Genomic DNA, 565,541 nt, shown 5'->3' on the forward strand with positions numbered 1-565,541 from the left:
AAACTCGGTAACGATGCTCGCTGCGAAAGTTTCTCGAATGTCGGGTTATTCCTTTCTCTTATAGTAAGGGTCCTCCAATGTATAATCTCCTTTTTGACAAATGGTTTAGAATAGAAGCGAGACCCAGGAAATATTTGTTCCCCGTTTCTCGAAGTAATTAATGTCGATTGAGAACGTTAAATTATCGTGTATCAGAGGACTATCGCGATAAATGATTAAATGAAACGAAAATACGACTGATCGGGGATAGAATTCACATAGAGTCGAACGTCCCTGTGCCGAGGTAATCTCGAGAGTTTGGAGGGATGAAATGACGAGGACCAAAATGGCGGTTTTTCGGTCGCGAAGAATCATCGGAGACACGATGCGTCAGAACGATTCGAGTTGTATTTCGAACGAGTTGCAAAAATACGAATATAATTAATTTCCCCTGTACACGACGAACTCGAGTCGCGTTCGTGCGTACCGTTATTCCATCCTGCGTACGAAAAAATCCTAAATTCAAGCAAATGGTACATAAAGAGAATAGGAATTCGTAGGGGCTCGAACGAACGCGCCCTCAATGAAAAAGAAAGAGTCGACGTAAATCCACGGATGACGAGGATGTATTAATTGCGGGCGTTTTTAATTACACCAGTCAGCTATGAGGCAACAAACAGCGTACTCCCACCACGACGATCGACCTTCCAATCCTGACACTCCCTGGGTGTACTTTAAGAACTGTTCCCCCCTTCTACCTCTTGCCCGAACAGTCGGAGGATGCCGACAAAAATATTCGCATGGTGCGTGTTGCGTTCCCTTTCCCCTCGAACCCTGGTTAGCCGTGCAGCTCTGCCCCCGGCGTGGCACGGCGTGACGCGGCGCGCGGCACGGCGTGCACGTCGTTCGAAAAAACAGCAACCGTGGGCTTCCTCCCGAAGCTTTCTCTGGAAAGGATCCCTTGGAGGGTTATCCCCACCAGGAGGGCCTGGACGGATGGTCGGGTCGTTTTAACTGTGGAACGCGGCTCGAATCACGAGCGAATGAGACGCCGCTAGATGGGCTCCGCAGCTATCTCTTCTTCCCTTGCTCCTTTTTCCGCTTCCTCGGTTCGTTCTTTGTCGACCGTGTTCCGCGAATCGTTCCCTTCTTCGTGTATCGAATCTGTAGGCGATACGTGGGCGGCCCCGATCCCGAGCATTCGCTTGGGAGGATATATTGGTAGACGTGCAAGGATCTCCAGTGAGCCTGCGCTGCCGTTATCGGTCGATACACGCTTTTGGGAAACTTCCCACGTGTTGCGAGGAGCCGCGCGAACCCGATTTCCTCTTTCGCTCGATTCGCGATGCCGTTCCACCTATTCGCGCATCGGAAACGAGTCGTCCGACCCCGTTCTTTCGATCTCGTTCCGTTCCGAGTAACGGAGGGATGATCGGTTCGCCTACGAGTTTCGTAAACTCCAGCATCAATGAACGCGATCGTTGGGAACCGATTCATTGATCAACGCGAGCTTTAAATGGTCGATCGTCTTTACGTTGGGCCCACGGTAGGTGGCAGTATGAACGGGCGACATCCGATGATCGCCTACGTGCAATCCTGTCGCAGCCGTTTCGATAAACGGCCTACAAAGCCGACGAGACGGAGGGGCCGGGACGATGCTTACATTCCCTGGAGCCCCTCCTGACATCGGCTGTACGTGGGTACATTATTCATTCTCTACTACATTCGGCAGCAGGAGGGTGCGGACGAGTGTGTGCGTATCCCTCGTAGTCGACGAACCAACGTGCACTCGCCTATCTTCTCTGTGTGCGTACGCTCATACGTCTCTCTCTTCTCTTTTTCGATGCGTCCCTCTTTCTCTATCCCCGCCTCACCCTTCTATCGCCTTCCTCGTCTACTCTTCGACCCGCGTACGCGTCTCTCTTCTGCTTCGTTCGTCTACCACTCTCCGTCCTCGTTACCCTTCCACCCTTTTTTTTTACCTTATCTATCGTGCCCTTCTCTCTCTTTCTCTTTCCCGCCTCCGTTTGTCCACCCCTTACCCATTTTCGTCTTCGTCTCCTCGACGCGATGCCTCTCTCGTTTTCCTGCTTTCTTTTCTCTCTCTCTCCCTCTTTCTCGCTCCGCCGCTATCTCGCTTCCTCCGTCGTGGTTCGCGTAAACAGAAGCCGGAGTAAAACGAAAACGCAGTGGGGTAGAGGGCGACAAGGGCAGGCTTCGGCACGGAACGGGTGGTGCCGATGGAGGGATCGAAGGGGTGGCGGCATTAGGGGTGCTAGGGAGAACAGACGGAGGGGAACCGAAATCGGAAGAGTATCGAAGCGAAAGCGCGGAGGGATCATCAGAGAGGGAGGGGGAGAAGTGACTAGCTAACAAGCCGGTTGCACACGATGCGTCGAAATAAAAGGGCGATCCTGGTCGAGGATAAGGACACGGTCTCTTCGGGAACGAGCCTTTCCGCCTCGTGTGCAAACGACTCGGCTCCTAAGCAAGCTCACCCCTCTTCACTTCCGACGCTCTCGACGTACTTCCCTGGGGGAGGTTGTAGCCAATCAGCGGTCGAGTTTCCGTGGCCCACGGCCGCAGGCTGACTCCGCGTCTCCCGTACCTAATGTAGGTTGTCGAAGGTAGGCATCCTTTGTACCCTCCTCGCCTTTTTACCTTCGTTCCCTACCTCCTACTCGAGAACGAAGGTAACGAAGGTCATTTATGGGGCACCGTACCCGACTCGATCTCTCCTGGCCTCTGTTCGTGCCCCCCTCTTGCGTACCTCACAGACCAAGCCAGATGATAAATCGAGGTAGAATCGAGGGAGTCGGTGCACCGTGAGGAACGGTGAACCTTTTGTACATTTTATTTCCGCCATTGCACGTGCTTTACCGTTACGCGATTAATTTTCGCGAGTGGTTGTAGGTCTCGGGCTCTTTTCTATTTTGCGTTTAATTCCTTGATGGCGGTACATACATGCAACACGAAGGTCCAATGTACGATTTACGTATTTTGCGACGTAATTCCCTTTATGTATTTCAACCTCGTTTCATCCCTTCGAAGCTTTTTTATGCAAGCGGCTTACAAATTTTTCTGTCGAGATTCGTATCGGTATCGAAATTTATTCTTTGGTTTTAATGGAGTACGAGAATCAAAAGGGATCGACAATGGCGAGCGATAATTCTGAAGGAATCGCGTTGCAATAGGCATTTCGAAATGTTAGGCACCGTTTGTTAATACTTTTGAAGTCGGTAAGTTCGTTAGGACGATTAATTTCGGGTTCCGTCCAAAGGGTTGCCCGCCTCTGACCGAACGCAAATATGGCATGGAACCGGAGGTAGCCTTACGCACCTTCGAGAACGACACGACATCGCGGAACCGTCGAGGTCCCTGAATTTTAACCGTGCTCGAATTTGTTATTCGTGTATCGTGGATGCACGTTCTGCTTAATTTTGTCCGAAAAATGCGGAAATTATGCTTAACTTTCGAATGGCGGTGCCGAACCAGCGAGGGTTAACGACGACAAGGCGAGGGGTAGGTAATGGAAAAGAAATGTATGCTGCTTTCTGATTATACACATCATGATTTATTGCCGAGCAATGATCGTACAGTGAATGTAACACGATGTTCAAAAATCAACGTTAACAAAATAATGGGATAAACGCATCGCTTCGGAAATAACAAATGTTGCCTCGATTATCGACGAGACGTAGCGGAGTAGTTTCCAAACGAAGAGAATATTAATGAAACTGGATAATTAGATACTCGAACGATCAATCGTATCGAATACGTAGAAACGTAACGCGTATTTATAGCCTGAACCATCTCGCGACTTACGGTTGAGTAACAATTTCTCTTTCGTAAAATTCATGATTTTTAGGACCGTTATCTGCAACGCACGAAAGGAGAAATCAAATACGGGAATAATTGTATTTTTAATGCTTGATGATATTCTTATCTCGATTACAACTCACGGTTTGCTTATCATAGAAATACTGTATTGCGTTAAATATGGAGTAATCATGGGCAATATTATCGATAGTAACTGTATAATTAGTTGCACCCTACGTCGCAAATGTATCGTGTCGATGCTTCCGAAGCATAACCGATATCTCGCGTTTATCGTTACGACTCGTAAAATTTTTCAAACAAAAATTAGTATAACTATACCTATATCTTAAACGATAAACTTCGCGGCGATCGAACGAAAACAACGTGAACTTTTACGTACGATTTTAATAACTTTTTTTTTCGTTAATCTAAAACATTCGCGTAAAGCTTGATGATTTATAGACGCGATTTCAATGCTCGCTCTTGTTACAGTCATATATTTTTGGCATTCTATGTTTACGATACGTCGATTTCTTAGACACAACATTTAAAGAAACTTCTATAAAATCGCTGTAGTTGGGCGTCAATGTTCTTCTTGGATGTTACAACGTAAACAAGCGAAGAGACAACGTAGGAAGTAAGTTGTCGATCCAAAGAATTCTTGATCCCTCGTTACAACGCAGACACTGAAGTACGTGGGCGTTCAAATCTTTCTGAATTGTAAATTTAGAAATGATTTATAGCGATAGCGCTGTTAACACCTCACCGACAGGAAGCTTATTTATAGACCTTAACCGTTAACGGCTTATTTGTGATTCAATTGAAAGAATTCAGTGGAATTCCATGATTATTGCCTCCATCGTTTTGCTGCTGTTACATTGATTTATCCGAAAACAACGGGTAAGGTATCAACGATTTAGTGGATGATATTTTAACTAATAGAATAATCAGCTATTTTTGAAATAAATTTAATATTAACCATTTGCGATCTGCTTATTCGTTCAATCTACTAACTTACATCCAACTACTGTATGTACGAAGTATCACAGCGAACCCTTTGGGAAACAAAGTATCAAGCTAAGGGGGACAATCTATACGTTAGAATTTTTGTTCTTGTTTTAAAAGTTGTATGCTTCGTCTAGAACATCATAGGTAACAACACTCGAAATCGTGTCAAGGAAACACGTTTGGACCGCAAAGGGTTAACACGTTCTTCGTGGCTACGCTATCTTATTTTGTAAACCACCAACTCCGATTAACATTATCCTACTATTTCTGTAACGTAGATACTCCATAATCGGTGGATCGACAAATAAATTATGATCGATCGTGAACGTAATTCGATTTCGTTTAAAAATGCTGTAGAAAAATAACAATGCCGTAAAAATCTGGGTCCCTTTTTACTTTTTTTTTCTTTAAATTCGCCATAAAATTCTAACGAGCTGTTCTCGTTTTTTCCTAAACTGGCAGTTTTTGATTTTCAGCATACTCGAAATCGCTTGATTGCTCTTCTTCATCGTGTAACCAGAAAACTAATTGACACAAATTCGTTATTAATTGAAACATCTGTCTCCTGTTTTGCACACGCGTTTACATTTGGCTTCTGTATACTGCAATTATTTCGTACGCCTCGAGTTGGTGCAAAGGTTTATCGTATTTGCGATGTTCGAAATAATTATAATAGACTTTTGTCATTTTATGGGCGTCTGATGCACCATCGAAGGTCGTGAGGATTCACTGGGACCGCCATGTTATATCGCCATTATGCGTTATAAAGCAACGTCAAAATCTTCTTAGCCAACTCGGTATTTTTACCGTGTGCACTCATTCTGCATAATTAACAATTACATGTACCAATAACCATTTGATCATTTCTCGCAACTGTAATTGCTCGACTTCTATTGAAATAATACGACAAACCTTCAACACCAACTTAACGTATCTTAAGCGAACGCGTTGCTTCTCTACATGTACGCATATATTAATTATATAATGTAGTTTCATTTATCTCCCCATTTTCATATGCATTTTCATCGCACCGATTCGTTTCGACCGGTCGATTGGAATTCTATGATACGTTTGCATACCCACCTTGACTCTTACTCGATAATTATCATACTCTCTTTACGCAACGCGTACGCTCCGATCGATGTGCACACTGTTTTTATCATTCTGATCGTTCGAGTAGAATCTGGATTCCTAGCAAACATGTCTTTTATTAGGTTTCCATCGAATCAACCACTATTTATCGCTGTCCTTTTGCGCGAACAGGAGCAATTCAGCGATCGTATATACAAATTTCGATACAGCGTTAAAAATGCTTTCGCGTATCACGCATATAAAGTTTCAAATGTTTTCAAAGCACTCGATCGTATCGATCCTAAGCTATAACAGAAGGTGTCGTGTAACTGATAATACGAGAGGAAAAATGGTGATCTTATGCGAGAAAAATAGGCTTTTAGAAAATTGTACGTAGTGGACAAGAAAAGAAAGACGCTAATATTTTAACAACGTTATTTTATTAACTTGAAAAGCGTTAAAAGTATGGCTTTACCATATTACGTATCCGTATCGTTTCACAGAAGAAACTTTATTCCACAATTTTCCGATTATTTTCTTACCGCAGAATCGCCATCTTTGAGCTCGTACCAGCAGTCACACGATACCCTACGTATCATTCGCAAATCGATAACAATAGCTATACGCCAGTTTATGCTTTTATAAAATAAAAACTTCGTACGATCTTCGAAGACGTACGCGTACTTTAAGACCTCCCAACTGAACGAAAGCTTTTGCAAAGCTTTCCGCAACATCGACTTCGTATAATTGATAATTATTTTTTTATAATTAGTTAGAGGACTGTTTGAAACCGTCGTTCATCCGACTCGCAACCTTTCAACCGTTCAGACTAGTATCTATCCTTTGCCACGAGTTGAATCGGTCTTGTATCGCGATCGATATAGTATAGACTCGTATGTATATGTATATTATAATAGACGATAATTAAATTGCACTAATACATTGCACACGTTCTCTGGCGTTCTTTGGCATCTCTATGAAGTACATGTTTCGCTATGTTTCTAAAAAAGGAGAGACAAGACAGCTTATCCGTCAACCACCCACCATAATTCTAACCATTCACCCAACTATCTTTCCTACAACCCCCTATAACTTATATTACGTCCAATGTATCTATGTCAGCCATCCTATCATGGACGATAGAACTGTTCCTCGAATTGCCCCTTCTCGAAAACTGCTTTCTTGACTCGATCACGACTCGCGTTTAACCCCTTTGCCTTACTTCTTCATCAAGTCGTAGACGTAAAAAGGGAAACGAAACGTTTCCGTGAATATCCTCGAGTACATATTTTAAGGCAAGATGTTAATAGTTGACCATAGATACACGTACATGCATTACAAACATACGTAACTTTAGTACATCTAGATAACAACGGTTTTAGATACTGTCATATGTTTCTGGGAAAAGACTGCGGACTGCCGACATATCTGACATTTAACTTTTAGATCTTTTTTTGTCTTCTTTTACCAAATTGTAAGTTCTTCCTTTAGAGGATACTTGTATAATAGGTACAGACACGTGTTAGAAATCCGAATACCTAATTTCGATACACCGTTGTACGCGTTCTGGTAGATCCTGACCGCGGGTGCCCCGAAGGGTTAATAACGGCTAATTTTAAAAAGTACACGAATTTCGTGTACCCCTACCATATCAAATGTCACAATCGTTCTTTCGCTTTCACTTTCCAAGTCGCCGTTCTAGTTTATGCTACCGGGTGTACCCGCGTGTCTCTTCGCACCCACGCGAAAGTCGCCCGAGTTTCACGAAACGTTCTAGGAAGCGAGAGAAAATATGTATGCTTACGGTAACGTACAGCCTTTGGGTTAGTTCACATAGGAATCTCGTTTTCGTGTTCTTACGCGTAAACAACTAGCAATCGAGTGTAGAAAGAAAAATACTCTACTCGAAGCCGAATCTTCGAGGGAGTATTCTCCCTTCGACTCTTAAGACTCGCGTGGCTGCCGCCTATAGAAGTAAATTGGAAAAGAAAAACCCGTAGAGTAGACGGACGATCGATCGAAACCGCGTCCCTGTTTACGGTGGTTGCTGCGAGGCAGTGTTGAAGTAACTGACCCTTTGATTCCTGTATTGCGAGGCGACGACCGCCTGTGGATTAGGGATATGTCTGATACCCAGATTCGGCTTGATCTTCATACCAAACCCGGAAATTCTGTGATGGGGTTGAGGAATTCGAAGAGCTACCTTGCTGGCGATGTTGGTCGAACTCAGCACCAGTGGATCGACCGTATTCTTGTCGATGCTTAGCAGGGACACAGCCGCGTCGGAGAGCGTCACCAGATTGGAATCTTGACCTCGTCGTTGCTCCATATCTTTGGTCTTCCCTCGTAGCAAGCTTCCCGAAGGGATCGCTGGACGCGTTGGTCTGGGATTCAACGAGGGTACGGAACAGGAAGAAGACGAAGAGGACGAAGACGACGAAGAAGACGATGGTGAAGAGGAAGAGGACGAGGATGGAGACGAAGTAAAATTACCGGTGGATAAATTGGCCGATAGATCGAGCACGTTGTCGTGCACTGTTCCTCCGCTGCTCAGATCCAATGGGATCTCGTATTTGGAAGTGTTCGCTTCCAAAATGGCGCTCGATGCGGCAAAACCCGAGGGCTTGGCGACGCGCAGAGGTGCCAGCGGTGGCGGACCTTTCTTCTTCGGTCCGGTGTTGGTCTGTACAGGAGACGATGGGTCTTTCGTCCTGGACATCATGCTCTTCAACGCGTCGCGCATCTGTTTCTCCGCTAACAAACTTCTCACTCGGTTGGCTTTGCTCTCGCGCAATTGTTTCTCCAGCTTTTCTCGATCCAACCCTTTCTCGCCATTGTTTTGAACTCGTTGCTTGGCTTTATCCTGGAGATTATCGCTCGTCTTGTTCACGGCTACCAGACCCAGTCGTCGAAGAATCTCCTCGTCCTTCTTCGGACGATCGGTCTCCGCTTTATCCGTTGTTTTAGAAGCCTTAGGTTCGCTCTCTTCTCTCTTAGTCGACGATCTACAATTAGAAATTGCGCTTCTCGGATCGACCCTATCGGCCGTAGCCGACGACGCTTCCTCCCCTTGGGTACTTATATTCTGCGCGATCCGCACCACCTCGTCCGGTATACTGTCTATGATTTCTTCTATGGTCTCTTCGGTATCGCCCAAGTTCTCCTTCGACCCGACGTTTTCTTCGCGGACCAAGGAACTGGTCGTTCTTTGCTGGCTAACTTTGATCTTCTCTCTTCTAACGGCTCTCATTTGTAGCAACTTCTCCTTCGTCTGACCGCTGCTGGTGCTCGACGTGATCCTCGGAGGACACGGAGTCAATCGAACTTTCAGCTTCAACAAATCCTCCCGCGGCGTGGTGGTGATTTCGGCGATCACTCGCTTGTTCCGTCGTTTCCTGCGCTTTCGGTGCTCCAACCGCGTCAACTCTTTGCTCTTGGAACTCTCTGTCGCGTGGTTGGTCTGTATCGGCACGAGGTCCGGAGTTCTCATGACGGGCGTCACCTCGCATCGGGGTTTCTTCGCCTTCGGCTCTTTGTCGCGTTCCAGATTCGCCTCCAAGGATCGAGGCGGCTCGGTGTTACTTTCTAAAATCCTACGAGCCTCCACTTCGCATTCTTGGGCTGGTTTCGGACTCGGCGGTGGCGTCGGCGGCCTTTGAATGTTCTCCATGGTCGAGGCATCCTTGCTCGTCCCATCGTCGTAAGGACTCAATCGCGACACCGGCTCCGCGTTCTCCTTGCGTATCACGCGATAGTACAGCTTCATGGGTGCTTCCTGTAACGTGAAAATCATTGCATCCGTATATGAGTTCATCGTCCTCGAAACAGTTTAAACGATTTAATTATCTGACCACGACCTGTGTTTCGCGTAGCTCAAACGCAACGATCAAACGTTTGCGACGGATTAACTCGTTATCGTCGATTAAACAGAGACTAGTTTGTTCGGGTTCGGAAGTACATAGTGTATGTACTATGCATGTATATTTGTATAACAGAGGTACCGTCCCACGAACGTGGTTTGTCATTCCAGAAGATTAAACGCGTCGCAAGTTAGAAACTCACCCTTTTCCAACCGAATATGCAGGCGAGGTCCAACAAAGTCCACGACTGGTCCAGAATCGTCATCTTCGAATCGCCGCGTCGTTGTTCCTTGCTCTTCTCGCACAGCATCTCGATTCTATTGGTGGTCGTTCCCTGAGAGTGTGTTTCTTCCCAACCTCTCTTCAGCATCAACAATCGTACGAGATGTCGAACCGTAACTCCCGCAGGACACTTGAGGTACCTCGTGCTTTTAACGCGTACGGTGTCTTCGTGCTTCTCTCGCGTTTCGACGTTGTTTCGGTGCCGTGATCCGACACGATTTTCCGTTGGCTGATCGTTCGTCTCGTCTTCCTGTTCGTCCAACTCGCACAAGCTCAGGCTGACGAAATCGTCCAAGGTTAAGTCCAGAGCTCCCAAAGGTAGGGCCAGAGGCGGGCATTGCGGGTTCACTAGGCGAAAGTGGCGTCGTCGCTCGAGCTCGGATCGGAAGAGTCCCGGTACCACCAGATAGACCAAGCGCTGCAGCTTCACGTCCGGTAAAAGCGGCGGCGACGTCGCGACATTGCACACGGGACACGCTCGTGCACCGCTGCTCAATCTTCTGACTATGCAACCTCTGCAAACTAGAGGGTCGAGTTTCTGCTATTAGCTCGTCGCGTATCGAATGGCCGATTTCGAAACGTAGCGAGTCTGACACGATTCGGTAATGTAAAAGTAACGCGAAACAGTGTATCGATTCGAAATTTAAAATTTTTGTGAAAGCGATCGCGTTTCATCGATGCTTTTAATTAAAAAACTGCACGCTCGTATCGGGACGCGATCGCGTTTTCGTCATTTAACTACGCAACCGTTGGTTGCTCGTTTTCGAAATCTCCATTTAGCCGGTTCGGGATGGCATCAGGAGCGCGCGGAGCGAAGAGCAACGCGGTTAGTCACCCTCCTTGAATTTAACCACCCTGCTGGAGGGGCAGACGAACGCACCGACTATTTCACGCACGCGAAGCAAATACGTTTGTTCGAAGCGTGGCGAAACGCGCGTTATTTCGCATCGTTACCGAACGAAATCGGCTGCTCGTAAAACGCCTCAGCGTATTTCCATTGCAAACGAATGCAAATAGAAGCGCGCGAGTGACATGCAACTCGAACGGTCAAAGATTCTACTTTTCTTCGTCGATAAGTTGTAAACAATGGCCGAGAATATTGGGCGATTGGAAAGGTGATACTAACAAGAATGCAGGCATTCCATGAGAGTCGTAGCATCTATGAGGTAGCCTCTGCACAGAGGACACACGATATGTTCGTTCAAGTCTTTAACCAGTGGCTTCTCCCTCTCCTTTGCTTCCATGTCGCTACTCCGTTCTGAAACAGCTGTACCACGCGATCGTTAATCCACCGTTGTCGGATCAAACGAGACAATTAACACCTAATCTACCACTCGCAGACGACTATCGTTTCGTAACTTAACGTGACTGACAATTAAAAAGAACAGTGTCATGTAATATCGTCGAACGCAGCGCGTATCGAAGGAACGAATAACGAGGATCGAAGTCGGAGAAGAAAACGAAAGAAAGAAAAAACCATGCTCGTTTCGCTGTTCCAACATTTATACGGTTCCGATTTATTCCGCGCGACAAAGATCACGGTGGCGATCGGTGATCTCTGGCTTATCTAAAATTAAATCGCTTAACGCACGCATTAATACGATGTCCACGATATCGATGCTCGTTCCAACATAATGCGACCATCGGATTTCGAAATACAGGTAGCCGGCGCGTAGGTTATCCCGAAACGGCGAAAGGGGTACAGGGGAGGGATACGCGCGCGTAATCACATTCGGGGCGGCGATTTTCATTTATGCTAGCACGGTGCATGCCGTCGATATATTTAGAATAATGAAATATCTCGTGAAATACTAGGGGGAAAGCGAGTTACGTGTAGACTTTAAGGTCTATCTCTTTAAAGGGGATGCTTTCTCTTCCCTCCCTCTGTCTCTCTCGCTGCAGGCATTCGATAATATTTTCCAGCAGATAAGCGCACGTCCCGTAACCATGGCAAGTATTAAAGACGAGCATTTCGCTGTTGGCAAAGTGGTTCTAATAGACTCGCCGTTCGCGAATGGTCGTTAAGTGGTCGACTCCTGCGAACCTTCGAAACAGCGTTATCGGCGAAGAGAGACGGAGAGATTAAAGGGAAATTAGCTGAGCTGAGAATCGAAAAAGTGTACATCGAAGTCGCGGAGACGCGCGTACAACGAGGTCCTCGCGTGAAAGGTACATACTTGACAGTGAAACCAACCGGTCACGCGACCAGTGTCGGCCTGGAAAAACTAGGTTTTTAGAGCTTGCGCGAACTGATCTCCCGCGCGATAATAAACGCACTGGCCAAGTTGTCACTGCGCATGGCTAACGAACTCTGGCTAGAAGGAAACTCTCGACCACCTGTGCGTCGGGGTACGACGCAGTCGGCTACTCGCGTTCAAGCAATTTCGGTCCGTGAATGATCCGCCAAGGCCGGGAACGCGACAGGGACGAAGGTGGGGTCATCGGGAATGGCAGGAGCAATGAAGAGGTGGAGAAAAGGGAGACGGAGAAAGAGAGAGAGGGAGAGAGAGAAACGTAGCGGGAGAGAAAGAGAAAGGGACCGATAGTATAAGAGAAGGGCCTTTGGGCTCGAACTTGAGAAAGGTCTGGCGCCAACTCCAGAGAGATCGAATCCGTTCGCGGCGTAAACGTCGCGGTCTCTACGTTCGATTCTCGAGGGAGACGCGATCTCGATTTTTCATCGACCGTCCGAACCGAGAGGAGCGTGGCGCGTCTCTCTTTTCGATTCCGGTCACGTCTTCTACGCTCGACGAGCACGAGGTCGTGGTTGAAAAACGGCGGAGTAAATAAATTTGATCGCGACGCGGCGCGACGCAAAAAACGGTAAAAAATAATAAAGCGAAACTAAAAAAGGAAAAACGATGGAGAATCGCGAGAGGGTAAGAGCTGTCGGCGATAGGAGCGTTGCCACGGTAACACATCGGTGATTCGAGCGTTTTTGCTCGGGACGTCGACGTACCGGTACGAGAGCGAGAGCAACAGCGAGAGCACGGTAGCTATTCCAGGCAACAGGATCTCGCGGGCAGCATCGGTATCGCGGCGAACAGCACGGCGCTCCTATCTTCGACGGAGGATCGCGAGAAGAGTACGGAGTTGTTTGGCGATTCGCGCGACTACCACACGCGTTTTCAGGGCGGTGTATATAGACGCTTACACGTAGGTGCTTACCAGCGTAGCGAGAGAGATGGTCGTGGTGGCCAGCAGCGAGCCGCCGTCCCGGCTGGCAGCGGAACGTAGCAGCGGACGTGGCAACGACGGTGTTCTTGGTTGCCGTATCGCCGCTTCTCGCGGTGCAGCGAACGAGGAGAGGTGGCAACGCCGCTCCGTCCGTCGGCGTGCGGCGCCCCGAGGCTCTCTCTCGCGATAGCGCGCTCGTTGTCGTCGCTCACGCCGTCGCACTCCTCACCACGGTCGTCACGAACCCGTGACCGCGAGCAATCCTGATAACTCGCACGCCGCAAGCTACGTACCATCACGTCCCTACTGCCTGCGAGTACAGCGCCGCGCACATGTCCGACGATTTCGACCCGATTCTCTTTCCCCTTCCCCTTTCCTTTCCCTTCCCCCTCTCTTCCTCTTACTTCCTTCCTTCCTTCTTTCCTTCCTTCCTTCCGTCCTTTCTTCTTCCCGGCCGATCTGTCTTCCGCTATGCTTCTCCCTCCTTCGTCTCTTTCTCCTTTATTACGTTTCGCCTTGCCCGACCTTCTCTTCGTTCTTTGTGCCTTCTACGCGTTCATTTTTATCGGTCTCCACGCGAACAGAAGAAGAAATTCCGTCGTCACTGCCGTCTTGGCGCACCACGTTATTCGCCGTCGACGACGTGGTTGTCGATCGACCGGTGGGTCGAGAGGCGTGCGCGCGCGCGCCCTTTCCCGCGTACTCTTTCTTTCTCTCGCTTTCCGCCTCCCCCCGGCTCTACACTGTTTCTCCGTCTCTGTCTGGTCTGTCTGTCCCCCCCTCTTACCGCCTGTCGGTGGTCACCCCCCTTCCTCCTCGAGGACTCACGGGGTCACGTCTCGCGACTCGCAAACGCGACGTAACCGCTCGCTCTCTCGACTACGACTCCAATTCGGTGCACTCGGCCCACTCTCGTCGAACGAGCGCGACGATGCGCGATGATATCGCGATCCAACGACGACGGTAGCGATTCAACGAGAAGAGAGAGCAAATCGTGTGCACCGGTGGCGCCGAACTGCGGCGGTAGTCGTTGCCAGTTTTCGATACGGTGCGATTAGAACGACGCTGTACGGAAACGACGGGAAGACACGGGCTCCGTTCGTATCGACCCCGCCTAAACCCCGCCTCGCTGCGACGGAGCCGCACGAGCGACGCCGAGCGTCGACGAGCGTCGACGAACCAGCCCGTTTCCTTTCCCGACCTCGTCCTTTTCCGCGATTCCGACCTTTCCTCTTCTTGCTCGCGTTAATCCTTACCCCCCTCGAACGTGCCCTTCGCGCTTTATGATCTACGCCACCCTTCGACGTTCACCGATCGAGTAATCGATCGATCTCGCTCGATTCGACTGTCCGTCGAGATCGCTCTTGTTCGAATTCCGACAGATTCGTCGATTACATTTTTCGAGGAACCCATCGAGGGGCAGTAGCCATCGAGTTGCCTACGTACCTTTCTTTCCTTCGCTCTCGTTCGATGGCCTTTAGCCGTTTCGCTATACGAACGAGAGAAAGATCGACGAGCACAAATCGTCCGAGACGAACGCCCGTTTACGAGTTTAGAAGCGACGTAGAAGTATGCACCGCTAATCAGCGCAAAGAACTCGTTGGACCGATGCTCGAGCGTCATCTGACCATGCAGTCCCTTTCCACGTCGCTCTAATTATCGGACGCATCCAGTGCCGTCGCGGTGCATCGAGCACAAAAAGAGCGGCTTTCGAGCAGTGCCGTATTACGAACGGCCGCTTGTCCCCATCGCGGTAAAAAGTACATCGACGAGCTATAGCGATAAATATGCAGGTACATAACGGTGGCAAGTGCGTGCTGGAAAATATGGGGCACCGCTAGCGAAGCTGCTCGTTACGCGCGTTCGATCTTCGATACACTTTGTAGCCTCTAGTTTCGCAACTTTGACCTGCACGTCGAAGGACAGAACGGGTTTCCGTTTTTACGATTTTAAAAGAACTACGATATTACTGTAGTTACGAAAGATAGTTGCACGCATATGGGCATGTCGATCTTTCGATAACGCCAGATACGGTACCGTATTCGAGAAATTATTTCCGAGTCGGTACCGATTGATAGCGGTCCGCGTTTCCCTCAGATCTTACCACTGTCCAAATTAGTCGCGAATTTTCAACGTTGAATCTTCTCGATAAAATGCAGCGTCACGTTATTCTTGTTTATAGGTCGACACTTTCGAGTCTAGATTGACAGCGAATGTAGAGTCATTTTATCGTATCGTTGTACGATGTTACGTTACGGTACGGATAGATATTGTTCCGCGAATTGTTGATTAAATCGTTCGCGCTGTATCACGAAAAACACGAACCAGCGGGCCCGATATCGCTGTTGGACTCTTTACCGTTACGATAAAGAAAAGAATCGTCAAACAAATTTAGATCGCAACCTTTGCGCGCAAAAGTATCGCGTTATCTCGCGAGTATAGTACCGAACATTTTATTCGAATTCGCTACGCGCAAATGCATAAAATGTAATATTCCTGAAACATAAATCTCTCGATTTCCTATCAGAAACGCTCGAAAGTTTATGCAGCTCATTGAAAAAAAATGTATCGTTCGATTCTAACGCGAAGATCAAATGGCAAAGAAGCGCGATTACGCGTATGTGTACGGAAGCGAGGAGTGCGCGAAAGCGAGACAGAGATAGAGAGGAGAACGAGAAGTCGACCGATCGATCGGCGACGACGCGGTAGTCCGTTTCGAAGCGACATCGCCTTGAAAAGAGACAGTCGCCGAGCGAACCCGGTTTCGCGTCCATCGAGGCACGACTCCCTGGTCGATCGGCCGCTTAGGGGCGGACGGATGGGCATGGTTACAGCTGTTAAAATGGCGTCAAGCTCCGACCACTTTGACCACCCATTCGACTGCGCGCAGTTGCGGCTCCGCCTGCCAACTGCGCGCGCCTCCCGTCTCCTCGATACTCCTGTATTCCCCTATCGAATCTCCGATATCATCTACGCATTTCAATTTTTTACATATTAATCGTTCTTAAAATTCGTTAATGCTACTTTTTCGGCAAGTCCTGCTTCAAAGAAATATCCTGTCAAAGGCACGACCGCGTTCGGCTGAATCGGTCGAACGGAAACGGCTAGAGAAGCGACTCTCGTTTCTAGAACCTTCTTAGAATTCGATAGTTATTTCTCGAGATTTTTCGTCCGATTGAAGCGATTACTTGAAAATGCAATCGCACTGAACATATTTTCCTAAGCAATTTTCGATCTAGTCTCTTTCAGTTTGTTCCTATTCACGAAAACGATATGACGCATCGATGCGTAGAACCGAGATAAAACAATCGTTTCTAGGAAAATCTGCCATGTCGAATGTTCAGAGCGACGGAACGATAGAAATTTCCGTTGGAACGGACATCCTTTCAGGGAAACCATACAGTTTCAAGGGAATACGCATGAACGAAGTCTTATCCATATGTTACGTTTGACTTTCGACTATATCATTTCGCAATAGTAGCTCAGTGGAATGTTTCGCTTCGCGTTCTTTGGCACGAGTTGCCGACCGAGTATTTATTTTCGCGCGGTCACGAGTCGAAACGTCTCTCGTTTTATTTTAAGATCACGCTCGATAACGTAGCTCCGCGAGTTTTTACTTCGTCTGTCGCTTTGAAAGCACATTCAATTTCAGTCGCGTTATCGACTCGTATTTTCCAACAAAATCGATTAGGAAGTTAAGTAGGATAATTTAGGGTAACAGTAGAAAGAAGTACAAATTTTTATACAAAATTAGTTCTTTAATAATAAGTCCGTACGTTAAAATTAATGTTCGATATTTATAGCTACAAATTACAGTGGATAATTGAGTAATACATCTTGTCTAGCTAATTCCAATAACATAGGATCGTCGAAGAATTTATTGATCGACACATCCTCGGACAGGCCCTTCCGTCTTCGTGTTTTCAGCATAAATTCCCTAGCTAAATGAGTGGCTGGCTGCGGCTCGAGTGGTCGTATAGTTATGCTTTTATCCAAAGGATCGCCAGGTACAATCTGCCAATGGTGAAACACGGACAGACAGAACGCCTGGCCTTGCGTGTGCGTCCGTAAGTCGGTCTCAAAGCCGAAGCTATCGATCGCCGGTATGAAAGCCTTGATGGTGTACAAGGGACTTCCGGGAACGGGAGCGTCTTGGGTCACGTGACCTCTTCTTTTAGCCAGTACCGTATAAACGGCCGACACGCAATCGGCGGGGGCTTGGACTTCGACGAATAAATAAGGTTCCATCAATCTGGGTGTTGCCATGAGGAAAGCGGAGTACGCTACCCTCCTGGCAGTTGGAATTATTTGACCACCTGTGATAGAGAAGAGCAAAATTAATCTAGAAATTTTTCAGACTTTTGCGATACTTTTATTAGGATCTTGTAAGCCCTTATCTTAAAAAATTCCAACTTTATGCCTTCAAATTTCTAATGTGTTTCTAACTAATTTATTAAAACTCGTAAACTACATTTTGGAAGAATGACAGTGAATGATGAGTCAAATTTTAGTTACGAATAGAAACAAAGATTGTATACCTCCTCGATGAAGTGGTTCCTGAGCAATCACGGCATCCAGGATTTTGAATTTCACGTTTCTAATCGGTTCCTCGCAAAGTGGACCCTCTCGTGTACCCCATTGAAATCCTTGAATGATGGCGTCACGAGCACTGTTCAGTAATGTCTTGTCCACTTCCGATGGCAACGTGTCGTCGACCAGAATGTTGGGTCCAGTGGCGTCTGGTCCAAACGCCCATATACTTCGGGCGGCCAGCAAATCCCAGTCGTACTTTGTTTGGAAGAACTCTCCTAACCGCTTCCTATATAATGAAATTTGTTTTGTTGCGGATATCGATTGCATCGTACAAACTGTCTACTTACTTATTCCACGTAATTCGAACATGTTCTGCCTCTATATCTTCAGCAAGACCTCTTTCGAGAGGCTCGGCAATCATGGTTAACTTGTTTCGTTTATTTGGCGTTTCGGCGAAACATTTAAGGGAACTTGTTTCTACAACTGTTTCTGCGAAAGCCACCACAGGATCTGCCACTTTTATATCGATCTCGGAGTACATGCGACGTAAATCGTGCATCGCACAGTCCAAGTACAATTCACCCGTTCCTAAGACCACGTGTTCTCCACTCTCTTCGACCCTGGTGCCCAACAAAGGATAACTTTTGTTCACCTTTCTCAGACCATCTAACATTTTTGGCAACTCTGATGGATTAACAGGTTCGACCGCTATTTTGATTACGCTCTGTGTGTTAAATTTCAATGGTCGGAAAATGTGTAGATCGTCCGAATTTTTAAGATCGGTAATCGTGCTGGTTTTCACGATGGGTCTATCGATGCCCTCGATAAGAACCCAATTGCCCGCAGGTACTCTGTTCAATTCGATCGAATAACGCGCCTCACTGATCCATAGCCTTCCTACTGTAAGAACGCGAGAATCCTCTTCGTCCGTACGCGAGTACGCTTCACCCAACACACGGACACGTTGTCCTGCCTCGAGAGTTCCGGACATGACTCTTCCTAGAACTACGAACAGCGTGCAGTCCTCCGTGGGATACATTTTTGTACTGTGTATCATCAATCTTCCCTGTAAATGCGATTTAGCTTGTTCAATGAAATACGAGAGATTTAAGTTTAAACGATGTGCGTAACTTGAATGTACTAACATCAGGATCGCAATTAATCATATCCTGCGCTAAAGGCGAATCCATTGGACCCGTGTATACGTGTTGAACTTTGACCGGTGCATGCGACTGAGGACTGGGAACATGAGCTACACACATGTCTACTAATCCACACATATCGCCCAAGAAACGTGTGCACACCAGCCTCAACAGAGGTCTTATGTTCATTTTCATTTCCTCGGATGTTAATCTTATGCCCAGTTCATCCAACACTGAAAGTAAGTTACATGGTAGATAAATGTACCTCGAAGAATTTATAACAAGCTTACTAACCATCGGGTAACGTCGTGTCGACATCGCCGACCACTTGAGCGAATATTTTGTACAAGGGTTCGAGAATGAACTCGATGAAACTGCGCTGAGCAGTATTATGCGGTGGTTTTTTCGTAAATTTTCGTGTTTTCGAGTTAAAATATATGTCGCCCCATAGTCTTTTCGCGAACTCGTTGGCGTTAAGAGTGAGATGTGTCTTGGCGTAAAGTGCCGCGAAAGATTTGAGGGTAAAACACACATTGTATTCGGAACTCGCGAAACATACGTTTCCGATCGCTGGTGAGACAAAAGACGGATTTTCTGAGTCCGAGTATAGTGCTATAAGTCCATTGATCTCTTCGATGATATGTCTCAGTTTGTAATATGCATCGAGCGGAGGCAACTTCAGTTCTAGAATGAGACGATCTATCTTGTTTATGCACACCGTTAACGCTAGTTTCTCTTGGAGCGCGTGTTTTAGCAGACGTTCCGTATTTAACATGACACCTTCAGCAGCATCGACAATTAGTACCGCTCCGTCGGATAAACGTATAGCTGCTGTAGCTTCGTCTGAAAAGTTCACATGACCCGGGGTATCGAATATATTTAAGAGATAGGATTTTGATTTCACGTCTTGAAGTAGTAGGGTCACGGGTGTGGCCTTTGTCGATACACCTCGCTGTTGCTCCGTAAATAGAGTATCTGTATATCTAAAAAATAATAAGTTTTACAGCAAATGTTGATACAAAGTATTTTGGGTGTCTGTAACTTGTCATTATACCTCAATGGCTTTTCATCTGTTACACTGTGTAAGTAGGGATGTGTTTGCCTCACTAAACAATCAACCAAAGTGGTTTTACCATGATGCAAGTGACCAAGTAAAACAACATTCCTTATAAGATGAGGTGCATCCATCATATCTGCTAAAAATTCAATACTGTATGTTGTTTCTGGAAGTTGCTGCTGCTTTATTTGAAATTTTGGTCTTCTGGTTGGAGCAATCAATGGTTTATCTAATGGTTGCGCGTCTTCTTCTTGTACTAAAGTTTCTACCTACAATGTATTATAAATATGTAATTTATAATGAGCAAATAAACAGCAATAAAATTTCTAGTAGAGTGGTTTACCTCTGGTCCATAAACTTCTAAAGCACTGGGATAATATCTTTTATCTTCGTGAAGTACCACTGCCATAGAATTTCCTTGCTCCAGTTGTTCTCTAGATTCATCCTTATCTTCTTCCATCTCCTCATCTGAACGTTCTCTGTCATCCGCGTCATCGCCAGCATTTCCATATTCGTTTTCATCTTCACTATCAGAAGCTAAATCGGGGCCTATATAGTTACCAAATTCATCATATAGATCTGCATCCATGGTGGTTGTGTCCTTTACTTAAATAACGTCTGCAAAATAATTAGAATTGGGCCATTTATTTAACACAAATTATTTATACTTTACATATGATGAACTTGTTGTAATAACAGGTTACAATCACGATTGTTTACAACTGGTTCAGAATCTAAACATAACCTCAAACCGATAAGTGACCGGTTATATTACAAGTTTACACAAAAGTTAACAGGTACTAATTCTTTCTATTCGTATCAACATGATAGCTATAAAAGAGGCGTTCTGCCTCTTATCAAACTGGTACTGCCTAAACGATAATAATTATGTGGTTAATAAATATAAACAAATATGTATATTTGAAATTGGTTATGGCTGTAAATTTACATTAAACCAGAGAACTTAAATCAACGTCATAAAATAAAACATGAATATGTGTCTAAATAAATTTTAATTATTACATTGTATATACAAATAGAAAATGTCACTGTTATTTTCGATTTCAATTACACGTGTACTATTCCCGTTTACATTTACACACAATCACGCAATTTTGTATAGAATGAAGTAGAATACGATAGAATCAAATGATTTTGCCAATATAAGGCATGTAGATTTTGACAAGTATTTTTATTGCATGTAATTACAGTAACAAAATATCGTTAAAGAATATGGAATACTCGGATAAAATCTGTACTTATAAGAGCAGAAATAATTAATAAATTAGGGTCATCTGTTCATAAAATAATTTTTAAAATATAAAATTTGTTGGCATCACTGCTGCTCATGCGATAATTACAATATGTGCCGCTAGAGTAGTCGCATTTTCGCGCATGGTCATAAAAGAATACAAGACCTATTGTATACGATACTAACGTCGGAAGCTTACACAAACATACTTTTTATATAGATACGAATGTTGCGCACAGTGGTCCGGACTGACAGCTGGAAGAACGCGAAACAGCAGTGGCAGAACATGTAAGGTAAGTATTCTTTATTGTACCGAAGAATACGTTGATCCAATCGAGTAAAATTATCACTGTACAAGCTGCCAAGCCCCGGTCAAACGTCAGTGGCTTATCTTCTAATTTTGGCCTATTAAGTGTAATTGACACACCCGTTACATCTCGATGTCGTGCATTAGATATTTTATTCTAAAATTTATGTAAATAATATCATTACATCAGAAGATGTAAATCATTTAAAATCTGTGACACGAGTTTTATTAATCTAGTTGAATATTAACTTTTTCAGGGTACCTTGGATAACTAGTGAAATTTGACAATTAACAAGCAGACACGCTGCTAACGATACATTAAAAGAGTTGACAGGATAGGCAGACAAAGACAGAGCAGCGGGGGAGGGGGTAGGAGAACAAGAGGCGGTATGACACGACCTCCTAATAATGACAACCTTATGACCTTCAAGTTGGTCGTAGTTGGAGATGGAGGAGTTGGAAAGAGCGCGCTTACCATACAGTTCTTTCAAAAATTATTTGTTACCGATTATGATCCTACCATCGAAGACAGTTACATTCAGCATACAGAGGTAGACAAGCAATGGTGCATTTTGGATGGTAAGTAACATCAGAATCTGTTTGTTCTTTCCATTGGACACATAGTATTATCCTGACAGTTAATTTTGGATTATATATACCACATAATATTAAACATGCCACATATTTTATCTACACAAAGGTTTATTTGTACCTAACAGTGTTAGATACAGCTGGTCAAGAAGAGTTCAGTGCCATGCGCGAACAATACATGCGCAAGGGTGATGGGTTTCTCTTAGTATACTCTGTGACCGACAAACAATCTTATGAGAATATCATGAATTTTTATACCCAGATACTTAGGGTAAAGGACAGAGACGTATATCCCATGCTGCTGGTAGCCAACAAAGTTGATTTGGTACATTTGAGAAAGGTTACAGAGGAACAGGGAAGGGAGTTGGCTCACCGGCTGGGTATACCTTACATTGAAACTTCTGCCAAAGATCCACCGTTAAACGTAGATGCAGCATTCCACGAGGTAGGGAATAGAGCTAGAAAGAAAATAAGATAATGATTCTTGTTCGGTGTCACGTGAATTTGAATAGATAAGAAGATTAAATAATTTTGCTCCAGGTTGTTCGTATTATCAGAAATCAACCTCCAGCCGAATTGGAGAAAAATCGAAGAAAACGGAGACGTTCAGGGAAATGTAATCTTTTATAAATGTTCGAAATATCGAATAAGTATTACGGGGTTGCGCCAAGTTTACACACTACCTTTTTAAAGGGTCACTTTTCTTTTCTTACAAAAGTGAAATGCACCTGCCAAAAGAAAAAACATCCAAACAAACAAAAAAATAAAAATCGTGGGTCTTCTGTCCTTCATCGTATATATGTAGGTATCGATTATAGCTCGTGAATGTTTTCTTTCCTTTCGTCGATTCCACGTATGAGTTTTAGTATTAATAAGCGTCGAACAATTGATATCCCACCATTGTAAAATAAGTGTACAAAATAGAAACGATAAGAGATGCATCAGTCGAAAGGAAACGTTAACTATCTCCCAAAAGTGCAACTAGATTTTTTACAAATGGTCGATCCGCATCAGTTTAATGTTCACGAACTAAGATCCCTCTCCCCCCGCCCCAAAAAAGAAAAAAAAAAAAACAAAAAAAAAACGAAAAAAAGACAAATTTATCGGATATATTGAGTGTTCATCTACTCGATAATACGAGACCACGTCTCAGTACGCGCGTACACATCAATTTTTGTACCATCGGAAGAATACACTATGGAATTGAGCGTTTTTATTGCACAATGCATTCTATAGAAATCTTTTTTACTTCTTCGCGTAAGATCCTGTCATGAAATGACTATAATGGTTTTCGTATATCTTTTCAGCTTCTTTTTTGAAACAGCTGTTAAACGTTATAGCTTCAAGCGACTTTCTTTACTTTCGATTATAATATCATAATATAATCATTAGTTCTTCGAATCACTAAGACTACCAAATTCGATCGTTTCTTTTCCTTTTTATATTTCCTGGACGAATTCGTTTAAAGTTTTTATAACGCGTGTACAATTTATCGCATAATTTTATATTGAATTTTTAATCATCGTCTCTTTGTAGCGATGTAAACGATACTCGACTATTTAGTAATCTAAATTGACAACGAGTCTCTCTTTCGTCGGCGGAAACGTGTATTAGGTGTTCGTAGCCTAATGAGTAACTAATATTTTGAATCAGGAACGAAGCATTCAATGTGTAAGGGAATATTATGCCTTACGGCTTTATTATTGGCTTTCGTATACAACAGAGGTCTGATGTAAAACATCTATCGTGTTCGAATGTTCAAAGAAACGAAATATGAATTTTAGACATAGCGAAAGCCGAATGATTAGTGCATTATTAGATAATTTTATTTAAACACAGTGCAATGTTTTTTTCATTATATTTTATCGATTATTTAAACTTTATGCGTTTTGCATTCGATCAAGTACAATTCCGCAAAACTTTGATTATGTCAGACCTTCTTAATACACACATATATATATTATATATACATTAAGAATATAATGCCATGGCCTACATTAGTATTTAAACGTGAAAGGAAAAAATACGTACATTTAAGGGGCGCTCCATTACGAGTACGAACGAGTGAATGAAAATTAATGTTATATGTGACCGGAGATAACCGAGTATTTTTCGTGCTTGTAAATGCATCGAACGTTGTAAACAGTTTGTCGTACACGATGTTCGTCTTGCATCTTCTAAATACTCTGTACGAAATACGTAAGCTAAAAATTTATCAGTCAGAGGACAGTTACGAAATATTCTCTGTTATCAATCGATGTAATGATCGTATCGAGTGTTTTATTTGGACTTTTCTCCTCTGTGCTCGTCAATTTTATTTAAAAAACACGAGATAAATCTCGCACGACGCGATTAAGCGTTGCATTTGGTTGCGTTTTAAAAGACTTACATAAAACTGATAAGTTTCCAATTTACTTAATGATAGCATATTGCGTTTGAAAGTTCCCTGTACAAATTGTTTTATAATAGTTCAATACCGGGGATTCACACCATTTCTTTTTATTAAAATCGCGTCATGCGAGGATTGCTGGTGTTTTAATTTTTCGCTATAGAATCGTAGTGCACGAAGAATGTACATAAATGCAAGAGGACGACAGACACAGTTCATTAGAAAGATTCTGTTTGAAGGTCTTTAGAAAGTTGTTTTTTACAATACGAAGAATTCTGTGTAACGTTATCAATTACGAACTTTGGAAGTTCGATCTTGACTTTGTTTATCAGAATTCGATTATGGTGTCAAATGGTTCGAGTATACGCACGAAGTGCTCCTCCTGTTTGCATAGAAAACCGATCACACGAATATTTTGTGGTTTCACGTACGTGTAAGATGTGCACAAACGTCCCGGCGCCACCGTTTAATTCTAACAAAAATGAAACATATTTGCCTTGAGATAAAAGTAATCCGTATTATAAAACGTCGAAGGTTAACAAATGGAATCCAGGTAGTTGGCGTATCTTAGAAAATTTGCTTGCGATATCGTTTGATACAGCGAAAAGAAAGAAACGTTATCGTATTTTGTAACCGGTGAAACATTAAACGAATCAAGTTTGATAGCAGCCTTCGTTATAAACATTGTATGTACATAGTAATTTTTTTCCAAGCGCAACGAAGTATTACGAAAAATGTTACGGAGAAATACGGTATATCTTGCTCCTTTTATTTGCCAAACGAGAGAGCATTATTTCGAGAAAGTGCTCAATGCGTAGCTTCGAAATAGCAGCTTACGTCACGCACGAAAAAAACAATTGTACAAATTTTATCGAAACGTTTGAACGACGTAGACAAATTGTGCGATTATATTATTTGGCGCGAAATTTGCAAGTTACGCGACAGAATTTATATTATTATGTCCACGAAATTTATCGAATCCGTGGACTGCCGATTTCATTTCGATATTACGTGTAACTGTCTACGGGTTACACGCGTATTTATTATCGTACGATGAAACAAATCGCTGCTTCGTTTCAAGCCTTCAAATACGCGCAGTCTTGTTGCAGAAATAATGAGACTGAGTCCTAAATTCGTACATGAAAAATAATATGAAGGAAAGCTGAATTAATCGAAATGTATTGAAAGTTTTAATCGAACGCATTTGAAAGAGAAACGTTAAAAATAAATCGGTTTCATTACTTTTGAGACAGATCGCGTATTAGTAGATATTATGTCGCAAATTACGTGGACCATCATCGACAATTTCTATATAACGATCATGGTATCGTGAAAGATCACGTAGACCCGGTTAAATTTAATCTTACAACGTCCCCGTGTTTCGAACGTTCAATACCGTTATTCGTTTCATGAAAATTCTCTTTTATACACGAAATTAAATTATGAGAAACAAATATGTCCGCCGCAAATCCAGATTGAAAGAGATTAATGCAGTTATTATTTCGTTTCGTGGAAATCGCTTTTCGCATATAAAATTACATTGATGAGAGCAAAAATTTCCGACGCTAGTCCAAATTGAAAAAGATTAAAGCAGTGGTTAATAATAAATAACATAAGAAGACGAAACGAAATGAAAAGAAAGATGTGCACAACGTGTGCATTATTGCAGACAGTTTTTTAGTCATTAAGGATTTAGCGTTCCTCGCATGTAATAATCTGTAACAAAAGCGTTACGTTTTTTAATCGCCGTCCATAAGAAAAAATCGTAAGGGAGAACAAAGGAAAACTCACAAAGCTCACCTGTGCTTTGCAACAAACGACATTTAGATACGACCATAAAATATCGCGTATTAAAGCAGAACTTCAATGTTGAATAAAACGAGCATCCCGCTACTCGTGGTGTCAAACTCGTAGAAAATTAAATGAAACGAAAAGGAAGAAGAAAAAACAAGAGATTATCTGTAAAATAGTCAATACATTGAATCATTGTGATAACAAGTACGAGAAGATGCAATGTAGCGAATGCTGTGATTGTGCGAGTTATCGAAGTCAGTTCTAGCATACAGTTGTGTAATCGGTGGTACAAACTGAACGATTCTGTTGTACCATCGATTATACATCTTACGGATATTTTGGGAATATATGGATACGGGAGAAAGCTCGTTACGCGAGTGACCAATGTTTAGTCCGCTGATTATAATAAAACCGTTATCCATCGGAAAAGGTGCAAAGCGGAATTCGGAAGCTTCTGACTTCGTTCTCGTTTCCTTCTCGGTATTTGCTAGTTACTACACGTATATATCGCACATCGGTATAGTTAATTATCATAATTCCTTAGGGAAGGGAATAAAAAATAAATCATCTGATGACGCACAGGAAACAATGAACTACGCGGTAAAATAAGAGAGTAATAGAGTTTGTAAGCTGGATTACGACCGTTTCCATCGTTCTTGTCCTATACATATATAGATAGTTACGAACGAAGAAACAAAAAAAAAATATATATTTTGGAAAAAAAACACACACGAAGATTCCTTCACAATGATAGTTATGTACGAGAACCGACTAATAAACACATACTTCATACATGTAATTATAAAAAAAAAAGCGATGTGTGTATGTTACATACGCACACGTATAAGTGTACACGATATGGGTGTGTGTATATTTTTTTCGTTGAAAGTGTGTATGCGTGTGTGCGACGCGAGCGTGTCACTAATTGTGCAGGTCACTGTATAAAGTACACGATTGATAATAAATTATGAACACGTGTTTACAAAAAAAAAGGAAAAATCCCCAATTAAAAGTGTAAGAAAAATCAGATCGAATTCAAGCGATATCCTTATCCATGAAGTTCCTGCACGTCTTTTTTTTTTTGAAATACATACCCGGAAGCCTTCATTGAGTTATCGTGAAAGCGCGAAGAGTAGAACGATTCAAGAAGATTGGAGTCAGAGGAGATAGGGAAGCAATTCATAGGGAATCATCGACTGCGAGCTCGAACGAACGGGTCGAGCGTTGAAAAGAAAGTTTAATTACGCGAATAGAAGCGTCGATTCTACAATACAATTGGCAATTGGCCCCGTTGGAATTATCCGAAACTCACACCGTTTTATCTCCACCGGTTTAAGAGGAGTTAATGCCTGGAATCGTCCCGTGCTCTCCGGCTTCAAGTTTCGCTTTCCAAACGACCTAGTCGTCTCCACCTATTAAACGCTTTCAAAAACACCCGTCGTCGTTGGATTGCTTTAATTATCGTTGATTACATCGTTTTAATCCGTACTCTCCGCACCTAGGCTCGTTAACTTTTACGCTTTAACCATAATATTCTGACTCCGACTACGGCTTTGCGTTTATCTCTTAGCATAACACACGCGTATGTACATATCCGCGCTTAGCCATCGCGTATAGACAGTTCATAATTGTTGACACGTTATTTTATTTTAAATATGCAGGATGAGTTAGTTAAAATAAAATGGTTACATTCTTTCCATTTTCAAAGAATTTTTATTTTTATTTTGAAAGTAACAATTCTGTTCTTGAGCAACTAATTAAAACTTGTACAAACTTTCCAGTGACTTACGAAACGTATTTGAATGGGAATACTGTACGTTATTTGTGCACGGACAGTAAAAGGATTAGTATCTACGAGCTGCTCATTATAGGAAGACGTTTCCGACAGATCAAAGGATGCGCATCGAGTGTTCTCCACTTGCGAGACAGAAGAAAAAGAAAAAAGGCATTTGACCGTCAAACGAGCAACGCTTTGCGGTTGGGCCACTGCAATTGATTAATAAACGCCTCGGTTAAACAAAAGTACCCCGCTGAGCGTTCACTGTGGGTTGTTAAGCTAGCTGGATGGGTCGCGTGCGACTAACTACGTACTCGACGCCATTGTTGTGGGGGTAGAATTCACGGTTCGATAAGTTCGCGGAAGATAAAATTGGACTGATAGTTACATCGGACTTGTCCCTTCGGTTCGGGACACGCGGATACTTTGTATAGCATTACAGGAAAGAGGATCGAAAGCGGTGGTATCTTTTCTTCCACGTGGAACAACCTGCTGGATCTCGGTCGGATCCTTATCCGACCCATAGATCTCTTTCTTAAGTCCGGAAGGCGTCGGAGCTGTTCTCGAGATCAAATCTTTCCGCGGTAGACGGGAAGCTATCGGGTATCGATCGTCGTATAAAACTGCCGGCAGACGCGTTTACGGTATGTATGTATCGTTGAATTTCCTTGTGTCAACCGTTTAACGACCCTCTGCTTTTCTCTGTTTAGGCTGTTCCGGGGATTCTCGAGCGTTTCGTGCCAGAAACGAGCGTGCTCTCGCAAACCCTAGACGCGATTGTTCCAAGGAAAGACGCGGAGAGACAACGAAAGACTTTCAAAGCAAGGGGACTTTACTTTGGTTCTTTGCATTCTTATTGGATCAGGAACGGAGAGTACCCGAAGAAGCATCTTATCGCGCGACATCGTTGCGTTAACAAACCTATTCTTCGACAAACGATAACGCTTTATCATAGGATCTTTTGTTTCCGATAAACAGATTCCCTCTTGTAGTGCGTCCGCAGTGTATACCGATCGGTTCACTCCCACGCCCGTAGCCACAGGATGGCGCATAATACCGAGACCGGCTTTCTCGCTAGTGCTTTCCGATTTATAGAAATAGTTCCTGTCCATCCTCATTATATATCCTTGCGTCTAAGGTACGGACCTGCTAGAATGCCTGCTAGAATGATACCGATCATTCGCGATACGGCGATCGAATTTTTGATTACTCCACTGATATAGTAAATAAAAACTGTGGAATAAATCGTTTGTACAGATAGCTTCGTTTCGAAGAAAAACGACTTCGAAAATAAGTTCGTTAGAGTACGCTGTTAAAACTTCCAGTCGTATCTCCGATCTAAAGTGTAATTTAACGCGAGTAAGATAAGTCGTTCTCGAAAACGAAGCTATCTATAAAGGATATTTATCCTGCGATTTCGTGTAAAATGGTTCGCTACACTTATCGAAGAAAAGTTAAAAAGGAACACGTGCACGATCGCGAATCGGAGCAGCGAATCGATCATTCGGCGGAAAGGAAACGTCGGATTTGGTATCGATGATACGTCGTCTCGTTAGCTTATCGACGAGGTCGGCGCGGGCGGCTAGAAAAAACGAGACATAGCGCAAGGATGAACCGAGCGCAAAAGCGGAGTCGGCTCGTTTGTTTACCGGCGGAACGTCGCTAAAGGAATAGGACAGGTCTCGAGACGAGGCGAGCGAAGAAAGAAACGAAAGAAGAAGAAAAAGAGTAAAAAGAGGAAGAAGAAGAACAACAACAACAACGAGGTCCCAAGGCTCGTCGAATGGTTGAATCGGCAGGGAGCGTAGGTATAGGTCTAGGAAGCGAGGGAGCGGAGTGGCTCGCGGCGGGCGTACGAGTGGCGAGTTGCGCGCGCAATCGTGCGGTGGGGATCAGCCGTGCGGTAGTCGCGAGAGGGCCGGCGCCCCCTCCGCATCTCTCTCCTCGTCTGGTTCGGAGCCGCAGAACGGCGCACCGTGTGTCGAGCCAAGCCGAGCCGAGCCGAGTCGGTCAATACTCCGGGCAACGCGGTGGTGAGAGCACACGACGCTCGCCCGTACTCGTGCACGCTGTCGCTCGTCGTAAGCGACGAGTCTCGCTACGGATTTTTCTTTCGCGTCTTCGCGACTCCACGTAAAACGCGTGGTTCCCGAAGGGACGAGTAGGCAGGATCGAATAGACACCGGTCTATTCTCGCCGGTAGCTCGCGAATGATACGCGAGCGCACGCACGGAGACACGCGTGCGAGCCAACGCGTCGAGTCGTATAGTTTTCCTCTGGCGTGTGACCGCTAGCTCTCTAGACTGGTTCTGCGTTTAAGCGAAGCGTTCTCGATTCGAACCAGCCGCCGTTTACCACGTTCGCGATCCGACGATGCGAGCCTGCTCCGTGCGCGAGTCGTAGGCGACCGAAAAGACAGTGTCAGGACACGTTCCACGGTGGTGAGACGCGACCGTGACACGAGACCGCCGTGGTCGGGGGTCCCGTGCACCAGGTACTTTGGCGGTAGTGCGCGTCTCGATTACTCGCGGACAGTGGGTGCATCCTCGTGCGACGATCCGACGAATCCACGGTGTATCCGATCCCGTGAAAGAGCAGCCTACCGAAACGAAACGACGTACAACGATGCATCCTGGAGCGTGATGGACAAGGTCGCAGCCAGCAGCTTCCAACAGCTACGCCTCGCCGGCATACTCATGGATACGTGGATATTCTTCCTGTTCGTCGCCATTGCCGGTGAGTCTGCATTCTTCGATCCTTCTCGTTATCGAGCACACGGCTCCGATCCGTCTCTACCGATCTTATCGAACGTCGTTCCGAAATCATCGAGCTTGTCCCGAGCGTGTTCCTCTCGATGTTCGCTCGGTCCCGGTATCGATTCGACGAGCTTTTGCTCGCGGCGTGACTCGGTCCGCGTGCTGTCACTCGACGCGTCGATACGCATTACGTATGCACAACAGGCACGTGCGGCACGCTGAGTAAGTGCGTCGTATCTGTGCCACGGTTCAGGCTCCACTCGATTCATTCAACGCGGAGAGATCGGAGAGAGGGAGAGACCGATGCCACTTTCGTTCTTAGCTCGCGAACCACCAGCATTCCGTTTTTGGATCGCTTCAAGGCTCTCTGACGCGACGACCGTTCGAGGAATCGACCCGAATCGGTCCGTGTCGTAAGAGAAAATATGGTTAGCCGTGCACGCCGCCTCTCCGTGCGTCTCGAAACGCGATTCTTTTGTCAGTTCGCGTACCGCTTGCCTTCCTTTCGATTATTCCAGCTAGCTTGTTTGCGTTTGCCTCTAGCGGAAACCTCGTGGGGTGTAGGCGCCACCGAGCACACGCTTGGACGGTGCACGCTGTCCTACGGATAGCGCCATACGATGCCAGATGGCTGACGATCGTAGCGACGAACCAAAGGGAATTGGCCAGTTCTTTTCCTTTCTCGCGCTGTCAGCTTCTCTCTCCTTCGAATTCTCGATCTATCGTCCCCCTGGTCACATTATATCCTTTTGTTTCTATGCGTCGAGGTGGATTTCCTTTTTCGGTCCGTTCCTCTTCACGAATTTCGATTTATCGTTTTCTCGCGGCTTTCACTCGTTTTCTCTAACGGTAGTCGGTTTTGCTCGTAATTCGTTGGTCGTGTTTCTCCTTCTCTATTCGTATCAACGATTCGCGCAGTCTGCTACCACCCTGTGTGTACCCTCTTCCATTTCGTAGCCAGGCGGTCCGTCGATGCACTCGTGCGTGAGAATCGACGGAAACGGAAGCAACTATCCTCGACCGTGCTCGTCGAATCTCATTTAGGATCGTGACGGTCCAAGGGAGACCGTCTCACGTACAATCTCGATACCGATTTTCCCCCTTGGTCGTCTCGGTAATTGCCTGGCATGGCGGCGAATCGATCGATCGAAAGTTCCATCGCGATTTCGAGAACGTGCAACCCCGCAGGCGAAGTAACCGATAAATACGGCGACAGCGTTTACGAATTCGTTTAATTCGGATTCGTATTTCTGAACGTAAAGCGATTAGGAGCAACAACGAAATTCCGACGTGGTCGTCGAACCGCGAACTTATCCTTCCGTTAGAAATCGATCGTAAAGTAGCCGAGTGATTCTCGAATACGCGTTTTCACCTCGGCATATCGAACGACCAGTACCTATCTCGTGCTCGTCGACACAGAATCACATTCTGCTCGACTTAGTAGAGTGCCATTCACATTCATTCGGAACACTCGAAAACGGACGAAGTGGATAAGCAGCACTGTGATTACGGCTATAGGGAGTACTTTGGCGTTAACGTCACCGAGACGATGCCAAGTATCGCATTCTTTTTCAATGGTACTACTCCCACTCGTTTCATCGGCTCGCGCTTCACGCGATAAGCTTCCGCTTCGTCTTGTTTTCGCGGATATATATTAGTTTTCATTCATCGAACGCTTACGGAACTCGTAACGAATCAATTACCGTTGCACCGAGTTCTGTGTCGTATTCGAGTTTCGAGCCTTTCAACGTTTCGAGATTGCATCGTGCATCATTCATCGTTCAACGGAACTATTATTTGATGCATTTTATTCGCGTTTATTCGCGTTTGTCGTGCCTTTATACCTTTACAAAGACCGTTCGACGGTATCTGTCTTCTCCATCGCATCCGATTCGATCTTTCCTCCGTTGAAAAGACTCGGTTTCGTACTACAAATTACTTTACCATCCGAGATATACCTGAAAGTCCATTTTCTTGTATCGAGAATGACGTTTTGGAGCTCGAAAGATGGATGCATCGTCTTTACACCTTTCAGATAAATAACATTCTTTTCCTTGCAGTTCGAAGCTTATCGTACGAAATCGAGTTACCGACGGGAAATGTCGATCGATGCGCGTCTATTTTCGCGTAACGTTATTACGATACGGTACACGATGGAAGAATTTACGCGCAGTTTTGAATTTCGTTGAGCAAAGTTCCCAAGGTTGAGAAAAACCTTTCGTTCGTTTAAAAAGCGTGTACCTCGTAATAATATAGTCGTGTACCGACAGGTTTTTCTAGTCCCCGTTCTGCGTTATACGCCTTCCTCTTTCTATTTCATTATCCGTGCGAGCGATACTTCATACCTGACTCGTGCACGATCTAGGAATTCTCATTACCTTTTCGTGGCACGGGGCACATTCATCAGGTGTCAAATAAAATTCGCGCGAGTCTTCCTTACTTAAACTTTAACAAAGATCTACACTCCCAGCCTGGTAGGTACACGACGCAGTTATTTCGCTATTCTGACCGTCCGGATGAATTAAGAATGTCTTGCTCGAAAAAGCACAATAATCCGTTATCTTTGTCGCCCGTTTCAAACTCGTCCACCTTGTATCCTCGTCCACTTTCCCTTCGAAGCCGTAGTTTACGACAAGGTTTCTATTGTTCCGTGTAACATCGCCACCTCTTCGCGATAGTTGCTCGAAACTTTAAAGTGGCTGAAATAATTAAAGAATTCGTTATCACGGGCCCTCTTAACCGAGCCAAAGCGATTTCGCTTCTCGTACCAACGGTTGCGCCCTCTTTTATCTTCTCGTTCTTGTTTCCCCTTCAAACTTTTCGATAAGTGCTACAAGTGTTTTCCAGGATCAAAGAAGTGAAAAACATTGGCTGTTGTTCTGAAATTAGAAAGGAAAGGAGTAATCGATAGAGACCTCAAAGCCGTTTTTTCTTTACGAGACTCGTTTATTTTGCGTCTAGGTATCGTAACAGTCTGTAAACGTTCACAACGAGAAGTTCTTTTTATTTGCTAATCCTCGCGATCGTAAAAGAGAAGCATCGGTACTATAGTACCTAATAAGAGCGTTCACTCCTCGTACAAATGTTCTGCTCGTATTCTGCGAATTCGACAGAGCATACGGAGCGACTCGTCGATACGCGATAACTACGGTTGCTCGATAAAATTCCAGAAATGGTCGATAACGGGATTGGTACGTTTTCATATACGGAAAGGAAAAAAAAGGAGCACGGGAAGCTCGATCGACCGTAGCGCGGGTGGTTGGTGGTCATGGTCGGTTCTGTTAAGATTTCGCGATACATGGTAGGTCGTCTTGGCAACGAAGTCGAATGATTTCACGGGGTCTCTGGTGCCAGCTACATCGACCGTTGTAACGAACTCGAAGCGAGGGGACGAGAGGAGGGCAAAGGTAGGTAGGTAGGTAGGCAAGGTAGACAAGGTAAGGCCAAGGGTTCTGGCCAGAGAAACCCTGTCGAGAGACAAGCGTACCTCTCATCCAGAACTCGTATCCCTTAGAATGCGAGCAAGAGCAGGTGTTCTAGGCGATATACGCTTTGTCCTGTCGGTTTTTATTCTTGGCTGCCCCATCTGTACCTACGCGAAATCCGCCCGCTACGATAATATGAACAGCTGTGTTTTTCCTTACGTTTCTTACTCCTATCCTTTTTCCCTCGAAATATACGATACTGGATGGGAGAAGTTTTTCTCCCGTTTTATTCGGTACTCGGAGAGACGTTCCCGTTCCGTGCATCGTTTTGTGAAAGAAAATCGAAGAATCGCTTTGGACACGACAGTGTACCTGAGCCAAGCGTTGCTTCAACGAACCCTTTGAGTCTACAAGTACGAGGATACCCTTGGTGAACGTGGGAGGAAAGCAAAAAGTCAAATATAATAGCGACTCTCTCTCTCTTTTCCTCTCTGCCTTTTCCGCTTTATTTGAAATCGATCTCTGGCCACGAGATACCCATATCCGATTCGACGAACGCGAATCCGCGTATCGAATGGCGAAGCGCTTTTTTCGTGCTTGTCGTATAAACGTTTCGTTTGCCGTGTCGCGGATTTCGCACGGTCATCCGCGAACAACTGCCTGCCGTTTCCTATGCATTCCCTTCGCTTGTTATCCGACAAATCCAAAGCACGTTTCGATCTCGTATCCACTCTTTGTCTAATCGAATTAACTTTCTGCATATCGTGTTTGCTTATCGATTTCCATTTTCTCGTGTACCGTTCCTCGCGCACGATCACGTAGACACCGGAACTTCTCGTTTATCCGCGTTAGATGAGAAATCCTGTACGGACAAAGTTTTTACTCGTCTCGCGAAACGGTCTGTAGGTTTCGTAAGTCCGGGCTAGGATCGACCCGGTTTCATCCGAAGGTTAATAGTCGATGTTCGACGAAGCATACACGTACGTTGAAATCCGCGAAAAATAGAGATCGGAGCAGAATAGTGGTCCGGAATCTGGCCATTATTATCTACTAAGCTTCTGCCAGCTCGCTTATTACTGGGTCCGGAACTCTTGATCCCTTACACACCGGGTGTCTCGAAAATCGTAAATTCTTCGCGATAAAAGTCGTCGAAAAGCGTTTCATTTTGTTTCTTAAAATTTTCGTGCTCGCTAAATAGGACTCACTGGCGGCTAACGAGTCTGGCAAAGGTAGATAAAAGTCGACTCTTGAAATCTCGTCGGTTCGCGGCATTTCGGGTAGAACCTCGTGATTTTAAACGCAAATGAAAATCGTGGTCGACGTCGAACGAAAGAATGCATTTCCTCGTGCCTGCGACGCGACGGCTGTGAAATTGCACCGACGCTACTTTTGTCCGCGCAGAAGAGCACGTACTTCCTACTCGCGAAATTCTCGCGCGAAAGAACGGTGCAGTTTCGCCACCCTTTCGAGCACCCGCAACCTCCGGTAAACCTCTAAGCTTCCCAGCCCACTTGTACCTCCTCTTCTTTCTCTTTTTCCTTTCTTCTTTGCCTATATAGTTCACGCCGCGATACAATAAGGGGACTTCATTTACCGTTATTGCGGAGTCAGTTTAATTTCGGTGATAGTTGCTCGACTGCGAAACTAGGTTAGTCCGCGTTTTTTTTATAAACGTTTCAATTCTATCTCGCCTAGCGTTGATTTTAGCCATTTAATTACTCGAATTCTATCGGAAAAAATACCGGTTTGGCCTTGCGAAGAGTTACTATTGTTTCACCGGATTTCACGGAAAAGAACAAAATTTTGTTTCGGAAAAAGAAAATCAAACATTTGAATGTTCGGAAGAATGGATATGAAATCGTCGTTACGTCCTATTTTCTAACAGAACAAAACTATCGATGAAAGCCAATCGATGCGCAACGACGGATTTAAAAAACGAATCGTCTGTCCGAGAAAAGGCAATCGTCGTCGTTGATAGTCGAGTTCTATATTTCCCAGAAATATTTTCCACCGGGATACTTTCACAGGAATATAGTCCACTGGGATTTTTCTGCCGGCTTGAAAATACCTTCTCTCGATTCTCGTAGCTCGTCGAAATTAAGAGCGCGTCCGCGATGGAGCAGTCTTTATACCGTCGACGCGGATCTCCTTCTCTCTTCCTCCTTCCTGCTTTCGTACGCTTTACCAGAGAAAATCGGCAAGAGACACTGAATTCGTTCTATTCGTCGACGGTTGTGCTTCTTGGCTCGCAAAGAATTACCGGAACAGTATATAGGTCGAGCGTTACAAGCGTCTTAGGCAAAAGAAAAACCCAACGATACTTATTTCCATTAAAACGCATACGCTATTGCCAGGAGACGTTGGTTAAAGCGTCTTATGCGCTGAAATCGATCGCATTTTACTGCTCGCATATACTCCTCGCTACATTATACAGCTGAAAATGAATCTGGGTCGCCGGGGACAACGGCGATCGACTGCTGGTTATTATCCAGGTACCTAAAGACTTTCTACGTTTTTGGCTTTTGGCATCTCTGCGGCACCCAGCTGTTGCGTTATACTCAATGTACCGCAAACGATAATCAATTTAGCGTAACTTTTATCGATTGACATTTGCTAACAGAATTGTTATAGAATGAAACGCGTTGGCGTTAAATTTGTTGGCGTCTAAAATGGGAAACGTTGAGATAATATTTCCGTGTTTACGAAACGATGGAAACGAGGATGACTTACCGGTTAGAGAAACAGGTATCTCTTGCAAGTCGTAGAGACGATATCGTGCAGAGGCAAATCGTTGTCAGTTTAGCGGGGTTGTAGTTGTAGCCTTGATCGCTGGCAACGGCTTTACCGGTGGATTTTAGACATCTCCGATCAGCTTGTGTTTAAGCTCGCCAACGAATCTGTCGGATCAAGCTGAACCAGACTCGAAAGTCTCGAGCACCCGTTAAATCCCTCTAATGAGATATAGTTTCCGTTAACGTAATCGGGTCGGCTTATCCGTCTATAAATACACCTTGAATCGTGGTTTCGTTGCTCATTTTCTATCCCCGCGTTGTTCAAGTTTTCTACGTCGCGCACGATGCATCCCGTGACCAATCAAACGGTCTATCTTGATCGACGCACGAGAGAAGAGACGTCGATCCACGAATTTTACCTCTGGATTTTCCTCTCGATATTTCAGTTTGCGTCGCAACGAGAGCAACGTCGATTTCAAAACGCGAACGAGATGCGAGTCACGATCGACGCGTTGAACGATGCGTGTCGAGGGAAATCTGATTTGCAACGTCGATATCTTCTCGTGGTCGTTAATAGGGAGCACCTATCTATCGTTCGACGAATTCGTATCGTTCGATCGCGTATCGTATCGCGATATATTCGGATCGTTTCTCCGCGAGCTCGAATTGGTTTAAGGCCTCTTTGAATTTCGAAATTCGGTTCTACACACGGTTCGCTGACGCCATAATTTAGTTCAAATACTATTTTATTCAATTGGCGAGTGCAAACTGATTTACGTTGCAATATTCAAAGCATGCACGCTGCAACTCCCATAATTCCTGGAAGGTCTAACGTTTCCTCGGTGAGTCATAATTAAGCGAAGAAGTCTCCGAATCTTTTTACGATCTCGGTGCCTATAAAACCGTACCTTAATGCGGTTTACCGGATTCTTTCTCCATATTTCATTAATCCAGTGAAAATTTTAAAGTCCGAGAACGAGTTCCCCTCGTCGATGTGGTTCTTGTTTCGCGATCGTGGCGTCCTTCCGTATCGCACACGTAACGATGTTAACGTCACGGATCGCAGTTTTATCGTGGCCAGTTTGAAAACGTCGAACTCCGAGAGAAATTCAATTTAAAATGACGTCGATTTACAGGTTCGCGTGCTTAAAATTCGAAACGACGTCGCTTTGCTCCATCCCGCTCTCTCTTTTCCTCTCTCGGTGTTTCGACGCTGTCAACGACACGGGTCGCAGTTTCAGGTGTTGCAACCAGTTCGAAGCCGGGTACCTGTGTACATACACCGTACGAAGCTGAGTAACCGAGTTACTCGGTACTGTGCGCTTACCGATGATACGAATTACAGGCTTACAGCACCATAGACGTGCACGGCGTGTATATTACCTCGTTAACGTGGCGCCGAACTTCGACGTTCACTCCCGCCACGAGACAACAGCTCGCTCGACTTGCTTGCCAGCACCCTATCGAAATTAACGTAATACTGTTTCCTATAGGACGTCTTTTAGGGGTGTATAATTTCAGGAGTAATTTTGTTTCCCCGCTCGATCGTGGTCCTCGCCTTACCTAATACGCGTTCAACGTTTTCATTGTTAACATCGATTACAGTCGCTCAGGAAATATTAGATCGATGCATTGTTTTTTTAAAATAAGAAACTCGAAGTTACTTTAACTCGGTCATTTAGCTCGGTGGTCGTAACGTTTATAGTTCGATGAAGAGAGAAAATGGACAAGCGGTATTAATGGGAACAATTTGTACAGCCCGAACGCAATTAACCCTAAATTTTTCCAAACGGTAGGAGGGTCCGCGAGTTCGTAACGAACGATTCTCGCGATTGGCGAATCCTCGACCCCTCGATGGGAAGTTCGATCGACCTTCCCGCTATTCTCTTCTAATTAATGGGCATATTAATTAATAATAACAACGAAGGCAGGGTCGTAAGTCAATTAGCCCGTCTAGCGCGGCTGTGATAATGCCGAGCGGGCTGCTACTACGTCTTGAAACACGCGAACAGCATGTACATTACCTTGTTACCTTGTGTCCTCGAAAGTTGCCGAGTAACTCGCGTCTCGAGACACGTATACGAGTAAAGTTCTCTCGGCGACTTGTATTTCTTACCCGTTTTCGGCCTCGAGGCTGCTCGACTTGTCCGTTAGACAATAACGCGTTGAATTACCAGCGTGATTATTGCGCTTCGACGATAACTCGCGTTCCCGGGTCGCGAACCTCGCGCAATTTCAATTGGGAAAAGTTGACGCGACTCGCGAGGGAATTTTCTCGTGCATCCTGTGGCTCCAAGTTGGAGAAGTTGTCGGTTCGCTTGGGAATATCGAGAGCGATTCAAAGTCTTCGTTGAATGCGGAAACGTCACGAAAAAGTACGCTCGTTTCGAACGGGGTTGAAGCGCGTTCGGAGATCGTTGGAACAGTGCTAGCGTGCTCGATGATGGCACGCTAACAAGTCGAACAAAAGAAAAGAAATACGAATTTGAGCGAATTTTTCCTCTCGGTGTACGCGTTTGAGGCCATTAGTCAACCGAAACAGACAGCGCACAAGAACGTATTTCGTCGGTGGTTATCGTGGAAACCATGCTCGGTACATCGATCGCAAACCGTAAGAAGGGAAAACGGAAGACGATGCAGCGTATAGCGTTATTTACATATTATACATGGCACGAGAGAGACAAGTTGCACGTTTCATTTTCCCGGTTGCTTTATGTCCGTCCTTAACCAACGACCCACTGTGGCACGCAAAGTTTGCGTCTGGTAACGATGAAAATACCGTAGCAACGCTTAAGATACATTCAACGCGATCGTACACTGTTGTAATGCGGTAATAGCGGGCGCCAAGCCATTACGGTACTGACCGTGCAAACGAAACGCTTTAACGTCTTAAATATAGAAATTGCAATGTTCCGTGATCAACAAACGACTGCGCTAGATTCTATTTACATCTTCTCGAATATTTACTAGCCTCGCAGTTTCGAAAAGAGAATACTGAGCGCCGCGACTCTGGACAAATTCTTTGGAGCAGGTCTGCTCGACAAGTCTCAGCGGGTAGCTACCACGAAGAATTTTCAACTTCTCCGTCTGATCTGATCGGGATAGGACGCGAAACAGATAGCACAGGTTTCGAATCGAGCGTCCATTTAATACGTGTAAGCCCCGGTGCTGCCTATGACAGGGCGCACTATTCTCGCTGTATTTCGTGTGCTTGTACGATTTGTGTCCGCGGCACGAGCCACCGCTTCCTATCCTACGAAACAACAGAAGCTCATAAAACTCGTGGAAGCTTGACTCGGACAGCATCGTGTTGGACGATGATCGCGTCAAAGAAAATTCTGTTGTGCACGACTCAAAGCAACGAGCAGGCTACCGGTGATAAGAGAGTATAAGGGTGAGTCGGTGTTGTGTATAGCAGTCGGATCGTCGTGGTGGTCGTGGTCGTCTGTGTCAGAGTTCCGTGGGACACTCGAGACGAGTTCGCCGGCTCGCAGTCGGTCTAGCGAACAAGGGTGGAAGCGAGTGCCACTATATAGGATCGCGAGTGCCGACGGCAGTCCACTCAGACCTCCTCTTGTCTTCTCTTTTCGCTCCGCTTTCCACCTTTTTTTTTCCACCTCTCTTTTCGCGGAACAGAGCTTTCTCGCGAGAGATCCTCGACGATCACGCGATTACGTTGTAAAATGTTCGCGACATCGTTTGCGAGACCGCGCGGAAATTGAAATTCCCGCGAGACACCGATGTCGCTGCTGCGTTTTGTCGCGTCTATCCCGAAGGACAGACAACGTCCGACCTTGAATAAAGATCGATCGGTGGACACCGAACGTTCGATAGCCGATGGAATTTTTTAATTAGAGGATACACCGAATCGGAAAGGGCGATCTCGATGGAAAATAGTCGGAGTCAAATTCCAAGGGAGAAACTTTTTTAATATGCTCGGAAGGTTGATCGGTAGAGCGCGTTCGATCGGGGAAGAGAATTCGAGTTGGAAAAGTACGCAGCTACTCGGGTTAAAGTCGGATCTGTATGATAAAAGGGATCGCCGTTGGCGGCTCGTTATCATGGTTCCGCGAAAACTGCGCTACCTTGTCCCTCTAATACTTTGGAACGTATGAAATTTTCATGGGACAAACGTATCGCGGGAGCCGTTCACGGAAACGTAACCTCTTGGTATTCTTTGTTAAAGCGGGCCAAAGCCTGCGCAAAGTTTCGCGTTCCACCGTTTCGAAGTTGCGGAATGCATAATGTCCCTGTGCAAACTACTTTGCACGGAGAAAGTGGAAGTATCAAAAGCTCGTGAACGATGATTTTCGAAACGCGTTGCTCGAAATCTTCTTACTCGAAAGGGAAAATCCGTCGTTACGGTAGTCGATCGTGGCATTAAAATTCGATCGATCCTTCGTTCGAAATTACCAGGTAGTCATAAGGATCTCTCGAATACTCTACTTCCGATTTATAGGGAGTTGAGAAGTCACGTTACGCAACGGAGATTCAGACTGGAAACTTCGGACCGGAGTCGCGTTAATGACTTTTGTCCGGACTCGTGTTTTTGGAAACGCGTTTGCTTGTCTCCCAAAAGTTCTCCTGGGAAAAGCAAAGGTCGTTAATTTCCTCCTGGAATAACGTACCTTCGTACTTTCGTTGCATTTTAACGGTTGGACGACAGTCGATTCTTTACATTATGCATATGATCGATGCTCGATATAATATCGACGAGCGAGAGAATTTATTAATTGAAATAAAAATTCTCGCTGTGAAAAAGATGGATAGAAAAATATGGAAAAGAGATGTTTCAATTTCATTGAACGGACTGGGTTGCAGCATTTTGCAATCGTTCTCGTTCTTTTAACGTTTCTCGGTTTCATAACAATCTGTCGCGAATGTTCGGATCGTGGTATGACGTGTGTGGCGCATAAATGCAAGCAGAGAATCTTGGAAACACGGAAGCCACGAATCTAGCGCACGATCACGCGCACATACCGGGGAGCTGCGTGCATGTGCAGTTGCATGTGCACGTACGAGGATATATATGGAGCTTGGGTCAAAGCGAGGGCGGAGAAAGAAGGAAAGAAAAGACTCGCGTTGAACGATACGTTGACTCGTAAGAACGTCACGAGAAATAATCGTGAAAAACTGATTCGCGTACGAAGGTGCAATTAATCGACGTTACTGTAACAATTGGCCATGCAAACGAGAACAATGCACTTACGGTTAGACACGCGAGGGAATCGAATCGTCGAAGAAGAAAGGTAAACGACGAAAAGAAGAAACGCAACCGGTAACGCACCGTTCCTTGCATTTTACGATGCAACGGTATACACCGAGCGCTTTGCCGGAGTCAGCAAACTTTCTGATTATTCGATAATTAAATAACACGATCTAGAACAGATTCATGCAACTCCCGCGGGACGGTTGTTTTAATTTCGTGCTCTTCGAACGTACAAGATCGATAATGAATAGAACGGTGAAATCGAGACAGCGAAATAAGCACAGAACCAGCTACTTGGTAGCACCGTTACGCGAATAGTTTCGCGTTCGATCGTACGAAACAAGAAATACCTCCGCGGCACGGGAAACAAATTTCGCTTCTGATTTAATGGAGAAGCACGAAGTTAATTTAGTTTCATCGAGGATCGTCGTGCATCCGATGACGCGTTACGGTCTCCGAAGAATTATTACACGACTGTTCTTCCCTTTCTCGCGCGAGTATAATCAATTAGAGGAGTTTCGGTCCTCTCGAGGATCGTCAAACTTCTTTCCCTTCGCTTTTTACTTCATTTTCTTTAGCCGTACTCGCGAAAGACGACGAACGGCACAGTCGGGTCGAGGCAGTTCGTTTCTTCGTGATTATTTGCATTGTTCGTTTAGCCTGCTTTGACGAATACTTCCGCGAACGGTATACGAACTATTCTCGAGCTTGTTCCTCCGCGAAATTCTACATAGGATGCACACAGGTACATACATTAAGTACGTGTCAAGAGTGTACGCGTCTTCGCGGTTGCGTTAGATTACGAGCGTACGTGTCAGTGCGTCTTCAACGTTCTTGATTTTCTGTCGTGTTCCAGTTTCTGCTTCGCGTTTGTTCGTGCATTTGCACATTCAACGCGACATCTGTCCAATATCTGCTCGACGATTCGCCATTGGTTTCTCTTTCCTCGGCGATCGTCCGTTTTCCCCGCTTTCCGTTCGATTCATAAATTACGGATAAACGGGAACACGAGTTTAATCGTGTCTTGCTTCATTCGATCTAAGCGTTACGATGCACGAAAACTTTATGGAACCTTTTTTATCGTCTAGAATCAACGATATTGCTCATCGATAAATATCATCGATTCGATGAAGCTGAAATTCCAGGTTAAACCGAAACCGACGAGCCGAAGATTGTCTTTGGGAAATAAACCGCGTGTACGTTAGTTGCCAGAAGGCGGTACACGGTGTCTCTGCCTCGTTTCAGCTCCGTCCAATTAACTTTCTTGCCGTGGGATACGGTTCTCTTTTTCCCTCGGTATACCCGCGTCTCTTTCGTTATGAATACTTCATTTGCCGTAGTGTTCAGCATTCAGGCCGGAAAAACAAATATCCGCTTGTAAAGTCTGGCTCCTCCGTATTCCGCTAGGAATGCTCGACGAAGAAACTCCATTTCTCCAGATGGATATACAGGAGGACAGTTTCCGTCATTCCGCATTCCGTGCATCGGATGGATTAAGTTTGTGCACGAGCAGAGAGTACTCTGGGCCTCTTAAATTGCACCGATCCGAGCTGGGATTCCCGTTTTCCAACGAGGACCTCCAGTTTTGAAGACTCCCACTCCTGTCCCAACCCTTTATCCTCGATCCACGACTTTCACGATCCGACCCGTAAACTCGTCGCCGAACCTCAACGAAATGCACCTGGAAAATCGGATCAAACCGCAACGAGGCCTCATTAGGAACGGTCACTCGCGTGGTCCACTTAGCTGTTTTACGTGCACGTACGTGTAAACATACTTCCCGACTCGGTTGGCTTTCGCTTTGAATGCAAAGGCGAAATCGTCGTCTAGCGTATACGCTGTACGACGTACCGGGGTATAACGAGCCTCCGAGACCCACCGAGAAGGCATCCCTGGGATCTACTGGTCGGGTTAACGAATTTAACCATTTGCGTTCGAATTATTCTGCTGGTAACTCTAAAACAGTACGTAATCGCGTTAGAACAAGTTTGATAAGCTGACATTCGCCGAACCAAGAATTTCTTCAGAGAAATAATTCATTTCGGAAAAAGATTATTCGATCGTTGACTTATCGATTCGGCACTGGCAAAAGTGTCAAAGAAAGATAAAGATATTTGCTATTCCCGGCGGACGCATGCATTTACCATTCAATGCATACATTTGCCACAACGTTAATGTATGCTTTTACTAGTAAAAGTTTGAATTTCATTGCTTATGAATACATTTACTTATCAAGTTAGTATGCGCATACATTTACTAAATTAACACATTTATCGTAACATACATATACGTAAAATCTCGCACACGATTCGCTGTGTGTGCTAATTATAATTGCACAGTGGCCCGTTTGTTTATTCGTAACGGTTCGATCAAGCTCTTACTACGCGCTATTTTCACAGAAAAATTTGGACAAATATTTCGCCGATTCGTCCAGATTATCCGGTGATTTGTATTCCTCTTGCTTGTTCGCGTAAACCAAGATATATGCTGTGAAAGCTGTTATCGGTCAAAATCATTATCTACTGTTTGGTTTCCCAGCGAGTTCATAACGCAAAGGGTTAGATTAGAATTTCATAATTTGCTGCGTTTTGACGTAATTTGTCCCGTAGAACGCGAGCGTAGAGAAATATGGCCGATTAATGTACACGATAACGAGCGATAATTTGATGGGTTCGATTATAACGAGAGCGGTCGTTATTAACGCGACGAAAAGCTTAACGTTCGATCGATATCCCACCGTTTTAATGATTCTACTAATTAATCGATTAACGTTAATCGATGCAGTTACTCGTAACGGTGACGCGATATTCCGTTTTCAATTCTTTCGAAAAACCTTTTTCATACCTTTTGTGCACGAACGTTCGCGATTAAATAAATTTTCTTGGCGAAATTGTCATTTTAACGTTTGCATCGGATGTCCCTTATTCCGAAATGAAAACGCTTTGCAGCAGACGATCATTATCGTTGGCGATATTCGGTGGTAGTGTCGTTGTGAGCGAACATAGTCGTTTTTAATAGCGAAAGGGTTAAAGAAACAAACGGTGGGAGTATGGTGCAGCGAGCAGCTGCAGTTCTCGTCAGCGGTGGTGCTCGCATTATCAGTCGAATGCCTTCGTGTCCTGAAAATTAAATCAGACCTCGACAAGACCTCGTTAAGACCCGCCCGTCTGCTTATGCTCCCAGCGCGCTCACGTACATTCAAATACATATTGCATTAGTCTTTTATATTAGATCTCGGTAGCGTGGCTCGCGAATACGGAATTGTGCTGACACCGCAGACACGTAAACGTTACGACCGACAAAAGACGCGACACGTTTTCGTTGCTCTTCGACGTTGTCGTTTACGTCGTTTTTGCTCCGTAATCGATCAAAGGTGTTTCCTGCCGTATTTTCGATAAATTTTAATAAGCGATCGCGCTGGAAGAAGGTCACGAATTTAGTCGTCGATCTAATATAGGATCCACCCTCGCCCATTAAACGGGGCGCATTCCGTGTCAAGGTTTCGACCCACCGCTTCGCGATAGAAGCCCGAGAGTATCTCGTCGCTAAAATTTTCCTAGCTTAAGAAATTAGATCACGCTTCGTCGACCGTTCGTTAGCAAAGGGTCAGTCTCGTCGATGAAAAGCGCTGGCGATTACGCGCGAACAAGCGTGTTTCGTGTTTCGTCGTTTACGCTCGAGATCCAGCAGCTTCTCGCGAATGTTTTCTGTCGCGAAAACGCTAGAATGTGCCGGGCACGCCGTGAAATTGATTAAGATTGCGCCAGAGCGGAACCTGCTGACGTTAAATTGCTTCGCCAAGAATTTCCCGAGTAATGGGATGCATAGCCGTTCCAAAAATACTTGCAACGTAATACACTAGCGATGCATAGAAACGTTAATGGTGTACGTAACGACGATAAGGAAGAACGGCAATGGTTTTGCTACGAATGTGCACATATTTCCTTACATTATCGTTCGTTCGTCGCAATACGATTCCTCGAGAATATTTTCCTGCCGGCATTTCGCCGCACAATAGCAAGATGATACATTATTTCGCCAGAGCTTATATGTCCGCGTATTTCCTGGCTTCTTGCGAGTCACGTCTATCACGGTATCGTGGCCGCCCATCCTCTGTAAGAGTCGTCTAGATATTACCCGGTGATTGCGAGCTTTTTACCAAAAGACTTCTCCTGGCCTGGAAATTAAATCAAGCCTCGACGAAGGCTCGTTAGACGGGTCCCGGACACGACGTGTCGAGGATATTCGCCATCTCTGATCTATTCTTTCGACTTACAAAGAAAAGTGTTCTACAAGCTGTCCCTAATTTAAAGGCTGTATTTTTAATCTCTCGATCTCTATACCGGCTTCGTCCATTGTCTCTCTCAAACGGAACGACACCTATATAGTTTGCTTTGTTCTTTTACCGCATTACTGTTAGCTCTTTTCTCGTTTCTTGCCAATTTCTTTCGTCCTTTTGACGCGGCGCGCTCGAAGCCAGCGAGAGGTTACGCTAATCGGGTCATTTTCGCTTTTCAGTTAAAAGCGACTCGTAACGCTATGCGCCTTGTCTTATCGCTTCGGCAAGACGATAAGTATAGTCCAGTAAGCCGCGCGTACATATACGTCTTCCGCGACGAAAAATATAACGCTTGTTTTAAAGACAAAGAAGTACAATTTCGTTCTTTGCCTTTTGTTTCAGTTTACTCCGCAGAGATAAACTTCAAACGAGAGAAGCAATTTTTTTAACGGTTTAGCACTTTGAGATGATAGCTGGGTAAGAGAGAAGACATTTTTAACGGCACTTCTCTAGAAAGTGGGCGAACTCGAAAAAAGGGAATTCTTAAGGAAAGTTCGTTTTTCACGGATAAGAAACGACCAGAACGTTAGAGGGGAACGCGTTTTCTTGACTATGCGCGTTCACGAAAGTTCCTTTCGATTCGAACTGGAATAAAACGCCGTCCAAAAGTTTAGCCGCTTGTTTTAGCATCACTGCGTATACGTACGTACACGTATGCTTTCATGTTGGACAAAATGTTTCCGGTAAAGCGCTTTACTTCTTTCTCGACTGTTAGCTCGCATCTGTTGCGTTCGTGTTGGGGCGAATAAATTGCGAATCCCGGTATTGATTTTGCACGCGAAGCACCGGCTGAAAAGTGGAAGGCAAAGCGATGACGAGAATAAAACGAGCCCTTGCTCCGCCTCTATTAATCGGTTTACTTCCCCAAAAAAACGGGAAAAAATGAACAGAAAATAGAGATTTACGTCCGCCCTCGGGACTTTGAGTCGCTTTTTACGGAGCTCGTTCTTCGCCCTTTCCTGGCTCGATGTCGTTAAATTATACAAGCCAAGAACGAGAACGAAGCTCGCCACGTTCGTTGCAAAGATTTGCATTACTTCCACCAACGCGGAGCCAAAGTAACACCACGTATAACCCTTTCTTTCCCGCGGTGATTTCCTTGGAGAACCAACCATCGCGATGCTTTGAAATTTCAACAAGAATTTTTAGAACGCGAACACCGTATCCGCGAAATTTCAACCGTAATACTCTCGTTATTATCTTTCCGCGGAGATCGAATCGACGCGTACCTTGTATTCCGCGCTAAATTCCATCGCGCGGCATTATCCTTCACCTTTATTTCTTTCTATCCCATCGGTTGTTAATTGCGATTCGAAAGCTCGCGATCCCATCGTCGGATTTTCAGCGCGTAATCTATCGATTCGAAACAGGACGAGAGAGCTCGTGTACCTAGCAGTTCTTGCGAGCTGCACGAGTATGAATCTCGTGACAAGAAGTTGAAACGTCAGACAGGACACGTCGAACGTTTCCTTTCTCATGGCATTGTCTTTTGTGTCCTGCCGACATCGTAGGCGGGACACGAAAGTGGCCGTGGTACCACGTCCGTGTTCGCGTCGTTCGACGATTGCGGCAAAAAGGTGATAACGGAACAGTCGACGAATCGTCGAGGAGGATGGTGCTCGACCTCGAAAGAGATCGGATAGAGGCGACTTACGGGCCGAGGTCGACGCAGGAATCAAGAAAGGGAGTTGTTACGCGACGATTCGCTGAAACTGCAAAAGCAGATTCTTGGCTTCTGGTATCGACTGACAAGGACGCTGGTTCTCCTTCGATCCGAAGCGACCCTGTCTCTTGTTTCCTTCCCACCGAACGATACGGACCGTAGGGCCACGTTCGCCACCTGCTTCCAAGCTTCCTTGGTAATGCTGATGAAGCGTCTGCCCGTCAATTAGACGCAATTTTCGGCAGCAATTAGCGGAGTTACCGTCGACCGAATATCTTCCGGCTTTTGCCGACGTCCGCTATATTTGCTTTTTTTATCTTTTCTGTCGTATCTAGCGAAGTTTGTCGGACCCGTCCTCTCCGGACGGTTTTCCGTCGTTTGCTAATTTTGGCTGCTTGTCCATTCGGCGATGCGCTAATTACGACGAATCGAGTGGAAATTTCGATAGGGAAAAAGCTAGTTTCTCGTTCCGGGCATCAAAGCGTTAATCTTCGAACTCGTTAACTCTCTATCGCGCGAACACTGTTCGAATTTTAATCCGCTCGAGTATAAATCGTTTAAAATCTATTAATACGAAAAAGTTCGTAAAACGCATCCGTACACGCGTGCAAAGTTTACGCTACGAGTGGCCATGGTTCTCAAGGGTTAAACAGTTACATCGTTATCCCGGTAAAAGTTTTTCCCCCTAAATTGTGACCTATTTTTTCCTACCACTTGACTCCCCAGCACGCAGGTTCACGTTTAATGACGTTTCCATCGAGTGTACACGCACACGTAGGCTCATGGTATTCGAACTTTTGTCATTTTCATTTCGCTCGCAAGAATTTTCTGCTAATTCTCGCGACATTAAACAACGGTCGGGAGGAAGGAAATATTGCTCTGTATTTTTTCGGCAGTTTCGCGCACGGCAGCTCGTAGTTTCCAGAGTCTAATTCGCGCTATCAGCGACGCAGCGTAACGGGGCAAATGTTCGCTGGTAACTCCGGTGATCTGGGTGTACATCGCGATGAGTATAAATTGCGTTCGGACCGCAGTTAACCCGGATACCCGGCGTAGCTGGCTATGGATCCGCTCGTAAAACCATTCTGGCTCGCGCATTCGCGTTCTCGCGTGTCGCGCGTCGCACCGCCCGTGTGCTGTCCGGTGCGAATAAATGCGCGGAGCGTGCACGCGAGCAATACGCATTCCACGCACGAAAGCGGTTGCCTTGTACAGGGAAATAACGAAAAATTCTGCTCGCTGCCGCGGCCTCTTTTGTACAAACTTATGCGCAACGACTCGGCGAAAATAACTTTTCCATATTTCACGAGTCGCGGGAAAGGAGACGCGTAACGCCGCGAAGCTATGCATTAAATTTCGCCTGCGTACATCGGTGTTTCGCTAACTGGCAGACGGCGATACGTTTTCCTTACGTCGAAATATCCTCGGCGTATGCGGTCTATGTATAAAATTTACTCGCGCCACGAATATTACTCTCGCTCGCTATTTTAACTCGTACCGTTCGATTTTGTACGTCGCGAAAATTTTATTAAAACCTCCTCTTTGTCGAAGCGACAACGCTTTATATTGTTCGGCGATGTTGTTATTTTATCGATTACGCATCGATAACGGTGCATCGCGTTTATCTGATTAGTCCGAAACGAGTCGTTAACACGGGCGGGTCGAGGAATCCGGTCCAAAGCACGGATACGTATTTTTCATCGAAAGTAGATTAATTACAACGGTTCGCGAACGTAAAACGAACAATCGTATCTTCTTACGGAAGGAGATTGGCTCGGAATAAGAGGCGTAATGGTAGCTCGATGCGGTACTCGAGAACAGACATACGACCACGAAAGGTTAATGCGTCGACTACTACAGTAGAAATAGCCGTGACTAGTACGGCGCATGGTAATATCTATCATTAAGAACCAACGTAGAATTTTTTACGACTGTTGTAAACGAGTATAATCGTGCACTTTCTTATTCCGCGATAAGCGATTTAATCGAGTCAATTTGCGAAGAAAAACGAACTCGCTCGAGCGTTATTATGATAGTTTTAACCGGAATAAGAAAGGCATCGATACAGTTACGTGATAAATTACGGTGTCATTTATCAAACTAGCAATATCGTTTAATATCGCATATTCCGCGCAGAAACAACGCCATTAACGAAAATACCTAGAAGTCTCCGATACGCGAACACTCGAAGAGAAATAAATCGTAGCTCGCTCGCGACGCGACCACTAATATTTCAATCTTTCTTTTTTTTTTCTTTTGTTAAACGAGAAACGATGGGGTGTACCTCAATCGGAACAAGCCGCGGTTTCGTATCTGTACAATTCCGTTCGTGCGCGATTCAACTACCGGAATCCTCTTACCGCTGTCAGCCATTGTCCGATGCGAAACTCGGCTTCGATCGTTTCCGGTCCCGGTCGTCGAAACGCCAGGAATTCCTGGAATTCCTGCATCGACTTAATAATGTCACAGTGCGTCGATCTGTATTCAAATTGACCGGAGGAAGCGGATGTCGTGTTCGTTCGATGGCAACGATCGAGAGGTGTCGAGATCGTTCGGTTAACGGTGATCATTGATGATGTCCGAAGTCCCATTAGAACGCGATTTAAATAATCGAAATATTTCGACATCGATATTTGACGAAATAAAATATGAAAGTCTCGGAACTTTCAAAAGAAATTAGACTGGCTACTCGGGGCGTATACTTATCCGTAATCTTTAGAAATCCGTGTTTTCGTCGTCCGATGGAAACTCGCAGCCACGCACGGTCAGCCTGTAATTACCAATGCGGCAATTAACGTTTCTCGATTTCCTCGGAAGAAAATTGAACGAGCAATTACGGGAACCGGCTACCGGTAGTCGTTTATCGGATTATCAGAGGACGGTTGGAGAGGTCGACGATCCAGACTTACGAAAATAATCGAAACAGAGAGAAGGAAAGAGAGAGGCGAGAGAAACGGGAAATCGCATCGATCGCGACACGATTGAATAACCTGCATTTTGCCAAGCCGATCTGCCAACCTTAGCGTAAAACGACCGCTCGACCGTATAAGCTGGCATTGGAATCATGCTCTTGTCCGTTCGCCTGGAGCCTGGATGATGATCGATTAATAGCTTCCAACGTCGTATCGCTGTCGTTTCCACGATAAAGCGTACGCTCCTGTTATAACGATTATAGCAGAGAAAGTTCAATCGGAATACTTTGCGGAGAGCGTTCGAGATTAAACGATCATGATTGCGAGCCAATCGAAAGAACGCCAGATACTAACAGCTTGACTAAGTAGAACGTTCAACAATTTTTCAATAAATGTTTTATCAATCGGTCCGGTATCGAAATAGCCACTTCAGGGTAACGTTATCGGTCGTATAACTCGAAGAGCCTCTACTAAATGGAAACTTGTTGTTATCGATCGCTACGCTTAGCGCTTTTACGAGGCGCAATCTATTGTATATGAATCTAAGGATATTAAAACTGATTCTGTAGACTCGACGGTATATCAAATACCGTTTCATTATTTGTTAATTACTCGGTCGAATGAAATTTGTGACTTCATTGTTCGCGTCAAACTATTCCTTTTCGGTATAAGTATTCCAATCAATAAGTTAGCTGGGGTACAGCATTCCTATCGCTACGATCGTTCCAATCTAAACGTATATTCGAAAGCATATCCAGTTTATCAATCGTTTCTACACGGCGAGGTGCCTCTGCTTTTCGATCCGTTTAAACGTTTTAAAGTTCGTCGCTTTCCTAACTCTCTTTTTCTCTGTCCTTCTCTCTCGTTGTTATCATTCCAGGCTTTATTGGCTCTTGAAATTAAACTTCGGAATTGCGACTGTTCAGCCGCCGCTGAGTTATTATCTCTGTCCCAACTGTTCGCGTTGAGCGTTCGCTTTGGTGCATCCGTTTGTGCATCATCTATACGTATTATGGACTCCATAAGCTTTCGCGCATCGTGTGCAGGGTTGATCGATGACGTGTCCTCCTGTACGCTGTTCATCATTATCCCTCATGGTGATGCGCGCTCAACTTTCCGGAAACACGAAGCGTGTCTCGTAATGTAGGAAGATGACGAAGCACGAGAGGAAATAGGTTAGAGCAATACAGAAATCGTTCCTTTTCGACCGCGTCGTAGTCCTATCGTAAATTTGCTTTTTCGGGGTCCCCCCTAGCGCTGTGATGTCACGGCCCCAGGCAATCCACGGTTTCCGTTCACACGACAGCCAACGTTTCAGCGAAAGATCCAAAAGCGTTACGAAAGCGATAACGTCGAAAGAATGGAAAAAGCAAGGAAAGGTTGTTCTGTTCTTGTCTCGAAACGTCCTACTTGCGAGACGGGTACTTTCTGACCCAGTAATAAACAGAATCGTGAAAATAAGCACGTAGGCGGGTAGCGTATGAAAGACCTGGGCTCGGTTCCCAGTGCCACGGTTCTAATTTTTCACCAATTTCTACGTAATGCTCGCGGGCGTAATATGTTCCCATTATCCGAAAAATGCCAGGCGAGTCATTTTGTCCCACAGTTTTGCCAAGGTCCGTTTTCTGTGTCAACTGTCTAGTCTCGATGGCAAGCGTCCCGAACAAAGAGCGACATCGGAACGAAGGAACTGCACCGACCCTTCGAATGGACGATCAAAATTTGCCCTTCGCCCCTGATCTCCGATCGATCGAGAGCCAGATTGGATAGGGAAACGCGATTTGGCACGGGTAGAAACGCACGAGGCGAGGGTCCGCTGGAAACCGGTCACGGGAGCATTCGTTACGGTTTTATTTGTTTCGGCCGGGGCAGAGGCGACGATCGATCCTCGGCGGCGTCGCAGCCGCCACCGCCGCTGCCGCCACCACCTTCCCTATCGCCTCTCTTTCTCTTGGTATCTTGGTGACTTCGGCTCCGCTCTACCTACACCAACCTAATCGATACTCGACCCCGCTCCTTTCGATTCGACTGTGTACACTGCACTCCCTTTCTCCGCTCGCTAAGAAGAAGACGACTAGGACGTCACCCTTCGTCTCGTCGAAGCTTTCCTCTTCTTTGCGTCGTCGGCGCGATCTAATCGTTTGATCGAGCCACGCCACCAGCCAGAATTTCGCTTCATTTCATCCTGTTGACCTTCTGCTCCGTCCCCCCGAAGAAAGACGAGTAATTATCGGACGCGACCGGCGAGCAAGGATAATGCCACTGAAGTTCTACGGCTCTTTTCTTTCCCTTTTTCTGTCCCTTTCGCCTGACAACGTCGATTCGTTTATCGAGATAGATTTTCGCCCGTATTTTTCACGACTGCTTTCGTCCGTCTCGCCACCGCTGCGCGTACAAGTGGATTTCTCGGGACGCTGATTTGTCTGCGGCCAGTTAAAATGGATTCTACGATGTTAAACGGAAGGGTTCGTTCCTTGGACACCAGGGAGAAATTTCTTCGAAGAGCTCTCGAGCCGAGCTAGGGCGTACAATGTAAAACGGTAATCTCGTTTTCCTCGTTGGATGATCAAAAGAAAACGGCGGAAAGCTGCGAGCTGGAAAGAGTAACGAAATTACAGTTTGCAATTTTATTGGGCCGCGCGTTGCACGGAAATATTCGAAGCGGAGCTGCATGTAATCATCGCATGCACGTTGATGTTTCGACCGTTTCTGTGGAACGCGTGTCACGAATATTTCTTCTTTATTCTCCATTAATTTTATCGTTTCGTTCTTTTTCGTTCTGCACGAAAGCTAACAATTCTGTACGCAATTTTTTATACAAACGATGTCGTGTCAGACTTTCTGTGCCCCGAAATTGGTCATTTGGAGTCTGGCAATCTGGTACAACCAAATTTTAATTAGCGAATACAACGTCGGAATTTTTGTGTAATTTCGTTTCCCCTATGTCTGTTTAATCGAACAACATTACGTAAAGGCTGCTTAATGCTCGCGTCAAGATCGTACGACCCGCCTGCCGACTCTAATGTGTTATGAATTATGCACTCGAGGGTTAAGTCCCTTTTAGTCCCTCGGTTTAGTTTGACGAGTCTCGGCTTCCCCTTGTATCATTATACGTTCAAGTAGAATTACCCGCGTCGCCCGCATTCCGTGGTAACACAGTTATTACATAATTTCTCTCGTTTCTCCGCTAAGTCTTCGGAGACAAACGTTTCGGCTGTTTACGTTTCGGCGAAACGCCACGACGGCTGCAGTTGGTCGCTTCGACGCACGGGACACGCTCGAAAGCCTGCAGGAGAAGGCTCTTTTACTTTCGAAAGGTTCCCGGAAAAATACGCTCTGTGGACGGAGGTTTTAAAATATGAAAACTCTTAGAAATTGCAAGCGACGTTAAGAAAGATACTCCGAGACACATCTTTGAAAGCACCAATTCCTCTTGGCGAATATTTCCTCCTGCTCGTCGCGATACTCGTAATTGAAAATCGTCTTTTACGTTTAAGAAGTTACGTTTAAGCGAAGACGTTTAATCAAATTCGTTAATGGTGGTTTCGAGATCCATCCACCTTGCCTCTCGACGCTTCGTCGTTCTCGACTCTTTCGCGCGTTCACGCGACTCTACGTTTCCGCTAATTTTGAGCTTTTGCTCGTCTGGCAGCTCTTCCTCCCTGTGTTCCTCGATTTCGCGATTCTTCGACGAATACCAAGGTCTCGTTGGAAGCAGCAATATTACTGTCAAACGAAGCGAAATTAATCACCGTCGATTTATATTCATCGATTTGCCCTGTTTCCGGCTAAGAAATTATCATTGCCGAGGAAACGTACTAGCGAAATTTATCCCGCGACCGCGTGCACGAGTTAGCGTGACGGAAAATAGGCGGGTGCATCTATTTTCGTTTCCTAGTCACGTAACTACTATACGGACATACATAATGCGTTGCTATTCGAGGGTATTCATCGAGGCTACACGGGTTGCACCTCTCGCCGGTAGCAAGGCGCTCGATGCGTCTGCGTAACGACGTGTACTCTGCTCTGCGCTACGTAGGCGCCGGAACTACCTGCACCGGTTCCCACAAATATTCGCCCACTTACCACGAATTTTACCGACTCGATGCATGCAGGATTCGCTCAAATTTCAACGCGACATGCTATTTTAATGAATATCGTTCACGTTTTTCTTTTATGAATTATCGTTTACATCGAGCAGGTGAAAATAGCACCCGGTAACTGGGAAATTAGTCTGGTAAAGGAGGAAGTTTTATATTAATATAATAATTTACGATTATACGATAGCGCGACAATACGAGGTATCACGCTAGCGATAGTACGATACGAATTCCTTATGGTCTACCTGTCAAGTTAATGGTACGAGAAGTTGTTTAAAAAAGACCGCTTAATTTTTACGTTCGACAAGACGCGTCCACCAGCCGTCATTATAGCTATCAGCGATTTATCTTTATGCTTCCTTCTTGCCCCGGATTATCAATCTTCTCGTGACCGTCACGAACCCTTTGATGGGTACTTAACTTCTTATAAATCACCGCGTCGTCCCACCACCCAGGATTTTATCGATCAATCATATCTATCCGTCGATGAAATACCATTTTTTATAGCGTATCCAACTCTTTGTGTACCGGTAACTTACATATTTACGACGCGTGCTTTTATATTGGTCTTCCGTGTGGAATGACGTATTACGCGATAAGAATTGCAAGTGCCCGAGTTTTCTTCTTTTCTTCTCTGGCTCATAATTTATATCGCGATAATCAAGGTAACGAACGACCGGGCAAATAAAAGTTGCGTTTCAGAGGATTTTCTTGGACTTTTAAGATCGCTACTTCTAGCTCGTCTCCCGTTAAACATTTTTAATTAAAACTTCTCCTCCGGCGACGTTTTGTTTTTTCATATTTCTCGCAAGTACGCTTCAAATGAATCTTCGATATCTCGACGAGCTTTTCTTTTCATTAATCATCTCGAGTCGCCGATAAAACGAGATACTTACACGAACACGACTTTGCGGAAGCGCGTTGATTCGTATGAAACGTTGATGGAATTCTGAAAGCGACAGTTTTAACGCCGTTCATCTGGCCAACAAACGTCCTAAAATTCAACACGTGTCTCCCAGGCGCACTTCAAACTTGGCTACAGGCTGTTCGTACTTTTATTGCATAGCGAGTGAGAAATCACGGGTGGGAACAAGCTACGCTTTCCGTGTACATTGTGTTCCGCCAAGACCGAAAAAAACAGGCAACGCGGTTGCAGTAAAATTGACAGCCGAACAATGCCTTTTTCGACGAAAATTGCCATTCGTTCGCCATACAGGACGTTATTGAATTATGGGTAGACGATACAAGCTGTTAGAACACGTTGAAGGGTGCTTTCTACTCTCTACAAAATGACGAATTTTATCCGATTCGATTTGTCATTTTACGAAGTAATTTTACCTGTTACGTTCGAATAAACGTAACCTAGGAAATTTAAGGTTTATGTCGCTCTCGCGATGCTTGCTTAGAAGAAAACTCATCGAGCTCTTATTTCCTTTCTCCTCGTTTCGACGTTAAATCGAAGAAGTATCTTTGTTCGCTCAATTAAAGTTGCACCTACGATAAACGTTAAAGTTCTGGAAGTTTTCAGCAGTTCGTACAGCCCGTACCTATTATTTCGAGCCAACACAGAAACTCGTAAAGGTTTTAAAAAGAGAAAAAGTAGTCGCGCAGATCCTCGAAGTTGTACCACATCGGTGGTAGGAAGTACAAGACAAAATACAAACTACGGAGTTACTCGAGGTCGATAATTCCCCGACAAAGGAGGAGAGTCGAAGCGCAACGATGGATGGTGGTTCGATGACGCTGATTATTTTCCCGATTCACCAACGAATTCGATGGATTCGCTCGTCGCGGTTGATCCTGGGTAGCTATGATGCCAAGGCCATTCCCCGGGGGATGCTGGAATTGCTTCCGGTCGAGCCCGGCTTTCGATATTCATGCGAACGAAATGAAGGAACGTCCGTGTCGTATATATTCGGGACGGTGCGGTGTCGCCGTCTATGTAGAGGTGGTCCTTTTTCCGTACTCGACGCCGACTGAAGAGGCACTCGTCCCGATCGATCGATTGGAAACTATTCCCGGCCATTACGGCAGAGTTAGTCAGCCAGTGGGAGAAGGACGACTTTATCATGGGTCCCGTGTCCTCCACGAAGGCGACCAGAGGGAGAAACAGAGACACAGGAAGAGAGAGAAGAAAACACACGCTGTAGGGGGTTGCAACCATCCACTCCCTGGGAGAGTCGAACGCCACTGATTCATTATGCACCCGAACGAGATCCGTGCAAGTGCAGCGAATAAAGCAGCGCGTGTACAGGATGTTGCAAAAGCGAAAGCCATCATTTGCTCGGCTCATTTTTCATCGTGTCGTAATCGCTGAGTTATACTTCAGACACGATCAAAGTATTTCCTTACTTTCTTATTAAACGATTATCTATCATTTTCTCGTCGCGACTCAGTGACGGAAAAGTATCGGAAAATACCGCTCATGATATACCAATTTGAAGATTAAAGCTTGGTAAAAGTGCCTTTTCAAACGTTTCATTAGTACCCTTTAAGCAAAATAATCGAATCTTCGTTGGAACAAACGATAAATTAACTATAACATTGTCCATTAGGGAATATCAATTTTCAATCGCTTATCCAGAATAGTAGTGGATTTATCGATTTATTATCCCGCAGAGAATCTGTAATTTTGACCGTCCGAAGTGAAAGTAATGATATCAAACACTGTATCGAATATGATACGAAGCACTTGGGATACGATACTAGTGCTTCGAGATCAATCATTAAACTATAATGAATTAAACTCGGTAACACGATGCGGTATCAATCGTAATCGGAAATATCATCGTTCGGAGTATCCTCGAGTTCCGGACATAAAAAGTGCGTGATGTTCCGGGGTCCAACCATTCCTTCCTGGCGACGACCACAATCCGCCAGCCACACTCCGACAGCGGTGATGCGATTCACGGACACCCGTGGACCGATCCCAGGCACTTTAATAACCGTCTGCAGGCGGCCTTCCTCTACTTCCGTTTTCATTCTTTTCAAGAACTCTTCGACAGGGTCCGGTGGTGGCGGCGTAGGGGCGCGTACGATTTCTGGAACCGGCTGCAGACACTCGCATATACCCTGAAGAATATCTTTGAGGCCGATAGGTTCGTAGTCGTCGTACAGGCGATCAGACGACACCGTTTCCTCTGCGCTTCCCTCTTCGCCGTAACTGATGGACGAATCCTTGTCTCTGTCGTAGATATCGTCCATGTCGTAGAAAGGAAAATCGTGGTCGTCCTGTTGATCGGCCGATGGATGGTAATCAGGCTGATCAATACGATGAGAGTCGGGGTGGCTCTTTTCTAACTGAAAGGGATTATATTTTCAACGTTCCTCGAACAAGAGATTACGTGGCTTGTATGGTATTTTTCAAAAAGTTTCGGCAAGATCGTATCGCCGAAAACTGTTCCGTTTATTTACGAACCTCGTTTTTCTCCCGATGTTCTTGATCGATCGGCCGAGTTTCGATCTCGCCTCCCTCCGGAGGAAGCTGTTGCTGTAGCCTTCCTTGATGCAGTTCATCAATTTCCGACTTCCTCGCATCAATTCCGAATTCCTTAAGAACTAGCAACGTCTCCGATGATCGACTGTCTTGGCTCACGGAAAGTCCGCAAATATCCTTATGACCGGTGTCTTCCGCCTGACCGATAACTCCAATGAAAAATACGTGTATGTTCAGAGTGGAACAGTTAGGAATAATAGCTCAGCGAGCTGTTGATTGTGACGCGAAAATTTGCTAGACGCGGTTTTCGTGTCTTTGACGATCATAGGTAATCGAGGTTAATTCTCAGGTAATCGACACTTTTGTACGTCAGCGATATCGACGCGTTGCACGATCGATTTTAACAGAGACAAAGTCAACCAATCCAGCCGTTAGAATATGCTACAATCGAAGCGGGCTTCTGTAAATTTGTCCATCGCGTTCCTGTTTCCTCGCGTATGCTCCAAAGCGAGTTTCCAATGCTCTGAAACGCGGGAAATAGCGCGTTCGACGCGTCCAGTAATTATTTCCTGTCGTCCCCGACTCGACCCTCGCGTGTTTCGATTGCGCGCGATTCCATTTGCATCGGTGCGTTATTAACGAAATTATATTTGATCATCGCCGGGGTGAGAGTACTCCACGCGGGTCTCTCGCAGCCTTTTCCGTTCCATTAATCGTTGGACAAAAGTCGGGATCACCCGAAAAATCATTCGCCGCTCCGAATAAGCTAATACGGGTTGAATGGTTCGCGAGATCGTACAATTCACCTCTTTTTAACCCTTTCGTTATCAACGTCGATCCAACACAGAACGACACGGGGCTACTAACGAGGATACTAATTTCATTACTCGAATAAACACGGTGGCTGCATTTCCTCTTTCTGTTTTTCTTTTCACTGGAAAACTCGTTAATTTTTCTTTTTTTTTGCTATTAGAGGCTACCATAAATTATAACCGAAAGGTTGAATATCCTGCGTTCGCCGGTATTTAGGACACGGTTTATTCCCGGAAATAGTAATCCTCGTACATCAGAGAACACGATCATTTTTTTTGCGTCTCTACATGTTACGAATCCACGAGAAAAAGGGGACGTTACCCTCCGGGGAGGGTGATTCGGTTTGCATTTTATAGTCGATCTCCCTATCACGCTTACTACTACCTTGTAGGGATTCTTTCCTAATTTAGTATTTAAGCAGCGCACGCACATTTAATCTGAATTTTCGATGACGAATACGCCGCGAAAGGGTCAAGAGCGTATCGTAGTATTTGGATCGACCTAATGGCCTACACATTCCAACGATGTAGTCGCTTTTAGCTAAAGAGTTAAACGGTGTAGCGTTAAATGGATTTAAAAACAAAAAAGAAATTTATAGTACCTCTTCAAGCACGGTGGACGACGTCCGGAATAATTTCGAATCGAGCACACTGGACCGATCGGAATCGAGGCTAGATCCGCAAGGACGAAAAAGCTCCTCCGTATCCTTCCGCACCGGTGGAGCACAGGTACATTGACCGCTGCAATCCAGCTCGGCCAGGAACACGTAAAGGTTAAGGAAAGTCGTCAGAGGTATCATCGCGGAACCACCTTCTGGTTCTTCCGTCAGCAATTCGCACACGTACACCATCGTTTCGAGCAGGTTCTGTGCGGATTGGGGTACGAAGGGGTGCATGTGAATCGGCGAACGAATCGTAGTCGGCAACAATGGCCGGTGATTAATTTAATTCAACCGGTAACGATGATTCATCGATTCCTATTACCAGTTCATGAATTAAATACATCCCGGAGGAACGTTAATACGCCAGGCCCGGACTAAACGGTAAACGCGACCGTACGGGATAACCTTTGAAATGTTTCCGATTAATAAAACGGAGACGAAGGTAATCCAGTCCGGTATAAAAATGCGAAATATCTCGCGAATCGTCTCGTTGGTTGTTTGTACATTCTCTACACCGACTAATGAAAATACGTGAAATGAAACGTTCTTTCGATCGATAAGAAAAACGATCAATTAGACGAATGTTTTGTCTCGCTGGTGACCCCTTGTAAATCGGAGCGGTCCGAAACAAAGAACGAATTGTTTCCATCTGTTACGCTCTCGACGATCGAATTCTTGCCGACAGAGGAAGTCGAGGGGATCATTGTTTAGAATACCATGCGATTTTGCTGTCTCGACCTCGACTAATCGTTTACAGGGTCCAAAAACGTTTATACCGCGTCCTGTTTACGCGTTCACGCGACAAAACGTACTTCTCGTTTATCGATCACGCTCTAAACTGGTCTGCACCCGTACCGAATCGATTAACAGAAGCTTCTAAAAATATCCTTTGGTACGATACGATAAAGATCAGCCAGTGAAGGGCAACGAAGAACTCGTATAGGTACGTTCTATTTTAGCTATACCGCGCGACAAAGTTTCTATTTTCGTGACAGACGACTTACCTTGCCCAGGAATCCGCAAGCGATCGCGAGAAATTTGTAAAAGTGGCATTCTCTGGCGGGCAGGAGATTGCCCACCGATAAAATCTGGAACAGGATCGATTCGGACAGCGCGATGCCTTGCCACCTCGACAGCAAACTCGCCAGGCAGATTGTCTCCACGCGACCGAACACGTTCAAAAGGGTCTTCAGGTAGCCAGGCGTGATACCAGTAGGGTGACTGAAGGGAGGGTACTCCAATCGTTTCTATGGAAAGAAGGATAGGGTAACAATTCACGGTCATCGCTCGTTTCGATTCCTATAGCTTAGGTCATGGATAACGTTCAACGATTTAATGACGTCAAGTTTGTTGTTTAACCCTGTGCCCGATTCCGAACTGTCCAGTCTGATCGGATTTTTATCTTCTACCGGAATCGTAACATTTTTACGATACAGAAAGAAATTCTAATTTTCTTTCTGACATTTTTACCCAGTAATGTCGAGTCTTGCAACTACAAAGAATGTCTGGAAAATTAAATTTACCTTACAATTTATGTAGCATAATTAACGTTTCCATATAGCGCCGACTCTTGCAGGTTAAACTGAAAAATTAAACGACCGCGCCATTCTCAAAACATTGTACTATGCATCGTCGTTTTCGAAGCGCCAGTCGACGTGTCTACACGGTTTATTCGAAACGGGAACTCCCCGAATATCGGAATAGAGCATAGGAAAATATCGTCGACAGTTTCGCCCTATACAATCCTTCGAGTACCGTATCAGGTCACGGACAAGCGTTTTACGTCGGTTCGAGGTTGCTATTGCTGTTCCGGGGAATGAAAAATCCTTCGAAAGACAGCTAGAAAAATAGGAGAATCCGATAGTTCAAGGCTCTTGAATCTCCCGTTTCATAATGTATCGACGAGACAAAAGTCTAACCAAAAGTGGTGCATCCAGACTGGTCGGAACGAATTAATTTATCGTGATCTAACCGATTTAATCGTTTTCTTCCAGTTTAATCGGCTAACCGTACAGTTTGCGGTTCGACTACGATACGAGATGGTTACGCGACAGTACGACCGGTAACCATTGAAAATTGATCGTGTTCCAGGTGCGAAATTCTTAATCACTTTCGAAAATCGCGAGATAGGTTTCTTCGAACGTCGCGTAATTTATTTAATACGATCTCGAATGGAGGAACGCCGATTGACCAAGGACGATGAAACGGACTCGGAAGGCGTAAACCGACCGATGCCATTAACCGGAGGTTCGAATAATTAAATTCAGCCAGTGGATTCATTCATTTATCTATCCACTTAATTACGGATCACGAATGGGACCAGATAAAATATATAGAACGTACAATGGAAGTAATAGAAAAGATTACGGCTAACGGCGACGCTCGAACGAGAGAACAAAGTCGAGTAAGTGAACTACGCTTTAATTTACCGACTTTAATCAACCCTTTGTAAGATAATAGGGACGCGAAAAAAGACACGTCAGCGATACGCTCGACTCGAATCTCGAACGAGACAAAGGGGCGCGAGGCTGAACGTGTTCGACGAATTTTCTGCACGACTTTATGCCAAACGAGTTACACAGTTCAAAAGATCTTCTAAAGAGACGTTCGACCTTTTGTTGCGACGTCTATTGCGTAGTCAATCGCGATTCGATCGCTTGGGATTCGGTAAATAAACATCTCTTGCCATTTATTTCGACGGTAGCCGATTATCCTCGAGTATAAAATTCTTTTTATGTTCTGTTGGTTGTCGTTTCGAATGAATTTATAGAAGAACATGTTCGAAAGAGTATCTGATGTCAAAGCGAACAATTTCCAAATTCCCATAGCAAACAGAGGGTCGAAAGTGTAAGTACATCGTCTTCCTTCCAGCCGGTTAACAAACAGAGATTCCAAAGTCTAAGTTGTTTAAGGAATATACGTTTGATCGGTGTTCATTGAAATAGGGTTAAACTGGGTCTTGCTGTACTTACTTTCACAGGTGGCACTTCGTCGTTTGCGAGGGCTCGGAAGTAAGCGCTGGTCCATCGCAAAAGATCGTATGGCTGTGTACGAATGGCCGCTTTCATGTACAGTTTTAAAATATTTGGAAATGTAGGCGGAATTTTAATCTGCTCCGCGCAATAAATGTCCGACATCTTCGAACTCGATCAACGATAAGATTCTTTGACGTTCGCTGCGAAACTGCAGTTTTTTGTTTCTTTTCTATCACCGTAGTTTTTCATACAGGTTTTATCGACCGTAATAATTTTTATGATTTAATCCTCGAATCGAAATCCGACATTTCGTCGGAAACATTCGTCTCTACGTTAAGAAGTATCAGCAGGGTTCACCTCCGGATCCCGTCGCCATTACTTTCTTAACACCCTGACCACCGAGAACCCTGCTCGATACCATTTGTCTGTCTCTTGAATTTCTGGTGTAAAAGAACGACGCGACGTCTAAAAGAGACACGTGTTGCTTGGACGCGTCTATTTATCAGAAGCCCGATACCACGAACCGTTTCACCCTCTACCCCTCTGTTCATCCATTATTCCAACTAACGAGCGATTTGCACGGCGAAGATCATTAAAATACACGTGTGGTAGCAACATCGTGCGGCGATAAAACATCGACGCGTTTTATTTCGCGTCACGAAAAGTTATTAAACCGATGGAAACGCGTGCGCGGGTACACACGATGTTTACCCTTTAAACCGGCGCATAAATTACTTCGACGACCAGTCGTTAAATTTATGCGCGTTCCAGGGAGCAAGCCGTTGGTGGAGCGGCGCGGATTCGTTGGATTCGATGCGTCAGGTAGTCCGTTTCCGGACTTGTTTTTCCGTGGCTCGTTTCTTGTCGCACGATTATCCCTATGAACGCAACGATCGCCCATTTTGTGCGCCAACCATAATTTTCGCGATTAGACGAAACTGGGTCAAACGAAACTGGGGGGCAAAGCTTTTTCATATAAGCCAAAGAAAAAACAAGGTGGGTGCTCGTTCCGCGAACATCGCTGCTGCGACGCGAAGGAACCGTTTTCCTCGTGCTTTCCGCTGTTTTTTCTTAGAAGAACTTGCTTCGTTCCATTTCGTCTTCTCTTCGCGGAAACGATGCTGCTTCCGAGATTCGCGTCGATTCTCGTTCTCTGCCTTTGTCACGATGTCTACGTACACGCGTGGTCGATGTATAGGGTCACGAACAGAATGGGCAACGAGGAAATAATGGAAAGAATACAGGTAATATTCCCAGGTAAGAGAAGAACGAGGGCAAGAAAAGATTCGTGTAACGGAGATGATACCACGTAGGCCTTTCATTAGGAGGTTTGTACTGAATCCTTTTTCCGGCAGGGACTTTATGGTGCGGTAGCGGTAACAAGGCATCGAATCCGAACGAGCTAGGGAAAAAGAATGAAACGGACGCGTGCTGTCGAGAGCACGATATGTGCCCAGACATAATCGAGGCTAGACAGAGCAAACACGGATTGACCAATAGCGCTTACTACACGAGGTTCCTTCCAAATTTTATTTTTTTCTTCGTTGTTCCCGCGTTTGTCCAAGTTTCCCGAGCGCGTACTCCGAACGGTGGCTATAATTTTTCGATGTTACATAATTTTCGGGAGGGTGAACCACTTCTTTCTTCGATGAATGACCTTTTACCTCGTTCGATATACCCTTTCCGTCTCGGGCAAAGGGGTCGATGGTTTTGAAGTCTGACGCAACCGCGTGCAGGCCGTTGAACGATCCAACTTTTGTCGTAGCACGCGAGCATTTCGAGGCGGAACGTTAACGATCGCGGTAATGTCAGGTTCGCGTGAACGCCCACACGGAACTTTTTCTCGACTTGGTGTTTAATGTCGGGTGAGAAATGGCGCGCGATTAGAAGCAAGTCCCGTCAGTTGTACGCTATTCTTAAATTCTTAAGACGACGAATATCGAGCATCGTAAAAATATTAGAATTAATCGTCGACAACTGCTGCCTGAACGCGTGTCGCGAAGTAACGCGTAAATGGAATCAGATAAAGTGTTGCGCGTTAACGAAGGAAAGCAACGGTAATCTGTTCAACAGGCTAAGTTGCGAGTGCGACGACAAATTCTACAATTGTCTTCACCGTTCCAAAGATGGCATAGGTGGTACGGTGGGATACATGTACTTCAGCGGTCTAAGCACCCAGTGTTTCCGCAACGATTATCCGATCGTGAAATGCAAACGCACGACCGGCATATTGTAAGTGTGCTCAGTTAAACGCGATATTAACCGCACTTTCGCGTTATCGTACTCACGATTTCTTCGCGTAACGTTCGAGCATGAATCGTTTGGAACAGACAACTTTAATGATTCCCAACAGTTTTAAGACTTGTCTGGAGTACGAACTGGACACGAGCCAACCAAAGAAATACCAGTGGTTCGACGTGCGTCCGTGGAATTGAATTCGCTGTGGAGCCTGGAGGGCTGCGTCGATCGCGAAATATACGAGCATCATCGATCGCCAGAGACAATGTACTAGTACATCCAATAAAATCGTGAATAATAAACACGTTTTGCGTTGGAACAAGTAAAATCATTGTCCAATAACCGAGCAAGCTCCTCTTCGTAAAGCGAAACAATGTAGCGATAGGGAAAGAGAGAGAGGGAATCGTTAGCGGATTAACCTATAAGAGTACTTAGATAGCTAATTAGAGTCGGCTCTAAGTCGTATTCGAATAGATCTCGTACACGGAAGAAGGAAAGTTTCCACGAATTAAATTATTCCAGTCGTCGACGCGTAAGCGGTCGAAATTAATTCAACACGAAATGCCGCGTGTTTTCCTTAACGCCTTAATAAATCCACGAAGCGACGAGCACTTCCATTACATCCGAGCAATTTTCGAAATTTATCGGTCGCGTGGCATTAACATAGAAACGAACACGACGCAAAGCGCTCGAGCTCGATACACGTATACAGGAAACACGAAAAGGACTGAATTCCGAGTATCCGTTTCACTGGATTTTGTTTGGAATTTCGCGTTGTTCAACTTATTACACGAGGGAACACGCTTCAACTCGGATGCTGTCTCGATAAAAATGTCCCAGATAGAAGTTCGAGTGGAAAGTCGTGTAGAAATATCAACGATTTCCTCGATAGGACGTTACTTTTCCCGCGGCCCCGTTCGATAAATCGAAGAATTCGTTTCGCCGGCTGATCGAGAGTCACGGAAGCGCCCTCGATAAGGCATAGTTTGGGAATTTCCCCAGCTGAAACAAAGTTGCTGTACTTAGGCGCGTTCGAGAGTCTACACAGGTGAACGGAGAGGTTGTAAATCGACGAGGTGAGGCGTGGCATGGTGTGGCGTAGCATGGTGTAGTGTGGCGCGGCTGCGCTCGATCCGGACATAAATTTCCAGGGAAATCCTCCGTTAAGCGCCAGCTGCCCGCACACCCTCTTCCGTAGAATAGAGGAAAACGCGTGGAAAGGTGAGGCCAATTCGGCCTGCGCTCCGTTTCGCTTATCTCACGCGCTGCTCGCTCGTTTCTCCGCTCTTCCCAACGCTTTCCGACGATTCCTTTTATCTTTCATTCAATTTGTTGAACGCGTATAGCGCGCTTTTCCTCGCTGACTCGAACGTTTCTCCTTTCTCGTTTCAGACGTGGCGGCTTCGGTGGAGGTCCACTTCGAGAACAAGGACGGCGGATTCTTCTTGAAACATACACCGAGGCAATATTATCCTGTCAGAGGAGATTCGGTTCCGGCGATATCTCCGTCGACGGGAACGTCGTCGAGCGGCAACGCTGGAATCCCATCGGCTCCGGCCGGTTCGGTCCTCTCGATAGACAAGTTTACGGTCTTTCAAACGAGCGAGCCGGTCTCGGTCAGAGCCACTTATGGCCCGTTTAGCACCAAGCAGACCGTACCGGCTCGCTACATAGTTCCGGATCCGTTGGACGCGTTACCGGGACCGGAAACCAGACGAAACCTAACGGCTGCGACGATCCTGGACGCGCAAGAGTTGGGCGCTCGTCACCTGGACATGTCCGCTCATCTGGTGGGAAACAGCATACCGCGTGACTCGCCGGTGCTAAGAGTACTCTTTCACGCCGGAAGCGAGGCGGGCGGAAGGCGTCAGTTGCTACTGGCTCGGCATCAGAGGGTATGCGTGGTTCTGCACGCGAGCCTCGCCGCTCCCTCCAGGAGCACGGCCAGCAGAAACAACGGTAGAAGCTATTCCTCTTCCTCGTCTTCGTCCTCCTCTTCCGCCTTTCCGTCTTCGTCGTCGGTGCTCACGGCAGCCTGCAGCCCCGACGGAGAAAACGGCGTTTGTCTGGCACAGATCACCATACCTGCCGATTGGTGGGCACCGTTACCTCCTCCCGACGCTTCCGGTCGGGTCAAGGTCGCCAAGAGCCTGCCAAGGCTCGTACAGGTCGCGTACTCGGTACTGGAGCCTCGAACAGAGGAGACTGGCTCCGTGGACAGCGGGGCCGGCTTCTGCAGACCCAGAGTACAAATACAGCCGGTCACGCCGCTCGGACAAATACCTTTGGCTCCGAATCGAGCCGATTACAAGGAACTCAAGGCGGACGACTCGCTGACTTTGCTGGTGCCGCATGGACCCCTCTATCCGAGGTCTAGATTACACGTTCCCGCGTTCCTGCATCCGTCCAAGGCTACCGATCCGAGACAGGACAGGCCGCCCCTCATTATCGGCGTTTACTTGAGGTAAGTACTCTTTAAAACAGCGATCGTCGATCGTTATCGTGCACGTAACAGGTCAGTTTACGGAGCTGTAACGTTTACAGTTGGAGGCTTTCGACGATTAAATACGACGATGGCGAGAGTATCGGTACCGCCTTAGCTTTGTAATGAAAGTAGCTGCACTGCTGACGAGACGAGATATTTGTCCTACCAGACGCGGTTTAAGCTCGAACTCGTATTGTTTAGGCAGGTATTCATTCGAGCCAAATGCTCGAATGAGCAATGGTTTGAATAGAGGACGGCGAGCTGATCCGCTCATTCGGTACGAATGCTCCGGAGTTTACCCAACAGATTCTCCGTGACTATCGAACACGAGTAACGCGAACTAAACAAACTACCGGTACCGGTATTGTTTCTTTCCGCTTTCTTGCGGCTAGAGAAGCCATCCCTGTTGTCCGTGTTAGTCGGTAAATCGAACTCGCGCTTACCGTGTTTTCTCCTCGTAAAGGCGTCAGAGATATTTTAAACGTCGAGGTTTCGCGTTACCACGTGGTTAGAGAAGTTCCACGGCAGCAGACTATGTAACAGCGAATTAACGGGTAGAAAGGCTCTGAAACTCTTGACGCTTCTTTTGGGCGTAGCTGGTAACCGTCGGGAAAGTAATTACGAGAAAGTCGAAGCAATTTTCGCGACGAAGAAACATGCCAGACAACCGTGGCCCGAGTCAAACGTTCCCCCGAGCTTCTTCGTTTTTAGTTCGCGGTTCAAGACAGTTGCAACTTCCGTTTCGTTTTTGTTAATGCACGCAACCGTCGGGAAACACGCGATGAAACGCCGCAAAGACCGGGCGAAATTCACTTTACTCGCTTTACCTGCTTACTTATCCTGCTCGCTGGCTTTTTTTCTTGCGCGTGAACGTCCACCGGAAACCGCTTTAATGCACCCACCGGTATGGCGGAGAATTCTGCGCCCGGTCAGAAAGTGGGACGACAAGCGAGGACAAAAATTTCCTAATTGGATGAATTGTCGAGCACCCGCGTAAAGTTACAACCTTTCCATTGTTAGTCAACTCTCCAACAGTTTCCTTCTCTATCCGTCGCGTTCTATTCGTGCTCGAAACGGTGAAACGTTGCCGCGACGGTAATCGACGTCCGTCAACTTTGAACAATTCCGTTGTGACCCTGTTTTTATAGTTTCTGTATCGTTGCTTCGTAATTACCGTCGAATTTCATCGGAAAAAGTTGCGAGAGAGAAATCGTAAACTAAGGAATTGATCGCTTTGATCCGTCGAAAGGCAAGAGTTTCGCCCGTTTCGACGTATCGGAGGCAATTCTTCTCGAATCTGTTTGTTTTCGGAAAAGCATCGCTTTAAAGTGTGACCTATCGCGATGAACGCGTTACAATGGGAAGATTTTATCGGGAAATAACCTCTTGGGAGAAGGAACGCGATTCGTATCTCTATCGCGGAGAGGAAAGGGAGGCCATCCTGTCTCTTAAGAAGAAATCACGAGCGGTGCGAGCGTGATCTCGAGTTGCTTAGAAATTCGATTACCGAGCGAGCTTACTTACGCCGCTGCAGAGATAAAGGAATTTTTGTTCGCATAGCTTCCGCGAGTCTTATCTGAAAAATGTCGAGTTATTTTATGTACGTTGGCCTCGACACCTTCGCCGAGAGATTTCGAGTTTTATTTCCACGATATCGACTTCTAGGTCGAATCGAGGAATTTTATACGCGATGTAGCATAACCGACGAACGCTGGCGCAATGATTCACGACTAAAAAGTTTCGCGATAAACCTGTATCGCGACAAAGCAAATAAAAAATTTCTTTATCATTCGTTGTTCGTTTTAACAAAGAATCGACCGTTTCAACTGTTGGTTCGTGCTAGCTTCGACGCGTTCGCGTACGTAATGTCAACCCTCGTAAAAGGAATAACAGAGTCGCTCTAAATTTGACGCGTCAGTGAAACTCGATTAGCGCGGTAGTCGAAGCGTCGAGGACATCAACGAAGGCTTTACGCAGTCGTTTTCATGAAACTTACACCGTCAGTTTGCACGAGACTCCGTATAATCGATGCTCGCTCCGGGCTAAACGCAACGGGTCGTTATTTAAACCGTGATATCTCGAAATGCCCTGTTCAGGATCGTTCGGAAACGAGTAGCACGTTTAGTCTCATCCTCCTGTTTCGTCCTCCGGTATCGATCATAATTATCGGACGAATTATCGGTGACAGGTCGAAGCTTAATCGAGCGAACGCGTTTCTCGCGATGAACCGGTTACGCAATCGAGCGGGAGGGTCGATGTTCCGTTCCGTTCCGTTTCGTTTCATTTCGGTTGGTGATCGATCGCGAACGGTGGCAGTCATTGAATAAATTGTGGCCGCTTGGTCGACACCGATCGTTCGTCAACGCTTGCACGGACTGCTTGCCGGGCGCGGGAGATCGCAACCGCTCGATAGCAACCGCTTTGCACGTCGCCGATTTGTATGTAAATGTCGTCGATGGTCTCGCGGAAATAACTTGATTCGAAGTTGTAATTGCATCGACGGAACAACCCGGCTTGCCATTTTACGCCCACCCCCTCCGTTCGCTTTTCAACCGGCAACAACAGCATCGAACCAAGGGAACCGACCCTTCTTTTGTGCTCGAGCTTCTTTTCAAAAGCTGGGCCAATTCTTGTCTCCCCCGTTCACGTTTTTACAACGCTCCCCCTCGCGTTGGCTAGCCACTTCGCTCGAATATCGCGGCCAAAGAACGTCCCCCGCATCGCGTAACCTTTCCTAACCCTAATTTGCTCCCAACCGAGGTTAACTTAATTACCTCGCTGGCTGACCGACAGAAGGTTGGTTCGTTTGCTTCGGATAATCGACCTCGGCAAGGTGTAATTCGATTTGAAAGAAGACGAATGCGCCCCGATCGCTCGATTCCCTTAGTCAGCCGCGTTTTAACGCGATAGACTTACGTCGATGCAAAATGAAAATTAGATTCGTCTAAGCAGAAAAAAAACCCGCAAGTTTATCGGTTAAGTGAAAGAGCGTCGAAGAGAAAAGACTTGCTCGATCGGTGGCGCCCGTAAATCGAATCTACCGCTTGTTTTGCATCGTCCATCGAATTAACGACCGTTTTACCTCCCCTTCTGCAGATTCTATTTGCACCGGGATAGGTGCACCGATCTCTCGATAATTCACACGACCGATTGTCCGTATCGCGGGTATCGATTCCGAGCTGCGGCCTCGGATACGCGTTTTTTCTACCAATTATAAACGGCAACGATGAAAGTGCAGCGGGAAATTGATTCGTTCCAATTGCGACTTTTTTCAAAGAAGACTAACCTTTTCGCTGCTCTGCTCGATAATTGCAGAATTTGATAAACTACCTTTTTATCAACTGCTTTTTGCGCCTCGTGCATACCGAAACGTACACGGTAAATTATTTCGAAGCGCGTACTTTTGCATTCTCGTCGCTGGAAGAACTAAAAATGCACACCAGGCGGTCACGCAAGGTTTCTTTCGTTACGTAAAATTGGCAAAATTCGCTCGTTCCCGTTTAGCTGCACGGAGTAAGATTTCCAGCGAATCCTTCGCGTCGAGAACAACGATTTCGATGGGAAGACGAGAAAGCGATCGATTTCGCTTTACTGGGGTTTCGTTCGCTACAAAGCGGAACCTCCGGCTCCGTTTCGGGAGCAAAGCGTGAATCGGTCCGTTGTGGCGTAACGCAACGGAGCGAAGCGATACAGCTCGATCGGTAGCACGTTCGAGACGAGAGAGCAGCGCGCGAAGCGCATAGATATCTATCAGACGTGGCGTCGGATAGACGGAGAGGCAAGCTTCGTCTAGCATCGTAACTTCCCCGTAACGTCGACCCCGTGACCCGGTCACGTAACTGGAGCGTGAATTCTCCGGAGCAAAGACTCGCAGCGACGAGAGCGTAGGCGAGCTGGCGCGGCGTCGCGACGCCGCCGCCGTGGAAATGCCCTTTCGAGCGGCGTCGAACAAACGGCTGTTCTTTTTCTTCGATTTCGCGACGAGGCTACTCGATCGTGGCTCGGTATTTGCTTGCTCGAGATCGATGCGACTCTAGACCCCCTTAAACTTCGTTTCGTTCCACCTACGTGAATTCGTTGTCCGCGAATTTCGAACAGCTCGCGAGATCAAAGGAAATTTCGCAAAGAGACTTCGAACTCGATTAAAGCTTTTCTCGCTGTCCGTGAAATTCTCGCGGCAAATGATTAATGAGGCAGCAGAGCGTACAGAATAATGTAATTCGAGATTACAGCGGTTACGTCGCGGGAATGAAAGAGAACGAGGAGAGGAGAAAAAAGGCGTCGTTTTATTCTGAGCTTGCCAGTGAAGTGTTCAGTAAGGCTATTGTTAGAGCAAGTTAAATAGTTGTAAAATGTAAAATTTCTCTTATCGCGCTGCTCTTATTACTCGAACATCGTTTCACGTACCGTTCCGTGATTTCATAATAATCTTTCAAGTGCGAAGCAAGTACTCGTGAAGCGCACTTGGTCCGCAAAAGATTCAAACGTAGCGACGAAGGTTCCTGCACTGCACGGAGTAGGTGTTTTTGGCGCGCGTTTTATATTATGGACTGGATTCATTTTTCCGACGAAAAGGATTAGAAGAGGTAACGCAAGCGATAATTAAAACGCATTAACAGGAGCCACTTTGCTGCAACGCTCTTCTTTATGCGTTGATTCGCGTTTTTCGGACGTTTTAATTGCATCGTTTCCGGTATACCGTAACGCGGAGTTTTCACCATTAACGTCTCGAAGTCCATTAATCGTAGTTCCGACGAACCGAGAAAATTGTGCGAAGAAAGTACCATGACTCCGCTACGATCTTGATCGAGCAATATCCGTGAAACTTAATAAATTTTTTGAGCGTGAAAAAATTCAAATTCGAAATCTAAACACGTTGCTGTCCGTTCTCTCCTGCTTCCTTTGTTCTTTCACAATTGATATCAAATCACGTCGTGCTCACGTTTTTGCATAGAATGGTTGTCGCTCGGTAATTGAATCGGACTGGTGCGACGGAAAATATTTTTCAAACGCAAACAGGCGGAGATTTTCTAGCGACTAGTTATTACGAGGCGTTCGTGTTCGAGCCGCGCGTCGAGTGGATGATCGACACCGTTCGAATGTTCGATTGAAAAAAAAGGGATGAGCATTATACAGAACGTTTCAAAAGTCTCGCACGCAGATTTTTTTCGTGAAAACCGATCAAAACGTACTTTACCGTTGCGCAATCTGCTGCCTCGATTTCGAGACACGATGAGCGATTAAGAATTGGGTGTTGGACTTCCGGAATCCTCTATGCCGCCCGTCAGCTGTCGTACGATTTAAACAGGGCCTCCGGTAGAGTCGGACACCTAATATTTAATCGCTCGTATCTTACATCGAGATCACGAAACGGTAAAGAACTTCGTTTCATTACGGAAAATCTGCGGTGTAATCTTTTTGAAGCGGTCTGTACAGGTTACCGATGTTGGTAACGATTTGTCTAAACGGAGCTCGCTCGGTGAATAGCTCGCTCCGAGGCCCATATTTCATCTTGCTCGAGGAAATTCAATTTTCAATCCGATACTTTGTAATCGAGGGGACAAGGCGGCCGACGATGAACGATTCCACGAACCATCCGGCGCTAGATCACGGGACAGAAAGAGACGGATTCTGTTCTCTCGCGTTGAATATCGCGATGAACAAAAGAAAATGACGTTATTACGAACGACAGCCGAGAACCGATCGTCGTTCAAACTGTGTCACGACCGATGTTAAGGCTGCTTTCATATCGGCAGTCCCGCCAAAAAATCTGCCTAATACTCGCGGTTAGAGAAAATTCATTGTTTAGCTGAAACGGTTCTTGCAGTTATTAAGGCTTTAATAGCCGAAATTCGCATTATTGTGCGGTATACCATGCGAGATGCAATCGTTCGATAATGCAACGCGATCCGATCAAGCTTGTTATATACGTTCGCATTAGGCTGATTACTCGAACAAAGTTATTTCGAGCATTATCGATTTCATATTGGTGTTGAAAGATAAACACTACTTGACTACACGAACCTTTATTCCCGAAATACGTATATCGGAAAAAGCGAAATACTTTGCAAAGAATTTTGTCGACGTTGCGTATCAGCAGAAACGAAACGAACACGTTACAGGTCAGTAGATATTCGTTACGGATAGGTCAGGTGAGAAACTTGTCGCGTATCGAAGCGAAACCAATCATCGACTTGGACGTTTCTCGCGATGCTTTTGACGTCGGTCCGCCGATTTGAAACGAGCCTAATTTACCCCGAATACGAAAGGTAGATGATTACCGTTCACAACCGGCCAGAATAATCGAAAGAACCGTGGGATTCAGAAAGGTTGTGCACGTCAGGTCGATCGCGTTATTCCACGAAACTTGAGTCGATAATTGCCGAGTAGCAGCGTCGATCCTGCAAAACGACCGAAAAGTTATTGAAAAAAGAAAAAGGAAGGAAAGGAACGTCGGAGAATCACGCGTCACCCTTGAACTCTTTAATAGTCGCGTCTCCGCCTTGATACTCACCGTTTCTTTTCTACCTTTTCTCGTCTTTTATCGGTTCTCCTCTTCCGCTTGCTCGCTATTGGCCGCTGATCACGATTTTTTCTCTTCTTTTTTATCAGACCATTTTCGAAACGATTTCCGGAACAACGACAAACGCCCGCGACGTTTACTTTCTCGTTTTCGAACCGCTTTCCCGACCGAACGTTTTTGTTTGCACCGCGAAATTCGCTGGCCTCGTTCCGATTGTGTTCCGACTAATCGAATAGTCGCTCGTTTCGTAACGTCAGCCGCGGTTTTCTTCTTTTTTAATAATGTAACGTCTTCGATCGATTAACGTACAAAGTAGAATTTCATTGTGCTATAAAACGAATGGTCGATCGATTTCTTTAGATAGTACGCTTCTGTAATATCCGAAGGGTTAAGACAATTATTACCACGCTCCCCTTATATTACATAAAATCCGTAGGTAGTTCGTGACCCTGTGAAACTTTTAACTCGATCTAAAAAAGAAGTCATATAAATCGAGGCATGCCGAGCACAACAAACGAGCCGGCATTCAAGAATTAATCGTTAACAACCGAAGCCGTGTCGCCAGAAAGTTTGACGACCAATGTCAGCTACTCTACTTGGTCGTTAACTTTCTCTCGGTTTCCCTGTACCGTAACAGTTATCGAACTGGAAATTAGCAATTGCACAGCGTACATTAGTGGAACCTCTCGAGCACGATTACAATTGACCTCGATGTTATAATCGTAATTTGATGAATGTTACAGAGCCAGAGTGAAATCCGGGATAAAGATCCTAGACGCGTCGCCGAGCAATCCGGACTGGATCGTCGATAGCGAGATCAACGCGAAGAACACGGTCGCAACGTTCACCGCGAGACGAAAGGAGGACGCTTCGCGAGTACCAAGCGCGTAAGTACGTCAGACTTTTGCGACAGGACTTTCATATTACCATACTCGATCGTAATTCAATGAAAATTTATACGAATGTTTCCGTCCCGTTTCGCCACGAAATCGGATCGAAAAAAAGCAAAACGCTTCGATAAGGGCATGCGTCTATTTCCATTTTATTTCAACAAGTATTTCGAGAACAAGAACGGTTTCGCGTTTGAACGTTTACAACAGATACCGCGAATATCTCTTTTATCTATCTATGACGAATTAAACGAGTAATAAACAAGATACGTAACCGTGACATTTGACGGGGTTTTCATTTCTCCCAGAATCAAACTTGCCCAAGGTTTGGAGTCATTGTCGAAAGAGTTGGATTAGTTCGACCCGCCTCTTCGGACGAGGAGTTGCTCGATGAATTGCTGTCCGCATCTTCGGCTTCCCTCTTTCGCCTCTCGCGCGTGCATTTTTGATCACAGTCGTCGTTACCGATGCTCTTCTTCTTCCTTCTTTTCCCGCATTTTTCATCGTCGTCGCTATCATCGTCGCTATCGTCGTCGTCGTCGTTCTTCTTGTTACACTTCTTCTGTTTCTTGCAATCATCGTCGTCGTCGTCGTCGTCGCTATCGTCGCAGTCTATTTTCTTGGACTTTCTTTTACCATTATCGTCATCGTCGTCGTCGCTAGAAGAACTGCTGCTGCTGCTGCTGCTGCTGCTGCTACTGCTACTGCTGCTACTGCTGCTGTCGTCGTCGCACTTTTTCTTCTTATTCGATCGCTGCTGCCTCACGAGCTCCGCTCCTTCGTCTTTGAAGATATTATCGATCATAGACTCCAAGGTAGTATCCGCCTTGCTTTTCTCCGTCTCCGCTGCTTCCTCGATGCACGACTCCATGTCCGAACATTTGGAAGGTTTAATTCGATGCAATTTTACTCTCACTAACTTAGGCGAGTCCGACTGTTTCTCATCGGTCGGGACGTCTTCTTTGGCCAATGGATGCGCCCCGACAACGAATAGCGTCGTCGCCAGAACGGCGATTATCAGCGCGTTGGAACGCATGTTGTCAAAATACAATTCGCTATCGAACTTGCCGGCTCCTCGATGCTCGCGGACTTATATAGCGGTACAGACCGATAAATCGAACGATTAAAAAAAAACAGAATGACGCGTACCAGTGGTACTCATGGAGACGCGAATGCGACTGAATCGGGGCCACCCTAGATTAATCTGTTATTGGGTTATTAAAGAACATAGAGGGGCAATCAAGTTAATAGATCGAGATCCTCGAGACTATCCTTCTGTCGTGTTTCGGTTATTATCTCAGGATTCTCAAAATTCTCCAAAGTTTCTGGTTCAACGGACGAGATCTTCAGGATGTACGCACGAGAATACGAGGTCGGTCACCGGTAACGGTAATCCTCGCATCGCCCGGCGCAATTACCGCTTTTGAAATGTCACTCTTATCCTGCTGTGTATCAACCAAAATTGATATTTTCAAATTGCGCGATGATTTAGCCCTGTTTCTTCGGTAGACATTCGATATCCGCCCATTTATTAATAAAACGTTCTATTCGCGTTAAGTGTGTCGACTTCTATTAATGGTATACGGAGAGTACACGCGGGAATCGAATGATGCGAACGTAATGAAAATTTGAGCGATGACCGGAGATAAATTTGGACCAGAGATAGTAGAAAGCCGAGCAGGAAATAATGACGCGAGCGAGGAATCGGATAAAGAGATCTTATCGAACGTACAGGACATCGTTCCGCTGGAGAAATTCGCAAAAAAAAGTAAAAACAGTGAGTATCACTGTGTGCATTAGATGGTCTTTATCGCGGCTAACCCTTGCGATGCTCCGCTTTGATTTCCTCTTTTTCCTCGAAGCGTTACTACGTGGCCAAGGCTTTCGTGAAATCAACAGTTTACTGGTTCGCGTAGTTTTGGATCAACGCTCGAGGATCGCGTTAAACACGCAATGTCGAGACCTATGATCTCGATAAAGCTCCGTACGGGTCTAGAGTCTAGAAGATTTTGCTATCGTTGCTCGAATCGTAGCTCGCTTTCCCTATCGATTCCGTGTTCCATTCGTGCGCCGTCTTTCCGCTAATTTTAGTCCGTTTTCTTTCCTTTTACCTCTTCGACTCGTTCCATTTTCGAGCTGATCTCGAGAGCAGCGTCAGCCTATTGCCTTCGATCGTTCTAATTCCGATTCCTGGTTCTCGGGAAAACACCGATAAATCCACGACAGTCGATCTCGCCCTGGTTTCCTCTTTAATTTCGCGCTCGATCTCGCGTTTCTATCCCAGACCTGTTTATTTTCCATTCAATATCACTCGAGTCAAGGAGATGTTTTATCGTGCACGTGAAGCTTTGCTTTTTTTCTCTCTTTCCCTCGAATGATTAATATTTATTTAACGTCGCATTAAATTCATGGTTATTAGCAGCGCCGATAAGGGAGCAATTTCTTGTGACGTTCGACGATAACTTTCGTTGATCTTGCTGTAATTTGTCGAAGGAAAGCAAGTCGCGAATGTTGCGATAGTCCAGATTATTATGGAACGTTTGTTTCTGCATTTTTTATTCCTTTTAATCTAAATCAGGAAAACCGCGACTCTATGATGTAAGTATCTTTTAAATTACGGCAATTTGTACGATAAGAGTCGCGGAGATTAAATATCAAAGTTACGTAGTATAAACATCAATAAGGAAATAATCGTAACGCGCAGACAGGAACGAATTCGCTTCGCGAATTTCCATGGACAGCCAGCTGCAGTTCTTCGTGCTCCTAAAACATCTTAGTCCAAGCGTCCTCCGCTTTTCAATTTGTTAAACCTGTCGAGAAGCCAGATTATTTCGACTCGTAAATTCGCCAGGTTTACTGGAGATTCTCGTTTACGTGACGTCACACAGGAAAGGGTCGTTAATGCATGTGTTCGACGTTACTGCACGGCGTTCGCGATTTTGTAACGCGACCCGCTGCGCTCGCGTTACGTAACACCGACGAACTCGTAACTAGAAATACCCTCGACGCGAGCTGTTCTCGCCTCGCTGCTTGCTCGTTCAACGAAATCCTCGTTAGCTTCTTCGAGCTCGACAAGTACACGCTGCACCGCCGGTTTAACCTTTTCGCTCTTAACGCCGACTTTAGTCGTCATCCGCGACACGCTTCCCGAGTACTAACGTCGGCTATATCCGTTACGATGCCACTCTTCGTACTAGTTACGGGAGCATTCGTAACTTTCTTGCCAGCGCTCGCTCGATTATCTATTTCGATGTTGCTTCAATTGAGCCCTGCATGGACACGAATTTCTTCCGAAGGGTTAAACCAGGAGGAGTTGAACCTTTCTTCTCTCTTATGTAGACTAGTCGCTATCATTCGTCATGCGGTGGTAACGACTTTACTCGTCATCCTAATGTCGATTTTAATCGCCGCGCTTAAAGCGGTCCGTGAGCACTAATGTCGAACTTTAGTCATGTTCGAAACAACCCACAAATGCCAGAACAGCCGTGACTCAGCGTTAAATGTAACTTCGTGATGCAGCAAAGAAAATCTAGTACTAATTCGACGCAAACTCCGTTCGTTAATTGTAAATGGCCGCGTTCTGTGTAGCTGATGTAATGACATACAAAGCTGCCGCAGTGAAAGGGTTAAACCTCTATGTAGCATTGTACCTCGACACACCAAACGTTTGTCCTAAGTTCGTAGTTTCCTTTCCGCTATGTGCAGTATTGCGGTAAAGCAACCGCACGCGCTAATCACCCATTGTTATCAAAAAAGCTTATACCGCTCATCGTATGATCAACGTTGCGTACATATCTACATTTTTTTTCCGGTCAATTTAAAAATTTCAAACAGATAAGTTTTAACATTTTCCTGTTAGGAAAACTCGTAACATGTCACTTGGCAGTAGTCGATTCGTATCCCCGATCGGCGGACAATCTTTAAAGATTTTTGTGATTTATCGCCTAAAGAATCGTTTCCTTACAACGAATACCCGAGACCCTAGCTACGAAGAATCGACTGACGACCACGAATCGTCGACGTTTCTCAGGCAACAATAGAAGCGTGCTATGACCGTTGTCTCGCGATTGTTCAGGTCTGCCGAGGAAATTTTGACGATGCTTTTGGAAGCGAGCGAAGAAGGAGTGGAAGGAAATTGGGACGGAGGTCGTATCGTGTGGAGCGTGCGTTACGCTTACGAGGGTGAAGACGACAACGACTCTCAGCTGAATGGGATGGATCAGCTGCAGCAGAGGTTGCAGCAGCGGCAGATGCAACATCATCATCATCATCATGCAGAGAGGCGGAAGCTTCAAGCGCGTCTCGAGATACAGAAAGACGACATTCAAGCGGTACTGCCTATTTCCAAGGTGAGATTTCCTGTTTGCTTTATTTTTCTAATTCTCCCGCTTCCCGTAATGGCCAGATAGCGAAGATCGCTCGGCACGTACGCTGTTCATTATTGGAACACTCGAAATGCATTGTTCTTTTGTCGATAAATAAACAATGAATGGCCACGATTTGGCAATAAAAGTTGTAATTGTCGAAATCGTTGGAGAAGCGTCGAAAGCGAATACGTGTTCCGAGCGATTTTCATTCCCGCCAACTGCTCCCTGAACGTGCATCGAGAATTCCGCGACAGGTTTGCGCGGTAACTTGAAAATAGAAGAATTCGAGTGGCAAAAAGAAGACGAGCCACCGGGCGTAGCAATATCGCCACTCGACGAACCAACACGATTTTCAGGCTAGCCACCCCCTCGCTTCTGATCCTCCCAGGACGTCCACGCCCTCCTCGAAATCTCTTAGAAAAGAATCCGCTAAGTTGGCCGATAACCGTCGGCAAAAGTACCGATCGATACGGGCAAGTACGTGGCATACAACCTAGCGAACGATCCACCTTTTCTCGACTACTCAGGCGTTTGGGTTTTGCCGCGGGTAACGAATAGTAAAGAAACGTTTAGTTCATTATCTTTGTTAAGTTTTCCGTTTCGAATAAATGTGCCACGAAGGTGTGATTTTTCGATACTTTTACGTATTAATCTAAATACTCCTCGATACGTAACTGCTGAATATATTGTTTCGTAAGGAAAATATTAGCTATAAATCTGTTATCGGTTATCGAGAAATGTCACCAAAATCAGAAACGTGTGCAGTTTATGCGCGAGTGTAAACAGTTGCCTGTGTACGGTTGTTTCAACATTTGCTATGCAGAATGTAACGACATCTCCAATACTGTGCCACCTGAGTGATTGCTGGGACGCGTATGCATTACACCGAGTGGAAATTGCGTACATGTGCGTCGTATCGTTGAAATTACCTTTAACAGAATCTGTCGTTGGATTAAATAAACGAGAAAGTTAAAAAGTTCAGCAAGAGGGTAACGAAGATTAACATTTTCCTTCTAACGATAAAGTAATGGGCGGGGGGAGGCAAAGAGTTTCAGTTTCTTGCCCCGTGAACGTCGACGAACATTCGTAGTTGGAGATTGCCGTGATTTAGCTAAGTAGCTTTCCTTTAGCCGCGTATAAACTAATAATGAAAGAGGAAAGTTTGCCGTGCGCGCAAAAAGACACCGGCATTAAGTCGAAGCTGGCCGGCTAAAGGGTTAGGTTGTCGGTTCACCTCGTGATAAAGCTTCTCGACGTAGAGTCGGTGAGCTCTGTTTTTATCGTCGGTCCGCCAACGACACGGCATTCCAGGAAAATTTATTCGGCGCTCGGTTCTTTGACCGGCCAGATTCCAAAAGCTTAAGAGCACCCGGGTTAATTGATTTCGTTTCTTCAGCGTTTCGCGGCACAATTACGTTCCACCCGTTTCGCGTAATTTACGATATTAAAACGTCGATCCGGATAGATCATAAACGGTCAAGTCCAGTTTCCGAACAACAGAAACCTAGGTGCGAAATCGAGACGAAGATGAGAACGTTGTTGTGTACACGACAATCAAGTCGAAGCTTCACTAAGCAGCTTAATTGATTAGTTAGTTCGTTAATTCGTTTACATATTCCTTTTGAAAGCATCGCAGCGAGGAAGTTGCCGGAAGCTCGCCGTTCTCTTGATTATCCGTAGTCTAATTGCCGCTTCGCTGGCGAGAAGGGTTTAAGCGAAAGAGTAGGGGGAACTTTTTAATTAAAAGAGACACCCCTCGCCTTTTCGTTGCTCGCGGCTCGTCGTTCTCGAGCAACGCCTCGTCCGGCTCGACGCCGTGCTTTCACGAGCTGTCCTAATCGGACCGATTTCCTCGCGCAAACGCGTTTAATCAGCGGTAGGGAAACATTTTGGTGGAAGTCGATGCGCTACCGTACAAGTATCCAGGCCAAGAGGCGAAGAAACGCAGACTAACTACTCGAAGAGCGGCGTCCACTTGGCCCGGGGAGCGCTTTGACGAGCACCAGTCCTCGATAATGCATAGTTAAATCTCGTACGAGCGAACAGCGAAACGGGGCCAAGTAGATCAGAGATTCCCGATAAAGTTCGATAGCTTCAAGCTAGCGAGCTACTCCGTTCTTGACTCGGTAGACTTGCGTAGCTCGCGAGAGGAGTTTCTTGGAATTTCGAATCTTGGCCGAGCAGCTGCGTTCGACGATTGCTTCGACACGCGTCGATTCAAACTTTGTGTATTATAAATGGACCAATTAAATGCATCGTGCAGCGTCAAAGAGGATTATCTATGGTAACGAGCGTCCGAACGAAGGGATTAAAATAGAAAACGGAGTTGTTCGCGCCTAATTGTTAGCGCTTAGCGAACATCGAATCGATGGAATCTGTCGAAATAAAACGAGCCGACGAAACGGGAACTTCCGGTGGAAGATCTTTTGTTTAGCCAGATAGCTACACTCTCGTCTACCCTACCTTACATATTTCCTTTCTTCCTGTTTCCAATATTCAGCCTCGGACTTTGGGTTCTGTCAAAGAAGATAAGAGCTATTCGTAGCCGCTACAAAACCTCTCTCGGATTTTCCAGCGAAATTCCAGCCGTCGTCGAAACTCGGGAAGCCGGAAAAACGTTCTATAGAAATCTATCAGAGGACGGCTACGACTCGCGAGAATTCAAAGAATATCGAATCACGACCGTAGGGAATATTTTAGGAAGACGGAAAAAGTCCAACAGGGTCCACTCGAACGCGCACCGACGGCACCTACTTCTTTTTTTTTTGCCAGACTAAGATCGAGCTTATCGATGGTAGTCGTGGTCGTAGACGGGGCTAAAAAGTATACGCTCGTATACGTACACGTACACGCGGCCGGGTGTAGGTGGACGAATAGAGAGTCGCTCGGGGTCAGAGATTTAAATTCCCTGGCTGCAATATCCCAGTCGTTTGATGTTCCTTCCAAAGGGCAGACTGTACGGAAGCCAACTTGGAAATGGCTTCGTACACCGGACTCGCTCTCGTCCTGCAAAGTACACATACAAACACGGACAAATGGCCGTGCTCGCGTAGAATAACTTCCATAGGCGGTGTAGCCGCGTATAGTTGCCGGGACCTATGAAATAGTCGAGCCTCGAGTTTTGCGGGGACCCTTTAAAAGCCTTCCCTCGGCTCGAATCCGCGACCGTTCGTGAAACTTTTCCGACAGCGTACTCCCTCGAGAAAAACAAAAGCTTGCATCGACGGAACGATCGCCACCTAAATCGAGCTTCCTGAATGAGGAGTACGAGAGAGAGAGAAAGAATCGGAACGCTTTAAACAGATCCGTGCAAAGGCGACACTTTAATCGAATTCGTTTTGTCGTAGAACTGGGAGGTGATGAACACCGCCGTGTTGACGGGACGCCAAGTGTCCCAAGGGATGAAGGTCTTTATCGTGAGCCAAGCCGGAACCGTGGCCGACGTTACCCTACAATCCTCTTGTCACTCCGAGGACGAGAGTGTGCTCAAGGTATGTAATTTTCGGGGACTATTTGCGGTTCCAGGTTTTACGTCGGATATTTGGACCGCTCAAATCTCCCTGTCTTATGACACATTTTCGATTCGAGCGGAGCTTATTCTGTTCAAATTATTTTATTTCTTTCGACTGTGGGGCTTTCTCCTCGAGGCCAACGTTTCGCGATGTCGTTGCAGGTATCGTCCTCTTGCAGCAGCGTGTACGTTGACGGCACAGAAATCCGAGGTTCCAGTAACGCGTCGGTGTTCGTCAAGTACGGAACGTACACGGGCCTAGCCAGGTTCACTGTCTGGATGCCCGAGTTTCCTCTGGAAGTGACGGTCGGCGACACCAGACTGAGTCAGATCAAAGGTTGGAAGGTCCCCGAAGAACACGCGGCCGGTGCGAAAAGCAAACGTAGTTTGAACGCGACCAACTCTCGAGTCGATCAATCCCCGACGAAAACGAAAAAGAGAAGCGCAACCGAATTGGAGGATTCACTGGAGGACACTTCGATGGACGTCGAGGATGCGGACGTGATCCTCGAGGAGGACGAACAAGAGGAAAGATTTCGAGGGAACGAGCACGGCTGGGACACGATCAATTCGATCGACAGAGGATCTTCGACCAACTGTAGACTCCGATTTCAGCAAAGTCCGGTCGAGGTCCACGCGAGGTTCCTCGCTACCGATCACGACTCCGGAAGAGTCTCTTATTTCGTGAATCGCCGCACATGGTTACGCGTGACCGATTTGGTGATGGGCATGCTTCGAGTCTCGGATCCTAGAATAGCGACTCTTTTGCAAGGAAGGATCGTTCAAGGACGCGGAGTGGGCAGAACGGAAGTGCAGGTACTTTCGCCAATTACCGGGCGAGTAATCGGCGCGAAGGAAGTACGAGTGGGCAACGATCGTGTAGCGGTTACTCGACTGTTCGTCAAAGTCGTGTCCGGTCTGCAGCTCACCATCAGTCCGGATACCGCTATCGAAAATGGATACGTGGCGGAGACCTCGGTCACGAGGAGACTTACTGCTCAGTATCAGGTAAGGTGCATTTCATTTGTTCGGAATCGATCGATCGCCGCGAACGAAGTTACACAATCTTTTAATGCTTTGAAAAATAAAATAAATAGTACACCTTCCATCCTTGCTCTTTGAACGATTTCCCTCTCGAATGCTTTCTTTCCTACATAATTGAAATTAATTAATCGATACTGGTCTTACCGTCTCTTACATGTAACGACGGAATAAAGACCCTTTTATTTACATCCCTTTTACGCAAGAAGCTTTCGAACAGATAAGAGCTACCGAATAATTAAAATCATAATACAAAATCTACTTACCGTTCGCTTACTGTTTCTACTCCTGCGGTAAAACGTAACAAGAATAAAGTCTCGCCGACCGCATTTTCGTCGGAATATTCGTAAACGAGAAACACGCGATGGTACAGTCGTGTTACAATTTCCCATCGAACACAGGAGGGTCTGCTGGACGTGGACGTGGAGTTTTCGGATGGAACCAAGACGCCGTTAAGAGAGATCGCTGTCAGCGATTATTACTTGTTGGTGGAGAGTCTAGACCCCGAAGTAGTGGCGTTCGCTCCGATGGTTGCCTCCCATCATCCCCGAGTGATCGCGGTCGGCGAGGGACGGGGTGATTTGTTACGAGTCAGTCTTCAGCTGGCGCATACCTGTCGTTCAACCGGCAGGAGGTCTGGAAAAGCTTCTCAAAGGACCACCGCAGCTACCCTCGCAACAGCTTCGGTCAACGTCGAAGTGGATTTTGCCTCGAGCGATCTTCCTAATCGACCAGAATTCGTGCAGAACGACGGAGGAGGAACCGTCGGTTCTCATCATCACAGGGAGAGGAAAACCAGCAGGGGAGAAATGGCGCCTGATCTTCACGACATTTTGATCGGTAACTAAATCCAGTTCTCCTTTCTCGCTCGCTCACCCGCTGATTCTCGCACTTGTTTCGATTTTCGTATGTGCCACTGTACGTTCGTCTTCCGATAGCGCTCGTTATTGTCGTGTTCGTCAGAAACTTCTTTCATCGTTCGAACATTAGTTATACCCTTTTCTTCTCGTCCTTTTGTTTGGTTCGTCGTTCGCCGCTTTTCACCGACACCTTTTGTTGTTACCGGAATGCTTTCCTTTTATCGTTCCATTGTGGCTGGTGATGGATATTCGATACTATCCCTTGCAAATTTTTCAGCTATTCGATCGCTGATGGAAATTCTTTGAAATCCTTCGAAACTGTGAAATTCGATAAGCTTAATTGATGTATGAATACGATAATCTTGAAACTGTATCGTATACCGTTCGAGATTTTCGATACGCCAAAGAATTGTTGGAATACAAAAAATAGGTGGAAAAGCTTTTCCATCGTCGCGCTTAATAATCCATCGGCGAGCTACGATGAAACCGTCGATGTCTCGACTGCTCGGTTATCAAACTATCTTGCATGGTCACGCCTCTCAGTCTCGCTTCTTGCAGCCTGCTGATCGCGCGGAAGGATACTCGGCTTCGGGAGCTGTCGTGTTTCATTCAGTACCGTTTCTCACCCTTCTCCTCTCTCTTTCTGTCTCTTTGTTTTGTGTGCAAAGGACTACCGCTGAAAGACGAGAACGGGCACGAGCACGGGCACGAGCACGAACCTTTGGTGCAGGCGCGGCAGCACCACACGGCTATAGCTAATGGCATGTCTTCAGGAGGCATGGGTGGCGTTGGAATACGGCATCACGGGGGCGCACGGATGAGTCCACTCGAGATCGGAATGTACGTTCTGCTGGCGGCCTTCTGTTTCGCTATCGTCGTTTTCGTCGTTTCCTGCGTGGTCTACGCGAGCAAATTCAAGCCTCAGCCGCCCGATTCGCCGTTAGGCGGGTCCGCGCTTCCGGTTCTTTCTGGAGCAGCGAGGGCCAGAGCAGCGGCCAACCAGCTGGCATCGGGAAGAAGGCCTCCTAGGGAATCTACCACGAACGCTCACGATTGGGTTTGGCTGGGACGCGCCACGCTCGAGAGGGCTGCCTGCGGACCCCAACAGGTACGAGAATTTGCTCTATTCGACGTTCGAACGCGCCTAAACGAAGCTGAAATTTGTTCAGGTACGAGTAACCAGTAATCCTCTTGCCGGTGAAAACGAAGGGGACTCGAGCGAAATAGCGACTTCCTTCGACAATCCGAATCACATCGAACTACCGTCCGCGGGCCAACGAAACAACGGATCCGGAAGCAACGGTCCGATAGACACGACGACCTACAGCAAGAGGGACAAGTTTCAGCGAAACAGTTTCGCTTCTAAGGCCGCGACGAAGCCATCGACCGTGGTAACCGCGACCACGGTGACCACACCCGCGTCCATGGCAACGTCCACCGTAACAACCACGCGAAACGAGTAATTGTTTTACGCTACTTTCCATCCGTCCATCTTTCTTCTTTCGGAACAGATATCGAATAACTGCTTTCGTCGCAGCAACGACGACATTCCGCCGCCTCTACCCCCGCACGGAGTACCCGTGACGAGCTCGGCAATGGCCTCTTCCGCGATCCCGGTCGTTCCTCTGGTCGGCGCGATCGCCGGCAACAACAACAACAACAATAGCAACGAAGACTATAAACCACCGGTACCGCCGCACAGGAATACGGGAGTGATAGTACGGGTACCGGAAACCCCGAGGAAACACCGTCACAGGGCGTCGAGCGGTAGCGCGGGCAGCGGCCACCAAGGGAACAACCAGCGGCACAGCAAACAACAGATGCAGCATATCAAGCCACACGGTAAAGCTAGAGTAGGTAGTCCGAAAGAGAACGGCGCGGAGGAGGAGGAAGAGTTCGTGGAGCTAGCGAATCACGATGACAACAGGCATCCGAAAGACGCGAGAAGCAGAGAGGTGAAGAGGGCGACGATCGTCGGTAATCCAATGTTCTCGTCGTTCTCAACGTCCGCAGTCGCCTCTTCGATGAACGTGTCCAGTCCTACCGTGGCTTCTTCGTCCTCTTCGCCACCTAACTCGTCGCCGTCCTCCTCTTCCTCTTCCTCCTCGTCCTCGTCCTCTTCGTCCTCGTCCGCGTCCTCGTCTCACGAACAAGAAGAATCGGTGGCGCTGGACGACCTCAATCTGGGCATGGACTACAACCAGATCATGCAGTACTTCGACAACCTGAAAGAGTCGAACGCCTAGGTAATGGCGTTCGGCCTTCGAGAAGGCCGAGTAGTCAACGTCGATGCGAAACCCCGGAATCCTCGTTGAAAAGGCGAAGAGGACGCGGCAGCAGCCTGGTCCTCGTTCTCCGCTTCCTTTCTCGCTGGTAGCACGTTCGCGATGGAGAACGATCGAAGGCCGGCCGCTTTCCGGATATTCCGTATTCTAGGCTATAATCTAGTCAGCTTCCTAGCAGCACATCAAGAGTATCGCGCAAACGCATCGACACGTAAACACGCGCTGAAAGAGAGAGATGCGCGCGTACATGGTACGTAAATAAATTCATGTATGTACACGCGTGTACAACGACGAGCGTGTGCGCACCACACACGACACCACAGCGTATACACACACGCAGAGGCTTTAAAAGATGCGATCGTCGGTTGCCGGCGGGGTAGGTAGATCGCGCCACTCCGATTCGACCAGCTTTCTTCTCTTTTCCCGGCGATCGATCGACCGCCGATCCTCGCTTCCGCCTCCGTGCACTATCGATCTCTCGCTCAATCCCTTTCCTCGCGGCGATCGAACGCGTACCTTTCGTTCCCGCCACGGCGACAGGGCCATTCACTAAAAGAAAAAAAAAGTGGTCGTACGAAACCGACTCTTTTGTTTCGAAATCGATCTCGACTTCGATAAAGCCACGGCTCTTAGCTTTATTCGTTTTTCAATGCTTTCCGTTGTTCATTCACCATCTATCTGATAGCAGAAGAAGCTTCGCGATTTTCTTTTAGCGGTTCTTACGTAATTATTATTTCTTTTTTTATCGAACAATCGTTAGCCTAGTCTTCCTAGCCTAGTTAAAACCAAAACGAAATCGATGTCGCGACTCAACGATGTCGGATGGCCATTCACTTTAAGCGATCTGCGTCGGAGGAAACGTAATATTTATTCGATCGTCCGTACGTCGTAATGTTTGTAAATTTTGCTTTGTAAGACTGTGTACATATATACATTACGTAATTATATATATATAAATATATAAGCGACCTAGCGCATGTTAACGATGGACTGTAATGGATTTAAACGGTTGCACTTTTATGACAGCCCGTACAGCTGAGCGGAAACGCGAACCGGGACCGCTACCGCGTTTCTATCTCGCAGCATTCTCCTCTAAGCTTTCCGACCACGTTCCAAGTAATTTTATACGAATTCAAAGTCATTCCATACATTTAATTTTCTTCGTTGTACGACATGCATACATGTCGTTGAAGATCGATTCGTGACCTACACAAAGAGATCGAAGACTAATTCTTCGATTTATCGCTTTTATTTTTTGCGTTTCGGATCGCTAACGTAACCTCGACAGAATTAAAAAATCTCTAGATCTAATTGTTATCTAAAGTACTAGTTATCGGCATGATCGATCGACGCGTCACGTCGCTGATAATCGAAAAACAAAGCGAAAACGATAATAACACAAATAAAGACTATTAACGGGAAATTATTAACCGACTCTCGAATCATTAATTGAGAAACGCTAATCTAGAGTGCTCCGCAGCGGTCCTGAGCGCTGTTCCGCTATCGCTTTTTATTACCATTCATTCCTCGAACGAATTTCGCAATTATTCGCGTACGCGTTCTCGATCCGAGTCGCGCGTCGCGATCGTATGACACGTGTTTTCTTCGCGTGAACGTAAAGCGCAATCGCATGTGTGCCATCGTTAGTGTTACATCGCATAAACCACTGACTCATCGGAGAGAACGAGTGAATGCGAGTGTGAAAGGCTGAATGAAAGTAACAGACATGCAAAATACACGCACACCTTACAGCCAGCGTTCTTCCGCACCAGTTTTCATTTCCTGTTGCGAATCCAATCGTGAGCTTCGTTATTCCCCGCGATTAGTACGTAAACGATTACCGAAGCACGAGATTTATCGATTTAGCGACACAGGTCAACTCCGATTCGAACAGGTATGATATTTTCTTATTATGCTGAAGACTGATGCGACGAATAGAACATTCTTGTACTTTTCCGTAATACGTTCGAGTCATCGATGTTTTATAATAAGACGACACTCAAAAGTGTAAATTTCTTTTCTAGTTCTTGTACATACGTAGGCTACGAAATTTTACTTTTTTATACCTGTCCCTATTATTTTATTTCCATAACGACGAGTTACCTGTGCGTTAAAAGCTGATTCGAAATAAGCGAGCGACGTACTCCGAAAAGATTAGCCAGCAGGTGTGCCATGAACAAAACGATCCGATCTGTACGAAATCAAGAATCCCTGAACAGCTCACCCTATCTTATATAGGCGTCTAAGGACTACGTGTCTAAGTATGTATGTATCTGTTAGTTGTGTGTTAGCACATTCAAGCGTGGTATATAGTGATATAACGGCGACGAACACGGTGAAAAAGAGAACGGACATCCTGATCAACGCCCAGAGATCGTCGATGCCACCCATGCACGTTAACCCTTCGCGACTTAACGTCGACGCTGTCAGAGTTATTTTCTTTCGATTCGGTAAATTGTATACGGACACCCGAAACAACGCGTCGCTTCGTTTCGCCAATTTCGTACGTCCGAGAGACGTTTCGCGGTCGATGTCGAAGGGTTAAAAAGTGATGGAGAAAAATGCAAGATACCCCGCCGAGAATCTAGTCTTATAGCTTAATCAACGCATCATTATTAATACTAAAAAACGCGAAGCGCGATCTACGTTGCCTTTCGCCCGACTAGTGCACGTATCCCCGAAAACGATCTAACGGGGAGGAAGTACCGTCGTTTCGCGATTCCGTGTGTCACCTGTACTTTCCATTTGTTCGCGGAGGCATCTCATTGTCAGCGAGACGACGGAACCGTGAACGAATCAATCATATCGAGTACAGTGAGTGAGATACGCGCTAATTACTCCTAATCTAATCGTACCGCCGAAGGAACCTCGTCCTTCGACGAATTCTGGGACGAGGAGTCCAGTGCAGAGCCGGACAAAAATAGTATTTACTATTTAGAAAATAGTGGAGAGAGAGAGAAAGAGAGAGCTTGCGTTGAATGTTTGCTTGTTTGCAACTGATACCGATGTTTACGAAAAAAATAAGAGAATTCGCGAGACCGCACCGAGTCGCCTCTGTTACAATATCAACGTACAAACGATCTAACAGTTACTATTTTTTACTTAGAATACTATTTCCTCCAGCTCTGGCCGACGGCCGCAATTGTATATACACAGACACACACAGACACACGCGCGAGCGCGCGCGCATACACACACACGTACAGACACGCGAATTTCCTTGTTTCTTGTTCGAAACTCACACGGTTCCGAAAAGGAACCCCGACGCGGTGTGTTGCGCTTCGAAAAGTGCTTATCGTACTTGTATCCGTTCGCTCGATCATTCCTCTCTGGCCACGACGCTACAAGCTACTATTATCAATTACTAGCGCTATTAAAACTATTACTAGTTTTCCTGTTCGCGTTCGATCGCTACTGCTACGATACGATACGATACGATCGAACGGAGGAACCAGTCCAGAGAGCACGATGCAACGCCGAATTTTATATACAAAGTCGAAGAGAGTTTTGTTTAAAGCGATAACATATCCGTTGGTCCCCATGGACTGAAGTGTCTGAAAGATGCTTCGAAATCGAAACTGCCGGTCTCTCTTTTCCCCTTTTTTTATTTTTGATAAGTTCCCACCGATCAGGGAGGATTCTTAAATATATATATATATATATATAAACGTATATCGTAATAGAATATCGTCGCAATGCTGAGACTCTGCATTCACACACATTCCTCAGACACGATGTCGCTGTATCTACGTTTAAGTGTGATAAATGCGGATAAAACGATCGACGAAGACGTCGACGGCAATAATCGACGACGACGACGACGCTTGCGAGCAAAAACGACGAGGACGGCGATGACGAAGCGTCCACGACGACAATAGCAATAATCGACGATGCTTTTCTAGCCGAATTAATCTGTATCGCTAATAGACATTATCGTTCATGTAGCCGGCTCGTAATCCTGTGATGGCGATCATTCTTCGTACTTATCCTCTATTATTGTATTACGATTACCGATATTCTTCTTCTATCGATCGCGCGATCATCGTTGCTGTTATTGTTATTGTTATTGAGATTGTTGTTGTTGTTGCTGCTGTTGTTATCGCTGTTTTCACCGTGCTTAACCCGTCGTTGGTGTTGTCGTCGTGGCGGACGTAGCCATCGGCACATCGGCATCGGCGTAACCGATACGCTAATTAAACAATAAGATACGACTATCGCCTACTCAATGTACAATATGTAGTATTTACCTGTTGTTACCACCAAACCGTCATCAAAGATATATAAAATATTGTAATTGTAACATATCGGTGTTGTTCGAATTTTGTTCACCGTCCCATAAAAATCGTTATGTGCGTCGTTGTCATCGTAAACGATTCAATTTCGGAAGCTTCAAGGAATTTTCTTTGATCGCAACTTATTCGTTACGTTTCCTCGGTGCACAAATACTTTTAAGGTACATGCAATAAACTACAGATCATTTTTTTAGCATTTTCATTGTTTATTCATAAATTCTTACAAGTTCGTACGGGTTATCATTAAAGATATTCGTTGTACCATCGCCTGTCGTATTTTGAAATCCATTTTTGCGAACTTAGCAAATCATTTTGAATGATGTACTTCCACGTATAAGGATTCAGATTTTCTTCCTCTATTCGTTTCTTTTCCTCTGCCATTTTTTCCAGTTTTTCTTGAGAAACTACCATGGCGGTGAATGGCAGCCTCGACGCGATATTGTGTAAAACGTATTTCACCTTTTGAGTATTGTACATTGTTTAAGTCATTGCACGAACGAACAAAATTTTAATTACGAATTTTATTAAATACCTCGAAAAATTCAATATTTCCTCCGACCTCGAATATAATCTGTCCTGCCTTTACCGGGGTGACATAATGATCGATAGCCCCTTTACCCGCTCCCATACGCGATCCGGGACTCTATATTGTACAGATTTTTTATAACAGTGTTTTAAACATTAGCTGGTATCGCGCGTGAAATTTTTAATAGATAAATGTTTATAAAAACCTTCTTGGTTATTGGCTGCCAAGGATCTGGAACTCTCCAGATTGCAAATGCTACATTATAATCTATATTTCTGATTAACATAAAACGTATCATTTCAAAATTACTATATTTCAGTCTACCTCCTCCTGTTGCCTAAAAATTAAATCCATATATACTCCAACTATGAAAATACAGTTATCTCTCACATTTGTTGCCTTACCATTACTCCATATTGTTTATGCAATAATGTATTGTGTTTCAATTCAGGACCACGCATCAGTCTCAATTTCTTCTGCATTTTAAAAGGTCGTGTTCCAGGTGGATATTGTGGTACTTTGTTAACAATCCTAAGCTTTACACGTTCAGGAAATTCGATATCTACGAAATCATGGTTAGGTTCATTGTTATATACTTAGATTTTAAATTTTCATACCTTTTAAAGGAGTTGGTACTGTCATGGACTTCACTCCAGCTGTTGGAATTAATCTAAAGGAAGAATATGCTGCAAAATATCACAGGCTAATTGAAACAATTATCATCCAAAAGACGCAGGAAAATAAAATATTAGTATTTATACTTACGCGACAACAGTCGCTTCATAATATTTCCGTATGCTTGCATCTCTTAGAACTACTTAATAAACGCTTTCTTTGACAACAGTTACGTACTTAATTTTATTCGTAATATTTATAGCTAGTACGGAGGTTATGTTTGTAACCTAACAACGCGAAAGTTCACGCGTACTGCAGTCATGAGATAACAACGATCCAAAATTTTACTTAAACACTTAGTATATAATTTACATTCAGTAACGTTACTTTATTAAATGCATATGCACATTTTATTTACGAACAAAAAATAGTGATCTACGAACGGCCTTTGGCAAACAGCGATAGTGGTACCACACAGTACTATATCAAATTAGAGTTCCGATTCTCTACATTATAATTTTTCGAATTATATGACCACAATTTTCATATATACTGTTGCACTCATTATCGATAAATTTTCAACAAAGCGAAAAACTTATTTATTTGTACAAATGCGCGACTGAAATTGGGTCTACTTTATTGATATTTTAAAAAGCGCGCCAAAACTAAATCTGGTATATGTGGCGCCGCCTAGCGTGAAGTTCCAAAATGAGCTTTTTGGTTTTGCCACCAGGGTGCGCAAAATTCTGTCCTAACTATAGTTCACATGTTCGACACCAGGTGGCGCAATCGCCCTAGAAAAATGTTACCGCAGACAGAAACGGAACGATAATATTACCTAACGTTAATATTAATAATAATATTATATACGTTAATATCAACGTAATATCATATTAACGTCGGAAAATGCTTTTGCACCAGCTCTGATTTACGAGAAAAGGCGTCATTTTTAGACTGCTGCGCCCTCTGGTGGCAAACATGCAAACTATAATTAGGAATAAATTTTGCGCCCCTGGTGGCAAAACCAAAAAGCTCATTTTGGAACTTCACGCTAGGCGGCGCCACATATACCAGATTTAGTTTTGGCGCGCTTTTTAAAATATCAATAAAGTAGACCCAATTTCAGTCGCGTAATTACAGAAATACGTGGGTAATACGCAAGGTTTTAATTGTCTATTCAAGTTCTTCCACTTTGTTGACAATTTATGTGGAAACATCATTTATTCAGTCGTAGTTCTTTATTAATTTTTTTAGTCTAAGAACACCAGTCCATTGTGATGAATCTCTGTTTAATTCTAACGACTTCATCTTAACTACTATATGAACAGGTTCTCTGTCTTATCGACTTTCGCCGCATTCTGAACAACGTCGATATTTCAGATCGTGGCACAATTTTCTGTACAGTAATTTGTCTATGCTGTACTTTCTTAGTGATTTAACCATACGAACAGCTGATTTGAGCTGACTCCAAGCGAAGTGACAAAAGTCCATAGACGAAACCTTTCGTGGGTCATATTTACTGCACTTATTTATCGTTAGACAGTTTAGAAGTGTTTAACAAATAATTCTTAAGTGTAAAATGCATCATCGACAAGGGGAACTCTTACAGAATATCGGATTTCGACTTATCGAGCTATTCAGCAAAGACTTTCAGTTTTGTTTTCATTTTACATTGAACCACCTGTGAACTAGCATTATAACATTTGCAGTAACGATAATTAACAATGGCAAACAATGAAAAAATGTTTGCCTGTTCTTCATCTGGCTGCAACATGGTACGTACACATTTCTTGTCAGTTAGTCTTTTATGTCAGTTGTTTCAGAAATTTGTTTTTTTAAACAAATGTAACTTAAGTGACTACTTACACGTGAAATTTAACTGATTTTTACTAATTGTAATAGAGTTTCACAAATGAAGATCAGTTAACGGTACACAAAAAGAAACATGACATGATGTTAAATCTGGGAAATAGTTCAAAGAATGGAGGTTTTGTCGGTAAGATTTATGTCATAAAATATTTAATAATTCTACTTAGACTGAATGAAGAGTAAGCTAAAAACCTTCTTCTAAAATATTTAGCTGACCAAACACCAACACCAACCCGTTTCATCAGGAATTGTGAAGAGGTTGGGCTGTTTCAAGATTTGCAGAATGTAAACCCCTTTGAAGAAACATTTAGAAGAGCTGTAGAATCAGGGAATACTGGTACTCTTACAGTGCCAGAGGTACAGCATTGATTACTTTAATAACTAAACTGTTTCTTAAAAATCATTGTACCTTATAAATATCCTTCTAGGCTGGAATTACAGATGATACATTGCACACACCTCATATATTTCCTCACATAGCCGATGTATTATCTACAAGCAATCAAATGCTATCCGAAAGTACCGTACAAGAATGTAACAGTATTTCGGTTACCGATAAAAGTACGACCGTAAAATCGTCAATCGATTCTGAGGTTTGTACTAATGTAAAACTTACAGAAACGGAGGATCGGAATTTAATGAAAAGTAAACTAACGGTCGACAGAAGCGTAACATTAACAGAAAGTATAATTGACCAAGTTGCACACGCACCGGTATTGCCAAAACTTTTACAAGAACAAAGTCCACACTTGTAAGTAAGTTATAACGCTTTTCGAGTGTATCGTAAGCGAATCGATAAACGTGAAATATATTTTCGTGCAGGTCAATAAATGGCGAAGAAGTGCAGCTACTATTAAAAACATCCGATGGAAAATTAATGCAATTATCGGCTAGTCCGGTTTACGACTCGCTTCACACGAATAACGTTCAATCGTTGAAACAGCAAATGGTCGTTATAAAGACGGAACCTCCTTTACAATGCGCTACAAAAGTAGAGTCTAAGAAATCCACGGTTTCTACGCTAACTTTAGCAAAAATGGTATTTTATTGTATGGACGCAAATATTTTTAGTTGAAATATAACTTCGTTCGATTCGATATAAATTCATGTTCCATTTATTCTTCTAGAAATTGAAACAAACTCTGACCAAAAATACGGAGTTGCAAAATTTGAAGTCGAGTAACAATTTTGAAAAGAACGAGTTAAACGGTTCGAAGAAAGAGAATCGAAGCAAAACGGTAGAAGACCAAGCGAAGAAGAAAGAGATTCTTGAACGTAATCGTGCAAGTTCTATGCGAGCAAGAGCAAAACGGAAAGCGTGGATACATCACCTCGAGAGGACAGTCGCGAACGTGAATGAGACTAATACGGCGTTGCAAATGGAAATAAAGGTTTTACGTTCAGAAGTGGCCAAATTGAAAACGCTCTTGTTGGCTCACAAAGATTGTCCCGTTACCAAGGCGATGCAAAAAGGTAATGCGACCGATAAAAAATGTTATTTATCTCTTATACTTTAAACGATGTATCTTACAGGAAACAGTATAATACTCGGTCCTAAAATAATACCGTTGAACTCGGATACGGTATCTAACCCGGTTACAGTAGGCACTGCGATGAAACGAGCAGCGCCTCTTTCTTCCGAAATGCCTATCATGCCAAAGAAGAAAATGTCTATGGCACCCTCGAAGAATCCCGTAATTTTTCCCAAAATAGATTGCAATACAAACCTGTCGGTTCCCAATGGAGCATTAATTAAGACAGTACCCGCGCTCAAGATTATGGGAGTAGGACAGCTATTGGAAAAGGAAGAAACGAAGCAGATTTTAATAGTTCAAAATACGCCTAGAAAGATCGATAACTCTAGGCAAATCATTCAAATAAATCCTAATTACGAGTTGGAACAAAACGTATCAAAAATCAATACGACGTAAATATATTTACGTTTAAAAAAATTTGCTCAACTGTGAAAAAGACAAAAATTAATCGTTGCTGCACGCGCGTATCCGTGAAGAAAATCTTTAACTATTTATTTATTAAAATAAAAGAACGTATTTTGTAATAGTGTCTCCATTTATTCTTTCCTTTTTATTTACAGAAGCAACGGTACATTTCTAAATTTTATTGAAGTTATTAAATTATTACAAAGAGCTATAAAATACGATTATAGTATATTCTATCGACAAAGTTCCATGATCTTGAATTTGCGTCTAGCGGTATGCCAAATCCCACGATGATTCTGTGACCCTCCGGCCCTTATCAGTTCTCCGTCCAGTCGTCTAAAAATTCTACACCGGACAGGAGAATGATAAGGGGCTTTGGGCACGAAATCTCCTCTACGAGACTACCAAAAACTTGACCCGTTCTTTGGTACATGTTTTCCATCGATCCTAAAACGAGTAAAAAGAGAAAACATTTCTATCTACCCTCCAGTTGCATCTTCTCTTTCCTTTCCGTTACCATGAATGACGGTATTGATAGAGGAAGAGTAATTGACCGTTCCTTTCAATATTGAATGGAATGCATTTTATCGCGTTACTTTATCTAATCGCCGAAGAAATTTATGTTTACCCCGATTACACAGAATGTGCCGAGTTAGCACTGGTAATCTCTTATATTTTGTCAGTGAGTCTGCAACAACAGCAGCGCTTCGGGACACAACCGGTAGAAGAGATATCGAGTAAAGCGCGATTCAGAAGAACCTTTGCTCTTCGACAAACAAGATTTCTGTCCCTTTGACTCATGATAGTGACTCAACGGTTAGAATACAACGGATCAAGCGAAACGTAACCCGAATTATCTGTTACTCTGTAAATACCAACGGCTTTCCTATATCGATAAGCCATTTCGATAAATCCACGCATCGCGTAGGTTAAAGACTTCTTTTCATTTCCAACCGACTGGCAATGTAGTTTATGGAAAATAGCCGGTGATCTCGTTTGCGTTTCCCGTGCCATTTACAAATGAAACTCAACGTGGAATGACAATACGAGATACGAAACGAATCGCTTTGTTAACGAGACGCGTCGGTAAACTCGGGAATACGGTACCCTTTAGAAAACCGATCAATGCCCTACGATGTTGTTAACAATAATTCTTGCAACGTAATAGAGGCTGCATACAAGACGCAAGAATAGGTACGCATCATTGTTCGAAACAATTGGTGGATCACGAGCTTAGATACAATTTCGTTGATTAATGGTATTTACTACAATTGGTTGGTCCTAATTGTTTCAAACGGAACAATAATTCAGGACCTTGCTTAAAAACAGCATTCAGGTCTGTTTAATTGTCAGTCCAACGACATTCTGCTATCCTTGGAATCTTCACGCTTTTACATTTTCCGTATCCAAGCTATGGATAAAAATAGACCGTGTCGCCCCTCGCGTGTTCCCGACTTTACACGGCCCTGAATCAAGCTCGTGTGGCTATTATACAACACGCGCTATCTTCTAACCTTGGTCCAGACTCGTTAGCTTTTCGTCTTGGATGCTTACAAGAGATGCGCGAACGCGGCGTTTAATTCTTAAAAAGTATTGGAATCCTTCCAGATAACAATCGTGAAACGGACCCTCACGAATTTCGTGCTTACGTTACTAAAGTATTACCAAAGGTATTCGCAGACTTTGAATTCGTTCCTAAGGATTAAGCTCGTTTAATGTTGGGGCGATAACGCGCTGGCTGCCAGAATACGGTGCAATGTTCCAAATTCTTTCTCCACTTTTTATCGTTCAATTAAATTTGCAATATTAAATTTGTGGCACCTGTCACCGGTGACCCTCGCGACAGTCAAGGCGTTAACGGGGTTACCCTTTATGGGGTTTCCAACGTGTACGATCAGCGTGGCTTAATTGATATCGATTTCAATGACGTTGTTGCTTTGCAACGGCAGTGAATTCAGAAATCAGTAGTCGAACGTGATCCACTTTATTCACTTCGTCGGGCTTCAATTTTCTCGCTGATTTGAACGGTTTTAAACTGCGAACATGAAAGTATTTCCGATTACGTAGTACGCTGGACACGCTTTGTACATCTTGCCTCGTAGAAACGTTTCAACAATGTCGTATCAATCTCCACGCAACTGTTTCAAAACGACTCGAATTAATCTGAAATAGCTCAAGTTTTTGTAGGCGAATCTCGGTTTCCTAGATAAGTACACGTTATCTATCGTAGACGAATACGATGTACAATTGCTGAAGGCTTCTCGATCTCCCAACGTTCCAGGACTGTTTTATAATTAATACGCGCAGCCTTATAATCTTTGGATTAATTTTCGGCTTATATTCTTCTTACGGACGGGGACTTTCCACTTCCATCAGAGAACGACGTTAAATAAATCGTTTTCGACTCGTTGCAAACACACGGTAGATACAAAATGATACAGATTGAACCGTTTACAGATTCATCAACGAGGAATAGACTCAAGATCGAACAAGGCTCGGAACGATCAGCCGCAATGTAAACACGTGGTTAACTGCGACACGCACGTGCTACAAAGTTTACGGAAAACGAGACTGTAATTTTCTTGTAAAAACGGTAAATACTATGCTGCGCTTAAAAAACGTAGAGCACGTAAGTGTTAACCTTTTACGATCGTTCGATAAAATTCTAATTACGCGTCGAAGGAAAATATAGAAACTCGGATTTATTCTATGGAATTTTACGCTTGTACGATTTCTTTTGTTTAATTCGCAACAGTCGCAGCGTTCTTTTGTTTCAAACGGTGAAACAAAAGCAACTCCGTGAAGCGGTATTAGGAAAGCGTACCAAAAAACTAAGGAAAAAGTTGACCGATTACAGGTCCACCGCGTCCGGCAAGATTTATCAACGAAGCAATTAAGCGGTTCGTTGTATCGACACGCCGTAAAAATAGACACGACGGTTTTAAGCGTTCACGATAACGAACCAGCGTGGCGTACGGTCGCGTCGACGTTATCGAGGAATCGTACGAAGCAACGTCCGCGTAATTTCTCATCTTTTTCCTTAAATCAGCGTTACGTTATTGTCGGTAGAGCGCATCGCGTTTACGGAGGAGAAACAGAAGGGCGCGCGCGCACAGACATTAGACAACACGGGAAGAAACGATAAGCAGGGAGACGACCGCGTGATTTTACGCTACTGGCCGAGACAATATGCGGTCCGATAGCCTTGAGACACGTCTGCTTCCTTTTATTTTTACATCTGACCCCAGAGAACGACATTCGCGGCACTCGAGTCTCTCTTTCCCCTCTTGACCGAGCTTCAAACCCGCCATACGCGCGACACGTCGAAGAACGCACTCCTCGCGACACCCGACCAGACCACTCTACGATCGCTGCTCGCGCGCTACTGACACTGTCCCTCTACAAATCTTTCTTTCTAACCTCCAATCCCGGACAGACTGGTCTTTGACCGGTCACATGGCGCGAACCGGAGAGCGGCTGCGACTGATCGATCTGCGTCCAAAATACCCTACGTGTCTTCTCTCCTTCTCCCCGTCTTTCTTTCTCTCGCGGGATGTTGATCGGTCGCTTCGCGGGGCACGTCGCGTCCCGGTACATTCTCTCGAAAACCTTTCGCCTAGGAAGCACACGATTACGCACACTAGATCGCGCGTCGTACCGGTCGAAGGAAAGTCAGAAGGATACACGAGCCAGCCAACGGCACTCGAGACGACGACGACGACGGACGAAACATGAACGAACGCATCGCGACGAGAACCAATCGTCGAGAACCCACGGAGTCGGATGCTGATGTAACGGAACCAGGGATTGGTCCGCCGCGTATCCTCTGACGGTTTCGTCGCAACGTTCGTGAATCATCGGCAAACACCGACTTTTCGGCGAAACACGCTACGCGAAATGTGTCTCGCGCACTACTGAGCCATTCGACGATCGGATTCGGACGTTTCGGTTCGGCCGCTCGCGCTCGAAGCGAGAGGGGAAGAATCCTCGTCTTCGTCGCACGTTCGCACCCCTCTCTCTCGCGATTACACGCGTGGCGCCATCTTTGAATTTCCCTCTCTTTCCCGGTGGTCGCTCCACGCCGCGCCGTTTCTTCCCCTCTTTCTCTCTCGCTCGTAGCGACCACTGGACGCCCTCGTCCTCTCTCGTTCGTCTCTTTTGCGCGCGCTTCGTGCGTCTGCTGTGCCTAAAGATGCTCTAGGAGACGACACCCTGGGCCACGATGCCGATGCCGCTGCCGCTTTTCGATTTCGCTGCTCCGCACGCTCCCGCGTCGTCTCTAGAGGGAGAAAAACACGCTTTGGGAAACATGGATCGTTAAACAGCGCGCGGTTTTAACTACCGAGATAAAAGTCATTTTTCGAGCGTACGATCAATGAAATTGTTCGTTACCTGTATTATATTTTGCTATGCAAACGTTCTCGAAGCGGATAACGGATTGGAAGGATCTTTGGAGGGACGGGGTGGTAGGAACGGTGCCAAGAATTTCGTAAATAAAATAATTTTAAGAAAAAAAATACACCGACTTCGAAATGCACTAAAAAGTATAAAATAATTTCTATTTCATTCAATCATACAATTACGTCACAGATATGAATGAAACCTATTTACTCGTTAGGTAGTGTATTAAATACATTTCAACCTTTTCGGAGGCGGCGCAAAATTAAAAGATTTTCTTGAACATGTCAACCTTTGGACAGCCGAACATAGGCAAAGCTTGTATAGCTATTTTTTTTCTATATATATAACTCGACAGCACGCCGCGAAGTAGGTGTTAGTGCGTATAGAATGGAACTATGGTCTATCTAGATTCATAGAGTATGCGACGGAAAGACTCGATCGCCGCATATTCTATAAAGATAGAGCCGATCTGCCGCAAATTTGGTAATTCCCGCGTCGTGGGCTCCGTTTATAGGTTCTTAGATCCATGGCTTCCACACGCGAAAGAAGTCGATTCAATTTCATTTATATCAGAAACGTTACGAAATGAAGATGCAGTCGTTACATTTACGTATAGTCCCAGATATATCTATAATGAATCATATTCTTTCTCAGGATTTATTAATTTCCAATACGCCATACCACAATCAACTGATTATTGGCAACAACGTTTACTGAGGTATTTTTAATTTTGCGCCGCCTCCGAAAAGGTTGAAATGTATTTAATACACTACCTAACGAGTAAATAGGTTTCATTCATATCTGTGACGTAATTGTATGATTGAATGAAATAGAAATTATTTTATACTTTTTAGTGCATTTCGAAGTCGGTGTATTTTTTTTCTTAAAATTATTTTATTTCACGCTTTTTAGTGGAATGGGGAGAATTTTATAGAATACTGTGAGACAGTTCTTCCGGGCTTTTTTTTTGTCCGCGTAAATGCCATGAACATAATTAAGTAAAAGACAACATGGATATTCGTTTTTCAATTTTTTTTTTTTATTAATTGTTGTAAAATTGGTAAATAAAATCGGCGATTGCATGTTGACTCATACACCACCAGAGGCACGGAGGCATACGTAGAATTCAATATACAGTATTCACTCCGTAAATGTTAAAAAGATCTCTACCGTAAATGTTAAAATTGTATCCCCACTACTGGGGGATCCCCCTCGAAATCAGTCAAGAATGAAACACGATCGGTCGCCGAAACGACGAGAATCGAATATCGGTGAGACACATACTAATGCAAGCAAAGGAAAAGATTGTAACTTTCTTATTTCTTACTATTTTCATGAAACTATTACCGTTGTATTTGTCTAGATTTCCTGATTAAAATGACACCAAACATGATATAATTACGTTAACATATGTGTGTGTAACGAGTGATTAAAGTTTTTAACGTAAAAGAGGACGGCGAATGGAAAAGAAAGAAAAGCAGAAGATTGACGCGTTCGGCAAATATGAAACACTCGTGCGTCTTCTGCCTTTTAAATTCAAAAATCAAAATTCTTTATTTTTGGAGTTTCATCAATGAAGCTTTGATTATCGTATTCGTCTCGTTTTTCTGATTAAAATGGTACCAAACACGGTATAATTAAAATCATAATTACTTGTATAGCAAGCCTTTAGAAGGAATTCGCACCTCTACCGTAAATGTTACATCCCAAACTTTTATGGCTTGTTACATAAGTAATTACGATCGTAATCGTATCGTGTTTGGTGTCATTTTAATCAGAAAAACGAGACAAATACGATGGTAAAAGTTTCATTGACGAAAAACCAAAAATAAAGAATTTTAATTTTTAAATTTAAGACAGAACACGCACGAGTCCTTCATGTTTGCCGAACGCTCGAAACTCTATCCCTCTTTGTCTTTTGCATGGCTGTCTCTTTCTACGTTCGGCACACCACAAAGAATGTAGGACCTCTACCGTAAATGTACAATCGAGACCGGCAAAAGTAACATTTACGGAGTGAATACTGTATTAGTAACAATAGTTTTTCGCTAATAACTCGAAAACTAAAGCTTCCCCTTAATTGCGGATAAGGAAAAAGTTGTTCAGAATCGTGCCCCTGATAACATATTAAAAGGACATTAAAATCGTCCAAAGTTGATTTCAAAACTTTTCAACAATTTTTCGCTAATATCTCGAAAACTAAAGCTTTCCGCGAAATTTTTATATGAACAAAATTGTTCAGAATCATGTCCGTGATAAGATATTAAAAGCGCACTAAAATCGAGAAAAGTTTATTTCAAAAGTTGCCGGTTTTTTTGCAATAACAACACTTTGCAATTGAAAAATGAAAAATTTTTTGATAATGGTACCAATGGGGAGTCAGAACCTACCAGATGCAAAAGGTTTCGTTCCGATCGGTGCATCCAGCTAGGCGTAATAGGCGGGCACACATAGAAAATAAAAATAATAATAAAAAAAAAAAAAAAAAAAAAAAAAAAAATATACTGATCGAATTGAGTAACCTCCTCCTTTTTCGAAGTCGGTTAAAAACGTACGTCTCGCTCCATTCGGTCGCTACTTCGTACTCCGATATCGTTTCTTACGCGACAAACAGTTTCGAATCGCGCGTCGTTCGGTATACTCGAACGCGGCGAGTTTTAACCGCAAATTTAGGCCGCCACTTCCCCATCATTCTTTTTTTCAGGCTAATTAAAAGCTCCGCAATTCCGAGCGCCTCTTAATTCGCGTGGAACGTCGCCAAGAGTTTGTTGTTTATCTTGGAAATTACGATTCCCGGCAATGGAGAGCGTGACCGCTTAAAGATACAATTGATGGCGAAAATCGTGGCCAAAAACGCGAACAACGCGAAATACGAAGTACCGGTAAGTTGTGCTGTTTTTTTTTGGTAAATGACCTAGTGAAACGGATTCGGGGATTACGGGCAAATTAGAGGGTAAATTAGAAATCGTTCCAGTGAACGGGACAAAAAGAAGTCGGTTCAGGGTCCAAGTGGCCAGAAGAGTACGGTGAAAAGTTAACCGAGAGGGTGGCGAGCGAGATACTAACACCGCTTCGTGGGAGCAAAGTGACTCGATATCGGGGAGTGTCTCGGCGTTAGCCCCGAATTAATTCCTCAGGGCGGCTGGGGGATTCTCCATTACCAGCGTGGAACGAGCAGCAGTAAAGTGTTCCGCCTTAAAAAGAATACCTGGGTACCTTCGTCTCGACGTCCGAAGGAATTGCTTCTTCTTCTTCTTCAACTTCTTCTTCTCCTTCGTCCGTTTCTCCTTCTTCCTTCTTCTCCACCGCAGACCTTCTCATCCAGCAGGGAACGAATTGTCTGAAAAATTTGAAAGAATACCCCGTGTCTCGACGAGCATTCGCCAACAGTCCCCGTTTACACGATATTCGCGGTGCCACTCGACGCGGCAATTTGCAAGCTGTCGAAGAAACCGACCGAGCGCCGAAATGTTCCGCTCGTCGTCTCTGCCGCAATTAATCGTCTCGCGTACTCGAGATTTCAATTACCTTTGTCGAAGCTACTCGAGCAAACTTTTGACTTTTACGATTAACTGGAGAGAACCCCGACGAAACTGGGCGAACCGAGCGAGAAAGGGAATATAAGATTCAATTAAAAGCGAAAAGTTAATTGGACGATCTTTCGTTGTTTCTTAAATCTTTCGACGATCTTAATCCATTTGCATCGACAGAGCACTCGAATTTTCCGCCGAATCCTTTCCTTCGAACGATGTCCAGTGGAAATTGATACTTTAACGCGTCGACGTTCGCCTTCACGGACAACGATCCAACGAGATCGACCGATATATCCGCCTCTGATGCAAATGCTTTTAATGCACGGTTAATTATACGCGCGCACAATCGTTACGTACTTCGAGTACGTTACACGGTACGTTGAAAATCCTGCGTCATGGCTTGGCAGCGATTAAATGAAACCGTCCCGATGCGATGGTCCAATAAAGGAAGCAACAGGAAGGCCTTCGCGCGTCAAACGTTCGCGGAAAAAGCTGGCTCCCCTTGAAAGTTTTTCCGCTCGTCCGCCGGGCATTTCCACGCGTTCCTTTCGTGGTCGTGCAGGAGGAAAGAAGGAGGCCCGTTCGAGAAGGAAACACGGTCGTCCATGGGTTCGCACGTGTTCGCACAAAGGCCGATTTCCAAGTACTACTGCCGAGTGTGCCTGTGTCTCGTTGCAGCTTGTTTTCAGTGGACCCATAGCTGGCCTGCCGTTCCGTAAGCGGCGTACTAATAATATTCCATGGCTGGTAACCTTCGCTCTCGGGTCAGCTGTTTTCTGGATCTGCGAAACATACGAGACAAACGGCATCGATAAATAACTCGCGAATCGAACGCGTTCGGAAAGATTATGCGTAGAATCTCGAACGAGATTTCCTTTGACTCCCGTATCTACCACCGCACGCAAAGAGACGCGAAACAGCGAAACACGGAGACAAAAACGAACGAGTATTCAAAGAGTATACACTGTACAACGTTCCGTAAGCGTTCGAAAAAGAATACCAGCGTTGATACGCGATATACACGGATTCGAATTGAAAAGACAGAATCTGGCAGCGGTGCTTTGAACCTTTTTCGAGATGCAGATAATGCTCGAAACGATTCAAAACCGGCCGCGATGACTGATGCGATTGAAAATTTGCAAGAGCGCGGTGAATACTCGTCGCCAGGGGACCGGAAGAATGGAAGAACAGCAGAAGCACCGGGACAGAGAGAAAGAGAGGGAGAGAGGAAAAGAATGAGAACATCACCGTGGACGGAGATAAGGCTGGAATTTTCTGGCTGGATAATGTAAAAGCTCGACTACTCGCCGCTCGTTGTAACACTGGCGAATGAAAATGAAACGCTTTTAATCTTCCGTGTATAGGTTTCGAAAGACGAGAGAGAAAGAATGGATGCGAAAGGGTGAGCGATCGTTGGAGATTGGCGCGAACAGAAAAGCCGAGGAAAACAGGAAAAACAAACGATCGTTATTAACCGCGTTTGCATAATGTTTCAGCGGATCGTGAATATCGCGTATATGTGTACGCTCGTGTAACGCGCTGCTCACTTTAATTAACCTATTCTGCGTTTCAGCCGAGGGTAACTGGAAACGTAATTATTTAACTTTCGATGTCGCATCTTCCAACCGCTTTGTAATTCTTTTTCTTGCCTACAACATCCACCGTTTCGGTGTCGTTCGCTCTTTCGTTTCGAGCGATGCAAGTTCGCCATCCTATTTATCGCCAACGAATTACGGACGAAAAATGTACCGTAAAATCTTGAATGTTTATGGCGTTCCCTTTCGAGAAACGAATGCGTTAAGAAACTGGAGAGAAGGCCTACGATAAATCAAAGCAACCTTCAGGAAAAACTAAAGGGAAGAGGGTGGTATATCTCCAGGGCGTGGTGAGTTTCGGGTTCCACGAGGGTCAAGGTTAAACCTCGAGCCCCATATGCACACCACGGCTAGTATTTTACCCTGCCACGTTTATATAGCCCTCTGTCTATTTCCTCGCGCCCTATGTTCGGCTCGTCCGTTTTCGTTTTCTCGAACGAACGTAGCTTTCCAGGAGAGACGAGAAAAACGATCGAACTCGTCAGAACAGACGCGTAGGTGATGGTTCGCATCCCTTGTTCACCGTGAACACCCTCGATCCATCGTTTTCTATTTATGGCGACCGATACGGTCAACCTCCGGGGACATTGGCATGACTAGGCTACTCGAGCAAACCGGGAAACTTGCTAATCTTTTTATTCGCCACTCGAGGGCGCGCTACGAGTCCGTTTCGAACTCGGCCAAATATATATTTTCGATATTTCTGACACGATCTATACGTCGAGTCTCGAATCTCTTTCTTTAATATGCGAGGAAAAAGTTTAGATACTTTATCACGGTGAGCGAGAACATTTACGGTCTAAACGTTAGAATATTAGGGTGTTCTTCCGACACGTATTTTCTGTAGGAGGAAGCCAAAGATACAGCGTACCCCAAACGACAACAAATTCAATCTCTCAACCCCTCGAGTAGCAAAGATCGACAAGGTCCCATGGGTTGCATGGGATTTTGCAGGGTAACGACGCGCAGATTCGGTCCCGCGATACCACCACGCACTGATTACAGCAAGAACCATGGAGAATAATGTCGATTTCCCAGGTCGATACGTCACTTCTTAATGAGGCGGTCGGTGTCGACGAGGAACGTTCGAAATTCGGGTAAAAAGTGGAAACCGTGCCCTCGGGACGACTAAGGAAATCCTGGGGATGATATATCGGGGCATAGAACGCGACACGGGCTATTCCGACGGAAAGATATCGTCGTTCTATTAAATGCATCTATAGTTAGCCGTGTTAAGTGGATTTCGGTGGCAGTGGTTTATTTATAGAGAAGAAGAGAGAGAAGTTTGCACGGCTCGACGATGATTTTATGGGAGCGATCGCGTTCGAATATAATTTTATAGAGGACGAATACCTAGGTAAACCGAGTGAACGCGCCGCTGTTATTTTTGAACCGGGTATGCTCGTTTTAATTTCAGTGTTCCTGGTAACCTGATTATCCCCATTCATCGGTTCGTATCGCGCTGGATTTTCGATCCGCTCGTTTCGGAGCCCCAACAACGTCGTGCATCTTGCATCCCGGATACATCGAGTCTCGCTAACTGCTAATTGAAACATCCGATCTATCTTATTTGGTCATAGTTACTGCACACGAGATTAACTCGACCACTGATAGGGTAACCGAGTATCGACGCGCATCCACCGACCGTATCCTTTTGGGATTTTCGAGCAAATATTTAGGACGCTATTAACGGCCACGGAAACTGTGGAACTACGGAGGAGGAGGAGGAGGAGTACTAAATCCACTGTTACAAATTCCTTTAACCCGACGTTAAGTATTAAGGGATGGAGGAAAAGCGGGAGAAGCGAAAAACCGAGAGAAGAAAAGCGTACACGCGTGTACGGATTTTTATCGTTCGCGATCTGTCGAGCGTTTAGAGTACTAGATTCCCTGTTACTAATCTCTTTTGGTTGAAAGTAAAATTCAGGGGAAACAGCAGGTGGAAGAAATTGAACAACTTTGCAGAAACGAAGGGATTCGAGAGGAAAAAAAGGAAAAGGAAAAATAAAAAAAATGAAAGCATTTTCCAGCAACGCGTAATGCAGCCCTTTCAGTGGCGCTCCCTAGGCGGTGGGTAGAGGTTGCGCGCCACCTTCGACACCGGTAAATTGAAATTATTGGCGCGGCCCGCCGCACATTACTGGCTCGTTAGCAAGATATCGCATTTGCGAACCAGGTCCACCCACTTTCCACCGGTTTCCCACGACTTTTTTTCCTGCCTCGAACCCCGTAGCTGGGGTGGTAGGTACTTTTGTGCGCTCGTTCCGTGCACCTCTCGTTTTCAGCCGCTCCTCGACGAGAGTACGAGAGGAAAAATATAAAAGGAAAAAAAGAGAAGAAAAAGGGTAGGGGAAGAGAGCTAGCAGATCGGGAAATTATGATTCATTAAGGACTAGATTCGGGACACGTTCGACGGCGTGTGATTTGCGATAGAGACGCGACGCTGAAAACGAGAGCTACGCGAAAGAGGAGGCGGAGCTCGTCGGTTAATTATTGGCGGACTTTGAAATTTCTATTGAGAGATCGAGGCTTTTTATCGGGTTGCTTTCCGCCAAGGAGAACAGAGAACGATAAAGGCCCTTTCGATGGTGATTAATTCATCGCCAACGAGAGAAATCGATCCCTACCTACCTCTCCGCGACTCGCTTGTAATCAATTTTTTTCCTACGACGACTTTTTAATAAGAAACGTCGTTCTTCGTTATCACCGGCTACTCTGCTATCTTCATCGAACTTATCAAACGACGACAACGTAGCGTTACTTATCATCCGGCTCTATGTTTGATCACCGATAAACGACTCATTTTCACGGTCTTGGAATTGGACTCGTTTCTTACGCGCTACGATTTTCTGCTATTTCGTCGACGAGTGATTTATTTGACGACGGACTACGAATTTGTTCGAACATTAACTGAACCTATAGTCCATTATATCGTTTCCGTTGTCGCGTCGACGATTTATTTCGGATGCCCAGCAACATTTTACATGCTTATCGACGACGATCCCGTTACACCGGCTCCCAGATCATCCGTTAATCATTGCGTTAATCACGCTCGCAGTTTTCGTCCGTTTGTTTCCATTCGAGCATCGTTTTCGCATTTTTGCATAATCGACGCGCGGTGGATGATCACGATTTTTATTGCTCGTTCGTTTTACCGGATTTGTCATCGGAAAAGTCCGAATCGTGTTTTATTACTCCTCGTATAAAGCATGAAATTTGATCTTATCGACAATGCTTTTTTTCCCATTTACTCTCGTATTCTCTTCATTTGCGAGAAACAGATTTCCGTTTCGATTCGCTTTACGCTTTCACAGTATCCATACACGTATTCCACTATTAAAAACGCGTTCTCGCATCGGGGTTGGATTCGATCCGAAAATATAACGGTATCGCGGGATAAAAGGTAGCCCAGCTACAATGACGATGATGGAGGGTGAAAGCTGCACCGCTTCTCGGATCGTTTGATCCAAAAGTAATTCTAACGCGATAAATATTTTCGACATTGTTCCGCGCAGCGATGCTGTGTGTCTATCTACATTTCAAAATTTACAGTTTTTTATTTACACTTTTCGCAATTGAAATGTACACTATTCCATCGTGTACATACAATACGTCTGCAAGTGACCAAAGCTTTTTCACCGTTTATGGACCATCTTTATTTCGCTTATTCACGAACCACAAACCATGGTTATGATTCGTAAATATTTATTCGATAAATCAGAGTTCCGTAGCAGCGCGATTCGTATGAAAATTTGAAGCGGAATAGTTTCGCGTTGCCTGGTCGATGAAATTTTCGCTCGTTGGTCCAGAACAGGTCTGGTCGGTAACGACTAATAGAAAAGCGAATAAATCGATCTGTTCCGAAGCAGCTCGTCATCAGTCCCGCGATGGCCAGTGTCTGACAGGGCAGCAACACCGCGCCAACCAGCTGGCTGTTCGTTTTTATCGTTTTTATCCGTCCAGACGGATTAACTCGGCTCGAGCTGTTCTCGCTGTGCTCTTCGGTCGAAACACAACGTTATAACGGTCGAAAGAAAGCACTCGGGGTGGTCCGTTGCCGCGACAGCGAGCTCGGTAATTAGCATAATTCCCGAGGAAGTACGAAAATTCGCTGTGATGTCGAGGCGTCCTCGTTGAATCGCGCGCGGAAACCGCGGCCAACGAAGAATCGGCCTCGTCTCTGGCTTCGTGCACACCATCCAAGCCCAAGGCCCTTCAAAGTTCATCTGCCGACTCGAAAACTCCAGCTTCTCATAGAGGCGGATGAAATTTCTCTCCTTGCTTTTTTCCTCGTTTCGAGAATCCTTTCGACGATGTTCCCGTTACACGGACGGTTCTTTTTCATCCGCGACGAGTATCGCCGGTTTTTCATCGTTAAGTATAACCTTGTACGCACCGTTATTATCAAAGGGCTTGTCCTTTCATTTATTTTCCCTCCTCTTTTCCGCCACGAATTTCCCTTCGATCGAAAAATAATTCGAGACGGAACGAGAGGCTATTAGGAGACAAACTCGTAGAATGCCTATGAACATTTTGAAATAGGAGAGCTATCCGTTGAAGAGAGAAATAAGCGTCTATCGGTTCGCGATATCGGAACCAAGGTCTTCGAATCTTTCTCTTCGTTGTTCGAGGGTAATTGCGAGAAAAGAACGAGCCACAGAATTCTTTCCAAGTTCGAGAATCGCGAGCGGGAAAAACTTTTGCCACCGTGTTGGTTGTCGTCGAGGTTCAAGACGACGAAGAAAAGAAAGATTCCGAAATGAAAGCTCAAGTTTCTCGTTCTCACGCGCCCACGATTGTTCCTCGAACCTCCATTTTCGCCAGCAAGCAGCAAGGAAATCCAAGAATGAAATCTCCTGCTCGACCATCGCTAAATCCAGCTCACGATTCCCTTTTATTCAAAAGATCCGAGCGAACTGCTCTTTCGTTAACCAGCTGGTGAACCTGGAAGCTCGACGAAAGAAAGCGAGAAAAAAAAGAGACGATCCAACACACTTTGTGTGCAAGCCTGTAACCGACGGGAAACCGTTTCGTTGATGGGGTCAGAGGTGACAGGGGTCCGAAGGGGCACCAAATGCTAATGAGCAGACCATTGCATTCGAATGCGATGTTATTATGTCGAACGTGCTCGTGCAAGAAACGCTTCCATTTCCTTTGAAATTAACCGACACAATGGACGTCGACTAACCAGCTACTTTCGTGTCTATGTAGATTCAAATTCGATATAACGCTGTTTCACTCGGAAACGGTTAAAAATTGCTTTTCGCTTGATTAAATCGACAATGAAAATCAACAGAGCTTCGTTTCGCTCACGGTGAATTTTTGTTACAACAAAGTATTTCATTTAATTAGTTGCGCGTAAAGACTCGGTAAATATGCTCGAAAATCATTACGGTCTGTCTGTCTAGCGAATTATATTTCCCGTGGTGGCGAAATAATTATCTCGACGAAAGAACGCGCAGTGTTCGATGAAACGCGAACTTTTATAGAACGTTGATTCGCGACTCGAGAGATCGCTTTTATTTAAAGTTTCGGTCGATTCTCGCACCTGACCTAGTCTACGAGAACATCGGATCTCGTTAATATCTAAGAAAAGCTTACAGCGTATCCATTACGAACTTTCAACCGACCAACTAACAATTTCTCGTTTCTCTCCGGCAATTTTTCGAATATCGTACGCAAAGCCTCTCGTAATCTCGTATCGATACCAACCGCTAGTTATCGACGATCTACTCGATACTTCTCGGAGAAATTGTTTCGAAGAAGTCTCGTTCATTTTGTACGGGCGATAAGTCGGTCGATCGCGTTCGTTTTGTATATTCATTTTTTTCCACGGATCGACGTAAGTAAAATGCTAATTCGAAATCTAAAATTATAATTTTCCCCGAATGCTAATACACAACGAGGACGCTAAGCTTTCGTGTTTTATACATCTTTTTTTTTCGTTCGCTTCCTGAGACGCGTCTCTTACTAAATCCTTGGATTTCCGTTTTTCTTCGGCTTTCGAAGTAGTCCACTTAACACAGATTTCCAACGATAATATGGTTGAAATAGCGAAAATCTCGACGACGGTACGCTGGACGACTTTGCGAATTCGCGAGCCTCGAGTGCAACAAATTGTAGCAAAATTGTCTCTCTCTTCCAGCGGGAAGCACCACTTCGAGCTGAAAGTTTGTTTATTTGCTCGCCTCTCGACCGATGTGACTTGATATTATGCAAATTGTTTAGCTTGGCACGGCTGACGCGCGACACGCTCAAATTTTCGCGAAATTCTAAATCGCGATCGACGCTTCCAAGCATCTGGCAAATAGACGTTTTCAAAGTAGTTACAACGCGACGGGACGAAAAAGGATCCGCGAAAAAAAAAACGGCTACACGAGGACAGGAAAAAAAAGTAAACGTGTAAAACGAAGCCGTAAAATTGTACCGACAGAGAAACAAAAAAATGCTGCAACGAGTAAAAATTCGAGAGCGTTTTTACGGTCGCGTAAAATATTAAAGTTTCCTCGATTTCGTAGGACGGAATCGACCGCAGGATTTACCTTCTGCATCGACGTTTTTTCGAAAGAATGATTTTTACCTTTCTTTTTTTTCGTTTCAGCAAAGTTCGCTCGCACGCCGGACGATTATTATGTTTCCCGAGTAAACAGCGATATTAGCTTGTCGGCGCGTGCAAATATTGCTTTCCACGGAAAGAAATGAGATTTTACGTGGAACTTTTTTAAAAGCCCCGAAATTACCAGGGAAAATTGAAACGCTGTGGCCCGCGCAATTTATGCGTCACCTTCGACCAACTTCCTCGACGAATAATGTTTTCACGATCGTACTTCGCGACGAGGAGCTCGACCGACGACGACTCCACGTAGCACTACGGATATAATAAATTCTTTAAAACGGAACAATGGCGTTAATTGTTACGATCGCAAGGCCAAGTCGTTCGCTGTGTTCCAGTCAGGTTTCCTTCATAAACCGTGACTTTTTCGCATCGAGAATGTCTATGAAACTAGAACACGAAACTCGGATAAAACAACGAATATTTCCCTCCACATCAAGCATCGTGTATCGCGGATTATCCAAAGATTAAATATGCACCGTAAAATGCTGAGCTGCGTCGTGCTATCTAATAATCAAAATTAATATTCAGAGAATCGTATAAATATGCAACCGTGGACAAATACTCGAAAACTATACGAGTTAAGCAAATATTTGTTCATTTAGATATCGAGCTTCCTCAAGCGTTCGATTCGTGTGTATCGTCCTCTCGTATTCGGTGTTCGACTTACTGCCGATAAATATTTATACACCGAGACAGCCGAGAAGGGGACACCAAAACGGTGGGGCAAGACTTTCCACGGAATTGGAGTTCCTTGAGTGCACTTCTCGCGATGGTGGTCGTTACGCGCTCGCATAAGTCGCTCGTTTTGCTCGAACGACTTAGCCATTACATATGTAAATTCGGGCTGACCAGACGTATCGACCCCATCTCCCTAACTTGACCCCATCTTTTTTCTTCCTCCGAGAGCTCTCCATAAATTTCGGCAGTGTCTTACGAAAATAATTCCTTGGATCGTCCGAGTAGTTCGAAAATAGTAAATTTAAAAGGAAGGCGAAGAAGAGCAAACGTAGAAAGGAGGCTTCGTCGTGAGTCAGAAAAATGATCCCCTTTATAGATTTCCAGCGGATATAGAACCTGCGTTCGATCGAAAGCTGAGAGCAAATAAAGAGTCGGTAAATAGGACATTGGTGTGTTTAATGGGTTAATAGGGTGACTTTCCTGCACTGACAGAGAGGGGACATTATCTGTTTCCACTCGATTAAGGATTCGGTTGCGGTTCGGGCACGCAAATTCGCTCGATTTCCGTGCAAGCTCGTTTTTACGTTCGAAGAGGAGTCAAACTCGTTGATTTCGCCGGATAATTAAACCGTAACCGAACAAGACGAGTTAACTCGTCGCCTCGCGCCAGTTTTACCCTCAAATACCCCCACGATTAATTTTCATACGTTTTTTCTTAAACCTCGATAGTTTGTCGCCGCTGTAACGCTGTAGACGGCCACTTTCGCATCGACGAGGCGTTTACAAACTCGCCGATAACGACAAAAGGATTACGAATTTTTGGAAATTAATCCGTTGCCTGGTTATTCGCGAAACGTCTGGAAGTGACGGTTTACGTAAGACCAGATTAATTAAAATTGATGAAGCCCGGAGTTAACCGACCAGTAGAGAAGTTTGTTACAGAGAGAGAGATTCTTCGGTTCGTCGGGTCGCGCGTAATTCGCGTTGACGTTGCAGCTGACAGTCGCCGGTACGTAGCAGAGAGAACCTGTGTATATTATCCTGTAACGCGAACCGAAACGATCGGAGAATCGCGTAGGCACCGTTTCTGGCAACGAAAACGAGGAGCGCGATTTCCGCGTAATCGAGAGATCCTTGGGACCATCGCTTTGTCATCGCGTAATACGAACGAGGTTTTTGCTTTCTTGGCAGAACTGCGTGAAACCCGGTAGTCGGGTGTTAAGCAAACGGAAGCTGAAACGACGGTTAATGGATTCAGGAACACTCCTCGTTCCGTTCGAGTATGCAAAGCGAGAACGAGAGTAAACAGAAGCATTCCGGTGATAGCGCGACGATGAAACGGTGGTCGGTCTTAAACGATCAGACACACTTTGGCTAATCAGATTATGGGGACTATCCAGCCCGCTGTATATTTTTCGTATTTCGTCTTTTTCGGGGCGAGCAAAGGAAGGGTGAGAGACAGCTTCTGGCAACAGCGTCGCGATCGGATGACGTCTTTCGAGGACGTTCACGAACTCGTCTTACGACACTGCACGTTAGAGGACCGATATACTACCGCGGTAAACAAACATCGATTATCGTTAAAGTTCACCGTTCTACGATGCATACTGTCCATTTGTTCTTTTTGTGCGTAATCAATATTCACGGTAGTTTTCAGGGCGGTGAAAAAGGATCTCCGGGCTTTTCGCGAGCATCTTCCATTACATCGTAAGAGACTGCCATTGGATTATCGACGGTAACCGAAGGAAGATCGCGTTTCTGAGATGTACGTCGGAACGATGCGTGGAAATAACGCAGCGTCAGCTTAAAAAATCGCTCATAAGCGATGGATAATTCATCACTTTTCAGACGCGGAGTGTTTCGCTGCCGGATCCAAAGTATTCCTCCGGTTCGACGACCCCTGGCGTCGTTCGAACCCCCTTCGATCAGATTAAATACTTTACGGCTCGTGGAAACGATGGCAATGTATCGATTAACGAACACCTTCAGCGAAACGTCGACCTCGGGAAAAATCACGTTCATCTTTCGACAGAATCATCTCGGTATCATCGTGGATTCGACCGTTCTTATTTCTTTCTAAACCGTGTTACGATCGTTCAGAATGGTCGGAACCAAGATTAACACGCCTGTTACTGCCCTGGCAGACATCGCTGCTCGTTGGTTGAAATTTAATCTGCGGTCGTGCCGCGGAAGAGAAACGCAAGGGAGGAAGAGCATTTCCGTTTCGAGCCTGTTAGTGGAACTCGTCAATAAGGCTATCCTGCAGGCTCGTGCCTTAGACAGGGGATAGTTCAGCTCAGTGATAGATAGTCGAGTGTATTTTTCCTAGCTTCGGTCTCGACAAACTGTATTAGCGCCGCGGTGGTAGAGCTACTCTATTTGCTACGACACCGTACTCTGCCAACGAGCAGTTTCAAAGCGTTGTTTAATTGGTAAAGTAAGCGGTAAAATAGGTGGGTAGCGGTCGAATTACTTCATCACTGTGTTATTCCAGTCTACTCTTCTTTTAGTAGATCCATCGACCGATTACTTGCGAGAAACTCGTCGCGGAAAGCCTTTTGGTGGACGAGTACTGCTTGTACCGCCACGAATCTAATCCAACAACTATAAAACGAGCCATAGATCGGCGAATACGAGTCGATTCGTCCCGTTCGTACGTCCGTTATCGTAAAATTCAATGAACGACGATAAAATCGATACGAGGCTCGCATCATCGATCGAGCTCCATTGGCTAGGGCACGCACGTGTCGCTTTCCGCAGTTTCGCAGAGGTTCGCAATCCAGCGATAGCCTGGATAGCCGAGGACAGCCGTTCGAGCGAGGGTTGCCCGCTTTCGATCGCGACTCTACTCCGCTTCCGCTTTCGATTCATCGGACGGACCCGACGAATACCAGTTATACGCGTACGATGAAAGACAGAGAGCACGAGGCAATCTCGATGCTAAGGTCAATGTTTTTGGGACGGTCGGAGTGGCAAGGGCGAAGCCAGTAGGCACGAGCAGAGAGAGGGAAAGAGAGAATAAAGGGAGCGACTTGGACAGAATGGAAGAGAACGGGAGAGACATAGACCGAATAGAGAGAGCGGTTGCTATGGCGACCATGAAGGGACGGGGTTGGTTAAGGGGAGGCTGCGAGAGAGAATCGAAGAGAGAAGAGGCGAGTTAACGCGTCGCGAGAGAGACGGAGAGGAGGCGGGCTGGGAAAACTATTACTCTCCTCTCTGACGCTCTCTGACGCTCTCTCCGTTTCCCTCGCACTTTCTCTCTCTGTAGCTTTCTTTCTCCCTTTGGAGGTTCTCTGGCTCGTTTCGTCCTTCGTCACTCATCGGGTGGAGGGTTTGAAGCTGGAGCGATGTTAATTGCACCGCTACCGCCAGCAGGCAATATGTATTCGTGTACAGAGCGAGCGTAGTCGGCTCGTAAACGGCGACGTTCAAGCAAGGCCGCTCGGAAAAGGGCGGAAAGGCCGGAAAAGTAACGCCACAGACGGGGGTGGTTCTGATAAAAGTGGGCTAACCTCCGCGCTAGCTCGCGAAACACACGCTGTTATTTGCTCTCTCGCCTCGAGCCAGTCGTGTCACGTTTCCTGCGTTCCATGGATTTCGTGTTTTCGATCGCAGCACGTTCCTGTGTTCTCGACGACGACGACGACGTCGGTGTCGCAACCTACTTCTTGTCCGCAAACGACAGCCGTTATGCACTCGCCTAACTTTCCGCTAATGCGCTCAATTTCTCCTCGCGGCCCAAGCGTTACTTTTCAGGCACAAGTCCAAACGAGCGTCGTTACTTAGGGATATCTGACGTCCGAAATTTCCACCAATTTCAACGATCGATAATAACGTCGATAACAACGTTTATCTAATCAACCGATCTCGAACACGGGGAACAAACGATCGGGCTTTTTTTCAGCCTCGAGGTTTCCGTAATTTCCATCGGCCATCGGATCCGCTGACCTTAAAAAGCAGTCGTAGGGTCCGAAGAGTCGCATGTGACCCGATACAGGACGAGACAATTGCTCCCAATCTTTTCATTCGTTCCTAAATGAACGAGACCGTGCCGGCGTGAAAGGCTCGCGTGTGGTTAACGCACAGCGTGGACTAGACACGCGTGACAACCAGAAACCTTGACAACCGTATTGTATCGTCTCCGTGGCTGGACTAATTTAGTATACTCGCTGGAACGGTTCCATATCCCCTAGAGTGAACGTTGCACTTTCAGAATGAAGATTCGTAACTTGGACGTGTTATGATCTTCGACCGTGGTCGACGTGTCCGCACGGCTCGAGATCTCTTTTGTCACCTGTTTAAAGTGGAACACTGCCCACGCGAGAAGAAGCCGTGTCACGGTTCTCTCGAGAATATTAATGCATCCGTTTCATCTCGAACGTTACTTGAACGTTGTTTGCCCACGTCGAACAACAGCACAGATTTTGTTTGCGGGAACACCGTCGTCGTCTCGCTGCTTTGCTTCTCATTCTGCTCGACAGACGGAGAATTGGCTCGTATCGTGCATCGGTAGACAGTCTTCGATGTTTTGTCGAGATATTTGGTGCGCGGTAATATTGCAAATTGATCGTAAAGGCTTTCAAAATCAATTTATGCCGACGTTAATTGCAGATGTTATCGTGTTTCGTCCATCGATTTCCACTTATTGTTATCGTACGGTAGACGTAATTTCATCGCGCATAAGGTGTACACGTTCTTCGTAACAAAAGCGACGTATCGAAAATTACATGTTGTTCGCGAAATATCGAATCGCACAATTTATTAAATCTCGAGTACACATTTTCTGCTACTCTCGCCAAATCAAATTCGTATCACACGGTCCTGCACCGGGGGAGGACAGTATTTTTCGAGGGAACGAAGCGTGCAATTTTCCTCGTTTACCGATAACCTTATCGGTGAAAGATCTACATTAGAGTCAGCTCGGGGGTTCCGGCGTGTATTCTCGCCGGCTTTTCCGGCGAGCCAAAGGGAAGAGAAACAAAGGTGGAACGGAGGAAAAGCAGCTGCCATTTGGTCTGTTCCTTCTGTAGATTACTCGTACCGTATCGGACACGTAGGAAATAAGATGTCGAGCGTTCGTTGTGACGTCATTGGGGCCTTCTTCCACCCTAACAAGGTCTCTACCATTTTACAGCAGTGTGAGTTCAATTCGAACAACCCTCTACGGTGTTTAAAAGGGTAACCTCGCGAAAACGCGTTCCAGTCCCGTAGAATTTCATTTTCATCGAACGACGCTTCCGGGATTTTCCCGGCATCCGTATATTTTACGAGCAAAAATGACCATAAAGCGTTACGCGACCGCGGCCTGATAAACGCTTTATTAAAAAGCTATGACGAAAGCGTAATACGATAACGCACGTGTTTTTTAACGCGGTAGAACGGTATTTATTTAATATTCTTTGTATCGATAAGACCGGTTGTGATTTTGAAATGGAATAGTTATAAACAGATTAGATAAACAGGATCTCACATTTTGGAACTTCATATTTTTTCCGCGTAAATTACCAAGATTAGTCATGATTAATCTCCATTTCGACATCTTTGATCTTGAAATCGTTTTAATGCCCGTCTTTAATTTCATCCGCCCGACCTTTCTTACTCGAATGCACTCTGTTTCGTTTAATAATACGCTGCTCGTGCATTTATCAATTAAAACGAGTACCCCGTCGTTTCAATAAAGCATTCATTAGTCCACTACGATATCTGCCGCCTACTTTAGCTAAACTTCGAATGGCCTGTGTACAAATACAACACCGAAAGATAAGTATCTAATTTGACGAGCACCAGATACAGAAACAATTAACGGAGAAGTGGGGGGTAAGAAAGAAGACAGGATATAGACGATAGAAGAGGACAGAGAGATACAAAGAGGTACGAGGAGAGAGGAAGAAGTTAGTCCCAACATGGCCGTCGAACGATAACGGCCCGCTGATAAGGGCCTCTACCCTCACTTCGACGCTTTAATATCTCTCCCGCGCCTGCCTTTTTAATTATCTCTCCAGCGATAATGGGCAGCCTTCTCCGTGGCTCGGGCTTTCCACGGATAAATGTGAAGAGGAGACGAGAACAAGACGGACGAAGAAAGACAGAGGAGCAGGAAAGAGACACCAGCTACCGATTCTAGGATGACGAAGGGTGCAAGACGAAGAAATCCTTGCGGGACGCGATGTACTGCTGGCGCAACGATGATTCGCGATGCTTGTGACAGAGAAAATGAAATTCGCGAATACGTCTGATAACCGTTGGGACTCGCTTCTTTTCTGTTCTTCGGTCGAGAGATCAAAGTTGCTCGAAAAGCGGGCAAATGATTATCGAGAAACCGCGATTCCAGTACGGAGGTCAATTTGTTGGCAGAATGATCGCTACCGCAGAAGTTCATTACCGAAACAAGCGGTAACGTCGGAAACCATTAAAGGCTATTCGCTACCTTTTCCACTGTTTATTCTTTCTTGACGTAGGATATTCGTTACATTTGTCTCGCCACGCGTTCACCGCCTTAGGCGTCGAGTTGCCTGAACCTGACCCAAAGACACGAATCTCGGTTCGCTGCGAAAATTGAAAGGTATCAAAAGAAAAACGATCATGTTGCAGAAGAAAAATATTACACGGTTACATTACGGTAACGAAAACTCGGTCTCGATGATTTACGATAAAGGCCGGACACCGATAACCGCGTCACACTATTTTATCCCGTCACATACGTTTGGAAACATGCGATATATGTCAAGGAAAACGTTGCCGGAAAATGACCGTGACCAGTATCGTCGTTGGTAAGCGATGTCCGCGCAACAATTATCCTAGCTCGTAATTCTTCTAACCTGCGAACAATCGGAATCACGAATGGCCGCGGCTCGACGAGCATAGTGTTCTAATAAATTTTGAAAATAATTTCGTTACGACCAGACTGCGAAGGGTAGAAGACTACGGGGACGGAAAACACAATTTCGGCCTGAAATTTCCATAAAGCCGACGAAACGAAGGAAATCCGTGCCTGCAGTCACCGTTAATTTTTCATCAGGCCTGCACTTAACTGCAGCTTAATTTCGTGTCTCGCGAGGATGATTGTGCCGTCGCATCGAGTTTACGCTAAAACGGCCACGAAACGGTTGGATAGAAGGAGGAACGTTAGTCGTCGGGCTTAAAAGGTGTCGAGCTGACTTTTCGCCAAAGACCCTGGCCTTTACGAACCATTACTTTTTATTGGATCGTACAGATCGATCCTCCCGTAGTCCCTATCTTATCTGCCTTCGTTTCTCCCTCTTCCTCGCGATAAAGCGACAGCGTTTTGTCGTGTTCTTACGATTGTCGTTCGTCCGTGGGAAACGTTGTCCAAAAGAATTTAGCGTGATCGTATGGTCAAAGAGTCGTACAACTTTTTGTTCCCTAATTTAACAAATTAATCTACAGTTTAAACTCTAGAGACAGATTGCGAACTCTAGTATTCCGCTCGCGGCTGTATCACCGATTTTTCATCAAGAAACAGAGGGAAGAATCGCAGCTTATTTGCGTACGTCCCGCAAAAAGTTCGAAAACACGGATCTAAATCATCGTTAAAGCTCGATGCGAGCACGAAACTCCACTCGAGCAGTTCATAAATACGATCCTGCCGATAGCTCGGACATTTTCGCGCGAATTTTCCTCGAGTCCAAAGCGACGCGTAGCCGGAATATTACGCGATAGGGGAGATACGCGAGTTTGACTGGTATGATCTGTCAATCAATCGCGGAGGAATCGCGAAAAAAAGTGAAAAGTGCATGTGACGAGACAGCCATGTTGCGATTTTTCCGCGCGCAACGGGAGGCATTATTTCCAGCATCGGTTTTGTGCTTTCCGGCCATTGATCCACTCTCCACCTATATACTCACCCCCGTCTCGACCGGCGCTAGATTCGTCGTTTCCCTATTTTTTCAATCGCTACGATAAAGTCTGGCAAACGATCTTTTCTCCGTCTGGCATCGCCAGCTATCGATTATTCGGTAGTTCGAGCGTTTCGGCTTTAATTAAATCCGGTTAAATATATCGGTATAACGTATCGAATCGTTAAATATTCTGTCTATGGATTTGAAAGGATCATTGTTGCCGGCCGTTATCGATCGCTTCTGGTTGTATTTCCTTGATATCAGATCCTATTTTGTCGTTGAGAAACCGTTCGAGAAACACAGTCAAAGTTGCACGAGCGGAAATGGGCCATTAGTCTTGTGACGAGTATTCAAGGCGACGGATTCTCGTCGCTCGGATGGAAATCCGAGCGAATGGGTGTGCATCGACCCCGGTTACCCTCGTGGTATCTCCGCCACCCCTTCTTTTGCCGAGAAACAGCTCCTCGCTCGGTCGCGTACGACGGCTGCACGTTTACGATAGTATTTACGTTACTGGAGCGCGGCTAGGGTGGGGTTATGATAAATTTCTCGTGTACAAACTAATTTCAGGAAGCATAAACCCGCCTCTCGCCACGAACTCACTCCGCGACCGGCTTCACCGCCCCTTTTCGCGAACCGTGTAACCCCCGACGAAACGGTGCCTCCGAGTGTGAATTCGACCGCGAGTTAATTTCATATCGTGCTCCATTTTTATCTCATCTTTCGTGCGAGTGCTGCTTAAACGTGCCAAAACTGCTCCCTTTTAAGTTTTAACCCCTTCCTTTGTGTCACGGATATCGCGCATTTCCTTAAACTTTGCTTTCGTAATTTCAATACATCAACCACCAGCTTGGTCGTTTTTCTTTCGCACCCTGCCACCTCGTACATTGTTCGCGCTGCTTTTCTTTACTCGAACGAATCGGACGTGGTTTTAAACCTGTATCCGTAACGAAAAACCGTCGGAAGGCTGACGAGGGGAACGACACCCGACCAGAGCAGCAACGTGGAGTCGTTTTAAGATGGCAACCGGCTCAATTGCGCGAATTAACCTCTAACGAGAAATCTCGACCCTGACGGAGAGCAGTGGAACAGCGTGGACCATCCTAACCAGCTATTTTCTTAAGCGACTCCTCTTCTCGCCGAAGGGAAGAAGCGTTTAACGCCGAGAAGAGTTTGCCCGAGATTTCAAAGTGGCCAAGTTACTTCGTTGCTGCCATTCGTGACAATCGTTTTTTGTATAACCGTATACCGGTCGCGTAAGCAGAGCGGAAAAAGGGATCCGTAGATTTCAATTCGTTACGCGATATGTTCGTTTCTTCGAAAATTGCCGGGCTCCTTATCATTGACAGCTTGCAATTCATGGCGGAGAAGTACACGATGTGCCACGTCGCGGAATCTAATACAACCGATGACATAATACTGCAAAGCCGTCGATAAGCAACGATACACGCTTGCCGCGTCAAACGAGATTAAAAAATACCAAACGATCGATTCTACTCCCTCGCTGGTGTCGTCTTACCCGGAGTACGCGATATCCAAAACAGCCTCGAAATCGCTGCACCGTATTAAACCACGGAGCCCCGATAACGCGATAGAGCTCCGTTTATCTAAATTCGACGTCGATCTCTCGTTATTTCGACTGTTACCCGCCGCCCAAAAAATATTATCTTCGCTTCGAGTTCTATGTTCTCTCTAAAAACTCGACTCTAGAGTTTCAAAGTATTCGGCAAAATTATTTTTACAGAACGAGTAAACAGGAGATTTTATTGTTTAAACGAGAAATCATTATTCGCGTGGATAAAGCTTTCCTGTGCTTTTAATTATTGGATCGAAAGAGGAAAAAAAGAAATAACGAAGAAAAGAATTTCAATTAACCGTGAGGAATTTCCATTTTCCGGAGTAGTCGAACCGATTTCGCCGGGACGATCGATCCGGTACACGCAATAATGTTTTACAATATCGCGGCCAGAGGCTCGGATCGCTCGAGTTAAACTGAGAGATAATTGTCCGCTATCAGCTGACCCTTGTCGTTCATCCAATCCCCTTCCTACGTTTGTTGCGCCTCTATCTCTCGTCTCTCTCCCTCTCTTCGACACTCTTTTCTCTCCGTTGGTCTCGTTGCGACGAAGCTCGTCAAGTTAAACTCGTGTTTGCCAGCAGAGCGGCTGACAAAAGGCATTTTGTCAACGAGACGAGGCGAGAGAAACAGAGACGAAGGAAGCAAAGGTGCGTTGCACGCCATGCACGCGCGTTTGTGCAGGTTAATCGCGACGCGTGCAACTCGCCAGATACGCGTACTAATACCGCGTTAATAAGGATCATTATGTAGCCGATAATCTCGATCGCGTACAATACGCTAGTCGTTAATCGAGTCGACACCGCGGAAAGCGCAAAGCCGTCCGAATTCCATCCATTTTCACTTTTGGACCGTGTTCGTCCATAGACGGCTACGGATCGCTGCTAATTGGTTGAAAATAAAGCGGCAAGTTCGATTCCTGTCACTACTTTGTTAGCGTCTCTTTTATCCTGTCGATTTAACCAATGTTCCGAAACTCTCTAATTAGTATTCGTCATAGACGCGTGTCCGAGGTACCGTCAAATGTTCCTGCTTGTTCCAAAAATTCGACTCCTTTCATGGTACGTACGCGTATAAATTGGAGGGACGTTACGAGAATCGTAAAGATAGATTTTCGACGGGATACGTCGCTGCGGTATTAACTGTTCCTCGCAATTCGACTTTTAGCTTCGGTTAATTCCAAGCGCGTTCGAGGCTACTTCTTACGGGCAATCTTTTGGTAGAAATCACTTCAGCTCGGGATTTCAGGAGAAAAAACGACGAGGATAGAGAGAGTTTGTGCTTTAGCAGTGGTCATAAATTTCACGGTAACGCGGCGCAATCGTTTCCTCTTTTCTTTGGTTCGCGAATCGTGGCCGATCGACCGCTGCTTTTTCGCCCCGAGAAACGGGAGAAGGTCGGATAAAAAGCGTTCCCGATGTAAAGACTTCTAAGTAAGTATCTATCTTCCTGTACACGTACACGCGCATTCTACCGTAAGCTTTTCTGGAAACCAGGCGAAAAGAACTGTAACCCATCTTGATTCGTTGAAATATATTGGAAAATCTGGCGTTAAAAGATCGTTCGCGAAGGATGCCGAGGTAAAGTTGATTTACGACGAGTAAATTTCATTTTTCGCGACAACGAAACGATGTTTCTCTTTGCTGTTTGCTAATTGACTCGAAGTAACGAGGAAAGGTGGCTTTGTTCAACCGGAAGTGCGATTATTAAAGAGATTCCTTTGGTGATAACCTTTGTCCCCGTTCGATTTCGTACAGTGCATCCGTTCAAGCGATCGTCCGTCACTGGAAACGTTAATGGATTGTTTCTCTTCAATTATGTCTCCGGTTTACGTTCGCGATGCTGAGCGGAGGCGTGCTTAAAGAGCCGGATAATTTAAAAGCCGAGCAACGAAGGAACGAGGAAGCGGAACGGAGTTACGTCGCGAAGAAAATGAATTTGATGGAAAATGTGCTTCGGGATTCTTGAAAGCAATGTACGGTGGAAAAACAAGAATGTTCTGATTCGCGAGAACGATATATAAATCGGGTCGAAAACGTTTTCTCGAAACGCGAAAACAGGCAACAAATTATTTATCGAATTCAATCGAGCGCGAGGAACTCGAAAGGGCTAAAGCGGAGACAGACAGGGGAAGGATATCATTAGCGTTTCACGGGTTTCAGCTCGTTTAAAGGAAATGGTAACGATGCGCTCGAAGGGACGTTCGATCCGTCAATTAATTCTCGGCTGCAGGTACATCGCCGGCTAAATTGCCGTAGTCTCTCGCGGCGTCGTTTTTCGCGCTTTCATCCACCAGCATGGAGATACTAGTACCAGTAGCTAGCACCGGCACCACTACCATCGGCACACCCCCAGGCACACCATCGCCGAATATCGCGCGCGGCTTTTTTCGCCGGATTTCGCTGGAGGATATCGACAGGAAACGACGAACAGGAAACGGAGCGAGCGAAACGAGAAAGAAAAGGCTGCGAAGGGGTGGGTGGTGGTAAAACGGGATAGGCAAAGAGTGCACCAGCACGGCGATGCAGGGGGAAATAGAGGCGTAAGGGGATGGAAAATGAGCAGAGAAAAGGGTCGACGTCGAGGTGTTGGTGTTCGACGCGACGAAAGAGAGCAAGAGAACGAGAGCTCCTCTCTTCGACTCCGGTATGCCGGTGGTGCTGGTGGTGTCGGTGAGTTGGGGGTGGTTGGTATTGTCTCACCGATTATTTATGGTGAATTTTAAGCCTCCTAAGTGTGGCTGCTGTAATAATTAACAAAAGGCATTATGCCACGGAGAACGAACCGACTTCTCTTCTCCTCCTACCGTTGAGCAGCCCTATTTATATACACGGTGGGACACGTAAAGGTGGCTGCTTCTCGTTCCAGGGGTTCGTTCGTTCGCTCGGCAGCGGAGATAACACCTGGGACCTCGCCACTCGATTGCCCAGGGCTCATTTACTAATGAGTACGTCCCTTAATATGTAACGTGCACACGAGACAGAGTAAGAGAGAGAAAGAGAGAAAGAGAGAGAAACAGAGTGGCAACGAACGATTACTTTTCTTTTTCGTTCGTAGCTGGTCGAACGCGCTACGCGTTACGCACGACGCTCGCTTGCCAAAGTCGAACGAGTGCCAGACTCGTTTTCTCGTACAAGGGTGGTGCGTTGTTGGCTGGCTGCTCGACGAGGAACAAGAAGCATCGCGCGTATAGACGCGCGCGTCTCCGGCTTCTTCTCCTTTGGCCCGTGATTCGTCACGAAAGAAGAACGTAAGCCGGATGACTCGGTACGCGGCCAACGGACTGCCTATTCATCGGATGCCACTCGAGAGCAAAGACCCTTTTTTTTCCTCTCTTTCGTTGTAAGCTCGCTTGACAGCGAACAGACACGGACAAGACGCGGACCTCTTACGAAATGGTTGCAGTTCGAAATTCGTGACACGCGGTTGTAATATACCTTCGGAATCCTTCTCGACTATTACATATTACTTTCTCGACTTTTTCGTCTGTCCGAAACATCGACGACCATTCGACAAAATATTGCGGAACATAGAGCATCGTCGACGATCGAAGGCGCGTTACGCCGTAACAAGATTAACGATTGCATCGTCGCGACCAGATAATCCGTCAAATTGATTTTAATCGCAGGAACGAGCAGCACCCTCGTTTCTCTTCGTTTCTAGCAAATGCTTCGAGAACATTTCGATTAAAGGGAGACGCGTTTCGTTCGTGCGATCACGCGACTCGTACCTTCTTCTCTTCTCGGTATCGTGGGTTATAGGTCGTCGACGACAGCCGCAAACGTATAGGGAGTTAATGGTTGAAATTTAGAACAGTTTAAGTGGCATATGGTTGCATTTTAATTGACAGACTGGTTAAGTCATCGCGACTCGTATCGTCGTAACACATGGACACGGACGGATGGAGGAACACGACCACGGCTGGCCAGAGATACAGAGAGAAGGTTGAAACGCCACGTGGGGAACGCTTTATGGGAACCGGAGCATACCAGGGGCGTGTGTGCGCGTCGAGCGATACGAGATGACGATACGCGCGTCGCACGCCTTCTCTTCTCTTCGCTTCTCTTTTCTTTCCCTATCCCGCGCTCGTTCGCCTCGTTCAAAGTTCACCCAGTTGCCATTCGATTTTTGGAAGATTGCTTTTTTAATGTATGCATTAAAAAATGCTCTGTCGCGTCACGACGTTATCTCACGATTTTTATTCATGAAAGCTTGTTATTTTTCGATCGATCTCTCCCGCGTTTCCGTCGGTAGAACTTTTTACAGGACGAAACTTGGACGACTCGTGACGAGTCGATTAAACCGATTAAGCAACTTTGCGAAATGGTGCGTTACCTTCGTGCGATAGGAACGATATTTCTATCTGTTCGAAATCGGCGATCGTTCGAGGAACTCGGATGATCCGTCTACGGTGTACGAGAAGGTTCTTCACTTTTCGATTCGGCCAATTACGAAGGCCAAGCCGGTTTATCTCGCGGCGCACTTGTATCGGTTTATCTGGTTTAGCTCACCACTAACTTCTCCAATTAGAGGGTACGACTTCCCCCTGTTACACGATGTGATCTGAACTGTTGCGCGGACCTACAAGCACTGAATCGAATCACGGACTAAATCCCCCCTCTGACACTACCGACAGCGAACGCAGCCGAGATGCCCCGAAAGCTATCGAGCGATATCGCGGAGACATCCGAGCGTGATGTTCGGTCCGTGACGTTTCAGAACGCGCGAATACATTCGATTTCCCACCCCCTCGAGTGGCGTCTCTCGTTTTTACCGACGCCTCCGTACAACGCTTCGTTCCCTTTCTCCACGGGAAAACCTACGACGATAAGACGAGCGATGAAAAATTGATTTCGAGCTGCGGGACACGCTGCTTCTTCGACTTTGCATTTCATATTTTGAATTGTCGCGGCTGCACGAACCGAGACGGATGGAAGAATTTCATATCGATCCGGCGCGATTTAAATGAAATTCTTTCGATATCGAATACGTTCGCTCGTGCCGATAGATCCTGGTACATATTCGTTTCTCTCTCGCGATAATCGATATCGACGCGTGCCGTTCGACAATTAATTATTAGTCGTTTGACGAACGACCACAAAGAGAACGATAAATTCGATGATTCTCTTTCGTTCGTAGAGAGAGGACGCAGCTGGTCGGCTCTGATCGTTCCAATCGCACGATCGGGAATTATTAATTTCGATCACGCATCCATTGGCCGACCTAAGTCGCCGTTACGATCGAAAACGTTCGATCCTTGTCACGCGAGAACCTCGTATACGTTTCTAATTTACACGAGTCAAGAGGGTAACTTTATCCTAATCGAGTTCGCTCGCCTGCCACAGTAATTGCGATTGCTGTTACGTATCGACGTTACACACGATCGGGTAAAAGTAACTTTATCCCGCGAAAACTTTCGATCGAGATTCGCTAAGCGAGGACGATCAATCGAGGAGACAGGGGACTAGCCTCGAAATGCCATCGTGAAATCATGAGCCGGCTGACGGACTTAATCATTAGTGAGTCACAACGAGTTAGACGTCGAGGGAGCCTGGTTGCGTGGCACGCTGGTCGATTCGTGAACGCTCGTAGCAAGTTGGAAGCCGGTAGGGTCAAACGGGGTCGTCGAGCAAGAAGAGCTCGTAGCAAATTCATTAGTCACCAGAGAAACGGAGCGATGGTCGTTTCGGACAAGTTCTGTGTCGATGCGGGGACACGGGAAACCGAAAACAGGACGATGGAATTTCGTCCGTTCGAAAGGAAGTTCGTTCGCTTAGGATCGCGCTCGTTGTTCGAGATTTTCTTCGAGATCTCTTTTATTCTCGCTGGTCATTGAGCAGGCCTGGAATCTATTGATAGCGAAAACGATCCAACGAGAGAAGAAACTCTTTTAAGCAACGATGGAGGGGGACGAAAGAGTTTCCTTCGAAACGCGACAAAACCACTCCCGAACAGTGTCGACTGGCGGGAAGTTGGCTTCCTGGAAATTCCAGCGCTACGTAAACGATGAAAGGAAAACACGGTAGTAGCAGCGTGCTCCAGAAACCTCGTTTCGTTGAAAAATACTTTCGCTAACGACCTAACCAACCGCGACGCAACGGAATTATCATTAACTTGGCGCGGAACGAAGAGAATTCGCACGGATTATCAGCTTTTAGCCGTGTTTAAGAGGGACACGACGAGAGCGGTAATAGCGGCGTCGTCTAATTACGAGAGACACGAATTTGCGCGAGCTACCGCGTCGAAACAAGAACACGAAGCTTCGAGGCGTAACACACAACGGGGGTCAGAGATCGGAAAGAGAGAAACGCATAGGTGGAGGATAGGAGAGGAGCTGCTGCTCGCTGTGTGTGCCTCTGTCGTGGCGCATATGGAACTTAGACCCCCTGAATGCTTGTACCAACCTCTCAGAGAGACAGAGAAAGAGAAAGGAGAGTCGCGCGGAAAGCTCGGCTCGGCTCGGCCTTTTGTCAAAGAGGGTCTCTTTTGTCGTCGCGACAAAGCCTGAAGAATATCCATCCTTCAAATGTGGAACAGCTGCCATCGAATGGCCCCGGCCGCCTTTTTTAGACTGCCGTGCACACACCGCGCGTGTACGACCTATGCCGCGATGTGTGTACAGGGCTTTAAGGGACAGACACGACGGCTGAGAAAAGTGGATAAGAGCCGACGAAACGATAAAGTGCCAGAGAGAGAAAGGAGGAAAGGTGTTTCCAAGTGGCGGGATTCGATCTCTACCGTTGAAACGACCAGTACGAGCGCTTTGAATCTGGTTCCCTCTCGTTGCTCGATAAACAGGATAAGAAACGCGTCCACGCGAAAATTTCTTCGACGAGTGTCGAATAGTCGTGTGTCGGAAGAGCGAATCTCCTTTTAGCTCGAACCATACTCGAAATTTCACGGAGACGAGAATAGATAGTTATGTTACAAGACGGTGATTTATAGGTGCGCAAGTTCTGCTTGATTCAGGGAAAATGCGGTTGGCACGAGCCGCGTCTAATCCGAGAACATCGTTAAGCAGTTTCGAGAGCGCGCGGGTATTCGAACGACGCGCGCGAACAGAACGAGATGGGATTCGCTCCACGATTCCGATGTCCGCAACGTGTTTGCAACAAAGCCCCGCGAATTCTCGCTCGTGCGATTCACCCGCCAATATATAACATCGCGAGACGTTTACGAACCTAGCTCGCGAATATTAGCGCTACACCGTACCTAAGGAATTTCTGAAGCGATAAGATTTTGCAAAAGTTAACCAGAGTTTCTTGGTGTAATTAAAACGAGTTTTCGCTTAACTTTGTTGCAAAACGCGATTACAAGGAAAGAGCGAGAGTTGTTCGGTGCAAACGATATCGTTCGAATTTAACGCTTTGTTTATGCAAAAGTTGAGTCCGTAGGAAGAACGATGAAAAGTTTTTGAAAAAATAGGGCCACGAGTCGATGCGAACGCTGAATCGAGCGTAAGACCGAAAGAGAATCATCCAACAATGCGTCCTTAACGAACCGTCCAGAATAAGAGCGTTCGAATAGTACGCGTAGCGAACGAACGGAGCACGGTGCTTCAGTTGGAAGGGGTGCATCGTTGAAATAGCGATTAGTCCCGTGATTTCGGTGGCTAGGTTAGCTGCAGTTCGCAACAAAGTTGGAGGAAAAGAGGAGGGAGGAAGACGGCGGTTCGGGCTGCGGGTGGACATAGGAATCTGAACAGGCGGCAGGGAAGTTCCGAAACGCCGGATGGAAATGCCTCGGTTCGATTAGCCCCTGTTGGACGATTGTTCCCGGTATCGGTCGTCTAATGTGGACTGCACTCGTGCTACGAGGGGGATTTCCTGTCCGCCTGCACGTTCCTGTATGCTGTTACCTATCTCTACAGGGTGTCTCTAACAAAGCTATGTCGAATAATGACATTCTACCTATGTGCGACACTGTACATACATAGAGATCTTGTTAAACTTCTAAAGTATTAAATAATTGAAACACGAACGAATCATCTCGAAAAAATAATCACATAGTAACAATAATGACTAAAGCAATTTAGAATTCTTTTCTTTTCTCTCTCATCCTCCCCAACAGTCGATTATCCGACTGAAAAACACCCTGTATAATCCTGTAGGTAGCTCCCATCGGGATCAGTCGGCGATTCGGTCCTGACGCACGTCCGAGAACGTGACCTTACAATTAAGCGATCGACTCGAATGGAATCAAGTTCGGAAAGTAGGATGCTGATGTTTAATGGGGACCAATGCAACCTGAACCACGACCAACGGCACTTTATATGCTCTCTTTCTCCGATGCCCTCCTTTTTCCCTTTTGCCAACCCGCCCTCTTCTCTCTCTGCCACCCTCCCCTAGATTCCTCTTTGTTTCTTGATTTATGAAACGACGCCTGGGTGCATCGCGACCCGGGCTTTGTGTTTCCTCGAGCCTCGCCTTTTCCCCGCGCCGCGTAATTTTTCCGTACTCTGTGAACTGCTTTTAAGAGGAGTGGTTTCCTGGAGATAGAAGGCCGAGGTGTTTCCACGGAATTTCGGTCATCGATAAGAAGAGGACCGCCGTATTTTGGAGAACGGATGCGTCACGAGCATGAATGCGCTACAAACAAACGAGAAACGAGCTACGTGGCTAGAGGAAACGACAAATTAACCGCAACGACTCTACGGCTTTCCCTCTTTATCCTACGTTCGTTCGCGAACAGCGACTCGTTATCGCGTTTTTAGAGCGTTATTCAGAAAGTAGCGCGAAAAGCGAATAAAGATACGTTTCGGGTGACGCGTCGCGCATTTATAATATCTCCCAAATGAAATTATCTTCGAACATCGCGTAAATTTATTATTCCTTCTTTATAATTCCGACCAGGTCAAGCACGGGTCGTCGGAAATCCAGCAACTATCGCCCCGAGTCATCTTATTTCGCGTCTTAGCAGAGGCAACCTCTGTGTCTACTTAACTCGAAGCGACTTCGAAAGATTTCCCTCGTGAACGCTGCTCTCATTGTTTCTGTTTCCACCTCGTCAACCTTCCCGTACAACCGCGCCATTATTATCTCATCATCGTGGCAAACACGAATTTCCAGAAGTCGGACCAGACGCGAGAGAAACTCGTTGGACGTTTCACGACCGTGCGATTTCTTCGAACAACGACGTCGTACTTGACGAAATAATCGCGAGCCAAGTATTACAGTAAAGCTGCTTAATTTCTCGTCTGGCTAATTAAAATCTCCGATTCCGATGTCAGGGCAATCTCGATTAATTTGTTCGTAATCGGTTCGCGTCCAATCCAATGAAATTACGCGACGACGAGGAGAGAGGAATAATGTTTATTAGGTGTAGGTCGAGTGTCCTTTTTCTCGAGCGCATTTATCGCCGCGTCCATTATATCAGGTTCGGAGGTGGCAGCATTGCGACAGCTTAGCCCGCAGCTGATCCACGAATTTTCAGCAGACTGTTCGCGACGCGGTATTAGTCTGGCGGGCCCACTCCATTATTATTCTATCGCGAGCGTAAATGCCGGTTTCTCGACTGGCGGTTTTTCCCTCCGAATGTGCCCGTCCAGGACACATTGTTGTATAAAGCTTTTTCCAAGGCACCGAAACGGCTCGGCGACAATGCGACATCTTTGAATGGGCCTTGAATGGGCGCCGCGACGAACGCGCGACCGGTAATGGGCGAACTTTTTAATCGGGCAGTCGAAAGGGAGGGAAAGAGAGAGTTTTTTCCAGCTTTCAATAAATCATAGACGCACGTACGACTGTATTAAGGGTGGTGGTCTCGCGAACGAAAGGAGTGGGAAGAAGCGGGGAAAAGAGGGGTGGCTAGACGAAATCCCCCGGAGGCAAGAGCCGGTTAAAATATCGACAAATTTCCGATGACTTCATCCCTGCAGCCATCTCTCCTCTTTCCCTGCTTCGCAGACTGCTCGAAAGAAATATCTAGCGGACTCGACGCGAGCATATTTCTCATTTTTCAAAAGCGGCCGCCTATTGACGGAGATTCACGGCGGAGATAATTTCACTGGCGTCGAGGATTTTGATTTACTGCATCGCGGTTTCGCGCCCTCCCTCCGCGCGATACTCCTGCCATTTCAGATTTATTCGCTCTCTAACGTCGAAGCTAACCCTTTTCGATCGTGACGAGCACAATTTCGTATACACTCCTAGCGGACCGAAGAAGATTGATTTAATTCCATTAACCCTTTGCCCGGTTTCGATCGATACGCTCTACGGACAAGGATACGCGACCAACGGTGAAATTTCCAACGGATTCTGTACAGCGCGCGGTAAAATGCCGAAGATTGTCGCGGTAAACGCGCCACTGTTCAGCGTGAACCGCGTGGGCGGTGAAGAGAGCACGCGGAAGCACCGAATTAGGAAGGTTAGGAAGTTGCTTTACGGTTAAATGTTTGGCATTCTAATGAGGAAGGCGGCGTTTACGCGTCTTATGCTTCGTTCACGCGACACGCGTCATCGTTCACCACCGCGCGAATGTCTCGTCGAATTGCCAATTGCTAATTCGTCCATCGATAATCCCCGAATCACCGTGGCTTTGGCTCGTGTTTCGCGGCAAATTAGCAGGTTGTTGCACCTTTCAACCGTGTTTGGGCGCGCATACGCGTGTGCGTGTAACCGTTTCCGAAACACCGACATACATTTCGATTACGGTACACTCGCACCGCGCTTTCACCTCGTTTCCTTAGCGATTCACCAAATTACGAGCTATTCTTATCCGTTATAAAACATTTTCTGGAATAATACTAATCCGTATCTTGGTAATTTGCTGATACACGGGCGTAATTTATTATTAATTAACGGCTGAAACGCCGAGAAACTTCGACATCAAAAACGGGAGGTGTTTAACGAACGATAATTAATAACGGCCGAGGAGAATTAATGGGAAATCCGCGGTGCGATAGTGTCCTCTCGTAACAGCGGAATTACTGTCTCGATTTGGTCGCATGATTAACCTCCGAGAGGGTCACGATAACAAGCGGAGAAACCTCGAAGAGATCTCCGTTGCTCTGGCCCGCTCGATTACGTCGCACGGCGATATTTCACGTCACTTCCGGTTCTACAGACTCACCACCACAGCTACGAGAGGTTATGGGACTTTATTCGTAGTCAGAGAGAAAGAGAAGGCTAGGGGACGAAGACGGAAACAAAGAGCCTTCGCTCGAGAATTAATTTCAATTGGATTACCGTGAATATTGTCAGCGCTCGCGTCGAGGCGTCGCATTCCGCTCGAAGGCGAAGTCGCCACTCTTTCATCTTATAACGAATTGCCGGCGAATGAGCAATTATCGTTAAATGCGGAGTAATGCTCTTAGAAGGCGTCTACTTACATTTTTTTTTATCACCGATTTTTCCCTCTTCTCGATTTCACTTTCGCGAAAGGTGAACGACACGAGGTAACTCTCCTTCTTTTCAGCAAAGTACATACACCTTACCGACTGAGAATCATCACGCTTTTATCACGACCGAAAATCTTTGATCTTCGCGAATAAACTCGAATAATTCGCAGTCTGATCTACATTTTCTCGAACAGCGGTGCAACGGATCGCGATAAACGATTTAAACAGAGGTGACGGCACGTGAAATCGAAACGGAATCACGCCGACGTGCGGACGATTTTTCACGCGATTCTTTTCACGTAGCGAAAGAAACACTCGAGCCACGTTCATCGGGTAAAGGAAGTAGCGGTTTCGAAGTCCTACAGTCGTCGAAGGGAGCTCTACCACGAGGACGAGCGCAGCTTTTTCTCGTCTTTGCTCGTTTCACGGGTAAAGGGCAAAAGTGACGCGCTCCTCGATGCATAGAAGAGTGAAAAAAAAAAGAAAAATGAAACGAAAGAGAGGCTAGAAAGCCGATACGAGGCTTATTGTTGCTACGACTGGGAGCCTATTGTACAAGAGTTTCGCCAAAGTTCGCCAATTTGCGTTTTCTTCTCGAACGCGACAAAGACACGGTCGAAGGACATCACCCACCGCCACATAATATTTCCACGCTTTTCTCCTCTTCTCTGTATCTTTTACAATACTTCCTTCTCATTCGTGCTCCTTTCTTTTCCATCGACGCACGCTTTCCGCGTCCCTCCATTCTTCGTTCTTCTCTTTTCAACGCGAAGTTGGTCGAGGATCCTTTATGCGAATTCGTCGTACCGTAAGGGGCGTTAAAAGGAAACTAAAGACGCTGGGCGATCGTAATAATCATCGCGCGTAATGACGATGATAAAGTGGAACGATAATGGGCGAGAGAAGAAAAAAAAAGAAAAGATAAATGTATCGCGGTAGAGATACTTCAACGGTTCGCCATTTTTAATTAAGGTAAAATCTCGTTTGTTGGAACGTTTCGTTATTTGAATGCGGTGCGCGTACACGCGACAACTAAACACGAAACAATTAAAGAATTTCAAAGTGCTAAAAATGTCAGTATTATACGTGACGCGGTATGTACTCGAAATCACAAAACTGGAGATGAAAATGATTATAACGACAACGTGACACAACGTTTTGGGACGATTGTAGCTTAAAATAAAAATTGGGGCGATAATAGACTTAGGATCCGCGGGTGTCAGGCTGTTGTTCGGTTCGATTTCCGACCGGTACGAACCTCGAAAAGAAATTCGTCTTCGTCGCTCGTTCGCCACATTCTCGTCGTCTCGTAAGCTCGAGAATCCGTTCTATGGCTCGCGTCTGATCGTTTTAGCCTGTTTCGTTGGCAAACGAGACGGTGATGCCGGCGGCTGAACGACGCAACGTTGATGGAATCTGTCGCGAGCGACGAGAACGCGAGTTGAGAGGAGAAGAAGAGCGCGCGCTACCGACTCTCTCTGAAAGGCTAAACGGCACGAGGGAAAAAGCTCGAGAAACAAGGAGGCGAAAAGGTAGAGGCGATATAGAGAGACGGACTTGAAGGGAAGAAGGAAGAGGAAGGAAAAAAGCTGTATGCACGGTGGAAAGAACGGTGGAGTGCTCCTCGAGCCTCCGGCGATCGGAAAGTTTCACGGAAATGCGTCCTCGTGAGAGGATTTTCGACGCCTTGTAGCTTGGTCGCACCGCAAGAGGCGTCTCGAGGCTTGTCGACACAAAAAAAAGGAGAAACGTCAGATTGAAAATACGAATTTTCCGATAATCCGGTAAAGAAAATCTGTCTCTGTCCACGAGCGAGTTATTTGCTTTGCAAACGCGACGACGTTTCATGCGATTTCCAGCAACTCGATAAACATCGCGATTCCAATCTCGCTAAAGAGCAACTGGTTGCCTCGCATCGCGTCGCGTCGCGTCGCATCGCGCCGCGGCAAAACGCGAAGAAAAAGGAGCTGCAGCGAGCGAGCAGGGGAACTTCGCGTCGTTTTAAGATTCATAAAAGAGGAACGAGCCGAAAATCGATCGGTTCGAGTCAATTTCCTGGTAACCTTGTAAACTTTACCTCTCGCGACGACACGCTCGTTCTTTAACAATCCCCTTATCAACTATCGAGAATCTATCCCCGCTCGAACTCGCTGGGAGGAAAAAATTTCATAAATTTCCTATTCACCGTGGGAAATGCGCGGGGAGGGTGGATGACGCGATTCCTTGTGGCCAACGGGAGACGCACCGTAAATACCTGAGATCGTTTGAATACATTCAACCTTGGCTCAATCGAATTTCCGTTTCCCGGCGAGAGAGGCGCGATGAAAAGCACAAAAGTCCTCTCGCCGCTCGTTAAAGTAAATTTTCATACAGCGACAACGAGACTGACGATTCAGGTCACCCTCTTTTTTCCTTCTTCTCGTTTCACGGAATATTTTTTAAAAGGGCTAAGGGTGGGAGTGTGACAAAGGATCTTCAAGGATGAAAGCGGGCTGAAACATCTCGAGAGACTGCGAACTCGAAGCGGACGAACGACAATGCTCCCGCATATGCGTTTGCGGTCTAGCAGGGCTATGTTTCAGCCCGGAAAACGAAGAAATCTAATGAAACTCACCTTATCGTTGCGATGGATATCGTTTCGTCCACTGGATGGCTCGAGGAAGGGGCAAGAAACCGTGCTCATCGTCTTCTCTCGACTATGGCTGCGTACGTATCTTCTGCAACGCAAAATTAACATTATCCGTTAGGGCGAAATTGGTTATTCCGGCGGGAATAGTTCGTTAACGGTAGAATTTAGTCGAGAAAACTTTACAAGGGGTCGAGACTGCACCGCGTAGTTTCCATTTTCGATTTATTCCACTTTAATCCGACGCGATAGTATTTTGGATAGTGGAAAACGGGCAAGATACTATGCGTGTTCTAAAGTCGATGAGGGAAATCTTAGAGGAAGTTGATAGCCGAGCTCCAAAGTTGGCCTTTATAATGTTGCTTCGTGCCTCAAAGTGCAGGCAGCAGTTTCGAGGTACCACCTGTAACCGCATTGTTAAACTTCAGGCTACAACGTACGCCTTCTAACTAGACGGCATGGATATTACGGTGGGGAAGGGGGAAGGAAAGTTCACGCGGGGCACCAAGAATGTTCGACTTTCGGCTTTGTCTTTTGTTAGGTTGCAAGATGTAAAATACTTTTCAAGACGCTCCCAGCTATCTGCTACCGTTCTCCGAGCTTTGATCCATTAAAACAGGAATTACGTTATTTTGCACGGATAAACGGTTTAGAGTTTATCCACAGAACCGAATAAAATATCGAATACGAACGTCAAAAAATCACCGATCTTCTGTTCGAGATTATTGCTTACTTCTTGCGTCATTACCTACGTCGCAAAATCTGGTGCATAAGAGGCCATAGAAAACTTTAGCTATCTGTACGGACGTCTACGAGCCTATTTCACCTAATTCTCAGCGATTCACCTCGTACGCGTATCTTCTACTATCGCGATTCTATCATGCACTTATTAGGTCAGGCTGCTCGAGTCGTGCACTTAAATTTTTAAACGCAACAACTTTTGGTATACGTAAAAATTTTGCTTCCCTCGATTGATCGAAACAACGGCATTGTTTATGGAATAACCTAATTGTTCGTCCCTATTCGCCGGTGTCGATCTATAACTGGTCAAAACCATTTTTAGGCGCTGTAAAAAAAGGAAAGTTTAATCGAGAGATCCAATTGCGAGGCATGGTCCCGTCGCATCTGTAATTGGTTTTCCGTCCCTTCGCGTGCCGCTTTAAAGACTCACCCTCGATTCCTCAACGTCGTAGCGAGCCACCCTATATATACATACGCATCCACATTCTCGTCCGAATATCCCTCAAAGAACGCGTACAGACTAAGCGTACACGTACACGCGTACGCGGCACCATCTACGATCGCGCGTGCAGGTGTACACAGTAGCGTAGTGTGCGTTTCTCGGATCCCTCTTCCACGAGTACATCCATCTCCTGCTATCCGGACAAAGCGAAGGAAGCCGTATGTGCATTGAACATTGATTTTAAACGCAGCCCGTGCTACAACACACCACCGTAGGAAAAAAAAACACCTACATACATAGATGCTCGTGCCTCTGAATCCGCTAGACTTCCAACTTCCCGTGTAATGGAAAACTGGAGAGCGCCAAGTGCGCAGACACGATGGATTGATATGGAGAAGATTCGAGACGCGTATCGACTCTACTCGATTCAATGGCAAGTAGCTTCGTAGACAATGCCATAGTAGTTACATCCACGCGTTCGCGTCCAGGCTTTTTTCAAACATGCTACCGGTCGGTTTTAAAAGCGACTTGCCTTTGTTAGAACTACGTTTCGTTATACTTCTTTCTCTTCTTCCTTTTTTCAGCCACTTCGCGTATCGTATTCTGGTCTACTGCTGCGTTTTTAACGAATCTAGTCTCCGAGGTACTTTGAAAAGAGCCGGTATTTGGAATTGTTCTTTCGCCGAGGTTTTCTAGTGGAATTGGTTGTATATGGGCGATTCACCTTTGTAAACGTTGTGGATTATTGTTGTAAAGAGAACGAACGTTGTTCCTGTTCGACGAGGACCGGAGGAAAGAGTAAATTTTTTAAGAGGTTTCCTTATGCCGGATCCGTTACGAATAGGAACAAACGGTGGAAAATATATTTCCTATCGAGGAAAATTTAATTGCGTATCCGTGGAAGAAGATTACGGTTTTGGAGCTACGTTTCCTTTTTGCTAACGGACGGTGTATTATTCAAGGAGTCGGGGTAGCATTTGATGGCACAGAGCCCCGTCTACCTTCTTCAGTTATTTAAAGGGTTCAAAATATATCCTCTGCTCGGAACATTTCTACGGACCTACATAATTCACCGAAGTTATTTTTCCAGGACTACGAACGTCGTATCCACCAACGAAAAGACTTTGACTCGACACTCGAATCCACCCACGTTGTTTATCGAATAAAATGTACTAAGTTTTCTCTCGCTCGATTATTTTGTCCGTTGAAAGAGGCCGAATCGTTTGTCTATTCGGTTTCATATATGGAACAGAACGACACATTTTATTGTCTACGCGTGGAAGCTAAAATTTCCAGGCCCAGCAGTTACATTCTTGTCAAACAATTAAGTTGGCAGCTTTCAACAATTCATTCGATTTAACGTCCCAAGCGACACGAACGTCATTCGTGACTTCTTTGGTTATTTAAAGGGTCAAAGCATCGAAGCTCTTCTACTGTCACGCGCACACGTTCTTCCCTTCCTCTTCGGCTACGATTCTCCAAAGTTATTTTACGAGGTGTACGCGACGGTAAAGTGCTTTATATTGGTTTTCGAACTTCGGTTCTCTGGCGTATTCTATAAAAAATTGAGAATCACGCTCGTATCTTTTCGTACGTTACCCTGTGGCGAATAGAATGTTGATTCGAAGTACGATACCGGAAAACAAATTTTCCCATTTCTATTCTTGTTTTAATCCCGTTCGTTGTTCCACGTCTTGCGAAGTCTTGCAAACTTTTTAACGTGGTGCACGCGTTCGTACCTTCTATACGTATAGAGGAAAAAATAGTAACGTAAAGTACCGAAGTCACGAATACGGAATATCGGCCATCGCGGCGCTCGATGATCCACTTGACGTACATATACGTCATCCAGGATGACACGGTTAAGAAGTACCTATATACCGACCCGTACGACAAGACAGCGGATTTGCACGGATCTTCCGGCCAAGACAGACGAGCGAGTACAAATATTTTCCGACGTTCAACTATATTCAATTTACCGTCACGCGTGTCGTACGAACGGCGACACCTCGCGTCTACTCTGGCCGGGTTATTTAAGGGGTCAAAATATATAACGCAGCCAGAAAAGGACTCTTTCATCGCCACGTGCATGCGCCACTGTGTGTAGACACGCCACTCCAAAGTTATTTCGCGGGGGGCCTCTGGACTACCGTCCTGGCTCCCTATGTACATACAATTTCCCTATGTACGAGGACCACGACCGACCGGGCACACGGCCGTGCGTGTGCGCGCACGTAGATACCGTGCGAGGGGAGAAGCACACCAGCGAGAACAGGAGAAATATGCGACAGTGCCTAGAATGTGTGTACGCGAGTATGCGCGCGCGCGAAGAGAGGCGTACATAGAGGACCAAAGGGTATGAGAGTACCATCGGTAGTATGTAGAAAGAGAGGCAGAAAGGGTGGACCAGAGCAGGGGTGCGAAGGGGTACGACCGTAATATCGGAACCCCAAACGGTAATCGATATCACATATATCTCTGCCGATGTATATTCAACCATCCTGCACGGTTTTCCGAAAGGAACCCCTTAATAAAACTACTTACAAGAGCCCAGAACTCGTCTCGTCTGATTCGCTCTCTTTTTACGTCTTCTTTCGCTCAGCCTCGTTTCTCGTCCGTTTCGTTCCGTATATTACAAGCACGGCCTAAGAGGACCGAATGGTACGGCTCTTCGTCGACGTCTTTTACGACAGGAATACGAAGTCTACCTTTAGATCGGCAGATACGGGCGTTAAGGTTCGCCGGATATATTAAAACGCGTCTCAGACGATTCGGTATATCTTCGTGCGAGTTTTCGGTACGTCGACTATCGACTGGTGAGCATGTGCGCGAAGAACGCGTTGGCGAGTATAGGTGTCGCGAATGTCCCAACGGTGGTGAGTGCCGGAAGTACCGTGACGAGTAACGATAGCGTAGGATTACCAGAGCCAATAACGAGAATCGCGAGAGTAGGGGCAAGCTTCGATTTCCGGTACCAACGGTTCGTAGTTTCCACGAATCCCTACAACGATTCGCTTCTGTTTCGAGGCGCTTTAATCGCGTCGTGTTCCGACAAATATACGTTCTCGAATCTCGTCTACGATCCATCGAACGCGCGTAAGCGTACCTAGAGTACGTATATTTGTATACGTTGCATCCGTGGAAAGAACCTGCGAGTTCTCGCGGGGACTCGGATTTTGCGACGGAGAAGCGAGATCGGGGGCGCGCGTTAACGAGTCGACGATCGCGAGGAGTCGGAGAAGCGGAGCGCGGAAAGAAGGAATGAATATGAAATTAATAGTATTCTGCCAAGCGCAGCCTGGCGCAACTCCATGCATTTATATGCGCTCGCTGGAAAGCCTTTGCTTCTGTCTGTCGTCTTTTCTCTTCGCGTACTTCACCCTCTCCCCACATCTCCGATGTGTTTTCAACGTCTCCTTTTTGTTCTTGTCATCGTTGTTGTTGCCGTATTTTCGAGTCGTACCCGTCCGACAACAATGGACAACGAGCGGTGTCAAGATATTGTCCTTCCATTTCTGATACAGAGCGAAGCTTATAACAGTCGCGTCGTGGAAATTGCTTTTCTCTCCTCCGCGGATATTATTGCATCGTCTATTCGTTTCGATACGCTTTTTAAATTCAACGACGCTTTGACGGATTTATCGACGTTGCTGCACCGGTATGCTACTTACTTTCGCGTATTCCTTTCACGAGAAACAGAGGGAGAGAAAAAGAGATAGAATACCGGGGAAAAAAAGAATTTACACCATCTTTCTCCGGCTACTCCATTTCCTCGACGAGAGTTCGTTAAAACGACCGTGTGATCTTGTTAAAGCGTCGAAGCATCAATCAGCGGGGATAACCGTATTTACACTCTTGACAGCGATTGATCGAAAAACCCTCGACTCGCTGTACCAGACGAAACTAACAAACTGTTACAAACTTGTTACTTTTATTCAAGCAGCCACTCGATCGAAATTAAAACGAAAAATTCAAATTTCTGTCGGTAATGAAACTCGATCAATTTTCGACTCGATCAGCGACAAAAACGAGATAAACGCGTGACCCGATCTCGGGCATCGAGATTACTCGATACCGGGACAACGGTCGTAATTCAAAATGGATCGACTTCCGGCGGAGTCGGTTTAAACCGACCGAAATCTCCATTAAAGCGACTCGACTGCGAGCCACAAGACACTGTATGGTAATTAGCTGGAGAAACTAGCCCGGCGAATTGTAGCGGGCGCCACTATGGGAGAACTATGCCCGCATGCCCCTTGGGTACCAAATACCAGCACCGGGGAGAGGTGGGTTAGGTGGTGCCGACATTACTAAAATGTCAGAGAATGTCACCCATCTCATAATCTATGCCCTGCATCCTCCCCTTCCACCGTCGCCAACCCTCGCCAGCGACCTCTCTTCGACCGCTAACCTCGAGGTTCCAGCGACGGAAGCCCTCCGGTTTAACCCTCCTCCCTCCCTCCGTTCAGCCTCGCTTCTGCAACCCCTCTGGAACTCGCCCTGTCCCCCTCTCCGCGTCCTCCACCTTACCATCCTACTGTCTCCCCTCTTTCTCTTACCAGTCAGTAGGCTGCCGTTGCAGCAGCCGCATTCTCGCGAGAAATTAATTTGGCCCTATTAAAATGATCACTTCTGGATTTAAGTTACGATCTCTCCCGGTCTTTTCCATCTCGGTCTGTTCCCGGTGGCAACCGTTCCAGCCGTTCCATCAGTAGAATGGAGAAGCCGAGTAGTATATCCCTCTTGGCTTTCTCGGTGTCATTCATCGTGCTAGCGGCTCCGTGACGTTTCAGGAGCACGATTGCCGCCGGCTCGAGGGTGGCTTCGAGGTGGCGAGATGCCGTTATACGAGCTGGAAACCGCTCCCGCACACGCTCGACACAAGAGGTTTTAGCCCGGCATGTATAAACGGAAGAGAGCGCATTCGTCGGATGATGCGTCGGATAAAGGTCGCACGGTATAAGCCTCGAAAAGCGTATAACCGCGAAACCGTGGCGAAATAAAGGATAACGTATAGCGACATTGGATCCGGAATCCTTTTGCCTTCGAGGTAATTGTGACTGAACGCTACTGTCTTTTCCGCGAGAAACGAAAGGGAATCTTAAAGACGATACGCTTAATCTTACCCCCGAAACCTTTTCTCTTCTTGCTAACAATAACACTCTCGAGGCTTTTATACAACGATTTGTCGTGTCTAACATCGTTTCGGTATTATTACTGTAAACCGAGTTTCGAACAAAGATTTTCTCGGCTATTTTCATCGAAGCTTCGAATCGATACGCAACCTGTACCATTTCGCGATATTCCGACGACGTAAAATCGTATCGAATTCGCAGAGTTTTCAGGCTAATATCGAAAGTGATTACTAGTCTGTTAATAATCTCGACTCACGGCCGAGGTTGAAAACTGTTCAACACCTCGGCCGTTAATTCCTAAGGTGGCACGGGATTTATAAATTACCCGTGCATCGATGCGTACTCGTCTGCTCCACGAGTCAGCCGGTCCCGAGGGATATGCTTGCACAGCTGGTATATGCACAGTCACAAAATAAGTAATAAAATATGTCGTCCACGCTCTTGGGATGCTGAGCGTGACCACGCGTAATATTACGCGCGGGTCAACCCTCGGTTTTCCCCCGTTGACGCGAAAACAATTTCCTTTAAAGCTTTGGAAAATGGCGGAGAATGCAGCCAGGATAAACCGGTTGCCTCTGCGACTACTGATTAAATTTCCACGCTCGTAATGCGTCCGTTTATCGCTTTTACCTGTTACGTTAACTAAGGACGCTCGTACGTTTCGTTTGCTTTGCACCCGAATCGAACGCGAGCAAAAGATCCGACGATCAGAAAAATGCTGGCACATCGCGATAAAAGCGGACTGGAATTTTCGTTATCCGCGCGTGTGATCGTCGTATCACGCGAAAACAGTAATTGGCTGGGAGCTGGCGTGCAACGCGGAGGCGGGATGCCGCGATATGCTTTCTAATATTTGCTCACTTTGATTGGAGTTTGCCCAGACGCCCCTCAAATTAATTACACGCTTTTTCGCGTGTCCCGCATTCGGACGGATCGCGTTTCAATGACGGAAAAACGATCGGTTTTCGATGATCGGGCGCTCGGTGACGATTCTGGCAATATTATGGTTTTCGCTTCTTTCTCTAGCGGTTTCCGCGGAAAACGCGGCTCGAGCGAATTTCGATGCGGTTTGCGCGGAAAAAGACACGCATCTTAACGGATTCGACGCGTTCGATATCGGTTCGAACGAATCTTTCGTAGCCAATTACACTTGTCGTTCAAACGGGGAGGCCGAGGAAAAAAGAAACATCGATTTTATTCGTTATTCAATAAACACGATGTTCCTTCAAAGGTATCTTTTCAATTATCAATGCCAATCGAGGCAAGATGCTAAAAAGAAGCAAGAATCTCGGTGCTCCCCATCGAGAAACGCTTTTGATCAGCGGGAAAGCATCGTTGTCGATCGGATTCGACTAATTAAATCTGCATCGTGGATCGTTAGTGGCCTATCGAGCGAGTAACCGAAAGCCGAGTATATTCGAGCGATCCAACGTCGGCGCGCTCATTATCATCTAACGAATTGGCGTCAAAGCCGATGGCATCTAGCGCGCGATGGACTGCTTTGTGTGTAGAACGCGTGTACCTATACGGTACAATCGAAGAACGCGGCGTTAACGCGTGGACGCGACACGATCGGGCGAAACGCGTTAAACCAACTCCGCTGCGAAACAACTTGTCGTCGCGTGTTTGTGGTAAGTCGTCGTGGATTGAACTAATTAAAATTTGCCGGTGCGTGAAACCCGCTGGTCCCGGGTTCTCGCATCGACACGTTCTCTTTCCGCGAGATTTCGACGGTAATAATCGCTAATTATGCGGTATCGACGTCTCGCTAATTAACTCGGAGGGGGGGTTAGGGCTTTAATTAACCGCACGTGCCTCGTAACAGACTTGGCCACGGAAACGGAAACCTTCTCCTCTCTCGTTCCTCTTCGAACGAGATGTCGCGTTCGTCGTGAAACCAGGCGAGAACTCGAGCTTTCCAGAAATGTAATTTTGTAATTCGCCGAGCTGACACGCGACCCGTCAAAACTATCGCCTTCCAGAGCGAGCTCGAATTAAGATTGTCCTTAATCAAGCGAAACGAGGCCAGACTAATTCGAGAGACACTTGCTAACGAGTCGCTTCCATTAGCGAGCGTTGTATCCGCGTATGAATATCGCTCGATATTTAATTAATAAACGCGAAGGTCGTTCGTCTCCGGAGACATCGGAGTGACGGGGTATTGAAAGTAGAGTTACGTTTCCGATAAGCTCTGCTGGCGACACGCTACGCGGGTACGGCTATTACAAGATCGTTCCAATTTTCGATAGCTTCGAAGGGAGTCGAAACGAGCATCGAATTCGTGAGAAATTCCATTCCGATCGAATCGATGGAAAATTTGCAAAGATATCGGAGTGGCTGTCACTGTCGCTGGTCGTTACCAGGAATAAGTTTATATCGCGACGCGTTACGTGCTTTGTCGTTCTCGCCGATGTACGAAGAAAGTTCTTAAGGGTTTACGTTTCTCCGCGAACGATAGATGCTTGTCCAATAATATCGAGCCAGCCTCCGCGGGATATGATAGCTGTTACACGCGATGGATACGAGCAAACACGATACGAGGACTCGTTCGATAAGTTCATTCGGTTAGAAATTCCGACATTTTTCTCCTTAAACGCTCGGAGAAAAGCTACAGGGAGAAAACTCGAACGAGCTTTCCGAACGACTGACGTCTACCTTTCGCGTTCGCTATCGTTTGCACGTGCAACAGCGAAATTAGGTTTCCCGAAGCGTTTCGAACGAAGGAATAACTGACCGAACCAACTATTGTCCGTCATCGTCGATGCTTTAAAGGAAGATACTCGCGGGGGCTGACAAATCGCGTTCGAATCAACGTCCTTTCCCGATCAGAAATACCGTCGAATCACTTTCTCGACGAATCTAGCCGAAAAGGAAAAGCCGCTTATCGCGCGTCAAAGATTCTTTTCGTCGCGGTTGGAAGCCGCGTACAACGGACGCGCGCACAAAAGGGAACATCCGAAGGGAAAAATCGCTAGTCAGGAGTAGAAGATTCGCGAATGATAGGCAAAAATCGGCGCGGTGTCTCTTCATTTTTTATTCGGTTCGAATCCGTGCTCGAAAAAGAAGATTCTGTCGCGCGAAATGACAAGGAACGATTCCGAGAGAGACGCGGAGGGTAAAGGGAGATGAGAAGAAAATTAAAGGAACTCGAGATCCCGTCCGAAGAGGCGCGAAAGCGTCAACCGAGTTGCTCGTTCAAAGAATTCACGGTAACGACGAGGAGAAGAAAGTAACCGGGCACAGGAGCAGATTGGAAAAGAAACGGGGAACAAAGTGAAGAGGAACGAAACGAGCGGGCGAGGCAAATACAGAGATATCGAGATTGTAGGGCAGCGAGAGAACGAGAGTATGAAAGGAGGAGGCTCGATTTTCTCGGGCCTGGAAAAATATTTGCACGCTTCTCCGCCTACGGAAGCTCTTTCTCCTCTTCCTTTTTTTTTTCCACCGCTTCTCGGTTGCCAGACTCTCTTCGATATCGGCTATTCCGTCTCCATATTCCAAAGTTTCACAGCCCGCAGCGACTTTCGCGCCGTGCCTCCACCCCCTTTTTTCCCTGTTTTCTCCTCTTTCACCCCTTCCGTTTTATCTCTGATCGCGAACCGCGCGCTCTTCTGCTCTGTTCTATTTTCGTTGGCGTTTTTTGGTCGTCGCGCAACCGGGAAATATGAATTCTCCTTCGTCCTGTCCGCATTGTCTGGGACCTATGTTTGCTACGGGCACACACGCGAATCCTGTTCGCGGACAGCGGGTGCGTGGGGCTGTTTGCTCGCAGGTGGTGACAAAGATCGATCGTGACGGCTGGTGCACGGGATGAAAAAACCGAAGGGTCGGGGAAAGGGAGACGAACGACAGGAGAGGAGAGGATGACCAAACGAACGTTCGTTCGACGTTGTCCGGTTAAACGATGATATACCACGTGCGGCTATCTTCCAAATTTTTACAAAATTAACGCACGGACTGGCCGACACGAATGTCCCGATTTTTTACGACCCACGTCCGCGGTAACGCCTGAATTATCTTCGCGCATACTTTCCACGCTCGGACGAAAACTCTTTCGATATACGCAGGAAATTACAGGGACGGAATTCCGAGAACTTTCCGAACACCCGACGTCCTTCTTCGACTTGTTCCTCTCGAGTCGTCACATTGTGCCCGTGTGACGAGTTTTGCACTCTGTTGTGTTCGTAAAACAGCCACTTTTCCCGCTGCTACTCCCGAAGGGTCCTCGAAGTTTCATTGTTCGATTTCCAAGTACTGTTCTCCCTCTTTTCTCGTCTCACCTTTCTCCATACACCGTCTTCGTTTCTTCTCCGGTCCTCGTACTTTTCTTACCTTACGTTAAAAATCGGTAACGTCTTATTCGTACAAAGCATTTTTCGATTATCGCGATAAAATGTAGTCGACCAATCTGTTAGGAAGGTGCCTTTCGATTTACCGATAAAGTAGCCTTTCGAGCAATATGTCTATTTGATCGAGAACAGTAGAGTAATGTCCCGTGACATTTTCCCGTCATCGATACCGAGCCTCGAAACCGGCTCATAAAATACTCGTTTTATCACCGAGAGACGGTTAGCCGAGCAGAGAAAAAGAGTAGAAAATCGTTTGATCCCGTGAAACTCTTTGAAACGTTGTACACCGCGATCGGTACAAGTTATTCGACGACGATGCGACGGTCCCTTCGCTTTTCCTCCTTGCTTCTTTTTTTCCCGTTGCTTCCGGTGTACTTGCGCTCGCGCGACGAGTTCCGCTATTCCGTTGTGTTCGCGAAACAGCCACTTTTCCAGCCGATACTCCCTCGAAGGACCCTCGAGGTTTCTTTGTTCGATCTCGAAATACCGTTTACTACCGTGTACTCCCTTTTCCCCTGCCCCCCTTCCTATGTTCCTTCTTCCTTCAACCCCCTTATCGCGACGTTGTTCTCCAAAACGAAGACGCGTCTTCTCGGAAAAGCCGTTCGATCGCGTATCGATTACGCTCAATTTGAGAAAGCTGGCTAACGAGAGCACCACTGTTGGCTACGTCGTCGCGTCTCTGAAAAAGAGGATCCCTTCGATCGGGCTACGGGGGATGGGACAAAAAGAAAAACAGTTAATAGTCGGACGGGAAGAAAAAGGGTAAACGCGGAGGACCGAACTAACCGCAAACAACTTTCCGATACGCTGCAGAAAACAACGTTGAGAAGCATAGGAAACAATTTGTTGCCAGGGAATCGACCATGAAATCTCTTCTTTCTTCTATATAAATCGTTTCGCGGAAGAAACAACGCGCGTTATTATTTAGATGCCACTCGAGTTACGCTCTCGTTTAGCGAATATATCTGTACATCGAAACGAAAGAAATTATTGATGGACCGTTCGACGAACAGCGTCGTGAAAATTAAATGGTCTATGTTTTCGGCAAGATTTCCCCGTTTCGGTATACCACTATTCTGGAACGCGAGAATCGGTTTGGCGAAGGAAGTCGTAGCAGCTGAGCGAAACGTTCATTTAACGGGGTTGGCGAGTTAATTCGTGGCAGAATTCACGGGTCGGTAAGAGCGGAGAAATGACCAGCCCTTTTGCTTCAGCGAAAAGCGATTCTCTCTCTCTCTCCTCCAATACCATTTTCACAGGCCCTCTTCGGGATTGAACCGAGAGACAAGGAAACAATTACCAGGACCGTGTTACCCTAATCCGAAAATCCTGTTAGCCGCGATCCTCTCCCACTCGTATTCTTTTACTGCGAAGACAAACTTCGATTCCCTAGTTCCGAGGCGACACGACACCCTTCTCCGGTAACCTTCGCGATAATTTGCTGGGACCGCACAAATCCATCGATATTTTTCTCTACTTCCTTTCCTGTTTTTCTCGACTTATTAGTCTCGTCATCGAGAAGAACTTTTACCGTTTGCTCAGAATATTTCCCCGATCCAACATTCGATTCGATAACCGACAAACGCGACGGAGTTTGCGGCGAATTTTTGCGTATTACGCGATCAACGAACCGTCGAAATAAAACTCTGCTGTATCGCATCAAACGTGCTTACTTTCCCGAGGTTAAACAGCCGCGAAATTCGTCCAAACCGAAAACGTAGCATACAAGATCGAGCAAAAAGAAAAGGGGCAAAAGCAAGTCAAACGGAAAGAGTCGAGAAGTGACCGTACCGTTTCGCCGAGTTCTTTTTCTCTCTTTCTCGGGCTTTTCCCTTTCCGGTAACTCTTGCAGTTAATTAACGCGTTCCAGTGACACACCGACCGACTATTCTCCCATCTTGATCGACTTACGGTAAAATCGAATGGCGAGCAGTCTAATAAAATGAAAAGTCTAACACGATATTTTTTCGCGAAGGTAAAGTCTGCTTCGAAAGAGAAAAAGATTTCTAAGGAAGGAAACTAAACCGTGTCGGTTGGTCCAGCAGGGTCGTCGTTCGTTCAACCGTCAAGAAGTCGACAAAGTGAAGCGTGAAAGGAGGAGAAGGAGAGGGAAAAAAAGAGAGGGATAGGAAAACTAAAAGGAAGAAAGACGAAAGTTCCGGCGAGTAATGGCTTTTAAGTGTGAAACCGTTCTCCATCGCGGTGTCGTTCTCTGGATTTCCTCTGTCATCTGCGTTAAAAGGCACGACACGATCTATCCACTCGCGACGAAACACATTCTCCCTCTCGTTTTTTCCTCCTTTTATTCGCTTCGATGCCAGATGAGCGAGCGTAGATCGCGACGAGATCATTACACGATATCACTGGGACATGGTAAGTTGCTCAGTCGATAGAGAAGTTCGGGTTTGCAGAGATTCGAATGGCGCCGGCGCTAAGTTACCCTACCACCAGAATTTGTATCCGGTCCGTTTGTCTTTTCTTCGCGGTATCGATATGGATTTCGTGACAGTCGGGAAAAATGAAACTGAATCTCGCGAAATGATTATAATTACCCGATGATCGCTCGCGTGCAAAAATAAAAATTAGAAACGATTATATTAAGGATCGAGTAGTCCACGATTAGCTGTCGTCAAAGATTAAAACTTTGAAACGTTTACCGCGTCACGTCGATCATCGATGACCAATATTAGGAATTTTAATTCGATTATTTAATTAAAAATCAAAACGCCCGACAGCTCTGAATTACATACAGATCAAGTAATAATTTAAAATGACAAGAGGGAATTAATATGGAATTAAGAGGTTCGTTATTAATATCTTCAATTATCCATATTATCTTGTGACGTATCAGACGTATAAAAAATGTATATCCGTCGAGAGCGATTCAGTACACCGGCAACTGGCTGGAAAGTTTCCTCGGATTCCTTAATAATAATTGGTGCAATACAAAGATTATTCTACCGCTATTAAAAAATCTCCCCAACGGAACAGGTACTCTTGATTAATATCAGCACGCTCCACGCGCAAATTCGAATCTGGCCGAGTCAACTCTTACAATTAAACGAATTGCTTTAATCCGAGAGCGAAAAGGATAGCCGCGTAACCCCTTAATAAAATTACGTTGTCTACAAGTTGAGTACACGAGAGTAGAGAAAGAATGATAAAAAGAAAGAAAAAGAGCTACTCTTCAATCCGGCTCCGTGTACCAACACCTTCCTCAAAGCCCTTGAAAATCCCGGCGTTTCCTCGTCTAACAGGGAAGCGAAAAAAAGGTGGAAAAAGAAGAGAAAAAAAGAAATAGCCGACGGAATGGAAGGTTGTTCAAGCGGTTCACGACGCGATACACAGCTCGGGGAAAGATCATTACGATATCGCTGGCAGAGGTGTTCTCTCCCGGTTGCTAGCGTAGACGAAGACGCTGTTAGGGGTAGGTATAGCTGTTCGGTTAGCGCCGGCGCTAAGCTTCTCTTCTCGTCGGCTTTGGACCTGAACACCCCCCGTTTGCATTTCACGCTGCCACGCGAGTCGGACAAAGACGCGGCTAACCGACGTGGAAATCGTGGAAAAGAGACGGAGAGAATCGGTGAAACGTAGCGCGCCGAGAAGGGGTGAACGAGGTAGAGGGAGAGTTTAAGAAAACGAAGGCTACCAGGGAAGAAGAAAGATCGAGGGTATGGAAGCAAGACACTGTGACGTGTATGTATATACACGGAAAGAAGCAGAGAGAAAGGGAACAAGGTGGATAGAAAGAGAGGGACGGAGAGAAAGCGAAAGAGAGAGGGTGATACGCGGAGAGGGTGAGAAGGCAGAGGAATAGAGAACAGCCCGAAGCCATCGCTAACGACGCCATTGTCAGCGGCCTGGCCATTGTGCGAAGCGTCCTGTACGAAACGCCGATTCCTGGTTGCGATCGCAGGCCTTCGCGTGTATATGTATTGCGCTCGGCCTGAATAAAACAAATCATTCGGCGATGACGATGCCACGAAATCGATACGAGTTAAAATTCGCAAGAAAGCGAGGCGAAAATGCGCCGAGAGTGATAAGAAACGATCAATCTTTCGCCGGTGATGTTTTAGTTTCATTCTGTTCAGGTGGAACTGAATTCTCTTCGAGGGAAAACGTTAGGGAACGATATGGATAAAATATGTCGAAGAAACGAGTCGAGAGAAACGCGCGAAGCGGAGAGAGCGAAGTCGACGCTTAAACGGCGCGAGGGAAATATAATGGTTCTTCGATCGCTTCCTAATGCCGTAACATTATTTTATTCTTTTGTTTCTTTAAAGCGATTCTTCGTTGAAAGCTGATGGCGCAAAATCGAATCGAAAAAATAACGTAGTTCGTGGTCGCAATTTGAACGGCGGGGATAAGTAAAAAATTGTAATCGTCCCAGAGATTCCCGTCACTCGGATCGATCGAGCATTCGATCGTTAATTCGTTGGAAAGAGACGATAAAGGGAAGCGTAATTTTGACGGGACGCGTAAACCGAAGAGAATGCGAGTCGTACACGGTTGATCCGAAAATTTGAATGATAAAGCGAAAGCCGTAGCTTTATATATTTATTAAAGCCACGCGATCTGTACCAACGGTACTAATTCATCGAGTTTGGTCGATGAACAAGCTCTGTCCACTTCACGCCCGATTATTTAATGCTCGAACAGAAGAAGCGAGTCGCGGCAAAGTGGCCCTTCCTCCCCGTTAAATAAACTTTCGACTTTATTTCCAACTCGAATCGATCGTCCGCCCTCGAGTTCCAAGCTGTAAATTCGTCTCTTCAACGCGGCGAACAATTTCGAGCCGTAGTTCGCGGAATTTCACCAAGAATTCATCCAGTCTTTCGAATACGGACCGAGATCGATCGGACCCGGCCAAAACTTCGCGAACGGTCGATGTATTTATCCGACAGAAAATAAAAAAAAAGGAGATTAATGGGCCACGGGACACATTCTTCCAAAGTATTGCCATTGTACGAGCCGGACAAAGCGAAAAACCTCCCACGCTGCGAACTTTTCTACTTATTCGTAGTTTCAACAAATTTTTTCTATTGTACACAAGCGATCTTTTCTTCGCGGCTAAACTGCCAACGAACAAACGATTCATTTCGAATTAAGCAATCGCTCGACCTTTGATATTCACGGTTTTCAAACTTTTCGACTTCTAATTCGAGTCGTAATAAAAAAAAAGTTAACGCGATTCTAATCGACTTTCACGAATATCGCGGCGAGCCAGCCGCAGAAACGATAACGAAACGCGATTTCGTTTCTCGATATTGCGTCGGTTTCATTGTGAACACCGCTGAATTCCTGGTCGCGAGACGAGCGTGGTACGCAGGTTGAAAAGTACGAGATGACAAGTTCTCGTTTCTGCCTCTCTTTCACAATGCGATTGAATCGATGCGGCCTGGATACAAGCCTGTCTGCGTGGTGTGAATATTTAATGAATGTAACCGTTAATGAGGCACGGTCATATTAGTATTAATTAACGGTAGATAGGACGCTCTTCACGTTTCCATCGTACGAAAAAGAATCTCGATGAAAGGGCCTTTCAGCGTTGAAGAGAGAGACAGAGATTTCTGATCGTTGAATATACACAATGTCTCGTGTCCTTATTAATTTACACGCATACAGACAGGGACGAAAATTCTTTATTGTTATTACCAAACAATCTTTGCCATTGAAAAGCGAAACCGCGTTGTGTAACGTTTCGCGAAAGGAGAAAATCGATTTTTCATTAGCCTCATCTAGAGGAGTTAATTACCGCGATGCTCGAAATGTTAACAAGCTAACGTTTTTCCGGTGTTTCCTGTATTTGGAGCAGAAAGTTCGCGGAAACGTCAGGGTTGTAACGGATACGAAAAAGGCCCGATGCGTTCGCAAAAAAAAAAATACACGCCACTGTCGAGTACGTTCCGTTCAACGAGCAAATAATATTCGCCATAAAAGATTACCCTCTTTGACATTTAAGGCATCGTGTCCCAAACTCCCGGATGGAGGGATTTAATGGGATTGAGAATGAAGATATCTTTGTATGGCGTAAAAGGCTTTGAATGTGTTGATAGGTTAACAGGATTAAGGCGGGTTCAGCGTGACCCTACAAAGCGGATACTTCAGTTAAGCCACGCAGTCGTGGAGACGCGGCCTGAAATTTGCGAGTGCTGTCTCGACGAAGAAAAATTAACGAAAAAACATCGAGATAACGCGTGAATTACGTACGAGATCTCGCTAACTGATCGAATCGTACGTTCGCCAACGAATATCGAGAATGTTTGCACGACGAGTAAATTGTCAAAATGAAACGTACGCGTCTTCTCGGGAATTTAAGCGTTGCACAGAAACGTAATTTCTCTCGATACGACAGAGAACAAGATTTTCATTCAACTTTGTCCATTTACGAATTCAATTTAAAGTCCAGCAACATCCTTTGAAGTAGCAGAAACAGCACCGACGTTCATAAAGTCACACGAGGATAAAACGAGTGACAGGATCTGACAAATATATTCTCGTCTGTTTGCAGAAATGATACGATGAAACAATGTTTAACCGTTCGCTTCAATCAACGCAAAATGATCGTTTTGAAATTCGTTCCGCCTCGATATTCGGTTCGTGGTGGATACATTATCACGTTCCCTGGACCATTCCGATCGAACGAATAAGGTTAATTCTACCTTCCGAAATGGTCATCGATGCCAATATCGAACTGCGATTAACTGGAAATAAAATCGTATCGAATTCGATCCTTGGTTTTCCTCCGTTTCGAATGATCGTATTAACGAATAGATGCTCACTTTTTCAACTCTAAACCGTAGGATAGGAAAAGAACAGAACGCATTAAGAGATTAATGTTGTGGCGGATCAAATGACGGGACGAACCAAAAGTCTCTCGTTAACGGATGTCGCTTTCGTACGCCAGACAATTTCATTCAGTGAAAATATTCATTTACCCGACTTCCTGTCGCAGCTGGCAAATATTATATCGCTCGTGGAACTAGCACGGGTTAATCCTACTCTTCCGACCGACAAATACGTACACTGCTGCTTATTTGATGACCGGTTGTTATCCCACAACACACGAGAAATCTTTTTCTGTTCCACTATCGCTCGCTAGTCCCCGTTTCAAAATTAACCTGCTCTAATCGATTGCGAGACTTTAATGGCGCGAGCGAACTTTGATTAGATATTCTTCCAACTTTCATTCCAATAGTAGAAACGAATGTTGAATATTTGATGCGACGAACGAGCGCACGAAACGTTACGATAAGTATCTAAGAATTAGCGATGTTCGTTGTGTTGAACGCGTCCTGAATCAGAATTGAGAGTTAAGAAACGACTGCAACAAATTACGCGACGTTTAATTTCTTCGACAAAAATTAATGGTAAAACGATGCAATAAACTGGAAGCAAATTGCGCAGCAGTTCGATGGCTCTCGACAACAACGTTAATTTCAATACGAGTTTTCCAATTTTGCTCGCGAATCAAATATATTGGAAGCTATTATTGGCTTTAATGTCACTAAACCTGACGGCAAATATCGAAGCGCGTGCGCTCATCACCGTTATATATATTAGTACTATTAATAAATTAGTCCCACGCAAATTATTTCTCGCTAGTTAATCAGAGACAGGTTGACGTACGATTAAATGATTCGATTAAAATTAGTTCGATCGAATGAAAATTAGCGCGTGACGTTATAATTCTTGTTCTCGCCGGTTCGATTGATAATTCGTAAATTGTCAAAATCAAGCTCCGAGTGGACAACAAATTCAGATTTCATTTATCGAACGAAACACGGTATCTCGACACAGTTTCGAGATCGTTATCGCGTTTTCCGTTTCAATTCGAAGCGAGGTTCTAACGACGTTAACTTCGCGATCAAACACCGCGACACGTTCCTACTGCTCGTCAAAAGTTACTCTGATTCGTTCTCGAACGAGGAACGCGACACGAGATAAAAAGTTCCACCAGAATCGAAGGGTAATTCGTTGTCCGGTAACATCGACATTTTGATTCGGACTATAACTCGCAAAAAATTGAGGATTTTATCTAGGCGAAAATACTGATAAGTAATTCGTTTCTTACTTATATTCCGATGGTCTTGACAGGACACTAATTTGGCAATTCGAACGATAAAAATATTGGTACGTAAACGTCTCCGTCGTAAATGTTTGATTTACGATGCTGCAAGTATACGTTGTACGCAAGAAGTGAGTCGAAACGCGTCGACAAACCGGCAACTGGATCGATCGATCGATAGCTCTGCTTCAACTTCGACTTGAAGGAACTTTGAACCCAAGCTGTTCCCCTTAATCGCGTTCAACCTCGACCCCAAAGTACGGTTTCCGTTCGCGGAGAGCACGTTCCAAGGTTATGCAATATAAGCTCGATGTGGTACTTACCGTAGCAGATCTGCACGTTCTGTAGTTTGTTCCATAAGCGAGGGAAAACAGCCCGAATCCTAGAGCGAGTGTTCCAGTCCAGACGGGGTGAAGAGTTCGAAGCTTCTCGTGGGGCGAAGCACGGTGTCGTGTGCGAGGAGACGAGTCCCGTGCTCCATGGGGATTCTCGTGAACAATCGTCGCAACGACGTAACCGATACGCTTCTCTTGGACGAACTGAGCTCTCCCCCCCTCGCGCCGGCCTTATATAGCACCCCCACCCCTCTAACCTTCCCCTGAGTATCCCCACTACCGAAGCAACCCCTGCACGGAACACGGTAGCTACGTGGGGATGAATCCTAGTGGTCCACCAAGGACTACGTGTCACCCTATATATCTCTCTCTTTCATCCCTCCGTTCCCAAATTCGCTCCCTCTCTTTCCGCCCGTTTAACCCTCTCGCTCTCTGTTTCTACTTTTTCCATCCCGAGCCTTTCGATCTCCGTTTCTCTCTAGCCAGGCAGCCAGCGAATCCTCTCGCCTTTTCGCGTTCTTTCTCTCTCCCTGTCTCTCTTTCTCTCTATCGTTGCTCCCTTTACCCCGTCTCGTCGTGTCCCAAATGACAATGTGTAAACTTCGTGCTCAAAACCCCGTGGCTCACCAGCCTAAGCTTTTCTCTGGCCGTCTGGCTGTGCTCGTCTCTCTCGCGAGGACAGACCTTACGCGTCATGCCAGGAATGTCCCTCAGGGTCAGACCCGGCTACGGAGCGAGTCGAACAGAGAGGACAAGGTTCCAAGATAAAGAAAGGGAGCGAGAGAGGCTGTGCGTGTGCGCGCGCGATGCACAAGAGGCCGCTGCACGCTCGGATTATTCGCGATAAATATTTACGCGGTCGCGGACACGGACGCGGACTCGCGTTTCATTGAAAAGCGCAACGACGCCGAAGAGAGGGAAAGAGAGGGCCGGCCGTTCGCGCGAATCGAACGAGCCACTCGTCGTTCTACCGCGATATTTAATCTTCCTGCGCGAATACGACGACGAGGTCTGCTCCGGCAGTGCGCGCGATGGAACATCTGAAATTGAAAACGGCAGTTACGGGATAGCTAGGAGAAATCGAAACGCGTTCGAAAACTCGCACGGAAGATATTAAACGAATACCGCTTAAAAGCAAGGATCACGAATCGTCGTTCCAGGATAACGAGCTACGCGTAAGGGGATCTCGATTAAACGCGAGGAAGAATAACGATATCGTTGTTTCGCTTAAGATTACGTGCAGTCGCGTTTTGTGCGAACAGAAAGATACGCGTGTACACGGTTCGAATCAAAAAGCAGAGGGATACAAAGCGTCTCGTAATAAAGGAACCAGGAACAATGGCAGAAAAATAACCCGACTTGCATTCGCGTCCCGTTACTGTCTCTCCTCTTTCATCGTTGCATCCCTTACGCGCGCCATCCACGCGACCGCGTAAAATTTCGATCTTTCGAATTCCTGTTCGATTCGACCGCGTCGACCATCGATTTCGTTATTCGCCGGAAAGAAGATATCGAAAACGACAAGATGGTCGGCGCCGCTAAATTATCTTGCGAATAGGTATCGAGGAGGAATTTCGACATGCATTCGTGAACGAAATAACAGCGAATGTTCTCACGAAACGAACGAGCGACTCGTTTTCATAGTTGGCGGTGTTTTTGCCCGTTCGGAATCCTCTCCGCGTAGCATATGCGCGATTCATGTGCGGCAGGCCACGCATCATACGCTTGACGCGCATAAATATCATTATCTCCAACAGACCTCGTAACTCGATTTCGAGGCGAATCGAATTCCCTCTCGTCCACCCTCCTTTCCACCGGCGCGCAACCATTCATTCTGCTGCGGATTTTTGCCGCTCAGAAACCGCTTCCCTAGCCCGAAATCCAGAGTTTCGCGTCCTCGCGACGCGAAAAAACGCTACTCGAGGATCGCGATCGCTGAAAAACCGGCAAATCGTAACCCTTCCTCGGCGAATTCTCCTGTCAGGCTGATCGCGATAATCCAATCGACGATCCAGAAATCGTGTCGACGATATCGTGTCAGGGCCGAACCACCTGGAGTGACCCACCTGACCCTCGGTACACACGGTGACGGAACAAGGACAGGCTTGGAGGAGAAACGCGGACAGCCAGATGGTCCAGGAGCGAGCGAGAGGCAAAACGCAGAAGGACGGAAGGCTCGGGTAGAGAGAGGGGAGAAGAAGAGAGAGACGGCTCGAGGATGGTAGAGAGCGAACGCGCAGGAGAGGGTCAAAATCCCCTGGCCGTCTCTCGCGCACCCTACGAATTCCTTGCTGCAGCGACGATAGGGGTGCTCCGTCACCCCTTTCGCGGCTTTCCAACCTCCCCACCGAACAACCGCCGACCGATCCGGTGGGGGTTGTAGGGATGCTGTCGTCATGGAGACGTATGCATCGGTGGGGGTGAAGCATAGAGTACCCGACGGTGGCATTGATCGCTGCGCCCATGGACCATCACAGTGTTGCCACGGATGTAGAAGGGGTGAATACAAACCCCACCACTCCCCTTACTCGCGCGTGCGGTTCTAGCCCGCACACGCACGCATCGTGGACTTCGTATTCGTACGAAAGCACGCGTCCAAGTATGGACTTACGTGATTATGCGCGCCTCGCGTGAATGATTCGCGACACGAGAGATACGTAACGTTCTATCAGCCAGCGGGGTAAGCGGCTGGACGCTGCCTTTTCCTTCCTTGATCTTTCCCTGCTTAAAGATTTCGACTACTGATCTCCAGTCTGACTTTCGCGTCTCGACGCATCCTCCGGTTATTATTTGACGGTCGTCTAGCCAGACTTTGACCGCTTTTAATCGACGTCGACGTTCCACCTCGAGAGCGGAACGCGCGCGCCGGTTGTTCATCGCGAGAAAATTTCATTAAATCGCAGCTTTTCGACTTCCGGTATAATCTCCTGATTAAAGCAGCGAGAACGTTTCGCGCGTTTAAACGAACGTCTCTCGCGTTTTAAACCGACTCAAAAGCGGAATCGGGCGACGTTGCATTTTGCCCGACCACACTTGGAAAACTGAACGACGCGATACTGTCGGGTTGATAAAAAAAAGGAATATAGCCGCAGAAACGGTAGAAATTCCGGAGTCGTAGTCGTTTAAGCGAACAGCGGAAGCTTTATCGCGATCACGGATGACATTATACCCGGATAAGGGTGGTTTTTAACGCTGTCATAACCCCATTACGCGTGGCGCCACCCTCGTCTCATCCCATAGGCATGGACAGCACACCGTCGTTGGGGTGTTTCCAAAAGGATAAAGATACCAGATGAAACGTCCCGCGTGGTTCAACGTTCCTAAGTTTATGCTTCCATCGTTTCTCGTACGTGATGTATCTTCGCGGCAAAATTGATCGATGCGGTATTTCGAAAACGCTGATGCACCGAACGAAAGTGAAAAATTCTACGAGATTCTATCTCGTTAATGTACCGAATAGATGGAAGATAACGGTACGCTCTTTGCGCGGACAAAAGAAAAAGAAAACAAGAAGATCGATCGTTCTACGCTATCAAATATTTTATAATTAATTTTTAAAGGCATCGCGGTCGTTCGCGTATCGACAGGAGTATTTCTCGTTGATTTAATCTAGCCTACCTATACGCTAGATAACGGTATCGGAATTTCGATGTTCCGCTCCAATCATGCAATTCCGCAGATTCACAGAATTATTCGAGCAAATGATTTTTGGTTTTCGTTTAATCCTTCCTTCCGCGTATCGTTCTCGACGTAATCGAAGAACCGTAATAACCGTTCGACCGTGAAACATTTAGCGAAAGAACCGTCCGCGTCTCGAACTGTCTCGCTCCTCCGTGGACATACGAGAATTCCTCTTTTACGTTTCCACCTGCTATATCGCTGACGAGCAATAACTGTAACTATTGCTCGTCCGATCGGTACGTAACACGCAAAGTTCGCTTTGAAACACAACCTTCGGACACGCACCAACTAACGAAGTATGTATATCGATAATAAACGTTACGCATCGTTAAATCGATCGTTGGACGATTATTGGACCTCCGACCGGAGTTCTCGATTAGAAACGGGCTACGTGCACGTCGATGACTTCATTCGACGCTCGTAACGTACCCGTACATATATATATATCGGGCCATCGCGGCATCGGATTTTGCTTTTGCTAATTAAAAAATTCCACGCCAAGTCAGATTACCTCTCGTCGCCGCAGAGAACGCCCCTGCGAACAAATCCAATACCATCGCGCCAATCTACCCACCCTCTACAACTACTCTCCAGTCCCCGTAACGCCTATTTAATTCTCGTTTGTATATCGCGCAAGCTGCAGGAACTCACTATTCCGTAGATGCGTGGAAATTGCTTGAAAATACTTGTTGCTTCGGAAAAAAGAACAGAGTTCGGAACGTTCGATCCGCCAACTATTTAGAGTCCAAACAATGCAAAATGTAACTTTTGGATGCATCGTCGTCCGCGTAAAATTCTTAACGACTCGGTTTCTAAACATTTCGATGACCGATTCCGCGTGGCGAACGATCGCGCGACGAAATGCTCGATTCGGCGAGCACAGATACGAGAGTCGATCGCGAATATTTTTATTCCATCAGGCTCCGGCAAACGTAACGAAAGATGGATATAACCGAAACCCATCGACTAAGCAAACGAAGCCATGGCGATTTCTTTTTCCCGCGAGCGTCGCGCAAAGCAAAAAGGCGCGCGTTCCGAATTTCGAGCGTAATAAAGCGGTCGCTTAGGAGACGCAGGCATGCACGGAACGCTTTTCGGGACGTAGCTAAGGCAGTCTGTTCGGTTTAGGGTGCTATCGCAGGCGTGCGCGAGCGACGCGTAACGCATTCTTCCCGCGATTCAACCGAAACGCACGCTCGCGAGCGTCACGAGAAGCTGGACACCACTGGAAGGAAGTTTATTTGACGAGTCACGCGCTACCCGCTGCAGCTTCATTATATTCAGCCCGTGAGAACGCAATTTTTAATTTAGCCGCTGCAATTATCCGAGCCGAGTCTCCTGCAGCTTTTATCTTTATTTTTTAGCGATAATAGCCTGGCAACAACGTTCGCGGCACGTCAAGGAAATTAACCGCAGAATGTTGGCTAATATTTACGCGGTTTCCCGAGAACGAACATTTTTTAATTAAATCTGTATCGATAATAAACTCGACCTTCGTGGTCGGTTACGTTCGCCGTGCCGCGTAACGATATTCGCGAACGTGGACCGAAGATGCGAAAGTATTAAAACAAAAAAAAAACAAAGGTACTCGAGGCTCAGTTGGATGATGTACAACTGCATCGGTTTTCCTACTTACTCTTTCACCCCGTGAAAGGATGAAAGGGAGTAATTTCCAATCGAGACCGGCTACACGAACCGATGTTTCTGTTTTCTCTGTTCTTCCCTCTGGCTTTTTTTTGCTGGATGTTCTCTTCTCCTCTCCATCTCTCTACTTCGCTCTCTCCCTCGCTCGCTGCGGAGAGGCTGCGAACGAATGAAAAGCGGTAAACGCGTTGAATCGCATGAAAATTGATCGGCTAATATCGGATAACGAAGGCGAGCAACGCGTGATAGACGAGCAGATAGTTTTCTGATTGCCTTCGGCTTCTCCTAAGGAAATTTTGCCTTTCACGCAAAAGTTTAGTTTGGTTTCGAATATGTTTCAATTTCTGCGGAAAATCAATTACGTGCTAGTAATCGACGAGCGACAACTACATAACACGTATCACTGTCCAAACGTTACAGTGGCCAGTTAACGCATCGTATGCGGGTGCCTTTGCTATTGTCACACGGGTACCGCGCGGTATTACCTTTACGTAATTCGTGCAATAGGTATTATCGATTCGAAGAAGTATCGTAACGCTTTCGCGTGGTACATTCGGAATCGAACGTATCATATTCGAATGTTTCGTAAAGTGGGACACGCAAAAAGTTTCGAGCAACCGAGATCACTCGTCGTGTTCGATGTTTGACCGACTCGAGATCGCAACCACAGTGAGTGGCATACAATGCGATAAGGCCGAATTTTTGCCAGGCGCCAGAACTTGCCCGGTTCTATTCAATTACCAGCTCGACGCAATGAAACTTGTTCGAACGTACGAGCGTGTATTATACAACAGATTGCGAGCTATCTCACGGGGAGCAGAACCATAAGCGAATTAGATGTTCTCGCGAGAAGCGCAAAGATAGTCGCGATGTCACATCGTCACTCGTGCCAACAGGAGTATAACGCGTTTCCTGTACGCGTGTGCTCTATCGAGTAACTAAGTTTCGCTACCCCTGCCTAGGTTTGTCTGGCAGCGACAACGGTGACAATACCGCAACAGGATCGTCTGCCATTGTGCGCGATTAAATCTCGAAGACCAAAGCGATATGTACGTTTTCATGGCTCGTAACGCATGGGAAAGGGAGCTCGAGACGATCGTCGGTAATTTCCTGCGAATTAAAGCAAACTCGTGTAGGTTAAAGAGTAACTGAACGGATACCCGGTGTTCGCGGCTTATCGATAGTTTACGGCCAACCAGAGTTTGGGTATCCTGACTGAAATAGTTCTGCTAACTAGTTTAATATACATAACGAAGCATTAACGTACCGACTCGTCAACTATGCTCACCGTCATCCGTGTCATTTATTAACTATGCTATTCATTGAGTTACGAGTTACCTGTTCCCTGTTAATGGAATATCGCGTAACGCTTACCGTCGCTTACCGCAATTACCGCGTCGGTGGCTGAATAAAATCGTAAGATTAAGTATCGCCGAACTTTCCCGAGACCAAAGCCGCGACAAGCGTTACTTAACGTAACAGAACTTTCCGCGTCTCGAGGCTAATCGTATCGTTTCTACATCGATTTCGAAGAGTTTCTCGTTCTGTTGGGATTTCGAAAATTACCCTAGATGTTCGACTCCCGTTCGCGCGAAGCAGAACGCCGAGGCTGGACCGGTACACACGGACATTTTGATTATCGACACAAGGGTTGACGTTCATTTGACTATATACACACCGTCTGATTGGAGTCCAGGTGTATACGGTTAGATATCGAAAGCCACGCAACCGGTGGGGTAGTCGAAGAACTCTGCACGACGGTGTTTCACGGTTCGAAACGTCGTTACTTATGGGTAGGAGAAAGTTATCTCGATGCACGAGTCCGCCACGCGCGCTATTTAATACCGCAGCAACTCGCAGCGACTCGCAGAGACCGCGGCGACGTTTGCCGGTGTTAGTGAGGAACTAGCCTAGCCCGGCAATGGTGCATAGAACGATGACGATAGGTTGCGCGCTGGTGGTGGTAGTGCACTGTCAGTGGGTGCAGGCCCATTGTTCGTCAGACACAAAACAGTCGGCATACAAAGTGGCTGCTGCGTTCGCTGCGGCGAAGGCGAAACCGAGGAGAGCCGCTGGGTGATGAAGGGGTGGGCGAAGGGTTGAGGGTGTACCACGGTGGGTGGAGATGGGTAGACTACGAGGAAGAGCGAGAGAGAGAATCACAGCGGTATCAGAGAGTGGGTATTGTCTACAGAGCTAATCAAAACCAGCCCTTTCAACGGACCACTCTCTCCCCCTGCCCCTGACTCCAAACTTCGCACACACGCGCACGCATGCACGTACGTATGAGAACGCCTGGCGAACGTGTTCGGGACCGGTTCTAGGTAAATAAGAGTCGTCTCGAAGCTAAGTATCCACGTGGGCGTGGAGGCGCATACACGGCCAGAACGCGCAATAGGCTCGCGGAACGAGAAAGGGATGCTTTCGCCGGAATATTTTCACCGCCGGAGCTTACCTTCTTCGTGCGCGCGTAATTTCATGGTCGACAGGTTACCGAGGATGAAAGAGCGAAAGGACGAAGGTCTCAGTCAACGACGATGAATAAAAAGAAGAGGACAGTCAAATTTTCTCGATACACCGTATCGAGTTCGAACTTAAAGTTTAATAAAACCGACAACCTAGAGATTTCGTCTCGTAGCGAGATGCGATAACTTATCGCGCGGATCGTTGAATTAACTGCGTATTCATGAATGTCTGATTAAAAACGGTAGACGACGTTCGTAACGAAGATTCATATTTGATTACGGCTCGAAGCTATTATGCGCCTCGCGCGAGCTACTCTGGAAAAGTTACTCTCTCTAGCTCACGGTTACGAGAAGAACGATACGAGAGACGAGAAACAGAGATAACGCGTTTCTAATTTCCGAAACGAACCGTACGGTACGGCGGAACGCTTAGTCGAAACGTCGCGTCGACCGCGTACGTCTCTTCTTCCTTCCTTCCTTCCTTCCTTATTTTCAATTTCAGTTTCGCGCCTGTTCGAGGAAAGCCTTCACTCTGGACGGTTCGTCGCGTGCCATCCGAACGATGTTCCCCAAGGAAGTCAAGTTAACCGAAGAGAAAGAACAAGCGAAAAAAGGAAGAGCAGGGTGTAGATTTTATAAAGTTAGGAGACGCGCCATTCGTATTTGCCAGGGGTGGCAATGGCAGCGGCGGCTCTCGGTACGCGGCGGGGGTTGTTGTATCTCTAACTCGAGCGTCTATAACATCCATATCTATATCCCGTGTACCGGGTGTCCAATAAATCTATTACCCGCTCCCGTGGGGGCTGGAACCGGCGGCTGCCGTACAAACAAATACACGCAACCGCGATATACACGCACGCGACCAGCAGCGTATAGAGACCGCATGAGGGATTGCTCCGATGCGCGTCTATCTCCGTTATGACTTTCAGGGTGATCGCGCCTTTTTACGCGCCAGACTTTTCCTTTATTCCTTCATTCTTCTTTCGACTTTACGCCGACTCCGAGCTGGTTCGTGTTCTCCGGAGCGGTATCTATATTCGTTTCCGCGGGACCTTCGGGAACCGACTAGCCTTCTTCTTGGGGAACGACCTTTTCACCTTTACCGCGCAACAACTTCTCGGGAAGCAACCTTCCCACCTTCGTCGAGAGAAAGGACGGAGGACTATCGGTGGTACAGTTACCGACGAATCGAGAAACTGGAGGCCTTCGCGTTCGTCGTTGTGTCGGTGGGACGGAGGAAAGGGTAGACGACGACCACTTCCGAGCAATTGTCATGGACAAAAACGCCGTCGAAACGGCGCGGCGAGGAGGACTGGAAGCGCTAATCGTCGACGGATGGACACGCGGGTTGGTTGACGGATATAGGCACGGCGTAGAGAAACGGAACGGAACGCGAAGAGCCGGCTGAGACCGGCTAGAAAACGAGAAGGGAGTCGTGGCGATGGCTGGAACGAGGGAAAAAAGAGGGGGTCCCGGCAGGAAAACGACCAGGAGCAACGAGCCAGAGGGGAGTGGGAAGAGAGAGATAGAGAGGAGGGGGCGTAGGAGGGCACGGTAATACGCGAGACGGAAACGGGCGGGAAAAAGGCAGTGCCTAGCGGAGAATAAAACCAGAGAAATTGTCATTGTGCTGAAGAGGTCCGGGCATATAACAATGACAGCGGCTGACGCAGCATCCCGCAGCTACAGATCATCCCTGGATATTAAAAAGTCAGCCTACCGCGCGACTCTTTCTCTCTCTCCTTCTCTCTCCCTCTCTCTCTTCCTCTCTCTCCGTATCTCTCTCTCTCTGAATCTCCTCCCACCGTACCATCGCGGCTTTTTTCTCTTTCGTTTCTCTTTTTTTCTACGTTTCTCACCCCTTCCAACGGTATCCTGCAACGCGTAACCGATACCAAGAGACCGAGCACCGAACCACGAGGATGATGATGCCGCTGCCGGTAACGGTGGTGGTGGCGGTGGTGGGAGGTGGTGGTAACCAAGCAGGGTTTTCTCCTTGTCCTTTGGCGAAAACAATGGCGAGTACTCGCGATTTCGTGTCATCGACTCTCCCCTCTATCGGTAGGAATTGTCCTTGCATCCCGACGAGGTACTTGGGGTTATCGAGGAGGCCTGGCGGGGTATCCTGGCGTTCCGGTGTTCTGGCCTGCTGCTTCGGGAAGAAAGGGGTCAGGTTGAGCGGTTCCGGATGACTTGGACGAGAACGGATACGTCAATGCGACTAGATAGGGGGGATGGCAGGGAACGGGTGACGAGGGGGTTTCACGATTGCACGGGAGGGGTAGTATTGACATTCCTGTGGCATGGAATGGTTAGAATGGAGCGGCAGCTTCATGGACGATCTTGCCTGATCGGAATAACGCCTGCCTTTGTACCACGGACACAGGAGCAGAGGAGAGGGGTGGGGATCGAAATCGTAGGCACGAATTAACGAAGATTTACCGTCGAGCGGTAAGTATTATTGGGTGGGAACTCTAAAGGACTATATCTCCGACGCAGAACGCGATATTTTCTCCCTCGATTCCCCGCTGGTTATTGCCGCTTACTCGGCAACCGGATTATCGGTCGTTTCGTGACGTGTCTCTCCTCAAAAATGAGCGGCCATACGCCGAGACGGAGAGTAAAGAACTTCTTTTCTCGTTAATAAATGGTTCTTGTCTCTGCCGGTATCCCATCGTCGATATCGTATCGCCGTTTCCAGGAATAGAGAAATATAGTATTTCCATTAAAATCGACCGTGATAATCCTTCGAACGGTTACGCGAGCGATCTCTAACGCGGACATTCATCGAGAAACTCTTTTCGTCGAGTATTAGGCGACGCATCGAGTTAATAACGATCGACCTCGCACCGGCACGATGACTCTTAACGATTGTATCGATCGTTGCGAGAAAAATCGGTAAACTTTTCAGCGTCGCGTTACCGTAACAGGTATTTGTCCTTTCGGTATTCTTACGATGGAATCTAACTATGCGCGATGGAATTCGCTGAAATTCCTCCGACCACGAAACACGCGTTATCCTAAAATCACCAGTCGCAAGATGAATAATGACCCAGCCTTATCGCGATGTTTCGCGGATCCAACGAATATCCAAACGCGGCCAGCGAGTGATCGCAAATGGAACATTGAGTACCGTCCAAAATTCTGTGCAAGAGTCCTAGTGCGGACACTCGACGGGGAGGGTAACACATTGCGTCGCAACGTGCATCCGTTGTTCCTAGTCGGCCATGGTGTGCGTATACAGGCTCATGCAAATGTGACGCGTATGTGATACTCGTGTGGCCCATGACGTCTAGTGCCCTGCCGATGACGTTTACTGCAACCACGCCCTGTCCGTGCTCGTCCGACGTCCATCCTGGACAGCCGTCGACCTCCTTAATTACCAAGGATTCGACTAACGATCCGCGCCAATTGCGTCTTTTCTACTGATCTATCTTATTCGTTTTCCCGAAGCGTCGAACAAATTATGCCGGACATTTTTCTGACTTGTGTCGGTTCGTACCGAAGTAATGTCGACAACCGAAAGGTTGACGCGATTATTTCTTTAAATTCCGGTGTCGTATTACACCTAGTTACTTCCGCCGAAAGTTTAAATATTTAAGTGTCTAACCTAATCAACCGCTATCCTGATTACGCTTATTATATTCCAAAGATCATAGGTGTCGTCAATGAACCAACAAAGTTACATGAAACGATCACTTTCTTTTTCAATCGACAAATAGGTCATTGTTGGCAGGCTGAATTCCATAATGACGTAGACCGGGAATTTCGAGCACGATTTAGCAATAGCTGGTAAGCCGCGGTAACCACCGTATGCTCGCCCGGAAATGCGTTATAGTTGTGTACGCCAAGCCAACAAATTTTTCATCGAAACAACCGCGTAAATGCAATAAACATTGATCGAACATCTTCCCTATGAAATTACACCTTTCCGATAACCGCTCTAAACCTACGTTTGCTTTTTATTTCTATCGCATTCCCTTCGATGTAATTTAACTAAATCGTTCCATCAAAAACTTGCGCGTCGACAAAATTATGTTCGCTATCTTCGCTCCATCACAATGTTTATGTTCCTCCACGAAACGAGAAAAAACGGAGACGATTTTTCGCTATAAAAATCCACTCTCGCGTCTCGTTTCAACGCACTATATTCCAATATTAATGACACTCTTTTTTAATAGATTCTGCTTCCCTCATTTGTTACTCGTTGTTTCGAGACTTCACCAGAAACAACCAACATAATATCTCCAGTCTCTATCCTTTGATTTTTTAGCGACAAAGTGTTCGAACACGCAGCCCTGGCGTTGATTTCACATTAAATTATAGAACGGCGCATTTCAAACATTTCCTCTGGCCGATGTCTATTTGATTTACGATCGAATAAAAAAGTGAGCAAATCGTTTCACCGGTGGGTAGTGTACACGGTTGAACGGTAAATCCGTACCCCACCGACCGACATCGAGAAGTCGAACACACGACAATGATATTCGATGGGAGTTTCGAGCACGACATCGAAATATCTGGTAGGCCACAGTGGCCAGGGTATGTACCTACTCGGGTACGGAAATGTCCAGCGAGATAGCCACTCGTAACGAACAATGGCCGATTCTGGTTTCGCCAAAGTCGAGCCTCCCTCTCGTGTATACAGGAATCGTTCTCTTTCCCGTTTCTGCTCTATCTCTGTCTGTCTTTTCCCTCCCTCATCCCTGTCGTCGCTAGCGAACGGCCATAATACACGGTATCGCTACTTCTGCCAAGTGAGCGACTTCCGTCTTCCTTTTCGTCCTACACGACAATGGGACACAAATTTAAGAGTGTCTGCGAAGAGTCGCGTACGCTCGTCTTCGAAAATCTCTCCAGCAGAAGACAGAACTCGGTGCACGGGGTCTGCTTCCTCGTCGATAGACCCTGTTCGCCGACAATCTTCCTTTCATCGTCTTTTGTATTTCTTCGCGATACAAAACATACCGACATTAGAGCTTTCGACTTCCGAGATACTCGGAGTAATTACTCGGTTCGAATTAACTCTCCTGGTCAAGTTCAAGTACGAAATTTGTTGGCATGTGGAAGGTTCACGATCAATCGATGCATCATTCGCGTGAAAAGATCGATTCGATCGAATGAAACACGGCTGGAAACGGTCGTTGATTTTTCTCGGCCGAAGATCCAGCTTACAGGCTCGCATCTTTATGAGAATTTATGTGAGAGACCCGTGCGAATGTATCGCGTTAATCTTCGCCATTTTTCGCAATGCCGATCAGCAGACGGAACCCCATGGATCTTGGGATTTCTTTAAAACGTACGATTTTCGAATTCTTCATGGTCAGCCATGCTTCAAGGCAGCCAATTAGAAGGAATACGAAGCGAAGCCTTTGGTAGACGTCGAAAGAGAAGAAACCGTAAAGAAACAAGTCCGAATCGAACGGTCGTGGACACGCGATTGATCATGATTTATGACAAAGTGTTTTCCTGTCAGCGAACAGTCGTGTCTTGCGATTCGGAAAATTTAATTTGTCGAAGGAAATCTGATCGTGACTGATGGTCGGTGAACGATATGTACGTTGCGGACATTCTTCCAAGAACGTATCATGAACCTGGATCGCGATTTACTTTCTACATTTACACGAAAGATGGTTATTACACGTAGCTACTGATATATTTATCGTCCTCGAGGGCGGTCCTTTGTTACCGCGAAAGCAAGGGGTGAAGCTTAGACATTAAATTAGAAGCATCGAACTAATTATACGTTTCCTTAAAAATGATTAATGGACCTTAAAAAGTTGCATGCGCCCGACGAATACAACATTACCAAAATACTTGCTTATTTCTTTGTGACTACCAATTAATTATTTTATTGAAGGTACAAGGGTACTGTAATAATTACCAGCGTGTCGCATTATTTTGAAAAATGTAGGGAATTTATTTAAATTTAAAAGTTATTGTTCTATGCCGGAAGTGTAGGATATAAAAGAACCTGTTTTTCAGTTTGTTCACCCTATTCGCCGAGTTCTGTAGAAAGAACTGTGCGACGTAGCCGTCGATATTTCGCCGCTATTGAAGCGGTAGCTGGGTCGATCTTATTCAATATTAAGGAACTGACCGCACCAAGCGCTGGACAATGCGTCTCACTATCGCAGCTGTCGACCTGGACGAACACGCCAATTGATACCCCGAAGGACCCGCGAATAGTTCCCCTGGGATGCGAAGTGCCTTTCCCTTCCTACGCTCATCTCGGCGAATTAATTTCACCAGCTCGAGAACGATCTTGCGTTCTATGCAAACTTTATTTTCTTCTCGGTTATAAAACGCTCCGAGGTATTCTATTCTATTATCCTCGAAAATGTTACGCCGATAATTGACCAGCAGAAAGGAAGCAATAGACCGAGGTAATTCGATAATTCTGAATCTAAACGTGAATCGTTTGTATAACCGGAGTAGTATCAATTTACAAATTGTGGGTAACCTGTCGTTGAAGGGAGAGCAGCGCGTGAAATTGGCGAATCGATCATTAAACGTCCAAGCCGTTAAATTAACCGCCAACTACTCGGTCACCAATAAAGTGGTCATGCTTCAGCCCCATTGAGACCAGTTACACACCCACGTTAGCAAGCCCGAGTCTATCTATCTTCGAGTGAGCTGGTTCCTTGTGTTCGAGAACGAAACACTCGGTGTCTTGGAAATAATCCTTCGCAGGAATCGAATAATCCCTACAGGAACAACGGTTTTTCGGTAACCAAGAAAACGGAGGAGACCATACTAGTAATTCGTCGATGCACTCAAAAATTGATCCACGCCACTCAACGAGTTAAACGTAGCTCGTCGAATTTCACGAATTTCTATGAAAACGCTTGTTCCTTAACGGTGAACATTTATAATCGAAGTAGTTACCTTTTACGAGGCAAAGAACGTCGCATTTTAATACACCCTTCTAGTTCGACGTTTCGGTAAATAGCTTCGAGATCCCCGAATTAATGTTTCGAGAGGTTTGAGGGCAAAGTCGCTAAAGATACGACACGAACGAAGAAGAAGTTCGCCAAGTTTTCCAGCTTGCTGGAAAGCGATTAAACGGTAGCGTAAGGTAACGGTGTGGCTCGTTAGAAGGGGGCTTGCCCTAAGTGATCTCATATAACACGGGATTTTATGGAGAGTGCATCGGGGTCTGTTTGCATGCATTTCAAGGAAGGCTGAGTGCCTCTACTATCGAAATCACGATTATCGTCCATCTTGCCGAGATGTTTCTGCGGTGTTCCTACCGGCCGTAGCCTCGATACACATTTCTCTTCTGGTTCGCTCGAATTTCCTTCGAAGATTTACGTGGCTATAGAACCGTTCTTCGTGCACCGGAATCCATCAAACATTCATCGATGTAAGGGCTATTTTCTCGATTCATTACGTGCTCGATATTTCCGTCATATCGCTCGTAAACTGTATCGGTATCGAAGATTTCGAAGAACCATTTATAATCTTAACCCTTGCACGAGTCAAGTAGCTCACAGTAACTGTTTAGAATCTGGTGAAAAGTTTTGCAATTTATTACTTATTCCGATGTTGTTGCTATCTAATCGGGCATAATTGCAAACACTGAATGAAACGATTCGCAAGCAGGGTTTGCACAGATATTGCTGAAGATACGAGTCACCTGACAGTCTAGAGGGTTAATACACCTCGGCCTCGAGACGACGTTAACCGGATCCTGATTGAGTCTGTAATATTAAACGCAATTCAACTTCCCAGACCATATCGTTGGGTAACGATGAGAGTACATTGATGCGAATGGGTCACCAAAGGGCCCTTCGAGACTAAACTTGAACAGTTTTGGAAATCTTTGCGCCGAGCTACCACCGAGGTTGACCGATAATTAATCAGCGATGAATTTAAGATCGATCTTCTCGCCGAGTTACCTGAACTTTGACAAGATCGTTAATTTTCAAGACGCGCAACCTCGATCCTATAAACGTCTCGATAAAGGTACGTAGGCATAATCGAAACGGCGAACGTATCCTTCGAAGCAACTTCTTCTCTTGCTAATTTACCCGATGGAACTTTATTGCCGTCGATTTATACCGACCAGAGAAGATTTCGTATCCGGGGTTGTAGGTCTCGAAATTTGTTTGCCTTGTTTTATGACAGGACCAGGTTGCATCAACCGTCTTATTGGATTCTGACACGACGCCGGTGTCATTTTCCGCGCGTGGATAAAGCGGAACATGTGTCTTTTGTACACACGTCACCCTACATCCGCGCACACACGGAGACCGGTCGGTTCCACGCGAGAAAAACACGGCGTGTATCTCGAGCCCTATGATTCCCAGGAACATTTCGATTCGAAATTTCATAATCGAAAAATGGAGAAAGAAAAGTTTGCGAGGTAAGTTGTTTAGGAGGACACGTAATGGCCCTCGCGACGGGAAAGATACTCGGGGGTATGTAAGAGCAGTACGATGTAAAAGGATGGCAAGGTAAGACGAGAGGGTTGGAGGCGGAGGTGCGCAGGGCGAATAGTAAGCAGTGTCTCGTGGGAGTGTGCACCAGGTGCCGGGTTAACCCCTGCGGCTTAGATGTCTTTAGGCGGCGCGCGTTACCCTGTCGTTTCGTAAGCAGAAGCCGGTAACCAATCGGTTGGCAAGGTCTGCGAGCTTGGGGAAGAAACGGACAAGGATGGAGTGACGAGAAAACAAGCTGGATAGCTCGTCCAGACCCACGAGAGAACGTTCTCTACGTGACCGGGAAAGTCATTCTTCTTCGACGAATCTATAGTATATCGGATGATTCTGCGGTTGTTTTCGCTGATGGAAGCCTGTAAATTTTCATCGATCGCTTTTCTAACGCGAGACAAGATTTATGGAGATACGCGGGACCGGGAACGGGCTGTCGCGATTCAAAGTTTCCGCCGTTGTAGAATCCCGGACTCTCTTTCGATGAATTTTTCAACGATACACCGTTTCTACGATCGTTAAGGTTTCGCCGCGTGTTCCCGCGTGACCCTCAGAAAAACGGGATAAAACGATCTTCGCTCGAACATTAAACGAAACGTACGCGACAACAAGACGGAGGTAACAACGGCAGCTGGTCGAGGACCAGCACGAACGGAATTTTAATCGTTCATAACCCACCTAACTATTATACCAGCCGTTTCGTGCGATCTGCCGCACCTTCTAACATCGTCATTCGAATCCCAAGGTGTACACCCGGGTTTCGAAGTCTCCAAAATGTCGCTACCAATTTCTCGTATCTCTCGTTCTCGTTCAGCCGAACGCGATATAACAAATACGTAGCAACGATCGAAAAACGATCCTCGCGTCTTCCAAGCCCCCCCTGGATCCGTCTAATAACACGCATATTTCTCGAGACGAGGTAGTCTGGTGGCTCAAGGCTGCGAAGAAAGACGAAGAAAAGGAGTACTCGAAGGGGGTGGTAGCGAAGGGGGTTAGGGAAGAAACATGGTCGGGAATGCATTTTCGTCGTAAGAGTCGAAGGGTAGAGAGGGTTAGGGACGGGCCACCCCCGTCGAGAGGGTACCGCAACAACGTACCGCAGCGGTGCAACGTTAGGGTAGGAAAAGGAGCCAAGAAAGGCGCATGCATCGAGGCCGGACGATAGCTAAGTAAAATAATAAAATACAAGCAACGTCGGTTGTAGCGCGTCGATACGACGGGACCAATGGGAATCTGGGAAAGCTCGTGACGTCGTTGGACGCACGCCCGTTGCTAGGAGGGTCGTAGGTGGAGCTTGCAAGAGCGACGCCCCAGGAAGACAGGTGGAAAACGCAGGTGAAACGCGAGATTCCTACGGGGCCGACGCCGAATTCGTGCACGCTTTACGCTGCACCCTTTGCTCGCTCCAACGTCCCCCTTGTTTCTTCAACCAACCCCCTTTCTTCCCTGGCCTTTTGTCGCGATACCAACGCCCCTTTTCGGTTACCTGTAAACGAACCGTACACGCACACACCGATGTCTCTGCCAAAAAGTGGACGATATTAAACCTTAAATGCGCTACTGTTTCGCGCGAACGATCGAACGCGATAAGAACGGGAACGACGAAAATTCTAATCGAATATTCATAGAAATTCGATGGAACTTCGAATGAAGCTCGATGTAAGAAAATATACATTACGTGCGCTTTAATGCGGATTGTCGCGAATAGCCGAAGCCTGAAATTGCGGTTCATGAATACGCAGTCACCAGTGACCGACATCGCAAATTTAACAATTATGTTCAAAATTATACTCTTATCGTATTGCGTATCGTGATGGAAAATTTTTACATCTTCCTGCACATGCTTGGCTACCAATACGTCGGAAATCTTGTTTTCTTGCTACAGTAAATTACAAAACAAAGTAAATACTTGTCAAAGCTCACTGATACTCCAAATCGCGGTATAAAAAGCGTAATTTAAAAGCAAAGAATTATCTAGATTCATCGGTAGAAGGAAGCTACGAATCCACAAAATGTCGTATCCTCGTATAGCCTTCGAGGAGCACTGCTCGAAAATAACTCGAAGCTTCCGAAGAACAAGGTCTCGGTTTCCGTGAACGTACATAAAATGAACGTCTTTCTTTGTTCTCGGTCCAAAGGTCAAAGGATCTTTTTCGAGGCGTCTTCCTTCGTCCAACGACCAGCGAGGCTCGAGTATTCCACGTACAAGACGAGAATATGGAGGCACGTAGATACGTATTTCGCCGAAGAAATACCTTTTGGTTCTCCTCCCATATCCTTTCCGAGGTCGCGAGAGGAAGGGAGGAGGTAGCTGGAAGAGCGAGAGGGAGAGCAAGGCGATATAGAAGAAGTTGGCCGTGGGTTGGAACCAGACAGGTTGGATACCTGCGTGGAAGTAGTCCGGTGCACGTGTGTTCGTAGGCTTATAAGCACACGGACAAACGAGCGTCTGCCACGTATGGGCGTAGCTGGAAAGACGCCTGCAACTTTCATGCCACCGAGACGCCTGGAAGATGGCTGCCGGGTAACAGCCAGCCACGAAATAAACTGGTAAATGCTTTCTTCGTTCGCCGCTCCGAGCTACGACGAACCAGAAGAAGAGGACGAACAAGAAGAAGCCCGGAGAAATCCATTTTCGATTTGTTCCCGAGTGCTCCTCCTTACGAGCCCGGCGAAATTTCTTCTCCAGCGATGGCGGACTGAACTGATCCGATCCAGCAGCCCTAATGCTACACTCTTTCGCTGAGAAACGATACCATCTTGCATCGAAAGGGCTCGCATCTCGGGAATTCTACCGATGTATAGGAGTTTTCTAGACACCTTCCAGTTTCGAGGAAATTCCTTCGTGCTCGTGTTTTATTAACGTTTCCTCGCTGAATTTAAGAAGATACCTTCTTTTCTTCACGGATACTTCTGCCAACCGTATCGATCGTATTTTTTGGTTTTTAATAACAACGCTGGGTTAATGTTCAACGACGCGATTAATTGTTTATAAAAAGGGAGCGAGCAGCCCCTCTAGGTTGTATCGAGATTCTCGCGATAATGTAAAAATCAATAAAGCACGTACGCGCATTCTTTCCGGATTAAAAGTCATCGTTTTCTCTATCGAAAATTGAATCTTCCGACGAGCAGGACCGAACAAGAAGGTAATTCGACAATAAATTGTAAGGGCGATGGGATTGTTCGGGGTTGTTTCTCTCGTCCGTGTCGAGCACCGAATCGAATTTACAAGAGGAATTAGAAAATCGTAGAATGCTAATTGCAGGTGAATCGGTGAGCGAGGAAAGATGCTCGCGCGAATACGTTTATTATTTATTTTCTCCAATAAATTCGTGAAGTTGGACACTTTAATCCGCTGGAAGTTCGAAGTGCCTGTCAGTTAGGCTCGCGTACTTATTACTACTTAAGCGTTTTAATGGACAAGTTATTATTCTGATATATTGGCTTTAAAGCCTCGTGGCATCTCTACGAGCGAGAACCGTGATCCCCCACACACTGCCAGCAAATTATTTGTCAACCTTCTTCAGCTAGCGCTAATTGATTAACGGGAGAACGCGTCTAGATGTCGGTCCAACATTCGTTTCGATTACAAACCTATTTCTAACTGAAACATCGTTCTATTAATTTAATCTCAAAACTAATTAGGGTCTGATGTTTCAAACGATTCATCGGAGTTGAAAAAGAGACTGTTCCGCAATAAGTTCTGGGCGGTTTTCATCAGTGTCTACGCAGACTTCCTTTGTGACCGTATCTCCAAAATTCTCGACACCGCCTTTGAAATTCGTTCCCTTGATCGCTGGCCGCGCTCGGTCCCCCAAAAAATTCGTCGACAGCACCGAAATAACCGTGCATTATCCGAGCTGATGAAAAAGGAGCTTGTACAACGTACACGAAGCGAAGTTCACTTCAGGATCGTGTCACTTACCCGACGACTCTTATCCCGGACGAAGGACAGATCACACGCGATTTCGTGCTCTTTTAGCGACGACTGGAGCGCGGGAAACGGGTTCAGGAACAGAAAATGGTCTTTGTGCGGGGCTGGCAAATGGCGAGCGAGCGAAAAAGAAATAATTTCAAATGGAGCCCGCATGCGACACACGCATACGTCCGAGTATTCTTCAGCGGGCGCGCAACACGCGCGCATAACACCCGAGAACTCGTCGTCGTCGCTACTGTCCCTCTTTTGCAGGGTTCGCCGCGAAGCACCGTTTTGCATTAAATCGCCGCTACGTGTGTAATCGCGAAGCAACGGCGACAGAGGAAGAAGAAAAAAAAAGGAAAATGGGGGGTGCAGAGAAGGGAGACACCGTAGGAGTTTTAACGTGTTTCGCTCCAGCCTCTTGGGGGCTCGATGATGGTTTACGAATGAAGACTTCAAAATGCGCGTACAATGCGCCACGATCGTCTCTCTGTTCCGCTCAAAAGGATTTGCGAGTTAAGAGGGTGTTTGCGTATATTCGTTTTACGAGAACCCCCTTCCTCGTTTTCGCTCTCTGTCTGCCTTGATCGTTTTCCTTTTGGTAACGCGAATTCCTTTCGGTCGTACGCTGGATTTTATGGCGGAAGGTGTGTCGGGTGGCTGGGATTTTAATTACCGCGCACGGTGGATACGGTCGCGATTAAATCAACACCGGTGTTTGGATGCGATATCGATCATACGGGTGTTGGGAAAATAACGAAGTTATTTCCGCGTTATACTCGATCGCTCGTATTTTAACCAGTCGAGCCTTTAACGGGAGAAGCGCGAATTAAAAAATAAAAATATAAACGCAACAATTCCCTTCGAGACGTCAAAAGGTGAAAATCTACTTTTACTTAAATTAGGAATGTCAATAATATTAAATACTCGAGGATATCGCTGTGAAAATTGACGGAAACTTTGAGGTGTCGGTTACCGATGACCCGTACAACCACCAAGGAGTCAAAAAAAAAAAAAGAGGAGAAGATTAGAGATCAACGAGGAAACGCTGACGCACTCTTAGACACTCGTCTCTTCGCGCTACAAAACTATTCAGAAATTCAAAGAAAAAAGAGAATACGTCTCGCGTGCCCTGACGTGGAAGTCGTCTTTTCGTAATACCTGGTCTGATATGCATCTACGTGCCTGCCAAGGGCAGAACCTCCCCGGCTTATTAATATTAAACAGCGCCACTTTCTCGAACACGGCTGTGCTATTGTCGATCGAGCCTCGTCGCGTTTAACGCGAGTCCAAGGGACTTAACTTACCCGCTATGCGAAGGACACTTTTAAATAGCGGAACAAGCAATCCACGAGTGAAGGGATTGTCCTTCCCCGCTACCGATGGATAGATACTTCATCCCCTTCTGGTACACGGTCGAAACCTACCCTCCTCGTGCGTGGTCGTTGTCGTCGTTGTTCCCTCGACGGCTACGAAATTTTTATCGGAAGAACCCAGCAGCCGCATCAAAGAGTTCGAACCAGGAGGAAGTACCCCTCCGTCGCTAGACGGCTTTTCCATTAAAGAGTTCACCTTGCAACTACCGTTAAGCGCATCTTTCTTGCACGATTCTTAGGCATGCTTCTCCGAACACGATCGGTTCTTCCTCGTTCTTCGAACACTCGATATTTTTAATAATTAACTCTGATCGATTTTAATTCGGACTTAAATTTGCAACCGACAACATCGGTTGTAGGTGTACAGATTCATGAAAAGAATTAATCTAATCACCGCCGAAGCAACAACTGTTTCATTCAATCGGCCTTCGGCTAATATGATAATCTTGCTGTTCGAATTCTAGGTGCATTCCTCGAACAAGAATAATGCGGTTTCATGAAAAGCAGACGAAGGACACGCGAAGAAAGAGTGGAGAATCGAAGGAAGGTTTCGCGAGAGGCAGAGAAAACAGAATCGGTCTCGAGAGCTGGAGGAAAGGAGAGACGCGTTGGAACGCGTGCAAGAGAGAGAAGAAACAATGAACGAGGGAGTTATCTGTAATGGAATAAGTTGGCAACAATGGCGCATTGTTTGCTGGGACGTTCGCATCGTCGCTGTTGACGGACATTATCGCCGGACGTTGCGTTTCCGGCGTACAGGAACGTCCTTGTCCCGTCAGAAGACGTGTCAGCCGGCTTGATTCGCGGCGGAATGTATGCCACGCGAGCTGGTCCGCTGGCAGAAAGCCACCCATTCAAATTCGCGACCGCCTATCGAACTATCGCTTGGCCGCGAATAGAAACGCGGCCGCAACCGCATTTACGCCACCGACACCTACCTGTCGTTCGATTTCTCCCTTAGGCTGCTATCCAACACCAATAATCACTTTGTTGAGCTCCGAAGACAGCTCGCTCGCACTTCGCGGTACAGTCAGCTTCGACGACTGTTGCTTAACCCTCGTTCATCGGTCAATTTTGACCCAATATCGGTACGTCGACGGACGTATTCGAACGTTCGTTTTCACAGCGATAGATCTAGATTTCTCCAGACGTTTCGCATTCGAGGTGTGCACGTAACCGTGATCGAGCGTTAAGCAGACAAAGACATTGACAATGTCGCGATAGGAAATAGCGCGCGAATAATCACCGGAATGGCAGACACCGGCTGTGTTTCGAAGGTTCGTCCCTTAACGTGGTAATACCGCAAACAGACAGCCCACGGATTAAGACGGCAACCCCTTTACCTCGCAATCTTTACTTAACCGTCTGCCTTCTGTGCGTGCGACGAGCTAGTTAAACCTCTTTAAATACCTCTCGAGTCAATCATGGGATTTTCTCCTGCCAATTGTCTCGAACAATGACAACACGGGAAATCACCGTTTTTCACGACGACTTTCAATTTTTCGAGAAACTACAACCCTCGTCTCTTGTTCCCGCGTTCCCAAAAGTTTTACCGTTATCTGCCGTTTCAATTTGTACCCATCAGTTGTACCGTAGCGAGTCTGGAAGCCCGTTATACCGCAAATACCTTTAATTCCGGACCAAAGAGTCCGATTCTCATATTATCTGAACGTGCGTGCAATTATTATGTAACTGCTGATAACGGGAACAAAAGCCGCTATCCAGAACTGTCGAGTTCTGGAAACGCGAAACACAATTATACACCCGGCATGACACTAAAATTATCTTAAAGACCCGACAAATGCATTTTTAGCAAACTTGGCGAAAAATTTTTGCTCTCCGTCTGTTGTCGGACAGCGGAAATAAATGAAGAAATTACGTTCGCGAAACGATGCGTCGCGCGCATCGCCAAGAAGACAAGAACGACGAAAGAAGAAGACGCGTTCGAATGTACTTCTTGCACGACATCGCTTGTCCTTGTGCGCGCGATTAAGGCTTGTGTAGGTGCAAAGCGGATTACGGCATAGAAGTTAAAAGTATTAAAATCACGATGCATTTTAACTCGACTACAGCTCGTGCAGTTGTCATCCTGGAATGTAGAGGGCCAGAAGGAAAGACGAAACGCGAGGAGGGTGAGTAGAGGCCGGAAGGCGAGGAACGCGAAAACCGAAGCAGTATGAAGCGCGGAGAAAAGGACACAGAGACCAAAGAGACCGAAAAAAGATGCAAGAGAAGGGTGGGCAGGAGAGCCAGCAGAAACAGAGAAGAGAGAACCACGGAGAGAGAGTTGTATAAGTGCTCCGACTGCAGAGACGAGAGATGAAAGGCGTAGCGCGCTCGAGGACACAGATACATTTGTCAGGGAGGATACTAAAAAATAATGAAAAAAAAAAGGAGGCAAAGAAGGAAGCAGGGGATGAAACGGTGTATAGAGGCTGACGGTTCCCCCGGAATTTTTGTCTCGTTCTCTGGAGAAATCTTTTCGATTCGCGCGTTACCTTGGAAAACTCGATATCGCGCGATAATTATCGGACCGGTATTGGCTACCGACGATGAAATTTTTTAACGAAAATCGCGACGCAAGTTTAACGTTTCGTCGCCACGATCGTCTTCGTCGAGGCTGGTCCAAAGGCGAAGCGATTTTTGTTCCTCGACGAGAGCAACGTGTCCCGTTTTAAAGTGAAATTGTTCACCGATGAAACGTCATCGTCGACGATACATTTCCGGAAGATTCCTCGCACGCGAATGCGATTGAAAAAATCTCTCGTGTCCAAAGGAACGAATGACGCGCAAGCGTTTACTTCTACAACGTTTAGATACAATTTTCAGTCCATCCGACGGAGGAGAATTAAAGAACAGAGGATTATTCCTCCAGGGGTGCAAAAGGAAGAGAGGGGAGGGGTAGCCAGAGGGTGGTTGCAGAAGAACGGGGTGGAATTAAGCATCTCGCCTGAAGAGACTTCAAGTCACTTCAGCATCGTTCCCTTCCCTTCACGGGTACGACAAGGATTAAAATCTGCCTGCTATAGCGTCCCAACCAACCAACCACTGTTCCCTCCTTTCGCTCGTTCTTCCAATATTAAACGGATGTTTCGATACCTTTCGTGACGATCAGTTGATTCGTGTCAATTTTTCTTGAAAACTTTTCAACCGCGGACCGACCGAGCTCGAACAAACAATTACCGCAGAAAGGAAACGCGGGTACGCGTGGCGTTCGTGTCTCGAATGCTCGTGTCAACGATACGATGTTAATGACAGACTTGACGATCCAGGAAACGTCTGTATCAGGATCGATTCCAGCATCGCGATTACACGCAATTCCCGTTCTGCCATCGCAACGTCGGAATAGCGTGATCGCGTTACAACGTCCCTCTAGACTCTAGGCTGACGCTATCGTCTCCGGTTGCGAGCGTGGTTAGCCACGATTAGACGAATCTTACCTACGAACTTAACTACTGCAAAGAATATTTGAAACGCGTTTTAATTGCCACGATACATCTACAGCACGGTAGAATTATTTTTTATCGCGAGGTTAAATAAATATAAGAAGCTTTTTTTCCATATTCACGTCGCGCTCGAGCAAAGACCGTAGAACCAATACCATTTAGAGTTCGTGCATAAGGTCTACGGAGAGAAACACGAGAGGTCAAAGTGCGAGCAGGCGAGTTATGGGGTTGTAGTAGTTCCAGGGTGGATGTGCCATGGGATCACCATAAGGTAGGATATTTCATGAGGCTGTATCCATGCCACGAGAGCATAGGACGCCCGTTCCCCCGTGGGAATTTCGGGATCACCCGTTATATCCGGTGGATATCGGTGAATGACTGGAAAATAATTTGCAGTTCTCGCTCTCGTGGGGAAAATGACCACGAACGAGACCTTGTCCTTTCTTGTCTAGTTTACTTTCGTTAGTTTTCGATTATTCTTATCGATCGCGCTCGTTGCATTAATTAATACGCTATTAATTTTCGCGGACGCACCGATCCCGCTCGAAAGATGACAATCTGAAAAGTTTTTCCAATTTTCTTGTAGACGGTTGTTATCAGTTGACAGCACAATAAATTCCCGGGAGATGAGAAGACGAAATTGGAGCTCCAGGGACAGAGGAGATGCGTGAGGAAAGGTAGAAAGGATTCGAGGAATATCCCGCAGGAACGGGCGAGATTTCTGCTTCCAAAACTCGTATGTTTCCTAACCCCGCGCACGTGTCGGTGGAAATGGCTAAACGTAATACGGCATACTGTAGAAAATTACAAATTTGATAAGTCCGATGAAGGAAGATACCGGTTTCGTAACGAACAATGTTTCGCTGCGAAAATGGAACCGCATCGAACCGGAAGAAGACGGTATTTGGAAACGTAGAAACACACGCGACTAAACGTTTATAGGCACTTAGGGTAACTTTTCTTCGCGCAACGCTATATGAATAAGTGATAAAGCGGCAGCAGGATGAGGTAGAGGACCGTAGTATAAATTCCAGAAGGTTGTCCTTTCCTGGCTCTCCCAGGGGTACACCACACCCTCGAGAACCGGCAGCATAAGGGTTATATTTGATAGATACGACCGAGCTAAGTGCTTATCGTATTTCGTTTAGATGCCACTATACTTAAAGCTACGATCTTTGTGAGCATACCTTAAAAAGCAGCAGAGTTTAAAAGTCTACGAAGAAACGAGCTCCGCCAAAGCGAAGACTTTACTAGATGAAAATAAATCGACGAAGCGCGTTGAAAGTAACAGGAAAATTTGTTGATCCGTCGATTCGAAGTAGTTAAGTGGTAGGATTTTCGCGACGATCGAACAGAGATCCGTACGAAGAACGAAACGGCGGTGAAATTTGTTCGTTCCGCGTGGTTAACGAGCCATTAAACGCTTCGCGACTGGACCACCAACCCTCCTCCGCTGATACACGACGTTATCCACTTCATTAACAATCGATCGGCTCTTTCCACTATTACGCAACTCGAATGGCGATAATTGATAGAATTCATTTACGAACTTGAGCGTTCGCCACGATTAAAGGGAATTCGCTAACAGGCTCGTCTACTCGACCTACCATTGATCAAAAAGTCTCAAAGCGAATTAAAAATCTTTCTTCATCGCGATGCCCGATCAAGAACAAATAATTGAAGCGTCGTCGAAAATCGTATCGTAAAGCCGACGACGCGTTACCGGCGTGACCAGATGCTAGCCGCAAATCTGAGAAAGATTTCGATTTGACGTTTCGCGCGGAGGACGGTAAACACGGAAGAAGCAGTACAGAATGGAACGAGGCTGCAGACGAGCCAAAAGACGGGGATAAAGAAACGAGAGTAGGCTTAGCTGGTTGTTCGAGATCGAAGCTGCCTTATAGCGTGCTTTTCCGATGCTCGTACGAAGGCCTTAAGGGATAAGGTCTCTGTCTCGGTCTCCTCGCATCGCCTTTTCTTTCGTTCGCGATTTCCTTCGTTTCGAAAGAACAGGCTCGCGTAGAGCACGCGAGACACCGTTAGTTTCGGGACCTCCTTACGGCTCACTGGGGGCTGCATTAAAATGCCTGGAATTGTTTACTGCTCACCCCCGCTAGTAATATCCACTGTAAACCACGCTTGGATAAAATTCACCCCTTCTGACCCCTCCTTGCACTTCCTTCTTATTTCGCGCACCGTCCGTAACGGGGAAAGACATTTCGCTGCAAAAATAATACGATTTCCTTCGCTATTATCGAATCTCGGATACAAATTTCCGCGCAGCGGCGCGGTTTCGATAATTCTTCTTATTTAGAAAGTTACCCCAATGTTCCTTTTATCTCCGCGTTCTTTCGCGGCACGTAGGACGGGAAAGAGTAAATTATTTAGTTAAGGAAGTCATTTTGGCAAAGTTCCCGGTAGTAACAACGAATTCGCTCCTTCGAGCACTATTTTCTTCGTTAATTGAACCGGAAGCACCGAGGCTGGTAATCGTGGAACGAACGGTGACCGAGTTCGCGTGTAAAATAGCTTCGCGAAATGGGATCGCGGAAGATAAGTCGAAGACCGCAGATTTTATATCGGTCCATGTATCGACGAACCGTGAAACGAATGGTGTTTTCTCTCGTTAGCGAGATCGATCGGAAAAGATTCTTCTTGTTAAAGAGATAAACGAAGACACAAAACCGTGGTTCCTCTTTTCGTTTTTTCATCCGTAAACGTTGCGGATGGCGCATTTATGCCAGAAATACCAGGAAATAATGTGTTACTTTGATTTCTTTGTTCGGCTGCGCTCGGTGCACCTTCCTGCACCCATAGAATCGTAGATCGATAGTTGTTCATTCCACGCATGTAAACACCGGCTCGCGTTTTCCAACGGGCCAATGGTCGTTTTGTTAAACTCTGAGCCCGAACTTTTGTCGTAAACTATACGCTTTATGCGCGGATAGAGAGAAAACGCGGCACGCATCTGTACGGGACGATTAGGCGGTGTGCACGGGGTTGGAGAAGATCGAAAGAGAGGAGGGACGAAAGAGGAAGCACCGGGAGAGCAGAGGGAAAAAGAGGAACGTTCGAATGGAAGGATCACGAGAGAAGGGGATAACGAGTTACTAGGGCGAAACGGAGAGAGACGGACAACCCACGGAAAGAGAGAAAGAGAAAGAAAGAGAGAAAGAGAGTAGGATAGAAAGGTAGTGGAAAGAGGAAACGGAGGGTGTGTCGGGGGTTGCTTTCAATTAGGAGGCAGTAACTCTCCCAGGCATTGTTCATTTCACTCTAGATTTGTATTCCCCGTTTGTTTGTTCCCTTTGCTTTTGCGTTAACCTGAGCAAAAGCATGTATACGCAATCAGTCAGAGCGGAAAAGACGAGCCAGAGAGCCACCAGAGAGGAATCGCGTGATCGTTCCACCCTGCATGATTGTGATTTTTCCCTCCCACTGTTTATCCTCCTCTCTGTCGGCCCTGAAAGCGTTCGGTACTCGTTGTTACGGAAACTGGGACTAAAAATCGCCGACAAAAAGGACCGATCGAAAGGTTAATTACTCTCGTCGAGATCATTTTCTGCGATACCGTTGAAAAAATAAATCAGTGGAAACGCGTTTGCTACGAGAGTTCGCTCACCGATTGTTCCTGGATCATCGATTTCGATTCTGTTTGATCAACGCCCGTACGCTCTCTGCAGGATCATTTTGCCCCGACTATTCAAACTGTAACCTAACCGGTAATTAATACCGTCTTAATTATTCCCGGAACCGTACAATGCACCCCTGTTACCTGCGTTAACGCAAACTTTCCTCGCATGTCCTCCGTTTGCACATATTCCTGTTTGTTAGTTATTTACTGGATGCTAAAATCTAATGTTGCTACATTTACTCCTTTCGGCAGTTAATTATTCCAACGCGAGAGCATGAAGCACACGATAGTCGACGCTGGTACGATTTTTCATGGATGAACCATGCTCGAAAGGCATAGTCGAAACGCGAAAGGCATTGTCGTTTGTTTAAAAGCGTACAGGGGAGGAAACTAATATATACTTATACGGTATTTTATGCGTTTATAGTAGACGCCTTGCGAGGGCTGCGAGCCTCGTTACGAAATTCTCGACTAACTTCGTTCGCCACCTTCTCCCTCCGTTTCCCCTCTTCTCTTCCCATTCGAACTAGCGAGAAGTTTCCTTTACGTCCATATGCCGAAATAAACTGAATTTCAGCCAATCATTATTCGCGAGCGAGACCATTAACGCTCTCGCGTGTTTGTTTCCCGTTGGTTCGAGCGAAACGCGACGCGCCGTCAAGATTCGTCCAGAACGCGAACGCCAAGAATCGAAGCAACGAACGATAGAAACGAGAAGTATCGATCGTTCTCGGCGAAACAGTCGGCGTGCAATCGGAATTTGTTATGCGAAACGTCAACGTGTGTGGTTTTGGCTGGCACGCGTCGTGACGTAAATCGATCTCGCCAACATTATCACCGATGACGTACGCGTTTCTACGTATCCGGAAACGAGACTGCTCGTTCGAAGATCCCAGCGATAAAAGTGGTACCAGGTAATCGCGCGACTTTGTCGAAGCAAACTAACAAAATGTCCATACACGCACGGATAATTTCCCTGTCGGTTGCGAAAGTATCGGATCGAATTAGAACCTTTTAGAATACACCTTTTAAGAATAATTGAAGACCGCGAGTCTAATTAACCGTGGTTTCGCGAGCACGATCCTGAGGGACGGATGCAGCGGCTGTAAACAGCTGGCGAGGTTGGCGAGCGAAAAGCGAAAGCATTTTACGGAAGAATCAATTGTCACGGTAACGGCGTACCAGCGAAGGAAGTCGAAGAGATTACTGCTTGTTCCGTTCTTTGATTCCGCTGGTCTTTTGCTCCTGGTTCGGGCAGAGTTTCCAGCCTTGTTCCTCCTTCGCATCGGAACGCGAAGTTATCAAGGCTAATTTTTCGCCTTTGTCGCATCCCTCGGTGGCCACCAGCCGGTTCGTTACTCGTGTTTAGCCGGCACTGTTTTTAATAACCTAATGGCTCTTATACGCGGTACATTATGTCGGTACCGTCCCATCTCTACCCCGTTGAACAGGGGCCCCCTTCCCGTCTTCCTCCAGGTTTTCCTTTTTTTCGTGCCTTCGTTCTTTTATTTGCAATTTTTTCGTCGAAACGACAAAAATATCCTTCTACAGCTACTTGCTTGTTTGCTTGCTTGCTCGCGGTATGCAAAACTTTTGTCTACGAGTAAAAAAGGGTGAAAGGAACGTGTGGACGTGGGAAGGGGTTAAAAGAAGGGAGAGAAGATGTAAAGGGGAGCGCTTTTTTTCCTCGAGTCGAACAAAAATCTTTTACGGTTCCACCCCCGTTGTACTCGTTCGAATGATCGGTCGAGGAAGAAACGATCGCTTAACTCTTCTCGTTCTTTCGCTTCCTCTTTTTTTATCGGCTGGAAATTCACCGCGTTCTCCCTGCTTTAGCCGCTGAAAGCGGTGGAACGAAGCCACTGAATATCTCTCTTGGCGTAATTAGCCCCAAGAGGCTAGTCCCGACCTAAAAGCGTCATCGAAACGCTTTAATCGATCATTATCGTTCGCGCCGCCGTCATATTTTTCGCGACGCACTCAGAAAATTTCGAATCATCGGCAATGATTAAGGTTTCATTAGCGGATAATGCCGTAGCCACGGGATTATATCGTTTCGCGTAAAAGGAATGAAATATTGAAGAGGGATTTCCGTGATTCGGTCATTGAAAAGCGACATATTCCTGGTGCATGTATAGATCCGAGCTCGTGGTGAAATTCAACGACTCGAAACGAGGAGAAAATCATCGGCCAGAATTATTCTCATTGAAAAGCTTCTGGTCCGAATAACTATACCACTCCTTCTCGCCGTGAAATAGCCTCGTTCGTTTCAAATTACTTGCCCTATTTTCCTTTGTCTTGTCTCACGTTTTGCGGCTCTCATCCCCTTCTCCTTGCACCTACCCTCTGCTTCTCTATAGAGCCTTAATTTAGTAACCGGCCAACTCGAACATTTTCGTCCGACTCTCTAAAATTACCCTCGTAAAATTAACCCCCTTTCGTGACCGCGTTAAATATTAATTCGGCCATTCGAAACATCTTTTTCCGCTTTCGATACCGTCGCCGTCGCGCCGATTCGACGGTATCGAGCGCGACGCGGATGTTTGTTTTTTGCTCGGCTTTTCGACCGAAAGAAAGGACGAAAAAAAAAACGAAACGCGAAGCAAAAGTCGAAGAGAACGTTTTTCCACGGAGTAACGGTGGTTGATTACGATTCAGGGTGCAAGACCGGTGATATTTTACCTCTTTTCGAGACTTTACGATCGGACGTTTTTAATTTCCCCCGCGCGCGCGCACGCTTAAAGAAAGGGCGAGCGAATGCAAATTGTGACAGGAAAATTATGCGCACCGTGAAATTAATGTCTTTCCGAGATCGGCTCTTAATAGACCGTTCATGCACTTTCTCGCGCAGGCAAATTTTATTCAACGACCCAGGCTACCACGGCAAAACAAATTGAATTCTGGATCAATACACCTTTACTTTCAGATAGAACGAGGAAGATGATCGTACCCGCGACTGATCTGCCGGATCGCCGTCATCGAACGTCCTTACTGATTTGCGTCATTTTCGTCATCGTGTTTCCGACTCTGGCCACGACCGATGCCGGTAAACACGAATACGGGAATACGTACGAGAAGAAAACCGAAGATAATCGTGAATTTTCTGAAAATACCAAACAATCGAAGCATGCCGATGAAAACTCTAAGGTAACAAAATTTAATATAAAACATAGAAGAACTTTTAAAACGGCTCGGTGAAACGTCATCGAAAGAACTTTGCTTGGAAGCCTGGACCTCGAATGACCCAGTATCCACTGTCCGAGGGTTAGAAAACGAAAGATAGATCCGTATCCGGTTCTCGAACGAGGAACAGCTGGGAAAGCGTGTCTCTCGCGTAGCAAGACGGAGTCGATGTGGCAGACTCGAGCCGACAGACGTTTCCTTTCGGACGCGTTTTAATATCTCAAGCATTAATTTCTTTTTGCGGAAAACACGCTGTTCCCGTCGTTGCTTTGTCTTCGCGCACCTCTGCCCGTTTTCCCCTATCAGGCCACACTCGACACCCCCTTTCGGGTGTCTTTCGTCCTCCTCCGCGACGATTCGTCCTTACGCCGGATGACAAAATGACAAAGGAGTGGTCGCCCCGGGCCAGCGATATTACCGTTTCCGTTTCGGAACTATGCGAACCGTCTACACCCCTCTGGGCCGCGTATTACGGCCGAAAACGTCTCGTGATTGATTATGCTCGCCGTACTTTTGGCTCCTATACCACCACCCTCCGTGGGACGCGATTGATGGAGAGACTGCGAAAGGAATCGCTACCTCGGCAAACGATCGAGATGTCGTTAGCGGCTCTTTCAACGGGGATACGGCCGATTCAGAATTTCGTGAAAATTCTAACGAACTCGGTCGAACTTGCTTGGTTAACCCTCCTATTATGCGCGCGGAGCAACTTAACGCTCTATTCACCGTTGTTACCGTTTCTGCTCTAACTTTGTCGTCTTTCTTTGTGAATATCATCATCGGTGGAGCATCGATAGTTTGAAAGAATTTTTGCAAAACATTCGCTTTGCTGATGACGCAACTTCTGAAACGTCCTGTACGCGTTTCCACGAATACGATTATATGGTAACACCGTTAATACCGTTTTGCGCGATCCAGTGGCAAACATATTACAGCACACTCTAACACGGCAGAAGATTTAACCGCAACAATGTTACCTCGAGCGTAAATACTTGAGCGACTTCGATAAAACGGGTTCGTAACACGAACGAAGCCGATATAACGGAAACGCGTGACCTTCGCACGATGCAAATGGAAGCGCAGGATTTACATAACATTCAACAAGTGATCATCGGGGAATATCGCGGTTCATTTAGAAACTGCGACGAGTTACGCGGACAAGACAGCAGGGATGCGGCAACGGGGCAATCTCGAAATTCCCGCAACCACGGAAGAACAATCGTGCCGAAAAAACGGGTGCAGGGGCAAAGCACATTAAAGCGGACTTCATTAAGGTCCCCGTGGAAACGCGGACAACGAGCAAAAGAAGAGAAAGGAAAAAACGGACGAAACGAGAAGCGCAAAAAGGAAAAGCGCAGCGAGCCACTGCGAGGAGACTCGCGAGAGAGCGTAAAGGAAGATGGCGAGTGTTTATTTAGTTAAATGCCGCGTGTAATTGAGTGTAAGACTATTTTTGTTCGGCGACGAGGCGTCGGCGGTGGTCGCTAGGAAAAGGGCCAACTCCAGTGGCGGAAGAGCGAGCGGAAGAGCGAGCGAGCGAAGGCAACAATCCTCGCGCCGCTTTCCACGCTCGAGTTTTCCACCCCTTTTTCCGCGTGCTGGCAGCCACCTGATGGCTGGCTGGCACAAGGGCCCGCCGGGAATGAGATGCAGATTGCCAGAGGCCACTTCACCCGCTAGAGGGAGTGAATTTTTAATAACACCGTGCCCGTATCCGCGGTCCCGCGTAGAATCCCATTGTCTTGGCCGTGTCGTACGCGCTGGAAAAAGGACGAGCACGGACGCGGTGCGTACCGCGGACGAGTATTATTATGGGAGGAGGAATTGTCAGTGACAGGACGCGACTGAATCTACGGGAAACCACGGTGGTCCTTGTACTTTCCTCCTGGTACACCGGTTACGCGCTCGTAACGAGTCTTCCCTCCCACCGCAGCTTTAAAGTGCTCGACCTCGCGAGTTTTATCGTAATCGAACAATTTTTAAAAAATCTGAAAAATTATCTATTCGCTGTTGCAGATGAAACGCACGGAAAATCATGGACGAGTTAGCGACGAGAATGGCTCGACGTTGAACAAATTTCTGGAAAACGTTCTGAAAGCTCAGGATGATTTAAAATGGATAGATCATATCGTGCGCAATACTCATCGAACGAAAAATTGGGACAAGTGAGTCTTTCGTCGGTGAATTCTGTTCGAAGCTCCAAGTTAAATCTGTATTTTCCTATAAGATCACCCACTGGATCGAACAAGAACCTGGAACATCAAAATTTCGATGCGACTTCCTCGGGAGGGAAAGTACGCGACAAAAGAAGTTTTCTGTGGAGGACGAATCAAAAGAAATATAGTGATTTGTATCCTCCCGAACCACCTCAGAGAGTGTACATCGATAGCGATATGTCTGTTGAAAAAAATCTGGACCCCGATAACGCAGATACGTTTCAAAATGGGTATAGAATTTCCCATTTCTCGAGTCTTTACGAGAAAGAATTTTTATATTAAACGCGACAACGTATGCTTTTTTCAGAATGAATGAAAAAGAGAACGGAAAGGATGTGACGGACGATCAATTACCAAAAGAGTGGTCCAATACGAAGGATATTTGTTCGCTGAACGATTGGTTGAACTCGAATAAGAATTTTAAAGGGGAACAGGATAAACGAGGAGATCGATGGATGCACGACTACGAATCCGATCAAGGAAATCAACTTAGTACGTATCATTAATCTCGACTTGCTTCGACGTCGTACAATTTTCACGATTTGTAAAAGATCCATTAAAAACGGACCCTCGAGTCAACGCGAGATACCAACGAGACGAAGCGAAGAAAGCGGAATCGCCGTCTTTGGAATCGCTTAAAGAAACTATACTCGAACTGAAGAAGAGTTTGAACGAAGACGAGAAGAGGGAGCACCAAGCAAGAGTAAAAGAGAAAGAGGACGTTAAAGAACGAAATACTCGAGCCAAGAATAAACACGAAAAACACGGAAAGGATACAGGTACTGGAACGTACTTTAATGAACTTCTTGTTTAGACTTCAGAGTTTCTAACTAAATACTCTTGTTGAGTATGATATCTTTAAGAATTAAAGGTAATGACATTTTTCTTGATTTTTCAATAGAATCTTGGTGGGACAGCTCAGAGCCGGAAGTGGCCGATTTAAAAAAGCGAGAACAAGATCCTGATGATTTCAGCGACAAGAATGTTCACCCAAATGCGTGGAGAAAGAAGAGGACCGAGGCTAATAACGACGACGATAGCCGAAAATTCTTCCACAGAGCGGGGTTTGGGGAGTCGTACCTTGAAGAGGAAGCTCTAAAAGCGCTTCATGACCGCAAAAGACGCAGCAAAGGAACCCCGACTGACGAGAAACATCAATCAAACGAATCTTGCGACGACAAAAACAATTTGTTAACCGACGAGAAAGATTCGTTAAAAACATCGAAGGAAATCGATTGCCACGATCTGGATGATCTCAACAAAAAAGAATCGAACGATTTGCAAACTAATTATGCGATCGAGCAAGGTAGCAAACCGACGAACAATTTTCCAGATACCTCGAGTTCCGTCTTCAACGGTAGAGGCTCGGGTGTGGCTGAAAATTGCGAGCAGGGTAATCGAATGGAAAATAAACTGACGAAGAACGAAGGAAAGGATTCTTTGAGAATGTTTAGGTCTAAACCGAACGAATTGCAGTCTGTTTCGGATCAAACTTCTACCCTGGACAAAGATGACAAGGAAGAAGAAGCGAAAACGCAACGAGACAAAGCGTTCGAATTTGCAGATCGTCCGTATCCAAATAACGATGGAATAAACACGGGTCAAAGAACCGAGGAATCCGACGAAAATCATGGGAAACTGTTGCCCGAGAAAAGGTCACCACAAGAGTCGGGGAATATTAATATTCTTCTGAAATCGGAGAAGAAAGATCTGATCAAATTTAGCAACGGCGGTCCCAACGAGAACTCGGGAATTAAAGGTGAACGACAGCCGTACGTGTTCAACAGATTCGATATTAGGAAGAAAATGTACATGGAGAACGAAGAGAAGCCTGGAAAATCAGTGGCCACGGTGTATAACGTGAAAATCGAGAAAGCACAGGTCGATGCGCCTGTCAAGGATAAAAGCAAACGGGAAGGGTCGGAAAGGGAAAAGCAAAGTCCGTTTAGTTCACTCAATTTTGGGAAAGATAAGGCCGACGAATTTGATGAAAACAAGCACGGCTTAATGAGTGATATGAATGAGAGAAACGTTGATGAAGGAAGAATCGAAAATTCTGTCGAGATTAACAAAGGATCAACGGAGAGAAGCGAAGGAACGCAAAACTGGTACAAGAATCATAATCAGTTTAGTACGATATACAAAAATTCAGCGGAGAAGGATCAACTTGAAAACAAAGAAGAAAACTTGAATGATAAAAAAATAAAAGAAGCGTCTGTTCGAGATTCTAATGATAAAATAAACGATGCAAGTAATCTTGCCGACAAGTCAACTGAACACGAAGAGAAGAATAAAAGGAAGTACACGCAGATAGTGATAGTGCCCGATGGTTTGGATGATCGGAAGCTAAGCGACATGTACGGTCAGAGAAGAATACTTCAGTACATGGAATACTCGGACGACGACATCGAAGACGCTGACGCGAGTTACAGCGACAAGGAGGAGGAAAGTCAACGTCAAGATATTGCTGGTAAGTGAAAATGTTTATTTTTACCGGAAAGTCTTTCATAAACTTGAACTGTTTTTAGAAAAAAGTGACGCGCCATCGAAACGGAGAGAACGATCCGCTGTAAGCCAGAAAGAAAGGGCGAAAGTGAACGTACTGATTAAACAGAAGCTGGATAAGAAGAAGCAAAATCTTCGCGGTACCATGAGGAAAAGACGCAATCCAGTAAGCGTGATCGAGTATTACGATTACGATAGCGATAACGAGCAACCGGAACACGAGACCGATGAACAAGAACGAATTAAAACTAGTTATGACAAGAACCCTATCGAATCCGATTTGGTACTCGGTAATGTTCACTTCCCCGTCATCGACAAATCTTACTAGTACTTTATACGCTATCCGATCAAACATTTGCACATTACATTACGAGTATCAGCGCGAATTTTTTAGCGAAAAGAACGATTCGTTTTTGACTTTCTATGATCGCATCAGCGGACACCGAAGTCAAGCATACTCTCATACCGCCCGCCACGAAAAAGGACGAGCACGAGGCAGAGATGCGCAAGCAGGAGAAACTAAACAAGAAACTACCGAAACAGCAATTCATCGTATCCGGTACTGAATCTCGGCCTAAAAACGTGACAGAGAAAATGGAGGAAGGACTTGCACGTTACTCGACGGAAGGCTCCTCTCTCGTGAGCCAACAGATACAGTCGGGAAGATTAAATCAAGGTGAAGACAACGTGAACGCCATTAGTCGCGGGAGGTCAGCAGTAAATTCTCGAACGATAACGCATGAACGTATATAGGATGTGCCCGCGGCAACTAAGAGTGTATCAAAGATCGTATTATGATACTAGAAGGCTCTCGACGCGAACGAGTTAATTTTAAGACTAATCAAGCTGAATCAACAGGTTAAATCAACCGATCTCGGAAAGGGAAGATAAATTCTTGGAGGGTGGTTCGAAGGATTCAGCAACGTACGTCTTCAACAAGGACCAGCAGTCGAATCCCGACATGATCGATGAGTTTTTAGAGGATATTCAATCGATGGATGAGAAGTATGTGCCTCCTCTTTTATCGATATCTAAATTATTATTTTGAACAACCATTTTGCAGAAACGACAAAGTGTCCAACAATTTTGAACCGCTGTACGAAGAGTTGAAAAAAATATACGATTGGAATCAGGACGACTCGCACAGCAAACCAAGAATTAAAGGCGATCACAGAATGTATTACGGGGCCAACGATAAATTAGATCCAACGAACAAGATGTCCGAATCGTACACGGGTCAAATCGAGCTTCCAGAGACTCAAGGTGTGGCTGAAACGTTTAATAATGTTAACATTTTAAGTGCCATTAGCTATGTACAAGGTTTTGCTAAATACTCGAAAGTTTATCCGATCGAATCGTAGTTAAATATCGTCAAATTAATACCGAGAATATTTTGCAATTTTAGCGTGGCACTGAAAGTGTTAACTAATCTACTCGAATCAATTTTAAATCCGTATCACGTCGACCACGATCAACTTTGCGGTTCAGCTTCTAGCCCGAACTTATTGCCTCTTTTGCTCGTTTACGATGGATCAGGAAGAGCAATAGGCGCGAAAACCGACTCGTCCGATTATCCCGAGTGCGCATCGACGTGCAACGTTTCTGGAAGTAATTATTTAGCCCTCAAAAGGACGGACGATATGTTTAAAGGCGGTTCGGAGCAAAGCAACAACACTGAGCAGAAATTACGAGAACCAGGTTCTATCGGTACGGCCGTTGAATGGCGAGAGCAAAAAGTACGAAAGAAAACACCTAAAGAGTAAACCTAAGCATTTCCAATAAATTATTACCTCGACTTACCTCCTTTCGCTCTATAAACCTTGAATCGGTCAGGTGAGCGGAGTGAGTAACGACGCGCCCCCAGAAAAAGATGCCAGGAGCTGGTCATTAACGGGCCGCAGGCAATATATTGACACAGATTCTCGTTCTCCTTACGAAAATCGTAAATATCTGGAATCATGGTTGCCCAGGGAACGCGTCCAAAATATAGATCGCGAGAAACAGACGGTTATTAGCTCGGGAGACCTCCACGAATCTTTCGTGGAACCTTCGGATTGGATCGACGATTTCGACGAGGATATGAGGCCGAGATTGAGTCGAAGTTTGAAAACGATCGATCAAAAGAATCCTGAATCTTCGACGAACAAGATGGCCCAAGATGGACCCGTGACTAAAGTTAAAGATGGAGTAAAGGGAACGTCGACTTTAATTACCGAGCGAAATTTGCTTAACGTTTCTACCGAGATTTCCAAAGTCCAGGATAGTACGATGAAAACAATGTCCACGGTCGAAGACTCGCGACTTAGTCTTAGGTATCCTTCTTTGGATCTGCGAGATTTATTTAACAAACCTAACGATAGAGTCAAGAGACAAATTCAACTGCCTTACGACACGTACTACGACGATAAGCAATCTCCTGATTCGGAGAAATTGGACTATTACGAATATTCGAAGAACCAAGACGAAACGAACGATCGTGTTTCTGAACCGAACGAAGAAATCGCGATAGAGGATGAAAATGACGGGAAAGTGGCTAGAGGAGCGAGCTCGAAGAAAAAGAAGCAACACAGAAAAAGAAAACATCGACATTCAGACGAGAAGAAGGGAAAGAAGAAAAGTCACGCGAAAAAATCCAAGTATTCTGGTAACTCTAATCGTAGACGAAGACATCCTAAAAAACATTCGAACGATTTGAAGACAAAGCACGAGCACGATCACAAGAAACATAAGAAACGCGTGCCTAAAACCGGAAATCTCAAAAAGAGTAATGTTGATGATAAAGTCCATGGCATTAAAGAATTTTCCGTAAATGAAAGAAAAACACGTCGTAACAAAATGGACAGCGAACACGTGAGTACTATAATGATGATTTCTTGTATCCATAAAAGACTCGGGTAATAAATTATACACGATATAATTCAAGAAAAAGATTGGCGGTAAATTTTTTAGGCAATGAACATCGATAGCGAAGCACAAAGAAAGATCTCCTCGTTGTTATCTATCGATAACGTCGAAGATGAATCACAAATGGGCTCGGCTCTTCATGGGGAACTCGCTGGAAAAATTGTGGACCACATTTTTGAACAAGTACTTTTTTCAAATATTTACGATCTTAATCACTGTAACACGCAGGGCACTGTATTCGTTATTTTTTACCAAAATAATCAGGTTCAAAAGAACGAGGACCTAAAATTGTCACTAGGACCAGGTCTTTACCAAAAGCATAAAACCGGAGAAACCGTATCGGCCAATAAAGCGTATCGTCAAGCTCTCGACGACGACGAAGTACATGCATCGACATTTTTTTAATTTCTTACAACGAACTAAAAGTATTTCATAAAATATTTTACTTCGACAGATGAATCACGCGACAGAATTATTGAACAAAATTATGCTGCTTCTTAATCGACTAATTTTCGACGAAGTACAAAGAAAAACTTGCGTGTCCTTGTCCCCGGATTTAACAGAATTCTTGGATTGGATACTGGACGTGAACCCACGACGAAATTCTATGGAACAAGTAATCTACATACATGATACACGAGTTCCGACAAAGTTCCTTCGCGCTAAATTCCATTTCAGCCAGCATCCTTACCGGTGGTTCACGCAATGGACGTCCCACATCATTTTCCAAAGGACAAGTTTCTCTTCCGCGATTCCACGAGCAACGAAATGGGAGACGAATTTAATGAATTACGTAGAAAGCTTCAATTAGTCGAGAAGTTGATTAACGAGTACAGAACGTTGTCGGAAAAGGAGAAGACGAAGGTTCAATCCGTGCACGATTACTTGGTAAGTCATTAATACTATCTCGAACGATAAATTTTCTTGGGTTGATCGAGCAAATTATTTGCGTTAAATATTTTAGTCAAACCAGCTGGATCGGCTTCTCGAGTTCGTCCAAGCTATCGAGAAAGAGAAATTAGAGTTTCCTACCAAAGCAGCCAAAGGCAAAAGTGGAATGATTCTTCAATATCAAGGAGGCATGACTAATACTAGCAATGGCGGTCATTCGATGAGACCAAATATGGCTAGCCCGTCGCCGAACGTGTCGAACTCGTTGAAAGCGAAGAACGAAAGGCTCCTCGCAGACGAGGACTTTTACGAGGGTAAGGCTGAACTTTCGAATAGACTCGAAAGCTTATAAAATTGTTCGATGCCCCTTAGACGGGCTGGACTCGTTTCGTAAAAGACGCAGAACAATCCGCAGTCTGGACAAGCAGTCGAAGCCGCGTAAGAAGCACAGAAAACGCGGCAAACGTAAAAAGAAGCATCGTAAACGACACAAAGGTGGCAACGCTATTGATCAGCTACCACATAAGGACACCGTGCACAATGCTATGACGTCGCGACAAAAACGCGAATACCTGGACAAAGAGTTTCGGGATTCCTTCGAATCGGAATACGAAGAGCCGCTAATTTATAGTTCCATGGACTTTGAAAACGTCGAATCGAAGAGTCGCGACGATCGGACTAAAGGGAGTCTAAAAGACGAGGATGATAAAAAGTATGTGCTCTAGCTACTGTGCAGTGATAATGCGTATTATTATTATTATCGAATGTTTATCAAATTGGTAATAGGATTTTTGGATCGAACGACGAGGTAAAGAAGAAAGAAATTCAAAAGAGAATAGACAGTTTCGACACCTCTTCTGGCAAAAGTAATTTGGTGCATGGGGAGTTAGATAGCAATACGAAGAGCAAAATAATTGACGAGAAACATCGCAGTAAGTATTTGACAAATCCCGATCTTAATCGTTGACAAAATGATAAATAGATGTTCGTAGCTGATGCACAGTTGGAAGAAGAACCGATAACGGGGAAGGATCAACTGGAGGATGAAATACTTTTACTCAATAAACGCCAATCGTGGAAGAGACAGAACGAAGAACAACTGGAGGAATTGGCTTTCGGAGAGGACATGCGAAAGGGATTAAAGGAGAAGGAGCTTTTCGAAAAACTGACCGGAATCGATAAGGAGATAAGTTCATCGGTAAGTGCAACCACGAAAAAAGATGCAAACGAAGAAAATCTGAAATGTCTGAAAGATTGTACCAAGAATGATCGTAGCGGCAATAATAATTTATCGGACGAGAACAAACTGAGAATGCTCGAAGAAAAGATAAATGTTTACTCGGATAACAAATGAAGAAGCAATCGAGTAAAAATCACGACTAATTCTGCAGAAAACGACTTCTAAGCAGCTAGATATTAATTAATCCTATTTTTACACTAATTGTACGAAATGATATTTGTAATAAATTGGATGAACGACGCGAGTGTAAATTTCACACGATTCCCTTGAATTTGATTCTTCTATCGATTCCATTTCATTATCTCGCAAGCTTCGATCGTTCGCGTATATAAATAAAGCGATAATTCAAGTAGGACAGCGGTAATTCATAGATGGAGTAATTGTATTTGCGAGAGAATGGCGCGAGGTTGTGCGTAATATCGCAACGAACCCGACTAGGTACCCGTGGTTGCTTGACAGCGGCCGTCTAAATAATTTCATCAGATACATCGATCGTCGATGAGCTTTATCGTAATTGACACATTCGCTCTATCTGGCGGACAGGCGAGCCTGTGAAACCTCGTAAATCGTCCTGTCGTTGCGATCAACTCGACGCTCCTCTCGTATGTTTGCACGCGAGTACAACGCCCCTGCTAATCTATGTACGAAAACTGTCGAAAGCCCTGCGATTACCTTCGGCTAATTGCTGTTCAGGAACTGAGCGCGGCTTACCAGCCAATATATTCTGCTTCCAAATAAATATCTTCGGGACGTTTTTCTTTACTTCCCTAACGAACAAGCTATATTCGATTTACGCAACGTTTTATTTTACTTTATAAGAAAAGAAACGGATGAGCAGAAGCTTACACGTTGACTAAAACTTTCGCGAGCTATGGAAAAATAAGTCGAGCGATTCCATAATCTGCCTAGATCGACCGCAACTCCGGCGACAAAACTGATTAAATCTCGCCACGAAGGAGTATATCTCATCACGGTCTTCCGAACTCGCGGCAAGGGAACAGAATAAAAGAGGAAACGAAACAAAGAAAACAATAAAAATATGCATTCTCTCGTCTGTGTACGAAATATCTAGAAAGTTTTCTCGTAAAGTAAGTCCACGTAGCAAAATTCCCCCGGGCCAATTAAAGTCCCGAATTCGGACGCGCTCGCTTATGCAGGCGAGGCAAGGGTAAGGTGGAATACGGAAAAGGGTGGGATTCGAAGAAGGAAGGAAGGAAGGAAGGAAGGAAGGATCTAACCACGCTCGACGAACGTTATTACTTATTCGACTCAAGGATTTTAAGGGTGGCCGACACGCGGATTTATTTAGATATTCCAACGGTGAGCATCTGCTCGAGCTTCGACTATCAGCCTATCTTTGTCCGCCACGGTCTCGTTTTCGCTCTTCTTTCGACCCCGCATTAATATACACGGAGAACCGGTGTCGGGCGTCCGCGTCTGCGACCAGGTCTCCGGAAACCCTCGATATTTTTACATAACATTAAGTTGTTGGGAGTTCCGGCCCTCGCTGTTCGAGGGGTTGGGTCACTAATGGGGGTTAAAACGCGAACGCGGAACCACGACACCAGACGCGTAAACGCATCCAGAGAAATTTCAACGATCGACTTTCACCCCTGTTCACCCTTTCTACTCTTGAACGGAACCTTTTCGTATACCGCGTACTTCAAAATTTTTTAACAACCTCGAAAAACTCGACGAATAAATTTTCAAGTTAGAATAAACATCAGCGATTTACGCGGGCTCTGTTAAATAGAATGCTCGATCAACATTCGCGCCCTCGGAAATCGATCGTTGTTCACGAGAAGTAGCCCATTAATTTCCGAAAGCGATCATCACCGATGCAGATTCAGGTATTTTCAACGAGGCGAGCAACCGTGAAGTATGAATATCGAGGTAGCTAGCTTTCAGAGGCGGTCTGATACGATTTTATGCAGACGAAGAACGGAAGAACGGTGCATGCACAATCATAAAAGAAGAAGGACACGATTTCGTTGGATAATTCAGGTGATTCGTTCTGCGACGAGTACACATTGTTCGACACGTTGCACCGCGACGTCGAAGCTATCGTTAGTCACGGTTATCCACGTTTTTCGACCGGTGATCCCCAGTCGACGACCTCGATTCAGCGACGGCCTATCGATCGTCGTTGGAACGAGTCGAATGCAAATCGTGGCTCTTAATTGGAAAATGAATTCGACTACGGGACACGATTATTCACGAGAGCACGACTGTCGGTGGCAACTAGTTTCGATGCCACTGCACCACCGTTTATGCCAATTGTTTCTAGATAGAGAATCGTTTCAGGATCCTATGGAGATTCATCGATGATTACGACGATGAATTAGGCAATCGGGATCAGTAAAATCTGATGCTTGCGCAGAGGTGTAAATACGTAAGAACAATATCTTATTAATATAGGAGCGCAGTTAATACTCAAAAGGTCATTACGCGATTAAACTGCTAAGTCATTGCAGTATGACTTATTCGTATTAGCCACAGGAAGCCGACGACGAAGAGAAAAGAAATAAAAAAAGGTAACGAATGGTAGAACGAAGAGGAAGCAAAAGGCATAGAGTGAAAATCGTGGTGGAAAGAGAGAAAAGTGGGTGGTGGTTTGAGCGTTGGGACGGGATCTGGCACGCACCCCCGAATGACAGATGGTATTTTCGCGTATCATGATCGCGGCTAGGATAGTTTCCTATATCGTGGAATATACAGCCCTGGCCTGGCATCGTCGACATGTCGATAGCAGGCCTCGCCGTGCGATACATCCACCGATATCCCCGTACCATGGATATCCGCGGTCCATCCCCTTCGTTCGACCGCTAAATGGCCAACCGGAGCCACCCCCATGGTGCTCAATTATTGATACTTACCCCTCGTGCCGCCCTGACTGCATGTTCTCCGATGCGATGCGTTGCTTTGCGTCCTTCGATCCTGTTCACGCGGATGCACCATCCTAGGATCATCCGTTTCGGCTCGACGATTCAGCTGCAACAACAAAACGCTCTTGAAAACGTTTAAAACGATTCCCGAAAGTCCGATGTTTCGCTCGAGGTTTCGCTAGATTCGATAAACTATCGGGTCGCGTCAGAAAATTGTAAAACAAACGATCGAAGAAATAATCTTCTCGTTTCATCGAGTTCATCGTGATTAAGATGAGCGAATAGAAGGAGAGGACGATCTGTCTAGAGGAACGAGCAAAAGTTTCGGAAGTAGTACGTAGTTGGAAAGTTGTTGAATCGAAGGGAAAAGGGGAAGGGCTGAGAACCGCTGTGCTCGCAATGGCCTCGATTAACCGTTTGACCGGCTAGAACGAGTGGTCAACGTTTTCCACGCGCCTAGCTCGTCCTATTAAATCTACGGGAAGCCTGCTACGGATATCCGGAGGTGGACGTACCGTTTCAATGTTTCTTTGCATCGAAGCTGGTCCCTTCGATAAAAGATAACAAAAAAAATCAAGAAAACGAGTCGGCCACTGATTAAAAGTTCTCCGCTAGATATCCTAGTAGTTTCTTCGGTGAATCCGTTCGATTAGAAACCAAAAACCGATATCGACCCTACGAAAGGAGGTAAAAAAGGGGCTAAATTAGAAGAGAAAAGCGAGAGAAAAGGGAGAGAGGATAAACGCAAACGAACGTGGCGCTATCAATGCCATTGAAAATATGATCTAGCCCCACGGTCTTTCCGTAAACTTTGGGAGCTCGTCTATTCGAAACTCGTTCGTCAAACGAGCCGAAGAAAACGAAAAGAAAAGAAGCAGCCTCCATAAAACGATCGGAGGGAGCCTCGCCGTTTCATCCATAGACACGAGACTCTCTCTTTCTCTCCTCTAAGTGTATTAGACTCGCGTTTCGACTCGTGGAAGAAGTCGAGAGGGGGTGGTGGCTGTAAGACCGGAGGACGGCTTCGAATGGTGCGAGACGTTGGTCCGAGACCTGTACCCCGCTAATGGCACCCTCGGGGTATTCCCGGAGAACCCTCTCGTATTTATTATTTAGCGAGGATACCGCTAGAAGGAAGAGAGCGCAGGAGCGGTGGGGATGAACGGAGATAGTCGGAAAAGGAAGAAAAGGTGATGGCTGGAAAGCGGGAAAGAGAGGAAAACGCTAGGCGCGAGGAGAGGGTCAACTATGGCAGGCCACGAGGATTTATCCGCAAACATCACACATCGGTCGTGAAACTTCCGTCGAGCACGACTTTCGAGAATGGAAACCGCAGGAAATTAACGATGACACGTGGTGGTCGGGCCTAGACACGTGTTTAGTCCGCGTGCTAACGATGAAAAATACGATATCCAATTGGATTTCGAGCGATCGTTGCTATCGAGAAAATACGTATATCCGACGGATGACCGGCTGCTCTTATCCAATGAGAGTTCGACTCGTTAGAAAAAATATTATTGCCCGATGGAAGTTTCGAGTCCAGCGTCGAAAGGACTTTGCAAACGGTGGACGAAAATCAGGAAAATGGTATCAATCGAAGAATCGATTCGCAGATTACGCGGTAGCAAAACAACTGGAAAAACATCGGGACGGGACAAAAACAATCAGACGAACGGTGGAAGGTAATGGGGGAGGGAAATCGGGGAAAATCGGAAACAATTGTCGCTCGTGTAGGCACAGATCGAGAGAAAGAGAGAGAGAGGTTGTGCGCGCGCAATTTGCGCGTCAGGAAAATGCATGCTTCGATGGCAGCAGCTGCGGGACGTTATTGATACTACATTTCTCCCGATTTGACGAATTGCCGTATTGGACTAATGGTCCGAATACGAAGGCCCTGACTGCTCTGACCAATCCTACGGGCTCCTCTGACTCGCGGCTTCCTAGCGAAATCGTTGACCCACCCTCGACCTTCTGATAAAACTATAACTTGCTCGTAATTCTTCGACATTTCGGTCTGGAGAAGCCGAAGAAGTAAAACGAGAACACGCTCGAAGGAATAGCGAAGGAAATACCGATACTTCTGCTTGGTTTGCTTCTCAAGAATTAATGCCACCGAGTCGACCGTCTTTCACCGTTTTTCTAATACGGCGTTTTATCCATTTTTGATTCTGACGCCTTGGAATCGAACTGTCGTACAGCATCGATTGGTTAGACACTCGACTACGTAAAATCTCGAAGATTAGAACGTTCTCTTAGTTCGAAAATCAATCGAGTATACTCGACATAACCGAGTTAGCTACGAACTTATACCGGGGCTTCTTTACCGTCGATTCCACGAAATATCGATTCCGTCAAATCTACGTGTTAATAATTAATAATTTTTACGTAATTACCTTTCTGAGATGCGTGCACCAAGCGATCACGTGCACCAAGAATCAACGTCACAGGGGGTGTAGATTGTAAACGCGAAAAAAATAGACCGATCAAGAGCGTCGGTTTCCATCAAGCTGTCTCTTAAAATATATTTCGAGCAGCCAGATCGAAACATAATCTCAAAATGGAGTGGCGAGAAATATGTACGCGAAATTCCGAGACACGTGTTCGCGCGTTCAAATGAGAAAAGGAAGACCAAGGTATGCGCAACGATATCGTCGAACGTAACGAGTGAAAAGAGAAAAAATCGTCAACGAAGACGAACCGTCGACGAGTAAAGTCTAAAAATATATACGAGCCAAGTCGATCTGGCCTCGACCGTCGCGGATCACCGTCGAACGTAAACTGTTTACAAAATCAACGAGCTCGAATCTTCGCTTAAGTATCGAGGAAGGATACAGGCCACGAATCAACGGAGGAAACCACTTTACTTCGAATAACCTTGAAGGAACGCGTGCCCTATTTAAAAGCATCGGAATCAGACACGTAGTTAACAAGTATTAATATTACCGATATTAATAGGAGCATGCGATATTTATTCGATAAAATGGTGATGTATACTTGATAGTTAATTCATCTATTGTAAAGAAGAAAAGAGAGCAACTGCCTACGTCATCGTTTGAATGTTTCTATGTCATTTGTTAATGACAACAATTTTTATGGAATTGCACTCACCGATTAACGAACAGAAGTTTTGCCGAACTTTGACGCGTTGCAGAACGGAGACTAACTTCTGACGACATAATTTATATATTCACCATCTGTTCTAAACTAGTCGACACAAATTAACTTGCAATTAATGAGGCACGTGCACCACTTCGCGTCAACGAACAGTTTTGAGAAAGAAAGCCGTCAAATCAAACGTTCGTCCAATCGGCGGGCGTCGATGCTGCCATCCACCGACGATAGCGTGTACTACGTCCTCGTTTCAAATTATCTACCGCGAATTATCGACGGCCTCAAATCGAAATTATACGTACTTTCCTTATAAAAAATAAAGTATTTTTGTTCATACGTTTATTGTACGATTCATTTACTATTGATATTATTCGATCGATCCCAATTCTTTAGAAAATTCAGAATAAATAACGACTCTCCTTTTCATTTTTCTAATATAATTACGAGTCTGTCGCAATTAAAGCACTCGTATATTATTTTTCCCCCTGAATCGATTCAGAAAAATGACCCCGAAGCCAAGGAGAAACGAAAGTACATTATGCATAGCGCACCGTTTTTTGCTCGCAGCATTCTCGGGATGATAATGGCATCGTTTGAAGTGTTCGCGTAATTAATGAAGCTAAAAAACTTTTGACTCTTAATTACGCTGTCCATTGTACCCGAAGAGTTCTTTCTTTCTTTCTCCTCGCCGTTACGAGAATAAGGCTGAAGAATAAGGACCGTATCGCAATCAACGAATTTCTCATGGAATAAATAATAAACGCGCAATTATCGTTTTCGATCCCTTCGTTGCTTTCAAATTCCTATCGTCAAGAACAAGCATAACCTTCGGAATATTATCTTAATCCCTTCTTCCTGTTAACGTAAGATCGGGGTTGTCATCGACTTGCAACGGCACCCAAACGGAGCAACGAGACAATAGTACTGCTAAACAATTTGTGGTCATTTTAGGCAAAAAGTGATATTGGAATAGATATTAGAAAAAAAAGAATATCCTAATGTTTCGTTGTTCGTAATCTCCATTGTTCATCTCCGATACAACCACGACCGTGTTCGACGAACGTTTGTATGAATGGACCCATAAACGCTTCCATGTTATTTCGGTAAACACCGCCTTTGGCCACCTATTGTTTTTATCATCGGATATTTATGTGAAGCGATTCGCGGTCGAATGGCAGTGAAAAGTAACCGTCCATTTATGCTGCAGCTGCTGTTCCCTTTCTCGATGACTCATTCAAAGCTGCACTGATAACCAATATCGCGTTACACTTTCGCGAATCGCATTATATTCCCTACAATGAAACAATTAACGTTTCCCCACAACGCATTCGCGTAACGTCGACGTTCATCAATATCCCTTGATTGTTCGCGCAAAACACCGCGCGATGAAACGTCGCGGAATCGTAACGAGCGCGAAAGAACCAACGATCGATCGGTTAGGAATCGTTCGCGACGAATAGTCTCGCTCGATAAGAAAGTATTCTTCGGTGCGGTTAGCTAGGATAGATATTCGCGCAATCAGATTTAACGAACAATCAGGACCGTGCCAATTGTCTCCAATTACACGGAACGACCGCGTTAACGGTTTACTTCGTTCTTCCTCCCGAGAAAATTACACCCCCGAGCTCTAAACGTTCGCGAACCGACTTAACCATAGGTTCGTACCCGCTGTGCACACCGCCTAATCCGCTGCACGGTTCGAAGTGTTTTTCTTTGTCCCAGCGGATTAGACGGACAGCCCGTTCCGCAAAAGCCTTTCGTTCGTTTCTCGGTCACGGTATTACTCGAACGTACAAGGTCGAAGGACAATTGCAGTAGACGCAACTGCCACACGAAGGTGGACAAAGGGATCGCGAATGTCGCAGGAAGATACGGCCCTGATCCGAGCGCGTTCGACGATACCGAAGGATCTACCCTACCCAGCGAGTGGAATGGAGATCCACGAGAGTGGGTGGGCCTGACAGTGTCGGTTCCAGAACGAAATCGACGGTCGGGCCTCGAATGGCGGGACATAGCGGGGGCTGGGACACAAGAGTCGGGGCCCCGAGGGTCCCTCGGTCGGGCTCCAGGCCCGGTAGAGCAGTGGAGAGGGGTTCGAGGGGGCAAAGGCACATTCCAAGGCAGAACGGCTGGCAGTGAAGGTGGAAGGCACCAGCAGTCTCTCACGATATTGCGCTCCGCTCCTATCCTCGTTGCTTCCTTTCTTCCCAGCTCGTCGTCGCTCGTTTTCACCCGTCCCCGTGGGATCGTCCTGTGCCAGTGGCAGTGCCGTGCCCCGAACGATGCGATACGCGACGCTAAACGACGCGAGGCGATCGGATTAACCGGAGAATCGGTGGTCGAGCGTGAAGCCTCGAAAACGACGTTTCGTTCGTGGACGGATGTTTCGTGTTCCTCGGCTACGGTGCAACGACGCGAGTGCGCGTATGCGTGCGTGAGCTGGTGGTGTTAGTGGTGGTGGGTCTTTTTTGGCGCCAGGTCGCGTGCTCGTGATTCGAAAATGCGCACGCCTAACGACGTAACCCGGTATTCCAGTGGGAAGACCAAGGAACAGAGACACGGCGTCGAAAATAGACTCTCGCCCTCGTGTTCAGGTCCGTGCACCGATCGTCGGGCATGCGGAAGAAGCGTCAACGGGAGACAGTGATTGAGAGGATCCGGCAGACGGGAGCACTTGAATATTCGATCGCGCAGGTGAGCAGCATACTATCTTGTTCCCTTAACGCGAACACGCGATGGATACGCGGATCGCGACGTTCTATCGCGTGCGAAGAGAAAAAAATAAGCGTACGAAAGGTCGAGAGATTTTTCTCACGATGCTGCCTCGTTACGCCGCGATCGTTAACGAGCAGGAACTTGTTAATTTTTCGCCAGATGCGTCAAGTTCCAGCCGGGGTACACCGAAACCTGGGTGTATCGCAGAATTTCTGGAAACCGTTGACACGACCGTTGCGTTTGCCGGTGACGATGGAAACCGGTATGCGTAGCAAAACGACCAACTTATCTGAATGGTAGAAATTAACAGCGGCAAACGTACCGATAAAAGCTGGTGTCGTACGATCGTTAATCTTTCTCAAAATCGAAATCGTTTTCCCTTTCGTTTCTCTCGATGCCCGAACGGAGGACGGATATTCTCGAGCGTGTGCGATATCTCGTGGTCTGTAACCTTGCTGGTTACATCGATTTTACGATCGTCCGTACAGACAACGCAAAAAATATTTCACGAATATCCTAACACAGTCGCCAACAACCGTCTGGAAGAGAAGTGGGAGCCCGAGGACGGATACGGGGTAGGCGGTGCGCGTATGTCGTCGATTTTCTGCGTGAACGAAATTAAATCCACGTGCCGCCAAGTATTCCCATTCTTCCACCGATCGAGAGATCATCGAACGAGAGAAAAACTGAACCGAGTCCGAGCAATGCCATCGGCATCGAACTTGACCGTGGCCTTCGAAGCGTTTGCGCTCGTATAACGAGATACGAGGAATGCGAGTGGCCGAGACTCACCGTCCTGCACTCACCAGGACTACTTCGAACTGGTCGTTGCAACTAGATGCTCGGATACCAAATGTGCTTAAAGCCTAGTACACACTTGGATGCGATGTTACGACGTAATGTCTCGAAATGGGTATCCGTTCGTTGCGAGTACCCCTACCCTCGTCGTTCAACGATGCGTAACGCGTCATTTTTTTTATCTCGTATCGTCGTCGTCGCGTTACACCCGAGCGTATACTTAACTCGAAGCTGGAAGCAACCGATTTTGCGATCGCTTTGCCGCCTGAAACGCTAAAGGGTCCATTAGACTAAGCAGATTTTCTTTAAAGCCGCTCGTTAAATAATCCTACTTCGCGTCAACCGCTAATGGCTAACGAGAGCGGCGATGATACAACGCTTTACGTCGGAATTAGAAACGATCGATAATCTGGCTAATGAAATTTCTAGTTTCAGAGAATGCGAGGTGTAATGGTATCAGGTATCGCGCGGTCAGATCGATCGGTAAGACCAAACTCTCCGCAAATGTTGTGGCTACCGGTAAAAAGATTGCAACAATAGTTTACCGCGGTGCTTATTATCGGGATTCGCAACAATTTCTTAACAAGGTAGAACGAATGAACTTAGAGGGTGGAATTCTTTCGAATAAGTACAATACCGGCCGGTGAATAGCCCACTCGTCGCAACTCGAGAAGATTCGTCTAATATTCGTCGGGGATATTTATATACAAGTTCGTCGAAAGCCATTCGACCAAGTTTTAACGACGGAAGGCGCTAATAGGCTGCGAAAGTTTTTCCGCGTTTCCGTGTCCGGAACGGACGCGATATCCGCAGTTAGTATCGTCCCATTACTCGGAGGCCACGTTGCGTCGTAATTGGGAGATTCGTTAGTCCTTTGACCGGCCGTCAACTTCCCATGGATCATCGACGACAAGGTCCCATCGGTGCACGATCCCGAACGTAAGAACAAAATCGTAGCTATTATTTTTCTTGCGCGAGCGTGAAACGTTTACGCGGACTCCCGCTGTTTCGTGCGATCCTAGACGATTTATCGGATTCAACGAGGCTTTCGCGACTCGTGCGAATCTCACGGAGTCAGATCCTTGGATAGACCGATCGACGAGATGTCCCTACGCGATCGTTTATCGGCTCTAACGTTTAGAGATAATTAATCGTTCGTCGGTTTTGTTCCGTTCACCGGACCGTGATCGTGTTTTCAGGTACTAAAATGTCCCAGTCGCAACTGAGCAGCGACTTGGACGTTCCGGAAAGTCCGCAACACCCTTGTCAATGCTCCGCGATGAGCAGCATGGATTCCATGAGAACACAGAGGGACAGAGCGGAGAGGGGCGTGGGAAGTACAAGAATTTCCAACAGCCAAGAACTCCCCAGAGGTCTGGAGGCGCTTCAGAGCGCGTTCGAGCCGATAAAAAGACTGGAAAGTCCGTTGTCTCATCAAGAAAGCCAACAGATCAATTTAGAAAACACCAGGAACGTGGATATCCTGGAACATCAAGCCAGCTTGTCGCCCGGCGCGAGATCTTTGGACGGACAAACCGCCATTCTGTCCAGACACGGTCACAATCTTTCCTGTAGCCCGAGAAACTTGGATCTTTCTCGAAACTTGGCGTTCGAGGCTGCGAGAAGAGTTCAGGAATCCGGCAACTTGCAGGATAGCCAACACAGCCTAACTTCCAGCCCTAGTCCTCTGTTGGAGACTAGCTCGGCCTTGCTCGAGACGTCCGCCAAAGATCTGGACAAGCAGCTAGAGGATCACGGCGGGTTATCGCCAAAGCAAGCCGCTTCGGGCAAAGATAAGTTGAAGAACATTCAGCAAGTCCTGAATCCCTATCAGCATCATCACGAGCCGACGTCGCCGGAACGAAACGTCCATGGGCATTTTCACGGCGATGCCCACGCGCACGTACACAAGCACGCCGACAATTTTCGAGCTGGCACGAATTTAGACGTTGGCGATGGACTGATGGGCTTTCAGCAACATCAACGACAACACACTCATCATCACCACGGAAATGCCAAGACCACCAACGTGACGCATCACCATGGACCCACGAACGTGCACCACCCTCATGGTCCGCAAGGAATGACGGGACATCATCACGGAAATTTGCCGGCCAGCCTCGCCAGCCACGTTCACGGAGGTTCCGGCCCTCTGAGCGGCTCTAGCTCGAATCATGGAACTCAAACTGCGGCCGCAAATCCGAACGCCCATCATCATCCGAATCCAATGCCTGCACCTGCCACGATGGGTCATAGAAGCTCGCCGACGAGTCATCATCGTCTACCCGGTGGTACCAGCCTGAGCAGTCACTACCCGGCTAATTCTGGCTTCTCCAGCGATCATCATGGCACCTCCAGCGCGATGAGCGGAGCTTCCTCGAATTCGAGCATGTTAAATCACGGAGGTTCACCGGCGGTTCATCGTCACGTGGTCAACGCCAACAGCAGTCTCTCGACAACGCCGCTTGCCAGCCATCATCACGGCAGCTCATCGGGTAGCTTGACCGGACACTCTACCGTGAATCATCATCACGTCAGTTCGGGTATATCCTGCGAGTCTTCATCGTCGAACGCCAACACGAGAACCCATAGCCGTTTGGATCACGTCCACGATCATCATCATCACTTGCAACAAGTGCATCCGCTGCACTCGAACCACCCTGACGCTCGGCAAAGAGATAGAGCTCCTTCGAGTTTGGAGCATCATAATCATCACCATGGTCATATTCACAGTCACGGGCATCAGCACCCGCAGAACGCCGATACCAAGAATTCCTCCCTTATCGGAGTCGACTCCATACAGGTACTCGTTAGGACCGCGAAACGATCAAAATTCGTAATTCTAAGCGATCTTTTATCACGCTTCGTTTATTTAAAAATCGACATATCACAGTCATTCTTCGTAATACACGATTTATCAAAGTCTTTCTTTTCTCGACGTGTCCAAAAGCTTCTTACGAAATGATGCTTTCGACATTTAGGTATCGGCTCCTTCGAAGAGTAAATGTCAGTGTCACGTGGTGCAAGCTGGAGGAAACAAGAGAGGGCAAGAGGGTGAGAGCGACGGTGGCGTTGAAGTGACATCAAGAACGCATCAACCCCCTGCTCTTCCGCCCCGGCCACCCCCTCGACCGACCAGGCGATACGAAACAACGTCCGTCAATCAGTGTAAGTATTTATATATTACCTCTATGTTTGCCATTCGCATTGATATTCTTCACTGCGAACATGTCAATTTGTACAAATTTGTCAAATGATAAATATTGATCCGTAACAAACTAAAAGGTGTCGATAATTTCGTTGCGAGAACGTTATTATCATATCGCGCGAGCGGAATATCTATCGCGATAGGGAATCGATATTTCCTGCACGCAAGCTTGTCAATTTGAATTGTGGATAAGCAGTATCGTTTCCATTCGAGGTAGTCGTCTCACCCCCGATCGATTTCCGCTCAAAACGAGCTTGTCACCCAGTCGGACACTGTTTCCTGAAGTTAGATTCACAGGAAGGTAGCCCGTAGCTCCATCCCTTGAGGGCCTCGGTCGAGAACTATCTTAACGTCTACAGTATCAACCGATTAATATTCGAGGACATGTCTACCGTCGTCATCGTAGTCCTTTTTATCAGTAGCTGGGACACGTTATCGACGTCAACGAGCGCTGTTGACCGATTCTGCTCGCTTGAAGGAGCAACCCCTGATGCAATTTCAACCCTCGACCGCGTCGAGTCGCTCGAATCGTCAGGGTATATCGACCAGTCGATGTTCGCAGCGACCTAAAGCAGAAGCATCGTGTCGAAGAATGCTGCTGCGAATCGAACAACCAGCCACGTTACTTTTACGCTCTGCGACGTTAATCCGAACGTTCCAGCGAGAATAGCGGCGAAAAGAATGCCTTTTTGGGCGTCTTTTCAAAAGGAATTTCAAAGGCCAACCCCTGGCCTACGAATCGCCACCACCACCACCACCTGTGGGACACCTCGGCGTGCGGGCTAACACAGAGATCTCGTGGAGTGCCTCTCCAGTTGGCGTGCACTCGCGTTCGACTTCGAATGCGACAGAAGAAACACGCTGCACCTGAAATTGTGAAATTCGACGAACAAGCGGAGCTGTCGTCACATCCCAGAGAGGACCTTGTCGCGCCAGACTGACCCAGGACCGGTGATTATCAAGCTCGATCGTGAACCGATCAATGGGAAAGTGGACGTCAAAGGGTTGACCTTGAGTATCAGTAGACCCTTTGAACTAAGACACGCGATGCGCAAACGTAGTCCATGTGCCGTCGAACGGAAGACACTAGTGCGTGCCGTGATTGTCATCTTCGATTTCTCTAGTTTCTGGTTGACGCAAGCTCGCGCGATTTGCAATTCAAATTGTTCAAGGTGTACGCGTTCGGAACGTGCAACGGGACGGTGGTAAAAATTGGACGTTTGCGCGGAGGAAAACATTGGTCGTGACTGGCACGTGCCGGTCGAGACGACTCGAAAGAACGATCGAAATCTTGAAAGGGTGGAGACGGATAAGTTCGACTCGATAATTCAAGGAAGACGGAAGATGGATGGGTACCCGGTGCTCCAGATAGTGCGATGTCGACTTGGAACGGAAATGGAGATGGATAACCAGGGTTATCCGTTCACAATGGCGGCACACTCGCATTCCCACTTGCCGCATCCGTCAAACCACGCGCACTTCCCGAGATCGCATTACCCTCACCCCTGCGGTATGCCGATTAACCCCTTCTGTTAATTTATCAATCGGTCCTGCAACCCCATTCTGTCTCCGACGTTGATCCGCGTAACCGCGTAATCTGCTATTAGCTATTCCATTAAGTCGCCTCTGATGCGATAATTAATTCTCGCCGTCGTTAAACATGCATTTTATCATCTCGTTTCGAACTAGACGGGTAAATTTTAATCCCTCGAACGTGACCTAAACTCCCGAAACATTTAGAACGATGTTCCGGTCAAAATTAGACGCTTAAATTTTCCAACGAAATCCAAACGAACGGTTTATATTTAAAAGCATCGTTTTTACGAGATCAACCACGCAACCAAAGGGCCGTAGAAACGTGCGTGTCACAAACTCATCTTCCGCCGTTCTATTTTTACATAATAAAAAAATATGTTACATTGTCGTGGAAGGTCACGTGGACGATGAAAGGTTGCCGTATAAATAGATATCGACGAGCTTCTTAATAAAAAACGCGTTCAACGGTGTAACCGAAGGTGGCGCGATAAAATCTTTGAAATTCAACTTCGACACGTTGGAAATCGAGCAGTTTTCGAACCGGTAATAAGGTTAGGTATTCGATTGGAATTGGGACAGTAAAGATCGTGCAGATTAAACAGACCGTAAAGGATCTAACATTGCTCGAGGATATTTTTTAAACGCACATTGGAAAACTTGGCTTTCGTTTCATCTTTCACCTTGAAAATATTTCATTCCTTCGCGTTTAAATACCAGTTTCGTTTCGCTCTCTTCCTCAAATCGTAGCTATACAGGTTCGGGTAACACAGGTGTAGCTTGGTCAGAAATTTCAGCCGATTGCATTCATGAAAAGATAGCAGGTAGCAAACACGGCTACTTCGATGAAAGTCTACTCTTTCAATAGGACGGACAAAGGGCGATGCAAGGTTACGTAGCGAACCAAAGAAATCGATTTTTGGTTCAATGAAACTGAATCGGTTTTTAGAAACTCTGGATTTTCGAACTCGATGGGTGTCTATCCGGTTCGAGCGTTAACAATGACCGAAATCGTGAGAAAACAGAGAAAGTCACGTTGTCGATTTTTCTATTATGTCTCGTGAATAGATCGATGGATTGATCCCAGCAATAACCTAATAACTGCTGCAATCGTGCACAGTTCCTGTTTCAATTTCGCGTCGGTTACATAATCTTCGTGGATTTTCCTGGTCGGCAGAAAAATAATTAGATTTTTAATTACAGAAGATGATCTCTCCACTCGCTCTCTGGCTGCGCTATAGAAAGGCACAGTACCCTCCTTTATTAACGGGAAATCTGATTAAAAAGTTCAGCTCTGTCGAATCTCGTTTTCTCTCCGGAGAGAAAGAGAGAATCTGCTATTGTCTTTGACGAGACACAGCATCGACGTTTGCACCCTTTAACATTCATTGAAGGAATTTTCAATAGAGCGTAGCCGGCTCGATTGCCAGCTTTGACAATAAAAGTTGAAGAGCCAGAATGATTGAAAATGGAATACTTCTGTTACGTCCCGCCAAAGAAAAATAACGCTTTCTACGATGCTTACGTAGCGTAGAGGCAATTTCAACGGCGCGTTTCAACGCGAAATCTTCGCGTTCAAATGCAATTTGGTACACGATACGATTGAAAGAAAGAAAAAGGCTCCGCTTACACGAGCATCCTCGAGCAACGAGTATTTCTTTACGATCGTATCCAATTGATAGGAGAGCCGGTTAACGAAGCAGATTTCGATGATCAACGAGGTAATCATCGGCCTAGCAAGATTCGAAGAATTTCACCGAAAGCGCGTTCCTCGTTCTGCTTAGATCAGGACCTACGGTTGTTGGGTTCTCACGCAACGTGAAAGGAGAAATCTAAGTCGTGCAGGACCTTTTTTTCTGAAAAGGGTCGATAGTCGTTTACAAAAGATTCCGTTTAGCCACCGAAAAATATCCTCCCAGCTATTTCGTGATTGTTAGAGATTCTTCGAAACGATACAACGACGAAAAGATTTTGTAAACGGGATATCAAAAGCTGGAACGTTACCGTTCTTTATTTCTCGAAAGCTGATCAAATATCTTTCTTTGCCACGCGTTAATGCCCTATCCGATACCTCCTTTTATAATTTCTCAAACGTTCACGCAACGTGCGTTTACTATCAATGACCGATTTAAATTTTACAGGCCACACCGGAGAAGGTGGTTGCTGCAAGAAGTACGTTGTCCTTTGTTGCCTTTGTGGCGGGTTGAGCGCCGCGGTTGGCAGTCTCTTTTTGGCGGTACACGCGGTCCTTTCAGCCCACACGGCCAGTCTAGCTCTCTTTGAGACTGTACCATCTTACATTCCTGGCATAATGGTAAGAGACAGAGATCGGAATCTATCGATCGACCTCGCTTCATCCCGCACGCAGCGCGTCACTGAATTTCATCACGATCTTACGCTTAATCCGCGAAATAATCTTATGCCTTTAATTTGTTTCATAGTTAATCCTAATGGGCTTGTTCACGATGCTACTCGCTAGGCGGAAACACAGATATGGATTGTTGGTAAGCGTGCTACGATTATTTCTAAAATTACATCACCGACAATTTCCAAGATTATTAAGATAAGTTTGTAATTTTCTGTAGATGAAGGTGTGCGGTTCTGTCGGTGTGGTGTGCGCTTTGGTATGCGTACTTGTCACCGTGACCACCACAGTGATACACATGTCTCGACTCCAAGGTCTCCGGAAATGCGTTTACACGGTGAAGGCAAGGTACGCGTTTCGAGTTGAAGTAAAATTCCTCGACGGGTTACGTCCTCGTTCGAGAGGAAGTTATGTCGCAGGCACAAAATCGTTAATAACGATTTGTCTAGGTCGTGCACGTGTTACGGGGCACCGGAAGGAGATCCCGGGGTCCTCTTCGAGGGCACTCCTCATTGCGAAGCGGTCCACGGTGCCCTGCATGCCTGCTTGAGGGCACTGTTCGGTGTTTCGGTCGCTGGAATCTTGGCCTGCATATTCTCGTGCATGCTGGTGTACCAACTATTGAGTCACGAGAAGAAGAAGATGTACTGGGAGCAGTTGGAACTCAGATGCAGATCCCTGTACGGTCAAGGAGGTACCGTGGGACCGTCGACTGGTTCCTGCGGGTGCTGCAACGACTGTGGAGGTGCAGGTCCATGGTGGGCCCAGACACCCGGTAATCTGTACACGCCAAATCCTGATTTGGCACCGTCCAGGTACGCGAGTGTTATTTAAAATCACCGCTGTATACCGATCAAATCGACGAAGTAATATCGAATTCTCATAGTACAGAAATTCGCGTAAAACGAAAAGTAGGACACTCGTTCTTTTCGACGTTTCCATTCTGGTACCATTTCTATTTTCACGATTCCATTTATTTAGAACTTCCGACCTCGATACGATAGAAATTTTCCTCGTGTGCAACCGACCGAACGACGTACGAATTATTTATTAAGATTCGTCGATTCTTGTTCTATTATTACGAGCAGTTCCTTCCTAATCGCGTTAAATCCCGGATCGACGTGGATATGTCACGGAAAGCAACGTCGTTCCCAAAATATTGTAGATGTTGTATTACGCGAGCACGCTACTGCGATACTATTACCGCGTCATTAAAATTTCAGCAACGGAACGCTGCTTCCCGTGACCTGGCGTTATCGAGAAATTATTGATGCGATTCAAATGCAACGTGTACATTCGCCGTGGAGCGTAACGATACATATTCAGTAGACTTCATTCACGAATGTCACGAATATCGAACCGGGGTGCAATAAACTTGTAAACAAGCCAATGATCCCTGCCTTGGGGAACACATTGTATTCCCGTAATCCGTTAATGTATGGCATTAATTAAGCCAGCATTCTTCTTTTGACATTTAGAAAGAGAGATTTCTTCGTCTGGGAAATTCTCTATGATGAACGATGCATTCTTTCGAGCGGTCGTAAAAATCAGTCGCAGTCGTGTTCCTCGATCAATTTCGCGAAAGGTTAACTTCTCTTCCACGATCTGAAAAATTGTCTTTGCTAAAGAATCTGTCTGTATACTTCACTTGCTCCTTCTTGATCTTGCAGGAGGTGGCGACTACCTTGGTCCAGATCCAGGGGGCCAGCACCGAGTCCCGACTCGAACTACGGCTTTCACACGCAAGCCAGGCAGACGGAGGCCAACGTAGAAAACACCAATGGCCCTTACAGCGTGCTTAATTCTCAGTCGAGCGGCCCTTATTCGGTTTTAAACGCACAGAACGGACCTTACACCCCTAGCACAGCTTCCTACAGCGTTCTAGAAGCGCCTGTACCTCTGTGGGGTCCTCCACCGCCTTACAGCGATCCCAACAGTCCGGCCAGAAGGCCGCAGGTGACCGAACAGAGGCCAAGAATCGCTAAACGAATCGAAAATTTTGAGAACAACGAGGGTGAGTATCTGTATCGGTGTTGACACTGCCAATTACGATTCGTCTTTCATTGAACATAAAATATCCCATTTTCAAGGCTTGAACACCGTTGCCGTAGACCACAGATCAAGATCCACGAAACGTCCATCCGACAACTACGAGAATGCCGAGGAAATATCGAACAGCACCGATCCAGAGGGTGGGAACGAAGGTACCATGAAAGGCAGAAGGACCAGAAAGCCTCTAAAGGGCGTAGAAAACAGTGCGTTCCAACAGGAAGCGAATCCTGGCCCCAAACAGTCGGAAAGCGAACTGTATTTCGGCGATGTATCTTCGTGCTGCGGTCCAGAAAGCAGTTTCTATGATCTGGCCGTGGATAAAGAAGGTATATACGCATACCAAAAGTAAGCAGGCCGCGCATACGTACACGCTTTCCAAACGATCGTTTCAATTTAATTTATTCAGGCGCTGAACATTCGGAGGGTGTAGATTACCTAGCAGCTCGTTTAGGTAAACGACAACTTTCGAAGAGGTCCAGAATGCCTCTTCCTCTACCATCGGACAACGGCGACATACCGTCAGACAGTTACGCGAACAACGACGAGCCTAGGAGCGCGAGAGGGCCGTTTCTAGCTCCGGACGCTCAGTATGAGGTCATTCAACAAGGTAGATACTCTTACTACGCGTCGAAAGACGACGAGCAGCTTCAAGAAGGTCCCGCGACTTCGGGATACTTCAGAGAGGAGGAGGGTGACAGAGGACGAGAGAGAGATTACAGAGACTACAGAAGTAGTCAGGAAGAGGAAACGCCGCAATGTTGTTTAAGCGACTCGACGACGTTGGATTCCGGATGGCAAAGCGGAGAGCAACAACAATCGGACGATAATGTTCGACCCGTGAACGTGTGATTGCCCGACGATAAATGACATATGTAACAGAGTGATATTAAGGTCGATTCGTCCTGCTCTGAAATTTGACCAATCGGTAATCATTCGAACGGTAACCGGTGACAGCTGAGATAACCCGGTAGAATTTATTTTTTAAGTATCAATGGAAGGATCGTCTCCGCTTAGCCTTTTGTCGTACACGTTAGAGCACGTACTTCCAACTACATAACGATCGAACTGCCGCGAATTAGATAGGAGATCCGTGTAGAATATAAAGATGGTGATAAGAGTGCAAGTCTAAAATTACCATGTTTGTAATAGAGTGTAAGCGTTGTGATTCGTGGTACGGTAGCTTAAGACGTAAATCTTTAATCGTTAGAGCATAAGCGAACGAGAATATTTCGCGTTAACAGAAGTCTGATAAAGGATTACGCGAAACGAACTCCGCGCGAGAGTTTTCGCGAGTGAATCCTACTTAGCAATGTATTTTTGTTAATTAAAGCTATGTCGCCCGATGTTGTTCGTAACGTTAATCTTTAATGTATGTCGGAAAGAAAATCGTACATAGAGAAGAAGAAAATTAGTTTCATAGGTGACACGACAGCGAAACGGTATCCACGAGATAGAACGATCGCTGAAAAAAAGAGGCATAAATTTCCCAGAGGCTTTTCGCAAAGAAATTTCTATTCTTCGGTGGATATCTTTTCCTTGGCGACTCGTTAGAAACGTCCATGTACAAACGTGTGTGCTTTACTCTTGCCAATATCTAGCTAGGTGTCAGCTCGATTTTCGCACTTAGACGCTAATCGTTGCAAAACTATTTATCATTGAACGATGCATTTCGATTCGCGCACGATCCGTTCATTAAATTCTATTCACTGCCTTTTATGCCATCATTTTCCTTCGAGAAATCGAACGAAACTTTTTCGAGCGCCCGAACGCGAATTTCGATGCGGTTTTACAACCTTTCTTTTGTAAGAAAATCGTGAAATATTTATAAAGAAATAATCATTATTCGTGTTTATCGATACTTATCGCTTCGAAGGAATTGTATCGATGGTCTGTGTTAATTTGTCGAGCTACTTTGCGTTCTAGAACCGTGAATTTCAACATCAATATACAATCCAGGTGGACCAAGAACAATGTAGAGAAAGAAACGATTTTTACCGAATTATCGTGACAGATTTTGTACACTACCGTCGACTAGAACCGTTCGTAGTCGTTCATTATAGAACACGTGGAACAGATGCATATTTTATAACCATGATTCGAGAGTGAAAGAGGCAAGACCAGCTTGGGAGAGTAGTTTAACGTTGTTTACTCGATAAAGTGTACCTTAACAGCGATACGTAGCGAGTCTGATACATTGTCGAGCGATGTAACTGACAATTATTAAGAATAAAGCTTTGTTTTGTAAAGAAACACCGACTGTCGCCTATCATCCCATAATTCGATATTTCTGGTCATTTAGTGTTGGTGACAATATAACGGATCTCTAAGTATAACAAAGTTCGGTCGTAAGAAACAGTACCGCGATAGCCTCGGGGCTATCAATCGCTGAACCAATTAAAAAACCGAAGAAAGAAACTGCCACGAGCAGGACACAAATTAATTCTCGACGAACGATATTATCGCGGTCTATATGTCACTGAAACACACCCAGGTAAGCATTTAAAAAGGAATGCAGGATCTATAGCGGGCGCAACTATTGTCAGCAATTTTCTTCGAGAACTCCCGCGCTCTCTGCGCGTTGCCCAATATCAGATTATGGGGTTTCGCAACGAGCGGCACGATCGTTGAACTTTCGCAAGAACGTGTGCACACACGAGAAGCGTAACCATTGTACGTTAACGTTAATTTCGCGCGATCTAGATCGATCGTTACCGACAGCCGACAAAAATTATCGTTTTTCATCGGCCCTATCGCCTACTCAAGTTCAACGAATAGTACGAAACAATGAATGAGCGTGATCAGAAATTACGTTATCTCGATTGGCGTAACACGCAACGCTGTTATTCTGATTCATACGAAAAGATCATTTTCAGTCTATCCGTAAGAATAGCGGATCGTTAATACATTTCAAATACGTTTGTGAATGGGCATACGAAAATGTGTGCTCGTTTTGAGCAAGTTTTATGCGCTTAGAGTCCCTTCCGACTGACAATGAGTTCGTAACGATCCGATGCCGTAAGCTCAATCATTTAATTAACCAAAGCCACCGGGGCACGTACCAACTGATGTTAATAAATTGCAATTAAGTGTTTTCTAGGATCGTGTCGCGGTCGATACGATCTTTTCGAATGAAGGTTCGTTAGCAAAACGGACTACCGTTCTTTAACTGTATCCACTCAGGCGTCTGAATCGTCGGCTCAGCAGCAGCAACAGCAGCAGCAGCAGCAGTTGTGTTGCAATCGTAGCCAGACGCAATTTACTTACAAATTACTTAGAGTGCATTTAACAGTACATTTCTACCGATTCGAAATAATTAACGAACCGGTAAACGAGGAAAAATTAACGGCTATTCTTACACGTATTTTTTATTATGTTCATTAAATGTTATATAAACATGATTCATAATTTCGATACTCCTGAAACTGTGATATTATTCCTTGAATACAGGATCATCGGAGCACAAAAATAATATAAATTAAATGTTTTTGTACGTATATATTTTTAAAACGCGGCTCGTCTGCTAAAGCATCAGTTACTGAGATCGAAGAAACTACCAGACATTTTCCTATCCTCGACGTTAATCGTCGAAACTACGATATCGTCCGATTTGACGCTTGCATCAAGAACAAGATCCCTCGACGACTCGATGCGCAGCCTGATTCGCCAGAAACCTTTCGACCCTTTCCCTGAACTCTCTGCTGGATTCTGGCAAAGGTAGCCTCGGCCCTGAATTTCTCAGACCGTGCAACGCGTTGAAATGTTGCAGACTTTCGGTCAATCTACGGTCGTGATCCAAAATGTCCGGTCTAGGCGCAGGTGGTTTCCTTTTTCCCGTCACTGTTTCGTCTAATTTGTTTCCAACCACGCCGTTCGCGTAACCGCTTTCTGGCAATCGATTCCTCATCCCTCGCAACGCTATCCTCGCGCTGAGGACGGACCAAAATACTTCCAGAAGAGACGCGACCAACACGTTTACCGTCAGTAGAATCTTATCGTGCGACGTATCGCGATGATCCTTTTTCCAAAACGATATCATTCTATCCTTCAGCATTTGCAAAGTTTCGATGGTAGTGTTCTCTTGATTGGTAGACAGAGGTTCGTCTTCGAGGTTGTTAGCGAGCGATTCGCTAAGAGTCTTCGCGTGATCCTCCGAGGAATCGTTTGTAGGTGTTCTCAGAATGTATCCAGATATATTGGACATGTTGTCGATCACGATTCCAGCCGTAGGAGAGTAAAGATCGATCCCCGATAAACGATCATGAATCCCAGTGGCGTTGAAAGCGTCATCGTCGAACGTCATCGACTCGTTCACCGAGGTGTCCGTCCTGAAACGTTCTTCCAGGTGCGAACGGTCCCGAGGTTGATCCAGAATCTTCTCCAACGACCACGTCGTCCCACCGTTTTCCGCCATAGCCGCGATGTCGAGAACCGTCGCGACGAAACAGAGGACCGCTGCTATCAGGGAGAACAGGCTACCGTAAAAGAAAATAGCGATGTTCCGATCGATGTACCATCTTCTCCAGGCAAGTAGACCGGTCACGAACGGTACCAGACACGCGATCGACAGGATCGGACCTTGAAGCGATAAGGCCAGACTGCCCAGCAGAAGGGAGAGCGCACCCAGGCCGAAATGAACGAAGGACAGACCACCCACTGTCGACGCGGAATAACGACGCTCCGAGGGGTATAAAGAAGATAATGGTGGCTTCGTTTTCACCTTTATCACGTACACGTTCTCCATCATTGTTCTTCCCGCGAGTCTTACGTAACTGGCCACGAGAACTAAGCCGCGGAGCCAGCTTAATTATCACCAGGGTAAAAAATATGCGAACCGATAGGAACTGTTATCGCGTCGAGGCATCGTCGATACCATCAACTTTTCCAGCGGTGCACGCGTACTGGAATATTAACCTGGTTCCCTCCACCGGAAATTGCTTTGCACTTCCTGCTGGCCGTCGGAATCAGAGGCACTTGACCATGAACGAAATCCACCGAGTGCCACGAACTTTCGAAGACGAAATTTTTTTCTAGAACAGTCGCAACGCGATTCCTCTCTCGACTCGCGAACGGTAATCGTTGTCGGACGGACCGTAGCAACGTTATTACGGACAAGATTGTCGATGATTTTCAGGCTAACACGAGCGAGCAGTCGAGTTCGCAATTATGCTAACCGTTTCGACTGCGATTGAAATCGTCGTCCCACCGTATCACGTGGATTTCTTCGTGACTCTGTGCACGAACACGCTTGTGCAACTCGTCTCTAACAATGAAACGAAAACTAACGAACAGCCACACGATCCAGCAGGAGATCCAATGAGCGTCAACGCGGAACGGTAAATAGGTTTAACAACCTGACGCTTCGCGGTTGCTACAACTATTATTCTTTTTTTCTTTCTTCTTGCTCGCGAGTGTTACGCAATTGATTACGAGGCGATTCAATTATCCCGCTGGTACGATTGTACCAGCGAGGCTGAACTTTTCTCAGACGATTTTCTTGCGCGAGTCGCTCTGGATTTTCAATCTCTTGGGAAATCAGCGATCCAGTTCCCACCGATGAAATCTATCTTGATCGTCGCTGATCAATCTTCCAATTAATAAAATCCTTCCTCTTCTTGATTATTCTTGAGTCCGTCGATTAATTAACTTTGACAAGATTATTAACCGACACAACACGCGTACCACTGGAATATCTAGAGATCACTGTGGTCGAGCAAGAAACGTTTATTTCGGAAACACTCATTTTTCCGGTTGCAAATACGACGTCGAATGAAAAGATCGATAAACGAGAGTGTTGAACACGTAATCAGCAATGATCGATCGAAGACAGATTCGGTGAGAAAGTTTCTGCTCGTGTCCGACGTATTTCGCGACTGATTTATGAGAACTGGTCGCGAGTCGCGAGAGACACTCCGGTGAAGACTGAACCACGAACGAAGGTAGGCTAGTTCTGGTTGAAATTACTACGAGATCCTGAACAGGCCTCCCACGCGGTCGGTTCGCAGTGAAAGGGATAACAGAGAACGACGACGAATAGACGAACCTTCGCGTTGTTTTATGCCTTCTTCACGCCACTTTCCGTGGCCGCGAAACGATGTCACGCTACACGAGAAAAAAGTGAGAAAATTTACTCTGCTACGTATGTATATCTACCGGAGAACGTATTTAATCCACGATGCTTGACCGTATCAAAATGTGCCTGAACAGTCGTATCGTACGCGCAGCAATTTTCAAAGAGAATACAAGTTGCTCTTTACGCGCGGAATAAGATTCGTGATATTTTTCTCGATATTAAATTAAATAGAGGTCTTGAGAATCGTGCAGAATCCACGCGAAGGATCACGTTAACCTTTATTCTTCGCGATAGAAACACGCGGGCTTGGCAGTCGACCTTTTCTTTGAAGAATACGAAGGTTACTTTACCATCGATTTTCTCACGGAGAAAAACTCTCCAAGCTCTCGGAATCGTTTGTATGTATATTCTAACCTTCGACAAGATGCGTGTCTTCGATACCAAAGAATGCTACGTTTGATGAAGGTTTAGATGATCGATACAAATTTTGTCTATATCATTTTCGACAAGTTCGAAATCGGATACTGGCTCTTCGACACAGAGAAATCAAAGGGCTAATGCGGAATGATTCGATGACTCATTGTCTGGCTCGAACGATCAACGGAAGAAAATGAAGAAAGAACGTAGCGCGTTTCAGCACGTGCCCCGTAAATGGCGACGCACGTGCCAACCCCTATTTTCCGAATTAATCTTTCGGGCTACCCCAATGAACGGTCGTTTCTCGTTTTGAAGATGTACATGGCTGAACAAACATGCGGCAATGCAATTGCAAACGTTCGACGATCAAAGACTGATCGTTTCTTAGGTCGGTGGTAAAGGTTTATCGTATTTATATAACAACTTTATATTCGGAACGAGTTCTACACGTATGCGATTTAAAAATTCATAGAGAAATGCACGTGAAATTTCGTGTCCGATGTAAGAAAAGAGAAAATTAAACTTTCTCGATCTTGTAGCACGAAATTCTTATGTTGTTGATCAATCACTGGAGCAGAAAATTTGCCACACTTTCCTGGAAATCGATTATAATTATTAGCTCATAAAAAATAACATTGTTTATTTAATAGGGGCGACACAAAGTCGAGATAACTTTAATCGATATTGATTTCGATCTTACAGAGAAATACCAGCATTTTCGCGATTATTAGATAGAGCATAGTGAATGTGCTTTCTTATAATTTATTTAAATGAAAAAGAAAGTGAATAATGATTTGTAAAACTAATTATTCACAAAGAAGCTTCTAAAGTTATAGAGCATAGGTCGTTAAAACAATTAGAGCGATAGAAAAATGAAGAATTATGCAGTTACATATTCGGTTTGCCAAGAGTGAAAGATAAAGAGCATATTCGTGATCGAAACGCGTATGTGTTGGAGCAGCTGTTACGGTTGGGGCACGCGTCCCAACGGTCGCAACAGCTGCCCAGAAAATTCTCTACAGTGTCCTCAACTAGAGTTCCTGAACAATACATGAAATCTTCCATACGTTTGCGTTGCACAACTACAATAAACATACTCTCTGTAAAAAATAATAGAAATACGATTGAACCTAATGAGTTTTCCTCTGACCCTTATTACTTTAGATTTGCCACAAATTATCATTACCATTTGCAACTGTAGTTTTTATTTAAAAAAAGTAATCATCAATCGACAAATAAATACGAGACTATTTTCACTGTAGAGTGCAGAGCATATTCGTTTGCTCTGCGCCATTAGTCTTTGCTGCATTTGATATTTGCTGTAAAATAACGAAACGTTAAATTTTGAACGTACAATTAGTTTAAGACTAATACGAAACGGTATTTAAAATTTAAATGTCAGGAAGGAGACGCGTCGAGGGGTAGGCTGCAAAGGTGGTATAAATTCCTTGGCACAATATCGGAGGGTAGTGGTAGCAGAAAACGTTGTAAAGAACGTACTATAGGTAACGGGAGCCCCCGCTCCGTGATGGGACACCAGGCCCGTATTATGTGAAACCTCTGACAACCCCTCAGGTAGTACGTTGCACATACACACGCGTGTGCATTGGAAACGCTCGGAGAAACGCCCTTCGTACATCTGCTCTGAAGGAAACTCATATGGCAGTTTGTCGGAGGCAACCGTAGTACACGGATCGAACGCGTTCAAGCACTGGACTTTGCCCCGAGGAACTTGTGAACTCTCTTCGTTCAAAATTTCGGACCACGATCAAACGATAACTTAGATTATCGTTAAACCGTTGTGGATAAAAGAATTAAGATTTGGGAAACATTTTTTACACTGATTTTCTTAAAGAATTCCTTCTTTAATTCGAATTATGTAATTCGAAGGAAACGAAGATTCTTCGAAAAAGACGAAACTAAAGAAAATGTGTAGAAAACATAGTGTTCCCTCTCAGGAAATCATTTCGATACCCAGAAGAACGGTAACTTTTTCTCTAGAAACTTGGATACCTCGTTCCGACGTGAGCAGCACCCTTCTGATCCTCGTGAATCGAAAGTGAATCGGGAAAAACAGTAGGAACAGTGAATCGGTTTCCAACGGTTCGTGAACTCCCGCTTAAACGATGACCACCAGAAATTCTAAATGCGCGTGACGAACGTCGTGCGCGTCTTAATGAAGAGTCATCCATTTAAGTCCAGTGTTCCACGCGGACTATCAAGATCGCCTCGTGCCAAGAGGAATGTACATCGACTGAAAACTTTGAGGACGTCGATCAAGGTTCAACTCCGTCATCGTCGAAACAGACGCTAAACGATCAAAATCATGGCTCAAATAACGGAACCAACAGCCGTGCACTGTTACACGAATCCGTCGTTTTGTCGACAATCCGAGTACATACCGGAAGACCAAACGGGCGATCTACCGCCACCTCCGCAATTTCAAAGCGGTAGCGACGATTTACCGCCACCGCCTCCGCCATTGCAATTGCAGTACAACGGCGGACAAAGTAATCCGGCGTTTCAAGGGCCGGTAGAAAATAAAATCGAGCGTTACGAGACTAGAGAGAGATATTGCTATTTGGAAGAAAGTAATGAGCCGACTCATCGAAGATACGGAAGCCTACCGATCGAGGAGCATCGAACGACGTACAATCGAGCTTCGAGGTACGACTACATTCAGGATGAGCAAACTGGTCGGATGGAAAGAAGGGGTTCCTCGAGGTACGAGTTTATTCCGCACCAGCAGGTGCAACAACGTTCCACACCGGTGACCAACCAAGACGATGGATCACGGATACAAAGTCGACGAAACAATGCTGGAAGATACGCCATTGTACCGGGTGATCAAAGTTATCAGGACGAGGAAACCGCATGGAACAACGCGAATCACTTATCGCCGACGAGAAAGCACATTAACACACCCCAGGGTAAGTTGAAGGGATCGGTTAACGATACGGTCGGCGAGTTATGTATTTATGTATAAATTCTTATCGTTCGAAGCATAGAGACCCAGTTATTTAATTGTGGAGAGTTTAAATGTAAGTTTATTCGGAATAAATGTAAGCTTGAAATATTACTAGGGCGTTATACACGAGTGCCTTTGCAAGAAGAAGACCCTCCAGCGCTTCCGGAACGAAACGCGCAGGAATTGTCCGTCTCGCCGAAGAATAATTTAGCCACGCAAAAGCTGCACGAGATATTGACCACTCCTAGAAAACCACGATCCAGGTCCGAGGAGAGAACCCTGTCCCCAAGGAGACAACAGTCATTCAATCAAACCGGTACGCCACAAAGAAGAGCGCTAACTCCAGGTGGTTCTCCGACCGGTGCGTATTTTTCTTTGACACGAACACCCTTCGAGCGTAACTGCGTCTTCAAAAAAAATTCTAAGCCGGAGTCATTCGCAAAATGACTTAGACGCTTGTTACCCAAAAGTTTGCCCTGTTATAAAAATTCGTTCGCATTGACGAAGATTGTCTTTGAAAATTTAGGTCGAACCTTCAGTCCGACACGATCCACGCCTCATGGAACTCCTCCGAATCGTGGCTACTCTTCGGGAATTCAAACTTCTACGCCCAATAAAGAATCCTCGGCTAGAAGATGTCTACCATTGTTAGAAAACCCGTCCCGACAACAGGACGTTTGTCCAGCTAGTAATTGCGGTAGATTACGCTACGTTGGCACAGCGCCAGTCGACCTTGTGTCGATGGGTCACGGTGACCCACCGCCTCGTTACGCGTACATGGAGAACGGACCAGAATCTATGCCGATGGTATCCGGTTCGCCGCGATATCAAATGATACCCGCAGGACAAAAAAGAAACGGCTATCAAAGCGTAGAAAGCGCGTTCATCGCCAGAACAGCGGTGGTGAGTAGCAAGTTTTTCTAGCGTTAGATTCTGACGCTTTGCAACAGCGACGCGATGTAATCAAGTAGAATGCGCAAGAGGAAAAGGTGACCTAACTGGTTATTTATCTCCACAGGTTCCTCCACTATCTCCACCTAACAGCGAAGCAAACACAACCTTGGCCAGCGGTTTGGAGAAGCACGACAGAAGAAACGCACCGCTTCTATTGATCCTCGTCGGAATTCTGACTTGCGGTTTGGCTCTCTATCTGTCTTGGACGCAAGGAAGAAGGTATTTGTTTCCCGCAACGCGAACAAACGTTGTTTTCCAACGCTAAACAGCTCGATATTCCATTTCAGATATTATTACGACAGCGCGGCAGGTTGCGGCGCTTGTTGCGCTCTCGCAGGAGCTTGCAGGATACTCAGGAAAACTTGGACAGGACTTGGCCTCGCAGGACTATCGGCATTGAGCTGCGCGGGACTTTTATTGCTCGCCGCCAAGGCCCCCAAAGCTGGTACGCCTCTTCACGATGTCACGGCCGGTGCTTTGTGCGGAGTCTCTTTATTGGGTGCTGTTCTGGCGTTGATAGCGCTTCTCTCACCGAAATGCAATTTAGGTAGACACAGAAGGGTTCACTCTTGGATACCTCGCTTATCGCCTTAATTATCGATATCAGTATTGTTTTTATACAAAATGAGTACTGCTAGAGGAATAACTTCCCACGAAAAGATAAGAGTATCGAGAGAAAAGCGGTTTCTAGATGAGCAAAATCCTAGTCTACTGTTTTATCGAAAGCATAAATTATTATATTGTAATACGACATAATGTAAAAGATTAACCCTTTGTGAACGAAGTACATTAACTTCGCAAGGGGTTAAGAACTTCGATTTCTTAATCGACTCGTCAATTGTATGTAACGTAAAGCCAAATGAATTTATTATATGGACAAAATAAAATGTAATCCTTAAGGAAATGTATTTAGAAATAAGGCATTTGTATTCTTGAAAAGAATTATTTTGTAAGATCTTGTATATTTGACTGTCGCTCGTCGAATAAAAAGATTGATACAACCACCCTTAGAACGAAGCGATTCATTGTCCCTACCGAAATCCTCGTCCGTTTCAGTGACATATCTTTCCAAGATTGTTTGACATGTAACGTCACAACCGGATATATCTGTTATCGCTGATTCACCGGTAGGAAGTCGAGTTCCCTTGGTTCGAGCAACATCTCGCTATTTAGATTTCATACGCGTCGAACGTTTTACTTTGTTATTCATTGTGAGTAAGCTATCACGAGTGCAACGATAAAATGTAATTTCTCTGGCGAACCGATTGCAGTCGATCACCGAACAATAAAGAATGAAAGTATCGGTAGTGTTAATTTTCGCGATACGAGTTTCCATCGTTCCTGCAAGGCTGACTATCTTGAGAGGACGAGAAGAGACAAGGTTATACAGCCACAGCAGTAGGAAATTGGTTTGCGTGTCAGAAGACGATGACGGAGCTTTGATTTGGAACAGTAACTTGAACTGGATGTACAGTCCGTATGAATTTTCAGATAGGGGTGGGAATACGAGTAAGTTTATTCCTTAAAGATTCTAAGCAGTTATCTTTGAAGCATAAGATTCGGATTACACAAACGTTTGCATAGATTTTCGTCGATTGAGAACGTACGCGAAGGGACAGATAGATTGCAACTTGGATTCGCACGGTGACTGCATGTCAGCATGGTACACTGCCGGTTGGAATTTGACGAATTCTAAAGGGACGCCTATGGGACCTGTATTTGATCGTCGATGGGAAGGTTCGCTCGGTTAACCCGATAGCGAGCTCAAATAATCTATCTCAAAACGGCATTTCAATTTTCAGACTTCAGAGAACTGAATAATTTCGGCGGATTGTATGAATATTGTCTTGCGGATCAATTAAAGAAGTCAGGCGCTTTTGTGGTTTCCGTTCGTGGATCCACGGATGCGCATATACTCTTATGCGATACCGAATATGTTGAAATCGATTTATGTTATTGGATTATCATCGGTGGCTGGAACAACGAAAAATCTGTGATACGAAAGTGCGCCAAAGGTGTACCGCGTCCGTCAACGTTTCCTATCGAACCTACCTGCAAAGAAATCAGGGCTTTCTATCTTGTAATTCTTTTACACCTTTTTAAAACGTGTTAATTCTATGTCGCAACCGGGTAAATTCTAATTATTGTTTCTTATATAGCATAAAATACTCTCTCCAACCGAGTGGAGAACGTTCATCCTCGTATGGAGCGAAAACCCACGAAGCATATCGGTCTACGATACTAAAAAGTTGCTAATGACGTACCGGGACGACGAAGAACAACCGCGAAATCAAACTCACGATTACAAATTGTTTCTAAGGAGTTCCAAAACGATGCTCTTCCGATTTCACATATGTGAGTCCTTTGCGAAATTAGCAAGTAGAGGGGCAATCAGTTAGCCGATTAACTTTAAAGAATGATTGCAACGAACAACTCGATTTCAGACAGTTTTCTCCACACAACCGATTTTACGGCAACGTTACTCAGTCCTGAATTCGACCTAATCAACAGAAATCTTTGCGTGCAAATGATAATTGGTCTGTGCAATAAATGTCGGATGGAAGTAGTGTTAATCGATTCGGTCGATCAGGACAGGGAAGAGAGTTTAGACACGATATCAGGATCCACGGTAACCGGTGCTCATGGTTTGGCTATGTGGCAATACCTTCGGATCAACAAAACGATATCGCCTAACATCGGAAGGAAAGGAAGAATCAAATTGATCCCAAGTCTCGAGCAAAGAACTCCGAATCCACTATGGGCCGTAGCGAATGTTCGCATGTGTTCACCAGTAGGTACGTTTTCGTTAAACGATTTCATGAAAAGTCGATTATAAGCCCTTGCTCGTAGATGCTGTACGATACGGGAGCATGGAAACTACGCAGGATTACGCGAACGCCGCGTACTTCTGGCCAAATGTTACTTGTCAAAAGTTACTTTACAACAATCATGCTATTGTAAATTCTGCACTCGATGTCACGTTTGATTCGCAATTTGGTAAGGTTTCTCTTATGTTTTATTACAATGCAACGAGTAGATGTACCAACTTTGTATTGCAGGCGATCTGTACTGTTCTAACGGAATGGTAGGTCCTTACTGTTCCATTAATTGCTATACTCACTTTGGATACCACGAAGACTGCAGAGAAATCGCAATTTGCGAACAAAATGGCTGCACGTGTCCATCAGGTTTCGTGGGAAACAGCTGTTATTCTAGTAAGAATCTCCCGATGTAATCGGACTAAAAAACGAACGTCGTTCATGGATTTTACTTCCAGATTGCGATATTGGCCGGTATGGATACGGTTGTACGCAAACTTGTGGCTGGTGCCAGGGTAACAATTGTGATTTCAAGACAGGATATTGCACAACCGGTTGCAACAACTCTAAAAGATACAATATTCCACCTTTCTGTAAAGCAGGTAAGACATCGACACTAAAATATTTCTGGAAAGAACCGTTGGAATCTTCTTTGCAGGCATAGATGTTCTTCCGCCACCGACCATTGACTTTGTCAACGAAACAGTCGTCCGTGCTATTCTTCCAGTAATGGACGAGTACAAACTTATAACTACCGGTTATCGATTTGTCATCCAGGTATTCATTCACATACTTAACGCGATTATACGTGCGTTGATCATTACAAGAGGGTTGTGCTTTATTATTAGAAAGAGGGAAAGACCAACAGCCGTTATATTGGAATTTATACGAAAATACTTAACAATGCCACGAAAATGACTGCGTACACAGATGATTTAGAATTTGGTACTTCTTATCAAATTTCCTGCATATTGTATATTAACGATCAGATAACAGTACCGGGAAGATGGACAAATTTCACGACTCGTTGCACTTGTGAGCTGTTAATTAAACTAGTCAATAACGAACGTTGATTTAACAGATACGGGAATAACTTGCGACATTTTTCAGCGACAACCAATTTTCTAGTAGACGTAAAAAATACCAGTTTAACGTTGAAGAGAGATCAAGAAGCAGTAAGTGTTAATCGCATTTTTTTTTTTAAATTGAAAACTGAAATAAAAAATGAAACCGTGTCGTAGGTGCCGTATTCTTGCCCAGACGAATGGTACGATCTCCTTTTTCAAAACATTGAGAGCCGAGTTGAAATTTACAGAGGAACCTTATTCAAGTTGCCACATAAATTCGAAAAATTAACACCATACACGGTCTATAAAATGACAATCAATAAAGGAGCGGCGATTTTATTTTCACGAGAGATTCAAACTCTCGAAGGAGGTAATTCTGCGACTCAATTGCGAATCTCTTTCACTTAAACATCTCGTGTATTTTTCTACTTTTGCAGTACCATCTCCAATACGAAACATCAGAATATTACTAGCTCCAAACCAGAATGTGACTCTGCAATGGGATCCTCCGCTATATTTAAACGGAATGATAACGAAATACGAAATTGTACTGCAGGTAATAAGTAAAAATCAGTTAATCAAGCATCAACTTTGGTGAAGTTAACAATGTTTCTTTATGTGAAGCTCGAAAAGTATCTCGGCTGCCAGAATCGACAAACTCAATCTCGAAAAAGCGACACGATTTCGACCTCCACTGCTTTCACCAGCATGACATTCTCCAATTTAAAGCCATACGCGTATTACGTTGCAAAAGTTGCAGCTTGCACTGCCTATTGCGGGCCCAAAAAGGCTACTGAATTTTCCACTCATCAGACTGGTATCTATTCGTCGACAGCAATATGTTGTACAGCTTCCAGAACACTTAAACCTATTTATGCTTTTAGAAACTCCGACTGAAAAGTACACGAATTTGAGAGTCCAAGGTTACACGCTAATGTGGGACCCACCGAAAGATTGCACTACGATTTCTGGGACTATCATTGCTAGAATCGTTGTCAACGGCATCAGTAACGCGGTATCGAACGTCAGCATCACGAAGCAAACCACAAAATATTTTATCGATTTCACTGACTTTCTGTATGGCGTTGAAACGTACGAAGCAAGGGTTTACGCGATCAGAGATTATTATAAGCAGCACAACGAATTACTTTACGAAAAGCTAGTTTTCACTACTCCGCCAAAAGGTTGGGTGAGAAATAATTGAATTATTTAACCATTAAACGAAATAATTGTAATTTGTCCTCTACAGCCCCACCTCCAGTAAATAATCTAGAAATATTCGAGATCGATGTGCTGCGTAGGCTGGTGCAGTTAAGGTGGCAAGAACCGAATCCGCCAATTAACGGGAAGATAGAATATTATACTGTAAATATTTGTGCCCAAGGTTGCGCAACTGTTTTAAAGGTGCAACCAACGGAGTTTTGTAATCTGTGGAGCAAATACATTTGCGCGACTATCGAACGGGCTCATCAAGGATACCAATTAGTCACGGTATGTATTATTTTTGCATCGCGTAAAATTTCGGGAAACTGACACGCGTTTCAGGTTTCAGTGAAGAACGAAAATGTTTCGACGCATAGCGACGCGATGTCCGTACCAATTATTCCTAATGAAAACCAACCAGACGAACCTGACATTATTGCGACCGATATACTCGACAGAGGAGTCGTCAATTTCACCTGGGCCCACCCGTGGAGATCAGGAGGTCGTCTAACGAAATTTGAAATAACCCTTGAAATAATATCATCTCGTCTTCGAATGAAAATTCAACGATCACAAATGACCACGTTGCACGAGTATCTAATCGAAAGTTATCAACCTCGATACAGCCAAGAATTGCACTTACTATCATCGTCCACGTACAAGATTACCGTTCGGGCCGTAACAAACACGGGAAACCGTGGACAGGGGAATGCGGTGGCAGTGCAAACTCCTTCGTGCATGGGTTTCGAAAAGAATCTAACATCGGAAGTACGCGAAAGCGCCTCAACCATCTCACTGCATATTCCTAACATTCTTAATGACACGAGGAACAGTTTAACTACCATAGTTGTAACAGGTTCAAAAGCTTGCAAACATCGTGTAGAATTGAGCTCTTATCTCGGCGAGAAAGTTGGTATCAAACATAATGAAAATGTTCTACGTAGTTTCTGGTTCCCTGTAAGTATGAACAACTATCCAAGTTATAAAATAAATATAGTAGACTCTCGTTACATCGTTACCGAATTCTCTTATTCGCGACAGACCGAAGAATACGCTGGTAAAACGTTCACGATCGATTATAAACTTAACAACGATGCCACGAATTGCCCACTGATGCCTGAAGAATCCTACGCGATAGCGATCATCGTGCAAAGCGAAGAGGAATCGACGGACGATCAGATCCTAGTGCAAACAACATCGATTCGTATCGGCGCGGCGTCGAAGCGACACGAAGCGTGGCTAATTCCAATTACGATAATTGTCGTCGCTGGAACCGTGTTCTTTTACCTGTACCGAAGGTATACCTCTGTTTCATTCACTCGACTCGGAAATAAACTCGTGATTTTCTCTACAGAAGAAGAAATAGATCTTTGAAGAAGATTATTCTGCAAGGAGAAACGTCTCCGACGTGCAACAACGACAATCTCGAAGTGAATTCAATTTCATCGAGCTCCAAACAACCTTTCACCGCGATGTCCACTCCTTCCGATAAAGAACTGTTATCACGAGCGAACACGCCTCACGATGATATCGTGGTATGCGTAAACGATATCGATCTGAACGAAGAACGATCGTCTCAGGTAAAGGTGAAGGATTTCGAAGATTACGTGAAACAGGCGATCCATTCTGGACTACTTGAAGCTCAATACAACGTAAGTGCTTAACTACTTCGATGGCATCGTAAGATATCGCGCTGATTTGTATGTATTGTTTACGAAGACGCTGCCACGAGGACAAACGAAGGCATGGGATTACGGAAAATTACCGGAAAACAAATCGAAGAATCGATACGGAAATCTCATAACGTGTAAGTGATATACAGTTATGTATTCTGAAAAGTCTCTAGAAAGCCTAAAAAATATTTACATTCCATAGACGACGAAAACCGAGTTGTTCTACAGAAACTTCCGGATGATCCTTTCTCGGATTACATCAACGCTAGTTACATCAAGGTAGTAAAATGATTGATTCGTCAAAAAATAATTGAAGGATGTACGATATAAATTTTCGTTAAAGGGTTACAAGAAGGAGAGATGTTACATAGCCACGCAAGGACCAAAGCCGAACACGGTCATCGACTTCTGGAGGATGATTTGGCAAGAAGAAGTTCTCGTAATCTGTATGCTTGCGAACTTAACGGAAGGAGGAAAAGTAAGATACTCCAGATAGAAAGATTAACATCGATCAATGAAAAGTTTCATAATCAAATGTTTTTAGATAAAATGCGAACAATACTGGCCCGACATTGGAAGAAAGAAGAAATACGGTGATATAATTGTCTTCAACGCTAGACACAACGTGTTCGCGGATTACACGTTCCGTACTTTGCACGTGTCGTGTGGAGACGAAGCTCGCAAGGTAGTGCAATCGTTAACGAAACTTAGCCCTTTCGCTGCGGTGAATCGTACGTCGTTAATTGCAAAGAAGACCATTGGAATCGCACGCTGGTATACCAGTTCTTTGGTTCCATAGCGAACTTTTGCTTTCTTGCGCCGAAAATTTGTCGTAGACGCGTCGTAAACTTGGGAATTTCTAAAGATCGACGCTAATTACTTTTTAACGACTTGCGCAACTCCCAATCGAAGACAGAAGAAAACTTCTCGTTCGCGATCGCTGAAATTTTGTTCGGTGAATGGCTGTATTTTCGCTATAAAAAAGGCACGATGGGAAGACAATTCATTCGCTAAATGAAGTAGTTGAGGAAGATTCGTAGGTTTCGCCAGTAAATTAAGCACTTGTGTGCTTTTTATGTCCCCGGCTTAAATACTAAATAGTTCTAACCACGAGGAAACGTAGAATATAAATACGTTTAATCGATCAAACGAAAAATACCGCAGCGAAAGAGCGAAGCTTTTACGACTCTAAGCTTAAACTGTACCGTTAAATGGTGTTTAAAAATCAGATCGAGCATTTGCATTACACAGCATGGCCAGATCATGGCGTGCCGTTGTCCACGCATTCAGTGGCAACGTATATGAAGAAGCTGCTAGCAACACCCTCCGGAAGTGGTCCGATCGTGGTCCATTGCAGCGCAGGTGCAGGAAGAACCGGGACTATAATTTTATGCGACGTTTGTTTGCGAAAAATCGCAGTTGAAGGGGTAAAATATATTTCGCACATATTTTTGGAGTATCCCTAATCGATAAGATGTCTTTCACAAATACTTTCAGGCGATCGATGTATTCGCCGAAATAAAATCGATTAGAAGTCAAAGGGCCAACATGGTAGATAATAATCAGCAGTATCGCTTGGCTCATCTAACGCTGGTCGAGTGTCTATTTGCTATTTCAACGTCTGTTCCGTGCGACGAACATCTACCAACGAAAGTCAACGAGCTTAAGAAGCAATTACACGTTCAACGAGACAAGTAGTTATTTGATTATCCTACGAACGATCGATTTAATTGTTCATTGATATTTCGAAATGATTTACAGTTTAGAAAAGATGACTTGGAAAGAGCAGGCCCTTCGATCGTCGCCCGGTCAAATGAAATTATCGGAACGCAACTTAGCCAAACATCGATTTCCAGAATTAGCTTCAGGTTCGAAATAGTTTTAAGTGCAATTTTTGAACGGGTCTCTGACACTTACGTCACTTTGCAGGGAATTTTAACAGGGTGTTTTTAAAAAGATATCCAGCCACGGACGAGGACAGCGACTATATAGCCGCTATTTACGTGGACAGTGTAAGATTGCAAAATCAGTACCTAGCAACGCAACTTCCGTTGCCTGGAACGTTCAGCGATTTCTGGAGAATGGTAGCCGAGTACAAAGTGGAATTAATCGTGCTATTACAGCCACCAGATCCGAATGATACGGTCGGTATTTTATCGAGTAGCTGAAAATATGTTTTCACGAAAAACCAAACGGTTTCGTCATTTTCTACCGCATTTACAGACCTGTTGTCCAATCATTCCAAGCGGAGAATTTAAACCAGTACCATACATAAACGTTCGATCGAAGGAATTTATCGAATACGAATCGTACACGTCGCAAAAATTGGAACTTGTCGATAATTTAGAGGTAGGTGGCTAAATCTGTTTTGCAAAGCGAGAATACAATTCTTATTTCGACGGGAATTCGTTACAGAAGCCAGTCACGGAACAGCAGATAACGATTTTATGCTCTACGGCATGGCAATGCGGTAGGGATCAAGATCCACCTGCTACGAGGATGTTGGTCAACCTGTGGCAAGCTGCGGAGAAAATTTCGAGAGGAGGCGGACCCACCGCTGTTCTCTGCCAGTAAGGCTTCTTGCAGTTTTAAAAAAATGTCTTCATACAGAACGTTGGAAAAAGGATTAGGGCTCAGCGAGAAAAACGCTAACAGATTTCTTTAATTACTTAATTCAATGATCATCTACGTTAATAAGTTTCTTCAACGCTCTTCGAAATATATTAAAAGGCATTTATTTCTCGAATTAGCGACGGTGTAACCGGCTGTGGACTCTACTTGGCCTTAAGCTTTCTTTTGGAGAGAATGGCAGTGGAAAGGGAATGCGACGTTTGCTTGGCAATTCGCGCGATTAGAAGATCGAGACCCGATTTCGTAAAATCTGTGGTAAATTTCAATCACGCACGTTATCTCTTTGAAATATCTCACGAGACTAACGCTCATCATTTTAATTTCAGAAACACATGGAATATCTGTACGACGCAGCGATAACGTACCTAGGGTACTTCGAAACCTACGCGAACTTCTCGTGAAGAAATCTCGATCGTTAATCTAGCTTGGACGACACAATTTGTTACATAAATTGATTCGATTAATTTCAACGAGCTTCCAATCAAGACTGTCTTTTCTAAACTCTTCTATCGTTTCAATTATAAATTACAATCGTTACGTAATCATTTTAACGCCGAGACCACTTACTCCCCGATTTTCATCGTTTTCCGTCGCTTTCGTGCACCCAAGGTAAACGACTTTCGTTCCCACGAACCTTATCCCGATACATCGTAACCGTGTGCAGTAACGACCTCGTCATTCTGTCTGCATCGCCAACTGCATACGTATAGTGTCTCTCAATAGTATCTTTAGGATATTGTAACCTATAGTCGACTAAACGATCGATGTATCTCAAAAAATATCCACGTGAATTAGCTCATAAGATCGCGTGATTTAACGTGGTTGAATTATTTTCTTTCGGGGAGTATAAGAGATAAGACCTGTACTGTCAATCGATAGACTAATCACGATTTTAAAAACCAGACTATAACAAAACGATTTCTCATCTAAAGGAGAAAAAGAATGATTATTAGCTGACTGTTTTTCACATGATCAAAATTTATGTTGAAATAAAGATACCTGAAATTGTTTAAATTAAAGCGAATTTTAGAACAATAAAAACACCTAAATGACCTATATATTGAAAAATACATATCGCACATATATGCACGAAACGATACATTGATGAATTTTAAATCCTCGGTAAAACAAAACGCAAACGTTGAATAATGCACAATTAATAATAAAGGTACTTACGAAAAAATAGAAATTCGTTTCAAACTGATTTCGAACCGTGTGCAAACGTGGACGAGCAACCAGTGACGTCATCATTGCGCTTTCGCGCCAAATTCCATCGACTCAAACGGGTCTATATCCAACAATGTCACGGCCGTCGTCGATAATGAAACTCTAAAACAAACAACAAAACGAATGCACTTCAACTACTTTTCAACTTCAAAAACACCTCTTCCGCGTAATTTCAACAAAAATATTGTTTGTAACCGTTGACTTTGATTTCGACACGTCAACTAGAAGAACTGTCAAAGTCTACTCACCTTTATCGCGATATACGTTGAATCGGTGCTGCGACACGGTTAAATGATCGATTCTCGTTGTACGCAGAAGTGTCGGTTAATTGATACGATGGATAGTTAATAAAATCCGAAAAAGTATTCTCGGAAAAAAAGAGAAAATGAGAGGAAGGTTTTGCAGCCGTGGTTCCCTTCCTCCAGCCGTGAGCTTACTCTCATGGCCGACAGAGGTGGCGAGAGTAGCGCCGATAACTGGTAATCGCGAAAGGTATACACAGTCGACCTCCTGTAAAAGTTTCATCTCCGCGGATATCTTCACGTGCTTTTTCGTGTATCGTGGACCCAGTGGAAAGTATCAAAAAGGTGTGCAAGGTGTGGCTGACAAGCACTGCATTGTTCGTTGTTCTGTCGTACAAGCAACGTGAAAACAGACGCAAGAACGTACCACTCTGACGAGCAGCAGGTAAGAATTTTCCTGACATTTTTCGCCGCTACTCGTAAAAAATACTCGTACGCGTGTTCTTGCGTCCGCAATCGTATCATTTTCTCCGCGTCACGATCCGAGTTTCGCGATCGAGATCGTTTGTTTTGTTTGAAAAGCGCCAGAAATGCGGGACACGCGTGTCATGTTTCGATTCAAGGCCAGGGAAGACATATTGGCACGTGAACAGGACCCGTGAAAAAAACGGGCCGCCCTGAATCGTGAATAATGGTGATTATTGCTGCGAATTTATTTGTTTGTTCGTATAGGTTCTATCGGCTGTCCCGATTGTCGAGTACATTTACCCGACGAGTTTACGTTTGCGCGTGCTGCGTCACACAAACCCGCTTGTTGTTCTTTTTATGTTATATAAGGAATACACTTCGCACGAATGTGCTGCCGCCATCTTGCTGACGTAATAGAGCCGCGAAATTTAACTACCCGTCGAACGTCGGTTCTCCCGCGTTACGATCGAATTGACTTAGCTTTTTGAATCGTTTGAACTTTGAATGAACGTCTCTTATTGTGTTATGTTCGCATACGTAACCGCAAGATTTTCCTCGATAACTCGAGGATATGCATATCAACGCGTAGTGAACTGAACTTGAAAAGTTCTGACATTTGATCGAATTGAATTCGCATTTTTTAAATCGTGTCTTTGAATAAAACTTGCTGGAGCACGAGGTTCTTTCACCATAAATGAATAATAAAATTATCATTCGCCTAATAGCCATCTTTAACAATACCCTCGGTATTCGCGGCACGGTATTACGCTATGAACGTTTTATAATTTAATCTGTCCTGTCCACTCATTTATCCATTCACAGATCATCCGACCATGGCATATTTTCCTCCCGCTGGACGCTAATATGCTTTAAGATGTAACTTCCCAGTCGGTAGTAACGAATCACGTTTTTGTTACTACAAAACATTATTTACAACGAACGCTTACTAAGATTTCCAGAGAATATTAAGCTCCTCGACTCGATGAGACCTACTTTACGCGATATCTCATTTACTTGGCGATCGCGCGCGATATTCTACGATAACGAATATTATGTCGGATTCCTTGTCAATTTTCCATTAGCATAAACTGTGAGTGCATGGAAATCCAAGAGTCAGTTTCGAGCATTTGTGGATCACTCGAAGATCCAGACGATGATCAGAGGCAACATAAGAAATACTCGATTTCATTACTCTTCCGATCCATGTGTTTCGGACAAGAATTGGAAAGCGATCGTGTGTTCAACAGGATCAGGATTCTAAAGTGGCGTGGCAACAAGGGCCTTATTTCTTCTGTTCGCGGATCGACGTCGTACAATTGCGTCTAACTCCGACAATCGATCCGACCGTGGCCCAACTTGACAGCAATTTAAAATCGCTTCTCCTCCTGTGAGTCGTACCAAGTGCACCGCCACCGACTACCGATTCTCCCACGAATTGATCTTGTCCTAGACGTTCTTCCGCCTTCTTCTTTTTTTTTACACGACCGACAACACTGACGTGACTTACCCGTCGATTGAATTACCCACGGGATATCCGTTCTCCATACAGTTGTTCGCGCTATTATGCCGTTGCTACGATTATTTAACTCACTAGCTAAACCCATTTACAATTGCATTGAAGAAGTAATTGTATAATGCGATAAAGTATTTATTGTAATTCGATAAGCAAATTGCTGGCTAAAGTATAAGAATTTCGGTGAAATGAACACGGTGGAGTTGTTCGCATATTGAAGATGTTCCGAGGAAAAGTGAAGGCAACGTGTTTTCAGGGAAAATGGCGATCACATCGCCGAAATGTCCCAAGGAGTCCAAAGTAGAAGCCAGGGCTAGAAGTTGGATAGCAAGGCCGATCTTGAGCGCCGAGTTCACGGAAGATCCACCCTTGCATGACGTCTACGTGGGTCTGCTGAAGCAAAAAAGAAACATTTCAACGGCAATTCAAAGAATATCGTCCATTCTTCCAAACTTTCATCATCTGAAACGCTGTTCAGCCAACAAGCTTCTGTTAGCACCTTTACGTTCAGCGGAATCACCCGCAGAACACATTTTAACTGCAGATAAATTGAAGACCACGTTGAGTGAGAAAGGATTTGACCTATCCTTATTGGAAGATGATTTTCAAGTTATAAAAGTACCAGCCAGACCTGCCAGGACGAAAGCACAGGCAGCAAGGGCCTCAAAGATTTGGCCTTTGAATTTCCATCCAGATCCCAACATCGAATGTCTGATCGATGGATCCGTCTTCACGGAACAACAATTGGATCAGATAGAGATGTATATGAACGTTGCTGTAAACGTTGCAAGATTGGAAGCCGTTGGCAACGAAAATTGCAACGGCAGCGCGGTGATCGTTGATCCTGAAGATGGGAGGATCCTCGCGATAACTGCTTCCAGGATCGATCAGCATCCGATGTGGCACGCGGTCATGCTAGCCGTGGATCTGGTGGCAAAGCTTCAAGGTGGCGGTGCTTGGAAATTGAACGAAAACTCTCAGGATAATGTTCGAGCAGAGAACGGAGCAACCAAGGAAAAAATAATAAAAAGGAAATACATAGAGGAAGCGCCACTTTATTATCCTCCGTCGTTGTCCAACATTTGCCTACCTAAACAAGAATCTCTAAAGTCTACCGTTATTCGACGAGGACGCAAAAACAATGATTCCACTAAGATGATGGATTCAGAGAAAAGCGAAGCGGTAAACGCAGATGACAAGTGTGGCCCTTACTTGTGCACCGGTTACTGGACGTTCTTATTGAGAGAGCCGTGTCCTCTCTGTGCCATGGCTCTCCTGCATTCTAGAGTTTCGAGGATATTTTACGGAGTATCTAATCAGTGCACCGGCGTGTTAGGGTCAAAAACGGTTCTGCATGCTGTACCAGGTTTGAATCATCGGTATCAAGTTTGGAGCGGAGTTCTGGAGCAAGAATGTCGACAAGCGTTGCAAGAAATCCAGCACAGAAATACGGATTGACTCAGCCGATTTACTCGCAACAATTGATTGTAATTTTCTGTTAACCAACGATTCGTGGAACGACCACGATCACGCCTTTAAAAAATATTCCAAATGGAACGTTATTTTGTTGTAAATCTTTTGTATTTTATGAAGATTAAAAGATGGTTTACGATGCAGATTCAGTGGTTCATCGATCTTAATCGTGGTCGGTCTGTTGTCCAAATTTGGACACCTGTAAAACGTTTTATATTCACTATCGTCTAGGAAGCGTAACAAACGAGTTAGTGACGTTTTAACGGCAAACGTAACGACCGGTTTAGAATTTCAATCAAAAGCAGACGGCGTAGAAGATCTTACACGTGGTTTGAACGTGCATTCGTCCATTACGAGGTAGATATACCGAACGACCTTGACGTCTTAGTATAATTTGCAGGAATAGAGATCTCTAACCATCGGTCTGTTGCTGCTCCTTCGTCCACGCGATCAGCTAAACGTTTCGTTAGTCCGATGTTACTCGATAACTCCGAGTTAGCTGACGATTCTTCAAATTTTCTTTTACTCTTCTTTCGCTTCGATATCGTTCAGAGTCCACATAAATGTATCTTCGTCTGTACTGAGTGCAACATTGACGATCAGTTGCTCGACAGATTTAAGGTTCGTAAGACACGAGTATCGCTCGCAGTTAACCAGTAGTTAATTAATTAAGACGACGATTCTTAAAAGCATTGCGTCAGAGGTAGCAAATACCCGTGTTTTTTTTAAAGAACGTTTCGATCATTGAAGCAACAAAAAAGTTGTTCCAGATGCTTCTTTCTATGTTTGTGAAAACTTTAACTCTCGAAATACCAGCAGATTATCAGCTCGTACGTACACACGACTGTGAACGAGAGAACGAAAAAGGAAGCAGAAAAGAACAGCAGCGCAGAATTTATGACGACTAAAGTAATCGTATCATCGACATTATTCGATCGTGGCGTTTGAAAAGTATAGTTTCTCTAAAATGAAACGCGTGCCCCGCCGAACGAGTAGCCTCGTTGTTCGAAGAACGAAGTCATATACTTCGCTACAGCGAGAGACAAGGTCGCGAAGCAATTCGACGAGAGCATGGTCGTTGATCTCGTAGGATCGCTCGAAATGTAGCGCGATAAAGTGACCACGAGGAGTTCCTTTTCCGCGATACGAGCGGTGACACGCGTGGGTCCAGAGCGCTCTTCGAACAACGAAACTTCTCTCGTTCTACGAGCTTTCCTGTCGTAAGACACGCGGACGGTTTAATTCGTGTGCAAGCGAGTAGCGCGTATAACAATGACCTCGCGGATTAACTTCAATCAGCGAAACTTCAGACGTCTAACCCCGTTGAGCTGGCCAGCTTTGCTGAACGGATGTACGTGCAAACGCGCGCAAAGATGCTTAGGAGAAAATGGTGGTCACCAGGGAATTAGGAAGCAAGATTCGTTTGCCGCTCGAACGAAATGAAAAGTTTCTTTTTATCTTCCTTTTTTCCTTGTGACTGCTATGTATGAGGGATTACCGATAGAGTTTATTAATTAGGTATTAGGTATTACTGACAATATATCGAGAACCTTAGAAATCTTAAAAATCTTGGTCGAGTTTAGTATTGTTTCGAATTGCTTGAAAACTCGTGAAACGGAGTTCACGAAATCCAGTGCTCCATGAGCATACATTAACCTTGTTATTTCAGGTTCTCCATCTGCCATCTTAGCTAAACTCGTCACTTTTCTGGAACGAAGCATATAACAACGTTGCCAACAGCAAGACTTAAGGAGCCGATTTGGAAATTTGGAAACCTAGCGCGAATAAGATAAGAGTCTCGTATCGAAGACACCTTTGAGTCTTGCAGAGAAGCTCCATTAACGACCAACAAGTTGCTTCACGTCCTTCGTTGCACTAGCTGGCACGTGGCTGTCCATTAACGTCACCCGGAAACCCATCAAGCAGCCACCATTTTTATTTCCACGGTTTATTCAGGGTACGCTCGAGACGATCGCGAAGCAACGAAAGATTCTTCTTCGCGATCTCGCTAAAAGCATCGTGACGAAAATACGCTTGTCGAAAGATAACATCTCGAAAGTAATTAATCCACGTGGCAAACAAGTAATCTTCGCGGCACGGTTGTTCGTCTGAAGTCAACGAGAACGTCATCATCGCTATTTCTTCGCTGCATCGGTTGAAAGTTTCAACTTCTTTCTGGAGAAAAAGAAGGATTACGTTACGTAACATTTGAAAATTATTGCTACGGCAGTGAAACAGGGAAGAATTCAGGTATTAATCAAAATTCGAATTTAATACGTGACCAAATACGGGACGATTCTACGAGGTAAACCGAGTCACATTTTGCTCATCAACACTGAGTGGCTCCAATTGACGGGTCGGGTCGACCCTCCAGCGTAGACACTATTGGTCAGCCTTTTAATACCAACGGTCGCGATTGGATCGGATAGTCGGTTCGTTCTTAGACAGAAGACATAGCCGGAGCATTCGGTTAAAAACTTTTAACGTCGTCAGTGTCGCGCAATTTACAGTCCCACACGTCGTCGTTGTCGTCGTCGTTGTTCGTAAGGGTAGAGAGACCAACCAAACAGACATTCGCTCGTCTGATTTATCTCAGTCGGTTTGAAGTCGGTCAACGCTAACAGCGAGCCTCGTAAAACGAAATCAAAAACGACACGTAACAACTGAAAGGAAGCGATTTTATCAGGAAGTCGACGCTGCTGATACACCGGAGGCTCTCACGCGATCAATTTCAGAAGAGGATTTGCATCGTCGGAGGTTCATTGAAAAAGCTTCGTCGTAAACAACAACTTTACTCGTCGGCGATAATTCGAACGCCAAGTGAATGGCTCAAATCTACTGGTTACTGCTCTTTGAAAGATCTTGATCTTGATGGTGATCGTCGTCGGGAAACGTGGAAAACTAGCTTCTGGAGAGTTTTGAAAAGGAAGCGAATCGACATCCGCGTGATAAGTTCCTAGTTTCCACGAATCCGAGCAAAAAGAATCGTCCTTTGGAGATCTTCACGAAGGATTCGTTTTCCGGAAGGACGAAAGAAGTTTGGGAAACGCCGAAGAGCAAAACGAGTGTCTCACTTGGTCAAACGGCAACGAAGCCTCGTTTTTTCCTCCACGATTAAGTTTATCTTTCTGTCGGCACCATGGAACGAAGGATTCTGAAAATGTGGTGACGACGTGACAGGCGAAGGCCTTCGATTACTAAGACACTATCGAGTGTGTGAGCCATAGTCGTTAGACAGCAATCGAGATATATTTTACGTGTCCAGTGACACTCGTTCGGAGCAACGACATTGTTTAAACTATTTCCTTCTCGAGGCTGCTTTCTCGTGGATATAGTACGTCAGATTCAGTCCGCAATTAAACACGATTCGGTTGAAAATTGTATTCGATCGAGTTTGATAAAGGGATCGATCATAGTTTGGAAAGGACTCGATAAGGACAACAGACGTTCGCGAAGCGACGTGCCAAGTACCGTTGTCCTTTCGCGTAGCTGGAAAATTTGCTAAGGAGCAATAGTAACAAAATGCGTTGCAGTCAAGGTGTGGCGATGGTATTCGAGGACGCGTTCGTCGTCTTTTCGCGTTTTTTGTCCCTAAAGTCACGGGGTTGTGCACTATTGGAAACGCATCGGCAACGCGAGACAACTGGCATCAAGAAATTGTACAACAGCTTCTTCGTGATGTTCTAAGGATAACTGTTGCCCGAGGAAAGTCGGCCCTTTAACTGGCGGTGATCGAGTGATGCGCCGTGCACTCCCGGGACACCTTCGTGGATCCTTCCTGAAGGAAACTAACGAGGAGAACGCACGAAGCAAGGTGAACGTTTTGCTTCCGAAGGAAAGATAAAACACAGGATACGAAGGGACCGAGAAACATCGTTAATTTCAGAATGCAGACTAGACTTTAGGACAGTTTAAAGAAAAATCTCGATAGTTTTTCGCCGTGGACAATTTGCTAACTAGCTTCAATTTATCGCCCACGATTCGGGAATCGGCTGTCAAAGCCTTTTCCAGAGAATCTTCGAGCACTCGAGCGACAAAAGGAAAGAATTTGGATCAGGATCAAAGCAATTTGATATCTAAAGGCCGGTATAACGGAGCAGATAAACTTGTCCGAGTGCTTTGAGATTTAGGATCGTTGAATGGAGCTCCAATTCATTATGGACGGTAGTGCAGACTCTTTGAACGGGACCATATGGTTTCAAAACACACCGTCGCCTCCGTACGAGCAACTGTCTCCTGTTCGACAGAATAGATGCGACCCCCTCGCTTCTCAACATGTAAGTATGACTATTACCCTGTTTTCTACGTGTCACAACGTAGAAACGTTACTTAACTCTTCTTGGAATTCATAGTTTTCTTCGTCCATTATTTCCTTCGAGTTTTATCGAATTTTGCAAGATTTGAAAGGTGGTTACCGCCCTGTAATTCAAAGAAGAGTTAGATCAAAGATACCCAGTTACTTGCACAACGGTCATCTGCATGATATTTGTCGAAACGGTGTCTCGGGACGATACTCCTTCCAAAGATCAAAGAACGAGTCAATTTCGCGAGTCGTCCCGTGAAACTGACTATATCAAACATTTTATAGGCGTCAATGGGATATCACAGTCCACAAAATTCTTTCTGGCAGGACAAATACGGTTCACCAAAGGATTCCCCCGAGGACGGTGTTCAGCTACGGTCCAGCAACGAGTCCCTTCAACATTTCAGGCCATCTTCCGACGATGCTGCTACAACCACTCCAAATTGTCAGCAACAGAGCAGTCTGAAACGTCGAGCCGCTGAACCGTTGTCACATATTACCAAGCTCGAGAAGAAGCATGCTAGACAAGATGGTTAGTATATGTCGAGACGTTTACTTTGCTTTCAGACGATGAAACTGCAAATTTTATCGATTAATAACAGAATAGGTTAAAGTTCACTGAGTGATAGAAGAGTGTTCGCAGGCGTTCGCAATGGTTCGAGGTAACACCGTTGAATTTTTGGTATTTAAACACATAGGAATACGATGAAACGAGAATAGACGTATTCTCTATTTTTGTTTTTATGATTTTTAACGAACACCCGCCTCTTTGTGTACCCATTGTCGCTATCGTGCTGCTCTTAGCGTTGATATGTCGAAAGGTCGTGTACGAGCGACCTCGGATACACGGTCGTAGGCACAGACCTTTTCATTTTAATCTTCTACGTTTCTACGAGGAATAATCTCTTTAAATTGTTATCTGAAACTTGAAATTAGGATGCGATAGTGTTTGATACTCAAGAATTTCACTTACTTTGTTCGAATTACAAAACTCCTGCCAAGTTTGCGAAATATCCCCAAATGGAATATTTCATCGACTCTCATTCGCTAACCGGCATCTCCGTCGGTCTTTCATCGACGAAAAATCGTCGCTTCGTCAAATATAACGAACACGTGTCAAAACAGACGGCTGCTTCGAAGGACACTCAAAGACTGATCCGCGAAAAGCATGGCGCGGAGTTTCTTCCCAACGTTCGACGCCTTTTTGACCACGTGGTCGTAGAAACTGATAACTCTCGAGTACACAGTATCTCGCAGATTATGTCTATCCGAGGGAACCGAAAGAAGCCAATATTAACTCTCCGTTACGCGAAAGGTGTATACGGGTTTCGGGTTTTGTTTTATCGATAGTGTTCTCTTCGAGTGTGAGGTTGTGTCCCTTTGGTTTCGTTAAGGATAGAGAATGAAGTGGTGCGAGGTGGACAGCTCTAGGTTGCCGTTGCTACAGAGTCGACGTTATTCGCCGATCGCGTCGAAGAATCGACGACGAAACGCGGTCATAGCTATACCGGAAGCGAAACCTAGGATGGGAACCATACACCATCAGTTTTACATCAATTACGCTAACGCACAAGGTGGTATTATGTTGACTTCGGTAAATAAATGCTAGATAGTAAAAGGAAAACAGCTGTAAGCTACTAACATCTAGTCATCGGTAGCGCGTATAGAAATCCACGTAGAAAAGTTTACTGTACAGAGCTGGAAAACTAGCATTTGGACTAAATGTCCTATTTGTTATATCACCGTAGGACCCACCCTTCTCTAATACGATCATAGAAATAGGACTGTCGCACATTCATCATTTGTCGAAATGGTTACATCTACTAATAAATACGTGTAGAATGAACAAATTGGACGGTGACCCTCTTTCGTCTTTGCATCCTTGTGCATCTCGAGTCACTTCGTTACAACTTCGTGTCTTATAAGAGGATCTTGTCACCGTTTGCCTTTGATAAATAAAATAAAAATTTGGATTATCGATTCGAAACTACAACTCAACGTTCTTCGTGTTCTCAGGATCTGTCGGGAGTAATAGTTCCGGACAAGGTTGGTCCAACCAAGTGGAGGAACTGGCAGAACACCTTGCTACCGAATTCGATGGATCCCTATCGGCTCTGGCAGCAAACGATCTCGCAACAGCGGTTGCTTCCTACAACATGAGGTAAATGCAGTTTTCTTAGAGAAAATTCTACAATTTAAAGGACTCGAATCGGGTGAAACAAAATTAGAGTACTAGCTGACTCTGTCGAATCTGTAGACTAGTGGAATGCCTCTTCCAGTTTAACCGATAGTCGATCACGAAGAATTTCTTGGCTCGTGAATGGCTTCGGTCTGGAGTCGATAAAGTAGGTTTCCTTAGGGATTCCTGCAGAGAAGCAAATCGGATCTCGATTAAAACGTAACTGGTAGTGGGAAGAAACGTGTTGAACAAGGAATCCGGTTGAAACCAGACACAGTTGTCGGTGTTTCGTGGCTCGAACGACACACACTTGGAAATCACGTTGATCGCAAACGTTCATACACGCTTAGCGAGTATCGCGCGTACGGACACACGTGCCATTTCTGTTCCCAAACATCTTACATCCGGTGTAAAAATCTTCTTGAACATTTGTGTCGATGTCTTCAACTTCGCGACTTTGCAATGAAGTGCATGTTATACTTTTATAATCTCCAATTCGGTTTTATTAACTTACGTAAAAAGAATCTTCATAAAGAAGACGAATCTTTTTAATTATACTCGGATAATTGTTTATTATTTCGACAGTCATTCTGATATGCATTTTACAACGAATCTATCGATCGTCTCGGTATATTCTTTATGATCGATTCGTCTTTTATCGCTTCCACCAATGTCTTTAATGATAAATCATAGATTAAGCAATAACCGGTTGACCGTATATATTGCTCGACGAAAAAAGTAAAGATCAAGGTACTAAAACGATGACGAAACGGGTTAATTCCATTAAATTTTCGTACAAAAACAAATTGTCCGAAGAAAAGCGGGAAATTCGTTAGTGATCAGCTGATAGCGGTCTTGACGACTCAGCGAAACGCGGTTATAGTTTTCCTAGGATTTATGAATGAAAAATTGTTTAAAACGAATCTTTTGTAATAGCAATTTGTGAGATAATAATTCGTGAAACTATTCGCGAGTGTGAACCCAGTTATTTTCGCCGATTTAAACCCGGTGCGGTGAATCACTTTCCACTTTCTCGTTCTTCCTATTTAAATGATCACTAAATCTTGGCGAGCACGTGTCATCGCGGAACCTCGTAAAATTTCAACGAAAATCGAAGACTGTCTATGAAGTTATCGTTAAATGTTTATGAAGAGCAAGAATCGAATCTAATATTTTGCAATCAGGATCATGCACCAGTATCTGAAAAGTGGGTGAGTGATTAGCAATGAAAAGATGATGCCTATAGTTTACATCAATAATCGTTAGAAATATCCGAAAGAAATAAACTACTATCGCATTTTCGGCGATGTCTTATCGCGGCACTTTGCCTGTAACTGATATTAATTTCGTTGCATTCGAGAACCGGTACGTTCCGGTTTTAGTTGACCTTACTGACTCAATTCTTATCATAGCGGTTCTCAAACTATTCTTGCGTTCTTTGTTTTGGCGTTACGTTGCCTCGTTACTTTCACGTGAGACGCTTACCGATTTGTTACACGTTATCTTCTAGCTAATAGGTAAAGCGAATGTATATAATTAACTATTGCTCTTAATAAACCAGCGTTGATTATTTCTCGGTATTACGTTATAGATCTCTGCATAATCAATACGTGTCGATAAAGAAAACCGGAATTTATCGGTTATCATCGGATCGAATGGATCCAAATCATTTATTAGTGACCTTTCATAAGAGCGAATGTTAGAAGCAGTAAACACGATTGTTGTGATCACGATTGAGTGCTGTTTACCTTTTGTCTCAAAAAATTAATAGAAAAAATATAAAGACTGTCTGTCTTCGCAGATGAAGAAAAATCTAAATTAAACTCCGATAGACATTAATGATGGAAAATTATAAATTCAATGTTGATATATTTACAGCGAAGCCTTGCTCGCTTTGCCATCGTTGACTGTCTTCAAGCAAGAAGCACCATCGCCGGAAAACCAGCAAAATTCTAAGTAAGCACTTTAAGTCTCCTTACGTAATAGTCTGTCTTTCAATCGTTTTGTTTCGGTATATTGTCGCTTACGAAAGCACGATCTAATATCGTTGTCAAGTTGTATGCACTTCGTTCATAGCGAAAGGGGTTAATAATGCACGTTATCGTGTATCGTATTAGTCACCGGAATTCTTTTTTCTACTGTCCCAGTAAATGCGTTAAGCCGTTCATAGTAGCGTCAACAAATAAAACAAACAAAAGCTTAGCGGAATTTGCCACAAGTCTCCCCCGCAGAGAGAAAGAGAGAATCGGTCTCGATAAGGCATCCTATCGACATGTTTCTTCGCGCAATTATCAGTAGAATGACACGCAGGTCAGACCTTTACTATTGCAAGGTTCTCTCGCAGTTATCGTTTGTCGTGTTACTCCGTCAACTCCAGTCGTTCGACGGATGACACCGTGCGAAAAACGCGATCCTCGAAACGTGACGCGGATTACGCTTCGGTACGAAACTACGGAAATGATCGGTATTCATTGGTCTTCGTAACGGTGCTGCTCGAATAACAGCAAGAAAACGGACAAAAAAAGAAATAGAAATGGAAATAATATGAGCAAAGTGTTTCATGAATAATGAATAAATAGTGCCTATAAAAATTGTTAATTAAAACTAGTCAACGATATTAGTCGTGAATTGATGTGCGATTCGACTTTATATAGCGATGAGAACTACTTCGGATTTTTTCCTTCCTCCTTCGGTATTTCTTAATTTATAGTGAGTGAAACGAATCAGTCTCGTCAGTGATGATGAACCGTTGATAAAATGACATGTTCAATGTCTGCTTCAGTTTGAACCACGTGTCTCAGAGAACGATTAGTTCAACACCAGCAAACAACGGAAACAGCCCCGCTGAGGATGATAGCAACAACAATGGGCAAACAACGGCCAATTTTCATCAGTTGCTTTACTCCTCGAACGAAGAGTACCCTCCAACATCGTCTTCGGGGAATCACGTGTCCTCTTCTCAACACGGAAACGAGCTGAACGAGGATTGTCGGTATGTCCATCGATGAAGTCGATGCACTAAAATAGTTTACTGTATAATCATGTAATGATCGATAAGATTAACAAACGTTCGATATTTGCATACAGTTTTCAATACGTGCTTGCCGCCGCCACGAGCATCGCAACGAAAGTGAACGAGGAGACGCTCACCTATTTGAACCAAGGTCAATCGTACGAGATTAAACTGAAGAAATTGGGCGATCTATCTGCGTACCGCGGGAAAATTCTGAAGGTACTTTGTCATCTGCTACTTGTCCATCGAAACGCGTCAGCAGGTTTTCCTGTGTTTGGGTATCGACATCTTAAAAAACGTGCTGATTCTCTCGCAATGGAATCGAGCGAGCTCATGCTGGTCTTAGTACAACGATCATTCAAACGAAGTAGTTATTTACATAGCATAAGATATGTATAGCACAGATCATAATGGAGTAACCGGCCATTGACGCTTTATCGTTTTAACTCTTTGCACTTGTAAGTTTCTTTACGATTGCCACAAAATGCTATTAACATTGGTTGCAAGTAGACTTACGTTGTATTCGATTTATTACGAGTACAAAGGGTTAACATGCTACACCACCAGATCTTTGCGAATCGCAAATTTCGGCGTGAGCTCATTAGGTGCCGGACGTTCGAAAGATGTGTCACCCAAACGGTGCTACAACGTCTCTGAAGGAACACGCGACCTTTCTGTTTCAGTCGACGATCCGCATATGCTTCCATGAAAGGAGACTTCAGTATACCGAACGGGAACAGATGCTCGCATGGCAACGCGCTAGACCAGGTGAAAGATTGCTCGAGGTCGACGTTCCTCTCAGTTATGGAATGGTGGACGTTTGTCAACCGTCCCCGTCCAATAACAGCGTGGAATTTATGTGGGATCCCACTAAGGAAGTCGGTGTTTATATAAAGGTACACGATGACGAAAACTGACTTAGCTTCGGTGGTCTGCCACTAGAGGGTTAACCCCTTGCCTTAACCTTCTTCAGTTGCATGCAAGATTATGTAAATAAAATCGTGTGTACGGCAAGGGGTTAAATGAAACAGCAGTTTGTCCCTCTTTCTTTAGGTGAACTGTATTAGCACCGAATTCACGCCAAAAAAGCATGGCGGAGAAAAAGGTGTACCGTTTCGAATCCAAGTGGAAACACGATTACCAGGTGGTCCTCGTCTGCACGCTGCTTCTTGCCAAGTGAAAGTATTTAAATTGAAGGGAGCTGATCGCAAACATAAGCAGGATCGAGACAAGATACTTCGACGACCGCCACACGAACAGGACAAGTATCAGCCTAGCTACGATTGCACGGTTCTTTCCGACGTAAGTGATCATTTAACACGATAGTACTTGCAGAAAAGTAACACGATGGTTCCTGATTTCGATTATAGATTCCTTTAGACTCCTTATCGCCGTCCAGTTTGATCAATCAAAACGGAGGCAGCCCTTACGCTTCCACGGAGGCAATGTAAGTACAATTTCAACTTTCAATGCTTTGTGTTTTATCTCGTACTTTTTGTTACCGTTTCAATATCAACGATCCCACAGTGTTTGTTGACCTCACAACTTTTTACATCTTAATCCTTCTATAATAATGCCTTGAATTGCACCATACAATAATTACCGAATCTTTAGAATATCGGAACAAAACACGTCAGGTGTTCCGATAAATTTTCCTTTACCATGTAAATATTAACTGGTCCATTCCGGATACGACGAGTTATACGACGCCGTTCCATTCAATCGAACGAATCGTCACTCATGTTTTTTATTATGGTACTCAAAAATGTAAAGAACAAATAACAATACGTATTTCCAATAATACGATTGTCTCTCGATGCATGCGGTAACGACTTGAATCTTCCATCGCTTTGTTGTTCGGTAATTCAAAATATCCATAAATATCGAAGTCGAAAGATGCGTGTTTCTGTCGTGTTGTGAGCAAAGAACGAAGAATAGCGCGTTCCTCGCGTTAACGCGCAGAATTAAGAAGTTTCGCTCTTCAAGGTCGGTCTACAGACGAACACGCACGAACGGAAAAAAGACGAGAGAATTCCGGTTCAATAGGACAAGTAGAAAGAAAATAGAAGAAAAAGAAAAGTAGTTCTCTCACGTAAGATACATCGCGACAACGGCAAAAAGCAAAGCACAGAAATGCAACGCTACGTTGCCGTATCTTGTTTCGAGACGACGGTGAATCAAAAGCGGTTGGTGGGGGATCACGGATGAATCGAAAGGTGGAGGAGGTGGAAACATTATACATATAGTTAGAATGTAGCGGTGGCGTGGTGGAAAGCGCGGCGATGGTAATGGCAATGGACGATACGAAGCTCGGGATAAAGTGGTGGAAGAGAGGAGGTGCCTGCTCGGGAGTCGAGAAACTGGCTCGAACTGGCACGAGCCGGCGTCTAGTAGAGCCGACAACGATGCTTCGAGCAAAAGAGAGAGACAGCCTCGACGTCAAATAAATTCAGAACGCAGCACGATACACGCGCAGCCGTTTGGTTGGTTCTCTCGTTTATATCCATCAGTCTTCTTTCCACGGAATCGTTCGTCTTTTCGCGATACAATACCGATTTGCGATTCCTTTTCGTTTCGACTCCCACTTCGTCGACGCAACGGTGATACCTCACGATCTTCGTCGGTGTACAGTGAACGGTACTCAGTGAGAGTCGCAGACATGATCTACCGTTGAGCTCGCATGTTTTTAAATAAAGCAGTGATCGGTGACTGTCTTTTCGCGCGACTCGTTGCGACCGGACTCGTAATCGTTGGTTCCCTTTTACTGCGAAGCTGTCGCTGATCGCGATTATAGTCAACGGTTCATCCGCACGACCCGAAGTGATTTCGTTGTTGTCGATTTAGAAAAAGACGCGTTACGTTGGTCACGTTCAACGATCGAGAGAATTAAATTTCATATGCACACTGATAGTGTTGTACCTTGGCGGTCGTAAACGAAACGTTGTGCATCATGCACGGGAATGAGTGCTACCATTTCTGCCGCGTGAAATAATCTGTGAACCGGAAAGGCCTTTTAGTTACGGTCACTTTCCGGCGCACGGGTCTACGTCCTTCGACGAATCGAGCAGCACCACGAAATTACAGCATCGGCCGTGAACATAAAAATAAATTTGTAGCTGATTCCGGAACATTGCCGCAGATAGTGTCGATCGAGATACGGAGGAGTTATCGATCGCAGCTAGCATATTGCGCATGCGTGTCTACATACACAGACGCACACAATCGCACGAGTAGAACGAGCCAATAAAAGAGGCGCGCTTTAAACGAAACGCGCTTGTGTGATGTCCACGGAATCACGAGCACAATAATTATCACGCTACAGAGTGTTTCGCCAATTGGTCCACCTTGCTGGTTAAATCATAACCGCAACGACGAGTAAAGAACACTCGAGAAATCGGCGTTCACTTACCGACCGAGCATCGAATCGAGAACGAAGCCGTTTCACACCGTTGGAATGCCCCGGTCCGGTGTAAAATTACGATCTCCATTCGATCGTCCGCAATCATTTTGCGTGTCGAATAGCCTTGATCTGGAATCGTTACGCGTCGACTATCAGAACGTACTTGTGCATGAAATCTTGGTCAGCCAGATGCTCCTGTCACGGCAGGATCACTTCCTCAGATGACGAGCAGCCTGGCCGCCAAAAAGCTGATGCCAGGGCGGTTCGATTCAGCCTTGAACTGAACGTTTTCACCAAGAACTTTCGGATATTTCTACCATCCGCGTGATCTCGCTTCTCGAGCCACGAATACGGAGGATATCGGCTGCCAGCGATCGTTGGATCGATATTTGTCAATCTTTCGAAAAAAGTAGCTCGAGTTATTCACTGCCCGTTGTCCGATGAAGGAACGATTAAAGAGTTACATAAAAGATGAGCGACGAACACAGACGATTACCGATATGATACACATAAAATAATGAGACGCGTGTACTTGAAACTACAGTATACACTTAGGATGCGATAGCGTACAACAGAAGACATCAAATTCGAAGGGATTAAGAGATAAGAACATTTTCAAAGAAAAGACGGATCACCTTGTCGTTGACGGATCGAGACTATTTTTTTAAATTTAGCGCAACGGTTGTGCACGAACCGGCGAAACTAGAGATATCCGGATCTCGGCAGACTAGCGTTGCAATAGCGATCTGACTTATACCGATCGTATCCGACTCGCGAAGCTTCTGCTTCACAAATCGAGACTTTCGAAAGTTAATCAGTCGATCACGAATGAGACTTAAAACTGATTCCGTTTGAAATATTTGACGCTTAAAAGGCGATACAAGAAGTGGGCTCAATTTGAAAATTCTTTGTCTCGATCACAATCGGGGTGACTGAAAGAAAAAATTAGTAAAAATGTAGTCACTGGTGGTTATAGCTTGTTCGATGCTAAGCCAGTCGTAGTTTATCGAAATTTACATGGATGACGTTTTGAACGTTTCGAGTCGAGGAAATTTTTGGAGAAATAGAGTAGAACAGAAAGAAAAAGAGAAAAAGATCGAACTCGAGAAGTTTGAGATCGCAGATGGAATTTAAAAGACGCGTACTCGAGATGCCAAAAAGTTGTCCCATTTGGAAGTTAAAGAGCTGCTGGACTATCAAATCTCCCGCGAAATTTCGTGGAAATGGCTCCTCCTCGGCTTACCTTCTGGAACACGAAGTAACAGTCAGCGGTGGACCACTGCAAGTGGAACTGGTGGCTAAGTTTGTTCATTCTATTTTGGAATTCAGAACGCGAAGAAGCAATCATCTCATGCGGGGTGGATTAGTCAGTCTCACAATAAGAAAAGGCAGAAATAACAAAAGGATCGACAGAAAAGGAATCTCCAGGCTGATTTTTCACTTGAAGAGACATTCCATGTAAGAAATAGATGAACGATGTAATTTTTGTGAAGGAAATTGTTCTGGTTCGCGTGTTTCTAGGTTTTAAGCTCGCGTGCTTACGTAACTCTGCAATAAATTAAACGATTTTTAAGGTCAAGTATCAAGTAACGCATTATTTATTCTTTGCCACGTTTCGAACAGAATTGTTCGTTCCGAATAGATGATTCTCGTTCACCGACTGCCTCTGATGACTTAATATTCGTGCATCGCTATAGATTGCGGTGTCAATTATTATCGTGTTTGCTTTCATTGCTTCTAATGTTGTTAATTCACGTTGCGCTTAGACATCAATCCTTTGTACCCTTCGTTTCATGATATATCCGGTCGATGTATTCGTATACAAAAAGGCTTCATCATCCTTTAACGGTGTCAAAAAATAAACGAGGGACATCGATTGTACTGAAGTAAGAAAATGCTGTTGTAGATCACCCCAAACTCGCTCCACTATTAGCGGCAATACCTCGCCGGTAGCAGCACCGTTGGCACTTTCAATTTCCAATTCCGGTATCGTCCCAGTGGTTCCTGCCTCCGATGCCGTCAAGGAAAATATAGGAAACATAGCCCCAGCTCTACCATCGCCTGCAGCTATTTTACCGGACCAGTCCTGCATCGACACCGAAGTTAGTTTATCAACGTTATTAATCCACCTCTGCACGATTACTGTCCTGATACATCATTATTTCTATTTCTATGTCATTATCAAGGTCCCGAATAAACTGGCATCCTACACTCTTTTTCCTTCGCTCAAAGCTTAGCTGCGAATAGTACTTCGCGGTTGATCCAAAAATAATATTTGTCTTATTGTACAGGGATCATCTTGTTTGACTCAGTTGTCACCGGACGCAAGTGCGGCACAAACGACCACGTGGCTTCGTGCAGGTCGTTTCGGTGCTTTCGAATCAACATTTGCGAGCTTCTCCGCTTCGGACATCTTACGACTCTCCCGAGACGACCTGATCCAAATTTGTGGCTTAGCCGACGGAATACGATTGTTCAACGCGTTGCACTCGAAGCCGCCAACTCCAAAACTCACGTTGTATTTCTCGTTGGAAGACAGTGGTTCGCTTTGGCGAGTCGCCTACCTAGAAAGTTTCACCAGCAGCGCCTTGATGAACAAACTACTGAACGCTTTGAGCTTACCTCACGATCGACTGCATTCTGTACTTTTCCTTGGTCCCCAAGGTATCCACGTGTTGGTGACCGACGAACTGGTAGCGAACATGAAGGACGAGAGCATGTACTTCGTCGAAACTATCAAAGGTAAGAGAAAATATTTTGATAATCTGTGAAAGTAATTGTATCGTTCTAACATTGTAGACAACGATTTTCACTTTGTTCCAGATAACGCGACTGAACGCTACAAGCTGCTCCTAAAGCCTTCGTCGCGTTCCTAAAAAGGTACATCCGCTAATAAGTTAATTAAAAAATTGAGTAATTACTTCCATAATTGCAAAATTGCCAAATATATCTGTGATTCGATAGGACGTTACGCTTTCAGCGTTAGAGCATATTTTTTCAGAGCGGAGGTATGAGATTATAAATAGGATTTACTAACAATTTTAAAGAAATAGCAACAACTCGAATGAATTGTGTGAATATTTATTGCAATGTGATGGAAATTATGTAATGTTAGCCGTTATAAATATTAAATAAATAAACAAGTACGCTTTTACGATTGAGATAACAAATGATTAGGTATTGGTACATTATGTACGATTTCTTGATAAGTTGCATTTTGTACAATTTTATACTTACTACGATCGGAATGCGACAGTATTATCGAAAATTTGTCTTATAGAAGACTTAGGTAGAGCGTATCGTTCCTTCGAGGAGCAAACTTTGTCGAGGCAAAGATAAAAGTAATAAGAATAGAATACCAAAGGATTCTGTTCTTTGATTAGTGAAATATACATCCTTCAGGAAGGACGTTAGGTGCCTTCTCCTTTTTTTGTTAATAGCAAAATATTAGGAGTTATTTTTTAAGTGCTTGACAATTAGAAATAATTATTTTGCCAAGAAAAGAAGCATATTTTATTCCATAGTACAAACCGAAAGAAAGGTCAATGTTTCTTTACACGTCTTCGAAGATCGTGAAAAATAGTATTATGATTTATTACCAAAAGCTGAAGAATTTTTAGGTAGAAGGTTTTTTTTTTAAAGAACCTGTTAATCTCAAACGTTGGTAACAATTCCGTATGATACAGCTACCAATATTGTTCTGTATTTTACGTAGAATGAAGCGTATCTTTACGTCTAAATTGATGTAACATCACAATGCTCAATGCGATACGAAACGCGTTCCGACTTTGTTTTCTTTAACTCTGTATAACAATTAGTTAATGGTATACGTGAGGGAACTGTTTATTCTTACGTATTTTAATCTAGATGTAATATAAAAATTAAGTAAAACTCGGTCAAACTGCATGCTCTTCTGTTATACTCCGATAGAGGAATTCCACGAGTGTCATGTATCGTCAGGAAACGGCACAACAAATATTCTCTGATGCCAAAATGTATAATCATTATGTTTACAAGGAACACGAAAAAATAAATAAAAATCTAGCCTTTTACTCTTAGTAAATATATTGTTTCATTTAACAAAAAATAGAATACGTCATAATAATCTGTAAAGATGTTATTAAACGCAATAACACGGTCACGAATTTACGATAGTCCTCCTCGTTACTTTTTCTTCTTCATCTGTTTGTTTTTCTTCTTTTCCTCCCGCTTCATTTGCCTCTCGGATAGACACTTAAATAATTTGTAGACGAAGAACACTGTAATCACACAAAAACATGATTTAAACACTTTGCAGTTAAAAATGATTATAAGCGATAAGAAAAATGATATTTCCTATCCGAGACCGAAAATGAACGTACCAAGAACAAGCACAACTAATAGCAGAGCGAAAAAGAAAACGGTATACGGGTTGAAATACAAAAATCTCTGATATATGCTGGTATTATTATATATTCTATCTTCCAACGTTTGCTTGAACTTGCCAACCACATTGTCCAGTAACTCATGTTTTTCTTGTTCGTTCAACTGTTGATATCGTTGAAAAAATGTCGATAGCTTTTCTTTGCTATCCTCCGGTAATAAGTGCAACAGTTTCTCTTGCATGTCGTTGGACAATAAACCTTTATCCCTTAAGGAATTTAAAACGTTCTCTGCCATGGTTCGGAGTTCGATAGGAAAAGAATCACAGAACTTTCTCTTGTTTTCGACAAAAACAACGTTAGAAGATTAATTCCGTTAACAGAGTGAAATTAAAATTGATCCAACGATCGTTCGCGGCCAATGTTAAGTGGTCGATTAGATAACAGGTGGCAGAATAAACTGGTCCGTGATTGTGCACGACATATTCGCAACAATTCGCAATTTCGTTTGTTAAGCAACGTTGATGATAAAATAAAAAGCACTTGAATCAGCGGGAATCGCTTCGAAAACGGAACAAGGACAGAAGGGAGTAGCGGGACACAGTCGACTCGCAAGATATATCGAGCGATCACGGTTAATCGTAATCTCTTTGGTGATAGACCATACAAGATATTTACCAAAGATTAAAGCGACTAAAGCCAGCAAAGAAAGGAGAATCATGGTCTGCACAGTTAAATTGTTTCCTCCTGCGGGTAAATCAGTCCCTTGTTGTTGTATATTTTTCAGCAAGTCCTCTCTGATCGTGGCTTTTTCTTCCTCCGATATACCAGTCATCGAATCGAGCATGTCAAGAAGTTGCTGCGGCGTAGGAAGTTTCCCGTCGAATTGAGGAAGCCCTTGGCCTTCATCGGAAGCTTCTTGCTGTGTAGCTGCATCGTCCGCGCTCACAGATGCTACACCCTGAAGACCACTCACGAGCATCATCCACATCCTAGTTGAAAATATCGTCAGAGTTACACAGGGTACAGTTTGAAAAAGGAAGTGCTAAATTTTATGGCTAGGATTCTGATCCCATCCTTTAAGGATGACTGATGTTTAAATATTATAAGTTTGGATATGCGAAAACCGACTAATATTTAGCACAATCTTTTTGAAACACCCTGTAGAGGTGGTTTTTGAACCGTGCTTGCTCCACCACGTTATACACTTTTTTGCTCGATGATTAGATAGCGATATGGTTTCAAGCGAAAATTATGACGGATAACAAGAAACTGCAGTTCACCATATGTTTCTTCGTAAGAACATAGTTTAAGAGAATAACACTTTCGAATAAAGAAATGAACGTTTCCAGCTGCACGTAACTAAACATTAGCGATTTACTCACATTGCTAAGACTAGACGTTGTTTGTACATTTTGAATGATTCAAATTTTTGTTTCAAATAAAGACTCTAGTAACCCTGAAGCACCTTTAACAATAACTGACAAATATCCGTGTCAATTTATAATCTTAATAATGATCGAAATCCTCTAGAGCGTGTACAGTCTGAAAACGGGATGATCGTTCACTGAAAAAAGCACTCGTCTTTGGCGGGAAGATAAGCGGCGAAAAGACACATGGATGATGATTGGTTGATTCGAATCGGCACCTTCAGTTTGTTGGACATGCGTGCGTCTCAAGCCAACGTGGCTACTTCCAACGTGTTAACTAACATGCCACGAATTCCAAGTTAACCTCGGCGGATACATCTGACTCTTCCAACGTGTAGATCTAAACGCGTTAAGGAGGCGTATTACGACTTTCACACAACGGTGCGTGTTATGGTACATCGCAGCTGAGCTACATACAAGAATAATTATCCAACTGCGTATTGTTATCTTCGAACGTTCATATACATATATACCGTTGGTATACATTGACCGTTGTCAAGCTATCTTCGCTTCAAATTGATAACATTCAATCGCAATGGATGCTATTTAAGTAGACGGTATAAGACAATTATTACGCGTTAAGATCATCCTAATACCACAAAACTTTTAAATACTTTTCGCACCATAACTCGTCAATCTATAGTCTAAATCACATGCAATAATATCGAGTATTTGACTTGTGACATAAAGTTCAAACCTGTTGCCATTGCACTTATAGCCAAGCAATGCCGGTTGGCAACTTCAACACAAGAATGGAAAAGAATTTTAAATACCGACCTAACAAATTGAATAATCAAAGAATAGAAGAAAAAGCGTTAATGCTGTCGGGCTCGGACAGGAAACCATATGTTTTAGAAAAACAGTTATTTGTGTATAGGACAGTATGGGATACCGCGCTTTTTAGAAATGTATCTTACCGGCGAGGCCGACCACAACAACCCCAGGTATTACGAAGATGATATTGCTGAAGCCAGGTTCAATAGGACCGTCAAAACCACCATTAAGATCCGCCATCTCGAGATATAAGAAATTTTTCACAAAATTCGCGAACTGTAAGGGCCAGTAGTTATCTACTGAAACAGGTGCCGGGATAACGCCATCTAGGAAATATTTTATATGGTGTTAAGGTTATGGAGTTCATAGTTTAACGGTACTTTGGTTCCCAGTTCCGTTGGTTGAGATGAATTTAATAGACCCGATTTGATGCTACGTTACTCGAGTCCTACCCTATTGAACATACTTTATATTGCAAATGATTTTAACGAACTTAAAACTTATATTGATTTTAAATACAGCGTCGGCGCACGACTATTTACATATTTAGTGCATTTATAATATTATTTCTTAAACAATTGAAAAGTTCATTAGCTACGTTATAGAAAATTTATCTGATGATAATTGCTGATAAAGTTATCGTACGCTTTTCAAGTCAACGGTACGATATTAGGAGACATCAGAACATGATCCATGATATATTATATGGACCATAATCTACTTACGAGATACATGTTTATCTTACAGAGACTGCAAGTTTTTTGAATTTCGCGGATCGGAAGTATGCTCGATTATAAACACAATTTATGAAGATTTTCCTTTTCTATAAAAAATATTACAATGATAAATAATTATTATTTAAATAATATTTAATCCGTAAATATTTCGATTCATAAATATGAATAAAAATGGGATGGCAGATAGTTCAACTTTAACGTAGTCATGGAGTATATTATTGTCCCAACAGAAAAAGGCGCCAAATCTATTTGCAAAGTGGACTCCATAACAGTCATTTCTATCGTAGTGTTAATATCGGCGAGAAAGAAGAATTGTCTAAGCTCATCATGACTCTGATAAACAAAGCGACAGTATTGAAATTCGCAAAATTGACAGACAAAGCTCATACACCTACAAAAGGATCAAAATATGCTGCTGGATATGATTTAAGAAGGTACACAATTACGTTCAACTTTTTTCCTACGTAAATATATTTTACGCGATGACTCGGCTTTTCATTTGTTTTATGCTATCCGAGTAATAATCCGCACTGATATTATTAGAATTATTATTTGTATGTTTGTTCTACAGTGCGTATGAATATATCGTGCCGGCACGTGGTAAAGAACTAGTTAAAACTGATTTGCAAGTTGAAGTTCCTGAAGGCACGTACGGAAGAATTGCACCTCGTTCAGGATTAGCTTGGAAGAATCACATTGACGTAGGTGCCGGTGTTATCGATGCTGATTATCGGTAAGTTTTTAAAACTTGATTAAATCGCGAGATATAATGATAATCAGATACTGTGTACGTGTTGTATGTATGTGTGCAACTCTCCAAAAATAAGTGTGTTTCGTGAAAGGTGGGATGTATGTATGGATAGTCATAAAATATATTTACTTCAAGGACATTAAAATCACTTTTTTTTTTAATACAGTGGAAATGTGGGGGTTGTATTATTTAATCATAGTAATGAAGACTTTAAAGTCTTACCAGGAGATCGTATAGCACAATTTATTTGCGAACAAATCACGTATCCTGAACTTCAGGAAGTTAATAGTTTAGACGATACAACTAGAGGAGAAGGAGGATTTGGTTCCACAGGAACAAAATGAAAGAAAATACAAAAAGCATTTACTTTGTTGCGTATATATCTTTTATTTTATCTAATTGTGTTGCTACTATATTTTTGTATCTTTACCTATAAAGTATTGTTTTTCTAATAAATGATAGCAAAATGATAATGACCTTACAATTATTTAAGTCATTGTATACCTTCTATAAAAATATACTTACTCCATCAATTAGAAAAATAATTCATTTGTAAATGGCACAGTAACATTGCATTTTATCACAATTTATATTTTAGAAAGAGGTACAAGACCTGTATATTGTGATGGTGTTCTCACCAAGCTTTGTATATTCTTGAACTGTTTATGTTTTGCATCTGCCAATAGTTTAAAAATAACATTTTCTGAGGTAACTATGTGACATCCCATTCCCTTCATCCTCTATTAAAATAATTTAAATGTATTATGATATTCATTTTTCTATACTTATGTTTGATATTCTGTTACAATTACCTCTAATGCCAATAGTCTATCTTCTTGGGTACGCGAAGAACAACAATCTGCAACAGTGTGCACTTCAAATCCATTTTGTCTTAAATCAATTGCTGTGTTCTCCACGCATACATGACTTTCAATACCAATAAGGATAACCGAATCTGGTTTCTGACCAGAGCAAATTGTAGATAGCTCTTTGTTTATCTAAAACAAGTAAAAGAGTTATTAAAAAAGACATTAAATATAACTAAAACTACATAATACTCATACTTCAGGTGTACACATGCTAAATTGAGTCTTTTCAAATGGTCCTTTGGCACCAGAGATATCAAGAGCAGAAACCGTTTTTCCTAAACCTTTTGGGTGTTGTTCAGAAACAATCATAGGAACATCCAGAAGTTTCAGTGCGTTTATCTACACATACAAATATATAGATTAATTATACATATGTAAAATGTGTCGATTACATAACCTCACATTTTTGTAAGTGTAACATCGCGACGTAAAATATTTAATGCTATTAAACCGTATAAATTTTACATACATTGATAGCATGCATCATCCATATTTACCAGTTTCGCTGAATTTTGCGTGATTTTATCAAATTCGAATATCGCCTTAGCGAGTCTTTCTTGCATGTCACATATTAGCAGAACACTTTTGCCTTGCTTTAAAATTGCCCTGGCTGCGTTGCTTGCCATTATTTGTCACGTAATACGTAGAAATGAACGTAGGAAAACGAAACAAAATTGTACCGAATCGGTACAGTGGAGGACCAGTTATGAAGAGACGAATTTTTATCTCCGCGATTTCGCGTTTGTGACGCACGCGATATTATTCTACAATACTCAAAGTTCACGGTCAATCTTAGCCTTACTAACTTTAGACGCGTTGCATTTGATCGATTTCAAACGAACCCTCTCGGTGCGCAGCGACACAATTAAGTGTAAAAGGACACTTTAATAAACATTGAGCAACACAATGGAATACTTCGGTCATATAGCGCTCTGTTTCGCAATACCATTAAGTTCGAAACGATAAGTCATAATAGACAATGCGTTCTGGTTCAACGTTTTCTATCGATTAAAATCTTTCAATAGTTAAAACGTTTTATGACAGCTCTAGAAATTACTGTCATCCGCTACAATTAATACGCTCTTTATGCGTTATGAAATTGTGATATTGAAAAGGTTACAACCAACGACAGAAAAAATAAGAAACAACGATAAAAAAGATATATTCAAAGTGGTTGCTCGAAACGAGCATGCATCGACACTATCAATTTGTGCAATATCTTTTCTAACGTATCGTGATGCGTAAAGTTTAGTGATTTAAATCGACTGGTTCGGCGCGTGCGTATTGATGCAGCGACCCAGGTGCGAGTTGGACAGAGGAAGGCCAGATAGAATAGCAGCGACAAGCGGTAGTCAAACAATGCTGTTCCGAGTAGTCGGATGCATAGGGTCGTTTTGAGTTTATCTAGCTGATCAGACTGATCTTCGAGCTGTCGGTATGATGTACGCGTACGGTTCGGAAGAGGAATTGTGCACGTTCTAACAATTCAGGCCCGTGTTGCATCCGATTCGCAGATTCTGTAGTGTGAGCGAGTTTGTAAATAAAGAATGGCCGGAGAACCTCGTGAGACCGGGCACACAAAGCCGCTGGTGCAGCTTTTTCCAAAAGCGTCAGAATGCGTATATACGAGTTGTTATTGGTAAGTTATTCGGCGCAATTTCCTCGAAGCCGTTCAAACGAGGGAAACAATCGATTTTTAACGAATAAACGTGTCGTATTGCGGTATACACCGCTACGGATCGATACGTTGCAGTGGTACAGAGACGGCAGTGCGATATGCTGCCGCCATCTTTGATACAAACGAAATAACCACGAATCACGGTGCACCGTCTGCTCGACTTTAAAAAATCCCGCGCATACCGTAGCCTGTTTATTGGTAGAATCGTGATTTTGCTTTTGTTATCGTTAGGTCAGCGGGAATATACGAGTCCACGCTCGTTTTTTTAATTAATAATGCATGCGTTACCGATACTTCGCACAACATCGCTGCCGGCGATATTCATTTTCCGTGCTTTGATTATTTCTTTCTTTTTCCTAATAATCAACACGTAGTACACCAACAGGTCCTGTGCACCTTTTATGATCATATCTGTCTATTCGCGTTATTACCACATCGTATCTTCGACGAATTAAACGCGCGTTTCAACGTTAAAGTTCTGCAAGAACAAACTATGTCATTTTAGCGAGGAAAATGTATGGAAGCTCTGTCAGGATGTAGCCACGAGACACGGATCAGAATTGCAACATTGTTACGTTGCTTTCGTGAGCAACGCTTGGCGAAGTGTACCGCTTTGGCGACAACGGGCAGGAAAGGACGAGGATAAGCTCGTAGTTTGGGTCAGTCAACAAATAACAAACAAAAGTGCCATTTCACGCTATAGTGCTTGCGATTGTCTCGCTTTTCATTGAGATACCTTTTGGAATGGATACCAACGTATCTATTTGTATCCATAGGACTTCCACGTAATCCTTATCTACGCACCCGATGAAAGAGCGGTCGTATACGATTTAGATAGCGTGTTGCCGTTTCCCACGCATTTCTGGAAATACGCGATGGAAACGTTTAGATCGGACGAAGTGGTACCTCCCGAACATCACAGAAGATTCAGATTGGTACCAGCCAGCGTGTACTTGAAAGAATTCGCGTCGGATCGGCATCACATGAAACGCGAGGATGGCACATGGATCAAGACACCACCGGATTATCCACCAATTTCAACACCAAGTATGTTCATCGAAACTAGATTACAGGATACGAAGTTTTTGAAATTCATTCTGTAACTTTATAAATCCTGAACCTTTCGTTTCGTTTTAACTTCGAAACGATTTCTCTGTTGACCGCAAGTACACTGCTCTGTTTTTTGTTTTGCAAACGTTCCAGCGTGCAAGGATAACTTGGATACCTTTATTAACATGGATCCAGGGACCGGTTTCGGGATTCTATTGACTTTAGAGCAATTATTCGACCGATTTCATAGGCCGAACGCGAACGCATCTGCTCCTCGTACACCTCAGCCTCAAGCAACGCCGACTTAAGTAAACTGCTAAGTAAGTTCTGCAGGATAACGATCGTTTCCTTCGATTTCCATTGTCAACATCCCGTCGTATGGCCTAAGGGAATTGGTTAGGTGCATATACCTTTGCCAGTCGATACATATATCGGGTTAAAAACAAAACATTTTTCACGATAACGTTTGCCTGATCGTTGTTGCTAATCGTTCGAAGTCGCAGTCGTGCGTTTCTACAGGCAAAGGTAGATTAATTTCGAACCGATCGATTGTTTTTACCAGACATTCCTGACTTTACACGATGTTTGTCCTTTGACTTTCTATCTATTCGGATTATAAGTTGATTGAAACATTATCGTGTTCGCTTATGTCGGTATAAAACGCAACTTCTTACTCGAATAATTGATTTGGCTTGAATCGCGTTCGCGCCGCCTGCTTTTCTTCTCGATAACTGTATACGCCGATTACATATACCGATACGTTTGTTTCTTTCCATTTTAAAAACCTTTTTTGCAGAGCCTTACGGAGACAAGACTAGTTTCTGTTGTATGTTACACGTGTTACGCTCGACCATATGTATATTCCAAGTTATCATTCGTGGTTTTATATATACAAATGTGTATATATATGTGTGTGTATGCATACATATATATATAAGTGTTCTCTTGTCTTCGTACCATACGTTTACCATTACGCGTGAACCTTTGTCACGGCTTTGCTCTCTCAGTGGTATTTATCGTTATGGTTAATTGTGTCAAAGACTGATGTATTTACGGACAATTTCCAAAATCGACGAGAAAGAAATAATCTTTTTCCCGAACGATATCGTATCTATTTAGCTCGCGTCCTTGGCACAGACGCGACTAATGCGCTTATTATTAATACTACTATTATTTTTATTATTATTATTATCGTGCAATTTGATATATACATAATAGTAAGGGCAAGAACTTAATCTTTGCGATATAACCGTAATATATTACGATTATTGTAATTCTTGTGATACTTTACACTTTCTACTTTGAATACCTACGCTATACTTGTCTACTGTTTGTACTAAAAAGAAAAGAGAAAACAAGATGAAACAACTGATTCTTAAGATGATCGCGTGTTCGCTCGTTGATTCGATTTTTCTCTTCCTCGAGCTGGATTTTAATTAGAATCGAAGAATTCGATCTGGAGTGGCGTGCTCCACATGACCAAATGTCAACATCGAATGAATTTTGACAACGAACGTTCGAAATCTCTGAAGCTAGTATTCGTGATGCCTGTATGGTGGACTGTTTGAAGTTGCATGATATATTTAACCCTTTCGTTGCGAGACATTTCGGTTGAAAGTAAAATGAGTTAAATGAGAAGAGGGTTAAATAATTATCCGGCATCCGATATCAAATAGCATCGGGCTAAAGATAGATTTATTAGCGAACTCGCGCTATCTCGTTTGGAAAAGATAATCAACGAGCGAATACAATCGGACTATCGATTCTTCTGACAAACCAAAATGTTAAGAGAAAGAGGAATCGACAGTCTAGGTCGATAGTTTAAGAATTCGTCCACTCTTTGCCTTCCAGAATCTTTCACTAGATCTCTTTGTCTTTATCATCAACATGTGTTTTTTCTCCGATTCACCTATATCATATATTTACTATATTTGCATACGTACTTGTAAGCAACCGTGTTTGCGACTTGGAGACAGCTGATCGAGCGTGATCAGTGACGCGGGAACCAGTCACGTCGCTTTTGCACGAACATTGTACGTGGAAAAACCCGGGACCGATTTTTTTAGCGTGTAATACCTTCGATTACCAGAGTATAGAAAAAAAGAAAAGTTGAAAAAAAAGATCTAATCTCTCTATCGTTCAAACTATTACTAGATATATATCAGAAGAAATTATTATATTATCACGAGAACGATGATGGTTATTATATATACATATATTTACCAATATTCTCATATTTATTATATTGATATATATATATATTTAATTATACTGTATCAATTTCGATACGTCGATGGGAGGAGGTTTGGTCAGAAACGTCCACGTTCGGACGACACGTCCTCTTATCGGTTTCATTCTGCGATATTACATGTTGTACGATTTGAAAAGTTCACACGAATCTTTTATCACGATATTCGCATGTTGACGAAGAGAATTGATGAAAAACGAAGAACGACGATACCTCTGTTCGATGATGAACTTCGTCTTTCGAGTCTATGATAAGTTACAAACGAGTGGAATGCACCATTCGTCTCAGCTTGAAATTTTATCAATGTACTTTTTCAAATCTTTATAAACGGTGACCATTTATGCTCCATGGTCCTGTCTCCTCTTCCTTGGTCGGGTGCCATGTCTCTATATTTGATACAGTGAGCGAAGAAAACGAAGAACGAATGCTTCCAAATGGTAATCGAAGTTCAATTATCGGTGATACCGATTTCACCGGCTGTTTCTTCTTTTAAATACTTTTTATCGGCGATAATTTTACTCGTTGACGAACCGTTTTTATTCCCCCCCGATACACTACCTCCTTTCTTATTTTCAGCACAATCGATTTTTTCTAATCTCTGTTCGACGTGTTTCGCTTAACGAAGCTAACTGTTTGTTGATAACGATACAAGGGTTTTAACGTTTTTGCTCATTATGCGCACAGTATTTTCCAGCGTACTTTCGATGATCCGATTAGAACACTGTTGAGATATTGTACCTTTAGGCATCGGAGAATTTTCAAGGAGAAAGCGACGACGCGCATGGATTTTCAAATGTATATTGTATTCAATTTGCAAAAATATATAATGTATAATTACAGAAAAGTTACATAAGTGAATGATGGTATTTGACACCCTAGAATGTCACTCTCTTGCGCATTATCGAGTATTATTCTTATCATTAAAATTTTATATTGCTCTTTTGATCCTTGCGTTCGCTCTGTTTCCAGAGGGAACTACGAATGCTACGTTATTACATTTTTCTTTCATTTTTTTTCAATTAAGTTGCGTAATGTAACTTATGTTACATGGTATATCGCTTATCGGTTCAGCGATAAGTATCGTAGAAACGACGATGGTAAGATAACACACGATTTAACAAAGTAGTAACGTTAAGTTGCGGCCACCTTTAGTGGATGCTTATCTCTAATCTGTGAGATATAAATAATTATCGACGATTAAAGGTAAAGTAATAAAAAAGAGCGATTGCTTCAGTACTAGTCGTTCGATATGCACCTTTCGTTTCACTAGGTTCGTATAAACCAGCCTTGGTATTTTTGCAAGATGTTATATCGAGGGTAACGTTAGGATAATAAATATTCATATAGTAACAAGTAAGTAACTAGGAATTATTAGTAATGCTGATACCTTACGTCGACTTGAATAACTATGAACAGAGAAAATAATATTTTCGTAAAGACTGCAGTATGAACGTACAACGTACACAGGTGCATTAATTTCGTTGTTTTTCAATTTGTTTTTTTTTTATTCGATATGTTAATACTATAAATATCTAGATTTATTTAAACAATTGACAGCACTCACAGCTTCGAATAAAGTAAAATGAACTCATTCTCTCTTCAGTTTTTCTCGCTATCGTTCTTTTTGCTAACAATTCTGTCATTCTAAACGGTACAGTTAGTTTTTTTTACACGTTTCACGTTCGATAATACGGCCTGTAAGTAGACATCGGAATATTGTTTTTCGATAAATGGTGCACGTCACCTTGGTCGTACTCCACGTCATTGTAAATCCCGCTTTGATTCTGAAATAGAAGCGCCATTGAGCACGAAACAGTGCAGGAACGAATGGTAAGGTTGAAAATCGAAAATGAAATATCGAGAAATCGATTCTTACCGCCAAAGATGATCTAGATCGCGGCCTGGGAACGTGAAAAGCACTGTGCTGCGGAATCAGATCGGCTCTGTCCTTATCCTGTGGCTCGGAGTCCGAGCTGTCGGGATCAGGTTGGTGTCTTTGTCGTGGTCTTGGTGGTGCTTGAAGTCTTGGCAAAGGCACCGGTGGTAACGTTCCATGAACGTTGAGTGGTGGGTACCCAAACACGGCGGAACTCGGCCGCGTTGGTCCCATGGGTTCCGTCTGTATATACAAGATAACGCTGAAGGTTTTGACAACTCGTCGATAAAATAAAACACTACGTACAAATCTTCAGTTTCAAGTGCAAATAAAGGAAAGTCTAAGCTAAGCCAACATTAGCTTTTCAACAGCAAGGTCATAAATTTAACCCCCTTCCTTCGACCTATCAACCCTATAACTTACAGCATATACGTTAGCAGTCGCCATATGGTCACCAAAATGTGCCCACATGTAGGGTGGCAAGTTAGTCGGTGGTCCTTGTTTCACGGAAGCGAGAGTTCCCACAGAACCTACCCTCGCCAAAGTTCCTGGAAGCGTTCCAGGGATACCTCCCTGAATGTAACCGTATACCGGAGAGCCGACCGATTTCTGTTCACGAGACCACCGACGGCTATAGCACATGTAAAAAGTAACGTTCGATTATTTTGCTTCGTAAAAATAATTCTTGCCAAGATGTATGTTTACTGTTACCTCCACATGACCAGACAGACTAATGTCAAGACTATAATGATTAAAGCTGCTACGGAGGCTCCTATCGCTACTCCCAGAACCTCCCCATCTACTTCGCATTGAGCACCATAGTAATTACCAGTGCACCTTCGAAATAAATGATCAATATAAGTACAGAGTACTCTTTTCTGCTAGCGAAAAATTTGATTCGCTTACGTGCACTGCATATGATCGCCCTGGTAAGAACAAGAGCCTCGATTGTTGCAATAAGTCGAAGGACACGAGATACAAGTCCTACCAGATTCGTTAGGATCATCCTTGTGAGGATCCTTTAATCCTGGATTGCAAGTACAAGTAAATCCTCCCCAATTGTTGGTGCAAATTGCCGAGGAATGGCAGTCGTTCAATTCCGACGAAGCACACTCGTCCAAGTCTACAAAGAATATAAATCGATCGTACTGTTTTGTAAAATATACGTATGACTCATGCGGTATTTTTTGCTGACCTTGTAAGTTCGATATAGATCCAGCAGGACTATCGACGTAGAGAGCACTGTTTCCTATATTATTGCTCCTTCTATGAATAACACCGAGCAGATGTCTCTGCAACTCCCCTGCTAAACTTGGTCTTATTGTTCTCGGTTCGTAAGTGAGCTTCAGGGTTGCGTTAACAAAGACACCCCCTTGACCTTGGCTTATATCCCCTTGATACACGCCGTTGATCAAGGATCCCATGTATTCGTCCGAAAACGGTGTCATCGACATGGCAGATTCGATCTAGAAAGTTTCAAACCTCGTTACGAATTTCCTATGTTCTTCAATTATAAAGCACAACGTTACTTCGACTTACAGCTCGATTTGCTTCATAGGCCAAAGTCTGGTAAGGTTCAGAGTCTTTGTCCGTAAATCCTCGGTCCCAGACAACTTTCCTGTCGTAAATTTTATCCACTCTCATCGACACCATGATGCTAATGATTTCTAGCAACAGAAATTACTGGTTGAATCTAGCTTGTTTCGATCGAATTTGGTTTAAGTGGGTTCATGATTATACGAACTTTTACACGGTAACGAATGTTGAAGCCTGGCATATCCTGGCTTACAATGACACGCAGACACTCCTTGAACAGTTGCACACGCCTCGTGTTGACTAATGTCGCAAGTGCTGGTGTCACCCACGATACACGTGTCTATCCTAACGGGTGGTTGAGTGGGTCTTCTGTGGAACGTAGGCCTTCGTATTGGACCACTCGGCCTTGGGGTCGCTGTAGGAGGATCAGGTTGTGGTACTGCAAACCTTTACGGGAAAAACGAGTTGTTTTTATTTATTTATTTTAAGATGTACATCAACGAAAAGGTTAAGGATACCAACCCTGTGCCAACAACGGCCGGTGATTGCGTTCTGGTCGGCTGAGGCTGAGTTTGCACGTGCGTCGAGGTTCGATCTGTATTCTCGAATAGGTTCAAGTATGTTCTTTTCCCGTCGATGCTGACGAATCCTTGACCCTCGACCGCCGATGTGAGAATCACGTCCGCATTTCCCGCATTTACCGGTACTCTCACACCTTCCCCTGTTAACAATGAGCAGTGGATTATCGATAACACCGTGTACACGTGAAACGCGGCGAAAGGGTTAAACGCATGAATGTTTACCAGAAGTCCCACCACCGGGTCCTTGAATAGCCGAGACCGTGACATCAAAAATATCACCGAGAGGTGGATGTCTCGGTGGTGCGTAAGGTCGTTGAGTAGCCAATCCTTGGGTGCCCGTGTAATCCAAGGTATCGTCAAGGACTATCCCAGGTCTGGGTCGATAAGCATAGCGATCCGCCGGGGCTACAAAGGAAATTAATCGAGCATGATAGGCCGTGCAAAGGAAATTAACACTTTGACGGTCGCGAGCTTCGTGGATTCTACGACCTTTGTAATTTTATTTGCCTTTTTATATTTAAACGAAACCTAATTGTAGAAATGCAATCGGTAATTGCTACTCTGCTACCGTTACTCTTACTCTATCAAAAAAGATTCTAGTACACATCGTACCTGAATTTTTTGTAAACGTATTCGATGCCGTCGTATGAACTACACTTTTATCCAGAGTCGACGAACTTTTCGTAAAAATCGATGGTAAAATGTCTGTCGGCGTTGGCACATTCGATACAGTCATCGTACTTTCAAAATCGGACGATTTGCTCGGTTCTAAAGCCACTGTACTAGGCGCAATTGATGTATAACTTGCACTATTATTCTCGGAGATTGCGGTCGATTGAACGACTGTTTTTGTGGTTGTAGGTTCGATTACATGGACTGACGAGCTGGTCTCGATATTCAACGTGGACGTAGAATAGGATTTTATCGGGGTCTTGGACATGCTCGATTTGTTGATGGATTTTTCGTTGTTTATACTGGAATTGGGTCTCTGGGTATCGGTGATTTTTATGGATTTCGTAGGTTTCAATGAAACTTCTAGCGGTATCACGGGCTTCGGTGAATCTTCCTGTTTCGTGTTACTTATTTTTTTCACATTGTTCGATTCCGTTGTCGACGCATTATGATTCACTTTATTCTCTTTAGACGGAGATTGATGTTTGTTCTCCTTTTTCGTGGAACTTCCTGATTCAGGATTTTTCGTAATATTCTCGGTAACTGGTTTCTCCGTGGTCTTCGCATCAATTTTCGTCTTTTGATTATCACCTTCCTGATGATTCTTGGTTGCGTTCTCGGAAATGTGCGGGGTGGTTTCACTTTGATCTTTCTTTGTCGAAGGTTCCTCCGTCGATGGAACGTCGGGTTTCGTGTTTTTGTCTTCTTGTTCTTTCTCCTGATTGAAAACGGATTCTGACGATGGAGGCAGCGGTTTGTACGGAGGTATTGGTCTTCTGTTTGAACCTGCAGAAACGTTATATAGTTAAATAAATGTACACAAATAGAAACTCACGATCGAGATACTCACCAGGTCGATTCCAAGTCCAGGGACGATTTCCTTGCGGTACGATTTGTTCCGGCAATGGAACACCGTTCACAAACGGTCTGATTGGTCTTTCTGGCGGCAATTGGTTGATCAAAGGTCTATCGGGAGCTGGTGGTTTCTCAAAGGGATAAGGATGATCCGGCGGAGGAGGAGGATTCATTCCAGGTGTATCGAAATCCGGTGGTAACGGAGGTACGTCAGAAATTCTTGGAGGCCCCCTATTGTTGATCCTAAAACAGGCATTTATGTATTCGTGGATTGATCATAATCGTCGTAAACGTGTACAACTAGTGTAGTAAGTCTAACCTGGTAGCTTGAATCGGTCTGAGAGGCCTGACCGTGTTAGCGGCGACGTTCACGTTTCCATTCAGCAGTTTGACGATACCCGTGATGATGTCCTGTATATCAGGATTCGCTTGTCGATGTCCTGGCGAAGCGGTCTGCAGGATAGGCGGTGGAGCGTGCTCGCTATAGATCCTGGGGATCTCTTGGCGAGCTCGTCTTTGTTGATCCATTGCTTGCAAGTAATGTGCCTGTTGGTTTGACACTCCAGCCAATTGGTGGGGCTCCGACAAGAGTTTTGGTCCCTGCGGAGCCCCTAGTCCTTCCCCCGACACGGATTCGCTCGTTGTCGGTGTTATACTGTTAAGAGAATAAGAACTAGTAGCTTCTGACTTAACGAAACTTTGAGTTTTTAGAAACATACTGATAATATTCGCCAGGTTTCACTTCGATGTTGTTCCCGTCTATGTGATCGACGTGCTTCGATGACGTTAGCTCGTCGATGGATATGTCGTGCCTCGTATTTCTTTCTTCGAATTTGATCTCATCTTTGTCGTAGCTATTGATACTTTTCGAGCTTTCCAGTTGAAACGCTGGAACGGTTCTTTGGAAAATAGGCGATTCATCACGGTGAGATACGCTGGACGTCCTTTCTGGACCCGTGTACGAGCTGGCGCTAAGAATTATGTCTTCTTGAGAGGAACGAGAGGACGTTCGATCGTTCTGGATAGCCGATACACCTATGCAACGATTAACAATGATTTATAAACGAAATTTAGATGATTATAGTAAAACATATGCAAATGAATCGTTGCAAACAATACGCGACGTTAATTACTCGCACAAGAAGGATACTCCCTATCTGTAGTATCGTTCATTCCATCATTAGCAACTGTTAACGCGCTTTTCCATCTTCAAAAGCAAAGAATCACCGCGAAAAAGGAATACAGGCCATATAATTTCACGTTTCCTCGAACGTTCGATCGATCGATCGTGCATTTAACTTAAATCAGCCGGTCGAAGCCGTAAGAAACTTGTCGATAGCCATTGTGGAAGGGTTCGCAAGTCGATACCTGCAAAAAATCGCGAAGATCCATGGACGATCGGTAAGGGAAACGGTACTCGAACGGTTGACATTCTCGAGGCCAGTATCGAGTGGTTTGACCAACCGTGGACGTGACGAGTATGAAATTACTACTACTTATCTCTTTCCTCGTCCCTCTTTTATTCCATCGACATTCTTCGCGTCGCACACCTTCCGCTTTCTGCGGAGAGAGAGAAAAAAGGTTCATCGACATCGTCGATATTCGACCAGCCTTTTTGTCTGGAATCAATCACGGAATCCTGACGAAGAGCCTTTTAAATGTTTCGTCCCGTGGATTACGCTTTATTACGCAATCAAACTGTTTACGATCTATTCGGAGATCGTAACCCGTCAGTCGACTCATTTTTCGACGAGAAAACATTTTTCTGTTCGTTCGTGTCGTACGCCTCGAGTACTGTCCACATTTTTATTTACTTTGCTTCAGGATGTATCGTTTTAAAAATCGACTCAAAATGAGTCCTTAAAAGGAAGTAACCAGCGAAGCAAGTATACGGTTTCCCATATCAGGGGAAAAGTATCCTACAGCACACCGTCGTATTCGATGCAAACACATTGAAATTCCATGGCAAGATGGGGACAAGAACAATGGAAGATTTCCATGCAGCGATTCAACGACGCGCGAAGCAATTTAAGTGAAACTAAAATTTGCAGCGTGGTCCGTGTACGTGTAGATCATAGTCAGACGATAATAACGATTCTGGCCGTTCTAAATATCGCGTGAAAATCTGAAATACTAACCGAGATAATTAATCGTTTCGATCGAAACTGAACACGGAGTGCAGCGTACAACCACACGCGTTTCGCTTCGATCGAACGCAGCAAGCCACAGACGAACGACACGTTGTTCAGCTTTGTCTCGTAGAAAGTGTGCATATTATAGTATCGTTTTCCTGCGGACTTTTTCCTTCTTTTTCAAACCTTTCACCGTCTTTGACCGACTGTTTCGTGGAATGCTTTGCCTCGAGACAGTTCCTCCCGTTAACGGGATAACGAGAGCAACGGTCTAACGGAGCACGTTCGTTTCGTTAAATAATGCTATATAGATAAATGAAAAATTTCTTACGTAGTTTCATCGATAAATTGAAGCACGATTTTTATCGAGATATTTTGCGCGGTTTTATACAATCTGGGTTTAATGTATTTTTTAACCAGTACCTAATTAACGCATCTATGGTAATTATGTACATGTATGCTTGAAAGACTTCCATTTGAAAGATATTTATTGGAAAATTTAGCTACGAAGATGACGAAGCAGTAGCAAAATGAAGAAATTTTAATAACGAGATTCTGGTGGTAATTGCTCGTTAAGAAACGTACGTAGCGACACGAATTTTCAAACAGTTGTTCGTTCGCAACCGTAATTAAGCTGACCGCTGGTTCGTTCTACTCGCCGAACATCATGCTCTCGATGTTCTCTGATACGCTGGAGAAACACCTCTATGGAAATTAAACTTAACAGATGCAGTTGACGAGACTCGAACAGCCGTTTAGGAAAAAAACGAGAAGATTAAATGCGAGAATGGCAGGGTACCTCGTGAAAACTTATATATTATCCGTAACAGTCCTTTATCATCATATATATACATGTATAATCAATTCGTACGAGGATTACGATCTCCTGATCCGAATTACAGTTACACACCGTGTCTCGATTCATTTTTGTTCCTTTTCCCTTGCGGAAACCGTACAACCATTGTTGTTGCGCTACGACCACCGTGTTATCGTTAAGATTACGGTGTTCGTTGTAACCGAGGTTACAGTAAAACAGCTAACTTAGTTTCCGAGGTATGCATTACGCTCAGAATAACGAAGATGCTACGAAACAGCGTGAGAATCTGGGTAAATTATGACGCAGCCCGTATCTCGGAACACACTTGCTGAACCGCGCGACAAGCGTGATCAATTCGGATAAAGATAATGCAATAAAATTACCGCGTTGAGCGCCGTATGAACCTCTAATTACCATTCTGACCATTAAAAAATTCAGTTAATATTGTATCGACCATACAGAGTACCAGTCTAAAAAGTTTAACTGATCGTATCCTTAATAATTAGCGTTGTAATATGACTAGCTGTACACGTTCGGGTTCGCTGCAGCTTTTAATGGGTTAACAATTAACTTGTCAACACTCCCAATAATTTTGTTGTAGCAAGTATTAGGATTAAAGTTATGGAAATTTAATTAACAGTTCGCATTCTTGACATCGCGTGAAATAGACCCTTTAAGATCTCTCCAGATAATAAGATCGACGAATCAATTTTGTAACATATTTATTAACAAGACTTTCGTTTCCTATTTGAATCGAAACATCGTCTAAATAATAATTATAAACGCGGCTCGCATGCCGCGAACGGATAACGGTGTTTGCGAACACCATAACCTTCCTAACGTGAGAGCATGGGATCCCGTGAGAATGTAGGTGAATTGCATCGTTGATTCTGTCCCAACCAGCGAGGAATGCAGTCTGTTGGTCAGGTTCGAAACTCGTGTCCTGAATCGTTCAGCGGGCCCAAGGCTCTTTCCTGTGTCTGGCCCTTCGGGATAATCAACTGCCTGGAATAATTAGCAACGCGAATTTTAACAGCTTCAGCGATTTCGCTGTCTAGTAGAATTCACCAGGACTTTTCTTCGATACTTGTTCAGCTAAATCGACGAAATAAAGACTTGAGCATTTTTGAAGTCACCGAGTTTCATGCAGTGCTGACGTCCGAATCTTGGATTCGTATTAATAGCATCTTCTAGCGATTATCGAACACTGACCTATAATGGCTAGTACGATAATTTGTAAAGGAACGATAGCAACGTTTAACGTCTCACTCGTGAAACTTTGCACGAGCCACAGTTTATAATATTTTTTCGGTGAAAGATTGTCTTGACACGGACGAATAACTTGGAGAAAATGCAAGAGCTCGCGTGAAGTTCGTGGTATACACAGCGTGCGGCTCACGAGGTAACGAGGTAACATAGTTTCTGTGTTGTGTACAAAACGTCCGTAAAAAATATTACCGTGTAAGACGTGTGGAAATTTCCTGCGACGAAACCGACAGGACTACAGGCAGGGTATGGACAGCGTCAGTTGTCACCCCCACCCACGTCTGTAGGACTAAGACGTACGCTGCAGGGCTAGCGGAACGGGACGGGCCCTCAGAGTCATTAGAACGTCCCAAACGGTCACACGCGTCAATAAATTGCATTTTCCATTGGAAATATATTGTATACAGTTTATTCAAACCTTAGTGTAATAATTCCTTAGCGCATCCTTTTCGATACGTATTTTTCCCTGTTTCTAACATATCAGAAGTGGGATTACCACGTGTTCGGTGTTGCGTGTGTGGGTAACACGTGTGACAGGAATATACCTGGCGAACAAAGTGCGAGACTGTGAAAGCCGTACGTGCTGTTATATATATATATATATATATACAGTTCCAGATAGTGTGTGTAGTGAGCATGAGTGAGCTGAGGGAACATAGAAGCCGTACGCGGTATGATTCGTGTGTAACGGAACGTGAACGTTCGAGGGAGAGATCCCAGCGTGTGCGCTCGAGGGACGATTCGCGCGATTCGGGACGTGCACGCTCAGGAGAAAACTCGGGACGAGTGCGGGGAGATTCGCGTGAATCTTCGCAAGATTCGCGTGAGTCTTCGCGAGATTCGCGGGGACGTTCGAAAAAACGGTCGCGAAAAGGAAAGGAGACGAAGAATCATGGCAGAGCGGATCGCCGTCGTTCAGAGAGGCGATCGCGGGATCGATCCTCCCGAAGGGAGAGGGGGGGACGTTCGCGAGAATCGTCGCGAGTTAGGTCGCGATCACCATCGGTGTCGCGGAGGTCTTCCACGAGGGAGAGTGCGACGGTGGAAGCACTGCTTCAGACCGTCCAAAAATTACAAGAAGAACTGTGTAATGCGCGGTATAGGCCGGCCGCGCAGGAGCATTTAGTGCCTTTATTTGATCCGGCGGACGATAAAGCAGACATAGAAGTATGGGTGCGTGACGTGGACAGGATTGCGAGGCGCGGGGGTTGGCGCGATGAAGATATAACGTGTTATATTGCACGCCAATTGCGGGGGCACGCGCGGCAGTTTTTCGATGAAGAGCAACGGCGTGATCCCACTTGGGAGATGCTGAAAACAGCGCTCGTCGCTCGCTTTAAAAAATCCCTGCCCTTCAACCGGCTGTTCAGAGATGCTGCTAATTACACAGCTCAGCCAGGGCAGAAGCTGGGGGACTATTGTTTCAACAAATTGGCCAAGCTGAGGGCGTTAAAGGTGGACATTCCGGATGAATTTCTAAGGGATGCAGTAATTGGCAGCATCGGAGACGAGACGATCGAAAGGACAATACGATCGAATAAATATATGAGTGCCGACGAATTGTATGCGGCCATGCGGGAGATGGGCACGATGCCGAAGTCGGACGGAGTGTCAGTAGCAAAGATGTCGCGGATTTCTGATCGGGCGCCGATATCTGTAGCAGGGCCGTCGGGGGTGCGGGCCGCAAACAGAAAGAAGCAGCCAGGTGATCAGTCAAAACACACGACTAAGTTCGTGTGTTACAACTGCGGAGAAGAGGGGCACGCTGCGAGGACCTGCTCGAAGCCGCGGCGGAGGTGTGCGAGATGTCAAAAAGATGGGCACCTGGAGCGGTTCTGCTACGGAGCGAAGGTAGCGGTTAATGTAGTACAGGTGAGTCCCGATAATAATAGTTGGGTGATGCACGCCCGAATTAATGGAAAAAGGGTCCAGTGTCTGTTGGACACCGGCAGTGCGAGGACTCTTATTTCCAAGGCGGTTGCATTTCGGTTGGGTATCAAGATGGTCGAGGGACCTTTGATACAATTGCGGGGTTATGGGAGTTTAGGATCCTGTAATCGTTTGAGGGCGGAAGTGACGATACAAGTCATGGAAGCGATCGCCGATGTCACTGCTATTATTGTCGAGACAGAGGCAATGATTTATCAAGTAATTGTGGGGCAAGATTTCATTGGTCAGGACCATGTAATTTTGGTCAAAATGCGGGACCGGATCATTGTCAAGGAATTATCGAGCGTTGGGGTTGCGCCACAATTGATAATAGATGCGTATGCGACGGAAGCGGTAATTGATTTGAGTGCGTTAGACTGCGGCGAGATGTCGGAAGAAGACCGAATCGGTTGTATAAAAGTCATTGAGGAATATAGCGATCGGGTGACGACATCGATGCGGTCGTTGGGTAAAACAAGTTTAGTTAAAATGGATATAAAATGCACGACAGATGTACCGGTCGTTTATCGTCCATATCGAATGGCTGAAGTAGAGCGTGTAGCAGCGCGGGAAATCGTAGAGGAGTTGTTAGAAAACGGAATAATTCAGGAGTCTACTTCACCATACGCGAGTCCTATTACGCTTGTAAAGAAGAAAACGGGCGAGTATCGACTCTGCGTGGATTATCGGCGGTTGAACGCGGTTACCATTAGGGATCAGTATCCTCTCCCGTTAATTGAAGACCAGATAGATCGATTGGGAGGGTATCGGTATTTTACAGCAATTGATTTGGCTTCGGGGTATTACCAGGTAGCGATGGGCGAAGAAGCTATACCGAAAACAGCTTTTGTCACTCCCGATGGGCATTATGAATTTCTACGAATGCCGTTTGGGTTGACGAATGCGCCAGCTGTTTTTCAGAGACTCATAAATACCGTGTTAGGGCCGTTACGAAACTCAATTGCTTACCCGTATATTGATGATATAATTATCCCGTCGAAGACTGTGAAAGAGGGCCTGGAGCGTCTTCGTTTGGTATTAGGTCGACTGCGTGAAGCGAATCTTACGATTAAACTTAGTAAGTGTTCGTTTTTGCAAACAAAAATAACATATTTGGGACGGGAAATTAGTGCGGATGGTGTAAGGCCTGGAGAATATAAAATCACTGCCGTTCTCAAGATGCCGGACCCTAAAACCGTTAAGGAGGTACGTCAGTTCTTGGGTCTAGCCGGGTACTTCCGAAAATTTATTAGGGGTTATGCAGGTCTGGTTGCTCCATTAACCGTGCTTACGAAGAAGAATACACCGTGGACTTGGGGTGAACAGCAGAAGGCGGTTGTCCGTACTGTAAAGGAAATCTTGACGACGAGACCGATTTTAGCTATCTTCGACAGCGCAAAACGGACGGAATTGCATACAGATGCGAGTTCGTTAGGACTAGGGGCAATATTGTTTCAGTATGCAGCTGATGGTAAGCGGCAGGTAGTTGCATACTTTAGCAAGCAAACGACAGTTGATCAGCAAAAATACCATTCGTACGAGTTGGAAACTATGGCTGTTGTACTTGCGTTGCGGTATTTTCGGGTGTATTTGCTTGGTATACATTTTACAGTTATCACTGACTGTAATGCATTGCGTACCACGTTTACTAAGAAGGATTTGATTCCGAGAATTGGACGGTGGTGGCTGGAAGTCCAAGATTATAAGTTTGATATTGAGTATCGGCCAGGTTCAGCGATGCAACACGTTGACGCATTGAGTAGGAACCCAGTGCAAACGGTTGATGTACATCCTGTGGATATCACCGAGGCTGATTGGATTACGGCGGCTCAGATGCAGGACGAACAACTTGGACGGATTCGGGAAATTCTAATAGACAATATTCGTGAGGGCGAAACGAAGCAGTATTTTGCGGATTATGTAATAAAGAAAGGGAAACTTTGCAGGCGGTTGAAGGACGGACGAACACCATGGGTGGTACCACGTGCGGCGCGTTTTCAAATTTGTAGACTGTGTCATGATGATGCGGGGCATTTAGGGCTTGAAAAGACGCTTCGGCGTATTCGTGAAAACTATTGGTTTGCGGGCATGAATGTTTTCGTGGAAAAGTATGTGAATGCATGTTTGAATTGCGCGTACTATAAGCGGACTGGGGCCCGGAGACAGGGAGAGTTACATCCCATAGAGAAAACGCCGGTACCTTTTCATACTTTGCACGTGGATCATGTTGGGCCGTTCGAGAGAAGCAGGAAGGGAAATCGGTATTTGCTGGTTATCGTGGACGGATTTACGAAGTTTACGGTGATAGAACCAGTGAAGGACACGAAGGCAAAACGGGCAGCAAAGATACTCTTGGACATGGTGCATCTTTTTGGAGTGCCTCATCGTATAATTAGCGATAGAGGGACAGCTTTTACGGCTCGAGCGTTTCAGGTTTTCTGCAGGGAGTATGGCATTCGACATGTGTTGAATGCTGTAGCTACGCCTCGAGCAAATGGTCAGTGCGAGAGGTATAACCGAACAATAGTTGCTTCGTTGGCTGCTACGATGGCAGGGAAAAGTCCTGAGCAATGGGACCAAGAAGTAAAAATAATTCAGTGCGTTCTGAATACGACGCATAATAAAGGTATCGGAATGACGCCAATGGAGGCGTTAATTGGATGCAAGGTGCGTTATCCGGCAGAGGGATGGATTTTGGAAGAGGTGCAGGACGGAATTGAGCGTATGGATTTGAATGCGCTTCGGGGGAAAATATCGGAACACATTACGGAAGATCAACGTAAGCAGAAAGAGCGTTATGATCGGCAACGGCGAGCGGCAAGGAAGTTCCAAAAAGGAGATGTTGTACTGATTGAAATTACCGCTGATCAGCCGACGGGAGACAGTCGGAAGCTTCATGCGCGTTTTAAGGGGCCGTTTCGGGTTGTTACGGTATTGTATAATGATCGCTATGAAGTGGAAGATCTGAGAGAAGGGGGTCGCCGAGCGAAAACGGTTGTGGCTGTCGATCGAATGAAACCGTGGGTAGCGGCTGTAGAATAATAGAATTATAGAATAGTTAGTTTTGTTGGTCAACCCCAGCGTGCGTGTATAGTCAGGTAGGAAAAGAGGATTATTTACTGAAAGATTTGGAGGGTTCCAGGGCACTACAGCAGGTAGGCGGCTAAAGGTTGGTCGAGGTCTGTTACGAAAGGGGTGTACTTGGAATAATTAGCATTGAGTTTATATGTTGTTGTGGTTGTGATGGAGGTCACAACATGACAAAGGAGTTGGTTGTTGTGTTTGTGATGGAGGTCACAACATGGCAAAAAAGTTGGTTGTTGTGTTTGTGATGGAGGTCACAACATGGCAAAGAACTGGCTGTTGTGTTATGATGGAGGTCATAACATGACAAGAAGCTGGTTGTTACAGTTGTGATGGAGGTCACAACTGGGTGGAACTCGGTCGTCGTGGTTGTGGTGGAGGTCACAACCCGATGGACAATTGGGTGTTGTGTCTGTGATGGAGGTCACGGCATAACATGATACATGCGGTCATCACTGAGAGGACAGCGGGTCAGAACAACTTCAGTGGACATCGCTGCGTCGAAAGATAATGGACTAAGGAAAACAGACAAGAGGTTGAATCCGGACTGAGAGATGAGCGGAGTTCTTGCTTGGTGGGAAGACTCAATCCATAGGCGTAGCGGGTCGTGGAGTCATAGACATCACATTCAGGCGGGAAGGCTGCGTCTTTCTGCTGTCCAACTGTGATATGACTAAATGGACATGAGTGCCATAAATTTTATTTAATTATTGTTAAGAAGGGTTTTACTACTTGAGAATTAAGTTATTTGAAAGATTTGTATGTCAATGGGGCGTGTTTCTGTTTATGTTCTAGAAACCGAAATAGATTATTTGCTCAGGGATGAGCAAGTGGGGCAGGTTGGCCGAATGTAAGACGTGTGGAAATTTCCTGCGACGAAACCGACAGGACTACAGGCAGGGTATGGACAGCGTCAGTTGTCACCCCCACCCACGTCTGTAGGACTAAGACGTACGCTGCAGGGCTAGCGGAACGGGACGGGCCCTCAGAGTCATTAGAACGTCCCAAACGGTCACACGCGTCAATAAATTGCATTTTCCATTGGAAATATATTGTATACAGTTTATTCAAACCTTAGTGTAATAATTCCTTAGCGCATCCTTTTCGATACGTATTTTTCCCTGTTTCTAACAACCGGTTCTAGATACCTTCGATTACCCGCCGGGATATCTATGAAGCGATAATATTTACCTATCACTGAATCACATTAATGGAATTTCGCGTGAACAGGATTAACGACCTTATTTCCCAGTCTATTAATTCTCATACTGATTGCTTCCAATTGCCTTTAATACGCGCGATTCCATTCTTCTTTCTTTCTTCGATTAGTTACGTTTCATAGTCGATTAAAAAGATAGCTCCAAGCCAAAACGAACAAAGAAATTATTCCACGATTTCTATTTCGCAGTATCATCCCCCATTCTACTTTCGTGTATCATCGTAACACTTTGTAAGATGCTGCAAATTGGGTCGTTGAAATCTGTGACGCAATTCTAACAACGATACGACTTCGAAGCAAGAAGAAAGAAACGTCGAAGGGGGTTTATCCGTGGAAGACCGTAGACCGAGCTATGCGACGGTAACTCGAGGCGGTAACGGCAGAGTTAACGGTACACCATTCCAGCCCAATATTTATTCTTTTCGCTGGTGAACACGACATTTGGTAGCTCCATCCTCGAGATTCGACAGGTGTCGAGCCGACCTTCGACACGTGCTTCTCGAGACTCGTTAACGCGTTCCCCGCCACGTGGAGCATATACGATTCGCACCCAACTTTCTGTTCCGATGGTTTTTTGTCTCTTGAAAAGATAATTCGTGTGCCGATCGCCGTCAATCGCTGATGATCATTTTTATAAAAGTTTTTGCTCTTTACCGCGCAAACAAAATCTCGAACAATGAATCAATCGACTTTCGTGTTCTGTTCGTGACACTTTCACGACAAACGCGTCGGGGCGAAAGTCGAGTGACGAAACCCCATGCCGGATACGTTTCTTTGTGGTGCGGTTCATCCGCGTCGACGATGACGTTGAACGTCTCGTGTAAATTCCTGCCGTTGCGTAAACCAGTCGAAGGAAGTTACAAGTTGGGAGAAGAAAGTTCGTAAAAACCGTCTTTGATTTCGTTTGATCGCATCGAATTCTGGTCGACGACCCGAGGACCTTGATCATCGAAACCGCACCTAGTATCCAAAAAATGTCCAATTTGCATAGGTCAATGAACCGTTTTAGTCCACGCATTCGTTACTCGATGTCGAGGTTCTTCGTTTCAAAGTTTCACCTTTTATTCCGTTTCGTATCGACAAACTGATAATGTGGAAATGATTATTAGCGCTTCCGAACGAACGTTTTAATCTAGGATGTGAAAATCTCTGAGTAAGAGGTACGTGCCAGGACACGAGTGCGCGTCATGTTTGCAGCTTTCTCCCGTGTTTCTTTTGAAACGCGTCTATAACGCGTGTTTCTTTGAAATATCGTGTAAAAACATTTATACGAATTTCGTCTTGAAACTACTCGAGTTTTATTAACGCGAAGCATATTCAATGGAGACCCTGATACTTCCGTACGACGAGAGAAATTAATTACGGCGAGCTTTGCCTCACTTTTGAATATTTATATTCGAGATAACTCTCCACAGGTCGACGAACCTTTTTCTCTTTTTTTCCTTTCCACTACACTCCATGAATTCTGGTTACAATGTTATACCGCACACGCTGAATTCTCATAGTAAATTGTTTATGTTCTTTGGTCGAGCCGGATGTGTACCTACTTACCTATCTACATCGTAGTAGATAGTAAATCATTGCCAGTTATCAGTTTCCGCTATAATAACGAGTCGATTACTCGATCTATATAATTATTCGCGTGAAACGACCCCTTGGCTATGTGCTAAGGGTGCAAATATTCCTAAGAATCTTTTACGAGCTTTTGTTACTCATTGAAAAATATCTGTTCTTTGACCGTAGCCTGGTTGACACTCCGAGGACGGTGTTTTATCCTCACGATCTTGTCGTTCGAACGTCAAGAAATTTTCGACAGAGGTCAAGATACCGGTTTAAAGCTCGACCGCACGTGGCTGCTTTGATAAAGTCCGATCAAACAGGTTCACGCATTCATTTCTCGAGTATTTGCATCGTTATTCGACTGGCGACAGATGTTAAGCGACAATACGTACTGCAATACGCTGGTTTCTCCAAAGATAGAAACTCGGGCGAAAGTTGAGTACGCTAATTAGGTTAGAAATCGTGCCATTGTGCTGAAAAAGATTCAAATTCTATTCGATAGGTATTTGAAACGCGAAACTTTTCATCGTCACAACTGGAACGGTCGTATCCTCGTTCCGTTACACCTGTATCTGCCCTTCCATGCACCTTACGATCAACCTTGAAAGCAGCATCCACTTACCTAGAAGAACTAACAGCGACAAGATCACGAGGACCTTCGACCCCCCGAGTTCTGGCATCCTGGTATCCTTGAACGTTGTGGTCGAACGGTGTTTGCACCTCCTGATCAAGGTCAGGCTAATTGTAAAGAACACTCGAAAGAAGTTCTTTAGCGGCTCTGGTGGTGGTTGGACCAGTCTTTATCGTTGTAAATCGTGCCACGGTACCAGCCGATCGCCGCCATTTTGGATCGCGAACCTATGCCGAGTAAAAACGTCGAGCATCGTGAAAACTCGAATGCCCTCGTCTCGCCATTCTTTCCTTCCTTCCCTCGTCCAATCTTTCTCCCGTCGATACTTTTCTTTCTTTTTTTTCTTCTTCCTCTTCTTCGTCCGTTTGATTCGGTCTCGCACTCTCGCGCACGCCGGTTGACCTACTTGGCCGCTGCTAAGTCCGGTGTGTTTTCGTGTTTGTGAACAAGAACGAGTCAGCTTTTTCGGCCAACGTGGTACGTCTCACCTTCTTTTCCGCCTTTCTCGCGATCTCTCCCTCGATTTTCGACTTTTCCCCTGACTTTCTCGCGCTTTTCGGCTTTCGAATCGTTAAGCTTACCAACGTTTCGACATCGTATCTCGCTTATGCGGGTTGATGTCACTCACGGACAGTCGTGTCCTTATTACGGCTAGACGTTTCACTCAAATTTCCGTTTTAGAACCTGAAATATCGGTTTAACGCGACTTTAATTACATACTCCGACTATTAACGCTCTTATCCTTCTTGGTCTCTACATGATTTTCGAAGAATTTACACCTACTGTCACAAAAGTAAATCGATTTAACGCACTGCTGGTTTATTTAACCTCATCGAACCTTCGGAAACGCGTTGACGAGTTGACACAGAATTACCACCGGTACACAGCTGTATCCGACTTTCGAATCACTGGACTATGATCAAATTCGTCCTCCATCGAGATTTCGCGATACTGTATCGGACAATTTTCTCGATGAATTTCGTTGAAAACTCGAAGGAGACTGAATGAAGAACGAAGACCTTCGAGAAGCTTGATCGAGTTTCGTTCGAGGTTCGCTTCACGGTCGTTCACACGGGACTGGCTTACGGTGAGGACGGTCATACACGGTTTCTCCCACTTTAACTATGCCATGCTACACCATGGTGCACTATACTACACTCTTCAGGACTATATACGTCACGTCTTGGTAGCTCGTTTCCACCATGCCAAGCTCTATCGTCCACTCGACTCCTGTTCTCCCCTCTCTTCTCCGAAATCTCTCTATCTCCGTTTCTGTCTCACCTTTCCACGATTCTGTCCTTCGCAAACCTCCTTCCTCTTGGACGGTTTTTACGCACAAGCCTTACCTCGACCTACCTTTCGATTCTTTCGGGACTCTGGTCTTCTCAAACTTTATCTCTTACTTACTCCGAGCTTCTTATTCCTTTTCTTCCTTTTCCGTCTCTCTGTCTGCAGTTTCTTCACCGAAGCGTGTCTACCTGTACAGCGACCTCCGCGAAGCGTCCATTTTCCACCTGCGCCTCGTTCTCTTGCCTTCCGTGATTTTAATGTCGCGAAAGGGAAACCCAAAATTTAGTCGAGAGAAGATAATCCTTCGAAAACAACAGCCTAGATTTCCCTTGCGAATACGGGTACTTGTGCAAGGTGCACAAGGTATGGAAGAGCTGTGCACGTGTGCAGATAACGGGATTTCGTAAGCAGCAGTCAAATGGAAAAAATCAATACGTCCTGAATGACTATGGTGTCTCTCGAAGGTTTGTAGGGATTTAGATAACATTTTGATCCTTTCGTTTGTAACGTCGACCATTAGAGAAATTAGGATTGCCGTACCGCGTTAAAGGGTTGTTACCGAGTCGCTTTATAATCGAATATGACTGTGGCAGCTTTGCAGGATTCATAGGGATTCAGATGGTACTTTGATCTTTTTGTACCGACATCGACTGCGGTGAAAATTAGAATATCTACAGGATGACGTAAGTCCATTGGTTCACAAAAAGGAGAGCATCGTAAATACCAGTCGAATCGGCAAATAAATTTTTGATATTATCCTGTGTTCGATTTACCGATAACTGCCGATGAAATTGAGGAACTCGAAGAACAAATCTCTGAGAAGATAATCAAGGAATGAACGTTGTTCGCGGATCCTTATGAAAGAAAAGGAGCAACGGAACGAATCGAAGCGGTCCTTTTTGCGGGATTTCGAGGGTCCATTAACGGCTTCGAGAAACTCTGTGAAATAAGTTTAAAAAGATACGAATTTCTCGTGGATCTAAGAAAATTGTAGACTGTTTAGAATGCCAGATGCTTAACGCGTATTTAAGATCGTCCGTTGACGAGCATTTTTTGCAATTACAGCAATTTAACGTGAGAGTTGCGAACACACGAAAGTTCAACAGGTGTGAATTTTCTTAAAGAAGTTTCTCTGGAACGTCTCGATCGTTCTTCCAAACGCTGCGTAATGTTGTCGGCTGTACAGCAACGACCCTTCGTTTTCTTCTCCTTCTTCTTTCTTCGTATGGTCAAACCAGACTGGAATGCGCGAGTCTGTCTTCTCGATCAGTCAAGCAACATTGGTCTTCGGGATGTCAGGTTACTGTTGAAATTGCATCGTAATCTTTGGTATCTTTCCGACAAAAACAATGCGTATCGAATCCGAACGAATTCCTTCGAAAAACTTGAACAATTCTAATTAAACACGTGTACACCGATTTCTGGATTTCTTCTCTTCGAACATCACGTTTCTCGATTCGGGGTTTCGTTTAGAATTCCTCGAGAGATCTGCTTTGAACGAGGAGACTCTATTTACCCATTGACCTCACGTAAAGCGGTCGCAGCGTTTTCTATTCTCAAAGTTTCCGAAGCTTTGGTTAGGCTCGTCTGTATTGCAGCACGGGGCATACGAAGAATTAAAATTGCATATATGTGTAACGGGCAGCCTGTTGGGCAAGTATCCATGAAATTAGTCGGTCAGTAACTCAGCCTCATCCGGGATCGAATAATAGAATGAAAAATCATTTCGTTATTCTACTCGGTTGAAAGAACACTGTATACGTTACAAAGTTGGTACATGATTGCTTCGCATAATCGTTCACGCTCGTGTTGTTGAACATCCAAGTATCGTGGGTTTTTGCAAAGCAACATTCTTGAAACATGCAACAATAACGGAAGAACATAATCGCGTTCTTTTAACCCGCTATGGTAAAGGTAGCTCGCTAAACGACCTGCCACTGGAAAGAAAGATCCCTTCTGTCGATAACCGAAACCTTCGGTGTTTCACGGTCGGTACTTTCATACGAATTTCTTTTTACAGAAAAAGGAAATGATAGATCCAACCTCTGGTCAAGACCAGTTCGAATTTGTAAGTGTTCTCGAAACGAAACCTCTTCTCGCGTTTCGAGTAAATGACTGTCGATGCTTTCGACAGGTTATCGCGCGAGTAACCGTAAAAATGACATTGCAAGCAGTACTTGTTTAAACAAAAAGGAGGATGATTTATTGGTGAGAATAATTGGGTAGCTTCTCGAAGATATCCAACGCGCCCGCTTCGTCCGTGCTTTCCTATTGAACGCGCGGCCAGGATACGACCTGAGAGAATCCTCTATTTTCATTCCAGACCGGGTCGAACAATGGGGGATCTAAATTGGGCAAAAACCAGTCTGCCGTCTAGTTTGGCGAGACCGAAGGCATTCTGGCATAGCCGGGAACAACGTTGGCAGTTCTGGGCTCCCACAACAAGGTTCCCCGTTGACCGTGGCCGACCACGGTGCTTCAAATGGCCACGGCCTCACGAGGAGGAACAGCCTCAGCTCCGGGTGAAAGTGATAATTAACGACGCGCACCGATGGAATGTTCCTTTTCTCCGTCGTCCCTGTCGCTATTGGTTCATCGTACTCTTGACCGGTTATGACACCGCTCTCTTTTTATTTAGTCAACGCAGGATTCCCTTGATCCTGCGACGATTCGGATTCTGTCATCGGTTTTCTTTCCTTCGATTTCCTTTTTTGCAAAGAGAGACTGAGTCATTAGGTAGCAACCTTTCTTTTGTTCAACTTTTCAAATCCTGAGATCCTCGGAGCTTTCACGACCCGCTATTGTACCAACGATATTTGACGAAGGTTTACGGGTATAAGCCTGGTCCTTAAGGAGTATTGTTCCAGCGTTACGCAAGCTTCGCGGCTTCGTCAGGATTTGAACATTGATATTTAACGATTATCGGTGCTCAGACTTTGATTAAGCTGACGATAGCCTTTACGAAAGACTGGAACAATAAGGACGTTTGGAGATCTTCGATGAATCTTCTAATGTAAAGTCGCGTAAGTACGCAAAATTGAGGAAGTGATTCATTTCTAGACAGCTAGACGCGTTTTAATTTAAAAAAAAATCACAGACGCTGATAGCACAAAAGTGACAAAACTGAAGAGTCAGCGATAGATTCGAGAATCGAAGAATTAACTTTGAGAACGAGTAATGAAGTGATTATTAACAATTTTTGTATTCGTAACGACGGTAATTCAAACCAGGAACCTATCGATAATCGTGTTCCACTGCGACAAACGGTACTTGCAACTGCTTTATTATACGAACCGCTAGGTCAGTTTATGACACTCGTTTGAAAGGTCCGTATTATCTGGTCAACGCATCGTGTCCAACTAGAAAGGATGCAGCATAACTTCTTTAGCCGACGTTCTCAAACGTCGGATTATATCCTGTTGCGATCATAACTATGTATTATACATCGACTGTCATTTCGTTATCATCGAACTCATTAATTATCGAGAAAATTAATTATCGATCTCCGTATACCAAAAGAGTATTTTATCCTCTTATATGTTCAGCTGTGTCGCGAACGATAAAAAATCAGAACATACGTTTCCGTGATGTTTCAAGACATAGAAACCGTACAATCGGTTCACTGTATTTCCTGTGTTTACCTTAAAAATTTCGTCCTCGACGCGACAAGGTTCACCGAGAATAGCTAGGAATAAACGACCGGTCTTGTATTTACTCGATGCATCGACAAAAGCGCCTTTTCTTTCGTCGACTTAATTATAATACTCGCATAAAAGTATCATTTCCGGCGCATTAGGCACACGAGGTTTCCTAAGTGGTTTTTCCGAGCCACTGTATTTAAAATAAGGAATAACTTAAAGACTGACCGTAGGACGAAACAATGGCCACTTTGTCGTACAATCTGGTTGTATGGCATGCAACGGAACTCGAAGTTCGTTCTCGATGTTACGGTGTCTTCTTTCTTCTCGTCCTTTCCCTTTAAACTTTGAATCCTACCTTCGTTAACAGCCGTGTCGTAAACTCATTGGAATGGCCAGTACGATGATCGAGCAAATTATCAACCGGAGAAACAGCTGATTCGTAAGGCTTGTTCGTGGAACTTACCAGCGTGATCTTTACCTGTATTTACCCGACCAGTCATACATTTACCAGCTTACGTGGAACTGTTCCGAGACGATCGTACGTCTCAGAACTCGCAATACACTCTGTATATAATCGAGGATAACTAACGCGTATTCTATTGTCCTATCGCGTGCGATAAGTCAGAGAATCATGCTTAGTAACACGAGTCAACTGAAATAATCGATGCATCGACTCGAACTTCGAGTTTTCAACGAAGTAAATGTGTCAGGGGTAAAGTTAGTCATGTAATAATTGGAACAGCATCGATTCGCATCACGAATAGATGCATCGGGCATTATGTAATGGCGTCACAAGAAATGTTGAACGTTCGTGCAGAGGATAATTTGTCGCGAGAACAGTGACTCGCATGAAAATACCCATAATCGTTACTGTAGACCGTGTGCTCTCGGTAGGCCATGCAGATGCGCGAAATGATTTTCTTTCTCCCTCCCTGTGTTGCGCGACAGTGACGTCTCGTTTAATCGCGGCGCCAAACATCGTTCTCTTAATTAAGGAAGAAAAAAAAATCTCTTCTGGCCTTAACACGCATCCGCGTGCGTGATTCGAACGTTCAAATGGGCCGCTTCTCTTTCCTCCGTGTACCCTCTGTAACGTACGCTTTTCACTTCGGCGGGTTAACACAAACTGCCTTGTAAAATAGGGAAGCGACGCCCTGAGACCTTCGGCCGTTCATTCTTATCTTCATTAAGACTGTCGGGGGGCCAAGGGACGGAAAATTAACTGCACATGGCGACGACAACCGTCCTACCCCTCGGGTAAGTCGAAGCGTGTCGCTACGACCCAATATGAATCGTTGCCACTGTGCTCGGTTTAATATTACTTGGCCGAACAATGCTGCGAAAGTGTCCTGATTCTGTAGAAATATTAATATTAAGTCGTACTCATCTTCGCACGGTACAATTCAGAAACGATTGCGAGCGTAATCAAACCCGAATCGCTACAGCTAGAAGATTGTCTCGAGGATATGGCGAACCGTGGCAATAGAGGAAAAAGCTACTTATGCAATTTCGGTGCTGTAAGTACGATACGCGTCGGACGGGGACATGATCCTTCCGTCCGACAGAAGGTATGGCAATGAATCTCGTTGCTAAAGACCGCACAAATAAAAGATTCGCATTCGGACAAGCGTAACGATCAACTAATGTTTGAAATTGCACGCGGTAAGAAAGGAAGGGTTATCTCGGTGATTGCCGTGCGCGGTATGCGCCGTTCGAAGCCGGAAATTCGAGCATAGAAAAATGGTGGCGCGTGAGCCGCGCTCGCGCCGGGGAAGCCCGGCATTCACGGGTGCATTGGTCGCCCTATGAAGGGCTCCGGTAATAATGGTCCGTCCCTGGCCCGCAGAGTCTCCTCGGCCCATTCCATTCGAGAGCCAGCCGTCGTCTCTCGGCGTACATCGGCCGCCGGAGGAAGCATTCCATTCATGTTTCGGGACGCGGAGCGGACGCTGATCGAAGGACGAGAGAGAGACAGAGTGGGATAACCGGGACTCCTCCGCGAGGACTAGCGCTGCCTGGCGCCACCGACAGGAACAACGACCTGCTGCTGCCGCTGCTGCTGTTGCTGCTGTTGTTGTATCAACATACACCGCCAGTCGCGACGATGACAATCGACAAGTTAACGTGAGAAACTCACGGGTCAACCACGTGGTGCGTGCGTTGGAAGCTGGACGTCTTCGAGCCGCGCGAACACCTCGGACGCGGCACTTTCTTCGTTGGAATCTAACCACAAGGGTGCGTTCTTGCCAATTGAATACGTATCGTGTGCCGCGAAGTGACAAACAGTGTGGTTCGATCGAAAAGCCGCGTTACGCGTATTGCACTTCCGTTGCAAGGACAATACCGCTTTTGTACACGAGTATCGTGACAGCCCTGTTCCAACAACAGAGATTTCGTGCCGGGATGCAGGAATCGTGTTTTCCGAATCCTCCCGGTTCGAGCCTCGTCTAGCTCGCTCTCTTCGTCTCTCCTTCGTCCTCGTGTCTCGCTCTCGCTTGTCGGGGTTCTTTGTCTCCCTCTACTTTGTCCCTCCGCTTCCCGCTGCTTTCTGCCGAAACTCGGCGAAGGAAGTACGGTCGAAACGACGTGGAAGCACGTTGAACTGCTCGCTGAAATAACGGAGACTGTTCGTTTGATGAAGGAGGCAGGTTGCGAAACTCAGGACGCGTAAACAGGATTAGTAAGAACGGTGATCGTGAATCATCGTAGGCTTCCCTAAATTGTAGTAATAAGTTTCTCGGAACGTGGCACGTAATTCGTAAGTCATCCGCAGGGGTAATATAAACCAGAAGCGATAGACGTTCGTCCTGTCAGTGGGTAATTCTCGGGGCTTCGGACTGCGTGGCATCCTTAGCGACCGTTAGCGACGCGCGGCATCGCGTCGCCTCGCGTCGCGTCGACTCGTGTCTCTCTCGCAAACTCTCTCTAACCTCCCTCTCCGCGTGCACATACGGGTGAGCCGATCGAGACGGCAGAGGAGCGTTGGAAGGGCTAGTGGCAGCTGTCGGTAGCGGTCGATGCGAGCGAACGCGGCTCGATCGAGGTCCCCTCGAGAGCGAGGCAGGCAGACGGGCCTACTTCCTCGAGGGCTCGGCAACGATAGAACCCGTATGCGCGTCCGTCAGTCGTGTCAGTACTTTTCAGCTCGGTCTACGGTGCAGTCGACTTTTACCATCGAGCCTCTCTCGACCGACACGCTCGTGACTCGGCCGCACGACGATTCGTCGAGTCTCCGTCGTTGGGTTATGGTTTCGCGCGCGCGCGTGCTCTCGCTCACGAGTGCTCGATCGTCGTGTGTTGCTCTCGTGCAACCGGGCTTACCAGTCTTATGTATGGCTACCGTGCATCCTGTCGTTCTCGTGTCCCGTTTGTCTGACCGGTGTCTGTCGTTGTCGCGTAATCCACGAGTTCGTCGAGTGTGATCGCGTCTCCTTCAGGGTAGGAGAGAGAACGTGCGCGTGCACTCGGAGCGACGTTCGTTTGATACCGCTTCCGGCACGTGGAACATACTGCGTTCTCTTTCTCTCTCTGTTTTCGTTCGCAGCGCATATCGCTGCCGTCGCCTCCGAGTTTCTCTCGTGGGAGGTCAGCACCTAGCCGGTGAGTAAGCGAACAAAACCCGTCGTACCGAACACACGGAATCGGATGAACCATCCTTGCTCGAAAAGTCCAGACCGACACGGTCCTTTTTTTTTTTAAAGACCACCACCATGATTGTATGCAACTACGCATTTTTTTTCGTCACGTACCGCGTCTCGATGGACAGACTCGACACTTGTTGCTCGTTTTTCTTAGCGCGCGTGGTTTGGAGGCTAAAAAAAACCCGACGAACGTGCTGCCGATCACGATGACGACGGCCTTTCCCGTGTTTTCGAGTTCGACCGCGACGCTGAACATCGACGCTAAAATTCAACGTCGATTCGTTCATTTTTCTCAAGATTTTTCGTCGCAGAATTGCCGGTTACCTTACAGTAGCAACGCGTATCTGCGGAACGTGAGAAGGTGGAATGTCGGCGGTACGGCAAGATAAGACAAGAGTGAACCGTTTGCCGGGCGGGGGTGAATCCCCCCTTGCGCTTCTCTTGTTTACGGACCGCCGTCGACCACGTGGTGATAGATCGCGAACTTCTTTGAATTCGCACCACGAGAATCGAATTTCGTCAATGTGTCTGTCTTCGAAAGCGTACACTCGCATATGTGGACGAGAGAAAATATTTCGCGTTCGCGCGTCGCTGCGACAATCGATTATCGCGTTGGAAACGAGTGCCGTGGACGGAATTCAAAAACGTACCGCGAAACGTATCTTTTCCTGAAACGTCGATAGTTGTCGCGCGTGTCACCACGATTTTTAAATTATAGTTCATAAATTTCGGATCTCCGTCGTCGCTGCATTCTTGAGCACCGATGGGGTGCTTGGGGTTAAGTAAACGCTGCCGCATTCCCGTTTGTTGATCTGTTTCGAAATAGAAACGTGTAGAAGGGCTAGTTAATAAGTGTTCGCCGCGTGAAAGACGAGACCAGATAATAGTGTCAACCCTATGAATAATCTGAAACCCACTGGCGCCTCCTTGTTTACTTTCTTCGTCTATGCGCCGTTTCCGGTCTCACTGAAACTTTCGAGTCTTTATCTATCTATATTGCTTCCCGTCCTCTGTCTAATTTCCAATTCTTTTGTCATTCGTTGAATAATTTATAATTCCACGACTTCTGTTCTATTATATTATATTACAACTTCAAATTGAAGCCATAACATTTGCACCGCAGTGATAACGGCATCATTAAAAGTTTGTTAAAAAAACAGGTACATTTAAATGCCTGATTTTTTTAAGGTTAATCAATTTCCTAGGACCTGTATGCATGTAAAATAATTTGCTCGAATTCGCGGAGAAATTGTAACAGCGATAATAGTTGATTGATAAGTTGCGGTCTCGTTTACGAGAACATACGAGGTCCATTCATTCGTTCGTGACTCGTTTCTCTAGCGATTTAAAGAGCTCTCGTCGACGAAACGACGACCTCGTGGCTCGATTAGTCTAAAACATCGCTCGATTCACGGTACATTAACAGAATCTTCTTTTATCGCTTCGTAATACATAGTGCGTAAACAGTGTGTAACACGTGTAACACCATTAAAAGATACGGGCACGGAACAGAACATGTTGTGCAATCGGACTTCGACGTTGGGAAAAATCAAAGTCAATTTAACCCACGAATCATCTACGCACGGCTGGTATAACGTTCACGTGATCGATTTCATGGGGTTTGCGAGATAATAGAAAGAGTACAGTGATATATAACATATATGTATGTATATGCGTTCCGCTTGAATGTTTACTTTCCTATACGTTCCTTGCATTTCTTTCAACCGTTTCCTCTTATCTGTTATCTAGCCGGACGAGCTTTCCTGTGTTATCGTTTCCCTTTCAGGGACCCCCATGCTCTCTTACTTCTTCTCTTTTAATCCTTCGAAATATGTCTAGAACTTCAGTGTTTCGTTTTCAAGTTAGATTTTCTTCTACGTAGAAGATATACTTCCATGGTGATATGTCATTCAAAACACGCGAGTGAGTCAAAAAGATGGTGGTTGCTACTTAGATACTGTTACGCGTTTTTTAGCCTGAGAGCGTGCATCGATTGCTCGAAGTCCATCGAAGTTCCAAAAGACAGTTTCGCTTTCTTTCTTCTTAGATAAGACAATTGAATATTTATAGTGTCGACGACGAAAATGTAGCTTTTGACCCATCAATTTTGATTAAAATTTCGTAGGATGAAAGAATTTCCGGTTTCGAAGAGAAAAAATTGAGAATACAGAGTACGGTCGAGCGATAAATAATCATAAATCTAGGCAGCGATAACATTGTAGACTTTTTCATGCTATGTGCTTGTTGGTGTATATAAATATTACGAAACACGTACCACACTTTGCCTTTTCTTGGCCCTTAAGCCTCCGTTCGAATTTTCTTGCTTTATCACGACGGAAAGTAGGTCTTCGTATCACGCAACCCGGTATTTATCATCGACTACACGCCCTCCTCGTTCAACTTTGTTGTTGGCATGACATTTGTCACTTTTCTCCTACGTTTCTCCCATTACGTTAGTTACTATTAACTCGTGAAGTACTTGTTTGCCTTGGAAATCGCGTTGAAACGTGTCTATGATATTCGCATCGTTGCAAACGAAACGGTTAATAAACTTGTACGCGCGCGAGAATGTTGTTCATAATCGAGAGTCATAAAACCATAAAGTAATCGACTCGATTATTCCATTCTATACCGCTACGACAATAAAGTTATAAATACATACTTATTTCAAAGGGGATACTTTACGAATAGGACAAACCTTCGACTATCAATTTCATCAATTTCTGTCTTCAGAAATTTCCAACTTTTCTGCGGAAAATCATAAATTTATTACGAGTAATAAGAAACTTTAGTCCGAACAACGGTCGTTATCGAGCGAATGAACAGGAAGGGACAGCCCTAACTGTACCGTATAAGAAGGTAGGTTTGCTGTTTACGAAATGTTCTGAAAAGCCGACGACCAGGTAGGGCTATTATATGAAACGCAGGTGTTGATGCAGATGTCGTGTAACAGACGGTGCAGTGGTGCGATCATGTAAGATAATTTTAATGAAACTCCAAGAGTCACCGATGTTTGCGTTCCGAGTGTTCGCAAGTGTTCCTTTTTACAAATTTATCCATAGCGCGTTCTCTTTGCAGCTAATTATTGTTTCACGTTATCGCGTACATCTTAATATCGTGTTCGAGGAACTTAATATTTATTGCCGGAATCGTGAAGTTCTCGTTTTTTACGTTTTGATCACCTTCGTACGACAGAACACAGCTATATTACGTGTCAGAGCTCGGAACGTAGAAAAATCTTTTACTAGAAACATGGAATCGCATTAATTTTCTTTTCTCGTTTCAGGTGAAACTCGAAATGTTGTGATGGCTGGAACATCGCGACGTCCGAGCTCCGAGCTTGGACCCGATCTCTCGTCCCCAACGCCGCCGAAGAAGTCCAAGTTCTCCTCCGAGTCCTCCGTCGAGGGAACATCGGAGAAAGAGCATGAGTTGAGCACGGAAGAACTGGAGAGGTCGGTGGTGGCATCGTTGTCCGGGAAGACGTTAGAGCTGATCCCTGGAGGCGCTTCAGGTTCGAGTCCGTTCGAGATCAAACAAACTAGTTTGGAAGGTTCGGTGAAAGTCACAGCTGGTTGTTCAAAGGAGGCCCACTTCGGTAGCTTTGAAACGATCATGCAAATGAAGTACAGTGGCCCCGAGGAACAACTATCCAGCTCGAGTAAACGGTCAGACACAGATAGTGACGTGCAAATTCAAACTTCGCTGTTAGGTGAAGACGCGTTGTATCAGGAGTTGTCGTTGATCGGAAATGGCGCATATGGCACCGTCTACAAAGCCAAGGATCTCAACACTGGACAGGTTGTCGCCCTGAAGAAAGTTAGAGTGCCCCTCACGGAGGACGGTTTACCCACTTCTACGCTCAGAGAGATCGCTACGCTGAAGCAGCTCGAAAGATTCGAACATCCGCATATTGTAAGTCTCGTAAACCTAATCTATGAGAGAAAAGACCAGACCTTCTTTGTTGTCGCATAGGTTTATCCTCTCGATTGAACTAGAATTTTACTTATAATCGTAACGAAATGTACATAGGAATCACTGGGCGTGAAGGTTTGAAACCCGGATCTTTTTGTCGGATAACTATTAAGCTACGCAGGCCATTGGCAAATATTCTCTCCCTATACTCTGAAAGACCCAAGCCGCCTATGTTTCATTCTATGTATGCTGGCTCTTTTATTTATACCAATTCGCTATTGTGTACGCAGGTAAGACTACTGGACGTTTGCCAAGGAAATTACCTGCATTTGCCCTCTGCTGACGGTAGATCGGAGAGGCTAGATCGTGGACTGACCCTGTGGCTGGTGTTCGAGCACGTAGAAAGAGATCTCGCTTCTTACATGGCCTCGTGTACACGGCCAGGTATACCGCCTCATCTTGTAAAGCAAATGTCCAAGGAGATACTCAGGGGTGTCGAGTTTTTACACAGCCACAGGATCATACACAGGGACTTGAAGCCTCAAAATCTGCTCGTGTCCAGGGAAGGAAGAATAAAGATAGCAGATTTTGGATTGGCTAAAACGTACGATTTTGAAATGAGATTAACTTCCGTGGTAAGTCAAACAGTCGCGCGATGTAACATTTGTACAAGTATACTTGTATTTACAATTGTTTTTATGTACAGGTGGTAACGCAGTGGTACCGTGCCCCAGAAGTACTCTTAGGCTGCTCTTATGCAACTCCTGTCGATATTTGGTCCGTGGGTTGTATATTAGCAGAGTTGAGTAGACTCAAACCTTTGTTCCCAGGTACAAGCGAAGGTGATCAACTGGATAGGATTTTTCAGTGAGTAAACGAAGGTGTATTCTTAGATCGTACGTCCATGAAACGGTTTCGTATTCTATTCACACACGTTTTAATTACTTCTTATAGAGTTATAGGAACTCCATCGCAAGAAGAATGGCCGGAAAATGTGTCTCTTAGTTGGACAGCGTTTCCCTATAGACAACCAAAACCTCTTGCGGCGATAATACCTGATCTCAACGAGCATGGACTAGATTTAATTAAAAGTCTGCTTATGTTTGATCCTCACAGTCGATTGACTGCTACTCAAGCACTCAGACATCAGTACTTTGCCGAAGATGACTCGTGATGAGTATTTTTTTCACGACTATTTTTGTCGCTTTCCAGTCTTTTCTTTTTTTTCTTTTACGTGCAGACTGACGTTACGGTATCCAAAAATACGTAAGCGTATTATTTCGTAAGATCGTTGTAAAACATTTTTTTTTGTTTTTTTGGTAAGATTGTATAGTTTATCGCGAGTACAGTACAGTACGATTTATGAATACTTTTTTCTCATTTAGAAATTATGATTGTAAAGTACATTTATTATATTCTATAGAACTATCATCGTATTTAATTCATATGACCATTAAGTTACTTCGAACATCATCATAATTTAAGTTTTCGATTTAGTTAAGCGACCGTACGATTGTCGCCGTTGGCGAATTTAGTGATTAACGTTCTTGGTATATTATTTATTTAGATAACGTTTAATTAAAACTTACGTTACTTTCGTTTCCACGATACTGGTGAGTCCAGACTAATCGATGTTCCATTTATTTTATAGAGTTTTTCGGTTACGTAGGAGGTAATCTTCTTCCCAGTTGTAGATAATTAGGTTTACGAATGCGCACCAAAAATTATTTCGTATAACGATTGACTAGGTGTGCCTTCCAATGTCGCTAAATATTGGTATTCCATGCCTTAATTTTCTATGTAATTAAAGTTAATGATAAGCGTATACCGTTAAGTAACGTTATTCTCGTAAGACTGGGGCCTCTTTGACCCGTTAGATTCTTCGGAAAGATATAGGATCTTCCGTAATAAAAAAAAACCAGAAAGTACACTGCCATATGTATGTAAAACGAAGTAATTAATCATGTTTAATACTGTATTTTATGTTCAGTATGTGTATAAATCTTAAGTTTACGAGCAATATTTATATATAGATATATTATATATACATAAATACACAGTTTGTAAAGAAGCGTACGGAGGACCTTTAAAAAAGACTGTACAACAAAATAAAGATTTTATAGTTTTATATATAGATATATTTAAATTGAAATTAGTTTCGAAGAATATTATTGAATAAACCTAATGTATAAATCATAGTACACACTTTTGAACTACCCGCCTTTTATCGTCTGTAATATGGCGTGTTGAACAGGTCGTCGTCTTATTCGTATGATATAATCGGTAAGAATTTTGCGACATAATCTTATTGCTTATCTTATTGAAATAATTCGAGGGAATGCAAGATGAAACTGCTTTTGAACCTTGCGATAACTTCGTCTAAACGGTTGTCGCATTTGAATACCAATCTATTAAGCTATACTCCATGCTGGAGAAAAATGGCGAGCGAAGTGGAAAAAGCCCAAACTGCTGCTGCCGGAGGCGATACTATTTTCGGCAAGATACTTCGCAAAGAAATACCTTGCAATTTCATTTATGAGGACGACAAGGTAAATTAAAAAGAATTTGATCAAAAACACGCATTGTCTTCCATTGTTCAATATCTTACTCTCTCGTTGCGAAAATTGATTTGAGGTTATTCACCGGCTTATCAATTTGAACGATAGCTACACTATGTCACAATCATAGTTTATTTATATATAGCATAATATTAGTTTCGCAGTATTAATGTTTAATCTCAACTTTATTTTCATCATAATATCGTTCATGTTAATTTCGAGATTTTTCTACGAGCTATCGATACGACCAGTCCTTGAAATTTTATCTCGTGTAATTAATTTTTGTACCGAAGTTGTGACGTGTTAAAGGAAGTAAAAAATATTTTGTTAATGCGTTAGTGCGTTGCATTTCTCGACGTCAACCCCCAAGCGCCGGTGCATTTTCTGGTGATTCCTCGAAAACCGATCCCGCAACTGTCGAAATCCGAGGACGAAGACGAGGCATTGCTGGGTCATTTATTGGTAGTTGCGCGAAAAGTGGCGAAGCAGCAAAATCTCGATGAAGGTTTTCGTTTAGTCATCAACAACGGCAAGCACGGTGCACAATCGGTGTACCATTTGCATCTGCACGTTCTTGGCGGTCGTCAAATGCAGTGGCCTCCCGGCTAAGGATCTTTGCCCGTGTTTCATTTTTCGATACAAACGAAATTGTAACTTGCTATTATAGAGAAGCACATTTTGTTAATAATAAAGCAATTTAAAAAGAAGTAATTAACCTTTATAAAACAAGTATTGATTTATTCCTTTTGATACACTTCGTACACAAACTGTATACCGTTTTCTTCCTGAATACCTTGAGGAATAGTTGGATCACTAAAAAAAAAAAGAATAAAAAAAATCGGATAAATGAACAACAAAAGAGGGGTGAACACTTTTACACAATTGTGTGATGATTCACGTTTGCTTGAAATAATTGTACGTAAAAACAAATGAACTTACTGAACCAAAACAAAATTATTAGGGATAGTTGGGAAAAAAGTATCACAATCGAAGTGTTTTTTTATTCTGGTCAAGTATAACCGAGAAAAGTTAGGAGACTCCATTGCAGCCTACAACACAACGGATGAACATGTAAATTATAGTTAAGAATGCATTATAATTTGCATAAATGACGCACACCTTATACACGGAACTCCCTCCTATTACCCATATACTTTCAACTTGATCCTTCAGTGATTCTTTCGAAATAGTTTCGAGAGCGTGTGGAATACTTTTGCATGCGATTGCCTCGTTTCCGTAGTCCCTAAATATTTGCACACAATAAACGATCCTTTTCTCTAAATAATATTTCTATAAAAATAACAGAAAATCCTTACAAGTTTTTCGACGTTAATACTATGTTTATTCGATTTTGTAGCGGCCTATATTTGCTCGGTATACATTCCCACGTCCTTCGCCCCATAAGAACAACATTCTTTTTATTTGGATCCTTCGTTTTCGTAGTCATAGACGTAAAAAATGCCATTTCGCTTCTGTCATCGTGAGATAAAACAGAAGTAGAGAGTCACTGTGATTGAAAAGCAAACACGTGATATAATAAATATCTCATACTTAAGCTTCCACGGTAAAGTTCCTTTTACACCAATTCCCATCCCTTCACAGGCTGCCGCGATCAAATTTAAGCTCATATTGGTATGTTCAAACTTCGACACGTGATTTGAACGTATGTAAGTGCATCAAAGCAATCACTGACAACGCAGAAAACCGTTAAATTTCATTTGAAAGGATATAGGGGACAGCACAATCTTTAAACACGTGCTAAGCGAATTTTAAAGTACAATCTATAGAATGGAAGGGGAAATAATGACTCATTTATCGTGATCAGTAAAGTTTTCTTGATCTTGTTTTAAACCATAGGCATGCGAATAAGGTTGAGAATACATGAATGTTAAACTACCTGTTGACCGAAATCCTTGCGCATATTGTGTATACGGACAGATACACAAATGTGGGTCTGATAAATCGCTCAGGTACATCCAGACTAAAAATGCAAATCGATAAAAATATTGAATCGATCCAAAAATTGCATCATCTAAATTGATCATAAGAGACATTAGAAATAGTTTCGACGGGGAAAAAAATTTCATTTGAAAATGAGAGGGAAATCAGTTTTAACTAGGTTAAGTAACTGTATTGTTATTCATCGCCACCTAGTGAGAATTACAAATCCTCGTTCATAGATGACAGCATATGCATGTTTGTATGGAAATAACGAACGTAGTTACAGCGCCTCCATTTATAGGCAGAAAAATAGAACCATGAATTCTTTTTTAATAGGTGGCAGCACAAGTCCTTTAAAAACTTCATCGTCCACATTCCAACACTTGTCAGTTTATCAAACTGCAAGATTTTGGTATTCTCCATTCTTGCGATAAATTTGTGAAATTATTCAGAAATCTTTAGTGTATCATAAGGTAAAATATAATCGTTAGTATCGCTTAATTGTAGTTAGTACAAGTACTTGAATTTATTTCGTGAAGCATATCTTGCACGTTATTCCCATTTATTTCTAAGAGATTTTCAATATTAATTTACAAATTCGAGCATTTTCCGCTAACGTATAGCTAAAATATACAATATTTTTGAAAAAATGTTGTACGAATCAGTGTTTTGCGCATGATGCAATACTTATAGGTTATGTTTTCACGCAAATTTTGGAGGTTATGTTTCACACCTTTTTTAGCAATTTGAAAGTTAGTAATGTATTCAAAACCAATATTTTTTGTAAAAAAAGTTGGGATTTGATTGGCAGGTAAATTAAGGATATACGTTTAGAATGGCCAGTCGCGAAGGTGGTAAGAAAAAGCCTCTGAAAGCACCTAGAAAGGAACAGAAAGTTTTGGACGACGAAGACGTAGCATTCAAACAAAAGCAGAAGGAACAGCAAAAAGCACTGGCCGAAGCTGCGAAGAAAGCGAGTCAAAGGGGACCTCTCGTTACAGGCGGTATAAAAAAATCTGGAAAAAAATGATCCACACAAGACTGAAGAAACTATCGATCTTCGTGCACACCGTGTTCTTATCAAGGCATGATTTTGATATTATCGATTAGTGTACCATCCGAAATATTTTCGGACCCCTACTCTGCTAAATGGTTAACATTTGTAAATAAAACGTTTATGGATTAAATCACAGCAATATACGTAATTTACAAGCATTTACGTTTTTCCGTTCGGCATAACAATTAAATATGTTCAAGCGATTTAATCGATACGTTTCATAAGTTATACACATACTCGATCTAATCAAATGTCACGTATTAATATTAATAATAGTAAGACATTTAACATATAGTTCCTGACAGTTTTTACTAAGATGTAAGATTTGTACGACCATGAAATTGTTAACTTTCGAGCTTTTTTATTGCTTAACGATACATTTGATCTCATTTAACTGTTAAATAATAAACCGTTACATCAATTAACCTTGACGCCAAAATACTCTGTTCAAAGATTTCAAACGTGTCTAGACGATTCAGTCACAGATATGTCGTATCGACAATAATTGTTGCGAAAGTTCATCGATAAAATACAAAGTAACAGAAGGTACAAAAAAGTGCTATAAACGATGTGCATTAATTCGATCGTTCTGTACTGTTTATTAAATCGTCTAAAAACATACATGTATCCATCGCAGAAACGTGAATTACAGCTGATTGCCATATGATCGACAGTGTCGGCAACCTTTGGGAAAGAAATTCCTCGATCGTTCTATTTCCAATCCTTTTCAACTTATTCGTGACTAAACTTTGTTCATGATATACATTGTAAAAGACGTTAATAACAAGAAATTTAATGTTCGATTTATTCCTTGCAAAACGTTTTTTTAATAAGTTCGTAACATTAAACGGTAAACGAAAGGAAAAAATAGAAACAATCGGTATTCTTGTTCCAAACTTGTTATTCGAAACTCTCGTGTCATTTTGGACGAAGTCTCGATAAAATTTCGTCAAAATGAATAAAAAGAGTAGTTCGGAATTTCACGACGTCTATAATCCATTACTAGAAGCGCGTTTCGCGTTTAGAAATGCATCGACATAAAAGGCATTGTTTGATTTCAGGTAAGCTTTCGTGCATCGTTGCAAAGGGTAGAGAGGTGCAGTTACTTTTATCGAACAAGCGTTGGTGCGCGTGCTTGCTCGCGGAGAACTGTCACTGGCTGGGTCAGTTGGCAACAGACCTTCGAGGTGGTTGGAAGTGTTCGCGTTATTCGTTCGAATATCGGCGAACCCGTTGAACTTCTCTCTCGTCAAATTTTCGACGCGTAACCACGATCGAAATCAGGCAGAATCGTTCCTGCACCGTGACAGAGGGACTTCATTAGGGAGAGACGAATTCGCGAGTGCGCCGATAGTTCGAGAAAACCATGGGGTTCGTCAGGATCATTTGACCCACGGGAACGACTCCAGGCTCGGTGGATCGTGCTACCTCGCGTGATACTTCAAATCGGTGAGTACGAACGATTCTCTTACTCTTTCTTTTTCTTCGCGTGACAGTTGCTTTCCGTCTCTCCCGAGGGAGAGACAGATTCTCCCTCTGTTACTGCTGTGTCCGTCACTGTAAACGCTGTGTACCATAGACAGTGTATGCGCGTGTTTGTGCGTTGGTCACAAAGGGACACCATGTTATTCACCTGCATCACGTACCATATTGCGAACCTTGTGCTTTTTCTCTCTCTCCACCACCCTCAGAGGGTTGTGTTTTAACTACCAGTGAAATGATCGAGCGCGATTTCCTGGCTTGACATGTGTTGGTAACGCGATGGCCACATAGACGGTTTATCGTAGGTGTATTGTATCGCGTGAGAGAAAGAGAGAGCACGTTCGGTTAATGCGTATATCTCTAGATGTGCGGTACCTTGGTCGAGCTCGCTCGATTTTTTCTTATTTCATCACGCATGGAAACCTCAAACAATCGTTAATCATTTAACGAATAAATAATTACGCCTACCTTTTTAATTCGACTCTGTCGGTAGACTAAATATAGAGTAGGAAATTCACGCAGCTGATCGTATCGATGTGTCACTGGAAATCTTCCATACAAAGGGTTAGGATTCAGTTTTGTGTGGGTTGTTAGGTTAGCAAAGCAGCGAGGCTGCTATTTGGCCGTCGTGTTTAATTTACTTTTTTTTACTTTCAAACATCGTGTTTTGCAACGACTGGAAATGAAATATTGTTTATTTATGAATAAAAACGAGACAGGAAATGAGCAAATATGAACAAATCGGGAATGTATGAAATGAAGCAAGAACTTGTAGGTATTACGATATGTCATGACATTTCGATTCTTTACGAGGTTTTCGTTAAACGTTTTATTAGCATTACAAATTTCATTTGAAAAGTCAGATTTATAATACTATTTGGTGCCATCAATCTGTTTATTTATGTTTGCAGGAAATAGTTTGAAGCAGAACGGAAGTCACGTGCATCCATCGTTTAATACGAATGTATATGTATAATTTGAAATCGTCGCGTCGATTTGGCTAGAATTCGAACGTCCTAACCTAGTCGACCATGCGTTGGCACGTTTGACCCGAGTCATTCGAATGTTACAGATCATCGAAACGCTCGCAACGTTGTTTTGCGTCTCGAAATTGTTTCATTGGATCGTCTGTAACGCTTTGAAAGCGTTGCACAACGTATTCCGTCACCAAAAATTGTCGTTCGTCGTTCTTTTATTTAACTTCATCGACTCGTCTCGATCGGTCGCGAAACGATCGTTGCGACGAAACTTACGACGCAGTTGGATGCACACGTGCGTTCGACTCGGTACTTTAACCCTTTCACCGAGGACGCATAATACGTTCATACGAATCAATGGCGTTAATTTCAACCGGTTGAAAAGTTAGTTGCATCGTTGCAGAGTTTGACCTAACGTACAAAACAAATCAATTAACGGACTGACATAAGGTTCGATGTTAGGGTTATCTTTATCGTACAGTTTTCGTGATTTCACAGCGTTTGTGGTACTACGCACCACAACGACGTTTCGTTGCGTCAGACTTTTAAACATCACGAAAGAAACACGTGTGTATTAGATTATAAATTCAGGTTATAATCAATTATACGATTCTTGGTAAGTTTCTCTCTTGCCACAGAATTGCACGCGACAGTAGAAACGGACATGCACGATAAGACACGTTGTTGAAGCTCTAATTGTTTAAGTATACGAACGCGTAATTGTTAATTTTCGAATGTTAGCTTTCAATTTCTAACATCTTGCATAACCGGTAATTAATAGTAATGTTATTCAAACGTTTTATCTCTTTTTTCAGTTATACAATTACATTACATTCGAAGCAGTCAATGTGTTGGTATATGATCGCGATGTTAGAAACGTGAGTAGTACAGTTTGCGGTTGTTCAGCCTCCTACGAGAGAGACTTTTTTTTCAAATCAGTTTTTTCGAGCGCGATTAAAGGAACGATTCGTGAGCAACTTTCTTGACAGTCGATGTAAATAATGCCGAGTGAAGTTGATTAAGCGTTTGGTCGGGGATTTAACGATATTACGTAAATACGATCACGCGTGGTCGTGCCAAATAGTCGGTGGGAATTATCAGCAGCGATCTGTTTAAATCTCATTTAAATCATCGTACTTCGTAAATCACTTCCGAGCGTAGTTAGTGGGGCGTACGCAATGCGGTAACAATGAAAAGCTGGAAATCCTTCTACGTGTTTCAATCGCGGATGAAAATTGCTTGCACACGGTTCTAACGTGTTTTTAATCGTGACTAAATCGCAGAAATCGCTCTAGAAGTTGAAAAGCTATGCAATTTTCTTAACTATCTACCTCCTCGATCGCTTAAGATTGCCACGGGTTAACTCGTCGTGCGTTATATCACGGAGCTTTAGATCGCCACGTGTTGGTTTCCTATGTGTCAGGTTGTACAACTTTTCTTATTCACCGTTTAAACGTCACCGTTTTCTCCGGTTGTAATAAGCGAATTACGGTGGGTATAATGATACGTGTCATATACTTTTACGATCTTTAAACTAGCAGGACGATGATTCAGTAGACTAATCGCACACGCTCGTAAAGTTTTCTCGTATGGCTCCACTTTCTCGGCTGCAAGTAGCACATCCTTCGCGATTCGTGTACGGTTAGCTCTGTTCGCGAGTGCTCAGCGCTCAAGAAAAAAAGTGTACCATTAAAACGGTACACCGGACTGAATAGGGTTTTCCTTCTTAAAAGCTCGCGAAAGAAACGAACGGTCTCGTACGAAGATCCTTCGAACCATTGCCTCGGCGTGTATCGGTTGCCTTATGTAAGCGCGATCCATGCTAGATAGAAGATAACAGTGCACGTGTTATCCGAGAGAGAAGACCATTTACCGCAGCCTCGTTCGAGGGGGACGATGCAGCTCGTACAGCTGCATTGCACCTTGGCCATACACCACGAACTAAAAGTCATTTCGGTATTCATAGCGTACCAGTAGATTATGCGATTTAACGAACCGTAGTTGCAACGAAATCGTGTCGAAGAAACGAAGAAAAGACTTTTCTTTGCCACTCGACGATATAACCGAGACTGCCGCGATGGACAAAACGAATTTAGATTTTCCACGTTTTGTTCTCACAGTTGGGTCGAAGTAGAGCATCGATAATAAGGACCGGTTGTCAAGGTTGATTCGTGATTTTCCGTTCGGATAGACAGAATTCGTTTGCAGAATTTCGTGGAAAATGGGCTTGGCTTGCTGCTCGACTCGATTGCGAAACTCTTCATAATTGTTTCGCCGGTCCGTTTTCTCCGCTTCAGCTAAGCATGTAGCAATGGGAAGAACGTTATACTGTTCTTCCAATTAGACAGACACGATTACGATCGACAGTTTTGCGGAAAATTTTCGAGGAAGCCCATGAATCACGGATATTATGGTTCTTTTTTGATACCACGCATCTCGATAATAATCGGTTTCGCTCACTTTCACCGCGATTTCAAACTGCTTGGCGATAATTATCATTGAATCCTAGAGTCGTGAAAGTCGCGATAAATTACTCGCTGTAATTTCGTCTTGTTGCAAGCTGCGCTTGGCCTGCTTTCGGAAAATAACTTTCCTACATCGTAACATTTTTACTTTTACAAAATTGGAATATCGGATCGACCGTTACATTAGGAACGATAGCAATCTTGAATATTGCAGTTCTGCTTCACGAATGGCTATCAACATTAGAGGGTTGAAACGTCGACGCCACATTTCAACGGCGAGGCGAAAAACTCAGTCGACGTCGCTTTAAATTTATTTCGAGAGACGAACGAATAATTCTCGAGGGTCAAACGTGCAAGAACCTCCGGTAGTCACCTTGAATTTTCTCGAGTGCACGTCGAAAACAGTTTGGTTCAACGTCCTCTCCTCAGGATACAACGCCCCCGTGTTGTTTTGACATAACTCGTCCGTCACGTGTTTTGTCGTCCCATAAATGATCGAGGTAACAAAGCTGGTCTCCGTTTGTATTCGCGGGCAGAACGCGTGTTTCTTTGTCGCGGACGTTGGTAGCCCAATGTTATTGGGTCGTTGACGTCGAAAAAAAGAAGAAATATGGCAAAAATCGTTGGACTGCCGAGAGAAAAGAAACGGTCTTTCTTGTGCCAAGAGTTCGAAGGAAAGGTAGACATTCGCTCGAGGAACAAGAAGGTAGTTGTGCCAAAAATATTCGCTCCTTCTTAATTTTATTTTGAGAGTAGATGTTGGTTTTCCCGCCTTTCTTATTCTCGACTCTGCCAGTTTGCTTTTTCGTTCTTCGGATTTCCAAACGCGTAAAGGGTTCTTAAAGAAATGTCAACTTTGAACTTTAATTCAGAAAACGGAGATAGTTCACCTATCGCGCTTGTAACGAATTTACGGCGACAGTCGATACGTTAATTAGAAATTGAACAGTTGACCGTCCAAACGTGGCGTAGCTAATGATCCGCGTGTGCATGTGCATGCGAGTGCACGTGCAACCGCGGAATTGCATCGGTGTTGGTTGCATAATATACAGGTAACCTAGATTTGCACCCACTGTTTCCCACCCACCGGCCTCATTACCCCTTTGAGATTCTCTTTTCTCTCCACCTGTCCCTCAGCCTCTCCAGAAAACTTTTGTCTCGCGTCAAGACGCTCTTCTTCCTCGTTTCGATGGCGTCCCGGTGCCAGGTTCACTGGACTCGAGAGACATTTCTCCATAATCTCGGTGCAGCTGTTGCTAGAATTTTAGTACGTGCGCGATTCTCGCGATATTCTGAATTTTCCTTTCTTCCGTAAGAGGTAGCGCGAACCCTTTGTAGTCGAAGCGCAACCCCAGCCTCGAGTTTGCACGAGCCTCGCGGCAGCTCATTCGATATCGCGTGCTCGATCGTCGACGCTTCGAAGCTGATAATAAAATACGTACATCCGCATAAAATTCGGAAAGTTTCGACCGAAAGAATAAGTTGACGAACGGAGAATCGGTGGGTGATAGGGTTAAGGGTCGTTTAATTTTCTGAAGCGTCGAGTTAACAATTTTTTCTCGGGTCGAAAACGCGAACGGTTCGTTTGTTTCTGTTGGCCTCGATCTCGTGGAACGCAAGCAAGAGAAAATTTCTCATTTTCATTCGAACGTCCCACGTGTCGGCGAGCGTCTGGCCGATGAATAATTGCGTTGTTTCGAGCCAGCTTACGCCACTTCGCGAACAAATGATAGGCTTCTCGTGCGAGTTCTCTGCACGATATGTTGTATGTACCGGAGCGTGACACACAATGCGGGCTTCCACATTGACGAACGTCTCGACAAGGGAGGAAGGGTATGACGTCAATTTGCTCGAGGGTGGAAAAGGGCTTGGACGAGAATCTTTTTTATTCCCTGCCTACTACCCCCCATCCAACCCACTTCACCTCTTTTTCCAGAGAGTTCGAGTTACATGACTATTTACTAAATGCTACGCCCTACTCGACAACGCACTACTTCGCTCGTACTCGTTTCCTTTTTTCGTCAGCGAGAAATACCGTTCACCCTTCGAATTCAGACCGCTGGAAAAGAGGAAGCAAGAGCTGATAATTAAAATCCCATCGTTAAATTACGGCTCAATTACCCAAACGACTGAACGGGGTCCGAGCGGGATCAATAGAGTTACATAACTACTCGAACTTTTTTATCCTGCTGCGGGTATAGCGATATATTCTAATTATACTCGTAAAATTAGCGATCGAGTGATCGGGAATATTTAAAATCTTACTCTTTGGCAAGATTATTTTAGCCGCATTTTGGTGACGTCGAGCCCGTATGCAGAGATCGTCGATATTAATCGAAGTAGACAGGATACGGTTCAGATAAGAGATACGACAAAATCGCAACGTTGGAAACGGCAGTTTGTACCTGTTTTTTACCTTCAGTACCCACGTGGAGGCCGCGACTATCCAGTTTCACGATGATAATCAACTCTGTAAGAGTACACTGCAATATCGAAATCCGAGACGGCCCCGAACGAGATACAGAGGTGTCGTTTTGGATTCTTTTCGCTACATCCGTTCTGCCTTTGGCACGGGCGTGCGTTCAGGCATCCCGATCCGTGCACTTATCGCTTCGAATATCGTGACTGTCAGTGTGAATTTAAATAGCCTGACAAGTATTATTAACCCTTTAACCATTCGCTGTTAAAATCCCAATTTCGTGCGGCAGCCTCGAGCGGAACAATTTTTCGAGTAACACGTAACGAAGCGAAACTCGTTCCTTTTAACGCTTTTGAAACGAGAAATTTTTCATTGCAAGCACTTCCATTTACAAATGCTTCGCGTTGAAGAAGTTTTAATCCTTCACACGATCGAATTGCATCGAACGTTTGATGCGTCGAATTTGAAGGTCTTCTCGTCAAATAGAACACAGCTAGCCGGGATAGATTCGTCCGTAAACCATGCACCCCTTGTTACTTCGACCAGTCAACCCAGTTTCGTGCTTGTACCGTGCGAAAGTGGAACGTGCCGGGTCAATCTCGAGAAAACTTTCGATTCTTCACTGAAAAGTCCATCAAAAATGTTTACGAATATCCCGAAATTTCCTTCTTATCCTCTCTCGTCGCACCGGTGGATCGAATAGAGCAATGTTTCTTCGTGGAAACGAGCGATGGAACCGAATCGAAAGAAAAGAGAGTAGAACGAAACACGAGGCAGAAGCTCGCAACACGGCTTTTCACGATTTTCGTTCTTACGAGCCTACCGGAAGCGCAAGTTTATTTTTGGGCGGCGTTGGAAGCGCTCTTTTGGCAGTACGATCGCGGATAAAATCAAAAGGTATATACGCAAGTTGCGGTGTATTTCTAGCGATACCGTCGACCTATCAAACGTCCGCCGTCTAATCGGTTAAACACGGTTGGCCCTCCGATTTCGGATTGGTAGAAAAAACAGGATGTCGGGAGAAACCGGACGAACCGACTGAACGACCAATCACGAAACGATTATGGGGCGCGTGTACGGTACGAAACAACATCGTATAATTTCTTTTAATCGCGTGTTATTGACGATGCAACTTACATGCACCTTCTTCGCGTTCATTTACATAATAGTCGGTTGCGTTATGCGTAGGTACGTTCATTTTCAATTTTCGACTTCGATCACGGTTATAAGATGTATCTAGTGAAATGTATGATTACCCGACAAACATTGCAATTATTTTCTCTTAGCTTCTCGTTTAATTCTAGCGAAAGCAGTGTGCACGAATCGTGTCTTATTTTTTAACGGAAAAAGGAACGGCTCGAGATAAGTTTCGAATTATATTTGCGTTTCCGTAGCTTCTGAAAACGGTTTTAAAGTGTCGAAACGACGCACCACGAGAGCAGGGTGCGGTTTCACGAGTTAGCAACAGTCGACTGGTCGTCTACGATATCGGTACACCGTACCGCACGCTGACACGTGTATGCACCGTTGCACTCGTATAAGCACATTATGCAATCGCGTGCGCCGATTTTACGCGCAATTCGCAAGTTCTATCGTTGTCCAACGCGGAAGTCGAGATCGAGCGTCGCCCTCCTCGATAGATCCACGAGGATCGATAGATGTCCACGTGATCGAGATATCGCGTGTACTTTCTTCCGCATCGATTTAAACTCCTCTTATCATCTTACGCACTTTATACGCAGTTATTTGACGTTTTAAATCGCAGCGTGTCGTCACCTTGTCATCGATGATCGACTTGATTTAATCCGCATCCATATACGTCGATGGATCTAACGAGTAGCTCATCGAGAATCGTAATTAAGTTATACAACGCTGTGCGCAATAATCGATGCCACGAGCATACGCGCGGAAGGGAATTGCAAGTTCAAGGCAGCTTTGTCGCATTTCATCTTTTACCTACAAAGATATTAAATAACGTCGCTGTCGTTGATCAATTAGTTAGAAAATAATCTGCACGGACACAAGATCCCACTCTGCGTCGAATTATTCAAGAGCAGCCGAAAATAGGTTGACCACTTGTAGCGTTCGAAATGCGAGGTTACTTCCATCGAGAGTCGCGATCGAAATGGCTTTCGTTCGCGAACTCTGTTCGAATCCAAAGGTTGTTCCTCGTTTCGATAACGAATTGTAGCGTTGTTTTCGACACATAGTCCCTGATTCGTAGCGGTTCACGAGTGCCTACTTATTGTTAGACGGGTCCCGTAATTCGTAACACCTGGCTCGGGTGAAAGGACCCCAAACGAGAAAGGATCGCTTGTTACTTACGGAGAGTATTACCCAAGTGTCTGGTACCGATTTTGTTCTCGTTGGTACCCGACATTCTTTTTATTCGTTTCCATTCGTTCTGCGCTTCGAAAAGAGACAGTTTTCGTTTCGCAAATGAGCGGTGGCGGGTTTTGCAACGAAGCTTTTAATATTAAAAGAAGCGAACGTTGTGCAAGCGAATATAACGATTCAGCAATTTTCCATCGACTGGCAGCGGTTGAAAGTTGTTGCGTTTCGACCGAGTAACTAATGGAACTTGTTACTCGAGAGGAAAAGGTTCGGTTAAAATGGGACCTGCGAAGGATTTTCGTGCACTTGTACGAAAAGCGTACGGTACACGATTCGAGCACCTGGCCAAAGTGAAAGGACACAAGTACAAACGTCACGAACGTGCCGCAATATCGTGACGATTAGCGTTGGCACGATACCAGCTGGAATGTCAAGCTTATAAAGCGACTTTTGGTGGCCATTTCTAGCAGCTGTAGCTTTGATCGAAGTAACCTCGCGCCTCGATTTCAAGGACTGCTCGCTCCAGAACGTCGTAGCAAAAATGCATCGCTACCGTTTTCAAGTACCTTCTTCCACGAAAGAGAGGGACAGACAGGTCGTTGGGTTGCTAAGTGAAAGTATAATTTGCCCTAGAGATAGTCGACACAGTCATCCGACGATAAGATAAAAGCCCCTTCGATTACCGGTGACCTCGTATACTTTTGCTTCGAGCCAAGGTAACGTTAGAGGCAATATTAGGTTGCGTAAAATTCTATCCGATAACGAAGATGTGACCGGAATCGTTTTTTTCTCGATGCTTTGTTCGTTCTTCGTTAACGACAATGTATTGAACGATCGAAGGTCCTAACTTGGTCGTAGTAATTACTTTATCTCAAGGACGTACTAAACTTACAATTAATTGCAGCCAGCACAATTCTTTTCATACTCGATCGAGAAGAGTTTTTTTTCCCTAGGATTATGAGCTCATCGAATAGGGTTGGTAGCCGTAATTCACAATGAAGTATTCGAATGCAAGAATCGTTCGGCATTGTGCTTTCTACCGAAAATAGTCTCATGGTCAAAGGGTTAGTCGACGGTCTTTGTTCCCTTGTCGGGAAGCAGTCGCGAATCGAGCCATATGGCACGAGAGAAACGAGCCATTTTCGTTCCAACCTGGAAATAGACTGTCGATATTTCGCACGTGCGCTCGCCGAGCTCTCGCGGCGTCTGCTAACGCGAGGAGAGCGCGCATGTGCAGACAACCGATCAGCTGTTCGACGCCATCTTTTACTCCCAGCTGAGGGCTCGACGCTACGCTCAGCTGACCTCGCCGCTGATACAAGCCCCCAGTACCGGCCACCTCCGTACCTATCAGGGCCCCTGCGGGTTCTTCCACAGATCAACGGAATTACTTTTATGAAACCTAACTTCCAATATTTACAGATATCTCTTCTAACATCTTTTCACTCTTCTTTTTAATTTACTAACGACGTCTGGTCACCGGAGATCAGAATTATACAAAATAATAACAAGTATCTTTGCTTCTTGAAAAATGTAGCCATCGAACGCTTCTCAACTCGTTTCCACGAATCTTGGTAAAAATCGTAGCGAATCACAGCTTCAAAGATAAACGTAAACGTTAGCCTCAAACAGTTACAGCAATTTAAAAGTCATCAATCTTTGGATCGTAAAATGGCTGTTTTATCGCGAACGCTCAAGTACTGCGCGTATCGCCGTGTACTCTCGAAGGGTAGAACGAAAGGAAAAGATCAACCGTGAATTTCTTCGTGCGTCGGCAACGTATAAATTATGTTTCATTGAAACAAAAGCAGTCACACGATTGCAAAACTACAGTAGTTTCGTTCCACATCGTTGACAGTGGAAATGCCTGTTTTTGATCCGACACTGTTTTCTACCTGTATAGGAGACAAAGAGGCCTCGAGCAGGTAAACCAGGCTGTAGGATGCAAGAAAGAGAGAAACGACATATACGAGTTCAGTCAATAAGCGGACGCGTGTACGAGAAGTTACTATCCGGTCGATAAACATTAGCCTTGACACGATATCCAGAGGACCCAGAAGACTCTTTCACCTCGACTCTTTTACACGAACCCGAGCTCTTACCGGTGATGTTTCTTTTAGCAGGTTTGCAGGAGAACCGCTGCGTTTCCGAGTGCACGTGCAATTGCAGTCGGATGATCTTTTCGAAGCTACTTTAACATTTTCACAGTCTCGTAATTTCATGGTTATTGTTATATTTAACGGATTATTAATAGAATAGCCTTGCAAAATTTTATGGAATATACGCTGTAATCCATTAAACGAACGTTTCAACGTCGACGCGATATTATCGGAATAAAAGGAAAGGGAAATCGTTAGCATTGCCTGTCGACAAGAGAATTAGAGCTAGAAAAGTGATCGAACGTCGCGTTTGATCGTAGTTAACCGCGTTATGTAAACGGGAATCTGGTACAAACGGAAGCTTGAGGTTTCCCAGTAGTATCCACTCTCACTGTTCGATTATGTCACTTTGCTTCAATTTTTCATCGTTTCAAATCCGAGACGATCAGAGGAGGCATCGATGAAGTTCGCGCGAAGAACTATTAACATCTCGATAATTTTCTGCTCGATCTTAAAAATTGTCCGAATAGGCGTTCCGATTCGAAGTGGCACGAGCCACGAGAGTCTGCTATGTCCACCGTGTTTCTGGAAATAGAAATAGAAGCGTGCTCAGGAGGTTGCTTCAGATACTCGAATCAGCAGCGGTGGACGTCTTGGTTTAGACGTTGCTACTTCCTTTCCTAACCGCGCTCGTATCACGACGTTTTCGGTCGTAACACGATCCGCGTTTCGTGTTCTTTTCGATTTCGAACTTATCGACGTTCCGTGCTCTCGATTCGACGTACTTTCTACGAGTTGCATTCCTGTCGCGATCAACCAAATTTAGCGAACAGCAAATCTTTTATTTTCTTTTTTTCTTCTCGCGCTACCGCGAGGCGTTTGCACGAAAAGCCTCTTTCTCTCGAGTTATAAATACATCCTAAGAGTACTAATATTGACGGCAGCACGATAACGAATAAAGAAAATGCAATCTTCATCTGGGAGATGTTATTACAGGCAACGGCGGCCTTCGTTCGCCGCAATTGCAAACAGTGGAAAGGTTGAGATACCGTCGGATCAAAGTACAATGCACTCGTGAATACTCGGTAGGGTGAATTAAAGCTAAATCGAACCACGAAGAAGAGCGTTTCTTTGTCCGAAGATCGACGATCGATTCGATCGAGCAACAGAACTTCGACCCAAAAAGTTTCTTGGAAAACCCGAGGATTACGCGTTGTTTGGAGAACTAATGGTAACGATAGTTTAACATCCACCTTGCGAATGACTTTCTATTTCCAGAAGCGTTAAAGGGGCTCGGGTGTGCAGCTGTTGCACACACCGAGTCATGTATATTAAACAGCCGCGAGTGAAATCTCGGCTGAAAAAGCAAACGGTCGGCCATCGTGGTTGTTGATGACCCTAAACCGACACCGGATCAGAAATCCTGCACACCGACGAGTCCAACCAAAAACTGTCTGACCAGCTCGATGTATTTCGTTCTCTTTCCTTAACGTCGCTTTACAATCGTCGAAACACGGTTGCTGGAGACCGATGTCTTTGGTATTGGTTCATTTCAGACCCACACACTATCCGTATGTTCAATGTGGCTCATAAACTGTATAACGAGGGACAAGCATTAAACGTTTGATCATTCTGACAGCGAGGATATATTGTTCACTGTAAAAGTTTTGTCGCATTGCAATAAGTCTTTGCATAACTCATCGTCAATTTCGATGGAGACAGTAAATGCGAGGAACTAAACAGTGAAAGCCTTAAAATACTGTTTGCAAGAATTATGGAAAACCCAAATGTTCCGTTAATTCCGTATCCATCGTCGAAGAGATATTTCACCTGGAGAGAAGTATTTTGGGTACCTTGTTCAAACAATGCTACGCAAACTCGGTTACGACAAAAGCAGAATCGTTATCTGAACAAGGACGTTCGCTTATCGCAAATACCTTCGGTACATCCGATTTACGGATCTTGTTAATCGCTCCAACCATTGCCAATTGTTTCATTAATATCTAGCTTTTGCTCAATTGGTATCTATGAATAGGAATACTTTTTTGATTATCCTGTTGCAAAGCTTGGAAGTTCTGCGGAGCGATGCACAGTGACAGAGAAACAGCGGATTTACAAAATAGTGTCAGAAAATTGTAAATCGGTCTTCTGCAAACTTATAAACTAGTTACAATGTTGTTCGCGTTACGTCTCGATGTATCTCTGCACGATCATTACGCAAAAGTTTGATGCAGGCTATCGTCTCCTCGCGCAACGATAACATAAATTAGAAGCCACCACGTTCGCATTTACGTTTTCTCTTTTCACCGGAAGATAAATTCCTGGTGTTCGAGCTCTTGTGCAATACAACTACATTTTTGCAACGTCATTTTATTCGTCGCGCGACTTTCGTCGTATTAATCGATCGTCTTCGTTAACGTTTTGATATGGCTGTGTTAAATCAGTTAATCTCTTATTAGCTTGAAAATTGCGGCGAATTTTAGGAAAGTTATAAAGCGCAATATGATGACTGTTCTTGCGTGAGTCATAAATCGTCAAGTGTTAAAAATCGAAGGACAGTCCCAAGACCAAAATCCAAATTTATGTTGCAGAGGAATAATCAAGAGGTTACGAATACGACCAAGAAATCTTGGAGCGAATGTTTGACGAGTACATTTCCATCTTCCGTTTAAATATGAATAATATTTACGAAACCGTATTCGTTCCAAGAAGATTAAAAAGTGCAGCCCCTTTTTATGAGAAATAATGGGTCAAAGAATAGACTGTCAACGAGTAGCGTTCGTTTACATTGATTGCATCCCGGTACAGGGAACAGCTCAGCCCTAAGGACGTACTAACCGTTCAGGAAACCTAGAACCCGTTGTACCGGACTATCATTTTGTTTTCTTTCCTCACGTGCACAGAACGCAAGAAGCCTCTGCCGCGGACGTGACACAATAACAAATTTAAAGGGACTATCAAAAATCTTGAAAGTTATCTCTCGTTCAAATTAAAAAAAAGAAGATAAAACATTTTACTGTGACAGTAAATTAATTTGATCGATTTTTGACACGATGTAAAATGTGTACAAATAGGTTGCAGATGTTGTGTTTCTTGGACTTGCCGATATCGACGTAAATCTTATCGATAACGATTGTACTGTTCCTCGTCGGAGAGTTTGAAAGAAGGTAAATACGGCGATGTGCATCGACTCGATAAGCGAAAACGAAGAAATATAGGTAAGTAATATATACAAGACAAGATACGTAATAAAGCCTTGTACACAGTGACTGTTTCCGTGATTAATCAGCGAGCAAAAGATTTCTCCGTTTTTGCACGCGTAATCAGAATCTCCTTGTCGTTGGTCGAGGTTTCTTGATGCTGATAGGGGTCTTGAACCTCGACGGCAGTAATTTTCCCCAAAAGAAACGGGGGTGGGACGACCTCGTCTAGACGCATGAACCAACGACCCTTCGAAGAACGGAGGGAGGACAGAAAGCTCTCTGGATGATAACGATTCGGAATCAGTCGAAGCTCGAGCAATGTTCAGAGCGTTTCAGCAGATCATCGATAGATTAATGAATATGCAGAAGAAAGAAAATATTATCGCGGTTAATGGAATTAACAGGCTGCGTCTGGAAGCCGTGTAATACTGTTAATGCGTTTACAGGAGCGCGTTTCAACTGCAAATTTCACGCTTCGTTGTCTCGTGTATGCAGAAGTTAAGGCTCGCTTCGTCTGACCGTCTTTTGTTACGAAATTCGATGGAGTAGAAATTATTCGCGACGACACGTTTTGAATCATTATTCATTGAACAAATTTTAAACCTTCGACGATTTCCAACGAGTACCACCATGAAAACGCAAAGTCCGTCGTTTATCGTCTTCTGCAGAACCAATGCATAAAGTTTCGCTAGTGTCTTTTGTATTGCGGACTCGCTCGATAATCTTTATCAAGCCACAACAATATTGGTCCATCTTCGTTCGCCTTGTAGTTCACCGCTGCGTATGTGTATACGCGATGGCCGCGAGCTTGAGCTGCTCGGGGCAATTCCGACTATAATAGACGGCATGTGGATCGTGATAATTGATAGTCGTTTAGTGACTAATTCTGGCTATCTGTTTGTTGGCTGACTGCCTTGCAAAAGTTTCCACGATCAGGAACGACACACGGAACTCTTCCGTTCACCGCGGAATCATTATTAGTCATTGTGGTTCTCAAAGGTTCGTTCTTTCGCGTTTCTGTTCCTTTCGGACTAAAAATTTGGAATACCACGACCGATTCGAGGAAATGTCTGGAATGTTGTAAACGTAAAGATCGAATATGGATATCGTTTGTTTTCGAAAATTTCTGTACAGAGGGTTACGAGTAATCTGACTCGCGTTCGATCAAAAACAGGAATCGCAGGGATCCGTGAAAGTAAGTCTGTCCAAATAATTTCTCGATAGCTTGTTTACTGCTTGGTGGATAACAGCGGCGCCAACGGGCCGGTTGTTTTTCTCAGCTGGACCAGCCGGTGCATTCACACTGTGCTGCACCAGAAGCGCATCGCCCTTTCCGTCGGCGTCCCTCGACGTCCCTCGAACGTCCCTCGACGTCGCCACATGCCTGTACCTTGGTCGACTTCAGCCTTTCATCCTCGTATCCCGGTCCCTACCCTTTCAGCTTTACGAAGGTCTTCTCTGGAGCTTCGAACACCAATGAACTCGAAACGCTTCTCGATATTGCTTTGATTGTAACGATGAAAGTCTTGCCACTTTAAAGCTGCTCATTCACTTCATGGAACATCGAAAATTATGATACCCTCCTATTAACTACTCGAATAAGTTAACTGTGAAACTGCTTGCTCGATAATAGTAATACTTTTTAATTTCTTTTCGTTCGTTTACCTTCGATTTTTATCTTCGTAAGGTTATATCTGTGTTCGCAAATTGTACTCGTTGCGTGCGCGGATTTAGAATAACTAATTAGAAGGGGAAACTTTGACAGTATCTGGCACTAACAAGATTTAAGCAACGGCTTATCGGCTGTTCCAGACTACCGTACGACGCGATTAGAAGCGGTATAAAGAAATTTTTTGTCGCGAACTTCAGCTCTGATAACATTCAGGACAACCGATATTTATTTCTCCAAGGATCAGAATGCGAGAGAATCTGTTATTCGTTATCTCGATTTACTCGTGATTCTTGCATATTCTTTTATACGTACAATTTACCATTCAAAGAAATGGTAAGACGAGAAGCTTATAACGATTATCTAACTACAGAATGTTAATGGTATTACGATAAAGACTTAGCAGTCTAAAGAGCAGATTTCTGTAAATATTGCTGAGATACGACGAATAGCATCGTTGATAAATTGTTAAACGTTTGTCAGAATATGTTAAAGCGGCGGTTGCCTCTTAATCCTGATAACGACTCTCAAAGGACTTCGCCAAGGGTTGAACTTTTTGCGCATGACACCCGAGTACGATCACCCTCGTGGAACCCCACAAGCACTCCTTTGCGTTCAAACCCTCGACACACGTGAAAGACCTTCTCTACGCGTATGTTCAAATGTATGAGAGAGCCAGTGCCGCGCACTTCTTTATTCAAATTCTCCATCGCGTTCACACGAGTCGCACTGACTCCGAGATGAAAAGTCAATCTCTCGAATCAAAGCTCACTTTCGAGTTTGAGTGTGTTCCAAAGTCTCCTAAGTAGTTCGTGACAGCTCGTTTTCGGCTTTGAGTGTAGTCTGATCGTTTTTTCGCTCTTTCTTAAACGCGAAGTTACAAAAAATAAGAAGCTGCCTTTGGTGGAAGTTTATAAAGTGTCTGTGGGATACAGAAATGTCTCGAACAGTCTGAAGATCTGCTTGTAAAATCTACCAACTTTTTGATTCTTGAGTACACAGTGCAATCTTATCGATTTATAAAACAAATATAATCAAATCACGAAAGATTAGAAATCGTCGCAGATGTTCGGAAAAGTTAATGGATTGACCGTTACAGTGAAAATAGACACGTATAGTCAGACACGACGTAATCGTTATTAAAAAGATATGAAACATAATGACGTTCGATCTCCCATCGACAAAGCAAGTACAGCAGAAATCTCGGTCTCTGTTCGAATCGTGAAAAAAGGTTGGGAAGAGTTAACACGCTGATTATCACAGTGAAAATAGACATGTGTAGTCAGACACGATACAATCTCTGTCATAAAGGACATGATTCAACGCAGCTTGCGGCATGCTATTATTAGCGAAATATTAACGACATTCGAGCCTCTTTCCTGTTCTCAATTATTCAATTGTCAGAAAATTTGAAGGAATCTCGAGGTATTCGGTTCTCGGTACGGACGCGTTTCCAGACGTTTCCCTTTGTGTCGCGTTTGGGACTACCAGAAACGTTCCTGGAAGCTGAGCGAATTTTCCAGCGAAGAACTTAGATAGAATTTCCAAGTAAATCTTGGCGTTTTCCATCGAGAAGCGTGCGTTTGTGTCGTTCGAACGTTGAAACGCTCGGTGAAAAGCAGCGAGGAAGCCAATCCGGTTGGTCGCTTTCGCCGCATATGGCGGCGGGCAAAGTTATAAATAATGCCCATCGCCCTCCTGCGTATTCACCTTTACATAATGACCGACTGAAGACGGACGACCGAATCTCGGATCGTATGTCGTGAAAAGAAACGAGAAAAAACCCTATGAAAGCTTGCGTGACGATCATAATATCTGCTCAGGCGATATCTGGATACCCTGCAAGTGCAATTTTCAGCTTCTACGAGTTTCGGTCACCTTCCTCTGCATATTTCCAGGATTCGATCACCTTCGTTATCCTTCGATGAATCGAGCGCCTAGGGATCGCTCGTGGAAGATTTTTCGATACATGTTCTTAGGAAAAATATGACGTGTAGCTCTGCGCGTAACGAAGAGGTTCGCTTTCGTTTGTCGTAACTCACGAAGAAACGGTAAGGAAGGATACGATGACGTGCGTCGATTTCCTTCGCGAACGTGATAGATCCGGAGAGCAAAGTTCGTTTCTTCGACAAAGATATCGCGAAAAAGGTGTGCTCGTGGCTGGTTCGAAGCATGAACCGCGTGTTTAAGATCAACGATAGCGGTACTCGTGCGCGAATCGTTCCAGTTTTCATTCCCCGGAGAGCAGGTCTCGAAAATGTCGACGATCCTGTTGCAGTGCGTTGGACATTGCTTCCACAGAAGGAGAATGCGTACAGGTTCGTGTCCGTGCTAGTTTCCAACGAAAAAGCTTGTTTCTAGAACGCACTCGGCAGGTTTTCTAAGCGTTCAGACGCTTTGTACCAAAGTGGATCACAAGTACCTTTTGCTGTTCAGACGTTAGGAAAAATACTCGATAGGATCGCCAGCATAGGTTTTCATTTTGTCTAGCATAATTATAATTTTAAACATTCGAGATTAGGATCTTACATTAACTCACGCGTATCTTTGCGTGAGATTAATATGTATTTATACGCAAGCTTATTAATTATTAAACAATATGGAAAAATTGAATATGTATTTGTAATCTAAGTTCAGGTGTAAAGTATGATACACCTTTCTTAGAATTTTAAAGTACGTGAACGGATATGTGAGTCACTGTACTATAGAGCACCATTCTATTCTAATATGTGGACTGTTCGTTCTTTACGAAGTGAGAGGAGGTTTTGGAATAAGAGAATAACTCTGTCATCTCGTTCTTCTCTTGAACTTACGAAATGTTGGACGATTAAAAAATATTGTAACCTGTTATCGTTGCAGGTATGCACTGCCTAGGTGCGGTGACAGGAGGCATTCCCAGCCCAAATGGGGTTGGTGGTCGGGGTGGCATTCTCAGCGTGTTCCGAGCCCTTGGAGTCCTTGTGTGCGAAGGGAGGATTCAGGGCCCTCCACGTGGTTACAAAGAGGGCCCACACTGTGCAGCTCCTATGCAACCAGCTCCCAACAACCACGTATGCGAGGAAGATAATTATCTGGTAAGTTCTAATTGTGAAGTTTACGACTTTTATTATTTCGTTTAATCGTACTTAATCAAGGTATTGCAGAGGTTTCGCATGAAGTAAACGCTGATAATGTTAAAAACTAAATGTTTCTTAAAAACCATGTTGTCTGTACAGTGCAATCGGTATCTTGTGCTGGTCCGAGAGATCGCAGACCGTATCGCGATCGGTTCGTCCTTGTGCATCGAAGTAGTGTTGTGCAGCGATTGTCCATGTGGTTTGGCAAAGGCTACGAACCAGAATCCGATCTACCCCGTACCGTCCTTATCGATCTCACCATGGCAACAAGCGTCGGAGATGCTGCTCGAGTATTGGTGTATCTGTGCCGTTCCCAGCAAGTGAGTATCGCCGATGACTTTACGAAATTTACAAATTTTTTAACAAAAGTTCAAAGGGTTACTAACGAAAGCGTCCATCGATATAGGAGTCCAGAGACCATGAACTTCTATGGAGTGTATCAGGCAGTCCGTTCCCGGCTTCACTTCAGTCAGGTGGCTGCTTGGTGGTCCAGGAGCAAAGGCGTTGAACCATGTTACATCGCGACAAGAGTGGTGCCGCATAACGACGAGAATCTTAGAAAGTTCCGGGATGCACCTGTGGAACACACGTTCCCTTTGGCTGGCAATGGCGATGGAAATTCTATAAAGGTAACGAACCTCGTCTCCGTTTCTTCTTGGTCTTCCGTTCAAATCCAGAACACGTTGTTATCGATCCGAAGACTAATTCCATTTATGTATTGTTGCGAGGGGTGATAACGAATCACCATGGGACAAATAGTTGTTCGAACCAATAGAGACACTATACTTTACTTAAAGTACTACAGTGGTACAACACTTTGTTTACAAATACTTTCGGCCAATTTTCTGTCGTTCGTAACACTTCAAAGAACCTATCGTACCTCGTTTAGATCGATATCTGTTCACTCTCCTTTTTGAAGTGTGTAAAAAAGGTGTTGGACCAAAGAGAAGACGTGGTTCGACCCCAGGATTCACCACCAAGCAACATGTTTTCACGTTGAGCACACGAAATGGCTTGGTTTGACTCGCGATTAAGGCGAGAAGAGGTCAATGTTCCTTGAACCGTTCATGCAATTTGCACGGTGGTTCTCGTCCACGTACTCTCTGAGTGTGTACCTTCCACGGTTCTATTCTGGTGGTCGAGGACACTAACGAATGCCTACTTTTAACCGGCAGATATGAGTCATCGGCTACCCAATCTCGTTCGACTGTACCGTGACTGCATTTAATGGAGCTGAAGAGGATTTCTCGTGTAAATTTTAGGTCACCGTGTGGGCACAGCCGCGGATGGAGGAGGTGCCGATTCTCACCTGTCCGCTGCACCCGATCAAAGAGAAAGACGAAGAGGGCGTCGCGAGGGCTTTAACACCGACCAAGGCTATCCCGGTTCCCGGCGCTACGCAAAATCCCGAAGGCCTCCTTTTGCCTGGTAAATCACGGGAATTGGAATCGATGAACGTGATATTTCGTCGTTCGAGTATCACCTTCAGAACCCATTTTACGTTCACTTTGGTACTGACTGATCTATCATTATTTTTATTTTTTTTTCTTATCCTACAAACAAACAACAAATGTATCTACAAGACTCGTTATCACTTTTTGCTTCCATTATTTATCATATATATACCTGTCTATCTTGTTGATATTGTGGCTCTACCTCCGATCCTAATCGTTCCATGAATTCTGTCCTTCTCACAGCAACCGCCATGGTATTTGAAACGTTTGAAGTTGACAAGTTATCGAAGCTGATGCTCGAAAACAGTCTTCTATCTAACAGAATTCATTTTGGACATGTCGCGAAACAAAACTTTGCTTTTTTAAAACAGCTTTGGTGGACGACAGACTGCAGACGCCATGCAACAAGCCAGGAAAGCATCACTGCCCCTGCGAGGAAGAAGACGTGCCACCGCCATCGGCTACGATTCCGCGACAAATTCGCGAGAAGAAACGTCGTCGATCTCTTCCGTGTGGTCCCGTGGACGCGAACAGCTGCGTGTCGGTTCAGCCGATGCCATCGGTGCAGGAAACGGTGATCCAGGAATCGAAGGACAGTCAGAGCTCGAGTTATCCAAAGTGCTCTGTCGAGATCTCGAACAATCGTGGCATCAAGTCTGTCCAAAGTCAAAGCAGTAAGTACGAGGACTGCAGCAGCATCAAGAATCGAAACAATTTGAATTCTGACAACTTGGAGCGGTACTTCAAGACCCAATTGAACATCGATGAGCGAGAAGGTAACATGGAGAAACGTTACAAAAGGACGATCGAGGATTCTAAGTTGAAGACTGGTTTGAATTGCAACGACAAACAGAGTAACTTGGTGAAGACGGATGTGCAGGGAGCTGGGAGCAAGAAAATCAAAGAAACGGAAACGAAATCAACGGAGAAGAACGGTCTTTTCGAGAATTTGATACCGTTCAATTCCTCACTGCCTTGGTCTTTCGTAGAATCTTGGAACAACAGTAACGCGAACGGGAAGTGCGCTTTCCAGAGCTTGCGTGGTACAAAGGAGGGTTACTTCAACGATCCGGAAAGAACCTGCAAGCCTCCGGTCTCTAAAGAATCGAATCTCGTGATAAATCCTTTCAGACAACCCAGTCCTTTTCACGAATCAAATCCAGGCCCATCGACGAATAATCGGTTCAAGCAAGATTCCGCTTGCATGGTGCATCAGAGTCGCGCTAGGTCGTCGAACAAGTCGAATCCGGATGCGGTGTCACCTGGACAGGAAGCTCTAGAGTCAACCTTGGATGGCGTCGCGAACAACAGAGGAAAACCCGGGAAGGATTTGAGTCAATTGATATCGAAATTGTCGTTCCCAGACGACAAAGACAAGTCGAAAGAGGAAGGAGGCTTCTTGGATTGGTTTAGCAAGGTTCCTGGAAGAGTCCTAGGCGTCGCGCCAAGTAACGGCTATGCAGAGAACAAGGTCAAAGCGACGAACCTGAAGAGCCAAGAGCAGCCAGGAAACGAAGTCAGATTTAAGAATTGCAATTTGGAGTTGAGTCAGCAAGAGTTCGACGAGGTATTGGCTGTTTTGAGAGCTAGAACTCCGTCGGGTCGTAAGAGGACCAGCGTCAGGACCGTCAAAAGGCGAGATAGATCGGACAAGTCGATCGAGGACGGATCAGAGAAGTCCACGATAAAGTATACGAATTTGGAGAACAGCGAGTGCTCGACGAACAATATGGTCAATCGTACGAAAGCTTGCAAAGGTTGTAGTCACAAATTGTGTCGAAAGAATGACCAACAAGCATTACAAAAGACCAATTTCAGCGAGATTTATGGCAATAAAAATATTTATGATCCGTCGCAGAAACGCGAGAAACTCGACGATAATGGATCGGTCGATGAGCTGCAGGCGATCAAATGCAATAATTCGGAGAAACGAACAAACGACACCATGGACTGTTTACAAAACGTCTCGAACAAAGCGGACATACTACTGGGAGCAATCTTACGAACTAGTAAAGATCGAAGGAACCCCTCGGAGGTTCCTAGTGGGACCAAACCTAGGTCCGTGTTGCCAGCACTCGCCAATCAAACGGAGAAGAACGATCGTAACAATCTAGGCTGCGAGAAGATGTGTCAAGAGCAGAGAACCGTACCGTTGGAAGACGAGAAATCTCTGCCAATGGCATTGAACAAGAGATTCAATCGGTTTCGGCAGCTGTTCAAGAAGGAACAAGAGAAGAAAGTGTTTTCGACCACGGAGGACAGTTCGCAGGAAACGAGTCAGCAGTTAGGTCAACGTTCGTTCTCGTACAACAACGTCCAGCCGAGCCTGCACGATCCAAAGAATCTGAGGGACAGTAAAGCGAAACGTAGGATAGATTTCTCGAATTTCGCGGAAGAAACGGAGAAACGTGACGCGTGGCTCGATCCTTCAGACCTTAGTACAAATGGCGCACATCAAAACTCAAAAACCTATAGTACAAATTACAAGGACGACCTCTGCGGCTATTACGAGCACGAGTTATCGAAATGGCCCAACAGACTGCACAGTACAAACGAAGAAAACGACGATACAGTCGAGCTCGAAGAAGAGGACGATGGTAGCAACCTGTCGAAGCTACGCAAGGATTCTGTTTCGACCGCAGGGAAGAACAACGGTTATTTGTCTTCCAAGCTACGAAACGGCGTACATGGAAAAGGTGATTCGCTTTCGGACGAAGAGGAAACTCTTGATAAAGCGGTGCCCACAGCCATTGAGCAAGAAAGATTCCGACGATCGTTGGAGAATGCAGCTTCGATGGTGTTCCACAGTAGGACCGGATTGCCATTGACTTCTAGCCCGGCACCGTTGAGAAGAGGCAGCTGTTGCTTCGATTACGATAGCAGTTTAAACTCGGTCTCCTCGAAGAGAAGGTACGAAACATTTATTATCATTTTGTAATTTTTTCATTTGGTCTCAAGGTAGAATTCTTATGAAACTGGCTTTGTCGTTGCAGTGCACTGTTCGAATTGAACACTCCGCCAAGTCCAGGCGCGGTGTCGTTGGAAGAAACCGACAGAGAGACCGAGAATGCTGGCGAAGGCGAGGAGACACCGAAAAGACGCTCCTCTTCTCGTAGTAGGCCGCAGAGTCATGCCCTTTTAGGCAGCTTCGAGGAATCAGCTTTAAACGGTAGACTCGAGCCCGTGTCCACGGTTCATGGTTTCACGGCAGAGCTCGGGGCTAGTGGTTCCTTTTGTCCAAAACATCGAAAGCTTCCAGTCACTGTGTTCTTCTACACTCTTGGTGACAACGATAAAGTTTCTACGCCCTATCTCGTACGTACCACTTATTTTTTTCTTATTCATTGTCTTTTGTCAAATCTGTTTGAACGGCAAATTATGAGCGTCAAATTATCCTTAAGACTATTCTATAACGATACATCGATGAAACGAACGATGTTACTTTTGCGTAGGCACACATTAATTTGGGCAAAAAGGGCTACCAGGTACCAAGAAGCGGTACTATACAAGTAACGCTTCTCAATCCTTTGGGTACAGTCGTTAAGATGTTCGTAGTACTATACGATCTTTCTGATATGCCGCCACGATCTCATACTTTTTTACGTCAGAGAACACTGCGGGACAAAACGCTACGCTACCTCGTACATCTTAGGTGCGTACATCTCTATTTCTACTTCCGAACAACTTCAGTTTTGTCCACTTTTGTGTTTTGCATATTCCGAAATATCCCTGGCTAGAAGAGAACCTTAATTCCTGGTTAAATAGATGTCCCGGGGTGTGTTAAAACCAGCCGTCTCGTTTCAGATTTATGTCCGGTAAATCAGGTCGGATCTACTTGCACACGGACATCCGTATGATTATTTGTCGTAAGTCCGACGTCGACACAGCGTCGGATTTCGGATCAGAGCCACCAAAGGAACTCCGCAGCTACATCCACGGTCCTACCAACCCGAAATTCTCGCCAAGGTGCTGAGCCACGTGGCTCTTTCCATGGGGTTGTTGTCAATCGCTCCGTTCACCTAGTCCCCTTCGCGCAGAGGTTTAACGAAGATGGAAACGAGTGGACGTTAATCTTCAGAGTCTTTAAGCACGATTCTTGCGAAGAAAGAATACGTTTGAAACTGAGATTCCATTAATTCTCGATGCAATATTTAGAAAGAACGAATTTTTACGAAGAAATGATCCTTTATTCAAGAACGATTGTCGAAATGAATTTAATGGAATACCTTTGTGGAAATTGAATATGAAAATGAACGTGAACCGAGAAAGATTTTTCAATGTCAATAAGGTTATCTTTTGCAAATGCATGATCGTATTTTAAGAGGATTTTCGCGAAGAACATTGAAGGGAGATATAAGTGATCGGAGGAATAAAGTTTGAAAAGAAAACATTGTTTCTCTTGAAGGAAATGTTTGAAAAGAGTATTGAGAAAGGTACACTAAAGGGAACATTGAATAACTTCATGTTTTGTTGTTTAGTTCTTGTTTTGTTTGATTCATCAGTGATTTTTAATCGTATTACAAAGAACACGCACGTTAGCGTTAGCTTATCCCCATTGTTTCTTTGAATTTTGTTTGGTTGTTGATCAAAATTGTTAATCGAAGTAAAGTATGTCCTTTCGTTTACTCGATATTTTTGAACGGGTGCGGTGTTTTAGTTTTCCGGCGTAGCTTTTGTGTGTAGCGAAAGCTCGCGCCAGAAGAGTTCTTGTCTTTCAACTTTCGCGCGCTTGAACGTTTATTTCAGTGACGCGTTTTTTAAAACAGGTTTCTAGCTTGCCAAACTTCGTGGATTTAAAAGCTGGAAGATCTCCTTTGGAAGGCCATCTTTCTGTATCTATTGTTGTAAATATAAGAGTCACGTGTAAAGTCGAATAAGAATTTTTTTAACGGGATGATGATATTGTCATGTGTGTGTAGTACACTATGTTATTAAAGATAAAAAAAAAGCATAAAGAAAAACGAAGGAAGTGAGAAGCGATCCGAGAGCATAGAAAATATCAAGAATCGGGTCTCTCGTTGACACGAAAGAATGAAGGAATCCTGAAACTGTGTTGTACAAAACCACCCCCACACCCCCTCCAACAAAGAGAGAAAGAGAAATATGTGATCTAGAAAATCGTTTAAAGTGTAATTTAAAATAGATACGATTTATCGATTCGTTGATATTTTCAGAGAAGAAAGAAAATTGAAAGACGATGAGAAGATGCATCGTTTATTTTATTAAGAAAATGAAAGGGAGAAAAAAAATGGTAGGAACATGCTTTCGTATGAAATGTTTGCGATCAACGAGATGGCTGGATTACGCGACATTTCCTGCTCGAAGTAAAGGAGAAAAAAAAGAAAAGAAACAAAAAAAGGATCATTATTTACACGTATAAAACAGAACACAATTTTTTGTGTCCGTAGCACTGTGATGAATATTTTGATAGACTACAAAGAGTAATTATTATAAAGTATCTATTTGAGTAGCGACTATGTCCTAGATTATAATTCATAATTGTACTAATGTCGTATGAGGAATGTAATCGAGCGTAATTTACTAACCGTTCAAATTACACGTAAATTATCCGCAGTCACCGTGAGGCGCTCCATTATATTGTTGTCTCTTCGTATCGAACGACGGTTCGTTTCCCTTATTTTTCTACGCGCGTGATAAAAACAAAAAACTGGCCCGAACAATCTACTTGGATTTCTTAGTTGATCCGTAGTGTTTCAAGATTTTCCGATATAATAAAAGTTAGCCATAGTCGCAAGAAAAGTAACTCGAATTTTACCTGAACAAAGATCTTTGCTTTCAGTGATGTTGACCCTCGAAAGGTGGAGCTGATTCTCTATTGAACCAGACCAACGAAAGATATTTAACGGTACCTCGTATATTGAAAAAGTGACGGTCTAACAAATTTCAAAATCAAATTCATAAATTGCTTCCGCTTTAGCAGCTTGCCATTCGAAGGTTAATTGATCACACACATTAATTAGCATATGACTAGCAAATTTCTGCTTCTTCTTTTAGTTATTTTAAACTTGATAAATTTAGGTGAATTTTTGAGGGTTCACTATGTTCGCTTCTGATAAAATTGATTTTGATGGCGCAGGTGTTATTTGACTTGCCAACAAAATTTTGCCCTTCTAACGCGATGTACTATGAGAGATGTGGAGTATATTGTAAACGAAACATGCCAAGTTCGTAGCTAAGTAGACACGACGAGCACGTTGTTGTTCGATCTGCGCCGATAATTTTACTCGAGTCGCACGAGACATAGCTGAAACAAGTCAGAATTAATTCATTGATCGAAAAGGAAGATGTTGTAAACAATCGATAGCAACACGATTGTTTACGAACCTATATCGACTCTTTGACGGCTGATATTTTGCGTAAGGAATCTTTGATCCGCGTTGTTCTTTTAGTCTCTTTACGTTTATGTTATTTGTGTGCATAATTTGGAAATGAACGATTTTGTAATGTACGTATATTTGGTAAATTTTTAAGTAAAACCTTGATGCCACACTGTCTCTTGTACTTGTGATAAACATCACATTTTACATTATCGTGTGCTAATTATGCTTTATGTATATTATTTTGTTGATAAAAGATTCTGTGAAATGTGCAGTCGTCAAGGTGTTAAGCAGTTTCAACGTTGCAAAATTTTTGTAGCACGTGTATTGTACGGCAAGGATATGTAGAGTGTATAATCACTGCCATGCTGTATATACATTGTAGTATAGGTGAACCGTTGAATAAGAATTTAAGGGAATTTTAGCAATAGTTGGTTGCCTGAATGAAGAGATCCCATTGACCAGAAAACAAAAGGCAAAAGCAAAGAGCGAGATCCGTGGAAAAATCGGATCATTTTTATTACATTATTTAAGTTAGTACATCGATATGATTCTTTTGTTCAAAGTCGATAGATCTGTCGGATCTCGCTCGAGGATCATACACCAATTCTAATAGCGTATTTTCCAAAGATCACCGTAAAAAGAAATCGCTTGATAGCTTTAAAACTCTCCACGATACGCGTGTAATTAATTTTCATACGACGAAAATCGAACAAGAAAACACGTGCAATTCAATATTAGAGTTTCTTTTTGGAAATTCGTGCCGATACGAAGATGAACGAGATTGTATTTTTGGAATCTACAATCGAGATACACGAATTGTATTGTACACTAAACTTGTAGGACGCGCACTAAGAAACTTTATTATTGTGATAAACTTTTATCGGGTATAGAGGTCCGTGTATTGTCTTTGAAATCGAACGCATATTCTTGTTGCTGGAAAAAAGGGAGACGAGTTATAATTCGATGGTGCCAAACTCGAAACGAAGAAGAACAATGAAGGGCTTTGGGAAAGGCTCATGTAACGTACATACACGTTTGGAATTTAGTCCCAAAATTAATTCGATCAATATTTTTTAAACAATTTCATTTAATTTTTAACGATTCGTTTTAACATTCTACTCGCGGTTGTTTTCGATTTCTTGTTTTAAAGATTGATAAAGTAGTTGTTCGACAGTAATTCTGTTCGTTGTTTTTCATGCTTCCCTATCGTCCATTGCTTCTGTTTCGATACACTTGAATCGGCTACAACCTGATTTCTGTAAATTGTCATCGATTGGTCAGACGTTAAGATAGAACAGAGAATCACGATTCTGTAATAACGTTGTCCAATCGACGATAATTATATGCCAACACCTGTCAATGTTTAGCTATGGCTACTGAACGTTTTGTTGAATCACCTGGGCACACTTGATAAACGTCAGGCATGTACATAAGGTAGCGTTATTTTACAAATGAAAATTATCGTTATCGCTATATAACACGTACTTTTTATTATTTAGCGAGCAAAGCGTGCGGTAAAAGAGAAAAGGAACAATTTGTCGAACGATTCAATACTTATATGGGTACGCGCATGGCCAAACGTAATAAAAATACAGCAATGCGTTAATAAATACTAGTGTATGTTTAATTGATGGATGAGATAGATCCATTGAAGCCTTTCAATGTGTTTCAGTAATAATGGATTAAAGAATTTTATTTTGAATCTCTTCTCGAATTCGTTCATGTATTGTGGTTTAGTGTTCGATGTGTTTCATTTTTAATGTTTATTTTTTACAAACCCCTCTCCTTTCACTACCAAAAAATTTAATTCGACGATGGAATTTAGACAGAAAGATAAGACCTTTCGTCGCGTAATACGTTTATTAACAATGTCTTCAAGAATTCGCTGAGCGCAACGCGCGCGAATATTTTCTACAGTCTGTAATTAACAGCTAAAAATTGTCGCCTCTAACGAATATAATATTTGCTCTGATTTTTCTACAAATTTAAGATTATATATACAGGGAACATACAGAGTACATCTGCAACTACATCGTGAATATCATTCGCGAGAAAGAATTATATGTAACATTCGCGAAATGATATACACTTATGCCTTTCATTTCATTAAAAAAAAAAATTCGCGAGATTCTCTATTCGTTCATTCCGTTCTCACTGTGGTAGTTGCGTTTGTCTGAATAATAAATTTATCGCATACAAACTTTTGTCCACGTAATCTTACAAACTGTAAATGAACAGACGATTCGTAAGAATTTGTTGACCCGTTCGCGACGTATAAAATACTTTTCAGGAAAGCGACAGAGACAAATTCTCGCGTCTCTACAGCCTTCTCGTACAGGTAATTAAGTTACTAATTTCTATTTTTACGAGATTAAAAACGTAACGGATTCAAAATTCGTCTACCTACATTCAAACTCTATATTCACGCATCGAATCACAGTCCATGTTTTATATCAATCTTTTTTCCTATAAAAATTCTTCAGGTGCTTAGAAAACTCCGCTTTATTATCGATCACGAATTTCATCTAAACGTTCGTTTGCACGGTTTCTTACTCGAACGAAAAGAAAATATTTCGGAATTAATTACGCGATTAAAGCGTCGACTTAGAAAAAAAAGAACATACAACATATATATATATACGTATATAAAAAACAGAAAAGAACGATTTCTGTAGAGTAACTAGGTAAGCCTCTAGACTTAATTACTTGAATTACGAAATGATATTATACAATATTCGCGCGAAAAAAGAAACAAAGTTTTACAAAATATCCGCGAGCTATCTGGATGCTCGAACGTCGTACGATTTCTTTCGTTATAAAGAACACAATATGTAAACAAGACAAAAGAATAAATGTATGTACGCAGTGCAGTCGAATACGAAGTTTCAGTTATCGTGATATGTAGAGCGTCGTAACCGCGTGTACAACATTTCTGACTGACATCAACCTCGTTACGGTCAGTCCTCTACAATTTTTGTGACAAACGCGAACTCGATAACCGGTGGTTTCGATCATAGATTGCTCTCGTTTCTCTACGTTCCACGGGCCAGAAGTCGCCGAACTTTTTCCGACCTATCTGCAACCGAAGCAGTTGTTCCGATTAGTAACCCTGTCAAACGTGAATGTTTCTTAGAATACTGGTACACTGATAAATACGTAAAGTAGTGATCGATATGCACGTTCGCTTACTTCTCTAATTTTTGGTCCATCAAGACGGAATTTCGCTAGCAGTACCTGGCTTCCATTCCTCGTGGAAGTGTGTGCCCTTGAACGTGGCTCATACGCAATTGCCTTGTGGCCATCCCACCACCGCATTGACTGCTCCAATCGGTACTCGATACTGCGGTTCGATAGAACTTGGACGAGGTCTTGTTGAAGATTGGCAGCAATTCGTTGGCTTCGTTCGATAAAGCCTGTCGAGTTTCAATTCGTGTTAGCAAAATCAACAGGCGAACCGTTGTACGGTGGACAAATGAGCAGCGAGTGCAGAACGTAACGATACCGTATTATCCGACATTATGTAATCAAATACTAGATTCTTGCCTTGAGATATATGATGGCGTCAGTACCATAACCGTCGCAACTTTGAAGGACGAGATCACCGTGGAAATATCTGGCATACAACCGAGAAACTGGAAGACCGTAACCATATCCGGCTAATGGAACCGTGTGGTCGTCCGATTTGCTTGGTCGAGGCGCTGTGCTGTACATGTACTTGAACAAGTGGTCCATTTGCGAACGAGGGATACCACCGCCTCGATCAGACATCTGCAAGAAATTTTAGTACGGCGGTTAATCTTGCTTGAATTTTCTCAAAAGGGAAACACCGTTCTCTAGCTACTTGAAGTTTCCGCATGTAAGCTGTATGGAAATTAAGTCTGATGTTTCGATAACGTTCTTGCTAAGGAGCACGGTGTTGAATAACTAACGCATTGATATCGAATACCAATGTTTCATAACGACAGGCACGAATTCCATCGATGTTAATTGATAACCGTTGACGCCCCGGGCGACAACCAACCAAAATGTGAAAATTCGTGGATTTTTACCTTTACGCAAATGTCTTCTTTTCCACGAGATACGATCACTTCGATCGGTGGATATTCGTAACTGGAGTTAGTTTGTTCCATCACTGCTCGCATGCTGTTTTTGAACAGCTCGAACAACATATGAAACAAGTGACTCGGTACGTAAACTATTCTAATTTGGCTACATCGGTCCTGCTCTGAAAAGGAAAGGAACGAAATACAATGAGACAAGCAGCTCTTTACAGTCTTGTAAACGATATTTTATACGAGGACTACGTTTATCGCTTTTCATCGTTTATCGAGAATGCCTCGATGAAAAATTTTGCAATGTCGTTTGCTAACGGTTATAGAATTTAAGGGATTCGTACTGACTACTTCGAGCTAATACCTACTACAAATAATTGTTTATATCATACTACTTACTAGCAAAATTCTAGTACAATCAACATTTTTCAAACTTGCCGTTATGTTGTTTGACTATCAATTCCGGACACGCTAGATAATATTGGTCACAGAGTAACCTCGCTTTCTCGTATGCGTCTTTCACAACGCTGATAATATCACAAGATGGGTCTATAGAGCCCACGTGTGTACTGTGGCCATTCAACTCACTGCCAAATAGGAGAGCTGCAAGAAACGAGCGTTTTTTAAGCTTATAAGACTCTGATGAGTAGTCGTTTTTGCGTAGAAATTAAATAAATGAACCTACTGTGTTGATTGATCAGCATACGAATTGAGATTCGAGACATCAGGAATCTGTCCAAGAAATACTGAATGTTGTGTTCCGTTTGAGCATCGACGTCGTACGATTCTTTGAGTTCCAGTACACCTTGAGCCATCGTCTCAACGATATCCTTGTGTCTGTTTCGGATTTTGACCAGAGTTTGACAGAATCTATGAGTAAAACACAGATGTATCGTTTAGCCAGGTGACAACTTACTAAATAGAGGATGTTAATTACACTTGTTCGAACATCTAAGAATGGTCAGTGTTAATGAACGGAACAGTAGACCGTTCAAGACCGTTTAAACTCACTTGTCCAAAGTAGTCTCGTTGACTTCGACCTTCTCAAACTGCATGATATCCTCGAACGATGTGGCGTATAAATTATTTATTATGCCCACACTAGGCGTTTTCAGTAAGTTGTCCGGCAGCAGGTGGATCTCTTTCATAATGTTAGCCAGTCGGACAGGCAGTTCCTTCCTTAAAAATATAAAGGACTTCCTTTCGCAAGCGCTCAGACCTGAAACATATAATTTTCATATTAACTGCGAGCGAACAGCACTAATTTTCGAAACAATTACGCTCCGTCTAATCGCTAAATGCCCCGTGTTTGGCAAACTACCGATAAGAAAAGACGATGATTAATAATCATGCGAGATATTCGTCGAATCTAGTTTTCGTTTCATTACTTTCTTCCCGGTCATTGGCCCAGGTTCATGAATATTTTTTGTTCCCTTAATCTATCGTAGCTCAGGTTATCCATTGATATGCCTTGTTTTTATGTCTCGCCCGATAACAGAAGCACGCGAATATTGAGAAGAAAAATCGCAAGACTCTCGAACGATCTTATCGGTGACGATTTAAAGCCCCTATAAACAACGACTTTGTTTTGATGGGTGGAAGAAACGCCAAACAACCAGCTTCGCAAATAAGACATTGTTGCGCAAGGTTGTTTTTGCGGTAAATGAGGAAATAATTTTTCGAAGATTCTATCTTTTCACGCGACACGCACGTGTTACGGTATATTTTTGAGAAAGGAGTTCAAGGTTCGTTTTCGAGACGATCATTTTTCCTAGACAATCACTTTCGAGTGAAGATATTACGATTGTTTCGAATAATTTATCGGACATCAAAAGGTATAAATTAGAAAACAACATTTCAAATTGGGAGACATATGTTTTTTGTAATCTTTTATTTTATAGGCTCCAAGTAGGTCAAAGACGTACTTACGCCTACGAGCAGCCTATGGCGTTCTCTGTTTATCACGTCCCCACCATACATTTCGATGGTAGGCGCGACCCTGGTTAGATTGATACCGTTTTATCAGTCCTCTTGGGATGGACAGTATGTTTACGTTGGCCTTACATCAACGTGCCAGCACTGCCGAGCTTCTAGTTAAAGGGAGTTATTAAAGTTTGATCGATCGATAGGTGGACATAATTCTAAATCGATTTAGAAGTCTTCAAAGCCTATTCACGAGGTTAATTTTACGAGGGTTTAATCTAAATTTTATTGCATTGAAATATTCGCAGTAGAAACGACAACGAATAGTCAGACACATGTGATAACGACCCTTAAATACTGACATTATTCTATTTCCGAACCCAAGGTTGTCCAGACTGTTATGTCACATTCGGTGGAACCGGGTTAGTCGCGACCCAAATAAGTTATTACCAATTTATTCTCCAAAGCAACGTATATCGAGCAGAGGATTAAGTAAAGGGTTGAATAGACTCGTAATGTCGCTTGCACCCTATTTCCGAAATTCAATGAAACGTTATTGCGTGACGTCTGTAAAATGTTCGCGAATCAATAGGCACCGTCTATCGTCGGTAAAACGTACTGACCTAGTTAACGCGACTGTTGTTAAACAATATCGATAATTGAATATACAGTTCTCCCATGACGCTCGAGATGCTTTTCTTTGCCTCATCGAGCGCAACGAAGCATGCTTAGTTTTACTCGATGTCTGTAATCAAGTGGTTATTAACTTGGAATTGCGTCATCGTGTACTTTTCAATCAATCGCTATTATTTGTTATTATTTTTCATAGTAACTACTTCGTTAATACCCGGCTTTCAACAAGATATATACATTTCTGCAACGAAAGGCTTAATTACGCGGTTGGATTTACGAAGAGTACTTCCAGTCCAATCTGGAAACAACCAATTCATGACTTGTCACGCGATCCCGGTTAAATAACAATTCTAATCAATCTCAAGTACATCTCCCGATATAAATTTTACGATAAAAGCAATTGATAGTCTCTCGCCAGTTGTTATTAAAAACTAACTATTTGTTTTCGATCCCGAGTCAGTTACCGAGTGCGATATCTTATCTTAACTATTATACAGCTCTCATAAACGAATCTTACGGTTTAATAACACTCGTGCATTTTCTTGCTTTCATTTCATTGCATCAGAAATAAATTTGCTGTTATTTTTGTTGATCGAAAGCACACTTAGATCGACCATCGTAAAAGTCGACATGTAAAATATGATTAAGTTTACGTCATTGTCGATAACTTGAACCCATTGCTTAATTGGATTAAATTTATTCCGTGTAAGCCGCGAGTTCAATAAATTTTATGAACGGACACTGATAACTTTCTCCGATTAGCACAGCAGCTGTTATCGTAGATTTCCAAGTAAAATTTGAGGGTTAAATAAGAAAGAGGTAATAATTTCTCAGGAAATTATTATTTAACTCTCTAAGAATATCTCTATATAGCTATTGCACTAAAGAGATCTGCATTCTCTTGTAATACGATAGATGGAAAAGCTAATGCATTCCCAGGTGCAACCAGTTAACGACAATAAATTGCCGTGAAATTACGATTTTCTACGATCAAAGTCCCGTGTGCACCTTGATCGAATTACCGGTTTGCATTGAACTCTACGAGTTTGTAAGTGAACCATGAAATTGACATCGTCGGTGACTCAATATTTTCCCATTATCTTCTTAAAACTCACAGACCATAAAAGTAAGAAATAAATCTCTGAAAGAACCGCACATTTTGTAGCGAATAAAATCGAATGAAATATGTTTAGAAGATTACTAGTAAGTCAAGTGTTTAATCTCGCATTGACGAACCAACGCGAGACGTCAGTATCATATTTTACGTTTTGCAAAAACGATAAATGAATTCGATAGCGGCATGTTTTTTCTCTCGTTCGTTATCTTTTCTCGTCGCGGTGCATACGTTGTAATATTTTTCTGCAATTTCACGGAAGCTCTGCTAAAAGTATCTCAGACAGGAAAAAAACAAAATTCGCTAAACAAAGCGATGGTCTAAAAAAAACGAGACTCGGAAATTGCAAAGTCTAATAATATGTATATACCGACGCGATGTAAATATTGAAATTTATACCGAATCGATAAAGCGACGACGATAAAAGGCGAGGATAGATGGACATAATTGACACAACGTTGCGAAACTGTTGTAGAGGGTTGCGTGTTCTAGAATATGCGAAACAAAGAAAAACAGAACTGTTCGTGATAATGCATAACAATGAAAAAGTGACGTTTGTTTACGTGCAGGAGATAGAAGACGAGCCTCCCAACGATTTGGACTTTGAACGAATGCGTAGCAAACGAGTGGGTTGTAACGTGTAAATTCGTCTAAATGGATTCCCGCCATTGACGCCGAAATAGTTTTTTATTTACGGTGCATAGTCCGCGGGACCAATGTGCCAAGAATTTATCACGGTTATTTGCAAGGTCACAAAATACGACAAAATGCACTCAGCTGCAATGAATTATGACGAATTTTGTTAGCCTTGAATGTTCTCTTTAATTGGAGCAGCCTCCAGATAGTTGTAATCGAAATGATCTATTCGTTAATACGTCGAAATCAACCTGAAATCTTTTCCAAGCTACTATAGAGGATAATAAATTAATAATTACTTAATTCTATGATTGATAGAATCGGGGTGGAACGAGTAGCGTGATCGATATTCCGTTTCCTTGAATGATTATTTAATAAGACGAGCTGTTCAATTACAAAGTTCGCTGCAACCTTTCCCGAAACTTAGTTAATGCTTTTACTTCTACTCGAATATCAATATTTTCGGAAAATGCAACTTCAGATTGCAATGTATGAAATATTAATACAGTTTGTTAAAAAACTGGTTTCGTTAAAAGTATGCAAAGATTGCAGGTTGTACATGATTAAAGATAATTATCATCGATATTATCAGTCAAAAAGTCTAATAAGAGGGAAATGCCATGTGTCGTAAATTTCAGTATAAACCGATAGGCAAAGCTCGTTCAAATAGAAAGTCGGGTGTTCATTGGAAGGTCGAGGATCAAACGACGATCGATCGATTCATCCACAGGGAATTCAAACGAAATTAGAAAGCACTCCCGTGCTTTCTGAAATCAGGAAAAGCGATGGAAACTGTAAATTGGCTTGGATAACGACCTATACATCCTGACTTTAACCACGTTCAATCAATTTTCTACGACGAACCAAGGTCCTTCATTTTCGCTTAAAAATTACCTCGATGTCGTGATTTCCAATGGATCGAGGAACACGTGCAAACCGAATGAAATAAATATACTACAAAATTCCTATTGAACTTTGTATTTGATTGTTTACTGCCTCGATACGTGGAATAGTCGATAATGGTTCTTTACTGTTACATAATGGGTTCCATTATAATCGTCTCTATTATCGAGTTAAAAGATGAAAACATTTTCTTAAAAATAGTTTCCCTTTCTGGTAAATACTATGAATCAGCACCGAACAAATTGATAGTGTTAATGAAAATAACAAACGCGGAAAGAACGTGTTTCTAACTGGATATTATAGCGAACAAAAATAAAACTGATACAGGTAAAAACGTTGGATAAAAAATCTAATCTATTCTGTAGTGGGCAATGTCCGGCAATATTGATCGGTAACCGAAAGAAAACATTATTGAAATCATGGAGACAGGTGTAATATATCAATTATTTTGCTTGGTTAATAATTTTAACGAAAAAACGTACAACGAGTTTGCTGCAAAGTAAATGTCTTATGTTACGAAATGTTTGTAGAGTTATCAATGTAGCGATCGCGATCGGTATTCGAAAGTTTATAGTTTAGAAACGATCGGAGCAAAGTTTGTTAATGTATTGCCTCGATTTTAGAACCAAGTACGTACCTTTCACGTCCGCTCAATTTTGTCAAAAGGATCGTAAATAATTCATGATATCTAGTAATCTGGAAGGCAATATAAAAAAATATTGAACTAACTTCGAGTGTACGAGGAGCACGGTCATACTGGAGGAATTATAGGAAATAATAGAGAATTATAGTGTATTACTGTTCTTGTGTATGACGAGAAATAATTTCATCGATCAATTAACAGACTGTAAAAAATTCTACATCACTGACTCGATGACTTCCAAGAAACGAAAGATCTGTTTGGTAAATCTGATCATCGACTATGCAAAAAGTTGTCTAGACAACTTGCAGCTCAAAGAATTCTCTCGATCCAGGTTAATTGTATTTTTCGTTCAATCGACGACCAAGCGTAGGTGTTACAAAACGTTACCTCTCCATTCTTTTATCAGCATTTCCTCCCACCATTTATTGCTTTGTTATCAAGATACGACTCCAAACTTACGTTTCGACGGTTTTTCATTAATTGCAGATGTGGGATTTACTTTCGGTTCAACGCGTATTGAATACATATTTAAATAAAATTTCAATTAAAGATTAGGATAATAACGCAAATATTATCATTGTCGAGAAAAAAGCAATTAATCATGAATTTAATTTGCCGTATATGCTCGCGCGAACATCTAGGGACTGGTTTTCGCTTCTAGAATGGTCGACGAACGATCGTAACCGGTGCGGTGAGGAAGCAGCTGTTTAGTTTTAAAGCTTTAATCTTTCGGTATGTAACAGTAGCTACGCATACAAAGCACACAGGCCAATGCACGTTCTCTAACTGCATCAGCTGCGTGCATGAAATACGTTCTCCGAGTGAATTAGAGAACGTTTTCGAGCTTCGTATCAGTGTCAATTTAAAGAAATTTTAGCGGCAGTAAAGTTTAGTATCTCTAAATAGAAATAAATGCTATTAAACCATCGTAAATTCGAATTGAACAATATTTAGACTTGTTCAACTTCCATTAGGAAATAGGAATTAATGTCTGGTACTACTATGTACAAAGGTTATGCGACAAGTGAAAAATTGTCGTGGTTGGACAAAGGTTCTTTGTTAATGTAAACGTTCTGCAAGGTATTACATAAAAACAAACTGACTGCAAATTATGCAGCTACGAGTACCGCTAATAGATGCGGAAATTAGAAATAATGTAACTTGAAATTTGATTTACACAACTTTGCTGTTATGTCCGAATTCTAAATTATTTCAGTTTCTCTACAAAAGTGGTTACAAATCCAAGAAGGAAAAGATAGGAGGTCTTCTTATCGCCGAGGTGAATATTATTATGATTGTCGGATGTAACGTTCGTCGACAAACGGTATTAATATTAATAACACAAGAATTTTCAATGAACCAACGGTATCATTGTCATTTATTTTCCAACTTGCAACATCAACATGTTCAGATTACGTGCATTTGGAAGAGAAAAAAGTTATATTAGCTTATTCGCGTCACAGACAGGCGAACACGAATTTCCTGAGTTCAAACTTCAGGGTTTACGCGCTTCCGGAAAGTGGCAGGGTTCCAACCGCAATAATTATGTACTCTATTTTTGCGAATACCGCCAGGGACCAACGACAGTGACTGGTCCGTTGGTTATAAACCGATTGGTGCGATCATCCTTGACCTCCTCCTCAAGTACGATTCTTTTGGATACGAGCCTATTATATCGAAACGAATGGAGCGTGATAACAAGAGAAAGTATTGTTGTTGTCGAAAAAATGAATCAATCAGCAGATCGATATCATTAATTCCGTGATGTACAAAGAGTGGATCAAAGGCGAGACAGGATGTTGTTGAAACGTATACTGATTAATATGTTTGCCCGTTGTATAACGTTAAAAACACTTTAGAGAGAGGATACTCACCGATGGCCTAGATAGTTAATCGCGTTGATTGTCATGGGAGGTCAGCGGTGGTCATTGGTGCTCGACATCACCAATTGAACGTGGTCGAATTGTTAAACAAAATTTTGTTTTTCCGTCGTTAAAATATTCTACCTAATTTTAGTACAGACATCGTTGCATACTTTTTGTACGTCTGACTCACGGATGACCTGTCTGTGTTGTTCCAGGGTTAAATATTCCGTCGAGTCTAGACGACCTAATGACGTTGATCACGTGCATTCCCGTTAACGCGTGAAAACAACGAATATACGGATGTAATTGATTCTATAACGCAGACGGAACAGTTCAAAGGTAAAAGTGGGTGTTCAAACGGATTATACACTTATTAACATGTCGGCTAAACAAACTACGCATACGCAGAAATGAAAGTGACGCATCAATCTTTCCAGTGAAAAATAGTTACATATATGCTGACCTCGACGAGAAAATCGTGCGTTTTTACGGCGCGAATTTCGCGACCTCGGAAGCGTGTTTATCCGCAATTATGGTCAAACTTTGCGAGCTTTACGACTTGTAAATGAGATATTGCGAGTGTACGATCGATTCATTAACGCGGGAGGACAATGAATGACCATGAAACCAGAGACCCGTTAGATGCGTGTCTACGAGGCTTCACGCTTCGAAAACAGAGACGATAAGTAGACGAAACACGCGAAACTCCATTGAATGGGAGAATGCACGGAATCTAAGAATGATTCTGTAGCGTCGATTACGACCTTCCTCAACATAAAATATATTTTCTGGGACACGAAACGCTTTGCGAATCACAACATTCGTATGCACGGTATTGAAACGAGAATAGGCGCAAGTTTGGATGCGGATCAATGTCGTTGATAAATGAGGCAAGAGCAATTTACAGGAATTCGCGGATTAATCCTGGACGCTGATGCGATTTCAGAGGCTAAATGATTGAGTGCGTCGGCACCGGAGTCGATACAGTCCCAGAGCTAATTTAAATAGCTTGTCGGATAATTTAAGGAATCGGATGTGTCGAGCGTGGTCGGATTAAGAGGATTGTTACGAAGTTGATGCTACGTGACACAAGAGTGCAGTGACATTTCAAGGATCGATGCAAGAAAATAGGAGAGCAGCAACCTTGCGTATCTTGCCTTTTTAAGATTTAAACCAGTTCATGCGTTCGTTCTGTTTCTTCGTAGATCTTCTTTATTGTTTTACCCTTAGCAGCAACCGCCTTGGATTACTTTCCCTCATTTTACAATCTTCTGATATTCTTCCAAGGTCGAAGAATAAAATGATTTGCTCGAAGTCTAAGTCTTGATTTCATTCTCTAATTAAGCTAATTGCATGCTTAATCTTCAGCAGATGGATGTTCCGTGGTTTAGTAGTAGTAAACGAATATAGTAAACGAATGCAGGATTATTTTGACTCATAATTAAAACGCTATTGTACGTAGGCTTAAGAAAAGCCTGTGAACAATTAAAAATGTATAGGACAATTTGTTCTATACAGGAGCTTTACGAGCAGGTCTACGTTTTGCATAATTTGATTCTGTAGTTATGTAGGTCAAAATGGCCCTGCATTCGCTGCGCGAGGGTTAACGATTCGTTGATCCCACTCCTGACCTCGGTCAAGGAGCTTTTTCGTTCACAACCATTGCAAGCGAAGAAAAGCGTACGTGGTTTCCTTCGAGGTCAGGAGCAATTAATTTTTCATTGTTTCCCCTCTAACGAACCGCATGTTGAAGACATACGATCAGGCTCCCGAAGGTTTTCCAGTGAACGTAAGCATATGCAATCGTGTTATCTTTGTTTATGCGTGCAACCATTACATCATCGCCCAGTCGCTTAATCGCGGACTTGGCCAAGGAGCACTACACCGATTATCGAGCTACTTGGCCAAATTATTGATCGCGATTCATCGGAGACTACTTCGAGAAAAAGTGAAAAATCCATGTAATTGTTAAAGCCACGGTCAACGTAGCAGCCCAAAGGCATAGCAATGCCGTCGCAATTATTCATTTGTTTGTTGTCGAACTGTCCTTATTTGACGTAAACAAAAGCAGGAAACAGGGACAATGCCCTGGAGATCACAGATTCACGAAAGAAACCCAGAAAACGATGCACCCGTTGTTGAGGTCGTTGATCGATCGATTCGCGTCTCTTCCCGTAGTTATGCCGAATACACGGAGGGCAAGAAACGAAAACCGTTGGGAGGGTAAGCGAGGAATTCGTCTCGAAGCCAAGTAGACGAAATGCAACGATTGCCAATAAGCAAGCCCCGTTTCGCTTTATCTCGCTCGCTCACTCACCGAAATCGATGAACTGTTTTATCGAAAGTGGCGAAGGGTTGAATTGCGAATAAAAATCCAGCATCTTGTTGATGTTGCTCAGACACCTTTGCGTTAGCTTCATTTTGCCGTACGTCTTGACACATGAACTTTTCGTAGCAGCCGGCTCCGATTTTCCCTCGATCCCGATAGACAGATCAAGCTGTGCCGAACACCTCTTCTCGTCGTTTCAAAATACACGAAACCGTCAGACTAACGAGTAGATCAACTGCAGGCAGGTTAAATAGCGATGCTTCTCAGCACGTAGTACACCGGTACGAGGATAGGAGACACCGCCAGTCACGATGGCTTTGTAGCAATGTTAGAACCGATTACTGGCGTTTCAAGTTAGGGATCCTCTATATGTGCTCTTCCACATGCGCGGCTGTGTTGCTCCTACCGGACAGCAAAAAGTGGGGTTACCCGCAGCGCCAACTTTAAAACGTTTTACTTTCTTTGCGATATCCCCAACGATTCGCTTGAATTTTATTCTCCTTAAACTCTGATCGTGAATAGATTCAGCTTCTCTCTTGGCACGATTACCATTTGATGCTCTCGCTCAAAGACGGCACAGCTTTGAACGAATTATATCGTACTTGAAAACTGATTTCGAATTAAAAAATTTGATACAAAATTAAGCCCGTCGTGTAGAAGCAATTTCTATAAATAATTTGTACGAATTCTAAAAAATTAAGAATTTGCCAAAGAATGTAGAGTTAAATTTTCATTTTCTATCGATATCTTTATGATTATCGTGGCAGATAGAAGAAATATGGTACAAACATATTATTCCAACAAAGTATTAGTATATACAGTTCCTTTTTGTTGCGTTAAATAAATTTCTACGACTGGTATAACTGATCGACTTAGATTGTCATTTCGTATTCCGGAAGTGGTGAAAGGTAATGTAGCGCCATCAGTGCTCTACACGGAACATACAATAATCGTGGATCAATTAACCTCTGCATAGTCACGTTTTTCGCACGTGTTATTCTTTCTGTAGATTCCGTGGATTGGAATCTCGATTCGTAAGTAATCTAACGCAACGACTTTTTCTAGCATTTTGCAAACGATGCGAACGACTCGGTACTTCCGAATTCCAAACACGCTATATTATTTATAGGTTAGGTAGCCCTTGGATTTTTTTGTGCAGGTCTTCTGCTAGACAGTCAGCGCCACATATTTGTTCGCGAGTTGAAAATTTCTCGATGTTTTGTAAAATTGGAAAAATATACGACGATAAGAAGGCTTCGTTATCCAGTGATTCGAATTCTTCCAATATTTTACTCGAAAAAAATTGACTTTCGTAAAAGTCGGAGCTATATTTGGATATTATACTGACTTCGAAGTAAACGCGTGAACTTCCGGCCAAGACAAGCCCATGTGGACAGCAGCGGTGACTCCGATCATTCCGTGTTAAGGCTGTATCTCGTGTTCCCGTGAAAAAAAGCTTTTCGGCGGATAATCGCGCGTATACCGCGAAAGTCATCGCAGTATGGCTGATTTGGATGATTTCTTCGCGAAAAAGGATCGCAAAAAAGCGAAGGGGAAGAAGTTTACTACCACAGAGGAAATAGCGAAGAAATTGGAGGAGACGGGAAAACGGTCGGGAAAGAAATTGAAAGACAAACCACTGAACCCGGAAGGTGAAGAGACTCAACAGACCGAGGTGAATATCCGTTTCTGTTGCAACTGTTTCGTTCGACCGTATTCGTTCACTTTTCTAATTCTTGTCTACCATACGTTCCTAACGTGAAACTGCGAATACCGTAGCACAGGTCGCTGCCATATTTGTTCGTGCAAACGTCATTCGCACGATTGCTGAATTTAATCTGCTTATTTAGGACCTCCGTATTTAACGTGATTCATCTTATGTTTTCGTCGAAGCATCAGATTGTTTGTTATATAATCGGATCGTAACGCGAGTGCGGTTACTTTTCGTTGAAAACTCACTGAAATAGAGCAGCTGTTCGTGATTATTATCGCGCACGTTATTTCGATGATTTTTCCATTGGGAATCTGCCCTGTTGAAAGACAATTTCTTTTGTCAAAATTCAGTAATGAAACTTCTGTATAACATTTGTTTACTCCTTTCCGATACAAGTACTATGCATAACTCTGCGCTGTACCATGTATTGAAAGTATATGTTATTGTTAGGATGAAGACGAATGGAAGGAATTTGAGGAAGAGAAGAAGGACTATACTGGTTTAAAAATTGGAAATCTGACGATTAATGAATCTGTGGATGTAGAATCAGACGACGAAAAAGGTACTGTGGATAACAGTTCGGACGGAGAATCTGGAGAAGGTGGCCCCAAACATTTAGGGCCATGGAAAAAGCCTGAAGCCCGTCCACAACCAGAAGTAACAGAAGTAGTAGCTCCTCCTCCTCCACCTGTTACTTCGGGAAGTAGTTACAAACCACCACATTTAAGGAATATTCAGCCTGTTGCTGCTAGTCCCAGACAACGGGCAAAGAACATTGCACCAGATATACATAGCGAAGAATATTTCCCAACTTTGAACTCGAAACAGCAGCAAAGCAATGAACCCACTGGACCATGGGGCAGGCGGTATGGATTAACGATATTCACTGATAAAAGCTGACGCGACGTTGTAAAAACATGTTTATCGAATAAACGTTTAATTCGTTTCAGGAAACGAGACGAAGGAACGTTCGAGGAAGTGCGTAATAGAGGGGGAAGCAGATCATACAGCATGCAAGATTCGCAAGCTCAAGCGCCCAAGCTCTCTCTGGGTAACAAGTACGGTGCCCTCTCGCAAGATCAAAGCTGAAATCTTCCTTGATTTGATCAAAACGACAAACAGTTATCATATTACGTCATCGCCTTTCTCCGTTTCGTGGCCCAGCTACGCTATCAAATATGTTTTCTAGGATAGAACACGAAGAACATGTACGATAGTTACGCATCATCGATCACGTACATGCCCTAGCTTCGAAAGGCCCAGGTTGTAAGTCCGTTTCGCTCGATAGGAATGACGTCGTCCTATCACGAAACTGGATGCACGCTCCATAAGAAACAATTGCTGCTTGCGACGGATTTCGTAACGCGGAGATTTATTTTCATACGTGAGACATGCTCAAACACGTTTAGCACCAATTTTGTATTTAAGTTTTTTTTTTATCGAAGATGATGGGAAGCCAGGAGTTCGCGCGACGAAACCGGACGTCGAGATAGGACACTCGTTAGGTTCACGCGAGACGTCGACTCGAAGCGGATTATAGTCGCGCGATCGCTCTATTTTTACACGGTGCTGTTTTTATTTAGCGTGCAAGCTTTGCTATCGATCGCCGTTGAATCGTCATGGAAATATATAGGTTAGGGCACTGGTATACAGAAACCGGACAACCTTAACGAGAAGGATAAAGTACCTAGAGATACTGTTGCACGAGTCGCTCGATAAGCTCGGTGATTGTAGAGTGAACTGTGTTGCTCGCGATCACAAGGTTGATGATCCGCTTGGGCCGTGTTTTTTGTTTGAGAGTAATCGTTTCGCTCAACGGTAACGTACGTCAACGAACACAAAAGTTTAGATGAATTAAGATACGTATATATAAATATAAATATATATATATGATAATTAAAAGTTATTGAATTCCGGGGCTGGGCTTTGGAACGGTGCAAACCATCCTATATACACGTCAAGACCAGAGAAATACGAGGAGAAAGAAAATGGTACAGATAAAAACACGCAGAATACATCCGAGAAATGAAAAGGAAGAGTGCATATGAACAAAGTAGAGACGTGACTGTCTCGAATAAAAGAAAATGCAAAAATTGAATGTATGTATACACTTTTGTTGACGCTTGTTTATTTTCGTTGATTTTTGGATTTTTTTTCGCGAATAAGAAACAAAGACGAAAGTAGAGAGTGTTACAACACGTTTTTGGGATTCTCTTGTGCGATTGGGAGCTCGGGGTGCTAGCGCTGGTAGTTTTTTTGAGAGGCAAAAGTTAGCGAAAGAAAGATGGAAAGCGTAGAATCGAAGAAACGAAGCGATTCGATGAAAAGAATATGAGAGCCATACACGCAGAAGCGAAAAGAAGAAAGAAAAATAAACGGAGCCTTGTATAGTGAACGATAAGAAGAAAAAATGTGATTATTTATAATAAATTTCCTAGGACAACTTATACGTACTGCCTGAAGCATTTTACTTTTGTGAACCACCCATGATGTGTCGGTGATAGTTGCTCAAACGAGAGTAATCAGCGACTGATTTTTTTCACAATCGTTTTACCCGAAGAATTAAAGGCACTTTTCACGGGCATTTCCACGTATAGAAGTACGCAATTCTGTGTGCGAGGAATAAAGCCACTCGTTTGATTGGCCGATCATTTCGTTCGTTTCGTTGCTCATTGTTCGTGTACAGGATGGACCAGCAATTATTGATATCGCAATCATTTTCCACTTATAAATCGATAAAAAAAAAATGATAATTGTAATGTTATTGCTGCGAACGCTTGTATACGTAAGTTCGTTTCACGATCAATGTTCAAAGTGTCTTCATTTTTTGCTACCTTAAATTACATTCTTTGTAATTAATTTTTAAGAAAAAGCATATTAATCTATTTAAAAAAAAACTTTATTAACATGACAACAGAAATCATGGTGTGTTCACTTTTTTATACGATAACTTTTTATACGGTTTTTTCTATGTTTTGTACAAGTTTGATAACAATGATTGATAATTACTGTTCCGTCCTGTATAGTAAAATCGACTGTTGTGTATACATATATGTTTATATAAATACGAACACACGGTAAAATGGATCATACAAGTTTTTATATCGTTTCTTTTATTTCATAAACGAACTGATTGACCGATTTGGTAATGGGTAGTTGTCACCAACCTTTGTTCGTTCGATCGATTTCGCACACGACCCTCTCTGTATAGACGGAGAATCGAAAACCGTAGCCGATGCGAGAGGGAAGAAGGGTTGGTGAGCCACGATCATACCGTAAACGCTGTTGAATCTGAGCGTGAAAAGGATGAAGTCGCGCGACTGGCGTGTCCCTCGAGGACAGACACTGAATTATAACTCGTCATCTGGATGACGTGGACTTCGTCTGCCTTTTTGTTACAGAATCGTTGAAACGAAATAATTTTATCGCGACTATAACTGTTGAACCGAGAGAAAACGATAGAATGATAGAGGAAGCGAGAGTGCGCGAACGAAAGAGGATAAGGGTGGAGCGTGGCGAACAATGAATTTAAATAAAATGAAAAGAAAGAAAAAGAAATAACAGAATCACACAACCGTTTGTTTTCTAATAGTATCTTGTTCTTTTCTTTCATTGTAAACTTCGTTAAACAGCAATTGCACACGCTGTGCGAAACGCTGCACGATTTTAAAAAATGTACATAGAAATACGAAAATATTATTCAACTACGAGGCGAATTTACTCGATTACATACAGTAGTACTTGTCTTAAAATTGCTATTATTTTTCAAAGGAAATTATTGCCTCATTTAAGAAGGTAGAAAACAGTATTGTTTCGATTGTTATTCGTTTCGATAAAAATTCACAAGATACCAGTTAATCCTCTACAATCCAAAATGATTACCATTCAGTCTGGAACTGAATACAATAAGTTTATCGACGGAACACGTTATTGCTTCGTGACGAAAATGCGTCGGAGTGCAGAGGATTACGTTCTATCGATTCGATTCAACAAATGACTTTATTGTTTACAACGAATAACAATATACTGCCATGATAATTGCCATGATCATCTAAAAAGAGGCAGGCAATAGAAGGGACTTGTAAAAACGCTTGGGTCAACGTAAATCTTCTGGTCTTATCGTACTCTCGTCGCTGGAAAGAAATACATAGTTTTGGGAATCACTATCACTGAACTTCTTTTCTGTGATCGTATGAGGGATCACGAACATACTTTTCGCAATACTTCAGTCCATGGCTTCCCTCGTTAGTATACGAACTGTACAAGGGCCCATCCAACAGGGACGTTTTAAACTGTGGAAGAAAATATATCCAGACCCTTGTCAAGATACCGACCTGAGAATAAATTTGGTAATAAATTAAGCAGAGTAATTTAATAACAGTTTTATGCGCTATGCAGGGAGACTATGCGTCTTAAACGACAAATACCTCTTCGAAGTTATTGGTCGATTTAGCTTTAGACTCGGCAGCCCAAAGAATGTCTTCCTGAAATCGTTCGTACAACGCGGGATGCTCTTCCAATTCGTCCAGTTTTTTTAACATTTTCGTGTCAACATCGTATACTTCTCCAAACACAAGCTGCGCGAAGGAAGATCGATTAATTTAACCTGTTCGATCACTCGGTGATCTTAACTTAAGTTTCCCTTGCTTAAGGGGAAGAGGAGCCCTACCGTTTATTAAATGCCCATAATCTTTATGTGTAGATACTCCTAAGATTTTTATAAGTTAAGAGAAAGATTGCTCCCATCTTTCCCCTTAACCAAGTGAAATCTACTTCGTACTCAAATCTACTTTATAACTCAAATGAATTACACAAGTCACAAAGCTTTCATTATTTTAAATTGGACAAGCAGAAAGTGTTAACTAACAACGATGGATATTCAAATTCCAAACAGGTATGTGACAAAACTGGTTAAAATTAACTAATAATGGAAGTTAATTAATATTGGGATGGCGTCAACACAAATTTCGTGAACATAACGGATCTCAGAAAACGATACGAACCTACGCCAATATATAGCAGACGTTTTACCATCTATTAGAAACTAAAGGAACTTCTCTAATAATAGTTACATTATCGACAATATTATTTAACAAATGCATGCCATTACTCACATGACCGATTCCTGGTTTCTTTAATAGAAACGGTATGTTATATTTAGTAGCAATTACTAATGGATATGGAGTCAAGGTTCTTCCAATTCCCAAAAACTTCGCATATCCATTTTTTGTGTCTTGTATCAGATTGTGATTCGGCTCTCCCCGTTTCAGTGTTCCGTACACGAACACGCGATGAAGAGGATTCTTGAACAGATTTTCGTACATCTTTCAAAGGCTCACTTTAATGCGTCAAATATATTCAACCTTGACATTGGTATTGCAATTTTAAGCCATAACTTTATACGACGAAGTTTCCTAATTATTCCTGCTGTTTATCGATATCGCTATTGATCAAGTTTCTATAAATTATTAATAGATGGAGCTGTTAAGGACGGCACAGATGCAGTTTGGTTATGACAAACAGGAACTCATTTTTTGTTCGTACATTTGACAAACGGGACGTGCTTACGTCAATCAAAGATTCACAACGAAGAACTGACGTTCATTGAACAAAATATCGATACAAAGCTACTACAAAAACTAATGTTTTGTGTTTTCCTGGCAATACGGGTCACTACAGATCACCCATGGCTGCTCCGATAGTCGTTACTAATTTTGTCCACACTGTCGTGGCGCTACTTCTTTAGTAAAGTATATGCTATGAGCTTTATGAACTGCAATATTAATTAATTTGTGTGACTATTGCTAAAAAATTATCGACAGAGAAGGAAAGCTTGAATAAATAATTAAAAATATATATAGCACAACTGCAAATTCACCGAATGTCTCTAAAACTAGGAATGTTTTCCCGACATTTTAAAAAGCCCGCCAAAATAAAATCTGGTATATGTGGCGCCGCCTAGCGTGAAGTACCAAAATGAGCTTTTTGGTTTTGCTACCAGGGGGCGCAAAACTTTTATAGAATCGTAGTTCTTCTTCTCGCCGCTAGGTGGCGCCACAATCGAGGAAATTAATTTCCCCGTAAGATCGCAAAATAAAAAAATGATAGGAATTATGTCTCTGATTGATTCAACATTCAATATCATTTCAACATTATTATCTTCAATTCCGCTACTTTCTTCAAAGATGTACTACAAGCTATATATAAAACTGAAGTTGCGGCTTTACCTCGTCGGACAAGAACTGCATATCCGTGGGATCTTCAGTGTTGTAGAATGAGTAGATCTCCAGAAACGCGACGTTCGTGAGTACTGCAGCGGCAGCGATGTGAAACAACATTATTAAAAATGATAACGCGGCAAAGTTAATGGCATGTACTTTACTAATCGAACGGAATCGATATTGTGTTACTTTCTCCTTTCCCACTGATAATAAATGAGTAATTAAAGATTCAAAGAAGTGACCGTACGAGGGTCAAATAGTTGAAAGAAAATTCAAATGGAAAAGAAAGGATGTAATGACGCGCCTTTGATCAGTTTCGCGAAACCTCTTATCGTTCGAACTTTTGACCTCCTATGCGACAGTGAGGCCAGGGTTATACGCACAATGACCCCGTGGACATGCAGCTCTTGTCCGATGAGATAAAGCTACAAATGCGAATGATTTCAAATTCATTAATTCCATTGTACATATAGCTTGAGACAAACACGTGAAAACCCCGGAAAATTAGAAACAACGATGATAATATAATTCAGCTTTGAATTAATCAGTATATTACCACGGAACTACAATTAATATTAATGTTCGGTAATGTTATTCCTTCTCGATCTTGAAAGGAAAAAAATTTTCTGAACAGTGGCGCCATCTGTCAGCAAAATGACGAACTACAGTTCGATGAAAGTTTTGCGCTCCCTGGTGGCGAAACCAAAAAGCTCATTTTGGAACTTCACGCTAGGCGGCGCCACATATACCAGATTTTATTTTGGCGGGCTTTTTAAAATGTCTTTAAATATTTAGCTGTTTTAGCCTTTATTAGGTTAAGGTTTGATGTTTTGTCGTAAGATTTCGCTTTCCTCTGTCACGAATTCTCGAAAAACATCTCCTGAAAAAGGTTTTTCTTCTCTTCTAGTTTGTAACAGTTTTTCGAACGTCATCCAATCTTTATCGTTCTCGCGTTCAATACCTTCTCCCTTATAATATTAAAAATAGAAAGGGAGTGTTAATATGTGAAGTTTGGGTGTTCAGTATTTTATTACCTCCAACAAAATATGTAGAAGACCTTTGGTTTTTTCGTTTCCTAACATATAATTCTGGTAATACAAGCACCGTATCGTTTCTAGCACGGTTGTTTTCGTTAAGTAATTATCTACATAACGAAAATGATACTTAACACCTTAAAAAGGTAAAAAATGAATTAAAAATGCTTACAACTCAAGTCCAAGTATTGCAAATTAAAGTTTCCCGTTGTGGATATCGCTCCATTTATTGGGTAACTTTCATTTTGAAAGGGATGGCGATTGCTACTTAAAAGACCGATCTCGTTCAGCTATAAATATGAATTATTAATAATTGTCGGTCACGGAATACTAAATTTCAACAATTACTCGTGTTAATTCGGAAGCTGGATATAAACCATCCTCTTCTCCGATTTTAGTCATAGACTCTACGTAAGCTAAAAATAATATTAATGACTATTCGATTCTTATTTATTATAATATTAATTACATTTTTTAGACCGTCTAGGTGGACTGGGTCGCATTCGTAGTTTACTATTTTTCCTTGACACTTCGTCGTTTATCGACTTATCAACCTCCTCGTCATTTTCTTTTTCCATCTATTCATCAGTCGTTATTTATTACAGTTATATTTCACGAAGGAATTACACCTAATTACCAATTGATCGAGTAACGTTAACTCAGAAAACTTTCTACGACGTAGATCCATAACTTCCTCGTGCGTTAAAGTAGTTCTAATTTTATCGATTAAAACTGTTAACGAATTTGTGCATTGTTTTGAATCATAAGTAAAACGATTAGTTCTCGTACATTTGCAGTTCTTGCAGGATCATCGACGCCCCTTCATCGGATATTCTGTTTCCAAGCAAAACCAGACACTTCAAAGATCTATGAAAGCAGGTGGTTAATTGCATTTATTTACTCCAATCGGAATATCTATAATTAACTGTTGTCTCGTTTTGCGGGAACCACTGCAGAAAGCATTCAAGCACTGCATAATTAGCAATAATGATAAGTAATTTACCTGTTTGTGCGAAGCATACTGCCAATATCAGCTGCTCCATCGTCTGTAATATGATTATTAGCCAGGCTTAAAATAACTAATTTAGGGTTGTTTGGTGCACTCTGGTGTCTTAATTCATTCATTATTTTCTTCGCTCCACGGTCAGATATTTTACAAAGGTTTAGGGACAAATACAATAAACTGAAAAACGAATTCTTTTAAAAATATAGAGGTGCTATTTTATAGAGGATTTACTTTCCAGCAGGTGTGCACAATAAATGAAAATTTTCCTGCGAATTCGGATTCATGTCCAAGTTCAAATCTTGCAGACACCCAATCGTTGTTAACATTTCTGCGATTAGCACAATGCCAAATGGATTTATTTGACAATCTGGTAATCTATCGGAAAGATTATGCTACACTAAGAATACGCATCGACTTTTAGAGTGCTGTAATATGAAAAATTTTTGTATAATTCACTCGAGAACGGTGACGGTGTTGAATTTCTGCATGGTGGAGTTCAGCGCATCCAAAATGCAAATCGATACTTCGCGACGTAAAAAGACACGATTTAATTAACTAGAATAGTCGGACGATTATCGAGCAAAAGTAATTTAGTTTAATACTCATCTTTGCTTTCGATTTCCTTTACAATATCAAATTTCTTTTTTTCGTGCGTTAAATAAAAAATGGGAGAGCCATCGTCTTCGGTACTTGTATCGTGAAAAAACGTCAATAATTCAAATGTTTTAATTAATTTAGCTCAAGAAGAATTACCTTGGAACTTGTAGTTCCGAAATACTTTTTATCTAAAAAGAATTTCACGTTTGAGGAACTGTTTTAATTAACTATCAACGCGAACTCACCATGACTCTGGGTAAGGGGCGAACATTGTACTCCTCCGAGTATTTTAAAAATTCTGTAGCAAAATTCTCTTGGGCGTTCCTTGCAGTACTTGCTGACAATTCAAATGTATAAAATTTAATTCGTTTAAAATAAGTTCACCAATACCTGCTGTCGATGGTGCTCTATCTCGAACCGATGAGCCGTATCTGCTTCTTTTATCAGCCATGATATTTTAAAGATACTTATCAGGATCTTATAAACAAGGATACGAAAGTTATGGTGATTACCGTACAGTTTGCAGAGGTTAAAAAATCATCGAATAATTGAACATCGCACGTCGCCAAAAGAGAACTTCGTTTCTATTGAATATCTGTGATGTACCATAACAGTCTGCTCGCTTTCGTGAATCGATTTACGAATGTCGAAACAAGGAAACATTACACGACACGAGCAATAAATTCATAAAACCTGGCGCCTATGGGTCCCATAGATGTCCAGGATACCCTCTCATAAACCACCCACCCCCATGGTGGTTGTAATCTGACGCCAAGTGAATGCCAGCGCGACATCCCCCACGGATGAAACAGGGAAAAGCCTTTGGAGAAAAGTATCGACCGATTCTTGGTACCGTCAGGCAATACCGAAGGGTCCTGAACTCATGCTTTAATGGGATGTACGGGGGATTTATGGGATTAAAATCGTAATTGCGAGGCTTTCGTTAATGGGGTGATTTCGAGAATGGCTTATACGCGTGTTTAACGATAACGTACATTAACATTATTAGGGTAACGTGGTGTTGCTCTAGATTCGCTATTTCTTTAATGTAAATACTACATATTTTAAATAAGCAGTAGATATAAAAATTCAGCCTTTTCAATTATATTATTCGCTAATACTGCGCATCGAACGCGGAAGATCTGAACTCTCCTTTTTTACACGTTCATTCTTTGAACATTATTTTTATTCCACGGTTCGTTATACGCCTATTCCATATTCTCACGACTTGCCAAATAAAAATGAACATTGTATTCGTTGAAGAAGCAATAAGGAAATCACGCGTCGCGCCATCAAGTCTCGCGTTCAACTCTCCCGTTGCATTATAGCGGCGATCTCGAGCGGCTTCGGCTTCAGTTCAGCTCGGCGCTTTGACCGCGCAGCTCCGCGTCCAGGAAGCTACGCGTTTTCGATCGCGAGTACTCGACAGTAGCTCTTACTCGTGCTCAATCATATCTGATCATCGATTAACTCGATTCGCAAGTGTGAACGCTCCGATCACGTTTCTCGCGGTTTTCGACTACATCAGGTGATACGAGGTGGGTGAAAATTTCAGCCTTTTCTAGAGCAATTCAAGCATGCTTCTTCACCGGTAAAAGAATGCAAGGTGTTTCAAAACTCATAATTCTATTTAACAGAACTTTTTTCTTTCATTAACCGCTACCATTAAAAATAATTATTGCACAGCGCTTCGTTGAAAAATAGATTTAGTCGCATCAGGTACTACTGCGACAGAAACTCAATTTTTTATTTTATGTACAAAATTAAGATACCTTAAATAATACCTGCAAACGTTCTATTCCTATTCGATTTATCGCCGATGCCATTCTCGATCCGTGAAAGGAGCAAAAATAAAAAAGAGGGAAGAAACCGACACGATGCGTCGTCCATTTAAATGAGACCAATTAGCGAACGGAAGCGGATGAACGCCTCGATCGCGCCCCGTAGAAACCATAGAAACTCGAATTTACCAAGTGACGAAACGAAAAGATCATCGGACCAAGCGAACCAAATGCGAAATTAATGCGAAATGCGGTTCGAGAACGAGCCGAGCTTTTGTGTGGCTCGTTTTTTCCCTTTTTTCCGCGCACGTGAACCAGTCCCAGCCAATTGCATTAATTTACGACTGTTTACATCATGAGACCGGGGTGTGCCATAAAGCCGGACCCACCACCATGAATTATGCATCGCAGGGTGGTTTCGGCCTGCTTTCTTCCTTCTTTTTTTCTTTCGTTCAAGATCACGCGCAAAAAGTGCGCGCACGGGTTTGCGTTGCGTCACGACTCGACGAAATCGTTCGCCAATCGGGGCCTAAGAAAAAAAGGAACCAAAAGTCGGTAAAAGATTCGGTGTTTGGTAAGGTTGAAAGATGTTTTTGTTCACCTTTCGAGGAGTCAAACACTTAGCATATCGTAACAGTTTAGGAGCAGTTTAGAAAGATTAACCACAGTGAAAAATTGTTTGGTAAAAAATTCGAATGTTTAACGATACCGAGTCCAAACGAATATTAAAAGTTTCACACGCACTTCTCTCATCACAACTCGCATTTCTTTATGGATGCCTAGCGAATTAAAACAAATTACGTTTTAACGAAACAGACTGAGCGATTAATCATTGTCCCGTCCAGTGGTTCGTTTTTACTCGCGTGTTTCACCCTCTGAATTCGTACAGACGCAATTCTTTCACACCCTGACACTCTGTTTATCTGGCTTGAAATATTTGCCGGGGAAGAATCGACTCTTGAGGTCTGACGCATTACACCCAGCAAGTAGTTGCAACGCGTAATCTCGCGATTTTCGGATTTCAAACTTTGTATCACGACGCGTGTCATCGTGATGCAGAAATGGCGTTACCGAACGAGAGCGATCGTATATTCGTTTCTAACACTCTCTCAAAATTCCCTCGATAAGCGGTTCGATGGCATATTCTAGGTCAGTGAAACCAGATAACCAGGTGGAAAGGATTCGCGTAACGGTGTCGAATGTTTTGCCGAAAGCCCGTTTGCAAAATCGAGCAAAAGAATTATCGGCAGAGCGGCAAGTGTTCGATTCGGGGAGGAACAATTTCTTCGGCAAAGACGTTACGTAGAGGCCCACGCGTTCGTTTCCGTTCGCTTTTCGTTTAATAGACACGCGTTACTGCGGTTCGCCGCGTGGCCATAAACCTCGAAACTCAAAGATCTGGTTACGATCTGGTAAACCACCATGGGACTGGCCCATGGGGACGATACTGCAATCGCGAACGCCTATGACAGTTATTACGTGGCGAACGAAACGGTCCGCGAAGGTATTTCTACGATGTAATAACGCCGCGTCCGAGCAGGGACCCGTTCTCACGGACACGGAGGCTGTATAATTCATTGCCAGTGTTAAAACGTTGAATTCGTATGCGAACGAGTCGCAGGATTTTTCCTTTTGTCCTATTGGACGGGACTATCGCGTCGGTAGACACATCGAACCGTGCACATATTTTACGGCTAAGATCTTGTAACGCTCGATTTCGTACGGAGGCCAAGTTTACTCGAATAAGTTCGAGAATACTTAAAATTACATAGAATTCGACACAGGATCTACGTACGCAGAGATAACAGAGATTAACCGGAATTCTCTACCGAACGTAAATATACAGAAAAATGATAGAGAGGAAGATTTGACTAGCTTCCATTCGGTGTTTAATCCTTTCAGTTAGAAGAACGTGCCCGTAGACACACGTACAGCGACAGAGATAAAGAAAAGCCATTGAATCTTACTGTTCGTCCATTAGAGCGATGAAGAGGTTGCGAAAGTTTCTGAAAGGGACTCGTTACCGAATCCCATAGCCGCTGTCACGATATGAATCGTGGGTCAAATATGGTAGAAGGCATAAAGTATGCTCGACGTACGGCTGCTGGCTGTGCTCTAACCATTAAAGTTTCCGAATAAGGCGGCTTTTACGCACGCACGTGAACGTTGGCGAGCAGACGGAATCGAGGCTCCTTCTCGCGTGGGAAGCGATAGTATTTCGATATCACCCTCGCAGCGTGGACACGCGTGGCTCGAGGCGTGCGTGAGCGCACACCCGACTTCTGTCTGTGTACATAGAGACCTGTCATCGTTTGCAGTCGATTTTCATCGCGAGTGTCAGACCACTCGAAATTCTTCCGTACAGAATCGAAAACGCGGCTCGACCGCGTTATTGGTCACGCTCTTCCCTTTTTCAAAGGTGAGGGAGCGTCTTCGACTCCTTTTTTTACGGGTACGTACCGGACGAAAGAATGCGGGCGACTCGTGTTCGGAGAGGAGTCTGCTCGAACAAAGGGTGTTCCCCGATTTCTGTCGGCAGATAGCTGTCGCCTTGTGTCGTTTACCGAGTCACTGTAAACTGGGTCAAACACGCAAATGGATTTCTACGATAACGCCTAATTAATGGTGAAGACGATACGTCAATTAGAACGCTAATTGAGTGACCCGATAAATCACCCGTCCCGTTACCGATACTGATGCTGATCCTCTAGAACCGAGCCATTGTCCTTCCTCTCTCGACTCGTTCGCGAATACAGAAGCTTTTCGTGCGAGCTTTTTAACGGTTGACTCACGAACGCGTTTTGAGATTCATCGTGAATCGTTGCCGAGCAGGCAACAATTCGATGTAACGCATTTTAATTGTGATTCGACGGACACCGCGTTAAATAATGCCCGGCGCGGCATGGATCTCTGTGGAATTCGTCGAATGATCGTCTGCTTGTTGTCGTTCTCGATAAAGTTATTTTCGAGGAATTTTATTTCAAGATTTTTCCAACGATTTTCAGTACGTCCGTAGTTCCATTTTTTCAAAGTAAGTTCGGCAAGATTACGCAAACTGCGATAACATGACTCATTCTGTGGTCTAATATTGGCACGATCGCGGTAGGAGATTGTAATCGTTTGTTTGAACGAATTTCTATTTAAAATTTCGAATAATGAAAATTTTGTTGGTAAAGTTGGACGACGAAGAATTCGATCGTGATGGAAACGTCAGGAAGTCCGCGTTTAAACGTTGAACGCGTTTAATTGCAGCGAGTAACCAACAGTGGAAGTCTGCGAGTGGGCAACACGCGCTTCCTGAAGATCCAGATAAACCGTCTGCTCCAAGTGCTATGAACTCGACTCGATAAATTGCAACGCGTCCTATTTAAATATCCTGAATTGCAGACAATGCTTCTTCGAGAATGTCCAAACGAAAAAATCAGGAATAAATCGTTTTAAAGATGCAAAGAAAAGAAGAGAAAGATTTTTTCGCGGAGAAATTATCTTCTCCGGTTACGTTCAGCTTCTGACTCCTCGGAAACGCATTAACGAGCGATTACGAATCCATTCCAGATCGGCTAGATTGCCAAAGGGGGCTCGTTTTCTCGGTATACGTGGCCGAGAACGCGGTTCGCATCGCTACAGCCGGTTGGAAGATTAGAATGCACCGTGCATTCGCTTCCCGAACGACTTGCACGAACAGAGACACGAACACGAACACGGAGAGTCCTCACCGAGGGCGAGGATCGCGAGAAACACTCTCTGGATCTCTCACTTAATACCTGCCACACGAATTTCAAATGAAATCTTTAAACGGATGCAGCGAGCTGCAAGGAATTGAATCGCGAAAGCCCCGAGGAAAGTTGTCTCGATAAATGAGCGAGTTAGGAATCTTTGTTGTTAAGGACGTACGTTCTTTAGAAACCTGCGGTTAACGTTTCAGGAAAGATATACGGCCTGATCGAAAATTATAAAACCACGAATAATCTGTTTTCTACTGAACGTCCTAGATATCTGTTAGATATTAATATTAATAACGTTAATTGGGTGCGGCGCAGATCTATAACGTCTGTAGCGTATATCGCATACTATGAATATAATTATTTCGAATACGGTCGTTCTCCGATTCGAAGTTTCACTTGCCAGCTTACGAAATTAACGTAATATTAACGTTAATACCACGTAAGCACCGATCACGGTAAGAAAGGTGGTCGTTACGGCGTGCAACGCGTTAATGGAAAAGTAACGAGTCGGTCGGGCGAATCGAACGTCATGAAATTCGTCGTGCAATTCATTTGTCATTTTCCGCGGCATTAAGATTCCGGAACACAACCGCGCGTATACGCGTGTGTGCTCGTGGCCCGTAGTCCCCATTTGTACCAACACGTATCCAGAAAGCAATTTATATTTATGATGTATCGAGGCTCGATGACACAGCGACTGGCTATGCTGGTCTCTCGAACCAGCTAGCAGGAACAAACGGAACGAGAAAAGAGGGAAAGAGACAAGTTGGAAACGTACGAGCAACGGAACGATGGGAACAATCGAAGGAAAAGCGTTGACCGCGAGAAAAGTACAAGTGTCCAGAACTTGCTTTTTCGATTTCGGTATAAATCATGTTTCACAAAGTGACAGAAAAGTGAAGAGTTGCCGATGCACCTATCACGCTTGTCTATTGACTCTCCATTGTTATTTTCAGAGAAATTACGATACAAGTTGACTCGTAGGGCAGGGAGTTCGTTCAGGTTGAAAAATGACTGCATCAAACGGGTCGATCGAAGTCACGAGTACGTGACATCAACTGCAACACTGTTAACAATTAACTTCCCACAAACTTCCCGTTGCTTCCAACGCAACGATTATGTCCAGAAAAAAATTGGGGGCGAATAAAAAAGTTCCAGGAGAATTCCAAGTACTGGTCAACGTCCACCAGAGAGGAGACCGAGAGAGACGCGTAGTCGCAACGCGTGATCGGCGATTATCTTAATTGCCGGGCCTAGGTAGATACGCTGGAAATCACCGTTAAGCTGGTCGTCTTGCTCGTGGTACCTTAATTATCTCGACGATCGTTCTAGCGGAGAGGCGCCTAAGCATTGAACTGTTATCACGAACAGTCGTAAATAGGATTCCACGTCGCGTTGGTCGGAAGTAATTCCGCTCGAACGCTTCCTGCTGATCCTCTGTGATGCGCGCGTCGATCATTAATCTTACAACTCTTTATTCGGTTCAGAGCATAATTACACGATACTCTTGCACCGATTGCTTCTCCGTTTTTATCTTGAATTTCGTTTCATCGCTACATGTGATAGCTGAATTTTCCTTATAAGAGATGTGCTTACATCCTCTGAACATTTTACCGAGCAGAGTTAATATACAAGTCCATCAAATTAATCGGTATATGTTCCAGTATAAAAATATGATGGCTGCGTATAAAGAAACGCATAAAAATTTATCGAACCCTTCACACGTTTTTCACGAGAGATACATCTAACGTGGAATGCCGCAGCCCTTTCGAAAGAGATTCATGGGAATAGGCGTGGCTGTTCCTGGAACGCAAATCGTTCCACGAAACTGTAAATCTGTCCGTGAACAAAAGCGAATTTCGCCCGTTAATCCGACAGCGATGAGACTTCGAACCAACCCTGTACGATTTAACTATGCTCTCCCGACAGTCTCTGCCGAAACGAATTTTTCAAGCTTTCGACTCCATTCGATAAAAAAATTCAACGACAACCAGCGAAGGAGATAGACGGTTAAATTATACGACAGAAAATCGCAGGATTCTTTGGAGGAGCGATCGAGATCGTTTCGCGGAATCGTTTTTCCCGAAAAATTTAATCGATCATGATCGGTTAAGAGGGGACGTTCGATTGGCTGAGATGGCGATAAATTACCGTCGGATAAAATCGATGTTGCGTACGCCGCGAAGAGGCAGGTAAAAGAAAAGAGAGAAGAAGAAGAAGAGGTGAACCTGAGAGAATCTTTGGAGCGAAAGGGGACGAAAACAAGAGGTTGGAGAAGTAAGGGAGCACCTGTCCAACAGCTGCCTCGCAGATGGTCTGCATCTTTGTTGCTAGATTATGCAACGAGGTGGGTGTCTCGTGTTTCTGAAATCGAACTCGCCTTTTTTAAACTTCAGTTACCGCGTATCGCGCGAATTTCTACAGGTTGCGGAGCATTCCTTCCTGTCAGGAAGTCTTGTAAAAATACCGTGAGTCACTCGACACGTGCCAGACAATAGTCAAGATTTCCTTTGTTAGTTACCAGAAAATCAATAGAGATTCATAATACAACGCGGAAGGGTTTCGGTTTACTCCTCGCGAATAAAGATGCCCCGTAAATCGGTGACCATTGACCGGAAACGTGTGATTTGAATTTACGAGCGTCAAGTTCGCACTGGCCGTCGACTTACGCCCTTCCGATAACGAGCTGCTGGACAGAGGACCCATTGCTGGATGACTAATGGCCAGAGTCTGCCGTTCAGAAACTATAAGGAGGGAGAAAGAGGAAACGTATCGTATTCCGCGATGCCCGCCTCGAGGAAGAAGTTCACGAGCAGCGCGGAAATTTCAATTTCTTCTTCAGCGATGCCTCCGTGCTTTTTCGTACCTCCGACGACTGCGATCGACGATGGAATCTCGCGTCGAATTTCCATGGGAAATTCTTTGGAATTTTAATTCGATAAGTCGAGTTAATCGACAGGTCGGCCGTTCGATCCGTTGAATTTCGAGGCCTCGTTTATAACCTGTTGTCTCTCTCTCCCCGCGTCGAATCAAACTTCGAAAATTAATTCAGTAAGGGGACTGGCGGCGAGACAATGGGCCCCTACTACGCTCCGTTAAGGCGTGGCAAGCCACAACAATGAACGCAACGATTAAAATGAAAAAAGAAAAAAATAGGGACTCTGTTCGACGAACACCAGTCAGCCTACACGCGAGCTTTGATGCTTGTTATCTCGTTGGTCCTCTTTCGAACGGTCCAATCTAACTTGATCGCTATTTATTAATGCATATTATACACGTGAATTTTAAGAAATCTATTCTTCAAAATAACTTTTTATCTCTTTTCCATCGAGTCTTATATAAACGTTGCGAAAGGGTCAACGACTTATTAACCAAACTACGTGTCCCGCTTCTCGAGCCAGATGTTCGATGTTGAAACTATGTATCGTCTATTGAGGCCACATTTTCTGAATCGCGGTGAATCAACGTTTCCGGTGCTGGACATTCATTAAATCCAATGCGAACTCGAAGACAGTATAAACACAAACAGCCATTAAATGACGCTCCTAAGTAAACTCGGTCTTGAGTAGATCTCGAGGAGGTCGGGTGCAAGAAACGATAAAAATAAGACCGGCAGATGTACAGCGTGAAACGAATCTAATTAAACAAGACTCCCCATGTTACTCGAGGGTGACGTTGCTATCGTACAACATCTCTTTCCATTTCGACATTCTTATCCGTCAAGATATAGAATAGAATACTTATTGAATTCTTTCTTCAAATCTCCACAACTATTTTCAAGAGTTGATTCTTTTTACATTCGGCGAGCATCAACGTGATTTACCGATTCGCCACGCAGCGGTAACATCAAAGGACGAAGCGGATTTGCGGGTTTGAGACGCGATTAAAAAATCGTGAAGACCAGACGTATTTCACAAAGGAAGGTTATCTCGTATCGCATCATCAGGAGACCCTGAACTTGGATCGACATAAATTTAGAAGTAGAAGATGGATGAGCTTCGAAGGAGGAGCAACTTTCTGGTCGATCTTTCATGCCATGTTTCGTAACGTATGGATACACAGAGAGTTGCAATTAAAATAATTCCACCCGCTTTTCTGATCAGGAAAATATTAAGTCGTTGCATATTAACCGATATTATGTTCTTTTCGACAGAAAGAAAAATCTCGCGTGTCAAAGAGGAAGCGTGGGCAGAGTCGTCGACGCGGAATAAACTGCCGTCAAAGCGAACCCAAAGAAGAATTCGAACCGCGTCCGATGCACATGCAACGATCTTGCCTCGAAGAAATTCAGCCCCTTCTTCTCGACCGATCGACTCGCCGCGATTTAAATCGACACGAAAATATACACGATGTTGTTTTACGAGAGGCCAGAAGAAGGGGCTGCTTTGTTGGCGGGCTCGCGTTTACGATCCCCACGAAATCGGAATAAAAAATCGAAACCGGTAACGCGACCGACCTTACGACTTTACTTTTAATGCCGGCCTGTCCGTACGCAACGTTTCTCCGAAATATATGTGAATGGCATTTATTCTCGCTCAGTCGCCCGAAACACTGGACGAATCATTGACCCCTCGAGTCCTCATAAGCGCGATAAATATTTCTCTATTATACAGGAGATATGTTTACAGTGTTCCACGGAGAAACGAAGCGAAAAAGCATGTCGATCATAAATACCGTTCTCGTATGTTTCAGGGTGAAGTTTGGGCTCGAAGGATGGCATAGACCCACACTCGATCGGCAGCATGTGCTATGTGATAGTCACTGGTCGTAGTTTGCTGTGGACGCTACTGTCCCTGGTAGCGTTAATGGCAGTTTTATCGGGCCTCATCACTCCGAAATGGCTCGTTGGTCCGCAGACGATTAAAGATACAAGTAACTATTTTCTCTTACTTAATCCTTACCGACAACATCGCATTCTAAAAGACGGATGACGCGTCAACGTAAACTCCGACGTTATCGCGTTGGTTTTAGGGATTTCATTTAATAGCGTAATCGCGCGAGAGAAAATAGAGAAATCGTTTTGTGTTTAAATGTCAGAAAACGGGTCCGAACTGTACGTGCCAACGGTTGGGATAGTTAACCGCTGCATCAGGCTGCATGGGAAGACGCATTGCGCGAATTTCAACGTCGATGGCTTCGCCACAGATTCCAGCGTGTTTCCAGGCTGCTGGAAAGCCTCTTATTTCTTCCTGACCCTTGGTCTGGCGATTATGGCGATGACCGTGCTGGCAGCTCTGGTTGGTTGCTGTATACAGAGTATCGGCAGAAAAAGTATCTTCAATTTGGCTGGTGTGGCTCAAGTGATTGCTGGTAATAATTGTCAATCATACACCACAGTAAAATAATCGTTGCGTTGATCAATGATCTACAACATGCTGCTTTCTGTTTCAACAGGAATATCGTACCTTCTGGGAATGATTTTGTATCCCGCTGGTTGGGGAGCAGAAAGGGTTCAGAGGATTTGTGGTCCAGAAGCGGATGCTTTCTACCTCGCCGATTGCTCTCTTGGTAAAAAAAGAGTTTTCAATTACGATCTTCTTCTTTCGAGAAATATGTTCATTTGTAAAAACTTTTGTTTGAAGGGTGGGCCTTCTACAGTGCCGTGATAGGGGTTGCACTGACATTCGTCTGCGCGGTGATCAGCGGTCAAGCGGAGAAGTCTACGGCGAGTGATAAAGTTCAGGATAAGATGAACGAGGGAAAGACTTTGATCTGTCTGGCGTGAAACGAGAAATTCCAGAGGAAAACGTATTTCATTCGACAGCTTCGGAACGCCCTCCTTCGTTTACCAAGGAGCGAAAGACGAAGTAAATCGGGGCGTTTGAGGAGCATATATTTCCTTCTTCTTCTTGGACTCGCCGATTTCGACGAGAGGAACGGAGGAAATTTGTCATGGGACCAAGATGAACCCGTGTGCCCTATCGATTATGTACTTATTACGGAATATTCTGTGCCAATCGTTGTTTTCACAGTCCTTGTTAATTAATTTTGCCGCTGGAACGAAAGATAACTGTACATTTCGATACGCATAAAACAGATATGTATAGGATTTAAAGGACAATGAGTACAGTATTGTATAAGAAATAAAATAAGGATATTGTTGAACGACCATCTCTTGCTCGACCCTCCTTTACTCCTGTCGGTTCGCTATTGAGCACTACATCCCATGGTTTTCTTCATTTTTTATTAATTCACTGAGAACAAGTGTATGGACAGCTTACTAATGTCTAATAAATAAATAATCGTAACTGTGTAATGTGTTTGTTCGAAGGATAAGTAAAAAATTTGCGCTTCCTGCCGTCCCTGGGCAGCTGTGATCTCCTCTCCTATACAACGTAAAAAACTTATCGTTCGCTTCTTAAAATAACAACAAAACAGTGCGATAAATGTTTCGAAGGATTGAAACACGATCGTGGTTCGCGCCGATCACCCTCGTAATACGCTGCTTTGGATCGAACTCTCGAAAAAGGTGTCGTTAAGGCGGTACGGATGCTAAGGGGACACTGTTCTGAATATAAATTACTACGTGTGGGATTAAGGCGAGCACCTGGACGCGAAATATACAGGTGAGAAAGTACATTAACTTAGCACGAAGAAAGGACAAAGTACGTCAAATTAAATTACGATACGTGGACTGTGTGTTTGCTGGCCAACATACACGTACATTACATGTCTCACGATCTCTGCAAAATTACACGATTACAGCCATACATTGTTCTTTCACCCTTATGTACAGTCACACGTTTTCTTCGTTAAAATAATGATAAAAAAAGACATTAATTACTACTCGCGCACGTTAACTCGCTACGAATCTAAATCGATCGAACCTATTTAGGCAGAAACTGATAAATGAGAACAAAACTGATCAAATTTCTCGATTCATCTGTATACCTATCATCCGAGCAGCCAAATTATTTAATTGAATTGATTATCGAAAGCTCGTAACGTGTCTTCATTTTATTCTCATTTATCGACATTTGTTTTTCGATTAGTTCGCCTAGGGATACACCGGAATCATGGACCAACTTTTTATCGATGATTCATCCATACGCGATGAACTGCATATTAATCGGTAATATCTTTAAGAATCTAATTATTTGCTGATTTTGATCGAGCGACAAATCATTCGTTAACGAACGTGGCAAAAATGAATCGGTTTCCAGAATGGAAGTAGTATCACAGTACCAGTAGAAACGTTCGTCGATGATTCGAGTGTGACCCATGCGACAAAGAGTGACACGACGCGATAATCAAGCGTCCAAGCGTCGTGGTTGTCAGTCGATTTATGTATGTACACACGTATAAATAATCAAGGCACCAAGGGAATCAACAGTCAATAAATAACGCGGCCAGATGCGCGTGCTTCAGCGTACTCGCGAGCGAAACGACGCTTCGTGAATCGTCTCTTATTCTTTTTTCTTTTTATTTGCTTCGATCTGAACGGGCACGTAATAAAAAGAATCCATCGCCAGCATACGTATCGTGAAAAAACGCGATATTCGGCGCACTCGAGAGTTACTTAATTAGGTAGCGCGTGTTATTTGGTTGGACGAGCTCTAATTATACCTGCCTATCTATCGAATACACCTTAAACTTAAGTGAGAATTACGAAAAGATATCGGGGTGCCTTCGAGACCGTCTTCTTTCTACCGGAATGTCAGTATCGACAAACGTGTCTCGCGATAACCGATCCGCGGTCACGATATTCCTCGCGCGATCGTGTGAGCTGTGTTAATACGATAAAAATAATACGTTCGGGATATTAAAAGATTAATAATAATTAGGCGTTATCAGAAACAATACGAGTAATAAAAGTAATAGGAATCATTCTGGTTTGACCCGCGACTCACGATCCTTTTCCGATCTCGATTCTTCGTCGACGTCTCTTCAGTGGAACTGCTAGGCGAGCACGATCGATCGTGTGTAATTTCATTAAAAATTATATACATACGTGTCTAAAATCAGCTACGCGAAACAATCGTTGCCTGATTCGAGCAAAAAGCGAAACAAAAATCTGCGCGTTCTCTTTGGATCCAGGCGGTTCATTCTCTTTTTTAAGTTTCTAACGCGAGACTAATGTTCTTGAACATAGATTCCTCTATCGTCCTGTTGATTTAATACTCTCCCGCAATTAATTCTCTATACAATACGTCATCGTATAAATATAAGTTACTCGTTAAAATACGATATAGAAATACGATTTGATAGCTTCAGACGAGTAACTTCTGATTGAAAAGAAAAAACCAAGTTTCTATAGACAAAAGGCAGTCTCTAAGCCACTTTTTTACCACGAAAACATAGCCGAACTATTCCAACTATCTCGCCCTCCGATAAATTTACCCTTTTGTCAAATATTCGAATTGAAACATCGAAACTCGTCGTAACTTGTAAAATGAAAGGCGAAACGCGAGTTTGAGAATGCCCAAACTAAATTGAAATCATTAAATATCGTAGAAATCGAACGACACCGTAAATCGATATAAAACGTAACAAGATTAGCACGAAACATCACAGCGTGTATAAATCGAAGGGAAACGAAGAGTGCGTAGAAACAGGAGAACGTATGTCTTAATAAAATTGTAAATTGCTAAAAAAAACTTTGCTCCGATCATGTTATTGCTTCGTTGTAGGCAAAATTGTTCGCTCTATCAACGTTATTAAAGCGACTTTGATCACGGTCGAAGCATAATTTGCGATTGTTTATAATCAACTTCCTACGACACGATCTGACGCGTAATCTTCGCGCGACGAGACGCGAAAAACCGTGGGCGAAATCGCGTCCGTTCTGTTTCACCAACACGAGTATTTTATTTTATAATCGTCGTAAAATTACGATACGGCAATACGATGAGCGTCCCCGATCGAACTCGACCGGTTCTTAAAAGCTTTCGGTTAATTATGCACCAGACTGCTCGAAACTTGAGCCGTTTGAGAAAAAGAAATGCGTTAACGATATCGTGCTTTGATTTGGCTCGAGGCATTTGATTCCCTGCCAGTCGTTCATATTCTTTTTTTTATCGTTACGTGTCTGGGGCGAAGATCTTTACGGTATTCTCGGAATTTTGCGCCTTCGAGCGCATCGCTCGCCTTCTTTCCTCGATTAGTTGCCTTCGAGCCTGTTCTCGCGCTTCTCTAGCCTTTTTATTTGCCTCGCTGTTAGCCGTGGATTTTACTTTGTGAACGGGCGTGACACGACGTTTTGTCGCGCTACCGTTTTGCGGAGCGGCGGCTAATGTCTTCTTCTCTGGCACGGTCTGAAAAAGAATCGAGACGAATCATTAGAAAGTTAACAGGTTCGATAACAGCGAGCGATTGGAAAGTAGTCTGCTATAAATTGTAACGGTGTGCAGGAGGATCTAAGAAAGGCGCTTCTTGAAAATGAAGCGACAGTCGTCGAATGGCAAAATAGTTGGAAAAGGAAACGTACTTGCGTCGAAACGATCCGCTTCAAACATTTTTCTCTTCTATCTCACTGTGCGCTTCAGCAAGAAGAAAAGCGGACAACGTAGACAGAGTAAAGGTACATGCACCGTGAGAACACGTTTATTCCACAAATGCGAGAAGAATACATTCTGTCAGTCTTCGAGAGTCTTAATACGAATTGAACAAAACCTGGGGACTTAGATACCACCGATTTCCCGAATCGATTTTCAGGAATAAGAGAACGAGACTCAGAATACCGTACGCATACAGATACAACGATAATCGACAAAGATTACGATTCGATCTTAAAAACGTACGAGCGTGCTTCATTTTAGCAGACGAACGTTTGCTGTCCGGTAGAACTTTCATATTGTTTGGGAACAATTTCATAAACTTGAAATCTTCCAAGTAACGAACCACGTTCTTTCCCCTCTTCAACGGCAAATACGTATCGAAATTGACCGATTTGACGGCTTTATCGTTTTTACGATCGTGCAGCCGTCGAACGGTGAAGTCTGAGCGAACGTGTTGTGAAATATCCAGCACAAGATTCGCGTTCACCTTTGAAGAATCAATTTTCTCCGCGATTAAACCGTAGCTGAGCTTCTTGATGCTCACGCAATTGTTCACCTTTGAATCTTTATCTCCAGGCATTCCAGACTTAACGATCTCGGCACTCAAAGAAGACATCAGAGAGGAAAGAAAATTATCGATCTGCTTATCCTTCTTCGACCAATTCGGGATATTAGTCGTTATATTATTTATAACCACGGTATGCTCGTTACTTGCCCCGTGGCAATCGGGTGTCATCGAGCATTGAACAGAAAAATCACGATTCTCGTTCTTGAAATCTGCTATGTCGCTCATGGTTGTCGTTTCGTCGCAAAAACTCAAAGATTGTATATCACGAACGTTGTTTTGTCCCTCTGGAAAATTGTCCAAATAAACGGACGTTCCGCGAGAAACGAGTTTCTTGGATGACTCTTCGTCGTGGGTCTTGAGAACATGCTTCCTCTTTTTGTCGTAGATCTTCATTCGCGTCAATTTTTCTGATCCGTTTGCTATGGATGAATGAGGCTGACTCTCGGCGTTGTATACTTGTCTCAATTGACGGAGAGTTTCCGAAGATATCGGAATGAAAGGTTGCGAGTCGCTCAATCGCCAAATAACGTTATCCGAGGTCCCTGACGAAACGCTTGCATTCTCTTCGACGATCTTTGGTCGTTCTTTTATCCGACTCATCTTCTTCAAGCTCCATGTTCCACGGAATGTGCAGTTCTCTTCGGACAAGTCTGTTTTTTTGTGCTTGTCATTGATGGAATCGATGTTCGACCATGTCTCGGTACAAACGGAAAGACTGTTTATTTTAGAAACGCCTTTGTTCAAATTCTCTTTTGTTTGGGGAGTTTGAAGTTTGATCGGTGACTTCTCGTTGCTCGATCGATGCAGTTTCTTCTTCGATTCTCCTCTCAATGTATTCTTCGATTTTGAGAACAATTTTTCCGGTGTTTTTGTATCGTACGAAGACGTGGCACTGTATCCAAGATTTCTAGTGCTCCCTTTACGCAATTGGGAGAGAAACTTGTCATTCTTTCGGGTGACAGAAACTTTCTCTTCTCTCCTTTTATCGCGGGATTTTTGTTGCTCGTTAACCGCTGATTTAACCGAATCGATTCGTCGAGGTTTCTTGTCCGGAGTTCTGGATCTTATTCTTCGACTTCTTTGAGACGCCGTTTCGCGATTTAAAATTCTTGCAACTGGGCTACAAGATTTAGCTTTTGTTCGGGCATTTTCTTTCCTTCTTTTAACAGACAAGTCTCTTTTATCCCATGAACGCTTGTCTTTCATTTTCGTACTTTCAATATTTCCCATCAGTCGTTCAGAAACTTCTTGCGCTTTATTATTCAATACATTCGTGTCATCTCCCGACTGCATCCGATTAGTTTCCTTCCTGTATATCACTTCCAATTTTGAGATCTTCCCTTTCAGGTTACGTCCAGAAATATTGTTTTCGAAAACACGTCTATGGGGGAGAAAATTGTTCGAATCGTATCTCGAGTTCCCATAACGAAACGGATGTGCATCGGCATGTAAAGTATTTACGTAATTCACGATGTACGAAGTGCAAGGATTAATAGGGAAATCAAACTCCAGATCGTCGAATAAGAACGGATTACTTTCTTTACATTGTACGTCGTTCTCACATTTCTCCGTTGACCGTTCATAGTTTTCCTCGAAATTCGGTGAACTAGTTAACACTTGAAACGCGTCGTCGCACAAACGGGACTCGAGCAATAAATGTTCGATCGAACGCAACGAATGATCCTTTCCGCAAATTGATTCCTCTGATCCGTAAAACGTGGATGTTTCGAAACGTACGCGTTTATCGCTAACAGAGTGAGAGGAGGATCTACAGGAAGGTTTAACTGGTTTTATATCATCGGGATTTTGCTTCGGGGAAAACTTTCTTTTCGAAGGCTTCGAGGAACACAGAGTTGTCCGAGGGTGAATGGAAACTGAACATACCTCTTGCCACTGGGAATTTCGTAACTTTTCAATTTGATCGAACAGCTCGTTTACTTGGACCACCTGCAGCATTACCATGTCCCAAAAGCCGGCCAGATCTTCATCCGTCGTTGGAAATTCTTCGCCAGGAACCTGATTCTGAAACAAACGTTCCACTCGATCGTTAGAATCGACAACTTAGAAAGGCTTACGAAATATCGAATTCTTCACGATATTCGAAGCGATTACCAGACCATCGCTACTCGTAATCTAATTAACGGAACATTGTCCGGAAGACTTACAATATTTTTCTGACACAATCCCTCGAACTGTTGCATCTTCTGGGAAGCCAGTAACCTGGCTTTGCCCGCAGCCGAGCGCAGTTTTCCGGCTGCCTCTTCCGGAAGTGCAACGGTATCGCCACTGGCCAACTCCGCTTCCGCTGACGCAGCCAACGACAGAAGCCTGTCTGTCTCCTGTTTCAACAGCTAGAACATTCGGACGTACGAATTATTCTCTATCGCGTAATTTTTCACGCTCTCGTTCTATCGACACGTACCTTCATAAAGTAATGTCCATTTTTCTCCTCGACCGTTTTCTCCGCCTCCTGAACCTGTTTCGCCACGTTCGTCGAGCTAGCGCTCGGTTCCAAGACAGGTAAGACTACTTTTGGTGCAGCCGGCTGCTGGTCGGGGATGCTGGTCACGCTAGAATTAAGCTTCTGTGCTCCGCTCTCCGCGATATTTCCGTCTAAGTTCGAAGCCGCTGGTATTTTTGGTTTCTGCTCAATCTTCCGCGACACCGGTGTTACCCTGTGAATCAAAGCAGACCGTGATCGTACCACGATTCTTACGTCGACACTGTTATGCCATCGTGGTTAGTGCGCACCTTTGAAGAGGTTTTAGAATTTGTTCGGAGCCGTCGGTGGGTCTTCTGGGGCTGACCACGGGAAGCTGAGCACGAAATTCGGGCCTCAAGTGTCTCAACACCGGTAGATTCTTAAGGGACTCTTCCGTGTTCGCATTGTCCGTCGACGCATCGTTGTTATTGGCGGATTTGTTGAAACTACTCTCGCTGGTGTTCAGTCTACTGGTGCTACGTTTATAAAAGAAACCCTGGGCAAGTGCTCCAGGACCGTAGAGCCGTTCCACTCGTTGCTGAATGAACGATTTCTCGCTACTCGAACTGACGTTCAATACCTGGTTCTCTACATCCGCCGTCGAGCCGTTTAATATGCTCGTATCGCTGAACGAGGTGTTCGATACTGTACACAATTAACAGAGAAACGATGTTCATCCACGGAAGTAGTGTATTATATGGATCAAGGAATTTAATTTGTTAATCGGTCGCGTGTTGAACTATCGATCAACTTTCAGTAGGTTAAAGATCAGGACGATGATGTTCCTAGGATACTTACGATTAGCAGTAGCTTGTTTCGGCGACGAAGCCGAGAAACGCGAGAAGGATTTATTTTGCTGACTACAGGACATGATCTGCGATATCCCAGGGGTACGTTTAGTCGGGGTGTTGGATCGAATCGGGCTGACTTCGGCGAACGTCGTGTGCATCACGCCCTTGTCGACTTCGGAGTAACCTTGACATATGCTGATCGAACTCCTCGACTCCCTGTACGTCTCCATTTTGCACTCCTCCTTCAACCCGTTCGAGAAACCGTTTTGCCTGTCCATCGCTAAAGGCGAGATCGATTGACTCTTAGGAGGATAAGGATGCGCTGGCACGTTCAGGTGCTCGTTTGATCTGCAAATCGATAATTCTTTTTTAATCCGTAAGATGTTGCGGAACCTGAACCGCTTAACGCGTTCCAGACTTGGATTTTAAAGCGCTCGATACACCGGATAGATAACGCGAACGATTGGAAAAAATGTTGAACAGGAAATTTCTACCTAAAACCTGCCGGACTGGTGTCTCTGGTGATCAGCCTGGTCCCGGGGCTACTATCCCTCGATCGAAACCCTTCCCTCAATTTGCTGTCGTATCTGTTGATCCCCGAATAGCCGCTGATGCTACAAGCCAGGCCCAAGTAACTCGGTTTCTTCACTGTCAGCTGTTCTGGTTCTGGGCTACTTCGATGACCATTGCTAACGTTCAACTTGTCATCCGGGGTCAGATGGGACTTTTGCAGCGTCTCACTGCTGCCGTTCGTTAAATTCTCTGGCGTGGACGCAGAGTCGCCGTTGCAAGATAAGTTCAAACTGTGCAACGTCTTCTTCGAGATGTTATCTACAGTGTTCTCTGCAAAGTAGAAGCTTCTATTGAAAGCTCGCGAGTTTCGCTCGCCCTACATTCCTCGTATTCCAACAGAGCCTATTTCCCGCGATCCTAAATTTATGCTCGAGGGAATAATAGTCGATACTATGATATGTAACTGTTGAAAGCACGCAATGTTAATTGCAACCTTAACGATCGGCGCACTCGCGGCTACACCGAAGCACGAATCCCATGAGCAAGGTCGAGCAGAAAGCTTCCCGGAACGAAAGCGTATCCCCGGAGAACGATTCAACCGGATAATGTTAGAGGACTAAACGTTAGAAAGTGCGAAACGTACTGGTTCGAAACTCGACACAGGAATAACCCTGGAATGGCAAGAGGCTGGTCGAGTCGCGGTGCAAAAGAGACGATCGTCTCTCTCTGCATCTTCTCTGGTCTTCTTGGCACCGACGATAGAAAAGAAACCGTGCTCTGCACTTGCTACGCTCGTCTACGATCTAAATTCGATCGGCACCGAGACCGAGTAAAAAGGAACGATCCACGGCAACGGTGGAGGGATCGGTGACCTTGAACGTTCCAAGATCGTCCGGACTAAAATTCGTTCAAGTGGAAGGTCGGTCAACGACGACCCCGAAATTCCAACGACTGCTCTGAACGTTAACTACACGAGCTCTGATTACGGCCAAATTTGTAAGCTGATTTTCTCGAAATTTTACCATCGTGAGCAACGTCAGACAGCAGTATATTACGATCGCTACAAGTTGGAATTTCGTGTTGATAGAATAGAGAATTTTGTGCATCGAAAGATTAGGATCATTTACGGAGCTCTACGTCTACTTGTTCGTCATCTACTGCGTCAAAAGATACAGAGATGATAGCCGGTGCAAAAGGCTAGACATCGAGATAGCCAACCTGATCGGTCGGACGCGGACTGGTCGACGTCCAAACTGCAGCTGCCGATGCTCTCCTGGCTAGTCATGTTAGGATGATGCCTGGCGACCACGTTGGTTGCGATTTTTGGATCCGGATCGAGACGACGGTAATTAAGGGGTTGAACCGCAAGGGAGACTGGCCTTATGCGGCGATTCGACCTGATGCCGCCGGCGCCGGGGACCGACGGCGTCAGCGTCGCGGCGCAGCAATCGGCAACGTCCTCCAAGCCCGCTACCTCGCCGCCGATGCCGCGTGTTTGTCCGCTAGCTCGTCGACGATCCTCGTCCCCGCGGTCCTCGTGCACACTGTTGATTTTCGTTTCGTTTTGTCTCGCCAACTATTTTCTTTCCTACCTCTTGTTTCGACCGGTTCGAATTTTTTTCTCTTACGTAGGAACAACCCGAGAAGGCTGTAATTAACCGAGTGCTAAGAACATTCCTCAAAAATGACGTGAAACTATTGCAACTCTCGGACCGTTCCTTCGTTAGCGCGAAGATAATGGATCTTGAATTTTTGATCAAAGAACACGGAAGTTCTTATCGCGTTGATGATCGGTGTCTCGTAACTTTCGATACTGACACCTTTTGGCTCATTTCCATGAAAGGAAAGGTACCGATTTTACTTAAAAATCCATTTTCTTCGGTAGAGTATTCGCGTAATGCTTCGATGCTCTGGAACTCTCTTCGTTGACGTCGTAACGATAGATCATGATGGATTCATCGTCGATTATCGAACGAGCAATTTTCTGTATTTTTCATAGAGAACATTATCAACGCTACGAGAAAGCGGAACGAATTATTATCGAGCTCGAGTCGTTCTAGCTGTTTTGTACGCATTGGACGACAAAAACCGCATCGATGACTAAAATCAATTTCTTTATTTCTTCGCGTTCGAATAGCTCCAAAGCATCGCGAACGTTGATTGGAAGCTGGTGCTGCATCGTAAGCAAACCAATTTCCGCATTGACTTTCACCGTGTCTTTTAATTAGGGATAAAACGATCGTTAATTCGAAAAGTTGGACCGGAACGTCGCCGAATCGCGATCGAATCGAATCAAATTCTAAGAAAATAATCCATTTCGTGGTACATTTCGCTGCGATAGGTCTACGAGCGAGAACGAGGTAGAAAACCAGCACGAGATTATTTAGCAAAAATTCACGCTTGGTAATTTAGTATGATTACGCCAGTTGACTAAGTAAACGAATCTTATCGTTGCGAATCACGGAATAAGATCGGTCCCGGGACTTCGAAAAGCAAATAACCGACCGGCAAACTGATTCCGCTGAATCTAATTTTACGATTCGACCGATGGCAGAACGCAGACGAGACGGACGTAATAAATCGACGCTTCTGTTAATACACAGCACGAGCTTCCACGTTCTCTTCTCTTAACATAGAGTCTACTTTTTACGATGCATTTCCACGTGCCTGCAAATAGCGAACGTAACTCGAAGCTTTGCCGGAGTATCGTTGTTCGCAATCGTTTTCTAATTACTAGTTTAATTATTTCGCTCGAATTAACAGGACGCTATTTGCACGCTAATTACAGAGAACCGTATCGGCAAAGTGCACAATCGCAGAGCAGTGCAAGCTGGTGCGTATCGCTCGAGAACGTATCTCACGCTGAAAGTTTTGAGAATCTATAGATATAACAAAATATCGTGTGTACTTTAATGCTTTCAAGCCCTAACGAGATCCTAACGTAGAACCTTCGTCGCTTATACTTCTCTGTGCAAGTCGCAAAACTTTCACAGTGATCCACGTACGATTCACTTGTAAGAATCGCATGCATTAAAGGAATGATGGCTTGTGCGCAATAAGAAATCGCTACTGTACAACGGTCGCCTTTTAAATTGTGTTAATTGGATCTCGTGTGACACGTGGATTAATCTAGTGCTCTTCACATCGTGTACAATTGCTTGCTTCATGTAAGACATACACACATTCACGTACAATTTTCAATTTTGTTAAAGAGACGAGATTGTTAGTTGCACACGTGGGTATCGTACAAAACATGTCACAGTTTTCAAACGACAAACAAAATATTCCATTTGGATGATTATTTTCAGGATTGCACGGCGCAGTTTATCTATTTGAAACGGGTTACTTATTAACTAAATGCAGCAGAGGTAAAAGTGTCGTTCATAGGTGACAGAGATTCTGCAGCGATTCTCGAATCACCTATGCACGAACAGGGATAGCAGTCAAAGTGTTAAAAGGTCGTTGCATGTGTGTCGTGCAGCGAAAGCTGAAATATGCTAAGATAGTGCAAAGTGATCGAATCATACTTGATCGTGACTGCGTTAATGATGAATGTGAGCGCGTACTAGTTGGGAACGAACGAGACTGTACAAAATGTCAAGGAGTCATAAGAGTCTCTCGAGGCAAATATTGTCTGCAAATTTCACAGTCAAATCGTTAAAGAGCACGATTTATGCAATCGTTTCAAAGAAACCGTGCAAATTGCCTAGAAAATGGAGAGATGTCGCGACATTTTAACGACATTTGCCTTCGATGTAAACAGCGAAATTGTTGTTGGAATAAATTAAAACGATACGTGACAATCATGAAAATTTGTTAGAATAAATTAAGTAGTGGAAAGTCTCGTTAAATTATAAAGAGATACAAACCTCGCGCAAGACAGGAGTCATACACTTCAAAATTACAAAGTCACAAGAAGAAAAAAGAAAATGATTTATCGTACCTCCTACGCCAATGCTTCCAAAGCAAAAACTTTGAGACATTCTTTTTAGCCACGGGATTCACCGTATACGTGCCACTCTCGATTTTAAGAGGCATCTTCGGCGACACTTTCAATCGTACTCGAGGCTCATCGATCGCGCCCTTCTCGATCAACTCCGAATATTACGCTCGGGTTGATATCGGAGCTGGACTACTCGCGTTTCTGTCACGATATTGATTCTAGTCGCTCTGAAAAGCCTTGATCGCCGTGAAATCGACTATTTATCACCTGCCGTTTAACCGTGAGCGCAAACACCGACCGACGAGACTGGAGTTAGGAAACGCGGCTCGTTAAAACGTTCTGAAAACCACTTTCTCGAGTTCTATCATCTTCTTCGCGAGTCACGACCCATAACGAAGTTTTTTCTATCGATTTTTGACGAGACTTTCACGTTAATTCGAGAGAACACCCACTTGCGAATCGAGACGCTATCGCGAACAGTCGATTCTTATCTTTTTCACGCGATCTGTTCAGATCAAGTCTTTCTTCTCTACCGACGACCTTTGTCATCGGCAAGAACTCGCGAAGGCACGTTGCTAGGATGACTAGTTACCAAAGACTGGCATTCCCATCTCGTCTCTCTCTTCTACGGTTCTAACGCACTCTCTTCCTCTCTTTCCTCCCTCTTTATCTTACCCTCGACACGAGGATATTTCGGGAGCACTCAAAAAACCACACACGAAAGCGCCCAAGTCGCTTCCTCCGCGCCATCTCCTCTTCATTTTCCCCTTTTTACCGGCCCTACATGTATCGCCGTTCCTTCCCAGCAACACGGATTACGAATTTCTTCGATCCTGTGCAGAGCTAATTTTTCCCTCTGTCTCGATACTCTATCTACACATCGCCTCTGAAACGGCGAAGATTCGTCTTCGTCATTATGTTCGACGTACGTTACAAATTGTACAAAAGCAAACTACTCTTCCCTTCGTTTCCTAATTTTTTTTAGCTCAAATTAGCTAATCTGGGGCAAAACCGGTAACGTATGTCCATAAAGAGAAGAATCGCGGGATACAAACTGTTTTGTGTAAAATTGAAAGAATAACACGGACAAAGAGATTTGGAACGGTGAAGAGTACGCGTGCGACGAAAGAAGGGATGTAGAAAAATCTGGGGTTAGCGGCTCGAACACGTGTCTGGCACGCGTACCGTTTCCACTGAAACTCTCGCGTCGGAGGAGAGGCTTGTATTTTCAATTTCACGTTCGTGAGAGCGGCAAAGTATCGCTGAAGGAGTTTGAAGGTAATAACCCTTTAAGCTTTCTCGAAGACGCTCTTTAGCACGCTGTCAATCTTTGGACGCTTTTATGACCCGTGTAATAGGTTGCTCTTGTATCTCGATTTCTAGCTCGCGTTCGTCGCATACAGTCCGAGAACTGCGACGTTGTTATCTTATATAAATATTTAAAACATCTGATCTGGTTGTTTACGAGACGAAAGGACCTCGCGAAACGAAGTTGCATTTAAAGTATTCTAATTTTATTCACTGCGTAAGTATCAGACGAGACTGTATTGCTGATTACGACACAAATATTTACCGGTATCCTCCGTTTCCTGTTCTGGAGAAATATTCAACCCTGACATTTCCCAAGCCGGCAGTGCGAACGAAAGACCCTGATTCTTTCCCTAACCATGACACGGTGGAGCTTGTCAGTTTCAATTAGCCAGCCCATAAATCACGAGTACGAGTTTTGAGGGTTTCCAGAAATAGAGGAGCGACAGAGTCGATCGATCCGAAGCGAAGATCCATCGATCATCGTCAAACTTGCCGCTCTAATGAGATCAAAGTTCACCTCGGTACCTGGTCTCGAGCGATTGATCTCTCGGACGAAACGGGCGTTCGTAGAACTTAAAACGCGCGCATGGTTCGCGTTCGTTTGATTTTGGAACGAATGTATCGCGGTCGACGAAAAAGTCATTCGGAACGACATAAATAAAGTCAGCGCGCACGCATGACTAGCGTGAAACAAGAGCTGCCGTCTGGGAATGCAGAAAGCGCAGCTATGAATTCAAATGCAATATGGTGCGCCTGTTCCATTCTAAGGGCGCAGCTGGACGCTTGGAAAATTATTTGAAGCAGACCTTCGAACGCGCGAGATTGCATTGTCGATCGTTGTATGCATCGTGAGGAGCACAACTGGTTGCGAATGCATTCGATGGAACGCGCACTCGCTTTTCTGCTTCAGAAATATGGTTTCCGTGAAACACGAACAGGGCTGTAGGAGTGGAAAATTCTTAACAACCAAAAAACCAGCGAATATCTCTTCGTTCAGGAGTACCAAATGAATAAAACGGGCGTAGGAGAATCATAAATGGAGCGTAGATCGTGTACAGGTTATTATTCTTCTGTAAGAAACATTGAACATAAAGTTTGAGCACCTGATCTTATCTTACTGCGGTCAAGTAATGATTCGAGTTGCAAACGCGATAAGCTATCTTAAACTCAGCGTTTAGCAACGTGTTTCGCTGTTGGAAACGGACCGCAACAAACGTGCTGGTAAGCAATACCGAAACATTACGCTGCTCTAATGTTTCGTAGAAACTGTTGTCGAAGTTGATCGTTGAAAACGATACAGATTGCATTACTCTTCGATAGCGTCTATTTTAACAGATTCGATGCTTTCACCGCTAGAATTACTACACTTAACAACATTAGTGTCAGCTTTACTTAATACAAGAGAGCATTTGTAATTTGCAAAAGAGAAGAAAATGGCGATTTTTGAGTCATTCGAAAACGATAACAGTCTGTGTGACGTAAAACTGAGTCACGCGTCGATAAGCTACTAATTTATGACAATTTTACAGTCTATCGATAGCTTCTGTGACTATATCGTGAAATGACCAATTTACGTAATAATGTACGCACCGAAAGCAGTCAAAGCGTTAAACGATCGCCTGTTAAAGTATCGGAGTTTTATGCAGAGTAAGGAAACACGCAAGTTGTTCTTCCATTTTTGCAAAACTCGAACGGCCACGCGAAATTCTGCAGAATCACAGGTGCCAGCAAACGATGTCGCGTAGATTCTATGCGCGTGCTCGTTACCAAGGAACAATAGGAGTCTATCATTCCGCACAATGTACAACGCGGCAAGATCGAATGAATTCCAACTAATTACGAGTCGTTACGAACAAATCACCGTGATCGTACGCTCGTCGACGATACTTTAATCGCGTAACAAATTCAGTCGTCATCGAATCGATATCGTCCGACGATAAACGCAAATCGATCGTTAGAACTCTGGTTTACGAATCGATACCTACATACGCCTCGGAAGAAAATAAACCGCAGGTTAACGATCTCGTGACAAGCCGGATACAATTTTGTTGTACTTGATAAAACCGCGGTTATCGCTTTTTGCTCGATGCGTGTGTAGGTGACTGTCGCCGAAGAGGATGCGGATGCAACACCGTGTGCTAGGTAATTCTAACCTCGCGGTCGCAAAGTATATTGAGTTACGAAATGAACGGTAAATCGAGGGGAGACGAGCCTAAAATAGAGAGCCACTGCCACCGAGACACCGTTCAAATACCGGCATTAGAACGATCTTCCGGTTCGGAACAAGTATAACGTCTTCCTCTAAACTGGATACAGTCTGTCGTGGACTTAACTGGAAATTTAGTATTCCAACGGTTACAATGGTTACGCGTGAAATAGTAGACAAGCGGCTTTAGAACGAGTCTGTACCATTTCCGTTCCCGAAAGCTACGCCGATCGCGGACTCGAGCTACGGAATAAACGGACCGAAAAAGGTTAAAGCAACGCGAGAGGCAGATGAAGCTTTCGGCACGAGCTGGATGGTGGTTCTTTTTCGGAAATGGTCATAGGGACCCCAAGTGCCTCCGGTAGCCAGGGGTAAGTGACACCGGCTGAACTCTCTCGTTTCTATATATAAACGAAAATAAACCAGAGTGACATTTGAACCATACTCTCTCCCTGTACACGACGAGCGTCCCCTTCTCCGACGAGCGACGACGCGTACCAAAAGGGAAACGGAGTACGGTGTGCAGCGTCGCGACGACCGACCGAGAAAAATTGTGTCAGCTAAATTAGGAGAACGCCGTTCTCTTACGACTTTCGGAACCGCTTTTTTCCCTTCTTTCTTGCGCACGATTTCGTTTACGATCGGAAACGTCAACGATTACAACAGCGATCGCGATTACTCGGAACTGTCACTTCGTAACGCATCTCGATCACGATCACGCCAAAATTCTTGGCACACCACGCGAACCGATACTTTGTCGAAACTCTCGAATATAATATCGCCGAGAGAACGAATCGAAGCGTCCGTCAACGCCTCCTAAACGATTCTAACGAGGCGGTGCACGGAAATCGCAAGCATTGTTTCGCCACGTGACAAGAATAATAATCTCGAACGAGCAACGCGAATGCGACTAGCGACATCGAAAATCACGACCGACGTCCTCGGTTAAAATTCTCGAGCAACCAGATTATTTTTTCCCCCTTTTCCGTATCATCACTGGAACGAGAAAAAGTTTCGGAGGCAAGAGCTTGAAGCTGTATTAGCCTTAACAAAGCGGGTCACGAAAGCCACCAAACTGAGCGGTAACCCGCAGCTTTCCAAAGTGCAACGAAACGTGAAAACGAAGCAGACATTCTGACGAATTCGCTAGTGCACTTTCACCTCGATAGACAATTTCCGCCAGCTCCGCTTGTTCGACACGATAACTCCTACTACGATCGCGAGCAACAATAGCTTGTCGCGAGAATTGAAAATTGCCTATAAATAGAGTGTAACAAGCCGGGAACTGTGTTATCTGACGAGAGAACCGAAGGGACCCTCGTCTGTCCCGCGCGATTCGTGACAAAACTACCATCGAGGACACTGCAGCACCCACCTTGTTACGTTCGCCTCTAATTGGTCAGTTTGGATTTTTAACCGATTAAATGTCCTGGTAAATTCACGGTGCTATTCGCCGTATTAACCCTTATAATAAAAGAAGGAAAAGAACGCGTAAAGATATCGAGGATGCACCGTTAATATAGTCCGTAGAGCCCTAATTGCTGCTTCTATGAAAAATTAAGCGCATCGAGCCAGAATGGAACTGAACTCCGGATGTATTAGACGCACGTGGATGCTAATCGCTAGCTGTGGCATTTGTTTCCGCTGCAACGTTAACGCAACAACGAGCTCGTGCCTGAATCAACGGCTTGTGTTCCACAGCCTGTAAACGCTCTACGTTCCACGAGGATTGATTTTAATGAAGATACTCAAAAAATTAGAGTCAATTGGAGCTACTTTCCAGCCTCTGATACGAACCTGCATAAATTGAGCGTGGGCTCCCGTTCGCGTCTAAATAATCGAGTCGACGGGTGAATACAAAATGTAATATTCTCCTTCGAATTCATTTATTTCAACCTTCAACGAGATCGATCCTGTGCTCGTGACACAACATTCTCGGAAACTGATTCAACGATAGGGAGAAATGAATGAACGCTGGCTATGAAACTCGAAGATGAATCATCGGAGCTAGGTTCAATGAAAAGTTACGGGGATATGGCGTGCAAATGATGCGTTTCGTTCTATGGCCGGTGTTAATTGATGAAATTGTGTTATTTCGTGCGCAATTGCAGTCGCATGACGATCGAACTAAACATTGCGTGCATTTGTACATTAACGTTGTTTCGCTATTAACCATGAACATATACAATGGAAGAAAATTTTCGTTCAGCACCACGCTCGTCATCGATAATGTCAAATTAAATTTTGCGTGGCACTGAACTTGTTAACATAGGGCGAAAACATAAATAATCTAGAGAACATAAAACAACATTGTTAACATAATTTACAAGTTCTCGTGTACCAGAAACGGTTAGAAGAAAAGCTCTATTTCCGAGTAAAATGACGAGGCTTTCAGCCGAATTACAAAAGCGTGCGTTCCAGCCCCTTTCGATTAAAAGTTTTTCGAGAAATTCATCCAAGAGGAAGTTCTGTAAAGGATCGGTGACACGTAGAGCTATTTTCATCCCGGAAAAACGGGTCGACGAGAAACGGTTCGCGAGCTTTTCTTCTCTCCGTTCCTCTTCTATCGTGACACACAGTGACACACAGAGGAGAGGGTAACCGGATTTCCGAAAAAGGGAAAACTAGTGTCGGGACGCAGGTTGCCTGCATGTCGCGAGCCTATGCACGCCCACGCGAGTACGATAAATTATACAAGGAGGCGAGTGCGAAGGGGTCACCATAAAAGAACCTGTTACGTTTCAGATATTAATCCGGCGAGCGGGCATAAAATCGACTCTACCCCGTTTTGGACACCGTGTAACCCCATGGAAAATAAGCTTCGCGTTCAACATCCCCTTACGGTATTGCCGTGCTAATCGCGTGCGCGTTGTCTCGCAATTGAGTTGTCTATTGTCGGATTCCACGAACTTTCCAGGGAACTGCTTCTCTAATCATTTCATGCTGTGCACCGGAGGATCGTTACAAAACATTTGATGAGCCGGATACATTAGAATAACAATAGCGTAATACTCCGAATCTTTGCATTTAAATCGTTAAAAGAAGAATGGATAGAATGCTGCAGTTTTAAGGTAGAATACGGAAGGAGATCGTAAATTTAATAGCTAGGTCAATATTTTTGGAAAGAGTTACAGGAAGTAGTTTATTGGCTCATCCCCGTCCAAAGTTTTTCGTGTTTCGCATCCAGATACCGATCAACCTATAAAATCGAGTGCTGCTTCAGTAGGGGGCTCTTCTCCCCTATTTCACCGGGCAATAACCCGATCGAAGATAAACCGTGAATAGGGTTATCCCACGATCTCATTCACTTAATCGTATCGTTGTTATCCTGTCATTAAACACGAGCGAGTTATCTCGTAATAAAACGCGTCCGCAGTAACGATGAGGCTTAAACTGTTGAGAATATCGAACAAACAGACAGCGTTTACGCAATCGAGTAATTCTCCTGTCTTTCCCGATCGATGACGAATAAAATAACAAGCGTTACCGTGACTACGGAGATAATCCTTAATGTACTTCTAATTGAATCATTATCCCGTGAAAGGAAAACGTTTAATATCGATAGCTACCTAAGAGGCTGCTGGTTATGATAACCCTCGATCACGTTGGCTGCTTTTATCTTTGCTCCATTTCTAATTAGTGGATCGCGTACCAATTGTAACTTGAAAATTAGTAAATTATATCGTTTGATCACAAATTTCGCAAGATCACTTTCGAGTGCTTTATTGTCAAAGAACACAAGAATCGTGGAATTCCTGGGACAAAATCTTCACGGTGAAAAATAGTCATCCCCTTCCGTTCCAGTGCAAACAATCTATGCTCCTCTATCCTCCTTATCGATCCATCCAAAACCGGTACGTGCAACACTTCGTGTAGAACTAGCGACGCGAAAGAGGACAGGGGTGTTGGATCAGCCTGAAGATCTAAAGAGCTTATTGCACAAAATTGCTTGCAAAATATTCCTGAACGCATAGAAATTATGTGGGTAATTGCATATCTGTCTTCGCAGAAATCAATTTTATTCTCTCGTCCCACGCAATTTGAATAAAAAACGAAGTTCGAACAATCGGTCCAGCACGATATCATTGCGCAAAATAAACTCCAGGATAATTTTCGTGATCGTAGCGGCACGTGCAGCGTGAAATTGCGATTTGAACTCGTTTCAATGTTGCGGGACGTGGACACCGACGATGCGAACAAATGACGCGGTGCAATCAGCCCGTTGCAGATGCAACGCGTGGACTGAGAATGCAGCAGCTGCTCGGTCTCGTGGCCAAGTGTCTTCTATTGTGCTCGTATTGTCGATACACGATCCCGAGCAGTTGATCCGCCCAGTTCTTTGCCTCCGACATTATCGGTAACTTTTAGTTTTAAGTTCGTCTCGAAGAGAGATAGCGGTGAAGGAGCTCCGTTGACCGTGAAATTTACGTTGCTACTCGATCGTACATCGGTGCTCTACTTTTTTTTTATCCGTAGTGAAATTTACTCGTGCGATCGAGACTACGCAACAATGGTGAATGTCGGCGGGAGAGCACCCGCAAAAGTGGAGTGTAGGAAGCAAAAACAAGGACAACTCTCGCGCGACGATTGGCGAAACAATCGGACCACCCAGAATTTCTTTTCGCGAATGTCGCGTTTGCTTCGATTCTCGATGCACTTTACCGACGAACAGTGTCGGTAGACGCGTTCGAATTTACTTTCGAAGCTTCGGAAGCAGAATGCACGGAAATATATTGAAACGGTAGACTTCTCTAACAACTGTGCTACAATATCTCAACTTCCTTTCAATTAAAAACATACAGAGTGCAAAGAGTTAACGATTCTAATGAATTATACATATATTTTCCTTAAGAAATAGTAAATTTCTCAAGAAGCCATGTTACGTTATACCAATTTCCTTCCAATTAAAATCATAACTGTGGGAATGAAACGCGCAAAAATATATATGCACGGTATGCAAAAAGTGGAGAATTGCAAAATAATGCATACACATTTTACGAATGGGATCAGGTAGACTGAATTAATTCGATTTCAGGAAAATAAAAACAATCTTACGAGGTCGATAACTGGAATTTAATGGCATGTGCGAACGGCGGGACTACGTAACAGGTTCAACCAGAGAATAATTGCGCTGGTCACGCGACTGTTATAAACACCGTGGTCCATTTGCAAGCGTTATAAAATATCCCAGTTTTGCCGTGCGAAACTCACGCAGATATATCAACGGAAAAATAAATTGTTTGCTCGTGGATAGATCACTCCTTTTCGCGTCGATGAAACGCGTAACGGTTTGCCCCTGCATACCAGGTGGCTTCATACGTTTTCAATCTTCGCCTGCTTCTCGCCACGACTTTCCACCTATTAAGCTTCGTGAAGACTCGAATTCGAACGTTTATTTATCGTCTTACCACGTTTATAAACGTAGCCAAATAAATTTTTAACATCGTGCCCTGATACTTCCGTGAGAGAAAATAACGAAGAGTAGCGGGGAACGTGTTACCGTGTATAAAAGACGTTTACGTATACACGGTAACAATAATGAACGTACTTCGAGTTGAACAGTACACTTAATGCCACCATCGACAAGCTCAGTGGTTCGAGTGGCGTAATCGTTGAACGAGCCTCTTGGCATCTCGTCGAAGGTATTCCTTCCATCGAAGAAGGAAAAAAAAAGGGGAATGACCTACCTCATCGCGAACGGAGTCACTCGAAACTTCCACGATTCTGTGTTCGAATGAATGACCATTGCACACGAGTGTAGAACATGCGGCGATTGTCACGTACGCGACAAAGACGCGCATCACTCGGTATTCCTTCGTGTCTTAAAAGAAACATTTTTTCACGAACGATATTAAGGTACACTTTTTTTTAACTAACGCCTGGTCGATCGTTAATGGATACGGCACATATTCTCAAAGATATCCTCGTCGGAAATTATACTTTAATCGACTCCTTTTACTTTTAGAATATGCATTAGGTGCGAAAGGATGGCGAAAAATAACCGTGTTCGAAAGTGGGTCTTGGCCCATGAAAGTTTGGGAAGCTCCGAGATTAGGAAACACGGCAGTTGAGGATAGAAAATAAAGCATGACGTATAAAAGAAACGCAGTTCCCTTGGGAAATCGATAGTGTCACTTATAGACGCAAAGAATCTGGTCGTAGCACGGAATCGCGTGAAATTGATTAAAAATCTTGTGCAGCTGACGCGTAACGCAAGAATCCAACCTGACTCACCTCTCTCGTTCTCCAGAAACGACGCAGGATTTCAAAATTCGAAAGCACCTTCACGCCATAATCGTCGCAGTAGGACATCAAGAGTCCGGGTTCAAGGCCAAACGGTAGATCGAGGAATAAATGGGAATTGCATGGATAGGATGGGAAAGATGACAGTTAAACGCGATTAAAATTTCTAGAGACACTGGAAAGACACCGCTCCGAAACAGTCCCGGCACAACGTGCTTCTCCCGACACAAACAAAAGATGACTGAGGGAGCTCCAGTATCCTGACCGCCTGTTTACCTCGTCGATTTCGAGCCTAACACCCCACCCACCCGTTAACGAGTCTACCGGTGAACGACGAGCAGGCAACGTGCGTTCTAAGGAAAGAAGGATCGTGTGTTGACAGATCGCGGGGGGCAAAAAACGCGGAAAGGACGTAACGTGTCACGCTGTATTGTATGTGGGTTACACTCGGGTGTCGTTACTCACGTATGCGTGCGTTGTCCTGTTGCTCGGTTCCAGGATTACCAGCGATTACTTTACGCGAGGATTTCACGATAATTGAACATTTAACGTGACGATATCACACTTTGTACAATTTAATGGTCAGGGTGTGCCCTGAATTTCCATGCGACCAACGGCATCCGTCAAACGTGAACTACTGCCGCCATCTTGACACGGCCGACTACGGCGACGCACTGCGTTAAATCGAGGAATCATTGACTGATCACGCGGGTCATTTAAACCGTTTCGATTCCGTGTCACGTAATCCCCTGCGTTTTTTTGCTAACTATACCATTTATGTATTTGTTTTTGTTGAAAATAAGAAAGAATGATCAATAACAGAATAAACAATAACATGATAACGGTAATAAAAAGAAAATTATTTTTACAAATTTTAAGAATGCGATAAAAGTAATTATAAACTGTCGATTAATCTTCTTAAAATTGTGAATATGATGTCAAAGTTAATGATAACGTGTTCAAATAGAAAAAATTCGCTTATATAAAATTTCAGAAATTCGATAAAATTATAAGGAAAATAAAAAAAAATTGCAAACCTGGTGTTTTTCATTTGTTTTTCGATAATCTATCGTATTTCGTATCGTTCTGTAAAATTGCTCAAATTTTAGTAATCATACTCCACGGAGTTATATGTGATGCAAATGCATTACTATTTTATTAACAAATTTATAGCAAAAATTGCATTAATCGTTTTGTATTAATGATCGTGAACGGTCACAAAAGTTAAAAGTTTTTCTTTAGATCGAAGAAGGTTAGTACGGACGTGCAGAAGCAGAGAGGACTGTATGGTCAGGGTTCGTGAATAATTCGCGACGTCCCTGGGTTCGATCGAATCAACGTTTTCGCTAGCGATAGTAGCAGTTTCTGGGCAGAATGCAACTGCGTGGTGACGGAACGACAGACCTAATTCGCTAAATTTGGACACACACGTAAATTCCGGTATGTAATGATCGTTGAGTGATACGATACGTTCGATATCCATTTATTTCGTCGATCGACGCAATCGCAAAATGGAACAGAATTCTATTAATCGATGTTTCAACCGACTGCTTTCAGAACACGTGTGGGTCGAGCAACCACGTGGGCCGCATGTATCGAAAAACAAGTGCCGCATCTTTTGGTGAGTGCAGATAGATGAACTGTGATATTTCTGATATCGGCACGAAATGTTTGTAAAACATGAAACGTTTGCTTGATGAATAAAAAGTTATATAGTAAAGCCATTGTCAAACAACGAATGTGTGAATAAGTTATTGTGCAAACGATAACCTGCGAGAATGATACTTTAAGAAATATAAACATAACGGTACAAGTAATTTTTATTGGTTCCAAAGCTTCAATTTATTGAGCAAAGAATATGTATGCGTGGATCAAAAGATATAACGAAACATATCCTTGCGTCAGATGAAAGAAAGAGAAGTGTGATATAGCTTAAATTAATCAAAGACATGTATTGTTGATTCAAAGACAAAAGTTATATACTAGAAGACTGATAGTTTAAGAGCATATAAATAGGAGCTGTTATCGATCGATATAATAAGGGTACAAAATTATGGCTCAAGTGGAACCGAAACAAAAGAAACTTAAGCACTCTATCATTTCGGATTTTGTGTACTCCGCTGACTTTCAACAACTGTTTTCTGAACACTGGTGCAATCTTAGCGACATAAAGAAGAACAACCTTGAGATTATATCAAAACCTTTTAGGATATGTAAAATTTCTAATTTCCTTTCTAGCGAAGAGTTTATGGACGAGATAAAGAATGAACTATTGGATGTTAAAAGTAGAAGAAACAGCATAGACCTCTATCAATTCGAGCAAACCAATGATCTTGTAAATGTTGACGCGGAAAACTTAAAGCTCTTATATAAAACCTTTCAAACGGATCTAGCATTATGGATGGAAAAAAATACCAAGATACAGCTTAATAAAACATTGTCAATGTCCAGTTCTTGTTACTATGATACAGACTACTTGCTCTGCCACGATGACAATATGGATGACCGTAGAATCGCTTTCATCTTGTACCTTTCAAAAAATTGGACTCGAGAAGATGGTGGGACATTGGATTTATTTGATACGGATAAAAATGGACTGCCCAGGAACATTGTGAAGTCGTTGATTCCGGAATATAATTCTCTAGTATTTTTTGAAGTTGCAGATAACTCTTATCACCAAGTAGCAGAAATAGTCTCACCGGACAAATCTCGTTGGTCTATTAACGGTTGGTTCCATGGACCTCTCAGAGAAAGTCACAGGCCTCCTAGACCGGAAATGGTACCAAACTATATCGAACCGATAAACATCGAAGTAGATTTACACGATTGGGTAACAAAATGCTATCTAACTTCAAATATCATAAAGGAAGTTAATCAAAACGTGGAACAAGAATCGTTCGCGTTCCTGGCTGGTTTCGTGAAAATGGATATTTATGAAAAACTTGTTACAGAGGTGGCTTCGGATACCATCGTTTGGCAGAAATGTGGCCCGGCAGATATTCGCAATTACGAGATAGCGGACGAGAACAGTTTGCCAGAACTATTGAAAAGTTTTTACAATTTTTTCAAGTCGATTTCTATGTGTCGATTACTGAAAAGTTATACGGAATTAAATCTTGTGCCAGAGAAAGAGGCTTCGAGTCCCAAGATGGTTATAGAGCTCCAAAGATGGTCCAAAGGATGTTACACGTTAATAAGCGACAAATCTACGGTTAACGAATCGGACTTTACCGAAAACGAGAAGAAAACTGGTAACAATGGATGCGTTACACAGGCCGACGATGTATCAGAAACTCCGGTAAGCTCGGGAGGAAAACCCAGTAAAAATTGCGAAGAGAAACCGATGCAGAGTAACGCGGATAAAACCGCGGACTTAGATTCTAATTCTCCGGTAAGCAATAAGGAGGACGAGGACGTCGAGGACGATGACATGTTGAAGAAGATATTAAAAGCGAAATGTTTTCAGTCAGCCGAGAAGGATTTATTACGAAAGCCCTCTTTGACGAACATCGATAATTCCTCTCTGTTAGAAAGAGATACAGATTCCGACGAGTCCGACATCGGTGATTACTTATCCGATCTAAACGACCGGTCTTTGGAACGTTCGGATCAAGAAAACGAGGCGGACGACTCGAATGCTTCGGAATCTGGTAGTCTCGATGTGATATTACAATTCCATACGCACCGTGTGCCCGAAGAGCACACCATAGATTATGTAGATCCCAAAGAGCAAGACGCTGCACTGATTCACATACCACCGAAAGATAACCACCTTTGCATCGTATACAAGGTTTCGAGTACTTGTCGTTTTCACAAGTATGTGAATCATTACTGTACAGATTACTTTTATAATTTGATTTGTACATATTACGAACAGTAATTCCATATTCGCAACGCTTGTCACTTCGGATGTTCCTCGAACGACTTGACGATTGTATACCGAATCGCGAACAAAGAAGCGTTCATTTTAAATGAAACTGTGTATCATAGTATTTATCCTAATAAATTGTCAGTATTTATCGTCGGATATTTGTCGTTGTTCATTCAAATCTATTTATTTTATCCTGTTCGAAACAATTCGAGAACTTGCGAGGATACAAACAGGTCTTATTTAGCTAGGATATACTTATTAATTAGGATAACTCGTGCTACTTAATATAGCTAAGATGGAGATTAAGACCACAGTGCAAAGAACATTCTCAATCGTTTATTGGCCGTGATACATCTATCATTTACTTATCGAGCTAACGTTAGGTGCGGTCAGGGTTCATGCATGGATGTTAGGTCAACCCTTACTCGTTCAGTGCAAAAGCGATCAAATCCCTCGTACTAAATACCAGTATATGAAAAGGAACTTAAAGTGAAGCTTACGATTTGATGACGTTACTATGCTCGTTATCGGGTTGTTGCACTTGTATCCTGGGCTGCGAGCAGCCTTGTCGTTCCTTGCCATCCTTAACGACCTTCGCCGTCACCTATCACGTAAAGTATCTCGATAGATATCGCCGTGAGACGCGGATGCAATAAAAAAATCGTAAAACGAAGTTGCATTCAAAGCGGAAATCATTAAAGGGGCACGCCTTCTATTTACCTTCGTTCCACACGACTTAAAGCAACCATAGGCTATTCTTGTACGTTCGGAGGATCGATTACTTTTTAATTGCTCGAGGTACAATGCACAATCGATCGCGTGCTACGAAAATAGATGCAAAATCTCGTTACGCGATGCATTGTCAATAGCGTTCAATCACCTGAGAGTTGATAGGAATCCCAGCCATTCGTTTCTTCAGTTCGTTCAACTGTAATTCTCTCTGGAAACTGGCGTCGCTTTCTTGCGAATCCTCGCGTAAACCATCGTTGATCGACTCTGAAGAGTACTCGACTTGCACCCATGGACAGATCGTCGGCGAAGATTGCAAGGAACTTTTGCTTCCTGGTCGGGACAGTCGAGGAGAAAGTCGTCGTAGCAATGAAATAAGTTTCGACCTAAAACGAGAGGATCGTGAATTCCGAATAAAGCATCGTTTGCGAGTCGAACGTTTGTAGAGGACGCGAAGAGGGGAATACTTTGTGCTAGGAGTTTGCAGATGATCAGAGCTGATCGCTCCGCTTCTTGAAAGTTGCTCCGCGCTGCGAGTCGTGTCTCTCCAATGCAGCCTGTTGATGGATCTTCCTACCCTCCAATCCAGGCTACCGCTTTGTCGAGATTGAAGGCCTGAAAGCGGTTTAAAATGCGGCCCGTGTCTTTCTAACGCTGGCACGGCGTTAACGGTACAATATGGAACTCCCGAATCGAAGTATAAACTTTAAAAGTTTGTAAGTCTAAGAAAGTCTATCACTCCGATGTTATAATTAGATTTTAATTTATTCGCAAGATCCAAGAAACACAAATTCAGTTTCGAGTTATAGGAAAAGAGTTGTATTACCTTGCTCGTTCACTGTCTGACTAACTCTCCAGTCTAAGGAGCCGCTACTTCTATTCACGCTATAAATGTTATCACAGGATTTTGTCGCAAGATATGTCGCGTGATGTCGACGTCTCAGCAATTTCGAGACTGGTCCCAGATTTCTAGAAACAATACACGATGTTAATGACAAATCGAAGGATCGATGAAGAAAATGAAAGCAACGGTAACGTACCTTTTAAATTTCCGTGTCTGTTCTATTGGCGGCTTGCCGTCGCAAACTACCATTTTGACTTCCGGTTCCGGGCAGCACGTGCCCACGCGAATGTGACCGCTGCGCACACCGTCCAGGGACCGGAAGTTGGCGCGCTCGCTCGAAGGCACGCGGACGATTTCGATTTTCGGCCTTCCCTCCATCACTGTTTCTATTTCACGCGCGATTATACTCGGTTCTCGTAAAAATAGTATAAAAATTACGTTTCTTTCGTCAAGCTATCGATTATCAAAAGGTACACGTCTCGCGTCGCGTCGAATTCCAGTTTTCTCACACGAATCACGAACTTCGTGGTCGTTCTTAAAATAGTCGTGGAATCTTCTTGAGCTACTTCTGCTAAAGTTCTTCTCGCTACCGTGGCACATCATAACGGTTGATTCTTCAAAGCGTTTGGCACACGCGTTCGTACATACCGGCTATCACGTATCTTTGATCGATACATCGGAGCACGTGCGATCGTCGCTTCTTCCTCGCGAGCTCTTTACGAACCACGTTCATTCGTATCGCTGGAATCGGGACACACTTCCTCTTCGAGTATCTACTCGACGGAATTTTTCTAAATCTCGCGTTTTTCTTTTGATTCAATCTACTCACTTCGCGCGCGCGATTCGTCAAAACATCATTACAGAATAAATGTATCGAAAAAGTGTCTACAAATATATAGATATGATTTTGAGTATCAAAACTTTCACGTTATGCACAGTTTCGTACAGAAATAGTTTGTTAGCACTGGATGCTTTGAAAGGTAACGTGTTTGCAGTTACCAGCGCTTAGAAGCTTTTTCTCCCTGTTCGCAGTTTCTGCACTTCTCGTGCCCGTTTGTGTGGTTTCGCTCGGGTCAAACTGTAAATCGGCCACAATTTCCTACATACGAACAGCCTTAATAAAGATGAATTTTCTCTATCATGACGTATTACGTTGTTGAACGGTTAGTTTCAAGCGGCGATTGCGCAACGGTCAATTATGATTAGGAGGACAATAACTCTGCTCGAACAAGCATTTAGATAATCGTTTCGAATGTTCAGAAGGTTTATAAGATCGAAAAAGATAGACACGTTCCGCGCTTTACTTAGAAAAATCTCTTCAAGCGATCACCTTACATCGACGTTGGAATAACGCGTTTTCGAGCCTTTTGTAAACGCGGAGAATCGTATTTCGCGGGCTAGAAGAGCGTAAAGAAACGGGTTCCGTTCCATTCGAGAAATGTACAATCACAACCGTATAGAGTTTGTTGCATCGACTGGTTCGTTTTCTCGAGCCGAGAACTGTCATTAGAAAAGCCACGCGACTTTCCAGTGGATGCGCTCGAAAGCTTTCGATGAAACGAAACGCGGGATTCGTCTGGCAATTAGATCGTTGATTAATTGCAACGAATACGAGAGCTTACATCGAAACAGCGTGTATGAATTTCCATAATTGCACGGAGCTCTGCTGTCTGCGTTCCGAGAAGCGACTTCTAATTAAAAAAGAAAGTACGGAATAACAATTCGGTGCTCGCAGTTCAACGGTTCGATCTAACAAACTTTCTTGATATTAAAAAATGCATTGTCCAAATTCGAGGATGATAAAAATTCACTTTGCTGGACATTTTCATTCATCGATCTTTCTATAACCTACACGCTTCACTTGGATTGTCATCGCTCGCTCGATCGAAAGTTCGTATCGATCTCGGTAAAAATACGGCGAAACCACGCGACAAGTACGCCTGTACGTTTCAGTATCGATAACCAAGTAACATACTCGTACAAGAATAAACTAGGCAGATATATATAGGAGAAACTAGAGACACAAGGAACAACTTGAATAGGTAATAGAGTCATGAAGTATACTTTGGTTCTAAAGCGTTTTCACGACAAGCATTCCAGCGTGAAATGAAAAACGCGGATAACAGAGTCACAAGACAGAACGATTCTCGAAGAATGCTTTGGTTTTAAAGCGTTTTTCGCGACGACTATTTTAGCGAGACCGCCGACGAATCAATAGTCAAGAAGCACGAACGGTGCAAGCAGGAGAGAAAAAAGAAGCTTGCAAAGCTCCACGTTATCGTACTCTGTTTTGAAGCGTATTCGCGCGGTGTAACGTCCGCGCTCTGCGGCCCGCGGAGATTCACTGCCGGCTTTGACGCGTACGTCGTCGCGCTTTACGCGCGCACACAGAAGCCTCGTGGCGCACAAAAGGCTATATTACACATCGCTGGCTTTTTGGAGCGCCGAGAGAGAGGAAAAAAAACAAGCAATTAAAATGTGGACACGTAAGGGGTGTCGTGTAACCGATAATACGAGCGGAAAGGGGTGGATTCTATGCGAGACGAAATCATTCGAAAATGTGGAACAACGTGTTATGCAGAAAATCGACGATAGAATAACACTTCCATAACAATATTTAAGCGGGAGAAAAATGTCTTAGGAAACATACAGGTTTCTCGAGTTCGGTGTAACATAAATGGATTAACGTTAGCTCTGTCGAGTCGTTGAACTCTACCTTTTTTCACAGGAATTTAAAAATTTCAAACGTCCTAGTTCATTATCTTGTTAGCAGTTTATTAATGACTGGCAAATACATGTCACATAGTAGCATGTACACTGTATCTGCTGCTATCTAGAAAACCATCCACGCCCACTAATTTCGACGGTCTCGTAAACAGTCGCAGAAAGCTCTTGTTACTATATTAGTAACACTACCGAAGAGTATTGGAGCAGCACAAAGTACTACAAGCAACTTGAGTTTATTGCTCATTAAAATTGTATAATTAGTATGTTAAAAACAAAGATCTACGAGGAAATCTGATCCATCTCCTATTAACCTTTTGTGAAAGGAACTGGATAGAAGAAACGAAACAGTTTCTTAGTATATCAAAAATGAAACGTGTAAATGGAAAATTGATCGAAGACGTACTATAATGTGCAAGGTATAATATATGCGTAGAAAATGAAACGGTTCTCTACTTTTGATCAGTAGTACACGTAACGGCAGTGAAACCGATGTTAGCTCGTAGAGTCGCTTAGGCTTCTCGCGAGCACGTGCGCGCCGCAAGCGTAGAAGCGCGCGATAGCCTCGTGAAGAGATAATCAATCGGTTGTGGCTAGACTTAAGAACGCGTGTCAGAAAGTGTCGCACGTGCTCAAAAACAGCTACAGAGCACAGAGTCTATTTGGCAGCGTGTTTGCCTAGGGATCAGCGTTACGCCGTGAAGCTTGCAAGCCCTACGAAGCCTGGTAGAGCCCGTGCGCGGGCAGCGTGTCATACGTACTACTTGAAAATAGCAACGACACACTTGGTCGTCTGCTGTGCTGACATCGAACGTCGCCAGGTTGGCGGTGTCGAGTAGGGTTGGAGACGTGCCAGGATTCGAGGACTCGCCTTGATCGTTCGATCGGATTTCTTCGTCGATTCTTGCCTCTCGAATTCGTCGACTGGGCGTCGTCACCCTCCTCGATTTATTCGCGAGACGAATAGAAACCACCCAGCCGATATTGTCGCAACGAGCGTGGATAAAGAAACACGCGAACGCGTCGAACGAACCGCGGGAATTTTCTTTCGGAAGCACCTACTTTTTTGAACTCGTACGGGACGGAGCAAAAGGAGGGAGAAATAGAGAGAGCGAGGGAGAGACAGGGGTTCGCTTCGAACCCTCTGCTCGCCGGCTCTCCCGCCCTTGACTGGTCGATCGCGACCACCCGCGAGATGCTGTCGACTACTGCATCGAGAAACCTCGAGGAAGTCCCTCTATTCCCGATTTCTCTCTCCACGTCCTACCTCGTCTCGCTTTGCCAACGGACCTGCGCTTTCCGTCGCTGCGCTTTCGCCTTTCGGCAATTGCGACCAGCCACTTCCACGGGCTGGCTTTTATCGACCGGGCGTGATAAGGAGGGTCTGATTCGATCGAAAGCACGTGAATTTCTTATACCGCTCCGTTTCGTACTCTTTCGATTTTTTTTCAGTAATAATCGTTTTCCTTTTCATCGGTTTTCCTGAGTATTACTCTTGACAGCCGTTTGAGTAGGGAGTGACGAAGGAATTGATTTGTATATTTGATATCTGCCTACTTGAATGTAAATATTACAGTATATTAATAAGTAGACAGCTGTTAGTATATCTTAAAGTTCGTTTCAAGTACCATTAAGCTTCTAGTACCTGTAACATTTATAAAAAAGCAGAATTAGCGTGAGAGGAATCAAATTTTGGGTACGGAATTAAGTAGCGTGCAATTTCTAGATACACCTTAAAGAACTTTCAGTACTTAACTTTATTTTCTTCTTTGCGCGTTCTTCTTTTGTTCTTTGCATTGCAACTCTTTACTTTTTGTAATTGAGTTTATTTGAAAACAGAATAACAACGATAACAAGATTCCAGTGAAAAGCAAAAACCGAAGGTGACGCGAGAATTTATCGAATGTTACGAAGGTGTAATACGTGGGTTTCCGTCTGCATTGTTTCAATAAAATGCAATTACACTCCGTTGCATCGGGTACACATCCATTCCTCTTGACAATGATTCTTGAATGAATTTTCATTCGCGAATGACGCACGAGAGTTTTCCTCAAAAGGCAGTCTTCGTAAAGGCGTGTTCAGCTTGGTCATTCCTAGAATTTGCAATTCAGTCGCATACATTATACAACCACGTCTTCCGTTATCTGCGAGTCAACGATAAAAATAACCTGATTAATTTTCATATTTACAATCGCATATCTTAAAAAAAATGTCACTCTATCGATGTAGAAACGAGATGCGGTACAAGAAACGTACAGAAAAATCATCGATCATTCGTGATTTATTTAATCTTTATTTCGTATTTGTACACGCCCTTAGCATGCCACATACAATCAATATAATACAGTCCAATGCAGCCAAGGTAGAAGTAAAATACAAAAAATATATATATATATATATATGTATTTATATATATATTTATATTCTACGTCGATAGTTAATGTTATTGTTACCACGATGATATAACGCTGAATATATTATTGGATAATAGCTAAGAATATAATACAAAGAAGAGTGCTGGGTTACAGTAGGACACGTAATTCGGATTGAACGTGATGCGAATCGTTAATAATAAAAACGATCACGATCTTTCTTCGATTCTCGTTCTGTATCGTCGTTTATGCAAACTAAAAGCAACGAAACTCGAGATCACAGCACTTCTTAAACGATGATCTATCAAAACGATTTACACAAGGAAGATAAAGCTTGAACGATCGATCTTTCGTAAACGTTCGATGAAAGCATGGTGCACGTAGAAAATATTCTTTTCGTAAACGTATGGCTATGGAACAAAGATAAAGAAACATGTTCCCAAATGAAAATGAGATTTCGACTTGGTGTTTCACGCGGAAATCCGTTTTCTTTCTACGAGCGTGCACAAATTCAGATAAACTCTCTCGATAACGTTTCGAAATTTGATCAGACATTGTCTCGCTAACTCTTCGCATCTAAATATTAACATTCGTCGAATCTGTTTGTTAAAACCGTTATTAGTGGAACTAGAACGCGCTATCTAATTTATTGCTGTTGAAAGCGATCAATGCGTTGACCCGAAATTCTAAATGTCGCTAAAATTGCGTCGGTAATTTTAAATAACAAACTGGAGAGACTCTAAAGATTGATCATTTAATTTATTTCCTCGTTTTGGTATTCCGAAATATTGGTGCAATTTCAGTGGTATCGATTAACGACGGTCACCGGTGACCTCCATGCTAGTCAACATGTCAAACGACAAGAAAGGTCTAATACTTGCTAAGAACATGAACGTCCGCGGTGAACCACCTCTTCGAGAATTTCTTTGATAGACCAACCATTATCTATCTGGACACAAGAGATCGACCGCTACGCCCCGAAGATTAACCCCTTGGCGCGAAACAATATTTCCACAAACGTTATCCGATGGAAAGAGACACTCGACGCGTCGCAGTCATAGATTTATTCCACTTTACAAGGTAAGGAATGCATTAACGAACGTTTTCACCTATACGTACATATATAAATTTCAATGAAATCGAACGGCATCTATATGAAATAGTCTTTATTAATCAAGTTGTACGTCAAGGGGTTAAAACACGCTCGCATACACAGCCATACGTTCCACACGCGATCGAAATTGTGTTCGAGCACACGAGAAAGAAATCGAAGCAGCACTCGTTCGATTTTAAAAAGTTAAACGATCTAGACGAGGAGAATACTCTCGTCGATTTTTCGATCGACACGCGTTTTAAACCGTATCGGTGTGGTTGTTCGTTGCAAGGATCGGAAGAAGAAATACGGGAAGATAATTCGTTGAAAATTGTTTCGAGTTTTCTGAGTTCTTTATTATTAGAGCGTAGCCGGTAAGCGTTTATGGCAGCTTTTTATGAGGATGACTCGGGGGGTTGGGGTGTAGCGACCGTCGTAAAAAGTCATCGAAAAGAAAACCTAACCCAACGGTGAAACAACAAATAAGGCTTGGATAAATTAGTAATATTAACAATAGACAAGTGTAGCAATATCAACTAAGATAATTCGATTAAAGGATAGTTAAGATCATCCTACGATATCGTTTCGTCTTTTCGTTCCTTCTTGATTCAGAAGAAAAAAAGGAAAAGTACAAGAACGACGAATCGTGGAAAAGACGACGGGAGAACGAATCTTGAGGATAAAAAGAGAAGAAAACAACAGGAAGTGGTAAAAGCGGAGATCAGAGGTGTTCACGTTCTAACAATTAATCTCGTTCATCGTCGCCGGCAATGTTAATATAATAATAATAATAATAATATTAATAATAATAATAATGATAATAATAATAATGATATTGATAATAATAATCGCAGGAGTTCGTACGGTTTCCTCCTATTGACCGTCACGCTGACTGGAATAAAACGCAACTACGTAACATGTACTTGCGTGCTTACGATAGTTAGGTCACTCTGTTACCTTTCTCTTCATTTCAGCACGATTTCCTGTTAATTAATACTAATGTTCTCGTTACAATTTTTTACGTTAATTTCCACCCTCGCGTAACGCTGAACGCATTTTCGTTCTCTTATCTTTTTCACTCTTTTACACATACACGCGTTCTCTTGCTCTCTCTCTCTTGCATTCTATCACTCTCTTACGTTTCTTCGTTTCAATCTGTCAAGATGGCGCGTGAACGTGTTGTTTTTCGCGACCATCCATGTATCTGCCAAGATTATTTAATTTCTCTGGTTCTATCTTTCTTTGCGAAGAATCTCATCGCGTTTCTTTTTCTCTCTCTATATATAATATATACTTTATAAAATACATTAGTTTACAAACAACGTGGATTAAGTGCCGACGTCTCGCGGGAGTTATCACAGCTCTGGCTCGATCGTGGAACGGCTCACCGAAGAACTCTACCCGGGCGAAACTAATGGAAGAGCTCTCTCTGTTCTCGGGAGGAAAGAAAAAAATGAAAAAAGCACAGATGTTCCGTGTGGTTCACGCGCTACCACTCGCTCGAATAGAATACCGCTTACCACCGTGTCTGAACTGGACTCGTGTTTCATAGGAAATTAACAAGAAATATCAGTCAAACGGTAATTCTAAATTTGACAAAACTTTTCAAGAAGCTGGATCAAATTTAAGAAGGTAAAATCACTCTTCGAAAATTGCTACTTTCGAAACTGACTTTCTATCAATAGTTTGATAAACCTGCAAACTTATATCGAAAGCGAAAGAAGACGATTGGCTGATGTTCCTTGTAAATATCAGAGGTGTAGAGGGTAAAACGGGATCGCGTTACGGAGCTGCGCAACCGACTGGCAGAGACGTCGATCGTTAGAACAATAAGACTATCTTATCGTGCTACATACATATTTACAATGCCTCCGGATCACGGAGGCGCTGCTCTTCTTCCTTTCTCGACTCTCCATCAGATCCGAAACGTGCACTAACGCCAGGAAGCGACAGGAAGGCATTCGTTTAAACAGCAGTTCTCTTCTTCCTCTGTTAACCGAACTTTCGTCTCCCGTCAGTTATAAACCGCTTAAATAAATATTGTCTAACTTTACAGTCCGTTAAAAGCGTTTAGTTCTCGAACACTTAAAAATACTCGGAAAAAGGAATCAACGCGAGTTAGATACGATTTAGACGTTCCAGTGATATGGGTGATAGTGCATGTTCCGGATGTGTCTACAACGAGGCAAGATGATACCTTCAACGATTAACCTTTATCATTTTTCCTGTTTCTTGTTATACACCAGACACGTTTGTCGAAATCTACGCTACATCATCTTTCGCTGTTTGAGGTTGCGTCGAACACCGAACACGAAGAACGTACGAAGAATCCTGAACGGGTGGTTGCACGATTTGTAAAAATATTTCTCAACTATCTCCTACATTTTCTTTGCCTTTTCTTCTTATTTTTTTTTCAAATACTAATCTTTAACGATCGAGGATAGGTGGGGGACTAATATTCTTTTTTCTTTTAATGTTTAACGTTAACTGTAGTCCCCGTACGAGGACAATTGGATGGTATAATTTCTTTTTTTTTTGTTCTTTTTCTTTTCTTTATACTGCGATAGATAAATCTCTAAGTTTCTCTGGTTAAAATGGAAAATTCGTTCGTTCGTATCGTAGAACGAGTTAATTTTAAGCAAAGCGTCGTAACTATAATTTACGAGTACTTTGCGTCGAATTGGAAAGAAAAGACGGACTTGTATCGATCGAAAGTGAAGAACGCTCTGTGACGAGTTCGGCTGCTTAGGTTAGTGTAGGCAGACCAAAGGGAAAGAAAAATGTCCGGGTCGTTGCGGCGACGTTCTTCTTCTACTCTCCTCTCACGTTCGGACCTGGCAATCGTCAACAACGTACCGGCTCGTACGGAATAATAACTCTGTTAAACGAGATACAACGAATCCTTACAACGTCAGGATGTTTTCGGACCACAATCTCTTGCGAACCCTCGCTCTCTCGCGTCCCTACGTATCCCTGCAAGAAAGCACAACTCTCATACTACCACGAACGACCGTGAACCATCAAGGATACGCGTTTAACCTTCCGTCGAAGTGCAATGCCCGATTAACAAAACTTTCAACGGCTAAACATTTTAATTAATCGCAATTTACTCTAGAGATTCGTATCCATCGATCAAACTTATATTAAATTATGCTTTCATTGGCTGTACTTTCTCTAAAATATTGTATTAAATTATCCATAGTCTTTGTTGCCTCTCGATTGAATTTCATGAAAGAACAATACACGTGCTTCGCTCTGATCCATTCTTTACTCTAACAGACAACCGGCTATTTTAAATTCAGAACGTTAACGTGAAAAGTCTGTACGAATATGTTCGCGAAACTTTAAACGTTCGATGGAAGGTTAATATCGACCTCGACCAAACAGAAGATAAAAGATAACAATGGCCGAACGATTACCTTAGGATTACTTTTTCCATCAGCATAGACAAACGACCCTCCGAGTGATTGGCAGGAAGTAAAGACTTGAGGAGTTCCCTGATAAGGGTCTCTGTCATTCCAGGTGAAGTGCGTTCCGCTGTTTCAAACGCGTTGCGTAGTTCCTCTATCGTGGATCCGCCATTCTTGCCGATACCACTTCCGCCCTCGCCATTATTGTCTCTTGCCGAATATTGATGCTTCCGTTGAAGCTGCGACACAATAGACCGAAGCGAGTCAATTTTGTCCGAGACGGAGAGTTCTGTCAAGCGTTAGCATTCAAGTCGAGAATATCGCCGTTGCCTCGAATGGTCTACGCGAATTTATCATGGAAATCAAGATATCGATACGACGATTAACGCGTATTGTCAAATTACTGATTTTCGAATTCCTAAATCGAGCATTTGTACGCTGCAAAGAACCGTGGTATCAAAGCCACGGAAAAGAAACGCTAGTCATCGAAGCGTCGAAAGATCTAAATTTGAAATTCGTAGAGCTGCAATCTTATCGGTCGAATAAAGGATCCTCCGGCAAAGAAAAGCATTTACCTCGGCAAGGAGAGGTAAAAGGACACCGGAAAGAGCTGCACTTCGAGGATGCTTCAATTCCTGCGAGCTCCTCGGTCTCTGTTTCTCTTCACCGGGCCTATGGTCTGCCATAGGTACGACAGATACTTCCCGTTTGCCGCTCCTTGTCTTCTCTCTCGAACCGAATTCTCTATCCCTGCCTCTGTCCCTATCCCTGTCCCTTTCCCGTCCTTCTCTGTCCCTCTCTCTGTCTCTGGCGTCTCTGGTGTCTCGCATATCCTTCAATTCTCTCAACGAGGAATCTCGATCGAAGTCTCGGTAATCGCGATCCTCTCGTTTCTCTCGCGTGTCTACGGGCGGTGGTGGCGCGGCCTCGTGTGGCCGGGACTGCAAAATACGATTAAACATTCCAAAGATATTAAGCACAGTCCGCGACGAAATTGCTTCGTTCCTTCGATAATTCGACGAGATTTCGCGAGAGAAGGAAGACTCACCGGCGTGTGTTTTGCTTGTCCATCGCGTACCGAATCCCTCGACTCGCTCCTGTAATGATTCAACGTCGAATCCTTTGGCGGAGATCTCGAGGCTCCGTTAGCGTGTGGCTTCGTTTGCTGATTGTGATTCGAGGACCTGTGGTTCGGCGTGTGTGTTAAGGTCAACGAGGCTGGTTGCTCGTCGAGCGGTAGCATGGGCACCACGGAACCTTTCACACCGTGTGGACCTTTCACGGTCATTATCCATGGTTCGTCCATGTCGCTATCCTGCTTCGACTCTTCTCTGTAACGACGCGACGGTGTATACATATTGTTCGATCTAATCGATCGAGCTTCAGGCAAAAGGTTACTTACGAGTCCGAATTCTCGCTCTCCGTTTCTGATTCCTCGCTTCGCTGCGACTTCCACTTTTTGTACCGGTCTATGAGGTCGATCAGGTACGAGTTTTTCTTCGCCTTTCTGATGAACTGGAACTTCAACAGCTCTTTCGCCGTTGGCCTCTGAAGCAACAACAACGAACAAACATTTATCCTATCTTCGAAAGAATACACTTTGAACAACGGGCAAAACAAGCGCAAATATGCTTTGTTCTTGCTACCTTCTGACCCGTGTTTGTATTTTACCCCACGTGTATGTATACTTATTTTATCCATGAGCGTACTAACGTTCCGCCTCAGCGATATATCTGTATACATGCGGGAAAGTTAGTTTCAGCAGCGTCGGACAAAGATTCAACTCACGTTTTCGGGGTCCTTGTTTAGACAGGCCTCGACGAACTCCTTGAACTGCTTCGTGTAATTTCCGGTTAGCTGGGGAGGATTGTTCTTCGGTATAAGGAACAGGACCCTCATAGGATGCAGTTCGCTGTTCGGTGGTTCTCCTTTCGCCAATTCGATCGCCGTGATGCCGAGCGACCAAATGTCAGCCTACGGAACAAGCGTTCTCCGCTATACTTACTCGTCGAGTGCTAATGACACGCTAATGACGACACGACCGTTCTTCGTGCCTTCCAGAAATTGCCTGCGAGAATTCGCGAGTACCTCCAAGCAAGGACAAGAGCTCTTTCAAACAGTTTACACGTGCGACGTGTACGTACGTCTTTCAAGGATAATTTACGACAGGGTCGGAAGTTTCGCTATCGTCCGAAAATAGGGGAATTTTTTAGAAAGGAGCTCGATGTCTCGTTGTCTTTGAAAAATAACTTTGTTTTGAAGAATCCAGCCAGCGAGAGAGACATGGCTCCGATAAAAATACAAAAAATGGACAAACAATGTAATCGCGACGAAAATGTCGGAGGCAACTAACAAAATGCAATTTTTTGGCTACGTGAGCGGACTGTGATCATTAGCCTCGGCAAGATGCCGCGGGAATAAAGATATGCCGCGAACCCAGGTTGTTCACGAGCTCGTAGCTGCGGTGCGCTTCTTACCTTGGAATCGTAGGAAGCTTGCTTGATGACTTCCGGTGCCATCCAAAACGGTGTACCAACGAAAGTGTTCCTTTTACTGGTCGTGTTGGTCAATTGGCCAGCCACGCCGAAGTCTGCCAATTTAACGTCGCCCATTTCGCTCAACAAAACGTTCGCCGCTTTAAAAGGAACGACGAATCAACTTTTACACAACTGTTTCGCAAAGATAGGTGAGAGTCGAGTAAACGCGACGACTGTAGATTATTATATTTACGTTACGTAAATTGCCTTTGTTGGAAGACGCTAAAAGCTCATTATTCCTGGGTTAACGCACCTTTAATATCACGATGAAGCTTCCGTTCGCTGTGAAGGTAATCCAACCCTTTGAGCACCTCGCGTAATATCACCGCGATGTGCATTTCCTCGAAGCTACCGGCCTTCATCAAGTCCAGGGCCGAGCCGCCACCCAAGTACTCCATAATAATCCATAGTTTCGTTCCCTGTAAACAGACAAAGATTCGTGCTGTAACGAGAAACATCCGATCGCTTTGTGTCTGGAAATTTCTCCTTTCCCGTCGTCCTGTCGTCGACTAATCTTTTCACGTGAATACCGAAGTCGGAAGTTGTTACGTTGTTAACTAGACGGATGCATTTATGGACGAATTTATTAACGAAGCCGAGATATCCAAGCCAATCAACGAAAATAGACTTATTTCAGAAATAAACGAAACTCCACCTAGCCTCCTATCGATTCATTAATGTCTGTAGGAAAAAGAGCGAATTTTCCCTAGATCCGCAGAGTACGAATAGCTCATTCGGCGCTTCATGCAAACGATGCATCTTCATTAGTAACGTCAATTTCCGCCTCTCTAGTAGGCTGCATCGTCGAAGACCACACCTTTGCCGATAATTATATCCGACATCGATGTCCAATCACTGCGCTCCTGGGCTCACGCACCGGTATAAGGCTGATTCACTGGTTATCCGATAATCGCGTTCTCGTAATCGACTGATTAATCAGTGGTTCGCACAAGGATGTTCAAGATTCCCGCTCTTTGGTCACCGACTTGTGAAAGAATCATTAAGCAAGCGCGATCGGATCGCGAGGACAGGATGATGACTTGTTGGAAACGCGGATGATCATCTATAGACGATGGAATAATGATAGTCAAGGTGATCTTCCGCGCGGAGGAGACAAATGGACGGTTCAATGAATCGATCGATCATGGATCGATGCAACTTTCACAGGTGGTTCGCTTAAAATAGATATAGACTGCGCGACGCCGCGATCGCACCATCTTTTAGTTGCTTCTTTTATGCAAAATGGATTCGAACGAGGTCCGCTCACCCCATCGAATCCTCCGAAAAGGATAGTCCAACAAAAAGTAGAATATCTGGGAAATATTTCAGGACTCGCTGATGCGATAATAAAAATATTAGAAGCGTTCGCAGAAACGAAGAAGCCGACTCGTTTCCAAGAAGGAGCTCGACAACTTTAAACCGAGCTACGAAAGAGGGAACGGGAGAAGCAAGAACATGTTCTAGGAGTATCCTGACCGGCGCTCAATCATATTTCGCTCGTCAGGGAGAGGCGAAGCTTGACAGCGGTCGACGCTTTATGGGGTATAATTTTCGCGTGGCGATCACGAGGTGTCCAGTTCGAGCGGTGGCCATCGGTTGATGGCACACGGTTACAGCGTATGGCTACCCATAAAACGCCACCATTTATCATCGTCCTATGATAGGACACGAGCGAACGTAGCGCGTGCGTTCATTTTCATGTAGATCCACGCGAACGTAGGTGGGCCGGTACTCGCGAGGGTTCGTTCAACCCGGTTTTCAACCAGGCCACTTCTGCAGACGCGAGCGAGGGGTTGCTAAATCATTCCCCTATCCGACAGACGCTTCTTCCTTTCGGTTCGCGCGAGATTCGCTTCGAGAACCGAAACGGGATTGCTGGTAAGAAACACGGCGAACGAAGGAAAGCATTACGACGACGCATTTCTTGGATTTCACTTTGCCAGCCGGAAGTTCTTGTCCTTTTTACGACGAAGGATTTCGCTCGAGTGTCGAGCCTGTCTCGCCCGGGGGCGAACGCGAGGAAAAACTGCGGCTTTTCAATTTCTGTGCTTTTCTTTTTTCTTATTATTTCTGACAGAGAAAAATGTCTTCTTTTCCTTCGCGGTTTCGTCAGCGTCATAGGGCATTTTCAAGCAAGAAACGTCGGAGAAAATGACTGTCTTTGCGACCATTTAAAGAGCCTACTGCCATAACAGATAGGCGTTTAGTAATATACTTTGAAATTAGTCGAACGCTACGGTGGATCGTGACCGCTATCGGTTTCGGATAACAGGACGAACCGCTTTCGAAATAAAATACCGCCCCTTTCTCCCGAATTCTCGTTCGCTCCTTCAATGAAATATACCTTACGAAGGCGAAAGCTTCTCGATAATCTCTCGCACGCGATTAAAACAAAATATGGCGTTAATCCTATCGCTGCCGGTGGCGTTTTCGGTTCCCGTTCGTCGCTTTCGCTTCGCACGGTCTTGTTCCAGCGACTCTTTTATCTCTCGAGTAGTCATGGCAGCTGAACGAAGAAGAAAGAAGCAAAACAACAGCGCTTTTCAGTTTAATGAATGTCGCCTCGCATTAAAAACAGCCGCGTCGCGAGCATGTCACGTCTGGAATGTCGCATTCAGACTTCCTCGGGGAACGATGAAAGCGCCGTGAATAAAAATAAGTGACACTCCTGACAAACAAACGAATTCACCGGACCTACAGATTCCTTGGCGATGCTCTTCGCGAGGACGCGTCGAAATTATAAAGGAATGCCGTGGTCGCTTTCGAACATTCGAGGGAAAGATGCAGCCAAGTCGATGAAAACGAAAATCGAGGTTTTCGTCGAATACGAAGGAGAATACGAACTCGCAATAACAGTGCAATTCCTTCGAGAGGATTTTCTTGATCCCTATACCTCTATCGAACGCGAGGACGAAGCTCCGAGAAGGATAGAGACAGAGAAAAGGGTTTACCGGTAAAATCCTTTTACCGCCTCCCTTTCTTCAATTTGCTGACATCCCTCTTCCAGCCATGGGTTCTCTGGCTTTGACACGGTACCACGAGAAACTTTTCTAACGATGCACGCCCTTCTTCCCACAAAGTTTTTACCTTTCGGACACCTGTTCCGTCGTAGACGGTCCATTAACTGTTTCCATGTGAACAACGAACACGCTATCGGAAACCTGACTGTTAATCGCTACGCTTATATCCTGTGACGAATTACAGTGGATCTATCCTTATTCGGATGAAATATTTGAGAGACGATAAAAAAACGAGCCGAGTACCTGTCACCGAACGGACAATCAACTATCAATAAACTCGGAGATTGTTTTTAGAGGCACCTGCTCGAATAACAACGAGAGACATCATCCAGAAAATATTACGAACTGTCGTATCCGTGAGCGGTGGAGCGAGGATACTGGACACGTTCGAAAGGAGAGAACGAACGTCGAACGAACGCGTGATTAATGGCCGATTTTGCTTCTCTATCGTACGTGTCCTTTTGTTCCTGTGCTCCGTGAAACAGCGAGCGTGCAGATGACAGTGATGAACGGTGCGACGGAATTAATCTTCGCACGTGCGATATTCTACATACCTCTGTATGCCCTCATTGGCAATATCGCTTAATTGGTCATTAATAGCGGCGCACTACTCGGGAGACTCTTCAAAGAGAGAAATACAAGGTGTAGACAATACGTTCAATCAACGCGCATTCGGCTAATTGGACGTAGAGTCTAGTCAGGGTATCCTGATGCTTCTCTAACATCGGCGAGCTGAGAGACATGCTGGTGCTTAGTATCGGTATCGATATCGGCAATCAGCAATTAGCATCACCGTTAGTGTCAATTTTAGCATCGACGATCAGAAATTGATATCGACATCGCTGTCGGTGTTAGACAGGATATAAGTATCGGCTACCGCTAACGCGATTGATCGCATCGGTGGCGCTAACGCAAATATCGGTAATCAGCAGTTAACGACGGCATCAGCAATCGGCACTTGAAAGTTCTCTAAGCGTATTATTGCTCTACTATTCCGAGCAACGGTTCATTATCCTCGAATCACGATCGCTTGATTTTCACCGAACTCCGACAGCGTTTTAGAGCTCGAGTCCGTTAACGCTAAACACGTTTCTCGATTCAATGAAACTTGAAGCAGTTTTTGCATAAAGTACGGAGGATACAGTCGACGGAAGAGAAAAAACGTCGAATTAACCGCGAGCTCTGTCGACACGGGGCGGTATTCTGGCGAAAGTGAAAGCGAACAATTTCAGCGGTCCGTCAATTAGAGGTAATTGCTCGTAAAGACGACGAAGCAGGACGACAGAGTCGTTGCAAAAAAGAAATTCATCGCTGTTTAGGCAAGGCGCAACGACCAAGCGTATTTTTGGATCGTCGTCGAATCGAGGGAGCCATTAGAAAATTGGTCGGCTAATAATAGTCGACTCGTGGTCGCGTGGAATCGTAGCGTGTTACGTAAAGTCGCGTCCTCCATAACGGAGGCACGCCTTTTTTTCGGGGTTGCTCCCTCCAAGTGGTTCGCGGTTATTAATTCCGTCAGCGATAATTTTTGCCCTTGCGTCTTTAAAAGGAGGCTATTCCCGCTATCTCCATCGGCGATCCGCTTAACCCACATACGACTCTCGTCCTCTTTCCTTCAATTTCGCTCCGAAATCGTTGAAGAATTTGAAAATCACGAGGATTTAATTGATACTCTCGTAGAACAGAGTCTAGACCGTGTGTCTAGAGATCCTGACAATTCATCGAACAAATTATGGTTTAATAACCTTCTGCGAGAGTTCTTGCTCAGGCAGTTAACCTTCATAAATTAACATTTAATCCCTTGGATACGTAGCCGAACTTCCCATCGATACTTTAGTATTACCGTTACGACCGGTATCGGTGTCCGGCAGTAGTCGATAGCGGTCGTTCCTTTAACCGGCTGGGATCGATAAGACGTTAAGAAGTCGAGGGAGAAGAAGATCACGATTCGCCTAAAAACGCCGACCACTTAACGTTCCTAAGTCGAACGATCGCGTAATAAGCGTCCAATTAGAATTACTCGTTCATAAAGTCTGAGATGCTCGTTGCAGTCCGAACACGCCGCCGCGGTGCAATCGTCTTTTGTTCGAGAAACAATGAAGCGAACGTAACGGGGAAGAAAGGCGCCAGCCAGGAATGCTTCCAGGATCCTCGAGGTCCGGATGCTTTTCGAATATTACGTTGGAACTCGACCACCGCTCGATTCGAAGAAAAACTGAATTTTCCGGCCGAGAGAAACGAATTACTTTCGAACGAGACCGAGGAGGGGAGAAACAATTAAATCCAGTGGACGAGAGAAGAAGGCCTGGAAAAATACTCGATTGTCAATTCGAACGTTCTGTAATTACTTTCGCGGGAATGGAAAGAGAATGCATTAAATAATGACGCTTCGAAACGAGGAAAATAACTCTGAATAGTATTCATGGACTAGATGAACACGCGACCATCGGGGAACAATAAACTCTTCCAGGGCGAGGTAAATCAAGGAGGCTGTAAGAATAAATCTGAGACTTTTAAATAATGTAAATTACTCTTAATCGCGGTGGAAAAATGCGAGAAGAGATATTTCACGCGACACAGCGTTGACGCGTTGGATCGCCACAGTGAATGCGGACTGGCGAAGTCAGACATTTCCAAATAACGACTATCGAGGATACGATGATTCAATTTTTCAATTTAATCCTTTCCGTACAATTAATAGAGCAGTAACAATGTTCCTTCCGTGTCTTAATCACCGGAAGCATAGACTAACGAGCTTGGATTGTTCGTCCAAGTACCAGTGGCAACAGACAGTTCCTTAATTTGTCAAACTATAAAAGAGAAAATGATTCATCTACGGAGAGGCGACAGGAAAAACTACGGGAAAGGAACGAGAAGAGGATCACGCTGTTCATCATCCTCGATGCATCCGGATTGAGAAACGTTAAGGTGTGTCTACAAAGTACGACGTCTGTTATTCCTCGTTCTAAGCTACCTACGCCGAAACGCGCGTCTGTCGTGCTTTTTCGCGTTCCACCGAGAAAAAGATACGGATCCAGCAGCATTCTCATTTACGATTTCGAAAGCAGACCCGGCTGCGCGTCGAGTTAGAAAAACTCGCGGCTACAATCGCGGAAAAGGGGAAAAATGAGAGCTTTCATTTAGCCGGAGCTTTTTCTTCTCGGTGCGCCTACGCAGACACCGGGATTAACCCTCAAGGCCGTTAATCAGACTTTAAAAAAGATCTGAAAAATAACAAAGGAGTCACGTTCGCGCTGCACCTCGGCCGATCTCGTTTGTCGTATACCTCTAATTTCGCGTGACACAAAACGCGCCGAGAAAACCGTCCGCAATTCTGAAATGAAATTTTATGAACGGTATACGTGTTTTCGACGGACTCGCGTTAAGGCGAACACCGGTAGCCAAGAGAACGACCAAGGAGTGCCATGGCAGGCCGATAACTGTTGTTGACCAAGTTGGTCGACTTAATAACAGTTCCCAGACCGAAGGAAGATCGAGCAGAAAACATGAGAGCCTTCGAGAGGAACAGATACATCCGTTACGCGATGACATCAACCACGTAGGTAGTTTTCTTTAACGCGGTGACTACTCGGACTTCGATAACAAAGAGTATCTTTCACCGCTCCTAAACTTTATTCTCTACTTCGTTAAATTCTATGACAGCTGCACATTCGAGATAAAACAATATGTCTGCCTACAATTATACCCGTTAACTATGCGTTGAATCGATCCGTGTCACAAATAAATTGTGCTCTGGGTAAAAACGGAGTAAGACTTTCATGTCCTCGAGCGATCTTCCCCTTTCTAGAAATTTCAACTCGCGTACGGATAGAAAAATCTCGCTACATTCTTTTCGAATCAACAATCATTTCGGATGTGTCATCGATTTCCAACGTATTGTTCCGTGGATGGTTTAAAAAGAATGCAAAGTAAAAAACGAGAGGATGGAAAGCTGCTTAAGCGCGAAGGAAGGAGTCGAAAGGGGAGAGTGGAAAATGAAATCTCGTAGGCGAGAGTGAGGAAATCTCCGGAAGAGGCCCGGTGCTTTTGTTCGCTCTCTCGTGGATCTTTTCGTGGCATCGACGCAGAATAGGTATCGAGAACGAAGATTGCGGAGGATGGAGGATCCTTTTGTGCGCACGGCTGTGATTAATGGCGGCACAATAGCCGCGTGCCGTGGGATATAATCGTACGCAACACACGTACAGATCTCGGTTTAATGCCGTTATTACCGCGACGGCACGCCACGATTCCTGAAAAATCAATATCAAACGCGTATCTTGCGTTCACGTAACGCTATAATCGGTTCGCGGTAACCGGCAATCCTGGATCATCGAGGCTGAAGCACGGTATATAGACGGAATCGTTTCGTAATTGATAAACTGTGGCCTCGTCGAACGAAACTGTGACCGATCCTAGGAAATCTCCAGAATATTTCTCGATAATTGCTTCGGGTTTCTCTGCCCGTGTATCTCTCGAACCTCCGATGATCGTTCAATCAATTATGACGAATCGGGTCATGCAAACGTTAACTTTCGACGGTTAAATTATTTTCCCTTCAGACCGAGTTTCAGGCTTCCATTGACACAAGACCTATAACTTTTCCTTCCTTCCATTACATTGTCTCTATATGAATATTGTGCACGTTTGAGAGCGAATCAAAACGATCATTATCTCGTGCGACGAAGTAAGGGAGGGGAAAGAGCGTTAATTGCGAGACAAGGGTAGAAACAAGCCCGCCGATTCCCGGTGGGAGCACAGGGAATGAGGAAACGGATTACAGCGGCAGCAACGTGGGCCTCCCTTAGTTTCCGGCCACGGGAAGCGGAAAATTAAGATGATTACCTATGAAATGAAGCGGCGCCCGATATTAAGCTTCGCCGAGAACTTTCCTTAATGATCGCGCGAAACGGTCATTAACGATCATTAGTTGTTTGCCCGAGTGTTCGATCGAAATATGTTTGCGGTCGAAGCACCGACGTCGAATTAAATAACAAATGTTAATGCAACAAGATCCAAGTAGAAAATAAAAACTAAATTTTCGATTTTATTGCTGGATACTTTGCAGCGAGCACGCTGTAGCGACAGCTATGATCTGTGCGACATTGTCGAACCGGAAGAGATGGTTAACCGACCGTCAAGCCCTTCCTATTCTTCGCCTATGAAAAATGACGAGGGCGTATCGACGGAGTGTGCCCAACAGTGGACCAAAGGGTCCAAAGTTCTCGTTACACCTCTCCGAGTATTGTGGATGTTCACCGAATCGGAACGGCGACAGAAAGGCGTGGCCACTGTGTAGATTTTACGTCGTCGACAATCCGCAATTCCCTGACGACGGCTCTTTTACTCTCGATCGTGCCCGGGGGATCATCGAATTTCAGAAAAATAAGGGATAGATACTAGCTATCGGCTCGGATATCTTACCCGACAAGCTACAACCGAAAAGAAGATTCTTGAGCGATGTTCGAACACGATATTTTACGCGACACATCGAATGCACAAATTTACGAGACAGCCCGACACGCGTTCGAACCATAAAACTTAAATACTAGGATCGTATTCGTTTTTTTAAAAGCAACGTCCTGCAATAACGCGTTACTCCATCACCCAGTGATTTACGTTATAACAGGATTAAACTCTTACCTTGAGATAGGACCCGTAATACTTGGTGACGTATGGGCTGTCACACTGTGACAGCACCATGATTTCCTGCTGTATATCTTCGATCTCATCCTCCGCTTCTTCGAGATCGATGATCTTGATGGCGACAACCTGCTGGGTCCTATTGTCGATACCTTTGAACACCTCACCGAAACTACCCTTCCCAATTCGTTCTTGTTTCGTGAATATCAGCTCGGGGTCCACCTTCTGCAACAACAAAGTTTCGTCTCCATTAGCTCTCGCAGTATCGTTGGGACTCTGCGACCAGGGATTTAGCAAAGTTTTCCGTGGTGCGGATTTTTGCCAAATTTTGCACAGGTCCGCTATCATAAAAGTTTCCGGCGGACTTAGCGGAGCCCCGAATAACGGAATTGCGGCAGTTTTAGCAAATTTCCCGACGACCGCAGGGTTTTGCCAAATTACTCAAAGAAGATTTTTGCGAGGTAACGACAACGTTACCAACGCGATAACGTCCACGGACGTATTTGCCGTTACTCGCTTTCGATTTTATCCGTTTACATCATGCCGCGTTACGTTACCGTAAAAGTCTAGCCACTGGCAAAAAATCGTAACGCGTTCGTGAACGCGGTTCGTTGCAGGTGTTAAAACATCGAATTGCCCCGGGATAGAAATTACGCGAACGGTTCGCGAAAGAATCCGAGAATCGCGGAGGAGATCCACGTGGGACTTTCTTCGACTGCGTGTCCTTCGCGAACATCGGCCAGAAATGCGGTTCTCCTTGGCTCCCTTCTAACGTGACATCATAACGCGGTAGAAAAATGAGCGGAATACAATGAGTATCCAATAATTAAGCAACATTAACGATCACCCACGAAGCTCTCGCGTCGCTCGCCGACCGAAGAGAGCATTTTCACTCGAAAGTAAATTACGAAGCAACGAATTACCGAGCAAGAACGGGAATTGGCAGTGGCCAATTTCGGAAAGATATTGGCCGTCGTTTGGAAAGAAGAGTTAAAAGCGCAGAAGCAAAATCGATAGCTCGTAAATTCATCGAGGCGTTGAAACGCTCTCGAACGTTGGTGACTGTAGCGTGGATCATAGGAGAAAATTTGCAAAGCAGATTTTCCGCATTTTGCGGAGCGTTAGTTGCGGCTTTCCTGTCTCTTCGTCCCTCTCTACCTTCAATCCGCCCTCTCCGATACCAGCTTTTTATCTACGCGACTTTTCACGCGCGCTTCGCGGACGTACACACGGCCTTTGAATAAAAATAAAGTAAAAAAATGAGCGAGATAGAAATAGCGAGCGCGTGCATGTGTTTATCGGTGCTCTTTCATCTTTCGAGAAACAAAATTTTTCTCGTTCCATGTAGCTGGAACGCTTTACGCCATGCATTCCGTCCCTGAATATTAATTTCGATATTTAAAGCGCGATCGCACGGAAGAAATATTTATTAAAAAATAATACAGCTTTGAAACACCCACCGGTGAGACTTAACCGCGTTGGTAACAAAATCAATCGCTTCGAGAACGAAAAAGAGGAAAACGACGGATGCTTTGAGCAAGAAAACGAAGAAAAAACGGAATAAACGATTCCGGCCAAGTTCGAACGGCCTCGATTTCCTCCCTCGTTTTCTTCCTTTTTGCTTTTTCTTTAGCGAAAACCACTGTCGTTACGGCTATTAGAGCTGGCTGCTATTCGCATTTCCGGGTGGCAAGAGGAAAGATGAAAAACAGGGGCTTTCGAGGAAGGCAGAAAACCGCGTGCATCAGTCGCAAAAACAGGAGAGAGAAAGAGGAAGGATGTTGCTGCACCGAGAGCCGAGCGCATCTTAGCCCCTTTTCTCGTCTGCTTGCCTCACGACACAAATTATAATTAGCGGGTGTCAGCGACACAAAGAGCCGGCACGTAGGTAGTTAAAGTACCGACAACGGAAGCTGAAGAGCACCAGGTACACATCCGGGGAGGGAGGGACCAGAGGACGGGTTCTTCTCGATTTTCTCGCCGCGTCTTAACGCGATGGCATCGCCCGATAATCGACCGATTAACGCGTTTATCGCATCGATGCTCTCGTCTATCAACCGTCCTCGCCGATCTTACATAACCGGTGCACGCGATGGAACGAGAAAATGCACGGGTTCGGAATATTCGCGAAGTTTACAGATCTCGTTGCGAAACACCGCTATCCCCGAATTTGCATCGCCGAAGAGCACGTGCCAACTTCCTTACGTTACTTTAGACTTTCGCGATATAACAGTTCTATTTTAGTCGTCCGAAGAATCGTTGGTCTCGTCGAGTTTTCCACGGAATTTGTCTTCGAGATCCGAAGCTTTGTTTGAATAGTCTTTCGCACGGAAATCGATAACGCAAAGCTTCAAGAAGATTCAAGAGTGTGGAATTATTTGATGTGCTAAAATAAATGGCAAGAAACTTTTTAGATTTAAGTCGCCCGATATAGCCACCGAGTTATCTTTGGAAATTGTCAGAAATCGTCCAACGCGGATACCCGGTGTCTTTAGTTAGCGCTCGAGCGACTAAACACCAGTTACTGCATGTAATTAGTGCTCAAGGCGCGACGGCGCGATAGAGAATGCAGCGAGCGAACGTCTTGTATTCGGCTCTGACACGGCAAGTGTTCTGGGGTCAATCAGCAATGTCAACACGGACAATATTAGAACGAGCAAACAAAATCCGGCGCCACGGGATTACAATGTGTAACCAGATCCTAGATACGGATAGAACGAACAGTCTCTGTGTAGAAATCCAAAATGGAACTCGCTAGAGATCTTCTCGGATCTGTAAATCGTTTCATGCACGAATACTCAACGTGGAAATCTCGTGTCTTGAAATTGTTGCTCTCAAATGTTGTTCCATTTTGTTTGATTTTGTACACGGGGCTGCCAAATATTTTGCCACGAATTTGCGAAATCGAATACTAAAGCAGGGAATCAAACTCTTTGCCCTGTAAACCTTTTATTCGGAAATTCACGCTTCGAAATGTTTCGTTCGCAAAGGTTTAACCAGGAACCCGAGCAAATCAAACAGCAAATTGAATTTTCAGCTTGAGTCTCAAAGACACGGGAAACATTCGACGGGCCATAAGGTGCAAAGCTTTACGCGATCGTTGACCCGTGAAACAATACGAAATAATAATGTTTGACCCGACAAACACCGGAGGGACCAGCGACCTTTAACTTAACCGGAGAAAGTGACGGCTGAAACGAGATCGATTCCGTTTCTGCTCAGACGAAGCTACGAGTCGCGTGAAAAGGTATTTTTAATCTTGTCCTTGCTCTAGCCGCGCTGATCGATTTTTGTTAGAGTATCGGAAGAAGCTCGAGCAAGCTTTCGAAACACCGTAAATAGCTGCACGTGCGACGGATAATTCTGTGCGACTTTGAACAGACGAACTTCTTCCGTCTCGAATTCATAGACCGAGCGGTATCGTCGCGATCCATCTTCCGCTATTAAGACTTCCCCGTTCGCGCGGATCTAATTTCGCAAATTACTTGCCTACGATATTCTCTCTCTACCTGTCCCCAGTTTCTCGCGTATCTTTCCGCGAAAACCGAGAGCCGTCGGAATTAATTACGCGAGCTGTTTTCCGCGCGTTATTCGTCTCTGTTCGCGTTCGCCGTAGAGAGCGAATAGACGAAACGACACAGGGGGCACTCGTGGGCAGAAAAATTTGTGTTAATTCCATCGAGTGACGGACAAAAGTGGACCAAGACAATTTTCTAACGGGGTCGTTAATCGTCGAAGATTCCACGATGGCGGCACGCCGGTACGCCGTTATAACGGCATTTCCATAAAAATCCAATTTACGAGCGTGTGGAATGGTCGTGCGCGTCGTGTCGGTCGTCGTGATCGTCGTCGACGCGGCCGTCGAAGAAAAGATTCTGGACGAGCCTCCGCTACAGGGAACTTGAACGTTCGAAAGTAGTTCAACGAGCGTGCGTTAGCGCCATGTGTCGTTCGACCTCGTTTGCCGCGAGAGTAATTCATCGCGCGAGAGGGAGCTGAAATTAAAGTTTAAACGGCACTTCAGGGCCCGACCGAGCGATTCCGAGCGTGGCGGTGGAACGCGTCTTGTCGCTCGTACACCGACGAATCGCGTGCTTCGCCTGCTGTGAAATAAATGAAAATCGCCAAGGAAGACGCGGTTTCAACGCGGCGTGTTTGCTTAAGAAGATAAATCCCGGCTTCTCGCTCTACTAACGGAAACAAAACGCGCATTAAAAGGTGCAATTCTGATACACGTTTCTAATTCCACGAGAAAACGCTCTTAGCGCGTTGTATCCGTCAGTATCGGCAAATAAATATCCTGTATGTTTCTTCTTCTATTTTTCCTTCGAATCGAAACACCGAGTAGGAATGTACGTAATAAGATATTTAACATGTGCTATGCTATCGATCCGATGTAATTAAGGACGCACCGTGTGTGTCTCGTTACCATCCGATGATAACGATGCGCGTTGCACGTCCTGTGCTACCTGTTCGGTGCATATTTATGGAGATAACAAAGGTAAACGTTAACTCGAAATAAAAAAACCGACTAATTTACTCGTTATCGTAATTAGCAAAATAAAAAGAGTTCCGACTCCCGAGGATCGCCTTGTATGTTAATAGGACCCCGTACTCGAACGAGTTAAACTTTGTGCGGTAAAAACGTTCTTTCGAAATCGCCCGCAACGTTACCGTGCCTCGTGGCTGCGTCAAATGTTTGTCGTAGCCGAGAAAAACGGAATATGCAAGAGCATACTCTACTGATATCGCGGAGCAAAGCGGTTTTACCGCAGCACCCTATTTTTTCCATTCCGAAAAAATTCTAAAAGACACGACACAGATATTTCTCCCACCTTTTAATTTCGCTGTTGTTTACCGTTTTCCTGTCAGACACGGAATATTCGTTTCATGCGAATACGTTGCACGATACTCTCTGACAAATTGCCTGAATTTCGCGTTCTAAACGAGTTGCCTCGACGATTATTACGTTACTCCTTAATTGTCCCGAAAGCTCCGTCATGCGCTCATAATCCGATTGCCAACTTTATCAGTTCGACGAGAAGTTTCCGCGAACTCGATTTCTTTTCTCTTCAGAAAAGACGAAACAAGTTGTTTCGTGACTACGAGCGCTGCAACGTCGAGACGCGGATAACTGTTTCCTTGGTTTCGTGGTTAACGCATAAATCCGAGGGAAAAAAATGATAAAAGAGAAAATGAGTATCCGGAAAGTAGAGAGGAAGGCAACGGGAATTGCGAACGTTGCAAAAAAAAAGCGTACATTTCCTGACCACCTAATATCATCGACCAGTACTCTTGGACGCGTTCGACCACAAACTTCGACGATCTAACGGAATACAGGTTTACCGCATTTTCCGATGCAGCGCACGAGCCTCCGGTTAGCTTAGAACGATACCACTCGTAAGAAATTTACGTTCGACGCACACTCGTGGCTGTTCACTTATGTATGCCAGCGTTCGCATGCCGATACCATATAGACAATCACGTGCAGAATGCAGCAACGTTTGCACCGAAGGAGATTGAAACTGCATCTCTGACAGTGGTTGCCCAACGAATTCGCAATCGTTACTTCTTTTTCCGAACTCGAACATCTCGCCAGGTTCTCTCGCGAAATTCAACGCAAAATATCGTACGAACGACGCACGATGAAACACTTTATCGAATATATGTATCGGGTTGACAGAAATTATCGTAAAAATTGGCTGGAAATTCGTTGCTACAAGAACCGTGGAATTCCGTCGATGCAAGTTCTTCGTCGTCGTCAGAAATAAACATTTTCAGATATACAGGAACCAGCCCCGGTCGTGATTCGACCTTGCATTGGCCTCGGTCGATCTCGAAAGCGGAAAGAAAAAAAGAGGATTGAGCCTCCGAGAGACGTTGCGGTCCTCGAAAATCCTGTTACACCGGTATTTCCTTGCTGCATCGGGATATCCTCGTAAGACATCCTCTTCTCGACGGCTTTTTTGCCCGAACTAGCTTTTCGAACGCGCGCCAAGTAAACTGCGCCAGGAAGTTACCGCGTTTGCATAATTACCTCCGGTAACAGCGAGTTTAATCCATCAAGTTGTCGTACTTCGATCGAACTTCGCTATTCGATTATTTCTAGCTCTGCAAGTTTCGCGACGTATAAAAATCTTTTTTTATCGCGAGAGATAAATAAAAGGCATCGCAGACGGAGAGTATCGGTTTTCGTTCGACCGCAAATTACCACGGGACCGTTTCTTTTCTTTTCCATTCTCAGTCAGTCCCCGTGTCCGAGGCGTTCGATCGAATTGCTCGAAACGCGACACCGAGACCACTTTCTAGCATCTCGGGTTGCCTACGGGACTCTGAGGTTAGGGTTGAGCAAAGCTTCACGGTGAAAACTGGTCCCTCGACGGAGAAGACGGCAGCTCGACTCGCGTATTCTCTCCGCGTCCCATGTCGATGTCAATCTCAAGGCTTTATCCGAGTCTGGCAAACAGTACGAGCAGTCTCGTACTCGCTAAAAGTCGAGGATCCTCCTTCGTGACTGCGGCTAGTACGTATCCTCCGCGAGCTTCGTCTTTCCTTCCTTCGTTCTTCATATTTTTTTCAACTTCTCGTAAAACATCCAAGTAGAGGGTGGCGGACGTAAAACCGATTCTCGAACACTTTTCGCTTCGATTTACTTCTGCCGTTTCCGTCGTGGATACGTAAACCGTTGCGACGTAGAAAACGATATAAGCTAAAGCGTCGATTTCACAAAAAATCGTGAAATCCAAGCGAGAAATTGAATTCGTAGAAGACGGAAGCGTTACGAAACGTGTTTATTTCGAGAGGCCGGTAGGCCCTCGAAACGCGCGATTAAATTTTCATCTATCATACTTAAGCCACTTCGTAACGCATTCACGAGCCGACTAGTTTCGGCTGTTCTGAGACGATTGGTCAAGGCGAGAAAAAGTGTAGCGGCAGAGAAAGAGAAAGGCAAGGGAACGGGAATCCTCTTATGCGTTGCGGGTATCTAGAAAAGCACGTCGTAGAATACCATATGAGGCTTAAAACCATCCGTGAAGGAATGTCACAAAATCAACTACGGTGATGTTTTCACCGTATTCGATACCACTTAGATCTTCGATAGGGACTTAACGCCTCGATAAAAATATATTTAAATTCGATGTCGATAAAATTTGAATTTGGTCCGGACCCAAGGAACCACGTATGCTCGTAATTTACAGCGAACATGGCTTTCCCAAGGAAAATATGGTAACCGAGGGAGCAATTTCGTTGATTTTTGGAAATTCGAGATTCGCTGATCTGGGAATTTGAAAAGGAGGATGTTTGCTTGGTAATGTAGGGATTTGATCATTGGGGATTTTGAACATTTAAAAGCGCAGAAAAATTGTGAAATTCGCGTAGTGATTTTCCGTAGCGCAGCTTCAAGGACCAGACGATATTCCTTCGTCGATGCAAAGTTCGATGAAGAAGGTTTAAACCGTAACCCTAACGAGTCCGAAGCGGTAAAATATCTCGGCTAAACTCACCGAAGGGGTTGTGCTTCTGTGCATTCCCGGCTTGGAATGCGGAAGGGAGCTGTTCTTAGGGTTGGCGGCGTTGTTGCTACAGGGTCTTTGGCTCTCCCTTCTAGAGGGTGGAGGCGGTGGATGGGACAGTGGCCTGGCCGTGGTGTTCCTGGGATGCTGCGGCCCTTGAAATTGCCCCCAGGATTGACGCGACACGTAGCCGACGTAACCGGCGGAAACGAATTGCGCCGAGCCGTTTAGGTGCGGCGGCGCCATCACGGCCGTCTGTTGCGGCTGACCGCCGTTTCGCATTTTCCCCTCGCCGCACTTTTCGCAGTTATGTCAAATCAGCACACTCCGATCGCTAGGTCAACATTCCGCGAAAGCAGCTGTTACGAACTGCTTCTTGCCGCTTCTTCGTTCCTGTACCTCGCATTTGTCACTATGATTCTTGCTCCTCTCGCGTATTAGCCTCTTTTTTCTCGAGGAATTTTTCCGTTTTTTCGTGCCGGCTTGCCTTTTCTCGGTTCTAGATGGCCTAGAATTCGAGGGCATCCATGGAATTCCAGAACGGGACACCGTGCGAAACCGCCCGAAGCTGTATCGCGATATCGAGACGCGCCTCTCGTCCTTCCGAATAACGAGCGGAAATTTACAAATTAATATCGAGAATATTAATGGCTAGGAAAGACGTGTACGATTCGCGTGTTCGTTTCGCGACGGTGCGAATCAGTTTCGATTCGAAAGCTGCGCGCAATAACTCGATCGTAGATCGTAACTCTTTCGTTGTGGCCTCGGTGAGTACATTGCATAGATTAACTGAACTTTACGATTTTTCGATAACGTGTATATATAAGTCTTAGTAGTCGATTTCGAGGTCGGTCGTCGCTCTAACAATTCCAGCTATCGAATTCCATCGATATGTCGCGCGTTGAATTTCGATTCTAGACACGGTTTCGCTCGATCAATCTCGTTCCTAACTGACCCAGATTATCATCGATATCGGTTCACCTATTTTTACTTGAGCTCGATTATAATATTTTTTGCATCTCCCATGCTACCAACACGCGTTACGTTTCTACTCACTGAATTTTCGTTCCTACGTAAAAACACTGGGAACATTTTCGAAATGTCGTTATGCTTTTACCGAATCTACATATGTAGATAAACGAACCCCTCGCACCTGTTGTTGGTTGATTTCCAGAAGCAACGGTTCTCCTTCTCGACCAAGAAATATTTTTCAGAACATTCAAAGTTTTTTAATCATGTCGCGAATGATCCTTCGAAAATGACTCGGTGAAGCCGACTCGGATTTAGAAGAAAGCTTTTCTGAATTCTTGCTCTTTTGGAGAACAAAGCAAGAGGAAAATTGCGGCAGCTATCTACGCGGAAAATCGTCCGTTCTTCGCGGCATTTCCCTCTAATCTTTTCCTTCTGGTCCTCGCCCTTTTTCTTAAAGTTTCTGACATTGTGCAACACGGCCACGACGCCGGTTCACAGACTCTTTGTCCTCGTTCCACGTTCCGCGAATCATAGAATCGAACAAAAGAGTCTCGTTCGCTTTTCGATCAAAGGGGAAAAAGATTTATGCGTCGCTCGAATCAAACTACCATCAAACGTTGCATGTTCCACCTTTTATGGGAGCGGCTTTCAAATGAACTCATCCGCCGTCCTATAAATAGAGGATACGGTTCGATCGTAAGGTACGACACAAAATGTTGCGCCTTATTTTTAAATGCATCCTTTCATGAGCTATTCGCGATCACCGATTTCAGGTCAATTATTACCCGTAAAAGTGTCCCGATAATTTTAGACGATCGATCGAATCCTGGGAGCAGGGAGCGAAAGCGGGGACGACGTTTAATAGAAACGGTAGCAAGTTCAGTGCCAAACACAACACGGCGGAACGAATAAAAATAGGAACATCGACAAAGATAATAATCTAGGTCGTCTTTCGGTGCAGGCGTGATCAGATTGAGTATCTCGTTTACACCGAGGCCACGTGAACGGGGTATCGATTCGAACATCGGCAGAAAAAAGAGAGAGTCGCCGACTACGTACATGCTCGAGAATCGCTGGTCGAGCGGACGAAGATCGGTAGCGTCGATCTGGCACCTATCGTTTCGAGGAAGTCGCGAGTCGTATTCGTCTCGCGATCTCCGCTTTCCTTCCACTTTGAATCGCTCGATTTAAATTCACCGAGCAAAGAGGTTTCGTCTTGATGAATATTCAGCGTAATGAGTCGACGAGCTGTTCTCGATCTATCAACGTCATCCATTGCCGCCGATCTACTTCGCAGATTGTCCGAGTAATGGTCTCGAAGATCGCGAAAAGATCAAAACGAAACGAAGGAGAAAAAATATCGATGAAATATCGTGCGTAATTCGCGCGTCGAACTGCCTGAAACATTTTTGTTTCGCGAGAACGCGAATCGACGAGGAATACTCGCGTTCCGTTGCGAACAAATAGAACGATCGATGCGTTCGGATTCTCGATCATGAAATCTTGAAAATTACGTTTGCGCAGCTTTCGCGTTCCAAGAATGCAAACAAGGCACAGGAAGTTTGCACCGAACTAACGCGGGGTTACGTCGACCGATACGGAAGCCAATGGGACGGAGGAAAGAAATCATCGACCGAGATGCATCGATCGAGACGAGAGAGAATAGACACGTCACGTGATCGGTGATCACGCAACCGATCGGACACGCTCGAATAATTTTCAGGGTGGCAGCTTCCGGCGGAAGTGTGCGTCGAAGATCGAGTTCGCTGCACTATCGATGATCACGGCACAACTCTAAATCACCGAACCGAACGGTGATTAACTCGGGTCTCGAGATAATCCCCGATCGAAGAGAAAGAAGCGGTTGCGGTCGTTGCGCTTTTCCCAGTTTTACGATCGGAAGCACCTTGCGCCATTCGTTACGCTTCCTTCCTTTTTTCTTCCTCATATCTTCCGTAACCGTAATCACGAAATGTTCCCCCGAGTCCCTCCGCCTTTCTTCCGATTTTCTTCCAAAATAAATGGGTTATTCGTATGCGAGAATCAGGTCTGTCGACTCGTTTAAAACGAATTTACCAGCCAGCGAGTAAGTACCCCAGTTTATTTAGCGTATCAAAGTTTCCTCGATCAAACGAGTTAATCATTCGGTATCAGATTTAGTAGTCCGCAATAAGTAAAGAAGCTTTGAATGTACCATTATTCGAATCAATCGCTTTCAATTTTCTCCAATATCATGAGGAATTCTCGGTGAATACAATCACGCTCATTTTCAGTGTAACGGGTGGTCCGCGGTAGAAACAACCGACCATGACCAGACACATATCACAGAGCACGAAATAGGTGCATTGAACTGAACGCGCCTAATTGCCTAGCGTCTGTAAACTTACATAACGCGACGAATAAATTGCGCAAACTATTTCAAGTATTTTTCGTTGAAACGTTTCACCGGTGGCACGCGAAAACCTGTCGAAACAAAGTTCGCGTGGAAAGTTTAAGGAATCGGTCCGACCGATACAATCCGGCCAAAGCAGAGTCTCTCTTCGATGCGCGAACCGATTAATTGAAAGTTTAAACGACTACACGCCATCCACGGTAGCGAGTTCTCGTCGAAACGAGAACAATTTTCAACTTGCTCGTTAACCCATGCCCCGTTCGCGAGCAGACGGAAAATCAACGAGCGTTTACGATGTCTCAAATAATTACTTTCGCGACGTACCACGAACTCTCGATGCTTCGATCGGGGAAAGAGAACTCTCGTTTTCGGTCGCGCATCGCGAAACCTCGTGGCCTTTGTCCTTGCCACGAAGCAGTGAAAACGTGAGAGTGCGCGAGAGAAATACAAAAGAAAGGATGCGTTACGCGTCTCGAGAGGTGGGGATAATCGCGCGATTTGTTTAGAATTAATCACTCGGCGAAATTCAGCGAGAGTTTGTTAGAAAATACGCGTTCGACGCTCGAGAGAGCATCGTCCAACGAATAGCGAAAAATTAATTCTGTCGACTCGTAATATTTAAGGAAAGGGACAAGGTCAAGATCCTTTAATCTGAACAGCTCGAGTTAAATTGTCAGAATAATTTGATAAATCTTTGTCGGTGTTCCGCGTCATGACGCTTCCGTGAAATGTTCACGTTTAAGGGATTAAAATCCACGTGGGTGACGCACGGTCACTCGTTCCTGGGTCGTCCGTTACTCGGAATAATTGGGCCTTGTCTGGTTGCACGTGCGTTCAGCCGATGCACGCGTTTTCCTGGCCACAGCTTGGTATTCAATAGGCGATCGTTGATCGTTAATCGTGACGCGTAGGCGGATACGAAAGCGTGGCTTTATTAGGGTACCGACGTGCCGTGGGATTGGTCGTAGCCCTGTAAACGATGCCTTTTTGCGACGTAGCACCGAAGTCGGAAAGGAATACACCTCGTGCACAATCTGGATTCATAGAACAAGGAAAAACGCGATTGTATCCTTCGCAGAAAAAACACGAGTAAATACGCCGTAGACGATCGAACGCCTCACACGATTAAATAGATTTACGCGTTCGCGATCGGACGCACTTTCTATCGATCCCCACGAATGCGCTGTTAAATAGAAACGAGCAATTGTAACCGCTTCTTTCAAGAGGAACTCGAGCTTTAGAATCGTCTAATTTTTCATTTTGATCATTCGAGTAGTCCGCGCGTTAAAGTACCTGAAAGAGACGTCGTTTTCCAACGGATTAATCCGTCCTCTCTGGAGGCAGAATCCTCGAAAAATAGAAAGAAACCGTCTCTGATTGCCATCCATCAAATCCGTAAACGACGAAGAGGTCTTGTGCCTCGTTTATCGAGCGAGTTCTCAAAGACATCTCCCGGATAGCAACCGGGAAAAAGCGTGGATAGCAAAGTACCGCGTGAACCTTTCGTCGAAAGGAATTCTCTGTTAAGCTGAAAATCGTTCCATTTCTTGGGCGATTCGCAGGAGACATTAAGCGACACGTTCCGTTGTTAGAATGGAAAGAAAATCGGTGGAGTCGGACGCGCGGTGTTCGCGTGCGCGCTTCTTCTCTCCGCAGAAGAAAGAGGTACTTTCCTGATTGGACGGAGCGTGCAACTGGAAAAAAGAGAAGCGGAAAAATTCCAACCGTGCCGGATAGAGTAGTTCGTTCTGCGTTCTTTCGGCCGCGAAAACGTGGCTATCGTCTAATCCTCTTAATCGTTCTCCCACGCGAGGCCTTCTCGAACAGGTGAATCGACCAGAAGAGAGGAAGACAGAGGGAGAGGCCTTTCTAGCGAAACGAAGGAAAAACGGTAGACGGAATCGACTACTCTCGAGCGAAACTCGGCCATTCTTTCGAACGGTGCCGTTCATACCGCGGAAAGAAGGGGGAGTACGCAGAAGAAATTAGCAACTTTCATTACGACGAGCACGCGTTCGCGCTGAATTCCACGGTTTACGGAATGGAAACGCTTTTAACCCTTGTACGGTAACGACCGAAAGGTTCTTGGATGTTTTAGAAGGGGAATGCGCGAGAAGTTGATCGGTCGATATGTTTTATTTTGACGGAATACGCCGGTTCGCGTTTACGAGAACGTACGATAACTTGTTGTGTAACTTTTGAACGGTAGCCGGTGTAACGGTATCGTCGTGCGTGCCGTTTCCGAAGAAGCATCGCGATTAGAATGAACGGCAGCAGGTGCACTCGAGACGAACGATCGAATGGACGCTCGTCATAACAGGGGAAAACTAATCGAGGCACAAACGCCTCTTTCGCCCGGCATGGCGCGCCGTTTTGACCAAATAACGATCCACCGCTGATTCGGCTAGACTCTGATCATCCGCTAACCTTTGTCGACTCGATATCGTGCGCGATTCCTGACCAATCGGTTTCAACGGAATAAAAGAACCGGCGGAGGGCACAAAAACGCGGATGAAAAACGAACGAGAAATAATTGTCGATCGTTTTTGTTTGCAATTGCATCGAGACGAGTGTTTGCTCGATTATCGAAGAACGAGCTCGAGAGTACGCGTAGCTCGTTAAACACCTGGAACACGAGCAACATCGATCGTTCGTTTCCTTCCATCGATCGAATCGTTCGTGGACAATGTTACCGAGGGTTTTCAACGTTTCGACTACTACGTTTCCTGCGTCAGGGAACATTCTAATGGAGAAAGAAAAAAGGGAACTCGAGCGCCGTAGCACAGGTGCACACGGATACACACGAATGTGGCGATAAAAAGAATATCGGTCAGTGACTTTCGCTCGAGAGCTTCAGTCGGACGGTTGTAGCACGAAGAGGATCGTTCGCTAATCTATCCGTATCCAGTCTAATTGCTATATGAGTCAATTCTCCTCTTTGCACGAAACGTACTAGGCGATTGTCGAATAAAAATCAGCCCGCTCGACAATAGCGAGTCCTTCGGAGGGTGTAACATCGTGTCGAATGTTCGCCCGTAATCTGGCGGTAATGAACAGAAGGAAATTAACTCGGGCCCGAAAACAAAGTTACTTCGCGAAACGCCAAATTTATATAACGCGCCGTGGCCAGGTCGATCCCTTTTCTCTTTCCGCGAGGTGCTAGTGAAAGTAAGCGAGCTGCGTCGAGCGGATAACCGGCGAGGGATAGGCGATAAAGCGATCGCCTCGAACGAAACTCGTTTCTCCCGGTGGCACGATAGCGTACATTGTATCGAGAAAAAGCCGTGAAGTTCGTAGACCACGACTCCGAACGTCGTTCGTTGCTTTTTTCACAGATCACCGGTTCTCCGTAGGCATTTTTCTTCGGAACTCGAACGAGAGTCAATGACCGTCGCGTGTTTCTACGGCCCCTTTGTTCCCGATGCACCAGGACAAGGCTGTTTTTGCATCGCTAAGCGGGACAATCTCCTGGTAAAGATTAAAAAAGGCGCGCAGAGGGATCCTCGAATATTTTTCCGGTTAATTACCAACCTCGAAGGAGCGCTTTTCATTTGCCAGACAGGCCAAGAGTTAAGTAACGACCACTTTCACTCGTTTCCATGGACGATCCTCGTTCGTTTTGTTTCATTTCTCGAAGAAAATACACACAAAACGCGAGGAACCACGAAATTCGCCAGGCATCTCGCGTTTTTACTACTTTCAACGCGAAGATGTTTGATGCACGAGTGCCTGACTGTACGCGCTCCAGGTTAGGCGTGCTTTTAGCCATCGAACGATAATTATTTCGAGCATCGTTCTTTCTCGAAGAAGATGCGGCCAGCACAGGCCATTTTATGCTCTAGATATTCCCGGTCACGATATAGGAGAAAATTAACCTACCGTGCCCGAAAGCATGCTACCTTACTTATCCTGACGAGCACGTCCTGTCTCCGGGACACGTCGGCTCGTTTAACCCGTTCTTTCGCGGAAACCATTACTAGCGAGTCCCTTTTCCCGATGGAACGAACGACGCATTCGCAACGATGCTCCCCTTCGAAAGCGAACGATACAGGAAGAAGCCGACCAACGATGCAACCTTTCGAGGACGTACGTATACGTCGTCTAAGGCGAAAGGGGTAACGCGCTGCGACCGATTCGAAGGCACAGCAAACGACGCTGACATTTAAATGTCACGAGGAGCGCGCGATACGCTCGACAAAATTCTCCGCGCTGCTTCGGGACAATCTTGGTCGAAACTGTGATAAAAACGCGGCGTAACGCGGAAGAAGAAGCGCGAAACCGACGCAGGAACGCGCCGATAGCTCGCTAATGCCAGTAAATCGCCCTCGTGACAGCGACGACGACGTTATCTTCGACCACGCAGGATAATCGAACTCGACCAGCTACCCTGATAACATATGTTTCGCGCGATCGAAGAGCTGTCGCTCTAACACGCGCGTTTATCGAGGCCGATAACCCTCCACGGTTTTTCTAGCGACTTCGTGCAGCTTCGAACGTCTCGTTCCGGTATTCCACGCGATGTCAGGCTGTCGTTTTTTCATCGAATATTGTACCTGGAAGCGTTGTCGCATCGATCCTCGAACCGCGATCGAGAAATCGTTTAATCTCGCGACCACAGGCTCGTCGATTGCTCTCTATTCGAAATACGCGCACACCTTTCGCGAGCCGACGAACGATCTATTTATACGATCATCGTGGATCACTGGACACCAAAAAACACTGAACCAATTTCCATGGATCACCGCATCCCGCGTTGTTTTCGCGTTTCAGCCATTTCGCGAGGAAACGAACGCGCCTCACATTTTCACTGAGAGAAAATTCACGACACACCGTCGAGGATCGCGCGAACGCGAAATCGAGGAGCAAAGGGAAAAAGGAAGGTGGGTTTCGCAGCCAGAACGACTGGCTGACTGACCGGTTGCTTGTCAGTTATTGTCCGCGGTTGCTTTCCAACTGACACGCGGTGTAGCAGCGCGAGGAAAGGCTGCGAGCAGCTCGCCGTGGGACATCAAACACCAAAGGAGTAGGGGAAACTTCGAGTGAACGGTTGCCGGACGATGCGAACACCCGATAGATGGGATAAACTCGTTGCTTAGAGTGTGACTGGCGAACGGATATCTAAACTCGACCTCTCGCTCGACTTTCGTGAAGGAAAACCTTGGCGAACGACGATCGTTTCCAGCCGCGACAGACCCGCTAGCCTTAACCGGAAGGCTCGTAAATGCAGACTTTTCTTCCGAATTTCCTGGATAATCGGGAACCAGATTACGAGACACGATTACGGCGATGCTCACTTTTGATTATCTATCTCTGGTTCGAGATTTTGTTTCTTATCGGCGTGTAGTTCGATCTTGTCGGTCCTTCGAGGAAGTTCGAAGGAACAACGAACGAGAGAAAGTGGCTCTCGAACGAGTCAAACTGGTCCGATTTCGTAGCTGGACGATCGATTACGTTCGCGTTCGGTAAAACGTGCCTTCGTACCGTCGTCGCGTCGGTCAACGTGTAATTTCGTAATCATTGTCATCGTCGTGGCTCGACCAGCGATCGCTACCTTTTCAAGGACTGAAAGGAGGGGCACAATCTCCTTCGCGTATCGCGTGTCCCATTATCGTTTCGATCAAGGTTGACGCGTTTATGAATATTCAGCCTTACGCGGTTCACGATGCTGTGTCGCGTATCCGAACGAGCTGGACACTTTTCGCGTCACGAGGAAGCTGCCCGTGATCTGTCCCGATGCGCCATCGCAGGATTTTGGTCCACGAGAAATATGAAAAACACGAAGCAAGTTGTAACCATCCAATGAAAATTCACTTCGCGACAAGTATGTTGCATTAGTCGAAAATAAAATCAGCGTATTGCATTAACCACGGACTTTCCTTACAATTATGCTTCAAAACGAGCCACGTGACCTACGGTAACTGGATCACGAAACTCAAACGATGCAATTTTACGCCACGATGCCTTCTCCTCGCAGCTTTACCGCGCGTTAAGAACCGACGGTACCTTCCCGCTTTTTGCGTTAACGAGCCACGCGACAAAAAGAAGCGGTAATCGCATTCCTATGTAAATCGTTGGGAAATCGTTCGTTCGCGCGCGCAAAAAATAACCGTCGACGATCCAGAGACGCGACATTAACTGGGACGCGAACTTTGAATCCATAACAGCGTGTATAATCGGAGAACACGGTGTAAGGGAGACATTCGAGCACGGCAACTTTTCGCGGTACTTTCCTCGATGCCAACGAATTTTCACTATCGCGCGACGAATACTCTACTAACACCGATCCCCGGGAATTCGTTACTCGGGATTAAAATGCGCGAGGATAGCGGTTGCAATTTCACCATTGGCTGGCTACTTTCTTCCCGCGATTCGTGAGCATTACACGTAATAATTACGCGCCGATCACGATGCTGATAATCCGTGTTACGATTATAATTACGAGAAGCGTTCGAGAATGTGCTTTCCGAAATGGGCCGTGTCAAGATTCTTGTTCGATCGTTATTTCTTACTGTACGATACACTTTATAGCAACCGAGTATTCTGAATGTCTGCGCGTTCGTACTTTTGCCGCTACTCTCGACCGATTGCGAAACGACGAATTCGTTTAACCGTGAAAATTATTCGATGCAGAGATTGACGGGAACGCTATACGCGAGATCTACCGCCGAATTATATGAGAATGTCACGAGATAAAAGACAATGCGGCGTTCTCGATCGTACGTGTCCCTGTAAGACACATACATCCGTTTTGCAATGCAACACAACTAAAGTATCGTTGCACAACCGTGGCTGCACAATGGCGCGAAGTATAGCCGAGTGAAAGGCGACGAGATATCGCGAGGGGCTTGAAACTAACACGAGTAATCGTATATATACGTCGTCGCATTTACGGTTACACGCATATTCATGAATATCTTACGCGTAATTTCTTTTTAGCCGATTTTATTCGACTTCGTTTCTACATTCCTTTTCTATTTTTAAACGGTCCTGACTTTCGCAACGAATACAGTTACTCTTACACTTGAATCACGCTTTTCGCACTAATTGATTTTGGTAATATTGGTTTTTATTATCGGGTAAAATAATAAATTTCAATTGGTCGCGTGCGTGGTTCTCGAAAGGTGCCGTTCTAACCGATACGCAGGATAGTGCCAGGGCAAAAATGACATAATCGTGGCACGATCGATAAACCCGTCTTATCGAGTGTCAGAAATACGTTCATAGGGTCGAGCACGCGTTACGGATTTGCCCCACTTGTGTCTCCATCGGTCACGATTCTCCCCTCTGACCAGCGATGAAATTTTCGATGTCGATTGGACGTTGGATAAAGACTTCGATTGCCAGCGTCGATAAATCGTGTCGATCGACCATTTTGACGACCTAAATTATATTTCACTGCATCGTGTCCGATATGCTCGAGCGTTTCCCCTTAATAGATAGTTTAATTTCCCATCTTTCGGCTCCAATCTCGTCATCGGTACAGTTTTCTTTCGACGTTTCCAATCGCGACACTTTCTCGAAGTGTCGTGTCGCTTATCGGGCAACACCGAACGCATTTATTCCCCGATAAATCTACGTTACGAACGCGCTCTCGATGATAATACTAAATTTGCTCTCATCGACATAGCCTACCGTTTCCGCGAACATTTGGCGGACTAACAACTCCGGTAAATACTATACAACGGTAATCAAACTCCCGCACCTAGTAGTTTACTATAATTTACAGGCTAAATGTTACTCGTTGGTAGAGATACGCTGTTTACTTTTGAACGGCAAACTTTCGGACCACTTGATCGTGATGCAATCACGAAAATCGCTCGTTTGCGTAAATCGACGCAGCGAAATAACACTAGCTACAATCTTGTATTTGATAGGACAATTTTGCGACCTCCATGATTCACGAAACTCGATCAATTCGAAGACGATGGTCCGAAATGTCGAATAGGTATGCGAAGAGACGCAGTGGTTAGTAAATACTGGATGACACCAGGTTCGAGGATGGAATACCAATGAACCTAATACCGAATGCTGCGAGTTCCGGTAAGCTTGCCAATTTCGGCATTACCTCGGAGGAAAACGAATAGCCGACAGTTGGAAGAAGGGCCGGCAATTTGGACCAAGGGCTGAGAAAATATTTGATTTTCGCAATGACGGAACTCTTTGAAATATCGTTCGATTTTAACGTCGATAATATCTCGACATTTTTTCATCCCGACCATCAAACGTGAAAACGATTAACGATGTCGGTGAGTACAAATTTGGCTCGAATATCTGCGTTTGAACGAAGCTCGAATATCCAACGTCGACGTTTCTTCGAGTTAAGCAACGCGGAAGAGAGACGTCAACGAACATCGTTACTACCCTACGATGTCAGAAAATAAAACTGGCTCGACGTTAAGCACCCTGTTTTATGCCAAAAAGTCTGACGGGTGTTTCGAACGAGGTGCCAGCAAAGAGCTGGAGACTGCAGAATACGTCTCAGGAAATATGGAAAATTTTCGCCGCGCTAGACAAGCGGAAGACAATTTTCGCGAAGAATTAATTAAAAAGTATCGACCTAGCGAGAAAGGAAGGAAGATGTAAAGCCAGGCGCGAGAGACGAAACGGCGCAGACTCGAAGTTGAACGATGGAATGTGCGGACAGGGGAATATCGTTTCGCAAATTCGTGTCATCAAAATCCACAGCGAAAAGTAGGCAACGGAACGTACATTATTTTGTCGGCCTTTTAAAACAATCCGCTCTTAACATCGTGACAGCGCATTAAAGACAAATTATACGGTGTACGAGAACTTGCATGGAACATGTCAGCGTGACGTGAATGCCGGTTAAAAAAAAATATTCTTTTCAAGATCGTTGGATTCTTCTACGATCGAGACAACGGATGAATAGTTTCTGTAACTTTCCAAACACTTCGTGCATCTTTTCTGCAAGGGAAAGAAAGAAGCCGTAATTACGGTGCCAGTCGATATCTCTTTCGAAACGGCAAGAAATTATTTATGGTCACGAGGCGATCGCCCTTAAACGCATGGAGTTTCTCCGGGATAGCCGAACGGTCGATCATAAAAGCACGGGTGTACGCTTTTCGCGACGCAAGTTTGGCTTTTACGATCGGACCTGTTCGTGGCTCGCATCAGGAAGCTCGTAACCGGAAGATAGCGAGCGCTGGCAAGGTCGTTACATCGCTGCCATTAGACGATCTAGCCCCTGCTCATATTGGAAGGAGAGCTTCCTGTTAGTAGCCGCGAGGGAAATACACGTGGGATGCATTAATGGCGGCTAACATAAGTGTTTAATAGCGAAACTACTGCCGATGCGACGCTGGCTAATTACTAGACGCAACCGGATAACTACATCGACGAAAATTTCAAACTTTTTCACGATTATAAGCTATTTGCGCGACTTTAAATGTTCCTAACCTGTTTGGGAGATTTTTCAGCGTTTCGTTAACTCCGCTGGAAACTGATTGACACGTTATTGGCGCGTCACCGCTGGAACAAGATGCTTGTCAGGGGTATACGATTAGATCGTCGACTAAACAATGTCGAAATCCGATTAGTACGTTCGCAAGGAACATCGGAATTTCCGTGGCACGTCCACCGTTTACGGTGCAACGATCGTTCAGTTCCAGCGACCTTTCTCGCGCGGCCGATTACACAACGCCTGACACTGCCACTTATCCCGTTACATCGTTCCTTTCTCATTTCGTCTTTTGCTTCGCTCTTTCTTCGCTCGCTTCTACTTAAGCGCCACCTTATACGGTGTAATTCAATTGATCGTTCGCGATTCACTCGTAAATCGACTATCTGGAGCGTTTCTCAAATTTGATAGTATCGTAAGCCGAAGCGCGCTCGCGATCGTACAATTAACGCTTCGGCGAACAACGAATCTCGCCACGAACGCGACGTAACGTCTATCGATCGAGATTTGGTCGACGTTGAACAAAAACCTTTTGATTAGTTGCTCTCTATTCGCCGTACCAGTCTCCGAAACGACAAAAATTGCTTTCACCTTTCGTCTCGCGAACAATTACTGGTAAAAGACCGTGCGCAGAAAAACAGACCGGTCCATTAAATGCCACGAGAAAGAAACAAATCACCGAACGAGAATGAATTTTCGAAAACCAAACACTCGAGCTCGAAAAGCAGACGGTCGAACGCGCGAAATCGATAGCATTCTATTTGCGAAATCCTTCATTTCCTAGCAGTTAATAGTCCAGCGAATTAGAGTGGCAATTGGGATCGAAGAATTCGGTAAACAGCGGACAACCGTCAAAATCTGCCTCGAAATCGTTGATCAAATATTCCTCGCGCATCGATAATCGCTTTTGCTCGCCGGAAATGCCGATCAATTCTCCATTGACCGTGTCTTCGTGTTGTACCCATGGCCGCAACATTTCGATTTGCCATTTGCAAAAGCTGCCTAATTCGTCGAACGTTAACGACAAGCTTCTGGGAATTAAACCAATGTAATCGGACTGATTACAACCGGATTCTGGTCATCGATTGTCCCAGCGTAACCCCTGCAACGCGACAACCGTAGACGATCGGAGGAAAGCAGCTCGACCCCTGCGGACCAACGTCGAGGATGGGTTTTCGGTTAACTCGGACATCTCGAGTGGACACCGTTAATTAAACGTATCAACATTTTAGGCTCCCTTAACTTTGACACCCTGGGCTCACTCCGACACGAAGCAATTTAAGGGTGGAAACGAAAAGCGCGTTGTCGAGAGAGTTTGGTTAAACGGCATTCGAACGCTCCGTTCCAAATACTCTACCAAAGTTTTCCGATACTACAGATTATTTTAAAACGACGCGATATAAAATTTAGAGGCGGATTCGTACTCCAAGCCAGAGTGCTCTCGTTACTCGATCAAAAGTAATTCTGACTGAAACAATGAATTTTATATGTCCTATCAAATATTTTCGGTACTACGAATTATTTCGGAGTAACCTTGTGAAAAATTGAAGTACGTATCCGTACTCGAAAGAAAAATATGTTGGAAGCTAAGAATCGAGCAAAGCGAAGACCGCGAAGGGTCGACAAGGTTCAATACGCCGAGGTGGGGTGGTTCTTTTTTAACGGAGAGGAACGTTAATCCACTTCTCCTCGATCTATTTAACCGTCTTTGTGCTCCACCACGTAGCGACACTCTCACCCTCCGTCGGTCACGTTTAACGTTCACCCTTCTTGTTTCGCGTCTTCGACACCCTCGATACCAACAAATAGTCGCTCCGCCTGCGGCTTCAATTAAAAACGACCGACAAAAGACTATCAACGAACGCGTCGTCCGTCGAAAATTCCATATCGAGTATTCCAACAGCGCACGATATCCTGGAACCTTTATCGCGCACCGTGCAAAACCTCGACCCGGATAGTATATCGCGTAGACCTGATTTACCACGGGGATTTGGCTCACGATTGAAGGATTCAGTGTTGCGAATGATATAGGCACGCGTCACACGACCATGATAAATGGCTTCATCTAGTAGACGATTTATAGCGTATCGAGCGTCTCCTTTGGCACGATCATTATAACCAGTGATCGAGGGCCTAATCCGGCCGCTTCGTTAACGAGAACCTTTATTCCGTCAATGAGCGGGTTAATCGCAATTAAACGCAAAGATAATCGGGGTTCTTTCCAATTATCCGCGAAAAAACTGCAAATCGATCCGTATAATTTATTACGAGAATCGATTAAATGAAATACGTTGATTATCGCGATGATCGCTGGTTACCATTACCATGTATTTAATTAACGTTAAACGCCGCGATGAAAACGGCCGTGTACACCGTCGTGGTGTTTCCCAATTTAACGCGTTGACTACCATCGGCAGAACGAAATAATTAACAAAAGAAAAGAGTGGATAAACTTTGAATATCGTTTGTATCGTACCGATAATGCACGGCTGTTCGTGGCCATTGATGCGATAAGCGATACGTTTCGTACCAGAATAGAATATGTAAATGCACATTTGCTCGGTTGCATAGAATCGGCTTGTTTTGTATCAATTACGATGAGCTAACGTAATTACGCAAAAGTTATATCGCTGACACAATGCGATTCGATACCGGAGTACCTCCAGCAGATCGTCGAAACTGTTTCAAGTTCTCTCTGTATACCAAGATTCGTTGATCGCGTTCGAGGAAGCATTAGGAAGAGAACTTATCGAGATAGATTACGAAGTTGTTATCGAACTGTACTATCGAATAACTGTCAATTTAACGAGTAAAATGGACAATCATCGATAGGGTATATATAATCGTATTTGCAAACGGTTTCGTTCACATTTGATCGATTCGCGAATCGAATAAACTTCATAGAGTTTACACGGTGAAAATTAGTCGAAAACGAGTGCGTTCGAATCGAGAGCGGTGGTACACGTTCGTCACGTCTCGTCGACAATTTTTACGAGCAGAACGTGTTGATCGTTACAGCCGTGAGCGATCGCGACGGTGTACAATACACAGGCCGATTGCCTTTGACAACTTTATGAACCCGTCGAAACTCGATCGTCCATTCGCGAGTAATTATTTCGATCTCGATAATGCGCGGATACCGCGTTTATATTTCATTCTTCGAACGGTTATTTCGTTTCACCCTTTTAGACAAAGTATTAAAGCGGAAGAAGTCTATAGCAACCGAGCAACGAATATCGGGCTTCGTCCGCGATCCAATTTCGCTTCAATTTCTGTCGCGAATCGACCAGGCAGGACTATCGATATTCGAGTCCGAGGCGGTCTTTTTATTTCGAAGCTTGCTCGATTGTTTTTCATCTCTGTGCTTGAATATTTCAACTTTCTTTTTCTTTTCCTGACCCCACCCCCGCACGCACCCCTCTTTGTTTCTGTTTTATTTTTTGCTTTTTTGTTGTCATTCCTCTCGAGTAATTTCCCTGCGGCGCAATTTGCATCCTGTTTGCAGACGAGTAGGTTTATTTTTCGAGAACGAAAGGGTGGAGGAATAGGAATAAGTTAATTGCATCTATCGAAGAGGGGGTGGCTCTGTCTCGGTTCTGGTCGCCGCTTCAAGAGGTTTGCATGCAAATGAAGCAGCGAGATTAAGTCCTTTGTGTTATTCGATCCTGATAACGAACGTGTTAAAGGACTCGCCCGAAACGCTATAAATTAACAACTAGATTAAACTGTCCGTCGTTGAGGAGTCTGCCGCGTTTCGTTGTCGCGTGGCTTTGCATTCCAAAGGGTTTGCTTTCGAGCTTGTTTATACGCTGCCTTCAACGATTCGGGATTTATTGTTTATTCTTGGCCCTTAATTGAAACAGGGACGACGATAAAGGGCGAGTAATTACGCGTTAGCCATTTTTTCAGTCGGGTCCGGGAAAACTTGAATAAATTGTTCGGTACAAAAGTCGAAGGTGGGGTGAACTCTACCGGGTTAGGTTAAAAAATTTGGGTAAAAGGAAGCAGGTAAAGCACGCGAACGAAGAGGAGCGAAAAGAAACAGAATAAATCCTATGGAGACGACGATATCGCCATGGCAAGACGCCCGCGTTCGCGTCAGCGAAATCGTCGCGATTTCATGGGATTTCCGCACCAACGAAGATAACTCTCCTTTGCACCGCAAACGCGATTCTCCGTCGAGCGGAAAAATTTTTCTTCTGCCGACTTCAGCGGTGCCGAAAGGAGCAGCCGACTCCTTCCGTGAATCGATGATAAATCCTGCCAAACCCTGCCAAAAACATGTCCCTTTTTTCCTTTTGGGAACTAACGCCGAATTCGTCCGATTTCTTCGAATGAAAAATTACGAAATCGGTTTGCGTAATATCGTTGAAAATCGGTAACAGGAAAATCATGTTCGTTGCTCGAAACGTTTATAACCGATTGGACACGAACAGCCGTTCGATCGTGGCTGAAAAAATTTCTTTCGCGCCGAATCGACGAATGAATAATGGTTTTTAACGCGATTTCAAGTATTACAGGTTTCAATGCGTTTTCCCCCGATACACGTTCGGCCGCTTAATTGCAACTGTTCGGCAAGATTACTGTCACTTCGATTAATCGAACGGCTTTCGTTTCGGCCGCGGAGCAACAGGTGTATACGCGGTATTTATACATTAAATAACCTGCAACAAAAACGCGTTTCCTGCTGCTGGCATGGAGAACGATCGTGAGAGTTTCGAGACTTTCACGGCTCGGTTTGTTACAGTTAACGCTCGTTAATTAATTCTGGTAATTAGTATCGGTGCGTATTCAGGTCCTAATGATACTACCTTGAGAATGTTATATTTCTAGATGCGGAAGTTTCGAACAATATTAACACCTTGAACGACGCAAGGGCTATCGACTACCTACGGTAGCGAATTTAATACGGTCGAATAATCGAAAGAAAAGAAAATTAAGGGAAACCCTGTACAAAGCAGTAAATAGGAAATTCAGCTCGTAGGACGATCGTGTAAAATATCACGAACGATTCGAGAGAAAGAACGAGCGTTTTTTCCTTCGAGTCAGTCGAATGAACATAATCGAATCGGAATTCGCGTTTCAACGAAAGGTATTCTAAATATTCAACACTTACCGCTCTCGAGTTGAACGTCTGATTCAAATTGGTGACGTTATTGTTGATGTGATTGTTGTTCAGGTTATTGGTTGTGCGGGTGGAATTGTTGTTGCTCGAATGGTGATTCGAGTGGTTCCCATTGTTGTGCTTGTTGTGCTTGTGCAACACCATAGCGACGAACATTTTGGCCCCCTTCCCCGACCGGTCGTCGGTGGTCAAACGATTAATCGTCCGTCCAGGGATCCGCAATTTCATTCGTCGCCGCGGTGCATAATTTGGATAAACTAAAAGCCCAGAACAACGGTTTAAATGTCGTGGATTCGACCCGGAAGAACAAACGGACCCAGAGAAAAGTGGATGGATGAATTGTTGTTATCGTCACCGCCGCAGCAAATACGATTAAAATCGCCTTTGATGGTACACGCTTTTAAATATTTTCCAAATTTCATTGTAATCGAGTAAATAGATTTCTGTTCCAGCCGTCTCTCCGAACGCTAAATCTCGATCTGGGGCGTAGCAAGAATGATCTCCAGCTATCGGTTTAAACGGTTCTCGTTAGAGGGAGGATCTGTGCTCGATAGAAAATTGAATCTCCAGAAAAACGATATTTCTCGAGGGTTGTCCCCGTTCGTTACGATAAATCGCCGTTCACGCACGCCCAGCTCATTAATTTCCTGCACGATATATCCAAGTCTCGTTCATTTAACGCTTAACTTATAACTGGCGCGAAATTTATAACAGAAGCGATTATCTCGCGAATCGAGCGTCACTTACTATCCTATCGAGCGTGTAATCAGCCAGATACCGTTGCACTCGGTCGGACGACTCGCGTTCATCGCTATTCGAACTCTGGCAACTTGCAATCCCCGTGGTTCTCTTTTTACCGTTTCCTCGCGAAACGTACGGCGCTACGGTCTCGCGTGCTGCCGGTATCATTTTGCACGTGCAACCATCGAGCACGCGAAGAATGCGCCGGCCGACGGCTCGTATCGATTCGTTATAAATAGTCGCGTACACCGAACTGTGGCCTGTCCCTTTTCATCGGAGAACGCGTTTCGATTCACTCGCGCGCCGCTTCGGAATCGATAACGATATTTCGGAAACCCGTAACTACCATCTGATTCGATGCCTCGCGACTGGATGTCCTTTAATTATCTTGCGCTGCGAACGATTAGATGTTCCTCGCAATTTATGTACAAGTTAATATACTCCTTTTGTCGTCTTAATCGCTTCACTTCGTTCGCCTAAAAAGAGTGTCAAACGACCGTCGCAACGTTTGTCCCTCGATTACGAGCTTAGCAAACATCTGGCGTTCAGGATCATTTATTACCCGCGTTCCAGGTTCACCGACCTCTCGTGCAGAGTATTACGATAACGGTTCAATTTTCTTCGTCTATTCGATATCGCTCGAGGGTCCCGTCTACCGCCCTTTCAACGAATTTCGCGAGACAATAGTCTGGTAACAGCTAACGCTAAGGTGAATCGCGATAATTGGAGTCGCGTCACGGTAGCTCGGGATCGGACGCGACCCAATTTGATTACAAGGCAATGTTCTGGCCGCAATTATTACCTCGGGGCTAACCACGTTAGGTCAGTAGACAGGGCTGCAACCTGCTGCATCGACGACGTCCATCGAACGACAATCGCCTCACAGACTCGCAATAACTATTCCAATTAACAGTAAACACTGCGTTATGTCCGAAGATACCGCCTTCGTACGGAATGGTACTAGTTAATTGCCGATAAACGGTGTTAATTACCGACTGAAATAGTTACGACATTCGTCTCGGAACGCTCCATGCTCCAAAGCAAAAACTTTTCGTACAAATTTTCGACGAAACTTGGACGAACGCTGACAATAACGTTTTGGGTCACGAAGCACGCGTTTGTCCGAGCAGTTGCCTTTTTGCGCGAGTTTCGGCGAACGTTGTCGACATAATTATCGAGCCAGCAAAAACAACAACATTAAGCAGGGATCTTGTCCGTTTTACGAGCTCTTTGCGAAGCCAAGGGCCACGAAACAGGTTCGTCCGATCGTTTCGTGACGCGAAATCTTGTGTGTCTCGGGTTAATTGCGGGTCCCGAATCCCGAAAGCATCTCGCGTTTTTACGATATCGCGTAAATTATCACGGTGCTTTGCGCGAAACGCGTTCGAGCACGGTGGAAAGTTTTCGTGCTACGAAGAAGTATTACGCAGCCAGTTACCGACATCTACATAAAAGAAACAAGGAAAAAAGGATGGGGCTATTGCATCGAAATCCGAAATTGAATTTACCATTCGAACCCACCACGAATTCTTTTACTTGAAATCCTCTATCCTAATGGCAAAGAAGCTCTCCGTTACTCTCCACGGAAGCGGAATTCGAGTGAAGTTGATTTCAATTGGTGAAGCGGCACACAAAAGTCTCCAAGGGGAAACAGGATACGCTATTCTCTAAAATAAACTCGAGCAAGCTGGCTGGAAGCCGCAAGGACGATCGCAGAAAAGCTACCACGATAAATATTCCTGCACCGAGATTTTCCGTCTCTTTTCCCGTCTATTCTGCCTAGTCTTACCCTTCCTCGGTCTTTCAATCCGTACTTTAAGCCACGCGGATTCGCGCAAAATGCTCTACCGAGAGAAGCACTCTCGAATGCGCGTCATTTTACGGATCATGGGATGCGTCGCGTGTTGGTAAACATTAATCTCGAAGGAAAAAAAAATACGGAAACTGCGCGATTCTATTTGACCTTTTCGTTGCGATTATCTTCGTACGCTTGTACGCAAAAGAGTTAAGATGCATCTTCTGTGAAACGCCGCCGATAACGAGCGCGTTAACGGACTTAAAATTAAAAACAAACATCTCGTAACAGCGCGCACGATGGTCACCGTCTCGAAGCAAATTCCAGCAGCCGGTGAATGGTCCGTTTGTGCAATTTTTTTCCTGCCAGAGGCGATCAGGCAAAGGCAGACGAGAGTAGTAGAGTAGCATAGAGAAGAGGAGAGCGAGGAGAGAAGGAGCAAAGAAGAACAGAAGGCAGCAGCAAACAAAAACTTAAAGTCCTCGTTGACGGCGCATTCTCCTGATGCACACCGGGGGTCATATTCCACCTGCTCTCAGAACCGTGCATCCAGAGTTACGTGTCCATTTACATAAGCCAACTTCTATGTGTCTGGTACACGTACGCGCGCTCGCGTGTACGTGTTCGTACGTAGCGACATGTGCACGTTTCGACACGGATGTGCCTCGTGTATCTACGCAGCCATCGTTACATATACGATGTCCTACGTTGGTCGAGCTGGTCAGCAAGCGGAAAAAAACCGCGAACAGAAGAAGGGAAAACGAGAGTTCGAGCGGAGCGTCGACGGTTCGCGATTCATCGTGGCCAAGGCAATAACTCGCGCGGTATTGAGCAACCTTGCCCGGCGAAACTGCCAGCCCGCGCTTTCGGAATAGTTCCTGGCAAGTTTGTTAAATCGATTCGCGAACACCACAATTTTTAGCCGCTAATTAAACATTCCAGCAACCTTTCGTTTCTGTTCGCTTTAGCCCAGCAAGTTAACATACTTTTCCGCTTGTTGCCGTTACGAGATTACACGCGCTACGTTTCGATGCTACAATTTGGACGCGCGCGAAAAATCGACACCTCTGAATTTACCGATAAGAGAAGGCAAAGTCTCGAGTACAAATCTAGAAGAAGTCGCTCGCTCGATTTGCTCGGTAAATTCGGAAATATGGGAATTTGGCAAGTCGAGAATCTGACAATTTGGGGAACTTAATTGATCGCGTCGCACGGAATGTCATAATGCAGTGAGATGCAACTCGATCGATTACATAACGAGGTCAATTACGGAGCACTTTACGACGATACACCTCGTAGCACGGTAGATCCAGCGGTAATGTTTCATCGACGAAAAACCTTGCATGCCAGACCACACCGTTGCAACTCCATGGCTATTCCATGGTCTCGTTATGCAATCGCCGCAGCGATAATTCTAATTAATAGCAGGAGATAATTGATTTGCCAACGGCGAATGCTACCGCTAGCTGACCGCGCAAAAGGACCCACGGAACGAGATTGATGAAACGCCGACGAAAGAAACTCCCTTTGTGTTCCGCTGATATCCACTGGATATCGATCGATACCGATCACGATGTTACGCGAAACGATCTTCAAATTATATAACGCGTTCACGAACCGAGGCGCAGCCAATATCGAAACAAATAGCGAGTCAGGATTTAAACGCGTAGTCGATTAAAGGCTTCGTTTCGTCGAATTTTTCTGTATTCTATCCATCTCGAATTTGACGCAATTTCCTATCAAAGTGGCCCGGAAAATCGCGTCCAAATAGACAATTTCCGTACGAATCACGCGCGTCCTGTTAAGCGTTATGCACACTCGATACTCTCGACAAATTCGATTAACGCCAACGACCCGATGAACTCGGCAGCGAGGGACGGAAACGACGCTCTTGGCCAGTTTGATGGTCAATCGAAACATTTCATTTCCCTGCGACGATTTTATTATCACGATGCCAAATTTACACCGCTCCGCATTCCCGTCGATAGTTTTACGACATCGACGCCGCGTATCCTGTAAATAAATCTCGTACGTGTATCATCGCTCGCGATATCAAGGTTATCGGAAAACGATACGATTAACGATTTATGCACAAATTGATAAATATCCGTGCATTTTATCGCGCGGTGTACTCGTCGTAGATTAATTGCATCGCTTGCTTGTTTCATGGACACACAGACCGTTTAATGCACCGTGGATATTTGTTGCGCGTCTCGTTTAATAAGAATTCGAGTAACAAAGCAACGCTTCGAGTTGAACGAACGTGACCACGATTAAAAGCAATCCAGAGTGTCGTTTGGCTAGGCACGATTGCGAATGGCAAGAGAGAATTCCCTTGTATTACACGGTTCCCAGTCTTTATGTGGTCGAATTACAGGACGCGTCGCAGGCACTACTGTGATCTCGAACACGCCACTATGAACACGGCCTAATGGAACGTCCGAGATTAACGAGAGCCGCCATGACCAGACCGAATCATGGTCTGTTTCGTTAATCCCCTGACTGAATCGGTGTACTTTTAATGATTTATCGTCCACGGCGACAATGCGTCGACCACTTGACGAAAACAAAAGCGCTCCAAAATAATCGCGTTTCACGAATTCCACCCTGTGAGATCGATAATCCGCTCGACGTACATGTACGTCGCTACAAAAACATATCGCTATTTACGGCGTCCAAGTACAGTAGATGCTCGTAATATTGTCGCGAACTTGCCGTAAATAAGAAACAACCTTATTTATCGTGTTCGAACGATCGATACGAGGCGATTACGCAATAAACGCGGAAGTGGAAGGATTAAACGCGCGTGCATCGGTCACGTGCGCCTAAAAACAAATCTTCTTTCGGTATTTACAGTGACGTCTAAACATCGTCCAACGGTTTACGAACAAATCCTATCGCGTGACAATTTACGAGACTCTCTCGAACCTCGTACCGGCTTGTGCCGTGCATTATTTAAATGAGCCTCGATCTTACGTGCAACCTGTCTCGGTCGATCTCGAAACCGATAACGCGACTTTAATAAGAAATCGAGCAACGATCGTGAAAGTTCAGAGCCGGTGGCGACTAGCGAGTACCGGTTAAGCTACATTTTTCATTTTCTATGCCGCGAGCCAGACGAATCGATTCGTCGTACGAGAACAACGGAATGACGCCTCGATCGGCAACCGTTTATGGAGCGAGGCCAAACAACGCTGGGAAACGATACGCTTGGAATAATCGGTGGAAACGCGAAGCGGGTCGGCGAGAAGCAAGGATCATCCCGTCGAGCCTTTGGACGGCCCTTAATCGATGCCGCTTTCGAGGCAAGCGACAACTTTAAATGAATCTGTCCCCCGCAAACAATACGTTTCCTCTCTGCGAACCTCGTATCCGCGCGAACAGCCAAGTGTCCGCGAACGATTTCTATAGAGACCAGTTTTCATGAATCCTATCGGTGGCACAACCAGCCGGACACGTTTCACAATGCAGTCGCATCTGCAGCTAGCTTCGAAACGTTTTCCGTGTTTCCCTCCTCGAATCGCTGTTTTTTCTCTGAGCGACGTATAAATTCTGCTCTAACCGAGCTGCATTCTGAACTGACGCGTTTAATCTTCTACCAACGACACGAGCGGTTCCATTGCCTTTCATTTTGGACGTTTCAGAAAAAAGGACGATAAGAGTCGCAAAGTCGGAAGAATGCAAATTTCCGAATTATTCTTAAAATAGTCTCGGTTATTACGCGAAGCGTACGAGTTACGAGTTTGCATGGGACGGCAATACTTTTAAGGATCCTTTGATCTCGGTGTGCAAACAGTGACTGCATCGTCGGTTCCGTCTTCCTCTCCGAACAAGTTTACAAACGGGAGCTATAAATATGTAGCTTACCTCATCGGACTCTGGCTGATTTTTCAGAACGATCTATGAGAGGATCCGAAGCAAATTGCGAGTACTGTTACCGATACGTACTGGAGGCATCTCCTTTCAACTTTTTAAGTACAGTTCGATTCGTTCGAGATTGTTTTTCATAGCTATACGTTTATCGATTCCTTTCGCTGTCGGCTTATTTTTCTGACAGCGTCGAAAAACGCGTTCGTACGGTTTAAGCTAGCGGTAACAATTGAAAAGTAATTGCTACCGAACGGTAACATATCCAAACGCGATACTTTGCTGTAATTACGCTTTCGATAAATCGACGCGGACTGATGGAAAGCCGGAAATATCCAACGTATCGAGCTAGAACGTGTTTCGATAGTCGCGCGGTTGTCACGTAATCCGAAGTATTCGCGAAATTCGGAATATCGGAGAAAGAGACTCGTCTCTGGCATCTCTCACCTGCCAATCCGACATCTAAAAATACGAGAGCACGTAGCCGTCGACGATCGATCATAGCCGTCCGTGGATACGAGCAAACCTTTTATGAACGAAACGCGCTCGGTTACAAACATTTTCGTGAAAAGATTTTCTTTCGTTCCTCGAACAAAACGAAATTCCGACAATATAATTGGTCGGAGAGCATCTTTGGAGCACTGTTCGAAAGCGTTCGTTCCATTCGGAACAGAGAATGTTTAACCGAATTGAATTCGTAACGCTCTTACGAATCAGGAAGTTAAAGCGTATTTCATAACTTGTTTCGCATTCGCAACGATGCAGAAGAATATGCAACGAGAAGGCAAGAGAAATTTTCAAGAACAAGCGGTAAGCCGATTTCCAGGCAATTGCGGCTCGATTGCCATACGCGAGACGAGTTAATGGATCGCGTGCGTCTAATGGTCAAGAAAATTCCACGCACGAAAAATACCGTGCCACGGTGGTCTGCACGCACGCGTCTTACAGAAAAATCAGATAACGCCCACGCGCTGTGCATGAATTACTGGATACGGACGACATTATGAATCACACGAGAAAATTGCTTCGCGTACGCGTGGCATTAAAGCGTCTCTCCGATAATTTAATGCCGTTTCGATCAATCTTCCCATCCCGATATCGTTTTCCATGCACACCGACGGACCAAGCGAATCAAATAAAAATTTAACAAATCACTGCTTGCGGTTAGAATGTTTTATAAAAGATTTCGACGATAGCGCTCTCTAGTTATTAACATTAGGAGGACTCTGGATGAATTATAGTTACCCGTGATATACCGTTCGGGCGACGGTTTTACTGCCGCATGCTTTACGATCTCGTAAAATAACTCATAGCGTATTAAACGCGTGTAAATATTCTAAAGGTGGCACGAGAAACCAGCGAATTACATTGTATTCCTTTCGTTAGACGGCTGACTCCCAAATTTCGAAGATAAATCTTGAATTCCGTCGCGCATCCCTGCATCTGTTAAACTTGGATTTCCAAGGGAGACCCAAACTTATTCCTCTAGGCCAGGAACTACGAACCAACCGCGGTAATAATCGAGTTTCGTTAAACGGCGAATTTTCGTAAAGAATCGCGTTGAAAGGTTTCTCGGGAGGTAAACATATTTTGCTCGACAACGTTTCTTATTTTTCCGACGATATTTCTTTTGTCTGCGCGACATTATATGTTGCCGCAAACCCCAAGAAAAATAATGACCCCTGGAACGAGCTACGCGGCCGCATTTCACCAGCATTATCCAAACTTCTTCCCCATAGACACCGTAAATCTTGACGGCTGGGAGCAACTCCCATTGGAGGCGACAAGACAAAGAACGGATCATAGTAAGCCACTTTATCGGGACTTCCTAAGCTCGGTATAACATCGCGTAGAAATTCTTACATTACATTGAATGTTACTCGAAGCTGAAGCTGTATTTTATTTCTTGGGGAACAAGTTTCCCCTTAACTCTTTTCGATCGACTGGCAAACCGAGGCCTCAATTTGATGCAAGATAAGTACCATTTCGCGACAAATGGTTATTGTTTGCCGTTCGTTGCAATTGGTTATCGGCTACCACTTGTATATTAAGAACATTAACCGGGACTTTCTGTAATCGTGTTCATCGAGCATTAAGCTTTAATTCGATGTACCGTAAGTGGTATTCGATGGTACGGAACCAAGGGTACGCTAATGAAGTTCTCGAAACTGTCGAGCAATTCGCGGGAAACTGATTCAGACGTAACGTGTCAGGCCAGCACCGAGAATCATAGAGCACTAAAAAGGGAAAGCGTCGAAGAAACAAGAGCGTCATCGGGATCCTGACCTTTCTCGGTATCGAGAGGCGTCTGACGATCCGGTTCTCTTCCCCAATGGCGCCTCCGACGCAACGCGATTGGAAACTCGTTCGACCGAACCCTGTCTGGCTCGTGTATCGGCTAAATATCGGTGTAGGCAAGAGGGAAATCGAGGCCCGTCAACAAGTTGGAAATTGCTATCGCGAGGTAGCAGGCTACCCGTCTCTTACGGGACACGGAACGGTTCACCGATGTTTCGTGTCGGATCCGTTGATCCGTACCACGAGAAACACTAGGTTTCGCGCGACATCGATCTATAAATAAACCCGATATCCCCGTTCCTTAACGATTACACCTCGTCGGTGAATTTTTATTCCCGAACGTCGCGTGTTCGCCGTCTAACGGCTGTTGCCACTGTATTCCACCGGCAATCGAGCGAACACGAATACAAGGAACACCGTTTCTCCTTTTCGTCCAAGTTACCGGTGAACGGAATACGAATTTCAACTTCCTGGAACTCGATTTTCCACGGGATTTCGCGATCCAAGAAAATTTCGCGTCGTCGAACGATCGAGGAAAATATTTTTGATCGCGATCGATATCTCCAAGTTCCAGAAACATTTGTTATGCTCGATGAGTTTCACGTTGTACCAGGGTGTCCGCATCGCTGACTCAACGATATAACCGTAACGTTACTACTATCTTTATGCTGTTTTCAGATTTGGCTGGCGAGCCAGCAAGTATCGTCGCATGATAGGGCGAGGGTGAATCTGGTGTAATAAAACGAGCAGAAATTTCCTTCGTTCTGACGTTAACGTTTTATACGGTCGATTGTATACATGGTTTTTATATAAAATTTCTTTGAATCTTTGTTTCTTATCCATCCACTTGTTCCCAACGCGCACGAATGTCGATCGCGACTTTTCCCATTTACGGAAGCAAAGATAGAAACGTCACGAATCATAAGCGGGGGAGAGTTGCCTTAATTGGACCGTCACGAAAGATAAAATATTACCGTAATCCAACTGTTTCGCGTTTCATTTTGTTATTGCTCGGAAGTAAATATTGGAGCGACCGGTCCAAATGGGAAATCTTCCCCTGAATCGCGATTACCTGTCAGCAGGAATCCAATCGCTGGCCACGCACCGGGCGAACGACCAGTCGCACTTCACGCCACGGGGGTTGTGTTCTAGGACGGGGGTTGTGCACGTATACGTGTTTTCGGTGACAGTCGCGCGTCGACTGAAATCTCCCTTACGAATTCGCGTAGAAACGACAACGGCGACGCCACGACGCAACCCCTTACCAACCAACCAACCAGCCAACCAACCAGCCGACGAACCATCCAGCTAGCCAGCCAGCCAGTGGTTCTCCCTTTCTCCCCGCAGTGTCGTCGCAACCCCTCCGTGTCGGATGGAGCGACCCCCACCAGCACGGGATTGAAAACCACGCGGAGAGGGGTTGCGTGTATCGCCACGCGCCCGACAAACTGGAGGGGGTGTCTGCTCGTGGAATTACTTCGCCTGGCAAAAACTCACCCTCTCTCGGTCTCCGTCGGCCGAGCGCGCTGTTCGTCTCTCCCTTCGACGGTGGAAGGGGTGCAAGAGTTTAGGAGGAATATGACGAGCACGAAGCGCGAAGAGGAGAGGAGGAGTCGGGGGTGTCAGAGGCCGATGTACCCCGATCTGAAGGACGCGAGGCACAAAGCGGATAAATTGGAATTTCGGGGTTGTTTCTGGCTTCGAAGCGAGCGATTTTCTTTTATTGGTACGTCTGGCCAGAACGGACGGCGAATGTTAAGGAACTTAATGCCAATTAAAACACAGGGAAGAAAGAACGTTTCGCTTGGTAGCCTTCTTCGGTTTCTTTTTAGGGAGAATGGAGATTGATAAGGAGGCACTGTTATTATCACGAAACGTACAACTTTTTCCTGGAGGGGTTTAAGAACCGAGGAAGGCCAATGCACTCCATTTACGAGCCGCCCGCCAACGACGGGACAGAGATAAATCGGGATTTCGGGATTGTTACCGATCCCATAGACCAGAGGATTGTTTCGAGTGTTTAGGCACGTTCCTCTTTCGAACTATAATTGGAAACTTGGGAATTGTTGGAGAACGGTTTCGCGAAACGGATTAATATTTAATCTTCGAGCCACTATCGTTGGACAAACTGGTTCCGGTGACCGAAATAAAAAGATTCGATTCTCCTTTGTATCTCAAAACGAATACGCGATTCGAGATTAAACGTTAATCGTTTGCCAACCACGAGCTTCGACGTTGTACCTGGTTCGCGAATGTAAATAACACGAGAGAGAAATTAATACTGTATATAGACGAAAGTAGCAAGTTTTACTTTTCGTACGGGAGAATAAACTTCGAAAATAAGACGGGACGCGAAAGAACTGGAAGACGAGGTGAATGTACCGTGGCGCGAAGGTTGTGGCGCCGACGCGAAAAAAATAAATTAGGATTCACCGACCACGAAATCTTTCGGATTCTTGGCCGAACGAATCGAACAAGGGTTGGCAAGGTTACGAATATAGAAATCCATCCCTTCGCTCGTCGGCCAATGACTGATAAGACACGGATAAACGCGTTAAATCAAGTGGAATGCCCCTATCAGAATGAGCTTCAATTCTATCTCTCTTAACACACGAATGACCATCAACGAGTATTTTTAGATCTATGCCTTGCGAATTTAACGATACTTTCTCATCTCGAATATTCGTATGGTACACCTTCCGATCACGATTCGACATTAATTATTTCCTTGACAATTAACCGTTGATTTTGGAGGACGGGGACGCGCGTTAATACGTTGCCGTTTCTGCTTTATCGAGCGGAAAAGGGGGAAGAGTTTAAATACACACGCACAGAAATACTCAACTTCCACGAAGAATTTGAATTTTAAATACGAAAGTCTCCGAAATGAGTTTCATACCGCCCGTTAACGTTGAATTTATCGTTTCCAAATCTTTATGAATGGCCGGGAATATTTGACGATATACCGGTCGAGAAGACCGCTTACCAAAGTGAAATTAAAAGCTGCTCCTCGCTTCTTAAGCTTTTTCACGGACCACGGAAGATGGTCGTCGCTCGTGGAAGCAGAAAACCGTGGAACGCTAAGTTGCGCGATTGAAACTTTCCCATGAGCTTCGTTGACAGCTTGGAAACGGCGCACGATGGTTTCGCGGCTAAAACAACCTGTCGCGTTTTAAACAAACTTTTATTGCCGTTGCACCGAAAGTAACCAGGAAGATAAATTAAAATCCGTCAGAACGAAGGGAAAATGATTCGGTCGCCGGCGTTGTGTTATTTCTTCGCGAAAACAAATATTTGAAAGAAAATATTACTTTAGACAAGTTCAAGCCCACTGACATCAAACGTCGAAGGATCAGCAATAATTTTAACAACATACAAAGCAAAATGGTTGATCGGCCAAATCGAGTCAATAAATTACTGCAACGAATAGCGATTCGAAAAAGAAATATTTTCGTCTTATCTGCAAAGCTGCAAGATTAACGACCCGATCGCGGTTTCCACAAAACCCGCGTGGCGCGATGCAAAAGTGCATTTCCAGGGCATGAATATTCATCTATGTTCGAAGCTCGACGCTAAACGATGCATCTTCGATCAGAAGAATACGAATTTCTGGGCCGGCGGTCGAGTTTGCGAACGGGAGTGAAAAATAAGTTTCTGCTAGAAGGATTTTCAGGGGAGGATGCCGAAGGTTCAAACACACGCTCCGATCGAGACGAGATTGGTGCACAAACCCAGGGGAGAAACCGGTTCTCGAACGGTCTGAAGGATGTGTTGCGGTGCCCGAAGGAGGCAAAAGGAACTTCGACGGGAGTACAACGGAACGAGCGGAAGATCGATCGCGTCGACGAATTCGACGTATCGTGTAATTTTGCCCACTTAAATGCGCTTTCAACCCTTACAGGACAATGAACTCGTATATAAGTATAAAGAAGATTACCGACGTAAGTTATGACTCTGGCGAGTTCGGGTTAAGATCTCCTTCTTTCTATTGCTTTTGCTTGCGAAGCGGTATCGCGTTATCTTTTCGGATGCCAACTCGCTCTTTTCGTTGCGCTTTGTACGGGCTCCGAACTATCCGACTCCCGATACTTGCTCTGTCAAATCCTAGTACCACGATTCCCTATAGATGTCGCTTGAGCTTCGGCTCCGGGATCAAAAGTACTCCTTCCTCGAAAACTGAAGAAACTCAACCGCGGAATTTGGAGAAAACGCGGTTACGCAGCAGGGTGACGCGTCTAGTTGGAAAAGACGTTCCGCGTATGACGGTAATTTATCTCGCAACGTATAAATATGGCACCCTTTATTGCTTGTTCCCTTCTCAGCAGTCGCTGGCCGCTATTTACGAGGAGGACGTGCCGCGACTGCGACGAAATCTTTTTGGAAGTTGGCCAGATTTCTTTGATTAAAAGAGGGTTATTGTTTCGCGTCCGGTTGGACACGTTGCGGCTGAAGTCTCATTGAAAGACGCGTTTAGGGTGGTTGAAAGAGTTGGTCGGAAACTGAATTAGAGCGAAAAGCTTCATCGAAAGGAAAGAAAAAAAACAACGACAGAAATTCGATCGATTTCCCCAGAAAATCTGTGTCACCGTATTTTACAGGAATCTCTGGCTCTTGCGAACAAGAGATCAGATTATTCGCGTGTAATAACGGTTACGAGGCTATAGAGAGCGTGCTATATGTATCAAGGGTGTGTCTGCTGTGCACTATACAACGCTCAGAGTTTCCCCTTCGACACTATGCTCCGTTGTCTCGTTAGTTTTATTCTCGTCGCGGTTTCTGTGCCAACCAACCAAGGGTTGAAGTTTCTCATCCAGAAACCGATGAGAAACAAAATAAATCTGGCCTTTAAAATCGCGTACGACCTATATCTTCGTTACGATGACTTTTCGGTGCTCGAGAACACGACTCCAAAAGCTTCTTTGAAAAATAAAACGACTCGCTATTAAATCGTTTACTTACGAATACGTGGACAGTCAAGTAGCAGAATCGTTCATATTATTTATCGTTGCTTCTTACCTGAAACAGAAAACAGATGAATGGAATCGATTAACGTTCAGGGGGTTATGACCGCGTAAAATAAATTGTCTGGTATGGCAGAGACCGATATTAGTTACTTGGAATAATAATAATTCTATTATTGTTTAATTACCATTGTAAATTCAATATTTTCGGTAGGAATAACGAACGCGACCGAATGATTTGTAAGCAGTCTCGTTTGTTTGACCGACCAATTACCCTGCACACGGACATCGTCTACTGGCACACGTATCTCACCACCGGCAAGTTTAAGACTGTTCGTCACAGGGCTAGATAGAACTGTCGAGTCGGGGTTTAATTATGATTGAGAGTCCGACCGAAATGTACCGTGGCCTGGAAAGTTCTGATTAACGTTCAAGCTAGGCAGGTAATTGAAAAATCGCTAAAGTTCTCCGTGTGTACACAGGGGGTTTCGTTCCGATGTCTCTTTCCGACGAGACGACGGACCAACATTTAAGTATGTAAAATTAATTAACGTTAATTAACGTTCTACCGCGATGGGAGAGCCGTGAACGAGTTCGTGGCTCGAATACAGCGCAGAGATTACCACCCCTGGCAAGAACCCATTAAAAAGTGCCAAGGCTATTTGTTTTGCCGTCCACGCACACGGACACGGAAACGATCAAGCTTTGTTCTTGTCGTCGTTTCCAAAATTTCGATTCCACTTCGTGCTACGATTACGAACGAGTGTAATAACCTTCACCCTGGATCATCCTCCATCCCGGTTATCCCGCTAGTACGAACGAACCGAATTTTCTACGTTGTCTCGGACATTACTCGAACGACCAAACACATGCAAGAAGAAGAAGAAAGTCTGGTTGTATTTTTGGCCGAAAGATGCACAAGTTCGAGTCGAGCTTTCGTTCTCGTTCCTCGTCGCGATAACAAGCGAAGACGGTCGAAATCGATGTTCGAGCCTCGACTATCTCCCTCGAATAAGATATCCAACGGCTGATCTCGCCGAGTAAATCGTGTTCGAGGAACAAGCTGTGCCAAGTTCTCGAGCGTGCTAGGATGTCTGGGAAGTCGCCACCGTGGCTAGACTCTCTCGCGGTGCTTTTTCCTCTCGACACGGGCCACGATGAATCTCGGTGGAAACGCGTGGAATAACCGACCTGGGAAAAAGAAACCAGACACGATTCCAAAGAGAAAGGAAAAAACGCGAAACACCGCAAAAACCACGAGTTACGCGTGTAAAACGGTGACTCGTAACGAGCAAAGGACCTCGAGGAACGTTTCAAGGATTCCAACAGCTTCGCGCGTTCCTCGGCTTTGCGTACGTTTACGAACGCCACGTCGAGTCGATTTACGACGCTTTCGAGTACCGGATACATTGTTTTTATATCGAATGATCGACGCGTTGACTCATCGCTCAGGAACGCGAGATTACGATTCGATTTTATCGATCGTAAGATACGAGTCGAATGTAAATGTTTACCGAAAGAGGTAGATTTCGATAAGTGAACACGGTAGCGACGTTTCCGTGAGTCATTTGGTTATTCAAAAGTTTTTATCTGCCACTGCCGTACGTTGTACGCGTTTTGTTCGGGAAATCGAACGGAGCGCAAATTTACTGGCCTGTTTAACTCGAAGTACACTTTACGGTAGCGAACCGTGTCGAGAAACCCTTCGACGCCATTCTTAACGTTGTTTCCCGGAACCAGGTGAACGAGGAAGCGCGTGGAAAGGTCATCTGGTAATTAGAAGCGGAACAACGCTGGGAAACATCGAGATATATGTATAATTGAGCGCTTTCAAACAGGTTTTTAGGTCCGAGGATTCACCGGTTCGCTCGTGTTAACCAAACGCGTTTTTGAAAGGTAAAAAAGCTCGTGATTCCCACCGAACGAAAAAGGAACGAAAAAGGAACAGGGTAAAGTAAAGGTCGAATCGAGTTTAAGTTTGCCGAGTGAAAACTTTCGTTCGAAATTTCCATGGCCGAAAATTTTCTCGACAAAGTCTCCAAGGACGTTGCAGTAGGGAAACAAGTCAAGGGAATACGTTTAAGCAGCAGAGACACGATTCTGCTTGATAGTACTCGCCAACAGCGATAGTTTATGTTTTCCTGATGAAAAGCAAACGGTGGCATGTACCTCCCTCTATCTTTACCTTTAAGAAGTCTACACCTATTTTCTTGTAAATCCTTATCTAAATCCTCTGACCCAATAACCCTAACTATTCGGTACATAAAGGCTTACTAGAGGTTTTACCGATCACTCGACTAGTAAATCAGAGGCTCGACTCGAGTAGCTTACGGGGTTTCGTAATGTTCTCCAGGTCGACAAAGGAAAGCGTCGACGTGTATCGTCTTGTGAAACAGGCGTCTCGTGAACCGACACAAAAATATCCCGAGTCTGTGACATATAGGAGATCGTATTCGGCGAGACGCATGCGTGAATCACGCCGAACACATGCATCCATTCTCCTCTACGATAAAGCTTAATGATGTTGCTGGGATAACGTCGCGACGGCTATGGATCACGTTTATCACCTATCGTCGCTGACACTGTTGGATGAAAAAGGAAAAATTGATGGTGATGAAATATCCGTAGCTTGCTAACATATCTCAACGACGCGTCACTAAATTGATTCATCCACTCACGAGTCGGAATTGGGTTTAATGACGCAACATATGATCGAGAACTTAAACTTTAAACTAGTTTTGTTCAATCGTTCTCGCTTTCAAAATTTTATACGGTAGTACGAACGTGAATAATTTAGTTTTTATTTATACGAAGTTGTAGATACTAAAACCGTAGATATATTTTTTCGAAATGATCTTCATCTCCGAAGAAGGAGTTAATATGTGCACTTTTTTTAGTGGTTTCTTATTTTGAGCGATTCAATCATCGACGAGTCGAAACTTTTTTAATCGAAAACAATTAGAGGCATGGTTTATCTTGGTGATCGGACAAAGTCGAGCTCCAATTAGCACGGCAGAACGCGTCGGTTAAAAATTACAGTCCGAAATGCGCGTGCACCGACAAAACGTATTATATTACCGAACGATTTCGAGCAACAGAGAGAACTTTTCCACCGCGTTTCCGCCTGTTAGTTTGCGTTACAGGTTTTTGGCCGCATCTGTCGCGCAATTAATACTTTTAATCAAGCACACGGGAAAAATATGACCGCTATTTATGCGTCCCGCAAACAGCGTACGCCTGTACGACGATTAAAATTCATGGTGGCCTCGTCCGCGTGTAACAATGAAAATGGGAAACGGCGTCGACACGTTCGCGATCGTGTCGACATTCTTTTCCCGAACGCATCGGAATATAAAACGAACAAATTATTCGTCAACTTTTAACTAACAATTACGAATCAAAGACACGAAGGCAGAGACGTTTCTTCCAAGTTCTACAGAGATTGAAGTTATTTCAATTAAATTATCTCGGCGCGATCCACGCGAAACGATTGATTCGATTATCGATAAAACGAAACGGATAAAGTACCACGTTAAAGTACCTTACGAGCGAAAAAATCGAGTAAGTCGTCTTTAAAGCGGTCCTAGAAAAATTGCTACGGCTCTTAGTCGTTTGGATAAGAAGATTTCAAGATTTGAATGCTCGTCGCGGAACGACCCGAGACATTTCCTACTAAATATTCATCAATTGGAGTTTCAACGGATTTAAAGTAAACGATTATACGTTGAAGCTTCGGAATCCGACCAGAACCGAATAACACTGGATTATCGGATATTTTCGACGGTCGCTCTGTATCTTTTAATTACGAATATTTGGAACCGAGAGACTGTAGTTTCGATAACGACCTCGACAAATTCGATCTTCCGGACGTCCATATTTAAATATCTCATCGAATACTATGAATAGAATTATACGTTCGATAGAGAGAGATCGCTCGAGCAATTTGATCGCGTCTGTCTTGACGGAGAAGTCGACAGCACGTGCCAAGCAACGACGATTTTCAACGAAAACGAAGAAACAAAATAACCCCCGATGTTCTTTTTTCAGGAAATCAGGAGAGTTAATGGTCCCGTGGACCTCTATCGACTGCGATAAATTGCAGTTACAGATAAGGAAGCCTTATCGAAACGGTAGAAAACGAAACAAGAGAGGTGTGCTTGTGCGAAAGCGAATCAACGCCTGGAACAAATTTAATATCCCCTTTGAGGGACACGTTAGCGTGAACGGAAACTTAATTGAACAAGAATTGTACGGCTACAGTTTCCTTTGATTGCGATAACGTCCCGAAGAAGCGGACGACTTTATTGGATATCGAGTGGCAATTTTTATCCGATCTCGCTCCCAAGCTGGCTTTTAATTAATTTACGTTGAAAAATGTCGCTACAAGATTCGCAATAAAACCACGATGTCTTGTTATCTACGGAAGCTCGAAAGCCCCTGTTTGATGTTTGTCCTTGGCTCCGGCTCGAGCCAATCGATCCCTTCGTCGAAACTATTTGATTAGGGATCGTCTTAATTAAAGGCGTTCACCCTCTAATTCCCTCCTATCGCTTTATCTTGCCATTCAAAGTCGCCGGTTCATTGAGACGAGCGTCGAGGTATCAAGGCTTATCGCTCGAATCTTGCTGCCTTTAATTAGAAATCTCTCTCTCTCTCTCCGCCTTTCTCTGGACGGGTGTATTTCGGCGAAACTGCGCGACCGTTAATTACGTTTTTCAGAGTGTCGTCGAACAGACGGTTACGATATCACGTACGAAACGTTCTGACGGGAGTCGGTATAACCGCGATGCAGGAAATTGGCCGTGAGATTGAACGTTAATCCTTAATTCGTTCGGGAAGCTATCGTTTCGAAATAGATTTTATTAGATCGTCGAGCAACCGGAGCCAATCGAATCCGCGTACCGATTCTCCTGACGGGATAATTACGTATTTACGCGATAGCGCGTGTATTTTCGTCGATGCACCGATATCGATTTTCAAGTAGCACTCCCTTGGCGAGAGACTATGCGCTATTTTGGACGATGCGACGTAAGGTAGCTTTGCATCTTTCAGATTGCTTTAAGAGACCATTTTTCCCTCGTCAATGTTTCCCCGCTAATTAGCAGGTTAATGCCCCGAGCGAGAAATAGAAGGGATTTCCGTATCCGAAGCAAAGTACGATTGTGTCGACGCAGACTAGGCAGGAGGGTAAGTACACCTACCCCAGAGTGTGGAATACGTATTCCTTCGGTTGTTACCCCTGGCCATCGACCGTCTGCGGGCCGTGTGTCCTGGGGCAAGGACCTCCGCTTCTCGTATATCCTGGGAACCGTTCGAACGTCGAGACGTTCTGGGAAATACGATAGAAAAACTGCGTCGCATCCTTTGGAATTTAAACCGGAGGCAATGAAATATATTTTATTTTTCCCTCGAGATTTTCCCCATAAATATCAGACGATCCTTAACGCGCCACGATGCGACGACCGTGAAATATTTTAGACTGCCGGAAACGCTAGCGCGTCGACGACAGGACTTGGACTTACGCTCACGGCTCTCCGTTGCCCATAGGATTTCAAATTTCTAACCAGCACTGACGAGTTCGAGTTTGAAATTTGAAATCCAATTACAGAGGACCACGAGTCGAAATCCCGTGCGTCTCCGGCCTTCCGGATGAATCCTACAGAGAGCATGCATGCTTCGAGGAGTATCTGGAGATAACAGGATTTAGACCGATGGCTCTCTCTTCCCGACAAAACTTAAAGTTTCGAATTCGAACTAAGAATTTCGTGACTTAGAAATTATTCGTTTTGTATGGAAGTAATTCACGGTGCTCTCCAAAATCTATCCAGAACGTCGACGACGAGGTTCTGGGTTCTGGAGCTTGACTTTGCAAACGACTGACTTCCGAAAATGTACATATACGTCTTCGTATCGAAAGGTTAACGCATCCTTGATCGATGCACCATCGGATTTAGAATTCCGAACGCGTCAGGAGTACGGTTACGTCTTCGTCGCGTAATCCAATTCACGAAACGGGCTTTACCGTAATGCACGTGTACGAACAACTTACGTAAGCACAAGCGCACCAGCGAGCTCTTAATATCGACGAAGATGAGGGGAGGTCGCTGGTTGACAGAATGCAGTTGAAACCCAATTCAAACGCATTAACGTGACTTATTGCAGCGCGGCAGTTAGAATCGCGGTGGCTGCGTGATAAGGCAAGATCGATCGTTCTCTCTTCCTCTGTTTCTTCCACTTCTATCGATTCGTGTCTAACGACAGATAAATCGACCGCGTGATAACGCGTAAAGGCCGATCAATTAACTCTGACCCCGATTAACTTCGATCGTTATCATCGTTACAGAAAACTATAGCACACGTTACTGCTCGTAAGTATCGGTAATTGAACATGATCGTACATTTCCCGTAGCAACGCGATTCAATTTCATTTCCAGGAAATACTCGAATCCACCCAGCTTATTGTTGCATTAAATAATCTCGATACAAATCACGACTCAAACAAACTGCGAATTTCATGCATATCATTCGCTGCCCGAACATCGTTATCCTCCGTACGTGTTATTCCACGTTCTCTCCGGATTTTCAGGAAGAACCGTTGTCCGTGACGTATCCGAATGCTTCTGCAAACTCGAGAGTTTTCAGAATTTCACGGCTCGAGTCGTCACGGATAATATTGTTTCAAGCTTTCGGATGTAAGTCGTATCCAAGAGGAAACCGTGATCAACGTTTTGCCAACGCTTCGGTCAAGTTGATGGAGGGTCCGAGGATACATCGGTTTTGATACCGCGCGTCCTCGGACCCCTGCTGCAACGGGTTTTACCTTGAAATCATCGACAATGTTTGCATCGACGCTATTTGATCGACGTTGCATATTTATGGACACATTGAAATCAACGCTGAACGTTTTGCGGTATTGTATTCGTCGATACCACTTCGCTGACATTGAATTTCAGAAACATTGTGTACCTACATGGTACACAGCAATGAAATAATATCGACGATTAACGAGGAAACGATTGGAACATCGATAAACGTTCGGTGTCGATAAACGCGGAGTGTCGATCAAAGTCGACAACGATGAAACGTCGATGAAAAGATTATCGGTGATTTCATGATAAGCCGATGCAATTAATTCCCATACCAGCAAATCGTCGAGAACGTTTCCTTTCTGAAAGCGATTTACGTCAGCCGATCGCGAACCAATTTCTATAAGTTTTTATTTGTTTCCTTAAAAACGTCAAACGTTACTATCGAACCAGACGATGGACCATTTCCATTCCGGTTCAACGTCAGGTACGATCGATGTTCGCAGGATAACGGATAGGAACCACTCGTCGATTTACAAGTGGCAGTCGTGGAAAGCTTTTCCCAAAAGCATAATGGATTTTTTCCCCGTTTCTCGCGAAACCGATAAAACTACAAAATGGCAACGCGACGGTAGCAATAAACCAGTTCTCGAAGCATGGGAGCAACGGTATCCATCCTCTTGTAAAATTTCCTTATAGTGGCGAGCACCTCTATAGACACCTGCTTCAGTGTCATTGGCTCGGGATAACAGGAATATTTAACGCGCGTCTCCGCTGATTATGAATACCTCTCGATCGCTATGCGGAAAACAATTCTCGAGGAATCATTTCGCAATTACGAATTTATTAAATTCGTGAGCTGTTCGAAACTCTTCGATCCGGAACAACGAGATAAATGTTGCTTGAAAGAAAATAACGCAACGTATCCCAGTCTCTATATTCGTAACTACGCTTTTACTTTTACATTCCCGAGGAAAGAAATTTCGGTCGGTTAATCGTGCTGTTACAGTATTCGGATTCCCCCGAAGAATGTCCAGAAAAGTGGAACGCGTTAGAAAGCAACACGGAACAGAATGTTTTAGGGAATCTACGCGCGAATTCGTCTTTGTAAACGTCGACGTCGACGCGAAACGTGTGCCTCTGTCGAACAAAAAGTCTCCATTCGTTTTGACTGCCGAACGATACAAACGGAAAGTACATTGCGAGACTTACGCTTTTCGAGGCTCGTTCGAATCTCGACTCTTTAAAAATCGCATATTATGCGATAGCCGCAATAAGATTTCTAAAGTTGACATCTCGTTATAGGTAATTCAACGGTGGTATTTCTCGATCGACGGTCGCCTTTCGACGACGTATATGTACGTCGTTTACAACTAAAGGATTAATACCCGTGGATGGTTCGAAACTGCTCTTTCGACGCTCGGTCGAGCGCGCAGAAGAAAATATTTGTAAACCTCGCGTCTAGAGAGTTTCAGCCTGCAGGTATCGCGATTATGATAATCCGGTCGATGGCTCGGAAAACCGTAAAGGAAAACACGATAAAGACTAGTGGCGAGTTTCTAACGGCGCGACTTAATTACGTAGCACGAATACGGCAAATGGATAAACGTTCGATCCCTGGAATCGATAAGGATAATTAAGAGTCGATGACTTTGGCTTTGGCGCGTTCAGCCGCGACAGGGGATCTGAAAGCAACGCGAAGGAAAAGAAGAGAAACGGAGGGAGGGTAGGGAAAAAAAAACGGAAAAGTTCAACTGCAAAGTAAGAGTACCAAAGGAGTATCAAACGAGGTGAATAAAATAAAGATGACGAAGTTTGCGAAGAAAATCCAGGGACGAGAATCCCGTAAAAGAAAATCAAAAGAGCCAAGGGGAGTAGCAAATTTCTTCTTGGTTCCTAATGAGACAATCTTCTTTCAAGAACACCACAAAAGATTTTAAAGGCATACAACGACGAGCCGACATTTTTTATGCAGAATTAATTACAAATTTCGTCCGCGACAAACGGTCTCGCGATTCTCGTCGTCATCGAATCGAGCCAGATGACAACCGACGGATAAAAGCAAGAACTGACCGATTTCGAAAACGTGAGAAGTATTTTCGAGCACAATCGAACCTTCGCTAAATGGATTCGAAACTTCCACGAGGTCAAGAATTGACTCCGATTGTCGAGTACGTACGAAACCTGATGCCACATCTGCTGTAGCGATAGAATATTCGATGAGTTTCCTAGAAACCGTGTTCTATGCAACGAATATCGTTGCAAATGATCCTTTAGGAACGTTGTTCCATATTCGAAAGCCAGGTTGCGACTACATCGTAATTAGCAATTCTGGCCAACACAATGCACCCATCGAAATCCGCGCCAATCAAGCGTCATTGAAAATCTGTCAATCGCACGCGTGGCTAGGTGTGCACCTTTGACGGGAACCATTCGAATCGCATACGAAAACCGGCTCGTAACAGACACTGGTAGCTTGTGTCGCGCCGAAATTACCATAGAAACAAGAAATCAGCGTCCCTGAATCAGCAGAGAATCGAAATCGTCGGGACACGATTTTCTCGTGAAATTCCGTGAAATAAACGCGATGGAAATCGAACGATCTCGAGCAAGGGACAGTAAGATGGAATTAACGAGAGTCAAGATAAATGTTTCATAAGGCACAATTTCAAGCGTCTCGATAAATTATGGACGTATTCTGATGGCTGGCAGAGAATCGACGTCTGATCGAGAAATGCCCGGAGTCTCGGTCGCGTCGTCTTATTCTCGAGATCTTCGACGAGAGCGGTACCTTTCCCGACGTTTCAGAAATGGGTGAGAGAAGCAAGGAAGGAATTCCATTATCCCAGAGGCTGCATCCAGCGAGTTGTTGGCCCGGCATCGGGCTAGTTCCTTCCTTCCTTCTTCCTTCCTTCCTTCCCAACCCTTCTCTCGAGTCTCGTGGCGAGAACGCAACCCCACTGTTCGGAATACCTCATTTCCTTTGTCCGCGTCTTTCTCACGACCCTCGCGCGATTCCTAGTCTCTGGTACACGGCTCTACCCGCTCCCGCAGCCTACGACTCCTGCAAAGGGAATTGGTCGGCGCCAATGTCAGAAACTCGGTAAATTGCGCGTCCAAGTTTTACGAGATTAGAGTCTAGCGTCGATTTCCTCCTCTTTCGAAATATTCAATTTTCCTGGACGAGAGAATCGAACGCGATTCGTACATTCAATTATCGAGCTGGCTAACTCGTTCCTGGATCGATACGTTTGAAAACCCTGCGGAGCCCACTTCTTTCGAGTATAATTGCCCTTCGATGAATTCTTCAACGGCTCAACCCGGGGTTGCATTTTACTTTCGAGGGTTCTTCGATCGGATCGCGTTATCCTTTGTCCGCTATTCAAAGCCACGTTTATCGGGGGATTCGATCGATGTCCTGTGTGTCTTCGTACAAAAGATATCGATCGCGTCGAAAGCCGAACAGTTCCAAGTATTTCGGCCGAAATTGGGGTCAATACCTCTTTTCTCTTAGCCTATTCAGAAAAGACGGGTCAAGCCGACACCTCGAAACGCTGTGTTTTAGGAGGGACAAGTGGAGCATAGACGCGGACGATAAATCGATATTGAACGTTTCGACGATACAGTAGCTGCGACACCGAGCGAGAAGATGCATAATATTATTCTTCGGCGCTTCCACTCGTACGTTCCAGTTATCACAGTCGATAACTTCTTATCGATAAACGAATAATAATGTATTAATCGCGTACATATAAATTCGCTGTTCACGGCAAAGGAGCGAAAACATTTTTGGATCCCGTTCAAGCGATATCGATTCGAAGGCGAGATGAAAGCGCCCGACTCGTGCGACGATAAATCGCGAAGTCAAAATAAACATCGCGAAAACTTACATCGATCCCTCGTGCGCTCGGAACTTCTCTTCTTCTCTTCTCGGTTCTCTGCTTTACGTTTCAAACTTTTGTCAGCTCGTGCTCTCCAGCGCTTCGCGCACACGTCTCTCGAACACTTTTCTTGGATCGTGCTTTCTTTACCGACGTTACAACTACTTTCGAGTTTCGCGGCAAGAGGGATATCTCGAAGCTAAGAAGTTTCGGCTGCTATAAAGCAAATGCGACTTTCGAAATAGCTGGAAATTACAGGACGGAGATCAAGGAGCTAACAATGCACGGAAACGATCGTAGTTTCGTTAACTTTTAATCGATTTATACGCTTGGAAACATTGAATCGTTCGGAGTAACGGTGCAGGAGGAGCACAAATTTTATAAAACGTGTCTATATATTCTCCGAAACGGGTGGGAGGCTTCACCACCTGCTATAACCAAGCAACTGTTTTCGTTACATTTACCTCGAATCGAGTCAGCACGAATACCTGTCCGAGGCATCCGAAGGCTTCGCCGCAAATAGAGTCAAGTTTTTTCCGGATTAGACGAAGAGTTCCATCTCGATTCTTCGTAGACGCAACGCATCACCGCGGAATCGGAATTTCCTTTCACCGTGTACGAAAACCAGTTGTGCAAGAGACTTTTTCGTTGCACCCCGACACTCGACGTGTCTCCTTTGCTTGTCTATTACATAACTGTCTCGTTATCAGGACCGGTAATTTTCGAGCAGATAAACGAACTCGATAAAGCAATTAAGAAACGAAACGAACGGCGCGAAAATGTCGCGGTAGCTTATTTTCCTTTGATCGAGCAGAAATATCATTTTTAATCGGCCGAGTTAACGACTAGGTTAATCGTACTTCCAGGAAATTTGGTAAATCGTTTGCCATGGATCAACGAGCAAACAACCCGGTAGCCGTCACCGTGTCTTTTAATTAATTTTTCTCGAATCACGTGGACTTTGGAGCCACGAGGCAGCAGTAGCTCGAGTTTCTGACTCGTAAAAAGGAGAACCTGTTTCTCGGAGACAGGAAAACTGGATCCCCGTGACACCAGGAGTAACGTTTCCTGCCTGTGAAACTGAGAAACACGTTCTCCTGACCTGTCACGACTGCCTTCCTGAGAAAGCAGCGTGAGCTAGCAGAATCGTATTTACGCGCGACGCTACACTTCGTTAAAACAATTTACTTAATCATCGTTTAGCTTGACACGGTCGGAATTCCCGAGAAAAACGTTTCATCGAAATCCCTCTAACCGATCGTTCGTCATTTCCTAGAAACACCGTCGTCTACTAGTCATCATTACCTAATTAATCCAACGTCTTAACGAAGTTCCGCGGGCTCGAAATTAGTACCGTGCTGGTGAGCGGTAGTTGCATCGAAACTTCCTACTTCGATGTACGATGATAAATGAACGTTACCGGTTCAAAGTACGTGATTTTCCAAAGACTCGTAACCTTGAGTTACCAAAAATGGTACGCTCTTGGAAATCTCAACGTAGGGAAAACTTATGACGAGTTTAAGTAGAACGCAAAGATAACGTAAGGCGCCCTTTCTCTAGTATGTTCTCCCAACTCGGGGCCAACTACGATACCGTCCGAGTGTGTGCAGGGAAATTCCTGGTAGGAAAATCTCGCTTTTGCGACGTGCTGTACGAGCTTCCGTTAAGCACACGAAGCCGCCGCGTTATCACCTATGCGGTGCTCAAGAACACGAGCACAGGAACACGAGAGCTCGCAAGCCGGGTACCCGGGTGCACCGGTGCAAGCAAGGGGTGCACGCATGTAAATACACCTGTACAACCTCGAAGATTACAGGCACGAACACGGACACCGGCACGAAGCGTGTATACGAAAGGGTGGACGAGCACGAAGCTATTACTCGCTTTACGAGAGGGTAACACGCTGCCGACGTTTACGGTCGAACGAAACCCACCGAATGCAGCGTCGCGATAAATTCCCGCGCGCCTTGTTCCGATCCACCAAAGTTTCTGTGGAAAATACGATACCTGGGGGAGAAAACGGTCGACGCGGAGTTCAGGCCAGCAACGACTTCTGCGCTACGAAATCGACGATATCTTTCGGAAATGACTCGAACAAAGCTTTCGTCGTCTGCGAACGACACGGCCAGAAAACGGATAATTAAAGCACCGTTGTGTGTTTCTAGCGCCGAGGTTACCCACGCGGACTGGGAATTATGGTAACACTTGTTGTTGGAATAACCCGGCTACGCTGCCACGCTATTCCTCATTTGTAAATTATTCGAAGGCGACTCGCGAGGATTATCGTTACCGAGTTCACTCGTGATTCGTGAAAATTTCAACGGCAACGCGAATTTGCAGCCAGCTAATCTCTTGATCCAGAGTTCCTGGATTTTCTTCGAGAAACTGCTTGGTCATCGATAATCGAATACGTACTCGTTCAGTGCCACGGTGGTAACACCACGGAAGCGTGCATATTTCTATCGTATATCGCGCGTATAAATATTTCCACGGCAAAGACCAGTTCGGCGATGTTTTATCGTTCCAGGCAGAATAATGGAATCGCCATTATTCAGCGATTACGACTGGTTTCGGTTTGGCAGCGGTGCCAATTTTTAACGGCGTTTTCCAACACGTATTCGCGCGCTACGAGGAACGTACTCTCTTCTTCGCTGCGACGCATATTTTATCGAAAATAAAATGGACAACGGCCAAGTACCGAGAGTACGGAGACGACTCGTAAACTCGGTGCCTCGTTGTATCCTTCTCCGTACCTTTATGACGCCGTGATCAACGATTCGGATTCGCGAAAGGTACCGCGAACGAGAAGACCTCGATAAATTTCAATTTCACCGCGCGGATAATAATTTTCGTCGACGATCGTTCGAATCTTGTTGCTGTTTCTCCGGCCGTTTTAACGTATCGATTCGTTGAGTCGAGAGATATCGAAACGACGAAAAAAATCGCGAAAAAAAGAGAACGTTCGTTCTCGAACCACGATAGTTTTTAATTTACCCGGAAGCAGAGATTACACCTGGAAACAGAGCACAATGGCGCATTGTCCACGGACAAGCGTCGGCTTTAATCACGGATGTACCCGCCTTTGTCGATTTCCATAGTTCAATCCTATACGTTGTCTATGGTGTTCGCCCACGGTTTTTGGAACGTCGGTGCATCTAATACGCATTTGTCCGCGGGTACTTAACGTCGCGCGGCGAGAAACAGATAAGCAACCACTCCGCATCGAGGCCACGATCAAACAATGTCTATTGTGCAACGCGAACGATACCTAACAACGACTATCTGTTCAAGCTGATATCTCTATTACAGAAATGAATATCACCGGTATTCGCGCGATGGACAGAACTCTCCGAGTCTGCTAGCACTGGTAAATTCGGTTATCCTTGACACCCACCGATCGTCAATAAGATCGTATATACATATGCTTTCGAAGAGTGGGCGCTTATGTACCTACATAGAGCGTACATTTACCTAGTCCTTCGAAAAAAAAACCGCTCGAAAGATCCGTTCGCGTGCGAAGTTTGATGAAAACATCACGCGCTTACGTTCCCATGGATACAAGATCACGTCACGACATCGCCTCTTAAACAATAATAATATTGCGAAAGATTTGCCAAGATTAACCTTACCGATCTATGCGCGATATCCACGCGACGAGTCTTAATGTAACCTGATTTCCACCCACGCGATCGATCGCTTATAACGCGAAGCAGCCGAGAAAAGTGCGATCATCGAAAGTTTATCGTCTCGATCGCCCACGTAGTAACGGTACATCAATAAGAACGTACAAGGTACAGGTTACAGGAGCGTATCGCCAACACCTCCGAACGTTCCCGCGTTGATCAAATTTACGGGAAACAACGCGGTGATAACCGTACACGTACATTCGAGTCGCGAGGCCAGGCTTTCCGGTCTACGACAAGAACAACAACATTGATAACGCTACGTTCCAACGTACGTACACGCATATGGCGCTATATCGGTTCGCGAACAACGGGTTTCTAGTTTTCATAATTGCCAGCTAGACAGTGGTTACCGTAAATGAGATTTCCCTGTAAACTCACGGCCGCTTTTCCCATAAGTATTAATTGGTTTCGCGTGGGAAGTATTCCATAGAGGAAGCTATCGTTGAATGGAACATCAGCCAAGGCACTACGATATTTAGAATTTGAAAGTCTTCTATTCGGCGAATGTAAATTCACCGAAAGTTTATTGAAGATTGATCGAAGGACCAAGAAGAGGATAACGGCGACTCGATAGGATGCTCGAAAGTTTCGAGAAACAAGCAAAGCAAGGATTCGATGCTCGAAGAATCTGACCGGAAACGAATGTAAGCGTTAACGTGGAAGCGCAAAGAATCCGAAGACTCGATACGGGAGAAAGAAGCCGTATGATCGTGGATAAACGAGTGGGTGCAATGGAAGGGAGAAGGACGATGGAATCCCACCCTGGCTACTCGTACATATTCCATCTCGATCGATATGACCTCGGGTAGCAGGTGCCTTTGTTCGTAAAGGGCTACCCCGCTTTTACTCCTTTTTTTCTATACGGACGTTCACACTTCGCTTGACGTCCCTTCGTTCCCTCGATCACAGGTGCAACGTGGCTTGCTTTCAATTTTTAATGAGACGACCACGAATCTTCTATGCCGAAGCGAGCCGAAACGACCAAGAAAGAAAGATATACCCGAAAGGTGAATGCCAGGCTAATCTCGTATAATTTGCTCGCGACGAATATCGCGTAGAAAAACGTTGCATGAGAGTTGAACGTTTTGCAAATATTACCGTTCATTCGGTCGCAATGCTTTCGCCGATATTGAATGCAACGCGATAAACTAGAGAATGCTAGATTCAGCGGAGGAAAATTGCAGCGAACAATAGGTGTAGCGTTACGAAGATTAATGGCAAACATCGCCGTGTCCTTTCATTAATTTCTCGTTTAAAGGACGCGCGTGGAGCGGATGAATGATCTACGCGTAGTAAGCCTGCGCTCGTATACGTAAGCGTACACACGCAACACCGTAGTAGCGCGCTTTAGTGCCACAGGCAAAATATACAAACGCTCGTCTCCCTACTTCTTTCATAAGCTGCGACTAAATAACAACGATTAGGCTCTTAACTATCCGCTTTAATCCCAACGATACGCTCGCTTGCTTTTCAATTAAATATCCTTTGTCCGAGCGTTCATCGTCGAATTAATCAAAAATATCGAGCAAATCGAAAAATTATTAGTACGATTTGTTTACTCGTGATAAAACTATGTTTCTCCTTGTTCTATGCGAGTCGCCCTGTATTGCGTCTCCGTCGAAAAAATCGTCAATCATGTTACGCGATACGAGCGCGCATCGAACGAAATCTGATCGCGGTGTATTAATTACTGGCCAGTGTTCTTTTTATTCGACGACTAACAGTTGGCAGAAATAAAGTAGACTATTACGATAAAGGGTAACCCAGAGTGCGCGGTTGCAACGACCAAGCAACGTGCGTCATCGTCGACGATAAGCTCGCGATAGATAATCTTCAGCCTTAAACTATTCGACGAAACAGCGATTAGATACTGTGCCTATTTACCATACGTATACGATTTTTTTCAACACCGGCTACAATATCGGTCTCTTTCAATTTCGCTCCGCAAAATCGTGGGTGTTCAAGGCATTAGACGCACGCACCATTTCTGGCATATCAACTTACTCCCGAATGGAGTACATTGAAACATTTTTTCATTTTGTTTCTCGTCCGTGTCGTAGAAACACGATATCTCGTGTGTCTTTATGGGATACGGTTACGCAATATCGTTACGAGGAAACGTTACAGAAGCAGGCAATCAGCGATAGTCACGGTGCACACGTAGACACGAATCCTTACCTCGCCTGGCCCGCTTTACTATCACGTAATTGTTTACAAAATCATGCTATAAGCGTAATCTCCCGTGAGGGGACACGTGTCACTGTTTCTCTGAACGAAATGGGAGACCTGTCGTCGTTCGCAAATGCAACGTATCGTTGAAACTAAAAGCATGCACCTTCCGCAGACTGTAAACATCGTTCGTCGCGATTCATAAATACGCTTCGGAGTATCGCGAAATGGTCGCGATTAAAGACTCGCCGAACGCGACTAAACTAACTTAGGTATAAGTTATTCTTAAGGACACGCAACGACACCGTCGAACAACGATGGATCGATGGTTGCACCGATTACGGAAACGTTCCGGCGCACAGGCGATAGTAAATTATCGGTCGAGATAAAGCGTACGCGTCTCGTATCGCGTGAAAAATGCAGGGCCGTTCAATGGCAACGTAAGCGTCATCGAAGGACAATTGGATCGGTCCGATTTCGACGCGTCTCGTTGGACGGAGCGGGCAACGATAAAAGAGCACGACGTGCCTCGAGAGGAATGAGACGAGAGAAACGCGCGTTCCTCCGGATAGACGGAGAAAGAAAGGATGAGAATGAAGAGATGCGAGAGTAGGGGGATAGGAGGGAGAGTTGATAACGTGCCAGCTGTGCGCAGGAACGGAGGTTAGGTTAGAATTGGCGTTTGGGGGTCGCGAGGTCAGCCCACGGGATCGAACGACCGAACGGGATAGCGGATAGCGGATAGCAGATATAGCGGTACGCCGATGAAACTTACCTCGTTGAAGGCCATCTTCTTCGTTATGCTTCCGGACTCGCGGCTGCTTCCGGCACCTCCTTGCCCCACCGCTCCTGTCGAAGGGTATCGTCTCCCGGAGCCGCCGGACTAGTTGTTCCAGCAGCAGCTGATCTCGCCTGTCCAGAAATCCAGGGGAGGACGAGAGCGCATCGAAGCCGCGAAAAACGCCACTCGCGGCACACCGAACACGAACACGAAGTCGACCACGACGACAGCGACGACGGCGACGACGACGACGACGACGACGACACTCGCGACCGACCTGTCTCGCAACCCTCCGCGACACACATACGTCACGGAAGATACGACCGTACACCTTGGCGGGGGATCACCGACGAGAACACTTTCGATCGACTTGCACGCGATCCCTCACGCGATTAGCATCCCCCTGCCGAGCGAGTTGCCCTAGCGAGGATAATCTGGCATTCCTCAGGTGGGCACCGACAGCACCTTCGCCGACGTTCGAAATACCGCTGCGGCTTTACCGGCTATCCTGCCTTACGGTTATCGCGACGCGTTACCAGCCGGCCAAACTTTTACGATTATCGTGTACCGATCGCCACGACCTACTCGATTGCCCGTAACCGTTTCTCGCACTGTTTTTTTCACGTATTTATATCCGTCGCAGAACTATCCGCAAACAGAGGAGCGCCATCTTGATTTCTGCTGTCGCGGAACGAGTCGAATGAGATGCGCGCGACGCCGATACAGCTGTGAAAGGGTGCCACTGCCACAGACGACCGCGGTTTTTCGGAACACACGCGACGCGACCACTTTTCAGGCACGGTTCTCGTTTTCTCGCGCCACATCCTTACTTTTTTCTCCCTCTTTTGCCGATCCTACCTGTTTTTACGCTATCATTGTTAATCGGAGTTACTGTTAACTTTTATTTTCTTTCCGTTTCAGCGAATTTAGCTTGTTTCGAAAACACGGATAGACGTAAATTTCAAACTTCCCACTCGATCATACTTGACTGTAATGATTATCGAAACGTAACTCGAATCGTACGATCCTGGTATCGTTCGCTCATTGGTCGAATACGAAATGAGGCAATTTTACCGTAGAATTTGAAAGTGAAATTTTACCTAACAAAATGTTGTACCAAGTCGAACGATCGAGTAATTTGTGTCTGTAAAAATAAAGAAGATGTTTCTATTGAATGAGTAGCATAGTTTTCATAAAAAATACCTGTCCTTTTCCCACAGTTTTCTGTAAAGAATGATCTCGACAAACAAAAGTACTTCGAACTCGCACGCCATCTCAGACGAAACTAAAAAATGGCCGTCAAAGCTGCGGTATAAGTCAGTGGTGCAGTATACGCGTTTAGGAGTGACCAGTTTATTGTTGCATCTCGGTATTCGCTTAGTGTTCGTTTATATTTATACGCAGTTGCGTCTTTCGTTTGTAATATATTCTCTATTTCGCGCGTGATTCGTTTAAAAAAAAAAAACGGTAGAACTCATTAAAATGGGCCGTTCAAGATCCAGGACGAAATCTCCTAGCAGGCGGCGTCATAAGAGTAAGCATTCGAGGAAACGTTCAAAGTCACGAGAGAAACACTCGAATAACAAGTACTCTGACAAACCAAAAGAACGCAGTTCGAAGTCAAGGTAATTTGTTCTATTTTGTTGTCGAACGTGCATATTGAAATTATTTCGTTCGGCTGAGTTCTCCGCCATTTTGCCATGCGCTCGATAGGAGAGAATTTTTTATGTTTTCTTATACATGTTATGTGTTGTTAGAAGTTACGACTTGCATCGTTATATGTACTTACTGCGCCGTAAATCATCAATTTTCTATTAATAAATGTTTCAGTTCCATTTAACGGTTCGATATACTATTTACGATGTTGGTTTAGAAACTGTTTTCAATTAGATTCAGTTTAAGTGTTTCTATTTGTGTAGGAAACGATCGCATTCTGCGTCTTCTAGTTCAGGATCAGATGTTTCGGACGATGTGCACATTGTCAGTCATAAGAAACGTTCTTATAGAGACAGGGATCGTAAAATGGACGAAGTAGAGAGGTTGGCAGAAATGGAGCGACAAAGGTAATTTATAAAATCTTTTTATCCATTTGAGATTCGTTAACTTTTGTCAAACATTTGTATCAGGAATGTTTCGATGTTGCATTTTCAATGAATCGAGTAAAAGATTAGTTCAGAGTTCTAGTACATTTGGATAGTATATTCTTCTTTTTTATATCGGATAATTGCTTATCATGCTCTAATCTATGATGTGTTTTATTTTTCTTATTTATTAAGTAATATAGTATATCTTTTACTTTATGTGCTTCAGTTCCATTGGTATACGTTTTTTTTATTTATAATTATGTTGTCAGGAAAAAGAAAGAATTATCGAACAAAATCTTCACCACGAGCGCAGTTGGGTAAGACCGTATAACTATTTCATGGTGGTGGTTTTATTATTTCACGTTTGTATATAGCTAAACATTTATTACTTTGATAAACTATATTTTGTAATTTTTGTTAAATAAATATGTATAAAGACTTACCGATTCCTTATCATTCTTTTTGTCTACTTACGGAGAATTAATATTTTACACCATCGTGTTTGCAACACTGTTAAAATAAACTCTGTTAAAATGTTTGCTACTCTTGTAGCATTAGAACAACAAAATATTTATATGGTTACAGAAGGCAACGCGAGGTGGAACAAAAAATGGTAGAAGAAGAAGCAGCCAAACGTATCGAAGAACTAGTGCAGAAAAGGGTGGAAGAAGAGTTAGAAAAACGTAAGGAAGAGATAGAAGCCGAAGTACAAAGGAGAGTAGAAGAAGCTAAAAGGGCTATGGAGCGTCAAATGATGGAGGAAATGGAATGGAGACAAGCAAAGCTTCGTGAGGAGGAGAAACGAAGAGAGGTAAGACCAATCCAGAGAAACATTGGCCAGTGTTAGCCCAAGCGCTGTTACGATCAATAGGACAGAAGTCTGGTGCTCTATCCTCGCATTATTTTTATATGTAAATAAGCACTCTATTTTGGTGGAAGCAAAGTTATATAATGCGAATCGAATATATTACGGAAGAAGTAAATTTTATAATTAATTTTAATAGCTTGATTGACTGGTAAGGTACACCTCGATTCCAGTGTTTACAAAACGTTGAACAAAGACTAGGACATTGTATGTTTGTGTGTGCAGCATAAAAAAAACTTAGAAAATTCTAATTGGACATTCCAGAAGTTGTTGAAATATTATTAGTTGGACATATATATATTATGACAACTAACAAGCGTGATCATAGTGTTATGTTAAGCGTGTATTTCGCGATCACAGCGTTTGGGCTTGAAGCATTGTGGTTGATGATTACGATAAAAGTGTTATTAAAAAGCCACAGTGCTTCGATTTCCCAGCATCCACTGAGGTCGCGTTGTTGGGAATGAATACTTTCTTTTGTGAGACAAATTTTGCTATCATAGGCGCATGTATCGATTATTTATGAACAGAATATTGTATTTGTACCATGTATATACTTATATATTTGTACAACATTAATACCTTTCATCACACGATATTTTACGATTGACAGTCGTATTCAGAATTGGAAGAATTGCGTTCGAACGTATTCACCGCGTTTTTGCTCGCAATTTTTACGATCGGTATACCTGTCAATCCAGCAGACCTAATTATTTGTCAGTCTAATTTATATCCGCGTATGCGAATGTCCACATAATCGCATCGTTCAGTTTTTAAAGAGTAGAGAAAGAAGCATCCGAATAATTAAAGTTAGTGATCCCAAACTTTGTAACTTGCTAAGAAGAAAAAACTAATCGCTAATTTGAAATAAAGTTATTTTTCTATTAAACTATAGGAAAATGAATATTTTTCCCTGAACAGTTTTTGCTGTCAGTGAATCTATAGACTTACGAAGTTATCGAATTTTTCTACTAGATTTCTTGAATTTTAGGTTTAAAGGTTGTTTGCACAATTCTTTTATTTTTAATTTTATTCGTGCACCATTAACGTTAATAAGTTTCTAATAACGATTAAAAATTAGACTTTACCCTTTTTTTGGCAGATACATACTGTTTTTCGGAGTACGAACGTTTTAATCTTTCTTTCTTTTGATAATCATAAAATATTATTAGGGAAACGAGTAGTCGAACGAAATGAAATAATAGAATCGTTAATAATTTTAATAATAATGAAGAACATTTATTTTGTCCCGTAACTTCACATTCTCGGCTCTAATAACAGCTTTAACAATATTAAATGAGTTACAAAAATGGGGTCCTGTTATTTGATCCAGTTGGCTAAGATTTAAATTAAATATTTTCAAACTGATTTCAATTGTTTTTTTATATATATGTGCTTCGTCTTTCTTCAAATACAAGTAGGAACTTTCTTCTACGATGTCTTTTCTGTACGAGTACAATTACTTATTATCACCCTCGGGAAATTAGCACGTTCCGGTCAAATGGACAGCGACCCTAATTACAAAGTTGACCATACTTTTATCCTTATTACTTTGCACATTGAGTTTGCACTGAATATGTGAACAAGTTTGGGCGAAAAATTAATTAGAAAGGGTGACGTGTAGACCTTAAAGGGCAGAATTAGAATCCCATAGCAACAAAGCACGACCTAGCAATATATAGGTCACCTTCCTTACTGACTACCAACAGAAGATGCCGGTTTTTTACTCACTGCTGAGTGATTGTCGATGAAGAAGGCATCCCCTACGTGCTGGCGTGAGCTTCATTCAGGTATTATCCAATTTATATATTCATAATTTCATTTTATACCAATATTATTATTATCATCATTCTTTGTTTCAAACACTATGTATCGGAAAAAGACAATACTAGGGATTATTTTAGATTTGCTAAATATTTATACCTGGGACACAACGCATTTCGTCGACAGGTCGGGCGGATGGCACCACTCGTTCGTAAATATGTTGTTTTTTTTTTGTTTTATGTTTTAACAAGTCGAAGAGACGTGAATAGCCATTATAATTCCTTCTTTTTTGCATTGTAAAAAGAATTAGAATACAGTTATATATATACGTGTTTGACTTTCTTTCTTAATTTCGATAAAGTACTCACACCTTTTCTGCATTTAGAGTTTCTTTTGCACTTAACAGAGTCACTTGACGCGTTCGCGTTTATGAACAGAAAATTATAGTTTTTCGTGCGTTCTCTGTCTTTTTTTTCTTTCTTTTTTTTTTCTTTTGCATGCACAGTGAACTGATTCAGAAGCATAATTCACGTTTTTTCACTTTCAAGTGGCATCCTAAGTCGTCGTATTTCCATCTGGGGAATCTGACTATAAAACAGCATTCGCTGGAAAACTAAGAGAGGAGTTCGTTTGATCCAAACGAAGGAAAAATGGGTTTACATGCGTCCTCCGTTGCTTTTTGCTGAACAAGCCATCCATTTAATTCATTCAAACTCGACCTTAAAATTATCATGTTATTCCCGATATGAATCTTTCCCACATGAAAGAAGGTTCTTAGGATGTATAACACACTAGGCTGTTGACAATAGCGGCACTATGATTTTGGACATGAACAGTGTAACAACAAACTGGTGAGCGACATCATCATTACTTCGTGTAAATAGATTCCATTGTCGTTGTAGGAGGAAGAGCGGAAGAAGCGCGAGGAACTAGAGAGGATCATGGAGGAAAACAACAGAAAAATAGAAGAAGCTCAGAAGAAACTGGTAGGTCGATGGACGGAGTCGTGTACGAGCAATCTTGGCGACATTAATAACATTTCCTTTCGTTAGGCTGAGGAAAGATTGGCCATGGTCGAACAGCAACGTTTGATGGAAGAGGAAAGGCAGAGAATGAGAAAAGAACATGAGAAACGTGTTAAGGAGGAACAAAAGAAAATCCTCGGGAAGAACAACTCGAGGCCTAAATTGTCCTTTACCCTAAAGCCAGTTACGTGAGTCTGTATCATTTCGAGCAGTTTTACATGTGATTTTTATACAACTTGTCGATATTTGGAATCATTTGTATTCCAATGGAACAATTTAAAAGCTGCGCGTACATAGAGGTACATCAATTGATGCAGCAACAAGATCCAAAGCTCACGCAAATCTATACGAAACGATCATCGAAATTTGGCAACGTTTGAATTCGTTTGTTCGATTATGATGGTCGATACACGCGTCACAATTGAATAATTAATTCTACGCTTTGCCAGGTTTCGATGTTCGATACAGATGGGATCTTAATCTTGTTCGAGAGACCAACACCCGTGCCAAAATACAGACAAGCACCTTCTTCACGCCGGGACATAAATAGTACCAGTATTCATCCTGACATATGTTGAAAATTATCTTTCTTTTTTTTTTTAAATACATACAACGCGTTACCAAGCAGGTATGCTTGATCTGTTTCTGGCAGAAAGTGTGGTCTAGTCTAGTTAGGTACGTTTTACAGATTGCAAATGCAATTTTCACGATACTACCGTTTCTCTGTAATTGTACTATACAGAAAATAATTTTATTTCAGTTAGATATATTAAAGAAACACGAATCGTATTAAAAGTATTCGTATTTCGAGATCGATGGCAGTTGGTAACTTTGAGACGGTCATATTATTAACACGACCAAGTAGATTTTGTAATTAAACGCAAATGCATAAATGAATTTTCTACCAAAATAGATAGTTATGAGCATCTGTAATACGAAATACACGAACCAGTTACGAGGCAATAGTAAACGGAGAACTACTCTCTTTCTTTTGTTTCCTTTTTCTTTTTTAGAATATTAACCGAAAATTATTACGGATCGTTCATACATTACAGAACTCGTTTGAATAAGAACAAGATAAATATTCTTTTTTAATCGAAACCAAAGTAACAAATGGTATAAAAGAAAATGACACGTTAAATGGATCATTTTGTACGTGTAAAAACGTATGAATGCAACCGTGAACGAGTATGTCTTGTATGCAATCGTGTATAGATGTGTATTAATATAACGAAAAAAAACACTTGTTCGTATAGGATTGTATACTCGCAACATTGTTACTTGTAAAATAAACATGTTTTTATTACATTCCCTATCATCTTATTTTCTCCATCGTATTATAAGTGTCTTGTATGGTGAAGTTTATGGTTTTCGGGACGAACCTTGAGTCGTAAATAAAGCCTTGCCTCGAATTCCAAGGCACGCAGCTTTCCCAAAAGCGTGACCATGAAATGGATTGCGTTGCTTGAAAATACACTCGAACTTACCGCGAGTAGCCTTCTTATTTTTACGTCGATCTATAATCACTTTCAAAGACATAAATTTTAAGTTTGTCGTGTTCTCGTGATGATAAAATAAAATTTAAAATATAAACGATCACCTTTCATTGCATCCTCTATTACTTCCGGATAAAGTTTTTCCGTGACCGTACTACTAGGTGGATGAAGTCGAGGATTCGTATTGATTTCGATCAACCAAACCGACAGGTCATCCATTATTAAAAAATCAGCGCCGTACAATTGAAAGCTGTTCTTGCGATTGACCATGTTTTCTTGAGATGCTAGAAGTGCACCTATTAAATTCTGCTTTATGCCTGGTTCGATGAGCATCTCCCATGCCGATTCTCGATCAGTATTTCTGAGAAAGAACACGATAGAATAACCAAGGCTCATCATAAAAGTAGAATTAAATGCATACCTTAGATATTCTTTGAATTTCTGAAGATTCCAATGAAGTTCGTTAGGTATCTGTGCGTTCTGCTTCACTGTTTTTCTATACTTGAGTTGCACGGTTGTATTGCACAGATGAATCGATTCGTGATAGCTCTCGAGCGTAAAATCTTTCGACGCGAAACGAAGCAGAATATCCCTTGAAAATAAGCGATTCAGTAAATAAATCTTAAACAACCGCGTACAAGAGAACGAGAAAAAGATCTTGAAAAGCACTTGTACATCCAAACGATAAGGGGTTGCGTGCTGGTGATCAAGAACCACTGTCGAACGTCCACTTTAGTTTTGTGAACGAGCAGAGGTCGTTCTGGAAACAATTTTAACGTTAAACATTCTGTAAATTACGAGTTTCTTTAAGATATACCTATATACTTCTGTACGACGTATTGCATACATTCCTTCGTGGCTTGATGTATCTTGTTCAGGATTCCCTTTAATGAACTTTTTAAAAGTATACCTCTTCCTAAACTCTTGTCACCTGGTTTCAAGATCCACACGTTCTTCATTCCGTCGATATGACTTTGGGGTTTGCACTGTGTCATTTCCTTCAGAGTGTTATCCGTAAATTGTAAGAGTTCCTGACAAAAGTATCCGATAAAATTAATCTTCGTTTCAATATTCGCATCGGATTCATACTTCGATGTCTATTCCCTCATTCTTTTCCAACGTTTCGTGTCTGTGCAGTAATTGTTCGTGCCATGATAGGAACAAAGCCCAGTCGGAAGGCGATAAGCTCTTGTACCTTTGTCCGTCGATATCTTCGTGTTCACAGACGCTGTAATTCACAATATGATTGTTCATCGAAAGAATTGAAATTATTCATTGGAACGTCGTTGCAACCTTATATATTCCGCGCATCGTTCCAGAGCGAACAAAATCGCCTTTATAGGAACAGTACCGCTCGAAGACCAGGCATTATTTGGTCCAGCGATGTTGGCCAAAAATACGAACCACTTGAGAATCCCCATGCATGCGGTGATGTAGAAATCTTGTACGAATTCCTCGATCTGAACGGCCTGCGTAAATGCAAGACACGTTTGCTCGGCAACCGTTCAATGCAAGCGATTTAACGAGTACTCTTACGAACCTGATAAACGTTATAGCATCGGGGAAACTGAATATTCGATACACCGGCTTCGTAAAACCAGGAAACATTTTCCAAGTTATTGCACATGTCTACCTGAATGTATTGAAACGTTTGTATATCAATTTTTAGCTTAAAACTCGGTGAAAAATCAGTTACAGCAGAAACCTTTGAGGTGAAGTAGCACCCTGAAAATTTATTAACTATGGTCTTTTCGTCCGTTCTGGCAGCTACTTTTTTGTTCGTGTACCATATGAAATCCGCCGGATAACGTAAGAACTTTTCAATAGTCTCGATACCAGCTATAACAATTATTTTCGTCATTTTCGATATTAGTCGTTGGAATTTCTATTTAGTAACCTTCAGACATTTCCGAAGACGTCGAGAATAATCTCCTGATGAATCTTTTCTCTATCCAGCCTCTTCTACCTAAAGGCTTCCTCAGCACCGGGAAATTGCCATAAATCACGAAAATTTTGTGTTCGTTCACTGCCTTTGTCAACACTTTTAATATAAAATTAACCTTTGCCTCTTCGTTAGTGAGGAGCTTCAGATAGTCCCTTATGATGACCCTGCCTTGTGCTTGTTCGTTTTCTTTCTCGTATTCTTTCAACAGATCGTCCAAATCGTCGCGATTGCAAAGAATCTCGACGTTCGCTGTTTTCACCGGTTCTTGGATCGTTTGAGAATTCATGTTCGTGTCTGACAATTTCCAAGCGAATTCTTGGTTTCCTTTGGTTGCCTTTACGTCTTTTAGATTTATCTTGCGGAAAATGCAGTGAAATGGTGTAAATGTTTTGGAACGCTTTATAGCGTCGATGAAATTCTCTTGCTTAATCAGTAAAATGAAAGTTGTTCTCGTACCTGCCAACCGTGACAGTGCTTTTTAATCATACAGTCTGCGGAAGTTAAAGTGATTTGCCATTTTCGTGTGTTGATAATGTTCAAGTTTTTCAAGCTTTCCAAATCGTATTTTTCCTCGTTTTCTGATATTTCGTCATGGTTAGAATCTGGAATTGATTCTTGACTTTTGAATAATTCCTGATTTTCCAGGTAAACTGTCCAACCACAATTCTTTATTTGTCTCATCTTGCAGACATACAATTAACCATGAATTTATATATTTTAACATTTTAACCGCGTCCGTGTATTTTACATTTTAATTTCTCTTATGAATATCCGAACCTGACTTCGTTGACAATCGATTAGTACGTTTCGATTTCTCGATACTGCTACATGTTCACGATCGAAAATAGTAGAATACTTTCAAGTTTTACTATGCCGTCAAATGGTTCGAAAAAGCAAGCCACGCAGCTGGAATGTTCGCTTGCAACAAATCTTCGGACATTCCAAGTTTTTCGTTGTTGCTTCTGTCCCATGTATTCTTGCAAGTTCTGTACATTCTCACTGCTCTGTGCATCGATTCATTCAGAAACTTTTCCAACTCAGGCTTTTTAAAGACTGGTCCTGTGATTTCAACCTCATCTATTTCTGGATTGTCCACGATTCTCTTTTCACTTTGACTTGGATTTTGATTTTGACTTTGACTTTCACTCGGACTTTGCTCTTTATGGGGTTCTATTTTCACCAGATTGGTTTCTGCAAGTTTGTACCTCGGTTTGATACTGTCCTGCTCGCTCAGCGTATGAATCACGTTTTCCATGGACTTCAGCAAACGCTTGTACTTAACGATTCTGTTTTCGAACGTATTTCTTCTCTTACGTACAGTCACATTGATATTATTCGGAAGAACGTACGGTCTTCTGGTCCCATGAAAAATGTGTTTTGAGTCTGCAACAAACATTATTTTTCTGGAACACGCGTTTCATTTTAGACGATAACTTTGTAATCCAATCAACTTTTACCTGGGAATACATGCGTGTATCTGTTATCGTTTACGCATTGCACCAACAACATTTTACCTTTTTGGTCATAATTTTTATATTGTAAATTGCTGTTCACTGCCAAATTGGTTTTGTCATTCGTTAACTGTACAACTTTTGTAGGAATATTATCCGCTTTTGATAACAACTTTTTCAAATTCAGTTTCGCAGTATTATTCCGATGAATGCACAATGTTTCGTCGAATTTTACTCTCGGTAAATCGAGTATTTTTTTATCCTGATGAGAAATTTCATCATCGAACATGTACACAGTACCTGAATTTATCGAAGACACGTCTGTCCATTCTGTTACATTTATGGGTTCACCGAAATCAAATTCTGAATCAGACGAATCGAAGGGTGTTGGTAATTCGTCCGGTAGCTGCAAAGTGCAATTGTTATACAGAACATATTTGATGAGTTACTTTATAAAACATTAACCTGTACGAGTTTACGTACCTGAGATTGTCTGAAAAATGTGCACTGAAAATTATCTTCTATAGGGAGGACATTTTTACCTGAACCTGGAGAACTGTCTGTACAAGCAGGTTCTCCAAGTTTCCAAGACGAGTCGATACACTCCATTCCACGTGACAAGTATGCACAGATAAAACGTGTACCACTTGAGTTTTTCACAGGTTATCATTTACGAATCGATATTAAAGAATAATAATTTCCATCTCTTTGCCTGTTACACTTGTAATTTTGCTATTTCCTTATGTTAGTCGGGATTCAAGTTATTAATTTAGTTACATCGATTCATAATTTCTCGATCAGCTTTTGTTCGTCGCGTTTTATATACAGTGTTAGGAATTTATTTCTATTTATTTTCAGGAAACATCGATAGAACGAAAAATGACGTACATTTAACGTGGATAGGGTAAGCTTTATTGACTACACGTATTCCATAAGTACAGTTCAGACATCTAGAATAGTTAACAATGGTGGGAAGCAAAGAATAACGAGTGCAAATTACGAAGACTTTTTCTATCACTTAGTCAGCCTCAGACCAACGGCATACATGTCGGTGATGTCTGTTAGAACTTTGTTCTTCCTCTGACGACTAGGTTTCCTTGGAGCGTTATGATTTTTCTGTTGCCCAGGATGATTTATCCTATGCGTGGATAAGGGGCACGGTAACACAGGTCTTTCAGGCGACGTTCCGGAAAGAGCAGCGTTCTTTTTGTATTTTTTGATCGCATCTCGCATCACTGTCTTGATGATCTAACGAATTTAAATGAAAATGCAACTTCGACAGAGTACAATGACACAACTACTGGATGTCTGAATCTGTTTAAACCTTTTCTTCGTTTTGCTTCGATGGTTTGTCCGTTTTCGGCGCCAGCTTCGTTGATTGCTTCTGAATAGCTATAATCTTCGAAACCAAAGACTGTCTCGTAGGAGACGCGTTTCCTTTGTTGTTCGTTGTTCCAGTGAAAGTACGCGATTTCCTTGGTGTTCGTGTCGCGTTCTTCTGATTGCTTCCACTTTTATCTTGATTGTTCTGCGAAACGCGAAATACAAACGCAAATTTCACGATTTAAAACCATCATTTGTTCCAGCTTTTTACCTGAACCACCGTAGGCGTTTTCGCTTTAGAATGAGCAACCGTGGTGCTCACAGGAGCACTCTTCACGGTTGCTTCCTGCTTATCGATCAATACGGCCGTTTTCAAGGGTTTTGCCGGTGCGCTCGCTGGCAGTGCTTGTCTCAGCTTAGGCGATTCCACTTTGTAATAAGCGTAGAATTCCTGATCGAGCTGAATTTCCAGTTCCTCGATCAGATCTACGATCACTGGTCCGATCTGATTATGCACCGTCGATTTTTTCTTCGTCAAACACGTCTGAAACCACGTATCAATTTATCGCTTAAACGTGAAAATGTAATCTCAGATTAATTCATTTACGGTCGATACCTACCATAGGAGATTTCGATACGAGATTAACTTTTGACTCTTGGTTACTCAAAGGCTTTTTGCCACAAACTGTAATCCGAGTTCCTTGAAGAGACAGGGCTGCACCGAGATAAGGCTGACAACTAGGTATTCTCTGCTTATAAGCCAACTCGAACTGACCCGTATCCGCGTTTTTGTCTTCTCGAAAATCGATCACCACTGCAGAAACAAGAATCGAGATTAAATAAACGAGTTTAGGAATTTATGAAGGTAAGTTCGTGTTACTGCAACACCTTTTATGGTATCCTCCAAAACCTGTCGACACAGTCGCGTTGTAACTTTGCTCGAGTAACTCATGTCAGGATGACTGTTGATTTCGATCAACCAAACCGAGAAATCCTCCATGACCATGAAATCTGCGCCGTACAACTCGAAACTGTTTTTTCGACGATCCATAGCCTCTTGGCTAGCCAACAGCGAACCGACCAGGCCCTGCTTCATCCCTGGGTAAATTATCTCGTCCCATGCTCTCTCGTGTCCCTGAGATCTATCAGAGTTGCGTCAATCGCAAAACCTTGACCCAGTGATTTCGTGTTTCAATTAAATCGAATCGTACTTGAGGAACTGCTTGAAGGACATGACATCCCACATATTGTCCGAGGGCAATGCAGGATCCCTATCGCCGCAATTCGTGTACTTGCATTGGATCGCGTGATTGCACAGGTGAATCGACTCGTGGAAATCTGTCAGACTGAATTTCTGGGAGCAAAATCGCAAGTAACTCTCTCTGCGAAAGAAGATACGTCTCGTCACAAATTAGCGAGGCAATTCGTCCCCTACCGTATCGAACTGTTGTAAAAATCGTAAATCAAAGGGTTCCCCTACATTACGACACTTTCTGTTTGTTCTGTTCTCGTTCCAAAGCATTGTGCATCATGTGCGAAGCGCGTGCTAAAAATATCCAGCATTACTTCGCGAAAACCACAATAGGCTACGCAACAACAATAGCAGAAGCATTTACTTAAACTGGGTTAGGAAAGATCAATTTCATAGGGGGATGAGTACACAACCGGTAATTTACTGCGGTTGGTTTGTTCGAAAGTAGCGAATTACCTTATTGTACCTCTAAATATAGAATAAAACGAGTATCTTTCTCGGTTGCAAACTATTCTGGACATGCATTAACGATAATTGCAACGAGTGCGTCTTGTGTACGCCAATTAAACGACCCAGATATTTTATAGACACGAAATCGTAGCACGGAACAAAAACTGGCTCGACTTGTGCACGTATCTGCTCACTTCAGAAAGATAATTATAATTCGAAGTTTACTTGTATATCCAAAAGGTCAGAGGCTGAGCACAGGTAACGATGAACCATTGCCTAATATCGAATTTCGTATTGTGTATCAGCAGCGGTCGTTCTATAATGAACAAACGATAGTACCAATTTGTAGACACTTTTATCCATAGTTCAACCCTTTGCGGTTCAAATTTGCTAGACAGATCGATTACCAATGTACTTTTGTACGACATAACGAGTATCCGATTTATTCGATGGGTTCATTTTTGCCATCACATCTTCTAATTTGTTCAATAAAACGATCCCTCGACCACGACTCTTGTTGCCTGGCTTCATGATCCACACGTTCATCATTCCATCCATCTCGAGTTGCGGCCAATATTTTTTCATCTTTCTCAAGATATGCTTCGATGCCAGGAAGATTTTCTATTCGCATCAAACTAGATTAATATAACCCTCGCGGTGCTACTTCCTCGCAATTCGTGCGATTCGAGGAAACTGCTTACTTGGAGCGGTACATTGTTTCGAATGAAGGATGCTTGACCGTGAACGATCTGATAATACCAACTTATAAACTGGTCCCATTGATGCGTCCATACTCTTTCCGCTTCCTGATCGATATCCTCGTGGGACTGTGCACTGATGTAATCGCTGCATCGTTTGATCGCGAACTCTAATGCCTTCAGAGGCACCGCGCCAGTTGGAGATCTGACCGCGTTCTCGCCTTCGGTATTTATCTTGTTAACCAGCCATTTTAATAAACTCAAACAAGCTGTGAATCTAAGAAAGAAAGGAGAAAGCGATAATAAATATTAAAAGATAAAACGAATCGTTTTATTTATCGATGTGTTCACCGAAAATCCTCGATGAAAGCGTGCATCTGATCGCCTTGGCACAGATTGTAACAACGTGGAAATAGGGTATTTGCCACTCCTGCCTCGTAGTACCAGTGCATTTGCCTAACGTTCGAACATAGGCCCACCTAAGATAATCGATTTACCTTAGCAGCATATATTATCCTCCCGATACGAAAATTGGCACAAACGACCAAAATTAGTCAAGACACCATTTCCCCTACCTTCGATGTGAATCCTGCTCGACAGTACCTATTGAAAATCGTGGTTTTGTTATCCTGTGACGGCCATCCTGGCCATTCTGATCCTGTGTTCCATAGAAAATCAACCGTGTGATTTGCGAGCATTCTCGATATTAATAGACGTTCGCTTTGTTGATCTTTTAGATCACCGATTCCAGCCAACAGTATCACAGGACTTGCATTCACGTTGAAGTGTTGATCTCCTAAAAAAGTCGTTTATATCATAGAATGAATACTTCAAGAATTAGGGACAAAATTTCGACGAAGTACCATTAGAATTTTTCCTGAAGAACTTTTCGCACCACCCTCTGCTCAGCATGCATTCGCGAATTACTCGAGCTTTTCCGTAAACCATGAACGTGTGGTGGGCTTCAATCGCATCTTTCACCAGTTGTTTGATTCGCATGAATCGTTCGTGGAGAGTTGGTTGGAATTCTAAGTTGAGCTCTGCTTTCTCTACGTGCAAAAACGATTGACACCAGAATGATCATTACGAGATATATTTCAAATCATACCTTCGACCACTTTCGTATCCTCAGGAGTAGTTTCGGTAGCTGGCTTTGCCTGGGATTCTGCTGAGTCATCCTCGACCATTCTTTCTTCATTCTTGTCCGCTTTTTCCGCGTTGATCGGCTCCAAATTCGACGGCGCCTCATCATTCGCATTCATGTAGTGTATTTGCAGGTGTGTGAGCTCTTATGCACTGATGCACTTCAGATTAATCCTTAATTTTGCTTCATTGCAATGTGGTTTGTTGGAGGAAGGATGGGCCCAGGCTGGTCGACGTTGCTTTATCCTGGATCAGCTTGTAGAACATTGTGTTAAAATTTAAAACATTATTTGCATACTTATTTGTATTAAAACGCTACCATCGAAGATTGTTCTGCACGTTACACTGCCGTGTTCAAATCTTCGCGAACGTTCGTGTCGATTCAATTTCTACGAGTACCTGTTGAGTCTTAGATGTCCTTCCGTTAGCATCCTTCTGTGCGATTCAGAGGACACAGATTTCGATTTCTAATTAATAACGAACAGATTGATCGACAACGAAAGAATTGTCTGAAGATCGCATGACAAAAACCAACATTCCCTGGGCCGCTGAAAATTCGTGCTTCGAGATGACGAATCGACGAGACGGAAGCAAAACTCCGACTGAACGTCATCAACGACAGACACGAGGTATGTGTTCAGAATCGAGAATTCCGTAGGCGTGCGCCCTGAAAACGTTTTAAACCGCCCCAACTATTCGGCCGATTGGATAAGATCGCATGACTACGTCCTCCTAGAACCTATAACTAACATCGTGTCGCAAAATTCGTGGATCTTAGATCGACCTATTGATAAGACTGACCATTCAGATTCCTCAAAGGTCACGAACACTGTAATTCCAAGAATGTACTTAAACGGAGTTTATGATAGTGCATAGATGCGTATCTTGATTCTAATTCCGACCGAAAGCGAATAGAAATCGTTAAATAAAGAATGAATCGTGACATGTCGAGCACATTTATAATTACAATTAATTGTAGAAACATGGTTAAATTCCAAGGAGGCCAAAAATGGCTAGAAAGGGGTTAGGAGGTGGTTTGCTGAAACTGGATGAGCGTACCAGGCACCCCTACGGAACTTCTCGACGGCCGAATGTAAGTAAAGAAGCAAAAGCAATCGCGTGGGTTAACCCAACCACTCTACAATCTCTGACCTACTTATGCGAGTACATCTTGGTTCGCGTGAAGAGCCGCCCTGACGAATCACTTCGACCCGCTATCGCTAATTGCATGAGTTCGATTTTCACGCTGATAATCTTATCAGAAATACGATAGTCGTACTATTTATGGAAGTCGGTCGATCTTTACGCGTTTTACTTATCGATCATTCCCTTTGCTCGATCGTTACGTGTGATAAAAGCAACCACCAAGAATTATTATCTATAAGATTGAGTTTCTTGCAGAATCGACCTCTAAACCTGACGAGATTCAGGATGAACCGCTTACTTTTTCAAGGTCCCCTATCATTGTTGTATCCTTCTGCTTTAATTTCTTACCATTAGACGTGATTTGGTATGTGTTGTGGGAAATCATAGAATACAGCTTTGGAACCACATTCGGAGGAATATGATGCGTGTGTAAGATGAGCCCTTATGGATGCTTGTGGACTTGTTACTGGAATATTGAAAAGGGTAGGTAATAGAGGCAAACAACTCCGAAAGTACGAATGATCCAGGGGATAAACATGTCACTGTCGTTGACATGAAGCATTTGAAAATAGTGAGAAATGAAGTTGGTTGCTGGAGTCAATCCAAATTGATTCCCCTACGACCTATGTTAACATGTTTCTTTGTACGATTTTATTACATCTTTAATTTACGGTATGACTTTGTAAACATTTATGATGTATTCACGATGACGTTCGAAAACATTATCAACTGCTTGTCTTATGATTTTCTCGATGTTTGTAACGCAAAAGTTAAAGTATATGTATGTTAATGCAAGTTTAAATGCATTTGAAAAGTTCCACGTTGTAAGCGTTAATGTATATAAATATGAATAATTAACTCGCGGTTATGAAATAAAAACGAAATTAATTTTATGGAAATAACAGTCATTTAAAACATCGCGCCACGCAATGGTTCGAAGAGCGTACGAACTGCTACGATGACTTATCAGTCGGTATAAAAGATTAGGTAGCTCAAAACTCCCATACGCTAACCTAAACGGTCAAACATAATCGAAGCAATTCATTCTTGTCATTCCACGAGTGAACTGTTGCAAACGGATGCGTGGCAAATATGGCTCAATTCATAAGAAACATTGCTATTTTACTCTTTACGGAGAAATGTATGGAAGAGTATTTTGACGAGTTCAATTTTTTTCACGGTATGTACACAAGTTTCATTGATAAAAACAACGAATAGTCATTCGTTTTTATTAAACTATAGTAATTATATAGTACTACAATAATATCTGATGGCGCTATACTATTGAAATCACGTGAACACCATGAGCGTAATTTGAGCATGTGAAAAATTAAAATTTTGTAAAGAAAATTTTTATAGAACAGTAAATAAAAATTTCGTAAAAATAATCCTAAATACTTTTTATAACTTTACAAATTTTAAATATAAAATTATTTCTGTCTGTTTTTCAAAAGTGAGTTTTTAAACAAATTTTCGAGTAATCGATATATTTACGAGTATCAGACGATGCTCAATTTTTGTTTTTTCCTCACCATAAAAATTCAAAGTCACCTAACGAGAAAAAGAAGTTTATATTTGAAATCAAAATGAATATTTTACGAAAGAGATACGAGTCCTTAAACGTTAAACATGAAAATCTTGAAAATGTTTCAGTCGGATGTTTCAAAGCAACGCTTAGCAAAGGTCTAGGCCTCGGAATTATCAGCGGGTCTCTTCTCGGTTAGAAATTTATTTTCTTACGACGTTTGTATCAATTAAACTTTCTACTTAATTATTTTATTTCAATTTATGTGATCATATACATTCATTTGTTATAACTATAATTTTAAATATGTTGTATGTTTTCTTTTACAATTAAATTTGAGCGAAACATTGCTTTCCTTACAGTAATTATTTCATTTTAGTTAAAGTACCACAGATTGTAAAAATCTTAAAAAATAAAAGTGCAGAAGGCATCAATGTTTTCAGCGTCTTATTGGATCTCTTTGCCATTACTTCAATGATATCTTACAGCTTCATCAGCGGTTTTCCCTTTAGGTAATATGATGACAGAAAGAAACTTCTTTATTGAGATTGAGTCACATTCTGGATAAATAAACGGATGTATTTCAGTTCTTGGGGAGATGGAGTATTCCTGGGATTGCAAACCCTAGCAATTGCAGTTTTAGTCATGCATTTCAGAGGAAATACTGTTCAAGCAACTGCATTTCTAGCTGCTTATATTGCAGTTCTATTTGCTGCTACGAGCGGGTTGACTCCAGTGAATGTTCTCTGGACTTGTCAAGCGATGAATATACCCATTGTGCTTGCCAGTAAGGTATGATGCTTGGAAATCAAGGCCATCATTGTAGAGATAACGGATCATTAATGTTTTATGCTGTTTTCAGTTGATGCAAGCTTATACGAACTATTCTAATGGAAGTACAGGTCAGTTGTCGGCAGCAACTGGCTTTATGCTTTTCTTTGGATCCCTGGCAAGGATATTTACTTCTATCCAGGAAACAGGAGATAGGACAATGATAATTATGTATATATGCTCTACTGCTGCAAATGCTGTGATAGCTGCTCAGATTTTATACTACTGGAATGTGGAAGCGAAAACCATAGAAAAGACAAAGAAAGTTAGATAGATAAATGATTAAATCTTTTTGGATGATGCAAATATGTTTAAATCTATAGTATTCCAGAAGAGAAGAATTGTATCCAAATATTACTTCTCGAAGAAACATCTCGAATATCATCACTTTATTGCAAAACAATTCAAAGAATTGTTTTAAGTGATAACTCATTAAGTTAAATTTATGGCGAGTCACAGTGACCCTATGGTTACAACCTTTGTTACATAAAATATAAAAATAAAAATGGTATAAAAATGGTATTTGTTATTATTTATGTAGGTCCGGCGATAATATTTTTTGAACGTATAAAAAAGATTGTGTTCAACATGTCGAATTTATCGTTTTAAGTTTACCGCCTTAGCGGAAGTGGCGTACCGGTCGATATTTTCAAAAAAGGTGGGGGTAAAACGATTTACGCAAGCGTTTCCTATCCTATCGTTTCCGGTTCTGTTGTAATCGTGACTTGTGTGGCGTACGGTGAAACTGAAGCGCGCAGTTGTTTAATCGTCGACGATGTTGCATAGTGGACCGTAATATAGTTGGAAAACGCATTAACAGATCGTCGGAAGATAATACGAGAACAACGGTAAGTAATAATCCGGGTTCTTTTTTGGCCCGTTTGGCATGCCCGTAAAAATAATGGGCGTGGATGAGCCTTGGAATAAAGAGGTGGCCATTTGGAGCGTCATGGCGCCATCAGCCTTCGCAATCCGGCTTCCCGACGACCATCTTGTTATCGATAAATCAATATAACGCGCCTTTTCTGCTATGTAAGCGTTTTTCTTATATAAAAGAATATTTCACGGATCTATTCTTTTACGTCGTTGTTACAATTCGACGAAGGAATATCAACGGCTGGAGGTAAATTGTTCAGGGAACCGGTTCTCGGTAATTCGCTTTGTGTCTAAGCGCATTCTTGCGCAGAATACCATCCTTTTTTGGAACATGATATATGCGGTTCTTACGAAACCGTACGAAACAGAGACATTTTTACCGCTAACATTCAACCGAATCTTAGACGATTGAAAAACCAGAATTTTCTGGATATCACCGTGGAGAGTGATTTATCCATTACAAACACGTGTCCTTGGCTGTTGGATGAGGTCCTTTTTTGCATGCCAATTTCGGGCAGTCGGTCAGAGGCAGCTGTTAAAAAGTTTTATCTATATTTGGAAAATATCTTGGATATTGACGTAAAGAAGGAAAAGCATTACGAATCCGACGATTTTCATAGTATTGCAGGACTAGGTTGCTTGCAGTACTGAATCAAAATGGAATCAATGGATGCGCGTCTTGTGGCGCAAGCATTGAACTACCATGGCCAACAGTTGCAGAAAGTGTGGGAGGGAGAACGCAACGAGAATGAGCTGGCCATGCTCAATCTCAAGGAACCAAGTTTTGAGATCTACCAACAACGTCAGAAAACGCTTAGGTATATATTTTATCGTGTGCTTAAACAACAATATTAGAGCTCCCTATGCCTACAATAATTATTTGATGTGCTTTTTTCCAAACAGTTTTGGCGATAGAGGTAAAAGACTAAAACTACAACAATTCCTTGCAAAGAAGGCAGATGCCCTTTATGATAAAGCAAATTTGGAGAAAACAGTTGAACCTATCAAGCAAGAATTAGGAGATGAAGGTATAGCGTTGATCTCTATCATCTAGATTTCCTCATACAGTTATTGCGCAATAACATGCAACCTATGAATTATGTCATATTTCAGAATTTTATGCAACAATGCCAGGCCTTGATACCTTTGTTACCATGGAAAAGTCTCAACGTATACGTAATTTTTTGGAGGTGATTATTTATTATTTCGACAATATATCCAAAAATACGTAATATTATCGAGATATTATGAAAAAATTTATTTCAGAGTTTGGTCGTTGGAGACGTTATTTACGCGCAAGTTATGGGTAAAAGTGCTGCTGGGCTTCTTCTGAAGGTGCTTTGCAACTGCAGCGACTGCCCGAGAGTTGTTACCGATTTAGGAGTTAAGGTACATGAAGACTATTCATATTGTTTTCACATTTTCGTTGCTTACATTCTTTTACCATTTTATTAAACGATGTTGTTTAACGAACAGGCTCTGATATTAAACACGGCCACAGTGCCGGCGGTGGACAAGAAAGGTGTTACAAGAGGCTACATGGCAAATGATCTCATCTGCGTCGTAGTCAGTGAAGTTAACGTTGAAGCTGAGCGAGTTGTTGCAGTTATGAACGTACCTGCCCGCGAAGGGCAAGCCCCACACCCACCTATGGGACTTATCCATTCGGATGATCTTCCAGAAGCTTATAAGTAAGTAATGAAAAATCTGGATAAGTATACTTATTCTTTGTATTTAAAATAATGCTTCACTAACTTTTGTAAACTGACATGTATATCACTATAGGAAAGTTTGTATACACGATATAAACGGTGAAAGTGTTTTGTGATGCATTGATAGCACTTTTGATTCAAAATTTTTATTTGAATTACAAACCGTCCTTTGACCGTTTGCTTATTGCGATATATCTTGAGAGCACTAGTGCACTAACGAAGGCAGGGGAAATATTTTTCTGATAATTGTAGTTTCGAATTTAGGATCGATGTATTAATATCGATCATGATCGAAATGCATCTTCTATCGACAATGTAGTTATCTCGTTTCTAACTTGCATATTAAGTGAGAGTACAGATAAGCATTTTTAGTGTTTTATTTGATATTTTTCGTTAAAAAAAAAAAAAATAATGAAAAGGTAAGGAACATGGTATGGTGGCCGAAAGAAGTTGAGATTTAACAGACGCACTGTGATACTAACAAAACAAGGTAAATTAGATTTGATTCCTCTTACACGTTTTTATGAATTTAGGTGCCAGACACTCTCAGTAACGTAAAAGTTGATAGTCAGTATGATGATGAATTTATAATGTGATACAAATGATTCAAACCTTGAGCATTGGTTGACATGGCTCTGTTGCGCACAATATTCTATCTACGTTTGTGATATGTTACTCTCAAAGCACCAGCCAAACAATGGCGCCAAATGACATCAATGTCTTTTGAGGTTGCATTTCCAGTATGAGATGTTGAGCCTTGGGTGGTCAGAGTGAGTGCTGCAGACGGTAGGTATAATAATGATTTATTGTTGTTTGGTCTCTTATTGTAAACGAATGATAAAATTCCAAAACTAGCGAAAGCGATAAAAAAGTAAAATGAAGAAATTTTGTAGACGACTTATTAAAATGTTTTTCATGCTATCAAGAAATTATCACAGAAACATTTTAATATATAGGAGAGAGTTATATTATCTGTCCAGAAGTTCCATATATTTTTCGCATAGATTAAATTGTCAAATAGAACGAAGACGTAGGGTTCGAACGGAACTAAAATTTGAACTAGAGACCAAATAACTGAAATCTTAATCGCCCGAACCTTTACCTTTAAGCCTCAAAAGAATTGCGCCTTGTCATAATAATGCCTCATTTAAACTTACAGCTTAAATTGACAAATAAAAAATCTAAAAAAAAAATGATGTCATGTTTGAATTGACACCACAAAATGCAAAACAGGCGACAGTACCTACTACTACATATATAAAAAATATATATTTTTTTGGTCAACTTGGAAGATAAAATATACTCAGGCGTGGCTCCCAACCTATCCTAGGGCTATGCAATTTATTTTATCGCACCAAAAACTTATAAAAACCGAACCACCGTCGATTGATGATAGGCTGTGTGCTTTTGTGTTGAGAAATCCTATGATTACAAACATGATACAAAATACTAGAAATATACGTCTTAGCGGTACATGAAAGGTGAGAGACGAGTTTACATAATAATGAGGTTGTGTACCATTGTAAATTTATAAATAAGAAATTATCTGGTAATAAAGGAAACCTACCAACTTTCTGCAACGTATCCCTGTTTTGGACCCCTGCTGCTTCTTAACGGTACAAACGTAGATTCTGATCGACTCTAATATCATAAGATGTTTTGACGGTCTTTCTCAATTTTACAATCGAGAGAAGCCTTGTTCTTTTGAAACATCTTTGTTATTAGTGTCGCATCGTTGTATAATTCATGCAGATCGAACCGGGGAGACGAAATTTTTGCTCAGGGATGACAACATGCTAAAATGCAAGGTATGCCGTACCGCACGTTAACACGTATAAGGAACTGCAGCACGGATATGCATACTAATATGCTTAAACGTAGATAAAACGACAAGATGTCAAAAAGACTACGAAGGGAAAATGTATGAGGATATTGAAATAAAAAATCTGTAGCATTCCTCTGTCAGAAAACGAAACCATGACATGCAAAGTTTCGGTCGCCATGATTATCAAGTCTTTAGTTTTGCCGTTAACGAAGTAGCTTTGGTATCCTCTTTTTGGCAAAGGTCAAGATGATCTTTGTACTTCGTTAATTGGTCGTTTTCTTTTGTGGTATAGGAAAGCAATGGACAACAAAGGACAGTCTTACGAAGCGATGTTGGAGAATAGTACTGGCTTCAACAACCCAAACAACATTAAATATCTTTGCGACTTGATGGGTCTCGGGCAAGAGAACCATTCAAATATGGTTGGTTTGAGGTACATTATCGAACGTTCGCTGAAATTTTCCTATCGAATAATTAGTTAGGTACTTCTATTATAGCCGTCGATTATTTGTTTGCAGGGAAAGATTTCCTCCGAATGAATATGCGACCGAATTAAGGCAAGCACAAGCTAGTAAATGGGCGTTTCGAAGCGTTGCTGAGGGTATAGATCATTTCAAGGCTGGACGTCATACAGAAGCCTTCCAGTGTTTGAACAAAGCACTAACCGTTGACCCACGAAATGTCGAGGGATTAGTTGCTCGTGGAGCATTGTAGGTCCCTTTACCTGAACTCGCACGTTCAATCGTACCGATTCATCTTGTACGTGTAACTTTGCTTTTGTTACAGGTACGCAAATAGCGGCAGTTTTAAGAAAGCCATCGATGACTTCGAGACTGCGTTGAAGCTGAATCAAACTCACGCGAACGCGCGCAAATACATGGCTGAGACACTGGTTGCTCTAGGTCGGAGTTACGAAGACGAGAAGAAGTACGAAGATGCCCAAAAAGCATACGAGAATTGCTTGGTAATTGCTCCGTACCACGAAGAAGCCAGAAATTCCATCGAATATATCAAATCTAAGACATTGACGTCTACTTTGAATCCATTGGACACGTTCAAAAGTTTCGAGGCTGAAAATGACGTCGGTGAAAATAAAAAGGAAAAGAAGAAACGCAAGAAAGAAAGGAAATCGCGTTCGAAGAAAAGGCAGAGATGGAGTTCGAGTTCGAGTTCGTCATCGAGTGGATCTTCAAGCTCCTCCAGCTCTGAATCGAGTAGCTCGTCGTCGTCCGGAAGTTCGCGATCGGCATCCAGGTCACCTAGTCGTAAACGAAAGCATAAGAAAGATCATCGTGGTTCGTCGCTGTCGCCTCTTAGCAAACGTATGGCACAGTACAATAATCCACCGGCTGCTACAACAGCTACACATGATGTTATAGCACCGGTGACTTATGGTACAAATACTCGCGATAAGATGGACGATTACGAGATAAAAGTACGGAAATTCTTGGAGCAAACAAAGGACGACTCGGATTACGAAGATAAGGTAAATATTATCTATTTTTCAAAAGCATTTTCCATTTGCTCTTGTTGATTATACAGCATTAAATCGTATGTCTTATTTTCTTGTGTACACAGGTAAGGAAATTTTTGGAGGAAACGGCTAGATGGAAGAGGGAAAGAGAAAAGGAAAAGAAACATTCGGAAAGCGAGAAAATGAAGAAAAAGAAGAAGAAAGAAAAGAAAGGCAAAGACAAAGAGAAGGAGGATAAGAAAAGCCGAAAGAAGAAGAAGAAAGAAGAGAGAAAGAAACGCAAAAATAAAGACAAACTCGAACGAGATTTAGAAGCCTTGAAAAAATCTTCGTTACCGGATTTAGAACAATTGGAGTCGAAACTGAATGCGTATTATGCGAAAGTTGAGAAAGAAACTGCTGTTTTGAAAAGGTTGGAACCTTTATGGCCAGTTCACGATGTTTTGTTGTTGTTTTCGATTTTTTTGAAATATTTTTGTACATCTGGGTAATACGTTATGAACGGTAGAGCAGGTATTATTTTGTTGACGTTAAGTTCCGTTTTTTCTTTCGTTAGCTGATTCGTCCGCGATTCATTTAAGTTTTGAACATATATGAAAGGAAACGCGGCTTTTAACATCTCGTATTTTATTTATGTTTTTATATTTACTAGGTATGTAGCTCAGTATAATGACATAGCTTCCCCTCTTAGCAACGCGGAGAAGCTCGCTGAGAGTTCACGAAGGGAGGAGGAGCTGCGCAGAGAAAGGGAGAGGGAAAGAGATGAAGCCTCGAAGGCGTACCACGAACGGGAAGCTAGGGTACCAATGACCGCACAGCAACGTAAGGGTAAGATTTTATGTTGGTTGCTGAACAGCAACATTTCTATATGTTCCTTGCACGCGAGCTAATTACTTATCGTGACTGTATAGAAATTCAGAGGAAACCCCTAACGGACATATTTGAGCAAGAATCGCAGTTGATTCATCCGGAACCAAAATTACCACCCTTGGACACGGCTGCGCTAAACGCGAAATGGAAAGCTGCTCAGGCCGCTAGGTAAGGATAATCTCGTGAATCGATATTAAGTGGTGAAATAGTTTAATGAACGTTACTATTTGAATATTATTTTCCGTTTGCAGACAAAAGGACATTCTTCCACAAAAATGGCAAGACGTATCTCAGGAAAGCAAGAAAATGCAACCCAATGTAGATAGCGACGAAGATGATGACAATGAACTGGAAGAGAAATTACAGCGTGCAGCGTTGGAGAAGTCTATGAATATACGAAAACAGATGCAACGCGAACTAGCGGAGAAGCGGGCAGCCGCTACTCAACCGATGTTGGCTCCGACTCCACCGCCTTTGCCCAAAGAACCGCCGATGCCGAAACAAGCACCGGTGAAATATCCTACCCCACAGCCGCAGAATAAATTTCAGTCGTACAAGGATCCTTCGATATCCGCGCCACAAACGACACCGACCAAATTCAGTTCTAGTAACAATCTCGGTGGCAAGTTTCAACCGATTGGGCAGAGTAATAGCGGTGCTGGTCATCCGCCAGAACCACCGCGTCCACCTCCGCCAACGAAGAATCAGAGTCAGGCGAAAGGACCTAGAACAGACTCCGACAGCGAGACGGAGCGACAACATAGACAAACGCCTAAGAAACGCGAATCAAGCGGCAGAGGTGGAGCTGTGACGAAGAGGATGAGCAGAGACCGTCCAGCAAAACGTTCGCGTAGCAGATCGCGCAGTGCATCCAGTTCGGGTTCCTCGAGATCTCGATCGCCCAGAAGGAGTCGTTCGCGATCGTATTCGAACCGAAGATCCGGCAGTTACGAAAGGAAGTATAGTCGATCTCCTTCGGGCACTTACAGCAGATCACGTTCTAGGTCACGCTCCAGATCGTACACGAGGAGTCGTAGTCGTAGCAGGTCCGGAGATAGGAGTTACTACCGCAAGAGACAATTCCGACCATACAATAATCGCGGTACCTATTATAAACCACGTTTCCAAGGTTTCAATAACCCGAATCATCGTGGTGGCGGTAACAATTTCCAGAATCGTAATCGGTTCTACAACAATCAACACAACAATCGTTTCGGCAATAGACGCGGTGGTGGTTTCAATAATCGTGGTGGTGGACGCGGTCGCGGCGGTAACCGTGGCGGTAGGTTCTTCCACGGTAAGCAGGGCTTCCGCGACTTCCGGGACAGGCGGGACTTCAGAGATCGTCGCGCTGCTTCTCGCGATCGATACAGCGATCGTAGCTATTCCCCCGATCCTATGAGGAAAGTCGACGAAGCGAAAGAGAAGATCAACAAAATGCTCGAAGGCGGAGACGACGTAATGGAACATCAGCAAGGAGGCGGAGGATCGAACGTACCTCCCAGCAAAAGACAAGACGGACCTTTGAGCGAAGGCGAAGAAAGGGACGACGATGACTACGAGAGGTGGGGAGAGGGCGAGGGGGGCGACACTGCTAACAAGGTTGGTTAGGTCTCTTCTGTGTAGGCTTTCGCAAATGAACAGCCTATCTTCTCGTGATGACGATCATGATAATCCGGATGATGATAATATGAGGAGTAAAATGATGAGGATGATAATGATGATGAGGATGATGATGATGATGATGATGATGTTGATGGTGATGATGATGGTGATGATGGTGATGAGCCACACGTACAAGAAAACATGCGACTTAGGAGCCAACTAACTCTCGTTTGTTGCTAGAATGAGGAGGTTGGACCTGTCGACGATAACCTGGAAGGCAAGGAGTACTTCATTGAGCGCATGAAGCAGCGAAGCAAGAATGTTTTAATGCAGAGAGCCCTTGCTGCTAAGATTTGGTAAAAAACCACGTTGCCGTTGCTGCTTCTTCGATTCTTCTCCTTCGTCTGTGATATAGTTACTTTTCCTCAACGTTAAACATCGACCGGATCACGTGAGACATAGACTTCTTATTATTCTCGGTACCGATCGCTTCGGTACGCGTAAACTGAAAGAACATACAGGGGATGTTAATAACGTGTATATGGTAGAGAACAAATGTACAACTGGGGTCATGGCAGTCGAGAGAAATGGAACTTTATTTTCCTCCGTTTTCATCTTTCAAATTTAATTATCCGAGTCAGTAGAGGACGCTTATCGTACGCGAATGTTGATTATCGTAATTTGCGTTGTTTCGCTCGATTGTCATGCTCGCGGGTAAATAATCTTATAGTAAAATATTCCCTGTGATTAATGTGTCAGTGCGAGCGTTTAGTCGGATACTCGTGTTGCAAACTGAACGAATGCTGTCGAATTCCAATTGCCGATTTTTTCTTTTTTTTTTCTTATTTTTAATCGTTAACAGTTAATGAAAAATTAGACGCGTCTTCGTCTCTAGTACTTATTATTCTCGTATCGTAGCATTTGTTTTTTCCTTGTCGTAACGAAACTCTCGCGTAAGTATTAAAGCTAGAGAAGAGAGCGAATCTTCTGCTATGACGTGCACTTTCGAAGGGAAGTATTTGGTCGCAGTATTTGGCGTACGTGAGTGGCTTTTCATTATCATTCATTATCAGGACTAGCGTCGATGTATATGCGTTGCCGTTTCAAACGACAAAGTGACAAATTCCAACCGGTCTGTTCGAGAAGCTAGTTTTTAATCGATTTCTTCGCGCTCTAGCTATCAGCGATCAGATTTTTCACGATCGAAACACCTCACGTTTTTAACTCCTGCGCTTGATAAGACACGAACGGTACAAGCTTTGTAATCAGTTTCCACGGATGTCATATCGTTTTCCGGTGAAATCTAATAAAATCGCGATTTATCGCCGTAAAGAAGAGACACTTCTTTATAGTAAGGAAAATAGTTTTTCCCACAAACGTGTCGAGAACATCCTTTCGGATATTTCTCCACAATGCTTTAGTTCGGAACACGTTCTCACGGCTCGGCCCTTTATTACAAATACTTATTTTAAGATATTATTACAAGTAATTTACTAGTAAGACACTTATATATGTTGTATGTAAACGAGTTGCTGTACAATTCAAAGATCCGCAAAAATACATAACACGAAAACGACAAACCAGTGTTCTACCTTTTTATTCGGTGCATGTTCGATCTTTTGCCTGCATATCTGCGATTATACGCACGCCTCCTTCCTTGCTCGTTCTTATACACCGATGCGCTACTTTCCTCGTTCAAAGAACATTGCCTTCGTCCCATTAAAACTGGTCTGGTTAGGTGATTATTGATAGCGCAACACGATTTGGATATTGCGTTGCATTCGCGACAACGAGTATTTAAAGTTGCAGTCGCGATCGCTGCTTACATTTGTTCGTTCGAACTTGAAGGAAGATGGAGTTTGCACGAGCACTTTACGTTTTCGTTATTCCGAGCCTTTTGTTGTTTATTCTTGTGGACACGGTAATTGGAGAAATCCTATATAGTAAGTAACGTGTAGTTTCTTCTTTATTGCGTACAAAACTTAATTTAGCGGAATATTCTGTTATTTTTCCGTAACTTTTAAGAACCTGAAGTGGTCAACACCAAAGATGACGCATGCAGAGAAAATGAAGTTTACAGTCAATGCCAGGCGGATCAACTTTGCGAAAAGAGTTGCGATAATATCGATATTTGGGAGTCTGCACCTTGCGTCAAATCCAAAAATTGTATGAGCGGTTGCATTTGCAAGGAGGGATACGTACGGGATAAAAGCGAAGGTACTTGCGTTTTGGAAAACAGCTGCCCTAGAGTTAGACATTGATTCTAAACGCATAAATATTCTCTGTGTCATGTAAAAGATGCATACAATTTTTCTTATGAAAGAAATATCATAAAAATAATTATTTCTTGCGTTTGTTTTAACATTTTACCAATTGTTTATAAGTTTATTGGACAATGTTTCTACTACGGTGGGGAACGTGCCTCATTTTCGATAGCAGTCAACGAACGTGTGAGATTTTCATAGCGATGCGAACGAAAGATGCGTAGACGCATTTTGGTAGAAACTGGTGGGGGAACGTGGCGGCGCGCGATATGATAGCGTTTTGAGACGGTTCAGTTCCGCGCCGTCTTTCACGTGCGCGACACATTTCGGGAAACGAGAAATCGTGTTCGCATAAAAGTATCAGTGTATGAATTTTTTGTTGTTTTCTCTATCGTCTTTATTTTAATCTCGCAATATTCTTTTGGATACTTTTTTTTTCTCTTCGAACAACTTGATTTTATACCGTTGCTGTTCGTGTTTCGTGCGATTTTTTCTGATTTATCAGAAAGAAAAATGTGTGACAGTGTATTAAGCGTCCTTTGGATACGATCACGGATAAACCAACGCACTGGATGAACCTGTTTAAAAGTAAGTTTATCGTAAATGCAATCATTTAATAGTTACGAGCGTCCGAAGCGAGTCCAGCTCCTTATTAAAGTTCAATTACCGTCGCAGCGGTGACCGTGATTATTCTCTATCGAGCAGGCCAAAAAAGAAGGTTGTCGGCCACCTCGATCGAGCATCCCCCGTGGGTCCACGTCCATTGTGATTTTAATAAGCCTTATGCAAATTACAAATGAAATTGTCAGCGGCAGGCCCGCGGTCCATTCTTCGTCGTTGATGGGGACAATTAGAAGAGCTTTGTCCGGCGACCACGCGTTGTCCGGCTGCTCGGCAACTTGAGTCCCAACGAGAGGACCGCCCGCCAACCCCTAATGTTTGTATCCGGTCCCCAGGACGTTCACTTCCGATCCGAGAGTGCCTCTGTGTTCGCTGACCATCGACTTCTTCGACTCTCTGCTCGTTGATCGACATAACCGTAATCGTTCTACGTTATGAGCGACGCAGAAACTTTGTGATCGCCTTACGTAACGCTTAAATATTCTACGCGATCTTTACCGTAGTCCATGCGATGTCTCGTAGAAAGGCAAATTCGTCGTTCTGTTCGATCATTCCGGGAACAAGGCCGGCACGGACGTAGAAATGATCGAAGGAAGAGGAAAGACGGCAGAAGTCGCGAGGCAGAACGGAAAAGCGGAAGAGTAGGTAGGAGAAGGAGGTTGGAAATCGAACGGAATCGCGGAGGCTGGAGGTCGATGGTTTGGGTTGGAGATAAGTTTTTACGGTAGGGTTACTAACTTACGGACTCGGCATTGTCGAGTTCTCGGTGACGGGAGGACAATGCGCGTTCGGGACACAATGCTTCACTCTGGAATCTGAAGGCAGTCTTGACTATCAACCTGCAGCCACCCTTGGCATCTGTGTCTACCAATACACGCCCTTCTTGCACATACCACCCTTCCATAGCTAACATACACCCCGCGCGTGTTCTTACTTTCTCATTCTGTCTTCCTTGATTCGTCCCTTTTCCACGTCTACTCCGAATTTTCTTGGTCGTCCATGATTTTGGAGGGTGGCCACGACTTCAGCTCGCTGCGATTCCAAATAACTTAGGTGACGAAGGAAATGTAAATAATGTACGATCGAAACCTTCGGACTCTGTAATAACAAAGTAGACGTCTAAAACGAAAATAGGACATTGTCTACTTTTCTATTTTCAAACGAAGCTATTAATTTTATCGTAGCAGAAATTTGCGATAATCGGTCGGTAAGTCGTATCTTCCGTTGCAACGCGATAGTAACCGGCAAAAGGTCAAGGCTAATCCAGTAGAAAGGATAAACTTTCAGGATAAATCGTTCCTGTCCGAGGAGCACGCGAACGCGTTCGCGGACGTAGCGACTGTCCGTAGGCGCGATCAAAGCGAAGACGAAGCGACTATCGCGAAGGAAGAAACAACGCGGAGTGTAAAAAGATGCGATAGCAAAGACGACGCGAAAAAGCGGAACAGATAAAGAGGGTGTGGGATGAAGGGGGAGGCTGAGGGAGCCAGAGACAGACGGTCGAGCATTTCAATCGCTCTTAGGCTCTCTCTTTGGCTTGGCTTTTCCGTTTCTTTCTCCCACAAAAGCTACATTGTTTCGTCCCTACTACGTTCATATGGACGCGGGCTAAAATACTCCTCTTTTCTGCCGGTAGCACGGATACACCTAAAAGCAGGCCACAGACATACGTACGTGACATACGTATATGCCAAGAGCAACAGAACGACGTCGCTACCATCGTCAGCAACGTTCGCTGGCATACAATCCTTTCTCGTACATTCAATGCTCGTCGCCCACTCGGTATCCTTTTGTCGCTGTTTAGAGCTCTATAGGCCCGGTACACCAGCGTCCCGGTACTCGCCGAGTACTTTCCAGCTTAATTCCGTATCGTCTAACTGGACCGTGGAGAGAATCGTCTGTCTGTTGATCAGGAAAGCGTGCATTCCACGAATTCGTTCGGGCTTTCCTGTCCTTTCTTTTCTGCGCGTATACTCTCACTGGATTAACGGCGAATCGAAAAGCGTTGTTCGACGAAATGCTAGAGAGATCGACCAGAACAGTGTCCGATTACAAGCTTCTGATTCTACTGAAACTTGACGGACACGAATCGAGGCAAGAGTATCGGACGCGTCCGATCACGGTTGTCCGTATTCACTTGCTGCTCTTCTCGCGTTATTTGCCGCGTCATGTATTTTACGTACATTTACTTCGCATCGTTCCAATTATGCTTTCCACGTACTTACGTAAGTCGTTTATAATCGAGTAAAAGATGGCCCAGTTGCGGACGACCAAAGCGTTGGAGCGAGTTATTCTTTACTCTTAAGCTTAATCGAAGTTGAATGTAAGGAAGAACAATATTTGTCTCGTCCAAGTGTGCCTTTCGTCGAAAATCCCCTTAACCCGAAAATCCACGCCCGTAGGACTATTTATTCTTCTGATATCTCGAAGATCCTTTTTTGTCGTACGTGCCCGGGTGCCCAAATTGCCGCTAAAGACGAACATAATATGTACTATTTTTCCCTCTTTTGGTTTCGAGTCTAGCCTGAAACATGGAAAATATTAATTGAAACGTTCGTTAAACGTAAGGGCTCGAAGTTCCCCACTGGAGAACGTTCGTCTAGAGGACATCGTTCTCGAAAGGTCGTGCAAGGAAGTAACGCGAGGTTAGAGCGCTTTACAGGCGGATACAGCAAGAGTGCCCTGTGCTCTATTGATAAACTCTCTTTCAATAGACGCGGATGCTGGCCCCGCTGTTGAGTATCGATAATATTGAAACTCTGAATGCTTCTCGGTTGAATGTCACAATGCGCTCCAGTGATTAATAGACTTCCGCGACTTTTATCGAAATAAGATGTTGCTTTCTGACGGGTCGTCGACGCGACAGCAGGTCGTTTTCGAATTACGTTAGTTTGCTTCGCGTTCCGCGACAATTTAAACGTTCACGAGTGTCGCGGTATCGCGTAATCCTGATCCCTCGCGTAAAATCCTCCGAATTCGCGGCAAAAGTCGAAGGAATCGCGAGGTAATGCGCGCCTCGTTTGAACGATTGACGTAAAGCCGTCGAAACCGAGGCTCTCGTAGTAGCAGCGTCCTGCCACCCACTATAATAATAGCTGGCAGCGTGTATGCAAGCTCATACGCGGATGGCACGTATATACGTAGACGCAGGAGAAGCACGAGGCTGGCCAGTGCTCTCCTTTGTCATTCGACGAAAGCCTTTGTACCGATTATCTGCATACGCTGCCGCGGCGCGGGTACGGCTTTTCAGCCGTCTCCTCTCCTCTCGGTTCCTAGGTTCGCGTCCTTTCGTCGTGATTCCACGGACTACCTATACGGGACACCCTGTATACACACGACGATGCTCGCGCTTTGAAGGCTCGTAATAGTTTAGCGTAATCCGGCATACCTGACTTGGCTATTAGAACTCGACCGTGCCTGGCAATCGTGTAATCCACGGTACTGTTTTCCCGTACCCTAATCGGACTCCGATGGCTGAATTTTCGACGTTGATCCCACGGTTTAATTAGATTCGATCGAATAACCCGTGACATCGACGTTCTCCGACGCGACTTTCTTCGAAAACTCGTTGCCCGAGATTTTTTCTCGAGATAGTTGCTCGATTTGTCGCGAAACGGTGAATAAATTAATTAATAGATCGTGGCGTTCGATCGAAGAACGTATTTCCAATATCCGTTTCGAGGCAGAAACTTTTATCGGTCTTTCCCTGGAAGGCTTTCTCCCTGCAATGCTCCTACGGCTCCCTACTTTTTTCTCCCTTTCCCGTTTTCGCTATCTTTTCCTTTCCTTTTTAACTCCTTCTCCCAGGCACCCCGTTCTCCTTCCTCCCGTGACTATATTCTTTTCAGTATTCACTGTGCAGTTTCTTGTACCGATACTTCCTTCTTTCATCGTCGCGTCATTCAAGCTTTTGATGCCGCGGCGACAAAGCTCTTTACTTCTTTCCGCGGACGAATGAAAGCACGGAACGATGGCGATGTATACCTGCACGTATATACATCTGTATATATGTATTTGGTACTCTCCGTCGTTCTTTCTCTCACTTTCCCCGGCGTTCTCTCTTTCTCGCGCTACCGATATACACGTGTACACGGACGAAAAAGCGTACGCGCGGCACACTTGTCCGCAAGCAAAGCAACGGAAAACTCGGTCTCGGAAGTTTTGAGCATCGAGCGACTGGTACTTTAAATATTCGACGGCCTCGGAGGGAAAAAACGATCGTCGATCCTTCTATTTTCAAGCGTACTCGGCTCGACTTCGATTCGATATTTCTTCACCGTTAATTAACGCGTTCACTGCTACGAATAGCCCAAGTGCGTAATCGTAAACGCCGCCAAGATCGTTAATCTTTGCTGATCCATGGCATAGTTTGCGCGTACCGCGTAAGCGCGCTGGTCACATCTACCTCGAGAATCGACGCGTTCAATTCGTTTCGCGTTCCGATCTAATCGAAGATCATAGTCCGGAACGGTCGAGATAGTTATTCGTCCGCGCCTTATCGACGGACGAAGCGGATTCCAGAATCGTGGAACGAGGACGTAACGCGTTTCCGTTAACGCGTTATCGAGCATCGCATTAACGCGTTGCACAGCCGTCGCCACGGCGTTAAAACAATGCCGAACAGAGCCGTTAACTCCGTGCACACGAACACGCCGGTCCTTAATGGATCAAGGTGCTTAATTCACGAGTATCGACACAGGCGTCGCGATGGAGCCGATAGTTATAATGCTATGCGATACAGAAGGGGTGTCGCGGTGTGCTCGTCGAGCGACGGAGACGAAACGCGATTCTCCGGCGTCTAACGAACGAGCAAGAAAGAGACGGAGGGTTGCGGCGGCGCGAAGAGAGAGCCACTAGCAAGAGGAGAATATAGGGGAAGTCCCTGTCCACGAGCAACTCGCTCAAATCGCTTGTTCGCTCGCTCGCTCGCCAGCAGCGTCATCATAAGACCTCTTTGTTCTCCGGCAATTTCAGCGGCATTGTCACCGTCAACAATGTCCACTTGACATTCTCCTTCTCGCTCGCGCTCATTGTTAACCCATCCTCCCCGCGGTCTCTCTTTCGATCGTAAAGTTCGCAGCAGCTGGCCGGCATGCGTCGCGATTCCGCTCGTGGACACGCCTTAAGAGTTTCTTCTCGAACCCCGCGGACGCGATCCTGTCCGATTCGTCCAGTTATCGCCAGACCGAATTAGTCGCGATGATTTATGGTCCTGATCACGGGGAACGTTTCTACCGAGGCGCTTCCACCGACACCGAATTTGTCCAGCGCGGCTAACAGTTCGATCCGTGGGTACCACCGGCCCGATAAAACCGGTCGATGGCTGTGATATAGGACATTGGAGTTTCGAAGCGCACGAGGCCCGATTTACAATTTGCGGAACATTTTCCTATTGGACGCAACTTATACCCGGAAGCCTCGAACGATGCAAATATACGGTATTGTTCAAAGTCGTTGTCAGCGAAGCGGTATCAACAGACTGTTTGTCGATGATTTCCCCTCGAGCACGATACCGCGGTGAAACCGGCCCCGAAGATGAACGTCGTTCAGATTTTGCAGCATTCACGACCTTTGCTTATCCTCCCGGTGACCGTGTCTTTCCTTCTATCTTGCGTTCGTGCTTTTCGCGATCGTGTCCCCTATCGCTTTGCCTCTCTCTCCGTTCTGCTCGCTTTCTCTTTTCCGTCGTTATCCCGGTCTTCGTCGCTCCTTCTGTCCATCTGTCTATTGTCCACATTGTTACGCGGCGGCATCCTCCTTCCTCGCATTGTTTCGGTGCATTGTTTGACGGTGGCTCGCTCGTTCGTCCTCCTCGGCCGACGGCGACTCATTGTTTCTCGTCGTTGTTGCGCGTTGTTCCGTCCGTCTTTTCGTTCTCTTACCTTGAGCATTGTGAACTTTGCCCGTCGACTTCCGAGCCGCTTTCTTGCTTTCGGGAATTAAGTGGTTTCCCGATGCCCGTCGAGTCCTCGACTCGTACCACTGTTTCTCGATCGTCCTACAACTTGCTGACGTTTCCTCGTCCATTTTGTTCCCGACGAGAATAGCCTAGATTAAGGTAAACGGAAACGAACGACGATCCATTCGTATCTTCGCGAATTCGCAGACCGAATAGCCGTTGAATCGGATAATCCGTCGATAGGGGTTTCGTCGTTAGAATAGCCGGGACGGTATAAGCGTGGGGTTCCCTCGAAAACGCGTACACATTGGCAGGTAGACGCGTGCGCGTGTATATTTCGTGAGAGCGGTGGCGCTTTACTTATGGAACGCATTGTTCTATTGTGCACGGGAGATGAGCGCATTACTGTCCCTTGTCCCCCTTTTCGAGCAACCCCGAGACAATATCGTGGCGTCGTTAATCAGGCATCGTTCCTGGACGAGCCACATAGTAATTCGCGTAGGTTTATGCTCGCGGAGCACGCATTTAGATTCACCGGCCGCTATAGCCCGTGATACTAGCTTAGACGCGATACTGGAAACTCGATAACGCTAGTTATAGACTCGGGTTTAACGGTCCGGTTCACGTGCCGGATGCTCGCTGTCCGGAATCTACATTGTGTCGCTTTACCGCTGTGCCAGCCATTTGCTCGTTTCTTATTCTAATGACGATCGAATAGACGGCTCGATTGTCACGAGTTTCTGCTTCGCTGTCTATACGGAAATCATCGCAAAAATATGATCCTCCGTAACGAAACGTTGAGGAGCTCGACGCATCGACACGCGCGCGCCAATCGTATTCGTTGGACTTACTCGGATAGAATTTATCTTATATGGCTGGATCGAAAAGAAGACACTCGATTGCTCCTCCCGAAGAATCGATATCGACGGTGTAACTCGTACCGTCTCTCTATTGTTGTAACAACAGGGAGAATGGAGCGCGAGTCGCGAACCAGTAAAGAGGTAACGGGAATAGCAATGGGAGGCTGGAAGAAGAATACGAAAAGAAAGAGAAGAAGAAGGGTGCTCGTGCGTGTAAAGCACACGTATATATATGTATTCGCGAGCAGCAAGGAGTAGGAGGTAAAGTGTTCGCGACGAATCTACGGAATGGGGTGGAAGCACAATGCTCCAACAATGACGCTATTGTGGAAACGAATAACACATACTCCTGCGCTTTACCCTCGTCGTCAGGGGGTAAGCTTCGTAGCTGAATCAAATGAATACGAGAGTGCCATCGTCAAGACACAGTTTCGAGCGCACGCGATGCCGGCAAAAATCTGCAATTAGATCGGAACTGACGGCGATAAACTATCGATTGAACGACGATTAAACTTCGCGGTCAAAACAGGATACGATTTTGAAATTTACGAATCTCCCGGACGGCAGCAAACAACGAGCGGCGTTATACCGTTTTATGCGCGAGCAAGAATATTCGGAACACGCGAAGAAGTTGCACGGGTCAGTGGATCGTGCAAGCCAGTAGTTCCGGTCGCTTATGCGTCAGACGGCACCGTACGTTTCGCGCTGTTTTCAGGAAATAACGAATACGAACGTAGCATGGTTTATGCGGATAACTTGGAACGTTTCTCGATTCGTTTTTAGAAAATAGATCTTTCGAACAACGACTAATTCTGATCGGTCAGGTAAAGGTCAGACAAGGGCTAACTTTACTTGGAAAATAGAAATTCGATCTAAAGACGAAAGAACGAAAGAATGGAAGAAAGGAAATAACGGTGCTCGATAAGATGGCGGAAATAGGTAGCTCGCGGTGCATACATAAATAAAGTAGCATCATCGGAACGATTCGAAGGGGCAGAAGGTCGACGAGGAGGTTTAGTCGAGGGCAATACCGCGAAGGGGGTAGGTACGTAGGCAGATTTAATTAGCATGGACCAACGGAGGCCCTCGGGGGTTGCCGGGGGTGCGGACGAGGGCAGTTCGAGCGTTAAAGTTAAATGACGGTTGGCGGTTGCTTATTCTTCCCGGCAACTGATGCTTGATAATCTGCGAAATCTCCCCGCCGGCTCTCAATTCTGCTCGATAGTTCGCTGCCTGTGCAGGCCAATTCTCTCAATGGAACAACTCAGCCACGGACTGACTGGCTTAATTGTAGTTGCTACGTCTCCTCTACCCCGATTTCGTTTTTTTTCTCTTCCTCCCTCTTATCCTGCTTCGGGAGTCTATTTCTTCGGACCCACGCGAATTTCGAAAAATTGTCGCGTCGATCGCGCGACCCGTTCAATTTCTAATTACGCGACGTTCCATCGAGCGTAGCTCGCCGATTAGGTTTACCATTTATTCGACGAACGTATATTCCGCGAAACGTACATTCCGTGGAAAGGATCGTGCAATCGCGCGAGATCCGGCATTAACCTATTCCGCTTTGTCGCGTGCGTGTAGCACCCTTCTCCCTCCGGGGGATCATCCATCCCTCTTCCGCTCTTTTTCGCCGCCCGACACCCATCCCAGAGCCAGGATTCCCCGCGCCTCGCCTTTCCTCCGCAATTTTTCCGCCACATTTGCCTTTGTCTCGCGACAACAATGCATCGCCTCTACTGCGATGACATAAAAATATGTGCACCGATGTCTCTCTCCTTCTCTCCGACCCTCCTTTCTCTCCGTCTGTTACTTTTCCGCTTGTCTCCTCTACCATCTCCAGCCACCCACCAGTCACGCTCCGTTCGCCCGTTCTTCTTTAGTTCGCGTCATAGACGAACGTCTGTCGACGTCGCGCGATTTAATTCGGCTTGTCGGAACGATACGTCGTCGCGATCGGTGATTTCCTCTCCGCGTCATCGCGAATCGACGCCTCGGCTCTCTTATTTTCTTCCTACGACATTTTGTTTTCGATTCGAGACCCGTTTGCCACGGACACCTGTACCCGGTCCAATCTCTTGGTCGGAGAAGGGCGCGAAAAGAAAGAACCAGGATCGTGGCGAATATTGTCCTCGACGGCGACGCGGCGCGTCGTCCTCGGAATTTTCGTCGTCGGATGCTCGAACAATGAGCATGCAAATGATCGGCCGAAGATCGATATCGGTTCCTGGCTACGATCAGAATTTTTCCGCGATTGGTACCGGGGGCAGCTCTGCCCTTTCGGCCCAGACCAACCCCCTGCCCGTTGCCCCCGCGGGAGACAAAAGGGGGCCGGCACCGGTTGACAATGGCTCGATGGCATTACGTATGCAGGCACAGGACTCTGCTCTTTTCGAATTCGTTGCATTCTGCCTCTGCCTTTCCGTCGCCGCCCTCTTCAGCCCTCGTCCAATCTTTCTCCTCCTACGCTCTCCCTCCGAACCTCTCTCTGTACCGACGTTTCGTTCTTCTGCTCTTCGTTCTCCTCGATCTGCGCTCATCCTCGTGGTTCCATTCTGCAAATTGCGATCGCCAATCTACCGACCCTTTGTCTCGTTGCTCTTTTTTTTCTCCTTTGCCCTGCGTCCACGCTCGTCGAAAGCGTTAATCGACAGGGTGCAACTCGATGCCGCGCCTTTTCCGTGCGTAGCCAATATTTTTCTTATTCTTTCGACCATAGTGAAAGAACTGTCTGTTCGCAAGAGCTTCTCGAAAGGATGCGACGTCGAAGGGTGAAAGTTCGACGAATGTTTCACTCGTTCCGCGAGATATAAATGCCTTTATGCGCGTGTACGAGTAATAAACAGTATTGCACGGAAGAGAGAAACAACGGCGAGGAATCAGAAATCCAGGTTGAAAACGACAGGAAGGGAGGGAGAAAGAGAGGAGGCAAAGGCGATGGGACGAGAACGACCGGTGCATAGAATCTAAACTGTACAATGGATGGTAATATCGAATGGTAGGGAGTTGCCGCGTACGGTGCCGGTCTATTCAATGCAATAATTATAAATTGGTGTCTTTCAACTGGGCGGCAAATCGACACGTAACGAAGCCACTGTAACTGCATCCACGGCGAAAACTTTGCGCTGCTTTCGATTCTACAGCCGCACGCCGCGCTTCATCTACCCTCCTATTTCTATTCGAAACCCCCACTGGACGCGCGAAATCGCGCAAATACGCGGAACAAGCGGTCGCTGCATTTATAAATATCCTCTCGGCACTGGCTAGCCTCGTTTCGAACGGGACGAAAATTGCGTTTAATATCGATCCTTCGCTATCTGATGAGCTCGACTAGATCCGATTGAATCGAAAGGAAATTAACGACGTTGATCGATGTACGACTCTGGACGCGCGTACTTGATACAAAATGTGTCATCTGGATCGCGATTATCCTTATTCCCACGCTACCCCGAATGCGATTCTAAACATATGATTAAATTGAAAATTTGATTTCACGCGTCAATTGTTTCGTTCGCTTTTTATTGCCGAGTTAACGCTTATTCTCTTTCGGTCGCCGAGAGAGAATAGAATAAACGGAAATCGCGAAGATCGCTTTCTCAGCGAAACACCGTGTTCCGCGAACGAGAAAAATCTTCTTTCGTGTTCGAGACACATAGCCGCATAGATAGTTCTGTAATTAGGGCGAAATACATGACTCATCGTTACACGGTCCATGCATCCAGGGGTTCACCTAAACATGACTCAGGTACGGAACCATGAAGCACAGCCCCGAGGCAGTTACGAACTTAATGAAGCTGTTTTCCGTTTAATTAGAATCCCACCGTGATCCTTCCATTCTTAGGCGGGTCTCGCGGTTAATCCTTCCTCCCGCGATATTAAGACGCAGCTCGCTTTGTAAGGAGCGAGCTGCGTGCACAATATCGCGAGCTACATTTACCGGGCCTTTATACACTCGGAAGCTTGCACGGGAAGTGCGCGCATGTCGCTCGTAATATGTACACAATTGTATCGCATATATCTACATAATATATATTTAAAGATGCCGTGTTCGAGATCTTTATTGCTTTCGAATTCGCTGTCGCGATCTCTCGCTAAAATTGCATTTTTCTATCCGACACAGTTCCGTGTTCTCGTTGCTTTCGTACGAGATCCGAACGTCTCTCGAATCGCTTTGTTCGTTCAAATTACGACGCAGAGATTCGGTGGAAGTTTTGAAAAGTACGTTGACCGAAATTACGCAAGTTTGTCCAGTATAAAGCAGAAAGACGGCGTCGACTCTGAGCTGGAGACGAGGTGGACGACGCTGGTCGTCGTCGTCGTCGACGGCGGCCATGCCGTGGGCCCGGCGCTCTTTTATTTCGAAAACAATGGAAGGGCGCTTTGTTTCAGGCATTGTCAGGCGGACAGTAACGCGCGCACAAAAGTTATAATGAAACGCTATTTATTTAAATGTATAGGTGCCACCAGCGAGCCCCCCGTCGGCTTTCCTCCACCCTCGCGGTCCACAAACCCGCCTCTTTGTGTACGTGCACCAGCCACCAATACCGTCGCCACCGAGCGAGCCGTTCTTATTCCATATTCTTTTATCTCGCTATCACATTTACGGTGCCATTCTTCCCGCGGCAATTGTCTTCTCGAGGCGATATAAGGAGCGGCGCGTGCGCCAACATAGACGCGTTTTTCTGCTCGCCGATTAAAAATCGCGAATCGATGTCTGGAGAACCAGGACATCGGCTTTCAAACACCGTCCCCTTTGTCTTCCGACGTTCGAGTTTCGTCTTTGTCACGAAACGCTTAAGCTTTTCATTAAAATACTTTGATTTTCGAGGCTTTCGTGATTTCTGCTCTTTCAGCCGAACGAATTCGAAATTGAACAGTGCACCGGTACATTTTCGTATCGATAATTGTCGAACATCGAAGCGTTAACGAAAAGAAGTTTTGCACCGATAACGATCGTTATTCCCGGTAGCAAGAGAAGATCCGACCCGAGTCGTTACGAGTTCGAGACGAGAGAAGTACCGCACGAGAAAGTAGTACCGATAACAATTGCTTCTATTGGCGATCCAATGAACAAGGTAACTCGATACATCTCTGGGGGACGAGCAATTGATCGAGGCAAATGGAACGATGATTTTATCATGGTCCCAGGCTAGTCAAGATTTTCCGCCGCCTTGATCCGTCACCACCGAACGGCCAACATTTTTCGAACCGCACCATGGAATCGAGATTCGGATAATTCGTCTAATTGTTCCGGATAACCGACCGTTACATGAAGATCCGGGGACAATGGAAGAATTAACAGAGACAGAGAAACGCAGAGTTGCGTTTAAGTGGGAACAACTGTAACAATTAGATGCATATCCGGAGATCTTTGGAACGAATGCAATTAGATACCGCTGGACAAACGGCTGAATTATAAATTGCGTCTCGTTCGAAGAAGAAGACAACGGGCCGGGCTTAATAATCGTTTCCTGCGGTTCTCCAACGCCTGCGCAGAAACGATCGCTAATTTGTGCACCGACGAAAGAATTGGACGGTGTGTCCGTTCTTTCAATCATCGAATGATTCTATCATTGGCCAGATTCAGATTTCTCCACCGACACGGGAAACGACATGTTCGCGCAACAATTATATCCCGGAAATTTACACAACGCCAATGCGTCTATTTAAAAACCGATTCAAGGAACAATCCACGGATTTCCAGTATTTTTTCGAGGCATCCTCTTTCGCGACGCGTGCAATTTATCGCAGAGCCTCGGAGACGCTGGAAATTACGTTCATGGAATTTCGCGACAATGCCCATGGAAGTTTCATCGCATTCTAGCCCGTCGACCGCGATGCATATGAGCCGTACCGCATCCCGGTTCCCCGTTTCTTTATCCACCTAACAGAAAGGAAATTCGTCTTTTCTGGTCGTCGTCCTTTTTTACGTTCCAAGATAAAAGGAGTCGCGCGGCACCTGCGGACGAACACGCTTCGTGGCACGGAAGAAAGGGCAGCTTCTTTCAACGCATCGAACGAATCGACAACGATGATATCGAGGGATTCGATATAACAATGAGTCTTGCCGTATGGTTCGAGCTCATTTTTAGGGTGGAGGAAGGTGGGACCGTGTCCGAGGGGCGAGTCTCGAGAACGCGTTAAATGTCCGAGGGGATCTCAGCTTCCCACGTGCCGTGTATGCTTCGAGGAACGATGATGCACGATCGATTAATCACCGATCGGCCCTCATTATTCCCAGACTTCTTCTAATTTATTACCGCGACGGCATAACTTCGGAACAATACGGTTCGCTCGCTTAACATCTCGTAAATAACTCTATTCTAAACATCGAAAAGGAGTGTTTGCACTACTCGGTCTTTCAATTTTTTATCGTATTACTGTACGCGCACAAAACAAGCTTTGTATTCGACTTCTTGTATCAATTGTTTTTATTTTCCTTTGGAACAGTAAATGTGATTCAACGGCGTAACGAATAGCAAAAGCTCTTTAATTTCTACCTTGCGCATTATTTTTCAACAAAGCGTTTCGTAAGCGGAGCATTTTTGCGAATGTCGGTAACAGGGTATCTGTGGGGAAGTTTATTTTGGTTATTCATCGAGTTGCTGGTACGAAAATATTATTAATTCGTGAAATTTATATATTTGATTCGCATCGTGGCGGGTCGCGATGGACCGAGGGTGGGAGAAATGGAGGAGTGGGGTAAGTAGAGCCGTGGAGCGGCGATCAGTTCCATGCTGCGCCCGACACGGTGAAGTACGTGGGTGAATTCGTCGCGAGGAGTTTATTCGAAAGTAGTGTTTTTCCGCGTTTCCCGCGAAAGTGAAAGTACCTTTCGGTTTAGTCATTTTGTTTTTCGTTCGAGTGCCTCGACAAAAATTTTCGAACGCGAACGTAACTGTGTGACAAGCGACAACGCGTTTTTTGACAAGTGACGTTTCAGTGCCGGTTTCTTTCGTTGACAGCTACTTATGTCGCGAGCAAAACAGAGGATCATATAATACGTAAGAACGTTCCGATCGCGTAAAAAACATTTCCGATAATCGTTTATTGAAATTTTTTCATTCGCGGGTGTTTTTCGTGGACTTAACTTTGCCTTAATAATCGGTGCTACAGTTCCGCGTTTTTCTTGAAGATCCATCACGTGGTAAAAGAGCAACCAGTAAGAGATCGCGAATCGCTTTCGGTTTGGCGGGATAGCTCGTTCGGTGAGCGGCGCGGCTGCGTTCGACGTTCAAGTGACACTCGATGAAAAATCGTGGATCGAAGGACGCGGTAATCGGTGGATTTTTCTGTCGCGAAGATCGGGAGAGAAGCGCGGATAAAATGTTCGTTAACGCGTTATCGCGAACAAGTGGTGTTCGTCGTCCTTGGCGATGTTTACCTCGCTGGGCCGCTTGGCCGCGGCTAGCGGGCAAGCCGAGACAATTTCAGCGGAACCGCGGCATCTCGGAATCGCGTGTGAGTGACGCACTGACGCGAGGACAATGCTCGGAATTTCGGTTTTGAATTTTGCCTGACGTGACACGCGTCGACGAGGCTCGATGTAGTGCGCGGATTGCTATGACGTTTGGCTTTGACTGAGTGGCCGTTAGAGTGCCGTATCTCTATCAACGCCTGTGGAGGATCTGATTTATGTTGCCGTGTACCAAATTTCCTACGACCATCGCATCGGTGAGTACGCTTTTAAATTTTCTGTTTATCGGCAGCCCACTGGCCTGCGCTTACTCGCTATTCGCGAGCACTCGCCACTCTATGTATTGGTCGCGGTTTCACGCGCTAACGCGCCGCGCGGCACTGCCGAGTCGCGATTGCGCGGCATTTTTCGCAAATGCCGATTAGATAGTGTCTAGTTCGATCTGTAACCAAATATTTATTTAGCGTTTTCATTTTCCTCGTTGTGCAATCGAACGTCTCAGGTATTAGCACCAACTACGACGTTAAGTTCCAAATGATTAAAGTTTTAACGCGTCTTATTACACGTGTTCAATGTTACTTCGGTAGCCAACGTCTCCATCTCCGTGAAGCTATAACGTTGTACGCTTTCATAAAGTTAATATCGTAGCGGGCTAAAGAGACAGACAGGAATAGCGCGATTTGCAAAATCCTGTTGTTTTTGATCGACAGAGGACAATACAAGAGTTCTGTATTCGCGAGTCGAGATTTGGTGGTGGCAACGAAACGCCGCGACCACCTATCGTCTCTCTAAAATTCATCCGGAAAACCGCTTCGTGGGAGGGAAAAGGAGAAAAGGAAAAAAGAAGACAGGAACAAAAAATAAATAAAGAATTTCAGCCCTGGGAAACGAGGAAGCGATCAGCGATGCATAAGCGGCGGCCGATACAATCGTGCGCCGCTAGAGAGAAATTGAAATTCTTATCCGAGGCGTGCGCGGCTGAAAGGCTCTCGCGAATCGCATAAAGGCCTCATCAGAACGATCGCTCGAATATCCTCGTTCGAGTCCCGTCGAGGCAAAACGTTCGAGTTCGGGGACGTCGAAGGGGGGCGGATGAGGGCGAGGGCCAAAAACGGAGGAATAAAAATAGGTGGAAGGGGTGAAGAGTAGGGGTTTGACGGAAGAAGAGAGGCGCTGGTGGAGGTGGCGTTGGATATAGCTGCGGGTTAGGCACACAGGGGAAGGTGGTGGTTGGTCGGGGGTGGCGAGTATAGAGGATGGGCAACATAAAAGGCCAGCAACCCCTATTCCACGCAGGCTTCAATTGTTTCGGCTAGGCAGCGTTCATTTGTTTTTCTTTGCGTGCGCTTTTGCACGCTCCTCTGTCCCCTTATTACTCTTTTTCGCTTTCTCCTCGACCTATCGTGTCACCTCTCCTTCGCTTCCTCGTTATTCTTACACTTCGTCGAGTTCCTTTCGCGACTTCCTCAGATTCTGTGCTTTTCTTCGCCTTCGTCGATTTTTGACCTCTCCGTTGCTCACATTTGTTCCTACGACGTACGTCAAACGTCGAACCTTGTCTTTTCTCTTCGTTTTTCGTTCATCCTGATCACCCTCGGCGCGCGAGGCGTATTAAAATCGACCATTGTTATCGCGATTCGAACGGGGTGGTCCGATAACGGTACCCAGATAGTAGCGGGCAATAGTCTTCGACGTGACCGCAAGAATCGAGCATTCGAGATTGTGCAGTCTTTGTTTTCTATTTTGGGTCTTTCCCGTACGCGAGACCCGTAACCACCTGTGAACGTGTGAAGATGCACGTGACCTGCTGACGTCTCGTTAGCTTCGTTTCCCTCGCTTTTGACCATTTTAAACTTTATCGTAGTTAAATGCTCGTTCTTGTATTTTTACAAAAAATTTAGCGATTCGCGTTGAAATTAACGGTCGTGGAAAGACCGTACCGTCGTTAACGAGGGATCATCGAGACGAATTAGTTTCGTGAAACAGAAGGCACGGAGAATCGAATGTACCATCTAATCGACCAAGTTCTGTTCGGTTTCGAAGCGAGACCATTCGAAGAGACAGATGTTACCGAAATAATTATAATTTACACCTGCCCGTAATAAACGAAAATTCAGCTCGGCTAGTCGGAGCTAAAAGCGATACCGGCGTGCGGGATGGTCGGTGAATTAGGCGGTGTCATCTGCAGGCGTGAAATTTCGGCTGGGTTTAATCGTAACGCCAACAGCTGACAGGATCGACGCGATAGCCTATATAATAACCCTATTGGCAAGCTACCTCGATGACGGATCGTCGATCGATTAATCAATAATTTCGATTGCACTTCCCGTTGCAAGAACCATTAATGTCCACGCGTTTCCGACTCTCGTTCGATTGGAAGTCCAAAAGGGAAGTCTGTGAAAAGTTGCGTAGGAAATAATCGGAGGGATATCGCGAAAAATTATAAGTTGGCGAGCGTCTATGTAAGAAAGGTTGCACTTTAATGGTAAGCCACGTTTTGCTTTCTCGCGTGTTCGCCTAATCGAGAAGCTTCGATAACGACTATACCATTTAATCGGTGTGCTCGCGTAATTGGCATTTCATCGCGTCGTCGGTCGTCTCGTTTGACGCGCGTATTTTATTCGAGAACGAACGGCTGGTAACGACTCATTAGCCGCGATTCAGGTTTCTTGTCAAGGAATAAACTCCTTTTCCCTGTGTACGCCCTATCGATTCCGGTCGCTGAATCCTTCATACAGGATGTGTCCCCCGCGACACGGCACGGTACGACGCGGCGCGGCACGGTATGGCGCGGTATGGCGCGGCGCGGAGCAAAACGGCACACGCGAATAAATCGTGGCTTCGTTACACCCGACTCGAAGGCGGCAAACAAATAGGGTTAATTCCACGTGCGCCCGCTAGTCTGAATACGTCGTTTCCGAATGGAGGTAATTTCGGTGACAATGTGGCCTTTGATTTCATAGAACCGCACGGTTGAATGACTACTCCACCCATCCACCCCCACGGCCACCCCTGCCGTCCCTCTCGGTCCCTTCAACTCCGCGAAAACCTTCTTCCATCCTGCTGCAGCGAATATACATATAATAAAGTAAAGTCAGCCACCGCCGGCTCCGACCAACCCGGCCGAAAGGACTTTATTCAGTAACTAGCGATTCATGCGAAATCGTGAATCCGCTTCTGCCCGGCTTCGCTTCCACCTGCCCCTTCCTTCCTTCCATCCATCCATCCTTTCCTTTCCGCGTCATTCCGCGCGGTTCTTTTCTCTCCCTCGCTTTCTGTCGTTTCCTCTCTGCTTCTGTTTCGCGAACGCTCGGATATACTTTTCTCCGCGCCCCTATCGATCTGGATCCGCGAAACGTTTCCTAACGCGAGTCTCGTTTCTCGAGAAAATAAAGCGGGAAGAGAACGAGAAGCGTCGATTCGTTTCGACGGGACGATTTTCAAGTCGCCTTTGCCGAGATTCGAGGGATCGTTTGCGGCTACGCGAAAATCGACAGGAGGGCTCTCGGATACGTATGCGGGTCGAAAGCTTTAAACAAATCGCGCTGTTGGACAAACGATTGAACGCTCTTTTCCTAATGCAGGGAAAAGTGTATCGCAGCGGGTAGCAAATCTGCGCATTACGCAGACCGATGGAAGAATGTGCTATCGTCGACGCAACCCTAACGATAGGCGATGGAAGAACGATGTTTCTTATTTTTCTTCGAACTCTTTTCGAATAAAACGGAGAAATAGCTTAGAGGGTCGAAGTGCCGCGATGGTTCGACCTGCCTCGACGCGATAATTGGTGGATCGAAAAAGATCGCGAAGAAATTTGCGTTGTCGATGACGCGGCTATTTCTCGGTTACGTTTCGTGTCGGGGCCTCTCGAGGAAATTTTCAAGAGGCCCTGTCACGTTCGCGTCTCGCGGATACGTAGACGATAAAGAGGGGCAGAGGGTGGCGGTCGGTTGCTTTGCTGGAACGAGAAGAACCCGAAGCCGAGGGGAGAAGAAGAGTTTTCGCCGCATTCGGTACTCCTCCGGCTTGGAAATATTTCCGAGGATTCAGCGAGTTTATTAAGGCTATTCAGAGCGCGTCTGCCTCTGAGACAGCATTGTGGATACAATTTAGTCTTATTCATCCCTTCGCGGATGTCTAAATATTTTCAACCCCCATCCCACCCCACCGTCTTTCTTTCCTCTCTCCCTTTCTGGGTCGTCTTCTGCTTCTCGTTCTCTTTCTACGCGGCTTCTATGGGACTTACCCTGGTTGGCGCCGTGTACCCTCGTGCCATTGACGGGTACATTTATGTTCCTTCCACCTGCAGTTGAAGGACAAGAATCCTTTGAGTCCTCCGGCGCGAATTTACTTCTCGGCATATCATTCGCGTCTAGAAGTCACGGGATACTTACCGATTTTAACGTTTCGTTTAAATTAACGCTTCGTCAAATTGTCAGGATTTCTACACAGTTATTTGTATATTTGAATATAATTAAAATTGTACGCTCGCGACATTACATCGAACGATTTTCCAGCGACATGTTCGAAATCGTTATCGTAGAGTTACTACCGATGCGCAGCGTCAAATTAATGATTAAAACTGTGAGATGATCCAAGGTTCATAGATAGAAGCGCTCGTGTACCGTGAACACGAATCTCGACTCAATTACTTTTGCAAATGGGCCGATGAAAGATTACTTTATTTCGTCTTCCTTTGAAAACGATAAATTTCTGAGTATCGTCGATGGGAATCAATTTGTCAAGAAGCAATTACCATAGCACGCGGTTTTGTGTCGATTGGTCGACACAAAAAGAGGAAAAAGAAATCTCTGTTGGCCGACATCGCTTCGATCTTGGACAGTCCGAAGGTTTCACCGTCTTCCTCGGCTATTCTAAAGCGTTCAACCAAAGTCGATGCTTCTCGTTCCATCTCTGTTCACCGGGTGAAATTAATTTTCCAACCCTCCTTGTTTCTCTCGGTCCGTATTCTCCGGTCCTTTCCTCTTCTTCGTTGCTCTCGCTCGAAGCACGGTCGCGATGAATCCTTCGACATCAAACGATTCTTTCTCGAGGCGCGGCTCTCGGCGGCCATTGTCGCGGTGGATAACGCGTTATGTAAAGCGGGTTCTCCTGCCTCTTTCTCCTTTCGTTCCTGGACAGTTTCGCACAGTCCCGGACAATCAAAGGAATCCTATCTTCGTCCAACAATACCACGACCCTCTCCTGGCCGATAGCTTTGTGAAGCTCTTCGTCTAACAACGAGCACGACGATGACGATGCCGACATCGTCCTCGTCGTCGTTTAAATTTTGCGGGAACACTGCTTCCTGGCCTCGTGCGCCTGCTACTTCCTATTGTATTTGTCGTTAACGATCGTGTTCTCTTTTCGCTGATGCTTTGAAAATCAAACAACTCTGCTTTAATCCCTGACACGAATTTTTCAAGCCAAGGTTGAACTTTTCTTTCCACGAAGCTCGATCCAGCATGAATAATCGATTCGCGGGGACACAGGGAAAATGTATTATCAGTTCACTTACGTAATCGGTTCTCCAAAAATGTAATCTATGTAATCTGCGCGACTAAAATTAGTTTAGAATTAGAGTCCGAGAATAAAGAGCAAAAGGGAGCTTCGATTAATTTTGCGTAGTGTTTTGTCGGAGTCGAGAGCTCGCCGTCTAGCGTGTAATCTTTCCGCTCGACCACAAAGTTCTCTGGTAGAGCGGTAAGAAAAGCATCGTCGATGATCAAGAAAGTCGAAATATCAGAAAAATGAACACGTAGACGGACTCGCGAGTCCCCGTGTCCCCTCTTCTCGGCCGAGGGAAGAACTCTGAGGATCCCGCCACTCTTTGAGTCACTCTCGCTTCTCGCATTGTTTACAGAGTGATGAGTCTTCACACTGGCGCGAGTGCGCCTCTGTCTTTCTCCCTTTTCTCTCGATCCGTCTCCCTCGGTCCCATTTCATTCCATTCTTCCGCGTTCCCGCCATTGTTCCGTCGTTCCTTTTATACGGAATAAAGTATCAAGCGGCCTGGCACAATGTACCCCTGTCTTTCTGGGTTCCCTTTATCTCTTTCTCTCCTCCGACCGCCCACCCCCTATCCCCGCTCTTCCACCCCTTTCGCGAAATCTTTGTGCTATCGTCGTTCCTCCCGCAGCGCAGCAAAGCATCGCTTTGTACGCCGCCGATCGTTTCTCGTTCATCAAACGATGGGCCTGAAAAGGACGTTTCCGTTGGCTGGAACGCGACGAGTAAACCAAATGTTCGTACATCGTGGTTACTTCTTTCGTTTCCGCTGATTTCATTCCGTTCGATTCGTATGTGCGGGGAGAGGAGAGGGTAGAACACGTCCATGGTAACCAGTGTTTGTCGTAAGAAACGAGAAAGGGTGGGTTGGACGAGGTTAACTACCTGAATCCTTAAGAAGAAAAACAGAATCACGATGGCGCGTGTGTAAGTGGTAAACAGGGAGAAGAATTACTTGGAACATGCATGATATTTCAACATGCGTATATTTTATACGGTTCTCTTCGGTTGATCTAACGCCACCTTACGGATTAAGCACTCCAAGTCTCCGATGGCAGTTTCCGTAGCGCGTAACATTTCGCAGTCTTTCAACTCAGTTGCAAACGAGTTTTATTCGCTAGATCCTGCCGGACTCGTGGCCGCGTGCAAGGAAGGAGATTCTTTCGATTTGTTTGCGTATCAACACCGTTGGTTGCGCATCGTGTTATTTGCTTATAAGAGTCTTTTCAACGCGCGTCCAGTCTGGGCGAAAGACGACGTCGGCATCGGCGCCGACGATGGTGTACAATTTGTGCGATTTAATGCAACTTGAATGCCGGTATTAATTAACAGCCGGCTCCATTCACGCGTTCGAGCCATGCCGGCACACCATTCCGGTTTATTCTTATCGCGTCGATAGGCTTCTTTCCCTCGTTTGCTCCTATCGCGAAACGCTATGGAAGATGCGTAGAGCCGTCGAAGGTTACACGACCTTGTAGACGACGGACGAGATACTTTTGTCTTTTGCTTCGTGGGTGTGTCGAAGGATGGGTAGTCAGAAATTCACGCGTAGAATAGTCGATGCGTAATTGCGTTTATCGTTTCGCTTAATAACCTTGCTAACCGACGCCCTATCGGGCAACAAAAGGAAAGGGAGTGGAGTCGCGCTTCGAAGCGATCTCCGGGGATGACTCGAACGAATCCATGGTCACGCAGGCCTGGCCCGAAGGGTGAACAGGGACCGTGCACGCGAGCAATGAAAGTCAAACTTGATCGATGCATCGGAGACAGGAAGAAGGTTAACGGTTCGCAGGTTGATTTCTCCTGTTCGAGAGTTTCGCGTTCTCTCACCTGTCCACAGCTTTCTTCCGATAGTGTCGCTGTCGTGGTGCTTCTCGCCACGATGTTCGATGCGGGACGGTCGTTAATCGTATCCAACGCGTGCAGTCTTCGAAGCCTAGTGTCAATTGAACCCCACTCGAGTGTAAGTGGGTGATCGGGCAACGAATAACGAAACGAAGAATCGCGGATCGAAAGGGCTATGGATGCGGGAGAAAGATGGCTGGATCCGCGAAGAAAGGGGGAGGGAGAAAGAGGAACTCTGAAGAGACGACGCACACGACGTCGGGGCGCCCGTGCCGGTACATTCACGTACACGACGCTGCGTGACGTCACCGCATTGTTAGACGAGCAAGCATTGTAGTCACTATTGTGAGTCTCCGCCATTATTCTAAGACAATCGTCCGACACAATGAGACAGACGGGAGGATGAGCAGGAAAGCGGCCGATCTCTCTTTCTTTCTCCCTCCGTCGGCTCTTCCTCTCATTTCTTTTCTTTTTCTTTCCCTTATCCATCTTCCTACGCGAAGCTACTTCTGGCCCGGAACTCCCTACTCTACTCGTTCGGCTGGTCCTCGCGAAGTAGTCGATTCTCTTTTTCGACCTCTTTGCCGATAGTTGCATTTTTGATTCGCGATGGGACTATGTCCGAACGGAAAAGCCCATTAATTTGTCCGGAATTCGATAAGGAGAAATAAGCGCGAAAACGCGGCAAGAAGAAAAACTCGAGCGAGTAACGGCAAAGTGGTCGTCTAATCGAGTCAGCGCAATTAAACAAAGTCGTCCCGCGAGGTCGCGACGTTCGCGGATAGCGTTTCCCCTCTCTTGCTCTCTCGTACCGCGATTCTCTCTTTCCCTCTCTCTCCCTCTGTCCCTCGTTCTTTGCGGCTCGTCGTGGAAGTGCAGGGGATGAAAGGAGAACAAGAGAAGTACAGACAATAGATTCGGCTCGCCGGTGTGTTGGTGGCGCTGCATTGTCGCCCGGCATTGTTGCGGCCCGGTTATTGTGTCGCTGTTTTGTGACCGATCGCAAGGTGGCGTGCCTCGTGTGCACGAACCAACCACCCCGGCCACGATCGTTAGGCACGTTCGCGATTATTCGGAGGAACGATCGTTCGACGATAAACCGGCCTCGAAAGTCGCCTTATCCCCTCACCCGGAAGGTCGTCGCGGAACGAGCGACACAAAAGTTTGCGAATCGAGCTTTTCTTCTATTGACGTTCCTCGTCGAACAAACGACAGAAAAGTCGCGAAGAGTTGGTTCGAGTCGTTCGAAATATCGTTCGTGTCGGACGGCGATTCTCTCGCTCGCGTGGAAAGTTCGTTGAACCGTTGTTTCGTCGATCAAACTGGAGAACGCTCGACGAAAGATATTTCGCCTCGTCGGTCGTGCACGAAATTCGCGACGCACGGTTACTTTCGACACGCGACGACGGAAGAGTCCGCGTTAGCTTTCCCCCGGGTTGTTCGAAAATCAAAAGCGAACGGTAAGAGGCTTCTACCCTAATACGTAGAGGCAGATAACACGGCGGATAGAGATAGGCAAAAGAGAAGCGACCGCGGTGGTTGTCCTAAGGCTGTAAAGTAAGGCGACCGCGTCGCGCATCCTTAGAGTGGCTGCACTTTGAGCGCGCAACGCGGTGGTGTGCCGTAGCTGCTGCAGGCGGCGTAAAGAAGACCATTGTGAGGCCGGTGCACGGCATTCACGGGAATGAATGCGCCCTCTGGAGCGACACAGTCTCAGATGTAAGACACAAGAAGCATAAAAGAGTTGCCATTATGCGAAGCTTAAATAACAGGCGCGCGCTGGCGAGCGAGCGAGCTCTCTCGCGCACACCGAGGCTCGTTTAAACACGGACGCGTGGCTATCCGTGCAAGCTGCCACACAAAGAAGCAGCCGTATTCTACGGCCGAGGAATTTCTATGGACTGTTTGTGGCGCTGCTGCCTTGTACGGCCACTTCTGTCCTCGGTGGCCCGGTCTTTTCCCTCTTCAGAACTTCTCTTTCCTCTCGTCGCGATTCTTCTTTTTCCTCGTCGCCTTCTGCCCACCTCGTCCTCCTCTTCTTTCTCCGTCGTTTCTTACCGAGCTTTTCTCCGCCTTTCCGGCCTCTTCCTTCGGCTTTCTTTCTTTCCTCGGACCAGCCCGAGCTCTTTCTTTCCTTTCTTTCCACCGAGTCGAATTCGCTCGCTTTCTCAGCGCGGGGAACGACGGTGCCGCGATCTCGCAGACATCGCCGAGACGTATTCCTCGACGACAGAAGACACGAGAAGTTCGCTTTTTTCTTCTCCACTTAGCCGTGCATCTTCTTCTTGTGTAACGGCAGTCGCGTTAAATGCTAATTATTGGAGGGCGAGATTTTCCTTAAAAAGAAGCCGCGTCGTTGGTCGAGGACAACGGTGAATCGTCCGCGAAACGTTAAAACGTTTTTAATCGCGCGAACCGACCGTTAGTTTCCTTCGCGGTCGATAAAAGGCGTAAATTTTGTTCGTTAAAATTTTGTGGGTCAAAAGTTTATCGGACATTCGATGAAACGATATTATCAATTTGCCCGTTACGCGAACGTGCATAGATCGGTTGCGGCAACGACGCGAGAGCCGTCTGATTCAGGGCAAGTAGAAACAACAGGTGCACGCCAGACGAACGGGCTGGTAACACCGAGGTTTCGAACCCTCCAACCCCTTGACTCGCAACCCCTCCAGAACTCGCGGTTATGTCAGGCGTCGGGCCTCTGGCATTGCGGTAGGTTCCACGCGTTACCCTCGTCCCTGATCTTCGCTCTGATCCCTCTCGTTTATTCTGCATAGCGGTTACTCGCCGCTGTTTCATCCCTTCGCTCGATAACCCGATCGGTTAAGCCTTAATCGATTCCTCCACGCGGTTTACTTTTTCATAATTAAACGTTGGTCAGCCGTCGATTATCGTAGGACGTACGAATCAGAATAGAATGGAAGAAATAATTCGGTATCTCTATGTTGTACGTACCCGAACGTATTCTGTGCACCTCTCGTATTTCTTAAGACGTTCGTTTATTCGATGAGCGGAACGATCGACGCACGACGGGAAGGAGTTGTCTGTACGGTGGTCGATGTTCGATCGACCAAAATTATTATCAATTTGTTTCAGCCGTGAGAAAACTGTTGGAGTGTTTGGTATTGTTCGAAACTTAAAATAACCCACATAGAGAAGCATGCAGGTGTCTCTTTTTCGTATCGTGTATACCGACGGACGAGTCGATGGTGTAACGTTGGTGGTGGATCGGGTAGGTGCGCGCGCCCTTATTCGACTCTTTTGTCTAGGCGTCCATTCTCTGGCACATTATCAGGCCTATTGTCCCTCACATTGTTACCCCTACCCCGTCGTCTCATTGTTTTGCAATTTCCCCCACTTAACCGATACGACCGCCCCGCCAACATCCCTTTCCTCCTTCCCGTTCTTCGCTGGCTATCTACCCCTATTCCTCCGCTATCGCTTGCCCCATTGCACCCGCTTCTTTCCTGTATCGCGCGCTGCAACCACTCCTCAGCGTTTCGAAAGGGTAACGAGAAGTTGGTTGTCTCGTCTGTCGGAAACCCGTTCAAGTGCACGTACAGGGATAAAATGGAAGACACTTCCTCGAAGGAGCGTCCTCGTAGACTCTAAGGAGACGAATAGAGACGAACGTCGCGTTGTCGATTCGCGCGTCGAACTCGTTCGCTGGAAATTCGACGATGTCTCGCCGAACGCGTTTTTTCCCGTACACCGTGAACGCATTAATTCTGACGGCGCGTTTGACGGGGCGCGTTGAAGCGTAGCGAGACGACTGTTTGGCGCAGGATGAGAAAGAGACGGGAGGAAAAAAATGAGAGGCGTACGTTGGATTCGCGAAGCGATTCGTCGACGCCAGCGTTGAAGGGAAAGTTTCGAAACGAGAATTTCAGTCACCGCAACAACCAGAAAGGACGGATGCTTGGAAAACAATAATTAGGATCGCCCGGTGCGCGAATCCGTACAACGTTCAGTCGACAATATATTTCCGAGCTTTCAGCTTTCTCTCTCTCTCTCTCTCTCTCTCTCGCTCTCCCTCCCTGCTTCACCCTCTGTGTCTTTCTTCTGGCTCCGGTGCCGCGTTACTCACCCCTCTCCCTGGAAGCCCTTGGAACTCCGTAAAATAGACAAAAGCTCCGCTGCCGAACAATTCGTCTATTCTACTGCGCGGTTACGAGCGAACGAGCTTCAGCGTATAACATATTCGCATGGACTCTCATCTCCGTGTTCCCCGCCCACCCTTTCCACACCCCATCATCCACCAGCACCACCACCGTGTCCTCCTCGTCCTGCTTCTCCTCGATCCCTTTTATCCGACGATCGTCCTTCGTTCCGTGCGTGTGACCGAGGACACCGACGTCCACACACGTTCGCCCGCACCTGTGTATACCTTTTCATCGCGCCGTCCCATTCTGTCAGCGTAGTTTCCAACTTTTAACAGGTTCCTCTGTCGACGAACCTGGCTATTCGCCTTGTTCCGCCTTCCGACGATTTCAACCGAGTCGTTTCGATTAGTCGATCTCGCGTCTCTGGCCGACGTAGCTCGATTCGATCGCACTTCCTTTTTACTCGTCGCTCTCGATCGAGTCGCGGACAATCTACGCTCTTGGACGATCGGCCGAGGTGTTCGGAACCGCGCGGACACGAGATTCGCGGCAACTTTCTCTCGGATCGGCGAGAATCGAGCGGTATTGTGCAGAGTCTGGGAAAACGAAGGAACAAGAAAAGAATTCAAATTATTCCGGCACGCATTTAGGCTTTTTCTGCGGGGAACGACAGCGCCGGTTAAATTTGCATCGGCAGCTTATTCAATGCCGTGAAATCTGGAAATCTCGAGCAGCCCCGTGGTGCAAGCTTTCCGCGAGAGGACTCGCATTGTACCGGTCGCATAGAATTCGCGGCACTGAATGCGCCTCCCTCGCGTCTCTTTCGCCCTGTTCGCTCCTTTTCTGTTTTCCTTTCTCCCGCTTGCACCGCCGTCTTTTTGTTTTTCTCCTCTTTTCTCTGTTCGCTCGAGCCTCTCTTCCTTTTTTTTTTTCTATTAGCGCTTATAATACGCAATATATCCTGGCGCGAGCGGCGGAAGATTAATAAGACTGACGCGAGGTATCGACGTTCGGATATAATGGCTTTGAACGAGCGTATCGGCCATTCGGATGGTATTTTCGTGACAGCGTCACGACGCCTCGTTTGTCACATTACGAGCCATCGACTTTTCCCCACCCGACTCGACGCGGCGTGTCGGTCCGCCGCGACCGCGCGTGCAACGGAATTATGCAGCTCGATGCATAATTCCGTCGATGCTTTCGCGACTGTCGCGCTTTGACCGATTCGTTCGTTCCTGATCTGCGCGCCGAGCAGCTTGCCGCGCTTCTGTCTCGGGCGCCTGGGAATTTTCGGTAAAGTTCCGGCGTCGTCTTAGTCTTAGAACCAGATACGGTCGACGAGTTCGACGAGTAGCAAAAACTTCCCTCCGATGTCAGGCGAGATTAAAAGGTCGACGTTGAATTTTCCTCGGACCACCGTCATCGAATCGAGCGTCAAATTCGACAAAGGTGGCAAGAGGGTAACGAGGAAAGGGTAGATTTTGGGGGGTGGTGGTTATGGTAGTGGTCTGGTAACAATAGGTCGCAGTGGTGGTGGTCGCCACAATGCTGGCTTGCCTGACTTCTTTGCGTGTCAAATGACTGAAAAGCCGTGGGGAGTGCACGGGTGGAGGTTGTGGGTGGACCAAGTGGATGGGGGTTGCAGGGCGGGTACACGGTGGTATGAAAGGCGTGCTTTGTTTGGAAACAATGCCGATACTCGGCTACATCCTCATCTCCATTCTTCGCCTTGACGCAGCACCGCTCCGAAAAGGGTTGCCTTTATTCATCCCTGATTAAAGTTATAGGTTATTTTCGCTCTGTTTCACGGCGAAATACTTTCCAAGATTTTCACCGCCTCTGTCACTGGACTCCGATTCGAACGAGATGTTCCGTCGTTACTTGTCTAATTATTATCTCGAAAACAGGAAGAACGCGAGGCGAAACAACGACGATGGAACATTTAAATTTCCTCGCGTATTCTTCGAATCGATGTTCGCGCGAAACATTGAAATTCAAATTGGAATCGGACGAAAAAGACTGTCCGTTCTATCGACAATTATCGAGCGTAACCCCCTAAATAATTGGAGCTTAATGGTCGCGCAACAAACGCATCTAATTCGCAAGAATGGAGTCGTCGTTGCACGTCGGACTTGGTCTGCCGGAAACTCGCCCCAACCCCGGCGTTTTCTGGTTTCAAAGGCGAGTAAGCCTGGCCCGTGTTGGCCGGGAGAGGAGACGTCGTCGAAGGAAAGCTCATAACAAACTATTGAAAAGCCAACGAATGAAAAATCAATGGCGGGTGGGCACGGGCCAGACCAGTCCAGGGTCGGGGTATATACGCGGGAGGGAAAGCTACAGGGTGGAAGTTGGGGGTGGTTTGGTGAATGGAATATTATTGGGGCATCCTTTCACGCGGACTCGACGGAAGCTAGAAGACCTCATCTGGCGAGCTGTATGGATGCCGTTCGCCCCGGCAATGCCGCCTATTGAATCGTTGCTTATATACGTACGTATTTACACGCGTTCGTAAATACACACACGCGCGCGCATACGTACGCGACAACGCGTCTACGTACAGAAAGCTCGTTGCACACGTTCGTCGTTGCGTTACTCTAACACCTCCCGTTCTTTCCGCGTTCGCCTCGGTTACGTACACGTGTACGAATATCTATAAATGCATGTAGCAAGGGTGTCGGTGTGGGTGTAGGTTCTTACATTTCATGATTTATCACGCAGCTTTCAACGGGCCTCAAAGCGTCCTGAAAGCGCGCAGATTGATAAAAGAAATAATAGAGGACGCGAAATAGAGGGACTCGATCTGATACGAGGAAAGGGTGTGAGGGTGGTTCGCTCGGGGTGAGATAGAGAGGAAGGGAAGAGAGAAAGACGGAGAGACAGAGATTCCAAGGGTAGAACGATGAAACGACGACAAGAAGAGGGGGATGTCGAACGTCGTTTCTGTGCAATAGGGGTGGTGGATCCTTTCGATATGCTTCGGCCCGCTTCCCTCCACCCTTTTTCCTACTCGATTGCGTGTCTTTATACTCAACTGGCACGCGGGCTTCCCTGTTCGCTGCCGCGTCTCGTGGCACGTGCGCCTGGATATTCTTCCGGGGTAAACAATATTCGTTTCGTTTCTCGTCTTATCCTTCTTTCCCGCCGTGATTGCCATTTGTCTCCGATCTAAAACACGATACGCGTCTTCGTCGTTTCGTTAACGATTCTCCGAAGCGTCGAATCGGACTCGCGCTCGTCGAAGACTAATCGTTTCGAAATAAGACGTTTGCCTTAAGACACGCGCGCGACGTACGAAGACGAGACGAAAGGGATAGCGCGGGTGGTATGGGGTAGAAAGCACGGGGATTGGAAAGCCGGAAAGTTGCAAATGGGATGAAAGGGGACGGCAGTTGGAACGAGAGATAGAGAGGAAAGAGGGGAAAGACAAAAGGGGTGGTAGAGAACTGTGAATCCCGTGGCAGCATTGTCACTCCATTCGCCGGGGTTGCAAAGCCGGGGCGGTTCCGACGCCACCACTACCACCGCTTCTACCACCACCATCGCCACCACCACCGCGTTCGTTTCAACCCCGCGAGCTAACCTTGTTTTACTGCCGTCTTCCGGATTGTCTACCGAATCGACCGAACCAGTTAATTACTCGTTAATATACTGCCAGGCGATATTATCGTTATTTTTGGATCGACTAACTCTACCGGACTCGTCATCGGAGTCGCGTATCGGTTCTATGATATATCCCTTATCCAGGCTAATGACGGGAAAAAATTAACGGTAGAAGCAATCGTGCTTTATACGCCGCGCTTCATTGGGTAGATCATTGATCAGCTCATTGATCGATCCACAAAGTTTTCGTTCACCTGTAGATCTTCGAAAAAGATACGGAGCATTGGGATAAATATTTAAGCCGTCGTAAAGAATGGTGCCGGCAAGGGGTGACTTTACGATTCTCGCATTATACAGTCATCGGACCTTCATTGGGGTTGTTAAAGCGCACCCTTGGAGGGTCCGTTTCGAACGCACGATTTATCATTATCTCGATAACTCGGCAAAGATAAGGCGGTCGACGCCGCGAGTACGCTCGCGACGGGGTGGTTGTATGATTTACTATTTCCTCGACGCATCTGTTCGCTTAATTAACGTTTCTCCGATGCCATTTCAAAGATACGTATCAACGGTCGCAGCCGTACCGCTGAAAGGCGCGGCGCGGAAATGTCAGCAGTCGATGTAATTGTGTTTCGTGACGTGCTTTATTGCCGCGCGATAAAATTCACCGAGCGGGATTTCTTTCTTTCCTCGAAGCTTTTTTTCCCCGTTTCGCTTGATCCATCAGTCTCGTCAAACGCCTCGATTTTACGAACGCAATCGTAATCGATAAATTTATCGGGGGATGACACTCTCCACGATTCCTGGCACGGCGCGTGGCCGTGCGTAAAGTGCAAACTTGTCGAAATAATGAACGGCTGACCGCATTTTTCGATGGCTCGTGCACGTGGTTTAGGGTGATTACGCGCGGGCTAGCATATTGCACGGATCGTAAGGGCGGATCTGGGAAGCGTGTACGGAGGCGTGGTGTCGATTCGATGGTGCGTGCATTCTGTTTCTCTCCCTCTTCTCTCGGCGGCACGACGTTCCCGATAATTCATTTCTCTCGAATCTAAAAAGCCTTTTCCTCGATTCACGAGTCCTCGGTTCCCTAGCGTCTCGAATCCGATGCGAGCAAGTGGCCGGGATAATCCATTGGAAACAGAAGCTCGGCACAAACGGACGACACAATGGAACAGCGTCTCGACGTCGTAGCATTTTCGGGTATCTCTCCGCGAGAACGGACCTCTCATTGTGACCACGGAGCGGCGCAGTCAGCTATTATGTTTATTAAGTTGGCGGGGTTGGGTTGATTCCGTGAGAGGAAAGGCGTGCTGTAGGAGTACGGCGGAGAAGGAGGACGAACCAGAAGGTGGCTGGCGAGGGTCGAACGGTTTAGTGGCAGGGGTGTATTGTACCGAGCATTGTCTGCCCCATTGTGTGACATCACGGCCCGATAACTGCCGATAAGACCGCGGCAATGCTCGGTTCGTGTGCGCGTGTACATGCGATCGTTCGTGTGTTTGCCCGCGGAGAGAGGAGCTGCTAGATACGAAAGAAATATAATGTGGGTAGAGAGGTATAGAGCAACGTCGTTGCCCCGGTAGGAGCGCGCCTGATGGAGGTCGAGTGACTTCGCGGGCTGCGCGCCCCTTTATTCTTTCGATTCCTCTTCCTCGAGATCGCGTGCCGTTGCTAAACGCCTCTCGTCCTTTCTGCCTCCCTCGACGTCCAGAGACGACGGAACGCGCCACGAACTCGCTTTCGCCGATATCCGTCTACGTACTTGCCAAAAATCGACAAATAAGTGTCGTTTTGTCCGCTCGTTAGCTCGATAACGATCTTTCCGTATTCGGGATCGTCGTTACACCGAACTGCTGAAAAACCCGTGTGATTATTTAGTTGCGCAAACGGGCGATTTTATCGCGGGCTAGAGGAAGAAGTTTAATCGCGAGGTTTAACGCGTTCGTTCGGCGCGAAACGCGGCTTGAAAGGCCGAGGCACGACTGCACTCGGCTTTCTCGAAATTCCCGGCAATTTCTACAACTTTGCTGCTTAACTCCGCCGGTCTCATTAGGACGTGATTTCTGTTCCAGGCGCTGGAGTCTCGGAGGCCCGTGGCGCGGTAAGTGGCACTTTCGCCCTTTTCATTCCAGACAGAGCCGCGGGTGAGTAATCGTTTAAACCCGTGCGCCACGGCCCGTGGCATTAACGTTGGGCGAGAAGAAGAAGAAGGAAAAAAGAAAAAAAGAGTGTCATTGAGAAGGAAGTGCCCCAGTCCACCGCGACCACCCCCCACGCGTGCCACCCTTCTCTGGCCCGACGTTATATTGACCCAACACAGAAGCGCGCATTCATGCCCGGCCGCGTGGCTACCGGCCGAATATGAATAACAATCAGAAACTATAACCCCTCCGCGCGATCTATATAACCTTCGTAATATATGTATACGGTGCCCTTTACGAGCCACGGGCATTTTTATGATAATCAGCCAATCGGGGGACGACCGAACGCTCCGCTGATTTTCCCTTCTTCTCGCTACCTCTTCTCTTTTTCCGTTGTACACAGAAATCGTCGTTCTAATTTTGTCCGTTGCGACGCGGAAAAAGGAGCATAACGAAAATCCGCAAATCGGATTTTCAGAACGAATCTGGCCGATTCGCAGGGGGACTTTTTTGGTCACGGCAAACATTCTCTGTATTCATTTTTTTCCTTCCTTTTGTGCTTTTCACCGAACCTAATTCGATAATTGTATCGCTTTGGGGCGGGGAGCGATTTCGATGAAATATTTGTCGGATCACGACGAGCTTACGAATATTTCGTCGGACGAATTTCCAACGCTCGGCCCAATTTCACGAATCTTCGCAACGCTCGCGGTACGATTCTTTCTTCCTGGCCGCGTCTTAGTTCCGCGCGATTTCGTCGGTTTCGACGGGCAAACCGTTTGAATATCTCTCGAAACGTGGTCAGCCTCTTGTTCGCGGGGCCATTCACGAGCGCTTCTTCATCGGCGTCTGGCTGTCGGGCTCGCTGGGCGGCCGTTAAGCGAAATACTCGTAGAAGCGGCCGCGCGCGTTAACCCGTGCTTCGCGCATTGTACAACGATTTGTACGGATTTCAGTTCTTTTGGTGTGTGGGCGCGTACACGCAACGGCTGCCTCGAATCGTACGTCTTGAGAGCGATGTGTTCTATGCTCTTCTCTCCGACGCGCACACGGAGGGAAAGAGGGCACCGCGTAGATACAGAGATTGGTTAGAGAGAACGGGAAGAGGAGCAAGAGAATCGCGAGAGAGGAACAAGAAAGAGAGATCGTGGCTGGCCGTTTTGTGCGCGCCGCGCAAAAGATGCCTTTGAATCCTTAATTCCCTTTGAAACTCTCATTCTGGGAGCAAAATGGCGAGAACGAACCGTATTCTTCGGTTGAATGACGTATTGAGCGAGTTTTGTATGCCGTTGCGTCCGCGTGTGGCTCATCCAGAGCCTATGCCTGCTTATACGTAATACGTTCTCTCTTTTCTCTCCCTACCGTTTCTTGCCGCGAAGAAGAGAGCCTACGGCTCGTTGCTCTTTTTTTCTTCTCTTACCACCTTTTTCCATCGCTTTTCTAACGTTCTTTCGAGCGTTTCTTCGTTACTCGCGTCGCCATTTTCTTACTCGCGTTCCCCTTTCAACTTTCGCCGAAATTGCCTCCATCGTTTCGTTCGGTAAAATCGGCTTTCGCGGGAAAACGTTTCCTCCGAAGGTTCCGCGATAATTAAACGGCTAGCAAAGATTACCTGTCCAAATTCGAGGATCACCTTCGTTACGCGGTAGCTCGAACGAGTGGAGAACGGTGGTCGAAGAGGCACAAAAGGGGGCTACCGAAGGGGCGGCGGATCCGAAAGCCGAGGGAAAGGGTGGGTGATCTTGCGGACTTAATCGGGCATCGATGCTTTCCTTCGCGAACAATCGACGTCTGACTTTGACGCGCCCCCTGACACTTTCTCCGAACTCTCTTTCTTCCTCGTTCTTTGTTCGCTGAGAAATCGACGGAACGCGAAGTCGACGCTCCGATCGATGGTCCATCGTTTACCCGTGGATTCTGTGATTCTTTTGCGAGGAATCGTTCGTCCGTATAATCGAAAAACGAGGCGAAATGCAAACCGATGTCGCTGAAATTCGAAGACTTTTTTCTTTCCACCTTTGACGCGAATGTTCTCTTTCGAACAGCGAGAAATTCGCGAGAAAACGTGTTTTCCGTCGTTTTTCGATGGGAAAAGCAGTTCGCGAAACGCGGATTTGGAGGTTCTAGCGGCATCATCTCTGACGAAGTCCCGCAATTGTTCGTTCGAAAACGGAACGTCGAGTCGAACGGAAAGAAACATTCCGAGGAAGGAGAATTTGATCGCGTGCGTTAACGAGACCGAAATAGCGAGGAATTTGTTTGAGAAATGAAAAAGGAAAAGAGAAAAAGTAGGATCGAAGGATGTATCCCTGGTTCGTCGAGGCAGGAACAAAGTCTGCGGCACACGTCAGTTCTGCCAAGAATTCCGCATTATCGGCCGGGTTTCTCGCGGATACAATTTCCCAACACAATTTTCTTTTCAGTCGCCCGAGCGAATCTAGCCCGGCCCGGGCGGTGGTGGGTGGCAAATGGCAAAGGGGTAGGGTGAGAAAGAGAAAGAGTTAGGTTTGATGGAGGGGGAGGCAGAGCAGCGCAGCCCATATTCGTGCATTGTGGCACGTTCCATCGCGTTCTCAACTGAACTGAACTCGACTCAACACTGGAGGACACAATGGGCGGTATGAATAAGTATAACAGACAGACACCGGTACAGACAGACACAGGTAGCTCAGGCCGCAGTATGTGAATGAGGAACCCATTTGATAACACGCCTCCACAGCCACCCAGGTCCATTGTGTCGCTTCCTATTCAGCTGCTCTATGCCCTCTTCTCCTCCTAACCCCTCTTCGCCTCCTTCTACACCCCCACTGCTTCTGCTGCTCCTGCTCTTCCTCACCCTCTCTCCGGCCGCTATCTTCCTCGCTTTCCTCTCCGCGTCTTTCGTTCCGATATCGCCGCGGAAATCTTATCCTGTCGAGCCTATACCTTCTGCGCGCGCGAAAAACCATACAACCGTTCATCCTCGTTACGAGCTTCCTCTCGCGCGTTCTCGCCCCTTTCGAATGCTACTTTGTATACTCGTTAACATCATCGCGCCGCCTGATCCGTAGCACCGCAGAAACGAATCTCGTTCGTATCAACGTCCCGTCCGATTTCGGTAACGTCGTCGGCTTTTACGATCTTGTTACTCGAAGATTGGATGCCGTAGGAAGCAGCGACGAAGTTATTCTAGGAATTTTCATCATTTTTTACAAGCTGCTCGTAGCTTTCTTTTCGAGGTAGAAAGGACACACGGTCGCGCGATAAAATGCGGCGGCGTATCATCGTTCGATTTACGTGCTTCGAATGTGGGTCGTTTCCTGAATCGGCGTTTATGAAATTGGCCAATGCTCGTAAGCGTCGCAAAGCGTCGACGTTTACTCGGTCGGCGACGATTCGAATCGGTCCGGTCAGCCATATGCGCGTATCGCGCGAAACACCAAACGATTTCGAGCCGTTATCGTAGATCTACGACACGGTCGATTAGCTAAAAATCGTCGTGGCCGCGAAGCAACGGAGACGCGGTCAGAATTCGAGGGAACAGTGTGTCGGGTCGAATATTTATCCAAAATGCAATATTCAATCGAAACGAACAGACATTCGCGAAAGGTTGAAAGCGAGTTTACCGGCGGTGTCCATCGGATTCGAATCGATTTTCTAGTCGATGTCGAAACGGACCGGCAACAATGCTCCGATTTTCGGGATCTCGCTAGCATAAATAGCGAACACCGAAGGTCCTATAGGTGTGGTGGTGGTTCCCGTGGACCAGCCAGCGCGAACTATCCCAACGAGGCTCTCCGTACGTACGTGTACGTTGTACACCGAGTACCGACAACAATGAGGCAGAGACAAAGGCCAGGTACAATGCTGATGTTGAACTCGACTGATTTCGACGATTTTTGGCCTTTGCATGTGCATCGCGCGTTACTCGACAATGATTCCCGCATACGTAATCATCGCTATGGGCAGGGAAGGCTGGTACACTCGCGAGGCAGTGGCTCTCACGCGCGCCCTCTTTTTCCCTCGCGATTCAACTTGGTCCCGTTTCGTCCCGTCCCATCCCATCCAATCCCATCCTATCCCATCCCATCCCATCTCGTCCCATCCCATCCTGTCCCGTTCCGTACCGTTCCATCCTGTCCGCTCGCTCGCTCCCGGGGCTTTTCAATGCTCCTCTAACGCACAATGATGCCGCGCCATCGCGATTCCGCGAGCCGTTTATCGGTTTAAATACCAGCACAGGCCGGATAATAATAATCGTAAGCGATAGCCGATTTATGCCCGCAACCAGCCGTGTTTCTAGCGGCTCCCTACAATGTATCTAATCAATGACAGTTAATGTCAAAGCGTCGTGGCTATTTAAATGTGACACCGATAATTACTCGGGCTTTACCGTTTAACGATCCACCGATTTACTCGGATTTTCATTTCGACGCCAACACCAGCTTCTCGAAAAGCGGCACGCGTAGCAAATTTTTTACGTTGACCGAAACACGAGGGACATTAGCGAAAGATCGAGACAAACGACGGAGCGTGTACTCGGCGGAGAATCGAAAGCAGCGAACGCGACAGGTCTTCGAAGAGCGGCTTAGCCTCTGCTTCGTTCTTTCGCGAGGATTTTTCGTGAATCGGTCGCGAGAAGGACCGATCGATTGAGCACCCCTGACCGCACCTGAATAGATACATTGTGCCGGGGCAGCCTATTGACGGGCGATTGTTCCCTCAACAATAACAACAATATCTGAATAGTCGTCGTGCACATCTCTCGCGCATTGCACGCACCCACGCATCCACACGCACTCGCTCGCTCGCGTGTATGCGTGCGCGTACATCCCTTTGCACGCTCTTCGCACGTTCGCGTCGCGCATCCCTTCACACGCTCGCACGTACACTTTTGCGACGCGATAGAGGATCTCTCGCGTTCTACGTACACGGTTAAGTAGTTAATGGGCCAGTCGGAGCTACTTGTTCGTCGGGTACATAGGGTTTTCCGATTATATCGGGAATCGGGACCACGCGAAGACCGAACCTGTCTTGAGCGAGATCATTGTACCTCATATTCGTCGATCACTTTCGGAAACTGTATGCGACTAAAGATTCGTAAGGTGAACTATGCTTTCGATTTCCTTTTCCAAGTACAGAAGGAATACGATGATACGTTAAGGATGACGCGATTCTATTACGATGAAGAACGGGAATTAGTTAAACAATTGAGCGTAACGCATCGTTGTAAAATATTGTTTATTACCCGTTCGTAAACAATGGCTTATAAAGACTTTGGCGAAACGGCTTTAGTACGATTACAATACTCGATTGAGCGCGCATTACATTTATCGTGAAAATGTATAAGCCAATTGTAATTATAGCGCACTGGTCGATTGTTCGTGATATTATAATAGATTTGCTACATCGTTTGCGTACAAAGAGATGCGTTCGATGAAACATCCGATCGTATTTTAACGCCGATCAATGGAAATATTATTAACCGAGAAACTATTCGATATATTATTTTTGCACCGATGTTCAAACTACGGATAGTTGTAAAAAAAGAAAACCTCGTCGAGCGGTTTGGTCGTCTTGCAATGTTTCCTAGCCTCTTCTTTAAATCCAGACAACTCCGGATCGCTTAGATCATGCTGCTGGCCAGAAAATGAATTCGTTGCAACGTACAGGTATCGCAAATTATTCCCCGTACGTTTTGTGAAAAAAGATTACGATTAAATCGATTCCCTTGGAACCGCTCGATAAACGCGTCGTCGAAACCTTCTCAGAAATGGACACGCGAAAAACGTTCGTTCCATTCCTACGGTTTCCAGCAACCTGTTCGGTTCGTGTATGCATAGTTTGCATAGTAAAAGGTCCGCTAACCTTTAACCGTTTTTATTCAAAAAGAGTCGAAGAGAAAAGACACGGGAAAGAAACGATCATCGCGGCCCGTCACCAGCTACTCGAATAATCGATGACGATTTCGCATTGCCAGGTATAATGACACAGGGGTGATATGAATAACATCGGATAAAAACAATAAAAACCGCGCATCATGAAGGAACAGAAATCATAAAATTTTTCAACAAAACCCCACCGATTATATCTGACAATCAATCATCCAGTCAGCGCGATACTGGCTGACAAAAGGCGAAAAAAAGATATTCGTACGCAAAAATTCGTGTCGCTCGTCGAATACATCGCGCGGATACATTGTTTCTCCAACTGTTCGTTTAGTCAACGCCAAGTCAATTATCGCGCGGTTCGATCGTTCTCGCTTTTCTTCGAGAAAACGTCCTTTCTCGTTGCCGGTCGTCCTCGATTTCTCTCGATTTTCGTCCAATGAGGTCTCCTTTCGAGCCGGCTGCCGCTTTTCTCGTATGTATCACAGTCTAATGCCCGCAACGTCGTCCCTCGCGTCGATGATGGTCCTCTCGACGACCGATCAAAAGAGATACGGCGATGGTTCGCTGAAGCCACAATCCTTGCAACTTCTCTGTCAAAAAAAAAAAACAGCAAGATTCACGTCTCGAACAACGGAAAGCGAAATATCGATAATGTCACGCCTCCTACGACTTCGTTTACACTGTGGGAACTTCCGAGCGAACTTGTTTCGAGTTTATTTTGTCCACGATACTGTCAAAATAATCTAGTTTTAACCACGGAGTGACCGACCGAATTCGACAGCTTCGCGAAGCTCAGTTGGTTCTCTCGCTCTCTGCGTCGAAATTCTTCCTAACGAAAAATAGAAACTTGCGATGCACGACTTCTTGACCGCTCGTTATCGACAAATGCACGATAAAATCAAAAAGGTTCGCACGTGGGATTTGAAAGGCAACTTTTCTAAAGTACGATCTCAGATTTATTTTACTCTTCTGATTCTCCTCTCTAACCGTCGAAAATTATCTGCGCGTGTTTAGAATATAAAAAAAATCTGGGTGTTATCGTTGTTGGATCAATCTCGATCCGCAGCCTTGGCGAACACTGTCTCCGTCGTGGGTAGCAAAGTCGCGGAATTTCCTTACGCCAAATACTGGAGGAAACCTTGGCCCTTGAAGTATTGGACCGTCGGTTTGATTGTCTGTTTACCTGTATTATACGAAGTTCAAGCGATGGCGTACCCCAAAAACGAGATCGTACGTAGCGACGCAGAAACGCAGGTGAACTTTAATAAATTCGAAAAGGACAACGTTTGATTCGAACAGAAACGTTTTGGAATCAAAAAGGTGATGGCGTTTGTAATTTTTCTTCTTCTTACGTAGGAAACGCCGAATTACTCGAGATAATTTTACGTATCGAAACAGTACAAATTAATTACCGTGTCTGTAACGAGTCATTGCAAAAATTTTTACAATGAAACGCTGTACCGTAATTAATGTATCGTGCAATGGAGGATACTTTTGTATACGATGTACTTGATAAATTGTTTCGTAATATTAAATACCTCGCTATCCGATGATTTTCTTTCTATTTATTGAACATGTATCGACGATCAAAGATTTCCTTACCGTTGGATATTCCTCGATTAAACCGTATTCGCCTAAACGATAGTAGATCGATCGATTTTCCATGAAGCTTTTGAAATCGTATCGTGGCATCGTCGGGACTCTCATCTGCCAAAACGGTTCTCTGATGTTCGCTCCCAAGTTTAATATATCTCGTTGCTTGTAGTAAATACGAAATTGCGTGTTCAGCTACGAGCAAAGTTAACCATCGTTAAGCCCAATCATTCTTTATTCGCCTTCGAATTTGCGATCGAAGCGAAGATACAAGTTAAAGGATTTATCTTGGACACGTTAAGCTATGGGAAGACCCAATAAAAATTTGACGATTACGAACCTTTTGTTGCTTTTTGGGAACATCTTCGGCGGGTGTTCCTGGTCTGGAAGAAGCTGGCGTTTGTCCCGGCGTCGACGATTCGATAGAAGGCACGAGACTACCGACTCCGCTCGATTCGCTGCAAGTACTCGGTGAAATCGGTCCATAACCGGCCAAAGTTCTCAATCCTTGCTCGTACAAAAGTCTACTTCCTATCGCGTAAAAGTGTTCAGCTTCTAAACCAGACAGAGGCAAAGCTATCGACAATGCCATTTCCACCTTGCTTGTTATATTCCGTATTTCGCATGTAAATTTGTTCGTTTGGGGCTTTGAAACGTACGGATCGAGACAACCGTTCGTTAACCGAAGACCGTTACGACGTCAACGGACGACTAGATGAATGTTTAAAGTACTCTTCTTATTTCTGTATAGCGTTCGCATACCGAACGATGTATTTACGCGCTTGTCCGTGATCGTGCGCGAAGGTAAACACGACCTTCGTAACTTTGGATTAGAATTATAAACGTATATTGAACAGCGGATGGAAAGTATATTACGATCGCTAATCCAGATCGATGAATGACGACAGTGGACCGATCCGTCTGTTTCGATTACGATTCGCGAAATAGATTTCTCGAGACGAAAGAAATTTTCCCTTCACGATATTCCTCGAAACCATCGTTTATTATTCTTCGCACAGTTATTCTACCGCGATACAAAATTTTGCCGAAAATAAGGTTAATAATAACGAAATGTTCAAAATACCGCAAGAACGAATCGATAAAGTTGCTGCAGCGTTTTATCGACAAGTATCTGTGACCTACCGTCGGTAAAGGCGGACACTTCCAGCCTGTACCAACGCTAGTTTATTCCCTCCCCAATGGGAAATAATACCGACAGTATCCAAGGAAGTTTCTTTACCGACTGCCGTTGAAACGTACATGTTGTGGATTCTACGTGTCTTTCGATTTTCGTTTCAACTTCATTAACTGATTAAACAATTGTTAATACCAGTACCAAGTAATCTATCCAATTTCCTTCCGATTTTTTGTAATTTTAGTAAAAAACATTCAATTTGTCTCTTCCATGTGTTGGTAAGAACTTTTCTTACTAGACTGCATTATCGACAATGTTGTGACTTTATCGTGTTGTCGATGATTGCCACCAGAGGGTCGCGAATTCGAGGCAGATTCGTAGTTTCGGACTTAAAAGTTTCTCGCAAGTGCTTGGTAATAGTCAAAGTTGCTATATAAGGCACGTCTTTAGAGTACGTTTGCGTGGTCCGGTGCTACTCAGGAAGACCGACGGGTATGCAGTAACATGCTCGTTCTGAAGCGGTGGGGCCCTCCAAACTGCTGCTGAGGAACGGTGGAGGTGCATGCGACGGGGAAAGGGAGAACTTTGGAGGGGTGTCAAAGTGAAGAGAAGAAGAGAAAGAAAGAGGAAACTTTGTTGAAGTTAGACGAGTAAAAACAAAAAGGGGCCGCGGGAGTTTTCTACTACCTCTCTCTCCCGTGGTAGTTCGCAGCATTCAGAGATTTTCCATGGAACTTCGAATTTAGAGATACCGAGTACCGAGTAATTATGAGTTTTTCAGTGTGACTAACAGAAAAAAGCGCGTTTGAGAAGCGCTGAGATGGTATGGCTCCGGGGGGAAGCCAAAAAAAACACTTTCGTGCAACCACGTTGGATATGGGGTTTGAGTTTGGTGCGGCGGCGCGTTTATCCATTGGTGTCGTCCTTTGGCAGGACGAGGGAAGGAGGAGCGGGGGAATAAGTGAAACAAAGAGAAAGAATTCTGTGACCCCCTCCCCCCTCTCCTGTGGGAACAAGGGTTAATGTTGTGACGGCCCCCACCACCCCATTACTGGTAGTAATGCGACGAAAGGGAAGATTTGTAGAGAAAAAGGGCCGGCCTGCTGTTTTCAGTTGAAGATCCCCCCACCTGTCGTTGAAATATGTGTCTCGTGTGTCGTCTCCTTGCAGTGATGGAGATATAATAATAAATAGGTGTTCTCTTCGCAGAGGAAGAAGAAGTTGAGAAATAATATGATGATATGTTGATGCTGACGGTTGAAACAGAGAAAATATGAAAAAGAGAGGGGAGTGAATTAAAAACATAACAATTTAAAAAAAAAAAAAAAAAAAGTGTCGCAACCCTCCATTGCCCGTTACTGTAGTAGCAAATCTTCGACCACACTTTTTGCTTCCACAAATTTTTTTTCGAAATATGCAGGTGGGTAACTTGTCCTGCTATACCGACAGTTTCTACTCCTACGCGGGTGTTCCATAGATGCTCCGCCAGGGTATAGCAACTTCATTCGCATTCCTGATCCCTGTTTAAAGATTATTTTAAGTTTTCGATTACCGATTGTTGAGGTACATAATCAATCGTTTCTGAAGAAATCATCATCGGAGTATGTCCTTTTCGAGCTGAAATATGATGGTGCAAGAATCATTGACCAACTATTAACTCGTTAATAAATTAGAGAAACTCAATGTCAAAGAATTAGGTGTTCCCTGCAAATTTACGTATAGTATATCGTAGACTTTGACGTTATGTATTCGTGCAAAATACAGATGTATCTCCTGTTTGCACGTTATGGCGCGTTTTCTTGGAAGCCGATGTGGCCGCGTATACCGGGTGTCCGATTCACGCGTGCCTAACTACGCGACCCATCCGGTGGCCCTAGCAACGCACATGCGCCTTTCTTGGACTCACTTCTCTCCAGTTTCTCTCTCCGGATGGTTGGGGATTGGCCCGGAGTAACACCCCCTCATAATGGGTTCACCCGTCCGCGCTGAGCGCGGGGAGAGCGACCGAGAAAGAGACGGAAGCGGGATAGCGAAAGCGCGTTAGAAGGAGAGGAAGCGCGCGTACGAAGCGGGAGACGAGGAGGCAGAGTAGAGAGAGTCAAAGACTGAGCGAACCAGGAGAGCGAGAGGATGAAAGACAGGGAGAGACGAGAAGAGGGAAGAGGGCAACGGAAGCCATATTGATTTCCCTATGTTTCCCCGTATTGTTACTATAGCGCCCGGTGAGGGCGCGAGGAGAAGGCAGGTACCACCCTCGTCAACCATCCCTCGGCAAGCCACCCCTCGACAACCATCCCGTGCAGCCACCCTGTTCTGTTCCTCGAACCGACGCTCGTCCGACGAGAGACTATGCCGGTGGACGTGAATTCCCTTCCGGTCTCCCGTTTCTTTCTCTCCTCCCTGGCTATTTTTTACTTTTTTTGCATGCGCCCTTGTGTCTCGCGTACACCAGATTCTCCGCGTTAGTCTTTCCTTTATTTTTACTATCGGTCGTTGCCGTCTTCACCCTGATTCGCGGTGTCAAAAGTTTTCGAGCGCGAATTCCGGGAACGCCGGGACGCGATCAAAATAAATGGACATCTTCGAAACTACTCCGCTCGTCGAGCAAGTTCGTCGGTCCACTTTGCTCACGCAACACGGTTCGTGTCGTGCGTGGCTTAATATTTCTCTTAATGTCGAAACACCCCAATGCTCGCTTCCACGAAAGGTAGTACGGGGCACACCTGGGTGGTCCATGCACGATATCAGCTGCGAAACTTCCCAGACGGTCCCGTTTTTCTGCGCGTCGCGTCCTTTGCTCTCCTCCGGGGAAACGGAACGACAGGGCAGAAAGGAGAGGGGGCCAACAGGGTAAAAGGAGGAACGGACAGAGACGGAGTCGCAAAGGAGGGAAAAAGAGACGAAGATAGTGAACCGTGCGGTTGTTACCTAGTGATGCATGGCTCGGTAATAGCTACAATACAACCAGCTTACAAGAGGGGTTCCGTTTCCATCCCGCTCGGCGACTCGAGATTTATTGCTCCCCGGTGGATTGCGGATTCCCAGATTCTCCGGTTTGCCCTTATAAATGACTCCTATTAATTGACCGTGATGCGCTACTGGAAAACATTAGAGCATAAGAAAATTGATAAGACGCGCGAGGGTAGAAAATTATACCGTCGAACGAGAACGTTCGCGCAAACCTATCCTGGAAAGCGGGAGTGACACGAGTCGTCGCGGTGGACGGAACACGTGAGCGACGACGATTTCGACTCCGTACCGGTGTCCTCTTTCTCCGCGATGCGACGTGTCGCGATCCTGCTCTAAAGTGCCAATCAGGGGGTGAATAAAGAGAAGCAGAAAGGCCAACACCGTTCGATGTCTAGAAAACTCGTGCCCCAGCCACGTGTCCGGTATGCGCGAAGAATGAAAGCAGACACACCCACCGTACACGCGAGCGCAGGCCCCCGTGACCGTGTGCAGAACCCCATAAACGCGATCCGGCCGACGTTAAAAGCGTGCTAATGCACTTAATAGCGAGTTGCCGTGCATACACGAATCGCCCGCGTGCGTGAGAACACGCGTGGGCGGAGTAGTTGTCAAAACACACGTGGAAATTGCACGCTAATCCCCCAGCGTCGAGATTCTTCTCGTTCGACGATCTCGCTCCACGATCTCGGTTTAGCTCGTTATTACGAACTTTTCCCTTGTCCCTCGTTACAGAAAGTTGTCCGGTTTCACGGTAACCGACATAAATGGTGTAAAATCGAGTTAGTATCATCGTCGCTACTCGGGTGCAACGCGTTGCGAGTCGTGAAATTTATGTAAAATAATGCGCAGCGGGTGCCGGTGACCGGGCATACGTAGTAATAACGTAAGATTGAAGGTCGCAGGTAACGGGTCATCCAAAGCGTATCCTCATAAAATGTAAAACACCAGGATTACGGGATAATAACGAGCTGGGCGTTTGCGTTTGTAAAGTTTACCCCGGGTGTTCGTATTCGAACGTTTGTACGGACAGTAGCGGACCGGTGGAGCGCGTATACGTGGGTGGCCGAGATAGCCAGATGATAATGAAACATCATGGTAGATCGTAGGGTGTTGGTTCCGACCGCGTAATTTTGCTTGGTCCGAGTCCTGGGACAGAGTGGACATAGGGATTCGCTGGCGCGGTACACACCCCCTGTGGCTTTAATATCGCTTTATTAACCCACTTTGAACGTGGGACGAGCTCTTTATCTTCTAGATCCTCGCGACGGACCCGATCGTAACCCGATGCTTAGAAAAAACACGCTTTGTTACCAGGGATCTGCTTCTATTCTCGCCGAATCTCTTTTGGCGTCGACAGAGATTTTATTAATATAATCCGTTCGTTACGAACTGCGGTTAATTACAAAACGTTCAAATGATTCGTGTAACTGTAAAAGATTAACAACGCGGTGGTTTTAGCGATTAAACGCTCCGACGTTTGTCGCGTTTACAATTATACTCGGCGGTATCGAAAAATCATGGAAACGCGATCGTTAATTCCCGATACGTCTCTGGCCGGATATTAATCTTTGCATCGTCGACGAAGTGCCGAGACGTTCTCGAAGCGGGTTCGTTGGCCTCGATGGGCCCTCTTTGTGACTGTGACGCGCTTTGTACCGGACACCCCGTAGTCGCGGTGAAGATGTCGCAAATTGGATCGTGTACATAGCTGTCGCCGAGCAATATATCGCCGGGAGATCCGGCAATCCCACGAAACAAGGCTCTTGAATCTGCGTACGCCTGACTTACGCGGGAGCCGGCTTAACGGACCAAGCCGGCTTCGTTTGCACAAACGAAGCTACCAGATGTCGATCCGAATATTTCACCCTGCCGCTGCTCCTTGATAAATATCTCCGTTTCTTTGCGAGCGACCACAAACGATCGAAAACGTCAAACACGTAGTACGCAATTTTATACGTTCGACTCGCTCGTTGAATCGTATACGCGAACGATATTTCGATGCTGCATCGTTTCCTCGAATTTCGAATAGTCGCGTCGAAGATCGAACAACGTCGAAACGAATCGAGATCGGTCGGTCTATCGCGAGAGAAAAAAAATGAAAATCTGGCGCAACCCTGGGTAAAGGCACCCTTTTAATCCGCGAAGAGAGAGAGCGAGAGAGAGACGGAGAGAGTCCCTAGTCGATAGGGGGGAGGATTATCACGGGGTATCATATGGAGCCTCTCGAAAGTGAAGGAGAAAAAGCGTAGGAACGAGAAGGCGGAGGGGGAGACGAGGCGGAGAGGAAGGAAGAGGGATAGAGGGAGTGAACGCGGAGAGAACCCCATGGTTACCGGCGGCCAGAAGTGGGGCTCCCGTGGCGAGAAGCACCGTCAAATCCACCGCAAATGCTCTCGAGTACTTCTTCTTGGTCGGACGTGAGCGCAAGGGCGACCACGAGAGAGCACGTGGTACTTGAACCAGTTGGGGACCACCGAGTGGCTTGGCTGCCCGAATGTTGCTTGCTTGCTTACGCGTACGATCGGCCAGAGTAACGAGGGAAAAAAACCGAGTACCGCCGGAAGAGCGAGAAATATATTGCGTTTACCGTATTTGTTTTTTTTTTTCGAACCACTTGCTCTCCTCTTCGAGCCCGTGCACCACGTTCCATGGCCGGATTCCACGCGGATAGGGTCGTGATCGTTTGAGAAACCCGCCAACATTTAACGAATATAGGCCATGCGAGGTAGTTACCGCGACTCGTGGATGCAACTTTGGCCCTAATTATTCTGACCGTTTGAGGCATCGAATTTTTTTCCGGCCTTCGACTTTGATGCTATAAAGTTGCAAAGAAAGGGGACGTAAGGATGTGCGAACAAAATAACGCAAATTTTTTAGAAATATTTATTCGTACAATGAACGCGTTAAATGATGATAAAGCCCTAATAGGGTAACGCAATATTCGAAGTAATGTTACCCAACTTCATCCTCTGATTTTTCTGCAAAACGTATCGACGCAGGTTTCGCCAACAGAATTTTCATTATTCAATTCGAAGAATGTCTTCAAGTTGCTTCGGAGAAGCAAGTAATGCTTACTTATTTTTCGTCCCAGTCTCGACAACCGATTAAAGTCGGTGACGTTTGAGTAGAACGATTACGCTGATCAGGGAAGAAGGCTGAAAAGAAAAAGAACATTCTTAAAATTGCTCGGTGTTTCCATTACTTTGTCCACCCCCGTGTACACGCGTCTAAGAGCATGCACGTAACGTACACGAATAAACAATGAGCACGGCTGTATGGAGACGTATATACACGCATCGGCGCGTATCGTTCCAACGGAGTCCGCGAGACTCGGCGAGGGTGAGTCGGGGGGTTGGAGCCGGTTTGTAACAAAATCAATAGAGGGGTGGCGCGCGAGAGGACACGCGGCAGGAGAAGGGTAGGTTAGCGCGGAAGAGGAATGACGGAGAGAGAGATGGAGCCTCTGCGAGGGTGGTTTTCTCGGCGCAAGCGCACTCTGCACCACTAAAGATTGGGAGAGCAAGGGGAGTGAAGACAAAACCACCCCGCCGGCTACTCCCACCCTCTGGATGAGGCGACGGACTGCGATGGAGTGCCTCCTCCTTCTCTGCCTACGGGCTACTCCACCTCCCTCGTGCGGCTGAAACTGAGGGGTTGTTTGCCCCTCGGGATGGTAGGTGCTGCCATCGACGTGACGGTGGTCAATCCGTGAACACGCGGGGTCGAAACACGTATCCCGGGCATTTTATTTCGGCACCGATGCGAGAATGCGCGAATCTACAAAGTCTTAAAGTTGTTTCGACTTTCAGATCTTTTAACATACAGTAGAATCGAAACTGTCTCGAGAGACAAACGACTATCCGTTACAATGTCGTCACACGTGTTTATGGGCATTTTTAATAATAATTTTTAAGAAACGCTGGAAATCGTGAACCTAATTTCCATCGATTAGCGCGTTATCGGATACGAGAAACAACAACAAGTCGACGTTTCTACGAGCTGTTCGAAATGCTGTTACGAGCCACTAATAAAGTACCATTCTTCCGCCACTCGGTCTATCTGTCACCCTTCGAGCGAGATTCGCTCGCGCATATTGTCACGCGCTCGTAAGCGTGGGCCCTTGCACGCGTTATTTCACGCAGGGGTCGCCGAAAACATATTTACCGTCGTCCCGGGGACAAATGCCTTGATTTGTGCCGAAAATCGGCCAAGCCCGAAATCAAGGGTCGCGATAAAAGCATTAGTTTCGTGGCTAAGTGTTTTCCCAACTTGTTCCGACGTTCTCCCCTCGGCCTGCCCCCTTTTTCTTCGCTTTCGTCCCAACCGTGTCGTTACATAAACGTTACATCTCTGCTGTTGACAGTCGAAGAGACTCCTTTCTCTGTTTCTGCTCGTCCATGGTCAGAGTCTTCCATTTTCCCTCGAAGATGCTCGACGAACGAACGAGTTGACCGTTCGGTCATCAAATTCGGAGGAAACAAGGCCGTCGACGTTAAAGGGACAACTGATGAATGTTTCTAAAGGTCGTGTTCCCCGGAGAAGGAAGGAGGAAAGGTCGTTCGGCTCGACGATGTCCGTTTAATTGCCCTGGCAGCCATTGTCCTCGCGAGACCGGAAAGAATAGCGACGTCGAAACGTTGCTCTTTTAAAATTCCTCGCCTCGTGAATAACGTTGGTGCGCTTCGAACGTCTGTAAATAGAAGGAGACAAACGCGAAACAAGGGGGTGGTCGAGTTCGAACGAAGACAGGACGAGCGAAGGGGTGGTGAACGGCGTAGACGTAATAACGCGAACAGAGACGAATAGAAATAGATAAAAGTAAGTGAAAGAGAAAGCGGCGGAGATAAAAGTCGGGAGAGACAGAGAAACGCGGAGAGACAGAGATAGGGACCTGGTCTGACAAAGGACGACAGAATCTCTTTGTTCTCGCGGCTCAACGGCTTCGCTCCGTGGCCGCGATGTTTTGTCAAGGTCACTCTCATTCACCCCCTTTGCCTGCTGCTCGCCTTCGTGCCCAGTTTTCAACTACGCTTCGAGGACACGTTTTTAGACTCGTTTCTTTTCGCTTTCGATTATTTCGAACTCGTAATCGATCCATTTCTTTCATTGCGCGACCCTTTCGGAACTTGTCAGAATATCGAGGACCTTAAGTCCGTGTCCTTACGCTCCTTGTACGTTCACGTGTACTTCTAAGGTAGAGAAGTTAAACAGTCGCCCGGAAGCTTTCGTGAAAAGTTGACGCGTGACTCGAGAGGCTGTAGGAAAACAGAAAGGATAGAGTCAACTGATTGGTCACAAAAGTATGATCGAGTCTATCGTACTCGTCACGTTGGTGAGCTCGTTTTTGAAATTGTCGTTTCTGAATGGTGACTTTAGCCCCCGTGTATGAATGGCATTTTCAGATATACCAGACTCCTGGCCCTCTTTCCCTTCATCTTTTTTTGTCTCCCTCTCTCTCTCTTTCACGGTCCACGCGGTGGACCAACGGTCCATTGTCGGCTTGGACTCAATGGATGATGGCGAAGCAGCGGGGGTGGCAAGGAGGTGGCAGGGGGAAGGATTGTCGTTGAAGGACTGTCCCCTCCACCCGGTTGGCCGACTCAAAAGGAAATGAGGTGCCCTCGACAGGACCTATCCCAACGAAAAAGAAGCCACTGGGCTGCCGGAGGAATAGAAATTCTCTTTTGCACACACGCGAATGACGGACATTTGCTCTTTCGCGTTTTGAGAAACGTTCATTTTTCTGTCAAAGACGCGCGATGTGCACGTATTTTAATCACGACAGGGATATGCAAAACGCGGGTATCGTGCAAACGAACGTTTTCAAAATACCTTGCAACGTGTTGCGTACACGAGATGAATCCAATCGACCGAAACTACGACTTCGTGGAAAAAGAGGGAGCTCGGGGAGCCGATAAATTAAACGCATCTTGATTCTCCCTTTGCCAGGACAGTCGCGTGGCTGCACAAAGATGAAAGGGAGGAGTGGTTCGGAAGAAGAAAAGCGAGATCCGACTTTGAGACGAGTTCTCCATTCTCCAGGTGCGAGGAAACACGCGCAGGACTTCTTCCTGCGACGACACCGCAAAGAAAGGTCTTTTCTACGGATCACACCTTGGCCATTCAATTTTCACGCCACCTACGATTTAAATGACTCGAAGATGTATCCAGGTGCGACTTCGTCCTTCTTATCCGGAGTTGACACTTTTTCTGCTTCGAAACAACACTTCGTTTCTAAGATAAACTATCTTGTACCGTTTATTTTTCTCGAACATCATAACCTTCGTCAATACGAATGAAGAGTCCGGTCGACAATACATTCGCGCGAACGTTCACCCGCAACGTAACAAGAGGTAGTCAGGATGAACCTAATGGTCTTCGAAGACTTTAAGTTTCCGAGGAATTTCGGGAGATGGACTACCTTTGTCGTACCCACGACCCCCGAAATAGCCATCGAAACCTCATCGGTTCTGGTCAATTTCGAAAATTCAAGGAAAAACCGTATAATTGAAAGGTTTCTCCTTCGTTGAGCTATTTTCACGAATTCTTGGAACGGAATGAAAGAAGACCGCGGTCGCCTTTATCATTTGTATATCTTTAAATGAACATTACACATTAATGTGATCGCATTAATTTGATTCATGACACAAGATAGATTATACTGGTAATCTCGAGCGGTAAAATTAGAAGCGGTAGAGTCAGAATTAAATAAAAAAAAAATTGGGAAGGGGATCGCATCAACTTCCCGGGTAAAAAAAATCGGCTTTTCTTCTTCCCTATCGAAAAGATAACGAGGCGTGGACCTAAAGTGACACCTGAGGTGAGATCGTGACACGTTACGAGGGTTGAAGCGCTAGACATCCATCACTTCTTTGTACAGACGTAGAGTGACACCTGGTTCTTAACCGCTCCTCTCTCTCCCGTTCGGTACTGTACACCCCACAGCTTCTTTTGAAAGTTTACTCGACGGCCACGGTGGCCGGAACCACCCCCGAGAACACCGTTCGGCAATGATGCGTAGCCGGTTTAAAAATAAATAAAAGTAGGGAGAGAACTTTGGTGTTCGTTTAATCCGTAAAGCTATCCGCGTTGGAAAAATCGGGAAAACAGGATTTGAAATATAGGATAAAGATCAAATTTATTAACAGTCTAGGCGGAACACAATTTTTCTAAAAGTGAAATTTTCGGGAAAACGATTTTTCGTCGTTCCAGCTGGACCGTCACGTCGGTGACGTATTTGAATGCGTTCGCGTTGTCACTAAGAAAATCGATTCCGGATATTACGAGGCAAAAATTCTGTCGTATCATTCTTTGGCCTGGCTGAAATTTCGCGAGGTATATACATTTCTAAGAATTTTCACACATGTCCTGTAACTTGTTCTTCTTGGAAATTAGTTGAATTAATTTATGGAGAAAACTCGGAACGGCGAATCGGTTGAAGGGAAAGGGTGTTTCCGAAGCGTGCGCAGATACCAGGAGTTTGTTCCGTTCGAAAATCCGTGCAGTCCCATGGGACACATTAGTCGGTTCGGTCGTTTTCCAAAAAACGGAATCCTAGAGAAGGAGATCCGTGTTCACCCTCCCGTCGAGAGTTTCCTCATTGATCCCGGCAGCTAAATCCAGGTGTCTTGGTTTCGGTACGTCCTCGGAGACCTTCATATTTTAACTCGTCAATGGTTAGCGAAAAGCCAGGTGCAGGTGTCCCTCTACTTCTTCCACGGCGTATCCTGTAGGCTGCCGAGCAATAAAAGCGGCTACACAGAATGAAAGGGACCGGTGCGCGGGTGGTAGAACGAATTTTTCAAAGCCAGAACTCCTCTACTCGCTGTAGTCCGCTACTCTGTCGATTTCCGACCGATTAAAGACATCCACCGTAAAAGGGTTGACACGCGACCTGGACCGATAGCAGTCGAAGGTTGAAACAGTGTTAAACGTTTAGGTGAATTATTCGTTCTCCGCAAAAATTGTTCGTACGGTAGAATATCGATCAATCGACAGCCAGGCGACGAGAGATTCCAGGCCACGTCACGATAGGACAACGTCAGAGGCAGAGATGGCGCGAGGGAACTCGTCAGTCTTCGCTGACAGAAGGAGGCGGCGGTCCTCATTAATAACCGGTGACTCGGCGTTTATATAAATAAATTGTACGCGGTCGCAGCCACTCACCTGCGATTTGGTCGATCGCTCACTATCCTGACGTGAAAGAAGCCTCGCCGCCGCCTCCACCCACCTCCTAACCTACCTGAGAAATACACCGATCCAACCGGCACGCCGCAACGTTGCCCTGTTCGCGTTCCAGCCTTCATCCATTTCGTCTGTTTCTACCAGTTCTCCTCCCTCTTTCTTGCTCCGTTTCGACTCTGTCTATATTGCTCTCCGCGAGCGCAAGCTTCTCAATCGGAATTCCAAAAGGCACTAGAGCAAAGCAGTGCGCGCCAGTGCCGGCTCTATGAATGCCTGGCCCCCGATGCTCGGCCATTTATTTCGGCGGCGGTGTACTACCCCCGAAATGGTCGAATGAATACGCCAACCACCCCGTCGCTCCCTTGTCTCGACGCCGAGGTAGGATCGTTTTGAAAATCGAGGTCGAGGGCCAGCCCCGACTAGCAACCTCTTCCTCCGCCTCCTCCGTTGCTGCTCCTCAGACCACCCTCTTCCTCTCCCTTGTTCCTCTCGGTTTCGAGCTCCTTCTGGCTCCTTCTTGCATCGTCGACTCCGCTCCTCCGATCGGTGAATCCCTCTCGAAGTATCGAGCTTCCTAGCCGGTGAAAAGGGACGGGTCGTCGACGACGACAACAACGTCGATCTGCTTTTTCTTTCCTCTTATTCGTTGCCCTCCTATCTCTACTCTTTTTTTCGACCCGGTGTCTTCTCTCGGATGACTGATGCGCGCCTGGCTAAAGTTCAACCGATACCGGGAACGCTTCAGACCGTCTGGGTCGAGCGTTTCTCTTGCGCGGAACGCGACCGTTTCATCCTCGGAGAGAGATTCTAGCAGAGTCGCGATGCTATCGTCTCGAGATTCTCGCGAATTATCGGGAATAAAATTCGCCGGAAAGTTTCCGAATGGAACGCGAGAGCGAAAGTTTTCCCTCGGAGTAAATTGAAGAGGAAACGGGGGTGTAGACAATATAAAACGAGCTTGACGTTGCTCGAGAATCGGTCGTAGAGTTGCCGAGGTTTTCGAGAGGCGCGGAAAGAAACATTAAAACTATCTTTGCCGACAAAGATGATACGTCTTCGTAACGGGGTAATAAAACTTCCTCTTGGCCGCGAATGGGCAAACTTTACCTCGAGAATTCATGACGGCAAACGTATCCTTTCTCCCCTTCGAGACGGTGTCGTTTCGTCCTACCGAATCGCGAATGGATTGCCAGGATCTATGAATGCTTAAACAGTATATCTAAGCGTCTGATAAAAGGTTAATTTAAAACGGAAACGAACAATGCGAACGCTAGCTATTGTCGCGGTATAACATATAATAGCGAGTATAGCTAAAGTTTGAACGATTCTGTTTCGTCAACGATGTTTTGAAAAAAAAAAAAAAATTTCGCCACGAAATGAATGTAGAACGTACCAATTCCGTAATAGCTGCGATGAAAAACAAAATGTTAAAATATTAGGATGGATCGACGAGTATACGAAATGGGTTCGTTGAATACGGTTGCCGCGGTCCTGGCAACGTACAAACGATTTCTAACAAAGACAGATCGTTCCATGCTCGATTATCCGTATTTCTTGAGCCACGGGTCCCCGATTTACTTCGTCTTACCATCACTTTTCGCCGGAGGTGCGCGCATCTATAGACGGTTCCCATTGAATTCGATTCACTTGGACGGTTCTCGCATTACGGATACGCGGTGGGGCGGGTCGATCGCGCCGTAAAATATTTAACGAGGCAGTTTCGCGAGGCGTCTTTGTAAACGTTATGAATATCGCAATAAAATATATATATATACACGCGCCCGTGACTTCCTCCAATCATCTAAATGCCAAGGATTTCGTCTTCTTCGCGAACCGACTTCCCTCCACTCGACCGCCCGCTTTCACCCTTTCGTTCTTCCCGAGCAACTGTTTCCCTTCAATTCTTGGTTATTCGAGAACGTCGTGAGCGGCTTCTTGCCAGATAACTCAAATATAATGTTCCATTTTAGCATGTTTGTCCCTCGATACTAAAACAACCCAATCTTTTCCGTTGTTTCAGACGAATTACATACAGCGGAAGGATCTTTTTTAACAGCCTGGTGAGTGACTTTTTAAATACACGCTTCGTACCAATCATTGTATTTCCTGCCATTGGTATTTTCATACCAATCATTGCGTTTCCTATAGTGCATAATTTATTCGCGGTTCGTCCATCGAAAACTCGAACCGATATGAAACTTTATAGAATGACCTAATATTCTATCTTGAGCATTTTCGAAAGTACGGAGAACCGCTGCCCTCGCGAAACATTTCTAAATCGTCCGTTTATACTCGATTCCTCGCCGCGTTCGACTACCCTTGCGTCGAAATAACGCGGGGCCAGAAATTCGCGAAAAATGCACGGGAAGGGGGTGGTTTGAAAAGGGGTGCGCCAGAGATGCTCTGCAGAGGCGTGCACCCGGTAAGATTTAATGTGATCTCTCTTTCGTTCTCTTTTCTTTTCACTCGTCACCCCCAATCAGTCTTTTTCCTCGCGCATCCACCGCTCTCCCACTTTCCGGCTCGTCCTCCAAGCATTTTCAATCCCGAAAACCCTCGTCTGCCTCGGAGAAAGAGAGAAACGACGGTTTCGCGAGGAAGACGGAGGAGCAGTTCGAAGCTGAGAAGAGAAGAGAAGAGAAGCGAAGAGAGAAAGAGAGGATGGTCCTGAGGGAGGAAGAGCATCCCTCTCGGCGGCGTCACCTCGAGGGCCCAATTAGCGCGAGCACGAGTGTCATTCCGCCGCGGTTTCCGCATACTGGCTGCCGTTGACTGGCGTTTTCTGCGGTTTCGTTTCTCCCACTTAGAGGCCGTTATGCACACCGTGCGTGAGCCAGATCTTCGTGCACCCCCTCCGTTCGGGTTGCTTCCTATATGGCTGACTGACTGACTGACTGGTCTTCGGATTCTCTGTCTCGTTCTCTCTCGCTTGCCCCCGGCTTTTCTTCTCTTTTTCACTCCCTACCGTTCAGTCAAAGCCAGACCTCGTCTCCTACTCGCGAACGAAAAGCGAACGCGCGCGCGAGAGAGCGAGAAAGAGCGACACGAAGAGAGTGAGAGAGAGAGAGAGGGGGTGGGAGTGCATTATCCAATTTTCTAGCAGATATTTCACGATATAATAATTGGGCATTCAACGCGAACCTTCCCTTCTTCCCCGCTCGTTCTGGCCGCCTTTCACCGAGGAGGATCGTTGAATTATATTCCCCGGGCAACGGGTGAGGGGCTAAGTGCAAACGGGCAACGAACGAGGGCCAACCCGCTACGGCCCACCAATGGAAACATTTTCCACCGTAGATTGCGTCAGATAGCGTAAGGATCGTCCCTCTTTTTTTTTTCTACCCCCTTCCTCGCTTCGCTCGGTTTCTCCGCTTCGCGTTAGCCCATCCTTTTCGTTATTCTTCGACCAGCGCTCTCCGCTTCCTCCGACGCTGTCTGTTGCACCCCGCGCAGCCCTGCTTTCGTCTTCACGGTGCCTCTTCTCCGGTTATTTCCATAACGACACTTTAAGCAACGTTAATTATTGTCGCCGTAATGAGCTCGAGGAAGTCTTCCAAGATGCAGACTCGTTCGTCCCCCGCGCTCGCCGACTTCTTCCTTCGTCTTCTTTTCTCTCGCCTATCCTCTCTTCACCTTCTACCGGCTCTGTCGTGCTTGTTCGCGGAGTGTCAAAGGATCTCTCTCCCGTGTTGTCTCCCCGTCTCCGCTGCAATCCTACGGGATATCTCGCGGATCTGTATCACCGCGTCTTTCCACGGAGCTGATCTCGTTAAGGGACTTCTTTCGTTCTAACACCGACGCTCGGTTGCGCCTTGTTAGCGCGTCTCGTCAAGTTTAGTACCCGCGACTCGTAACTTTTTCATCCGACGAGATCCGATGACGATACGACGTATCGACGGAAATAAGTTTTTAGAAGAGCTCGTCGACCGTTCCTTTAATGATCCGTTACGTAACTCGATAATCGAACAAAATCCAAACTTCCATTACCCACAGGGATCCGACGAACGATTCCAGATCGATTTCTCCATGTATTTTTAGGTCGTAACTCGGGGTATTAATTGTCAACGCATTGAGAACGCATCGACAGGTACGTTTACAAGAGAATTCTGTGCCCCATATGGTTGCAAAGCGTATCGCAGGAATTAAGAGAGCCGGAGTCATCCCTTAAGTCCTGCAGGAATTATTTCTGCCCGTAGCACGGTCGTGTTGTGCCCAAGGGCGACAATAAAGCTCGGTTCTGGGTCGCTTCAGCTGTCAATCAACCCCTGTCAGTTCTCGTTTTATTGACCGTGGCTCGATTCGGGGTTCGTTATAATAGCCGTTTTGGCAATCTCGTACGTTCGTACGGGAACGATCCGGAAAATCTCCGTGGAATTCCGTGACACCGTCATATTATCGTCGTGGAGAATTCACGCGGATATATACGAATCCCCGTTTTCTTTGTTTGATCGTATCTTCCTTCCGCGACGATAGAAATCAGCCTGTTTCGAGAACCCGGACGATATCGATTGTTGAAGGTGTTAACTATCGTCGCGAGTGTCTGGTAAAAAAAAAAGAAATTGAAGTGGCTGAAAAGTAGGAACCCACAATGACGTCGTTAGGTCTGACAGTCAGTGGCGACAACTCTTTCCCGTTACTTGCTGTACCGAGTGTCATTCAATTGCACATTCCAATTAAATAACAGGCAAAAGGGCGACGTAGCGTCGCGTACCGTCCCGACGCCCCCTAATAGGAGGCTGGAGCAGCCACCGGAGAGGGCTAGAAGGTTGAGAGGACGCGAGATAAACACCCGCTACAGGGGGGTGAGACTTACCGAATCGTGAGATCGAAGCTCTTCTCTTTTAATTTGAACCTTCTTCCCTCGATACTTGTCATTCTGTGTCAATTTAATTACGAGATTCGAAGAGAGCAGAAATTTCGTAAGACGAAACGATAGAGTAACTAATCTCCTATCAATTTTTATCACAAATCCATAAAGTTCGAAGCAACCTCTCCTTTTCACGCTTGTCGCTTCGGTTAATGAATTTTTTATCGAATTTTCTCGTGTACTTTTGCGAATTAAAAGCGAACGCATTCTAAGCGAAAATTAAAAACGTTAATACGTAGAGGCTCGGGGACGATGTTTGTATCCAAGAAGGGGTGAAATTTCGAGCCGCCTCGCTCTCGGAGAAAAGGGGTCGCAGCTAATAGGAAGCGCGGTGTCGCTTTCGAATTTCCAAAAAAAAAAGATCTCTGCGCGGATTTACGTGCACGCTCGCGTTACTACGAGCTTCTCGTATACACGGCTAGCAGCTTCTCCCTTGTGCGGTATCAAAAAGTAACGTAATTAGCACAGTCAAATGAACTAATTACCAGAATACGAAGTGACGAGGCAAGCTGACAAAAGGACTGCTGAATTCGTCTCACTCCCTTCTTCGTCCTCGTTTCGGGCGTCTTTCTCCACGTTCTTTTTTCCATCTCTGTCGACGCTGCAGTCGCGAACGACGACGAGTAGCTCGACGCCGCGTTGTAAACGGCCCTTCCAAGGATCGAAATGCTAATTAAAGGCTCCTTTCGTTGACTGAAGGGATGCGACAGGAGTCGCGAACCATCAGGAACGTGACACGAAGGTGATTCCAAAGCAACTGTTTTCCTGTTCGTCCCTTTTTCTATTTTCCTCTACGATATCGACGTTTAATCTGCATCGAATTGCGGGGTTTTATCTTTTCTGCAATGATCGGAAGAGTTGTCACAAAGATCGCGCTATTGGAAAATTTGGATGGAAATTACTGAAATGTCCCGAAGAAGAAATAATACCGATCGGTCGATGCCGAACGTCGATCGACAAAGATGATCCTTGCAATTTCGTGGAGATCGCGAGAGTGTTTCTTTCATCGTTCTTGGTAGAAAAAAACGCGACTGACCCTTTAGATACGGCACTGCAAAGCTTTCGGAAACGGCACGGAGGGGCCTGGTATGGCAGATAGCGATAGCGTTGGATGGCGCAAAATGGAAACGCCGTAATTAGTATGCGCGTCCGCACGTTATGCACGCAACGGCACTCACTTGGCGAACCACCCTCCTCGCGTTAGCGCGGGTGCGCGAAGCGGAGGGTGGCGACGAGCGGAGTACGGGAGTGGTGTTGCAATTCGCACTTATGTTCAGCAAGTGCAGCAACACCGGTGACTTCATCGGGGCATGCATCTGGGTGTCCTTAATGCGTACACGCCGAGTACATAGACACGCGATACAGAGAGCCAGACACCGATGGGGCCCCGTGGAAAGTCCGCGTTCGTGTGCGTGTCACGACTGACACTGTCGTCCTCTTGGTCGTCGTCGTCGGCGTCGTCGCCGCCGCCGCCGCCGCACCGTGACACGCATCGTGAACACGGCAATGCGTCGCGACTCGCGACACGAAAGTGTCGCCCTTCGCACTCGCGCGCGAAACAGGCGCCCACCAGTCACCGCTCGACTGACGGAGAAGGAAAACGAAGCATTTCGAGAGGGAGAGGAGCGGTACAGCGTGAAAATCACGACTCGTACTGCCTCGAGAAGCTTCCAGGCGAGAAGAACGCACGGTAATTGAGAATTTAACGGATTCTTGGACTGTTTTCGAATTAACAGTATAAAAATGTTTCTATATTTTTTACAATTTGCCTAGCAAGGCAGCTCTACTCGGTGGAAAAATTGACAACCGCGAGAAAAACGTGATCGGTTCTTTTCCGTTCCCGTTCGGCGGGAAAGCGAAAGTATCGCTTTCCCGTTTTCCTTTGCGCTCGGAAATAGGGAGAGGAAGTATCGTTCGCGATTCTGTGCGCTTTCATCGGTTAGCACGATTCGATCGTCGGTCTCGGCAACGTTTTATCATCCAATAACGATCGGAGGTTTAAATGAAAGCTATGTGGCGCGCGGGCGACGACTGCCGCTTTGCGAGTGCTCGACATCAAACGCGGGCCGAAAAGCGAAGCTTCGCGCTTTCAGCGCGCATCCGCCGCTGGGAGGAACACAGAATCCTCTTTGACGTTGATCTTTGTCTCGTGCCGGTGGCTTTCATCGTTAAACCCCGACACTCGGCGATGATTCGCGACAATCAGCGGGAAATTAGCTCGCGAGCTAATTATCGTGTCGTGTGCTCGCGAGCCGCAACGAGGACGGACAAGAAACGGAAGAGCGCGGCAGGGAGGGAGGTTGATCCTTTTCAGGTGTTAGGCGCGCTTTGAGCGGAACCTGCCGTGGACCGCCCCGCCGTTGATACAACATCCTCGACCCCCGTTCGCCAGCCGGGAATCGCGTTCCTGCGCGAATTCCGCCGACTTAATCCGGTCGCGGATCAAACGCAAGGCGACTGCAACGAGAACGTTGCTTGCCCCATGCTCCCTCTTCGTGCCTGCTTTTCTCTCTTGTCTCTTTTTTTCTCGCTTTCGCTTCGCCTTTCGTTGCCGGAGCGACGCTTAATTCACCAGCTACGCTGGATGACTGAAAAGGGCGCGTCTCTTTTTCCCCGAAACTCTCTTTGCGCGCCCTTTTTGTCGCGCCCGATGTGTAGGAGGGCGCGTCAAAGCGACCTCGCGTAACGATCACACCTCGCGCGAGCTTTTTCGCGACCGCGGAGAAAGGCTACAGCTGTTCCGTGAATCGCGCCTCCTAGCCTTATCTCGTTCGCTAGATGTCGTTTCCCTACTTCGTTCCTGCTTCGGGTAATGGCTAAAACGAGACAGCCACGTAAAGAAAGATCAACGAAAGATCGTTCGCGCAGGTCGTGCCACGAATTAGTGGTGGCGGCGTAATCGGGTTTACTGTACGCGTGCTAGTAATCCGTAGTAAAATTTATTTTCCAATTTAGATTATTTATACGAACGCGACGTAGTAATTGCTTTATTCGAGAGGGCCGGTGGGTGGTTTCCAACAACGCGGTGTTCCATGTACGCGGACAGTCGGTGTTTCTAATCGTCGCGTTGTTCGCTTTGCTATCAGTTGCTTTTATCGCGAGTACCGTAACAGATCCCCGATGCTCATCATATTTTTTGCCGCCGCGTTTCTGGAATCCGTAGCAGCGTGACGACGCGTTTTGCTTATCGATTTTAACTTCGCTTCGCGACGAGTGGCTTCCTTTCTGCATCCGCATCGTTAGCCTAGTTTCCACCCGCTCGGTTGCTTCGCGAGAAACGTTGCCGGGGGAACAACACGGGGTCCGGTGTAAATTAAGGGCTATAGATTCAGCCGCGAGTTTTTCGTGCCTAATGAGAGAACGCCCCGTCATTCGGCGTCATCTGCTCGTCTTCGCAGGCGGTTTCGCGCTTCGGCGTCCTCCCTGAAAAACGCTTTGTAACGTGCCACGATCCATCACCGAGTCTCGACGAGATTTCGACCCGTGAAGTTTTTTTCTCTTTCGACGAGAATCGCTGTGTAACTACTCCGATTCTCTATAATTTTACTTTTTCCTAAAATTTACCTTCTTGCGAGTTTCGCGAAATAACGAATATCGAAACATTCGACGACGCAATAAAACGGAAGTTGGCCGAAACGCAGGTAGCGTTTTAGACAGTTCAGGGGTCGTATGTATTTTTTCTGAATACGAAGTGGAACACGGATACGCAGCGAAACACAACGACACTCTAGACTCGCTGTTTATCATTGACTGCACCCTTTCACGATGCACCACGCTCTACCGTTGCATCGTCTTTTTGTTCGTTAGCTCGTAGTTTTCCGGGACTCTAGCTCGACGTTGGCCTCAGCGACGTGTCTCTGCCAATTTCGATATTAATTATTATTCGCTACGATCCCTGCTACATAATCTGTCAGATTCCCCTAACGCTCTATCGGAATATAATTACGCCACATCTCGGAAGCATACCTCTCTCGTCTTATAGCCAACAATCGTAGCAGCTATAAAAGAGCTCACTCCCCCTCGTAAAAAGAAACAAACGATAAATATTCGTGGCTCGCGAACTCGATGCAAGCTCATCGACGCAACGGTCACGAGGATGACGGGCACCTCGAAGATTGTGCATAATAACGCTGAAGGGTTAAGGGGCAAGAGAGGTGTGCACGGGTCGTCTTTCAATTACGAAAACGAACCGGGTGCAACGGCAACGGAGGAGAGATGCTCGTCGGGCAAGGAAGAAAGAAGAGACGCGTAGAGACGGAAACAGAGAACGAGCGGGTCGAGGACGATGACTGCGTGAAAACGGCACACGAAGACAACACTCTCGGCGACACTCTCGGCCCTCTCGTTGTTAATCGTTGGTTGCACCCTTTCACGGCTGCGCACTGACGTACGCCGTTTTCTCGTTGCTACCCTTCTTTTGTCCATTAGCCTCGTCCCGAGGACAGGACCGTAGTCAGCGTTCTCGTTTTCCGGGGACGTTGTTCGCGTCACGAACCACGAAACGTCACCTGTGCCTGGAAGCTTTCGTATAACGCGGTTGGCCAGCCGTGAACGGCCAGCGTTGCGTAACTCGCCTCCGAATTCTGTTTCTTTTTTCTCGTTCATGGCTTATTACGAAGCACGCTACCGACGAAACAATAAGACCTGCTACTTTTTCGAGTCTAGGAGCGACAAATGGCAGGACTTGCCGGTTACAATCGAACACTGAAACTTCGAGAACGGTCAGAGATTCCGCATAACGAAGTCCTCCGGGTGTGAAGTACCGGTTCCATCCTGCAAATGAGTGTCTGTATCTATGTTCTTCTTCTTCTTCTTCGTTGTCGTCGTCGTCGTTGACGGCGACTGTCGTTCCTCAACCGGTGCATCGTGCGATGCATCCAAGCATAGGCTTATTAAGAGTAGCACGAGATGTAGGATGGAGGAAAATCGTGCAAAACGAAAGAGAAAATGCCTGACGGAGATACAGGTTTGCGGTCGAGGAATCTCTGGCCCGTTGACGAACAATAGGAGCATCGTTCTGGACATTCTTGCGTGCTTGCAGTCTCGCGTTCCTTTCGTATAATAATGACCGAACTCTCGACTTTTCTTCGTATTAATCGTCTCATCGAACCGACCCGTTAGAACGTTCGATATCGTTGTTTCCTCCGTTCGGGATCGTTCACTCGGAAACATTCGTTGAATCGTTGGCTCGATTTTTCGATACGGTATTTTCACTTTTTTTTTCTTTTCTCGAACGGCGTTTCCAGTTTTCAACGATCGAGACGCGAGGAAAAAATTTGTCTCAAGTTCGACGCTTTGCAACGATCCCGCCTCGGGTTCGCCAACAATAAGACGTAATTATTTGTTTCGCCACGTGTACGGGGGGCACGAGGAGCCGCGGAGAAACGAGATTATTTTTTTAAGTACCTCGTTAAATACGTTTCACTCGTTCGACCAGGAACGTCGAAGAACGCGAGCCCCACCGCGTTCGCAAAGCGAGCCAACGAATTAAACAGCCAACGCCGCGTTGCTCGCCTCTTTATTTTTCCCGCCAAGCGGCGAAATTTCTTTCTTGCTTTTCCCTCTTTCCGGCCTGTTCTTTGTTTCGCAACCGTCTCGCGACGTTTCCTCGTCGTAAGCCCGGCGCGACGCGACGATTCGGTGGTTGACCGTTAACTCGGTCCTTCCAAATTTCTAACCGCGTTCGAGCGTTCCTCGTTCGTCTGTTCGACATCGAGTTATCGTTATTATCCGCGAATTTTCCCTGTTTGTTCGTTCCTCTTCGGAAACCGCTGGGAAATATATAACAAATACGCGACGAGTACTCTAGAAAGTACCGGTGCAACCGGGATTATCATTGTATCCGAGAGTGGTGGCGATTAATTTAATTGCATGAACCTTTCCCTCCGCCTACTTTTCCACCCCCTTCCCAGCCCTCTATCCTTTAGCCGGCTGACTCCCCCTCCGCCCCGGAAGGAGCAATTAAGCACTTCGCGTGCCGATTGGCCGTACAATTAGGGTGAATTATAATATCGTAATAATTGCGACAATTAACGTTATGTACGAACCACCTCCCTCGGGATGCTAACGTCCCTCTCTGTCTCTCAGTTTTTCCCGACGATTCTCTGCTCCCTCTGTTGCCTTTCTTTTTTTTCTTCCTCTTTCTCTGTCTCTCTGTTTGCACCCTCGTCTCTCGTACCGGCGAAACGTTCCCAGTTTTTTCTTCCGGATGAAGGAACGCTGGAGTACCGGATATGGTTTCCGCTCTCTGGATCGTGCAATCTGGAGCAGGTGTTTCTTCAGAAATGAACCGAGTCGAATCGGGACGTTGCGCGACGTGCCAGCGAGCTCGAAACCGGCGAAAATTCCATGGTATCCGCGTCTCGACGATCCAGGTGCTCCATCCAGGAAGGTTTCGACGAGAACCTCGATGTCTGAAGAGCGGCGAACTCTTCAGACTACAACCAGGCCGACTTCTCCGGCTCGCGACGAATTTCGGTACGACTCGAATTCCAGGAAGCACGACCGTCGTAAACACTCTGGTGCTCGCGCTAGAGAACACCAGCTGGAAACTTTCGATAATGGAAATTAATCAAACTGTACGGGGACGATCGATCGCGCGAACGAGCAGGTAGCTGCGACTTCGGTAATCGTGGAAGCAGTCGCGTAAGCTCTTATGCAAATTGCCATCGGACTGATTCGTAGGTTTATCGATGTCATTGTGTCCCATCGATCGCGATTTGCCCGGAGAAACCTCGGTTACAGACTCCTCTCGTCTCTCTTCGACGCAACCCTCTCGAGCAGCCCATTCTGGTTCGCTCTCTTCTTCAATTTCTTCAGCCTCCACCTTCCCTTTTCTTGCTCCAACGACTCGACTCTGCTCGTAGTCAGGGATTTCTGGGACGTTCGGTAGAGAATCCGAGAACGACTTCGGCAACGAACGGAGCAAGGAGGACGGTTCTGGCGAAGCACACGCGTGTTGGTGCGCTTGTACGCGCTGGTAGTCGCTCGTTCGTGTGATCGTAGACGAAGGAGCGAGTCTGAAGCAGGAACAGGAGTGCAGGACCTTAGCGTATACTATATACACGGGGTCTCGTTGCCCGAGCCAAAGCCCGAGGGGTTTACGAACACAATAGTTTGAAATATTCGAGCGCCGGCAAGAAGTTGCCCTCGCGTCGGTAATTAACGAGTTAAAGTTTGCCGTCGCGACCTTCTCTCTCGTACTCGCTCCCTCCTTTCCGGCTTTCTCGTCGTTTCTCCGCTTCCGTCTTCGTCGTGTCCGCGTTACGTTCTCACCCTGCCGTAAGATTGCCGGCATCCATTAGTCGAGTGCCACCGAAACTTCTCCTTTTGGCTGCCAAGAAAACGGAACATTTTATTTTTCTCTCGCTCCGTTTCATCGACGCGACCCAACGCGACATTTCCAAGAAAATTCACTAACCACGCATCTATTCGTTTCTTAGATGCGAACGGTAGTCTTCGACTCGAGTACACGACGCGAATAGTATACAGGCACGCGAACGAGCTCGAAGATAAATCGACAAAGTTGCTTGGAATTAGACAAAGTGACTTACCAATGGACGGGTGTTTTGGGAGGCGGCCAAGGAATCGGTAGGGGAACGCTCGAGTTGCCGGGCGACGACACGAAATCCCTTGGAAACTG

General features: G+C 44.7%; 41 protein-coding genes and 3 long non-coding RNA genes across 113 annotated transcripts; 23 read left to right on the forward strand and 21 right to left on the reverse strand.

Moving 5' to 3' along the window:
- Nucleotides 1–3,530: 3,530 nt before the first annotated feature.
- On the reverse strand, nt 3,531–14,311 carry LOC100877547 (uncharacterized). Of its 3 annotated transcripts, none has more exons than XM_012287433.2 (4): nt 13,984–14,311; nt 11,146–11,286; nt 9,940–10,541; nt 3,531–9,652 (listed from the first exon to the last, which is right to left on the reverse strand). In XM_012287433.2, exons 2-4 carry the CDS (start codon nt 11,261–11,263, stop codon nt 7,913–7,915), a joined length of 2,460 nt encoding a protein of 819 aa, XP_012142823.2. In that variant the 5' UTR covers nt 11,264–11,286; nt 13,984–14,311; the 3' UTR covers nt 3,531–7,912. The 3 variants fall into 3 exon arrangements, with proteins under 3 accessions (XP_012142823.2, XP_012142824.2, XP_012142822.2); XM_012287434.2 differs by having other exon boundaries at nt 13,601–14,311; XM_012287432.2 differs by having other exon boundaries at nt 13,188–14,307.
- Nucleotides 14,312–16,933: 2,622 nt separating this feature from the next.
- On the reverse strand, nt 16,934–21,126 carry LOC100880906 (116 kDa U5 small nuclear ribonucleoprotein component). The gene is made up of 8 exons (XM_003704150.3): nt 20,952–21,126; nt 20,272–20,546; nt 19,926–20,197; nt 19,166–19,854; nt 18,875–19,104; nt 18,077–18,795; nt 17,735–18,015; nt 16,934–17,512 (listed from the first exon to the last, which is right to left on the reverse strand). The coding sequence occupies exons 2-8, from the start codon at nt 20,515–20,517 to the stop codon at nt 17,007–17,009; spliced, it is 2,943 nt and encodes a 980-aa protein (XP_003704198.1). The 5' UTR covers nt 20,518–20,546; nt 20,952–21,126; the 3' UTR covers nt 16,934–17,006.
- A 174-nt stretch (nt 21,127–21,300) lies between these two features.
- Nucleotides 21,301–27,288, forward strand: LOC100877439 (ras-related protein M-Ras-like). 3 transcript variants are annotated; one of them, XM_076532385.1, is made up of 4 exons: nt 21,301–21,468; nt 21,813–22,066; nt 22,207–22,523; nt 22,619–27,288. In XM_076532385.1, exons 1-4 carry the CDS (start codon nt 21,407–21,409, stop codon nt 22,706–22,708), a joined length of 723 nt encoding a protein of 240 aa, XP_076388500.1. In that variant the 5' UTR covers nt 21,301–21,406; the 3' UTR covers nt 22,709–27,288. The 3 variants fall into 3 exon arrangements, with proteins under 3 accessions (XP_076388500.1, XP_076388501.1, XP_076388502.1); XM_076532386.1 differs by having other exon boundaries at nt 21,314–21,473; nt 21,745–22,066; XM_076532387.1 differs by having other exon boundaries at nt 21,347–21,468; nt 21,745–22,066.
- A 701-nt stretch (nt 27,289–27,989) lies between these two features.
- dtn (transmembrane protein 132C dtn) lies at nt 27,990–91,563 on the forward strand. 3 transcript variants are annotated; one of them, XM_076532375.1, is made up of 11 exons: nt 27,990–28,682; nt 28,749–30,774; nt 66,690–67,761; nt 75,049–75,192; nt 79,271–79,544; nt 82,910–83,053; nt 83,236–84,081; nt 84,516–84,954; nt 85,643–86,082; nt 86,144–86,433; nt 86,512–91,563. In XM_076532375.1, exons 2-11 carry the CDS (start codon nt 30,681–30,683, stop codon nt 87,218–87,220), a joined length of 4,452 nt encoding a protein of 1,483 aa, XP_076388490.1. In that variant the 5' UTR covers nt 27,990–28,682; nt 28,749–30,680; the 3' UTR covers nt 87,221–91,563. The 3 variants fall into 3 exon arrangements, with proteins under 3 accessions (XP_076388490.1, XP_076388489.1, XP_076388491.1); XM_076532374.1 differs by having other exon boundaries at nt 27,990–30,774; XM_076532376.1 differs by having other exon boundaries at nt 27,991–30,774; nt 85,748–86,082.
- Nucleotides 57,761–63,751, reverse strand: LOC100877325 (uncharacterized). 2 transcript variants are annotated; one of them, XM_003704286.3, is made up of 5 exons: nt 63,057–63,751; nt 61,089–61,331; nt 60,025–60,288; nt 58,593–58,808; nt 57,761–58,474 (listed from the first exon to the last, which is right to left on the reverse strand). In XM_003704286.3, exons 1-5 carry the CDS (start codon nt 63,219–63,221, stop codon nt 57,941–57,943), a joined length of 1,422 nt encoding a protein of 473 aa, XP_003704334.2. In that variant the 5' UTR covers nt 63,222–63,751; the 3' UTR covers nt 57,761–57,940. The 2 variants fall into 2 exon arrangements, with proteins under 2 accessions (XP_003704334.2, XP_076388498.1); XM_076532383.1 differs by lacking the exon at nt 60,025–60,288 and having other exon boundaries at nt 63,057–63,747.
- Pla2 (phospholipase A2) lies at nt 64,178–65,555 on the forward strand. The gene is made up of 4 exons (XM_076532388.1): nt 64,178–64,316; nt 64,415–64,574; nt 65,133–65,291; nt 65,413–65,555. Exons 1-4 carry the CDS (start codon nt 64,178–64,180, stop codon nt 65,492–65,494), a joined length of 540 nt encoding a protein of 179 aa, XP_076388503.1. The 3' UTR covers nt 65,495–65,555.
- A 173-nt stretch (nt 91,564–91,736) lies between the features above and the next one.
- On the reverse strand, nt 91,737–93,184 carry LOC100880682 (mitochondrial ribosomal protein L16). 2 transcript variants are annotated; one of them, XM_012287440.2, is made up of 6 exons: nt 92,843–93,184; nt 92,695–92,747; nt 92,482–92,639; nt 92,283–92,414; nt 92,084–92,194; nt 91,737–92,010 (listed from the first exon to the last, which is right to left on the reverse strand). In XM_012287440.2, the coding sequence occupies exons 2-6, from the start codon at nt 92,717–92,719 to the stop codon at nt 91,795–91,797; spliced, it is 642 nt and encodes a 213-aa protein (XP_012142830.2). In that variant the 5' UTR covers nt 92,720–92,747; nt 92,843–93,184; the 3' UTR covers nt 91,737–91,794. The 2 variants fall into 2 exon arrangements, with proteins under 2 accessions (XP_012142830.2, XP_003704196.2); XM_003704148.3 differs by having other exon boundaries at nt 92,695–92,763.
- An 894-nt stretch (nt 93,185–94,078) lies between these two features.
- Atf-2 (Activating transcription factor-2) lies at nt 94,079–96,620 on the forward strand. Its single transcript, XM_003704284.3, has 7 exons — nt 94,079–94,467; nt 94,595–94,688; nt 94,773–94,918; nt 94,990–95,312; nt 95,384–95,600; nt 95,689–96,034; nt 96,095–96,620. The coding sequence occupies exons 1-7, from the start codon at nt 94,417–94,419 to the stop codon at nt 96,490–96,492; spliced, it is 1,575 nt and encodes a 524-aa protein (XP_003704332.1). The 5' UTR covers nt 94,079–94,416; the 3' UTR covers nt 96,493–96,620.
- On the reverse strand, nt 95,689–203,501 carry LOC105662725 (uncharacterized). 9 transcript variants are annotated; one of them, XR_013038344.1, is made up of 5 exons: nt 203,332–203,501; nt 200,215–200,329; nt 136,715–136,817; nt 104,119–105,217; nt 95,689–100,780 (listed from the first exon to the last, which is right to left on the reverse strand). XR_013038344.1 is itself a non-coding variant. In XM_076532390.1 (3 exons), the coding sequence occupies exons 2-3, from the start codon at nt 104,221–104,223 to the stop codon at nt 100,699–100,701; spliced, it is 195 nt and encodes a 64-aa protein (XP_076388505.1). In that variant the 5' UTR covers nt 104,224–105,217; nt 127,098–127,660; the 3' UTR covers nt 95,689–100,698. The 9 variants fall into 9 exon arrangements, 2 of the variants coding, with proteins under 2 accessions (XP_076388505.1, XP_076388504.1); XR_013038342.1 differs by lacking the exons at nt 200,215–200,329; nt 203,332–203,501 and adding an exon at nt 155,788–156,018 and having other exon boundaries at nt 104,119–104,242; nt 104,793–105,217; XR_013038343.1 differs by lacking the exons at nt 200,215–200,329; nt 203,332–203,501 and adding an exon at nt 155,788–156,018 and having other exon boundaries at nt 95,689–96,948; nt 99,922–100,780.
- LOC105662754 (uncharacterized) lies at nt 185,035–197,599 on the forward strand. 5 transcript variants are annotated; one of them, XM_076532338.1, is made up of 22 exons: nt 185,037–185,313; nt 187,326–187,546; nt 189,599–189,747; nt 189,810–190,028; nt 190,106–190,290; nt 190,350–190,577; nt 190,700–192,268; nt 192,327–192,593; nt 192,740–193,013; nt 193,162–193,308; nt 193,367–193,566; nt 193,792–194,039; nt 194,137–195,153; nt 195,253–195,390; nt 195,472–195,588; nt 195,662–195,823; nt 195,886–196,095; nt 196,172–196,412; nt 196,471–196,810; nt 196,885–197,030; nt 197,091–197,296; nt 197,374–197,599. In XM_076532338.1, exons 2-22 carry the CDS (start codon nt 187,340–187,342, stop codon nt 197,380–197,382), a joined length of 6,279 nt encoding a protein of 2,092 aa, XP_076388453.1. In that variant the 5' UTR covers nt 185,037–185,313; nt 187,326–187,339; the 3' UTR covers nt 197,383–197,599. The 5 variants fall into 5 exon arrangements, with proteins under 5 accessions (XP_076388454.1, XP_076388455.1, XP_076388453.1 ...); XM_076532339.1 differs by lacking the exon at nt 197,374–197,599 and having other exon boundaries at nt 185,035–185,313; nt 197,102–197,278; XM_076532340.1 differs by lacking the exon at nt 197,374–197,599 and having other exon boundaries at nt 185,035–185,313; nt 197,081–197,219.
- Nucleotides 203,502–205,301: 1,800 nt separating the features above from the next.
- On the forward strand, nt 205,302–218,255 carry LOC100880460 (uncharacterized). Of its 3 annotated transcripts, XM_076532952.1 has the most exons (11): nt 205,304–206,028; nt 207,277–207,786; nt 208,047–209,650; nt 209,829–210,015; nt 213,730–213,902; nt 214,030–214,092; nt 214,174–214,301; nt 214,403–214,768; nt 215,624–215,967; nt 216,044–216,331; nt 216,412–218,255. In XM_076532952.1, exons 3-11 carry the CDS (start codon nt 208,055–208,057, stop codon nt 216,852–216,854), a joined length of 3,588 nt encoding a protein of 1,195 aa, XP_076389067.1. In that variant the 5' UTR covers nt 205,304–206,028; nt 207,277–207,786; nt 208,047–208,054; the 3' UTR covers nt 216,855–218,255. The 3 variants fall into 3 exon arrangements, with proteins under 3 accessions (XP_076389068.1, XP_076389067.1, XP_012142819.2); XM_076532953.1 differs by lacking the exon at nt 207,277–207,786 and having other exon boundaries at nt 205,302–206,028; nt 216,065–216,331; XM_012287429.2 differs by lacking the exon at nt 207,277–207,786.
- Nucleotides 218,256–219,352: 1,097 nt separating this feature from the next.
- LOC143264681 (uncharacterized) lies at nt 219,353–221,962 on the reverse strand. The gene has a single exon (XM_076532967.1). The coding sequence runs from the start codon at nt 220,747–220,749 to the stop codon at nt 219,625–219,627; it is 1,125 nt and encodes a 374-aa protein (XP_076389082.1). The 5' UTR covers nt 220,750–221,962; the 3' UTR covers nt 219,353–219,624.
- A 2,085-nt stretch (nt 221,963–224,047) lies between these two features.
- Nucleotides 224,048–227,418, forward strand: LOC100876765 (uncharacterized). Its single transcript, XM_003704281.3, has 5 exons — nt 224,048–225,422; nt 225,576–225,821; nt 225,987–226,363; nt 226,479–226,633; nt 226,702–227,418. Exons 1-5 carry the CDS (start codon nt 224,819–224,821, stop codon nt 227,006–227,008), a joined length of 1,689 nt encoding a protein of 562 aa, XP_003704329.1. The 5' UTR covers nt 224,048–224,818; the 3' UTR covers nt 227,009–227,418.
- Nucleotides 227,419–227,566: 148 nt separating this feature from the next.
- On the forward strand, nt 227,567–236,349 carry LOC100876654 (uncharacterized). Of its 3 annotated transcripts, XM_012287425.2 has the most exons (31): nt 227,570–227,923; nt 227,999–228,151; nt 228,217–228,494; nt 228,574–228,769; nt 228,859–229,209; nt 229,265–229,411; nt 229,474–229,629; nt 229,692–229,835; nt 229,892–230,010; nt 230,082–230,268; nt 230,344–230,408; nt 230,475–230,670; nt 230,738–230,856; nt 230,925–231,117; nt 231,185–231,484; nt 231,550–231,791; nt 231,846–232,460; nt 232,545–232,801; nt 232,858–233,155; nt 233,223–233,310; nt 233,379–233,455; nt 233,520–233,654; nt 233,721–233,861; nt 234,406–234,603; nt 234,674–234,870; nt 234,938–235,044; nt 235,106–235,320; nt 235,400–235,525; nt 235,592–235,746; nt 235,927–236,062; nt 236,134–236,349. In XM_012287425.2, the coding sequence occupies exons 1-31, from the start codon at nt 227,707–227,709 to the stop codon at nt 236,206–236,208; spliced, it is 5,883 nt and encodes a 1,960-aa protein (XP_012142815.2). In that variant the 5' UTR covers nt 227,570–227,706; the 3' UTR covers nt 236,209–236,349. The 3 variants fall into 3 exon arrangements, 2 of the variants coding, with proteins under 2 accessions (XP_012142815.2, XP_076389058.1); XM_076532943.1 differs by lacking the exons at nt 227,570–227,923; nt 227,999–228,151; nt 228,217–228,494 and having other exon boundaries at nt 228,631–228,769; nt 228,863–229,209; XR_013038575.1 differs by lacking the exons at nt 234,938–235,044; nt 235,106–235,320; nt 235,400–235,525; ... (1 more) ...; nt 235,927–236,062; nt 236,134–236,349 and having other exon boundaries at nt 227,567–227,923; nt 234,428–234,603; nt 234,674–234,815.
- Nucleotides 236,350–239,518: 3,169 nt separating this feature from the next.
- LOC143264680 (putative inactive tRNA-specific adenosine deaminase-like protein 3) lies at nt 239,519–244,141 on the forward strand. Its single transcript, XM_076532966.1, has 2 exons — nt 239,519–240,744; nt 242,400–244,141. Exon 1 carries the CDS (start codon nt 239,519–239,521, stop codon nt 240,713–240,715), a length of 1,197 nt encoding a protein of 398 aa, XP_076389081.1. The 3' UTR covers nt 240,716–240,744; nt 242,400–244,141.
- A 272-nt stretch (nt 244,142–244,413) lies between these two features.
- On the forward strand, nt 244,414–257,688 carry gem (transcription factor CP2 like gemini). 5 transcript variants are annotated; one of them, XM_012287374.2, is made up of 12 exons: nt 244,414–245,007; nt 245,319–245,565; nt 247,050–247,194; nt 249,091–249,168; nt 249,995–250,204; nt 250,300–250,444; nt 250,885–251,121; nt 251,279–251,527; nt 251,596–251,672; nt 255,532–255,727; nt 255,917–256,367; nt 256,449–257,688. In XM_012287374.2, the coding sequence occupies exons 1-12, from the start codon at nt 244,870–244,872 to the stop codon at nt 256,499–256,501; spliced, it is 2,226 nt and encodes a 741-aa protein (XP_012142764.1). In that variant the 5' UTR covers nt 244,414–244,869; the 3' UTR covers nt 256,502–257,688. The 5 variants fall into 5 exon arrangements, with proteins under 5 accessions (XP_012142764.1, XP_012142765.1, XP_012142766.1 ...); XM_012287375.2 differs by having other exon boundaries at nt 250,909–251,121; XM_012287376.2 differs by having other exon boundaries at nt 245,361–245,565.
- LOC100876432 (uncharacterized) lies at nt 257,673–260,927 on the reverse strand. Of its 6 annotated transcripts, XM_076532972.1 has the most exons (4): nt 259,834–260,088; nt 259,635–259,756; nt 258,665–258,978; nt 257,673–257,884 (listed from the first exon to the last, which is right to left on the reverse strand). In XM_076532972.1, the coding sequence occupies exons 3-4, from the start codon at nt 258,975–258,977 to the stop codon at nt 257,790–257,792; spliced, it is 408 nt and encodes a 135-aa protein (XP_076389087.1). In that variant the 5' UTR covers nt 258,978; nt 259,635–259,756; nt 259,834–260,088; the 3' UTR covers nt 257,673–257,789. The 6 variants fall into 6 exon arrangements, with proteins under 6 accessions (XP_076389087.1, XP_012142773.2, XP_076389088.1 ...); XM_012287383.2 differs by lacking the exons at nt 259,635–259,756; nt 259,834–260,088 and adding an exon at nt 260,334–260,927; XM_076532973.1 differs by lacking the exons at nt 259,635–259,756; nt 259,834–260,088 and adding an exon at nt 260,114–260,297.
- A 230-nt stretch (nt 260,928–261,157) lies between these two features.
- Nucleotides 261,158–268,376, forward strand: LOC100880119 (protein N-terminal glutamine amidohydrolase). Its single transcript, XM_003704143.3, has 5 exons — nt 261,158–261,361; nt 261,499–261,660; nt 264,731–264,884; nt 265,002–265,272; nt 265,429–268,376. The coding sequence occupies exons 1-5, from the start codon at nt 261,255–261,257 to the stop codon at nt 265,581–265,583; spliced, it is 849 nt and encodes a 282-aa protein (XP_003704191.3). The 5' UTR covers nt 261,158–261,254; the 3' UTR covers nt 265,584–268,376.
- LOC100880235 (isochorismatase domain-containing protein 2) lies at nt 261,176–263,626 on the reverse strand. Of its 2 annotated transcripts, none has more exons than XM_003704144.3 (4): nt 263,045–263,626; nt 262,743–262,886; nt 262,491–262,676; nt 261,176–262,418 (listed from the first exon to the last, which is right to left on the reverse strand). In XM_003704144.3, the coding sequence occupies exons 1-4, from the start codon at nt 263,171–263,173 to the stop codon at nt 262,266–262,268; spliced, it is 612 nt and encodes a 203-aa protein (XP_003704192.1). In that variant the 5' UTR covers nt 263,174–263,626; the 3' UTR covers nt 261,176–262,265. The 2 variants fall into 2 exon arrangements, with proteins under 2 accessions (XP_003704192.1, XP_012142774.1); XM_012287384.2 differs by having other exon boundaries at nt 263,017–263,157.
- pwn (calcium-binding EGF-like domain-containing protein pawn) lies at nt 268,308–287,029 on the reverse strand. 3 transcript variants are annotated; one of them, XR_001096255.2, is made up of 16 exons: nt 285,673–287,029; nt 273,763–274,078; nt 273,363–273,698; nt 273,039–273,286; nt 272,129–272,974; nt 271,739–271,921; nt 271,458–271,656; nt 271,144–271,382; nt 270,939–271,066; nt 270,595–270,865; nt 270,306–270,522; nt 270,111–270,236; nt 269,823–270,030; nt 269,400–269,642; nt 269,088–269,307; nt 268,308–268,929 (listed from the first exon to the last, which is right to left on the reverse strand). XR_001096255.2 is itself a non-coding variant. In XM_003704278.3 (15 exons), the coding sequence occupies exons 1-15, from the start codon at nt 285,728–285,730 to the stop codon at nt 269,200–269,202; spliced, it is 3,726 nt and encodes a 1,241-aa protein (XP_003704326.2). In that variant the 5' UTR covers nt 285,731–287,029; the 3' UTR covers nt 268,308–269,199. The 3 variants fall into 3 exon arrangements, 2 of the variants coding, with proteins under 2 accessions (XP_003704326.2, XP_076389062.1); XM_003704278.3 differs by having other exon boundaries at nt 268,308–269,307; XM_076532947.1 differs by lacking the exon at nt 285,673–287,029 and adding an exon at nt 274,177–274,777 and having other exon boundaries at nt 268,308–269,307.
- LOC143264679 (uncharacterized) lies at nt 277,052–283,319 on the forward strand. The gene is made up of 2 exons (XM_076532964.1): nt 277,052–279,130; nt 283,067–283,319. Exons 1-2 carry the CDS (start codon nt 277,895–277,897, stop codon nt 283,076–283,078), a joined length of 1,248 nt encoding a protein of 415 aa, XP_076389079.1. The 5' UTR covers nt 277,052–277,894; the 3' UTR covers nt 283,079–283,319.
- A 5,413-nt stretch (nt 287,030–292,442) lies between the features above and the next one.
- Nucleotides 292,443–300,296, forward strand: LOC100880008 (Cyclin-dependent kinase 4). Of its 5 annotated transcripts, none has more exons than XM_012287397.2 (6): nt 294,219–297,227; nt 297,540–297,806; nt 297,966–298,168; nt 298,459–298,803; nt 298,875–299,035; nt 299,123–300,296. In XM_012287397.2, exons 2-6 carry the CDS (start codon nt 297,560–297,562, stop codon nt 299,340–299,342), a joined length of 1,176 nt encoding a protein of 391 aa, XP_012142787.1. In that variant the 5' UTR covers nt 294,219–297,227; nt 297,540–297,559; the 3' UTR covers nt 299,343–300,296. The 5 variants fall into 5 exon arrangements, with proteins under 5 accessions (XP_012142786.1, XP_012142784.1, XP_012142787.1 ...); XM_012287398.2 differs by having other exon boundaries at nt 297,540–297,767; XM_012287396.2 differs by lacking the exon at nt 294,219–297,227 and adding an exon at nt 292,443–292,847 and having other exon boundaries at nt 297,540–298,168.
- Nucleotides 300,297–300,387: 91 nt separating this feature from the next.
- HINT1 (histidine triad nucleotide binding protein 1) lies at nt 300,388–301,433 on the forward strand. The gene is made up of 2 exons (XM_012287399.2): nt 300,388–300,717; nt 301,066–301,433. The coding sequence occupies exons 1-2, from the start codon at nt 300,514–300,516 to the stop codon at nt 301,333–301,335; spliced, it is 474 nt and encodes a 157-aa protein (XP_012142789.1). The 5' UTR covers nt 300,388–300,513; the 3' UTR covers nt 301,336–301,433.
- Dhfr (dihydrofolate reductase) lies at nt 300,893–302,497 on the reverse strand. The gene is made up of 5 exons (XM_003704141.3): nt 302,278–302,497; nt 302,043–302,198; nt 301,846–301,969; nt 301,666–301,775; nt 300,893–301,539 (listed from the first exon to the last, which is right to left on the reverse strand). Exons 1-5 carry the CDS (start codon nt 302,352–302,354, stop codon nt 301,464–301,466), a joined length of 543 nt encoding a protein of 180 aa, XP_003704189.2. The 5' UTR covers nt 302,355–302,497; the 3' UTR covers nt 300,893–301,463.
- A 487-nt stretch (nt 302,498–302,984) lies between these two features.
- On the forward strand, nt 302,985–303,854 carry LOC100879786 (translation machinery-associated protein 7 homolog). Its single transcript, XM_076532975.1, has 2 exons — nt 302,985–303,140; nt 303,479–303,854. Exon 2 carries the CDS (start codon nt 303,503–303,505, stop codon nt 303,695–303,697), a length of 195 nt encoding a protein of 64 aa, XP_076389090.1. The 5' UTR covers nt 302,985–303,140; nt 303,479–303,502; the 3' UTR covers nt 303,698–303,854.
- Nucleotides 303,855–304,805: 951 nt separating this feature from the next.
- Nucleotides 304,806–332,985, forward strand: atos (atos homolog atossa). Of its 5 annotated transcripts, none has more exons than XM_012287403.2 (9): nt 304,806–305,173; nt 323,232–323,446; nt 323,588–323,808; nt 323,895–324,117; nt 324,751–324,916; nt 325,314–327,852; nt 327,936–328,257; nt 328,395–328,594; nt 328,747–332,985. In XM_012287403.2, exons 2-9 carry the CDS (start codon nt 323,234–323,236, stop codon nt 328,913–328,915), a joined length of 4,053 nt encoding a protein of 1,350 aa, XP_012142793.2. In that variant the 5' UTR covers nt 304,806–305,173; nt 323,232–323,233; the 3' UTR covers nt 328,916–332,985. The 5 variants fall into 5 exon arrangements, with proteins under 5 accessions (XP_012142793.2, XP_076389060.1, XP_076389059.1 ...); XM_076532945.1 differs by lacking the exon at nt 304,806–305,173 and adding an exon at nt 309,261–309,354; XM_076532944.1 differs by lacking the exon at nt 304,806–305,173 and adding an exon at nt 318,555–318,718.
- A 139-nt stretch (nt 332,986–333,124) lies between these two features.
- Pdk (pyruvate dehydrogenase kinase) lies at nt 333,125–345,734 on the reverse strand. 4 transcript variants are annotated; one of them, XM_003704138.3, is made up of 8 exons: nt 345,370–345,734; nt 336,347–336,554; nt 336,021–336,205; nt 335,774–335,938; nt 335,333–335,508; nt 334,827–335,051; nt 334,518–334,696; nt 333,125–334,359 (listed from the first exon to the last, which is right to left on the reverse strand). In XM_003704138.3, exons 1-8 carry the CDS (start codon nt 345,470–345,472, stop codon nt 334,356–334,358), a joined length of 1,245 nt encoding a protein of 414 aa, XP_003704186.2. In that variant the 5' UTR covers nt 345,473–345,734; the 3' UTR covers nt 333,125–334,355. The 4 variants fall into 4 exon arrangements, with proteins under 4 accessions (XP_003704186.2, XP_012142777.1, XP_012142778.1 ...); XM_012287387.2 differs by having other exon boundaries at nt 333,125–334,392; nt 334,473–334,696; XM_012287388.2 differs by having other exon boundaries at nt 334,473–334,696; nt 345,370–345,733.
- A 534-nt stretch (nt 345,735–346,268) lies between these two features.
- LOC100876202 (protein CDV3 homolog) lies at nt 346,269–349,542 on the forward strand. The gene is made up of 4 exons (XM_012287405.2): nt 346,269–346,415; nt 346,511–347,056; nt 347,546–347,961; nt 348,046–349,542. Exons 2-4 carry the CDS (start codon nt 346,883–346,885, stop codon nt 348,182–348,184), a joined length of 729 nt encoding a protein of 242 aa, XP_012142795.1. The 5' UTR covers nt 346,269–346,415; nt 346,511–346,882; the 3' UTR covers nt 348,185–349,542.
- Nucleotides 349,543–350,672: 1,130 nt separating this feature from the next.
- On the reverse strand, nt 350,673–353,558 carry LOC100879378 (putative gamma-glutamylcyclotransferase CG2811). Of its 4 annotated transcripts, XM_003704136.3 has the most exons (5): nt 353,323–353,558; nt 352,210–352,398; nt 351,523–351,672; nt 351,308–351,429; nt 350,673–351,228 (listed from the first exon to the last, which is right to left on the reverse strand). In XM_003704136.3, exons 1-5 carry the CDS (start codon nt 353,431–353,433, stop codon nt 351,192–351,194), a joined length of 609 nt encoding a protein of 202 aa, XP_003704184.2. In that variant the 5' UTR covers nt 353,434–353,558; the 3' UTR covers nt 350,673–351,191. The 4 variants fall into 4 exon arrangements, with proteins under 4 accessions (XP_003704184.2, XP_012142796.2, XP_012142797.1 ...); XM_012287406.2 differs by having other exon boundaries at nt 350,673–351,429; XM_012287407.2 differs by lacking the exon at nt 353,323–353,558 and adding an exon at nt 352,640–352,811 and having other exon boundaries at nt 351,076–351,429; nt 352,210–352,553.
- A 286-nt stretch (nt 353,559–353,844) lies between these two features.
- LOC105662753 (uncharacterized) lies at nt 353,845–355,902 on the reverse strand. Its single transcript, XM_076532968.1, has 10 exons — nt 355,813–355,902; nt 355,588–355,731; nt 355,354–355,533; nt 355,140–355,217; nt 354,988–355,063; nt 354,820–354,928; nt 354,699–354,766; nt 354,523–354,640; nt 354,351–354,460; nt 353,845–354,284 (listed from the first exon to the last, which is right to left on the reverse strand). Exons 1-10 carry the CDS (start codon nt 355,842–355,844, stop codon nt 354,132–354,134), a joined length of 1,068 nt encoding a protein of 355 aa, XP_076389083.1. The 5' UTR covers nt 355,845–355,902; the 3' UTR covers nt 353,845–354,131.
- LOC143264683 (uncharacterized) lies at nt 355,463–356,452 on the reverse strand. The gene is made up of 4 exons (XR_013038577.1): nt 356,344–356,452; nt 356,199–356,290; nt 356,110–356,141; nt 355,463–356,045 (listed from the first exon to the last, which is right to left on the reverse strand). It is a non-coding gene; the product is annotated as an uncharacterized LOC143264683 (long non-coding RNA).
- Nucleotides 356,453–357,323: 871 nt separating this feature from the next.
- Nucleotides 357,324–367,564, forward strand: LOC100879187 (LHFPL tetraspan subfamily member 2 protein). 2 transcript variants are annotated; one of them, XM_003704134.3, is made up of 5 exons: nt 357,324–357,491; nt 366,152–366,331; nt 366,497–366,769; nt 366,854–366,967; nt 367,042–367,564. In XM_003704134.3, the coding sequence occupies exons 2-5, from the start codon at nt 366,202–366,204 to the stop codon at nt 367,182–367,184; spliced, it is 660 nt and encodes a 219-aa protein (XP_003704182.1). In that variant the 5' UTR covers nt 357,324–357,491; nt 366,152–366,201; the 3' UTR covers nt 367,185–367,564. The 2 variants fall into 2 exon arrangements, with proteins under 2 accessions (XP_003704182.1, XP_012142799.1); XM_012287409.2 differs by lacking the exon at nt 357,324–357,491 and adding an exon at nt 365,374–365,507.
- Nucleotides 367,565–367,626: 62 nt separating this feature from the next.
- LOC100879076 (uncharacterized) lies at nt 367,627–398,399 on the reverse strand. 2 transcript variants are annotated; one of them, XM_076532954.1, is made up of 15 exons: nt 397,943–398,399; nt 394,654–395,556; nt 394,440–394,582; nt 394,081–394,228; nt 393,765–393,999; nt 393,605–393,706; nt 393,385–393,488; nt 376,529–376,854; nt 375,292–375,640; nt 374,805–375,145; nt 374,276–374,651; nt 373,947–374,199; nt 373,690–373,875; nt 373,409–373,546; nt 367,627–370,713 (listed from the first exon to the last, which is right to left on the reverse strand). In XM_076532954.1, the coding sequence occupies exons 2-15, from the start codon at nt 394,833–394,835 to the stop codon at nt 370,480–370,482; spliced, it is 3,117 nt and encodes a 1,038-aa protein (XP_076389069.1). In that variant the 5' UTR covers nt 394,836–395,556; nt 397,943–398,399; the 3' UTR covers nt 367,627–370,479. The 2 variants fall into 2 exon arrangements, with proteins under 2 accessions (XP_076389069.1, XP_003704181.1); XM_003704133.3 differs by lacking the exons at nt 393,605–393,706; nt 397,943–398,399 and having other exon boundaries at nt 394,654–397,880.
- On the forward strand, nt 390,131–393,040 carry sud1 (Prolyl 3-hydroxylase sud1). 2 transcript variants are annotated; one of them, XM_012287411.2, is made up of 3 exons: nt 390,131–390,453; nt 390,571–392,404; nt 392,480–393,040. In XM_012287411.2, the coding sequence occupies exons 2-3, from the start codon at nt 391,067–391,069 to the stop codon at nt 392,891–392,893; spliced, it is 1,752 nt and encodes a 583-aa protein (XP_012142801.2). In that variant the 5' UTR covers nt 390,131–390,453; nt 390,571–391,066; the 3' UTR covers nt 392,894–393,040. The 2 variants fall into 2 exon arrangements, with proteins under 2 accessions (XP_012142801.2, XP_012142800.2); XM_012287410.2 differs by having other exon boundaries at nt 390,135–390,453; nt 390,571–393,040.
- Nucleotides 398,400–399,454: 1,055 nt separating the features above from the next.
- GckIII (Germinal centre kinase III) lies at nt 399,455–472,795 on the reverse strand. Of its 6 annotated transcripts, none has more exons than XM_012287413.2 (11): nt 471,657–472,795; nt 440,669–440,934; nt 415,257–415,481; nt 406,847–407,012; nt 406,534–406,691; nt 405,845–406,030; nt 405,459–405,604; nt 405,105–405,387; nt 404,632–404,997; nt 404,066–404,295; nt 399,455–403,619 (listed from the first exon to the last, which is right to left on the reverse strand). In XM_012287413.2, exons 2-11 carry the CDS (start codon nt 440,903–440,905, stop codon nt 403,610–403,612), a joined length of 2,007 nt encoding a protein of 668 aa, XP_012142803.1. In that variant the 5' UTR covers nt 440,906–440,934; nt 471,657–472,795; the 3' UTR covers nt 399,455–403,609. The 6 variants fall into 6 exon arrangements, with proteins under 6 accessions (XP_012142803.1, XP_076389075.1, XP_003704180.2 ...); XM_076532960.1 differs by lacking the exon at nt 471,657–472,795 and adding an exon at nt 450,451–450,596; XM_003704132.3 differs by lacking the exons at nt 440,669–440,934; nt 471,657–472,795 and adding exons at nt 422,762–423,278; nt 430,688–431,095.
- Nucleotides 472,796–472,946: 151 nt separating this feature from the next.
- Arglu1 (Arginine and glutamate rich 1) lies at nt 472,947–478,708 on the forward strand. Of its 3 annotated transcripts, XR_001096256.2 has the most exons (7): nt 472,947–473,287; nt 473,582–473,725; nt 474,016–474,063; nt 474,332–474,557; nt 477,278–477,361; nt 477,428–478,075; nt 478,161–478,708. XR_001096256.2 is itself a non-coding variant. In XM_003704276.3 (6 exons), the coding sequence occupies exons 1-6, from the start codon at nt 473,145–473,147 to the stop codon at nt 477,590–477,592; spliced, it is 810 nt and encodes a 269-aa protein (XP_003704324.1). In that variant the 5' UTR covers nt 472,947–473,144; the 3' UTR covers nt 477,593–478,708. The 3 variants fall into 3 exon arrangements, 2 of the variants coding, with proteins under 2 accessions (XP_003704324.1, XP_012142807.1); XM_003704276.3 differs by having other exon boundaries at nt 477,428–478,708; XM_012287417.2 differs by lacking the exon at nt 474,016–474,063 and having other exon boundaries at nt 477,428–478,708.
- LOC105662724 (tubulin glycylase 3A-like) lies at nt 476,823–481,522 on the reverse strand. Of its 4 annotated transcripts, none has more exons than XM_076532958.1 (11): nt 481,298–481,522; nt 480,794–481,196; nt 480,602–480,735; nt 480,437–480,529; nt 480,301–480,365; nt 479,986–480,124; nt 479,714–479,927; nt 479,566–479,656; nt 479,318–479,488; nt 479,001–479,257; nt 476,823–478,926 (listed from the first exon to the last, which is right to left on the reverse strand). In XM_076532958.1, exons 1-11 carry the CDS (start codon nt 481,520–481,522, stop codon nt 478,763–478,765), a joined length of 1,956 nt encoding a protein of 651 aa, XP_076389073.1. In that variant the 3' UTR covers nt 476,823–478,762. The 4 variants fall into 4 exon arrangements, with proteins under 4 accessions (XP_076389073.1, XP_076389071.1, XP_076389072.1 ...); XM_076532956.1 differs by having other exon boundaries at nt 479,572–479,656; nt 480,190–480,365; XM_076532957.1 differs by having other exon boundaries at nt 476,823–478,917; nt 480,190–480,365.
- A 187-nt stretch (nt 481,523–481,709) lies between these two features.
- LOC143264682 (uncharacterized) lies at nt 481,710–483,048 on the reverse strand. The gene is made up of 3 exons (XM_076532969.1): nt 482,776–483,048; nt 482,299–482,698; nt 481,710–482,224 (listed from the first exon to the last, which is right to left on the reverse strand). Exons 1-3 carry the CDS (start codon nt 482,899–482,901, stop codon nt 481,710–481,712), a joined length of 1,041 nt encoding a protein of 346 aa, XP_076389084.1. The 5' UTR covers nt 482,902–483,048.
- A 133-nt stretch (nt 483,049–483,181) lies between these two features.
- LOC100875974 (tubulin glycylase 3A-like) lies at nt 483,182–488,793 on the reverse strand. The gene is made up of 14 exons (XM_012287423.2): nt 488,653–488,793; nt 487,124–487,413; nt 486,879–487,064; nt 486,591–486,811; nt 486,367–486,494; nt 486,019–486,292; nt 485,725–485,938; nt 485,543–485,633; nt 484,827–484,997; nt 484,504–484,757; nt 484,236–484,429; nt 483,887–484,159; nt 483,617–483,820; nt 483,182–483,540 (listed from the first exon to the last, which is right to left on the reverse strand). Exons 2-14 carry the CDS (start codon nt 487,275–487,277, stop codon nt 483,307–483,309), a joined length of 2,598 nt encoding a protein of 865 aa, XP_012142813.2. The 5' UTR covers nt 487,278–487,413; nt 488,653–488,793; the 3' UTR covers nt 483,182–483,306.
- Nucleotides 488,657–491,180, forward strand: LOC100875863 (mannose-P-dolichol utilization defect 1 protein homolog). Of its 2 annotated transcripts, none has more exons than XM_076532970.1 (5): nt 488,657–488,787; nt 489,958–490,023; nt 490,209–490,341; nt 490,417–490,621; nt 490,692–491,180. In XM_076532970.1, exons 1-5 carry the CDS (start codon nt 488,739–488,741, stop codon nt 490,932–490,934), a joined length of 696 nt encoding a protein of 231 aa, XP_076389085.1. In that variant the 5' UTR covers nt 488,657–488,738; the 3' UTR covers nt 490,935–491,180. The 2 variants fall into 2 exon arrangements, with proteins under 2 accessions (XP_076389085.1, XP_012142814.1); XM_012287424.2 differs by lacking the exon at nt 488,657–488,787 and adding an exon at nt 489,243–489,484.
- Nucleotides 491,181–491,348: 168 nt separating this feature from the next.
- On the forward strand, nt 491,349–500,602 carry LOC100878859 (uncharacterized). 5 transcript variants are annotated; one of them, XM_012287372.2, is made up of 13 exons: nt 491,349–491,508; nt 492,157–492,354; nt 492,440–492,564; nt 492,650–492,726; nt 492,803–492,925; nt 493,013–493,227; nt 495,366–495,506; nt 495,592–495,783; nt 495,860–496,559; nt 496,652–496,959; nt 497,200–497,375; nt 497,459–497,585; nt 497,669–500,602. In XM_012287372.2, the coding sequence occupies exons 2-13, from the start codon at nt 492,194–492,196 to the stop codon at nt 499,026–499,028; spliced, it is 3,705 nt and encodes a 1,234-aa protein (XP_012142762.1). In that variant the 5' UTR covers nt 491,349–491,508; nt 492,157–492,193; the 3' UTR covers nt 499,029–500,602. The 5 variants fall into 5 exon arrangements, with proteins under 5 accessions (XP_012142762.1, XP_076389063.1, XP_076389064.1 ...); XM_076532948.1 differs by having other exon boundaries at nt 497,200–497,369; XM_076532949.1 differs by having other exon boundaries at nt 497,239–497,375.
- A 37,884-nt stretch (nt 500,603–538,486) lies between these two features.
- Nucleotides 538,487–541,532, reverse strand: LOC100878637 (uncharacterized). Its single transcript, XM_012287368.2, has 3 exons — nt 541,087–541,532; nt 540,756–540,941; nt 538,487–539,743 (listed from the first exon to the last, which is right to left on the reverse strand). Exons 1-3 carry the CDS (start codon nt 541,336–541,338, stop codon nt 539,693–539,695), a joined length of 489 nt encoding a protein of 162 aa, XP_012142758.2. The 5' UTR covers nt 541,339–541,532; the 3' UTR covers nt 538,487–539,692.
- Nucleotides 539,739–540,706, forward strand: LOC143264684 (uncharacterized). 2 transcript variants are annotated; one of them, XR_013038579.1, is made up of 3 exons: nt 539,739–540,095; nt 540,168–540,407; nt 540,510–540,706. It is a non-coding gene; the product is annotated as an uncharacterized LOC143264684 (long non-coding RNA). The 2 variants fall into 2 exon arrangements; XR_013038578.1 differs by having other exon boundaries at nt 540,168–540,706.
- A 10,438-nt stretch (nt 541,533–551,970) lies between the features above and the next one.
- On the reverse strand, nt 551,971–555,649 carry LOC143264685 (uncharacterized). The gene is made up of 2 exons (XR_013038580.1): nt 553,094–555,649; nt 551,971–552,745 (listed from the first exon to the last, which is right to left on the reverse strand). It is a non-coding gene; the product is annotated as an uncharacterized LOC143264685 (long non-coding RNA).
- Between the last annotated feature and the right edge of the window lie 9,892 nt (nt 555,650–565,541).

This window comes from Megachile rotundata, chromosome 6 (assembly GCF_050947335.1).
Source record: "Megachile rotundata isolate GNS110a chromosome 6, iyMegRotu1, whole genome shotgun sequence".
In the NCBI taxonomy this organism is placed as follows: Eukaryota; Metazoa; Arthropoda; class Insecta; order Hymenoptera; family Megachilidae; genus Megachile; species Megachile rotundata.

Bases quoted from the DNA above. Each gene is read 5' to 3' on its own strand.
- LOC100879187 (XM_003704134.3), top strand. From the start codon at position 366,202: ATGTGCTATGTGATAGTCACTGGTCGTAGTTTGCTGTGGACGCTACTG. The intron at 366,332-366,496 runs GTAACTATTTTC...TTTAAATGTCAG, and splicing joins GCAGACGATTAAAGATACAA to AAAACGGGTCCGAACTGTAC. The intron at 366,770-366,853 runs GTAATAATTGTC...CTGTTTCAACAG, and splicing joins TGTGGCTCAAGTGATTGCTG to GAATATCGTACCTTCTGGGA.
- sud1 (XM_012287410.2), top strand. From the start codon at position 391,067: ATGGCTCAAGTGGAACCGAAACAAAAGAAACTTAAGCACTCTATCATT.
- LOC105662753 (XM_076532968.1), bottom strand. From the start codon at position 355,844: ATGCAGAAATTCAACACCGTCACCGTTCTCGA. The intron at 355,732-355,812 runs GTGAATTATACA...TCTTTCCGATAG, and splicing joins AACACCGTCACCGTTCTCGA to ATTACCAGATTGTCAAATAA. The intron at 354,641-354,698 runs GTAATTGTTGAA...TCATATTTATAG, and splicing joins CAGCTTCCGAATTAACACGA to CTGAACGAGATCGGTCTTTT.
- LOC105662724 (XM_076532955.1), bottom strand. From the start codon at position 481,522: ATGAGACAAATAAAGAATTGTGGTTGGACAGTTTACCTGGAAAATCAG. The intron at 480,736-480,793 runs GTTACTAAATAG...TAATTGTTATAG, and splicing joins GTCTTCGGAAATGTCTGAAG to CTGGTATCGAGACTATTGAA. The intron at 480,366-480,436 runs GTTCGTAAGAGT...GCATTTACGCAG, and splicing joins GATGCTATAACGTTTATCAG to GCCGTTCAGATCGAGGAATT.
- LOC100880682 (XM_003704148.3), bottom strand. From the start codon at position 92,882: ATGCAAGCATACGGAAATATTATGAAGCGACTGTTGTCGC. The intron at 92,764-92,842 runs GTAAGTATAAAT...GATATTTTGCAG, and splicing joins TATGAAGCGACTGTTGTCGC to CATATTCTTCCTTTAGATTA. The intron at 92,640-92,694 runs GTATGAAAATTT...ATGATTTCGTAG, and splicing joins AGTACCAACTCCTTTAAAAG to ATATCGAATTTCCTGAACGT.
- gem (XM_012287374.2), top strand. From the start codon at position 244,870: ATGGAGCTCCAATTCATTATGGACGGTAGTGCAGACTCTTTGAACGGG. The intron at 250,445-250,884 runs GTACTTTGTCAT...ACGTCTCTGAAG, and splicing joins ACCGCGGGAAAATTCTGAAG to GAACACGCGACCTTTCTGTT. The intron at 256,368-256,448 runs GTAAGAGAAAAT...ACTTTGTTCCAG, and splicing joins CTTCGTCGAAACTATCAAAG to ATAACGCGACTGAACGCTAC.
- LOC100880235 (XM_003704144.3), bottom strand. From the start codon at position 263,173: ATGGCAAGCAACGCAGCCAGGGCAATTTTAAAGCAAGGCAAAAGTGTT. The intron at 262,887-263,044 runs GTAAATATGGAT...TTGTATGTGTAG, and splicing joins CGCAAAATTCAGCGAAACTG to ATAAACGCACTGAAACTTCT. The intron at 262,419-262,490 runs GTAATTGTAACA...TTATTTTAATAG, and splicing joins ATAGACTATTGGCATTAGAG to AGGATGAAGGGAATGGGATG.
- LOC100876654 (XM_012287425.2), top strand. From the start codon at position 227,707: ATGAAAGTATCGGTAGTGTTAATTTTCGCGATACGAGTTTCCATCGTT. The intron at 231,118-231,184 runs GTATCTATTCGT...TTATGCTTTTAG, and splicing joins ATTTTCCACTCATCAGACTG to AAACTCCGACTGAAAAGTAC. The intron at 234,871-234,937 runs GTAGTTATTTGA...AATGATTTACAG, and splicing joins TTACACGTTCAACGAGACAA to TTTAGAAAAGATGACTTGGA.
- LOC100879786 (XM_076532975.1), top strand. From the start codon at position 303,503: ATGGCCAGTCGCGAAGGTGGTAAGAAAAAGCCTCTGAAAGCACCTAGA.
- LOC100879076 (XM_076532954.1), bottom strand. From the start codon at position 394,835: ATGGAGGGAAGGCCGAAAATCGAAATCGTCCGCGTGCCTTCGAGCGAG. The intron at 375,146-375,291 runs GTAGAAATTTCC...ATCGATTTGCAG, and splicing joins ACCAGTCCGGCAGGTTTTAG to ATCAAACGAGCACCTGAACG. The intron at 373,876-373,946 runs GTACGTGTCGAT...CGAATGTTCTAG, and splicing joins ATGGACATTACTTTATGAAG to CTGTTGAAACAGGAGACAGA.
- Dhfr (XM_003704141.3), bottom strand. From the start codon at position 302,354: ATGAGCTTAAATTTGATCGCGGCAGCCTGTGAAGGGATGGGAATTGGT. The intron at 301,970-302,042 runs GTAAGGATTTTC...GCAAATATTTAG, and splicing joins GTATTAACGTCGAAAAACTT to GGACTACGGAAACGAGGCAA. The intron at 301,776-301,845 runs GTGTGCGTCATT...GTTGTGTTGTAG, and splicing joins GAGGGAGTTCCGTGTATAAG to GCTGCAATGGAGTCTCCTAA.
- Pla2 (XM_076532388.1), top strand. From the start codon at position 64,178: ATGCTGCTTCCGAGATTCGCGTCGATTCTCGTTCTCTGCCTTTGTCAC. The intron at 64,317-64,414 runs GTAAGAGAAGAA...TTTTTCCGGCAG, and splicing joins AATACAGGTAATATTCCCAG to GGACTTTATGGTGCGGTAGC. The intron at 64,575-65,132 runs GTTCCTTCCAAA...TCTGTTCAACAG, and splicing joins AATAGCGCTTACTACACGAG to GCTAAGTTGCGAGTGCGACG.
- Pdk (XM_012287387.2), bottom strand. From the start codon at position 345,472: ATGAAGCTAACGCAAAGGTGTCTGAGCAACATCAACAAGATGCTGGAT. The intron at 336,206-336,346 runs GTGAGTTTAAAC...TTTTACTCATAG, and splicing joins AACGAGACTACTTTGGACAA to ATTCTGTCAAACTCTGGTCA. The intron at 335,509-335,773 runs GCAAGTTTGAAA...TTTCCTTTTCAG, and splicing joins GATAGTCAAACAACATAACG to AGCAGGACCGATGTAGCCAA.
- LOC100877547 (XM_012287433.2), bottom strand. From the start codon at position 11,263: ATGGAAGCAAAGGAGAGGGAGAAGCCACTGGTTAAAGACTTGAACGAA. The intron at 10,542-11,145 runs GTTAGTATCACC...TCGACCCTCTAG, and splicing joins CATGGAATGCCTGCATTCTT to TTTGCAGAGGTTGCATAGTC. The intron at 9,653-9,939 runs GTGAGTTTCTAA...TTCACGTTACAG, and splicing joins GCATATTCGGTTGGAAAAGG to GAAGCACCCATGAAGCTGTA.
- LOC100879378 (XM_012287406.2), bottom strand. From the start codon at position 353,433: ATGTTGTTTCACATCGCTGCCGCTGCAGTACTCACGAACGTCGCGTTT. The intron at 352,399-353,322 runs GTAAAGCCGCAA...AATCTGTTCAAG, and splicing joins TGCAGTTCTTGTCCGACGAG to AATCCTCTTCATCGCGTGTT. The intron at 351,430-351,522 runs GTATTTGTCGTT...ATTTATTCTCAG, and splicing joins CGACCAATAACTTCGAAGAG to GTCGGTATCTTGACAAGGGT.
- LOC100880119 (XM_003704143.3), top strand. From the start codon at position 261,255: ATGACTCTGATAAACAAAGCGACAGTATTGAAATTCGCAAAATTGACA. The intron at 261,362-261,498 runs GTACACAATTAC...TTTGTTCTACAG, and splicing joins GCTGGATATGATTTAAGAAG to TGCGTATGAATATATCGTGC. The intron at 264,885-265,001 runs GTCAGTCAACAA...TTGTATCCATAG, and splicing joins AGGATAAGCTCGTAGTTTGG to GACTTCCACGTAATCCTTAT.
- LOC100876202 (XM_012287405.2), top strand. From the start codon at position 346,883: ATGGCTGATTTGGATGATTTCTTCGCGAAAAAGGATCGCAAAAAAGCG. The intron at 347,057-347,545 runs GTGAATATCCGT...TGTTATTGTTAG, and splicing joins AAGAGACTCAACAGACCGAG to GATGAAGACGAATGGAAGGA. The intron at 347,962-348,045 runs GTATGGATTAAC...AATTCGTTTCAG, and splicing joins ACTGGACCATGGGGCAGGCG to GAAACGAGACGAAGGAACGT.
- LOC100880906 (XM_003704150.3), bottom strand. From the start codon at position 20,517: ATGGATGCAGATCTATATGATGAATTTGGTAACTATATAGGCCCCGAT. The intron at 19,105-19,165 runs GTTAGTAAGCTT...ACTTACTTTCAG, and splicing joins CGACACGACGTTACCCGATG to TGTTGGATGAACTGGGCATA. The intron at 18,796-18,874 runs GTTAGTACATTC...TCGCATTTACAG, and splicing joins TGATTAATTGCGATCCTGAT to GGAAGATTGATGATACACAG.
- LOC143264680 (XM_076532966.1), top strand. From the start codon at position 239,519: ATGGCGATCACATCGCCGAAATGTCCCAAGGAGTCCAAAGTAGAAGCC.
- LOC143264681 (XM_076532967.1), bottom strand. From the start codon at position 220,749: ATGATGGAGAACGTGTACGTGATAAAGGTGAAAACGAAGCCACCATTA.
- LOC143264682 (XM_076532969.1), bottom strand. From the start codon at position 482,901: ATGGAGTGTATCGACTCGTCTTGGAAACTTGGAGAACCTGCTTGTACA. The intron at 482,699-482,775 runs GTACGTAAACTC...TGCACTTTGCAG, and splicing joins CATTTTTCAGACAATCTCAG to CTACCGGACGAATTACCAAC. The intron at 482,225-482,298 runs GTAAAAGTTGAT...TGTTTGTTGCAG, and splicing joins ATACACGCATGTATTCCCAG to ACTCAAAACACATTTTTCAT.
- LOC100875974 (XM_012287423.2), bottom strand. From the start codon at position 487,277: ATGAATGCGAATGATGAGGCGCCGTCGAATTTGGAGCCGATCAACGCG. The intron at 486,293-486,366 runs GTGAACACATCG...TTTCTTTCTTAG, and splicing joins GCTTTCATCGAGGATTTTCG to ATTCACAGCTTGTTTGAGTT. The intron at 484,430-484,503 runs GTGTTGCAGTAA...TTGTTTCTGCAG, and splicing joins TTTGGAGGATACCATAAAAG to TGGTGATCGATTTTCGAGAA.
- LOC100878637 (XM_012287368.2), bottom strand. From the start codon at position 541,338: ATGGCATTGTCGATAGCTTTGCCTCTGTCTGGTTTAGAAGCTGAACAC. The intron at 540,942-541,086 runs GTTCGTAATCGT...CTTTGCTCGTAG, and splicing joins TTCCCAAAAAGCAACAAAAG to CTGAACACGCAATTTCGTAT. The intron at 539,744-540,755 runs GTAAGGAAATCT...TTTTTTTGACAG, and splicing joins TAATCGAGGAATATCCAACG to AGAAGTTGCAAGGATTGTGG.
- LOC100876765 (XM_003704281.3), top strand. From the start codon at position 224,819: ATGGCTCAAATAACGGAACCAACAGCCGTGCACTGTTACACGAATCCG. The intron at 225,423-225,575 runs GTAAGTTGAAGG...AAATATTACTAG, and splicing joins GCACATTAACACACCCCAGG to GGCGTTATACACGAGTGCCT. The intron at 226,364-226,478 runs GTGAGTAGCAAG...TTATCTCCACAG, and splicing joins TCATCGCCAGAACAGCGGTG to GTTCCTCCACTATCTCCACC.
- atos (XM_003704139.3), top strand. From the start codon at position 322,630: ATGTCGACGATCCTGTTGCAGTGCGTTGGACATTGCTTCCACAGAAGG. The intron at 322,691-323,231 runs GTTCGTGTCCGT...TTATCGTTGCAG, and splicing joins CAGAAGGAGAATGCGTACAG to GTATGCACTGCCTAGGTGCG. The intron at 324,917-325,313 runs GTAAATCACGGG...TTTTTAAAACAG, and splicing joins CGAAGGCCTCCTTTTGCCTG to CTTTGGTGGACGACAGACTG.
- LOC100875863 (XM_012287424.2), top strand. From the start codon at position 489,397: ATGGCTCAATTCATAAGAAACATTGCTATTTTACTCTTTACGGAGAAA. The intron at 490,342-490,416 runs GTAATATGATGA...GATGTATTTCAG, and splicing joins ATCAGCGGTTTTCCCTTTAG to TTCTTGGGGAGATGGAGTAT. The intron at 490,622-490,691 runs GTATGATGCTTG...TGCTGTTTTCAG, and splicing joins CCATTGTGCTTGCCAGTAAG to TTGATGCAAGCTTATACGAA.
- LOC100880460 (XM_076532952.1), top strand. From the start codon at position 208,055: ATGTCCCAGTCGCAACTGAGCAGCGACTTGGACGTTCCGGAAAGTCCG. The intron at 215,968-216,043 runs GTGAGTATCTGT...CCCATTTTCAAG, and splicing joins AAATTTTGAGAACAACGAGG to GCTTGAACACCGTTGCCGTA. The intron at 216,332-216,411 runs GTATATACGCAT...TAATTTATTCAG, and splicing joins TCTGGCCGTGGATAAAGAAG to GCGCTGAACATTCGGAGGGT.
- LOC105662725 (XM_076532389.1), bottom strand. From the start codon at position 155,822: ATGGAACAAACTACAGAACGTGCAGATCTGCTACG. The intron at 136,818-155,787 runs GTAAGTACCACA...TTTGCGTTGCAG, and splicing joins GAACGTGCAGATCTGCTACG to AAGATACGTACGCAGCCATA. The intron at 105,218-136,714 runs GTGAGTTTCATT...TATGTTTCGCAG, and splicing joins ATATCCATCGCAACGATAAG to ATCCAGAAAACAGCTGACCC.
- LOC100877439 (XM_076532385.1), top strand. From the start codon at position 21,407: ATGTTGCGCACAGTGGTCCGGACTGACAGCTGGAAGAACGCGAAACAG. The intron at 21,469-21,812 runs GTAAGGTAAGTA...ATACATTAAAAG, and splicing joins AAACAGCAGTGGCAGAACAT to AGTTGACAGGATAGGCAGAC. The intron at 22,524-22,618 runs GTAGGGAATAGA...ATTTTGCTCCAG, and splicing joins TAGATGCAGCATTCCACGAG to GTTGTTCGTATTATCAGAAA.
- GckIII (XM_003704132.3), bottom strand. From the start codon at position 423,052: ATGCGAAACGGCGGTCAGCCGCAACAGACGGCCGTGATGGCGCCGCCG. The intron at 404,998-405,104 runs GTGAGTCTTCCT...CGTATTTTGCAG, and splicing joins GACAAGCAAAACACACGCCG to TCCCGGCCACACGAGGCCGC. The intron at 404,296-404,631 runs GTAAATGCTTTT...ATTGTGTCGCAG, and splicing joins TTTTACCTCTCCTTGCCGAG to CTTCAACGGAAGCATCAATA.
- LOC100880008 (XM_012287396.2), top strand. From the start codon at position 297,560: ATGGCTGGAACATCGCGACGTCCGAGCTCCGAGCTTGGACCCGATCTC. The intron at 298,804-298,874 runs GTAAGTCAAACA...TTTTATGTACAG, and splicing joins AAATGAGATTAACTTCCGTG to GTGGTAACGCAGTGGTACCG. The intron at 299,036-299,122 runs GTGAGTAAACGA...TACTTCTTATAG, and splicing joins CAACTGGATAGGATTTTTCA to AGTTATAGGAACTCCATCGC.
- Arglu1 (XM_003704276.3), top strand. From the start codon at position 473,145: ATGGGCCGTTCAAGATCCAGGACGAAATCTCCTAGCAGGCGGCGTCAT. The intron at 473,288-473,581 runs GTAATTTGTTCT...CTATTTGTGTAG, and splicing joins GAACGCAGTTCGAAGTCAAG to GAAACGATCGCATTCTGCGT. The intron at 474,064-474,331 runs GTAAGACCGTAT...ATATGGTTACAG, and splicing joins TTCACCACGAGCGCAGTTGG to AAGGCAACGCGAGGTGGAAC.
- LOC143264679 (XM_076532964.1), top strand. From the start codon at position 277,895: ATGAGTGAGCTGAGGGAACATAGAAGCCGTACGCGGTATGATTCGTGT.
- pwn (XM_003704278.3), bottom strand. From the start codon at position 285,730: ATGCCAGAACTCGGGGGGTCGAAGGTCCTCGTGATCTTGTCGCTGTTA. The intron at 271,067-271,143 runs GTTCGTATAATC...TTCTGTTGCTAG, and splicing joins ACATTCGTTACCGTGTAAAA to AAATCATTAGCATCATGGTG. The intron at 269,308-269,399 runs GTAAGAATCGAT...CTTCTATTTCAG, and splicing joins GATCTAGATCATCTTTGGCG to AATCAAAGCGGGATTTACAA.
- LOC100877325 (XM_003704286.3), bottom strand. From the start codon at position 63,221: ATGTCGGACATTTATTGCGCGGAGCAGATTAAAATTCCGCCTACATTT. The intron at 60,289-61,088 runs GTAAGTCGTCTG...CAATCCGCACAG, and splicing joins CTTGCGGATTCCTGGGCAAG to AACCTGCTCGAAACGATGGT. The intron at 58,475-58,592 runs GTTCGTAAATAA...AATCCCTTTCAG, and splicing joins AACATCGGGAGAAAAACGAG to TTAGAAAAGAGCCACCCCGA.
- dtn (XM_076532374.1), top strand. From the start codon at position 30,681: ATGGACAAGGTCGCAGCCAGCAGCTTCCAACAGCTACGCCTCGCCGGC. The intron at 84,955-85,642 runs GTAACTAAATCC...TTGTGTGCAAAG, and splicing joins TCTTCACGACATTTTGATCG to GACTACCGCTGAAAGACGAG. The intron at 86,083-86,143 runs GTACGAGAATTT...AAATTTGTTCAG, and splicing joins CTGCCTGCGGACCCCAACAG to GTACGAGTAACCAGTAATCC.
- LOC100876432 (XM_012287380.2), bottom strand. From the start codon at position 259,400: ATGTACAAACAACGTCTAGTCTTAGCAAT. The intron at 258,979-259,371 runs GTGAGTAAATCG...ATTTTCAACTAG, and splicing joins CAACGTCTAGTCTTAGCAAT to GATGTGGATGATGCTCGTGA. The intron at 257,885-258,664 runs GTAAATATCTTG...GTGTGATTACAG, and splicing joins TTTAGTCGCTTTAATCTTTG to TGTTCTTCGTCTACAAATTA.
- LOC105662754 (XM_076532336.1), top strand. From the start codon at position 187,340: ATGATCGTACCCGCGACTGATCTGCCGGATCGCCGTCATCGAACGTCC. The intron at 190,029-190,105 runs GTATAGAATTTC...TGCTTTTTTCAG, and splicing joins GCAGATACGTTTCAAAATGG to AATGAATGAAAAAGAGAACG. The intron at 197,031-197,090 runs GTAAGTATTTGA...AGATGTTCGTAG, and splicing joins AATTGACGAGAAACATCGCA to CTGATGCACAGTTGGAAGAA.
- HINT1 (XM_012287399.2), top strand. From the start codon at position 300,514: ATGAAACTGCTTTTGAACCTTGCGATAACTTCGTCTAAACGGTTGTCG. The intron at 300,718-301,065 runs GTAAATTAAAAA...TTAATGCGTTAG, and splicing joins TCATTTATGAGGACGACAAG to TGCGTTGCATTTCTCGACGT.
- LOC100878859 (XM_012287372.2), top strand. From the start codon at position 492,194: ATGGAATCAATGGATGCGCGTCTTGTGGCGCAAGCATTGAACTACCAT. The intron at 495,507-495,591 runs GTACATTATCGA...ATTTGTTTGCAG, and splicing joins TCAAATATGGTTGGTTTGAG to GGAAAGATTTCCTCCGAATG. The intron at 497,376-497,458 runs GTAAGATTTTAT...GTGACTGTATAG, and splicing joins GACCGCACAGCAACGTAAGG to AAATTCAGAGGAAACCCCTA.
- Atf-2 (XM_003704284.3), top strand. From the start codon at position 94,417: ATGGCAAACAATGAAAAAATGTTTGCCTGTTCTTCATCTGGCTGCAAC. The intron at 94,468-94,594 runs GTACGTACACAT...TAATTGTAATAG, and splicing joins CTTCATCTGGCTGCAACATG to AGTTTCACAAATGAAGATCA. The intron at 94,689-94,772 runs GTAAGATTTATG...TAAAATATTTAG, and splicing joins AAAGAATGGAGGTTTTGTCG to CTGACCAAACACCAACACCA.